Source organism: Triturus cristatus, chromosome 1_2 (genome assembly GCF_964204655.1).
Source record: "Triturus cristatus chromosome 1_2, aTriCri1.1, whole genome shotgun sequence".
NCBI lineage: Eukaryota > Metazoa > Chordata > Amphibia > Caudata > Salamandridae > Triturus > Triturus cristatus.
The window spans coordinates 631,382,422-631,959,137 of record NC_140580.1 but is presented as its reverse complement, the minus strand read 5'-3'; positions in this window follow the sequence as shown (position 1 = coordinate 631,959,137).

Sequence of the window (576,716 nt, the reverse complement as noted above, 5' to 3'; positions counted from 1 at the left end):
GCCAATCGGATTGCACGAAGCACGCTTATCGCGGCCTCGAATGGGCTGTTTTAAACACAACATGGATCAAGAAGTGAAAGTGATAATGTGATTACAAGGCCTGTAGAATGTGCTCCCAGGCACAGACAGCATTGTATCAGTCTATGGGAATCTAAATATATGAGCAGGAGAAGTAACCATACTGCCGACAATTGTTCTTCCTGTACTTCTTAAGGTGAACTTACATCTTTGGTTGTTCTCAGTAAATGCATAAAAGCTGTGAGCAGAAAACGTCATGGCGAGTACATTTTCAAAGTCAAGGGTAAGTGAAGAAGCCAATAAGGGCCAATTGTTGCACAAGCACAGAATGCCACAGTCCATGGGGCCATTTCACAAAGGTAAAATGCATGTTGAGCAGCAACCAAGCCTCATTGCCCTTTTTTCTGACAGGGGCGTCCATAAAATCTTCCCACCTGCAGGAAACTTCCCCTTCCATCAACAACCCCCTCCAGTCCGCTCAGTAGCCCCAACATACATGTACCACCTGCTCAGAGCAGATGGTAAATGTATATGAGAAATCTCACTGTAATTCCTCATGGTAGAATCGCATGAGGTTTTGGCTGCAGCAGCTAAGGCTCATTCCCTATTTTTTTCTGACAGGGCAACCATACAGTGCTCCTCGCTGTCAGAAATAAACTTCCCCTTCCCTCCTCCACTCGCTCCATTCCCTCCTCACCCTGTACCCTGCCCAGTGGTGCTTGCATACATTTACCACCTGCCAGGGGCACAGCTAGACCTGAACTTTGGAGGCATGGGGGGCTAACCAATGAATGCAGGGCTAACACTGCACACAATGAGGCAGAACTGTCCTGTAAGAAATTGGGTTAGTGGTCGGGTTACTGTTTCGTGGGGGGGGGGTGGGGGGGGTGAAACCCTTCTCAAGCGAATCACAATCCTTGTTAGGGCGAAGTCACAAGCACACCCCAGTTTAACCTGTGTTCAACCCTCTGGTGGCTTGGCACAGAGCAGCTAGGCTTATTTAGAGGCAATGGGTACAGTATTTATTTTTCACTTCAAATAGTAATAAAGTGAAAACAGAAGCAAGAAAAATACCACACCAATTTCGATAAGATAAAGAACATATTTTAATAAATAAATCAAGACCAAATCAGCAAAAATCCAATAAGTGGAAGAAGGAGATATGTAATTTTAAAGATTTCAATGAATATAGTGTTGTATAGCACAATGCGCCAATAGTGGATATCTGGTTCTGCCCGACTGGGACAAAGTGATAAGTTCAGGCCGACTGCGATGGGCCGGCTACAGGGACTCACCTAGGCCCACTGAACAAGAGTACCTTAAATCCTGGTTGCGAAGAGTTGCAGAGTCCTGCGTCAAGGATGCATCGGACAGCTGAGGCGATGCAAGGTCATGCCCGATGAAAGGTCCTGGTAGGAGATGCATCACGCAGCATCGGTTCTGAGTAACTGCGAGCCTGCGATGAGAAATCCTGCATCGAGGATGCATCACACACCAGCTGGTTATGATGAAGCTGAGGGACTCATGATATGGAGTCCTGTGTAGTCATTGAGGCTGCTGTCAACGAGAGGCTTGTGATGCAAGGGCATACGTGGACGATGCATCACACAGTGGCGTTTCTAATGGGTCTGCGGTCTGCGATGCAAAGTCCCTGTGTTAGGAAATTGTATGTAGCAAAGGAGATGTGTCAGTTTTTCTGGATCCACAGATGGGCTGATAGAGCACCTTCAGGCCACATTCCAAGGTTCCAGGACTGGGGTAGCATAACCTGGCAGGGTAAGACTCACAGATGGGAGAGTCCAGGTGCTGGGTTCAAGTTGTTTGGAGACTTCTGTCCCTGAGGCTCTAGACAAGTAGCCAGCCACCTTGCCGTTGGAGACACTCTGGGGTCAACAGATGCAGGTCCATTGCTTCTCACTGAGGCAAGAGGGCAGCAGTCCAGCAGATCGACAGTCCTTTCAGCAGCATAGCTAAAGTATTGGGGTCTGAGGTCCATCATTTATGCCTAGTGCCCACTTTGAAGTAGTGGAATCTTCTAGAGGTTTCCACCCCCCCTGAGGTGTAAGGCATTCCCTTTCTCCATGTCATTATCACAATGGGCTAGTGACAATCCCTTTGTAAGAATGCTCAGGTAGTGCCTTTGTAAGGTGTAAGTGTGATAGGTGACAACTCCTCCCCCTCGTTTACTCAGTGGCCCATCCTGCCAGCACCTATCTTCCCTTTGTCTTACTGTCTGGGACAAAGACCAATTGCCAGTTATAACTAGTCATGTGACCCAGAATAAGGCTGCAGCCACTAAATTGCTAGGCCAAGAAAACGTAAACTTTTTAAAAGTGGCATTTTCAGAATTGTGATTAAAAATCCAATTTACCATTGAAGAGGGCTTTCAATTTTAATTCTTTAGACCGCTCGCAGGCTCGGTTCCTTGCTGCTGGTTTCCAGACTCCCCTGAGGCGATGTGTGGAGCTGTTGGGTTTTGAACACACGAACGTGTGCCACGGACTTTGGGATTTTTATCTTCAGGACTGCGAAGACCAGGGCGCTTTGCGCTAACACCATCGCCAGCACCTGGGGCCCTCTTCCTGACTCCTCCCCCCAAAGGTACATTACGCCTCGCGGCCCCCGCTTCGCGGGAGCCGCTCGCAGGCTCGGTTCCTTGCTGCTGGTTTCCAGACTCCCTTGAGGCGATGTGTGGAGCTGTTGGGTTTTGAACACACGAACGTGTGCCACGGACTTTGGGATTTTTATCTTCAGGACTACGAGGACCAGGGCGCTTTGCGCTAACTCCATCGCCAGCAACTGGGGCCCTCTTCCTGACTCTTCCCCTGATTATTTAAGGCACGCCCATACCCGCGCGCGCGGGGCGCAGTACGGGGCGAAGCCCGCGCAAAGGGTGGGCCTTCTTAGGCCCTCAGAGGCCGAGTGAGGGCGGGCAGGGCCCGGTTATTTAAATTGTTATTTATTTTTCTGTGTCCTCTGTACTCCCCGATATAATTGCTGTTATGGCCCAGAGCTCCGATAAAGCCACTCATGAAAAGCCGGCGGCTTTGATAAATGGTTCTCTTGACAAATATTTTATAAGGGTCCAGCCGGATGAGGTCAGGGAAAAAATACTGGCCGATCGTAGGACAGAGCGTCGCCGCTCAGTTGAAAATTTAAAACTCAGGGCTCCCGAAGTCTCTACACTCCAGGTACTTCCCCGGGACGGAGGTAGACCCAATGATAATGATGATCTTCCGTCGCAGGAGAGTGTTCCATTTTTTTTACGGGATTGCACTCCTACACATTGTGCCCCTATCGACCAGGATATCAGTGATACTCCCCTTCACAGTTTTATTAGTATACCCGTTGTCTCAAATATACACACCCCTATCTGTGGTAAACCGGCTAAGAAGAATCCTAAGAAATCTGAAGTGGTTAAGATCCATGGCCCACCTCCAAGTAAAAGAAGGCGAAAGAAGGGGGGGGGGGGCTGGTTAAATCTAAGATTAGCCACTCTGATTTTGGGAAGCATTCAAAGTCGGCTGCAAGTACTGTACTGGGGAAAGTGGTTGTATCAACAATCAAGCCCAATTCGGCACTCCCTTCTCCATTTGTAAGCCAAGAGCCGGATGAGAACATCATCGAGTTACTTTCTACCCCCGCTGAACCGCTGCTGTCGGCAGCCCCCTCTGTTGCTCATCTTGACAATATGGGCCATTTGATTAAGTCTCTCATCTTACCCATTATTGAGAGTTTAAAGAGGGTGGAGAAAAGACTTGCGGATATTGAAGCCGATACAAGCAGAAAGGTTGATCCGGTCACGGCTCAGGTGAATGTGGCTGCCCTCCCCACCCCCATTGACCCACTACCTACTATTGATGCACCCAAAGTCACACCTCAACTCATTAAAGCTACACCCCAGCCCACTAATCAGATAGCTCTTAACCATCAAAGGTTATTGCCCCCTAAGATTGTAAACACTCCGGTCGGGAACCCAGCTAGTGATCTCTTGGGGGGAAGAGCAAAGGCACCCAAAGGGAACAAGTGGGAAGAGTGGGGAAGTAATAGTTACAACAAGGCTTTAGCGACCAATGGGCCGCAAGTAGAACTACCCCCAGCAGCTGTGCCCCTTGTGGTTGTTCTGACGGGGGTGTCAACACTGGTAGATAACAAAAAAGAAGGGTTTACCCAGCTGAAAAACAAAATTATGCATTGGCTTAGTATACATAGACCAATCGCAAAGAACATCAATGGTGAGATAATGCACGTTAGGCGTCTCCCCTGGTTGGGTGGTAGAAGTAAAGACATCGAGGGAGAAATAGTTGTAGTAAATTTTAGAGACCCACGTGCAGTTGATTATATACTGAACTGGCCCACGGGAAGTGGTAACAACTGTATCACCCCCCGTGCCTTGACTTATTTCTATCCTAGATCCCTGGTGTTCCCTTTATCCCATATAAATAAACAGGCTCCAATTTATACAAACTTCCCAACAGCACCCATTACTAGGCAATTGGCACTCGGCCCCTACACAGCCCCTGCTGTTGATACCTCTAGGTGGAACATCGTACCCCCTAGACTTAACAGAAACACCAGCAGGAGAATGGACCATCTGAGATCCCTTACTCCCTTAGAGGTAGTGAACAGGTTTGATGTGTTCACCGGCATGGATCACTGCGATTGAAGATTACAGGCAACGCTGGGCATGGGGGGCCGTGCAGGCGCCGCTAGCCTTGAAGGCAGTGATTGTGAGATTCATATAGCAGCCATTAGTTCTGATATTGGGATCAAGGTTCCAACAATACCTAATAGATTTGATATTGGCGGGTCCGCAACCACCATTCAACCTCTGTCCTCGGGCTGTAGTGTCGAAGGCTGTCTACCGCCAAAATCAATATGCCAATCAGAATCTACTAACGATCCTATCCCATGTGTGCTGGGTGGGAACAATGGAGTTATTCCTGATTCGTTTGCAACAGGCAATGAGGCTATCCATTTGGTATCTTGGAATGTGGCTGGATTGCAAAAAAAGATGGTTCTCCCAGAATGGAATGCCTTCATCGAGAAGTTCGATGTATGTATGTTCCAAGAAACTTGAAGTTTGCTTCCAGTACACAAATCCGGGTACGCAACCTTCTTCCTGCCCGCTCAAGGTTGTGGGAAGGGCAGACCAGCAGGGGGTTTACATGTTTGAGTAAAAATTGAATTGAACTGGTATGTTTCTACCCATGACTCAGGGAGTTGGGACATTCAACACCTCTCATTCGCTGGACAAAAAAAGGGCAGCAGGATAGATTTATTCAATATCTATTCTAGAGGGACCCCGGGGGATACAACTTCAAGTACAGTAACAACTTTAGAACAGGCAATAGCTAACTGCCCCCCAACCTCCAAAATTATTGTGGGTGGGGACTTTAATTGTACATTTGAACCCCTTAGTGGGGATGACCCCTTGGGTATTGAGGAGGAGGACTCTAGATGGTCCATCCCAGCCCTGACACTAGCCCCAATCAAAAACTGGTCATCAAAGGTAATTCAGATCAATGCCCTTACAGCGGAATATAATCTAAGAGCACTAAACGGCAGGACTTCCTCTGACCGTGCTGGAGCGATGACCTTTAATAGGCTTAGCGGTCCGTCTAGAATTGATTATATTCTATTGGATGTCACACTGTGGTGTGATCTAATAGATATGGAGGTGGTACCCTCGCAGGATAGCGATCATAACCCCCTATGTATGAAGTTAAGGTGGGGTAAACGAAAAGGCTGTGAGAAGAATGCCCCCCGGAGGACAACCAATGAGGTTGCCCCATACAATGGTAATCGTAGGCTGAAATGGGACAAGGTTCATTCCCAGGTTGACAATTTGGCAAGGATTGGGGCGCATGTAGTAGATCTGACTATAGAGTTGACGGATCTCGAATTGGGAACAGGAAGTGCCCAGGGATTGCCATTCGCACTTGCTTACAAAAATACAATAGAGGAAGTTGGGAAATACTTTTTAATCCAGGGCAAAAACGGGTAGTTTGAAAAAAAAACCGCCCAAATCCAGCAACCCTTGGTACTCGGACCAGTGCAAGACAAAAAGGAAAGAGATAACAGTCGCCCTGCGTAAAAAGAGTCAACCTTTAGTTAGAGCAGCCAGGAAGGATTATGCAAAGGCGCTGGTGCTGGCCAAAAGAGAGTGGGAGGAACAATACTGGCAGGATCTTAAATGTGCTTCTAAAAGGAAGAACTCATCGTTGTTTTGGGAATTGATTAATAAGGCTAGGCAGCATAACACGCCACCAATAGTTAATCATATAACAAGCCAACAATGGTATTGCCATTTTTCTGCATTGTATGGTGGGATAGAAGCGGTGCGCTCTCCTCCCCCTGACCCAGTTAGTAGGGCTCCTTCTTTATTGATGTTTGAAGAACCTTTTTTGGCTTCTGAGGTTGTGTTGGCCATTAGGCACTTGACCCCGAAGAAGGCTGCTGGCCCTGATGGGATACCAGGGGATCTCCTTTTGGAAGAACCCGTAGCATGGGCTAAACTTATTGCCCAAATAATGAATCTGATTTCTAAGGGATTTCCCGTGCCAGACTCGTGGAAGGGAGCAGAGGTGATAACTGTGTTCAAGAAGGGTGCCAGAGATGACCCTGCCAACTACAGACTGATCAGTCTGATTGACGTGATCCAGAAGGTGGTTGGCAGGGTCATTATCATGAGGGTAGGTGTCTGGATGGAAGAGGAGCACATTCTTTCACACTTCCAAGCTGGGTTCCGACAAAAGGTGGGCATGATGGACCAGGTCTTCCACTTCTTTGTGATCTATTGGAAGTCAGTAACCATCAATAAAGGTAGTCTATACCTGGCTTTCATAGATCTCAGGATGGCGTTCGACCTGGTCCCCCGTGCAAGGCTGTGGGAAGTCTTAGAGAAGATGGGCATCCCAGGACCACTTTTGGGTTTTATTGTGAAACTCCACGAGGGGAATTATGCGAGGATTAGATGGGGCACCCAAGGACAACTGACTGAGAGGGTACCCGTGAGGAGGGGAGTACGCCAGGGATGTGTTATGGCACCGATGCTGTTTTCTCTCTTTGTGAATGGAGTGGTGGACCATCTGAGAGAGGATCCAGCTGATGCGCCATCCCTGGCAGGGGAAAAAACTCCTACCCTACTCTTCGCGGATGACACCATTTTGATCTCTAATACCCCCGCAGGCCTCCAAAAGCTCTTGAACCATTTCAGTGCGTTCTGTACCGACAGAGGTCTTACCATCAGTACCTCTAAAACAAAGCTTATGGCCTTATCACCCTCTAATAGATTTAGGAATAATCTCTCGCTCAATGGTGATCCTTTGGAGTTGGTAGATTCCTTCGATTATTTGGGTGTTAGGGTTAATAGTCGGATGGGTTGGAAAGACCACTTGGCCAAAATGTTACTAAACTATAAAAGAGTCTCAGGGGCGGTCCTGAGAGAATATCGGGAGTCCATGAGTAAACCTGTGGCACCGACTCTCGCAATTTATGAGGGCCAAGTATTACCCTCCGCCCTATACGGCTCCGAACTATGGGGGTTCGAGCATACACCGGAGCTAGTCACGTCCAAAAATAAGTTCTTGAGAGATCTGGTAGCCCTTCCTGCTTCTACTCCGTGAATCCCATTACGGTTAGACTTGGGCAGGCGCCCTTTTAAAGATCTAGTCCGCCTGCGCCCACTACTCTTTTGGGTTCGTTTGCGAAGGACCCGGGAGCTTCAAAATTATGCAGCTGCTTTAGATGAACTTATTTCGCTTAACACAGGTAATAAGATTAAGTGGTTGAGCAATCTGAGGCAGTTGGTTGTGCTATTGGGTTTGAGCGAATCATGGAAGAGCCAAATACCACCGCCCAAGTTAGTGATTAAGCAGCTGTATTGGGACTGGGTCCAGAAGGAGACCTTATGTAGAGGTGTAGGGGGCCCTCTAACTGAGCGGTTCTTGATGTTCAAATGGACTAGGAAACTTGAACCGTTCTTGGACTTTATAGAGAAGCCCCTGGATAGATCACTCTACCTAAAGGTTAGGTTCGGGACCCTCCCGGTGAATGATTTCACCTCTGGGTGGAATAACCAGGGTGGCTCATTGAAACCATGCCCAGGTTGTGCAGCCCCTAATGAGTCTGTGGCGCATTTCTTCTTTGCCTGTCCAGCATACAGGGTAGCCAGGAGGACATGGTTAAAGCCACTATGCAAGGGGCTGGGCCTTAGATGTCACAAAATGGCCCAGCGGGTTCTTTGCACCGACACGACCTCCACTGCCATGGTGTGCGGAGTAGCTAAATACTTGGGCAGTGCATGGTTGTCACGCATGAGGCGTATCAAGGCCCTCTCTCATCCCACCTAATCGCTAGAAGGCACCTGGTAGGAAGTCCCCATGATATCTGACAGTGTTTTTATGTACTTTTTACTAAATTAGTAAAAGTGAAGCATGTGTTGTTATTTGTATTTAAGGATTGGTGGGTTCCTGTTTCTATTTTTCACTGTATTGTAAAAATTGTACACTTTTATGATGATTTTTTTATCGAATAAAGTATTTCTTACTTACTTACTAATTCTTTAGACACCAAACTCACCTTGTCTATCTGTGCCCAATTGGAAGTTACAGCTTATTCAGCATAATAAGGTGACTCCAATGTTATCCTATGGGAGAGACATTAGGAGTTTTTCATTACCAGGTGGTGCTTAACTTGAGCTGGAGATTTCGGCACCAGCACTAAATTGCCAACACAGGCTCTTATGACAGTATGCTGCATGTTGGCTCTGTTTGTCTAATTTAGAAATAAGAACAACAATAGTTGTTTATTAACCCAATATATATCTGAAATGACTAATACTTGCCACCTAAGCCATTCTTATAGCTTCAGGGGCCTGGAATAATCCAAATTGTCACACTTGTAGGAGTGCGGTGGTTAGTAGTTGTGTATGCACTGTCATTGACATGGGCAATGGATGGTGCAATGTAGAGTGGCCGCCTGACAAGGGTCCTGAAACCTATTTCTTTACAAATTAGCACTGTTACCAGGACATATAAAACTTAAAGTACATGCTACTTTTTAAATACACTGCACCCTGCCCTCTGAGCTGTCCAGGGCCTTCCCCAGATGTGACTTATATGTATTAGAAAAGAAGTTTTAGGCCTTGCAAAATGTTTATTTTGCCAGGTCACAATGCCGGTTTAAAAACTACATGCACTGTCTGCTTTGGTAGGCCTGAAACATGTTTGAAGGGCTGATTAAGTGGGTGGCAAAATCAGTAATACAGACCCACTAGTAGCATTCAATTTGCCAGGCTTGGGTACATGTAGTACCCTCTTACTAGAAGCAGAAGTAAGTTAAATGTGCCAATTGGGTGTAAGCCAATTCTACCATGTTTAAAGGAGAGAGCACAATGGTAGCACTGGTTAGCAATGATAAAATGCGCAGAGTCTTAAAGGCAGCAAAAACAAAGTCAGCAAAACAGGAGGGTTGAAGGCAAAAAGTTAGGGGAAAGTCATACCAATGATGCCTGTTTAACATATCCTTAGAGCCAATTCAAGAAAATAGAGCTATAAATTGTTCACATGAAACCTATTGATCAAACTCATAACAAACATGTTTTACTAGATTTTAAAATGTTTATAGGGTACATCTTTAGCAAGGGGAATGAATGATTTGACAGCCAAAAAGTAGCTTCTACAGATTTCAATCTAAAGCACATTAAAACCAGTTTTTGCAAAGTTATTTCAAGATAACGACCCCTTGTTGCCAATTCTCAAAAAAATTCCTTCTGTGAAGTGACGAGCTCCTAAAATATTTTTAATTCTATCTTCAGAAAGACGCTGCTGCCTGGCTGTTGACCAAAGGTGCATTTCCAGTCTGCTCACTGGGGCATTGCGATATATGCTTGTTTGAGGCTGCACACATGTACAGGTCTCAGAATATTTAGCCAAGTGGGCTAACACACCTCATTTTGGGATGTGTGACTGGAAAGTATCAGATTTGATTCCTTATGCATCTTCCACTCCTCCTGAGATTGAATACGTGAGTGCTAATCAGTTGGTAATATTAATACCTGTTAATTACTCTTTTATGAATCTGAGCTATTCTAAATTAAAATAAAATTGAAGTTGTTAGCACCCCACATTGAGCAGTTCACATATGAGATGAATGAGCTACATCCATGGAGGAAGCCGCCTGGTCAAAAGAACTGGCAGCAATTGTGGTTGCCTTGAAATAACTTTGCAACAAATGGTGTTCCAGCATGCAAAGGACACTAGAAATCCTTCAAGCTCTAGAACACATTGAATGGGTTTTGCTGATGTGCAATGTCCTGCAAAGAAGCCACTCCAATATAAACAAAAATACTGCCACTTAATACCATATTTAATTATAGGAACAACCATACTTTCAATATTGTTCTGAAGTCTCAGCACATAAACTGTGAAATCTACTGAAACATCTTTGTTGTTTTTAGGTCTCGCTTGAGCCAGCGAATGCGCTGCTCTGGCGAGACATTTAGTGAGTGGGTTTTCAAAAGTGAGACCGGGTGGCATAGAGCATGCGGTTACGCGCACAATGACGAGCAGACACGTCATCTAGCTTTCCTCTCTCGTCATGGTGCGCGCACATCGCATACCCCTCGCCAGCCTGCTTTCACTTTTCCCAGGCAAGTGAGTGCGCACCACTCGCATGCTTTTTGTCGCGCACGCGCACCACTCGCTTCCTTTTTTTATTTTCGCGTGCTTGTTAATCCAAAGACTTTTTTTCTTCTTTTGGCGTGCTTGTTAATCCAAAGACTTTTTTACAGAAAAAAGATTTTGGCACAGAAACACTTTCCAAGAAATAACAATAAGTAAATATCTTGGTCTACAAAATAAGCAGGACTGGAAATTACGTCATTAATGCTTTCGGGTTGTTGGCGCAAATCACTAAGCATCTCACACTCCCCCTGAGAGTGTGAACCCGCTGCATGCCTGGCGTGGGCAGGGCAGGCACAGTACTGTAGGCACAGGTCAGCCATTGTTCCTTGTTTGACATGCATCTTCATGCCAGGCACACATTGCTATATCTTAATCCAGGGGCTGAGCGCTTGCTGAGGCTTTGGTGTTTTGTATGGGCGCTTGTTGGGCCAGTTGGAATCAAAGGCCAGAATGCTAATGTGGGGATGTGCTGTGATCTGGCCGCTCTATTGTCTGCTCTGAACTCCCAGTGACCCTTCCTTCCTCCAAGGCCTGGAGAGGGCGGATACCCTCCTGCAGACGCGGCTGGGCGACATCTGTTTGTCATCTTACCTCGACAAGTAAATGTACCACGAAGGAACGCGTCACCGACCAGCCTATGTCTCAAGTACGACTGGCAAACCCAGAGGCCCGGAGGATCGGCCTCTATGAACTGTCAGCTGGGAGGGTAAAATTACCAGAGCGCATCGCCCAACGTGAACGTGTGCAGTTCGTTGAAAAAAATAAACATCTAATATATAAACCTCCTCTTATCACAGAACATGTTTTTCAGCCCAGGTGAGGAGAAGAAATAACCGCACCTTTACTAGTTTGTTTACAAACTACAGTGCGCGATAGTAAGAGGATTCCTTTTTCTGGCACCCTAGACACACCTTAGTGCGCACACGCGTGTATGAGGCCCGCACGGTACACTTCTAGGCACAGACTTCCATATTGAAGACGCCAACGCTTACATACCATTGCGCACAATCTTAGATGCGTGGGGCTTCTCCTGTACGATGGTAAGGACAGTGGGCTCACACAGTACACGCCTTTTGTCTAAGCGCTCACATTGTACACTCTGGGGCTCACACTGTCTAGTCCCGCAGAGAAGGCGCTCACTGTGCAATTCCAGGAACGTGAGGTTCATACTGTACCAATCTACTGACGTGAGGCTCCTCTGGTACCGTCATGAGAACACGAGGTCTGCCTTGAAGAATCCTGCAGGCCAGAAGCTCACACTGAACAATCATGCGCGTGAGGCTTATACAGTGACAAGGGGTGTGCGTGAAGGCTGGCCTGCACAAGTCTTCTCACTTGAGGGTCACACTGAACAATTTAAGGGGGGACGGGCGTACTTACAATATAGGTGCATACTATTCCAACCTGTGGAAATGCGGTTCATGCATGCTGTACAATACTGCATGCAAAAATGATGAAATGTACTGTTGTAACACTAGTTTTCCTGTGAGGCACAGAAGGGAGAATTTCTTGCTGTACTGGAAGGGGTTTCCCCCCCTAACAGACAATGGTGTAGTTGTCGGTGTTGATGCTTATCAAAGGAGGGCGGAGTTGTCACATCAAAGGCACTCCGGCACTACCGGAGGTCATTGTAAATGTGTCAAACCCTGAACCCTTTGAAATGGCAGCAGCTCACCCAGGAAACTCAGTTGTTTCAGCCAGCAGGTAATTAGCATGAGGTTGTTAAGGGCAGATGTTCACAGGGATAAGAAGAACATTGGCTAGAACAAACTGTGTTCTAATTCGCTGAGTTTTCATTTTACTTTAGGGCAACATATAGTTCATTTCTTGTATTAGGATTTGGAAACTTACATTTAAATACAATTTTTCTTCCACCGAACATGCCTCGAGTGCTACACTTTCTCAAAACAAGCATTGGCATAGCCAATAGGTCTCGCCTTTGGGACCTTATAAGTGTTTAGCCATGCAACAGTTAATGTTGTTGCAGTAAAGATATTGTGCTGCATAACTAAATACTTATGAGGTCCCAAAGGCGAGACCTATTGGCTCTGCCAATGCGTTAAATCTTGCAGGGGCAACGTGCATTGTGAAATGCAACATTTGTTACACATTTTTCCCAACTACCTTTGAGAAGAGTGACCATATTCTCTATAATGGCTGTACATAAATGTCTTTACTTATTAAAACAATTAGCAGGGCCTTCGTAGTGGAAGGGCTAAATTTGGAATGGACCACAAGAGAGACACAACAAAGAGAACATGGTAACCAACTTGTCATTGTGACACTGGCATAAGAAGTGCCCAAAATAGTTTTTTTTATTTTGCAATAAATTTGATGTGATAACCCATTATGCACAATATCAAAATTATGCTGCTTCTGATAGACTCAGGCTTTGTTTGATGGCAGAGTAATGCTTCACAAGCATTTTGCTGTTAAACCACCATAGCGTGAAGAGTCAGGCCACAGCGTTATAAGCCTACAGAAGTCTGGTGCTGGTGTAGTGCCTCTGTATAGGCAACATCGCAGAGAAAAACCACAAGGCATAAGTTAAAGAAAATTCTACATTCATTATACAATTCACTCTGAGAAACTGGTTATAAAGGTGTTTGCTTTAGGTTCACCGTGTTGGTGATGCAGTAATCCAGTGGGATGGTCCATAGCTGTAGTATTGGATACTGCTTTCCCATATTGTTTGATAACCCCGGTGGATGGAACTGTCTAGCACCCCTGGACTGTTTAATAGCTGGCACCTACCCTTGAGACACCCACTCTAGTGTCACTATCACTCTGATCTACAAATAGTTGCCTGGAGGCAACTGGGGATTCTTTACCATCTAGAACCGTTGGTTGTATTCGTTTTCTATTGTGTTCTTGTTTGTGCCCATCTGTAGTCCTGCCCTGGGATGTCTTTGAATGTATCATCCTGTTCAATTTATGATAATGAATTGTATGTTTATAGTCTACATCTAAGAGCAGACGTACCACATGTATTCTCCATTCTGTGATAACCTGAGAACATATTGGTATTGCTATCACTATGTTGTAAAACTCCCCAAACATAATTGAAAAAAGGTGTTTGATTTACGTTGGAGAGGAAAGGCTGTGGTTAGACATAAATTATTTGTGAAGGTTTTACATAGGTGACCTGTCTTTCAGTCTAAATGTAGGAAAGCATCAGACACCTAAGTCATCCCTAAATATACAATGCTTCATCTCCAAAGGACAAGTGACACAACCACCACTATATATCAGAAAAAATATTAACAAATCAACTGCCAAACATTAAATAACTTACCAAATTATTTAAATATAAAAAACTATAAAATCCCCCCCAAAAAATTTACAACAAATATTACAAAATTTAAAGTAAATATCTATATATAAACAAATAATATAAAACTAAAGAAAAAAAAAATAATATTTATATATTTAAAAAATATTAACAAAAGTATTAAAATATACCATTCCCATTCCAGGTGACGCAACAGTAGTGAAATGATAGAATTTCAGAGAAGTTAAATTTAATATCCTCACTCAAGTCTGTGCAACAGTATGGAAAGTGTTGGGTTAATAGTGCAGCCTATGATCAAGGACTCGAGAGAGTACGAAACGTGTTGTTGCGGGGGAAACATGGCGGCCAGCTAGGAGACTGGTCGGGAGTGCTGTAAGGTGGCGTGCTGGATGAAAGTGATTCGAGCGGTCTGAGCGGCGCCGGCGGCGCTGGCGGAAATATTTTGAGTGTTTGGTGAAACCCTTTAATATCCTAACTAGTGTCCATATAATATAGGTGCACTATCGCAGCAAATTCTGGAAATACAGGGGAACTGACCCGTAGTGCATGGCGAGCGCGAACGCGTACGCTACGGACGAACAACACGCACCTGAGATCCCGGCTGCCACGGAGGCGGGGTTCCCGGAGGTGGCGTCGCAGGACTACTCCACAGCGGCAGCGGCAAGCGGAGCGAGTCGAGCAGTAGGGTCCGGACGCTGGAACCGAGCGGTTTTTGAACGAGGTAGGGGGAGACGGGCAGTTTCTAGACTCCAGTTTAGCGCGGGTGGAGCGCTAGGAAGGGGAGCAGCCAGCGAACAAGCAGCAAACCCTCCCTCCTCCACGAAGTTTCAAGCTGACACGCTACTAGGCAATCACGAGCAAAAAGGTGGGGGGCCTGATACCGTTCTCAAATCAAAATTAAAACCAGCGCAAAAAACCAGTAAGCGCTATGCGCTTAGAAGCACAATTCAGTTAAAGGGAGGGGATGGTGGTGATTCACAATTAATTAGCAAACTTTCTAGCAATACAAAAAAACACACCCGGCAAACTCATAAATCGGGGGCACTAGGCAAGAAGACAACTTTTAATCCTGCCCTGAACGCATATTTCAAACCAGTCCCCAGGACTCTTATACTCACGAGAGGTCAGAGTTTAGTAGATTTGGCAGGTTTAGAAAAAACAAAAACTAATCCAGACTCAGCGGGGTCTAAGGGTAGTTTAGACGATTGGTCTGACTACCTCTCTCCTAATAGATATAACCCTTTGGAGATGGAGGCAGGTAACCTGGATTTGGGAACAAACGAGGAGCCCCGGGTCCCAATAGATATTTCTAGTTTGGGAGATTCAGACGCTACGGTTGTTTATCCTGATTTACAGGACAATTCTTCAAGTACTATCATGTCAGAGGAGGCCCATACAGACACAGTTGTTATCGCCCTGTTAAAAAAGCTCGATTTAGATATGCATAAGGGTTTTGAGGAGTCTAAGGCTAAGCAAGATGGAATTAGGGAGGCGGTCGGTCTGTTGGAAGCTAAGTTTGATGAGTTGAATCTACGCACAGCCACTCTTGAGACCGAGGTTAAGGTTATGCATGATAAACTTGAGGAGAATAGCAAGGAGTTAACGCAGGTTAAAGTCAGAGATAAGGTTTACGAGGAGCGGCTGGAAAGATTGGAGAATATGCAGCGAAGAAACAATCTAAAAATTTTGAGGCTTCCAGAGGGGAAGGAAGAGGCTGATTTAAAGGGTTTTATTGTGCACTTATTAAAAACGGAGTTACAGCTGAGTGAGACTGAAGAAGAGTTATTGCAGGATATACAGAGGGTGCATCGGGATCCTTTTAGATTAAATCCCAACCGCTCGAAACCTAGGAAAATATTGATTCATTTCTTGACCTATGGGTTAAAAGAAAAAATTTTGGCGACTGCTTTGAAGAAGGGTCATTTGAATATTGACGGGGCAAGAGTTGAGATAAGGTCAGATCTTTCAGCAGCAACAGCAAACAGACAATGGGAGTTAGGTAAGAGGATTGAATCTTTCAGGAAACTGGGAGCTACGGTTCAGTTAAAATTTCCGGCGTTTCTGAAAGTTATGTGGAACAATAAGATGCATATATTTAGAGAAGTGGAAGATGTTGATAATTTTTTGGAAGTGTGTCAAGCCAGCGACCATTCAGGAGGTTTATAAAAGAACGCAGCTACAGATTTTTGATGTGATTAATTAGATAACAAATCCAGCACGCTTACCGTCCTGGCACTCGTTAGGCCTAGGTTGGGCCTAATGTTAGAGGGTGGGTTTTCCCGGGTGAAGGTTCAGGGTTTGGGGGGTAGGGGGGCGGGAGGGTTGGGGGTGGGGGTAGGGTGGGAGAGGGCACTAAACATCAAAACAGTTCTCATGAGTTGCTTTAGCATCTGGGTGTTGGTGATAGCAAACAGGGGTGAGGTTAATTATGGGTAGAGACCAAATTATTTGGATGTCATGGAATGTAAATGGCCTAAGGGTTAAATCTAGGAGAGATAGGATTTTGAGATATCTGCAAGACTCTTTGGCAAACATTATTATTCTTCAAGAATCTCATTTAACAGAGGCAGAGAGTATAAAATTTATTGGTGCACTTCGTTGGCTAGATTGTATGTTTTACACACCACAGACATTTGTAACAAGGGGCATTTTAGTGTTGGTTAGGAAGGGATTAATGTGTCAGATTGAAGGAAAAAAAGCAGACACCAAGGGTAGGTGGTTGATAGTGAATATTAAGATTGCCGGTTTATTATATAATGTAATTGGGTATTATGGTCCAAACCAAGACGATGTGACTTCATTAGAAGAGTTAGCTAAGGAGATGCTGTCTCTTACGGGTTTTATAGTTTTCGCCGGAGACTTTAATACGGTATTAAACTCCAGATTAGATCAGTCGGCGAGTAGCAGAGCTCATGTAAATAGCAAAATGGCTTCCAATTTAAAAGGTTTGATGGAGCAATTTGGTCTGTGTGATATTTGGCGACTTAGGGCAGGTCAGAAGCTGGGATTTACTTTCTTTAATAAAAAATATCGCCATAGATCGAGAATCGATTATTTTTTAATTGATGCGAGATTATTGGGTAAAGTAAAAGAAAGTATGCATGTTGGAATACATCTTTCCGATCATTCGGCGGTTATTTTAGAGCTTGCTACTGGAGCTTGTGAATCAGAGTCAGTATGGAGGTTGGACCGTACAGTTTTATATGATGAGGAGGCAATGCAGTCCCTTCAATATGAACTTGAAATTTTAATCGAGCAAAATCTAGGTACGGCCAGATTAGACATTGTTTGGGAAACAACTAAGGCTTTTTTGCGAGGGAGATTAGGTGCTATTGGGGCCAGCAAAAGAAGGAAATATTTCTTTGAGGTTGAAAGTTTAGAACAAGAAATTAGGAAAGAAGAGGCAGATATAGTTAATAGTTATAGGGACAGTTTACAACAAGAGGAAAATATTCAGAAACTGCTGGATTTGAAAGAGAAACTAACTCTAGTTGTTAACAATCGGGTAAAAGAGAAATGGTTTGCTTCTAGATTAGCTAATTTTCAGTATGGGGAGGGGTCAGGCAAACTACTTGCCTGGAAAGCCAGGACAGACAGGACAAGGAACATAATTAAGGAAGTGAAAGTGGAACCATTAGGTGTCATGGTTACAGAAACTAAGGACATAGTGGATGCTTTCTTTAATTATTATGCAGAGGTCTACAGGGAGGACATGGTTCCAGACAGGAATGAGATTGATGAATGGTTAAATTGTTTACGACCTGTGACTGACGACCTACAAAATATGTTAGATCAAGAGATTACACAAGGGGAATTAGACTTGGTTATTAGATCAGCTAAGAAGGGTAAAGCGCCGGGCCCAGATGGCCTCCCGGTTGAGGTGTATAAAATGCTGTCTGGTAGTTTGATACAGTTATTACTAAAGGTATTTAATGAGGTCTTTCTAGGTAATGTAGAGCTCCCGGCCTCCTGGAATCAGGCCAATATTATTGTAATTCCCAAACCTGGGAAGTCACCGAGGTATTTGGATTCATATAGACCAATTTCACTATTGAACTCGGACTATAAACTATATGCTAAGATTTTAGCAGATAGGTTGGCGAAGGTGATCCCAGGAATAGTACATGAGGATCAAAAGGGGTTCATTAAGGGCAGGTTTCTTAAAGATCTAACCTTTTCTCTTATAACAAGCATTGATGTCGCCACTGACCGAAAACTCCCTCTAGCGAATTGTTGCCTTGGACGCCGCGAAGGCGTTTGATCGTGTAAATTGGTTATTCCGTAAAGCGGTAATCATGCACCTTAAACTGGGAAAAAAGTTCAGTTCTTCTTTATTGTCCCTCTATCAATCCCCTACTTCAAGGGTACTAGTCAACGGAGTTCTAACCAAAAGTATTAAGGTAATGAGAGGGACGAGGCAAGGGTGTCCTCTGTCCCCACTTTTGTTTGATTTATACATTGAACCATTGGCATGCAGAATTAGGGAGACTGATGACATCCCCCCGTTTAGATTTCAAAGTTTGGTTAAGAAGATTGGACTCTACGCCGATGATATTGTCATCTTAACTTCAGATTTAAATCAAACTCTACCTAAGTTAGAAATAATTACAAATAACTTCGGATTAGTTTCAGGTTACCGTTTGAATGCTGACAAAACGGAAATTATGTCGTGGAACATTGAGACAGACCTTATAATTCCGAAAAAACAGATAAGATATCTGGGGGTGCAGATAACACAGGATATCTCACAATTTGTAACAACTAATCTGGCCAAAACCGTGAAGGATATTTTGAGTTTAATGAAGGGTTGGAGACATCTCCCTCTCACTATTTTTGGCCGAGTCAATTTGATTAAGATGACAGTGCTTCCTAAGTTAACATTTTTATTTGACTCCATCCCTTTGATGTTCGAAAAAAAGGGATTAATGAAGCTGCAAAGTGAGATCGGGTCATTTATTTGGTCTTTCAGGGGGTCTAGGTTATCGTGGAAAAAGATAAGGAGGAAACATGTTAAGGGGGGATTGGCAGCTCCGGACTTTCAAATATATTCCTGGGCCTTTTTGCTCAAAAACTATAGAATGCTTTTGAGAACGCCAGGAAATTCAGCGATTGGAGAACTACTATTAATCTTGTTAAGAATTGAGGGGGTCAAGCCGTCTGGTTTCATGTATAAGTTTTCAGACCCAAAATTTTTCAAGAAAGTAAGACTGAAGGTCCTGAGAGACCTCGCTACGGTCTGGTATCGCGTTAGAAGGGCCACAAAAATTCCATACTTTAGTGTGAATGCACCAATTTGGGAAACTCCGGGAGCTCCAAGCTGGACTAACGATGCCCTGGCAACGACTCTAAAATTAGAGGGCCCTCAGAAATGGGGGGAGTTATTTGTCGACGGTTGTTTGCTGCCATGGTTTGAATGTGACTCAAGCTGGGGTTCCAAGTTTTCTAAATTCAAATATGTTCAAATTCAAAGTTGGGCCACTGGGAAAAATCATCTTATAGGCCGATATAATGACTTTGAGGCAAAATTGGCATTGGAAGTCTGTTTTAAAAAAGAAGTGGCAACATGGTACTGGGCTATAATTGATCTGGAAGATGGCCCTTTTCTCCTGCCGGAGGAACTCTGGGGAGAGAGCTTGCCAAAGATCGCGACAGAAGACCAATGGCAAGTAACTATGTCGATACTATATAAACTGGTTAAACCTGCGAATTTAAGAAGAAACCACTTGTTCACTCTCCACAGGGCATATTGGACTCCAAAGCGGCTGGCAAAATTTAAAGAAGGTGGTAATGTAAGATGCCCCAAATGTAATAGCCCAAATGAAGATGATATTCACATGTTTGTAACATGCCCGGCGATCAAGATCTTTTGGGACGCCGTAAGTAAATGTTTGTCAGTCATCCTCAAGCAAAAGATCGAGGTAAGCCCTGAGAATATTATTACAGGTAGAATGGATCTACAAGGTAAGGGCTTGGACGACAGAGCAAAATTGGTGTTTTATGCCATACTGTTGGCCCGAAGGGAAATTTGTAAACTTTGGGTTTCTTCTGACTCCCCTACAGATCTCACGTGGATTAGAGCTATGAGAGACATTGGTAAATTGGACATGGTAGCTCCCCTGAAAAAGAAACACAGATTTTGGCTGTTATTTTTTGATCATTATGGGTGATGGGTTGGGGGAAGTTTGGTTCAATATTGAAATATTGTGTTGATGGAGACTTCCAGTCCTATGATTAAGTTGCTTTTTATCTTTTGGAGAATTTTGCGATAGGAAGTTGGAGTGAGGATCTTGTATCGTCGCTTCTCCAGCTCTCTGTTCAGCAGACCTCCTTGAATATAAGATAATTTACACCCTTGGGCGTTACACAGATAGAATGGGTGGAAAGCAGCACATGAGGACAAAAAAGAATAAAAAAAAAAAAAAAAGTATGGAAAGTGTTGGATTCCGGAGGTAAAAGGTAATATTCCCACTATAGTCCGTGCAACAGTAGGGAAAGCGCTGTACTTCAGAGGGGAACATTTATCATTCCCACTCCAGTCTGTGCAACAGACGGGATAGTGTTGGACTTTAGAGGGGTAAAATTTACTATTCCCACTCCAGTCTGTGCAACAGTAGGGAGAGCATTTGAGTTTGGAGAGGTAAAAATTACTTCGGATGGGGACAATTATTATTCCCACTCCAGTCTGTGCAACAGTAGGGAAAGCGTTGGACTTAGGAGGGATCACATTTACTATTCCCACTCCAGTCTGTGCAACAGAAGGGAAAGCGTTGGACTTTTGAGGTGTAAAATGTATTTTCCCACTCCATTCTGTGCAACAGCAGGGAAAGCACTGGACTTAGAGGGATTAATTTTACTATTCTCATTTCAGCTGTGCAACAGTAGGGAAAGCGTTGGATTTCGGAGGGGTAAAATGTACTATTTCCACTCCAGTCTGTGCAACAGTAGGGAAAATGATGGACTCCAGTGGGGTAACATTTACTATTCCCACTCCAGTATATGCAACAGTAGGGGTAGCGTTGACTTCGGGGGAGGGCGTAAACTTTACTATTCCCACTCTAGTCTGCACAACTGTAGGGAAAGCCTTGCACTTTGGAGGGCGCAACATTTACTATCCCCATTCCAGTTTATGCAACAGTAGGGAAAGCGTTGCACTTCGGAAGGGTACAATTTACTATTATCCCTCCGATCTGTGCAACAGTAGGGGTAGTGTTGGACTTCGACGGGGTATAATTTACTATTCCCATTCCAGTTTGTGCAACAGGAGGGAAAGTCTTGGACTTCGGAGGGGTAAAATATACTATTCCCATTCTAGCTTGTGCAACAGTAGGGAAAGCGTTGGACTCCAGATGGGCAACATTTACCATTCCTACTCCAGTCTGTGCAACATTAGGGAAAGCTTTGGATTTCAGAGAGGTAAAATTGTCTATTCCCACTCCAGTCTGTGCAAAAATAGTAGGGGAAAGCATTGGACTACAGAGGAGTATCATTTACTATTCCAATTCCAGTCTGTGCAACAGTAGGGCAAGCGTTGGACTCCAGAGGGGTAATATTCACTATTCCCATTCCAGTCTGTGCAGCAGTAGGGAAAGTGTTGGTCTTCGGAGGGGTAAAATATACTATTCCCATTCTAGCTTGTGCAACAGTAGGGAAAGCGTTGGACTCGAGTGTTGGGTTCTGGGGTGCCAATCTCTTGTCTCTCTAGAAAGGTTTGGAGGGCAAGTGAGGCACTATAGCTAGTCAAACTCAGGCTCATTGATACTTATGTAGTATGGTGACTCAGCCCCCTAATGATGTTCTATGGTTCCAAGCATAGTTCTGTTTCTGAGCAGAATACCTGCAACATGGCACAGCCATCGTTTCGTCAGGTACTTTCCACAATACCCACACACTTTTTACCAGAGACATCTGTGGTGTTGAGGAATTATCCTCCAGAGTGTTAGGGATCATCTAGTTCTGTTGGTTTTTCAAGCTTGACCATTAAAAGGTTTAAATCCAGTTTGTGTTATACTTTGAATCCCCCTCTGTTTTTTCATGGCGCAACCTGTAAATATTGCGGCCAACTGCAGACCAGGAGTCTTTACACATTTAGCACAGCATGGAATCCCTAATGTGGGAGTTCCTGTAAGGTTTTTAGTAGAAGCGATGCTGCATACCGCTTTGAAGTATTTTATTCTTGTGTCACATTTCCAGCTGTGGATGACAATACTACACTTTCCGTGAGTACACTGTCCCACAGGCACCTTCTGCATACAGACCTTATGCACTTATTGAAATTCCTCTCACTGTCTGGGAACACCAAACTTGGTTTAATGGTGCCATTCCCCATGTGCCTGGGCCATTTTGAATGGACCCCCTCAATAATGAGGGGGCTACTTGGCTGGCATTAGCTGGATGTACACCTTACCCTGATTTGGGCAATTTAAATCCTGTGCACACACAAGCTTTTTACAATCTCTGCATCTTCTACAGCGCCTGACTCAGTTTATTTCACATACATTGTTAGCTGGCCCAGCTAGAATTGGCTAGCAAGCGCAAGCCCAGTTGCCTGAAGCACTGGATATTAGTCCTGTTTTTGTTCAATCAGTTATGGGCAAAAGACCCACTAATCTTTAGGAAATTCTATTTTGGGTCCTCCCAAAAAAATCAATGAACTTGAAGCTGTGTTTCCCCTTACAGAACCACAAGACAAGCACAGAATTTTAACTATATGTCTACCCACTGGGATGGTTCCCATTCTTGGAGAATGTAACACCTGGGGGACAATTTTTGTCAAGTCTATACTATCTGTCATGACACGCCCTTGACCTCCTTTTTAACCAAACATTCTTAAACAGATACAGAATGAACATGGGGTAGGTCCTGCCCTAGATTTAGGGATGAAACTAATGGGTGAATTTTACCGTAGTCTCTGAAATGATTCTTTCGAATGTTAAAGTTGAAGCAGCCTCTCTGTCAATACGCCAATGAGTTACTGTGGTGATGGTAGAAGATCGCGAACATGAGTTGCCGATAATTATTGCTAATGTATATACATCTTTTGGATGCAATAATTCGGGAACTAGACCTTCAGTACTGCTACTTGGCAAGCCAGGCACCAACAAGGATGCCAGAGCAGCCCATGAGTTTGTTAAAAAGAACATGGGATGAATCTAAACAACAAAAAGGAAAACCTCAGGGAGGTTCTCCACCTCTGGAGTCCTCTGAAAGGCAGTAAGATTCTCGTGATTGCACTATAATCAAAACTCCTGGCACGTATCAGGTTCCTGATACACGGTCTCCTCATTCCTTTCAGGAATCATCTGATCAGCACTATGACAGAGGAGAACAATCTGAATGTAGACAAGGAGATTACATGAAAACAGAAAATGAGCCACAACTGCCATCTGACGCGAAGATAAAGAAAGAGAAAAAGACTCCTCAAAATAGAGCCCCATTTCAAAAGAAGAAAATTGTGGCTTTGACTTATTATTATGCCACAGACAGTGAGAAGTCTCCTTCTGAACAGGAGCTGGAGAAGACTCTCCTCGACATCGCGGCAGAAGTCACCATAGTATGCTTGAATCTCCATAGTTTCTGGTAGCGATCGCAACTGATACCTTTGTTACAGTTGAAATTGCGGATAAACGCGTGGCCCCTCCAGACCGATTACATCACTTAAATATTCAAATTGAAGGTGCCGTTAAACGCACCACTAAGCCAATATTCTGGAAATATTTTACTTTGTGCTATGACATCCTGTTGGCAAAGATCCAATGGCCCCCACCATTTGTACTCGCATCCCCCCAAGGAGAGGAGGTGATTCTTCCTTCCTTTTCTGACCTTGTTTCTGATGAAGTCAAACAAGCTTATGCAGCCGAATGGGCACTTGCATTGGCCCCTGCACCGTACTGTAATCATGTTGGTTGGAATACGCATTCTCCTTATCATATTATACTCATAAGATCCAGTCTGCAAGAGCAGCCACAATATCCTATTAAACAGAATGCTAAAGCGCCCATTAAATAAATGTTCTCCCAATTGGAGTACCAGGGAGTAATTGAACCCTGTGTCTCTCAGATGAATAATCACATTTTTCCTGTTTTAAAACCGGATCATTCCTATCGCATTGTCGCAGACTGTAGACATTTAAAGAGTCATACACACAAATTTGCAGTGCAAAATACTCACAGTACGGCACTCATTAGCAATGTGGTCTGTAAACAATACAAAACCTCATTTGACATTTCCAATGGGTATTTTCAGTCCCAATTTGGCCATGGAAAGCCGAAATTGGACCGTTTTTAGCGCCCTGGGTTTTCAAATGTGACATGGGTGTTTGCAACTGGACCATAGGAATAGTCCAGGTATATTTGGTGCATGCATTGTGTGGATTCTTCATGATATTGACCCTGATGCGTTGTCCTACATAGACAATATCTACTTAACAGAAAATGAATTAAATCCCCACTTGGCCAGAGTAGATCACATAATATTCTGATTAGGGGAACTTGTCTACAAGTTCAACTTTCAAAAAACGAATATAGCTATTCAGATTTTCTTTTTTCTAGGATATGAGCTTACGCTTGAGGGAAAGAGTCTTGCCCCTCATTCTTTTGAGAAATGTGCACAATTGCAGCCTCTGCACACTCTCAAAAAATTGCAGTTCCTGCTAGGATTTCTGAATTTTAACAGAACATATATGCCTGAATATGCACAATGCATTAAACCACTTTATGAATTAATATACCTTGATTTTTCCACTGCAGGCTGGACATCAGATCACACAGATACACTCAGATCTTTACAATCTGAGTTGCTTGAAACACACCACTTGCATACACGTGTCAATACCATGCACCTGGTTATCCATATTTTACCAGGTGAAACTGGATTGACATACATCACCTTTAACCAAGGTGAAACATGCCTGTAGCATATAAATTGCATTTATATTCTGGAGCGGAAATGTGTTTTGCTTCAACTGAAAAAATACTGACTGCCGCGCAGATGGCTATCCTTAAAGAATGGGCACTTGCTCAAGGGAAATGCATTTTGGCATTACTCACGTGGCAGCCTTAGAGGCCGTCACCAAAGGTAGCATTCTAAATGCTATTGCCCTCCATACTAGATGGAGACATGGGCTCCATCTTTAACAGCTGTGGATGTGGACTTTTTCTTAGACACTTCTTTGCAGACACAAGAATTTCTACAGTATGAGCATGTTTACCCTTTACCCTCTACTGTTCTGCCTTTTGATCAGTATAAATATACTATTTACACTGATGGTTCAGCTCAACCTGCTATAGGTACAATTTTTATTTTACAATTTACATAGGTTCTAAGCAGCAATACTCTGCGTCATGCACCATTGTTATTGGTGTTATGCTGGACAGCGTATTTCAACATCAAACCACTCTTTGGGTGACTACACTGCACAATTGCCCATTCTTAGTGTGTGTGATTTGTATTACTGTGTACAGTCCTTTAATGATAATCTACATTATTGGCTACAAAATGGATTCAGAGATTCAAAGGTTAGCACAATCAAGCATAAAATACTTTGAGTTAAGGTGGCAGACCTTAAAGATAGGTTGCCACAAGATCAATTACAAGCTCTAAAACTTGTGTAGATAACGATATCTTGGCTGCCGTTAATGCAATTCAAAATGGCACCCCATTACCAAAGGGCTTTCTTTATGAATAGTCTTATCATTAAAGTGACCAAAATGTTCCTTTTGTAACAATTCCTGGGATTGGCGATCACTTAATTCCCAAACCAAGACCACAGACTTGCTTTGGGTGTAGCGGCACATGAAGGTGTTGCTTCAGCACATGCTGGGGCAGCGGCTACAATTTTGCTGCTGCGGTAACATGATTAGTGGCAAGGTTTATTCCAGCAGGCCAAAAAATATGTGCTGCGTTGTGACATTTGACAATAGATTAAATGCTCCACCGTGGCTCATCCAAAGCAAACACACTTATTGATCTCCAACAAGCCTTATGGCTGTATCTATTTGGCTCACTGTGGTCCACTGATTTTGAACACTGCGTTCAAAAGTATTCTGATTGTAGTCAATTCTTGCTCTAGATTCCTCTGGGTATGACCACAGCGCATGGATGGCACTCAAACTGTTATTAAAGCTCTGCATGTCTTTATCTGGACATATGCATGCTGTGCATTCCACTAGGACCAAGGCCTGGCTAACGTGTCCAAAGCGTACCGGGATTCAATAACGCCCCCGAATGTACAGGCACATTATTCTTTTCCATATAGGCCAGAGGGCAATTCTGTTATGTAAAGAATGAACTGTGACTTAAAGCAGTCCTTAACAGCTAGAGTCCTAGGTACCAGGCGTAGTTGGGGTAAACACCTCTGCGTGGTTCAATGAGCTCTCAATAAACTCCCTAAAATATCTGTGGTTGGGCGGACCCCATACAGAGTACTTTTTGGCATCAAAATGTATGTTCCAGACCTTGACAGTCCAGACATTTCGGCGGCTGCTGCAACCTTTGATGTAGGTTTGCATTGTGCTGTCTTACAGGACCTCCAAACGTTGGTCACTCAATCAAAAAAACACTTGCACATGTCTCCCTCTTCAATTACAGATGTAAAGCCTGAAGTCTCCGGCTGGATTCCAAAAATTGGAGATCTCGTTTGAGAGGAGGTGGAGATTAAAAAGGAGTTTGCCCATCCTACCGTGCTCCAGTGCCTGTCCTTTGTGTTAGAGATGCAAGAACTGTAATCTTGCCACCTCTTCCTGGTTTTAAAGACAAACGCTTTGTCTCCATCGAACCTGTCAAACACCACCATGTGGCTGATTCTAAATAGTAAGCCACAGAGTGTTAGTGCTACTCCACAGGACATTCCTCTGCAGCCTGTGAGCACCACCTCAGCTGGGGGAGGAGACGCTGAGTCCTCAACCGACAACATGATCGAAGTGAGTGCAGTCTCTCGTACTGAGTCTTCGGCAGCTAAAGTCACTTTACCGTTGGTGGATCCACCTCTGTTGGACTTTCTCGAGTCCTGCTTTTGAACCCGGGTCTCCAGTTTTTCAACTAAGCCCCTCTGGATATTACATTGATCAAGATGCTTTTCCTTCAGACTGTTCTTCAGTTTTGCATCGCCTTCAGCACGCATTTGTGTTTTTATTTCATGGTTGAAACACACTTATCTAGTCCCGCCTTGGATATATGTTTGGATCATGCTCGTCTTGGTTTTCCTGTTCATGTGAATTGGATTTCTGTTGATTAATGGCCACTACCTCCTTGAACGTTCTGCTATGGAACTGGTCAATGGGTTGTTGACTCCCCATTTTTCTTCCATAAAATGAAAAGAGACTTGTCCCTCGTCAACAATTCAGCCGTTCTAGTGACTAATGGAATTGTTTAGGATGAAGTTCCTTTCCAATATATTTGGCCCTACGGAGATCCTGCAAATACCATTTGTGTTCAAAGTTTTTCTATAGTAACTTGGGTATATTCAGAAGATTGGGATGTTAAAACCGTGAATTCTATGCTTTCAGAGCTGGAATATTATACTGTATTTGAATCCGAGGACCTATACATCGATTCTACTAACTATGCTGATATGTTCTATCATTACCATTATGGACATTTTGTTCTACAGTGGGCCAGTAGTACACCTTTTAATGAAACACAATTGTCCAATTCCCCACAAGGGAGTTCTAAAATGCATAAAGACAAATTCACGTATTTCACAGGATATGACACTTTAGACCCACCTCATACTATTTCAAATTATTCACTACCCCATCAAAAAATATGTGCTTACATAGACCAAGATAATAAGTGCAACTTTGTTTGTGAACCAGTTAGCCCTTAAAGGCTATGATTGCTGGAAATTGATTTGAAAACGATTTGGGGAACACAACCTTGGCAGGTTCAGGGATGGAAACCTTATTTTGGGCCAGCTTAAGTCCAACACAAATGATCTTCTTGAATGACACCGTCCAGCAGACTACATTTCTGGGATTGGCAAAAATGAAAGAATGAAGGCCCCAACTATTTCCTCTATTGCCCGCTTTGATACTTGGCAAAGTTTGACAAATTATATTGAAGAAAAACTCAATAGCATGGTGCAAAATGGTACATTTAATTCCACACTTTCAGGTTCACACAGGTGGTGGCCAGTAGGCACTAATGGTTGTCATTTTCTTAATTCCACACTTGGGTTCAAATCAAGCAGAACCCGATCCCCGATATTCTCACTCACAACATTCTGGTATTGCTACCACATATTAAGTGGGGAAATTGTGTCAACAGTAGTTGGAACATTCCATAATACCTGCAGTAAAACAACATCTTTTTCTCCTTTCCAACGGCATGGATTTGTCAGATGTTCTTTTGGGTCCCAAATCTCCACGTTCGTAAAAAATTTAATTATGCTACTTATGATGACATTTGGAAATTATCCCAAATGGAAGCTTCCACATTTATTCAGACCCTTTATTTTTAATGCACAAACAATAACTGATGGCCATGAAAGACATAACCTACACAATGCTGCATTTAGAAAAGTTAGGAAAACTTCCATTCACTATAGCTGAAACCCCTTTTGTGGCTGATACACGGTGTTATTTCTTTGCCTATTTTGACGTTTTAGTTCACAACTTGCATGAAACATTTTACTGTTGGTAGATATGAACCCCTTGGAGGCAGCTTAGTTCATGAGTTATGACCGCTTTCCTTCTCCTATTGTTGTGAACGTGCCAATAAGGACGTTTTCCTTACTGGAAAGGATTGCAACTCTTCTGTCAGACATTCACTTGTTTGCAAACATGTTATGATCCATGGCGCATGTAATGCTTCAGCGCCAAATTTGGCTTGTTATTTAAAAGGAATACCAGTTCTCGCAATTCTTCCACTTATTACGGTCCTTTCAATTGGGACTTATTCAATGCATAGTGATCATAATGTTGCAGAATATGAGCTGGAGTCCCCAACATCTTGTCCATTTCCCAGCTCGTCACTTGTTGCAACAACGTCCTGTTCCCCCCACGCATGGGATTATGGAAAGCTTGTTGTGGCCTCCCATTACAACTGAATTCAGCAAGCTAAACAGACTCAAAGCATTATTGTTTCAAAAAGAGGAAGCTTGTTCATCTGCTCGAATTGCAGGTGGCAAGCACTTCTAGCAAAATACAGTCCTTGTTAAAACAAGTTATAAGTTAGGACCACGCTGGACCATGGGTCGAATACACAAGGTGGATTGGGCTTGGCTTTGGCTTTCCGTCAGACTTAGGAGGAATTTGAACAAAAGTTCAGGAGAGCGTAGAGCTCAGTGGGGCAAGACAGCAGGTTGTATCAGTGAAAGAGTCGTTGTCACCAGGGAGTGCTAGATGAGGTTTTGGTGAAGCTGTCTGCAATGGTGAGAAAAAGCTCAGAGCAGGAGAAGCCAGATATCCAGGCCGAGGAGGTCACCAATGTTGATGGAGAACCTGTCACCGTCAAGCCTGGTGAAGAGTTTTAGCTACTGACTTAGGCAACTTTTTGTTTTGGAAGTTGAAAACCTCCAGCGGAATAAAGCTGCCAGCTGTAGCCCAAGAGCGTTCCACAACGTTGGTGACCATTGCCCGGATGTCACACTAAACAGGATATGCTGTATTTTAAGCCCAGTTTTGTGTTCATTTAAATTGCATGTTGAATTGTCTTTGTATCCCAACATGCCTCTGTGTGCTCCAGAACAAAATTTTATTATGCTCGGCTGCTCGGCTGCGTAATGCCCCATTATTGCATTAATCATTTGTAGATTTGTAGATTAATAGTAGGAGATTGGACCTCAATTGGCATCTTGGTTGTTCCAGTCACCTCAGCACCTTTCTGTAGTAGAACCTATTGTCATAGCTGCCAATATATCTCTACCACTTACGTAAACATCTCCTTAGTTTCACTTATGCTTAGTGGATCCCCGCTAAGTGAGGTGTGTGTATATCTTATTCGGACCGTGTTTAGAGTTAGATGTCACAAACCTATTGTTTGTATTACATGTGGCAACCTCCCTTGAGACAAGGTCATATGCTCTAGATATGATTTTTTAATGAATCTTTACGAATCATATCATTCTGGTGGCTATATTAAAGGATTTCTTGTTTAAAGCCTTACTGTATCAGCTTGTCTGTGGCACAGAAGGGGTTAGCTTTGTCCACCACTGTAATTTTGCCCCTATAATTTGAATTCAACTGGGCAGTAAGGGCAGGGAGCACATTCTCAGGTATATACACAGCTTCCATCCCTGCATCTTCTGCCTCTCCAGGCATCAGACAAAGACTGCAGTATTGGTACTAAACATATATATCCTTTGTAACTGTTAATCATTTGTTAGTCCTTAGTTGGAAAAGGGGTCACTTTTCCCAGTACTGAGGACGATATTAAAATATCTCCAGATGTCTCTGGTTTAATTTTTGTGGGTGATGCATATTTGGGGTACTTGGCCTTCAGGCCATGTCAAATGTCTTGCCCCATGTTGAACACCATGCATGTGCCCCAAAAAGACTGGGGTTACAGCCGGTAGGTCTCACAAGCCCCAAAAGAGAATAACGACCATCTCAAATATTGGAATGGGTAAATCCGATGTCAATGAATACCATGATATGTGCAGGCCGACAATGGTAATACCAATAAATGCAATGTCAACGTATGCCATTATCTGTGCCCGCATAACAATGTCAATACCGATAAATGCAATGTCAACATATGCCATAACCTATGCCCACACAACAGTTTCAATAACAGCAGTAACAATGTCAATGTATGCCATAATCCATGCACAAATTACCATGTTGCTCCCAGTAAAAATATTGTCGATGTACGCTATGATCGAGGCATGCATAACTATGTCAATATCAGTAGTGACAATATCAATGTATGCAATAACAACTGTACACACAATGTTGAGAATGTCGATAAAAATTATACCAGTGACTGTAATATTACTTCCAGGAGTTCCACTGAATTCGTATCATTGCTGTCATATTTACCCAAGGAGACCTCCCCATCAACCCCAAGTCAGAGATACGTGGTCAGGCAGGTCCTGCGACCCACCCCCAAGCCATTCAAATGACAGGTCACAGGAGCGGTCTCTTTTAATCCTAAAGACAAACAAGCACCCAAGGAAAACCCTGATTGATCCCACAGATAGATATTTGCATCCCAAACGGGTCAGAGGAAATTGGCCCCAAAAAAATCTGTTTGGTCAAAGGCTTGCATTCTCCAAAAATACCACATAGTTAGATACCACATGTAGATAGGAACACTCAGCCAATCCGGAAAACGACATGAACACCACATGTAGGGAGCATGCGCTCCTCATGCCGGACATCTGGACACATACACACTGGCCCACACTAGCTCTCCCTGAGGTACAGAGGCAGCTGTGTCCTTATCAGATGCCCAAAACTCTTAATTAATGATTATTTTTCAGGAATGCAGAAATTACTTTGTTGTACCTCATTAGAAGTATATAATGTCTGCCAAAACTTTGTACACCAAGAGACTTTCCTCAGACTCATTCTGTTGAGACTTTCACAGCCTCTCTGTTTAATTAAACCAACTTGTTCCTGTTTTGCCAAATGCCTCTTGTCTTTGTCATTTCTTTAAGGAAAACTCATATCCAAACAACGCAGAGAAAAGAAACATTGGTGGTGTGTATCACCCCTCCTCTGAGTTATGCTTTTTAGGGGAAGGGTGTTGGGAGTCAAACAATCCTGCCAGAGAATCTCTCAGGTGCTGGTTGTTGGGACAGGAATGTCCCCTGCAAAACAAATGGGCTTGTTCCCCATCCTAAGTGCCTGACTGCATGTGAAACTGGTATTCTGACTTTAATTTTGGCCCTAGCATCATGCTACAGTGGTTTGTGTGTGTAGAGGCCTAGGCCTGACCCTGGGAATGTGAGGTCCAGGACTTGTATTGTGACATGAGGGAGTGCACCAAGCGTACCCTTATGTTAGGCAGTGGACTACTGCCTGTGCCCCGGGTACATCATGTACAATGGGTGTGTCCGCATACCATATTTTGTTAATCTGTATTGTGACCGGACCTTTTCCTTTGTGTCAAGGAGAAGGAGGTCTACTGACCCCTTTCATGTAAAGATCTGGTGCTATATGAAACCCAGAACTTTGCGCTGACATCCCATGTGCATTCTAACTCTTTATGTGTGTGCGTATGTGCGTGCAGTGCATGTGTAGCACATGTATTTTACTGGTACTCTGTAAAATGTGTAAGTCTGAGCACTTGGGCTACTGAGATAATTTTGGATGCAACTGGCCCCAGAATGATTTTAGCTTCCCTTCCCAAGGCAGTGGGAGTGTATTGCTTGCTTTCCACTAGCTGTAGAATTGAGACCCAGGGTGAAGTAGGAGGATGGCGACATGGCTGCCTTTAGAAATACAATGAGGCCCCTGCTGGCAAAGGGTTGCTGATCAGTTACTCCTGAGCACTGCCATTTGTTAGATGGTAGATGTGAGGGGTGCAACTGTAGTTTTTGTGTTTCATAGTGAGGATGTTTTGATGCAAGCCCTGTCTTTTGTCTGTCTCTGATTACTGATTCAGGAAGGGCGATGACAGCTGTGTGATGAGCTCTCATGCTTTCTTGTGTACCTGTTTTAGATAGTTGTAGGAAAGTAGTATCTGCTTTCATGCTTACCCCACTTTTTGCTGGTATTATACTGTTTTCTGACAAGTCTGACTGGGATCCTGCTAATCAGGACCCCAGTCACTGTGCTTCCGCTCTAAATTGGATATGGTGAGTACCTTGGTACATTCCTAAATTGGCTAGTGGGGTACCCTGGTAAGTCCGTAGTATATGGTACTAAGGTACCTAGGGCCTAGGTACACCAGGGATGCCCCATGAGCTGCAGCATGTATTATGCCACCCATAAGGGACCCTCCAAACTCTGACTACAAGCCTGCCATTGCAGCCTGTGTGAGTTGGTGCTTGTACCTCTCACAAAAGATATAAGTTTCCTTATATCTAACATCACTGCACTTAAAACCTTTAAGAACCTCTCTAGTAGGGCTTTCAGTCCTAAAGGTAGGGTGCTTGGTTCTAAGTGTGAGGGTTCACCTGCATGAGCAGGACACCCCTGTAACCTTCGGAGTCCATTCTCCTGGGTTACCAGTGTACCAGCCGTTACGATATATAGAGTGGCCATGCATCATTACACTGTGACCATCTCTAAACTAGCTGAAACAAACCCTGTCTTTTTTGGTTTCAAACATGTTTAAATCATACCCTCACACCGTAAACAGTGTAGGGGTATGATTCCATGCACTGTAGATCTCCTTCGGGAGGCCCTCAGTGCTCCCGGTACCAATCTTCCAGAACCGGACAGCAAGCTAGGGCTGCTGCCGACCTGAGACATGATTCTGCCCTCCTGCTGCTGAGCCAAGCTCGAGCGGGGGAAGGCAGAACAAAAAGTATCCTGTCACAGGGTGGAGGTGCTTGCCAGCACCACTCATACTGCTTGAGGGGCACATTTGGTGCCCTCCTTGCATGCTCCAGCTCAATCCAGTTCAGGGAGCCGTGGCTCCCTGCCCTGGCGTGAAACTGAACAAAGGACATGGGAGTATCCTCCCCACTGTCCAGCCCTCCCCTGGGAGGGACCCCTGAATCATCCCAACCCTTTCCGTAGGGTACTTAAGGGTATACCAGAGGGTGGGTCCCTAAATTCGTCCTGAATTTGATTCAGATCAAACTTCGCGTCCCCTTCAACCATCTGGACATTCTGACTGAGTCTTGCAGACCGCATCGGATTGACCCCGTCGGACTTTGCCTTGGAACCGAGACTGCAACTGACTTTAGAACACTGTGCATCTATTCTGGCTAACCAGGAGTAAAGAGACTGTTCTGCCCCTTTAAATATGGTTAAATTGGTGTATTCCTGATTGTCACATTTATCTTGCTTGTAAGTCACTAGTATATGGTGTATTAAATGCATCCGGGCCTGGAAGTTAAATGCCATTTTTGGACTGCAGCACCTATTGAGCCATTCACTACAGTGGCTGTGCAAACATGGCTACAGGCCTACCCTGTGTAGCCTGACTAGTGCAGTGTAAAACCTGCACCACGATCTGTCAAAATACCTCTTTTTGACAGGTAAAGATCTCCTTTTTAAATATTATTAAATTGCCCCTATGTAGGCCTTGTAGCACAGTAGGCAGGGTGCATGGTATTTAAAAGTGGGATATGTAGAAAATTATTATTACCATGTCCCTACAATGACAAGGCCCAAAAAGCTATTTATACGGTGGAGGTCTATGTAGAAAACCATGATTCAAATAATCATGCTGTATCTCAGGAATGGAACAAGCCAGAAAATTAAGCAAACCAATATTTTCAACGTTTATAAAAAATCAAATCCAATAGTGGAGTCAGATTGTAATAAGTATTAAAGAAAAGGGAATTTTAAAAAGCTACCTTTACTCTGCCAACTCCCAGCATGTCCTTAGCTCTTAATGAGGTATGAAATTCCTCACTGTGACTAAAGGTCAAACTGAATAGGCAGGGATGTATCCTCCGAGCTTAGCAGAATATTTAGGATGGTGTCACGACCTGCTCCCTGCGTTCTGGTGTCCACCACCAGGGGGCTGAACTGTGGGACTCTCCAGTGTTATAATAAGCTTCTGGACCCTCCCCTTCATGCATATACTGACTTCTAGCCATTTGGACACTATTTGGGAATTGCCGTCCATTCCCAATCCATGCCAGTGTTTGTGGAAGCCAGTTTGCTTATGCTGGAAACTCTATTACCTAGAATTCCCTGCTCACTGCTTTGTCTCCACCCCTGCAGGCCAAGGATGGGTGGAGGAACTCAGCTCATCTGTGGCTGGCTGCTGGTAGCCTGCTCACACCTGATGCATGTGATTACTGTGAGCTCTTTTAAGTGCCAGCTCCCTTGAGTCGAAGGTTGGTCATTGTAGCTGTGTTCCGGTGAGACCGATCCATTTCTTGATTCCTGAGCTATAGTTAATCCTTGTTCCTTGATTCTTGAGCTATAGCTATTCCTTGTGCCTGGATTTGCACTGCCTGCAGTGCTACCTTGTTTCCTGAGTTCCTGAGCTATAGTTATTCTTTGATCCTGGGCTTCAGCTATTTCTTGTTCCTGATTTGCACTACTTGCAGTGCTCTCTTGACTCCTTTTTTCCTGAGCTGTAGCTATTTCCTGTTTCCTTGAACTAGCACTGCCTGCAGGGCTACCTTGACTACCGATCTATAGTAATTTCCTGTTCCTGAACTAGCACTGCCTGCAGTGCTACCTTGGCTCTTGAGCTTTTGCTCAATTCTTGTTTCTACTCCAGCACAGCCTTCAGTGCTACTGTCTTTTCTTGTCTACTGATTCAATACTATTCTAGTATACCCATGTAGCCTCCCCTTCTGTATATCTTTTTCCAGTCCCTGCTTTTCTTCCCATTTCCTTGGTTCCAGTTCCTAGTTTGCTGTCTTTATATTCCTGCTGTCTTGCTTCTAATTACCTTGTATGTTTGTTACTTGCTTTCTGCCAAGTGTGTCCTGTGATTTCCTTCCTTTCCTATTAAGCACTCCTCCCTGCTAACTCCTTATCTATTGTGCTTGTGTTCGGTTCTACCCCCTTGCTGTTATTGACTTGCGTGTTCCTGTTTGATCGCCAGGAGCCGTGGGCACAGCTGACTACCTAGGTAGTGTTTCTTGTTCACTGTGAGTATTGTCTTTGAGTTACATTTATAACATCACCATAGGTATCAGCTTCACAGACCCTGACTTTGCATGCATATCCTATATGTGGGTATTTTCAGTCAGTATCTGTAACAGCAATTGTGGGGGAGGAACTTACTGAGCTTCAATCTTACCATGTGGAGCTCTCGAGTACTTTACCCCATTCCCTTTATTGTTAATGTTGTATTATATATATGTCTTGCACGTCTGTCCTGGGTGTAGTTTGTCTGAATGCTAAATTGCCTTGTGAGTGTCCTTCCTTATTGAGCCTTAGCCATCTTGTTCACTTGTACAAGCTTTGGATCCCTTTTTCTCCTCTGACTCCTTGTGTGATCCTGGGCAGCGCTGTACTACTCTTTCTGTGCACTGTACATTTTCTACCCAGTCCCCAGTCCCTGACTGTGTTCCTGACATAGTCCCGGACAGTCCCTGACAGATGGAGTGGGGTGGACGTTCTGTTGGCACAACAGTGTCAAATCGTTCCTGACAGGTCAGTCTAAAGTACATGTAAAACTTTGGTGCACCTGTAAGGGAGCAAAAAGGATGCCAGGATAATGCTTGTATATCCCTTGTCTGGATGCTGTAGGACACTGCTTGTGTAGAATAAGACTTCTGTCTCCTGGTTTGTTGTGGGTACAGGGCCTGCTTCAATTTGGATTTTAGTGTTAGATGTAGGAAGACACTAGTGATTTCCCTATGACACTCCCTAGCCCTCGCCCAAGTTTAGTGTGCCATTGACTTTTCGCATCTTGAAAATGCCCTGGCACTTGACATTTTGGGCCAGATGTACGACCATTTTGCGAGTCGCATATCGAATTGTGCATACAAAATGGGTCGTACGCAATGTACGACAGGCATTCGCAAAGCATTAATTTGCGGTGCAACTGATTATCGACTCGTAAAAACTGCATGCAGAATTTGCGTGTCCCAAATAGTGAATCGCATAATGGCGACTTGCTATTCTTCATGTACATACAAGTCGCAAATTGCGATAATATGCAAATTAGTTCGTTTGCACATGCAATTTACCATGAATCAAAAACAGGTGGTAACATGTCCCAACCTATAAAAACCAGCTCAGAATGCATCAGAAATCTTTGTACAATAGCTGCCCTGTACGTGAGAGCGAGAAGGATTCAGATACTGGCTGCTCAGCAAAGGAGGCGGAGACAGGAGAGGATTTTCAGAGTCCGGCTAAACTTGTTTGAGAAGACAGAGGAAGAGATATCAGTGCAGTATAGGCTGAGTAGCACTGTGATTCTAGAGCTAATAGGCACCTTGAAGCCACAACTAGAAAGCAGAACCCAGCCCAGAAATGCAATCCCCACCCATGTCCAGATGTTTTGCTCCCTCCACCTATTGGCCAGTGGAAGTTACCAAGATGTCAATGCAGTGGCTGGAGCTGTGTTGCAGAGTGCGCTTTCACGTTTCTTTCTCAATTTCTTAGATGCCATGCTCCACCACATACATCAACACATCTACCTGCCCAGGGATGATGTGGAACAACAAAATACCAAAATGCAATTCTACAGAATAGCAAGATTTTTACAGGTCATTGGGTGCATAGACACATATCACATAGGCTCACCAGGTCCATGATTGAGTGCACATTTGGCCTCCTCAAATCGCGCTTCCGGTGCCTTCACAATAGTAGCGGAGCCTTGCAATACGCGCCTGAGACTGCATGCTAAATAGTGGCAACTTGTGCCATGCCCGCCAACATAGCCTGCAGGGGTGGCTTGCCCATTGAGGTGTCTGAAACAGGCTTGGAGGATGATGACCTGGCCCACCTGCCCTACAGCCAAGCGAGGTAAGCTCAGCAGCAGAGGGGAGAAAGAGCATGGACCACATAGTCAGACGTTACTTTGCAAGGTGCGTCCTACCCATTGACACAGTACCCTCTACAATTGACAGTACGAAATGTGAATTCACAATGAATATTTCCCTTTTTTTTTAGGGCACGCAAAAACCTTGCTGCATTACATAGCAAGAGTATACATGTCATATGGTTACTCCATCACCAACAAAACAATTATTTGGACAACTGTATTGCACATTTATAGTCACAAGTTATTTCTTGCCTTTACGCCTGGCAAGGGGTTCTGGCAGGTGGAATGACAGGCTGGCGGCTGCTGCTCCTATGCTGCATTTGTGTGACTGCACAGAGACACTACTGCAGCTAGACACCTCACTGTCTGCTGCCTCTCCTGCTCCTCTAATGGTAAACGTGTTGGTCTGTATTGCCTTAACTGCAGCTGTTAATTCTGGTAGTTTGTGCTGCTAGCAAAAACATTACACAGTTCAGATGCCACATGCACCTCCCCCTTTTTATTTTCTTTAATAAAATAAAACTGTAGCACAGGACTACAGTCCAGTTCACAGTATCTCCTCTCCCATCTAAAATATCACAATTAGAAAAGGAGCGTCCACTATATTGTTTTGTTTCCGGCCTAAATTCAGGCAATACAATGTTAACAAATATAACAATGATGAACAAAAAATTAGATTGATTTTTTCAATACATGAAATTTTCCAGTAAGCCCAGTCAACGCTATTGCCAAAAGAACTATTGATGGACAGAATGCAGAACAATGTCATACATTCGGGCTGGACTGTTCCCATGAGGCACAGGGTCAAGACTGATTTGCATAGGGCCATGTCTGAACTGGGGTGGCGTGGTGAGCAAAATAACGATGGATTAAACCCAGATCTGTGACTGGGGGTGAATGTTTTGCCAATGTGCAACATTCCGTCCATCATCTTGTGTGTTTTGTTGTTCGCCCTATGTGGGAAGGGTATGCCCAGACGTGGGTCCCGTGCTCACTACGCCACTGGAGTCAAGCTATCCTGGCTGAAGAGGGGTGAAACTCCAAAACCGGTCCTAGGATGCTTGATTCCAGTCCAGGGAAGACATAGCTTGGCAGTTCGAGCTGGACTGTTCCCATGAGGCACAGGGCCAAGGCTGATTTGCATAGGGCCATGTCTGAACTGGGGTGGCGTGGTGAGCAAAATAACGATGGATTAAACCCAGATCTGTAATGGGGGTGAATGTTTTGCCAATGTGCGACATTCCGTCCATCATCTTGCGTGTTTTGTTGTTCGCCCTATGTGGGAAGGGTATGCCCAGACGTGGGTCCCGTGCTCACTACGCCACTGGAGTCAAGCTATCCTGGCTGAAGAGGGGTGAAACCCCAAAACCGGTCCTAGGATGCTTGATTCTGGTCCAGGGAAGACATGGCTTGGCAGTTTGGGCTGGACTGTTCCCATGAGGCACAGGGTCAAGACTGATTTGCATAGGGCCATGTCTAAATTGGGATGGCGTGGTGAGCAAAATAATGATGGATTAAACCCAGATCTGTGACTGGGGGTGAATGTTTTGCCAATGTGCGACATTCCGTCCATCATCTTGCGTGTTTTGTTGTTCGCCCTATGTGGGAAGGGTATGCCCAGACGTGGGTCCCGTGCTCACTACGCCACTGGAGTCAAGCTATCCTGGCTGAAGAGGGGTAAAACCGGTCCTAGGATGCTTGATTCTGGTCCAGGGAAGACATGGCTTGGCAGTTTGGGCTGGACTGTTCCCATGAGGCACAGGGTCAAGACTGATTTGCATAAGGCCATGTCTGAACTGGGGAGGCGTGGTGAGCAAAATAACAACGGATTAAACCCAGATCTGTGACTGGGGTTGAATGTTTTGAAAATGTGCAATATTCCGTCCATCTTCTTGTGTGTTTTGCTGTTTTCCCTATGTGGGAAGGGTATGTCCAGACGTGGATCCCGTGCTCACTATGCCACTGGAGTCAAGCTATCCTGGCTGAAGAGGGGTGTAACTCCGAAACCGGTCCTAGGATGCTTGATTCCGGTTCAGGGAAGACATAGCTTGGCAGTTCGGGCTGGACTGTTCCCATGAGGCACAGGGCCAAGGCTGATTTGCATAGGGCCATGTCTGAACTGGGGTGACGTGGTGAGCAAAATAACGATGGATTAAACCCAGATCTGTGACTGGGGGTGAATGTTTTGCCAATGTGCAACATTCCGTCCATCATCTTGTGTGTTTTGTTGTTCGCCCTATGTGGGAAGGGTATGCCCAGACGTGGGTCCCGTGCTCACTACGCCACTGGAGTCAAGCTATCCTGGCTGAAGAGGGGTGAAACTCCAAAACCGGTCCTAGGATGCTTGATTCCAGTCCAGGGAAGACATAGCTTGGCAGTTCGAGCTGGACTGTTCCCATGAGGCACAGGGCCAAGGCTGATTTGCATAGGGCCATGTCTGAACTGGGGTGGCGTGGTGAGCAAAATAACGATGGATTAAACCCAGATCTGTAATGGGGGTGAATGTTTTGCCAATGTGCGACATTCCGTCCATCATCTTGCGTGTTTTGTTGTTCGCCCTATGTGGGAAGGGTATGCCCAGACGTGGGTCCCGTGCTCACTACGCCACTGGAGTCAAGCTATCCTGGCTGAAGAGGGGTGAAACCCCAAAACCGGTCCTAGGATGCTTGATTCTGGTCCAGGGAAGACATGGCTTGGCAGTTTGGGCTGGACTGTTCCCATGAGGCACAGGGTCAAGACTGATTTGCATAGGGCCATGTCTAAATTGGGATGGCGTGGTGAGCAAAATAATGATGGATTAAACCCAGATCTGTGACTGGGGGTGAATGTTTTGCCAATGTGCGACATTCCGTCCATCATCTTGCGTGTTTTGTTGTTCGCCCTATGTGGGAAGGGTATGCCCAGACGTGGGTCCCGTGCTCACTACGCCACTGGAGTCAAGCTATCCTGGCTGAAGAGGGGTAAAACCGGTCCTAGGATGCTTGATTCTGGTCCAGGGAAGACATGGCTTGGCAGTTTGGGCTGGACTGTTCCCATGAGGCACAGGGTCAAGACTGATTTGCATAAGGCCATGTCTGAACTGGGGAGGCGTGGTGAGCAAAATAACAACGGATTAAACCCAGATCTGTGACTGGGGTTGAATGTTTTGAAAATGTGCAATATTCCGTCCATCTTCTTGTGTGTTTTGCTGTTTTCCCTATGTGGGAAGGGTATGTCCAGACGTGGATCCCGTGCTCACTATGCCACTGGAGTCAAGCTATCCTGGCTGAAGAGGGGTGTAACTCCGAAACCGGTCCTAGGATGCTTGATTCCGGTTCAGGGAAGACATAGCTTGGCAGTTCGGGCTGGACTGTTCCCATGAGGCACAGGGCCAAGGCTGATTTGCATAGGGCCATGTCTGAACTGGGGTGACGTGGTGAGCAAAATAACGATGGATTAAACCCAGATCTGTGACTGGGGGTGAATGTTTTGCCAATGTGCAACATTCCGTCCATCATCTTGTGTGTTTTGTTGTTCGCCCTATGTGGGAAGGGTATGCCCAGACGTGGGTCCCGTGCTCACTACGCCACTGGAGTCAAGCTATCCTGGCTGAAGAGGGGTGAAACTCCAAAACCGGTCCTAGGATGCTTGATTCCGGTCCAGGGAAGACATAGCTTGGCAGTTCGAGCTGGACTGTTCCCATGAGGCACAGGGCCAAGGCTGATTTGCATAGGGCCATGTCTGAACTGGGGTGGCGTGGTGAGCAAAATAACGATGGATTAAACCCAGATCTGTAATGGGGGTGAATGTTTTGCCAATGTGAAACATTCCGTCCATCATCTTGTGTGTTACGCTTTTGCCAGAGCATTTTTCCGCAACATTCGAACCCTGATGCACAAAGGAGGAAGGTGATTTAAGGAGTACTACACCACCTGTAAAGGGATTTATTACCCATGAAGACACTGAAACAGGAGGCTATACTTCTTGCTATTTAAAAGTCACACAAGTTTGGAAAGTACACCTCTGATGAAGTCCATAGAGGACGAAACGCGTTGGCTGGGCTGACTGGAAATCTTTATGTTTTGAAAAAAATCTATAAACGTTTGATACTGGATGCATTCTTAAGACTCCTGATAACTAAATCTATTTTTTTGTTCATCATTGTTATCTTTGTTAACATTGGATTGGCTGAATTTGGGCCGGAAACAAAACAATATAGTGGACACTCTTTTAAAAAATGTTGTAGTGTAAATTGAATAGTTGTGGCTTTTAGGGAGTCAGGCCAGGAAAAGTCGAGAGTGGGATCACTGACGATATTTGGTATGATACACTTGTGCAACAGTAGCCTACACTGCTTTTGCTTATCTTTTGTGCATCTAAAATATCCCTTTGGGCATGTTGTTTGTTGACAATGTTTGAAAAGCCAGTAGTCAAGCCACCCGTAATGGAGGGGCAGAAATATGATGATGACTGTGAGGCATTTAAAGCGCACTGAAGACGTAGAATAAATTAATCAATGAACGACATTTGGTTTTGGTTGGCAAATGCAATGGGAACGTCCTCACACTACTTTCGTGCCATGCTGGACTGCCATCCAAACTGTGGGGATACTGAATAATAATACATTCAACACAGCATGGAGGGGGTGGGGAGGTTCACCATAATTATGGCCACTATCTCATCAATTGAGCATGAACAAGAAATAGAAAGCCTTCTCAACAAACACACGCAGAAGAGTTTGCCAGGGTCTGCAAACTCTGCAATCTTCACAGTAGGCTACCTAAACTAGTGTCTTAGTCTTACAGTATAACAAAGCATGAGAAAGCAGCTAAGTACAGACACAGGAGGAAGTCAGCTACAGAAACAAGAAATAAAAGGATAATGCAGGGAGGGCTAACAAGACTAAACACTAAGGTGCCGATTACGACCCTGTAAAAAATTTCCCCGTACGACTCGTATCCAGTCTTTTTACAGTACGAATCGTACAAGTGCCGTACAAACTGCCAACTACGATTCGCATGGGAAAAAGACCATACGAATCGCATTGGGAATTATTCCCCACACGTCCTCGGCTCGGAAAATGTGTCCGACACATCCTCGGACGATTTACCGTACAAATGTGAAAAGTGAAGTCCGACCGCGCTAGTACGATCCATCCCGTGCGTCCGATGTTACAACCGGATGGAAAAAACACCGTCCGCACCGAACTCACATAGCAACCATGGAGACATGTGCCCCCATACGTGCCGAACACCCCCCCAGCCCCCGTATGTATGCGCCGAACCACCCCCCCAGCCCCCGTATGTACGTGCCGAACACCCCCAAGCCCCGTATGTACGCGCCGAACCACCCCCCCAGCCCCCGTATGTACGTGCCGAACCCCCAGCCGTGCATGTACACCCCCGTACGTACAGACCGTACACCCACCCGTGTATATACACCCGTGTACGTACGGCCCATACCCCCACCCGTGTATGTATGGAGCGTACCCCCACCCCAACAGTGTATGTACGGACCGTACCCTCACCCGTGCATGTATGGAGCGTACCCCCACCCCAACCGTGGATGTATGACCCGTACCCTCACCCGCGTATGTATGGAGCGTACCTCCACCCCAACCGTGTATGTACGGACCGTACCCCCACCCCAACCGTGTATGTACGAGCCGAACCCTCACCCGCGTATGTATGGAGCGTACCCCCACCCCAACCGTGTATGTACGGACCGTACCCCCACCCCAACCGTGTATGTATGACCCGAACCCTCACCCGCGTATGTATGGAGCCTACCCCCACCCCAACCGTGTATGTGCAAGCCGAACGCTCACCCGCGTATGTATGGAGCGTACCCCCACCCCAACCGTGTATGTACGAGCCGAACCCTCACCCGCGTATGTATGGAGCGTACCCTCACCCCGACCGTGTATGTATGGACCGTACCCCCACCCCAACCGTGTATGTATGACCCTCACCCTCACCCGCGTATGTATGGAGCGTACCCCCACCCCAACCGTGTATGTACGAGCCGAACCCTCACCCGCATATGTATGAAGCGTACCCCCACCCCAATCGTGTATGTACGACCCGAACCCTCACCCGCGTATGTATGGAGCGTACCCCCACCCCGACCATGGATGTACGGACCGTACCCCCACCCCAACCGTGTATGTACGACCCGAACCCTCACCCGCGTATGTATGGAGCGTACCCCCACCCCAACCGTGTATGTACGAGCCGAACCCTCACCCGCGTATGTATGGAGCGTAACCCCACCCCAACTGTGTATGTACGACCCGAACCCTCACCCGCGTATGTATGGAGCGTACCCCCACCCCAACCATGGATGTACGGACCGTACCCCTACCCCAACCGTGTATGTACGAGCCGAACCCTCACTCGCGTATGTATGGAGCATACCCCCACCCCAACCGTGTATGTACAGACCGTACCCCCACCCCAACCGTGTATGTACGACCCGAACCCTCACCCGCATATGTATGGAGCGTACCCCCACCCCAACCGTGTATGTACGACCCGAACCCTCACTCGCGTATGTATGGAGCGTACCCCCACCCCAACCGTGGATGTACGGACCGTACCCCCACCCCAACCGTGGATGTACAACCCGTACCCTCCCCCGGGTATGTATGGAGCGTACCCCCACCCCAACATTCTAAGTACGGAGCGCACCCCAGGCCCCAACTCCAGCACCTTCACCCAACATCGCGCATGTACGAGTCGTACCAAGCCAGACACAAGGACAGCACTGTACAACAAAATTGGCGAAGTACACACCGTACACACGCTAAAAACGCACGTACACAACCAGGACAAAGCACAACAACACAAGAATACACTATTCGAATGGCACAAAGCCACAAAACATGTCCAACAAGCACAAATACAACACATTCACTGACCTGCAACTGCCAAAATCCCAAACAGAGGCCCAAAACACAACCACCCCTTATAACACACCCACCCAAAGTTCAAACACAGCCACACCCACCAATGGACCAATAAAAAGGGCCCACACACACAAACCATGAGCCTTTGCAACAGACTCACTGCTGCCAGACCCCACAGACAACCTACAGCACCATACTTGAACCTTTACTACACCTTACACTTGCACACCTTCACATACACACCTTCACAAACACCCCCTCATCACATTCACACACACCTGCACAACCACACCCACACACCCACAACCATCCACACCCACACCCCCCACAACCATCCACACCCACACCCCTCACCATGCCCACTAACAAGAATCCAAAGTTCACTAGCCAAGAGTTGGAGGTCCTTGTCGACGAAATCCTCAGAGTCGAGCCACACCTCTTTGCAACATTGGTCAGACAGACCAGAATTTCCAAAAAAACAGCCATGTGGCAGAGGATTGTTGATGCTGTCAATGCTGTTGCGTCCACCAGAAGGACCAGGCATGAATGCCAAGCCAGGTGGTACGATCTGCGGAGGAGGGTCCGAGCCAAAATGACCGACGACCACAACCAGGCCAACATCACAGGCGGAGGGCCGCCCCGCAGACCCGTACAATACCATCCCTGGGAGGAGAGGGTGCTGGCCATACTGCCGGTGGTGGCAGTGGACGGATTAGAAGGACTCCGAGACCCGGGTGACATACACACAACTCACCTCACATGGAGGGAACGTCATCCACAACCAAACTCACAATCAGTCACGCAACCACCCCAAGCTATCGCATGACTCAACCACACTCCATGAACACGCACATGCCACTAGCGCCACCATGCCCCATGCACCCAGCTGGACAATGCCAAGTCACAGGCCACAGAAAACACCAACACAAGACACGGTAAGCCGGATGGCGGGAGTGTGGGCCCTAAAAATCACATAGTGCAACTCAGAAGCAGACAACAATGCCCTCTGCCCATATGGCCTAGGTCACAGCCAGACAAACACTGTGTCCCCACACAGGAAAGACTTGCCAGCAAATGGCGGACGCCTTGCATTAAGACATGGGGGTGAAGGCACTTTTTGCACATGACAGCAGCTAATGAACAGCCAACACTGTGAAAGAGTGGCAGCACACACCACCACAGCAGCAGCGCAGACACACACACTACACCCAATGGGTGCCTGGAGATCAGAAACAAACTCACATCAACAAGCCAAGGGCCATTCAAAGATCTGCTAAAAGTGTGTGCCTAGGAAGCTGGGCTGAGGTGACAGAGGGTGACACACAGAGGGAGGGAGAGGGGTAGAGAGAGGGAGGGAGACACAGGGAGACGGACAGAGGGAGGAGGCTGACACACAGAGGGAGGGAGAGGGGGACAGAGAGGGAGTGAGAAAGGGACACACAGGGAGACCAATTCAGCCTTGGGGGGTGTGGGAATGTCTGCTCGTCAGCAGGTGGACTGCGTGCATGTAGACAAGGGTGGCCAGTGCCTGAACCCCCCCTCTTCTCCATGGCAAAACACAGGGCCATGTCTCAACCTGTGCACGAGCACAACGCCAGCTACCTGCATTATCTAAGTGTGTGGAACAACTCCATGTGCCCACGTACAGTGCAACACGGAAGGTGCCAATGCATGGCTCGCCACACCTGCTCACTCCACTGCTGACTGCAGTCACAATTGACGCAGCAAGTAAGACTGTGCCACACATAGGTAAAGTCGCAAAAGCTGTGGCCAAGGGACATACCCATGCACAAGTGCACTGTGAGTGGAATGCAAGACATATCCAAATTCCCAGAGGAAATGTGCCAACTTAGAAACGAATGAAACATGGATGTTGCATGGAACAAAATTAACATTGTCTCACAGGACCCGGCTCGGCGGGATGACGGACCTACCGGCAGCGACGACTCTCACCACTCTGTGGACGAACCCTACCCCGACCAACCTGGCCCCTCTGGTGTCCAACCACCTGCAGCACCTGCGTCAGGTACAACTGGGCCAACCACCACCCCCACTCCTGCCACATCCCAGGAGACACCCAGGATCCCTGCCCCACCACCACAATGCAGCCAGGCTGGCCAGGAGGGACACGGTGTACCGGGCACCCAGGAGGAGGCAGGCGACAACGCCAATGCCACCCCTCAGGGGTCCCGGAGACCCAATGTGCCCACAAGGGCAGGCCAGGTGCAAGTGGGCAGGGGTGGTGGGAATGGAGGACGGCGGAGGCGCGAGCCTGACCGGTTGGCTGCGGAACCGGTATATTCCCATGTCAGAAACATCCTGGACACATACCGGCAGGACACCACGGGCATGGCCCAGGTTGTGTCCATCCTCGAAGAGATCAAGACCCAGCAGGCCCAGCAATATGCGGAGCAACATGCCTGTCTACTGCGACACCAACAGCGGATGGAGGACAGACAGGCTGAGCTTGTGACGGTGTTCACGGGAATTCACAGTACACTCCGTCGGATAGCCGACAACATGGGCAACCCTCCCTGTGCCATCAGGCGTAGAACATCACCACCCACAGGGAGGGATCAGGAGGAGGAGGAGACATCCGACGGAGCATCCCAAACATCGTCACGGCCTGCTTCTGAGGGTCCCCGCAGGAGAGCGGGTCGTCCACGGAAAAGACCGTGAGGGTCAGCGCAACAGCACCATCTCCCAGGACACCTGGCCTGGCACCTGGCCCACTGGACCAACAGCGGCACAGTAGCAAAAGACATTCTCTGCCACATGGACTTGCTGGTCACTGTCTGACCAATGTTGACAAAGACTGTGGCATGGACTCTGAGGATTTCCAATGGCAAGGACACCAACTCACCTAGTGAACTTTGGATTCCACACACCCGGAAAGCCCCACATGTCATACCCCCCCCCACGTACACCAACCAAAATAAAAAGTTACACCATAAAGAGAAGATGCCTACATTTTGCATTATTACCTTACATGTGTCTTGTAAAGTCTAACCATGCCTGAGTTCTCATTTGACTTCAACCATCCACACCCTGGGGCCTGAGTCTGGCACAGGACACACATGGGTCACATTGTATTAGGCAAGACAGACATGGAGCACCATACACACCCGTGATGGGCCCAACCAGCTGAGGGGGTGGCCGCACAACCGTGTCGACAGACATATTGAGTACAGCGACAGCCATGCGCAGAGCTCAGGGATCATGTGGAGTGTCCTGTGGGGCACCCAGGTATGTGTGGACAGGTTGCAGAACCATGTCCTGCAAGCTTGAGTCAGGTGGATGCAGAGAATGGTGGCCTGGCCAACGTCGGATGCATGGGGATGGCACATGTCACTATACCCACACAGTCATGGACATCATGCACAATACACAGTCTAATCCCACACAAACAGCTAGCATCTTGCTACTCTACACATAGACACATAGCCACTATCACGGAAAACCATGCCAGACATGCCGGATGCACCGTGGCAACACACCAGCATTGACTGAGAAGAGGCACCTTGGAGGCATAGGGACACCTTTATTATTCATGTATTCGGGAATGCAGAGGCAACTTGGAGTACACATGAACAGGTCATGTGGAGTAACATGTGGGTCCAACACTGGAACCCCCCTTCTGCAGCACAAATGCGTGATAGCCATGGAACTGGCACACAAGTGTCGGCTAACAGCTAAACACCCCCTGCTGCTCACGGAGAGGCTACCGTACACCATTGATCCTCTGATGTGGAAGTCCCACACCATGTCAAGCCAATGCAAACCGTATGTGTCCGAGGGCAGTGTAACACACATTGATGCCATCATCACAATCCACAATCCCATCACAGATGACTGTCAACAAGTCTGACCATCTATTCAGGTGTACCCAGCTGCATGTCATGTGTCCCATGGTGATGCGACATGTCTGCAGAGGAACCAAACATCGACAGGGGCAGTGTGCACACATCGTAAACAACTGCCACACCCAATACACCCCTGATGCATCCCTTACCCTAAGGAGACTTCCAAACTTGTCCGTGCGTGTAACGCTGAGTCAGCACACGATGACGTGTCCATGAGTAATAGCAGTGCCACAACAATGCAACCAGCAGACGGCATGCGCAAGTACCTGGGGATGAGAGACACGCAAGAAGTCAGCCACAAAAAGCACAGCCACTTGCATGTGCATGTACTCGACACATGTAAGGATGACAACATGCTAGGTCACAATTATGACTGGGGAAATACACTCATCACTGGCACCATCACTCCAGTGACACATCCACAAACACCTCTGACTCACGTGCCATACATGCAGATGGACACACACATCGCAACACATGCCACACGGGGACCAATGAGTGCACATACAGACACTGGTACTCACCACTAAGCAAAGAAGTCGCGTATGAGCCGACTCCGGATGTCCTCTTGCGGAACCACATCCTCCGCATCACTAGCCCCATTGCCAAGACGTTCGTCCTCCACGGGTGGATGGTCCTGATCATCTTGATCCAGGATGAGTGGCACAGCTTTCTCAACTGCCATGTTGTGCAGCATGCAGCAGACCATGAAGATTTTGCAGACCTTCGCCGGGGCATATGGGAGGGCGCCGCCGGTCTTGTGGAGGCATCTGAATCGGCTCTTCAGGAGGCCAAATGTCCTCTCTATCACTCGCCTTGTCCGGCCATGGGCGGTGTTGTAGCGGAGCTGGGCCGGCGTGATGGGGTTGCGGAGAGGTGTGATCAGCCATGGCATGTTGGGATAGCCAGCGTCCCCTACATGGAAACCACATGGACATAAGTAGGACAGGAGAAGCGGTTGTGCTGGAAGTCTACGCAAAATACAGGACAGACAGAGTGTACCCACCAACAACACATGCTCGTTCGTTGCGCAGCTGCGTCATCATTTCAGGCACCCTGCTACGCCTCATGATGTAGGCATCGTGTGCTGATCCTGGAAAACGAGCACAGACATGTGAAATCACCATGTTGGACAGACACACCACAAGGGCATTGATGGAGTGGTAGTGCTTGCGATTCCTGTACGCTACCTCCTGTGCCTGTGGTGGTACCAAAGCCACATGTGTCCCATCTATGGACCCAATGACATGGGGCATCCCTCCCAGGGCATAGAATCCACGCTTGACCCCAGTCAACACTTCAGGAGTTGGGAAATGGATGAACTCATCCAGGTGAAGCAACATGGCCTCTAAGAAATCATGCAGCACACGGCTGAACATGCTCTGGGACATGCCACCAACATGAGCTATGGTATATTGAAAGGTACCCGTGGCAAGAAAATGTAGGGCTGCCATTACCTTCAGCTTGGGTGTCAGTGCCGTAGGATACCTCAGGTGTGGTGCCAGCCTCGCCGTCAACTCCTCAATCAACGGTTGGGGGAAGCGGTAGCACCGGATACAGTCCTTCCCCCGCATGTCAGCCAAGTCCGGAATTGGTCGGGGAAGAGGCGGCGCTCTGCAGTAATTTGGATGTGACAACCAAGAGTGAGTGCACTACAACAACAATTGATTTGTACTGAGCACATGTTAATCTGTCAATACACATATGCGACATACGGAGTCAGGTATGTGCCACATGCCCTGGACACGTATGGCTGCCAGGTGACACTCCTACCAAGACCCAGCTACACACGGAGATTGTGAACCTCCACATGCCATGGCATGGGATTAGCTGTGTCCCAGTGTAAGTGAACAGCCAGATGCAACACAGGAGTGACATACATCAACACATCAGCAGAAGTAGGATGTCGATTTCAGAGACTGGTAGCGGAACACTAGAGCCACAGGTCACATGACATTACACTAGGACAGCCCACACACCTTGCCAATAAGGTGTACATGTAATGACTCACCACACATTCATTGAGAGGATGCAGACATGTCCTTGTGACGCTACTCCGTGTCCCATGCATACATACGCACCTCACATCCGATACCACATGTGGCCTGGTGTGTGTAACAGTGTGCCATGTCCATCTACACACAGACACATGTTGGTTGCTGCAACAGCTGATGCTTTTGAGGGAGCACCAACATCAAGCTAATGGGAACACCCCACACATACATGACATAGACACATCTTGCACCGTGGGTAGTGACATGTCTGGTGTGGTAACCCCTGTAGCGGGCATCAGGGGACACTTGCGTGTGTTGTTGACTGTGCCATGCCAGTGACGCTCATCCCAAGTGTGCAGTACGACATGCACACATGTCAAAGGAGTGAAGGGCATGCCTGGCACACATTGCACCGTCACACATGACATCTGTATACATCTCATCATACATCTGGTGCCTTCTCGACTCAGGAGTAATGTGCCACATCACAGCCTTTCACACCTGTGCCCCACACATGTATACTGGCCAGACAATGCCTTGATGTCCATCCATGGACAAGTATGTCAGCCCTATTCCTTCCTGTGTGCTGCCTGTCACCACTGTGATGTGTGAAAGGCACCGTACATTCGCTCAGAGGGCCTGTGTACATTCCCTATCACTATGGGAGTGCTGCCGTATGTGTACCCATAGTGATAGTGAACGTACAGGCGTGTGTACGGTCCGTATCACTATGGGTGTGCTCGCATATGCGTACCCATAGTGATAGTGAGCGTACAGGCGTGTGTACGGTCCGTATCACTATGGGTGTGCTCGCGTATGCGTACCCATAGTGGTACGGACCATACACACGTCTGTACGCTCACTATCACTATGGGTACGCATACGCGAGCACACCCATAGTGATACGGAGCGTACACACGCCTGTACGGGCCGTTGCTATGCGCTTGGGGTGCCCTGGGGCCCTGGTACGCACCGTACATGTGTGTGAAAATCCAAATTACATAGGGGACACATGAGGGACAAGTATAAAGGCCTACATGCATGCTGGTTGTCATGGAGACCAAGTTTAAAGTTTGAATTTTGTTCAGCAGGTGCACAGCAGAAGTCAGTTTGAATAAATCTACTTTGTTGCAATGTGGTTCTGGAGTTGACATCATGCTCAAGAAAAAAACACAATCAGAACCCACTGACTGTGCTAGGTTTGAAGGGATTGGAGGAAACATAGGATGCAAATGTGAGTGACCAATCACTCTGTACTCCTGTGCATGAAACAGGCCAGCAAGGCAGATATAAGGCAGCCAGGTCCCATGAGGGAGCACTTGCCTGCCCATCTTTGGATTCTACGACCCAGCTGCTGCTACTGATTCCCTGGAACAATGTCAAGGTCTGTGGAGAGGTCACAGCCTTTCACCCTGGAGGAGAACCTGGCATTCCTGGATGTGATCCTCCCACAGTACCCCCTGCTGTATGGGCGACCAGGATATCAGGTGAGTGCAGAGTCTACTAGCACAGACTGTGTCCCTTGTTTGTGACTGTGACTTCTGGCATTGTGTCCAGGTGTGACACACATGCTATGTACTGTAGGGGGGGTCCCAGGGGGGGGAATGCCTGATGTCTCCCAGCCAGAGCATGCTGTGGTGCATGTCTGCCGTCCTCACTTGCATTGTGTTTACTGTGACAATCACTGCATGGTGCATGCCACATTCTGCCTGTCTTGTCCTCCTGGGAATGTAGCCTCTACAGTCCTCATGTGATTATGTGGTCAGCCCAGTGTGACAGGTGACTGTACCCACAGATGTGTGTTAGTTCTGTGTATCTGTGCTGAGAGTGTCCACATGATGTGTTCGTACCCTGGACATCGGTGTGTGTGTAAGTCCCCTGTCATGTGGGTGGGTGCATATGTGGAGTGTGGCACCCGGGCTGCATGAGGGATGGATATACCCTGCCCATGTGATGTGAGCAGGGAGCAGTGCTGTGTGTCTGACGTGCAGAGCCAGCCCCACACCTGTGAGCCCCCCCGTCTAGTGGCACATGTGTAGAGTGAGGTTTGTCGCTGCATTTGGCAATGGCAGGTGAATGTCCTGTGCCTGTGTGTGTCTGTGTCTGTGTACTCTGCTGAGGTAGCGTCAGTGGCCTGTGGCATGTGACTGCTTAGAGGTGCTGCACATTATCCTGGTGTAGCTTGTGATGCACAGTGTGAGCCTGGATCATTGATTGTGTCGTTGCCCTCATTCCACCTGTGTACTTTTAATGGCACGTACTGCTTTTGCCCTTCCCCAGAGGATCATGTCCCTATGACAAAGGTGTAATGCGTTGGATGCATACTATGCCTTGTTGTAAACAGCAAATTGGTTCTAATATGTGTCTCTGTGACATGTGCCAGGTGTATTGATGTAGTGTCACTTGTTCATCCTCACAGGTAGGCGCCTCTGCCAAGAAGCAGATATGGATGAACGCCGTCAGTGCCGTGAGGAGGACGGACGGTCGCAAGCGGCGCCTGGCCCAGGTGAGGAAACGCTGGCAGGATATACGGTGCTGGACGCGGAGGATCGCACGGGTCCTGCTGGGGGACTCACCTGAGACCCATAAGAACCGCGGGCGCCGCCGTCTGACCGACATCCACAAGCGTGTGCTGGCAGTGGTATTTCCAGACTTGGACAGGCGCTTACAGGAGAAGCAGCAGCAGGAAGGGGGTAGGTACCTGTGTGTTTGTTGTGTGTCACCGGCATTTGTAAGTGCACAGTTGCATGGATACACTGCCAGGGTTTAAAGGGTTTAAAGGTGCTGTGCAGATCCTGTTACCCACAGTATAGCGGTGCTCTCCTGCCTCCCTTCCCCTCCTTGCAATGTGTTCCCTGGTCTGTGTGTAGTCACTCCTTCACAAGGTTATGTAGGCTGGCACTTTCTCCACGTGAACTATGCCTGTAGCATCATGTGTGGGGGTGGTGTGTAACAGGTTTTGGGACCTTGCCTGTGCCCTGTCCAGTTCAGTACTTGTGGGTTCCATGTCAGTTGGCACTGATGCTGAGTCCAGACATGGGAGTTAGTTTCTCAAGTGTCATGCCTTACAGCACGCATGTCCTATGTTGTGGCCTGTGACATGATGTGCATGAGTGTGCGATACGCATAGTGCAGGGATGGTGGCGTGTGTTGCAGTCATTCCCATTCAGGACCATGGAGTTGTGTGGCCACTACTGTCCCCTGGGGCATATTTTCCTAGGTGTCATGTGTGTCATCACAAAATGTGTGTCTTGTTACAATCATCTGATGATGACCATTTGTACATGATTATTTGGAGAGGCGCACCTTGGGTATTTAGTGTCCAATCTTGCATTTATGCAGCCCCTGTGTATTTCACCCAGACTAAGAGATGTAAGTGCTTCCTGTGTCTCAACAAAATGTCTCATGTAGGGGGTGGTTGGTGCGGGCAAAGCCTACATGTCAAAACCTGATGTCTCCTTGCTAGGTCTGGCCAGTGTGTGATGTTTGTCTGGACATACACTCAAGGTGCAGTGAGCCAGTCATGGTGGGCATGTTTTCAGTATTACCTATGCAGCATGTGCCTCAAGTTCATGGATATGGTCCCTGCTCATCCCTATTTTCGGCAACGCTGTGTGGTGCAGATGCAGTGCTGGATTGTCCACAGGGCCTGGCTCCTCTGTCAAAATCCATTTCATGTCATTTGCTATTGTGTCATGCTCTCCATGGTTTTTCAGTGGCATGGTGGGTCAACCAACTGTGTGTTGCATGCCCTACATCTGTACCTTGTTTTGTAGATGTTACTGATCTTTCTTTTCAGGCTATGCACTGTAACCTATGTAGATTGGACTCATGTGACATATGTATACAGGTGTATGATTAATTGCTGTCTCTTCACCTTGCCCACAGCATCGTCAGGGGACACGGAGGGAGACATGAGCACAGACGGAGCGGAGAGACCGAGCACCAGTGCCAGCGTTGACATCGTGGCTGGCACATTGAGTGGAACTGAGGCGGAGGAGAGTGAGGCCGAGGACCTGTCCACTGGCACGACAGAATATGAAGCTGACGGGTCCGAGGATGATCTCTCCGAGTGGGCGGAGGCTGCACCAGCAGCTGACAGCGGCACAACATCTCACCCCGCCCCCTCCATTGCTATCAGCTGCCTCCCACTTGCTCGTGTCCCTTCCCAGCGTGCCCGGTCACCACATGTCTCCTTCCTGCCAGGCACCGCACCCCCTGCCCCTGTCTCCACTGCTACCGCCAATGCCGAGTCTGTGGACATCCAACGGCAGTTGCAGGTTGGTCAGGCTGCGATGCTTAATGTCCTCCATGGCCACAGCCAAGTGCTGAACAACATGGAGGCATACTTGGAGGGCATTTTCTCATCGCAGGCTGACCAACGCAACTTGCTGAGGTCCATTGACTCGACACTGACTGCAGCAGTGGGTCTCCTGCAGCACTACGTCCAACCCCCTACCCCTGACCCATCCACACTTCCCATTCCCATGCCTGTCCCACGTACACCCAGACGTCAGCATGCACCCACCACAACAGACACAGGCACCACACCAGCAGGGAAGGTCATACGCACACCTCCTGGCACGCACACACAGGGTGAAGTAGGCACACCCACTGGGTTGGGGGGCAAACGTAAGCCACGCAGCCAGAGTGGGAGTCCGCATTCCACCCAATCCACTCCCTCCAAATCCCCTCCCCTCAGCTCTCCTGGCCACATATCCGGCAAAGACTCCTTCATGGCCGCTCTGTCCCTGAGCCCCACTGTGACACCACCCCGCAAGTGGTCAAGGGAGTCCCCGGTCAGGGTGGTTGAGTCCCCCCCTGTCCAAACCCTCCCCCAGTGGCGCTGCGACCCATCCCTCCGCCCCCCCCCTCCTTGGGGCCTGTGGTTCCTTCGGGTGCAGGGGAGTCTCTGGAGGACCTTGCTAAGGTGTGCAGCGACATCCTGGCCTCCGCCTTTGGCCCTGCCCCACCCCCTGTGGTGGAGTCCTCCATCCCTGCACCCACGACGCCTACCCTTCGCCCTCATGTCCCTGCGGTGCCTGGTCCTTCCCCCCCCACATGATGCCCTCCCCGCTCTGGAAGACGACGGAGTCTGACTGTGCAGGCAAGCTAGGGGACACGCGTCCCACTGTGTCCCCCACCTGGATTCGAACTTTGGATTGCCCTATGGGCATTGTACATTTTGACCTTTCAAGGGACAAACTGATTTTTGGATGCTGAATAAAGCAATTTATTTTTCCTTAGTACACTACTGTCTGTCTGGTACTGTTGTTGGTCGACCTGACCCATTATTTTGGGTGGTGATAATGTGTTGGGTGTGTGGGAATTGTAGTCTTGTGCTGGCCATAGGGTGGATCCTGGTATCTGTGTGCCATCACAAGCTGTTGGCTACATAACTTTGTTCATGTAAGCAGTTACTGCATGGTGACATCGTCCCAAGGTGTGTCCCTTCCTCTGTGTAACCTGACATCTTCCCTGCAGGGTCTTTCCAATATGTGGTGCTGAGCTGTGTCTACATTGGCTGAGTGTGTGACGGACTCGTTACACTTGGGCCATGCATGCTGAGCGATGTCTCCACCTGCATCATTTGTGGCGTCCTTGGTGGTCACTGTACTTGTGTATGTAGACTGTTCTCATGACTTCATGTGTACATGTTTTCTTTTTGGCGCTATGCATGTGTATACTCCCAGCCTCGCACACATGTGGTACATGTACTGCAGGATCTTTGTGCACCTGACTGACATTTGTGGGCATTGGATCTGTGGGTACTCCACCCTTTTCTTTGCAGGGGCACTGCTGGGAGTGTTGGGCACCCACCCCTCCTGTGTCTGGGCACTGCTGTGAGTGTTAGGCACCCACCCCTCCTGTGTCTGGGCACTGCTGAGAGGACTCTGCACCCACCCCTCCTGTGACTGGGCACTGCTGGGAGTGTTAGGCACCCACCCCTCCTGTGTCTGGGCACTGCTGGGAGGACTCTGCACACACCCCTCCTGTGTCTGGGCACTGCTGGGAGGACTCTGCACACACCCCTCCTGTGTATGGGCACTGCTGGGAGGACTCTGCACCCACCCCTCCTGTGACTGGGCACTGCTGGGAGTGTTAGACACCCACCCCTCCTGTGTCTGGGCACTGATGGGAGGACTCTGCACACACCCCTCCTGTGTCTGGGCACTGCTGGGAGGACTCTGCACCCACCCCTCCTGTGACTGGGCACTGCAGGGAGTGTAGGCACCCACCCCTCCTGTGTCTGGGCACTGCTGGGAGGACTCTGCACACACCCCTCCTATGTCTGGGCACTGCTGGGAGGACTCTGCACCCACCCCTCCTGTGACTGGGCACTGCTGGGAGTGTTAGGCACCCACCCCTCCTGTGTCTGGGCACTGCTGTGAGTGTTAGGCACCCACCCCTCCTGTGTCTGGGCACTGCTGGGAGTGTTAGGCACCCACCCCTCCTGTGTCTGGGCACTGCTGGGAGGACTCTGCACACACACCTCCTGTGTCTGGGCACTGCTGGGAGGACTCTGCACCCACCCCTCCTGTGACTGGGCACTGCTGGGATTGTTAGGCACCCACCCCTCCTGTGTCTGGGCACTGCTGGGAGTGTTAGGCACCCACCAGTCCTGTGTCTGGGCACTGCTGGGAGGACTCTGCACACACCCCTCCTGTGTCTGGGCACTGCTGGGAGTGTTAGGCACCCACCCCTCCTGTGTCTGGGCACTGCTGGGAGGACTCTGCACCCACCCCTCCTGTGTCTGGGCACTGCTGGGAGGACTCTGCACACACCCCTCCTGTGTCTGGGCACTGCTGTGAGTGTTAGGCACCCACCCCTCCTGTGTCTGGGCACTGCTGGGAGGCCTCTGCACACACCCCTCCTGTGACTGGGCACTGCTGGGAGGACTCTGCACCCAACCCTCATATTTGACGATATGTACGCTCAGAACATACACGGGTGTGGGTTCGCTCCATGCATACGAGGTGGGGGTACGGTCCGTACGTACACTGTTGGCATGGGGGGTACGCTCCATGCATATGCGGGTGAGGGTACGGGTCGTACTTACACTGTTGGGGTGGGGGGTACGCTCCATACGTATGCGGGTGAGGGTACGGGTCGTACTTACACTGTTGGGGTGGGGGGTATGCTCCATAAGTACGCGGGTGAGGGTACGGGTCGTACTTACACTGTTGGGGTGGGGGGTACGCTCCATACGTACGCGGGTGAGGGTATGGGTCGTACTTACACTGTTGGGGTTTGGGGTACGCTCCATACGTACGCGGGTGAGGGTACGGGTCGTACTTACACTGTTGGGGTGGGGGGTACGCTCCATACGTACGCGGGTGAGGGTATGGGTCATACTTACACTGTTGGGGTGGGGGGTATGCTCCATACGTACGCGGTTGAGGGTACGGGTCGTACTTACACTGTTGGGGTGGGGGGTACACTCCATACGTACGCGGGTGAGGGTACGGGTCGTACTTACACTGTTGGGGTGGGGGGTACGCTCCATACGTACACGAGTGAGGGTACGGGTCGTACTTACACTGTTGGGGTGGGGGGTACGCTCCATACGTACGCAGGTGAGGGTACGGGTAGTACATACACGGTTGGGGTGGGGGTACGCTCCATGCATACGCGGGTGAGGGTACGGGTCGTACTTACACTGTTGGGGTGGGGGGTGCGCTCCATACGTACACGGGTGAGGGTACGGGTCGTACATACACGGTTGGGGTGGGGGTACGCTCCATGCATACGCGGGTGAGGGTACGGGTCGTACTTACACTGTTGGGGTGGGGGTACGCTCCATGCATACGCGGGTGAGGGTACGGGTCGTACATACACGGTTGGGGTGGGGGTACGCTCCATACGTACGCGGGTGAGGGTACGGGTCGTACTTACACTGTTGGGGTGGGGGGTACGCTCCATACATATGCGGGTGGGGGTACGGATCATACTTACACTGTTGGGGTGGGGGGTACGCTCCATGCATACGGGGGTGGGGGTACGGTCCGTACATATCCGTACCCACGCTATGGAATGCTTGTGCGGGCTGTACCCAGGCCTTTGCCACGTGGGTACAGCCGTCCCGCCATTGTTGGGGTGACGTAGGTGTGGGCGGGGTACGACTCGTACCCACGCTCTTAAGGCGTGGGTACGGGACGTACCTGTATTGTTGTGTTGCCGGTTCGCGTCGTCAAGCACTTCCGTTGTGGCGGACGCTGGCTTTGCTGGACACGCCCCCACCCCCTCGTAGTGACCAGGGCCTGGGGTTCAGGTATGTCCAGGGCATGTGTGCTGTGTGACTTTGGTGGGGGTTTTGTGGCCTGCCCCTGGTCCTGCCCCCCCCCCTCTTCCCCCCTCCCTTTGTTGTTCTGACCTTCTGCGGCGTCTGCGTCGTAACCTGTAGAGGAGGTCGACTGCTATGAGGGCCGGGATGACACGTAGGTTCGGGTCCATGTCTGTCCGTCGCGTGCAGGTACTCCTTGTTCGCGTCGTCCTGATTTCCCGGCAGATTTTGGCTGCCGGAAAAAATTGTCCGTGCGGGATGACGTCGGTGCGAATCGTAATGCCTGGTTCGTGAATGGCAGGCTGCGTGCGTCCCGACGTCACGTCGGCGCTTTCCCGGATCACATTTGTGTGTTTATTTTTGTCGGTCGGGGTTTTGTACGATTCGTACGGAAATGGTATTTCCGTGCGAATCGTACTTCCATGTTTGTATATTTTTAAGACCGGGTACGCGTCGGACGGAGAATATGCTCCGTCCGACGGTTCGTACCTGGTTTTTACAGGATCGTAATTGGCACCTAAATAGATTTAAGAGCATTTGAAACAAGCATTGGCATAGCCAATAGGTCTCGCCTTTGGGACCGTATAAGTGTTTAGCCATGCAACAGTTAATGTTGTTGCAGTTAGGATATTGTGCTGCATAACTAAATACTTATAAGGTCCCAAAGCTGAGACCTATTGGCTATGCCAATAGGTCTTGCATTTGCAAGAGTTTCAGCTAGTGGCGTTGTAAATGATAATGCCTTTTATTTATGTGTTTATAAACCTGCAAGCGGCATTTAACCCACCGCTTGCAGGTTTTCTAAACACATAAATAAAAAGCCTTATCATTTACAAGGCCAATAGATCAAACTCTCGCAAATGCAAGACCTATTTCACTGCAAGTGCTTGTATTGTTGTAGCGCTTTAGCTTTACTACGTTTATGTGCCTTTCTGTTCTTAGTTGGTTATATGTTCTAGGTGGCACTAGCTCAATGGGTCCAGGGGGTACAGCTCACATGCTATTTAAGTTAGAGTTTTCACAGGAAAAGCCTTCTTTCTACAGTACGTCATACATCTAGTCATTACGCCACTATATCTAACAGGTGCCATCCCTGTACTGTTCAGCATGGATGCCTTTTAAGGCTGCATACGGTGGAATATTTCTGTGTGTCCTATAGTCACACGAACACATTTGCAATGCAATAGATCTCGAGTTTAAGCTATTGGCATTGTAAATGACAATGCCTTTTATTTATGTTTTAAAAACTAGAATAAAAATAAAAAGCATTATCATTTACAATGCCAATAGCTCAAACTTGCGCAATTGCGAGACCTATTGCATTGCTTCAAGTTTGGCAGCACGGTTTTATTTTCACATCCAGCAGCACACGTGATACCAGTATACAATGTTTAACAAGCATTGGCATAGCCAATAGGTCTCGCCTTTGGGACCTTATAAGTGTTTAGCCATGCAACAGTTGCATAACTAAACACTTATAAGGTCCCAAAAGCGAAACCTATTGGCTATGCCAATGCTTGTTTTAACTGCTGCAATCTATTGAAGCCTCACGGAGAACATCAAAGCGGCCGTTAAAGTGATCGTAATCGCGATCAAACATCAAAGCGGCCGTGAAAGTGAAAGTAACCGCGGTAAAACGCGACGCGCGCGGCCACGCACATGCACTGTAGCTCTAGTCTGGCCTGGTAGCACTTTTTGGAGCCCTCACAAAATGTCAAGCCAGACCAACGCATGCGCTGGGTCAGGCGAGACCTAAAAAAATGTCACGGTATAACGGAAAGAAGGGACGATTAATCTTATTAAACTTATTGGGGCCAGCAGAGCCGTCTGCCACAGCCATGATGCTGGTGGTGGCGATTGATCTTCCACCCGCCGCGGCACTGTTGGTAGCATCCTCCTCGGCCGCAGTTATTAGGTGATCATTACTTGGTTTTAGTAACTTGCACTCTGAATGTTATAGATTTTTGATCAACTTGGAAACCCTGGAGGTTTGCTTAGCTGCTATAAAGGTCACTAGGAAAGCACCTTAATCTAGCAAGTGACATTGTTAATAGTTCTCTTTGTGATGTTCTTAACTGTGTGTCCAGCTATTGTAGGTTGACAGTTGATGCTACCTTGACTGACCTAGAGTTTTAATGATGTATGCAACATTACTGTATGTTCATCTGTTTTAGGTTGGAAATGGATGTCGCCATTCTTGATACACTGAATGTTTTTTATTGTATTGTTTTGCGGCAGTTTTTTAGGTATTTGTATTATTATTGTATTCTTTTATGGCTATTTAAGCCGAATAAAGATTTATTGACTTGAATTCATGGTGGCACAGTTAATCTGGAAAATATTTTGAGAGGCAAAGGCAAACACAGTAACATATTGACATTGTGCTTTTCTAAATCAGATTGCCTATATTATCAACGTGACCTATTCCTAATTTCTGTAACCTTACCTAAGCCCTATTTGAAATTTCCTAAACTACATTTGCAAATATTAATTCATTGCAATGAATGATCTCGCGAGAAATGCGCATGCGCGGGCGTCTGCGCATGCGCATTTGTGTGAAGAATTTACCGGCAAGCAGGAAGAGGGAGCCCCGGGACGCCGCACTGCAGGTAAGGTCTTTTATTTACTTTTTACATTCTTTAAGGTATTTTAAAATGAGGGCAGGCGGTAGGCGGGCGGCGCGTAGTGGGGCTACACGGAGCACGCAAGTGTGCGTAGATTTTGCCACAATATGCGCTGCTCCACGTAGCCCCACTACGCCCACTACGCCCAGAGTTAATCGTGAACCATGCCCCCTTTGGTGTCCCATTTCAATGCATAGATGCATATTGCATATTACATCACTGAAAGATTGTTTGGGACTATACAAGCTACATAAAAAGGAAGACAGAGAAAACACTAACTCACTGATATTGCTACTACTATAGTACCGCTATTGTAGTGACAGGCAGTGCTAAGAGGACAGAGGAGTCAGCATAAATTAAATAACCAGCCCAACCGACCGCCTGCAGCAACAAGCAGAACTAGGCAGCACTGAACACTTGGCTCGCTCAAATCGGATCATATAATTTTCATACCATTATGTTATTTGAACTTAACTTACCTCTGAGTGTCAGTAGTATGCAATTTGAAAAAAAATAGCATTATAAGATAGGATACAACAAAATTAGTAATAATGAATTACTAGTACGCACCAAGTCTCTCAACCTGGACACCCAGCAGGTCGGGCAGGTCGAGCATGTCTCTCTCCTGGTCTATATCGGCCCAGCGGTGAATCAGCTGCTGATTTGTTAGTTGAACTCCAGTATGTTGGCAAACACAATGGTGCATCCTCCCCCACAGCAGTCAAAACTCCCACAGGCCCTACCCACTCCCAGGCTGTCCGCCTGCTGCCAGCCTGTAGGAGAGGTGGCGCTGCAAAAAAATCCATCAGGTTTGATCACCTCCTCCTCACACAAAAAATTACGCAAGGCTGTAACCCCTGGTGGCAATGGCGCATGCAGGGTATGTGGTTCGCTTTAGCCCCTGCACCGAAGCCGCCTCTCCCATGCTCTGTCATGGGTGGAATACAAAAGAAGACAAGAGGAAGAGAAGGAATAGAGAGGGTGAAATTAGGAAGTTAGGGGATAATTAATAAAGGGACAAAAAAGTAACAGAAAATAAAAAGAGTCAAGAACCTAAAATACATCAACACAAATACACACACTAAGGAAATAAATGTAAAACAGGGAAGGATAAGTAAGGATGGCTAGGTTATAGTAGGGATTAGAAAATAGGCCCATCACCATGCACAGAATAGGAAAAACAAGATGGCCGTGAGCACTGGCGACAGTGTGGTGCCATTTGTGCTCATGTTGCAATGCGGAGCGCGCTACTTCTACCAATCAACACGAGTGGGTGGGCGAGCTCTGTTCCGCACGTCCGCGCGGATGTAGGCGTGGTTTGCCAAGTTATTTTTTCACTCTGTGGATTTCCACATAGTGGAACTCGGCAAACTTCACTCACCCCTACTTATTAATACCAGGGGACCCCCTCCCCAGTGGTCAAAACCAATGATAAAGTGAGAGCATAAGTACATAAATACACAATATATAATGCATAATTAAGGGGAGGGGCCGTGCATCCCCACCTTCCCAAAACGTATTACACCTAGGGATCCTTCTTCCAGGGCCAAATGCATTTAAAATGGGGAAGGGTGTGCAGACCCCTTCTTGACTTGTCTTAGGCCCTTAGGACCCCATTCACCGGGGATGCATGTAATAAAAAAGGGTAAAGGGCCTCACGGACCCCTTTCCAGAGCCTTATTAGACCCTGGGGACCCCATCCCCAGGGCAAAAGTCAATAAAAAAGGGCGGGGCTATGCTGTCCCCTCCACTAGCCTTATTAGGCCCCGGGGACCCCATTCCTTGGGGCTGTATTTCATAAAAAAGGGAGGGGGCCACCAGCCCTATCCCCGAGTCTGCTTCAGCCCCGTGGACCCCATCCCCAGGGGCCACATGTAATTACAAAGTGGAGGGGGCAAAGCTGCAGCCCTTCCCGAACCTTATTAGGTACTGGGGATCCCATCCTCTTGCTCAAAATGCATTATTAAGGGGAGGGGCGTGTAGCCCCCACCCCAAGCTTTATTAGGCCCTTGGGCCAAAAGCAATGAAAAACAGAAGGGTGACCACATGCCCTCCTACCGAGCCTTAATGTGCCCCAGGGACCACATGCACTGGGGTCAAAGTACATAATTAAGAGGAGGGGGCATGTATCCCCCTTCCCCAAGCCTTATTAGGTCCTGGGGATCCCATCCCCATGGACTACATTTGATTATAAAACGAGGAGGTCACGCAGCTACATTCTCAAGACTTTGTAGGCCTCGGGCCTCACTTTATTATAGGTGGGTGCCCTGGTGCCCTCCTGTGATGGATCCCCGGGGCCTTTAAAGACTGAGGGATGGTGGCCCTCTCTTATAAGTTCTTTAGGCCTTGGGGAATTGGGTCCTGGGGCCTTTTATGGCACAGGGAGGGTGTCTGCATGCCCCCTCCCCTTTTTTGATTGATTTTGCCCCCAGGGGATGGAGTCCCCGGGGCCTATTCAGGAGCGAATTGGCCCAACTGGAAAAAGCTCCCTGGGCCCAATCAGAGTACTCTATTTTTAATCTGTCCAGATATACAAGTAGCTTTGAATCTCAATGTCTTAAAAACTACTGAACTCATTACACTAAATCACAAAAAGCACAATCTGAGGACCAAGATCTAGCTTCCTTGGCAAATTTAGTGTAAATCCGTTTTTTGCTGTAGTGTTGCCTAAAGAAGTGTATGGAAAATGCCTGGGCAATTTTGTTTTTGGGATATTACTTTTTTCTGAGCCCCCGCTTGACGGATCACTACAATACTTTGCAGGAAGGAGCTGAGGTGAATTTGCTTTTTTCTGGACAGTTGTGTGATGATTCGTCAAACGACACCAAACCAAAAAACATGTTATCTATGGAAAAGCAATCTTAAGTATAACAACCCAGTGGCAAAATTCAATGTGTTAGCTGTGTTGAGGACATCACTTGGTCACCCAGAGAATAGTCACCAAGAGCTTTTCAGCTTTGTTCATTTTCTCATTAAACCACTGTTAGAATCACAATAGCTCCATTTCTAAATGTTACAATAACATTAAGTTAATCTAACCCTCAGTGCCACCATTTCTTTTAGTAATCTAAGACAGCCTTTGTCCTTACTTTTTTATTATTTTTCCACCAAGTCTTTTTGGAGATCTGCCTTCAGGTCCCACACACTTCTCTTCTTAATGTGTGTCTTTATGAATTTTCCTCTGATAAAAGTCTTGAAGGCATCCCAAATTGTATTTAAAAGGGACCTCACTTGTGGCATTTTAATTAATTTAGTATATCATTTAGTATGTTGACATTTATTTTCCATACTCTTTTCTTTTTTCTAGACCCTACCTCATAAGCGTAGTCCCATATAAATGGGTATTGGTAGAAATTGCGATCAGGTTTATGCCCACCTTATTCCTTAACTCCAATAATTCTCTGATGCAACAAATCATAGCTGCGAGCAAAGAAAGTGTATTTGCTTTCTGATGGGTGCACATTTCTACAGACATCATGTACCCCCAGATTGGAGAAGGCCCTAGTCATTGATCAGGGCATATTGTTTCAAGAAGCTTTATTTTGGCGGTTTATGCCATAAAAGCAAATAAATAGATATGGTATATTAAAAATATAGACATTACAACCAATAAGTACAGATGTATTCTAGTATGAGAGCCGTAGCAATGCAGCATACAGAATAAATCAGTTATTTACAATGGTACAGGTAACGTCATCACATCCCTACAAATGATGCTCCTTATGTGAAAAAGCAAAGCTGTAGAACAGCCTAAATCAATTAATTACAATGTAAAAAATACAATAACAGCTACAATTTTATAAAACAGCTTATCTATCAAACATACTAGTACATACAATTATGATACCCAAGGCATTGCAACGTACATAAAAAGCTAGTTGTTGCTCTAGTAGAAATTATATCACCTCAGACAAGTCACCACAATTAATGCTCATGTACGATTTTGCAAGTACATCCAGAAATAGACCATAAAAATAAATTAAAATATAAGTACAATATAACAATACTATTGAAATGATTAATATTAGTTCGTTAGAAGGGGCCTACTAAAACATAAGTTAGGCATCACATCAACAAAGAATGATGCAAGTGGCATAGCTTTCAAATATATCCTACCAAAACATGCTACCAGTATACTTAGATGGTTTGTAAGTTGGTAAAACAAACTTAAAATGGTGCTGCTGTGGGGGATTAAAAAGGACACGCTTAGCGGGGACTGTAGCTTTCCAGAGAAATTCTAGAGTGCACAATTTTATGCGACCCAAACAAATAATATAAGCATGATCTGGGGCATCCCCGGTTACACTATGCAGCGTGCATCCTGGTTCCTAATAACCACACCCAACCCAAAAACCTAGCAACAGAACACGCATAGAATGGTCTAGGGGCTGATCTGAGGATTCGAAGGGCAGTACAACTGCTTTGTGTCCCCATTTGCCTGAAAATTAGTTTGAGATATTTCTGGTGAAGACCAATGTAGCCTGAGCAAATGAACACCGTAGACAATAGATTCTGCAGATCAATTACAGGCGGGGCACAGGACATCTTCCTTTGGACCCCATTTGCTAGTAAAGCTTTTCATTGGCAGTGTGCTAACCCTGAATTGGAAATAAAGTTTCCTATCCAATGGCACAGTAATGGTGTCCCAATATGGTTCCAGGAAGCTACAACACTTGAAATCTAGAAACCTCCACGTCAATGAGGAGCTCACGACAAATCATGCCTTGCTTTGCATGACCCGTGATCAATAGTGCTTTTTCAATCTCTCAGCTGTGGGAATGGGGTTGGAAGTTGGATTTTCCTAGAACTAACTCATTACTATGACTATTAGCAGCTCTTCAATTAGCTGGAGCCTCTCAGTTTTATTAAACCTACCAGCATCCATGACATCCTTTAGAGCCATGCATACTGAGCTAGATCTGGTGTGGACCATAGCCTTCTCGTGAATAGCAGTGGGCAGACTCAAAACCTTGTCAGCAAATGCTTTCCTACCCATAATCAAGCATCAGAGGTTTCAGTAGAGTGCCAGGTGGAAGGTGAGCTAAACGTCTCAAAAATATATTCTCCAATGTTGTAGAAGCCCCACTGTTCAGAGCCTTTTAACACTAAATCCAATGCTTTGACATAGTAAAACTGTAACACTGGAGTCATTGGTTTACTAATAAAGCCACTATGTTCTTTATCTATTGTTAGAAAAGGGGGTCTCTAGTTGGCAAGGGTTTGCACCCCAGTCCAAGTAGGGACCCTTCTTCCTAGTCAGGGTAAGGGAGTTACACTCCTAAAATAACCCCTGCTCACCGCCTTCGTAGCTTGGCACGAGCAGTCAGGCTTATTTTAGAGGCAGTGTGTAAAGCATTTGCACATAACCAATTGTAATACAGTGTAAGCACTACAAAAGGACACCACACCAGTTTTAGAAAAATATCCAATATTTTATATACTTAAAACAAGACCAAAATGATTTAAAAAATCCACAACACAGTACTTAAAAAGGTATACTTTGCAAAAATACTTGAAAAACACTGTTCGTACGAGTCAGCAGCTCCATCCGGGGCTACCACGATGCTGAAAACAACAGAGTCTGACAGTTCCAGCCGACCGCGTCGGTAAGGGCCAGCGAAAGCGTGGACAGACTCGATAACAGTACCGTTCTCGTTGCAGCTGACACGGTGGTGCGAGCCAGTTATGGCAGCCGCTGCGGTTGCATTACAAAATGCATGCAGTGCAGGGTGCGGTGTCCTCTCGTTGCAGTGCTGGCAGGGTCTCGTGACTATCATCCAGACGGCATCGGTGAGACCAAGGCTTGTGGGACAGGGGAAGAGGGTGCTCGATGCGGTGCTGGCAGGTTGCGGTATAGGTGACAGAGTCGGTTAGCGGGAGCTGGCGTTGGTCAGCTCAGACAGCTGTGTGGGACAAGGCCGTGCATCCTGAAACTTACAAGCGGTGCCCCCAGCCACAATGCGGTCATGGGTGTCGAAGTCAGCATCAGAGACGGCGTCAGTGAGACCAGGGTGGCGAAGTGAAGCGAGGCGGTGAGTAGTGCGGTGCCCACATGTCACGGTGCAAGCAGCGGCTTGGTGGCGTCAGCGGCGGTCGTGGGTGAGACCAGGGTTGCAGTGCAAGATGCGGACGGTGCCGTCAGCGGTGCCGTCAGGACACAGAGCCAGCGACGGAGTCGGTGACAGTCGGTTGCGTTTCCCTACTCTGTGGCATCTGAAACAGCGGTTCCAGATGCAGTACCCAGAGGTTGGTGAAATCTTTGCAGTCCCTGAGACTTCAGAACAGGAGGCAAGCTCTATTTCAGGCCCTTGGAGATACTCAATAAAGAAGTTGCAGAAAGTTCAGTCCAGTCCTTTTACTGCCCAAGACAGAAGCAGTCACTGCAGGCCAACACAGCAAAGCACTCAGCAAAGTGGTAGTTTCTCCTCACAGCTTCTCCAGCTCTTCTTCTTGGCAGGTCCAAAAGAGTTCTGGGGTCTGGGCCCCAATAGTTTTATCACAAAATCCTTTGTTCTTTGGAGGCAGAGGGTGTTTTTGCCCAGCCAGAAACAATTCTGTCCTCTCTGGTGCAGCTTCCTGGCAGGAGGTGGAGACAGCATTGTCATAGGCAGACCAGGCCCATTCAGGTAAAAGGAAAACTCCTTCCCCTACTCTAAATGCAGTCCAGGTCTATTCAGCCCAGCCCTGACTCATCAGACTCTCTGAAGCCACTGCACATCCCCAGCCCCTATCACTTCATAGCCAGACAGTCAATCCACATCCTAGCAGAGGCACACAGGATGGCTAAGCAAGAAAATACCTACTTTCTAAAAGTGGTATTTTCAACCCAGAATGTAAAAATCACCCTTACTAAAAGATGCATTGTAACATTCTGAGTTCAAGAATACTAAACTTGATTTTCCTACCTTGTTCCCAGGGGTAGTTATGTTCATAAGATATTATAAGCAAATTCCCCATTCTATACTATGGGAACAGGTAACCTTGCAATAGTGAAAAACAAAATTGGCAGTATTTCACTATCAGGACATGCCACACACACCAGGGCATGGCCTAGCTTTCACATACACTGCACCCTTGGGCACCTTGGGCCTAGCTTAGGGGTGACTAATATGTAAAAAAAGAGAATGGTAGGGCCTGGCAAGTGGATGCACTTGCCAAGTCGACATGGCAGCACTAAACTGCACACAGATACAGCAGTGGCAGATTTGAGTTACCTTTTCAGGGCTACTCATGTGGGTGGCACAATCAGTGCTGTGGGCCCACTGGTAGCATTTGATTTACAGGCCCTGGCATACTCAGCTCACTTTACTAGGGACTGACTAGTAAATCAAATATGCCAATCATGGAAACACCAATCCATAATAACAATTTAAGACAGGAGCACTTGCACTTTAACACTGAACAGCAGTGAGAAAATGCGCAGAGTCACTAAACCACCAAAAACAGAGTCAAAACCAGGAGGTCAGAAAGCAAAAAGACCGGGGAAACACCCCAAAAGATGCCAAGTCTAACAGCTATAGTGCCAGTAATCTGCCTATGCTTAAAAGGCATTATATCCACTTGAGGTTTCCATGAAAGGGTCGAGGACACAGTGACACCCAGGTAATGCAAGACATCTACCCTTTCAAGTGGCATGCCCCCCACATTTGTCTTTCCATGAGCTATCTATATTTCTTAAAAGACATAAAATTTGTTTTTGTGGAGTTGATCTCTAATCCACATGCTCTACAAAAGTCTTCAAAACGGACGGGACACATGCTGCAGCCCACTAGGTGTTCTTGAGCTCAATAAGGTGTCATTCGCAAACAACAAAATGGGTGTTTTTGTACCAGCCAAAGTGGGAGCATCAATGAAAAAACAAGAGAGGAAGTGGACAATGTCATTAAGAAATAAAGAAAACAAAGTACGGGCCAAAACACAGCCTTGACGAATGCCTTTATTGATGGAAAACCAGTCGGTAAGTTCGCCGTGACTCCCCATCGAATCTCAGCGGAGTTCCCTTCATGTATACAAATTAGTAATGTCAAAAGGTCCTGTGGCATGCCAATGAGGCCAGTAACCAGCCATAGCTTTTTGTGGGGACTAAGTCAAATACTGGTGTGAGATTGACAAAGGCAAAATGAATTCAGCCCCTACCTGTCTCTACTGTTCTCCAATATAAGAGCAAGAAGCAGAAGAACTAGTCTATGGTACTTGTTTTCTTACAAAAGCCAGGGTGGAAAAACCTGGCCTATGTACTTGTTTTCTTACAAAAGCCAGATTTATAAATAGTCCACCCATGTATCTTGGCCAGTATAAGCTGTGCAAATATTTTTGGGACATAGTCAATTAAACTGATTGGCCTGTAGTTACCTGGCAGAGATCTGTCACCTTTTTTTATAGATATGGATGACTTTGACTCCTTTCCAGGAGTCCGGTATAGGGGTTCCACATACAATGGCATTTGCCAAAATAAGAATGTATGTGGCCAGTTTACTCTGTCCTGAAGAGATATGTCAGCTGGTATACCATCTGGTCTTGATGCTCTACCTATAGCAATTGCATCTAGGGCAAGGGAGACATCTGCTTGCTCAAATAGGAAAACACATGGGGCAAGGGAACAGTTTATGAAGGGGACGCCGGACCTATCCACTATAGTGGGAGAATGGCTTACAGGTTATCAATTAGAAAAATGGTCGAACCAGGAAGGAGGAGATATGAAGTTTTGGGGAGGGATTGCTCAACCGTCCCTTCCCCATGTCAGGACATACCATTGCTAGTGCACTTATTGTGTGGGTGTCTATCTAGTGTCATGCTTGGAACAGTATTGCTGTCCCGCCCAAATAAGGGCACAGACAAGGACACCCTGTATGAGTTATTTCCGAGAGCACAAGGATTTCTCCAGTAGAGCATTTGGAGTGTATAATTTCAACAGTGTGACTGCTTTTGCATCCAATTCAGCTAGCGTTATGACAACCTACTGTCTTTGTTATTTCAAATTACTTCTGTATTTCAAATGTATTTCAAATGCAAGGTGTATATTGATAATGATCATCCATCCAAAATTATTGATGTAATACACTTCGAAGGTAAGGGGGACAGGATGCTCCACACTCTCATGACAATACAGGTTCCACTGATATTGATTGCAATTGTCTATGGGGCTGTTTCAGTCAGGCTCATGTCACAACCATGAGTAGCCTACTATGCTTCCTCCACCAGCCCCTGGGCTTCACCACAGAGGGCCAAAAGCCACTTATTCACATGTTCAGAGCACTAGAAGCCTATTAGAAGCTAGCGAAGACCAACAGAAATTTACCTGTGTCTGAGTGCTTTTCAAGTTTACACCACTGTTCTACACTTTATTATCACCTCTGATGGGCTTCCACTTGTGTCAATGATTACCCATGCAGGGTGCTCACTTCTCAATGCAGTAGCCAACCAGCTGTGTTGGAAAGCCTTCCACTAGAAACGTAAACAATTTCCAATGCCCCCCTTCCTAGCAACGATTCCCCCTGAGTGACCCCTGAGTCAAGCAGTAGTTCCCTGTGCATTTCCCATGCATTACCATGAAAGGTCACTAGGTCTGCTTTATGCAGTGTGTATAAAATGCCAAAGATGACCAGCCCTTCCCCTCTCATCAGCATTGTCTCTTGAATATCAACTGATCTCCATCAATCATTCTAAAGGTGTTGCACCTTCCTTATCTCAGTGTACAGTCTATTGCGGACACAGTTCTAGTGACCATTGGAGGCTATTATCTTGGAGATCACCACAGAAGCATCTCCAGCCCCAGAATTGGCCACGGCCCACTAGGCCTGATCGTCAGAGTGACTTGGGTGGGCAGTAAGTCCAGGACTTAGGGTGGTTTCGAGTGCGAAGTGATCTTTGTTGCAACACTCTTTAATTTTAGAAGTAAAATGAACAGTATGTTTAGTTTGTAAGATTCTGTTATTAAACACAGAACTTTGAAATTATACAGCTCCCTGCTGGGAAGAAGCTTTCTTACTAGGATTGGAACCTCTGGCAACACATGAAACAAACATCCCAGAGGAAGCTACATTGAGCCACTGATCTATCATGCTACTTTTGGAACCTGTCACCTACCCACACAAATTGCAGTCTCCCATTAAATCATTAAACTCCCTTTCCGCACTCAATCACCCCTATCACTCTCAACTATTCATGTTGTCTATGCTCTCTGATACCTAAGCTTTACCACAAGTCAAAAAGTGCAATACAAGCAGTCATTTTAGTGGAAGCACACAAATTCAGCCCAATCAAGAATGATGCCAGGGCCCCAGGTGCCAACAAGTTTCCTTGCCTGCACCTGGGCTCCTGGAATCATTCTTGATTGGGCAGAATGAGTGTGCTTCCACTAAAAAGACTTTTTGACTTGTGTTCAAACTTATACTCAACACTTCAGGACTGAGCTAGTTCTGGTGGCAAGCCAATGATCATGACTATAGGTCTGATCTGTTTGTTAAGAAAGGTTATAATAAAGGCACCGGGCCTACGTTTTTATTGTGAAAATCATATGCTAAAATCAATAAGCATTTAAGTGTGGATTGTTATTACTCTATATTAAAGCCTGCAGCTAGGCATGTCATTACATAGAATCTCACAAATTACAGTAGGAGGCAATGGTTTTTGTTTTGGTTCCCCCATGTGACAAACCATGGATATAGAAAGCTTGCTCTGTGAGAATCTTTGTTAGTCCCTCCTAGGAGTGATAGTATTTTGCTTAGGCAGCTATAATTTTGTATACCTTTGTAAATGTATGCGTGTGTGTCTTATGGTTGCCTTGTGGAAAAACGTAAGCCCAAAACTGCAGGCCTGAGTTGGTTATGGTGACAAGCTATGGGCCTGATAGGTGCAACATTATGTCTGATGACAGAGGTCTGGTTTGCTTATTATCGACCATGGAGATAGAACATATGAATTATGAATTGACAAAGCCTGGGGTATATAACTGTGATGGTTCTTGCTAAGCCCTGTAGAGAGGGGTTGTATATTGTTTTGCATGCTGTATTTTTCTAAATTTTTATAATTTTATAAATGTATGCATGATGGTTCTGGGTTAATGACGCTTGGAATAGGCCGGTGTTGCTTAAGGTGTAAAGCCAATGGTAAAAAGTAAAGGCTCAATCAGTTCAATTGGAAAAGTCATGACAAATTTTATGCATTTGATCTGTTTATTATGAAATGTTATGGCAAAGCTAGTAGGCCTGATGTATTTATTGTGAAAAGCATATGTTAATGACAATAGGCTCTTGAGGGTGGATTGTTATTAAACTGTGCTAAACTTGTAGGCAGATATTTTGTTACATTGAATTTCACCAATTACCATAATAGGCAAGAGTTTTCATGTTTGTGATCCACCTGAACAAACCATGGAGATAGAAGATATGAACTACAATAATTCTTGTTAATCTTTTTTAGGAGAGATAGTTTTTTGGTTTGGCAGCTATAATGTTGTATATATTTGTACTTTTTATGACTGTAAGCCGGATGAAAGCCTTGTGGAAAGCATATGCTCAGTAAAGTAGGGTTGAATTGGGTATGATGACAAACCAATGATAAACCAATGATAAATTCCTGATTGTGTATTATTAAAACTTATGATTCAGGCAGGGGGCTTGGTATATTGATTGTAAAACGCATATGTTTAAGACAATAGGCATTTAAAGGTTGATTGTTATTATTGTAAATAAAAATAGTATTTTTGTTACATGGAATCTCGAAGATTGCCTTGTAGGCAATGGTTTTGTTGCTGGTTACCCCCTTTGACAAACCATGGCTATAGAAGATTTGCCCTCCAAGAATCCTTGTTAAGCCCTCTTAGAAAAGATGGTATTTTACTTTGCCAGTTGTAATTTTGTAGACATTTAGAACTTTATGGTTGTATGCTGATGGTTGTCTTGTGGGAAAGCTTACACTTTGTGTGGTAGGCCTGAGTTGGTTATGGTGACAAGCCAATGATAACAACTATAGGCTTGATTGGTGTGCAGGGACAAGTTATACCATAGGTCTTGCCTATTTATTATGTGAAGTTATTGCAATCCTTTAGGCCTGACTTATTTATTGTGAAAAGCATATGCTAAAACTAATAGGTCTCTAACAGTGGTTCGCCACCACATTAAGTTACAAGCTGTAGAAAATTATTAGGTTCCATGTCCTCTCACAGATTATCATAGTAGGCAAAGCTTTTGGGGCCACGTGTATCATGCATTTTGCTAGTCGCAAACAGCTGCTTGCGACCTGTAAAATGCATTTTGGTATGTATGAATTCAAATTTTGTGATGTGGTAACATGTTAACTGAATCGCAATTTGGATTTGCGAGTACATACAGATTTGGTATTAGGAAAGGGCGTCTTTAAGGCATCCCTTCCTCATACCAAATCACAGCAGTATGTAAGAATGGTTTGCGACCAAAATGCGGTCGCAAAACATGCGCATTTTAACACCTACTTCAAGTAGGTGGTAACCCATTCAAAAAGGTTTTTTCAGAAATCCAACCCATTTTCCTTTAAGGAAAGCAGGCTTTAGTTAAAAATATATAATAATAATTGCTTTATTTAAACGCAATCACAGACATGGTATTGTGATGACTCCAGCGGGCCACCATCCAGATGATTTTAGCGATTCCCAATGGGTGACAAATTGCGACTTCCTCATTAATATTCATGAGGTAGGTCGATTTCCGACCCACTTGGAATCACTAAATGAAACTCATGAAGTTTCATACATTAGGAATAGCGATTACCTAATTGCGATTTTCAAAAAATCGCAATTAAGTAATCGCTATTTCCACTTTTGATACATGTGCCCCTTGGTGCTGGTCAGCTATTCTGACAAACTGACAGTGTATTTGGAGGTTTTATATTGTTTTGCCCAAAATAATTTGATACATTTTTGTAATATTATGAATGTATGTCTAATGGGGGCCAGCTGATGCACACTTCAGTAAGTCTGTGTTGTAAATGGCGTCAAGCCATTGGTAAAGTCTAGAGCCCTTATCGGTTCACTGGGAAACGTTATGTCAGATTCCTTAGGTGTGTTCTGTTTATAATGAAAAGTTATGACAAAGCAAGTAGGCCTTCCTTACTTTTTGTGAAAAGCATGTTAAAGGTAATAGGCTTTTAAGGAATGGATTGCTATTACACTATGCTAAAACCTATAGGCAGGTATTTTGTTACATGGAATCTTGCAGATTACCATAGTAGACAAGATTTTGGTGTTGGTGACCCACCCAGACAATGGAGATAAATCATTTGCACCATGATAATCCTTGTTATAGTCTATTAGTAGGAATTTTATATTTTTTTAACAACTATATTTGCTACATATTTGTAAATTTATCACGGCATACCTGATGGTTACCTTGCGGGAAGGCTTTTAACAGTAAGTCTGTGTTAGGGGGGCAAGCCAATGATGAAGGTGCTAGACCTGATTGTTTGTAATGAGAAGTTGCGATAAGGGCAATAGGCATGACATACGGATTGTTAAAAGCATGTGTTAAAGTAAATAGGCATTGTAACTACTCTATATTAAAATCTACAGATTGGTCTGTTGTTAAATGGAATCTCGCAAAGCAACATAGCTGGCAAGGGGGTTGCCTTCCGTGACAAATTAAGGGTATAGAGGTTTTGCACTGAGAGGGACTTTATTAGGACCTCTTGGGAGAGATAGTATTTTTTTGACAACTGTAATTTTGTATACTATGTAAATTTATAAAACTATGTCTGATCGGTGCCTTGTGGGAAAGCTTCAGCTCAATATAGGAGGCCTCAGCTGGTTATGGTGACAAGCCAATTATACCACCAACAGGCCTAATTGATTCAGTAGGAAAAAATATTTCGGATGCCATATGTCTGATGTGTTTATTATGAAAAGTTAGTAGTTGTGAAAAGCATATGCTAAAGTCAATAGGCATTTAAGGGAGAATTGTTATTTGTCTGTATTAAAACTTACAGATAGATAGTTTGTTACATGAAATGTCACAGATTACCTTCCTACAGAAACATTTTGGGGATGGTTCCTTCCTGTGATAAACCCTAGAGAGAGAAAAATTGCACTGTAATAATTCTACTAGAATCTCCTCTTAGCTGTGTATCAGGATCTTGTAACACAAAAAAATCTTTTAACAATACATGCATCTGTATACATAAATATATATTCTGCCATTGGTCTGCCTGAGTGTCATTTATACTCTGCTTCCTTCTATGACAGAGTACTGCTTAGTGTAATGGTTCAGTCTACATATGTCATTGGTTCTTTTGCCCTGTGAATGACAGCATTTTCTGATTGTGTGTGCACATCCACCTGAGAATGAGTGCGCTTCAGTGTCAGGACTGGTTGGCCAACCCTTTATTTTTCAGTTTTATTATTTTGTAGTTCCCCTTTCTTTACTTCTCCTCTCTGTATTTTAATGTGTCTTAATATATATACTACATCACTCCAGGCAGTGCTAATGGGTTGTTTGCTTGCCGCTCATTTAATCTGCAGTGCCCCATACACCACATGTTGTCAAAACTGCATCATTGCATTATTATTCTAAGATTTGATGATTTCCAACATGTTGATTCTAGATGGAACTTTAAAACAACAATAGACTATTTGCAATTCCCCCAAAAGGCTGACACCTGCTCCTATATATACTTTAGTTATTGAAAGCATATGCCTTCTGTGTTTAGACAGAAGCATGTTTTCTTCTTTTTACTTGTATTCTTTTATTTATCTCACATATGTTGTTGAGCTTATGTGTGTTTTATTCCAGTTGTCTCAGAGGGTGAATGCAAGAATGAGTCTGTGGATGGATTAATGGATGCATGAGTGCAAAGATGAGTAACAGTTTAAGCATGATGAGGGATGGGCGGAATTTGCGTAGTCGCACTACGCAAAACTCTGCGAAATGGTAAATAATATCCGCGAGCACGCAGAGTTCCGCGAACATGTGGAATTGCTTGTTCTGCCCGTTCAAGATGCTTTTTTCCAGTTCGCGAACGCTGTTTGCGTGCTTGGGGGAAATATCTCGCAAACACGCATTTTGAAAGCGTGAAGAAGTAAAAAATTCAGCGAAGCCGCGGATCGCCCAATTTTTGGCAACTCCGTGTCTCTGCGGAACGCGAAATTACCCAAATTCCGAAAATTCCTCGATCGGAAGGAATTTACCGCCCAGGCCTAAAATACATCAGTGACATAAAAGGCAATTTCATTCATAAGCCCGGCCTACTGTGACATTGATTGGTTCTATATGATCTACTACTTCCTCTCGCTGTAATGAAAAGATCACTTTACGTTCTCTGGTGCTATGCTATATGGTTCAGCGCTTTGTTGCACTTTTTCTAGACCCTGTCTGTACTTTTCTAAACTTCAAATATATGAAAATAAACATAGTGAAACTCAATCTATGTCCTGCTTAATAATGGGTAGGAAAACTTAATCAGGGGGCAGAGATAGTGTTCATGCTGTGAGATGGTGCAGTCCTTGGTTGCTGCGATCCTAAGTGGATCCTTCAGACTTGTTTGTTTTTAAATGATGTTCTAAGAAGCAAGTGTTTTGCTCTTCTTTTAACCTCTTCAATGCCCGTGACGAGCTGGTCTCGTCATGGGCCGCGGTCGCGCTGTGCCCATGACGAGACCAGCTCGTCATAAACCCCGCCCGCTAATACAACGGCCGGCACAGGGCGGGGAAAGGGGCGGGCACTGAAGGGGTTAAGGATGAGTTGAGCGTGATGTGCCCTGTTTTCTAGCACCTTTCGTTTGCTGCTTCAACTTCAACAGTTGGAAGGTCCTTTCAAAATCAATATTTGTTTCGGAAAATCATTATTTGCAATAAGTAATTTGTATTGATTAAAAAGGTAATAAATAGCACCACATACTGCTTAAAAATTGATTGCTAATAGACTGTCCAAGAATTAGCATAATCTTAAAAAGATTTCATACCGCTTTCCCACACAGTTAATCCAACGCAATCCTTGTGCAACGTCTGCATGTTGCAGACAATAGTGGTTCTGCATGTTGCCGAATGTAATGCCCCAAAGTTCATGTATTTGGTACAGGGTTCTTAAAATAGATCCTGTATTTCGCCAGGTGCCATTGGTGTGCTTTTGAAGCAGTTTCTATGTTCTCTTTCTTCTTCGTGGGCCTATACAATAAGGCTGTATGCAGTAGTTATAAAGAGCGAGAACAATGGTTACACTAAATTTAACCTATGGACTAGTTTATCGTGCTGGTTGCATCTTTAAAAGAAAGATAGCTATGATATGGTTGCCTTGACATGCCCTTTACTAGCGGGCAAGAGTTTAAGGAGGAGTCAAATATTAGGTCTAGGTTTTTTTTGTGCGTTTTTTTTGGATAGGCTATCACTGACCCACGGTTTGTAGGCCAGGTGAGGGCACTGATTTGCCTTCTGAGGCCCTCTGCACAAGGGGCCTGGTCACAAAATAGGTTGTAATTTGCTGATAGTATTTTTGTGACCAGTATGGAATTTTACAATGACCTATGCCCCCTGCAAAGGAAGGTTATAAGTGCCTGAGGAATAGTTAGGATCAACTAAAACGTAACAATTACAGTGTAACCCATTTGCCAACACAGTAAAACTCTGAGTCTGAAGATGGGATTAAGTATGGATTTATTACAAATTCAAAGCCAAGCTGATATAAATCAGTCTCAGAAACATAGTATAAAAATACAGAATCACCAATGGATATCCGAAACTTCTAAAAAAATGTTTGCCTTAATAACAGAAAGCAAATGAGGCATTCTGTAGCTGCTTTACAGAGAATGAGAAACAAAAGGCCTCATTTATGAGAAGTGACGCATCCTGCGTGAAAGCAGCGATGCGTCACTTTTCAGTGCGCCCTCCTTGTGACATAATGGATGTGTCATATTTACTGTATGACGAATTATGTCGCAAGGAGTTACAGATACATCAGTATTTCTGACGTATCTGTAGGCGCAAAAGTGACGCAACTCCAGCAATGTGTCCTTTCAAATGTGGCAAGCCCCATGTGAAAGGGCCTGCGTCAGTCTTACGCCTGCTGTGAGGCAGGCGTGAGATATTGACGTATTTGCACCCAAGAAGTGGCGCAGTGAAATCTCGTACATTTCACTGCATCACGTCTACGAGGCTTACTTACGTGGGAACGCCCACCCTGCATACATTATACCTGACGTAGGTATAATGTAGCGCAAGGGTTTGCAAAGTGACGCATCTGCTTAGATGCGTCACTTTGTAAATAGGGCGCAACAGGAGGCATCTTTTACACTGCCGATGCGTCACGAAAAGTGAGCAACGGAAGCACAAAACTGTTGCAAGGCCTCATAAATAAGGCCCAAAGTCTTTTGAGTAAAATGAAAGCTTTGATCCTCCTGCCTGTACATGAGAGTGTCTACGAACATTTACTAACCCCTATTCTAAACAAAAAATCAGCATAGCCCTATGGGGATGCAGAGAAAGGTGCCAGCATACCAGAACCTCTGTAGAAGGTCTCTAAAGAAAAAAATATTGTATATCATGAAGCTACACCACAGAGATGTCACAAAGAGGTCTGTACCTCTCAGAGTCTCAAAGGAAATCTGAGTAAAGCTGAAGTATACCTTCAGTTACACCTACAACAGAACCTTTGAGAATCCCATGCCACATGTCTCATTATTATCCATCTTCAAACAACAAATCTTGACAACTACACTTGGGATTACTTTCCTTCGGTTCACACATTAAAACATCCTTGAGTTCCTGTCTCACTATTCCGCACGAACAGTAGTCCTCCCTTTGTTCTTTAAAACTTCTTGTCCGTGCCAAAAGATGCTCCTTTCGAGCCTTACTTTGTCTTTCACACAAGGTGCCTTTCTTTAACCATAGGATACCATGCAACTGCTCCTGCAGAGGATATAAAAAACATTGTATCCAAAGCAAACATTCATGTTAAAATTAAACATTAAGAAATCCAAATGCTTAAGGCCTTAGGACAACGTAGTGCGGCAAGCATTTCAGTACAAGTTTAAATGCATGATTATAGATACATATATGGTTACAATATAAATGTATAGCACAATTCAAATGGATACATTTTCAGTTAGAAAAAACAAACACGGAGTATTATTTGAATTAATGTGATTATATAAGAATAAGCAATATTATGCAAAGCACCCAAGTGCAGATATATATGACAACTGCAATTTGTTGTTACTAAAATGGAACACGTTAATATGCTCACTTATATAAATATTGAGTTTACACAGTAAATACACCTTCTGTATCTGTTTAGCTGCACTACATTACAATAATAATGTTATATCTCAGGAGCACATTAGGCCATGTGTAAAAACATATATGAGGCCTAGTTAAACATGAAAGGGTGGAGCCAAAATCACGCTGCTTCAGTAGTGATAGGCTAGTTTGCAACACGGACTTCTGAGAGTATGCAAAGAACTTGTCGCAATAGACCAGCAAGGAACAGAGAACACCCCGCTTGCAGGAAACAAAGATCAGTTCAGTGATAACAATAAAAAACAGACTTTATTTTTGGCTGGGTCCGTGAACAAAGAGGAGCCACATTGCTGTGAGACCGAAGCCAAAGGGTTGCCTAGCAACCGGGACTCCCGCGACTCCCGAGACTACGTCACCGGAAGCCGAGCGGAAGAAGGAAGTTCCGTCCCCCCACAGCCGGGCAGCAGGAGGAGAAGGGTTCCTGGGTAGCCTTGCCTGAGTATTTGATTGTTTTTTTTGTTTTTGTCATTGTCATATTATAGCCCAGGGAGATGAGTAAAGGCAAGCGTAAGGGTGGAGGAGGGCTCGGGGCAGTGGGTACATTGGATGCGTTTCTGAAACGGGCCGAGTCAGTATTAATTCATGAGATTCAGCTGACAGAAAAGAGACTTTCCTTAGAGCCTCAGAGACTCACCATTGGTACTGCACCTACTGTATCATCCCCTATACCTGAACAAAATGTAGTATTTGATTCTTCCCCCCAACTGAGCCATACCTCCCCGGTGCATCAGCAAAATAGGTCTTCACAGGTATTTAGTCTAGACAGCTCTTCACCCACACCCTCGGTATCCACTACCAAAGTATTAACTCGTCAGCAAAGGAGTGTATTGGCTTCTGGTAAGGCACCTATTAAAAAAAAAAGGAAAGCGCGTGGCCCGCCAAAAACATACGCATCAGTCATCCAAAATGGTGAAACGGAAGCCTGTAACTCTTGGATGTGAGGGAGGCTCAAAGGAAGCATTGATTTCTAATATCGTGGGTACTGGAAATATTAGCAATACACGTAGGACCAAGAGGCCGACCTCGTAAGCAGACTCGGGGAGAAGCTTACTGCCCTTTTGGATCCGTTATTGCTGAAATTGTCAGAAATAGACAAGCGATTGTCTGTAATTGAGCAGCACATACTTAGTACTTCACAAACTTCTAGTGGGCCAGGGCAAGTAGGTATGGTTGAAGTCAGACAGGAGAGGAATACTGACATTATACTACCTACTAGTGTAGTTACGTTAACTCCCCATGTTGAGGCAAGGGCTCTCATGGGAAACTCTATGGCAATTCCCCCATCAAATGTTAATGTTAATTCAATTAATAAAGCAGGCCTAGTAGGTCCCTGAGCCCATCAACAATCTCAGGGGGGGGTTGCGAGTCCTAGTATGTCCCTGCATCTTCCACCCGAAGCAACTCCATGTACAATTGTATTAGCTAACGTACCAATGCTTTCCTCATGTGCCTATGAACATTGGTCGTCGCTAAAGAATAAGGCCCTATATCTGTTGAACAAAAGAACAGGGGTCGAGAATGCTTTATTTAGTGAATTTAAAATGGTACGAAGAGTTCCTTAGGTTATCAAATCTGCGAAGGCCCTTATGGGAGACTGTGTGGTCTTAAGTTTTAGGTCCCCGGGCCTGGTCCATACAATTCTTGACAGGGCAGGGACAGTGCACTTAACCAAGGACAACATTAATATACTTCCCCTGTTTTTTTTTTTTACCAGTCCTGTGACGATCTTGTAAGAGGTAGGGGAGAATTGAGGGATTTAGATTCTGAACCGGGCCCATATAACTATGCGGTTCCTATATGTAATAGGTTTGAAGTCTTTTCCACTTTGGAGGAAATAGATTGACTTGGACACACACCAAGTATCATTAGTCCAGACACATACTCATTTAAGGAGCGGTGTGTGGTTGATCGTATAACGAACATTTATAATAATGGAGCACCCATATTAACAGCACCATTGGGCAATAGGAGTGATAGAATTATGAGTGACAATATGGTGGGCGAAGAAGGGGACTGTAGACCAACACAAACAAGTATCCCGTTAGGTGAAGGGGTCCCAGGCAAGGTCTATGTAGATTATACCCGGCCCCCCGTGTGGAAAGTAAATAAGCCCTGCTCCACGCCAGACCTAAAATTAGTTTCCTGGAATGTAGCAGGGTTATGCTCTAAGATATCCTCAGAGGACTGGTCTATTTTTATTGAAGGCCATGATATAATGACCTTCCAGGAAACCTGGGCTATGGACCATGTTTATCGTCAGGGATTCTTACATTTTTTGAAAACAGCACAAGGGGGGCAGAGGGGAAGACCCATGGGGGGCCTCACAACATGGGTGAGGCAATCTGACCTCTATAGGGTGGAGGAATTGTATATTGACAGTAGGGACATTTTAATAATTAAACTACAGATGGCAGAAGTCCCTGATTTATTGCTTATTAATGTTTATGCTAGGGGTATGCCAGGTGTGAAAGCCTCTCCCACTGTAGCTCTCCTAGATATGTTTTTACATGATTACAGAGGTGTAAGCAACATGATAATTGCAGGAGATTTTAATTGTTCTTTCGAGCCCCTTGATGACAATGATGTCAACCTCAGTATTGAGGAGGATGTCCAGTGGGGTATACCCCATTTGGATCTTCCTCCCATTAAAAAATGGACAGGGGCCGCATTGCAGTTGAAAGTGTTCTGCTTGGAACAGGGGGTTAGGGCTGTTAATGGGAGGTCCGTCTCTGATAGGCAGGGCTCGCAAACCTTTAACAATGGGTTGCGAAGTAGTCGCATTGATTTTATTTTCCTTAACAAGGAACTTTGGCCCTCCCTAGTAGATATGGTAGTTTGGGAGCTGACCGAGAGCGACCATAACCCCCTAGTTCTTTCCATGCAGCTCAAAGGCATTACCATTCCTGTTAGTCAGGTGTCTAGAACTGCATATGTAGAAGCATATTTAACTAATGATACAAGGAGAGTTAAATGGACTAATGTTATTAAAAAAGAAGAGCATTTACAGCAGATGAGTGAGTTAGTAGTGAGTGCAACAGCTATTCTTCAAAATTGTGCAACTCAAGAGGAGGTGAACTTAAAGGTTACTCAGGTCCACAGTGATTTGTTTACTAAGCTTAAAGGCTTTTTTACTACTATGGCTAAAAAAAACCAGATTCATTTGGGCCCGAAGGCTGCCGCCTGTTATGGTCAATCATGTTGAAAAGCCTATAGTATTCTAGCTAGGGCAATAAAATCTAAGAACCGGGGGGATATAAGAAAGGCAAGGGAGGGGTACAAGTTGACCCGACAGAAAGCTAAAAAGGAATGGGACGAACAATACTGGGCAGAGCTGCTCAAGGCTTGTTCAGGGAGAAGCATGGTCACCTTTTGGCATCTTGTGAAATGGGGTAGGGGTGAATTGAGCCGTGTGCCAGTGAACCATGTAGCTCCTGAGCAGTGGGTTTCTCACTATAAGGCCCAGTTTGTAGCTACGAACCCCACACAGGAACATTTTGAATTGCCATGTGTTAAACCTACTCTGTATTTTACAAAGGAAGAGGTGGAAACTTCATTAAAATCAGTCTCTAGAGGCAGGGCACCTGGGTTGGATTGTATCCCGGCGGATCTGTTCCTCCAAGATATAATTAATTGGACATCCTACATTCAGCTCCTTGTGAATGCTATTGCCAGTGGAGCATCTATACATGGTCAGGAGCAGTAATTCTCCCAATTTTTAAGAAAGGAGACCGCTCCAACCCAGGTAATTATAGGCCTATAAGCCTCATTGACTGCATACAGAAAGTTTCAGCTAGGATGGTACTATGCCGAATCCAGGCCTGGATGGAGGAATTTGATATTTTGTCACCACTCCAGGCAGGCTTCCGTTCTTGTACTAGTACTATTGACCAGGTTTTTAGGTTTATCTTAGTTTATTGGCGTGTGGTAATTTTAGGCGGGGGCACTATTTATGCTGCATTTGTCGACCTTAAGTCGGCCTTTTGACCTCGTCCTTCGCGCCAAAATGTGGAGAACCTTTTTGGAATTAGGTATGCCACTTGAAATATTGGCTTTTTTGGTTATCCTACATTATGCTAATTATGCGCAGGTACGTTGGGATATGCAGGGGAGTGTCACACAAAGGTTCCCTATAGAAAAGGGGGTTCGCCAGGGGTGCGTTCTGGCATCAACCCTCCTTTCATTGTATATCAACAAGGTAGTCCAGTATTTCCAGAATTATCCCGCTGATGCTCCAACCTTAGCAGGTTTGAAGATCCCGTTGCTTATGTTCGCAGATGATACTTTGATACTCTCCAAGACACAGAAGGGTTTACAGTCTGCCCTGGTGAGATTTGAGGAGTTCTGTCAGGATCATGATCTCCTAGTGAATGTAGAGAAAGCGAAATTTATGGTCCTACATAAGCACAAGGTTATTAATGGTAGAGTTGAAATGAAGGAAGGTATCCTAGAACAGACTCAGAACTTTACTTACTTGGGGGTAACTATTGGTTGTAAACTTAGTTGGAAGCCTCAGATTAGATTATTGACTCTTAGGCATGCCCAACTGTCAGGTGCCCTGCTGAAGGAGCAGCGTCTCTCTTACACTAAACCTGTTGCTCCAGCCCTTAAAATATATAATACTAAAATTAGTGCATCGGTCTTGTATGGGGCCGAATTGTGGGGCTTCGACAATCTAGCCCCCTTAGTAACAACCCAAAATAATTTTTTCAGGGCATTGACTGGTCTTCCCCAGTCAACTCCCTTATTGCTCCTATTTCTAGATCTTGGCTGTTATTCTATTGAAGATATGGCACAATTTAGACCAGTGGCGTACTGGAGAAGGCTCTGGGTTACCCCAGAGCTGTCTAGGTATGCACAAGCACTCTTGGAAGTTAGGGAGGCTGACAGCATGCATAAAATGTTATGGCTGAGACGGGTAAAAATCACTCTCTGTGAGATGGGGATGAGTAGATTGTGGGTAAATCCCGTCGAAAACCCCTTTCCTGCAAAAAATGAATATGAGGCAGCATATTGGAATATGATTAAAACGAAGCGTTTTTCAGCCTTAACAAGACCATCATTATCCAGGGATTACTTTGAACATAAGCATGAGGTGGAGTATGAAAATTATTGGGACCTTATCACTTCTACTAGAGATAGGAAACTTTACCACCAATTTATTTGTTAGTAAATGGCACACCCTGAACCACAGCAAATGTTCATTTTGTCCAACGCAGAATGAATCATTAGCACACATTTTATTTGCCTGTCCAGCTTATAAAACTCCTAGGCACAGATGGTTAAAACCTATCTGTTTAAACCTGGGGACTAGGTTAAGCAGCGAAGCACTAAGGATCCTAAAAACAGCTACTAATGAATCCATTGTGATTGCCGTTGCCAAGTTCTTAAGCTGGATGTGGGTTATACGTGCAAAGGAGAGGAGGCAATGACAATTGTCTCCTTGTATGCTGTTGGGGGCGAATAATATTATGTATCGTGCAGCTTTGATTATAATGTAATTATGATGATTATGTAACCATGGTGGGAGTCTTTTTAGAGATTTTTTGTAATTTTAATTATTTATTATATATTTATCTATCTTCTCATTGTGGATCTGCTATTCATTTGTACATCATCTTTTTTAATGTATAAACTTGCTCCGATTGATGCTTATGAAATTTACCATTATGTTTTTATGTCAAATAACTTGCTTATATTGATAGTTTTGGATTTTTTATGGATTTGTCTTTCATGATTTTAAATCGAAATAAAGACTTGATGATGATGAATAATAATGTTACATCTCACGAGCACATTAGGTCATGTGTAAAAACATATATGAGGCCTAGTTAAACATGAAAGGGTGGAGCCAAAATGATGCTGCTTCAGTAGTGATAGGCCAGTTTGCAACATTTTTATTCCCAGTGGGTTACAATGTTACCTACCTTATTAATATTCATTAGGCAAGTCACAAATTACAACTTACCCGAGTGGAAACAATCACATGGATAGTATTGCCACTGAAGTAATGATAGGTTTTCACCATTGAGCACTGCTTATGATTGAGACAATTTGCGAGGTTAGCTGGGCCTCCGCCTTATTCTCAATCTAAGTAGAGAAGAGACTTTAGGCCCGATGTATCATTCCTATTCATAAACCAGTGTTGTGCAATTTATACACTAACTGGTTTGCAAATGAGAATACAGCTAGTGATGTGACCTATGCACTAACAGGTCACCTTGCAAATTGTCTATTTGCATAGGTTCACAACCCAACCTGCAATATGAATTAGAATGGTTGCACTTTGCAACCCCATGTAATTTGAGGTCTGCAAGGTACAATTCACTTTTTTTTCTGCGCTTTTCTTACAAAACAGGAAGCATTATTTTTAAAAGCAGTACATGTACATTAAAGACACAGGTGCTGGCTCAAAACATGCTTTCTGTTTTGGAAGTCATTGACTGGGCAGGCAATTGTCCTTTTAACACTATCTGCTCCCTCTGACGACACTGACATGACTCTCGAAAGATGTTTGCGAATCAGTAACATGTGGATCGGCAACTCGCCAATCGTTTGCTAAGTCCTTAATTTGTAAGAAATGAAGCACCAGGGCCCTTCTCAGAAGGCCACTGCAGCCTGCACCCCCTATACCCGGCCATGCTGCCAATGGCAGTACCAACATAACACCTAACCATCGCACCCCTACAAGTGTGACAATTCAAACTATTTCAGGCCACACACAGCTATAATAATGGCATGAGAGGATAGTATTATTAATTTACAAAGTATTGACTTAAACAGGGTTGTCGTGCTCATCTCAAAATACAAAAAAGACAGCACCACCATGGTGTGGACTGTCACTAGAGCCGGTGCTGCAATTAAGTGCGGGTGCCGAGCACCGGAAACCACAGGCACAAATTAAGCACTGCGTTTGCTACTGCAGTTGCAGTCACAAATCATTGATACATATGTTATAGTGGGATGGGGGTACCTCTTTCTAGGCTCCTTCTATTAGCAGTTTGAAAAGGGTCCCAAAACCGCTTTTTCTGGTGATAAAATGTTTTCCGACCAGTAAACTTGCTTTCGTCCATTTAGAAAAGACCATTTGCAGACACAAACCCTGTGGCTTTGTGAATCACATGGCTTACAACCACGCAAGGGTTTTGTACATCTGATCGGACCTTTATGTCTTTAGCTCTGGTATTACGATGATTGCTCTTGAATGGACGCCATTAATTCACCCCAAAATAGCTGTGTAGCACGTAACAACTATTCAGAGAAGCAGGCAGCCCCAAATATAAATTGATCCGCGCTCTCTGCTCACTTACAGAATTTTCCATCTCTGGTCAACGAGAATGTTTTGTGGAAAAGAGTCTATTATGCATAGAAATAGACTGATGCACAACTTCATCCTGAGATGCTGCCAATAATATAACAGCTTTATTTGTGAAATGTTCATTCCCTGCGTACAAGAAAAGCATAAATGCACTTAAGGGAAATTGCAAAAAAGATCATGCCGCGCTATTAATAGCTTCACTGATAAAACGTGACATTCTGTAAGCAGAGAACGCCCCGATGTATAGATGATGACACTCCTCGCCCTCTCAAATCCATCGTTCGCTGGAAGCAGGGGTGACCGCCATTTTCCTCCCAGGGAAGATTTGTCTTTTTTAGGCCAAAGGTTTGATAAGATGTGAGGCTGTATATTGCTGTTTATTCCCTAGTCAGCTTCAATCCTTGGGTCCATCGGTGTTCTACCTATTCTGGTTATCTCCTAGCAAACAGTTTTGGATCTGAACTGCAGACCAGCTGAATACGCTGTACATCATTAAATCTGCATGAAGGCATGACTGTCTGTAAAGGTGAGCCTTGCTCTGGGCCTATGTCACTGTCATTAATACAGCACTCTAACAAAATATGGTTCAAAGACAGAGGGTCCTAGGGAAGTTTTAAGACCACACAGGATTATGATCCCCAATCACAGAACAGTAAACAGTAAGAAATCCTGAGGTCTACAATAGTAATTCAAAAAAAGTGTGGAAAAACCACTACTGACTGATTACAAAAGAGAAAAAGAGGTGAAACAGAGCTAGTAAATAGGCCCAACAGAGCTGACTTTGGGCATATCCCTTTTTAGGACGAAATCCCTCACTCACCAAAGGTGACATGCTTTATCATTTGGGATTCTCCTCCCAGAGGAAAAACCTAGTTCCTCTGGGGGCTACAACCCCCTCACTGAGAGGGAGGAGCTCAGGGATGTTTTGTATATTAGATTGGATATTCTAAATCCACATATGAAGAGCTAATAGTATGAGTAAGGGCGCAGTGCAAATTAAATCAAAACTGTGAGGAGAGTGAGGTAAAACTGACTGAAGGACGCCAAAGAAGGAAATTTTATTGTGAGACGTTCTTCGCCAGCATTAAAAACGCAGTGCACCAGCAGTCAGAATTATAAACCGCGGTGGTAAAGTGAAGTTATTTGGTCAACATGTTTCAGCCATAGAGCCTAAAAATGGGCTAGGCTTTCGTCAGGACCTGTGATGCTGCTGCAGATGAGTAAACAAGTGATGAAACATAAAAGGATACAGGGACAAGAAATCTCTTTGTGTGCCTGTTTCATAAAGTACATTACCTACAATATAAACAAAAAACGGAACACTGTCAATATAGTTATTGTAGGTACATCAAAGAACTAGCTGTGTTTCACATAAGGAAAACCAAAAAGAGCAACTCACCCGTGATTACTAGGTAAGTCACCACACCTCTACCCGGCAACCGTTCAGGAAAGGGGCACCGCTCTGAAAGAAACGGTAGCAAATAGCAGCAAAGTATAACATGTCTTATCAAATATTAAAGAGAAGTGTGCCAATTGTAACAATATCTCTGAATTTATAGACAGCAAAACTTAAAAAGGGAGACCAAATAAAGTGTAGAGGGCTTAATTAAGCCACTATACACAATAGTGCAGACTAGACACTAATCATATAATGTTGAGGGGGGGCGTGGCTTGATGCCGTCGTAAGGAGCAGCGGACCTCGGAGCTCCTCCGTGGCCTCCTCCCACAACCAGTTATCCTGAACAGATGAAGGGGCCCCTGGCATCATAGCTGGCTGCGGAGGTCCTGGTGCTCACTGGGGGCAATTTCGGCACACGGAAACCGGCGATTTCTCTCCCTGTAGGCGCTCCGGCGGGGCGGCGGACAAAATGGCAGCCGCACCTCGTCACAGCGGTCGTAGCGGCTAGAGATGCTCCAGCGGGTCGAGGGAGCCTGCTGACTGGCGGGGTGCAGCCTGATTCTCTGAGGACAATGAGCGGATATATGTGAGGGCAGCCGCGATTGATATAGAAGCGCGGTGAGGTTAGAGACACGCACAATGGAGGACGCCTGACCCTAAGAGGGCGGCGCAAGATGCTTCAGGCGGATCGAGAGGCTGAACGCGGCCGCCGAGGAGAGTAGCACCTGGACTTGGATAGAACCTTCGGTGCTGGGGAGCGGAGCAGGTGAGGAGCCTTCGTGTTGGCGAGTGCACATGACTGTGGCGAATGCTCAGGAGGGGGAACACATGGAGGCCAGTGTTCACCGCGGAGGACGCGGAAGCCTGTGACTGAAGGGGGCTGGAAACCGCGTCGGCACAACTATAGCGCCAGCTGCATGCCCTCTCGAGAGCTGGGGACTGCTACTCTGGGTGTTTGGGGTGGCTGTGTCACTCCGGGCCCAGGCGCTGCCATGGGGAGCGGCAGAGAGGATGATGTCGTGCTGCTGCCTGATCACTGAACCCTGAATGGGAGCTGGAGCTGTACTGTTGCCCTACTTGGAGTTGCATATGCTCTGAGTATTTACTGGTTGTTCTTGTGTGCCCAGGGCGACTGCCTGCATGAGGCTGTGACAGTTGGGAGGAGCGAGGCCAGCCCACCTTTGCACGGGAGGACCAGAGCATCGTGGGAGTGCGCACTCTACAATCTGGGGGGGAGATGAACACCGGTTCCCCTTCTGAGCTGGTGAACCTGAATAGTACGCTGTTCTCTTTAGTGCCAGGGAAACGATCTGGTGCGCCGGCATATATCTCCAAACTTTTCCAGTGCGCACTGTCTATACTGACTTTTCCTGACCCCCCTGTGCTCCCTCACTGGACGTCTGGTGCGCCCCACCGCACCCAGTTCAAATGGGCCGAATATCTCGCCGGAAGGGCTTCACTGCCTTGCATGTGGAAACCACGGGGCGACAATCAGATGAAGAGGAGGGCTTGGCGGAACAGCGGAGAGACAAAGTAGCAGAGAGCCCCACGTTGGTGGACATCATGCAGGCCATCACCTCCTCAAGGGAAGCTTTGGAGACCAAGATGGATGCCATAGGGGTGGATCTCAACCTTCTGAAGGATGACCACCGCAAGCTCAAGGAGCGGGTGAAAGCTACTGAGACGACTCTGGAGGAGGTTCCGGACGCAATCTCTACCCTGCAGCGCTCTCTGAAATTGGTAGAAGAGAGGGTCAGGATCTTGGAGGTGAGAGCAGAGGACAGCGAGGGGTGCTCTCGCAGGAACAATCTGCGCATATTGGAGGTCCCGGAATGAGAGGAAGGAGACAACGCTGTTCGGTATCTAGAGAATTTGCTTCGGACCGAGGTTGCCCCGTAGGGGCTCTCCTCCTTCTTCGCCCTTGAACGTGCACACAGGGTCCCAGCCAGACCTCCAAAGCCAGGCACACCCTCGCTGGTCATGCGATTACTTCACTACCGCGACAGAGACCACATCTTGCAACAGACACGAGGTAAGCAGAACCTCCAAATCGCAAACGCTACGGTGATGATCTTCCCGGATTTCACCAGGGAGGTACAGAGACAGCACGCTTCCTTTCTTGCACTAAAGCGGAAACTCCGACAGTTACGATTACCGTACGCCATGTTGTTCCCCGCGCGCCTCAGAGTGGTGTATGGGGCGACTACTCATTTTTTCACCACACCACAATATGCATGGCAGTGGCTGGAGGCACGAAAACCGGGATTGGGGGGTGCTTCCCCGGTGGGCACAGTGGAACGCAGATCACCTGAGCCTTTGCGGTCACAGAGATCCATAACCCTGCCGGGACTCCAACTTGAAAGGGACAGGGCTGTGAGGGTGGTTGCGGAGATCAGCCGCAGTGCAACTAGCCCTTGCTCCACTGTTGCTAGCCGGGACGTGGTTGGGCTTGGGACTTCTCCTGCTGGCAGCACAAGCGGGGACTCTGAACCTGAACTCCCTGTCTTTACACCCCAGACGGCAGACTTCCTCATGTGAAATGGATCCATGATGTTGGGCGAGAGCGGCCTGAGCTGGCGCTAGGGAGCAGCTCCTGGTCGGACTGAACTCTGGGGGCGGTAGTGTGGAGCCCCCTGCCATGAATGATAACTAGGTCCCTTTCTGCCTGCTATGGATGGGGGGACCGGGGGGCTCTGGGTCCTACTGGGTCAGCTCACGCCTCACCATGTTTAGTGCCCAGTTGATCGTTGCATTAGTTTGGATGGGAGCTAGTTTGAATGTACCTGTCCTGGGGAGTGGGTGTTGGGGAGTTTCATGGGGTGGGGGGGTTACACAGGGGGTAGGTATGTCGCTGAAATGGGGCAGGAGGGCAGACCACTGAGGTTCCAGATATGGGTTCCACCGTAGGACTTAAATGTATGTTATGGAATGTCAGGGGCATGCACACTATGATACGCCGGCACAAGATTCACGCATATTTGGTGAGGAGGGGGGTACAGATTGCTATGCTGCAGGAAACGCATTTAACACAGACGGAGGTGGCGGCACTACAGCGTAGATGGAGGGGGCAGTTGTTCTACACCTCATACTCGGCCTTTGCCAGGGGCACATTGATCTGGATAAGAGCGGGGGTCCCATTTCAGAGCGCTAGGCATCTGATTGACCCAGATGGTAGATATGTGGTGGTGGCGGGACGGCTGGACGGTAGGGATATAGTGTTGGGGAGCCTCTACGCCCCCAACGTAGCTCAAGCTGGATTCTTCGAGCACCTCTTCGGGAAGCTGACTCCCCTGTTGACGGGTTCGGTGCTGTTGGGGGGGGTGGACTTTAATTGTATTGCTGACGTGGACCTGGATCACTCTCATCCACCTCTTCCAGATGCTCCCGTGCACAGACTTGCAGCGACTAGGCGGGCATGGCAGTGCCAGTGGGGACTGATAGATACTTGGAGGGCCAACCACCCGGGCGATAGGGACTACTCATACTGTTCTGGGTTGCATGAGTTGCATGTTCGTCTTGACTCGTTCCTTTGCTCCCCAGAGGTGCACGGAGGGATTACCCATTGTGAATATTTGAACAGAACGATCTCTGATCATAACCCATTGCAACTATCGCTGGATTGGGTACGGGCAAAGCCTGCCATTTCTTCTTGGCGGTTGAGACCGGAGTCGCTAGAAGATCCGGTGTTTAAGACCTCAATTGGATCTGCGATCAACGACTATTTTCTAGATAATGCGGGGTCTGCATCGAGCCTACTTATCGAATGGGACGCGTTCAAAACAGTAATCAGATGGCGTTGTATTGGGGAGGTGGTGGGAGTCCGAAAGGTGCTGACAAAGGAGGTGCTGAGGGCAGAGAGTAGGCTCCGAGACCTGGAAAAGGAGAGACCGGAAAGACCTGATAGGCAGGAGGACCTGCTTGCGGCACGCGAGGAGGTGGCAACACAGGTGGAAAGGCTGCGCTCCTTTGATTATAAGGCCTACACCACTCGGGCCCAAGCGGAACGGGACAAATCTGGGGCGCTGCTGGCATAGTTGGCAAACCCGGCACGTAGAGGCACGCCGATTCTGGAGATTAGGGACCAGGGGGGTGTGGCATATTACACTCAACAAGCCATTAACACACATTTTCTGGACTATTATACCACTCTTTACCAGAGTAGGCTTGATCCTGGGGCAGCTAATGGAGCGGGGCTATTAGAGGGGATAGAACTTCCCCAGATTGATATCGAGGCGGTGAAGGAGCATGGTAAAGATGTTGAGGCGGGAGAAGTGCGCATCGCTATCAAACATATGGCTCGGAACAAGATGCCGGGGACGGATGGCCTTCCGGTGGAATTTTATTCTGCCTTTGTAGATACCCTGGCCCCGAAGTTGGTCGTAGTATATAACAAAGCACGACGGGAGGGTTGCCTTCCTGCTACCACACGGGAGGCAATCATCGTGCCCCTCCTTAAACCGGGTAGGCCGCCCTGGGACCGGACTGGATACAGACTGCTTGCCATGCTTAAACTAGATTATAAGATACTAAGTCGAATCCTGAGCTAGTCGGCTAATGGCCCACATGTCAACGTTAGTTCATGTGGACCAGGCGGGATTTATCCCGACTAGGAACACGGCGATGAACATAAGGAGATTACTGCGTGTCCTGCGGGCGGACACCTATTGCAGGGAGGAGGCTTGTATTTTTGCGGTTGATATCGTGACGGCCTTCGATAGTCTAGAATGGCCATATCTTTTTGCGGTCCTGAGGGCGTTTGGCCTGGGAGACCGCTTTGTGGAATGGACAGCAATCTTGTATAATAACTCCACTGCCAGGGTCCGAACGGGAGGGCTGATCTCAGCTGCTTGCAACGTGGGTAGGGGGACGAGGCAGGGTTGCCCGCTGTCACCCCTGCTCTTTGCGCTGGCAATGAAGCCAATGGCTGTTCAGGCCCGATCGGGACATCACTACCAGGGGTTAGTAGTGGAGGGACACTTGCAACACATAGCGCTGTATGCTGACGATCTACTACTATTTCTGGCCAACTCGCAGGAGGCCCTCCGTGGAGCCAAGGGACTGCTGCATTCTCTGGGGGAGGCCGCAGGGCTTCATGTAAACTGGTCCAAGTCCTGTCTTTTTCCGACTTGTCCAGGCAGGGATGATACGCAGCCGGCGGAGGGGGTCCCGTGGGAAACTAGCTGCTTGCCTTACCTTGGAACCCAGATCTACCACAACCCTAATGACATGTTGGAGGGTAATATAGGGCGGGCCATACGTAAGGCCAAGACCTGTTTTGAGTTTTGGGGAAAGCTCCCGCTATCGGTAGCGGGTAGAGTTGCCGTGGTTAAAATGGTCACACTGCCCAGGCTCCTCTATTTTTTTGGGACGCTTCCGAACTGGATCCCAACCCAGGTGTTCGCGCAGCTTAACACGTTGCTCACAGGATTCTTGTGGGGCGCGGGGCATCGGAGGGTGGCCCTGGTCACCATGCAGCGACCCAGAGCGGAGGGAGGATTTGCCTTGCCGGATCTAGAGGCATATTACCATGCAGCGCAGTTACAATGGTTCACTAAATGGGTGGCTGGCCGAATTAGGCACCGAGAGGAGCCTGATGGGTCGAACCCTCCCTTGGCGCTGCTATCCCGGGTGCTGCTGCACTTGCCCATAAGGAATAGGGTGCTCCCGACTGACTTACAGGTGGTGCGCAACTGCTGGAACCGATTGGCCCGGCGTGCGTGCACGCGCACCCCCTATGCACCAGTGATCCCGCTGGCGATATGTGAGGCCCTACCACAAGGAGGTGATTGGGGTAGACTACGGGACTGGGAGGAGACGGGGATACTTACTGTAGGAGATCTATTTGAAGATGGCAACCTCCTACCTTTTACTGACCTGGTGGAGCGCCATGACCTATCACGCGGGGACTTCCTGCTTCATGCTGCACTGACAGCAGCCATTAGGAAACACTGGATAGTGCTGACACAGAGTTGTTGTTTGTTGCATTGGTTACCACATACTGCCAAGACCAAAATCACTAGTAAGTTTATAGACCTGGGGCTGGTCTTGGCCCAGAGGGAGATCACTAGCCACTAGAAGTCAAGGACTGGCCCCAACTTAGCGTGATGGACTAGGGAGTTAGTGAAATGGGCAGAAGCAGAGGGGAGCTGTAGGTTGCGCATGGCCACCCACACTGGGAGTGACAAATCGCTGGAAATGGCGCAAGCGTGGGTTGCACTGGTGGAGCTGGTAAAACATCCACCTGGAGATATTGAGGGCTCTCCTGGCCGGGGGGAGCCAGCAGCAGATAACTGAGGCTGGGAGGCACTGATTGCTTAGAGAGCAGGGCGCAGATACGGCGGGGCGATCCTGGGTGAACACTTGTCCCTCACACTGACACTTGCGGTTTGGAATGCATGGGCCGTGGAGCATCACTGTCCTGCCCGTGGATCCAGCACTGAACCTTTTCTTAACTCAGCGACATGTCGGGGGGGAGGGAGGAGAGGGAGGGGAGGATAGTTGGGATTGGGAGGGTTGTTAGAGTTGCAAGCTATAGATGGAGGCCGGAGAGATACCAACTAATAGATCTCGCTGACTTCTACTACAAGACGGAGGAAGAGATGCCGGGGATTATCCCCCAATCAGATCACATTCCCCCATGTTAGGAGAGGGTTCCTTTTCTCCTTTGCTTGCAGATGATTGTTGATGCTTTATGGGACTGTAATATCCTGCTAAATTTGTATTCAATCTGTCCACTTGCAGTCTTTTTTGGGTACGTTTTTGTGCCTATGTTTTTTGATAACGCAATAAAATTTGTTTAAAAAAAAAATCATATAATGTTGAGTCATATTCTCAAGAAATAATAACATCGCAATGCACATATGAGAGAGTAAGAAAATGGGGAGATAATGCCCAATGTCATGTCACCCGATGGTCAACCGTATTATAAATGGTGACAGATTACTGCATAATCTCATTTGTCCTGACCAAAAAAGACTTCTTAGTACAATCAAGAGATAATTTAGATCTGAGCTGAGAAATGCAGCACCTATATCTCGCCAAAGCCCTAGCATACTTCTTAGCAACAAAGCCACCCCAAAAAAGTGTAGCGGGCCAAGACAGTCATTTAGACTGAAAACACAAAGGAGGGCATGGGAGAATTTACCTATCCGTCGGTAGCCCGGCGTTGAAATGAGCCTGTAACCGGAGGTACCGAAAAAAAAACGTACTCCTTACGTAACGGACCGCCGATTGCATACGCCTACTCGTGCGTCTTCATGCAGCCGTGAACAATCTACCGCGCATGTGTATAGGACAGACACTGTGTCTTCACATGCGCGCATGTCAATTGGTGTCCAAGCCGTAATCCGGGCATGCGCGTAGTGTCTATTAGTGCTGAAATGAAAAACCTTCCTAATATCTGCAATATACGGGCTCCAAAACATCGCGCTAACGAATTGTATGCTGCGAACAGTAACTTGTAAAAAATAGTGTATGAACCTGAGCATAACTACTCTTAAGTCTGTTATTCTTAAAGAAGTTGTCACTCAATAAATGTAAAGCATAAAAGCCAACAAAATTGTCTGTAGTAATTCATAATTATATAATTATAACCTCCTCTAACACAAAGGGGGATACTGAGTCCGTGTTAGTGAAGTTAGAAGCCCCAAAATGGGTGTCTATCTCAACAAAACTGTCCAGAATGGACAGAAGTGCCGCAGACCAACAAATCTTTTTTTGAGTGAGTGTTACCTCACTCTCCTCACAGTTTTGATTTAATTTGCGCTGCGCCCTTACTCATGCTATTAGCTCTTCATATGTGGATTTAGAATATCCAATCTAATATACAAAACATCCCTGAGCTCCTCCCTCTCAGTGAGGGGGGTTGTAGCTCCCAGAGGAACTAGGTTTTTCCTCTGGAAGTAGAATCTCAAATGATGAAGCATGTCACCTTTGGTGAGTGAGGGATTTCGTCCTAAAAAGGGATATGCCCAAAGTCAGCTCTGTTGGGCCTATTTACTAGCTCTGTTTCACCTCTTTTTCTCTTTTGTAATCAGTCAGTAGTGGTTTTTCCACACCTTTTTTGAATTACTATTGTAGACCTCAGGATTTCTTACTTTTTACTATTAATACAGCACGCCCTGGCTGTAGGCCTTCGGTCATTTTAGTGTGTAAGATATTAGAGAGAGAAAAACCAGTGCTTGTACATGGATATACAGCAAGACATACTGAGAACAACTGGCAATGGAGAGAGACAAGCAAGTAAAATGGGTGAAAGGGAATTTCGTGAAAGTTAGAGAGAAAGTTGCAGGGGTTGATCAGATATGAGCAAATAGGAACGAACAGCATATGGAGAGGCTAGCGGGGATAAGACATGGAGAAATGAGCATGCTGTTAGACTCCAACCATGGATAGTATGGACAACGACGCAGCAAGCAATTAAAATGAATCATACAGTGGTGAGAAAAACGAGGATCAGGAGGTGAGTAGTGAATGCTATCATGTGCAGTGAACCCAAGACCTGGAGTGCAATGGTGATAATCGGAGCAAGTGGCATTGAGTGCATGCAAAGTTAATAAGGTAGTAATGGTTGTGGGATGTCAGTGAGACACATAGGGAGCATGAAGGGCTCAGAGGCAAGCAGGCGAGGAAAAAGACACTAGGCCCTCATTTACAAGAGGCCTGTGCTGCTGGAGCTTCACTTTTTATGACGAGCCGGTGGCGCAAGCATCCCAGTCATATCTATGAGGAGACACAAAGGCAACCTGCATGGCTTTGCATGGCCTCATAGATATGGAGTAAGGCAAGCACTCTACATCAAGGAGACATTCCATGGGTGTTGCTCTGGGTGTTCCCACTCAACACCCATGGAGTTTGACACTGCCCTAGATTTACAACATCACGTAAACCTGGGGCAGCGCCAAAACGTTCCGCTTCCCCAGAGCAGGCATAACGAGGAGCGATGTTTACATTTCCCCTAATTGTTTCCTCTTTTCACGTGTGCTGTGTTCTGCAGCACATATAGAAGGAGGAAAGCACCTCTCATGATTTTTTTTTTGTGCAGGAAGGTGTCCCTTCCTACACAGAAACAATCATGCCAACACCACAGACACCCTTGCACCATGGTGCAAGGGTGTCTGCTTTGGCAATCGGCCGCAGGAAATTGTGAGTCGGCGCTGGCTGAAAGGACAGGAATGCACCGCATCTTGTAAATATGGTGCATTTCTGTCCTTTCAATTTGGCATAGGGCAGCGCAGCAAAATGACTTCTGGTGCTGCCCTACGCAAGTTCTTTGTAAATGTGTCCTTCAATGTACAGAGGGAGCAATCTGGGTTGAAGACAAAAGAAGGGAGAATGGGGTATGGAGGCATGCAGAGACAAAGAGGTGTAGCGTACAAAGGTGGGGAGACAAATGTTGCGACCCCTTCTTGTTTTCTCTCCATCATGACCCCTACCTGCATCGTCTGCTTAGCAGTCTAATGCACAGGGCTCATGCTGTATTACCCTTGTTGTGCTTTATGGCATGCTATGCTACCATGACTGATGTTCCCCAAAACCCGTGATTCCATCGGACTTGACTATTTGCAGGCATCCCACAGAACCCATAATTCCATTGCACTTGGGTCCTTGCAAGGTTCCCCCAGAATCCCGTGAGCCAATGGCAAACCTTGCTCCCGCTGTTATTAAGGCCTTGGTGTTGTTTTCCATTTTGCACTTTGGAGCAAAAATGATACATTAATTTCCTGTTATATCGTTCTGATCATCAAGTTGCACATGCCCTTCCTGTAAGGTCAATGCGAGTGTACTAACACATATTTTCTTCAAGGGTTCGAGAACCTGCCAGATGGCCATGTCCCCCACGTGCCACACATGATGAAAATACATCCGTGGAGCCTTCAAGAGGGTATATAAACCCCACCCAATCCTGAGTTGTTTCTTGGCCTTGCTACTTGTGGAACAAGCTTCACCCTTCCCACTCACCTGAAGTATCCAGCTGGAACTGAGCAGTGCTCCAGTCTCCCTCAAGTCCATGTGAACCGGTGGTTCCCGTGGCTCCAGCTCCCTTGACATCTTCCACACCTCTCCCTACTACACAGCTAATCAAGACGCCCACGACTCCAGGAATCAAAGCATTGACATCTTCTTAGAACTCAATCAAGTGGAAGAACTAGGCTAAGTACTTGAAATCACGTTAGTGCACACTAATCCTCCTATAGTAGTAAGCACGACTGAGTATCAACATCTTCAAAGATTAAAGACGTTTTCTCCATGCCCTCTCTGTGATTTACTCGAGCACCTTTTGTGTGTTTATACTCTAGACTCCTGCTGCAACCGTGGCGCTAGAACTATGATCGAGCAACAATTAAAGACTTTAGCTCCGTGTTTCTCTAATGAACAGTAGTGCCAAAAAGCACTTCAGAGTCTTTGATATATGCATGAACCTTGTACCCAAACCAGTGTTCCGAATTTATACGTGAGAGTGCAAGTAACTCCAACCTGTGTTCCGACTTTATCCTTGGGAGTGCAAGTAACTCCAACCTGTGTTCCGAGTTTAACCTGGGGAGTGCAAGAAACTTCAACCTGTGTTCCGATTTTTTTCTTGGGAGTGCAAGTAACTCCAACCTGTGCTCCAAGTTTATCCTAAGGAGTGCAAGTAACTCCACCCTGTGTTCCGAGTTCATCCTAGAGAGTGCAATTAATTCCAACCTGGGTTCCAAGTTTATCCTTGGGAGTGCAAGTAACACCAACCTGTATTTCGAGATTATCCCTAGGAGTGCACACACTTCAATCTGTGGTTTTGGTTATTCTGCTCTCATGCAGTGCTGCTGATGAAAACTGTAAGTGTATTTCACTGAAGTCAATGCATGGTCATTGCATGTAGAGATAACACAACAGAAATCCTGGGGTCTAAAGGTAAAGGAAAATAGGTGGTATGTGGGGTGAGGAGAGAAAGCCTAATGTACGTAGTGAAAATGGAGGAGGCTCCAAAACCAAGGTCATGTAATCACCGAGGGTAGAACCCCATCACATGGGATTTTCATCCCAAAGAAAATCTCAAAATCTCCCAGGGCAGGCAGCGCCCTTATGTGAGATGTGAGTCCTTTGTGCTATGATTGATATGCACCAAACAATGAAATAAATCAAAAATGAGCCTAAAGTGAGTGGGGATTGCAGTGCTAGTAGTAGTGAAAAAAGTAGGTGTATTAAAACTAGTGACGGGACGGCCAGAGGACTTCTGTTAGACAATGCCGTCCCGATGTAAGATTAAAAAGAAGTGGGGGCAACACTAATCTAGTCTGATCAATGAAGCAACGTGAAAGAATGTGGTCGACATGTTTCAGCCATAACGCCTGACTAGGCTAGGCTTTCATCAGGACCTAGAAGCTACTGCAGGGAAAAAAACGTGACAAAGGATATGGTATGCACCCTCAACTTGATTGTAGAGTGCAAGTCTCTTCAGCGAAACATACAGCACCTAAATAACAGATAAAGAGGAGACAGTGTGGAAATAAAACCGATATGCTCAGTCATGATAAATAGGAAAAATGTATAAATATAGACTTGAAGCATGTTCCAACTCACCCGATCAAACTGGGTGGTAAGAGGACCTCCACCTGGCAACCGCTAAGGAAGGAACACCGCTCTGGAATGGAAATGTAAGGACTGGTGAAGGGGCTTACACAAATAGAGCAAGTGTCAAAGAGGTGGGAAAGACAGCTGAAAACTAGGGAGAACTGCCCGGGGCAGAGTCTGCACACAAAATGAGCTCGGTGAGATCATTGTGACAATTAAAACATGGCTGCAAAAGGGCAGATAGTCAGAGTGATCACAGATAATGCAGATCCGTACAGAGGCAGAACAAGATTGAGGCGAGGAAATACCATGCTAAAAGATAAGCACCTTAGAATGAACGCAAACACCGGCAGCGTAGAAGCCTACCTGTCCGTCGGGGAACCAGGCTGGAATGAGCCTGCAGCCGGAGGTCCCGTGTGATTGGACGGAGGCGGAAGAAATGAAAAAACTGCCGGTGGAAGGGGCCAATGGCGTGGCAGGTATAGTACACAAGCTGGAGTGGGAGCCAATACAAAACGCTGTCACACGCATCTGGCTGTTGATGGAAATGACAGGGCAGGAATGACGCTGTCAAAATATCGCTGACTCGATGCACCTGGGGAGTCAGGGAGATGACGCGGTGCGCTTGAGGAATGCGGAAGCCGCCGTCAGATATAGAATGACGGCTCTCAAGGCACGTGTTGCTCTGAAAGGTGCGAGTCATCTTGGTGAATACGGGCGGAAGTCAAGAACACCAAAAAAATGCTTGTGTGTAATGTCCCAGGGAGGCCACGGGCTGTAGGGCAGACGGTTATGGAACAAAAATCACGGCCAAAGGTGTAAACGCCAGTGGATGCGGGGGGAAGAAAGCAAGGATATGATGTGGGCTGGATCACGAGTGTCCCCCTCAGAAGTTTGAAACAAGGTCAAAAGGACAGGCTAAGTGCGTTTATAACGATAGCCAAGGGATATCGTCATTAAGTCCCCGAACATGTGTTTGTAGTTTATACACCCACCTCTGCTCTCGTTTAAAAAGGAAAGCGGAGCTGTCTGTAAGGTGTGGTGGTATGTGGGGTTTGTCAATGACGGTCCAATGTAAGTCATCAGGGGCATGTTTAACCTCCAAAAAGTGGTTAGTAAGTTTGGTGGAGGTGCGGCCACACCGTATCGTGCTCTTGTGTTCCAGAATACGAGTTTTAATACGGCGGGTGGTCATGCCGATGTATCTCAACTCGCAAGGGCAGGTGATCAAATAGATCAGATGGGAGCTGTTGCAGTTCGTATGGCTCCTCAAAATCCAGGGTCGGCCAGTGCCAATGTCAATCTCCTTGGTCACAGAGGTAAGGCTGCATGCAGCACAAGAACCACAAGGGTAATGGCCCACAACTGGAGGGAGTCCCCACAAGGTAGGTTGGGTGCATCTCTGATTAATGCGTGGGCGGGTATGTACCAATTGGTCCCTGATATTGCTGCTGCGTTTAAACGCAAAAAGGGGTTGGGGTAGCCCAACCTCACCTATATTAAGAATCTTCCAATTGGAAAGAATGATTTTCTTGAGTTTATTGGAAAATTGGCAATAGGTGTGGACACACGTGAGTCTGTTTTCGGATGCTTTAGGAGTCTTGGGTTCTAACAGAGCCTCTCGGTTGTTGTTAGCAGCTCGTTTAGAAGCCCTCCGAATGAGATGTTTAGGGTAGTTTCTAGCCAGCAATTGCTTAGAGAGATTGTTGGCGTGTTCCTTGTATTTATCGCTAGAGGAACAATTCCGTTTAAGGCGCAGGAATTGGCCGAAGGGCAGATTGTCACGCAGAGCTCGTGGGTGAAAGCTGTCATACTTTAAAAGAGCGTTCACCGCCATGGGCTTTCTGTATAGCTCTGTGCCCAAATACCCTTCCGATGGGGTGATGAGGATGTCGAGAAAGGGTAAGTGAGTCTTGGAGTACTCGCAAGTGAATTTCAAAAAGGGGTCACAGTTGTTGAGCATGTAGAGACCTGTTAGTGAACTGATGGTAACTGCCTCCTCTTGTTATTTTCAGTGTATTGCATCATGCCAAAACTAGAGATTCTGGCCCAGCGCACATGTACCTCGCAAATGCAGAAGGTCTCAGAAGTGACAAATCCTGTTATACAGTTTTGCACAGCCACTGAGCAGATCCAATACTGCAAGTCTCTCTTTTCTTATTTCATCCCAACCCTCTTTCCCCTCAGGGGCCGTGCGCTATCTAAGGAGTTAGGTCCCTTGATTTTGTGTGCCTCTGAGAGGGATAGGAGGTCTAGCATCGGCTTCAGTGTCATCTCCGCGATTGGGATCAGGTGAGTGCATGACAGAAGGCCAAGCCTTGCATGCTTCCATTGCTCAGATGACATGGATGACCAGATACATGTTCAAGACCTGGCCCAAGCTCTGCCTGAGGACACCCAGAGTGTTTGAGATTTGGCAGGGGCTTTAGTGGATGTACAGCATGAAGTTCAAACCTTGTGATGGGAAAATTAGTTTCTTAAAGATGAACTGGTCCGATGTCACCCTCGCCCAACACCATGGTTATTTGAGTTGGGGACTGGGGGGGTTCCCAAGAGCACATGCCTGTTCTACAACCCCCACACTTTAGCGATTTGGGAAATTTAACAAGCACCTCCACTACTGGAAATGCTACTCCTGTTCATGTCACAGTTACCACTCCAGTCCGAGTGCCCTTGGACCCGCCAGACCACTTTGCTGGGTAAAGTCAAAATTTTGATGCATCAGTGCCAGTTGCAATTTCTTTGTAAACCAGGAGCCTTTCCCTCTGATACTGTTAGAAAAACCTTTATCATATTCTATCTCAAGGGTACAGCTGCTAGTTGGGCTATCCCACTCACTGAAAATAATGACCCGGTTTTGCAAGATTTTGGAAGGTTTAAAGAAGCAAAGTGTCATCTCTTTGCTATGTACACTTTTATCCAGGCCAGTGATAATGAGTTGATGAAACTCTGTCAGGACAGTAAGGACCTCCTTACCTACGTTACTGCCTTCTTTCTGCAAGCTAGTTATGGAAACCCAGTGGCAAGAGGAAAATAGGACTTCCCTCTTTTACAGAGGGTCACAGGATGACTTAAAGTATTACCTTGACGTAGTTGTCAGGCTTGCCCATAGTTTAAGGGAACACCCCTGAGAAGAACCCAGACTGCTAGTTGTGCGGTTTGAGTGGAAAGAGATAGATTTGGGGGACCACATTGTCCAAGGATTTGCATGACTATGTTCAGACCTGTCCAATATGTTCTCAAAACAACACATCCCATTCTGCCCCATCAGGCTATAAATGAACCTTGCCAGTTCCCCCATATCCTTAGCATATCATAAACATCAACTTTATTACTGACTTCTCCAACCCCAATGGCTATATAATCCTTTGGGTGGTAATGGATCTTTTTTCCAAGATGGTGCATTTTATTGCCCTGTAAGAAATACCAACTGCCAAGACCCTCGCAATACTGTTTATTCAACAAATCATGTGGTTGCACGGACTCCCCTTGGTCATCATTTACGATGGGGGGCCGCACTTCATTTCACAATTTTGGCAGTCTTTGCATATCATTGGGCATTGATGCTTGACTCTCATCTGCCTATCATGAACAAACTGATGGACAGACGGAGCGGGTAAACCAGGTTTGGAACATACACTGTAATGTCTATTGACCTTTACTCCTAAGGGTTGGGAATCCTTGCTACCCTTCGCTGAATTTGCTTACAATAACTCACAGCATTCAGCCACTGGGATTTCTCCCTTTTGTAGTTTAACTTGTATGCATCCTGTATGTTACCTGACAATGTTTAAAAGTATTCTGAAACTGTACCTATAATACAACACTTTTTAAAACATCTGACTGAGTCACACCAGCAGGTCTTATCACACGTACATCAGGCTAAGTTGAGTATGGTGTAAAATGTTAACAGGCATCAACAACTACAGCCAGACAACAAAGGCTGGAGAAGGAGTTTGGCTTTCCACCAAACACCTGTGATTACAAGGGCCACGTAAGCTACCACCCAGATGAGTGAGTGTCTTTTCTATTGACCGAATCACTAACCCAGTAGCTGTGAAATTACTGTTGCCTGAAGATTAACCAGTTCAGCCAGTGTTTCCTTGCCTGTATCGAACCCCTATTGTGCTCAGACCCATCCTGTTCCCCCTCCTCCACCTATAACACTGGATGTTCATTTGGAATTAGAGGTACAGAGAATCCTTGATTCTAATCGTGAGAATGGATGGTTGTTTTACTTGATTGCTGGGAAAACGTATGGTCCTGAAGAGCAGTCTTGGGAACCAGCCAGCAATGTTTATGCGCTTCACCTAGTTTATTCCTTCCATGCACATCACCCAGACAAACCATGCCTTATAGGTTGTTCCTTGCAGGGGAAACTTCCATGACCCCCTTCTGCACCCTCTTCATCACGACCCCTACCTGCAACCCCTGCATAGTGGTCTAGTGCACAGGGCTTATGTTGTATTACCACTGTGGTGCTTCATGGCACACTATGATACCATGACTGAGGTTCCCCAAAACCTGGATTCCATTGTGCTTGAGTATTTGCAAGTGTCCCCCAGAATCCATAATTTCATTGCGCTTGAGTCCCTGCAAGCTTCCCACAGTATCCTGTGAGCCAATGGCAAGCCTTGCTCCCACTGTTATGCCTTGGTGTTGTTTTCCATTTTGCATGTTAGAGGGAAAACAATACATTAATTTCCTGTTATTTGACTTCGATCGTCAAGTTGCTCCTGCCCTTCCTGTAAAGTCAATAAGAGTGTACGTTCATGTGTTTTCTTCAAGGGTTCAAGAACCCCCATGTGCCCCACGTGCCCCACGTGATCTAGCTACATCAGTTAAGCCTTCGAGAGGGTATAAAAACCCCACCCAATCCCAAGCCATAGAGAAGGAGGAACGAAGAGCAGGAGGAAGAGAAACTAAGTGCCTGATTTAGAGTGTGGTGGAGAGGGCACTCCATTGCAACATCGACAGAGTATCCTCTATGCCAAAATGATGTTCCACCCTCCTCATTCAGAGTCGGACTAAACTTAAATATGTCAGCGACATAGACTACTCCACCAAATTTAGAGTGGGCAGACAAATGGCCAATTTTTACTTTCACGAAATGTGGTGGTTTACCCCCATGCCATGGAAGAAAACTGCCATGGTAAGTGGGGTAATTGCTTTTTTTATTTTCAAAAAGAAATTCCAGCATTGGGATTTTGTTTTTAAAAATAAAATCACTTATTGAAAGTGTGCCAGATGGCACCATCATGTTGATGGAGCTTTATGACACACTTTCGGTGCATTAACAGGAATTGCTGTGACGGCGGTCCCTGACAATGGGAAGAGATGCCTGACAATGGTAAGCGATGTCTGTTCAAGTTGTGGACAGCTCTAAATTCGAAGTATGGTTACTCTATCAGAGTGTCAGAGTATTTTACTTAGTCACCCTGATGGAGTAATTATCGTAGTGCGGGTTTATGTATAGATAGAAACCCACAGCTTTAACACTGTAAGTGAATTCTGGAGTGAAACCATCAAGATTCGTTGATGAGAGTCAGCACACAGTTGTTTATGTGTGGAGGAGTAAAACGTAGGGTTTTTTCTATCGATCCGCAAATTTTGGTGAGGCAGCCCTTCTAATGACATGTGCTCAGAGCAGAATGTTTGGTAGAACTGGATGTTATGTGCATACAGATGGATGTTGACATTCTTGCTGGCCTACAGGACTATAAGAAGCTCCATCTAAAGACTAAGGGCCCCATTAGTAAGGCGAGCGGACTTTGTCCGCCCGCCATACCCATGGGAAACGGGACCGCCCGCTGAGGGTGCGGCGGTCCCGCACTCCCGATTAGGATGCGCCTGCCACACTGGTGGGCGCATCTGCAACATTGAGGCGGGCGGTGCAGAGAGCACCGCCCGCCGCAATGCCACAAAGGCAGGTTGTGCGTTTCAATGCACAACGTGACAGGCACCGCACGGTGCCTGCCAGGTTGTTCATTGAAAGGCAGGGGGGTACCATAGGTACCCCCCACCCCCCAGAGTCCCTGGGGGCCTGCAACGGGCCCCCACAAGCAGACTCCGCATGCCGCATGTTGGCATGTTTCCACCAACATTGTAATATGGCTGGTGGTGACTAACAGACACCACCATCATATTGAACTCTTTTCCGCCCGGTCGACTTAACGACTGGGCGGAAAAGCGGAGGACGGTCTTTCCGTCCGCCGCGGACCCCCCAGCCATTGTAATATGGCGGGGGGTCTCTGCTGCACGGATGGTGGGCGGATTGCCCCCACCATCCTAATGGGGCCCTAAAGATCACTGAAAAGGGAAATAAGCCTCAGGTTGAAGAATGTCATTGAATTTTTTTAGAGTTTATATAGCGCGAACTAGACTGAGACATCAGGTATCAGAGCGCTTTACATGCACCAGTTTCATTACAGGAGGACACATTCATTTTTGTTAGGCACAGAGGGATTAAGTGATTTGCCCAGAATCACAGGATGTTGAGTGTCATTGCCGAGACTCGAACCCGGTCCCCAGCTCCGGGGTCGACCACTCTGGCCGTAAGGCTACATCCTCTCCCCATACAGAGAGCAAAGAGAATATGACTATTTCAGGGCCATTCTGGAGTTGAGGATGTTGAGCAGGAATCAATGGTCGTGGTGTATAAAGATGATAATAGATCAAGTAAGACAAGAGGCAAGAATCTCTGTTGGGGATTACTGAAATGTATCTTGGACCTTTTAGATCATTGCCACCTTAATGCTGCTATTGCATCTTGAATCCATATGTCAGTCCTGAGTTTGTGCATTGCTTTGGGCTTTCTAATGAGCTGGTTGCTAATAGCCTTTACAATGATGTTCTCCATAAATTACACATTGCGCTTGGGAATGGTTGGCATGGTCGCCAATGTCTAGTTTGGTCTACTTCAAGAGGTGAATGATCATTTGAAGCCATTAATAGTTTGAAAAGGACACATTATGCAATTAACACATTGAGCGTTTCCATTTTTTTCCTTTCCTATTGACAATGATCAATCTTGCCTTTGTATCAAGTGTTCTTCAATACTTAAAAGAGACTTACCATATAATTAGTGTTGAGGCTATTTAAGGCCATTTATTTATAAGCTTTATGGGCCGGTCTTGTGCCTTTGTGTTATCTGTGTTCATTTAGGTTTACTCAGGTGTGTCCTTTAAGAACCTGATGATTGCTGTACACTTCTTGGAGTCCTTGATGGCCTTGAAGAGTGCCATTACTTCCTTATATGATCATGAAGTAGTTAGCCTTGGTTCCTGTGTTGAGCATCCAGACAGAGGGGAGATTGTTTAAGGTCATCATGATTTATTGCTATGCAATTGCAAGTTCATTTTACATTTGGATTTGGTTTGCTGACGATATACCATTGAGTCGATAGTTTGAACCTCCGTGTATGTGAGTATATTGGGATGTGACCATTGCCCATCATTTGGAGGGTATAGTTTGTGCCTAACAGCAGGGCCTCAACTTCAGCCTTGTGATACAGGTAGCTGTTAGGGATGTCATGCTAATCATGAATCATGAATCGTGAACCATGCTGGAGGCGAATATATTCAATTTAGTCATTTGCTTTGGTTGGAGCATGTTGAAAGCGTTTGTTAGGTGGTTGGTTTAGTCATCATGTATTGAGAGTAGCTGTGGCAGATGAGTTTGGTAATGGTTGAGAAAATTAAAAACAGGGTATAATCTTGGGCACATTGAGGAGAAGTGAAAAGATGAATGCTGATGTCAATAGACATCAGATCAAGGAAGGCACCTGTAAGAAATTGAGTTATTAGTTGAGAGAGTTGAGAACCTAACTCAAATAATAATCACAGTCCTTGTAAAGGTGAACCACAAAAGTCACTAAATAAACCTGCAGGGTCATCCTCTTCCTCTTATTCCATATTATCCTCATCATCTGCTCCATTATCCTTTTGCAGATTACATCATGTGGACCTCCTCCCAGAGGCTGAGGACTCCAACTTCTTGGAGGCTCTTTTTAGCTTTAGCCCTCTCTCTCTACACAGCCTCCTTAGCTCTACCATGCTGATACACCTCATTTCTTGCAAAAATCACAGGTACATAATATGGTGATAGCAATTAAATTTAGGATAAAATAAAAATGACAAATTAAAATAAGAGAATTTAAAAATCTAAAATTGATTTTTATTTCAGATTATAAAAATGTTTTTTAGGTTTGAACAAAAATCTGCACAAATCCTGAATCCCAAAGTTAAACACCAATGTAAATAATTATGTTATTAGCTGAGAGGGGTGAGAAACCAACTCAAATAATAATCATATAATAAGCACATTCTTTGTCAGGGTGAACCACAAAATTCACTAAGATCAGTCCCCTGGTAGCTATGGCACAGAGCAGACAGTCTTAACTTTAGAGGCATGTGAAAAACAGGCTTCAAATGTTTCAGAGTGGAGCGATGAGAGAACTTTTCCATCTGCCAAAATTCTGTTCAGTCTCTAAGTTACTCTGTAAATTGCACTGACTCCCGATAAAGAAATGCTGCCATATTAGGAATGAGCCGACTGCTTCCAGTTTGTCATCCATGCTTCAACGCTACGACCCCACCAGGTTTATTTGATCGGCTGAGGCTAATTTGGCAGTGGTTCCTTGCATCAATCTGGCTAGTAAGGGAGTACACTCTTTTCAAGCGATAGCTCCAGTGCTTTGGAACAACTTGCTCACCCATCCACGTTAGACTTCATATCATCTCTGCGTTAGAAATCAGTGGAAGAACTGGCTGTTTGCAGCCTACCTATCTGCGGTGTTCTGTGTTTTCCCTGTAATAGCAGGCTAGCACTGGGAATACCTTTTTGTAAGATAGCCATACACTTTACATGTCAGTTATAACATAGCATAACATAACATAACCTAACAATGTGTTAAGCAGTTATTCAGTACTCAAACAGTAATATAGTCAAAATGAAACACAAGGGAAAATCTGGAAAAATGACACCAAACAACAAAAATCAAATAAATGGAACCTCAGAAATTAATTTTTGAATTTTAATTAAAAAACTAGCACCAAAAAGCGTTAAGCGCCAACCAGAGTCATCTGGTTTGCTTCACTGGTACTGAAGTGAAAGTCAAGGCCGACGCAATGGAATTTGGGTCAGAACAGGGAACAGGTTTGTTTTGGTTGAAAAGTTATCTTCACACTAAGAAACTTTTATCGAAGATGAAAGGCTTCGGCATTACAAGGCAGCAGGCTGTAGCCAAAAAGGAGCTTGCAGACAACGGATCACTGGAGTAGGAGGTCTAGGTGAAGGTGATAATGAAGGAGAGAAAAAGGTCTGAACTGGATGAGTACATGTTTCATGCCCATGAAGTCCTCGACATCTATCAAATCTCCTTTGATGGCGGCGAAGTGGAAGCTTTCTAACTTTGGAATTAGAAACGTTTCTGGAAGTTGGATTTCCTAAGCAAAGGACACCTTATGCAAGGCTGTAGGCTGTAGCTAAAACGGGCTCAACACTGATGGATTCCAGCATCAAAAGGTCTTGCTGAAAAAGTTTTGCTGTCGCGGAGATGAATGTAATGGGTGCTACATCAAACTCAGGTCCAGCGGCAATGCACCTTTTTTCACATCAGTTTGTAATGTTGTTCCCAGTTTCCTGTCAATTCTCAGGATCAAAACTTGCCAGAAAGCTTTCATGTCCCAAGTTTTAGGGTTAAGCAGAGATGATTACCCTTTGACCACAGTCAAGGGTCCTTGACCTTGGGGACACCACTTGAACAGTTGAAACTCACTCAAGCAGAGGCCAGCAGCAGGGTCCTGGGTAAGTTCAGTTGCAACTGCTCAGCAGAAATTGTAGGAAAAAGCCCTCTTGAAGCTTGTTGGGTCTGTCTTATTATCCTTGGAGTCACTACTGGGGTCCTGGGTACAAGGAAAGCAGGTCCAGTCTTCTCAGGTCTTCAGACAACAGGGCAGTCCTCTTCTGAATCTTCCTCAGGTCCAGAAGTGTTCTGAGGAGGGCAGGGCCGGCTTTAACACCGGTGGCGCCCTGTGCAACAATGTTTTTTGGCACCCCCCAATGGCTACCTCTGCCAGGGATTCCCTCACTAGCACCTTTTAACAGTGCCCCTCAAGTCTCCGTAACCACTGTCTCTCAGATTAATTTAGTTTTATAGCACCACTCATACCAGTGTAAGCCGTCAGAGCACTTTACATCTCACATACACATGTGTGTAAATCAGTGTATAGGATATGTTACATCAGACAGTACTACAAGGTGTAGGAGTGACATGTCATTGATACTCATAGGCAATAAAGTTTAAGAGTCCTTATTCTGGAAAAGCACAAATTCAGAATTTAACATCATTGTTAGGGGTTCTCTTTAATGATAAGAATTGTTTCCTACCCAAATAAACCCTTTTTGCAAGATTAGGAAAATGAAAGACTGGGCAAAAAAACATATAGCTCTAACATATATCTTGCAGTTTGCATGCAGCACTAGGATGACAGTGAATAGCTCAATACATTAGGATTTTGACTTATAAACCACAAGTAACAAAAAGAGCTCTCTTACAGAAGCAGTAACCTACTGACCTATTTACATTATATGGACTTCGTTATCTGCATCGTACACGTTCTTAGCAGCCAGCATTTTAACCCTCTGTGCTACCTCAACACTTCCACTAGACAAACCTCTGTTCTCTTTCCAGGGAGAGGATTAATCACCAGTTATCTTGACATTTTAATTTATGCATGAAAATTGCTGAAGGCCAGGAACGCGACAGCGGATGCTTTTAAAATGATAATTTACTTGTAAAAATGAGGCCCCCACCCCAAGTCAGCACCCGGTGCGGTGGCACCGATCGCACTGCCATAGAGCCGGCCCTGGAGGAGGGAGCTAGGGATATACTATTTATGTCCAGTGCCAACCTTTGAGTGGGAGAAACTCCTGGCCACTCCCTAACCAATGCAGTAAAAGTTCTCAGTGGTGGCCCAACTCACATTTGCAACAGTTTCTGTGTGGTTTACTGTAATCTAAACCTCAGTGCTCTTCTATCCCTAAATCCAACATGGCAGACACGTTCTTCTTCTTTTTTACATGTGTAACAGCAAACGTTTGTATGTCCTGCTTTTAAATACCATCCACTTTGTCTTTGGGCACAAAGGCCTATTTTAGCGGTGACATATTAATATAAAAAAAAGGGTTAATCTTGAAACGTTACATGGGTAGTTTAAAACTGCACTGCCAGACTGCAATGGTAGGCCCGGGGTCAGGTTTGCTGTATCACTGCAGTTGGTGCTACAATGGGTGCTGCAGCCCACTGGTGACATCCAACTTACTGGCCCTGGGCACACATTGTACCATATACTAGGGATGTATAGGTAAGTTAAATGTGCCAAACAGGAGCAGCCCACACCCTTTACGTCTTGTTAGCATGGTTAAAGCGCAGAGAGTTCTAGGGCCGACAAAGACAGGCAAAGCAAATATCTATGGAATACCATGAAAATAATGGCTGTGACATGGGAGGCTAAAGCCATTGAGGTAGATATTTTTCAGGCAGTTAATAGAGGACTCATTGATGAAGGCATACATCTTGAAACTGTTGGTTGTTCTGTTTGGTGAGTAGATCAGGTAGAAGGTGATGGTTTTACTTTTCTGTGGGAAGTGACAGGAGAGGAGACAAGCTTAAAGTATAGGATTGCAGGGCCACAATATTCTGCATATCACTGCAAAATCAATATTTGTACTGTTCAAACAATCATGGTACTGGATGCTGCAGTGTTGTGGGACCACAACATTGAGGATATAGATGATGGTAGGGATCTCTGTAATAGAACTGCATTGCAGTTGTATGAAGTGATGAGGTCTGAGATGTTTTGCTGCATGATTGACTTAGGAGTGAGCATAGAGCAATATAAACCATAGTGTGCATTCAGACTGTTTGCTTTGTGATGTGGTAAGGGAAATGTTTGGGTTGACTGCCTTATGTTTGACTAAGTGGTAGCATTCTTTGTATGTGCAAGGAATGGTGTAGGGTGGGTTTGTTTGGATGCACATGGTTCTGTGAGGTATGGGGAGTAATATGCAGAGGCTCATGTCTTTCACCATTATTAGGCTTTAACAATTCTAATCAGGATATCACCATAGTCCCTGTACATTGAGGACACCCAGGTAATGGAATGCCTTGATAGTTCAAAAGAGTACTGTGGCAGCTGGAGTCGTTTGCTTGTTGGAGGTCTGGTGGCAGGTCAAGTGGCCCTAGCTACATTGGATTCTGGGTCTCGACAAGCTGCTTTCGTCTTCGGATTAGCTCTGTAATCAATGACTTCTGGCAGAGGTTGGGTGTCGAATAGCAGATGAACAAAGATTTACATGATTCTGCAATAGGGGCTGTAGCATGCTTGCCTGGAATGTTTGTCTGTTAACAGGCCGCGGCTTTAGGGTGTGACAAGCCACATGAACAAATCCACAATGAAATCTGGGAAGATTAAAACATCTTCTGGACTATTTCAATATGTGGTCAGTGGTAGGAGTTCAACCTTGGGTGCTGGTTGTTGCAGTGCAGTTGCAAACATGACACTACTGTGATGAAGCCTGGGACGTACTGATCCTATTAAAATACAGGTAGATGCTTGGGAATAGGGAATAATTCAGATGCTGTAAGAGGGACCGTATACACAATATCACCCATCAAAAATACTTTGTATTATACCATCAGTCTTGATGGGAAGAAGGAAGCACAGTAAATGATGCATCCAAAGTTCTCTAGTGTAAGACCATGCATATCTACACCAATTAAAAATGCTGGCAAATTAAGATTTTCCAACACACTCAGAAGACCGTCATTCACTTACTAAATGCACAACATTTACTATGTTTTGGAAATTTTTAAGTGGTAGTCGATTTTTCCCATTTTTTGTAGTTTCTACCTACTTACAGTTTATGATTGAATTAGGTATAAAATCAATGGGTAAACACTGAAAGCTAAACATTTCTGAGAAGTAGACACAATTCAGAATTCAAAAAGGGGTCAAATGTGTAAATTGCTCATAAATCTCATTACCAATAAACTAACGATTGAAATAAATAAACTAATGAAAATGAATAGGAAAAAATTGAAGTAGATGACAACATTTTCATCTGTTTTATTTGGTTCTCATGACCAATTTAAGAAATATGTCACTATCCCCATCAGATGATCACAGGAATGCATGTTCTGTTTGTTGGTTGTCCAAAAACACATCTTTACTTTCTGATGTAGAGTAACCACTGAACAGAATTGCACAAAATCTGGTAAAAAGTTACGATGTATGTTGGATGCAGGGTCTCTTGTGACTTCAGGCCTTGCAGACAACCTACACTGTGTTTGTCCACATTCTGTGTGTAGTGGTGGTTGGCCACTTGTGGAGGGGTGAGTACAGATCATGGCCACAGGTCAAGCCCTCTGTCAAACCTGTCCTATGTATTGAAGATTGGGTGCAGTGGAAGTTTGATGATTGCATATGTTTGAGTGCAGGACCTTGCCAGAGCCTAGGCGCTAAGTCCAACTCTTGGCATGGATTGAATGGTGCGTCTGGCTAGAGGTTATTACTAAGATGTCATAAGAGATGTCGTAAATGATGTCATTTAACATGTCATGAGTGATATGATCTTTGTCCATCTGGGCCCATGGCACATAGATGGTCTCTGATGATCCTTTCTGTAACAATGGGCATATTTTGGTTTGGAGCCACTCTTCTTTCTCCATCGTAGTGCTCCCATCTTCTCAGGCATTCCTGCATGTAGGGGAAGTTCTACCTGGGATCTTCCCCTGTGTGCCGGATGCAATCTTCCACGGGGAGTCCATACCCCATCCAGTAGTATGCCTGTAGGCCTCTGTGCAGAGTGGTTGAGAAAGGGGGCTGCGCCTCCATTGACGTCTCAGCAATCCGGCTGTGGGGGACTTACTTGTTGCAACAATAGGAGTTCTTGGCCCCGAACGACCCTCAGCAGCCAAGGGCAGTTCATCCCCCGACCAGTAGTACGTCAGGAGGACCCTGTGCAGAGTGGTTGAGAAAGGGGGCAGGGCCTCCAATGCCTTCCCAGCACTCTGGTTGGGGGACTGACATTACACAACAATATGGGTTCTTGTCCCCCAACATCCCTCAGCAGCCAAGGGAAGTTCATCCTCCCAACCAGTAGTATGCCAGGAGGCCTCTTTGCAGAGTGGTTGAGAAAGGGGGCGGGGCCTCCGACAAGTTCTCAGCAAGCTCATCTCTAACCTCTATTTTGCCTCTTTTCAGTCATTTCTGACCTTTATTCTGCCTCTTTATGTTGTTTCTAACCTTTATTTTGCCTTTCTGCCAATATCTGACCTTTATTCTGCCTCTTTCTGCTCGTTTCTGACCTTTAGTCTGCCTCTTGCTGCTCATTTCTGGGTATTCTACCTTTACTGCGTGGTCATTACTTTGTATTACCATTACTACACATATTTTAGTTAGCAGATTCCATTATTTAGCATGCATTTACTACGCATGTTCCATTACTTAGCATGCACTTACTACGCATAATGAAGTTACTGTGCAAATTAAAGTTTTGGGGTACAGGGGTATTTTTAGGGGTCAGGGTGCATTTAAGGTTTTGGGGTGCTGGGGTATTTTTGGGGTTCAGGGTGCATTTAAGGTTTTGGTGTCCTGGGGTAATTTTAGGGGTCAGGGTGGGTTAGGGTTTTGGGGTACATGGGGTATTTTGAGGGTTCAGATTGCGTTTAAAGTTTTGGGGTGCTGGGGTATTTTTGGGGTTCAGGGTCCGTTTAGGTTTTGAGGTACAGGGGTATTTTTAGGGGTCAGGGTGAGTTAGGGTTTGGGGGTATAGGGGGTATTTTTAGAGTTCAGGGTGCATGTAAGGTTTTGGGGTGCCGGGATTTTTTTGGGGTTCAGGGTGAATTTAGGTTTTTTGTGGTGCTGGGGTAATTTTAGGGGTCAGGGTTGGTTAGGGTTTTGTGGTATGGGGGTATTTTTAGGGTTCAGGGTGCATTCAAAGTTTTGGGGTACAGGGGTGTTTTAAGGGGTCAGGGTGGGTAAGGTTTTAGGGTACATGGGGTATTTTGAGGGTTCAGGGTGCATTTAAGGTTTTGGGGTGCCGGGGTATTTTTGAGGTTCAGGGTGCGTTTAGATTTTGGGGTACAGGGGTATTTTTAGGGGTCAGGGTTTTTGGGTATAGGGGGTATTTTTAGGGTTCAGGGTGCATTTAAGGTTTTGGAGGTGCTGGGGTATTTTTGAGGTTCAGGGTGCATTTAAGTTTTGGGGTGCTGGGGTAATTTTAGGGGTCAGGGTTGGTTAGGGTTTTGGGATGTGGGGGTATTTTTAGGGTTCAGGGTGCATTTAAGGTTTTGAGGTCCTGGGGTATTTTTGGGGTTCAGGGTGCATTTAGGTTTTGGGGTGCTGGGGTAATTTCAGGGGTCAGGGTTTTGGGGTGTACGGGGTAATTTTAGTGTTCAGGGTGCGTTTAGGTTTTGGGGTACTGGGATATACATTTTTTGTATTAAAGTACCAATACCACGTTGTAACGGTATGCGTAATAATTAACTGCGATGTAAAAGCATTTTTAATGTATTTGTATATATTTGCAAAGTAAAAGCATGCACACTAAAATCATGCGTAGTAAAGGTATTTGCGAAGTAAAAATTTTGAAGTAAGTACCTGCGGAGTAACGGTATGCTAAGTAACATCATATATTCCATTTCTGACCTCTATTTTGCCACTTTCTGCTTGTTTCTGACCTTCATTATGCCTTTATCTGCACATTTCTGACTTTGCCTTTTTTACTGCTCATTTCTGTGTTTTATTACCCTCTTTCAGCTCATTTCTGACCTTTCTTTTGCCTCTTTCTGCTCATTTTTTACCTTTATTTTGCCTTTATGCTTGTTTCTTATCTCTATTTTGCCTTTTTCCTCCCTGTTCTGACCTTTATTCCCTCTATTCTACTCGTTTCTGACCTTTATTCTGCCCATCGATGCTAATTTCTGACCTTTATTCCGCCTTACTGCTCATGTCTTACCTTCATCTTCCCTCTTTCAGACCTTTATTTTGCCTCTTTCTGCTCTTCACCGGTACTGCAGGGGAGCCTCAAAGCCCCACAGTCCCAGCCAGCTCCTCGCTTCTTGTGGGAGCCGGCATTGCTGTGACAGACAGAGGGCTGCTGAAAGGCAGCTCCCTGTCTGTCAGAGCAAATGTTTTCTTCTGTTTTCCTGCAGGCAAATATGATCCTTAGCATCCAAGAGGACTTAATCCCCAACCAGTAGTGTGCCAGGAGGTGCATTTTCAGAGTGGTGGAGACAGGGGGGGGGGGCTGCCGACCAGCTCTTAGCAATTCTGCTGTGTGGGACTTACTGGATGTAACAGGAGGGGTTCCTGGCCCCCTAGTACCATCACCAGTCAAGGGTTTTTCATCCATCAACCATTAGTGCGCCCGGATGTGCATTTAGAGAGTGGGGGACAAAGGAGGCGTGGCCTCCAATGACCTCTCAGCAATCCCCCTGTGTGGGACTTACTGGCAGTAACAGGATGGGTTGTTGGCCCCCAAAGCCACTCACCAGGAAATGTGACTGAATATCCCAACATGCTGTGCGTCAGGAGGCCCATTTGCAGAGTGGTTTAAAAATGCGGCGGGGCCTCTAGTGACTTCCCCTGGTCCAGCCTTTTAAAAAAAAAAATCTTTCTTTTAAAAAACCTTCCCTCAATGTCTTCCCAGGGTTGATTTCGGCTCAGGGGACCCCATTCACTTGGGCAGGCCTTTTTGCAATGGTGGAGAGGGGGACACATGGCCCACCCTCCCCAGGTTGACTTCTGCTCCCGGGACCCCCATCCCCGAGGGCCTCACCTTTTTAGAAAAAATGTTTAAATACTGGTGGGGGAGGGGGACTGCACGGATCCCCTCCCTGGGCCAATTTTGGCACTGGGGACCCCATCCTCCAGGACGAGGCTATTTACAAATGGGGAGGTGGCTGCGTGGGCCCCGTCCCCGGGTCTAGTTCAGTCCAGGGGACTCCATTTCCCCAGGCCTGACCATCTTTTTGTGAGTGCCCCTAGGCCATCCACTCTCCAGTGGGACCACGGGGGGAGACTGAAGGCCCCCGTGGTCGCTGCCTGCTCCCTGACTCCTGCGGGAGCTGGTATTGCTTTCAGACACAGGGAGCTGCTAAACATGCAGCTCCCTGTGTCTGAAAGCAATTCTGCTCCGCTTTCAGCAAGCGCAAGCATTTCTGAGCTCTTACTTGCTGGAAGCAGAGTGTTTTCTATGACTTATTGGGAGCGGTAATGCTCCTGTCAAGCCACAGCAAACAGCTATGTCCGGGTGTGGTCATCCCGGGACATAGCAGGAGCCTGCCCTGGGTGGTGGCGGTCCCCAGGGCCATCTAGGTCTCCAGGAGGGGGGCCGTGCGCCCCCCTCCTTTGTTGTTTTATAGTGGCTGCCCCGGGGAGGTGGCAGTCCCTATGGCCGAGAACGGCCTGGGAGGCTGGTTGTGCAGCTCCCTCTCCCTTTAAAAAAATAACAAAATTGGCCCAGTGTAGGTGGTGGTGCCCAGGGCCCATGGCCCAGGGGAGGTCCATGAGGCCCCCGTTTACAAATTTCATAGCCCTGGAGAGGTGGTGGTGCCCCAGGCACAGAGGGTCCAGGAGACCCTCGATTTATTTTTCAATATGGCTCCGGGGAGGTGGTGGTTCCTGGGCCAGTCCGAGAGCCCCTTTTCTAAACTCTTAAGCCACGGGGAGGGGGTGGTTGCTGTGGCATTTATAAGCCCCAGGAGGGGGGACCCGTGTGGCAACATCCTTTATTTGCCAAAGGCACCTGGAACCTGGCCCACCTGGGAGCCGATTAGTAAAGAAGCGCGGGAGCCTGCGCTCCTTAAAAAAAAAATCTTTTGTGGGAGGCACGGACCCAGTGCAGCTGCCGCTGATATTGTTTTTTTGAAACACACTATTTTGTCCTGGGAGGGTGCCTCTGGGACCCTTACAAGTGACCTAGGGGGTTAGGGTATTCCTACCCTGCACCCTTTTCTTTCTTTTAAATGTTTATTTCTGGAACTCAGCTCAAGCTGATTCCCAAGATGACTGCTAACACTTCCTGGTTTGAAGTGTTGGCAGCCAATCAGATCTCAGCAAGAGATTGGAAGGGTTCACAGAGTCTTTGAGTCCCTATATATAAAAATGTTGATTTCCCTTAATATCTCAAAACGACTGAATGGATTTATGACAATTTACAAAAAGGTCATTTTCTGGACCTTCCCGACAAATTTGGTGTAATTCTGTTCAGCAGTTTGTGCTGTAGTTGTGTCTAAAATCTCTATGGGAATTAACATGGGGAAAATGTGTTTTGGGACCCCCCTTCTTCTCGGCCCCTGCTTAATGGATCACCATGAAACTTTTAGGACAGCAGCTGAAGTGAGCATCATATTAGTGTTGAAAAGTTCACAAATATTTGTCAAATGTTGCCAAAGTTACTGGCAAAACAAAAAACGCTTTTCCTACGGAACCTAGGTCCTAACTATAACTACCGACTCCTATGTATGTATGTTTATATTACCTACTGGCAGTCACCAGTAGGTAGTTATAGTTAGGACCATGTTTCCATAGAAAAATAATTTCTTGACTTGCTTATATCTTTGGCGCCGTTTGATGAATCTTTACAAACTATTCCCAAAAAAGTGCACCAGTGATTGTTGTTGTGCTTGGAAAGTTTCAGGGTGATCCCTCAAGCGAGGGCAATGAAATGGGGGGTTCAAAAAAGTGTTTTCCAATGTTAATTCCCATGGTGATTTTGAAGAGGACTGCAGCACAAACAGCTTGCCGGAATTTACCCAAATTTGGCAGAAAGGTAGTTCTTGGTCCTGAAAGAGTGCTTTTGGTTATTTGGTGTAAATACGTTCAGTAGTTTTGGAGATAATAAATGAAATCCAAATTTGTACATCTTGAGGTGTGAAGGCTCCATGAATCCTGATCTCGTCCTGGGAACTGATTAGCTGCCAAGACTTGCGTTGGTCTGCGCAAGGGTGTTGTTTAGAAACCTAATGATGAAGCATGCCACAATTTTGTTGGTGAGGGCAGTTTTTCAAACATATTAACTTTGCCATATGTCTCTAGGAGCCAGTTATAGTTTACTCCTACTTCTCTTTGTGTGCAGTTGCCAAGACTTCAAAAAGGAAGTGTTGTCAGCCATCTTAGGACTCAACTTCAGCGGAGTCCCTTAAAAACATTTAAAAAAAGAAAAGGGGGCAGGGTAGGAATACTCTGACCACCCAGCTCGGGTCATGGTATCCCCGGGACCACGCAGGGCAAAAAAGCATTTTCTTCTCAATGGAGTCGCATTGGATCCATGGCTCCTGCCAAACAAGATAAATTAATAAAGAAGCGTGGGCTCTTGTGCTTTTCTACTGTAACCACCAGGTAGGCCAGATCCCGGGAGCCTGCAGGATTAAATAATAGGAGAGGGCACATGGGCCCCCCTCCTGAGCCTCTTTTAAGTTTCGGGGACCACCACCTTCCCGGACCTTTTATAATATAATGGGGGAGGCCACGAGGACTCCTCTCCATAGGCTCTTTTGAGCCCTGTGGAACACCACCTCCCTTTATTTTACATTTTGAGGAGGGCCATACAAACCCCTCTCTTCCTGGGGTGGGTTAAAGCTCCGAGGACCACCACAGCCTGGGGGCTAAATGAAAATTAATAGGGCGCTGCAAAGACCCCCTGGGCCCAGGGACCACCACCTCTCCATGTGCAGGCCATCTACTACAAATGAGGGGGGCCACCAAGCCCCCCTCCCAGAGCCATACATGGTACTGGGAACATCCCCCAGGGTTAGCTCCTGCTATGTCCTGGGGTGCCCACCCCAGGAACATAGCTGTTTGCTGTGACTTGGCTGGAGCAAGCAGAGCTGGCAAAATGCTCTCGCTTGTTGGAAGCAGAGGTTTAGTCTGTCTCCCTGTCCGCTGTCAAGCAGGCAGGGAAACAGACAAAACAATTGCTCTCACAAACAGAGAGCTGCATGTTTTACAGCTCCCTGTCTTTGAGAGCAATACCGGCTCTCGCAAGAGGTGGAGAGCCACCAGGAAAAGCAGGGGCCTTGAGACTCCCCCCATGGTCTGTGGGAAAAGAGCAGCAAGAGGCAAAATAATGGAGAGAAACAAGCAGAAAGATGCGGAATAAAGGTCAGAAATGAGCAAAAAGAGGCAAAATAAGGCTCAATAACGAGCAGAAAGAGGCAAAATAGAGTTCCGAACCTAGCATCAAGAGGCAGAATAGTGATGAGCAACGAGCAGAAAGAGGCAAAATAAAGGTCAGCAATGAGCAGAAAGAGGCAAGATAAAGGTGAGAAACCGGCAGAAAGAGACAGAATAAAGGTCAGAAACGAGCATAAGGAGGCAAAATAGGGGTAAGAAACGAAAAATAGAGACCAGAAAAGAGCAGAAAGAGGCCAAATAAAGGTGAGAAATGAGCAGAAAGAGGCAAAATAAAGGCCCGTTACAAGCAGAAAGAGGCAAACTAGAGATCAGAAACTATCAGAAAGAGGCAAAATAAAGGTCAGCAACAAGCAGAAAGAGGCAAAAAAAGGCCAGCAATGAGCAGTAAGAGGCAAAATAGGGGTCAGAAACGAGCAGAATGAGGGAAAATATAGGTCAGAAATGAGGAGAATGAGGCTAAAACTACCTCAGGCCAATCCTCTTCCAACTGGGCACTCGCACAGCAAAGGAGGCAGTCCTTCGCCTCTACACGTTGGACACAGTGAAGCATATGGCCAACTTTGGCAAATTTGTCCACTTCACTCGCACAAAATTGATGGGCACCTCCTCTTAGGTTGCCAGACAGGCACTGCTGGGGCTGCCGTTTGGCCACTTTTTCAAAACAGACTGATTTAATAATAAAGACTGATTATTACTTGATTGCTTTTACCTAAGAAAACAAAAGATAATGTTAACATTGTGTTGCACATACACTTGCTCTTTTAGATTTTTAGATTTTATACTGTCATTATATAAACTGTATTTTTGTAATGATTTTATGTAACCACACAAATAAAGAATTCATTCATTCAAAAAAAATAAAAGAACTAGAGGTGAGCAATGAGCAGAAAGAGGCAAGATATAGGTCAGAAATGAGCAAATAGAGGCAAAATAGAGGTTACAAAGGAGCAGGAAGAAGCAAAATAAAGTTCAAACATGAGCAGAAAGAGGCAAAATAGAGGTCAGAAATTAGCAAAAAGAGGCAAAATAAAGGTAGAAACGAACAAAAAGGCAAATAAAAGTCAGAAGTGAGTAGCAAAAAGGCAGAGAATGAGCAGAACCAACTCAGGCACTCATACACCCACTCATAAAACAACTCAACAGCTCAGACACTCTCACAGCCACTCCCAGACCCATTCAGACACCCCTGCGCACACTCACAGATGAATTGAGACATGTACACCCACTCACAGACCCAGACACTCATGCACCCACTTACTCATATTCTCTCACCCACTCACAGACCTACTCAGAGACTCATGCACTGACTCACAGATCCACTCAGAGACTCAAACACCCTCTCATAGACCCACTCAGATACTCACACACCCACTCACACACTCACTGAGATACTCGTGCACCTCCTCACTCACTTTCAAAGGTTACAGGTTACAGTTAGGAAGTAACATTAAAAAGCTGTAGAAATTCACTGAAAAAAACAAAGGTTGTAGGGATGTTATAGTTAGAAAATAGAATTTAAAAAACCTTTGAAATTCTCTGAAAAATCCAAAGGTTACAGAGACTTTATAGTTAGGAAATAGAATTAAAAAAACAAACCTTAGAAATTCACTGAAAAAAACAAAGTTTACAGGGACTTATATTTAGGTTCAGATTTCACTCGTACAAAACCATAGAAATTCAGCAGTTACAGTTACCTGAGGTACTGTAACTTACACCCCCACAACGCACTGCATATTACATCACTCATGACATAGTCAGTGACATCACTGATGATATCTCAAATGACATCGCTGATGACCTTATTCACTATGACCTGAGGGCCGTGTTGTGGAAGGGGTGCCAGGTCAAGGACAGAAACCTAGCACTTCCCTCACCTTCAAATGTTTAGTTGCATTTATACCCCTCAAGTCTATACCTCAGCTTGTGGCTGGATATGCACCAGGTGAGTTAATCAGATTGCATTTTCTACAAATTATATATAAAAATGAGTGAAATGGGAATGTGTCATTGACTTCCGTTAAGAGTTATTGTAATATTCTAACTTCTGATCCACTTGTGTCTATCAAATGAAAATCAAAAAACTGGAGCAAAGTTTTTTTCTACATTAAAACTTTGAAAGAATATGGGTTTATTACTAGGTAAATGCTGCAAAAGCGCTGTGTGCATGGTTCCCACAGTGCACTAGAACATGTGTAGAGATGGCCTTTTGCTACTTAATCCCAACCCGGCCACCTTCCACCCCCGATCCTCACATTTCAGGGCAACTGTGATTTTTGAGAGGGACAATGAGATTCAAACAGAAGTTTATTGAAGGACATGATGGACAGAAGTGCATGCATGGCTTATCATTAATCTAATTAGTTGTATGATATGCATTAATTGAAAGGCTGTTCAACTAGGACGTAGCACTACAAGAAACCTTCGGTCATTCAGGTCTCCTAGTATCAGCTTTGTGTGATTGATTGGCCGCATATGTATTCGCATGGCTTAGTGGCACCACTGTGTGTAATTGGTCCCTGGGGGATTGAATAAGTGGACAATTTTGATAGTTATTGAACATTCATTCATTCTTTGCTATGCTTTGTTCCTTGGTTTAGTCTTTTTCCTTTATTGATTTTCTTTTGGCCTCCTTTTGTTTGTTTAGTTAATTTATTTTAGCTTTTTCCTCTTTCAAATATATATCCTTCCTTTTTACTGTCTTGTGATTATTTTATTTAATTACCACCTTTTGCTGCTTTTCCATTTTCCTTTCTTTCTTTCTTTCTTTTTGTTTCTTTTTCTTTCTTTCTTCCTTTCTTTCTTTCTTTCTTTTTTTCTTTTTCTTTCTTTCTTTCTTTCTTTCTTTCTTTCTTTCTTTCTTTCTTTCTTTCTTTCTATGATCATGTGATTCTGGGCTGCTTACTTTTGTGTTTCTAACTATAAATATGTGCAGTTGTACAATGAGAAACGTGTAAATATATATTCTAAACACTATAATTATACAGACTACCATTGTCCCAATTACAAGCACCCATCATATCCTCAATTCCCGTTTTCCACTGTTAGCATGTACTTTTCTACACATAGCATCTCGTGTTTGAGATGCTCCAGGTAAAAAAAGAATATTGACAGTTAATAAGATGACTGTTTGCTTTTTCTTTCTTTCTTGTTTCTTTCCTGCTCTCGTTCTTCTTTCATATTGTCTCTCTCTCCGTATCTCGCTTAATCTCTCTTAATGTATTTCTTCCTCTTTCTTTATCTAGCAAAATATGATTTTGAAAATAAATTCCTCTTTTTCATTTCTATTTATGTTTCTATATTCCACACTCTTTTCTGACCTGCATACTTTCAATGTCGTTAATTATTTAAAGATCGTGCAGTAGGAAGAGGGCTGAAATCCTCTGTGCCACATTATTTCAGTTTGATTGCCGATGACCGCACTACCTTCTTCAGTACAAAAATTCAGAACTTCTTCAGAAGTAGTATTTTGTCCAGTCAAAGAAAATGTTAAACCAATCCTTCAGTACCAAATTATGTGCAAGGCATGAGCACCTGGCCTGAGGTGTTGGTGGGATGGGGTTCCAAATTCTTAGTTAAGATAGTACTCGCCTTGTCTCAATTAATATGGATTATTATTATTACTATTTTCCATGACAGGCATCTATAAAGTAGGTGCTGACCGTGATTTTTACACCATGTTGGAAAACTATTATAAAACAATACTTCCTAACCTTTGTGATGACCCACAAAAGGTGCAGAGACAGAATATTGAGTACAAAATATCAAGTTGTACAAATATTGAGTCATTATTATCGTGGGTCAGAAATATTGACAGCAAGACTATCGTGGTCAAGAATATTGACTTAAGCTAAGTAATATCGATTTTCAAAAATATCGAAGTGTTTAATATTGTTTGCAAAAATATAGTTGTTAAAAACATTGTTTTTTATTCTTATGTATTTTAGTATATTTTTTTTGCAATTGATGTATGTTTTTGTTTGTATAAAAATTGTTTGTATTTTTAATATATGTCTTACATTTTTAGAAGTTATTAAATTTTTTTAATTTGAATTTAGTTCTGTAGCGGGTTGTGGGTTTATAGGGGAATAGGGTGGGAAGTAATTTAATTATATTAAATGTATAAATTATTTTTTAGTTGAATTTTGCGTTTTTAGTTCCGTAGCGGGTTGTGGGTTTACAAGGGGAATAGGGTGGGAAGTAATTTATTAATATTTGTTTAATTGAGATGTTATAGTGTTAAACGTGTAAAATAATGTATTATTAATTAATTAATAATTGGTTGTTAATTAATTTTAAATAATGAATTGATAATTAATGATGGCAATTTTGTAAATTATTTTAGGCATGTGTTGTGGTTTTTAAATGCGTAAAGGGTGGGAAGTAATTTATTTTTTGGTCGAGGGACCATCCGGTCTGCCGAAGGCAGAACCGGAAGTCCGGAGATTTAATGTTTCTTAGAGCGGCTATTTAGCCCGCCTCTCTTTTTGGCTCTCCTCCATTGGCTGGCCTCCTAAACGAAGGCCAGCCATTGGAGGAGAGAGCCGTCCCTCCAAATAGGCTCCGTCTTTTTCAGATTCGGGGGCGTGTTCCGTGCTGTTCTTTCCACTTTTTAGCCACGCCCTTTTTTGAACAGCAGGAACACGCCCTCGAATCCGAAAAAGCTTGGAAGCTTCCATCCGCCATTTTTTAGCAATCACCCGAAGCTCCGAGGGCGTTGCGGGCGGTGCCGGGCTCGGGAATCCTGTGCACAGCTCCCAGGTGCAGCCTGCTCCATGCCCGGCTGCCCTGTGCGCATCACAGACCGACAGCCTCCTCCCGAGGATCCCGGTGGCTGCGCTCCACCCTCAGCCCGGCCTCTATCTTCCAGTGCCGTCTGCGCCGCGGCACCAGCAGCAAACAGCTCTGGGATCGTGCACAACCGGGAGCCCCGTGAGCTCCCCCCAGAGAAACTATGACTGTCGGAGACAGCCGAAAGAGCACGGAAGACCGAAGATCCGGGCCACAGAAACACCCGAAGCTCTTCGGCTAACCTCGGAATGGAGGGAGAGGCACAAGTACGATGCAAGAGGGGCTCTGGAGGATGACATACAAGCTACTACTTATCACTCACCCAAGGCATCTGCGAACTGAGATCTTCACAAATCCCTGTCACATACAGTTTGCGGCTGTAACTGTTTCTGAGCAAGTCTAGTGGGTTTTGTTTAAATATTACTTAATGTTTCTTCTTTTGCTCTGTGTATCAAATATGAAGAAAAAAAAAAGAAATCGATAAGACTTCTTGACGTGCCTTTCCAACTCATACATTTATGTTTTTAAGAAACTAGTGTCACGCGCTGTGCAGTGTGGTACAGAAACGTATTCGGGCACGCAGTTGCCTTCTGGCATATCTTTAGCCTTTAGAGTACAAGGAAAATCCTGTGTTGAGAGACGAGAGTTGGAATAGTAATGGATAAAGCAGGACGCAGGAATGCAAATGCTGTGATGATAAATTACTCAAGTGAATGCAGGCTCGTGCATTTGATTATCCCTGCCTTTCAGTAAAATGGCGCTCGTTGCATGTATATACTAGGTAGGGATGACTCAACAGATAGAATCTCTCCTTAAAGACGCCGACTGAACCAGTTAGCTTGGTTTGCCTTGCTTTAACTAAATAAAAGATACCGACAAGACATACACACGTGATACCCAAGCATGGTGTAAGGAGGAAGGGCTACAGACTTCTGCATTTGCATAATTTTCTATTAAACTTCTACCTAAAGTAAGAAGCACCACAGAATTCTCAACAATTCTTTGCATAGGGATTTAGTGAGTAATATTTTACATATCCTATTTATCCTCGAAGCCGGAAGTTTCTAACAGAATGAAAGCATTTCAATGCACAACTCGTAAACACGGGCAATGGTAATGTTATTTAGACTGAAATGAGGCATCACAAACGTAAATTCATACAGATTTTGATGCAACAGCACATGCCATGCAACGAGTAACCATTCCAACGTGCTATTCAGCTCAAAAACGAAGGGTCCCATTTATCCACTGCACTTTATTCGTGGTAAGCACAATATGTTATATTAATAGTTGGCATCTAAAAGTTATATCTTTTCCAAATGATTACAGGCACCTCAGCGATTGGCTACATTATGCTTATATGGAACATTTGTTGAGAGACTGAAAAATACTTGTTTAGTCTTACACACAAGACATCCATATTTCTGCTAAAGGTCAGCAGACTAGTTTATCTGCCTCTCACAAACGATTCTTCTGCACAAATATAATGAAGTCCATGTTCTCCACTTGAGAACACAATTAAAAAGTAAATGTAAGTACTGTAACACTTATTTGTATTCGTGAATGAGCTCAGAGCAAATGCACTTCCAACTACTTCTCTCGCTAAAAAGATCACTACCTCACTCTCTATATCACAACTTCACTCTCTCTCTAACTCACTACATCACTCACTCTCTATCTCTCTACCTCACTCTTTCTGTCTCACTAACTCACTTTCACTGTCTCTTTCACTACCTCTCTCTATCTCACTACATCACAACACCACTCTGCTTACATCTCACTACCTCACAACATCCCTCTCCCTCACTACATCACTGTTTCACTACCTCACTCTCTCTCACTACATAACTCTCTCTACCTCACTACTCCACTCTATCTCACTACCTCACTATCTCACAACTTCTCTCTCTCAAAACATCACTACCTCACTCTCTAGCTCACAACCTCACAACTTCACTCTCTCACTCACTACCTCAATCACTCTCTATCTCACTACCTCACTCTTTCTATCTCACTAACTCACTTTCACTCTCTCTTTCACTACCTCTCTCTCTATCTCACTACATCACATCACTCTATGCTTACATATCACTACCTCACAACATCCCTCTCCCTCACTACCTCACTCTCTCTATCTCACTACCTCACTCTCTATCTCACTACCTCACTCTCTATCTACCTCACTCTCTCTCACTACCTCACTCTCTATTTCAATACCTCACTCTCTCTCTCTATCTCACTACCTCACTCTCTCTCTGCTAATGCAATAGGTATCACATATGCAAAAAAAAGCTAATGCCAATAGAAATGACAATGCCATTTATTTAGGGATCCAAAAATGATAAAAAAATAATGAGCAATACCAATAGCTCTACCTATAATATTGCCGAGACCATTGCATTGTAAATGCTTGTTAATTTATGAATTATTAATTGGTTCTTAATTTTAATTAATTATTTGGTTATTAGTTTTGGTAATTCTGTAATTATTTTTAGGTGTGTGTTGTGGTGTTTATAGGTGTAAAGGGTGGGAAGTAATTTATTTTTAATTTATGAATTAATAATTTGTTGTTAATTAATTTTAATGAATTAATTTGTAATTCATTTTGGTAATTGTGTAATTAATTTTAGGTGTGTTTTGTGGTTTTTATGGGTGTAAATGGTGGTAATACTGGGAAGAAATTTATTTTGAATTGATTAATTAATAATTGGTTGGTTATTCATTTTGGTAATTTTGTAATTACTTTTAGCTGTATGTTGTGGTTTTAATAGGTGTAAAGGGTGGGAAGTAATTTATTTTAATTTATGAATTAATAATTGGTTGTTTATTAATTTTAATAAATTAATTTGTAATTAATGTTGGTAATTGTGTAATTAATATTAGGTGTGTTGTGGTTTTTATAGGTGTAAAGGTTGGGAAGTAATTTATTTTAATTGATGAATTAATCATTGGTTGTTAATTAATTTTAATACATTAATTGGTAATTAATTATGGTAATTGTCTCATTAATTTTAGGTGCATGTTGTGTTTTTATAGGAGTAAAGGGAGGAAAGTAATTTGTCCTTAACTAATTATATATAGTTGTTAATTAATGTTAATTATTTGATATTTATTTTGGGTAATTGTTTATTTCCGTGTGTGTTGTTTGTACTTTTAAAGGGGTAAAGGGTGGATATAAAATACATTTAAATTATTAAATTATTAGTTGTTAATGTTAATAGTTTTTAATTTTAGAATAAGTTTTAATTGGGTTTTATAATTTTATAGTTTAATTTAGGTGTGCATTGTGGATATTATAGAATTAACATGTGTGTAGTCAAATAATGTTTATTCGTTTTTTATTAATAACATTTTTTAATTCATTATTAATTATGTTAATTATGTAAATAAATGTAATTAAAAATGTTGAAGTGTTTTTCTATTTGTGTTGTGTTATAGGATAGGAGATACAATTTATATATTTATGTTTTAATTCATATTTTTGTTTGTAAATATTTTCTAGTTCAAAAGAATAATTTGTTTGTAACTATTTAATATTTTCTTTTATATAATATTTGTAGGTTTTCGTTATATGTAATAGGTATTATATGTTTTCTTTTTACATGTTTATTATTTTTATTTTACATTTTTTACATTTTGTTTATTAATTCTAATTATTTAAAACAATTAATTTTTTTCTCCGTCATCCAACACTTTCCCTACTGTTGCATTCACTGGAGTGGGAATAGTAATTTTTACCCCTCTGCTATCCAGCACTTTCTCTACTGTTGCACTCACTGGAGTTGGAATAGTAATTTTACCCCTCCTCTATCCAGCCCTTTCCCTATTGTTGCACTCTGTGGAGTGGGAATCTTATTTTTTACCTCTCCACTATCCAATACTTTCCCTACTTTTGCACTCAGTGGAGTGGGAATAGTAATTTTTACCCCTCCGCTGTCCAACACTTTCCCTACTGTTGCTCTTACTGGAGTGGATCTAGTAATTTGTTCCCCTCTGCTATCCAAAGCTTTCCCTACTGTTGTTCACACTGGAGTGGGAATAGTAATTTCTACCCCTCCGCTATCCAACACTTCCCTACTGTTGCACTGTTTGGAGTGGGAATAGTAATTTTACTCCTCCTCTATCCAACACTTTCCCTACTGTTGCTCTCACTGGAGTGGGAATAGTAATTTGTACCCCTCCGCTATCAAACACTTTCCCTAGTGTTGCACTCACTGGAGTTAGAATAGTAAATTTAATTATTTTGCTATCCAACACTTTTCCTACTGTTGTACTGATTGAATTGGGCAATTTAAGTTTAAAGATTTTTTTCATAGTTTAATGTTTTAATTTATTCTAGAATGTTTTTTTATATTTTAAATTATTTATATATATAGGTGCCGATTCCGATCCTGTAAAACCCGGGTATGAATGGTCGGACGGAGCGTTTTTTCCGTCCGACTGGTACCCGGGAAAAACACCATACAAACTCGCAAGTACGATTTGCACAGAAATACCATTACCGCCCGAGTCGGAAAAAACACCGACCGGCAAAATTATTACATACAAATCTCGTTCGGGATGGGGCACATGCGACGTCCGGACGGAGTCAGGCAGCATTTCACGGACCAGCAAGTACGATCCGTGCCGACGTCACTCCACACGCAGCAGTTTTTACGGGAGCCAAAAACTGCCGGGAAAGTGAGGACGACGCGAACAAGGAGCCCTGGCACGCCAGGGACAGCGATGGACCCCAACCTACGTGTCATCCCGGCCCTCAAAGCCTACCACCTCGTATACAGAAACCGACGCAGACGCCGCAGAAGGTCAGAACAACCCCCAGGGGCAAAGGGGGGTGTGTGTGTGTGCAAGGGTCAGGAAACATAACCCACACCCCACAAATAACTACAACATCATGCACAGCAATTACCACCATGGACTGGTCACTTCGGGGGGCGTGTCCACCAATCCCACGTCCCGCCACAACGGAAGCGGACGTGGACGCGTACCCGTCACCACCACAATGGTGGTACGGCACATACCACGCCCACCCCTACGTCACACCAACTACGCCGGTACGACCTGTACCCACGTCAAAAAGGCATGGGTACGGGCCGCACCCCCACAGTTGGGGTGCCCTAGGTATACGGGCCCCACCCAGCCCATCAGCGCGTGGGTACGGCACATACCACGCCCACCCCTACGTCACACCAACTACGCCGGTATGGCCTGTACCCATGTCCCAAAGGCATGGGAATGGGCCGCACCCCCACAGTTGGGGTGCCCTAGGGGTACGGGCCCCACCCAGCCCATCAGCGCTTGGGTACGGCACATACCACGCCCACCCCTACGTCACACCAACTGCGCCGGTACGGCCTGTACCCGCGTCCCAAAGGCATGGGTACGGGCCGCACCCCCAAAGTTGGGGTCCCCTAGGGGTACGGGCCCCACCCAGGCCATCAGCGCGTGGGTACGGCTCGTACCACTACAGTGGACAGATACATAGGGGTGTGTGCCTATCACTCCCAGCAGTGCCCAGACATATGAGGGGTGGGTGCCCATCACTCCCAGCATTGCCCAGACATATGAGGGGTGGGTGCCTATCACTCCTAGCAGTGCCCAGACATATGAGGGGTGGGTGCCGAGGACCCCCAGCAGTGGACAGAGACATGGGGGGGTGTACATCATTATCAGATGAGCACAGCTCCATGGGTGAATGTACGTATCCCTAACTTAGGACAATGATGATAGTGCCATAACAACACATCACTGACAGCAGTGTCCCACTCCCATGAGGATGGACGTCCTACCCCCACTGCATGACACACATGTGGGTGTGAGGACAAATTACACATGCATACCCACCCCTGGCGGAGGCAGCACAATACATACACTGAGATCATGTCACAAGACTGCACCCTCATGTCAAACACCACTAAACAAAGAGAGCCAAAGGGAACAAACACTGTCACCCACATTCCACGAATGATAGGAATGTACAGGAGCCGGGGCAGCCAACAAGTCGTTGCCTCCCATGGAAGTGAAAGGGTGGAGTACACACAGATACAATGCCCACAATTGTCTGGTAGGTGCCCAAATACCCTGTAGAACACGTAACACATGTGTGTGAGGCAGGGAGTACACACATGCAAAGTGCGGAAAAGGGAAAATGTCCACATGAAGTCATGTCAATATACGCCATACACAAGTACAGTGCCCACCAAGGATGCCACAAACGATGCAGGTGGAGACATTGCAGAGCATGCATGGCCAAAGTCGAAGGGATGTGTCACACACCGAGGAAATGTTGACACAGCTCAGCACAACAGTTGGGAAACACCCTGCAGGGAAGATGACAGGTGCAACAGAGAAAGGAACACACCTTGGGACAATGTCACCATGCAGTAAGAGCTAACATGACCTACGAATATATGCAGACACCTTGTGACGGCATGCAGATACCAGGGTCCACCCCATGAGCAGGACACAACAACATTTACCAGACACCCAACACATCATCACCACCCCAACTCAGGGAGCAGCTGCACCAGCAGCACCAGAATGGAAATAGTGTGCAAACAATAAAATAACAACCACATTCAGCATCTCGAAGAAAAGTAGCCACAGTACACCATTCAACAAGCCCATAGGCCACACCAGATGCGAAGTCCCGGGGGGGGGACACGTAGGGACGCATCTCCCCAGGCTCGCCTGCACAGTACACTGTACCATATCATCCACAGAAGGGGGGGCATCATGTGGGGGGAAGAACCAGGCACCGCAGGGACAGGAGGGGCGCGGGTAGGTGTCGTGGGTGCAGGGACGGACGACTCCACCACAGGGGGTGGGGCAGCGCCAAAGGAGGAGGGCAGTATGGCGCTGCACACGGCCGCAAGCTCTTCCAGTGTCTCCCCTGCACCCGAAGGCACCACAGGCCCCAAGGAGGGGGGGGGTCGGAGGGATGGGTCACAGCGCAACTGGGGGAGGGTGTGGACAGGGGGGGGACTCAACTACCCTGCCCGGGGAATCCCTCAAACGCTTGCGGGGCGGTGTCACACCGGGGCTGAGGGACGGACTGGCCATGAAGGAGAGTCTGTCCGACTGTTGGGCAAGAGAGCCAAGGGGAGTGGTATTGGAGGTAGTGGGTCGTGAGGAATGCGGACTCCTACTGTGACAGCGTGGCTGCTGTTTGCCCCCGACCCAGTGCCTGTGCCTTCTCCCCCGTGTGTGCGTGACAGGAGGTGTGTGCTTGGCCTTCCATGGTTGTGTGCTGCCTGTGTTCGGTGGGGTGCGTGCATGGGGACGTCTGGGTGTGCATGGGACAGGCATGGCAGTGGGAAGTGCGGATGGTGTTGGGGTAGGGGGGGGACGGAGCGCTGCAGGAGACCCACCGCTGCCGTCAGTGACGAGTCCATGGACCTCAGCAACATCCGGTGGTCAGACATCGCTGATGACATGCCCTCCATGTACAACACCATCCGTGTCAGCAGTCTGGTGTGGCCATGGAGGAAACGCCGCAGCGATGTCCGAGCACCCTGCAACTGGCGCTGAATGTCGACAGACTCTGCATTGACGGCAGCAGGGGAGACAGGGGCAGGGGGTGCGGAGCCTGGCACGAAGGAGACATGTTTGGCGTATCACATACTCCCCTCAGAACCCAGAACCCCTCATCCGACTAGCTAAGTGTCCCATTCGTTACCTGAGGTTGAGCTCGGTGGTCCCAATGCATAGACAACCCAGAACACGCGACTTACAACATTCTCAGGAATGGTGGGAATCAGACATACCTGTTCGTAATTATTCTCAGATCAGTCCACAACAGAATAGACGCAGACAAGATAAAGTTGAAAGAGTTCATTCAATGAACCTCGCGTCCTAAGATGCAGGACTGTGGCTAATATAAGCAGACAAATGGTTAAGGTCAGGAGCATCAGCATAGTAGCAATATCATAGACAATGAAAGGAGCAATCATAATAAACTGACAGTGGAAACAGCAACCTAGGGACCTGCGGCAAGATGGCGGCTGGTCAGACAGCCGTGTGAGCAGGACCTCCGGGCTCCCCTGTTAACGATCCTCGCTAGATGTCTATCAGTCGACAGCTACTGGGAAGGAGATTAACTTCACCATAATAACGAATTGCGATGTTCTGGCGGCTGGTCTTACCTCAGCAAACAGCTCCGCGACCTCCGTGCAGTACCGCTAGACTGTTCCGTGCCTTACATTTGAAGTATCCGGCGCCGTGGTCAGCCCTGATCGGCATGGCACCTAAAGCTCCCCCTAAGGCCACTAAGTCTCGTCAGACTACGGGTGGTACCAATAGCCCGGTAAAAGGTACCAAGAAAGCTCCGGTAAACAGTAACCCGAAGGAGCCGACACCTAAGTTAGGTCGAGCAAAACAAGATGTACACCCACTTTTCAAGCTGCAGCGCTCAAAGGATGAAAGCAAATCTACAAACGTACCTGAGCTCACCGCGTCTGCCCTGGCAGCAGTGAATGCATCTCCGGTGTCGGTTGTCAATCCCGGATCAACTCCATCTCTATCAGAGGAGGCTGTGAGCCGCGAGTCAGGACAGAGTGGCGCTGATAGTGGCAGATGCATTCTGGGCTCTGTAGTTTTGCTGCCTAGCTCACACAGCAATATCTGCGGCATAACCAGTCAAGCCGGTACCATCTCCTCCGCAACTACCGGATCTGAATTCGTAAGGGAGTCAGAAGTGGTCGATAAATTTTATTCAATGTCTGATCCCTCAACATCATCCGATGACGGCAGCCAGAGTAAAAAACCACTTGACGAGGACAGTGAAAGCGTTTCTTCTCTCGAGGATGAAAATCAGTTGGAGGAGACGGAGGAAACGACAACTAACGAGCCGGATACAATCCGGAAAGCTAAGGTACAAGGGGTTTTGGGGGATCCTTCAGTTAATAATATACAAGAGCCATTAGCTTGGGATTATTCGTTCACCAGCAGTGTTGCTGACCTCACTAGTGAACAAATGGCTGCTAAATCAGGGCCTGGTATGGAGCAGGAGGCTCCTAAGGAAGTCACCCTTTACTCTATCTACCAGCTCATCATGGCGCATAGATCAGAGACTAGGGCAGAGAGCTCAAGGGCCCAGAGCGCCTGCCGCAAACTACAGAATTCAATTAAAAGGGTCGCCAAACGTGGGCCGATATCGCAGCCAGGACATGCGAGGTTGAGGAACGGGTTTCAAAACTCGAGGATGAGCTGAGCGCGAAGAGAGGGGCTACTGAGAGTCTGAAAAGCCAGGGGGAGGATGTCACCTGGAAGCTCACCGATCTTGAAAATCGATTGAGAAGGAATAACCTTCGCATTCTTGGTATTCCGGAAGGACTTGAAACATCAGATGTGCGTCAGTTTGTGGTAGAACTATTTATTGAAGCTTTTCCGGATCTAAAGAGCTGGGACTGGAACTCTGAAATACAAAGGGCCCATCGTTTCCCCTTTAAAGTGCGACAGCAGTTAAATCAAGACAATGTACCACCCCGTGCCATATTGATCTCTCTTAACAATTTTTTGGCCTGTGAAGCAGTCTATAATGCAGCCAGACCCAATCGGAAGAGAAGGGGAAAGGGTCAAGAATTTTTTGTTAGGCCAGATTTCTGCCAGGCTACAGTTGAGCGAAGGTGGCAGCTTCGCTCACTAATGCCTTTGTTTCAAGCGAAAGGTGTACAAGTATTTTTGCTTAATCCGTCAAAACTAAAAATACTGCATCAAGGAAAGCAATTGTTTTTTTCATCAGAAATCTTGGCCAAAGAGGGGAGGGGGTTCGCTCAGGGCTTAGTACAGTCGGATGTGGGCAAGGCTTTTTTTTTTTAGACTGTTATTTGAATTGTGAATTTAGCAGGTTTATTGTCTATCTCTACGATAAGTCCCTAAATATTTTAGGTCCCGACCAAAGAATTAGAACTAGATCAGTATGTTCTTATACAAATCGATGGAAGCAATAATATTTAGCTATGGCTAGCCCCTATCTCCGCATAGCTACTATCAACATATGTGGGCTCAACGATAAGAACAAAAGAAGAAGGGCACAAGAAGATTTTAAACTTTTTGGTGTAGACCTATTATGTCTACAAGAGACCCATATATCTAATAAAGATTGTAACCTGCTAGAAACCAGGGGATTTAAGAGACTAGCACATACCACCCAGGACTGCAGGACAAAAGGAGTTGCCGTGCTATCAAGAAATAATAGTCTGACGTGTGACCGTAAAAGTGTGGATAAACTGGGTAGATGGACCCTTATGGTCATCAAGGGTGGATCTGGCCACTTTACACTGGGTTCGGTCTACTCCTCGGTATTAGATGATCCCTCAGTACTGAGATTCCTATCCAGTGAGCTCCCGTCTTGGCCAGAGCCATATATATTATGTGGTGATCTAAATATCAACGGGGCTGAAACCGTAGGCAATATCGGAACCAGTGATCGTAAACCACAAGTGCGCAGGGCACTAAAAGATTTAATAACAGATATGGGGCTTATTGATGTTTGGCCTAAATTAAGGGGTAAGGATCCAGGATTCACCTATTATTCAGCCTCTCATCAAAAATGTGCCAGACTGGATTATTTCTTGGTTTCACCATCACTTGTTAAGGCTGCAAAAATTGAACTACTCCCTAGGGTTCTATCTGACCACAACCCATTGATCTTTGAATTTCCTGTTAATTGTATGGTAAATAAACATAAAAAATGGTCATTCGAAAGGGCTATTCTTTTAGATCAAGATTATAAGAACTATATGAGAAGTAGGATGGGTGAATTTTTTAGTACTAACAAGGGCACGGCACCTCCAGGTATGGTCTGGGAAACATTTAAGGCCTGGATACGTGGGGAGACCATTAGCTATGGAGCGGACAGAAGGAAGAGATACACGGATCAGGTGAAGGGTTATTATCAGAAACTTTCTCAACTCGAGTCTGAATTAATAGCAAAAATAAGAGGTAAAAGCGAAATTACTGAAGTTTTGGATTCAATTTTAGTGATCAAGTCAACTTTAAATGATTTCTATCTAAGCAAGTCAGCTGGTCTATATTTGGTCAAGCAGCAGGAATGCTATGAATATAGGGAATCTGTTGGGCGACTGCTCGCGGTCAGGACTAGACAACAAATTTCTGCCCGTCATATAAGCCAAATAAAAAATATGAATGGTGCTTTGATTATTGATGAGGGTGAGATTAGAAATTCTTTTAAAGACTTCTATAGAGCCCTGTACGCTGCAGAAGCGGTCCCAAGTGAGGGCTGGGATCCTCTGCTCTTACCCAAAGTTAAACTTGCAGACGAGGAGGCGTGCCTTCTCGATGTGGAATTCTCTGATCAAGAACTCCAGGAGGCATTATATGATCTACCATCATCGAAAGCTACCGGCACTGACGCTATACCCTTGGAATTTTATAAAACTTTTTCTAAGGAGCTGGGAGTGGAGCTTCTTGGCCTTTTTAATTCCATAAAGAATGGAGACACACCACCGCCCTCATGGGGGTCGGCAAATATTGTTATATTCTTAAAAAAAGATAAGGACCCGTTAAACATGGGCTCCTATAGACCCATAACACTTCTAAACAGCGACGCTAAGCTATACTCTAAGATTCTTGCTTCCCGCCTCAACAGAGTTATGCCACGGTTGGTTTCCCGGTGGCAGCACGGATTCATACATGGAAAGGGGACAGAGGATCACATAAGAAGACTTTACAGTGCTTGACGCCTCTGATGTCTTAAAACTCCCAGTAGCTGTGGCCTTCCTAGACGCCGAAAAGGCATTCGTTCGGGTCTCTTGGAGCAATTTATGGAAATGCCTTAAAGCTAATAATTTTGGAGAAGGTTTCATCAGGTCAATGCAGGCTCTGTACTATAAACCATCAGCACAGGTACAGATCATGGGAGTCCCTTCTGAAACGTTCCCTATAGAACGAGGGACAAGACAAGGATGCCCATCTTCCCCCTTGCTATATGCGCTGTATATGGACCCATTTCTTAGGGCCTTAGAGGCTTCAGAGTATATTTCCCCTTTCAGACTAAATTATATGGACATCAAAATTTTGGCATATGCTGACAATGTCGCCGTTGTCACGTCGGATTTGTCCACTGCACTGCCTGAAGTCGAAATGTTGGCCGAGAAGTTCGGTCAAATTTCTGGCTATAGGCTTAATAGGGACAAAACCCAGATTTTAGTCAATAAATTTATGACTTCTATAGACGATAGATTAGTGGAGGAGGCGGTATATCTTGGAATTCGTGTCAGGGCTAAAACTGAGGAGATAGTTGAGGTAAATATAACTCCTATTTTATATAAAATTAAGAAGGATATGGGCCGATGGGACAATCTGAAGCTATCTATTATCGGGAGATGCAACCTGATCAAAATGGTAGTTTTACCGAAATTACTATATATCTTTCGTACAATACCCCTAGAAATACATGATAGGTGGTTTCAGCTGATTGAGCGTGAGATAGCAAGATTCATTTGGTCTTATAGAAAAACGCGCCGTGCAAATCGCTTTTTAGCCCTATCAATTGAAAGAGGTGGACTTGGATTGCCAAATTTCAAACTATATTATTTGGCGGCGTCACTTAAATATTACTGGCCCCTGTTTCGACCCCTCGATAACAGGACTATGTTATCTAATGCTCTGCCTACTATATATGAGATGTTAATGGGCCCGGGAGTACGTGGTTGTTTCTTAAAAATGTACGAGCCCAGTTACTACAAAAGAACTCGATTTAAGAGTCTGATCACCGCATATCAAATCTGGACCAGGGTTAGAAACAAATTAGGCATGGGCAGGTTTAGTAGATACACCCCATTTCTCGATAATAGTCAGGTCCCCGAAACACTGCTGGATGGATATTTTGACCGGTGGTTACGGGCCGGAGTTCGTAATATAGCAGACCTGCTGGATGGAGATCAGCTAGCCACATTTGATGTAGTTAAAAATAGGTTCAATCTTACTAATAGCGATTTTTTAAAGTTTCTACAAGTAAGGAATTTCATTACCAAGAAAATTGGAGATACCATGGGGCTTACTGCTATCCCGCTGCTAGACACTATTACTGCCCGTGACCCTCCTACAATCTCGAGGCTCTATGGGATACTTATGGATGGGGTACCCGACGATATCGAAAAGCAATCTAACAAATGGCAGGAAAGACTTGAGGTCACCGACTCCTGCCTGGAAAACGCTATTGTATTAGCTAATACCGTATTGTCTACAGCTAACCTACGTGCACAATGTTTTAAAACATTCTTTGATCTCTATATTTCTCCTGCTAAAATTATTAAGTGGGGTGGGTCGGAGGGTATTCATTGTTTCAGATGCCAAACTTTGGGCGCAGATCTGGTGCATATTTTTTCCACATGCCCGGAGCTCGAGAAACTTAGATTGGAGGTTACCTCGTTTCTGCAACATGTTCTTAACAGAAGGATACTGCTATCTCCCCAACTTATGTTATTGGGGGTATCAATACCAGAGGACAACTGTAAGGAGTTTCTGTTTATTTCAATGTCTATACTTAGACTATGTATTGCCTCTTCGTGGCTCGATCCACAACCTCCAACATTTGGGCAATGGAAAATGCGCTTGTTACATGTATTTCATTTGGAGAATGCCCTCTATGCCCAAAAGGGGAAGAGAGGGAGAATCAAGGGTTTAAAGATTTGGAGACCACTTAGTGATTGGGCTAATGATTTAAACAGCAATAGTTAAATCCCCTCTTTTTTTTTTTTTTCTTCCTTCTCTAAGAACTTTGGATAAATCAGCTCTAAATTTATCTGAAATGGTCTATACTGTTTACCTCCATTGTATGTACGTGCTTGCATCTCAAGTAAGGCTGTAACTTTGTTTTTTTCTTCAATAAAGGTGTTAAAAATTCAACAAAAAAAAAAAAAAAAGGAAACAGCAACCTTCCTGTCGCCAGGAAACTAATAGTAGTATCAGTCGACTAATAGAAGGTCTCTAGGCTTGAACGGGGGACCCCCCACCATACAGATCAGCTCAGTGGAATCACATCACAGGATCATCTAGTCCCATCTCCTGCTAAAGTCCTCCATCACAATGAAACGAAAACGTGCTGCACTGCAATATGGCAAGCCCTCGTCCATCAGGTATCTGCAGCTACGTGCATGTCATGGCTGAATACTGGGACGATCAACCTACACACAACAACATGCACCGTCTAGTCACCCAGACTGTGTGTGTACACAATGTACAGTACAAGGTCACTGCTCACTGTGAAGGATGTCAATCAACAGACAGTCCTCATGTGAAGTAGACTCGAGTAGGCATTTCAAAAGTAATAACACGCAACTACAGTGTCGCGTGCAAAAGCAGCAAAATTGGCAAGATGGCTTACCAACAACTAACGCGGTGGTGCCAACTTTGCATTGTACATAGGGAGATAGGAATCGTCACTACACCCCCCCCTTGTTCGTACCACTAACCACTAGGGGCGCAAATCAGAGAACGCAGAGTTCATGTGTGATAGAATGGAACCAAGGGCATGAACTGGAAGTCCATAGAAGGGAAGCGAAAAAGTCAGGAAAGAAATGTCCATTATGAACGATGTTGAAGGGCAATTACGCATGTAAAAGGGGAAAAATATCACATCGACGGATGCACCATGAAATGAGCAGGGCTGAAGTCATTCCATCCAGGTATAAGCACAATAAGTTGCAACAGCTTCAAAGAGGAAATCATCTGAACGTTCAGCAAAATTGTCTGCCATCCAGTTCAGGGGGAAAGAACACACGTGTTCCTCAACAATCGCGGCATCCAGCACAATTTGTGGACAACAGATGGGGACATCAAGATAACATCTGGATAAGAATTAATTTGCAGCCGTTCCGATGTCCCAATTGCCTAGGACTCCATGTGCAGCAGCACAGGCCATGATGCTGACGCCGGAACAGTCCAACTCATGAGCCAATAAGGGGCCCATCAGTCGATCAAAATCCGGGTCAGGAGCCACCGAGTTAGACAGGCACAAATCCAGAGCCCATTCGAATGGACAATCTAGGCAATGAAAGACAGGTTGCATGCAGGTAAAGAACGGAAACCGGAAGGACAATCCATAGGCACTGCTTAAGGTCGCCAGCGGCAGAGTGCCGTAGCATTCAAGCATCTTGTTCCGAAGATGGAGCAGCCGGTGCATGCTGTCTTGTAACGCAAGTTGTGAAGCCACAGCGTAGTATGCAGATCAATTATGGCACCCCAGCTACGAGGGCGAGACGCAAAGGGACACCTCCGAAGACGCTAGACAAAATCGAATGATGAAATGCGGGGATCACACCAAACAGAGTTTGGAAGGAGGTCACGAGGCCGGAGACCACAATGTAGAAAAAACACAGCCAGGCCACCTGTTGACGAGGCATGAAAGATAGTCTGAATCCAAGTCCAAAATATGTAGAGGGAGATCAGTGTTAAAAAGCGCTTGCACCTCTGCACGTGTGAGCTACGTGAAGGACAAATGTTTCTCGGGATGAAGTCAACACGACTTGTTGTTGAGACAATGGAGGCCTTATTCTGCTCATCTTGTCGGACTCAGCTTTCAAGGTTGGAATGGAAGGCCAGATGGATACATCCAGCCGGCCATGCGGGGGTGGGAAAACGACGGAATGACAGAAAACCACTCGTAGTGATACAGTCACGATGTCAGGAATTCCCGGAAGCATCCCACAGCAAGCTTCATCATTGTATAGCACATAATTACCGTTAGCAAGCAGCGCACAAGACGGGGTCATGACTGGCACACAAATCCCTTACAGAATACAAGCTACATCATGAGAGTGCATGTAACAAGCACCATGCAATGGAATGTGCCTACACACCACAGAATGATCCGGAGTGGAAGTGCACCCTTCACTCTTAAATACACCTCCTTGCCGTCTCTCACGCACCTGTTGTCGCCTAGCACGGACACAAGGGACCCGAGCAACTGGGAGGGCGGTGATGAGAATGGAGGGTGCAGCAAGAGATGGAGTGCTGCTTTCAGCTCTGGGAGCAGTCTCCGTCCCCTCTGGGAGCTCTGCCTCGTACCCGGCAGCGTCATAGTCGGTGTTGGGACTGGACAGGTCCTCCGCCTGACTCCCCTCGGCCTCCGTGCCACTTGCTGCGCCAGACTCCCCAGCACTGGTGGCCCCGGTGCTGGCTACCTCCCCCACGTCCGTGCCAGTGTCTCCCTCGGTTTCCCCCGACGATGCTGTGGCCAAGGTGAAGAGACAGGAAATGACCAGACAGCTGTATACATATGACACATGAGTCCAATCTACATAGGACACAGCGCATAGCATGAACGGCAACATGAGTGACATCTACAATACTACAAACATATGTAGGCCCTGCACCACACAGTTGGTTTACCCACCATGCCACTGGGAAACAATGGGGAGCACGACACAACAGCAAATTACTTGTTCTAAATCGATACAGAGGAGCTACTCACTGGGGACAGTCGAGCACTGCATCACTGGCATGGCACAGTCACCTACACCCGCAACTGTCCCCCGATGCCAGGGACATGGATAATGACACCTCACATGTAACTACCGGCGTTGCACGTTGTGACTATGTCATGTGAGTGTCATGTGTTCCCATGAGCTAGCTGCATTTGTTCCGTGACATGCATCTGCATTTGCTGCATCCAACATGTGTGTGCGTGTCGATGGGCATGGCACACTATTACGCACACCAGGCCACATGTGGAATCAGACGTAACGGGTGTATGTATGCATCGCATATGGACTTGCGAGACAAGGACATATCTGCGTAGTCTCAATGTATGTGTCATCATACCTGACATGTACCCATTCATGGCAAGGTGTGTGGACTGTCCTGTTTCAAGGACATGCGACCTGTGCCTCTAGTGTCCCGAAACCGGTCTGTGTGATAATACATCCTTCTTATGCACATATGTGGATGTCTGTCACTCCTGTAATGCGTCAGCCTCTTCACTTACACTGGCCCACAGCTAGTTCCATGGCATGTCATGTTGACCTTGCGCACCCACGTGTGTAGCTGACTGTTGTTACGGGTGTTTCCTGGCTGGCATACGTGTCCTGGATGCATTGCACAGTACAGACTCTGTATGTAGCATATGTGTAGTAGCTGTTGAACATGTGCTCAGTCCATTGTCAGTGGTGTAGTGCTGTACTCCATCTTCGTTATTCCTTCCAAATTTCTGCAGGGCACCGCCTCTCCCCCGACCAATGCCAGACTTGGCTGCCATGAGAGAACGTGACTGTATACGCCGCTACCGCTTCCCCCAACCGTTGATTGATGACTTGACCACAAGGCTCGAGCAACACCTCCAACCGCTACACAGGTATCCTACTGCACTGACCCCCAAGATGAAGGTGATGGCAGCCCTACATTTCTTTGCCACGGGTACGTTTCAATTGACCATAGCTGATGTAGGTGGCATGTCCCAGACCATGTTCAGCCGTGTCCTGCATGATGTGTTAGAGGCCATGTTGGTACACCTGGATGAATTCATAACTTTTCCAACTCGTGAGCAGTTGACAGGTGTCAAGGGTGAGTTCTATGCCCTGGGAGGAATGCCCCATGTCATTGGGGCCATTGATGGGACACATGTGGCTTTGGTGCCACCACACGCACAGGAGGTAGCCTTCCGTAACCGCAAGCATTACCACTCCATCAATGCCCTTGTGGTATGTCTTGCTAACATGATGATATCCCATGTCTGTTCCCGTTTTCCAGGATCAGCACACGATGCCTACATCATGAGGCGTAGCAGGGTGCCTGAAATGATGCTGCAGCTGCGCAACGAACGTGCATGTCTTCTTGGTGGGTATACTCTGTTAGTCCTGTATTTAGCCGTTTCTTCATATCTTACTGCTTCTCCTGACCCACTTCTGTCCATGATGTTTCCATGTAGGGGACGCTGGCTATCCCAACATGCCATGGCTGATGACGCCTCTCCGCAACCCCAGAACAGCCGCAGAACACCGGTACAACAACACCCATGGGCAGACGAGGCGCATGATTGAGAGGACGTTTGGACTCCTGAAGAGCAGATTCCGGTGCCTCCACAAGACCGGCGGCACCCTCCCATATGCCCCGGTGAAGGTCTGCAAAATCTTCCTTGTGTGCTGCATGCTTCACAACATGGCAGTGGAGAAGGCCGTGCCACTCATCCTGGATCCTGATGAGCAAGATCATCCACCCGTGGAGGATGAAGGGCTTGGGCATGGGGCAAGTGAGGATGAGGATGAGGATGAGGACATCCGGAGTCAGCTGATCTGCAACTTCTTCTCATGATGGTGAGTCCCTGTGTCTGAGTGTGCACGCTTAGTGCCTTGTGTGGCATGTGTTGCAATGTGTGTGTCGAGCTGACTGTGTGCCAAGTGACTTGGAGGTGTGTTCTGATGTGTCATTCAAGTGCTAATGTCATTCCCCATATTTGTGCAGGAACACAAAAATCATTATTTCCATGGTGACAACATCAATCCTGTAGAGTGCATGTACATGTCTGCGGATTACTAGCTCCTCGCTGACTTGTTGTGTGTCTGTCCTCCCCAGGTTCCTGCGGCTGTCGTCTGCTCATGTCATCATTGTATTCCTGCTATTCCTCATGAGTATTGCAATGTGTGCTGGATCAGAGTTACATGCACAGAGATGGTGAAAAGTCTTTTTGGGTAAGGAGTGCAGCAAGGCGTTTTGTGGGTGGTACGTGTATGTGATATGTGGGGACTGCTCCTGTGCATGTTGTGTTACCATGCATACATGTCGACTCACCATGGGCCACGTGACGTGTTGCATGGCTCCCATGAATTGATAGTAACCCTTCCTGACAGTCATCTGTCATGGATTGTGGATTCTGATGAAGGCATCAATGTGTGTCTAACGTCCCTCAGGAACATACGGGATGGTCATGCTGGACATGGTGTGGGACATCCCCATATGAGGCTCAATGTGGAATTGTAGACTCGCCGTGTGCAGCTAGGGGTGTGAGGCTCAACCCCTTCACTTATGTGTCAGCTCAGTAGGATTTACCACATCTGTGTGTTGCAGGGGGTGTCCAGTGTGGGTCACACATGTTCAGCCGAATGACCTGTGATTCTGTTCCAATGGATGCAATTCCATTAGTGTGAGGATGAGTAATAAAGGTGTTCGTCATACTCCAAGGTGCCTCGTCTCTGTCAATGCTGGTCTCTTGCCACTTGGCATGCGGCATCTCTGGCATACTTGCTGTAGATAATGCATAGGAGTCCATGTGTAGTTTAGCGTCACGCATGCAGTTGTTCATGGATTAGGCTCCCTATTGGGCATGTAGTACATGGTTGTGTATGTTTTTTTGCGAGGTCAACCACACAATGGGCCATCACCAGTTGCTGAGGGTGTGTCTCCAGTGCGCAGGTCGGCCTTCAGTTTCCTGATCCGGTGTAATGGTTCTTTGGTGATTGTGCATGCATTGTCTCTGGGTGTGCCATGTGACACTGGACACTCCTCACTTTACACACGCGCCTGTTGCAGTTGTTCTTCTGACATCCTAGTCTTTGTGTGCAAGATGGGCCGTTTGGCAGGGAGATGGCGCCTGCTGCTGCAGGCCCTGCACAGGCACCCAGTGGCCACACACACAAGATGTTGTGCATCATGTTTGGCTCGCTCACATATGCCATGCTGGTCCACTGCATCTGTACCTCATGCTGCAACGCCCTCTGCATCATGCACATGATCCACAGATAGATCCACTCCAAGTTACGACAGACCATCCCCCAGGTCCATGACGACATCCATCTCATATACTGCCCTGCCCTCTATGGAGCAAGTACATCCAAACTCCAAGGACACTGGTCCACTTTCAGGGGGCATCTGCACACCTCAGCTTCTACATCCTGCGCCCCAGCCACCTCACCGTCCACCATAGATAGCTGCAATGGATCACTGTCTGCTGCAGGATGTCCTCCACACACCCCACCCACACTCAGGAGGCGGTCCACAAACCCGACCCCACACCAACCTTGTACGTCTGTCATCCTAGATCCCGTTGGTCCATCTCCGTGCATCCGACCTTGCCCTGGCCACCGTTTTTCACATCCACCATACTCCGGCATACAGGACATAGTTATCCCACCTGGCCACAAATACCTGGGACTCCCTCCCCGGGTACCTCCACATGGGCCATGGCCTCTACGCCTTGATGATGATCTCCCAAATAGGTCTGTCCGCACAGTTTAGCAAGCCCCCCTCAGCAGACAGAGGCCATCACAGGTGAGTGTTGTGCTCCATGCCTACATTGAATGATACTTGTGACCCATGTGTGTCCTGTACCAGACTCTGTTCTCAGGGGATGGATGGCTGGAGTTGGTGTTACACTCAGGCATGGTTAAACAATTCCACACACATATGTCGTAGAATAATGCAACATGACAGCAACATCTCCTGAACAATATGAATTTATTTTTGGTGGGGTGAGTCTTTTGGTACATGTGCTAAGGTGCTCTACCGGGGGAATAGAATCCAAAGTTCACTGGGGGAGATGGCATCCTCGGCATTGGAAGTCATCAGAGTCCAGACAACAGTGTTGGTCATCATTGGTCAGACTGGGACCAGCAAGTCCATGTGGCAGAGAATGTCATTGGGTGAGGTGCTGCTGTTGCGCCAGAGGGCCAGGTGCCAGGCCAGGTGACCTGGGAGATGGGGATGGTCCGCTGACTCTCACGGTCTTTTCCGTGGACGACCCACCTTCCTCTGGGGACCCTCAGATGCAGGCCTTGACGATGCTGGGGACGCTCCGTCAGATGAATCCTCCTCCTCCTCCCTCCCTGTGTCTGGTGCTGGTCGACGCCTGGTGGCACAGGGAGGGTTTGCCAGGCTTTGGGCGATCTGACGGAGTGATTGGCTCACATCCCTGTGCACCGCCAGGAGCTCAGCCAGTCTTGCCTCCATCCGTCCTTGGTGTTGTTGGTGACTGGCATGATGCTCGACCTGCAGGTTCTTTATCTCATCGAGGGTCCCCTGCATCCCGGAAAGTCTGGACACGACCTGGTCGATGCCTCTGGTGTCACGCCGGTATGAGTCCAGGATGTTGCGTATGTGTGACATACCGGGATCCTGAGCTGGCTGGTCAGGTTCGCGCCTCCGCCTGCCTCCACTCCCACCACCCCTGCCCACATGAGCCTGGCCTGCCATTGTGGGCACATCGGGTCTACGGGACCCCTGAGGGATGGCATTGGCAGGGTTGTCTGCCTCCTCCTGGGTGCCCGCAGGACCTGGTCCCTCCTGGTCAGACTGGCTGTGTTGTTCAGTGCGAGCAGGGATCCTGGGTGTGTCCTGGGATGTGGCGGGAATGGGGGTGGTGGTTGGCACAGATGTACCTGACGCAGGTGCTGCAGGTGCTTGTACACCAGAGGGGCCAGGTTGGTCGGGGTCATCCACGGAGTGGTGAGAGTCGTCGCTCCCGGTGGGATCGTCTTCATGCGGTGCCTGGGACTGTGATTCTTCCCCCCCAGTGTTGGGGGGAGATCGTCGACGTTGCCCTGTGTGTGAGAGAGAGACAATGTTAATGCTGTTTCATGCCACATCCATGTTTCATACATGTTCAAGTTGACACAGTACCCCAGGTAGTTGGATGTCCATGGCATTCCTCTCAGTGTCCACTTGGGGATGGGTATGTTGCGGGGGACAGATTGGGATGTTCTCCTGAGTGTGTGGCCTGTAGATAGTTGGCTCTGATCAGGCGCGCAACACCAATTGGGCTCACCGGGCTTCTGCCCCCCCCGTCATGTGTGTCAGCCCGGCTGAGACAGCCTCGCGGGCTGGCGTCCGTCTAATTGCAGCCGGACCTGAGTACTTCACAGGTGTATGGTAGACCATTTACTCGTAAATGAGGCTTTTGTTGTGTTTTCACCCCTTCTTACAGCCACTCTGCCTATGCCTGGTAGATTTAGCCCCCTCCCGAAATCTTTTTCTGCCCCCCGGAAATTGGCTCTAGTTGCCCGCCCGGCTCTGATGCTTACTTGGCTCCGGATTGGTCTTCTTGTGTCACATGTCCATTCTGGGAGTGGGTGTATCCTTTGCCTGCCCCGGGGGTGTATGCTTGTGTTGGGGGGTGTGACTGGGCGTGCTGTTGTGTGTTGTGTCAGTTATAATTGGGTCTCCCAGGTGATGTATGTGTCCCCTCATGGTGTATGCTGGCATGACAGTGTGTGTGAGTTCCTGTGCTAGATGCCTGTGCTTGTGGAGTTGGTGTTTGAGTGTACAGTGGTCCCAGGAGGGCCTTGTGCTACATACAGCAGGGCCCAGTGTCAGCGACCTTGTTAGTAGTTTGCCAGTCCCTGTGCATTGTGCATGGGTATGTCCCTATGCCATATGGGCTGAGGACATTGGTGTCTGCGTCTCATTTTCACGATGTGTTGTGTGGGGCCCACCCTCCCAGCCTCCCGGACATCCAGTCTTGTGTTTGTGGTTGTTGTAGCCTTGGACATGGCCTTGCCTTGATTTGTGAAGGGTGAATGGTGACGTTCGTGGCATGGGCGTGGTTGTTGAGTGTGGTTGTGTGCGGTGAGTGCTTGGGGGTAGGTGCATGCATTTGTTGTTGTTGGGGTGTGGATGCCATTCCCCCATGTTACGTGAGTTGTTTGTGTACTCACCAGGCTCTGCGACTCCTTCCACTCCGTGTAGTCCCACCGGCGGTAGCATGGCCATCACCTTCTCCTCCCAGGGATGGTAGTGTACGGGTCTACGGGGCGGCCCACCTCCAGTGATGTTGGTCTGGGCATGTTCTTCATTCATCTTCCTCTTGACCGCCCTGCGCAGATCGTACCACCTGGATTAGCATTCATGCCTGGTCCTTCGAACGGGCGCAACAGCATTCACCTTGTCGATGGTCCTCTGCCACATGGCAGATTTTTCAGATATGCTGGTCTGTCTGACCATTGTTCCAAACAGCTGTGGCTCGACTCTGATGACTTCGTTGACGAGGAGCTCCAGCTCCCCCGTAGTGAACTTTGGATTCTTGTCTGTGGGCATGGTGTGGGGTGTGGGTGTGGGTGTGGGTGGTTGTGGGTGTGTGGGTGTGAATGTGTGTGTGTGTGAATGTGAAGAGGGGGATGTTTGTGGGGGAGGTTGTGTGAAGGTGTGTGAGTGGCGGTGTAGCTAAGGTATGAGTTATGTGGTGTGGTTTGTGTGTGAGCTCTTTCCGCAGTAGGTCTGTTGCAAGGGCTCATGGTTTGTGTGTGTGGGCCCTTTTTATTGGTCAATTTGTGGGTGTGGCTGTGTTTGAATTTTGGTGGGTGTGTTATAAGAGGTGGTTGTGTTTGGGGCCTCTGTTGGCCAGTTTGGATGTGGCAGGTCAGTCATTGAGTTGTATTTTGTCGTGTAGACGTGTTTTGTGTTTTTGTGCGAGTCGCTTTGGCCCTCATTGTGCTGTTTTCCACTGTCCTGGTTCTGTATGCGTCTTTTTCGCGTAGGTACGATCCGTACATTCGCGATGCTGTGTGAGGGTGCTGGGGTACGGTGTTGGTGTGTGGCAAGTAAGGGTGGTGTACAGTGCAGACATATTGGGGGGGAGCTGTATGGCTCGTACATGGCCATGAGTTTACCCGTGTACATGTGTGCTTCAGCGTTGGCTCCGTACGGGCCTTTTTACGTGCGATTGTGTATTCGGACGGGCTGTCGCGATCGTACTTGCGCGCTCGGACTTGTGTTTTACGATTTGTAAGTTAAACTGTCCGGATCACTTTCGTACACTTTTCCAGACGATATTCGGACGTGGACACTTTCCGACGCACGCTCGTAGACTTTTCCCAACACTATTCATAGTTATTTTTCACGTCGCAATCGTACTTGCCAGTTTGTATGGTACTTGTGCGACTCGTACGTAAAAAAATACGGATGCGGGTCGTAGGCAAATTATTTTTACCGGATCGGAATCGGCCCCTTAATATTTGTATATAATTTTAAAGTTTTAAAATTAGCTAAAGATAATAGTTCATTCATTATTGTAAAGTAAATATATATGTATAAATTATTATGTTTATTTTTTTCAATTAAGTTTATTTGTAATATTTTTTAAAAAGTACATTAAATTAAATTTATTCAGTTAATATTAATATATAATTTATTTAATATATCTTATTTTCATATATATATATTTAAATCAATATTTTTTTCATCTATATTTTTATATCGATATTTTTGATTCAATATTTTTTTACTTACCTTTGTTGGTATGGGAGGCTATATTTTTGTAGTCTATATTTTTTCTCCGATATTTTGAGCATCAATATTTTTAACATAGATATTCTATCAGTGAACCACACAAAATATGTATGTTCCCAGCAGGTAACCTCTAATTGTAGAAAGCCAATTAAGTAAAAGAAGATGTTTGCATTGAATTAGAGCACCAATACACATCAAATGATTCTCTCATCATTTTCTGTGTTTAAAGAAAGATTAGTGACTTCAAAGTTCAGATACCTCTTTCTACTCCAAATCTCACATAGTATTGCATCTTGTTTTTCCCCCTTTCCTCCATCCGGGTCGGAAGGGCACCGAACGCGATCCGGCCGGAAAAACTACGTGCCGTACCAGTGTTTTCCGCCCGACTCGTACAGCTGTACGAGCGAGCCAGTACGATGCGAGCTACATGAAATTCACCGACCGAGTTGTTTCCGGGTCTGAACCGCTCCGTACGTCTCGGTCGTAAGCTAACCGTGGCGTACAATGGATGCGATTCACGACCGAGCCAGTACGATGCAAGCGTCGGTCAGCCTGTGCGAGCCGGAGTGTCCGGCTCGCAAAAGCTCCCGGAGTCGGACTTCGGGGGTCTGTGTCGGACCCCCCGACACCCGCAGCCGTACGACTCGCACACAGGGGGAGACCCATGGGTCTCCCCCACACAGGCATGTATGGCGCGGATGGCACCGACGCGTACCCACTGTAGGGGGCCCACTTGTTCGAGACGTACCCATTCAGTCAATGGGAGCGCATGTACGCGTCGTACAACTGGCTCCCATTGACTTCTATGGGAGTCCGACCGAACCGAGTCCGACAGCATACGTGCGCATCGTACTCGCTCGGTCGGACTGTAGGGGTCCGGCTCGGTCGGAAAACAGTCCGGATCCGACTCGGTCGGAGTGCTTTCCGACCAGGATCGGAATTGGCCCCATAGTGTCTTAAATATCTGACACCTAGTTCTGCCTAGGCTTAAAACCTGTTCAAAACACTAACACTAACATTCTACAATATCTTGAAACCACCTCGTCAGTTTAAGAAGCATGCCTTCTGACCACATTTAGCTATTGCAAACCTAGCAATTGTTTAGACAAAGAAAAACTAGGCTTTCTATGTATTGACTGATGATCGAAATGAATTCCACAGTGTATGATATGCGATGAGTGACAAAGTAGTGAACGAAAACTTCTTGAAATGTTTTTAAATACTCCTTCTCGCAATATGTGCAAAGAAGGTCATGTAGTCGCATGTGCACATTATGAACCGTTTCTCTGATCAATTTGGCACAGAGTTTATCTATGAATCATCAATAGCTCAGTTTCTCCAGACTAAGTACATCCAGATCAAGGTATGAAAGTATTACTGCTGCTGCAGATCGGCAAAGGCCAGTTTCAGAGACTCAAAGGTAAATGATTTAGCCAGTGTCTTTAGTATTAACTCAAGACCTAGATCTGGTGAACGTTTACTGCAAATAACTAGATCAACTCCACCAAGGCGCATTGGTGTTCTGTGGTAATTTTTACCTGAGGCCTCTCGTGAGAATACATCAACAGCCACAGAGGTGCGCGACGCAGGTAAGCGACCCTTGACCTCTGGGTAGGTCGCTCCCCACGCCGCGACAGCGAGCGCCACCTCTGCCCCCGGCCCCCCTGGTTACTGCTGAGCGTGAGTGTGCCCTTGTTGACTGAGCGAGTGCTTTCCTTTTGCCTTCTGTACCCCTGGTTGTCTGTGCGAGAGTTTCCCTTTTTTGCCTTCTGTACCCCTGGTTGTCTGTGCGAGTGTTTTCCTTTTTTGCCTTCTGTACCCCTGGCTGTTGAGCGAGTGTTCTCCTTTTTTGCCTTTTGTACCCCTGTTTGCCTGTGTGTACCCCCCTCGCCGTGCCCGTCGCCTTTTTTCTGCCTCGTTTTCTCGATCGCTTTTTCCTCGTTTTTTCCCGCTTTTTGCGGCCCTCGCCACTCCATTCCCTCTCCCGCTTTTCTCGCCGTTTTTGCCCGCATCCCATTGGCCCCTACCCTCCCGCCACCCGCCTCCCAGCTGACCCCTCCTCCCAGCTAGCCTTAAATGGCGGCCGCTGCGCGACTGCGCAGCGGACGCACGCAGCGGGCGCGCCAAGGGCGCGCCTAAGGCAAGCCCGTCTGTGCCCGTCCACGCCAGGACCACGCCCAGTGCCCGAACCCCTGGCCCCCCTGACCCCCGCCGGACCTACGACCCCACCACCCTCACCACCCTCAACCCCAGCCGCACGCCGGGCTGCTACCGCGCCACCCCGAAACGAACCCACGGACCCTTCACCTGCAGCAGCTGCCGCTTCACCTGCCTACGGACTGACACCGCTCCCGTCAAGACCGACTCCCCCAGAAGCAATCTCCACTGCATCCTGGTCAACACCCGATCCGTCCACAGACACGCCATCGAACTATGGAACCTCATCAACTCAACAAACCCGGACATCGCCTTCCTCACCGAGACCTGGATGAACCCCTCCTCGGCACCCGACATCGCCATAGCCATCCCCGACGGCTACAAAATCATCCGAAAAGACCGCACCAACCGCATCGGAGGAGGCATCGCCATCGCACACAAAAGCTCCATCCGTATCTCGACCCACATCGACGACTCACTCCCCAACGCCGAACACCTCCACTTCGCGATCCACAGCGACCCCAAGACCACCCTCAGAGGCACCCTCATGTACAGACCACCAGGACCACGCGTCAAGTTCAGCGAAGACATCGCAGACTTCATCAACCCTCACGCACTCTCGTCCACCGACTACATCCTCCTAGGGGACCTCAACTTTCACCTGGAGAACCACACCGACAACAACACCACAGCCTTACTGGACAACCTCGCCAACCTAGGACTGAAACAGCTAGTCAACACCCCCACCCACCACGCCGGACACGCGCTCGACCCCATCTTCTCCTCCAGCAAACACATCTCCTTCAGCCACACCACCGAACTCACCTGGTCGGACCACAGCTGTGTCCACTTCAGTTTCAAGAAGACCACCATGCACCACCACACCCAGAAACCACCCAGAAGACACTGGAATCGAGTCACCACAGAACAGCTCGCATCGACCCTCTCCCAGAACCAACCCACCAGCACCACTAACCCCAACGAAGCCGCCAACAACCTCACGAGCTGGATTTCAGACTGCGCCAACCTCCTGGCCCCCAAGACCCAAGCTAACACCAACAACCACAAGAAAAACTCCTGGTTCACCACCGACCTTAAGGACTCCAAAAAAGAATGCCGCACCCTCGAGAAGACTTGGCGCCTCAACCAGACCGAGGAGAACATGTCAGCCCTCAAGAACGCCACCCGCCAACACCACCAACGCCTCCGCGCCGCACGAAAATCAGCCTACCAGGACAGACTAGACAACAACGCCCACAACAGCAAGGAACTCTTTGGCATCATCAAAGAGCTCTCCAACCCCGACGCAGAAAACAACTCCATCCCTCCCTCACAGGACCTCTGCGACTCCCTCGCAGCCTTCTTCCACCACAAAATCACCGACATATACAACAGCTTCACCACTACCAACACGAACCCACCCCCGGAACCCGCCACCGACATCACCACCATCCTCACTTGGAACCCAACCACCACCGAGGAAACCACCTGCGTCATGAACTCGCTCCACTCTGGATCTCCATCCGACCCCTGCCCACACCACATCTACAACAAAGCCGACAACATCATCGCACCCCACCTCCGAGACGTCATCAACGCATCTCTCACCTCCGCCACCTTCCCAGAGAGCTGAAAACACGCAGAGCTCAACGCCCTCTTAAAGAAACCAACAGCAGACCCCACCGAACTCAAAAACTTCCGGCCCATCTCTCTCCTACCGTTCCCCGCCAAAGTGATTGAGAAAATCATCAACGCTCAACTCACCACCGCCTTGGAAACCAACGACTCACTCGACCCCACACAGTTCGGCTTCAGAGCTAACCACAGCACCGAAACCGCCCTCATCGCAGCCACGGACGACATCAAATCCCTGACCGACAAGGGAGAAACCGTGGCCCTCATACTCCTGGACCTCTCTGCAGCCTTCGACACGGTCTGCCACCGTACCCTGATACACCGCCTCAGCAACGCCGGCATCAGAGGCAAGGCCCTGGAATGGATCATCTCCTTCCTCTCCGGAAGAACTCAGAGAGTCCGCCTCCCCCCCTTCAGATCTACAGCCACGGAGATCATCTGCGGCGTCCCCCAAGGATCCTCCCTCAGCCCCACCCTCTTCAACATTTACATGACCCCCCTGGCGAACATCGCACGAAAACACAGACTCGACCTCATATCCTACGCCGACGACACCCAGCTCATCTTATCCCTCACCAACAACCCCACCTCAGCAAGGACCAGAGTACACGAAGGCATGAAGGAAGTAGCGAACTGGATGACAGACAGCAGGCTGAAACTGAACACAGAGAAGACGGAGGTTCTCATCCTCGGCCCTACACCCTCCGCCTGGGACAACTCCTGGTGGCCTCCCGCCCTAGGCAGCACTCCCCAACCCACCGACCACGCACGCAACCTCGGCTTCATCCTGGACTCATCCCTCTCCATGTCCAGACAGGTCAACTCGGTGACCTCGGCATGCTTCAACACCCTCCGCATGCTCCGCAAGATCTTCCGCTGGATCCCCACCGATACCAGAAAGACCGTCACCCACGCCCTTGTCACCAGTCGCTTGGACTACGGGAACACTCTGTACGCCGGCATCACCATCAAGCTGCAGAGGAAACTTCAACGGATCCAGAACGCTGCCGCACGACTCATCCTGAACGTACCCCGCCACCACCACATCTCCGGACACTTGAAGAAACTTTACTGGCTCCCAATCAACAAGAGGATCACCTTCAGACTCCTCACCCACGCACACAAAGCCCTTCACAACCTCGGACCAAAACTCATCAACCACCGCGTCTCCTTCTACACTCCTCCGCGCACCCTACGCTCGACCGGACATGCCCTGGCAGCCGTACCTCGCATCCGCAAAGCCGCCGCCGGAGGAAGATCCTTCTCTTTCCTGGCAGCAAAGACCTGGAACTCTCTGCCCAGCAACCTTCGCGCCATACCTGACCACCTCTCCTTCAGGAGGCAGCTCAAGACCTGGCTCTTTGAGCACTGACCCTCCCCCTCCCCCCCAGCGCCTTGAGACCCTCACGGGTGAGTAGCGCACTTTATAAATGTGATTGATTGACTGATTGAGAGGTGAGAGTAATTGCATTATTAATAGAGATATTGGTGCAAATACAGTGGATTCGGGTTAACAATGGAACTATAAGGCATAGTGTCGTTGTATGGTGATCAACCTTGCTACCGCTCAAGGCCATGGAGAGGTCGAAGGTATAGTTTTGGGAAAGCCTGCTTATACCCTATTGCAATATTCCAATCTAATAACAATCATTGACCCCACTCTCAGGAAGTAATGGAACTTCGAATCTGCATTTCATTATATTTGGAGTTCACTATGGGAATGCAGCAGTGACGGTTAATAAAGTTCCTTTCTTTCTAGATTCCCACGCTTGAGGAACATGTATAAGTTTTTCTGTTATTATACTTCAACATAATATAACCTCACAATGGATCCAGTTCTTCTCTAGAAAACCTCTATTGGGTGACAATACGCCAATGAGGCAAGTAATTGGAATCCGTTCGACTGGACGTCATACTCCGCTGTCTGTCCAGGAATTTCATTGGCCAGGCAGAAACACATTCATATTCCACAACAGGATGCAGATACCATATTGGACCAGAGATTCCACAAGGCCTCGGAGCTAGTAGGAAATTATTTGTCTCTGCTCTGATACGAGGGGGCATATTATCAAGCACGGCGTTAAAATTATCGCCACTTTAGCGGCAGAAAACTGCCGCTAAAGCTGCGATAATGGGCTTGATAATATGCCGCAGAGAATTCCAATAGAAGCCCATGTTCACACCAGAACATGGGCTTCTATGGGAATTCTTTTTTTTTTTTTTTTTAAAACCTTTATTTTCAAAAGTCAGGACACAGCTATTCAGCCGACAACCCGGAGGTTCGGCAGCATCGATATATAGAAACAGAGATGCGTCCCCAATACCATGAAAGGAGAAGTGCAAAGGTTCAATTTTAATTAAACACAAAAACGCACAACAAACCCCAGCAAGGCAAGAACACTGAAAGCCCATGATGAGCCCCCCAGGGGAGGCCGGACCCCACTCATCTAACAGTTACAGTACAAAGTAAAGAGGAAGAAGAGGGACTGTAGAGGCCAAAAAGTCCATAAACCATACTGAGCTGGAAAGAAGGTTAGGAGGAAAGCTGTTCCTCGGGAGGATCCAGATCCGGGGCAAGACATATTCCCCCCCTGTATTGATTCCACCGCCCCCATATGGCGTGCCACTTCCGGGGGCGGCCTCTAGCGCAATAGACCGTCTTTTCCCTTAACATACTCCAGTCCATATTTTCTTTCCACGCGGTCAATGTGGGGGGCCCCGCAGAGCCCCACAATCGCGCGATATCTCTCTTAGCGACCATGTTGCCCAGAGTCACCCATTGGGTCTGCGCCGCATTATGATCAGTGGGCCCCCAGACATTCAGTAGACAACACCGCGCTTCCGGCTGCATAGCAATGCCCGTCACCTCCCCCATCACTGCATGGACTCTCCTCCAAAATTCCGTGATGACACCACATTCCCAAATGATATGCAGGAAAGTACCCACCATACCACAACCCCTCCTGCATAGGCCGTCCTCCGAGAATCCCATGTGAACCAGCCTTGGCCCCGTCACATACACTCGATGCAGTATTTTAAGCTGCACCAGCCTCAGACGCGACGGGATCGCAACCTCCTTAGGAGAGGAAACAGCAGACTGCCAATCCTCGTCATCCAACTCGAGGCCATCCCTAGCCCACTGGTCCCTCAACCCCAGAAGCATATCCGCCCGGACGTTGATCAGTTTCTTATAGATGAGCGAGATCGTGCTCTCAGGCATATGGCCATCAAGGACCCGGTCCTCCAAAGGAGAGGACTCAGGCACCTTCTCACCCTCTATGAGGACTGTTCGGAGGGCGTGACGCACCTGAATATAGCGGAAAGACTCAGATGGCCCCAGTTCATACTCCTTCTGCAACTCTTCAAAGGACTTCACCCTCCCCTTAATCAGGACATCTCCGACCCTGGAGATGCCGATCAAGTCCCATTTGTCAAAGCCTTTTGTGTGCCAAAGCCTATCCAGTCTCTCAGATTCAAATAGCGGGGTAGCGAGGGTGAGCCTATCCTTCCAGCCCAGCGAGTCAGTTGCCATCTTCCACACTCGCACCGCCACAGCAGTGGGCCCCGTGAGGGACGAGTCCAAGGACCGCGAATACAACGCCCTGTAATAGTTACCACCACGCAGCAACCACCTGTCCATGGCATACCCAGGGCTGAGGGCAGGGCCATAAAACCCATGATTGATCGCACTCAGCTGGGTGGCCCAATAGTACCGTCGGATGTCTGGGAGCACAATGCCCCCGTCGTACCATGGAAGCGTCAACTTTGCAATAGCTATTCGCGGCCGCCCATCCCAAAGCAACGTTCGCTGGAGGCCTTCGACCTCCCGAAAGTATTTGGCCGGAACCCAGTCCAAAGTATTCTGCAGTGCGTAGAGGAAGCGGGGAAGCGACATCATTTTGAACAGGGCCGCACGCCCAACGAGGGAGAGCGGCAGCCTCCGCCAGCCTTCAACATCCCGCCTCAGGCGTGCCAGGGGGGGGAGCAGGCTCTTCTCATATCGCACAGCAGAGTCCATGGAGATAAAAATCCCCAAATACACGAAGCCCTGCTGAGCGACCTGTATCGAACATGTTCTAGGGATCGGGGGAACCTCGCCACTAAGAACATACAAATATGATTTACTCCAGTTGATAACAAGGCCCGAGTTCCTACCAAAAGATGTGAGTACGTCACAGACCACTATAAGTGATTTCTTGGGTGAGGCAAGATACAGCAGGATATCATCGGCATAGAGCGAAATACGGTCCTCGTGTTCAGGCGACCATCTAAGGCCCCGTATATCCGGGTGCCAACGTATCCACGCAGCCAGCGGCTCAAGGGCGAGGGCGAACAACAAAGGCGACAGGGGACAACCCTGCCGGGTACCCCTCCCAAGCTGAAACGGAGTCGACGCCCGACCATTCACCACCACACTCGCAAGTGGCCCCTCATACAGCAACCTCACCCAACTCACAAAACCGTGGCCAAAGCCGAACTTGATCAGCACGGCCCACAAATATGCCCATTCCACCGTGTCGAATGCCATCGTGGCGTCAAGAGACGCCACAATAGCTGGTTCACGCAGTGTGTCCGCCCTGGCGATTACACCATGAAGGCGCCGAAGATTTAACGCCGTGTTCCGGTGCGGGATGAATCCGGATTGATCCGGGTGGACCAAGTCACCGAGTACCCTAATCAATCGGGTCGCCAGGATTTTAGCCAGAATTTTCGGCTCTGCGTTAAGAAGTGAGATAGGCCTATATGAGGCGCACTTATCTCGGGGTTTGCCCTCTTTGTGTATAACCACGATCGTCGCCAGTCGCTGGTTCAACGGGAGGGTCCCACTCCCCCGCGACTCCATAAACATGGCGCGCAGGTGAGGGGCGACCCTATCCGGAAATAGCTTGTACAAATCGACCGGCAAACCGTTCGGTCCCGAGGCCTTACCCGAGTTTAACGCGCGGATAGCCCCCGCCACCTCGTCAACCGTTATGTCACCATCTAGATCGTCCCTATCTATGTCGGAGAGACAGGGCAACTCGATATCACGGAGGAGGTCAGACGAGTCCTCGGGCGGCCTATCCGACACTGAGGCATAAACCCTACAGAAATAGTCCGAGAAACACTGTACAATCCTCTCAGGTTCCACAATCGCCTCTCCCCTCTCTCCCGTCAACTCTGGCACAACTCTATTGACCCGTTCTTTTTTGTCCAGCCAAGCCAGGAGTTTCCCTGCCTTGTCCCCAACATCATACAATCGGCCCTGCTGCTCCCTGCTGAGGGTCTTAGCGGCGTTCGTCACCAGGTCCTTATACTCAGCTTGCTTCAAGCAAAGCTCATGCAGTGAGGACTCTGTAACCTCCTCCTCCAGCGCTCCCTCCAGAGCCGCGATCTCCTCCTCAACCTGCAGAACCTCGCCATCTCTCCGCCGCTTGGCAGCTACTACTAGGGAGAGGGCTTCCCCTCGGAGCATGGTCTTAAATGCTTCCCACAGCGACACTGCCGAGTCCACGGATCCCTGATTATCCTTGAAAAAATTATCTACTTTCTTTACCAGCGCGCTGCGCATCTTGGGGTCTCGGAAATACCACGGGTTAATAGGGGCCACCCTTCCTCCTCCCTCCCGACCTAGATCCAGCCGGATCCACACTGGCGAATGGTCAGATATACCACGCGCCATGTGCCTCGCCTCGGAGACCAATGAGGCATGCGCAGCCAGAGTGAGTAGGTAATCAATCCTGGAGAGACTACCATGTGCCCCGGAGTGGAACGTGTATTGGCTCTGTGTGGGGTGCCGGAGCCTCCAGCAGTCTATCAGGCCAAGCGTGTTTAGGAAGTCTGGGAGCCACCTCTGAGCCCCCCCTGTGTCTCTGGGCGGGTATCTATCCAGCAGGCCGGAGCCAACAGCGTTGAAATCACCTCCCACCACAAGCATACCCCCCGGGAGACCCAGCAGGGCCCTACCCAGATCGGTGAACGTGGAGGCCTGCAGGGCCGGCGGGACATAAACCGAAACTAAAACCAAAGTTCTTCCTTCCCACCGCCCCGCCACCGCCACAAACCTCCCCCTATCATCAACAATGGTGGAGTCCACCTCAAATGGTAGCGAGACTCTGACTAGGATGCCCACACCCCTGGACCCAGAGGAGAATCCCGAATGTGCTATGAATTTATAACCCTTCCTATTCAGAGCATAGCACGTATTACCAATAAGGTGCGTCTCCTGCAGCAAGGCAACATCCGGCATTGACCGTTTCAAGAATTGCAAAACAATCCCACGCTTAATGCGATCCCCCAAACCATTAACATTCCAGCTTATAACACTTAAACCCCTACCCCCCATCCTCAAACGTAAAGAGGCCCACCCCACTCCCGAAGAGCCACCATGGAACAGTCCTGGAAAGAATCATCATGCCTTGCAGAAATAAACCCCCCAACAACAAACCCAAAATCCCAGGAACCCCCCCCACCCTGCACCCCTGCGGCAGCTTACAAAGCCCCCCCAACTTGCAGTGTGCCTGTCGCCCTACAAAAACCCCCAAAAATCTACAAAAAGTACCCTAAGGGAGGAAAAGAGCACCCCTCGTCCTCCCGCCGCCCTCCGCATTGACTGCACTCTATTCAAGTCTTCAAATATAGCCAAATCGAGTCAGACCGGCTCCGAAAAATCAGCCCTGCCCATCCCGGCCACTGTCCCCATCCTCGGCAATGTCCTCCCCCGTCCGTCGTCGGGGCAAAGCGTCCAGCCATTCATCGGCCATAACAGGAGAGTCAAAGAAAAATGTCCGATCTTCGTGCACCACACGTAGTCTGGCAGGGAAGAGCATGGCATACTTCAGATCCCTCTCCCGAAGCCGCCTCTTCACCCCCAGAAAGCCCTGTCTCTGCCTCTGCACCTGCTGGGTGAAGTCCGGGTAGAAATTCACCGACGCGTTCTGGAAGGGGACCGGGCCCGTCACCCTCGATGCTTGCAGGATAGCGTCCCGATCTCGAAAATGAAAGAGCCGAGCGACAATCGGCCTCGGTGGGGCACCCACCTTGGGCCTCCCACCCGGCACTCTATGGGCCCTTTCAACCGCAAAGAACTTTCCAAGACCCTTGGGCTTCAGATGATTAAGCACCAAGTCCTCGACAAGCAGGTCAACCGAAGCCTCATCCGAGGACTCCGGGACCCCGATGACGCGCACGTTGTTGCGCCTGGCCCGGCTCTCAAAATCCTCCAGCCGGCGGGCGGCGAGATCACTCTCGGTCCTCAGCTAACGAACCTCGATCTGCAGTTCCGTGACGTCCTCGGTGAGGCCCGTGGTCTTGAGGTCCAGGGTCCTAACCCGTTCATTCGTTTTGCCCAGGTCCGCACGGATCAGGTTAACATCCACCAAGATGGCATCCACCTTATGCGCCAGGGCATCAAACTGTCTCCCAATCGAGGTCTGCATCCCTTCGAGCGTGCCCATGACATCCTGTAGTGAGAGCTCCGGGGCCAAAGGCGAGGCCTCCTTCTGGGTATCCGGCGACTGGCTCGACCCACTCGGTGATCCCTTCTGCAGAGCATAGCGGTCCATACTATTGACTTGGGTATAGGCTCCCCGCCTGGTAGACTTAGCCTTCAGCCGATCCACCTCTGCTTTGCCCGACATGGTTGATACCAAGCAGGTCGGTTCAGATAAGACGGGTCCCTCTCAATGAAAGGAATCAGGGGTGATCAGTTCTGCAGTGGGCCACCAGAGTAGCCTGCAGAGCGTCCATAGGGTAATAAAGCCACCAAGAGCTCTCCAGGGGCAGGGCTGACAAAGGGAGAGAAAGCGAAAGTGAAAGAACGGGGACCTCCGTCCGACAGTTCACACCTTGCCTGGCCGTTGTTGTTCAACTAGAAGTCGGGCATCCTGCCAACTCTAGCGCCTGGCATCCCTCGGAGATAGGCCGCAATCTTCCGCCAGGCATAAGTCCGGTTCCCGGTGGGCGATCCGACCGCGGGTAGCATCAATCGCCTCCCTGACAGGTCATCCACTCGATGCCATGCATACCGACAGGATTAGAGACAGGATAGTCGACGGAGGGCACGAGGGTCTCGGGAGCTCAGAGCTCACGCGGCCATCTTGGTCAAGCGCTAGGCTCCTCCCCGGGAATTCTTTTTAAGTTCAAATGACTTTATTGAGAAATAAATGTTGGTGACCAACACAATGTACAGTACATATTATGAAACATCCTAATCTAAGCTCCACACATAGAGAATAAAAGAATTGAGTGAATTATGCAAAGAGGAAGCAATCAAAAAAAAAAAAGAGGGAAGAAAACAAAACAAATGCATACCAAAAGGGACAAATATGTATGTTATGTATTAGAACAAAGCTGATGGAACTATTAGGGGATTCAAGGGGGTTTAGAGACCTCCTGTTGTGAAGGACGAGGTTGGGAATAATGCCTAGCGCTAATATCGATAAATATTGTAACAGGCGACCATAAATCAGCACGTTTAGAGGTCATGTGAGATGGGTAAACAAAGGCAGTGTCTAATCTATGATTATAGCATACAGAGTACCACCAAGCCCTATATGAGATTTTCGAAAAATCTTTCCAGTTGACAGTAAGTTGCTGAAATGCAATTGCTAGTAATAAATCAATAATCTTGACATTAAGTGAAACATCAGTCCAGATTGATGAGAGGCTACCCAAGAAAATGTGTGTAAAGGAAAAGGAAAAATTCATGTCATATATTAAATTGATTTGAGACCATACTTGTTTCCAAAAGCTATGTACATGTGGACAGGTGAATAACATATGAAACAAATCAGCATTAGGAGAGGAGCAAGTCCAACATGTATCCGTGCTAGAGGGGAAATATTTACATGAAGAAGCTGGTGTAAATAAAAGTCTGTTATAAACAAAAAACAGTGTTTGAGTGATATTTGCTGCTCTAGAGGCTTTACGTAATTTGGTCCATATACCCTCCCAAAGAGATAATGGCCAGCAAGTGGTGAAGTCGTGCTCCCATGCTACTTCAATTTTTGTCTTCTGTCTTACAGTGGCTGTATCCTGAAAATGTTTACAGATAATAGAAGCCTTGGGTGTAGTTGCTAAAAAGGCATGGAGTTTAGAAGGGGAGTCAGAGGCACCAGGGGATGTAGGCAGGGTGGAAAGTTGGGTGAAGGCTTGCATCACAGTGTGCTTGAGCAGGGCATATTTATGATTAAAAGAAGTCGGCAGATTAAATAGCTGTTTGAGCGTAGGAAAATATATCAATTGTGATTCTGAGACTAGTTGGTGTATCCAAACCAAACCCCTTGATCTCCAAGCTTTCCAATAAAAAGGTTTACTATGTACCAACAATTGTGTATTATGCCAGATTGTTGAATTGAGAAAAGAATCCTTAGAATCGTAAGTAGGTTGAGGAAATAATGCAAGTAATTTTGAAGTATGTTTTATGACAGGGGTGGAAATGGATTGTGGTTTGCGTGAGAAAGAGAGATATTCACAGAATGTATAAGGAGATAGAAAAGAGCGTTCCATTAAGGTCCAGAGAGGAGAATCATCTGTGGAATCAAGCAACCAGCGAGATGCCTGACGCAATAGGAAGGCTTTTTGATAAGTCTGAAAATCCGGAAAATTAACTCCTCCTTCTGATTTAGGGCATATTAATTTTAACAAAGATATGCGGGGTTTTTTATTACACCACAAAAAGGAGGATAAAGCGGAGTTAATTTTTTTAAATAACTTGGATGTGATTGGGACTGGGATATTCGAAATGGTATATAGAACTATGGGTGATAGCATCATCTTGATTGTGTCCAAACGACCCCACCATGACAGATACAGAGGGTGCCACTTAGAAGTCAATTCTGAGATTTTTAGAAGACATTTAGTCATACATAATGTTACTGTCTCCGAGAATGAGGGTGTAAAATGTAGGCCTAGATATTTAATGCCTTTTGGACTCCAATTAAAACGGGATGGAAGAAAATCTGAACTGAAAGTATATTTTGTTAAGGGCAGTATTTCACATTTATCATTATTTAACTTATAGCCAGAAATAAGAGAATAGGACTGGACCTCCTCTAATAAAGCAGGAATAGATTCATCTGGCTTGATATAAAAAGTAAAATATCATCTGCATATGCCGCAAGTTTGAGGTGAGCATTTGATGCGTGAAACCCATAAATACTGGGGTGTTGGCGTAATTTGGACAGAAATGGTTCCAGTGCCAAATTGAAAAGAAAAGGAGAAAGAGGGCAGCCTTGGCGCACTCGTCTGCCTAAATTAAAGAAAGGAGAGATCAAACCATTTGCACAACCTGCTGCATGGGGATTACAATAAAGAAGAGACACCAAGTTTATGAAATTAGGGCCGAATCCAAACCATGTAAGAGCATAAAATAAATATTTCCATTCAACTCTATCAAAAGCTTTTTCAGCGTCTAAAGCTATTGCCGCCAGGGAATAATTAAGATGAGATAACTTGGATAAAACATCGAAAAAGAGTCGTGTGTTATCCGTGATAACTCGCCCTTGAACAAAACCAGATTGTTCTTTCCCCAGTAGGTCAGGTAAATAGGAATCCAAACGTATGGCTCAGGCTTTGGAAAAAAAATTGTAATCGATATTAACCAATGAGATAGGTCTGTAATTTTTACAGTGCTTGGGATCTTTACCTTCCTTAGGAATGAGACATATATGGGCGTCCGAGAAGGAGCCAGAAGAACTATTTGATAAAGAAAAAAAACTTAAAAGTGAGTGCAGTTTGGGTATTAAAAGCTTAGAAAAATGTGTATAAAATTCAACAGTAAAACCACCTGGGCTAGGTGCTTTATCTTTTTTAAGGTTTTGGAGAGCGTGGAGAAGTTCTTTCTTGGAGAGGTCAGACTCTAAGTTAGACAAATCTGGAGGTGACTGCGAAGGTTTTTGGATATTAGAGAAGAATTGTCCTAATGAATGGTCCGTGGGTTGGGTTTCTGAAGAGTATAGGGATTTGTAAAAAAGGGAAAATTCATCCAGGATTTCGGTGTCTTTAAACTTTAAAACTGAGTGCATATCAAAAACGGAGTCTATATTTAACTTGTTTTGACGGATCTTTAAATAATTGGCTAAAACTTTCCCAGCTTTGTTTTTTCCCCCATAAAATTTTGCACTTGATTTTAATAAATAGAGTGAAGCATCTTCCGTTGATTTTTTGTTAAATTCTAATTTAGCGTTAAGAAGGGCTTTCAAACAAGTCTCTGATTGTGATGCATAATAAGATTGTTCCAGAGCTTTAATATCTTTTAATAGGGCCGTGGTAGTCTCGCGTGTAATCTTTCGTTTCTTCGCAACAAAGTTTATAATAAAGTCTCTCGCTGATGCCTTAAATGCATCCCAGATAATTGCGGGCGATAGGGACTCTGTATGATTCCTTTAAAAAAAATTGGTAAAGAAAGGGATAAAAGATGCAGAAAATTTGGGGTCAAGAAGAAGAGCGTTATTGAAACGCCATCTTCTGGGAGAATTAGTTTTAGGCAATATATCGAAGCCAATGGAAACCGGTGCGTGATCCGAAAGGAGAATAGGACCAATGTCTGCAGAAGTGAGGGATTGAGAAATGTTATGGGAGACAAAAATATAGTCAATTCGGGACTGGGTGTGATGTGTAGAGGAGTAAAATGAGTATTCCCTGGTAGTAGGGTTACAAAGACGCCAAGCATCAAGCAATTTATATTGAGATATAGCGTGAGAAAAAGATTTATGCGTTTTATTTGGAATAAAAGCTACTTTAGAGTTCCTATCTAGAAAAGGGTCTAATACTTGATTGCAATCTCCAGCCAAAATGAAATTGTCCTCAATACAATGCGAAATCCTTTTTGTTAAGGCGGACCAAAAAGGGGCTTCCCCACCTGTGGGTGCATAAACATTAAGAAAGGAAACTGGTACATTTTTTAGTAATAATTGAACAATAAGCCATCGCCCATCAATATCAGCATCTTGCGAACGCAAAATAATTGGAAGAGATTTGCGACATAGGATTGCAACTCCATTGCGTTTCCCATCCACTGGAGAAAAGTAAATCTCTCCTACCCAACCTCTTTTCAGTTTCAATGACTCACTTTCCGTGAGATGTGTTTCCTGTAAGAAAACAATATCAGCATTTAACTTAGCAAGATGTGACAAAACCCTCTGTCTCTTGATAGTAGAATTTAAACCCCTAATATTCCATGAAACTAATTTAAGTGACATTACATACTAAATCAAAATACAAGAAACATTTCCTAGTAATATTCCAATTAGATAAAGTGAGAAGGTCAGCAAAAAAGTAATCCAAACTTGTAGTATTAAAAATCAATTCTTTGCAGTAAAGGTGAAAGATATTTAGAGAGAAACAAGAAAATAGTCTGAATAAAACGAGCTTCGGAGGATGAGAAAAGTAGAGAGTAGAGAAGCAAAGATGAAATAATAAAATGAAGTAAGTCACCTGAGAAGAAGTAAGTATAGAACTGTAATGAAAGGGATGGAAGAGAAATGAAGAATTTGCAAAACACAAAACAGCGGACAAAACGAACAATACACAAACAAACAACATACTTATAAAAGGAAGAATCAGGGAGGTACGTAAGGGGGGATGGAACCACAAGGAATGAACGACATATCCGAGATGAGACGAACGAAGGGCCCAGGAGAAACCACGATGTCGGGAGAGAAATCTGTTAGAATGATGGAGAACAAGAGTTAAGGTATATAGTTAAACATACAAAAGGGCAAAGTTGGACTAAATAATAACAGGAACGATAGCGATAAACTGATAAACTAGACCGAACAATGAATAATCCAAGAGTTTGAGAGACGGCATCAAAGGGGAAGAATAATGAAACACAGTATAAACGAAGAAACAATGAGAACAGAGAACAGTGTAAACATAACATACTATTGAATAATAAGCGACACAATCAGGAACAGGAGGAGTTATGTCGGCCAAGCCACATGAGTTAGGCCATATAATATACCAGCAAACTCATAAAGTCAACTATTAATTGAAGAGGAAGGCCGTTGAGTATCCATAGCATCAGAATTACAGGAATTAATGAAGCTTTGCAGCGTAACAGGGTCATCATATGTAACTGTTCTGTTATTGTATGTAACCTTACACAGGCACGGATGGAAAAGACCATAGCGGGCTCCCAAAGAACGAAGTGCTGGCCACATATCGAGGAAAGCTTTACGTCTGTTAGCAGTGGCCTTGGCATAATCCTGTGCAAAAAAAAGAGTTTAGCCGGACCAAGTAATGCGTTGAGTAGACTTGACCGCCGATAACACCATTAATAAGTCTGTATACTCCAGGAAATAGATAATGACTCCTCTTGGCCGCTGTGAAGGTGACGTACTGGAAGAAGGGCGACCTAGTCTATGTGCTCTTTGAATGTTAAGAGATACCCCCTCAGCCAAGTGCAACACTTTAGGAAGAAAAGATTTGAAGAAAGTGACAGGGTCCGCCCCCTCACTCCCCTCCGCCAAACCATAAATACGTAGGTTATTCCTCCTGCTGCGATTTTCAAGATCCTCGACCAGCTTCTGGAGCATTGAAACCTGTGACTGAAGTTGAGAGACACTCGGGACGGTATCCCTGAAGGAAGAGACGGATTGTTCCACTGCAGTGACCCTTGCATCAAGTTGAGACCAGTTATCTGTTAAGGCTTGTAGCTTAGAATTCATTTCTTCCATAAAAGGTTGAAGGGCTCTGATTTCATCCAGCAGCAACTTCAGAGAAACCGGTGAGGTTGATTTAGGAGGCGAAGGGGGATTTTGCTTTAGGCGTTTAGTGATTGTCTTTGCAGGTGGCAACACTGAATGATCCATGGTTGTCTCCGGGGTGTTTGTGGAGGCTGCAAAGAATCTTCAAACTGGGAGAATGCAGTGAAAATCTTGGAGTTTTTTATAAAAATATGTTGGTGCTGCGATTTTTCGGAGGGAGGACACAGCACAGTCGCCAAATAAAGACTAAGCGTGGAGACTAAGGCTTAAAAATGGATTCATAACAAAGAAAAAGACCATGCTCACATACAGCAAAAATGCAAATAATGAGCAAAGCGGTCAGCCTTCACAAGACTCCTAACCTGACCATGTTGGAAAAAAGACACTGTGGCTCCCAGAGTAATCATTCACCTCACAAAAGAGCATGAAGAGAGAAAAAAAAACAGAACAGAAAATGGCCGCCAGTCAGAAAAAACAAGCGCATAGTTTTTGCTCCCAACAATTCAAACAAAGATGTGAAAACTGAAATTAGCTGCAGAAGTCCATGAAAAAACCAGCAGGAGGGCACAGAAAATAGATAAAGTGGGAGCGCATTAAGATTGAAGAAGATTGCCGAGCGCTCGAAAATCCAGAATGGCGGCCGCGGAGTTGCAACGCCGCTAAGCAAACTCACTCGGTGGATAAAAAAGTTCCTGAGCCAGTTCCATGAGCGTCGAAGTGCTGGAAAGGCTCAGCACACATTCCGACGGCTCATTTGTGAAGAACACCGCCAGGCTCCATCGCGGAATGCAGAGACTCCCGCTCCCGTCGGAGCGCCTCAGCCGCGGACAGCCATTCCCCACGGGCGCCAAGCCGCGCCCCTTCTATGGGAATTCTCAAGGGCATATTATCAAGCCCATTATTGCCGCTTTAGCAGCAGTTTTCTGCCGCTAAAGAGGCGATAATTTTAACGCAGTTTCTTGATGGTATGCCCCTAAGTCCGTTCAGACAGCGATTTAGTCAGCAACCAAATCATTGAATTTTCTCGGCCGGTAACGTACACCTTATCTCTATCCTCAAAGTTTGCAGGCAAGACTTGTGAGTCCACAGTAGAGTTATGAAGATAAACAGACAGGTTGTCATTGGCTGCTCTCTGAACCAATCCCTAGCTGTACCTGATATGTGCCAACACCCCTTTACCACATACTGATGCAAAAAAAATGTCCATCAACGTGACCTACAGTCAAGGACGTCTCATTGGTTGTATTGCGTACTAACCAAGATTTCAGAGTTTTCTCTTTTTGAATATTCTCTAGCCAATAGGCCCGAACCTTTGAGTGGTGGTGTTTCTTGGTGGGTTCTCACAGTTCACAAAATTACCCCTCTTATCTTCTCTATGGTATGGGAATTGTTTTTAAGTTACTGAAGGGTTATTTAATCCCTCACTGATTGCATAAAAGTACAAAGACACTTTAAAATCTCATATAGTTTGATAAATACTAAATTATTTAATTTTGATTATGATTTGGGATTTTTACATAAATTATGTTTCTAAACCTTCTGAATTTCATCTCATCAAGTGTCGTATGACTCGTATAACAAAGTGTAAGACATTTATTTTAAGAACAGCTTCAAACAAATTAAAAGCATAGCTCTCTATTCTCACCCTCTGCTGTGTGTAAGTCATTAAAGCCACACAAGACGTTGATGTTGGAGCAAGATCACCACCGACCAACTCACCATCTCACTGAGCCAGAACCCTCCCACCAACACCACGGACCCCAACGAAGCAGCCCGCAACCTCACACAGTGGCTCACCAACTGTGCAGACACCCTCGCACCACTGAAGAATCCTCCAAACAGACCCGGCAGCAAGAAAGCCTAGTGGTTCACCAACGACCTCAAAAACTCCAAGAAATCCTGCACACCCTCGAGAAAGCCTGGCGCCACGACCAGTCAACAGAAAACATGACAGCCCTCAAGAACGCCACCCGCAAACACCACCAACTAATCCGCTCCACCAAAATGACAGCATTTAGAGAACTCCTAGACAACAACACCCAAAACAGCAAGGAACTCTTCAACATCGTCAAAGAGCTCGCCAACCCCAGCGCCAGCAGCAACGACATCACGCCCTCACTAGACCTCTGCGACTCACTCACCTCGTTCTTCCACCACAAGATCGCCGACATACACAATAGCTTCGGCGCCCACCCCACGCACCCAACCACACACCCGATGACAGATCCAACACTCCCCACCACCACCCTCTGCACCTGGACCCCCGTCAGCACCGAAGACACCACCCTCATGATGAACACCATTCACTCCGGATCCCCAGCCGACCCCTGTCCACACCACATTTTCAACAAAGCCGTCTCCATCATCGCATCCCAACTCCGGAACATCATCAACAACTCCTTCGCCTCTGCCACCTTCCCGGAGACCTGGAAGCACGCGGAGATCAGCGCCCTCCTGAAGAAACCCACCGCGGACCTCAAGAACTTCCGCCCCATCTAGCTCCTCCCGTTTCCCGCCAAAGTCATCGAGAAAACCGTCAACAAACAACTGACCACCCTCCTCGAGACAAACGGCTCCCTCGACTCATCACAGTCCGGCTTACGAGCAAACCACAGCACTGAGACCGCCCTCATCGCAGCCACCGACGACATCAGGTCCTTACTCGACAATGGGGAAACTGCCGCCCTCATCCTCCTCGACCTCTCCGCAGCTTTCGACACAGTCTGCCACCGCACCCTAACAGCCCGCCTCCACCACGCCGGGATCCAAGGAAAAGCTCTGGAATGGATCACCTCCTTCCTTTCAGACAGAACTCAGAGAGTCCGCCTCCCCCCCTTCCGCTCTGCAGCCACCATGATCATCTGCAGCGTTCCTCAAGGCTCCTCGCTCAGCCCCACCCTCTTCAACATCTACATGAGCCCCCTCGCAGCCATCGCGCACCAACACAACCTTAACATCATCTCCTACGCCGATGACACCCAGCTGATCCTCTCCCTCACCAACGACCCCGCCACCGCCAGAGCCAGTCTACAGGAAGGAATGAAAGACGTTGTGGAATGGATGAAGCTCAGCCGCCTGAAGCTGAACTCGGACAAGACGGAAGTCCTCATCCTCGGACCATCTCCCTCCGCCTGGGACAACTCCTGGTGGCCCCCTGCACTGGGCACCGCCCCCATTCCCACAGACCACGCACGCAACCTGGGCTTCATCCTGGACTCCTCCCTCACGATGACCAAACAAGTCAACGCCATCTCATCTTCATGCTTCAACACCCTACGCATGCTACGAAAGATCTTCCGGTGGATCCCCGCCGAAACCAGAAAGACGGTCATCCAGGCCTTTGTCACCAGCTGACTGGACTACGGGAACGCCCTCTACGCAGGAACCACAGCCAAACTACAGAAACGACTTCAGCGCATACAGAACGTCTCCGCACGACTCACCCTCGACATCCCTCGCCACAGCCACATAACTCCCCACCTGAGAAGCCTGCACTGGCTCCCCGTCGGCAAGAGAATCACTTTCAGGCTCCTTACCCACACACACAAGGCCCTCCATGACATGGGCCCCAAGTACCTCAACAACCGCCTCACATTCTACACACCCACCCGCCAGCTCCGATCAGCTTGTCTCTCGCCCTCGCCACCGTCCCACGGATTCGCAGAACCACCACCGGGGGAAGGTCTTTCTCCTACCTGGCGGCCAAGACGTGGAACTCCCTCCCCACCCACCTACGGATGACCCAGGACCATCTCTCCTTCAGGAAGCAGCTCAAGACATGGCTCTTCGAGCAGTAGCAGCACCCCCCCCAGCGCCTTGAGACCCTCACGGGTGAGCAGCACGCTTTACAAATGTTGTTGATTGATGTTTATGGGAGAAAATGTTATCAATGGCCCTGTCACATAACATGAGCTCATTAATGAGCAGAACGAAGTGGCCCTGGGCACTATTGTAATTTGAAATTTTTTGGTGATATTTGACATCTCCCTTATCCTTCCATGTCAAAATACTGGGGGGCATATTATCAAGGACGGCGTTACAAATTATCGCTGGTTTAGCGGCAGAAAACTGCCGCTAAAGCGACGATAATGGGCTTGATAATATGCCCTTGTGAATTCCCATAGAAGCCCATGTTCTGGTGTCAACAAGGGCTTCTATTGGAATTCTCCAGGGCATATTATCAAGCCCATTATCGCCGCTTTAGCGGCAGTTTTCTGCCGCTAAACCGGCGATAATTGTAACGCCGTCCTTGATAATATGCCTCTAAGCTAGTTTCATGTTCATAGGCGCTGTACTCAGGCAGAAGGAAACACACGTAGAACTGAGGATTGGTCAGCGAGTCTTGACCCCAGCAGAAGTAAAACGTTCATTTTGCACAATAAGCAGATAGGCTGAGAACTTAAAATATACAGATGACATTGACATTTGTAAGATTAATCAATAATCAAATTGACCTTTTTAGAATTATGGCCCTAGGCCCAGATTTACAAAGGTTTGGTTGGTGTTACTTTTTTAAAGCAGACCCAACACAAAGTCTACTGGTGGGATGTTGCAATCCAACGCGAATCGTGATTTCTGATTGATTGTAACCTAAAGTAACTCAGCCAGGTGCAATGCGCTGCATTGCATTACTTTGCATCACGTGAGCATTCAATGAATGGGTGGTTTATGGGCATTCCCATTCAACGGCTCATGGGTTTTGATGCAAATCCCCATTGACAAACAATTGCAGACAGGGATTTGCGCAAAAATTCCTGTATCTCCCTGAGGCAAGTGTAACAAGGAGAAATGTTTTCATTTCTTCCAGTTTTTTCCTCTTTGCGTATGTGCTTTAGAGCCATAAATCATAGTTTTTGTACAGGAAGGGACTAATCCAATGCTGGCACAAAATCTTTGCTAACCACTATGTAGATACCCTTGCACAATGAAACAAGGGTGCCTTCATTGGCGCATGGCTGCCAAAAGTGCTCCAGCGCAGGGAGAGGGTGGAACTGCAGCACTTCTTAGTAGATATGGCTCCGTTCTGCTCTCTCCTATTTACGCAACACAGTGCGGTGGAGCAACTTTACTGGCTTCTCTGCATTGTGTTACCTCTTTGTAAATCTAGTCCTCGATTTACAAATACTTTACGTTGCACTACTTTTTTAATGGAAACCCAACACAAAGGTGGCGATCACGATCCGGTAAAAAAATTCCCCGTACGACTCGTATCCGGTCTTTTTACCGTACGAATCGTACAAGTGCCATACAAACTGCCAATTACGATTCACATGGTAAAAAGTCCATACGAATCGCATTGGTAACTATTCCCCACACGCCCTCGGGTCGGAAAATGTGTCCGACACGTCCACGGACGATTTACCGTACAAATGTGAAAAGTGAAGTCCGACCACGGAACTACGATCCATCCCGTGCGTCCGATGTTACAACCGTATGGAAAAAGCACCGTCCGCACCGAACTCCCATAGCAACCATGGAGACATGCGCCCGCATACGCGGCGAACACCCCCCCAGCCCCCGTATGTACGCGCCGACCCCCCCAGCCCCCGTACGTTCGAGTCAAACCCCCCACCCAGCCCCCGTACGTACGTGTCGAACCCCCCGTGTATGTACACCTGTGTACGTTCGAGTCGTACCCCCACCCGTGTATGTACACCCGTGTACGTGTCGAACCCCCCGTGTATGTACACCCGTGTACGTGTCGAACCCCCCATGTATGTACACCCGTGTTCGAGTCCTACCCCCGTGTATGTACACCCGTGTACGTGTCGAACCCCCCGTGTATGTACACCTGTGTACGTGTCCAACCCCCCGTGTATGTACACCCGTGTACGTGTCGAACCCCCGTGTATGTACACCTGTGTACGTTCGAGTCGTACCCCCACCCGTGTATGTACACCTGTGTATGTGTCGAACCCCCCGTGTATGTACACCCGTGTACGTGTCGAACCCCCCGTGTATGTACACCTGTGTACGTTCGAGTCGTACCCCCACCCGTGTATGTACACCCGTGTACGTGTCGAACCCCCCGTGTATGTACACCCGTGTACGTGTCGAACCCCCCGTGTATGTACACCTGTGTACGTTCGAGTCGTACCCCCACCCGTGTATGTACACCCGTGTACGTGTCGAACCCCCCGTGTATGTACACCTGTGTACGTTCGAGCCGTACCCCCACCCGTGTATGTACGGTGCGTACCCCCAGTGCTAGGGGTACGCACCGTACATACACGCATACCGCATCTCGAGGCAGGCAACAGAAATGTTTTAATTTGTCCCAAAAAATTCCAATTTGCATGTATGCTGCATTGTACAGCACACATACAAAGTGGAAATGCCTCAAAGCGTATTTTTTGTACTTTTTTAATTTCTATTTTTAAACCTTTATTAACAAACACTATGGGGGTCATTATGATGGCGGGCAGATCGCCACCGCCCGGCCGGCGGTGGCGATCCATCTCTTTATCTCATCTCATTATCTCTTGTGCAGAGCATAACGTCTCTGAGTCCATACATCTGGCTCTGACTGACATGTCGCATTTGGAAGGCCTTAACCTCAGAACCTTCTACACCATGCACCGTGGGTAAGGCATATTGTGGCTTATGTAGTAATGTCTCTAAAACTGGGTCACATGTTTATGCTGCTTATTAGGTAACATTTCTGAATACCATGTGAAATCTACGGTTCTAACCAAGTTAGTTATGGATTTTTACTACGCATTTAAGAGTAGCACCAAGTTTAAGGGCATTGTTAACAGCCCTTACCTGGCATCAGTCACAGTGAACACCCTTGATACCCATATTACTGAGAACAAATGAGTTAGCCATTTCGAGGATATGTTCCAGTGCCCACCTGTTTCAGAGTTCATTTTCTTGGGCGGGAGTGGGGAAATCTGCTTTGCTTGTATTAGAGGGGGAAGTTAGGTCGGGTATAGCAGGATTGCCTCAAACCCCGGGACCAGATGGGATTCCCCGACCTCTACATCTCTAGTTTGGAGCTATGGGCCCCTGTCCTCACCACAGTCATCAATGCTGCTGTCTCGAGTTGGCCCTCCGGTTTCTTGTGCCACCTCTACCATTATTGCTGTTTTTAAAAAAGGGAATAGAGACAGTACGCACTGTTACAGGCAAATCTTCCTGTTGGACTCAGTGGTCAAAGTGGTTGGAGACATTTTACTGGACAAGTTATCCAGCTGGGCAGTTGACAATGAAATGTTGGCAGATGTTCAGTACGGTTTTCGTCCTGGTCGATCAACCGTGGACCAATAGCAGAACCTGTTCATGATTCTTAATAAGTATACAGTTTCCCATCCTGGTACTATTTACCTATCCTTTATGGACATGTCTTCTGCGTTTGATTGTGTGAATAGAGGCAAGTTGTGGCAGACCTTACTATCTATGGGGGTGGACAAGGACATCATTCCTTTTCTACAAGATCTCCATCGAGATACAAAGGCGGAGGTTAGCTACTTTAAAGATTTTAAGGTAACTCAACAGTTACCTATACAGAGAGGGGTCCGACAGGGTTGCATTTTGGCCCCTTTTCTGTTTAATTTATATATAAACAACTTAGGGGCGGTATTACTGGAGACTAAGGTGGATCATCCTCAGGTGGGACGGCGTGGTCTTCCTGTTCTTTTGTACGCAGATGACGCTGTCCTGATGGCCAGGACTGAGAGGGGCTTGCAAACATTGCTTAACTCCTTTGTTCAATTTAAGGAAGAGCAGAATCTGTTGATGTGTGATGCAAGAAGGTTCTGGTTTGAGTAGGCCCTATACCTTCAATGTCGGGTCTACCCCCGTCACTAGGATGTGTGTTTTCTCCTATCTGGGGGTCCTGCTGGATGCCAAGATGAACTTGGGGCACTTAAAACCCCATAAGAAATGTGACCTGACTCTGGCGAATTAGGCTATTTTTAATCTCGCCTTGAGATTAGGCAAAAGACCTGTTGGGGCAATATTGCAGCTCTATAGAGCCAAGTGCATCACAAAAGGGCTGTACGGTAGTGTCATCTGGGGCTATATTGCCCTTGATGACCTTCAAATTGCCGAAAATGCCTTTTTGAGATGGCTGCTCATTGTACCTAAGGGTACCTCCACCTTTATAGTACATGAAGAGCTTGATATGGCTTCCTCGCTGATCTGTTGGCTTTTTGCCCCCTTTCATTACGGTTAAAAATCTGGACACGCAAGGGGACTTCATTAAATAAATTGATCTTAAAGTACTGTATGGCTCTTGATCGTGCCTCCCATATTCTGTGGCTCAAATACATCAGGGAGTGCTTTGGGATCCGGGGAGGGCATACCTTTTTCTTAACCGGAATCGAGCAACAAGAAGGACCTGGTCAGCATCAAGGAGACCTTTTTAGACAGTAGTTAGCTGCCAGGGAAGATAAGGAGCTATTGAAGCCTTGTACGTCCTTTTATCATGCTAAGAACGACGCAGATGATTGAACCTTACCTATTAGAGTTTGTGAATTCTTACAATCGCTTTTTTTGGACATGGCTCCGGTTTGGCCTTTTCCATTTCCTTGTTGCCCACCCAAAGGGGCAGACCAAGGGACAGAGGCTGTCGCCCTGTGGCTGCGACGGTAAGTCTCCACAGGATACGCTTAATTTTGTGATGTTCTGCAGCTTGTATGACCTACCTGGGAAGTCCTTTATAATCCCGATTTTGAAAAAGGCAAATTTTAGGCAAGTGCGCTGCTTACATTTTTTTATTAATACTTATGGGCATTAAAGTTTTTTCTGTGCTTGGCTTATTATAATCTGCAGTCAGGCTTGGATCCAGTTGTGATTAATTTGTGCATTTATAACACACTCTCTATGGCATGATGCACTTTATAATGTTTTACACATTTTACCTGCTCATTAATCGCTCATACCGGATGAGATTAGTTGTTTTTTATTGAAGCTATTTTTTCTTATCTGGTTTTGCCTATGTGCGATCCTGGTGCTCCTTGTTTCCTGTTTTCTATACATAGTCAGTTTACCATTTTAATTGGCACGTTTTTATCTGAGGAAATTCTTATTTGAATTCAATGTGTGTGCTTTTATGGTTTTTGTGCAAGAAACCTAATAAAGACTACAGACTTGACTTAGTGCTATTTTTTCGACTTGTCAGATTTTTGGACTGATTTCCTCATTGTGTCTTTTTAAGCAGCTCCTTTTACCCTTTCCTATTTCACACTTCCTTCTTAGCATTAATTCCAGATTTATTTACTATTATGCCCTCATGCATTGTGAAGACTGTTCTTCTGTTTGTGACTGAGCTTATTCTCTGAGGGAAACAGCATTATCTCCCATTCTTCCCTCAGCTTCCTTCGGAATGAATGAGGCTCCCTTACCTCAACTAGACCCCTGCCCTTTTAAAATAAAAACTCCCTCCAGCCCCTCCTGTTCTTTTTTGTCTTCAAGGAGACTTACATTTTGTATTTTCCTCCATGGTGGAGCCTGGGGTTTCATCGTTTATGGTCATTGGCAGTGAGTGGGGCTCGTGGGCAGCAGTCTCCCAGCTCACCGGCATTCCGCTATCTTCATCGTGGCAGGGGAAAGGAATGCGGTCGGCAGGCACTGTGACAGAGTCCAGTGGTCCTGCTGTGACAGCCCTTCCGGGTCGGTGGCTTTGCGGTGCAAAGCACTGCTCTGGAGGGCTTATACAAGCTTCTAGGAACTTCTGAGGAGGAAGGAGCAGGTTTGAGCCCATTTTTCTTTGCATTCTGGGGGCAATCATGGGGTTGTGATTGGTTGATATCTATTTTGTTGTGCTGGCGTTTCCTCATTGGTTTATTTTGAGGTTCTGCTCCACTTTTTAAGGAGCCTCTTCTGGATGTTACTTAATTCTGTCTTAAGTATGGAAGGAAAGAGAGTGGCTAAACTGAAGCATGTCCTGTCTATTATGTCTTCCTTGGTTAGGGAAGATCCTTTCCTTCCCAAGAGAGCTCAAAGCGCTCAGAGTGGTGAGGTGGGGAGTGCGCCTCTAATGTCTAGAGTTCAGGACATGATTGCATTTTGGGGGCAATCATGGGGGCTGTGATTGGTTGATATATTTTGTTGTGCTGGCCTCTTCTCATTGGTTAATTTTGGGGTTCTGTTCCACTTCTTAAGAAGCCTCTTCTGGGTGTTACTTCATTCTGTATTAAGTATGGAAGGAAAGAGAGTGGCTAAACTGAGTCTAAACTGTCTATTACATCTCCCTTGGTTGGAAAAGATCCTTTCCTTTCGAAGAGAGCTCGAAGCACTCAGAGTCCTGAGGTGGGGAGTGTGCCTCTCATGTCTAGAGAGTTCAGGACGTGATTGAGGCAGTGGAGGCGAGGGCCCCTGAAGCTCAAGCTGTGAATATGGCTAAGCCCAAGACTGTCTTGCCTGACATTGACTCGTCAGCCTCGGATTTAGAAATGCTGTCGACTTCTTCAGGGAAAAAATATGTCTCACAAGAAGAAATGTGGGATGTTCTGGCACATGTGCGAGAGAACTCAGGATTTCCATCCTCTCATCAGCAGATGAAGGGGGAGCCCTTTTTGCTCAATTTGTTCAACCATCTAGGTTTGCCATGGCCTTTCAGGATGCAGTTAGGGATGTGGTAATGAGGGAGTGGAAGAAAGTGGATAAGGTTCCTCATTTTCTGCAGAAGCTATATCAGTTAGCCTCAACTCTATTCTGGCAACTCTTATTGACAAGACTGCCATTAATGCTGAGTATTGTACCCTCACTGATGCCACGGATAGAAAGATGGATTCTGGTATTAAAAGGGTCTTTGCAGCTGAAAATGTGGCATTGAAAGCAAGTATTTTCTCAGTTCATTCTGTGCAATCCTTGGTTCAGGACTCTGACAATTTTGCTGTAGCAGTTCAGGAGGGTTCAGAATGTTCTGATCTGTTGACAGCTATGGAGCAGCAGGTGAGGTTGCTTGCTGCCATTTTTTCAGATATCATACGTTCTTCTGCTATATCCACAGGGGCTTTGTGGTTAGGAGATCCCTCTGACTGAGGCAGTGGAAGGCATACCCAGGGGGGAAGTCCTCCTGGTTGAAGATTCCTTTTGAGGGTCAGGCTTTCTTTAGGAATCAGCTGCCCCTATGATCTCCAAGGCTTTTAAGGAACATAAGCATGCCTTGCCCTATAAAGGTGGCTCTTCATCTGGGAAGTATTGGAATAAGCCCTCTAAATCATCCCCGAAACATGAGGCCTGTAAGTCTTCTTTTAGGACCTAAAGGTTTCAGGCTTGGTTTTGACCTAAGTGCCATGTCCCAACTCAGAAGGGGGCTTCAAAGAAGGGCTCCTGAAAATCACAGTCCTCATGGGGATCTGCCAGTGGGGTGGCAGGTTACAGCACTTTATTCTGGTGTGGCAGCAGGATGTGTCGGATCAGTGTGTCTTGGAAGTTGTGGCCAATAGTTATGCAATTGAGTTCATGCATATCCCCCCATATACTGGTGTTCTTATGACTCCAGTTCCAGCAGTCAGAGCAAAACAGCAGTCTCTTCTGGATGGAATCATGGAATTGCTGTCAAAAAGAGATGGCTGCAGGGTGACCGCTGGTTTTGGTTCAGAAGATCTCAGGGGCGTTGACATAAAATTGGTGAATTTTTGGAAAAGGTCCATCCATTGTGGATGTTAACAATTCAGGCGATCCTTCCTCTGGTGGGTCCAGGAGATTTTTGGGCTTCAATGGATCTCCAAGATGCCTCTCTGCATCTCCCCACTTCAGTTCCTTCTCAGCGGTTTCTGTGTTTTGCAGTAGGGGGGGCGATAATTTCCAATTTTGCTTGCTTCCCTTTGGTGTCAAGTCATCACACAGGGTGTTTACAAAGATTCTGGCTCCTTGGTTGACAATTCGTCACACAGAGGGATTTTTGTTCATCCTTATTTAGACGATCTGTTGATCCAGTCACCAAAGGAATCCCAATTGGTGGGACACATGGAAAAGGTTTTGAGGTTCTCCACGATCACAGATTTTTGATAAATTGAAAGAAATCTTGTCTGATTCCATCCCACGACATGGTGTTTAAAGGGGGTCAAGTTTAGAATCACAGAGGCCTGGTGACTCTATCAGAAAAGAGGTTGGAGGCTTGCAGGTTCAGGTTCTGGCCTAGGTGGCTCTGAAGGCTCCACAGGGGGTGGATTGACTGAGGGTTCAGAGCCACTTGACTTCTGTGTGTTTCTTGTTCCTTGGGCGAGGTTTCACTTGCATAAGCATGTCGACTTGATTCTCTCCCTTTGATCTCCAGATGTGCACAATATTTGGACACGCATCCACAAGTTGGCCCAGGTCTGCAGGGATCTGTTGTGGTGGCTGGAGCGGGATCCTCTTGAGAAGGGGTTCTCCATTTCTCCTCTGGCTCCAGTGGTGATGACAACCCACGCCAGCCTCTCGGGTTGAGGGACCTGGCTGTAGTCAGATTCTGTCCAAGGGTTCTGGTCTCTACAGGACTCTCAAAGGTCATCTAACTGGAGGATGTTGAAGATTGTTCTGCTTGCCTTGGTTCATTGTCAGGCACTCTTGACGGGGAAAGCGGTGCTGGTTCTGACCAACAATCTAATAGCGAAGTCTTATGTCAACAGGCAGGGCAGCACCAGGTCCAAGTCCCTAAACTTGATTGCACAGGACATCTTCGAGTGGGCTCAGTGTTATATTCTGTCTCTGATTGCTCTTTACATTCAGGAGGAGGAAAATGTCAGGGTGGACCTTATAAGCAGGGAAATTCCGTCCTCCAGGGATTTCTCACTGCGCCCATGTTTGTTCGATCTGATATATATATTGCCTACCCGTGCTCGCCAGTAGGTAGTTATACTTAAGGCCTAGTTTCCATAGAAAAAGTGTTCGTGAACCTCACAAAATTTTCAAAACAAATTTGTCACTCACTTCAGCTGCTATTTTGAAAGTTTTGGGATGATCTGTCAAGCAGGGGCCGTGAAAAAGGTGGGGTCCCAAAATGCGTTTTTCCCATGCAATTTTACTTAGGGATTTAAGACATGACTACAGCCTGAACCGCTGACCAGAATTACAGCAATTTTGGCAGTGATGTCACTGACAATGTCATGAGAGATGCAATATGTGAGGTAATTAGCAGCACATTGCGGGGAAGTTATAGTTAGCTTAGGTAACTTTAGCTGCTGAATTTCATTGGTTTTGTTCGGGTGAAATCTGAGCCCAACTATAACATCCTTGTAGCCCTTGTTTTTTTTCAGTGTATTTCTAAGGTTTTTTAAAAATCTATTTTCTAACTATAAAGTTCCTGTAAAATTTTCTTTTTCAGTGAATATATATAATATATGTGATCAAGGCCCGTGGGAAGGGCTGAAATGCGTCATGGCGACCTCTTGCACCGAATAAACTTATTAGCACTCAATGGTGGTCCGTATCCGTTTGTTTGCCCTGGATAATACATGCAAGCTGAGCGGAGTATCTGGATATATATATGTATATGCAATAAATATGTGTGTGTGTGTGTGTATGTATATGTGTGTGTGCATATGCACATATATATATACAGATAAACACAAATATATAAACACACACATATATACAATTAGGTCTGCGTCTCCATAGGACATGCCTTTTTGATTTGCTAATAACTATGGTGCCATTTGATGAACCTTCACTAAACTTTCAAGAAGGTTCTGTTTTTGACCAGTTTCTTCATGGGAAGTTTCGGGGAGATCTGCCAGGCAGGAGCTGGAAAAAGGGCACTCCCAAAACTCAAAATCCCCATATGTTTTCCATAGACTTTTTTAGGGAGCACTACTGCAAAAACTGTTAATCCCTCCAGAGTCCCACGGGACTCTGCAAGATTACAGATTAAAACAAAAAAATGGCCACCAGCATATAGGATTTTAATAATTTGACCCACGGGGTGGGCCAGAGCCTGGAAGTCTTTATTTAAAATATTTAGGGAGCCAGTCCAGACCCAATACCCCCAGAGCCAAATGTGCATTAAAGTGGAAGGATGCATGTGGTCACTCTCCCTGAGCCTCTGGGGACCCGAGGGACCCCATCCCCTTGGGTCAAATTTTAGAATGAGGGGAGGGCATGTGGCCCCCCTCTCCAAGACTCTACTGGGCCCCAGAGACCCCATCTCCCCAGGGGCCTAATATGGGCAAAAAGGGGAGGGGGATGTGAATTCCCTAGCCCTTACTGGTATTCGCCCCGGGGACCTCAACCCCTCGGGCTTGATACTACTCAGTGTCCCAGGGAGCCCATCCCAGGGACACTGTGGGTTCCTGCCCAGTGCGAGCATTCCATTCCTGAAATCTCCGAAGCATGGTACTCCAATTTGATCCTGCCTGGCGGGAGCAGTAGAAAAATTAGCTCCCCCTGCATCCCCTAATGTAGTGTTTTATGGGTGTCCCAGGTGAGCACTGGGACACCCACCAGAGGCCCCAGGGTATAGGATCCCCGGAACCGACAAGGCTTGGTGAGTGGGACTGGGGGCCCTCCTCCCCTTAATGGAAAAAAGGCTCAAGGGGATGGGGTACCAAAGGACCTTAGTGGCTTGGGGACAAGGGCCGGGCCCCACTCCCTTATTAAAAAAAAGGCCTTTGGGGGAATGGGGCCGTGGGGTCTGCCAAGGCTCTGGGCCACGTACTCTCCTCATCTCCTTATAAAAAATTGGACATGGGACTTGGGCACCAGAAACACCCAATATCTATGTTTTTTTAAAGGGTGAATAACTAAATGAGCATCAGGAGCCGCTCATTAATTATTTACTGCTTCTAGAAAGGAGAACCCTAGAATGCCCAAGGACATTATAATAAACAATATTGGTATACTTGTGGTGCCCCCAGAAGCAGTAGGGGCCACACCAAGCATTTTTTTATGTTGTGGGGGACTGCAGAAAGTGGTGTCACCCCCAGCAACATTAGTGAAAAAAACAGTCTCCTATGTCATTAAAACCATGACAACGGGAGAGCTTACCAATTTTTTTTAAAGCACTTGTAGCTGGAGCTCTATGCTCTTCAGCTGCAGTCCTCTCGTGGTTGTTTATCATGATTGAATTTTGGGGGGTAAAAATATCAAAAGTAAGACTCAGAGACTGTTAGTTTTATTTACAAAAAAAATAAAAAATAATCTGCTTCTGAGTCTTTCTTTCAACATTTTTTAGTCCACAAATTGCAGTAATAAAAACTATGGGGTCTATTAGGATGGCAGGCAGATGTCCGCCGCAAGTCCTGCGGTGCAACCGCCGGACAGGCGGCGGCCATCCGCCTGCCATCGAATCCCGGAAAACCGCCGGTCCGATTAGCATCGCGGTTGTGACTGCTACAATTGATGCGGATCAGGGCCAAGCACCGCCGGCACGATTATGATGCCGACGGTAGCCAGCCTTTCTGCTGTGGTGGAACCGCTATGGAAAGGCATACGCAGTGCAGGGATATGCAGGACATGCTCTTTTTGACATCGTGGTGGTGCTGCTGGCAGCAGTGACCGCCGCAATGTTAATCGCCAGAATCCGACCGCGGCGGTCAGATTTCGTCTGCGGAGCATCCTTATTGAACCGGCGGTTATGCCACGGTCCTTGCGGGCGGTCTTTTCCCGCTACCATGGCAGTCGGGTAGATTTTCCGTCCGCCATCCTAATGGACCCCTATGTTAACAGAAAGACTAATGTTTCTTGATTAAAATGTATTAAACATTTTTATAATGATCAATATTATTAAATAGTGCGATATGTGAATTACTGAAATATGTCTTTAATTAAAAATGTTGGTGATTTGTGGAGAAAGAAAACAATAGGCTCACTGTTTTTATTTTGGTGTTGTGACTCTTTGGCAAAGTCAGTAAGTCTACCTGAGTGCAGCCAAGAACTACAAGACCAACTGCACCCTATGCATGCCAGAAGGCATAGAGTGGCATTGACTGCTCGCAAGGGGTTGGATGCAGGGCCTAGTTGCAGGCGAAGATCTGTGGACAATCCCATGCCTTGCACACCCAAAGGGTGTGCGCAGAATTCGGTTGCTTGCTGTGAGGGGTTGGTTGCAGGGCCTAGCTGCAGGCCAGGCCCAGCAACCAATGCCTGCAGCATAAGGCCAGAGGCCGTACACGGTGGGGGGTTGTTTTATGCATGGAAACAAAATATATGTTGATGTTAACATTTTTATTGTTAGGTGAAAATTTCAGTGATAGCGTAATGTTTTAAACTAAAATAAACACGGTAATTCACCAGTTATAGTTGGCTCTAGTAGGTATAACTAGTACCCTAAGGTAAGTATAATTCACCCCCCCGCCGTGCACAGCTAATTATCTCATATATTGCACCACTCATGTTATGTTCTCTAACATCATTGATAGCATCACTGCAACATTTGAAATAACATCTTTGATGACAACAATGTGCTTGGTGGGGCATGACCTATAGTCACCTTAGGGCACGTATTTATAATTATTAATAATAAGGTCAGCATTCCCATATGTAATGTGCTTTTTGTGTTGCTAATAACTTTGGCACTGTTCGACGAATTTCCATGAAACTTGCCAAAAAAGTGCTCTTCTTCGCCTAGTTTGATTATAGAGATTTTCGTGGTGATCTGTTAATTGGGGCCAAGTAAAAACAGAGATCCAAAATGAAAAATCCCCATGCATTTTCTATTGAAGGGCTACAGTAAAGACTGCTGAAAGAAATTAAACAAAATAAGACAGGCAGCTAGATCTTGGTCCGCGGATTGTGCTTTTTGTGATTAGGTGCAAATCCGTTCAGTAGTATTTTACAAATTAAGAGTAAAAAATATTTGCAAATCAGGATGGTTGCGTCTGCAAGAGGCTCGAGAGTCCCAATTCACAAATAGAGTGTTCTGATTGGCCCAGGGAGCTGTATTTGCCTTAGGCCAATTTGCTCAGTGAACTCTCTGATTGACTCCCAGAAACAACAGAAAATTTTGCTGGCAGCCATTACAGGACTTACTCCCCTGACCTGAAGTTGGAACATATAAGGGGGCAGGGTAGGGATACCCTGCCCTCAGGCCCCCTGGGGCCCCCATAGAAAAAAATGTGAATTTGTGCCACGAACCTGTGAGATCATAAAAAAAATTAAACTATCTAAATTAATTGGAGGGCTAATGGGGCCCACCCCATGGCTGAAAAGTAAAAAAAAAAAAAGAGGGGTGCCTCATGGCTCCTCTCCCCAAACCTTTTTAAAAAGGCACAGGGGACCTCATCCTCCAGTGCCACTCCCTTTACATAAAGGGAAGGGACCCTACGGGCCCACTCCCTGAGCCTTTAATGGCCCCGGGGGACCCCATCCCCCAGGGCCGGCTCACATTTATAAATAGTTGCTCACTCTGAGTAGGAGCAATGCCAGCTCCTGGAGCATGCGGGGAGCTTGCTGGGGCCACAGGGGCCCTGGTATTCCCCTTACGTCCCTCATTGTTGTGCATGGTTGGTGCACTGGGTGGGAACCCACCTTTAAATAGAGTATTGAGCCCAGGAATATTTGAGCCAAAGTAGACTGAGGGAGGGGATTGCGCTGCACCACATCCCTTTAAAAAAAAAAAAAGGCCCTGGGGAATGGGGTCACCCGGACTTAATGAGGGTCGGGGAGGGGGTAACGCATGCAGAAGGCGCCATATCACTTACAATCTCTGCCTGTTTGGCCCCGCCCCTTTTACGTTAGTAGTAAGCAACGTGCTGGCTCTGCAGCCAGGCCCTGTTGCCAAATCCCTGCTGTGAACAGCCAAAGGCCGTGGGCAATGTGGGGTTCGCTTCCTATGGTTGGTTTACTGCAGGGCCTAGCCGCAGGTCTCTTTATGTATGGTAGTAAAATATAATTTTTTGCCTTAAAGAAACACAAGAAAAAAGGTTAAAGTAACATTATAGATAGGTGTGATAAAAATATCTGTTTTTTTTTTTAAACCCATAGAAATTCACTTAAAAACCGAAGGTTAAAGTAACATAATAGTTAGGTGACTATGTTAGTGACAACATTAATGTTTTGAACTAAACAGAACACAGACATTCACCAGGCACCCACCATGCACTGCTTATGACCTCATATATTACATCACTCAGAACATGTCATATGACATCATAGATGACATCTCAAATGACATAATTGATGACATCACTTATGGCATCATCCAAGCTTTTTTTGTACACCTTACTCTATAAACTAGTATGACATTAGAGGCATGAAAGTAAGTTCCAAATAGTTCAGAATATTATGAAGCATCATTAACGCCCTCTGAAGTACAAGTCTCTTAGGTGTAGCAAGCATGTGTAATGTGCAACATTGACACCCTACCATACACTTCACGGGTAACCTGACTTGTACAGTATCCACCGCTCCACCTAGCTGTGTTAGACAGCTGGGTGAAGAGCAGGCACAGGCCTCTTGTGCCTGGTGGAGCATCATGGCCGCCCTCTCCAGCCAATCCTGGTGCTGCTGTCATGCTTCTCATCTGCAGCATGAAAGCAGCATCAGGATTTGCAGAAGGAAGTTGCCTGGGGCTCCTTGAGGTGCCCACACTGACTCCAGAAAAAATAAGAAAACGCGGAGAGAAACATGGGTAAGTAACTTTTTTTTATTATCTTTTAGTCCCCCACTGGGTTTGTCTCTCGCCCCCCCGATGCCCCTCCAGTGTTGAGGGTCACAGCCTGCCACTGGAGTGTACTCTGTACCACATTGTTTGCGGAAGGTTAAACTCTCATGGGCAATGCACTACAGAGTATTAAAAAGTATCTACTGAGAACAGTGTACACTCTATGCAACACTTGTCAAAAAAGACACTGTTCGCTTAAAATAACAAGAGTCTAAGGGTGTTAAAGATTAATATACCTACAGCCTTCATACTGTGGTGAAAACTTAACAGATAGCCCATTTTCTGAAGCAAAAGAATCACATGTACATAGGTTAGTACCTGGTGCACACAGTCTTCTATGTTATGAAGAAATTGTCATGCTGTGACGAATCAGTTTAAGAACTTAAGTCTGCTTACAATACTTATTATGTAGTATGTAAACTTGTGTGAAACATGTTGAACACAAGCCATCAACTGTCACCTGCACACAAAGTCACTCTTCATTGGAAAGATTTATAAAGTGTTCAATACCTCTACCCACCTATGATGCAATAGGAGCACAGGCGTTTTGTAAACACCTACACCCATTAGCTGGAAACAGGCTGTACAAAATTATGAAGTAAAGAATAGGGTATCGCCAAGCCACTATGTGAACTATAAACCAAACAAACACACTCATTGGATGATGTCAATAGAGATGTAATTTGAGATGTCATAAATGATGTCCTAGAACACGTCATGAGAGATGTAATGTGTGAGGTCATAAGCAGTGCATGTGGGGGCGCAAATTAAAGTTAGCTATGCTAACTATAACTGGTGAATATCTGTGTTTTTTGTGTGTTCAAAACGTTCATATTGTCACTGACATATTCATTTAACTATAACATTCCTTTAATCTTTGTTTTTTTCAGTATGTGCAAAAGTACGTGATCAAGGACAGGACTGGTGGAAACGCATCAAAGTAGCTTTTTTGCACAAATAAAATCACAAGAAAGCAATGATGTGTCTGCGCCTGAGTTACGGGAATGCTTTTATATATATATCTATTTTTTTTTTAAACAAAGGATGTGGAAGATAGATCAAATGTCTGATCTTAAAAACATGTTTGATATCCTGTAAGACCTGGAAGATGAAGCAATGACTGAAGAGGAAATACTCGAACATCTGGATATAGAACAAATAAAAGACCAGAAAGTGGGCTAAAGAAAAAATCAAGATATTGCCCTGCATTATCCCCAGGAAATAAAATCGATCTTTTCTCGGACGCAATAATTGAAGAATTGGAAAGAATGCCTCAAATACTAAACCCAAAGCAAAGAGAAAATCTAACAGCTAAAGAGAGAAAAGCAATGGACAAACTGGTGGAAAATAAAGAAATCACAATAAAACCCGCCGATAAAGGGGGAAATATTGGGATAATGGACACAAGAGACTATATTCAAGAAGCACTAAGGCAATTAAATGATGTCTGTAATTATTGTCGAATAAAAACCAATCCAATAAACAAAATGACGATGGATTTGAATCAAAATTTACAACTGTGGTATGAAAAAAATCTTATCAGTGATGAAGAAAGGACATTTTTAAGTAAGGATTTTCCAGTGATACCATGTATATATTTTTTTCCTAAAATTCATAAGACACTTGTTAATCCACCTGGGAGACCTATAGTCTCTTCCTGCAACTCACTATATGAGAATTTATCTCAATATGTGGATACATTTTTAGCACCAATTGCACAAAGCATGAGTTCGTATTTGAAAGACACAGGATATTTCCTCAGAATTCTAACTCGAATAACCTGGAGCCAAGAATACCTTCTAGTCTCAATAGACATTGTCTCTTTATATACGTCAATCAGGCATGACATTGGACTAACAGCTTGTAAATACTTTCTCAAACAGTGAAAAATCTCAGAACTTGGTCACACGGAAATGCTCCTCAAAATTATAGAAATTTGTCTTACAAATAATATTTTTCTTTTCAACAAAGAGCTCTTTAAACAAGAGTGTGGAACAGCTATGGGCATTTCATTTTCCCCAAATTACGCGAACATCACGATGGGGTGGTGGGAAAGGACCATAGCATGGAGCACAGACAATCAGGATGATCTTGAGCGGATCATCTTATGGGTCCGCCATATAGATGATCTGTTTCTCATTTGGAACAGAGCAGAGCAAGATTTCCAAAAGTACTACTCAAAACTCAGCTTAAATCAAATTGGTCTATCTTTCACATGTACTACAAACAAAAGAGAAATTGACTTTCTAGATACCAAGATCTATATAGAAAACTGACAAATACATTCAACACTTTTTAGGAAAAAGACTGAAACTAACAGCATCCTGCACGGGATAAGCTTCCACCCCAGACCATTAATAAACAATATCCCCTATGGAGAATTTACGCGTATGAAGAGAAATTGCTCAAAAGAAGAAGATGCAGAAAAAAATATCCAGGAGACTATGAATAGACTCAAAATGAGGGGATACAATGAAAGGACCCGATGAAAATGTAAACGATGAATTGACAACAAAACAAGAGAAGAAACTCTGATTGTAAAATCAAAAGCTATTGAAAACCAAGAAAAAGGAGCTCCACGTTTTGTGACCACATATAGTAAAGAGAGTGGTAGAATTGTGAACAAAATGAGAAAATATTGGCATCTATTTTCGGGAGATCAAGACATAGGAAAATTGCTAGGCGCAAAGCCGGTGGTTCCTTATAGAAAAACCACATATCTAAAGGACCTACTTGTGAAAAGCCATTTCCAGCACAAGCAACAAACTAACTGGTTAACAGAGCAACACAAAGGTTTCAGAAAATGTAACTCATGTAAAGCCTACAAAATAGGAAAAAATGTGGCTACTATTATGGAACCCAATGGCAATATAATCATCATTGATCTAAACATTACCTGCACTTTGAAGTTTGTAATCTACATTATAGTATGCAAATGTGGGATGAAATATATCGGTAGTACAACATGTATGCTCAAGAAACGTATCCTAGAGCACATTCGTGCAGTGAAAAATGGTGATATGGCATATGCAACAGTGAAACACATGAGTAAATGCCAGAAAGGTGACTGGAGAGCTATGGCTTATTATGGAATCAAAATGATATCCCAAGGAGAACGTGGTGGAGACAGAGTTAAAATGTTACGCCAAATGGAATGGTGCTTCATTATAAGACTCAGAACTAAGTCCTGAAGAGGCATCAACAATGATGAAGAACTTTTTGTACATCTTGAGTAATAAGACTGCATACATGTAATCGCCAACTGTCTTTCCAAAATGCACTGAATGATTTTAGATGCATTTCGGAAAATGGGTACTATACCTGGCATACTTGATGAAAATTATGTGTTCATAGTTATGTTGCTTCAAGCAATGGCAAGCACTGATGCTATACTAATGTCTTGTCATGGGGGTTAAAGCGTATACAATCTAGAATGCATCTGTAGCAATGATTTAGGTACTATACCTAGTAATTATGTGTTCATAAGGGGAGAATGGCTGAAGCGCACTAAGTGAACGTAATTGGCAAGAACAGGCTTAAACATGTTTGCAAGGCGAGAAACATAAAAATGTGAAATCAATTTATTACTAATAACGATTGTAAATCACTGACATGATGCGCAATGTCTTTCTTGTACATATGTATAAAGTTTTTTGATAATGTCAAAAATACACTACAACTCCCATAATGCCACTTTACAGCAGAGATGGGCAGTGTATAACTGTAAGTGAGGAAAGACTCACTAACCGTGAGAAAGGCAGAGTCAGGCTGAAACGCGTTGGTGGAGTGTTAGGCAGAAATAAATTAAATTAAGCAAAATTCTGCTCAAGAGTGCCGCATCCTTTGTTTAAAAAATTAATTAAGGGCCAGGATCCGGACCCTGTGCTGAGCACCCTCTGGCGAGCGCTTTCGTGACACAAGGATCACTTTGAGGATATATATATATATATCTACAAAAACGCAGACAACAGTGGGTAGTTCTCAAGTTAAGGTGGAAAGCAGCTCCTGTATAGAACACCAGCGACACTCTAAATTTGCTCACCTTCAATATCTGCTTCTCTAACAAAGTCTTTAAGCGTAGGATTAACAGAGAGCCATCCACGCCGAGATAGAAAGGGACTAGTGGCCAGATGTACAACCGTTTTTTGCCATTGCAAATGGGAAATCGGCCCGTTTGCGACTGCAAAATTGGTCTGCCCCATGTACAAACCCTATTTTGCGAGACGGTAACCTATTACCGTCTTACAAAATAGGGTTTGCGACTCGCTATTAGGAAGGGGCGTGCCAAGGATGTCCCTTCCTAATAACGACTCGCACTTCAATGTACAATTGTTTTGCAACAGCAATTGCGGTAGCAAAACACTTGCAATTTAACACCTATTTCAAGTAGGTGGTAAACTACTCACAAACGGGAAGGGGCCCCAGGGGACCCCTTCCCCTTTGTCAGTGGATCCCCCCCAAAAGTTTAATAGCAGGCACTGATCCCATGGACCTCTACCTACTCTTAAAAAACGAAACACAAAAGTTTCATGTTTCTTTTTTAAATGCATCCCATTTTCCTTTATGGAAAAGGGGCTGCATTAAAAAAAAACACCCTGCTTTATTTAAAAAGCAGTCACAGACATGGTGGTCTGCTGACCCCAGCAGGCCACCATACCTGGGAGTGCTAGCCATTCCCAATGGGGTCACAAATTGCACCTGCCTCATGAATATTAATGAGGCATGCAATTTACGACCCCATTAGGAATCTCAAACAGTGTCTGAGACACTGGTGTAAATTACATTTTTCTAGTTGCCAATTGCGAGGCGCAAAATGACGCAATTTATGACTTGCAAATTGTAAGGGTCATATTTCTGGCCCAAAGTCTTTTGCCATTTCTACAGCAAAGTTTTTAAGCATAGGACTAGCACAGTGCTATCCATGCTGACCTGTAAAATGACAAAAGGCTTTTACCACTCCAAGCACAGTATTACAGCTTTGAATTGGTAAAATACCAACTAAGCCAACCTGAAATGAATAAAAGCAACCCCTGACAGGTCTTCAGAAAGGTATAGCTTTTCCCAGACACAAGGGAGCACCCAGTATAAGTCATCATCATCAAAAATACTTTATTCGAATAATACAAAATTAATCCTAAAAGTGCAAGTATACATCACAGTTAAAAATATTAAAAAGAAGCAATTCATCAAGGTCAATCAATAAATAATTTCCTGGTTTTCAGACACATTCATAAAAAGGAGGCAACACTGTAACAGGTTAGGGGGTCAGGCAACATACATAAAAAGTACAGGACCAGACGTCATTGCCTAAAATTATGCTTACGTAAAAGCGGGAATAAAAACCTTTTCCGTTGATTACAATAACATTTACAGACAAAGAAAATGTGCAAATCAGACTTTTGTGAAGTGTCATCACATGGGCAACACGGGAGCTCATTCGAGGAAAAGATACCAGCAAGGTGGCCCAACATGCAAAGGGATATAATTAAGCCGAAACCTTAGCAGAATAAATCTGTGCTGTGGGATTTTTACAAATTCCAGATAGGGGGATATCCCCTCAACCTGCAATGGACCTTCAATATATTCTCTAAAGGTAGGTTTGTTAAGATATACATTCAATCTTCCTTCATTAGCAGTGGTTATGAAACGGGTCTTTAATGCTTTTTTTGAGAGCGAACCACATTTTTCTGGGGATACAAATAAGCTCCCTAGATCAAGAGTATATAAGGTATCTTTCACATACTTTAACCATGGGATGTTCTTATTATGTTCGAGGGATAGGCAGTCCTGTATTATTTGTTGGGTAAGTGACTCTGTGTCTCTACACCATACCGAGTGCCATAGGAGAATGGGTGCGACGTTTATCTAATCAGTTATGTAGGGGATGCTTAATTCTTCATGTAAATTAAAATTAGAACAACCAATGGGGAGACACATCATTAATTTCCAAAACAAATCCTCTGTTGTTTGTATCCTCTTTGCATTAACATGGCCCCACACCCCTGCACCATATGTGGCTACTGCCCTAGATTTAGCCCCATAAACCTTTCTTAAAATATCTGGGTTTCTTGTACGCAGCTTTTTTGAAAATGAGCGTATAGCATTTGTGCTCTTTTCCAACATGATCTCACGGTTCTCAACCATACTCCTCCAGGATGCTTTATAGTCAAAAGTGATTCCTAAATATGAAAAAGACTCCGTCTGTGTCACTTTGCGATTTGAGATAAAAAAGGATGGTGGTTTGCCCAGCAATTAAAACAAATGACTTAGATTCATTTATATGAAGATCCAAGCCTATCATAAAATCCACATAAGTGTTTAACAATTTCTGAAGGGATCTTCCCGTTCGCGTGATTAAAACTGCATCATCTGCATATAGTAAAATTGGGATGTATAAGTCAAAACAACACCCTTTCAGGCTTAGAGAGACGCATACATTACATAAAAAGAAGCAGGGAACTCTGGGTAGTTCTCAAGTTAAGGAGGAAAGCAGATCCTGTGTGTGTGTATATATATATATATATATATATATTATCTACTGGCGGTCGCCAGTAGATAGTTATAGTTAGGACCGTGTTTCCATAGGAAATCTGAAAATTCTATTTTGAATAACTTTGGCGCCGGTTGACGAATCCTCGCGAAATTCTCAAAACTAATGGGGTGCTCCACTCAGCTCCTACCCTGAAAGTCTCGGGGTGATTCGTCAAGCGGGGGCTGAGAAAAAGGGGGGTCCCAAAACGCGTTTTCCCCATGCATTTTCCCATAGGACCTTTAGTCGAAGGTACAGCCCGAACGGCTGAACAGAATTACTTGAAATTTGGCAAAGAGGTAGTCCTCAGGTCAGCCATGTGCCTTTTGCATATATGGTGTCAATCTGTTCAGTAGTTCCTGAGAAAATTGCAGTTAAAAGCACAAAAATATCTATAGCCGCGCACCGTGCGCGCACCCTGCGCGTACGGTACGCGCACGGTGCCGTGCGCGAGCGTAATTCTGATTGGTGGATTCATGTCAGTCAACATTCGAATCTGTCGAAATCAGGAAGTGTCGACCGCCATTTTGTGTGGACAGTGAAAAAGAAAGGTGGAGAACGTGAAAAGGGGGCAGGGTACAGAGTTCCTGACCCTCTAGCTTTTGTCAGGGGGTCCCTGAAGGACCATGAAGGGTGAAAAAAAAAATTTTTTTTTTTTTTTAAATCGCGGGGTGCGCGCACGGTGCGCGCACGGCGGAATCATAAAAAAAATACAATTAAAAATCAAATTTAAGTAATTTAAGTGTTTAGATGTTAGGTGGCTCTAAAAAGAGCCGTTGAGTTAATTGAGGGACAGAGGAAAAAAAAGACATGGCAAAAATTATAGGGTGCCGCACGTGTGCTGCTGTATCTTGCTCTCTATTAGGGGAATGCTGGTGTCCGCATAAGAGAGAAGAGCATTGCACGCATTGCACCGTATATGCACCCTCTTAAACAGAGGGTGTATATCCAGAGGAACTGAACCAGGTGAAGCTGCCGCCGCAGATGAAGTGCTCGGCTGAGCTGCCGATGATGTGCTCAGCTGAGCTGCTGCGGATGTGCTCGGCTGAGCTGCTGGAGGGTTTTCTCTAGCAGCTCGAGCATAAGCCACAGGATGTACATCTCTAACGTGCCTGATCATAGTGAAGATACTAAAAGAGTATTTCTTTTTAGGCTCTCCTCTTGATAAGACACGATCACAAAGAGTGCAGGTGACTTTTGGAGCATTCACCTTCTTCTGCCCGTCTGGAAATGTAAAAAATTGCCATATAAAAGAGTCTTTTTGTTTCCTCTGTCTCTGTCTCACAAGGGTCTCCTGCTCACTCCCAGAAGATGACTGCTGCTCTGCCATTCTCAAGGACTGGAGTACTGGAAAAGCTGCTCAGCTCCTTCTCCCAGGGAATCAGAAGTAATAATGAGCGGAATGGGTGTGGTGTTGGAAGTTTCTGGAACTGAAACTACTATAAACCAATGAAAAGTGTTGTTTCTAAATCACAAGACTTGCTGTCCGCGCACCGTGCGTGCACGGTGCGCGCACGGAGCACGCACGCATGCGCGCATGCGCGTACGTGCACAGAGCACACACGCGTGTACGGAGCACGTGTGCATGCGCGTACGCGCACAGAGCACGCACACATGCGCGTACGGAGCACACGCGCATGCGCATACGAGCACGCGCGCATGCGCGTACGGAGCACACGCGTACGGAGCACGCACGACGTACGCATGCTCACGTGGAGCACGTACGCATGCGCACACGGTGTACGTACGCATGCGTTTTTAAAGTCTTTATAAGTTTATAGAAGATATTAACTATGCTGTTCAACTCTATCCAAATTTAAAAAAAAAAAAAACTGAGCCATTCCATATTACAGGATAAAGTTAATCTATAACTATATATATAGGTAGCTTATTGTAAAATAAATATTTAAAAAATATAAAAATACATTCATAAATTAGCATTTAAAAAACCTTGCAAATTCACTTAAAAAACCATAGGTTTCACACACGTTATAGTTAGGAATTAGCATTTAAAAAACCTTGCAAATTCACCTAAAAAACCATAGGTTTCACACACGTTATAGTTAGGAATTAGCATTTAAAAAACCTTGCAAATTCACTGAAAAAACCATAGGTTTCACACATGTTATAGTTAGCTGGACATTTCACTCGTAAAAAACCAATGAAATTCCCCCGTTATAGTTAGCTCAGCTAACTATAACTCGCGCGCCCGCAATCCACTGCTGATGACGTCACATATTACATCACTCATGACATGGTCAGTGACATCACTCATGACATCACTGATGACATCTCAAATGACATCACTGATGACATCACTGATGACGTCATCCATGTGATAAATTACCACATCTTCTCACACCCTAATATAACCTTTGATACACCGACTCAAAATTTAAGAGTTCCATTCTCAAAACCATACATACTGCAATACCAATAACTACATAGCCACTTATTAACTCTTAGGTCTACATACACCTCCACTCATTCACCTGTACAGTCACTCATACTTACAGTCACAACATACAAAACTATCATATGCATTTATACACCTATATAGACACTCACACACTACCAATCATCCATAGAGGTACTCTCACACCTACTCAGTCATGCAAATAATCACACTCCCATTTACTCACCTATGTGGTTATACACACTCAAGTTCACTTACTCATAAAAATAGTATCACATTCTTACGCTCTTATAGAATCATTGATGCAAGCACACACTCATCCATACAGTCACTCTTACAATCACACACTCTCACATCTACCCACTTATATACTCTTACATGCACATATACTGCCTTTCACATATGTAGTTAGTCACAAATGTACCACTGAGATATACATTCAATCCCTAACACACCCATACATACACTCACTCAACCATACAGTCCATTACAGATGCACTCTTAAAACCATGCACCCATAGAATCACCCACTCACCCATCTATGCATAGAGTCACACACACCCTACCCACACAAACACTCAGGAACCCATACAGATACTGAGACAAGCAATCAATAACTCATATAGACACTCATATAGGTATTCACAAAACCATGCAGCCACTTATACACCAACATACAGAAACATACAGACATTTACACAGTTTAGTCACTAGTCTGCAGTAAGATACATTTAATGACTCACTTATAGAGTCAGTTACGCACCACAGAAAATCATCCATTTACACACTTGTACACCCACTCATTCTTATACAGGCCTTTCCCTATATATATTAAACATATTAAAATTGTTCTGAAACACATACTCAAAAGATGATGTCATCAGTGATGTCATGAGTGATGTCACTGACCATGTCATGAGTGATGTAGTATGTGATGTCATTAGCAGTGGATTGCGGGCGCGCGAGTTATAGTTAGCTGAACTAACTATAACGGGGGAATTCCATTGTTTTTTTACGAGTGAAATGTCCAGCTAACTATAACATGTGTGAAACCTATGGTTTTTTCAGTGAATATATATATATATATATATATATATAACCATTGTTAATCTCACTGACATCCAACTCAATCTAGCCGAAAAACAACTGCTCGCGTTAGGATTAAGCTACTGCCCTGAGAGCAATTTCAATTATGTTGACGTATATAAGTTCATACGTAAACTGAAACTATCTAAATTCTACACCATCAAAAATCATGGAAAAACAGAGCCACAAAAAACGACCGAAGTAACTCAACCTGTATTAACCATTCAAGAACTTCCCACTTTGTCTACGCTACACTCTTTGCTACATGAATCAACCGGTAGAATGCAAGTTCCACAGAATACACAAGAGATCGCTGATGCCGAAGGTATAAATTTAGCAGCTCCTGGTAATAGTCCGTTCAGGGCACCTTCTACATTCGTTCCCATCATGCCCCGTGATGCGCTAGATATCTTTCATGAACGCATTACCGACGAACTTAAAAAACTTTATGTTAAAATCAAAAAAACCAAATCAAAAATGTATTCAAAAAAGAATCAAGGTTATTTCCAACTCATGGATAAGTTAAAATCAAACTCGTCGGTTGTCATTAACAACGCGGACAAAGGAGGTAATATCGTCTTGTGGGGCAAAAAACAATATAGAGAAGAAGCATACAGACACATCAACGATGTAGAGTGCTATGAACGTTCTAATGCTGCGAATTTTAGAAAAATCAGCAAAGACTTTAAAGAAGATCTTAATAGTTGGAAAAGAGAGGGCCTGATCACTAAGGATGAAATGAATTTTCTACATAAAGATTTTCCTGTTCTACCTACATTCTATTTGATACCAAAAATACATAAACAGGTTGATCCAGTGCCGGGTCGGCCAATTATCTCAGTGAAAGACAGTATTTTTGAGAACACTTCACGCTATGTGGATTATTATCTTCAGGAACATGTTGTTGGTTTGCCTACATATATCAGAGACACCAAGGACTTTTTGTCCAAACTTAATTCCATCCAATGGTCGGGGGATTATTTGTTGATGACCTTAGATATTTCATCTTTATATACCAGCATTAGGCATCATGATGGACTGTCTGCAGTTGATTACTTTTTGAAGAAACGCTGTATTTCCATGTATAGGCATAATGAAATCCTACTTAAGATGATATATTGGTGTTTACACAACAACATGTTCATGTTCGATGGTCTGATATATAGACAAAAACAAGGTGTGGCGATGGGGGCATGCTTCTCTCCCAGCTACCCATGTTTACATGTGGGCTGGTGGGAGGAGCATGTTCTCATGGGCGTACACAGGGATCTGTGTGATCAACATGTTATTACAATGTGGAGATATATCGATGATATATTTATCATTTGGGATGGTACATCACAACAAGCTGAAGACTTTGTAGGAGCTATTAACTGTAATGACTTAAACCTGAACTTTACTTCTCATATAGACCCGGTGACAGTTAATTTTTTGGATGTTACTGTTTATATCCATAACAATTCTATTGAGACATGCTTATACAGGAAGCCAACAGCGGGTAACACCTTGCTCCACGCTACTAGCTTTCATCCGCAGCATACTATATCTAGTCTCCCCTATGGGGAATTCTTGAGAATACGTAGAGCCTGCAGCAATGAAGAAAAACTATTTATAGCTCAGGAGGCAGCCAGAATCAGGTTTCTACAAAGAGGATATCAAGCTAACAAACTAGACAAGGCTTTAAGCAAGGCCAACAGTAAAGAAAGACAAACCCTACTATTTACCACACCCAGCCCTAACACCAACACCTTGGGTCCACCAAGTATTAAATGTAATAACACCAGTATTGTCAATCAAGATAAAACGATTTGTCGATTTGTTTCAACATACAGTAGACAGGCCAATATAATTCGTTCCATTATCAAGTCTCAATGGCCCATTGTTTTAACTGACATGGTGCTTTCCCAAACCTTGCCTATACAGCCTAATTTCACCTACCGCAAGGCACATTCCATGCGGAGTGATTTAGTCAAAACTAGTCCAGAACTAGAAACTAAGAGCATCTGGTTATCCCCTAAAAAGGGCTTTTTCAAATGCAGCACATGTTGGGCATGTAAATTTGGCATTAATACCAAATCTTACTGTACTCCATTTTCTGATGAGTCTATCAATATCAGAGGGCATTTCACATGCCGTACTGATTATGCTGTTTACATTTTACAATGTGTTTGTGGATTACGCTACGTTGGTAGCACAAAGTTGCAGGTATATGTGCGCATTTTGCAGCACTTACGAGCCATAGTGAATTCCGATCCTTCCTATCCTGTGGCCCGTCATATAAAGTCAGAACATGGCAATAATCTCAATGTTCTGCAATACTTTGTTATTGATAATGTCCCCATGAACAAACGAGGGGGAAACCGTGAAAAGCAACTAAGGCAATTGGAAACAAAATATATAATGGAACTGGATTCTAAGGCTCCGAGAGGCCTCAATTTGTGTGAAGATTTGTTTCATTTTCTATAATTGTCCCGTAAAACATCTAGACTCATTGTCATGAATTATCGTACATATTGATCTAGCTTTTTGTAGGGAACGTTTTGTATCCTAAGCCAGTCCAATGGTTCCTTGGCTTCTCAAATGTTGTCTTTATGTAGACACTGTTATTTTGTGATCCAACTTTGAGGGCTGTTTTGCGATAGATTAGTCCGCTGATTGTATCTCACTATATATCAAAAAAAAAACTAAAATAGCTTTTTACACAATTGGGTTAAGGAAACTTTATTGATACATGCCCAAGAAATTGTTTTGGGATTTTATAAACACTTTGCACTCCACATGGTTAGCACTTTTATGGTTTCTCCATTTCTTACACAGCACAAATAAAAGACAAGATACGTTCAAATAGGCTCTGTGCACGCTACAAATGAACTGTATAGATAAGTTATATCCAGTGGTTTCGGAAAATAAGTTGTTTCCAACTAGTATTTGTACTTTGAATTTAATATGGTTATCGTATTGAAAATGTGAATATCCAATATCGATATGTAATGCTGTAGGTTTTGCTATGTATTGACAGCGATAGCCTTCAAGCACTGTCTTAAGAGGAATTTTCCAGATTGAACCCTAAGGCTTTCCTTGGCGATGTCATAATCACGAGCCATAATATCATGAGACTTTAATTAAGCAGAATTTACACACTGCTTTTCTAATCTTTATTTCAATTCATTTTTTCCGACCACAATAATAGAAACAAAGAAATACTAGTGAATCTATGAAATGTTTTTTATGTATTTTTATGTATTTTTACATAGATAAGTATTGGAGAAACCATTTCAATGAATGTAATGAGTCAAAATAACCAAAGGATACGTGAGGTGTTTTTATTATGTCTATGATCTTGTCGACAGACATTAACCAATAATGATGAAAGCAAAGTTACCTCCCTTTTTCTTTTTTGTATAAATACGTCACTCTTTTGCGATGCACTCATGTGAGCAAGGCCACCCAGTTGGCCGAAATGCGTCTTCCCGTTTTTTGCACTGAATCTATGATTTGAATAAAAACGTCACTGCGGCTGCAGTTACAATCAAAGAAGAAGGTGTCCGTCTCTCTTTCATGGTGCCGAGAAGCGCTTTGGAGTGGTATTTGGATATATATATATATATATATATATATATATATATATATATATATATATATATATATATAAATACAATTGGAGAAGGCACGGACACGAGGATTGTCAGGGTACGGCATCAATTAAAAGACACCCTCAACCCATGAGGTAAGAGAAGAGACGCGTTTCGGCTTGTAAAAAAGCCTTTGTCAATCCTGATGGCGTCATTGAATCACCCTTATTATATAGTCACTCCCACTTGAGTAAATGATAAACATGGAAGACATACTGTCAGTAAGTCAACACAATGTAAAGCTAAAGTGTGTGCTGCCAACGAAATGCTCATAATGCTGGTAAAGAAGTTGTCAAATTATAAAATGCACAGTGCAAACTTTAAATAACTATATATTTATATTACTATACATATATATATATATATATATAGTCAAATCAAACAACTTTATTCGGTTTACAGCTGTAAAACCATAAAATTTCACGTATATAAAAACAATAATAAAATTCATAAAACCAATACACAATTCATTACATACTAAAAAGTTAATTCCTAAATAAAATACCCAGTAAGATCATTGGGCCCATAGCGTTAAGGGTTCAAATAAGCCCAAATTTAGCTAGGACCCACAATCCTGACAGTAATTTTATCACTAGCGGGAACAAAATTAATGAATTATCCTTCAAAATGCTGCCATCTATTCGAGGGATGCCCTTCATTTTACTGCAGATTTAAGAAAGTTAAGAACGAATAGGACGGAGTCTTCGGGCAGCAGCTGTAGGTAACTTAGAGCTGGGCGAGTCTGCCTGAATATCAATCTCTTTCAAATCGGAACAATTTTTTACGGGGGATCACATAGAACCAGCAAAAGAATAAAAAATGAAGCAGATCCTGAGGAGACACACCGTCGAAGCCACAGGTTGCTAATGGCTGTCCTCTAGTGCAACCTATGGGTTCCAGCTCTTCTCTCTCCAATTTCAATAAACTACAGAAAGACTCCCTGAGCCAGGCCAAATCCTTTTTAGATGCCGTTTCCGGTTTGGTGTATAATTCTGGTCTGCCCAGTCTATCAAAACTGGTCCTTATATATCTAAGCCATGGTCTACGATGCAATTGATCCAGCGACATGCACTCTTTCAGTATCAGCTGGGTCAATGACAATTCCTCTTTCCGCCATGTTTTCAGCCAGAAGGTTAGTGGACGTATGGCCAAGGTGTCACTCAGATAAGGGACCCCCAGTTCTTCATGCACAACCATATTTGAAGTTCCATTTGGGACACCCAGTAAACGCTTCAAAATCTTATTCTTGGCCACTTGCAGATCTTCCATGACTGCGTGCCCCCTTATTTCACTGCCATAAGTGGCCAACACGACACATTTTGCCTGATATATCTTTAAAAGCGCCGCTCTAGGTCTTCTACCTAATTTAGTAGCAAAATTAAAAATAGCCGCATTTGCTCAAACTAAGTCACACCTCTTTCTCTGCTTTAATGGGCCCCAGTTCTGTTGTTCATCTAATGTAACTCCCAAATACGAGAAAACCTCGGTACGGGGAAACTTTGCGGTACCTACCCTAAATTGAACGGTCTTTTTTGTACTGATACCTATCTGCATCATGTTGGACTTGGTCCATTTTGCAGGGTCATCCCTGAACTTTTTGCCTTCCTCCTATATTTTTTCTGACCTGGTGTTGGCTGTTTTATAACTCTGGGCACTTTACCACTGCTGACCAGTGCTAAAGTGCATATGCTCTCTATTGTAAATTGATGTATGAATTTGTGATTCCATGATTGGTTGGTTTGGTTTACCTGTCAGACCCTAGTACAGTGCACCAGGAGTGTCCAGGGCCTGTAAACCAAATACAGCTGGTGGGCTCGCAGCACTGGTTGTGCCACCCACAGAAGCAGCCTGTAAAAATGTGTCTAAGGTCTGCCATTGCAGAGCCTACGTGCAGTCTGGTACTGTCATACTGACTGGGCAAGTGCACCCATTTGCAAGTCCATAAACCTTCCCTTTTCTTCATATCAGACAAGGTAGGCCCAAGGGCAGGGTGCATTGTAAGTATAAGGTAGAACATGCCCTGGTGTGTGTGGCATGTTCTAATAGTGAATTACAGCCATTTTCGTTTTTCACTATTGCAAGGTTACCTGTTCTCCATAGTTGGTTTTAACATTCTGTGTTTGAAAATACCACTTTTAGAAAGTAGGTATTTTCTTGTCTAGCCATTCAAACCTGCCTCTGCTAGGCTGTGTATTACTTGTCTGGAGTTTGAGTGACAGGACTGGGGAATTCCAGGAGACAGGGTGAGCTGGCCCAGTGGTGAATAGAGAGATCTGCATCTAGATGGGAGGGAGGAGTTGCATCTGGGACCTGAATAGGGCTGTGCCTTCAATCCACAATGCTGGCTCCACCTCCTGTGGTGCGTCTGATGTCTCTGCCCTGCACTTTGAAAGGAAAGAAGGAGTCAGGTAAACAAAGTGCTCCAGGACTGACCATAACTGGTTTGGACTAGGCAAAGGCCCCTCTGCCCTCAGAGGACATAGGATTTTGGGGTTTAAGTATTGGGACCCTGATCCCAAGAATTCAGATCACTTTGGGAAACAAGAAGAAACCTTTGCTGAGGAGAGGAACCAAGAAGAAACTGAGGAAAGACTATCCCTGAAACTGGGGGATTGGCCTGCAGGGGTTGCCTACTGCTAAAGAGAGGAGAAAGGAACTTTCACCCTTATGCATCAAGCCAAAATCCAGTCGGTAAAATACCGATTCCTTATTAGCTCCCGGTATTAAGTAAAAAATACCCAATCCCAATGCATCAACCCAAAAGCAGAAATCGGTATTTAAGGAATCCTTAAATAGCGATTCTTTAAATAGGGATTCCTTAAATACCGATTCCTTAAATAGCGATTGCATTTAAGGAATCCCAAAGTGAGATTCCTTAAATGCAATGCATCAAAGTTAAAAAATTAGCGATTTCGCTAATAAGGGGAGCAAATTACCATGAAGATGAACTGCATGGTAATTTGCAAAAACTTTGAAAAATGCACTTTTGTGCATTTTTCAAAGTGTCATGTTGCGCACACACATGCCCTTAGAGCATGTGTGTGTGCAACATATGTGCACATATCATTTTCAGGGGTGCAACAGGGTGTCCTTTTGACACCCTGGCACCCTTGAAAGTGCTCCAGCTATTAGCGATTCGGTAATACCGAATCGCTAATACAGAATGGCTTTACATTCATTCCTATGGGCCTCCAAGCCCATAGGAATGAATGGGTAGGTATTCCTTATTACCGATTCGGTATTACCGATTCGGTAATAAGGAATGTTAAGGAATCGCTATTTGAATAGCGATTCCTACATGCATAGCCTTTTGCTATTCCTTATTAGCGATTCCTTATTTTTCGCTAATAAGGAATCGCAAATGCTAATGTTGATGCATATGCCCCTATGTGTGTACTTTTGCTAAACTTGTGAAGGATCTCCAAGGGCTTGGAAAAGAGCTTGCCTCCTGCTGAATTCTCAGGGACAACAGACTTCAACCACTGGCTCCCCAGAGTCCTTTGGAAGTGCCTACTGCTGTTTTGGGCCTTCTGAGGGACTGCGTGTTGCAAGGAGCTGGAAGCGCAACTCACGGAGAAGCGTGTCGCCGTCGCAGCCGCTGCCGTCGCATCACTGAACAAGGGTGTCAGCTGTAGCTGTCACATTGCACCGCATCACGAGAAGCGCCCCGCAACACCGAAGAAGCGTGTTGCCATCACAGCCATCGTAGCTGACGCATTGCACCGCATCACGAGGAGAGTCTCGCATCGAGGAAGAAGCGTGTCGCAGCCGCTGCCGTCACATCTTGGATGTCGCTGCTGTAGCTGTCGCATTGCACCGCATAAAGAAAAGCGCCTCGCATCCACGGAGAAGCGTGCCACTGTCGGAGCTACTGCCGTCACTTCTCTGAACAAGGGTGGCGCCGCTGTAACTGTCGCATTGAGCGGAAAAGTCTTGCATCGCTGGAGAAGAGTGTCGCTGCCAATGCCACTGTCGTCTCATCACTGGACAAGGGTGCTGCCGCTGTAGCTGACGTATCGAGCCGAAATCTCTAACAATATCGGAGAAGCGAGCCGCATCAGGAAGATCTTCAAGTCTTTATTTCTTTGCACCAAACTTTCATCGCATCAACATCGTTGCAACACTTTCGTTGCCCGGCGTGTCGCATCTAAAGGTACATTGACTTAAAGTGTCGCATTTAAGAACTAAAGAGAACTAAGCTAAAACTACCATTTAAAGTAACAGTATTGTGGATTTTTGTCGTTTATGGTCTTGTGGTAAATCTATATAAAGAATACTTATTTTTATATAAAACTTGTGTGGTGTCCATCTGTAGTGTTGTCACATGGGGGCATATGTATCAAACGATTTTGTATTCGCAAACGCTGCGAATCGCAAAAAAACAGCGTTTGCGAATACAAAATCGCAACATGCGATGTATGTGCCATTTTCGCATCGCATTATTAAGGAATCGCTAATTTTGCGATTCCTTAAATGCTATGTAACACGCACCCAAGTTGTGCGATTTCTCCTTAAGAAATCGCAAATTACCACCAACTTCAAGTTGGTGGTAATTTGCGATTTCTTTGAAAAATGCACTTTTTGGCATTTTTCAAAGTGCCATGTGGCGCACATACATGCCCTTAGGGCATGCATGTGCGCCATATGCGCACACATGCTCATTTCAGGGGTGCATCAGGGTGTCATCATAACACCCTTGCACCTTTGAAATTATTCTCAATTTGCGATTAACAAATTACGAATCGCAATTTGAGAATTACTTCCCTTTCATTACTATGGGCCTCCTGGCCCATAGGAATGAATTGGAAGGTATTCCTTAATTGCGATTTCGCAATTTGCTAATCGCAATTAAGGAATATTAAGAATTCGCAAAATATGTGCGAATTTTTAAATACATCCCCTTTTGCAAATCTCAAATAGCGATTCTCAAAAAATCGCTATTTGAGAATCGCAAATAGGGTTTTTGATACATATGCTCCTTGATTACTGTATATCTTCACAAATGCTTTACACACGGCCTCTGAGATAAGCATGTCTGCTCGTGCCAAGCTACCAAGGGGGTGAGCAGGGGTTATTTTAGGAGTGTACCCCCTTACCCTGACTAGAGGCGAGGGTCCCTATTTGTCACAACTGCATACCTGTGCCAACTAGAGACCCCCAAGTCTAGCACATCACAAAAGATTTTGAATCGTTTATGGACATATCAAGGTCCCTCATGAAAGTGGAAAATGAGTCAAGCAGGGTTTGTAGCCCCCTGGAAGTCCTAGATATAAGGACCGCATCATTCGCGTATAATGAAACCGGGATTCCACGGTGGCCTACCTGCAGAAAATCAACCCATGTATCTTGTAATACACTGTCTAAATTGTTGATATATAAATTAAACAAAAAAGGGACCAGGATACAACCCTGTCTTACACCACTCTTAATTGCCACAGTGCGGGAGACTCTACGGTCCTGAGATAATCTAACCTGTGCCCTGGTTGCTTGATGGAGACTTTCTAGTAAAGAGACAATATTGTCATCTACCCCTATAGCAAGCATGGGCTGCCAGAGTTTACCCCTGTTCACGGGATCAAACGCGTAAGACAGATCCATGAATGCTAAATAGATCATACCGGGGCGAGAAACTGCGTACTTATTCAGGATCATGGCCAGATTAAGACATTGGGCCATGGTGGACCTTCCAGGGCGAAACCCATACTGTATATCTGATAAGATGGCGTGTTCCTCTGTCCAGGTTGTCAACCTTTCCAAAAGCACGCAACCCACCACCTTGACCACTGAATCCAGCAAGGAAATAGGTCTATAACACTGGGTGCTGTCACGGTTGCCCTTTTTAAAAACTTGCACTATAGTTGAGGTTGCCCAGGACTCAGGGCAGCCAGATTTTGCCTATGTGAGTGCTGCGTTCAAAACTGCGGCAAGGACCGAAGCCCAGAGGGTTGGGTTTGATTTGAAAAGGTCAGCAGGGATACCATCAGGTCCCGGTGCTTTGTAACTGGTCAATCCCATGATGCCATCCTTAACCTTGGAGCAACTAAAAACCAAGTCAGAAACAGCAACCACCCTAGGTAGTGAGCAGGTTAACTCAGCGGGACACTCAAAGATATTTTCATAATGGTGAACCCACTCCTCCTCTGTTATGTTGGCAGCTACCGCTCTCCCCTCCACAGAGTTTAAAAAAGGACTATTAATTCTATTCCTGAATCTTCAACTGTCCCTCAGTGTACTCACATCGATTAGGTCCCTCCATACTTCATCTTTTAGAGCAGATTTTCATCTTACAAGTTCTAGTTTGTATTCCCTACGGAAAGATCTCACCTGTATAGGGTCCCTGGGGCATTTGCTAAGTGCCTCCCGCAGCTTCCTGGCCGCCTTGGAACAAAGGGAGTCAAACCATCTAGGGGTCTGAGTGATAGATCGCCTAGCCGGGGTGCTTAGAAAGTCACTTATTTTGCCTGAGATGATGTTAAAGGCGCCAATAACATCCTCAGGTGCCGAGGTTACAGAACAGCACCTAGCCAACTCGTTGGCGCTCGAGGCCGACATATACTTGTAAAACACATCTGGAACTATCTGGGGCCATTTTAACCACCTCCCACCATCTGTTGGTCTCACCGCCCCACAATGACCAGCCCCCCGTGTACCATGAAAGGTCCTTGAAGTTGTACACATAGAGGGTTATAGTCAATATGGACACTCGCTTGTATGGCAACTCCCAAAAATAGATCTAATGTGGGCGAGGATACCAGAATAAAATCTATAAAAGATCCGTCACCCCTACCTTTAAAAGATGGAGTAGCTGACGTGCTGCGTGGGTCAGATAAACATATGAGGGACAACAAGTTGAATTCATGGAGGAGACCATTCAATGACTCCCCTTGTGTAGAGTGTTCAAAGTGGATACCCTGCACACATGGCCACCCCATGTCGGCCACACAAACTACCCTGGGGTCACCACAGGTGTGAATATTAAAATCCCCGGCAATCACAAGATCTCCAAATGTCGTATTTAAATGCTGTCTTACAAAGGAGTCTAACAAAGTTATGTTACATACTTCTTTGATACACGATGTTGAGTTATAAAAATGTATGAGGCCCAATTTATATGGCCCCCGACAGAGTACCAATTACATGGACTTTCTGTTGGCAAGACCCTTAGTCCACATTCCACTGCCAGGGAAATATAAATTATGAGGCCACCCCTTGATCTTCCCACATGAGAAGAGATAGCCGAGACTGAAAACGACTTGTAACCATCTAATGGTGGAATACTTCCAGTCAGCCAAGTCTCCTGTAAACAAATTATGCTGAATTGTTTAACACAAGTAATCCATGAAGGGTCAGAGAACTTGTTAGCAAGTCCGGCAATATTCCATGATATATAAATTTCTGTTACTGGAGCCTGCAGTCCTGATACTTGTTTGTGGAGTTTCCTGCAAATTAGATGGTTTTACTTGTTTCGATTATTCGGGCCCACTAAGTCAATCACAAGCATCTAGAGTTGTCAAAGGCGTAAAACGATTAGCTAACTCAAGGGTAGGAAGAGGGGGCAACTCCCGCCAGCCATATCCAGAACTGTTCCAGTGATTTGTATCTGGTGCCCAGTTTGTAATAGGATTACTTGATGATTGATACAATGACATATGACTGTTAATTGGGCCATTGAGGTTGTTTGCCAGGTAATTTCGCCCTCAGGGTTCAGGTTTATAAAAAAAACCAAGAGGTAGAGCCATGATTGACATCTTGAGGCCTTGAGAGGAATTGTTAATAGCAGAGAACAAAATCCTTTCAACAAAGTGAGGTTGGTTGAAGTTGATGATAATACAGTCACCATTGAACGATTTGCGAGAGCTTCCAGCCCAACTAACCCTGCGCACCTTATTTATGTATTTCGATGCCCTTGTTCTGAGTGCCGTATTACAGGATAACCAATGTAATACCTTATTCTTTAATTGAGTGTAGTCCTCCCTCGAACCCTGGGGGAGAATCGCCACATTCCCCAATCCCACAACATATGGAGTTGACTCTAGTGGTAGATGAATATCAGGCAGATTATTCATAAGAATTTCGGGGCATATTAACAAGGGCTTTATCTCCGCTTTTTTGGCTTTAAAAGCCAAAAAAGCGGAGATAAAACTATCGCCCTATTTACAAGAGTGTTGAAAACTAAAACAGCGATATGATTAAGCATTCACTAAAGACATGAATTCTCTCTGTTAAAACATGTTTTTTGTCTTATGTTGACTAATGTCCGGACTCCATTTTGTATTGTCATGCCTCCACGTGCTTTGCACGAGAAGAGTCCTACCTTTTCGCTAGTTGCTCTTGTAATCTGCCTAGTAACAGTCTATAAATAGCTCCTTTGTCCGTCTGGCGCATGCCCAGACTTGACCACATCTGTTATCAGTTAGTCCTTGTTTGACCATGTTTTCGTGGGCTCAGGAAATTGTTAACTCCGCCCACATATTGATCCTGTATTGAAAATGTCCATAAATGGTAATGAATTCTGCTTTATGTTGTATCCACCCACTTATGAGCCCCTCTATTGTGTATAAAAGGGGACCACGAACGCAAGTTCTTTGTGCTACTCTACGCAATACTGAAGAGTGTTGTGTAGGTTGTAGGACCACTCTTAAGGGTTAATAAACTCTGTCTTTGTATTTGCAGTTTCCGTGCCAACTTCCTTCTAGCTTTTGTTACAGGAGAGCGAACCCTTGTATTCTGCGGGCCTAGCTGGGGCCTGTACTCATCAATTGGCGCCCGTCACGTGGGGCTCATCGGCGACTCGGATGCTCGAAGGACTGGTCGTGACGAAGGTGAGGAATTTGGCCGGGGATGTGATCACTGCCAGTGGCGTCCTTTAGTCCTGGCATCCCGAGGTTTTCTTCCTTCCCTTCCGAGCTGACCATCTGGGTGGCGCCGGTCCTCGACTGAGACCTCTTCTGTCGGTTTGCCGTGTGACAGCCGTTTGGGCGAATTTTGGAACTTGGCAGTTGGAATCTGGACACTCTTGATTGGTAAGAACCGTTGTACGGTACTTGCTCCGAGTTTTGAAGCCTGGGTTGGCTATTTGAGTTTGATTTGTGATGACCGGTCATATTTTGTATTGATTACTGTGAGAATATATGCGTTGCAACACATATAGGCAGGTAATGTGGAGATATTTCTCCGGAGTTGTTTAAATCTGAACGGCGCAAAGTTTAAGTGCCACTTTTGATAATACTGCATATTTTGCATTATTTTTGAGCATGCCTGCTTTGAGCGCACTCCGTAAGTGGTGCTGCTGTTTTGGAAACCGGTTAAATCTCGAGGAATCTGCTCCAGCCCCCCCAGAGGGGACTCCTAATAGGGATATGTATGTGAAGCATGGTCTTTCCTCAATAATGTACAGCACAGTGTGGAGGAAATACACCAAAAAGGATCCTGAGTTACGATGGCCTTTGTATGGATCGTTTGATATGCGTAAGATTGAGTATGTGGAACAGTGTATGTGTAAACGGCGTGCTCGGCAAGATATGTTTGAATGTGTACGGTTATGGGTGAAGGAAGTGCGTGAGCGAGAGAAACACGAGAAAGCGCTGATTGATAAAGAACAACGGAAAAATGATCATGTGAGAGCACAGGAAGCGAAGCGTCGGGAGGAAAGAGAACTGGCGGAGAGACAAGAGAAAGAGCGTAGGTTGCAAGTCTCGGGTCAATATGCTGTCCGCCAGCCACTTTATCCTGTCCTTACTAATCTCGAAGATGATTTTCATTTATTAGATCGCTCTCCGCCCCCTTATGTTGGCACGTCTGCCCTGAGGTCACAGGATTCTGGATCGGTTTCGGATAAGGTAGACACGCGGTCCATGTTATCAACTGAGCGTATGGGTGAGCTTCGGAAAATTTCTCTTCGTGCGCTTAAGGGCAAGCTATCTCTTACTGAATTATTGGGATTTTTGGGAAGTTGGCAGGATAGAGAGAAGATGTATTTTGTTGAAACTTTTTCTGATGAAGTGATTACTGCCTTTCGGAAATATTCTGATGTTTTTGAGCCTGATGATGTAGTATCAGATTCTAAAGCATTACGTAATGGTGTCTTTTCTCCCTCTAAGGTACCCGATGCGGTCCGACGGCTGTTTGCATTGCGGGACGCGGCGTTTGAACTTAAAGAAAGAGCGCGCCAAAAGACAGGGGAGAAGGCGCAATCGGATTCACACGTCGGCGGAAAACAATCATCTATCTGCCATTCAGATAAGAGCGAACTAGTGCATGCTAAACCAATGCGAGAGGCGGCACCTTTGTATGTTCCTCCTAAAGGAGCAGGAACTAGTCTAGACATGTCTTCCCCCGATGCTAAGGGATATTTTGTGTATAATTGGGTTTATACTCCCTGGCATAGGACTGATGTTATGGCATTAAAGAATGCATTGCCCGACCCCCGCAAGAATCCAGCGGCCTTTTATGAAGAGGTCGAAGGGGCTTTGAATTCTTGTACTATGACTTTGGCAGATATAGATTTGTTCTTTGGGCTTATTTTACCACCGGATATGTGGCGATCTGTGCGGAAGGTGGATGATCAAGCCGCTTTTAAGGCTAAATGGTCTGAGATTGAGGATGAGGATAGGGAGAGAAAACCCGTGCAAAAACCGCCCCAGCTTATTTTAGATCTTCCTGCTGCTATCTTGACTAAGTTGAAAACGATTATCCCCCCCTAAAAAGATTGACTGGAATATGTTAGCCTCGTGTAAACAGAAGGTTGATGAATCAGTTTCAGATTTCTTTACGCGCTTTGAGGAAACATTTCATGATTTCAGTGGTCAGTCGCTTACGGATGATACGGGTCGACATCTTTTTGTTGATAAATATGTGGCGCATTTATTACCGGGAATAGCAGCTCGATTGAAGGCGAGTGAAAGTTCTTGGTCCACCTGGTCTCCGGCATCCCTCCTGACTATGGCTCAGTATTATGAGCGTCAGGAACAAGAAGCGAAGGGGAATGAGGAGAAGAAATCGAAAGATTTGAAAACTAAGGTGATGCTAGCACAAGTGTATGGTCCGCCTCGTCGGGGTGTCGAAAGAGGTAGAGGAGGATTCTATGGTCCCCCTTCGGGTCGGTCAGATGTTAATAGAAATCAATGTGCGTATTGTAAACAGCTGGGTCATTGGGCCAGGGATTGTCCGGTACTATATGCACCCCGTCAGGGACGTGGTCAGGGACCGTCGAGAGGTAGAGGGGGCTTTTCGAATTTTAGAGGGAACTCCAATGATCGTGCTCGCTTTGAGCCTAACGTGCAGCAACGAGATAGACCTAATGTATTTGATCGGCAAAATCAGTATCAAATGTCTGGGAATGACCGTTCTGGGTACCATGATTCGCAGCATGCGTAGGATTGCGTTGGATGGGGGTTGGAATCAGTTGAAGTGCCGGTTGATCAGAGGGGTCCGTATGTTTTAGCAAATGTTCTGGGTTCTACTGATCAGTTCCTAGTTGATACAGGAGCTACTCGCAGTGCGCTGTCCAAACAATTGGTTCCGAGGGCTCCCCCATCTGGCTTAATGGTTACATCGGTAGGGTTTGATGGTACACTCTCTCGAAGCCCTCTATCCCGACCCCTTGCATTTCGTGTTGAACAACTTTCTGCACCTTGTCCGTTTTTGCTTGCCCCGAACACGCCTGACAACATTATGGTTCTTGATATGCTTAAGCACTTCAGAGCTACGATCCGCTGCTCCCCTACTGGAGCACGTGTGATCTTAAACGATAATCACCCTATGGCAGAACGGATGTGTGTGGTTGCAGAGGATACTGTCTTAGCTTCTCTCCCTCGTACTTTGTGGGCCACTTCGGATACTGATGTGGGACAGATGGTGATTCCGCCTGTCCACATTAGTGTCCAGGAGGGTGCGGTGTTACCACGCCTCCCTCAGTATCGTATTTCCCAGGAGGGGGAGGAGGCACTCATACAGATTGTGCAGGATTTGATTAAGGTGGGAGTAGTGGAGGAAGTTCCCTACAACGTCTGCAACAGTCCTATTTTACCCATTTTGAAGAAAGATACCGATACTAGGGTTTATCGTTTTATCATTGACTTAAGGGAAGTGAATAGGATAGTGATACCTCAGTATCCAGTAGTTTCTGATATCACGACGTTACTTACTCTGGTCCCACCAACGGCGACCACATTTTCAGTTATCGATTTGAAAAAGGCTTTCTTTTCGGTTCCGATTCATCCTGATAGCCGGTACCTCTTCGGCTTTACTTTGAATAATAGGTCTTATAGATTTTGTAGAGTCCCTCAGGGTTATACAGAGAGTCCTAGTATTTACAGTCAAGCATTGAAAAGACAATTGGATTCCTTTGTTCGGCCTGATGGTGTCGCCCTTATACAATATGTTGACGACATCTTGTTGGCGGCCGACACTCCTGAGCTGTGTGAGAAGTGTACGTTATCCTTGCTTTCCTTTTTGGCATTTCACAATCACAAAGTGTCGAGGAAGAAATTGCAATTCTGTAGACCAAAGGTGACTTATTTGGGTCAGCTTTTGTCTAAGGAGGGGCGTGCACTCACACCAGATCGTATTCAAGCAATTTTGGACACGCCAGTACCTTCCACACAGAAGGACGTGCGTGCATTCTTGGGTCTTGCTTCTTTCTGTAGGCAATGGATATTGGGGTTCTCACACATAGCTAAGCCATTGTTAGCACTTTTGACAAAAGATACCCCAATTCCTCTTCCCTGGTCAAACGAGTGTGAAATTGCCTTTCAGCAATTGCGACAAGCCCTTTGTTCAGCACCAGTGTTAGGGACCCCTGATTACACGAAGCCTTTTACATTATATGTACATGAGAGAGATGGATGTGCATTATCAGTTTTAGTGCAGATGCACGGCGACAAGCAGCGCCCTTGTGCATATTTTTCGGCCGTACTTGATCCTGTTGCCCGGGCATTGCCTGGTTGTTTTCGCTCGGTTGCGGCGACAGCTGTGTCAATACGCCAAAGCGAAGGAATTGTGTTATCTCATAAGTTGTTGGTATTAGTCCCCCATGCTGTTGATGCCCTGCTTAATCAGACAAAGACGCAGCATTTGACCAGTGCTCGTTTAACGGGATATGAGTTGACGCTTTTGGCTCCCCATATTACGTTAAAGAGGTGTGCAACGTTAAATCCAGCCACATTGTTGCCGTTCCCGGAAACTCAGTCTGAAGCACGGAAAGCACACAATTGTATTCTTGTGACTGAGGAACAGACAAAGGGTCGTATTGATCTCCAGGATACGCCCTTTACAGATGTAGATGGAGAACTGTGGGTGGACGGATCATGCCTGAAGCTACCAGATGGTACGACTTCAGCAGCGTATGCAATTACCACATTACAAACAATAGTGGAGACAGCACGCATACCGCAGAAATCAGCTCAAGCAGCGGAACTGATAGCATTAACACGAGCATGTGAGCTCAGTACAGGATTGTGTGTGAATGTTTATACAGATAGCCGCTATGCCTTCGGAGTAGCGCACGATTTTGGCCTACTCTGGAAGGAGAGAGGGTTTCTAACGTCACATGGAGCACAGATAATGTACGGGGAGTTAGTTCACAAACTTTTGACTGCATTAACATATCCAAAGAAGATTGCTATAGTTAAATGTAGTGCCCATAAAAAGGTGGTTGATAAAATTGGAGAAGGGAATGCTTTTGTAGACCGGGTGGCACGAGAGACGGCGATGCAGCCTGGCTCTACTCCAATGTATGTTGTAAAGTCGCAGGCAGAAAGATGGCACGATGCTAGGAGAGAAGTGCTGGAGATACAGAGGACCGCTTCCGATAAGGAACGGGAGCAGTGGTCCAATGATGGAGAATTAGATGACGAAGGGTGTTGGAGAAGTAAGCAGATGGATAAATGGAAGTTACCCACAGCTTTTGTACAACCTATGGTTCAGATGGCACATGGACTATCGCATGTCGGAGCTTCCGCAATGGTAAAATTACTTACACGAGTTTGGGAGCATCTGGAGATCGCTAGTACGGCAAAGAGGGTAGTGCAGACCTGCATGATTTGCCTGAGGTACAACCCAGGGAAGGGTACACGAACTCCAGCAGGAGGATTTGCAACACCTACTGCACCCTTTGAGGTTTTGCAGATGGATTACATTCAGCTTGAGCGCTGTAACAATCTGAATTATGTTCTAGTAGTGGTTTGTGCCTTCAGCAAATGGGTTGAGGCATACCCTACGAAAGACAATACTGCAATGACTACAGCCAAGATGCTATTGAAGGAGTTCTTCCCTCGATATGGTGTTTGTAGATTGTTGTGGAGTGATAACGGACCTCATTTTATAGCAGACGTTATCAAGTATGTCTTGAAAGGACTGGGAATTACCCAGAAATTTCATGCAGTGTTTCACCCTCAGTCTGCGGGATTGGTTGAGAAATATAACGGTACTTTGAAGCTTAAGATCGCTAAGATCCAAGCTTCGACTTCTTTGACTTGGCCAGACGCTTTACCGCTGGCATTATTGTCAATTAGATCGATACCGCATTCTCGGACCGGCCTCACGCCATATGAGATCGTGTTCGGACGGCTAATGAATATTTGGGGTCCACCGAAACCGAAGTCAGTGTATGACGTACCTTGTGTAATGATGAATGATTATCTGGCACAGTTAACGGATAGTTTGGTTTCTATTCATCAACAGGTTCGAGAAGCGCTCCCTGATCGGTCCACAGGTGAAGGACATAACCTCCGGCCTGGAGACCATGTTATGGTCAGGGTGTTTGAAAGGACGAACAGTCTGGAGCCGAGATGGGTTGGTCCTGAGCAAGTCTTGCTCGCAACGAGGACAGCTGTGCGAGTCTCCAATCGGAAGAACTGGATCCACTCCTTGCACCGTCGTAAAGTACCGCCTGGATTAGTGGTGCCTGCTGTATTGACCGACCATCGAGAAATCCTGACGGCAGAGACAAGCCGTGCTGTGGAACCGAACGACACTGAGGAGCTCTTCCCGGACCAAGCGATTCCTGGAGGAGGAAGATATCATCTCAGACCGAGGAAGTGATTTTTTTTTCCTGTATCCAGATACGTTGTCAGAACGGCCCTTAGGTTAGTGAAACGGAGAGCCAATGAGGCAAGGGGGGGGGATCAGCCCTGCATTAGTATAGTGACACCTGTCTTGGCCCGCTGGTGAAGAAATCAACGGCTGCCTAAGGGGAAGAGTTCTGACAACCTTTTAGTTTCAGGAAGATATTGACTTTTACTATAAAATGGAGAAGAAGAAGATTTTTTGTGCGACAAGCTTTATTATCATTGTAGCCATTGTTGGTATAACCACGTGGTTTGTTGAGGATGTGACTCCTGCCCGTGAGTTGCTTGTTTTGACTACTCCCGTGCCTGAGGAGCACTACTTTTATACCCTTCCGTATCAAGAATTGAAGCATCGTCAGTCTTATTTGAATAATACTTTCATTCAGATGTTGCATCATACCCATGTTGCTACAAATGCTACGAACTGTTGGATATGTGGTATGATGCCAGCTCATCAGAAGAAAGGAGGAATGCCGTTTATACCTCTTCCTTTCTCTCATAATGGCTCTTGTAGAGCATGGTACACTTTGCTTTTTGCCACACGGAAACCTACAGTGGGACGACTACTTTTTAGACTTAATAGGGAATGTCATCAAGATAAAGAAGGCTATCCACAAGCGAATGGGACAATATGGGAGTGGGAAGAATATCGACCAGACAATGAATCAATCCCCTATATCTTCACGAACACCAGAGACACTGCTGGGAATGAACAATTTGTGATTCAAGTGGCACAAGCTCAAGCGGACCTGTGTGTTCAGAGTGTGGGTCATATTCCTGTTGGTGTTAGTGACTGTATCATTGTTTTGAATATAGATGGATTAAATAATAGTACTTTCTTAGCTTCCCATAATACATACTTCGTATGTGGGAATAAGGGTTATTATCGCTTACCAGCCGGCTGGTCCGGAGTATGTTATGTAGCGTTCTTATTACCCCCTGTATTCTTAGTGCCTGCATCTATCATAGAGATTTGAAGTTATTGAACAATGTAACTGTAAATAGGTATAAACGTACTCTATCTATTGATGATGTTGATCAAACTGATACTAGCTTACAGCAGTATGTTGATTTTAACTTAGGATTGTTTTTCTTTGTTGGAGCTGCCCTAAATAGTAGGAAGGTTCGAAGATTAACAAGAGTTGTAGAGGCTGTAACGAATCAAGCTGCTGTTGCTCTTGGGAATCTTACGGAAGAACTACAAATCACTAGAATTGTTGCGTTACAGAATCGTATGGTATTGGATGTCATGTTAGCTGACAGAGGTGGAGCATGTTAAATTATCGGAAGTAGTTGTTGTGTATTTATTCCTGACCACACGCCATCAGTCTATAACGCTATTAATAAATTGCATAAAATTGCAACTGAAATCCATACAGAAAATGGCACTTGGACCTTTTCTGGATGGTTTTGGACATTGATCACTACATGGGGATGGAAAGTTTTAACTGGTCTCTGTATTATTGTAGCAGTTCTGTTTTCCTGTTGCATCTGTGTTCAGTGTGGTCCTTTACTCTGTTCCTTATGTGTGTCATTCTGTATTCCTGATAAGAAAGCTATTGCCAATGTCACCTATCAGAAACATTTAAACAAAGAGGTGGAAGAGATGATGAAAATTGACATATATGATGATTATCCTCATAAGCCGAATGTCTTCAGTAAATGCTGAAAGGGTCGTCTGTTGAAAACTAAAACAGCGATATGATTAAGCATTCACTAAAGACATGAATTCTCTCTGTTAAAACATGTTTTTTGTCTTATGTTGACTAATGTCCGGACTCCATTTTGTATTGTCATGCCTCCACGTGCTTTGCACGAGAAGAGTCCTACCTTTTCGCTAGTTGCTCTTGTAATCTGCCTAGTAACAGTCTATAAATAGCTCCTTTGTCCATCTGGCGCATGCCCAGACTTGACCACATCTGTTATCAGTTAGTCCTTGTTTGACCATGTTTTCGCGGGCTCAGGAAATTGTTAACTCCGCCCACATATTGATCCTGTATTGAAAATGTCCATAAATGGTAATGAATTCTGCTTTATGTTGTATCCACCCACTTATGAGCCCCTCTATTGTGTATAAAAGGGGACCACGTACGCAAGTTCTTTGTGCTACTCTACGCAATACTGAAGAGTGTTGTGTAGGTTGTAGGACCACCCTTAAGGGTTAATAAACTCTGTCTTTGTATTTGCAGTTTCCGTGCCAACTTCCTTCTAGCTTTTGTTACAGGAGAGCGAACCCTTGTATTCTGCGGGCCTAGCTGGGGCCTGTTCTCATCAAGAGGGTGCTAACATGCATAATCGCATGTTAGCAGCCTTTTTTCCAACGCCTCCCTTTGCATCTCTAATGAGATGCAAAGTGGGTGTCACTGGGCAGTACAGCCTTGCAAATATCGCTGATGTGCACATCGCGATATTTACAAGGCTGCCCCAGCATTTTAGCAGACGTTAGTTTTTGGAGAAAACCGCTGTTTTCTCCAAAAACTAACGTCTGCTAAAATCCTGACTTACCCATCCCTAACATAGGGGGTGGATTATGCTGCTACGACCACAGGGTCTATGGAATTTTTATCTCCCTTGAAGCAATGCGTTGTTGATAACGCGCTACCAGGGCAATAAATTCCAGAGATAGACGGCGATGAATAACAAAGCGCTAAGCACGCTTTGCGTTATTCATCGCCGTTCCTTGCTGATATGCCCCTTCCAAGGGCCCCTTGCCCGTACCTGTATATATATATCTATATATATATATATCCAAGGAAAGATTCACTCCACAACATCCTTCCGGATCAATGAAAACGCACTCGCAGGAAAGGTTCATTTCCCAATTCTTTTAATTTTCACTCCCTCCGTTCTGAAATCCCGCTAAGATAGAAAATAAATGTGATATTGCTGAGACATAACTGAGAAAATGCTAAAATGAGGAAGCAATAAAAATAGGCCTGTTTGAGTTTATAATCTAACATGAGTTTGTTACTCTTGGGGTTAAATTAAGGAGACAGACCTTGACTGGTGGGCTGTGTGCAGGATCCTTTATTCAACGGAGGTGATTGTTGTGCGGAAATAGGTGCGGGAGCACTGAGGACAGCGTAAAAGCTTACCCGGGACTGCGAGTACCAGCGGCCCCTCTGCTTGCTGGACATTGGCCGCAGCTGGCGACTCTTCCCGGCCCCTCCCTCCTTCACTTCAAAGGGCCTCGCGGCCCCCGCTTCGCGGGAGCCGCTCGGAGACAGACCTTGACTGGTGGGCTGTGTGCAGGTTCCTTTATTCAACGGAGGTGATTGTTGTGTGGAAATAGGTGCGGGAGCACTGAGGACAGCGTGAAAGCTTACCCGGGACTGCGAGTACCAGCGGCCCCTCTGCTTGCTGGACATTGGCCGCAGCTGGCGACTCTTCCCGGCCCCTCCCTCCTTCACTTCAAAGCGCCTCGCGGCCCCCGCTTCGCGGGAGCCGCTCGGAGACAGACCTTGACTGGTGGGCTGTGTGCAGGATCCTTTATTCAACGGAGGTGATTGTTGTGCGGAAATAGGTGCGGGAGCACTGAGGACAGCGTAAAAGCTTACCCGGGACTGCGAGTACCAGCGGCCCCGCTGCTTGCTGGACATAGGCCGCAGCTGGCGACTCTTCCCGGCCCCTCCCTCCTTCACTTCAAAGCGCCTAGCGGCCCCCGCTTCGCGGGAGCCGCTCGGAGACAGACCTTGACTGGTGGGCTGTGTGCAGGATCCTTTATTCAACGGAGGTGATTGTTGTGCGGAAATAGGTGCGGGAGCACTGAGAACAGCGTAAAAGCATACCCGGGACTGCGAGTACCAGCGGCCCCTCTGCTTGCTGGACATTGGCCGCAGCTGGCGACTCTTCCCGGCCCCTCCCTCCTTCACTTCAAAGCGCCTCGCGGCCCCCGCTTCGCGGGAGCCGCTTGGAGACAGACCTTGACTGGTGAGCTGTGTGCAGGATCCTTTATTCAACAGAGGTGATTGTTGTGCGGAAATAGGTGCGGGAGCACTGAGGACAGCGTAAAAGCTTACCCGGGACTGCGAGTACCAGCGGCCCCTCTGCTTGCTGGACATTGGCCGCAGCTGGCGACTCTTCCCGGCCCCTCCCTCCTTCACTTCAAAGCGCCTCGCGGCCCCCGCTTCGCGGGAGCCGCTCGGAGACAGACCTTGACTGGTGGGCTGTGTGCAGGATCCTTTATTCAACGGAGGTGATTGTTGTGCGGAAATAGGTGCGGGAGCACTGAGAACAGCGTAAAAGCATACCCGGGACTGCGAGTACCAGCGGCCCCTCTGCTTGCTGGACATTGGCCGCAGCTGGCGACTCTTCCCGGCCCCTCCCTCCTTCACTTCAAAGCGCCTCGCGGCCCCCGCTTCGCGGGAGCCGCTTGGAGACAGACCTTGACTGGTGAGCTGTGTGCAGGATCCTTTATTCAACAGAGGTGATTGTTGTGCGGAAATAGGTGCGGGAGCACTGAGGACAGCGTAAAAGCTTACCCGGGACTGCGAGTACCAGCGGCCCCTCTGCTTGCTGGACATTGGCCGCAGCTGGCGACTCTTCCCGGCCCCTCCCTCCTTCACTTCAAAGCGCCTCGCGGCCCCCGCTTCGCGGGAGCCGCTCGGAGTCAGACCTTGACTGGTGGGCTGTGTGCAGGATCCTTTATTCAACGGAGGTGATTGTTGTGCGGAAATAGGTGCGGGAGCACTGAGGACAGCGTAAAAGCTTACCCGGGACTGCGAGTACCAGCGGCCCCTCTGCTTGCTGGACATTGGCCGCAGCTGGCGACTCTTCCCGGCCCCTCCCTCCTTCACTTCAAAGCGCCTCGCGGCCCCCGCTTCGCGGGAGCCGCTCGGAGATAGACCTTGACTGGTGGGCTGTGTGCAGGATCCTTTATTCAACGGAGGTGATTGTTGTGCGGAAATAGGTGCGGGAGCACTGAGGACAGCATAAAAGCATACCCGGGACTGCGAGTACCAGCGGCCCCTCTGCTTGCTGGACATTGGCCGCAGCTGGCGACTCTTCCCGGCCCCTCCCTCCTTCACTTCAAAGCGCCGCGCGGCCCCCGCTTCACGGGAGCCGCTCGGAGACAGACCTTGACTGGTGGGCTGTGTGCAGGATCCTTTATTCAACGGAGGTGATTGTTGTGCGGAAATAGGTGCGGGAGCACTGAGGACAGCGTAAAAGCATACCCGGGACTGCGAGTACCAGCGGCCCCTCTGCTTGCTGGACATTGGCCGCAGCTGGCGACTCTTCCCGGCCCCTCCCTCCTTCACTTCAAAGCGCCTCGCGGCCCCCGCTTCGCGGGAGCCGCTCGGAGACAGACCTTGACTGGTGGGCTGTGTGCAGGATCCTTTATTCAACGGAGGTGATTGTTGTGCGGAAATAGGTGCGGGAGCACTGAGGACAGCGTAAAAGCATACCCGGGACTGCGAGTACCAGCGGCCCCTCTGCTTGCTGGACATTGGCCGCAGCTGGCGACTCTTCCCGGCTCCTCCCTCCATTTCCACCATAACTACTCCCACTACAACGCGTACGCGGGACGCGTCCGGGGCGTGTCCCGAGCGAAGCCCGGGCCAAGGGCGGGCCCGTTGTAGCCCGTTTGAGACCGATAGAGACCGGACCGGGCCCCCCCTTTTGCAATTTGTGGACCAAACCGTATGTGTACCTTTTATGTTATTATATTCTTATCAGATATTGATTGTTGGTAACAACTATTCATAGGCTGATTGCAGCAATTATTGGCGTGTAACTACTACGAGTTCACCATTCATTTTCTCCTTAACCCAAATGGCAACCAAAGAGACCAGGAACCTTGTTCCCAATGGTAACCTTACGGGCACTTTAGATCATTTCATAGTAAGAGCAAATTCTGTGATCGATCAGGGCATCGTCCTTATGGAACGCAGAGTTTCGCAGGACCTTGCCCTAGCTAGGAGATCGTCCTTGGGCCTTTTTGCTACTGCCCGCACCCCTAAAGCTTTAGAGGGTGCCCCTAATTGTTCTGGTGTTAAAACAACCATTTTACCCCTTACCCAATTTATGGACGACTCATCCCACAGTGATCTCTTGAGCTGTGATGATCTCCCGACAACTCCGAGAGATTTATCGCCCCCAGTTATTAGACACGGACCTATTTTGCGAAACAATAAGGGCAAAACAACTGGATCGATTCCGAAAATCAAGCCCAAAGCCTCCAGTGCAGCTAGAGCTAAACCTGGGGGAGCTAAAGCAGCAATACGTCGAAATAACTTAGTACCTGAGGCTTCTAAGATGGGCACTGAAGGCCTTGGTAGCAGCATCTCACCCCCAGAGTCCATTCACTCAAAGCCCCCTGGGGAACCTTCAGACCAGGCACATGCTCCTCTTACCATATCGTCACAAGCAGTCGGGGATGTAATATCAACTCAGCAAATAGACACTCTGCTGCGTACCCTCCTTAGTCCTCTGGAAAAAAGGCTTGACAGCATAGTGACTCACCTCACAAAGCTCGAACAACAAATAAAGGGAATTCCAGGTGGTGTCAATAATAAAGTACGCTCACAATGTTCCTGTAACTGTATTGCTAATAGTAGGACAGGGGGGGTAGTGACAGACGCTTCTTCTCCACGTTTAGACTCTCGGCCACCTACCAACCTACATGCTGTACCACAGGTAGTGCCTGTTACTACACATAACCCCCCCCAACTACAACATGAAGTCAGGCCCTCTGATATTCAACACTCAGATAACAACATTACAGGAATGGCTCCCCTTGCTAAAGATAGTGACAATGGGAGGATGGAGCGGAAGGGAAGTAAGGGAGAGGCACCTAGGTTTATCCCGAGATTCGATCTGCCCCCGGAAGCAAGCCCATATCTGGTTGTTCTTACAGGGGTGCCAGAAATTAGTGACCCAAGCCGCGAGGACTTTACTTCCCTGAAAAACCAGACAATACAATGGCTTAGTATTCATAGTTAGAAGTGAGATTATTATGGTTAGAAGGGTGGGTTGGGTGGGGTGCACCCCTAAAATTCTATCTGGCGATTGTGTCATAGTCAACTTCAGGGATGCCAGGACAGCAGACTATATCTGTAATTGGGAAATATCCCGCTCAGATACAAAAATAGGAGTACGCCCCCTTACCTTCTTTTACCCTAGCGAACATTTGAGGCCTGAGGAAAATGGTTGGACCTATATCCCATACTCGCGGTGGGGAGGAGGCGGGAAGTCAAGGCGAGATCCCTATGCTCTGATACGGCCCTATACCCCCTGCTCAAATAGATATAGCTACCTGGATCAGGTTGATTGACTGCCCAGGCATAACCAAGAAACTCAGGGAATAATGGGGGGTAACATCATGGGTCCTGAGCCAATTGAGGCAATAAGGGAAAGTAACTTGTCCTCTCGCAATCAGGGGTCCTCCTCCTATTCTGTGGGAACCAGTATCAGTCTCCCCATAGAGAAAATCACATTTACTATTGGTGAGCAGCATCCTCCAGTCAACCCAGAAAGTACTAGCGTTGTTCTATCGCGGCCTATTGAATTACATCAGCAGGGGTGTCCATCTTACCAACCAGATCCTCTACCACACTCCCCGTGTCACCCTCAGCATATGATCATAACTTCATGGAATGTGGCGGGTCTGAAAAGTAAGTTAGCCTGCCCAGATTGGGGTACCTTTGTTGACACCTCGGATGTGATCCTATTCCAGGAGACTTGGGCCAGGGAGGAGGCTCACAGATTGGGGTTCGTGGCATTTAATATCTTGGCCCGCTGGGGAGGCAAAGGCCGCCCCTCCGGTGGCCTGACAACGTGGGTCGGTGTACATCTGGGTTGCAAGGTGGAATCGATCCAGACCAACTCGGACGACATTTTATGTGTCCTTATGACATGGCCCACTTTATATAAACTGGCAGTAGTGAATGTATATTCTCGACCAACTGCTCTGGCAAGGGAATCTAGCACCATTGGGGAATTATCAGTTTTTCTTGAATCTCTAAATCGTGATATTCAGTACGTGATTGCAGGAGATTTTAATTGCCACTACGAGCCCCTGCAAGGGCTGAATGAGGGGGCACTGATGGGAGAGGATGAGTTTTGGGGAATTCCTCCTTGTAAGTCTGCCTACGCAAAGGCATGGTCTCCACTGGCCATGCAGATTATGACCCTAACTCTTCACAATTCGGTCAGGGCGGTAAATGGTCGGAAGCCTTCAGACATACCCTCAAAGTGTACTTATAATAAAAAAGACTATGAATCCCATTTAGACTATGTCATGGTCGAGACCAGGATGTGGCCAAAGATAGTGGATCTGGAGGTATTGAATAGAACGGACAGCGACCATAACGCACTGATGTTGAAGATGGAATCTCCCCATACCTTGAAAAGCCATACTGAACCGCCCGATGACCCTGGCCTTGTCATTACCAATAACAGGAGGCGGGTTAAGTGGGGATCTTCCGTGAGAGGAGGGATGCACTTTCTAGTTTATACACACTCATCCTCCCTCTCCTTATAATGGCAAGTTATATCTGGGCTCAAGGGCTGCACCTTGGTGCATCTGTGAACCTGCTTACTGTTCACCAGGATTTGGTGGACACTTTAGCAGGCATTTTTAACCCGATTGCCCCACCTAACAAGTCTAGGCACCCCCCATCTTCTTGGTATAACACCACCTGTAGGAGATCTAAATCGATTTGATAAATGCCTTTAAAGCCGGTATTGAAAGGTCAACCATTCGCGCCCTTAGGTATTCCTACAAAGAAGTAATGAAACAGGCAAAAATAGATTGGGATTGGGAGAGATGGGAGAACTTAGCCTCCGCGCTTGCCAACAAGGAAGCGCGGAGATTTTGGGCCATCGTGAATTCAGGGAGTGCTGAACCCCGTAATGCGATTGAAGTCAATTTAGATGCGGGGGTGTGGGAATCTCATTTCAAATCCTTATATGCAGCAACTTCCGATCTAGATCTTTTGCCTTTGCATACACCGATACCTGGGGATGCCGAGGTTTTGGAATTCTCCATTGAGGATGTTTCTATTGCCCTTGGAAAATTGACGAGGGGCAAAGCACCAGGTATTGATAAACTCCCTGGGGATATGTTCAAAGAACAGCCAAAGATATGGGCGCCGTATTTATGTGCTCTATTCAATACCATTTTGCGTGGTGCTGAGGTTCCGGGCACGTGGTTGGGAGCAGACATTTTACCAATTTATAAAAAGGGTTCCCCCTTGCTCCCCGTTAATTACAGGCCCATCAGCCTCATTGATGTCCCCCCAAAAATATTTGCACGACTTATTTTAGATCGTCTGCAGGAGTGGATCAATGAGAACGAAATTCTTTCACCATATCAGGCTGGTTTCAGGAGCAAAACATCCACCATGGACCAGATCTTCCGTTTAATAATGCTGTACTGGAAGACTGCGCTATTAGAGGGTGGCAGCCTCTATATGGTGTTTGTAGACCTCCGATCAGCTTTTGACACTGTCCCCAGGGGTAAACTTTGGGCTGTCCTACGGGACTTGGGGGTTCCCAATTCACTATTGTGGATATTGGTGAGGTTGCACACCCAGAATTTTGCACAGGTTAGGTGTGGGAGAGGAGGAGTATTGTCTGCTAGGTTTCCGGTGAACAAGGGAGTCAGGCAAGGGTGCGTCCTGGCCCCCACCTCGTTCTGTTTATATGTAAATGGGATGATATCATACTTGGATGCAGTGCCAAACAATGATGCACCCAGGTTGGCAGGCAAGAAAGTCGCGGCTATAATGTTTGCCGACGACACTCTTTTACTATCCAAGTCACCCATGGGGATACAGCGCATATTGAACGGCTTTTACAACTTTTGCTGTGAACATGGATTACAGATAAATGTAGACAAGACCAAATTTATGATTTTTAATCCCTCATCACACACTAGACCACCACCTACCCTGGACTCGGTTTCATTAGAGAGAGTCCAGATATTCCAATACCTAGGTGTCACATTAAGTGAAAACCTCTCCTGGGGTCCTCATCTTGCCAAATCCCAACTTAAATTGACCCAAATAGCGGGGGGAATACTAAAAATTACAAATGCCTCCACATTTAGACCTATAAGCCCTGGGCTTGAAATCTACAAATCAAGGGCAAGAGCGGCGGCACTGTACGGAGGGGAACTATGGGGGCACGCCGCTAGACCTGAAATTACTAAAGTAGAAAACAGATTTTTGCGACAGTTGCTCCTGCTTCCCCAAAGCACAACCCTTCTACCGCTAAGGCTCGATTTGGGTTTATTCCCTATCCAGGAGGAATTATCCATTAAACCCCTTAGGTTCTGGAGGAGGCTATGGATGACCCCCGAACTCTTGCAGTACAGAAATGAATTACAAGAAATACTGAGTTTAAGTAAGGCAGTGCATATTCCCTGGCTCACTTATGTCAAACAAGAACTACTGTCAATGGGCCTTGCTGATATGTGGCATAACCCGGCAACTGCCTGCAGTGAGATCTCAGGGAAATCATTTACGGAGTGCTATAGATCACGTTGCTCCAGTGTATGGCAGCATGATTCGCAGAACGGCACCATGGTAAAATCATTCTTAGAGATTAAATCTGCATATTCATTTGAAGATTACTTGAATGTGATTTACCCTGCTATGGCCAGGAAGCTTTATATACAATGGAGGTTCGGTTCCCTTCCAATAGCGAGCCTTACCAGCAAATGGTCACTGTCCAGGGTCTCTCAATGTCCAGGCTGTGGTGCGGACAAAGAGAATGAATGCCATATTTTATTTTTCTGCCCTCTCTACAGCAGAGCCCGGAAGCACTGGATTGTACCAATTTGCAGAAACTTGGCTTCCGCAAATGTTCAGATGCACTAAGGATTTTTAAATCAGACACTGCAGGTCACATTGTGTTTGCCCTCTCCAAGTATCTGCATGCTATCTGGATTAAAAGGAGTTTTTTTAATTTCAAATAGCGGTTAGTACCACTGGTTTCTATTAGATCATGAAATTGTAGATACCGCTTCAATACTGTATGTTTTTATTGTATTTATGATTTTAATTGCATCTTTTATGGCTGGAATACTGCCGAAATAAAGATTTATGAAACAATGAAAACAAGGAATTGAAACACAGAGATAAATATATACAAATAAAACCTTTGTGTACATACACGTTAAAGATATATAAATATATATTAAAAAAGCACTAATAAAAAGCATAAAATTAGGAATAAACTACATTTCCCAGAACACACTATATGAGTCCTAATCTACATCTCGAGTCACATGTAATGTTGAAACTGTTTTAATTGGCTGAATTGAATGCTGTCATTTTAACCGTGATCAAGTTATCAGTGATAACAAAACGCGTCGGTTGTTTCTTCAACCTGGGGACTTTTGAAAAGAATTGGGAAATTTACCTTTCTTGCGAGTGCGTTTTTTTATTTATCCGGAAGGATGTTGTGGACATAAATTGTGGCGTGGCTCTGCCTACGACTCCACAACAAAAAAGAAGCGCCATGGTCTGAGTGACGGTTGAGCCAGGAGATGTGGATATATATATATATATATATATATATATCTATATATATATTCACTTAAAAAACCATAGGTTTCACACATGTTATGGTTAGCTGGACATTTCACTCGTAAAAAACCAATGAAATTCCCCCGTTATAGTTACTGCAGGCAACTATAACTCACGCGACCGCAATCCTCTGCTGATGACGTCAGATATTACATCACTGTATTTAGACACTTATTTACCCATGTCTTCTTCCATTAATCTTTAGCTATAAATATATTACAAATATTTATTTTTCATAAAGACACATATGTCATCAGTGATGTAATATCTGACGTCATCAGCAGAGGATTGCGGTCGCGTGAGTTATAGTTGCCTGCAGTAACTATAACGGGGAATTTCATTGGTTTTTTACGAGTGAAATGTCCAGCTAACTATAACATGTGTGAAACCTATGGTTTTTTAAGTGAATTTGCAAGGTTTTTTAAATGCTAATTCGTAACTATAACGTGTGTGAAACCTATGGTTTTTTCAGTGAATTTGTACGGTTTTTAAAATGCTACGTTATTTATTTATTTATTTTTTTTTTTTTCAGGTTTTTCACCGTGCGCGCACCGTGAAATTTTCTTTTTTTGTAAATCTCGAGGTGCGCGCACGCTTTTCCTATAGAAACTAGGTCCTAACTATAACTATCTACTGGCGACTGTCAGTAGATAATATATATATATATAACACTTGGGCGCTGATGAAGGCAAACCTGTGCCGAAATGCATTCGCCATAACTTGTGAATAAAGTGATTCCATGGTTCTCTCCTGCGTGGCCTCTGCTCTTTCGTGAGGAGGAGTTTGGTGGTGATATTTTCTGCGTCAGCCAGAGACGCAGTACTGAGGCCTCCGCTTCGAAAGTTGGCCCGGACTTCACTGGATCTGTTTCGGCAGTTTCTTTGTGCTCCAAAGGATTGGATTGGCCGGGGCCCGCCACTGTGTTTGGGAAGAGATAGGGCGGTTGTGAGGTTATCAACCTCATGCAGGGCGGTATGCACTGTCATTACTGCCCCCGCTGATTTGTGTCCTGAACTTTGTGGCTGAAGTGGTGTGGGGACCCGAGGAGGCGCTTTGCTTTCAATACAAGCAGGAAAATTGGTCTTTCAAACATCGCAACCCTGCACCCCGCCTAACCATTAGCTTTAACAAACACCCCGTGCATTACCTACCTGGAAGCTGAACCTTGCATTCTGGGAGTTGCAGTTCACAAGAACTCCGTGAACTGGAACAGGTGAGCTAACATCTTCGGGGGCGGAGCCGGCTTGTATTAATAAGAAGGCAGCAGGACTCATACAAACGCGATGACGGAAGCCTCCTGAGCACTTGGGCGCTGATGAAGGCAAACCTGTGCCGAAATGCATTTGCCATAACTTGTGAATAAAGTGCTTCCATGGTTCTCCCTTGCGTGGCCTCTGCTCTTTCGTGAGGAGGAGTTTGGTGGTGAGATATATATATAGGTAGTAGGTAGTTAGGACCTAGTTACTATAGGAAAATGGCAACATTCTATTCGCAATAACTTTTCACCGATTGATGAATCTTCGTGAAATTTTCAAAACTAATTCTTTGCTGAGATCAGCTCCTATGTTGAAAGTTTGGGGGTGATTTGTGAAGGGGGGGCTGAGAAAAAAGGGGGGTCCCAAAACGTGTTTTTTCTTTTTTTAAAAAATATTTTTATTGCAACCTTAGGCATTACATTGAAATTCCATCCAATTTTAAACATGAGACATAACGCATAAGTAATGGACACAGATCAGAAATTATAAACAGAATATCGGAGGATTCATGGGAGTGATTCATTAAATATAATTTGAGAGAATTAAACATGCTTCATTTATACAGATCTATTATTGTTGCTCCACATCTCAATTGGTTTCCAGATCTTATTGCCCAAGGCCCTAGCCGTCTTGCCTTTGCAGGCAAAAATTGCCCTTTCTTAGTTGTACATGCCCAACAACCGACCAAGCCATACCTGAAAACTAGGGACATCTATATCTTTCCAGCGGGCTGTAAGGATTATCCTATACACCGCCGTTCCCAAAAAAAGACATGTTTCCTCCTCCTTAGTGTGTTTCAATGTGTTATCATAGCCCAAGATATATAAAGTGGGGGATTCAGCTACTGAGTGCCCAAACACTTCCTGCCAGAAACCTGCTATCATACCTCTCAACTCGATAAGTTTATCGCACTCGTAAAGCATATGAAATAAATGTGCTCCGGTTTTACCACATCTCGGACATTCGGAAGTTGCTCTTTTCCCCCAAGAGTGAAGTTTGGCAGTTGTAAAATACAGATCAAATATGGTCTTATAGAGCTGAGCTTTCATATTAGAGGCCACAAACACCTTCATTGCAAGAGCCAGAGACATATAGATATCCACATTAGGGTTATTTAATTTGTTTGACCATCTCGCTTCCCTATATTCAAGATCGTCCCGTTGGCTTTCAATTAGAATATTGTAAATGGTACCAATCCTGGTCGTACATTTGGCCATACAATCCAATAGGGGGATATTATCCAAAGAATACTCAGCACTTTTTAAGTTCAAGATCGTATTGGTCTGAATAAATTTAAATACACTATTATCTGGGATTGAGAATTTGTTCTGTAGGGTTTGAAATCTATTTCCAATCCCAGGTAATAAAAAATCACCTATCGTTAATAGTCCCGAGTATTCCCATCTTCTAGATATATTATCATACATTTCTGCTGGTAATATTTTAGAGTGCCATAACGAGGTATATTTATTGTATTTAGGAATATTTAGGTGCCTCATAGCTTTCCTCCAGATTGCCGAAGCACTAGATAAGATCTTGAACTTAAACTTTCTTGTAGTATGAGGGTTCAAGCTGCTTTACCAAGAGGCCATTAGCCTTATCCCCAATACCCAATTCGTAAATGGAAGGTATGTACTTATCCCTTATTACGTTTTTTTTAGGTATTTTGACAAAAAGTAATACAGTCATCTGCTGAAGCATGGTTGCCCACAGATAGAATCCCAAATTGGGGATTGACAGGCCCCCTCTTAGAGCTGGAAGAGAGAGGTATTGGATAGATCTCCTTATCTTCCCGTAACCCCAAACAAACTTAACCATCTGGGATTCCAGGGCCTTAATGATTTTATCATCCACTAACAGAGGAATCGCACGGAACAAATATAAGACCCTGGGTAAAATATTCATTTTAAGGAAATTCCCTCTTCCAATGATTGAGAGATGCAATCCATCTACCCTTTTCAGATCGTTCTTAATTTTTTGGAGAAGAGGATCGTAGTTTATTTTAACAATTTCCTCAATCTTGGGCGATATGCGAACTCCCAGATATACTGCACTTTCGACCCTTCTTGCATCTACAAATTGGGTATTGCGGGTGCATAGAACCATTGTTTTATCTCTATTTAGAGAGTACCCAGAGAACCGACCAAAAAGTTGTGTAATTCGTTCTATTTCGTATATTGCAGCGGTGGGGTGGGATGTAATTACTGCCACATCATATGCATAAGCTAGAATTTTGGTGTCAAATAACCCTAGTGTAACCGGTTTGATTGCCGCTGCGGTAACAAGTTTTAAAATTAGAGGATTTATATATAGGGCGAAAAGAATCGGAGAACATGGACAGCCCTGCCGAGTCCCACGAGATATATTGAAAAGGCTAGACTCCAAACCCATTACGCAGACCCTCGCCTTAGGTGTGTAGTACATAGCCTTAACAGATTTCACAAAACTCGGACTGATGTTATTTTGCTCAAGCACCGCCCACAAGAACTCCCATGACACCCTATCAAAAGCTTTCTCAGCGTCCAGAAGGATCATCGACATCTGATCCCCCCTGACACCCACGGCGTCGAACAGAGCAATAGCACGACGAGTATGATCTGTGGTGCCCTTGCCCGGGACGAAGCCGTGCTGCCACGGGGAGACCAGCTTAGCTAAAATCTTGGAATACAGCTTCGAATCAGAGTTTATAAGAGAAATTGGGCGGTACGATGGGGTTAGATCAGGGGGCTTATCCTTCTTTGGAAAGATCACAATATTCGTTTCCATCCAAGATCTTGGGGGAGAGCCACGGGCTTGAATACCTATAAAAAGATCAAGCAATATCGGTGTTATAATATTACCCAAAATTTTATACAACTCCAACGGTATCTTGTCCGGGCCAGCGGCTTTACCTGAAGCAAGCTCCATGAGAGCCGTTTGTACCTCCAGCTGTGTTATATCCCTTTCTAGGTCTTGTCTAGAAACCATCTCCAATCCAGGATCACCTTCCTGCTCAGTTGACCACCTGGTGAGTTCATCTCTGATTGTTACCGGTTCTAGCGTGTCCTCATTTTGATATAGCTTCTGATAGTATTTTCTAAAGACCTCCACAATAGTCTCGGGTGTTGTATATTCATGACCATCAGCCTTAATACTAGTGATTAAACTCAGAGATTGTTTTTGGCGAGTACGAAGAGCCAGCTGTTTACCGACCTTCTCGCCTGCCTCATAGATCTTATTTCGGTGAGATTGATAGATCTCAGCCGCTCTCTGAGACAGCCTATTATTTATCTTCATTTTCAGGATCATCATCTTTCTAAGAGTTGGCCCTCCATCACCACCTTGCATAATTATATCAGTATGCTTCTCCTCTATTCCAGCTAGTTCCAGAAGTTGCAATTCGTAAGCCCTAGCAAGTTCCTTCCTCTGTCTGGCCACAAAGCTTATTGTTTCCCCGCGAATTGAAGCATTAAAACAATCCCAGACCATATCTCGAGAGGCACTGTAGCGATTACAATCAATAAATCCCTGTGCCCATATCTTAATATATTCTATATACTCAGTGTTAACTAAGAGTTTTCTATCAAAAGACCAGCTTGACCGAGGTCTAGCAATGTTATCAGTACTAAATGTAAGTACTAAGGGATTGTGGTCCGAGATAGTCTTTGGTAATTTATTTATTTGTGTCTTATTGACATAATTAGTAGTCATCCAGATGTAATCGATACGCACGTATTTATTGTGCGGATAAGAGAAATATGTATATCCCGGATCATGATAATGTTTTATATCCCATACATCAACCAAACCTAGGCTTTCTTTAAGTTGTGTGATGGCTCTATATACCTTTGGTTTGCGACCAATATATTTAGATTGATCTTGATTGTATATTAACCCTTTTTGTATCAGAGATATATTAAAATCCCCACAAAATATTAGTGTACGCGGCCATGATGCTAACTCCATTTCCAGATCGAAAAAAATAGAGGGGTCATCATGATTAGATGCATAGACAGAACAAATAGTAATCCCGATTTTAAGATCGGCAATCGCCCACCTACCCGAAGGATCAGCTGCCTTCCGTGTAGGCTGACCCAGAAAAGATTTTGCCAGGATGGCTACCCCTCGTGTTTTAGTGGTGTGGGTAGTGCTCACCAATAAATTATACCCCGGGACTTTCAGTACATCCCTTTCTGCCCATGGGACATGAGTCTCTTGGAGACACATTATCTCGAAAGAATTTTGGATAATCGTTCCAAACATTTGATCCCTTTTTCCCCTGTCATTAAGCCCTGCTATATTCCAAGAGCACAGCTTTAGCCTAGCCATATTCTATTGAATTTCTTCTCCACTCGGATTCTACTACGTGGCCAGACTTGGCATTAGTTTCATGAATACCTTCTCCTTTTCCATTACCATTACCAGTTCTACTTATATTCCCAGCCTTACGGTTGCTATTTTTATATGCTTTCTTCCCCCAACCCCTGTCCTTCCCCTCACCCCTGACACTCCCTCCCCGCGTCCAGCCCACCCCCCTCCCGAGCTTCCCACATATGAGGCAATTAGACTCCATTAGAGTCTATAGTGATGAACGTGCAGTGCCTGACCGATGCTCCAATATCTTCAATGTCTCTTCAAGTGTATTCATTTAATTTCATTTACCATTTAATTATACAAACAAAAATATATATAAACTTTCTCCCCTTTTTTTTTTTCTTTTTTTTTCCCCCCTTAAGACATCCTAAAGATACGCCATTCCCCCTATCTTATCATACCAGAGAAAAAAAAACAGGCTTTAGATAAAACACAGGGGGAAAAAGAAAATAATCACAGCTTGTGCAATCCCCTCCCGATTCTCTCATTATATATAGGAAAAAAATACATCCCTAAAGACTATCCAAGTATTCCTTGGCCTTGATTTCGGAGGTGAAAAATTTTGTCTGGTCCCCATTAATAACCTTTAGACAAGCTGGGTTGTTCAAAAAAAAAACCCGAAGCTTCTTGTCTTGGAACGGTTTAATGAGTTGGCGTAATCGCCACCTCCGCTCAACCGTTGTGTGACAGAAGTCAGGACGCACAAAATAGGTTATAGGCCCGCTAGTTTTTTTTGCCTCAGGTCTCGCTTTTTCCCAGACTGCCTGTCTCAAAAGAAAATTGCAGAAATATACCAACATAGCCCTTGGATATGCTCCTGATTTAGGTGTATTTTTCATGGTCAAGGGCAGCGATGCGCACGCTGCACCTCTATCTCCCATTTCCATGATGATAATTCTGGGAGAGAATCTTGAAATACTTTAACCATAAAGGAGCGGGCATCCCCCCCTTCCGCTCCTTCGGGAACACCCAAAACACGCAGATTACTTCGCCGCATCCGATTTTCCATGTCCTCGAGTTTCCACATCATATCAGAAAGTTCTGTTTCATGTGTGTCAATCTTTTCGCGGTTTAGGACTGTCTCTGACTCGTTTACCAGCACTCTAGATTCCATTTCTGTCATTCTGTCATTAAAGGAGCCAATTTTTCTTGACATCTTGCGAACCACCCCCTGCACCTTACGTAGCTCTGCTTGAGCTTTACGACCATCAAGGGATGTCTCTTCCCTATGTGCGGCTATAGCAAACAAAACGGTTTCTAACGTGGGTGCTGTTGTATCTTTAGAGTTACCAAGCTCCTGATGCTGAGCAGGGCCAGGAATTGGCCCGTATGCTTGTGAAGGAGTGACCACTGGAAGTAGATTGCTAGTAGGTGCATAGTCCCAAGTCAAATCTGCCGACTCACGGTGGCTTTTTCTATATTTGAGCGCCCTTTTCTGGACCGTTTTGACTTTGACGGTACTGCCTGCTTCATCACTGGATTCACTCAGGTGAGATGCAGTATCAGTGTTAGTGTCAGTTGACCAGCCCAGCTCATCTGAGAATGAGTAGAAATCACTAGGATCTCTATCTTTTTCTCTATCTTTATCAGGGTCGTCTTCACTAAGATTTTCATGGCTGAGTTGGACAGACTGGGCACCATCCTGGGGGGCCGCAGATTTATCCACTTGACTTTCTGAGATCTCAGAGGAAAAAGGGGCTGCCGGTAATTGTTTACATGGGAGAAGGGTAGCAGCAGGATCAATATCAGACACCGTGATGGAGTTTTCATTGTCCTTTCGTTCGATCATACCATGTATCAGAGGCTTGAGTCCAACCCCGTTTATTAAATCTTTGGGATCGCTGCCTCTTACCTGGGGAGGGATCCCTTCTGTCACTGTATCACCTTGGTCCGTGTACTTCCAGACTGGACCTCGTCGACCACAGCGACCAGAGCAGCAGTGTCTACAGCCCGAGAAGCAGGCGCACTCTGAGACCCTGACAGACCCGGCTGACTCCTCCCGCTTCGACCCGGAAGAGGACGCACTGAGCCCCCGCGAAGGAGCTCCATCACAGAGGGAGTGCTTTGACCGCTTTTCCGGGAGGGATGTCTTGCGCTTGAGGCTTTGGAGTGAATCCTCTCCGCTGATCCCGTCGAGGTACAAGGCTCTCCCGCTGGTGTATCCACTACTCCCCGAGTGGCGACCACTGTGCCTCCGGCCTGGTTGCCCCCTCGCTGCTCCTCGATCCTGCTCCTGAGACCCTTGCTGCTCCAGTCTCCTTCGACGCCGAGAGCGGCGCCCCAGCCGCCGCGGGGCCGCCCGCCCAACCCGATCCAGTTTCCCGCCGCTTCCTGACCGCGGCCCCGCCCCCTCGCCAGTCCATTGGTGGACGCGACCCCGCCTCCCAGCTGACCCGCCCTCCCGACTCCCCTCTTAAGGGGAACCCGCACGCACCTGGTCAGCGACCACTGCGCCTCCAGCCTGGTTGCCCCCTCGCTGCTCCTCGATCCTGCTCCTGAGACCCTTGCTGCTCCAGTCTCCTTCGACGCCGAGAGCGGCGCCCCAGCCGCCGCAGGGCTGCCCGCCCAACCCGATCCAGTTTCCCGCCGCTTCCTGACCGCGGCCCGCCCCCTCGCCAGTCCATTGGTGGACGCGACCCCGCCTCCCAGCTGACCCGCCCTCCCGACTCCCCTCTTAAGGGGAACCCGCACGCACCTGGTCAGCGACCACTGCGCCTCCGGCCTGGTTGCCCCCTTGCTGCTCCTCGATCCTGCTCCTGAGACCCTTGCTGCTCCAGTCTCCTTCGACGCCGAGAGCGGCACCCCAGCTGCCGCAGGGCCGCCCGCCCAACCCGATCCAGTTTCCCGCCGCTTCCTGACCGCGGCCCCGCCCCCTCGCCAGTCCATTGGTGGACGCGACCCCGCCTCCCAGCTGACCCGCCCTCCCGACTCCCCTCTTAAGGGGAACCCGCACGCACCTGGTCAGCGACCACTGCGCCTCCGGCCTGGTTGCCCCCTCGCTGCTCCTCGATCCTGCTCCTGAGACCCTTCCTGCTCCAGTCTCCTTCGACGCCGAGAGCGGCGCCCCAGCCGCCGCAGGGCCGCCCGCCCAACCCGATCCAGTTTCCCACCGCTTCCTGACCGCAGCCCCGCCCCCTCGCCAGTCCATTGGTGGATGCGACCCCGCCTCCCAGCTGACCCGCCCTCCCGACTCCCCTCTTATGTCGACCCCTCAGCAACCGCGCAGCGGACGCGCGCAGCGGGAGCACCGAATGAGCGCCGAAGGTGCGCCAAAGGTAAGCCCGTCTGCGCCCGTCCGCGCCTGGACCGCACCCAGCGCCAGATCCCCTGGCCCCCGCAGAGGCCAACCCCCCCACCGAACTTACGATGCCGCCACCCTCAATGCACTCAACACCGGCCGAACCCCCGGCTGCTACCGAGCCACTCCGAGACGCACCCACGGACCCTTCAGCTGCCGCACCTGCAAGTTCACCTGCATCCGGACCCGCCCCACACCAGCACCCGCCAAGCCGAACACCAGCAGCAACCACCTCAAGTGCATCCTGCTCAACACCCGCTCCGTCCACAGACACGCCGTTCAACTCTGGAACCTCCTCGACACCACAGCTCCTGACGTTGCCTTCCTCACGGAAACATGGATGAACGACTCCTCAGCGCCCGACATCGCCATCGCCATCCCAGAGGGCTACAAGATCATCCGGAGAGACCGCGACAACCAGACTGGAGGAGGCATCGCCATCATCCACAGGGACACCATCCGTATCTCGACCAACGCCGACAACACCCTGACAACCGCCGAACACCTGCACTTCCAGATCCACAGCGACCCCAAGACCACCCTCAGAGGCACCCTGATCTACCGACCCCCGGGACCACGCACTCAATTCAGCGAAGACATCGCCGACTTCATCAGCCCGCACGCCCTCCCCTCTGCTGACTACATCCTCCTCGGGGACATCAACTTCCACCTGGAGAACAACAACGACCGCAACACCACCACCCTGCTTGACAACCTCGCCACCCTTGGACTCAAGCAGCTGGTGACCACCCCCACCCACCTCGCCGGACACACACTCGACGCCGTCTTCTCGTCCAGCAAAGACATCTCCTTCAGCCACGCCACTGGACTCCACTGGACGGACCACAGCTGCATCCACTTCACCTTCAAAAGAACCACGGTCCACCACCACCAGCAACAGGCTGCACAAAGAAGCTGGAACAAGATCACAGCTGAACAACTCGCCGCATCCCTGAGCCAGCACCCTCCCGCCAGCTCACCGAACCCCAGCCAAGCCGCCGACAACCTCACGAAATGGATCTCCACCTGCGCGGACGAGCTCGCCCCTCTGAGGACCCCGCCCAGCAGACCCGGAAGCAAGAAGGCCCCGTGGTTCACCGACGAACTCAAGAGCTCCAAGAAGAACTGCCGAGCCCTCGAGAAAGCCTGGAGAAGAGACCCAACGCCGGACAACATGACTACCCTCAAGCTCGCCACCCGAATGCACCATCAACTGATCCACGCCACCAAGAAAACAGCATTCAAGGACCGGCTGGACAACAACGCACACAACAGCAAGGAACTCTTCAACATCGTCAGAGAGCTCTCCAACCCCAACGCCGGAACCAACGACATCACTCCATCGCAAGACCTCTGCAACTCCCTCGCCTCCTACTTCCACAACAAGATCGCTGACATACACAACAGCTTCAGAACACAACCAATGCTCCCCACGACCAAACCAACGCCCCCCACCACCACCCTCAACGCCTGGACACCGATCAACCTCGAAGACACCATCAGCACAATGAACTCCATCCACTCCGGATCCCCAACCGACCCCTGCCCTCACCACATCTTCAACAAGGCTGACGCTGTCATCGCACCCCACCTGCGGGACATCATCAACACCTCCCTCGACACCGCCACCTTCCCTGAGAGCTGGAAGCACGCCGAACTCAACGCTCTACTAAAGAAACCAACGGCGGACCCCACCGAACTCAAGAACTACCGCCCCATCTCGCTCCTCCCGTTTCCAGCCAAAGTCATCGAGAAGACCATCAACAAGCAACTGGCAGCCTTCCTCGAGACGACCGGTTCCCTCGACCCTTCCCAGTCAGGCTTCCGGGCCAACCACAGCACCGAGACCGCCCTCATCGCTGCCACTGACGACATCCGAACCCTGCTGGACAACGGAGAAACAGCGGCCCTCATCCTCCTAGACCTCTCCGCGGCATTCGACACTGTCTGCCACCGCACTCTAGTGCAGCGCCTCAACAACGTCGGAATCCAGGAGAAGGCACTGGATTGGATCATCTCCTTCCTCACCGGAAGGACACAGAGAGTCCGCCTGCCCCCGTTCAGATCAGAAGCCACGGAAGTCATCTGCGGCGTCCCTCAGGGCTCCTCGCTCAGCCCCACCCTCTTCAATGTCTACATGAGCCCCCTCGCGGCCATCGCACGCCAACACAACCTGAACATCATCTCCTACGCCGATGACACCCAGCTGATCCTCTCCCTGACCAACGACCCCGCCACCGCCAGAGCCAACCTACACGAAGGGATGAAAAACGTGGCCGAGTGGATGACGACCAGCCGCCTGAAACTGAACACAGACAAGACGGAAGTCCTCATCCTGGGCTCCTCACCCTCCGCCTGGGACGACTCCTGGTGGCCCCACGCCCTGGGCAACGCACCCAAACCGACAGACCACGCACGCAACCTGGGCTTCATCCTGGACTCCTCCCTCTCCATGACCAGACAAGTCAACGCCGTCTCCTCGTCCTGTTTCAACATCCTGCGCATGCTACGTAAGATCTTCCGGTGGATCCCCACCGAGACCAGGAAGACGGTCACCCAGGCCCTCGTCACCAGTCGATTGGACTACGGCAACGCCCTCTACGCCGGTACCACCGCCAAGCTCCAGAAGAGACTCCAGCGGATCCAGAACGCCTCGGCGAGACTCATCCTCGACGTCCCCAGACGAACTCACATCTCCAGACACCTGAGAGACCTGCACTGGCTCCCGATCAACAAAAGAATCACCTTCCGGCTCCTCACCCACGCACACAAAGCCCTACACAACCAAGGCCCGACCTACCTCAACAGCCGCCTCAACTTCTACGCTCCCAAACGCCACCTCCGCTCGACCAGTCACACCCTCGCAGCCGTCCCCCGCATCCACAGAGCGACAACAGGAGGAAGATCCTTCCCCACCTGGCCGCCAAGACTTGGAACGCCCTCCCGACCGACCTACGCCTGACCCAAGACCACCTCTCCTTCAGGAAGAAGCTCAAGACCTGGTTGTTCGAGCAGTAGCGGACCCCCCCCCCCCCAGCGCCTTGAGACCCTCCGGGTGAGTAGTGCGCTTTATAAATGCCTATGATTGATTGATTGATTGATCTTGCCGCCCTGGTTTCTCTCGCTCTCGTGGCAGCCGCCGCAACAGCAGCAGCGTTTTTCGGTGCCATCCTGCCGAGATCGTCGTCTTGCAACTGCGTCCTAGCAGCACCCTGGTGAGTTCGGCAGCAATTCTTGTATTTCTGACCAATAGTACACAGATATCGGATTACGGAAAAGCCGATCACCGTAGCCAGTACTGAGATTCGGCAGTGTGTTCTGCTTTTAGCGGTGATCTCCCCATCCAGCATTTTAACATGGTATTTTGTAGCAGCTCAACCCAGCTTCGCACAAATTTCGACCCAGGGACTGGCATATAAGCATTAGCATTAGCATTAGGGCATCTTTTACTCCATCTACGCCGTTGATTAGGTTCAGAGTTCTTCCATAAGCACCGGTCAGACTGCACTACGGTCTCACACGACCGCCATCTTGCCTCCCGAGCCTTCCTGGGCCCCATAAGCACCGGTCAGACTGCACTACAGTCTCACACGACCGCCATCTTGCCTCCCGAGCCTTCCGTGTTTTTTCAATGTTAATTTCCATAGTAAACTTTTGACAAGGCTACAGGTCGAATGGGTGAACGGAATTACCCCAAATTTGGAAGGGAGAAGGGTCTTGGTCTAGAAAGAACGTTTTTGTTTATTTGGTGTAAATCCGTTCAGTAGTTTTTGAGAAATATCGAAATTTACAGATATCGATATTTGGGAATTCTGCCATCTGATTGGCGTTACGAGTATGAGCTTGCTGGTGATTGGCTGCGAGCGGTTGCAACTAGGAAGTGTTGGCCGCCATTTTGTGATTCGGTTGAAGCGAGTAAGGGGAAAAAAGGGAGAACAAAGTGGGAAAGAGGAGGGTAGGAGCACTGTGCTGTGAAGTGATGTGCTGTGGGCGCTGCAGGATACTGGCCGCTGTAGCATACCTGTGTAAGTCATTTTAGTGTGCTTTTATTCTCTACAGGGAGTGCGAAACGAACTACTCATACCTATTGGTCTGAAGAGTGGAATGTAGTGTTTTAGGAAGCAGGAATAAAGGAATAATCGTGAAGAATATAATGCAGAAGGTTGCAATGCCAGAGAAGGAAAATGGTAAAATGAGCTGTGTCTAAGAAAGTGGTTGTGTGTAATAAAGGGAGGAAAATTATATAGAAAGTCTCTTTATTTAAGGGCCATAATTAGACCCACTGGTGCAAGAGCTAGGGTATCCAGCTGATGCAAAGTTGAACCACTTCTGCTGTATTCAAACATAAGCTCGCGCATCAGTGAATTGTATATTACATGTTACAGTTGCATGTGAAATAAACAATAGCTATTACACTTGAATGACTCTACATTCTATAAAGAAAATAAAGGTAGGATACGATTACCACATGTATCGTTTAAGAAAAGAAATAAATAAAAAAGAAATTGCAAAATGTAGTCATCAAACTTTTTATGTACCTTGGCAGTGCTTTTTTGTAACAGAAAATTAACAACAGTAGAATAGTTAGAAATCTGTTGTAGAGTAGATTCAATGTGGTGCGTGTCAGAATTGGTACTAGTTCTACCCACATTGGAACTTTGAGGATGAATACAAACATTTCGCTTCTGAGAAGCACATTCGGTACCTTTGTAGTCAAACCGTACATTATTGTCTTCAGCTGTTTCAAAAAAACATTCTTGTGTAGAGAGCTAAGGCATCGAGCTTAGACAAACTCCAATTGCTTCTGCTGTAGTCAAATCGAAGCTCCTGCATCAGTGAATTGCACATTATATGTTACAGTTCTATGTGACCTACAGAATAGCTATTAGACATGAATAAATACATTGTATAATGAAAATAAAGGTAGTTTACGATTACCACACTGTGCCAACCAGTTCCTAAACAAAATCGTCTTTTTACATTTTTATCGTGAGGTTCTGAGCAGAGGCTGATTTTGAGTAAAATTGTGTGAAAGGGCTTTGTGAATAACAGGCAGGCAGAGAGGTGTGTGCACAAAGAATAGACGTGGTTTCTAAATGGGTGTCGGGTTTAAGTTAATTTTGGAAGTTAATAGCGTATTTGCATAGGCCATACATCACTGATTTCTTTTTAGACTGGAGACGTAAGGGGGAATAATGAGGATACAGTTCAAATGTCTGTGTATACTTCGAAAGTTATTATATCAAAGTAGTAGGATTGAAGTGTATTATAAAAAATTTAAAGGAAAAAGTCAAAAAAGATGGAAAAAAATCCATTCAAGAAGAATGTGAGTTTCTTACAAGTCTTGGAGATTCCAGTCCAGAAGTTCTTCAGCCGCTTGAGATGCGTAATGTTCCAAGAGGCTATTGTTGCCATTGTGTGAGAAAAGCGAAGTGATCCAATTCATATCCTCAAAGGGACAATAATGTTCCTCGAATGTTGGAGCCGTAATTTGAATGGGCAGGCAATCTGCGATGTTGTGAAAGGTTGCACGTTGCAGGAGATCTTTTGCGGCTGCACAGAAATCCCATTGCGCTGCGATTCCTTTTTGCATTGCATTCGCCATTGCTCCGCTGCCAGAACAATCACGTTCATGGTTTTCAAGATACTCCATTACCTGCTGGATATCTGGAGCGATTGTTGAGATGTTGGCAAGGCATACATCCATTCGCCAGTCGAATGGGCAAGTTTTGCAATCAAACGATGGTTGTACCATATTGCATAAGTGTAGATAAATGTTATGTTGTAGCTAGCTCCGATAATAGATAGAGGCAGGCAGCCGAAAAGGTTTTCCGTTTTTTTACAGTATTGATGTAGCTTGGCGTAGAGGCATATTCTGTCGGACATAGTTGTTACCATGGAGAGCGTAGCCATTTCTAGAAGTAGAATTAGTAGTAGGATGGCCGTAAAGAGGGTGAGAATTATGGGCACTGTTCCTGTTATTCCAGAGATGTTCGAAAGAATGTCTGAATGTAGTCTGGTATTAAAAGAAGAACAGTTTGAAAGCGTGTTAGAAGGCTGTAGGAGACCGTGTTAAAAAAGTGTGCCAGATCTTGAGTGGGACATGTGTTGAAAATTGTGTTACAATTCACAAAGTATAATTGGCATTTCGTATGTAAAAGGGGGTGTATTTTATTGGAAGTTCGTGGTATCTGCAGTCGATAAATTTATTTTGCAGAAGTGAGGGAGAATTCTGTTCTGAACAAAGGTGCTTTTAGTTTGGTTTGTTTCTTGAAATGTGTTTTCAAACTAGGAATTGAAGGCCAAGTTGAAGTTTTGGACTTAGTTTGTGTGGGTGGGAATAGATATTGCCACAGGAAGTTACTGTGTTTGAAACAGTAAGGGCATGCGGTATGCTAGCTCATATTCCGTAGGAGTGTATGTTTATTGAGAAGCAGATAACTGTCGTTAGAAAGCTGTGTGAATGTTAGTGTGATTGTGGGAGTTGACGTCCTTTTAAGAAAGGACGCAAGATTGGTGACTGTATGCTTAGAAGCGCCGTGTAGTTCGACATTCTTGGATAGTAATGAATAACTGCCATTGTGGTCGCACTATTCACCTGTGAGAAAAACTTTTGTATGCTCTTTAAGAGAGCGATATGTAAATGGAATAAGCCGCTGCTCGTGAATAAATGCGCTACCTTATATAATGACATTCAACATGACAAACAACATGTGCATGTAGCAGACTCAATGACACTACATACTGTGGGAACCGTGGCTAGCCATGTATACAAGCTAAACATGGCATGGTACCTCTGCCTCACTATGCAGAATGTGGGGAGAGATGGGAGCAAAGTATGTGTGAAGGTGGCAAGTAATTCTCGGTAATAAAAGTATACAATGCAAAGTCTTGAGGGGATGTCTCGGACAGACTATAGTAGGCAGAGCACAGACATGTACATGTCAACATACACTGATGGTCTATTGAGTGAAGTGGACAGTGGACCCAACCATGATAGTACAGTCGGTAGGGAAGATTACGGAATGGTAGCGCGTACGTGCCCCCCCCCCAAATGTTTAGGGAAGGGAGCTGGCTCGCCGTACGCAAGGCTAGCATAGGGGTATGAATAAAAGGCACGTTTCTTTGGGTGTGGTTCTCTTCCGGATTGGCGAACGTGTCTGCCAGGTCTGCGCAGCTTACACCGCCACGAGGCTGACGCTGTGAGCGAAGGTGGGTGCGTGAATGATGCTCTCAGCCTGCTGGTACTCAGAAACCGTCATGGCCGCTGTGACGCATATATGCCCCACAGTTCACCTTTCGACACCGCTGTATGTGAAAGAAGGCCGAACACGTGCCGGCGGAAGGTCCTGGGCTGAGGTCTGCGAGCTCGGAAGGCTACTGAGATTAATGCTGGCTACTGCGACACAGGCACACAGAGACCAACCTGAGGCCCAGGAGCATGGAGTGCTCTGTATAATAGTAAGACAGCAGTCTGACAGGTTCCAACAGTGGAACAGTGTTTTGATACCATAGTGGACGATGTTAGAACTGCATGTAAGAGTGGAGCTGAAGGTACTCCCTTCGACGAGCTGCAACCAATGCTGGGTCCCAACAGTGGAACGGTGTCTTGATCTCATAATGGAGGATGTCCGATATTGCCTGCTGCTGAGTTTTCAGAGAACTCCCTCCATTGAGGTGCATCAGACTCTATGCTTCCGTAGCTAATTGCTGCACATGATTATTGGGCTTGATTGACTGTAGTTAACTGCTGCATATGATTATTAGGCATGGTTTATTGCAGATGCTGGAGTACACAGCGGTACAGCATGTTCGAACAGTGAAACTAGGTCTTAATTCTATGATTGAGGATGTCAGAAGTTAAAGTGTGTGATGATTTTTGTGTATAGCTTCTGATGAGGCACAAGCAACTCTAGGTACCAACAGTGGAATGGTGTCTTGATCACACAATGGAAGATGTCCGATATTACCTGTTGCTGGTTTTTCACACAACTCCGTCTGTTGAGGTGCATCAGATTCTGTGCTTCTGTAGTTAAGTGCTGCACATGGTTATTGGGCTTAGTTGACTGGTATGGCTGGAATACACTGCGGCCGAGCAGGTCCAAACAGTGAAATGGGGTCTTAATTATATGATTGAGGATGTTAGAAGAGTCGAGAGTGGAAAAAAGCAAGCAGCAGGTAATATCGGACATCATCCATTGTGGGACCAAGACACTGTTCCACAGTTGGGACCTAAAGTTGGATGAACCTGATCGAAGAGAGTACCTTCATCTCCACTCTCATGTCATTTGAGATGTCATCAGTGATGTCATGAGTGATGTCACTGACCATGTCATGAGTGATGTAATATGTGACGTCATCAGCAGTGCATTGCAGGCGCGCGAGTTATAGTTAGCTCAACTAACTATAACAGGCGAATTTCTCTAACTTTTCAATGTGCAGCAATGAATATGTTGCATCTTTCATGGACATGAACTGTTGTTTCGCAGTTAAATTAAAAGGAAGGAACAAAGATGAAGTATTCATGTAATCTCAAGGGACTTTCCCAGCCTTTAACGTTTGCAACGTCCATGCCAACTGCATAATGGAACGCAATTGATTCTGACCATGATACAAAACAGACAAATCATCCTGCACAATGTCTACCACAGATGAAACAATATTATCTAAGGTATAATAAATTCTGGAAGACAGGGTGTTAATGCTATTATCTATTACAGCCAATACCTTTTCCATATTGGCTTGATCAATAGCTCGTAATCTGGATGGAGCTTCAATCTGTGATAGCTTCCAAACTTCGTTGTAAATAGCATATACCCATCTTTTGGACCTGCCAACCGCAGGACCCTTAACAAAATCATTCAAATCTATTTTGTCGTTCAATTGTGATAAATGAAGTTTAACAGATGCTAAGGTGGAATGTTGCAGCCAAGACTGGCATAACTTCCCTACTGAGTAGGTAGTTACAGTGTAAGAAGATTCAAAACGGGGGTCTACACGAACTTGTGTATACCCTGGTGCTAAATCCAGAAACCGATGTTGACAGGAATCTGAGCTCGTTTGCCATACTAACCACCCTTCCGGATTCAATTCAGAAATATTGAAGGATGTGTTGGAAATGTATGACTGCAACGCAGCAAGGGACAGATCCGTATGATTATCCCAATTAGGATAAGCACCCAGACCCGTAGTGGAGGGAGAATTGAATTTTTTAGAAGTAGCCAATCCAAAATAGGTGGTCTGAAAAATTGACGAATTCAAAAATAACATGTGGTTCGGGATGAGGCAGGCACGATGCAAATCTTCTGTTCCCTGTACCTGCCACGGTTTAGAACCCCAAACCGATTTAAGATCGATAGTAGCTTTCCACAGATCATAGCCTCCGATTGCCAACTCGTCCATAAAGGACTTGTAATATAACAATTTGGTGTGTGTCTGTCTAACTTTAGAAGCAGACTCAGCCGCAACCTTAAAATAAAAGGAGGCCGGATTCGACACACTAAAATAAGAAAAATATGTGAATTTGTCCACTAACGTGGTGGAGCTGCCCAGCCTAGGGGCTGGACAGTGTTCCCATTGTGTATAATTTACAAAATTTCTAAACGTATTTGCTTTGTGTAGGAAATGCGTGCCATAATGTTGATAGCAGAATTGCTCATCATAATTAGCATTATCTAAATACAAATCTTCAGCATCAAATGCAGCATAATATTTCAAATCAGAAAACAGTTCTTCTATTGCTTGTACATCCCAATCATCCGAGTGGATGTTCTGCTTAACTACATCACCCATAGAAACACGAATTACATTTGGCACATTGATTACTTCAGTGGGACCATGAATTTGAAATTTTACAGCATCCCAAGCGATCCCATCCAGTACAGGCCAGGCAGAAATGTTCACAAAAGTCTGGTCCCTTTTCATAATATGTGATGAGGAGTGGGGGGCCAAAGTTCCATCAATTAGTCCAATTGTAGATCTGGTTTTATATGAGTCAAATGTCCAACTCACTATAACGTCCCTGAAACCTATGGTTTTTTCAGTGAATTTCTAAGGTTTTTTAAATGCTAATTCCTAACTATAACGTCTGGTTCAAAAGACATTTTTTTAATTCCCCCTTGGACTTACATTTGGCTGGTGCTCATATGTATTTTTTTGTTTATGTCCATTGGTTTTGTGGTAGTGTTGTTTAGACTTATAAATGGACACTACCTGAAAGAAAGATCTTACACAGAGTGGGCTATAGAACATTTAGTGTAGAGGCTCGACAGCCAATCAGAGGAAGACCATTAGGGGAACTCTTAATCTGGGTAAGGAATAATATAAATGCCTCTATAGGAATTATACCCATTGACACTGAGGACATCTTGGGCCTAAGTTTTAAATTTACAAACAAATTACGGTTACACCTATTCAATGTAAGGGAAAGTTCAAAATAATCATTAATATTACAGTACTTGGAAGAAGCCCTAGACTCTATATCGCCTGATAGGCTTATTATAATTGGGGGTGATTTTAACTGTTGTTATGAACCGTTGCCAGGGCTAAATGAAATTTTTGAGGAAGAAGATATAGCCTTAGGCATTCCATCTTTAAGGATGGAAAAAGGTCCCTGGTGCTCTGTCTCTGCATTACAATTACTCAACTTTACTGTAGCGAAAGGGCTAAGATCATGCAATGGCAGAACCTTGTCCGATCTTGGCTGCTCTAACACCTTTTCAAGAGTTTTTTCCTCATCCCGGATCGATTACATCATGATAAGTGCTGCCTATTGGATCTATGTGAAAGACTTCAAAGTAGATGATAGAAGAGAAAGCGATCACTTCCCTTTATGTTTAGATCTTATAGAGAAATACTTCCAAATCCATCCACTGACCCATCCCGGAATAGGGATGGAAGCTATACAGCCTACAGAGAGTAACAACAAAAGGGCAGTAAAATGGCCTTCTATAATGGGGAAGATAGCTCCACTTACCTGCATCTATAATATTTTTAGCGATCTACTACTGTCTTATCTAAATGAATGCCCTGGGACTACACCTATAACTCAGATCCATTTAAAACTGGTTGAAAAGATTAAACCATATCTAACCAAACCGGGGACTGTGAAGCCCAAACATAATAACAAGATAAGGCCAACTAACCCTTGGTATAATAAAGAATGTGCTGACATGAAACAACGTCTAATGAAGGCTTTGCATGATAAGGACCTAATTGTTATTAGGGAAGCAAGGAAAACGTACAATAAGGTTTTGAACGCAGCCGCCCGTAGAAACTGGGAAGATGCAAGCTGGGAAGAACTGATACTAGCATCAAAATCGGGTGATCAATTTTCATTCTGGCGGATTGTTGCAAATGGCAGTAAATCAAGTAATCAAGCTCAAGATTATAACCTGGATCCTGGCACATGGCACAGGCATTTTGCTCATCTATATGCTCCTTTGGCCCCCACGATGTGTGATTATTATTGTAGTATAGAAAATCTCATGTCATCAGATGAGATTGACCCCGTTATCTTTTAGCACAGAAGATACCAGATTGGCCCTGGTTGCTATAAAACCATCGAAAGCACCTGGCCCTGATAAAATACCGGGCGATCTCTTTAAACATGCACCGGAGGTGTGGGTGCCATATATTAACTTGTTATGTAACGCAATTGCAGGAGGGCAGCCCATACCCGAATCTTGGAAGGGAGCGGAGATTGTCCCCATATATAAAAAGGGCAGCAGGGACGATCCCGCTAATTATAGACCCATTAGTTTGTTAGAAATATTGCAAAAGGTCTATGCTAAACAGATTCTGGATAGGTTGAACGAATGGATGACTGCAAATGATATAATTTCCCCATGCCAAGCAGGTTTCAGAAGACGGACAAGTACAATAGACCAGGTATTTAGATTGATAACAATAGCCTGGAAATACACAAGGCTAAGATGTGGCCATTTATATTTGGCCTTTATTGATTTAAAGGCTGCATTCGATTCAATCCCCAGAGACCTCTTATGGTTAAATTTATTACAACAGGGGGTACCTAAAAACATTTAAGTGCAGTTGGTCAGGCTACACGAAAACAACTATGCAAGAGTGCGTTGGGGCCAAGGGGGAGAACTCACTGAAGAGATATCAGTTAATAGAGGTGTGCGCCAGGGCTGTTTACTGGTGCCAACATTATTCCTTTTATATGTAAATGACATGGTTGAGTTTCTACAAAAATCCAATCACGATTCTCCAAAACTGGGGGGGAATCATGTTTGTGCATTAACTTTTGCTGATGACACAATATTGTTGTCACAAACACCGAAGGGTTTGCAATGTCTTTTAAACTCACTTGATGAATATTGCAAACTAAAAGGCCTGGAAATTAACCCTACAAAAACTAAATACATGTCAATAAGGCCCCACAAGTGCTTTAAGAATGATATTAGGCTGAATGGAGTGAGTCTAGAGCGCGTCCCTAATTTTATTTATCTAGGAGTGAACATCGACTCCAAACTCTCTTGGAACCCACAGATAACGAAAGGAAGATCAGTTTTAATAAAAAATTCTGCATCAGCTCTAAAGATACTCTTCGCAACCACGTCAAAGGCCGTCACTCCAGCCCTTGAAGTTTACAAGTCAAGGGCCCAATCCGCTGCCCTTTATGGCTCAGAGTTGTGGGGGGGGCGTTCTCTATTGAACTTAACCGCGCGTGAAAATAAGATATTGAGAAAATTAGTTGCTCTCCCCCAAAATACACCTGTGACTCCTTTAATGCTTGATATGGGCATAAAACGAATTGGCCATAGGGCTGTCTGGATGACCTTGTCTTATTGGATAAGAATATGGACGACGGAAGAACTTCTTACCTATAGACAAGCACTGAGTGAACTATTGGCCCTTGAAACACATGTTAGTTTTCCGTGGTTGATCCATATTCGTAAATGGTTATTGGATCTGGGTTTGAGCAGGTTCTGGGAAAACCCGAACCTGCTGATCCCTGACTCAAAACAGGAAATTAAAACCATTTACTGGAATTTTATTAGGCATAAAGTCATTTTAAATTGTGGAGCCGGTACACTTACTACACAAATTTTGATGTTTAAAATAATAAGTGCCTTTTTAATGACATCTTTATGCTCAAAAGCATCATGAACATAAACAAAACACTTCAAAATACTCTGCAGTATTTCATATCTATGGTCATAAGAAAATATATACATTCAGTATAAGCAAACATTGTTCACATGATTATTGATCCTAAAATTCAGAACTTTTGAAAAGATTTAAACAAACTTTTAAACATTTCCCATGTAACAGAAGCACTGAAAATGCTTGTTTCCGGTCAAGGGAGGACCTGGCTTGGCAGTTCGGGCTGGACTGTTCCCATGAGGCACAGAGTCAAGACTGATTTGCATATGATGGGTCTAAACTGGGGTGGCATGGTGAACAAAAGAACGATGGATTTAACCCAGATTTCTTGACTGGGGTGAATGTTTGATTTGCTCTGCATTCCATCCATCATCTGTGTGTCTTTTGCTTTCTCGCCCTAAGTGCGCCGGGTATGCCTAGACGTGGGTCCCGGTCTCACTGTGCCACTGGATTCTAGTCAGCCTGGCTGATGAGGGGTGATGCCCCGAAACCGGTCACAGGATGCTTGTTTCCGGTCCAGGGAGGACCTGGTTTGGCAGTTCGGGCTGGACTGTTCCCATGATGCACAGGGTCAAAACTAATTTGCATATGGCTGGGTCTAAACCGGGGTGGCATGGTGAGCAAAAGAACGATGGATGTAACCCAGATCTCTTGACTGGGGGTGAACGTTTGATTTGCTCTTCATTCCCTCCATTATCTGTTTGTCTTTTACTTTGTTGCCCTAAGTGCACTGGGTATGCCCAGACGTGGGTCCCGTGTCTCACAGTATCACTGGATTCTAACTAACCTGGCTGATGAGGGGTGATGCCCCTAAATCGGTCCCAGGATGTTTGTTTCCGGTCCAGGGAGTACCTGGCTTGTCAGTTCGCGCTGGACTGTTCCCACGAGGCACAGGGTCAAGACTGATTTGAATTAATTTGACCCAGATCACTTGGCTGGGGATGAATGTTTTATTTGTTGTGTATTCCCTCCATCATCTGAGTGTCTTTTGCACTCTGAACAACAGCACATGTAAACTGCCCGTATTCATTATGTAGCGATCTTTGCATTTAACCATGTGAACAAACAAACTGCATATTTTTAGGACTGACATTATTTCGAGACCTTGATATGAAAATCAGTTATATTATACAAAACAAATCGTGCAGTCATTTAATCACGGGCCAAAAAACCACTTTCACTGATACTAGTGTTGCTCTGAGCTCGCCCGCAGCAATTTAATCTGCAATATATTACCTCAAACGCAATCTTACCATCAAAGCTGTGCACATAAGTATTGACCATCTGCCAAGAGCCTTGAATGTTAATAATTTTGATCTCATTGGCGGCACACAAAGTAATAGCAGCGTTCATAACTGCTAACAAATAATAACATTTGAAAATGCTAATATTGCAAAGCGTGACGCCTGCCAATCTCTGGCTGCAAGGACACATTTGCTAGCAACTATAAATATGTAGGTTCCTGGCAGTAATAGAGTCCTCAACATTAAATTTAGTTTCTATAATGATACATCTGAATGCCGCATGACTGCTAGGAGCACTGCCAGTGGCGTAACGAGACTTGAGGGGGCCCCCTTGCAAAGCACAATGAGGGCCCCTCCCAGCGGCCCGGCCCACCACCTACCACCGTCCACCAATTAGTTATCACTAATATGCATCTCACATGAGAGTCACAGAGGGCCATGAGAAGGGTGCGCAGGGCTTTTTAAGGGGTCTTTATGGCTGTACAAGTGAGCTGTGCCCCCCACCCGACAAAATGTGCATGGCATGTGAAATGTCACCCTCTTACAAACAGAGATGTTAAAAAAATAAAAATAAATCTCGCTCCTTAAACACAAAGTGTGTCTTGTGTGTGAGTGCACGTCAAAATAAGTGCACGGAGGTTTGTTTACACGATCCTCGGCAGACGTGATCATAATGAGTGATTACGTGTGTCTGGCCATGCAGGTTATACGACGAACATACAGGATCCTCATCAGCTCATTCGGACGCTAATCATCGCTTCTCATGTTTAAACCGCTCTATCGGCACTCTTAATCCCAGCGTGAACGGTGCAGAGTAAATTGTTTCACTCAGCGCGCACCACACGTGTTGTTTTACAAGGTTATCCAGCTTGCACGCTCCCATGGTGCATATGTAGGACCCCTGAAGGGTTGTGTTGGGTGGGGTGCGGGGGGCTCTACTCAGTGTAAGAGGGCAGCTACAGGTGCCCACGTGCCATAGGAGGCACCTGATGCAACAGGTGTTTGGCTGACACAAGTACTGTAAATGCAGCGGTGAAAACTGCTCTAAGTGCCACCGCTGCAATTGCAGGTTGCCCCAAGCTTCCTGATGAAGTGTACTACGAAGTACTGACTGGTAGAGCATCTTGTGCTACAAGTTGTGTAAGTGCCTGGAGCACCGCCCTTGTGCCCACTCTTGCAAGCACAGTCAAGTACTCATGCTGCAAGTTGGTGTGAGCGCTCCTCCTGCAAGAACCCTGAAACAGGGGAGGTTGCTGTGAGTGCTGGAGGCAGGCATTCTCTGGGGTTTTGGGGGCGCTCCTTGGTACTTTTAGGGCCACACCCCTCACTGTGCAAGACATAGAGGAAGTGCAGCTGCTGAGAGTGACTGTGGCAGGAGACTTGCTGCAAAATCGCCGATAATGCAGGTTGCCTTTGTGCTAAATTGTGGAACTGTAAGCCCCTCTGGTCCGTGCAGTGTAGTTTGCCTTAATTGCTGCATCTGCACCCCGCGAAGGCTACTACTTTACCCTCTCCACCCTTCGGTGGCACCAAAGCACCCAGACACCATAATTGCCCTCACTGTGTTTCAACAAAGTGCCTACTGCAATAAGTGCCATTGGTGTAGGCTATGCATCACAGCAGTTCGTTACAAATATATCTATGTCATCTGCTTTTCCAATATGTTTACTATGTTACTTGCCATGGTTCCAGCCTCTCCATTGTTAGTGTTTCCTATTTGCCTTGATCTTTGGGTCGCTACCTTCCCATCCAAATTCTATTATACTCCCTCCTCCCCCGGGTCCCGTCTTCCGCACCACCTTGTATGAAGCACTCAGAAGTAGCAGCAATGTGCAGTGCACTTTAAATACAACTGTGAAAGGAAAGGGGCCTCTCAAGCCTCGAGACAGAGATCTGGCTTTGGGTCAGCTTTACGGCGTCTGAATCTCAATCAGAACTTTTTATGTGGTTTCTGTTCCTGCACTACTTGCCTTAGTTACCATTTTCTTGAAAATACCTTAATTCACTATGCCTCCTTTTCCTCGACCAGGCCAGACCCAAGAAAAGCCAGCAAAGACATAGGAGGAGGTCACTATGTTGCCGTCTAGCGGTGTGACGTCCAGAGAATAAAAAACAATGGCGGCCTGTCACACCAGGGATTTATCGGAAAGAGATTGTGCATTTCATGATAACCGGTCCTTAATTTGTAGCGGCGTCTACAGGCGTGACACCATCCATAGCTGCCAAGGTTTTAGATTGCTATGTGTGACAGTTTCCTAATTTCAATGTAAATATGAGTGACATTTCAACGACTATGAGTGACACTTTCTCGGATGCAAAATCAAGCAATGAAGACGTGGGAAACACATAAATATTAGAAATTACACCAATTTGAGCAACGAGAAACTAAGTTAACTGCTGCAAAGCATAAGAAATAATTGTTTAACGGCTTTCATGTATGAGACTCTAGCCAAAATTGCAGCAAATAGATAAAGCGGTATGGAAGATATTCATAATTTATTTATAATCAGCTGAGTGACTCTCAGACTCACTCGACTGCTGCTGACGACATGAGCACTAAGCACCGCAGCATTGGAAAATTGAGAGCGAGAGGGACTCATTTAGGTCACATCTAGACAGGCTTAAAGCACATTTTATTTTTTACTTAAATTAACAGTCTCCAGAGGCCCACTGTCTGACACTGAACAGAGATGAACTTGTAAATGTGTGCACCACAACAACTAGCTTGCCCCAATGCCAGGTCCAATTAAAGTGCAATCCCTACTCCTAGCTGGGCTGGTGGCTCAGTGCACTAATGCATCCACTATTCTGTGATTCATCTCATGGTCAAAAGTTTAAATATTGGCAGGTTCGCTCAGTATTTCTTTGCTCTGGGTTGGGTGGCAAACGAACCCTTGAGTATCAATAAACATCTATCATTAAAGGCCATGGGGTGAACATTTGCTTTACAAATATACATGTTATGGTGTGTTATAGTGCATCACATATGCGTGACAAGACACTGCTATTAATTTAACGGAATGGGCTGCTACTTTGAGCAATCTTTTTTTTTTTTTACTTGTGTGTTCGGAAAGCACATGCTTAATAAAAGAGATTTGTAAACAAGCCCCTCGGTGGGAGTAAGGCATGTTCAGCCTCATCGCTCCCTAGTTAAACTGTCACCGTGATTTAATTTACATATGAGAAGGGACAGCAAGTTATATACTTGATGGTTCTGCTTTCATGTCACAAGAAGTAACTAATTTGTGCAACACCATCACCTAAATAATCTGGTACCATCTTGTAAACATATATGGAGTCAAACATGCTGCAAGATTAGAACCACCACAGTGAAAGCACCGCAGAGGGGGGGGCCTATCCACAAGGACCAGCTGACTTTGATTTACACTGGAGCCAGCCTGGGAGGGCACAGCTGTGGCGTGCAGAGGCTGGTGCCCCCGTGACATTTGTGGCGAGGTGCTTGGGAAGGTGACAGTGTGCTTGGGGGGCCCCTGGAGCTCGGGCACCCCCGCATCGCGGGGGCTGCGGGGGCCTTTGTTACGCCCCTGGTATTGACGCAACTCTCGGTTCACCACCACCTGTTGTGAGCCTTATGCTTCGATTGGACAAACAGCTACCATCTGTACCCATGCATGTACACACCATCTGTAGGACCTAGAAGATGGGGATTTGCACACCTAGGCGCATGTATGTACAGTCCCACGCTACAGACTCAATGTACTGCCCGACATCCTCTGCCTGTAAGTTTGTGAATAGCATTTCGTAGTATGTGAGAAGTCCCACTGTAGTACTACTTTTTGGGGGGACACAGTGTAAAGACATCTATGTTGTCACCAAGGCTACCATCCAGGACCTGGTTCACATCTAAGGAGCAATGTGGGAACGGTGGAAAGGGAGAAATGGATGATTCCGGAGGGGGCCAGGGAAAGGGCACACGCGTCCTCCCAGAGAGTGTTGAACAACTAATGAAAAACAAAATCAAAAAAAGGGGTTCAATGACATCAGCAGTGGAGGGATACACCCAATCCCACCAAACGCTAGGGTAAACAAGCTATTGCAATGCAATGGGTTACGCATTTACGAGAGTTTGAGCTATTGGCTTCATAAATGATAATGCCTTTTATTTATGTGTTGTGTTTAAAACAGATAAATAAAAGGCATTGCCATTTACAATTCCAATAGCTTAAACTGTTGCAATTGCGAGACCTATTGCATTGCAAATGTCAGCCTCAATGCTATAATTTTTTTTTACATCTGTTATGATAGAGCGTGTCCTGCCTGAAACATCTGGCAGCATAAAGCTATTTGAGAAAATAGTGCTTGGAGGCTGTAATTAAAGCCTAGCGAGTAACAACACACGTAACAGGAGGTTGCAAAGTGAGACAAGGTGGTACTAAGGAGGAACTACTGAGCCTATTGACCAATGAACAGCCACAGTTTACAGTGGACAATGACACAAGCCAATGAAGAATGTGGGTGGAGCTTCAAGTCCCTACCGCAATACAGCATGCGCCGCAGAACAGCGCATGCGCTGCCTAGGCTTGACCTAAAAGGCTGTTCTCCAGGAGAGAGGAAAAGCACAGAATGGGATGGAAAGCCACTGATAACAGGGAACTGAGCTAGACAAGAAAAACATCTAATCAATCTGGCTCCATAAGACCTTCAAATGGATCCCCCGAGGGAAGAAAGACAGTCACCCACGCACTCATTACCAGCAGGCTGGACTACGGAAGCGCCCTCTACGCCGGCATCAACAAGTCTCTACTACGCAAGCTCCAGACAATTCAGAACACCGCCGCCAGACTCATCCTCGGGGTCCCACGTCACAAACACATCAGCCAACACCTACGCAAGCTCCACTGGCTCCCCGTCGAGAAAAGAGTCACCTTCAAGATACTCACCAACGCCTACAAATGCCTACACAACACCTGACCCCAATACATCCACGACAGACTCACCCTCCATGTGCCCAAATGCAACCTCCGCTCCACCAACCTCCTTCTCGCCAAAACCCCTCGCATCCGCAGAGCAGGGGGAAGATCCTTCTCCTACATCGCGGCCAAGGCATGGAACGAGCTTCCGATCGACATCAGACATGCCCCCTCCCTGAACACCTTAAGGAAGGCTCTGAAGACCTGACTCTTCGACTGAAATGGAACTACTGACCCCCCTCCCAGCGCCTTGAGAACCTCACGGGTGAGTAGTGCACTTATAATTCCCCTGATTGATTGATTGAATCACGAGCAAGGGTTTGCTTGAGCAGTATTATATAGCAGGAAGTCTCCAACAGACAGCTGTCTTTAGCAAGATTGCAAAATTGGTCCAGTGGTTCCAAAAGACCAATTCAACAGAGGCTTGCAGGAATAGGCGCTGGCAGAAACTGATTTCAGGAACAAGGGGGCAAAGAAAGGTGGGGGCAGCCGGGGCGGGAGCCCCTGAGTGGCATTCATCAGGTGGGAATACAGTGTTTCGCTGCACCACCACTAACTGACGTCACTCCTGATGTTAATTATGAACAGGAGGTAACACCGGAGATAATAATGTCCAGGGTCTGGGGCTGTACAAAAAGTCAGATACCTCCATGACTTCGTTTTTAAAACAAAAATGAATACAAATTTTGTGCCACCGACAATTAGATATTTAAAATTCATTGTACATAATTTCTGGGGTAAATGTAAATATAGAAGATTATTGGGAGTAGGTTTTGTATGGTTAAAAAGATGTGAGGAAGAGAACAGCAAGAACTGCTAAGTAGGCCACCTCTGGTCGCCAAATGCATACCTGTGATATTCCTTGCACGTGCATAGTGGATTCAACTGATGTAACTCCTAAAACGTATTGACAAATCCTGCCTTGAAAAAGCAGCTCAACGTTGCGAAACACATGTCGGCTGAAATATTTTTCCATGATGAATTCTAAACTTCTTGTGATAAATTATATGGAACTAGTATGGTTTTCAGGTGTCATTGGTGTGCTTCTTGAGGCTGAAAATGTTTGAATTATTGGAGTGTGAACTACGTCTGCATGAATTACATGAACAAAGAGAGGCTGAAAGGTGTAAAACAGACAACTAATTAGGATTATAGAAGAAATAAAACGTTATATCTATCACTCCAGATGCTGCTGATGCCCTTGTGATGCTGTTGTTGGTGTAAATTGTGCTTAATGAGGTGGGGGGGGAGAAGGTTGTTCTGGTTTTTTTATTTAGTTTGTTATCTGTTAGATTAAAGTTACTTGAAACTGATAAAGTTTGAAAATACGAACACATAATAGTACCATGACATCATAATATAAGGGGAGATTGAAATAAATGCTGTAAAGATATAATTACACATATTAACTTGAAGAGACCAGGGGTCAACCTCGTCAATTCGACAGCCAGAGGACCCCTCCCCCCCCCCCACTCCAGCCCCTTGAAGCCTGTTCATTCAAGAGCGGTGGGATTTATTCCAGACCCTGGGCTTCATAGTTCTAGATCTCAAATAGCGCTTAGTCCTGACACGGAAGCAACGAGAAGGATCCAGAGTGCACCACGTGTGCTGAGCAATGATTCCAACTTTAAGAATTCCAACCACGTGCATTTACTCCAATTAATCTTAATTCGAGGACTTTACCTATTTGTTTTGTCCCATTTTCTTCAGACCGTTCTTCAACACTTGTAATATTTACGTCACTGATACATTTTTGCAGGTAGTCCAGCTCCAAGCAGCACACATGTCTGATATGTGTTCGGTTGACTGTGCCCTAACCCTTCGCTCCATACTCAAACAAAGCTACTTGTGACATGATACAAGCGCCCCTCTGGTCGTCACGCCCCGCCAAGGGTATAAAGCTCTATACACTTGCATATACAATACAGCACATTATGAAAAGTGAACGCTGGGCTACTACGGGGATTTTACAGGCAGCAAATACAGGGGCACTATTTCTATCTCTATTTGTTAAAAATAGTGTTAATCATTCTTACAAACTTTTCCCAGTATGTTGCAGGTTTCACAATCATGTTTACAAGCTTTTCCCAGTAAGTTTCAGGTTTCACCGTAATCTTGTGGTAAATAAACAGCAAAAATACACACTAGAACCGCAAGAAGGCCCCACCAGAGGGTTGACTTTGATTGACGCTGGAGCCAGCCTGGGAGGGCACAGCTGTGGAGTGCAGAGGCTGGTGCCCCCGTGACATGTTGTGGCGAGGTGCTCGGGAAGGTGACAGTGCGCACCGCGGGGGCCTTTGTTACGCCCCTGAGCACTGCCTTCCATATGTTTGCATACTAATGTTGTTGCTGCGATAATATATATATATATGTGTGTGTGTGTGTGTGTAGATATATATATGGGGTGGATAGTGATGGAGGGAGACAGGTTAGGGCAAATGTAAAGTTTAGATGTGGTTAGTGGTAAAGGGTGGTTTGTGTAGTTTGGTAATTTTAGGGTTATGGGATGAGTAGTGGTAAAGGGTGGTAAGGGTAATTTTAAGGTTTTGGGGTAGATAGTGGTAAGGGGAAGTAAGGGCAGTTTTAGGATTAACAGTAGGTAGTGGTAAAATTAGGTTAGCATAGTTTTAAGGTTTAGGTGTGGTTAGTGGTAAAGAGTGGTTAGGGTAATTTTAGGGTTTTGGGGTGGGTAGTGGTAAAAGGTGGCAGGGTTAATTTTAGGGATGGGGTGGACAGTGGTAAAAGGTGGTAAGGGTAATTTCACAGTTTAGGTTGGGTGTTGGTAAGGCAAGGTACTGGTATATTCAGGGTTATAGGGTGGGTAGTGATAAAGGGAGGTAAAGTTAATCTTAGGGTTGAGGCGTTGATAGTTGAAAGGAGGTGTGGTTCATTTTAGGGCTTAGAGGTGGGCAGCAGTAAAGAGAGGTAGTGTAATTTTAAGGTTTAGAGAGTTGCAAAGGGTGTTTAGGTAGATTTTAGAGTCCTGGGATTGGTAGTGTTATAGGGTGGTAAGGGTAATTTTAGGGTTTAGGCGTGAGCAGTGGTAAAGGCAGGTAAGGGTAATTTTAGGGTTTATCAGTCAGTAGTGATAAAGGTAGGTATGGGTTGTTTGAGGGTTAAGGGGTGGGTAGCAGTAAAGAGAAGTGTGGGTAATTTAGGGTTTCGGGCTGGATAGTGTTAAAGGAGGTAAGGGTAAATTAAGGGTGGGTAGTGGGGAAGGGAGGAAAAATTAATTTGAGGATTTTGTGGCTGGGTAGAGGCAAAGGGAGATATTAGTGTAGGTTTGTAGGTGGGTAGTAGTAAATAAAGGTGTGGAGTACATTTAAAAAAAAAAGGGAGTTGAGGGGTTTCCTCCCAGAAAATAAAGAAAATAAGGAATTAGGGGTGGGTATTGGTAAAGGGAGGTATGGATAATTTTGGGGTTTAGAGATGGGTAGTGGTAAAGAAAGGGAGGACTGATTTAAAGAAATTGGGAGCGTGAGTCTTCCCCCGAGAAATAAATTAAAATACACACACACACACAGGGTTTACTTGCCTAAATTTGCTTATAATGAGTGGTAGAGGAATGTGTGGTAAAAGTATGCGTGGCACAGGCTGCGTGGTAAAGGCATACACGGTAAAGGCATGCATTGTTACATCATAAAACCATTCTCTGAGTGAGTATGTAAATATATATTAGGGATGTTCACTGACATTTTTCCTGTGTCTTTGGACTGTAGCCTTTCTGGGAAGGAACAGGACATTAAAGTCAACTCTGCCACATACTATTCTATCCCCTAGTTTTTGTTTACATAGCCAATGAAGAAACTTTGTCCCTAGGGGTTTCTTGCTTTTATTTTAAAAGGTTTTTCAATGCTTAAGTTTGTCATAATCTTTTTACCTTCTACAAGAGATGTTAGCAGTTTCATCCTATCACTTCATCGCACCTACTAGTAGGTCACTGTCTTCCAGTAAATGTGCCCTACCCTCACCCTACTACTCCACTTCTCCTGTCACTTCTTGGAACGGTTCAAGTCCTCCTGACTCCTTCATCTGATGCTCAGGAGCGTTGCCCCACTTAATTCCCCCCCAGAGCCCCTGGGAAGAAAAGTCCCAAACAGAGCATCTTGACAGGGCAGAGCTTGCAGAATGACCGCGAGCAGGAGGGGTCGTCAGATTGCTGCAAATGCCCTGTTTAAAGTGCAAATGTCTTTTTGGCTGGCCGTCTTGTGACAGCCAGCCACACATGCGCACTTTAAACCTCTCAACCCAGCTGTTTTAAAACAGCTTATTTGAGAGTTGGTGCAGGCCCCTACAGTGCTGCAGAGCGCAGAGACAGGCCGCTCCCTCCAATCAGGGCGCTGCTGTCATGCTGGGAGAGCAGCTCTGATTGGTCAACTAGCTTCCTGGTGGATGGCCGCCTTGTAATGCTCAAGTTCAGACCCCCTTCATGAGCTCCTTGATGTAGTGGATGCTGCAGTGCAGATTCTGGAAGAAAGCAGTGGTCCCAAGGGCAGCGGAGGACTTTGGTAAGTTTTTTATTATTTCATTTTATTTTGCTTGTGCGCCCGCCTCTTGTCCCCGTAGATGTCAGCCGCCACAGCTGATGCTCTTCTAATAGCATTGTTTTCTCATTGCTGGTACACGGCTTTAACTTAACTGACTACTCATTGTCGTAGATTGACACAAATAGGATAATTCATTACCTCAACCTTTCTGGAATAATCTTGACACACTGTTATCTATATTCTTAATTTGTTTACGCCATAAGAAAATATGAATTGCTTATCTCTTACTTATCTTTTTCTGGATTTCCAATTAAATTACTTCTAATTTCCACATTTTGTATTTTGGATTCTGTGTGAGAATTTGATGGAAGACATTTAGTACTACCTGAGTTCTTTTGGTATTTAGTTTGTTCCATTTGCCAGGATGTTCATTTCAGTTTGACCCAACCATATCCCTAGACATTTTTATTTTTTTTAATTGATTTATCTTAGTTTTCCACCATGTATATTGCCCGATTTTCTATTGCCTCCTTTTCATTATCAATATTTAAAATTGATTTCAATATTACACCATCATTGGCTGCTCTATAATCGTCTCTGTTAAAGGCTATCAGTATATATTTATATATTTTTGTCCTGTATGAGAATTTAGAGTATCTCACATGGAGATCTCCCATCTACTGTTCTAAACATGGACGATGCTTGCTCGGTGGTGATACACACACCCTGTTATTTTTTTGCTTGTTACACTTCGTTTATAGTTTTCTTTGATTGACATTCTGGGACAGTCGGAAAGTAATGGATGGAGTTGCCTGAATCAGTGCTTTTTATGATATCAAATCCTTCGGAGAGTATTCTATTAAACTGTTGCTTGCCTGTGCGGCTACCGAAAAGCGGCACCCAAATGCAAATTAATCTTGACTTTGTTTAAACAGAAAACACCATCCACTACTTTAAAATGTTCTACTGCCGAATGGAGTAGCAATTTGTGGACCTGGAACTAATACTTTTCACTCTTCCTCCCACTTAGGTTATGGGCATCTGATCACTCATTTATCCTGGTAACATTCGCAGACCCCTGCACTGCCAGAAGGCTACAGCTGCTTGTCTATTTTTGTATTACATCCTATAATTTTTACAAACCGCGGTTGATTTCTTTTTCTAAAGGCCGACTTTGCAAAAAACGTGGCAGTTTTGAGTTTGCCTCTATCGAGTGCACATGTTGCTCATTCTTGAAGCCCCTTTGCTATGGGTCACATGCCACAGCAATGAATTTAGATAACCTCTCACATTTTGCTTTACGTTGCCATGATATGAAAAAGCAATCACTGCCTTCATAACATTAGTTCAGATATAACACCTTGTGCAGATGTCACACTTTTTCAAAATTGATACAATGAACACTCAATGTAGAGAAGGTTCAGTGCCTATAGTCAGTAAAGTATTATCTCATATACTTATGTGAAACTGCGAGATTGTGCATTGCAAATTTTATAAAATACTACAAACAGTCCATGACATTTGACAATTTTCTTTAAAAGCCGAGAAAATAACTGCTACAGTAGGTTTTTCTGAAAAACATGCACACATTGACTATATGTAAGGGTAGGTCAATCCCACTAAATGAGTCATAGACGTTTGTTTTTTTTCACTTTGTTTCAAACATATACTTCAATTTGCCTGTTTAATGGATAATTTCCCAAAGTGCTGTGTGGAAAGTGTTATGTTCTTTATTGTTTCATCAACCAGCCATGTGACTCATGAAATGTATGATGCCATAAATTGATTGCGTACATTGAGCCTTCGACCTCTGGACACTGGACCGATCGGAACTTGTACTGGCCAGGATTACTGTGTGTTTGGACATGATAACCACTGCAGTGCTGGAAGGTGATATGGTGCAGCACACAACAGGCAAGGATGATCTTGCACTCTACCTCAGGGAAATACAGTAGCCTCACCCATGTGATCAAGACATCTGAAGCATGACTTAAGGATACCAAACACACACTATATGATTCTAGGGTCATCTGGCGTGCTCTTTTATACCCCTTTTAAGGCTAAGTGCTAGAGTACTTGAAGGGGGTGAGGAGAGGTGAGGGAGTCCATATACACCAACTCCTGAAAAAACAATAATGCATAATAGATTAATTTGAGTCACAATTTTTAGCATCACCCATATGGATGTAAAGTAAATGTAAATTGATACTTGTATAGCGCACTACTCACCCGCAAGGGTCTCAAGGCGCTTGTACGAATACCGCTGTGGAACCCATCCTGGCTTTCCCTGTGAGGTGTCCACTCCTGGGCCCCTCCAAGGTGGAGGCCAGGCATCCTTAGCGTTGTGGGGGCCATTGTGGAGATTAAGCAAGCTATTGCCCAGAGTTGCAGAGTGGGACTCCATGATTGGAATAGGCACCGAGGCGAGAATTGTCAGGTCCGTGGAATTTTGAGCCCAAGACCCGCCGAGGCGGGGAATTGAACCCTAGTCCCGGGCCAGACCTCTGCATCAGGGTCTGCCGCTCTACCCATTGAGCCACACTTCTGGAAGTATTTACAACTTCCATGAGGTGTAATGTAGGGGAAATGTTATGTGTGCCAATCACCCACGGTGGCCTGACTCGAGTGAACATGTAAATTGCGTGTGTGAATGGTGTACTCAACAACAAGCCACATGGCTCCTTAATCCCCAGAATATAGTTGACCTGCAACCTCTGACAGATGTAAAATGAAGCTGTCTTGGGTTGCACCAGGAACAGCAGTGTAAACATGCGTGAAGAAGTACCTAGTCTCGCAAACAGTTTCACATTCATGGAGTGCAAGGGATGATGATTGAGGCAATGAATTGCCATTTTATGAGGAGGGGAAGTGGTGCATATGTGCAATCGATGGCACCAAGGACTCTGGAAAAATGGTCAAAGTGTAATACAACCATAGTCCAGGTTGCGTGTACTGCACTGACTGTGATGATGTACTGCTGTACTCAACAGTTGACGCATCTCAATATCCTGTGGTGGCAACAGCGTTGGGTTGTCGGTGAGATTACAGCATGACCCTACTGGTTCTCTGGAATGATACAGTTGTTAGGAAATGTAGTGAAGCCATGGATGGGTAAGAGTGGCGTAGGAGTAGGCTGTTGGTGAAATTAGGTCCTGTTCTCATTCTGTTATCCTATGAAGAATCACATCTGTAAGGAAGTAGTATCTCCCCAATGCTACTTCCTCAGAAATAGCAAAGAGGGTCATCCTCTGTATATTTACTCTCTCCTAATGAAGTGGTTCTTTGTCCTGCAAAAAACAATGATGTTGACATTGCAGAAAAGGCGTTTGTGGGTATGACTGTCCTATTTATGTGGCAGACCTATTGTTTGATTGTTTGGAGAGCCGATAAACAGCACCTTCGGTGAGAAATGGTACAGGAGTTCCCAAAGATCCCACCCTTGGCTTAGTCAGCATTTGTAAGTCTGCTTTTCCTGCAGCATTGTTGTTATGTGTATAAGCATTTTGCATATGTATATATGTCATTTCTCTTCATAAATCAATGTGTGATGTTCTTTTGTTGTGATTTGAAATGCATGCCATTTATTGTTACATTTGTTTCCAATTTAGAAACCTTTTTTATATACTTTAAATGTCATAGAGACCTTGTGTGGAAATGGTCTCATTGTAACAGACTATGTGTAACCAGTTATTCCACTTACATCTCAACTCTGGATAGGGTGCAATTTTCAGCTTTTTTGGTTTGCATACTACTTTATGGGGGTGGGTGTTTACAATTGAGAATTGCTCTTTCTGCAGGCTGTTTTTTACTTTCATATATGTGTCTATAGATTTTCATGACCTGCTGATGCTGCTTCCTTATGTTTATCATGCCACTCCAATTGTGGAAGAGATATTCCATAGAATTAGGTCTAGTCCTTTGTGCATGCCCTCAGTTACACATTGGTAGGACTTTTTCATGTGCAGAATCATCTGCAGGCCTGGCAGACGCATGTGTGCGTATGTCTGGTTACCACTGTGCGTAACTTTCAGAGTAGGTTTTTGTGAATAGATGATTGACATACAATGTAGAAGTACCCTAGACATGCTAGTCAATCTGACTTCAGCAGAGTTCCTTCCTTCCTCCCACCCTCCCTTCCCCTCTCCCTTCCTTACTTCCTTCTCTCTCCCTCCTTCCATCCCTCGCTAGCCTTAAATTCCTCACTTCCCTACCTTCCTCCCACTCTCTGTTCCTCGTTTCAGAGACCTTCATTCTTCGCTTTCACTCCTTCCTTCGTTATCCACCTTCCTTCTTTACCCTCTCACATTGCTGGGTCATAGTTGCAATGTGCAGGGCAGGGCTGGGCAGGGAAACCCCATTCCCTGTGGCTCACAGCTCTGCAACAGTGCTGTGAGGCTCAGCCGAGGGAGAAAGAAAAATGTCCCCTACCCGTGACCTCATGGTATTAGATCATCGCTGCGAGGTCGGGGGAGTGAGGTCCTCTTCCCTGGGCTTAAAGCACTAGACCATGGATGGTATCATCCAGTCCTGGATCATAGCTGCTATTCCCATAGATTGGGGCTCTCTTCTCCTGGGGCTTGCAGTACTAGACCATACTTGCGAGGTGCAGGGGAGTGGGGCCCCCACTCCTCTGGGCCTTGCAGTGCTATGAGGCCCAGTGTAAGAGGCCCCCTCCCCAGGGTTTCGAAGATCTGGATCATGGTGTATAGGCTCATGGGAAGGCAACCCCCTCCACTGGGGCCTCACAATGCTAGGCCATGGCTGTGAGGCCCAGGGAAGAAAGCTCTCTTGTCATGGGTCTTGCAGTGCTTGACCACGGTTGCAAGTACCATGGGGGTGGAAGATCCAATTGTTGTAAGGCCCAGAGTGGTAGGGCCACTCTGAAGGCCTCACAGGACTGAACCATGGCTGTGTGCTTGGGCCCGTGTCAAGGGTACAATCATCAATAGTGCAGCAGGTGCAGTGACACCACGTCCCAGATTATGGCTGTATTTGGCAGCCTTTGGACAGGGTTGAGGGGTGCTTTTACTTTGCACCATGGCCTATGGCCTTATTGCTATGGTACCTGCCTCTCTTCAATGTGCCTCTTAGCCATGTTTGAGCACTCTGAGCCCCAGAGAGGCCCTCCATCCAATGGGTCTTGCAGCCATTGTTGAGTGCTTCGAGACCAAGGGAGGTGCTGGACCACAGCTGCAAGACACATGGGACAGGGTCCCTCTTAGGGGTGTAGCGATCAGTGGTACAGCAGGTACAGTGTCACCAGGGCTATAGGATATTAAGGACCTGCTACATCCAATTTATAGCTGTGTTTTACTGATCACCACGTGGAGAAGGGCAATTTACTATGCTTACATCAGGGCCCATGGCAACATAGCTACACCACTGGCCCCTCTCCCAGGGGCCTCTCAGCCATGATCCAGATCTACAAGGCCTACAAGAGGCCAGTCCTCCCCTTGAGCTCACAGCACTGGACCATCACTGTGAGGTTGAAGAGGACAGTCTTTCTGAGTGCCACATCCATCAATAATGTAGCAGATGCAGGGAGACCATGGTTATGTGAGGTAATAGACCCCTGCATCCAATTATACCTGTATATTTTATCCAGCCAGTGGATCAGGGGTTATTTACCGTATTTGCACAAGGGCCCATGGCTCCATTGCCACACCACCAGCTCCCTCACCTATGCCATGGTCCTGTGCTGTGAGTCCTAGTGGAAGGGATCCTGAACCTCACAGCTCTGGACCATGACTCTGGGGCCTAGAGGCTGACCCTCCCTCCTTCGGCTCTCACAGGTGTGGTCAAGGCCTGTGAGGCTCAAGAGAAGAAGGGCCATACCCTGGCCTTTCAACGGTGTTCAGGGTGCGAGGCCCAGGGAGAACTCGCTCTCCCTTAAACCTCCGACAAGGAAATCCAGGGAGGGTGGGGGGACTAGGTTTGTCTTTGATTACTTCTGAAGTTAAATGAATAACTTATTTCAGTTACTTCCCTGCATGTAAACTGACATGAATGTTTCCAGATTCCAATCCAGCTGTGCGCAAAATCACTCCAACAGTTTGCTGCACAGGGACTTTTCTGATTGCACATGGCCATGTCTGTTCAACATAGACCTGCTTTGTTTGTGTTGTGTGAAGAAGAAGCTAATCATTTATGTCATACTACAAAGAATACACACCATACTACTAGAAATGTCTGATTGAAACTGTACAACATATAATTTATTGTACGAAACATGTGACCTGGGTTGTCTTGATGGCATATATGTAACTGCAAAATATTCAGTCCTCCAGTTTCTCACTTTCTTGGTAAATGTGGCATACAGAGCCTTCAGTTTTACCCTTGCTTTCTCACTTTCATGCACCCAGCATGGTGATCACAACAGATATTATGCAATGATATATTTATTTGCACAGCACATTTATGTTAATCTTGTTGGTGCTACAGCAGGTAACATAACTAGTCTAAAAAGAGAGAAATAGAAGTCAGTGGTTCAGGAGGCAAGTGTTGATGGCTTTCCTGAATTTTATTAAAATAGGCTATGAGAGAATGGCAGCTGGGAGAGAGCTCCAAAATTCGACAGCGCAATGGAGAACGATCTGTCCCATATGTAACCATTCTAGTGGGGAACAACCTTTACAACGCAACTTTTACAACGCACTACCTTTACAACGCATTTTTTACAACGCATAATCCATTACAACGCATGACATTACAACGCATGACACTACAACGCATTTTTAAAAACTACCTTTACAACGCATTCCATTACAACGCATACTACCATTACAACGCATACCATTACAAAGCATAATATTACACTACACTATCCAACACTTACCCTACTGTTGCACCCCCTGGAGTTAGAATAGTAATTTTTACCCCTATACTATCCAACACTTACCCTACTGTTGCACCCCCTGGAGTTAGAATAGTAATTTTTACCCCTATACTATCCAACACTTACCCTACTGTTGCACCCCCTGGAGTTAGAATAGTAATTTTTACCCCTATACTATCCAACACTTACCCCACTGTTGCACCCCCTGGAGTTAGAATAGTAATTTTTACCCCTATACTATCCAACACTTACCCTACTGTTGCACCCCCTGGAGTTAGAATAGTAATTTTTACCCCTATTCTATCCAACACTTACCCTACTGTTGCACCCCCTGGAGTTAGAATAGTAATTTTTACCCCTATACTATCCAACACTTACCCTACTGTTGCACCCCCTGGAGTTAGAATAGCAATTTTTACCCCTATACTATCCAACACTTACCCTACTGTTGCACCCCCTGGAGTTAGAATAGTAATTTTTACCCCTATACTATCCAACACTTACCCCACTGTTGCACCCCCTGGAGTTAGAATAGTAACTTTTACCCCTATACTATCTAATACTTACCTTAAATGCAATTTAATATTATGCGTTGTAATGGTATGCGTTGTAAAGGTATTATGCGTTGTAATGGAAATGTGTTGTAAAGGTAGTTTTTAAAAATGCGTTGTAGTGTCATGCGTTGTAATGTCATGCGTTGTAATGGATTATGCGTTGTAAAAAATGCGTTGTAAGTGCATGCGTTGTAAAAGTGTGCGTTGTAACGTCATACATCCCATTCTAGTTGGTGGCACAGTTAGTAAGAATTGATTGGTAGAATATGAGGTTTTTATTTGTCAGATAAAGTAACAAATAGGAGGTTAGAATGGTAGGCCAGTGGTGATATAAGATTGTATGTATTGTCATGAATGCAACTCTAGGTTGAATGGGTAGCCAATACCGAAATGGTGATATCCAGTCATGTTGAGATGACGAAAATGAGGGTGGAATGCCTGAATTGGTTTCAGCCCCTGGTAATTTTAGTAGTAAGCATTCCAGGCCATCCGTTTTTTGCTTTGTACATACCAGAAGAGGACCAACCATATGCAAATTAGCCTTGGACCTCCTGTAGAAAACATAGAAAAATTCCAGTGTTTGCTCGTTTACCCATTTTTTCTTTTGGTTGAACCATGAAAATGGTGGCCATGAAGGTAAAATGTGGCCAGGGAAGGACCCTGGCGGGCTGGCCTCCCTCTCCCGTGTCAAGCAGCCACAGGTCAGTACAGTGAGGAATGAGGAACGCTCCCAGTTCGTGAGACAGAATTGCAGCATCCACATCTTTGTATGCAAGCGAATGGATATACATTTCTAAAAACTGCTAATGAAATCTGCATCATGCTAATTTACAAAGGATAATAAACTATGGGTCCGGATAGGTTTAGACTAATAATGAGTATTGGAGCTTTATAAAGACTGCAGAGAGGGTTGATAGGGGTCTCGTAACAATGGCTCAGGGGGCTTGCCACTGAACCCTTTTTAGACATGGCTCAGGGCACTTGCTTGCCACTGAACCCTTTTTAGCATACATATCATTTCATTCAGGTGGTTTCTCATTTAACAATATAATTTTGGGCTGGAACATTCCAGAACGCTATCACTGTCAGAGAAAATCCTAAAAAATACTTTGTTGGCTCAGTACTCTGCTGCACTATTTCTATGTCTGATCTGTGGTTTATAATCTTTCAGATTAAGAGGTAAATGTATCAGAAGACAGATTTGTTTCACTAGATCCTATTGCTTGATTTTAGAGTGCTGTCTTTAGTAGAATTCGAGCTACTTTCAGCTGTTTTCTGTGGTGTCATATCCTTCTTGCTCAAAACTCTTCTGTGCAACAAAACATATTTTGCACTGGGTAGCTGGGTATTATTATCGAATTATAATCCACAGTGACATCTCCTTTGGTGCTTCATACATGCAGCATGCCTCTTTAGGGCCTGAAGAATATGAGTACCTCACCCCCTCTGAAGGAACTCCACAGCCTCTGCTTTCCTGCCAGCACCACCTTCAAAACTAGCTGCATCACCTACAAAGCCATCATGAATGGCACCCCTATTTACTTGGATGGCAGACTCATCATCTCCTGCTCCCCTCCACACACCTGCATCCAGGACACGTTCAGCTGGGAGATGAAAACGTGCCACAAAAAAAGCCCACAAGGTCTTCTGCATCTATGCACTGATCTGTATCCACCTTAATAAACCCAACCCAGTGCCAATTTAGGAAATATCAGAATACTTCTGAATACTCACCTCCTAGAGAACACTACATCATGATGTAGTAAAAGTCCACAGACAGCTATTCTTCAGAACACGTTGACGGTGTCTTTACCTTTGACCCTGTACAGATCTCCAATCCTTTTATGCTAGATTTGCTAATATATATTCCACATATGTACATAATAACGTACTAATATGGAAAAACACGTTAACATTGGAGTAAAGATTAGTTTCGGAGCGACCTGGGCAAAGCTTTTCCATCCAGAGTGAGTAATGTAATGTATTTACACTTACTAGAGTTCACAAATATATGTACTTATTTTTATTAGGGTTATTATTAACGATTTGAATATTTTATTGAAAAATGCACTAGGACGGCTACTTCTTGCAAAGCCGCTTCAACAACACTAGAGGATTATTAGTCAATTGATGGCACTTTCTGTGATATCATTTCCTGTAATATCTCGTATGCACATCAGGGGGGCCTCACTCATTTGTTTTCTGTGAAGGGCCCCATAAATGCTCGCACCAGCCCTGCTTAAGAGTGAATGTAGGGGTGGGCGGAATTTGCGAAATCCACTTTCGCAAATTATCGCGAAAATGTTTAAAATTATCGCAAACAAGCGGAAATATCGCGAAGATGCAGAATTTTTTTCCCCGCATGTTCGCGAGATTTTCTGCATGGTTGCGGGTCGCCAACTTACCCATGTGGTTGCTCGCGGGCGCGGCCATCTTGTTTTGAGTTGTCTCGCGGTGCATGATCGCGAGAAGAAAGACGTGATCGTGCGACGCATGACGACACTGCGGGCGCGAACTGTCGCGAGACAGCGCAAATGGCTAAAAACAATCCAACATCTCATTGAGGACGCGACCGGATCAAGAAAACTTGTCGGCGAACGCAGGGATTCAGGTAAGGCGATCGCGCGCGTGCGCGTGCGAGAATGTATTATTTTACAGCGCAAGCAAGAAACAAATTATCGCCAAGCTGCGGAAAGCGGAAATTTTGACATTTTCGCGCTCTCCGCGGAACGCGAAAATGTAAAATTATCGCAATTTCCGCGAACGGAACAAAATTTTTGCCCAGGCCTAGTTCTGTACCAGCGGTCAATCAACCAGGGCGAAACTATCACTTTGCACCATGGGAGAAATGTGTTTATCACCGATTCCAATTAAATTTGAATGCCTGATTATGCCATTAGGAGTCAGGTCAAAGTTCCCAGTGCTGTTTCAGTCATCTGGAATATATTTATTGTGTGCCGCCTCTTGTTCAAGTTAATGAATACAGATTTAGCACAGGGCAGCACAATATAACGATCATTCTCTAGTTGCACCATTCATTTATCTGTAATAAATATCAAAAATAGAAATGATGTGTGTCTGGTGTGCAGCGACGCAGGGCAAAAGGAAGTCTTCGGTTAATTACCCCATCAGTCTGTTGTGATCATATGGCATTTTGTAAAATGGTTACAGAAAACGTTTTGCTAATGAGATAGAATATGCCTGCCTCTTCAGTACTGCAGTCCTGTCATTCCAAAATTTGCATAACATCCTTTGCTGCGCGAGCTCTCAGATTTTTTTCTGTGCAATCAAGTGTGTAGAGGCTATTCAGTCAGGAACATGTGTTGATCAAGTCTGAGTCACCATATTTTTAAATTAGCCAATCTATGAGGTGCATATCATTAATGAGCTACATCTCAGCATTCGAGTAACAAGTATTCAGCCTCCTGCTTTTTGTTTGTCTCATTCCAGAGAGTGGCACTATGCAGTCTGTTGGAGGCACGTTAGGGGTGTTAGGCGTGTAAGGGGTGATCGGGGCTCTCAGGTATGACCCTTGGCATTGCCTTTGCGAGCCCTGCCCTTGGAGGTGGCAACATAAGTGACATGAGCACAGAGGTGGCTCTCAAGGGCGTTGTGGCCCAACCCTCCTTATTTTCTGCCCATTTGATAGGGAATAATAGTAGAGCCTAGTAGTGGTGCACCTAGCAGTGATGCACCTAGTAGTGGTGCACCTAGTAGTGCACTTGAAAATTAAGCACTGGGAGCTGGAAGGGGCATTCCCCGGCAGTTTAGGTAAGTCAAATAAAATGTTTTTAAATGTATCTTTGTGTGTGCATGTTGGTGAGAATGTGTTTGATTGAGAGAGAGAGCATTTATATGTGTGAGGTTGTGTCTGTATGAGTAAGCATGTGTGTATGTGAGTGAATGACAGTGAATGATAGCTATAGAGGGGAATGATTGAGAGTTTGTAAGAGTGGATGAGTGAGTCAGAGGGTTGTAAAAAATGACAGAGTGACAGTGAGTGTAACTGCGAGTGAGCATGAATTTGAGTGAGTGAGAGTAAGTGAGAGTGAGTAAGAATAAGTCAGTGAGAGTAAGAGTGATTATGAGTGAGTGCAACTGAATGAGTTAGAATGAGTGTGTCAGAGGGAGTGGGAATAAGAGAGAATAAGTTAGAATAAAATAGTTAGAATAAGAGTGAGTAGGAGTGAGTTCAAAAGCACAAGTGAGATTAACAGTGAATGTGTGTGCGAATGAGTGAAAATTGAGACCCCAGAGTGAGTGAGAATTAGGGGGACTGAGTGAGAATAAATGAGTTAGAGTCAGAATGAGCATGAGTGAGTGGAAAAGTATGAGTCAGATTAAAAGTAAGTATGTGTACAAATGAGAGAAAGTTGAATGAGTGCAAGACACTGGGGGGCATATTATCAAGGTCCATCTCGCTGCTTTTTTGGCTTTAAAAGCCAAAAAGACAGCGATAATATTATCTCCCTATCAACAACGCGGCGCTAACATGCATTAGCGCATGTTAGCTGCCGTTTTTGTAACACCACGCATCTTAGAGATATACATCGCTAATGAGGTGCAAAGAAGGCGATCCTGACCATTACTCCATGTAAATAATCGCTAACAAGGCTTCGCGATATTTACAAGCATGGCGCAGATTCGCGAAGCGATGAAAAAAGCCGCGCTAACCGCGATTTTTGCCGGAATCTAATGCCTGGTAAAATCCTGACTAAGCTATCTGTAATATGGGAGGTGGATTTACAAGTTAAGTCCACACTCCCATATTATCAAGCATTCCCTTAGTGCTGTGAAATCATCGCTTGAATTCACGCGCTATTGCCGATTATCGCCGTCTATCGCTGGTTTTCACATTGCCATTTAGCAAAGCGTTGCTAATAAGCCGCTAAGACGGCGATGTGAATCAGCGATAGACGGCGATAATGGTAAACGCGATAAGCGAGATTCCAGATGTTTATCGCATTACCTTGATAAAATGCCCAGGAGTGAGAGTGAATGAGTGAGTCAAGTGAGTGAGAATCAATGAAAGTGAGTGTGATTGACTTAATGTAAATGAGCATAAGCGAGAATGTGGTTTATTGCCTGCGAGCCTCCCATTGTCCCTTGTGTACTGAAGGTAATTTTTGGCTTATAGAAGCACGCAGGGAACAATTCTGGTGCTGGAAGACTGAAGGCAGTTTTTGGAATGTCAGGCAAAAACATTGGCACTGGCACACTACAGGTAATGTTTGGCATATGGGACACCGATGGCAGAATGTGGGCGCTGACATATTGAAAGTGATTCTTTGCATAAGGGCAGTGGCGTAGCTAGACCTTTATCCGCCCGTGGCGGTCCCTGCATTTGCCGCCCGCGGCGGCAGCATGTAAGGAAGGGGAGTAGGTGCTGGCGATTCCTGCTTTTGCTGCCCAGCAACGGCTGCAGGTAAGAGCAGGGGGGAGGCCGCCGCCCCAACAATCGTTCCGCCGGGGGGCTGACCCCCCTTTGCCATGCCACTGCCGAAGGGAGGATTACTGTGGCACTTGGGGAGGAGCAGCCATGAAACAACGGTGGCCCTAAACTTTTAGAGGCATTGTTTGACATAAGGGTCACCCATGGTAAATGGACAGCACTATGTCAAAATACTAGGATACTGTTATTCATTTTTGGCCTAAGACAAACAATTATTGTTCCCCTGGCATATCATGTCAGCACCCTAAAAGAGGTAGTATTTAAAATAGAGTTTTGCCTGGGTTATCTTGTTATATTAATCATGCAGTTATTGTGGAACTGTGGTAATACCAATTAACTGTGATGTCATTGGGGTTAAGGTGATGTGACATGACTTTAGTGGAAGATTCAGGATCAAAGGTCATATGATATCACTTGTTGTGAAGTCAGTAAGATCAAAGGAAACCTGAAGTATGTCTGCTATCTCTGGCATTTTGGTGAATCAACGCCCATGAGAATAAACAATAAAGCTGTAGGGGCACATTATCAAGCACGGCGTTAAAATTATCGCCGCTTTAGCAGCAAAAAACTGCTGCTAAAGCGCTCGATAATAGGCTTGATAATATGCCCTTGAGAATTCCCATAGAAGCCCATGTTCTGGTGTCAACATGGGCTTCTTTTGGAATTCTCTGCGGCATATTATCAAACTCATTATCACCGCTTTAGCTGCAGTTTTCTGCCGCTAAAGCGGCGATAATTTTAACGCCGTGCTTGATAATATGCCCCGTAATGTTTCTCTAGGTTCCTATCCCAACACATGTAAGATTAGGTGCACTAAGGGTGATGGAGTCCACCCATATTGGGCCTTTTACTTTTTGCCCCAATTTGTGGGATATCTTGCAAACAATTTCAACTACTGTGTAATGCAATGTAAAAAACTTTGATTCAATAATGTATCCCAAAAAATGAATTTATTTATCTTGACATAGATAACATTTTAAAATACTATGTAAATCCCCTCAATCCAGTCACATATATTAATTTCCTTTTACAGTCTTTGGAAGTATAATGATCAAAAATACAACTTAAATTTCCTCCTGCTATCTTTATCTTGGTACAACATGTGGTTTATCATTCATAAGATATCTGCACAAAAATTCAGTAATAAAACAATCAAACCATCCAATAGCATTTAGTTGGTTCTGCTGTTTCACCCCATTTTTCCAGGATGTAATATAAATTTCAACCTCCGCAGATAGACTTGAATGATCATATGTAACTTGACATTTTTATAAGCAATCACTCTAGGCAGTAAAGTGCCTTTACTTTAAGTCCATCTTAAAATGTATAATCATCCAAGTGGTTAGATCAAACTACCTAGATCAGGGATCTCTTCTTTCTGAATTCCTTAAGATACTGTTCTGGGTATACATAGCGTATAATCCTCTTGATGGTGCCCAAAAACTAATACAAATATGCAGTAATTGGATTCCCAGAGACTTATCACATTCAAATGATTTGGCATAATGCACTAGCAAAAGACTAAATATATAGTGATGGCTCGTCCTATCATGAAAAGCAATTGCCCATTTTCTACCGGCATTCTAAAGATTGTAATTCTGAAAAAATAAATGGATGTGTTGTAATCTGCCTTTTTATTGGTTCTGTCGGTTCCATTCTATTCTATGACTCACTGAAAGTGCTGCCATGGTTACAATGGAACACAAGGGTCGTTAGACTGCTGGAGATTGTGGTAAAGGCTGTGAGCAGAGGCTGTGCTGCAATGTTGGTAGAATAAAAGTACCTGGTGTACAACAACAGTCTTGCTGTCTTCAAACTTAACATTGTCGATGAGTTACTTGTAAGGGGCAAAAGTATCCATCAACAACCCTCTGGAATCCTTCTGGACCCACCCTGATTGGACTCTGGATATGGCAATTGAGTCTGATGGATATACATTATAATCGTCATGGGGATTTTTTTTTATTTTTTCATATATTTGAAACTGGAAAGCTGAACTGTGAGTAAAGTTTAGGAGTTTAATTTTGAAAGCAATACTGTCTCACCTGATGGTTAACTTTTAAATAAGGCCTCTCTGGTGGCACACAATGTGCATGCGGAAAAGCAGGCAAGCCAGAGAATCTTCATCGGTGGCTTGTGCAGGGAGCTGTGGATGCAGGCCTGAGAGAGTTTCAGAATTCTCGGGTGAGGCCACATAAGGAGCAAGAACAATGGTCTCATGGGTGGAGCCTGCGCAAAGAACAAAGGCCACAAGTCTCTTGTGCTCTCAAGGCCACAGAATCTTCTAATGTGGCATGCACAGGTTGTCATGGCCATGGGTTACTGAGCCCTTAAGATTTCACAGTGGTCTGTTTAGTCACATGCCATGTCACACAGATATGTGACTTAAGCCTGGGCAAAGCACTACGCTACTTACGAAGTTTGTAAAGTTTGCGCTACTTCGCACTATGTGAATTCACGTAGCACAGTGCAAACTAGCGTAGCGTAGTGCAGCGGTCATTTTTTCCTCAACATCAAGTTGGCGACCACGAGCAAGCAAAATGACATCCCGGCGAGACCTTTTCCTCGTTCGCGATCAGCAACATCAAGTTGCCGATCGCGAGCGTGGAAAATAAACCTTCCGGCGAGCTTCTCAACGCGGGGAGGTCAGGTTTTTCATTGCGAGTGGTCGCGTATGCTCGCGACCGCTCCCGGTGAGAAACTACCAGTCCGCGTTGAGAAAGCTGCCGCTCGAGTAGAAATCTACTCGAGCGGCGGAAAACGACCGCTTGCACTGTGCAAGATGCAGTTAGCACTGATTGCACAGTGCAGACAAGCATCCGGCACTGTGCAATCAGTGCGAACAGCATCTTGCACAGTGCACTACGCAGTTTGCTAAGCTACGTGTAGCTCGCGTAGTGCGAAGTGCACTTCGCGTAGCTAGGCGTAGAGCTACTTCGCAAACTACGCCCAGGGTTAATGTGACTCACCCCAGGGCAAACAACTAGACGTCTACCTTCCACCATACTTGGAGCCATTTGATCCTGAGATGCATGTGACACGTCAATAAGTACTGGAAGCTGTTCAGTACTGGAAGCTGTTCCCAAGGAAGTCTGCCCATTTTACTCCTTGGCTACCATTTGCAGAATATTTAGTATGAATTTCTTTATTTTTGTATGTTTGTATTTCACAACACAGCTGATTTCCTGATGCACAGAGCTTGTTGGTGACCTTGTATGAGTACTTAATTATTACTTATGGGCTGATTACAATGCCGTTTGGAAACTCTTCCGACCAAATCGGTTTTGAAATAGTTTCTGACCGAATCGGATTCTGTGAGTCCATCCGACTCATTACGATGCTTCCGAACATCGTTCGGTCGGACTCGCATTGACTTCAATGGTAGCCTGTATTCCCAATAAGAACACAGACTCCCATTGCAAAAAGGGGTGGTTGGGGAAAACCTTGCACCAATGGTGCCTGCTACACTGTGCATAGTTGCAAAGAGAGGTCCCATAGGGTGCCCCACGGGCCCCACCCAGAGGCCGACGGGTGAAGCGGGGCCTGCTACGGGCCCCCAAAGTCAGATTCCGACAGCCGTTTCATGTCAGACAAACCAATTCGGAATGGCTGTCAGAATCAGACATCGTAATCGCTTGGTCGGAAACAGTGTTCATAGTGCTGTACGATTCGGCTTCGAATGACTCGGTCTGTCCGAATGCTGATCAGAACTGATTCGGACATCCTGAACGGTTTCCTTGCATCATAATGTGTTGTTCGAACATGTCTCAGAATCAGTTGGAAACATATGTTTCAAATCGGATTCACAGAATCTGAATCTTGTTCGGAGCCTTTCCGAACACCATTGTAATTGACCCCTTAGTTGTTATTTTGGTTTGTTATAATAGCTTGTTAATTTAGCCTATCCTTTTAGCTCATTTTGTCAGTTAATTTCTTTAGCCTGTTGTTTTAGTTTTACGGTTACAGTGTTATTGAAGAATGGCTGCTGCAAGCATGTTTCAGCCTCTGTAGGTTTTGTCTGAATCTGTTCAACCCTTATTTCCCTAGAAAAAATGGAAATGACTATTTTTATTCATGTCTTGTAGCTAAGGAAACAAGGAGTGTTGCTACAGGATTTGGGCATGGAGGGGTGCAGCATTTATGAAAGCTTGGACGAAATTACAATCAGCAACAGAGAGGGTGAGCCTTGAGACTTATATGAGATGTAAATTTTAATGTTAGAGAAGAATTTTGGTCCACGAATAAATATTGTGATGGGAATACATAAATTCTTTACAAGAACCCAAGCCAAGGGTTAGAAGGTTGCTAATTATGTGGCTTCACTAAAAAGTCTTGACTCAACTTATGAATTTGGGGGCATGACTGATTCTATTAGCAGTGATCAGTTGGTGTGATGCACTAATGACACCAAAGAGCAGGAAACGCTTTTGGCCAAAAGCTTTACTTTTAAGAAAGCAATGGATATTGCTGAGGGAATATAGAACACACTTAAGGGTGGGTTAAAGAGATGTGTGGCAGTATGTCACACTTGGTGAAAAGAGTTACTACTTCCGCTGTAAGAAAAAGACACCTGTGATAAGTACAGGAGTTCAACTCAAAAGGCAATGGCTGAGGGGCTTATCAGGAGGAATCCTGGTTCAGGGATAGATTCCAAGTCAAATGAGGTTCTGCTAATTATTTGTTGAAAAATTCAAACTGTTATGCGTGCTATTTTGTCTTTCACAGTAGTGGTAAAAGAGGACATCTGCTTGTATGTGCAAGAATGCCAAGATACATGAAGTGACGGATACTCCTGAAATTAATCAAAAAGCCAGTTTACAAGTTGAATCGTCTTCTGCAGGTGTTTAACAAGTAGATGATGAGGTTGATGGGGTCAAAACATCATGCCAAAATGTGAAGTTGAAATTGATGAAAAAAATCTCACCGTTTTGACATACTAGGGTACCCCCCTTTACCTTGGTGGGAGATAAGAATTGGCAGAGGAAACATATGGGAGAGAAAATATCACATTGTTACCACCGGACTTAAACCCAAAGGGGTATGGAGGTTTGAAAATCAGTTTCATTGGATATACTGTAATGAATATTAATTTAAGGGAGACAGAAACTGTGGGAAAATCTATGTAGCCAAATTTGGTGTCAATTTACTTGGATGGTGTCACCAATGAAATTTAAGGATTACCCTTAATCGCAACTCTCCCAATCAGGTCCTTATGATAGCTAAAATTGGGGAGGACCTAAACAATGATTAAGAAGTTTCATAATGTGTTCAGAGACTAACTTGGCCTTTTAAAGGATTTCAAGCACAAAATTATCTTATAGAAAGATGCTATGCCCATTGTACAGAAAGTGAGGAGGGTACATAATCTTATGTTGAACCCCTTGCAGGAAGAGTTAAATTAATAGTTACAGATTGGAGTTCTTGAGGAAATTCAGTCCTCAGAATCACTGGCTCCTGTAGTTCTGGCTCCAAAGGACATTGGCACAAAGCTGTGAATATGTGTTGATCTCAGAGACCTAAACCAATGAATTTGAGTTGATCGTCAGCCCTTGCCTAATATCACTGAGTCTTAAGCTATGCTTAAGGATGACTGTGTCTTTAGTGTGATGGACCTCTTGGCTGCGTACCACCAGGTCTTGTTACATGAAAATTCAAGGGTTCTCACATCCTTTGTCATACATCTGGGGGCATTTAGGTTCATGAGATTACCTTTTCGTTTGGTTTCAGTGGCTGTATGCTTTCATAGGCTTATGAAGGATGTGATAAAGGGAATATACTCTGATGTTTTTTCAGGATGACATTTTGGTGTATGGCAAGGACAAGCAGAGTCATGATGTTCCTTTGAGGCAAGTCTTGATGATACTTAGAGACAGAGGTCTTACACTCAAGAAGGAAAAGTACAAGTTTGGAGTAGTATTGGTTCCGTATTTGTGGCATTTTATATCAAAGGAGAGTATTATTCACATGTTATACCTGGCTAAGTCTGTCATTGTGGCACCTTCTCCAACCAACAAGGATCAGATCAGGTCATTCTTTGCAGAGAATTACTCGAAGTCTGTTCCTAATGTTGCCGGTGCAATAAAACAGATCAGACGCCAGCTTAGAAGTGTTGTGCAATTTGTTTGCTCTGAAGACTGTGAAGAAGCTTTCAAGCTCATTAAAAATGAAATTGCCAAAATGCCGACCCTTGGACATTTTGATGTCTCCAAGAAGACTATTCTCACAACAGATGCTAGCTTAACAGGTCTTGTGGCAGTTGTAACACAGGTGAAGGAGGATGAAGAAAGGGTTGCAGCCTTTAGGAAAGGTATTCTGTTACCGAACGGGAGACTTTTGCTTGTATGTGGGAGATACACCATTTTAGGTTTTTCTTGTGGGGTTACCATTCAATCCTGGAACATATCACAGGTCTTTGGTCCATTTATTGAGATATAGAAATATTGAGCTATCCACTCCATGTATAAAAAGATGGGTGGAAAGTTTGATGGAATATAACTATTGCATTCTGTATCTCCCAGATGCTAAGAATGTTCCTGCATACTGTTTGTGTAGGTTAACTGCAGAGAAACCAGTTTGGGCTGTGGGAGATCATCCTGTTTGCTGGATCAAGGGGACAGCTCTTTGCAGAACTGAATTGGAGGCTGAAATGGCAAAGAATGTGGTAATGTGGTAAGGAGGCTGATAATGGACTATATTGTGACAGGTTGGCCTGACCTTAGAGCAGTAGAGGAAGAGGCCAGAAGATTCCAGAATGTCGGAGAAGAATTGAGCATTGAGAATGGGAAGCTTTATCATGGTGATCGATTAATTCTTCCAGCAGGTTTATGGAATAAATGTATCAATCTCACCCATGATAGGCATTAGGGAAGGAATTTGACAAAGGCTGGGGTGAGGTAGTGTTATTGGTGGCCTGGCTTGGGCAGACTGGTGGAAAGTGTGGTGAGGCATTGTCTCCAATGTGCAGGCAATTACAAGTCGAGATCAAATTGAATGGCCCTGCTTTCACCTGCTTAGATCCCTTAGGAACCCTGGAATATGTTAGGGTTTGATATTGTTGACCTTTTTGAATTACTGCCACCTAGAGAAAGATTTGTCATGGTTTTGGTTGATTATACAGCCAAATTAGTTTTTGCCTGGTGTGTGAATTTTCATAACCACTAGGAGTCTCTTGGACTTTTTGAGGTATGTCTGTGCATGTGAATGTGTACCCAAGGTCATTATCAATGATAACGTGTGACAGTTTGCGCCAAAGGAAAATGATCTTGCCATTATGCATCATTGCACTGCGTGAATGGTCGTGTTGAAAGCATGTATTGCATGGTAAGAGAGTGTGCACAGTCAGCTGTGGTGAACAGAACACCATTCAATGTGGCTCTCCGAGAGAAGTTGTGGGCACATCATAATACTCCTCATGCAGTAAACAAAGTGTCACCATTCCAGTACTTGAGGTGGAGGCTCGCTGGTTCTAAACTCAACCCGGCATGGTTGGGTTGCAAAAAATGTGTGAAGGTGGTGGACTTCCTTGTTGTAAAGAAGTACCAGGAGGGGTATAAGAAGCATTTTGATGACAAGCATGACGTGTGTGATAGAAAGTAGAGTGTGGCTTATGTGAAGAAACCTGTCTGGGCATCTAAGGGTAAGTTTAAATACTGGGGTCCGAAATGTATCATTTGAGTGATGAAGAATGTGTTTGTTTTGCATGATTGAGAGGTGTGGAGCATTTTCACAAGATGAAGAGGGGAAGATGATCTGCTGGATGATACTATATGGATTCATCATCTCCTCCACCAATGGAGGATGCTTAGTTGGTCAGTGATTCTCATGTAGGCTATGCAGAATTCAGCCTTAATGGGGTTCTTAGCAGTTCTCATTCCAGGAGAAAACTATTGTTTCTGGAAGGTTATGAATTGCAGTAACCTGGTGGGGAATCACATTATATGTAATATTTTGTATCAATTATTTATTAAAGATGTTCTGCATATTTCATCATAATAATGTGTTTCATTGGACTTTTTCCCCATTGGTTCTTTTCTTCCTTTCTTTTTCTTTCATAATAAAATACAATGCTTTGTAATTCTTTAAGGAGGGAGATGTGCTGTAGCCTGCATTTTTATTGGTTCTCTCAGTTCCATGCTATTCTATGACTCACTGAATGTGGTGCCAAGGCCAATTATTATACTGCCGGAGGTGGTGGTAAAGGCTGTGGGATGAGACTGTCCTGTAATGTTGGTGGAATATAAGTACTTGGTGTTAAAGAACAGTCTTTCTGTCTTCAAACTTAACAGGATGCAGTAATTATTTTGCTGTAACCATGTTCCAAGCTGTGATGATGCTGTATAATCTAAGTACTATAACATAATCATCACACCTAGAATATCACTACAGATATAGTATCTTTCATTATTTTAAAGGTGCATGTGCTGTCTGACTGCTCATCCGTGTCCGCGTGCATACTTAAATGGCCCGTTGACTCGCTTCTTCATGCGGCATATGCTTATTATCACTTTCTCGTGAATGAGCTGGAGCTGACACGTCTAACAGACCAGCGACCATCGTTTGAGGACAGAGGGACAGGTGGTAACTTCAGTCTTCTGTTGAGTCTTCTAATGATATAGCCAATGACTTTCTATTCCAATGTATTCCCTGTCAGTGCTTTCTCTGGTGTTTCAAGTTGAGGTTCTTGACCCCTTTGCCCAACCCAACAGCTTTCTGCTAAACAGAAAAGTACCTCTAATATCTGTCTGAAAGCTGCTTCCAGCGACAGTCTTTTGCCTATAAATTTAGCAACCCAGGATAGATTTGGTGATTGTGACTTTGATTTATAATTAAGAGATTCATGTGACACCCTGGTATAATCCACTAATGTGCACCCTGTAGTCCTTATTATCTATAATAATGACCGATTCAAAGGATAAAGATCAGGCGTCGTGCATTAAAAAAGGAACAAAGAGCTGCCTATTTCAGATCCACTAATTAAGGTAAAAACAGATCCCAATTACATCCTGAACTCCATAATCAGCAAGTGACTAATGCACGACATACGATTGTGCAACATATAATAAGTGGCTATATGAGATAATTAGGTTATTTGAGGTACATCTTGTTATGTAAAAGAAGGTGCTAAGCATTATAATCTGAAATGCAAGGCAATATATGACTATGAAACTAAATAAAGTTATATGAGGCCTCTTGAAAGTATGTGATGTTCAAGCGCTCGTGGAGCTTTAACTTTTATACACACGATATAAGGGTGGAAGTAGGAGCTGTATTCTCTTATGGCCTTCTTAGCTTCTATTTGTATGACATATGACAATGAGTGTGGCTTTTTAGGGGATGAGTGTTTGAAGGGTTAGTCGGCTGGTTTCCTCTCTTTATTTTTCTGCTGTCTTCCTTCTTCATTCCATACTCTTCACACTCCTAAGCCATGTTTACTCTGTGGTTAGTCACAAGAACACAGTCTGATCACAAGTATCTAAACAACATAAACAGTTTCATTTAGTATCATCAGAACTTGGCCACACATCATTGGCTTTTCACCACAACTTGAGCTTGCTAGCTGCCATTAAAAGAACTCTCTTTTTCAACATTAAGATCCTCAACCACATGCTAGATGGAAAAAGATGCTTAATTGTTCTATTAGATTCAAAGATGATATTATAATTTTACAAGAAAGCAGAGTTGATGTCTCTGACGCAGTATTATTGAGGAGTAATCAAGTGAAGATTGTACATGCTTTCCATCAATCAAAAAAGACAATGGACATTACATTGATAGCCAAAAGATCAAAACTGAGTGTGGCCCCATGCAAATGAGGGAATACATTTGCCTCTGCTCCCATGCCGTATAATGGATGTGGGCGCAGATGAAAACATGCGCTACGGAGGCTCACTAAATGTGCTTCACAAAAAGGCAGTGCACTTTCAGTGCGTCTCCTAAAAGCAGCCCTCTAGGTTGGAGAAAGGGAGTCACATGGCCCCCCATAAACACCAATGCAGGTGTGTGCACTCACTGACTGCACCCACCTGCAAGGGGATCTCCCTTCCCTCTTGAGAATGGAGGCAGGTTGCTGCCTGCACTGTGACACATGGAGCAGCTTTTAACAGCTGCTCCATATTTCACTATTTTGCCATCAGGGGAAAGTTGGGACTGACACGTAAGGGAGACCTGTACTATATGCTGAAGGGGTACAAGTTCATCGTCCTTTTTACGTTAGGGATCCAGTCAGATCTAAAAAGATTTCTCATTGTCACATACCACTTCACAGCTGTGCTAGGAGTCTTTGCAACGGGTCCCCTACCAGATTTGCCCTTACCAAATCTACTAATAAATGACTTACTACTAGCATTGAGCATAAAACCAATCTTTATGATTGGAAATTACTTGCTGTTTACACCTAGTGAGGCTGGGTTTGTTTCATTAGAGAAGCTGACAGCATAATTTTCAATAAGTCGGGCTCACAAAGTCCACTGAGGCCCCTATGAAAAAAATGGAACCCTTTCCTAGAAAAATCCAAACCACTTTAAGATCCAACAGTTGTTAGCACTTATTTTGATTAGACCTCCCTCCACCTCACCCTTTGGTATCTAACTTTCAACGTTATAAACATAAAATAACATGTTGAGCGCTAAGCTTGTTTTTTTTCTCTGTCTTTCTGTACCTTCGAATCCTAAACTCTACTCCCTCTATATTATATTTTCCAATAATATTTTCCAATACTATGCACGGAATATGCCTGTATCTGTATATATTAGAAAAAAGCTGTCCTCTGACACAATACGTCTTAAAATCGGAATCACGCAGGTTTGACATTTACATGGAATACACTATTCTGTTTCTTCTGTACTTAACTTTGTTGCCTAAAAGCCAATGAAACTATTTGAAACAAACATTTTTGTTACCTAATGAAAGGAATTTGAAGAATTAAAAAAAATATTGTCTCGTTCATATAATTTCCCCATGCGAATGAAGCACAAAATCGTGCAAAATAATGCATAATTCTGAGCTATAACTCCTGAGGCCATTAACATTCAAAGAACATACTACACCCTTATAGCCCGCCGTAGCGCGCTATACCGGCTATTAAAGGCCTGCTCCCGCGTTAAAGGCCCAAGCCGGGGGCGAGGGACTTTAACAAGGGACTGGGACTTTAATAGCCGGTATGGTATAGCCCTGCTTCGAAGGGCTATAAGGCTATTAGAACATTCTGCCACTAGAGGGCAGAATGTTCTAACAAATAAAACAAAGGCCTCTCGAAGCTCTAGGGGATTTAAATCCCCTCGAGCTCCGAGAGGCCTTTGTAAAACATTGGAATGTTGCTCTGCAGGCCTTTACCGCCCGTAGAAGCATGGAGCATTCCATTGTCTACAATGGAGCTCCCAACATTCCAATGTTCTAATAAGGCGGAATGGTGGGGGGGGGGTGTATTTTCTGCAGCCAGTAAATACCAGAACTATAGCTGAAGTAGTTTATGAGTCTGGTAAATGGCAGCTTTTATGAGCTCCATGCCTCATATTGTGACATAATACTCAGAGTGGGTATTTACCACATGTTTTGTATTTTATTGGGCAGTTCCCCCCAGAAAACTCCATCAAGTTTTACTTGCTGAAAACTGTCTGGAATTCTGTAGAGTGTTGCCATTATAGCTAAACTCATATTTCATATTCCTGTGCTATAATGACAATGCTGAGAGGGAAGCTCACTATTTGCACAAGGAGGCCACTGTGTGGAGACATGGAGGGGGGACAGGACTGGTACAACCCTTGTGTCTCTGCTTAAGAAAAATCACAATAGTAAGCCCAACCCACTCAAATATACGATGTTGGAAGCGATACATCGATGATATTTTCTTTATTTGGGTTGGAATGGAGGAAGATCTAGATGCTTTCATTAGTTACTTACATACATGTCAATCATCCTTAACCTTTACATATCATAAAAGTAAAGAGATGGTACCATTCTTGGATTTGAAAATAAGATGCCGTGAAAATCATTTAAATGTGACACTATATAGGAAACCAACAGATAGAAACACCTTACTTGAATACACCAGTTTTCACCCGAGGTCTCTCAAAGATGGCCTTCCTTATGGTCAATTTTTGAGGCTAAGGCGTAATTGCATGGAAAAGGTAGACTTCTTCACGGAAGCTAACATCTTGAGTGCCAGATTGCGTGAACGGGGCTATCCGAAGAGATTGATAAAAACTTCAATGAAGAGAGCCTGGTTTAGTCCCCGGGAAGTGCTACTTGAGAAAACCACGCGAGAAAGTGTAAAAAGAAGTGTATGTGTCACCACTTTCTGCCCAGTAAGCACGCAAGTACAGAAGATCATTAAAAGACATTGGCCCACTCTGAACACTTTAGAGTGTTGCCATGAACCCCCCATGTTTTCCTTTAAAAAAGGAAAAAACATAAAAGACCATCTAGTCCACTCAGACACCAGTATACACCAGAATAAAAAGACTATACAAGATCTGTGGTCATTACCAGCTCTCACAGGCCATTATAAATGCGGAAATTGCACAGCTTGCAATTTCACTAAAGAAACCAAATTTTTCACGCATGGGAACGTGAATACAAAACTGCATGATTTGACTAACTGTGCCACAATGAATGTTATTTATTGCATTTGGTGCCCCTGCAATTTGATCTATATTGGCCAAACTACCCAGCAAGTGAGAGCTCGGATTGGCCAACATAGGAGTCGTATTCGTTGTCAAGTAATGAATGCACCACTAGTGGACCACTATGTAGAGAAAGGGCACTCTGCAGAAGATGTACAATGGCAAGTGGTTGAGAAAGCAAAGATGCCTCCGAGAGGGGGAGACATGTCAGTAATTCTGCAAACACTAGAATGTAAATGGATTGACAAATGTGGATCCATTCGAAGCGGATTGAACAGTCTTGAAGAGTGGCGCAGGTTCATAAGCATACATTGAGTATTGGTTCTATTCCAAACTGAAAAATTAATTGACAGGGCTCTGTCGTGGCATCTAAAGGAAATAGATGAGACATGATGTACAAAGAATTTTTTAAGAAAAGTATACTGTTATTCAAGAAGAGACATTGTATGGACATATAGCAGTTTTTAATATGCACTGTATATAATTGGGCACTACGGAAACTATGGTAACTGATTCCCCCTCTTCCTTCCCCGATATTATTGATGGTCTGTCTTATGAGTTAGGACATTGTTTTGATATAATCAATCAATATGTGAATTATGGTATAAGCAATTGCCTATCAATGACAAATGTATATGTTTTGGGAATATTGTTCTTAAAGTCTGTGATGACCTCTTATGAAAATAAGAAAAAAAGAAAATAAGACTGAAACTACATGAATCTTATACTATCGTTTTACGGTATTATAATTTGAAGAGAAGGTTCGTTAGGATTTGAGCCTAATTATTACTATTTTAAAATATATAAAGGAAGAAAACATAAACTTGAATGATGTTAGGTGAAAAAACAATATATATCCGAATCGGAACGATGCGCCCTTCCCAATCGAAGATGGCTGGCACGTATACTTTCCTTATGTCCTAAATGACAAAAGATCGGCTAGATCATTAGCCCGTTTGTCACAGATCTCAAACAATATAAGGAAGGTCATATATACCTACATGTTGTGAGGTGTAAAAGAAAGAATAATTTTATTTTAATAATACGTATTTCCCAAGCAAAAATGGCCGCCACGTAGCCCTCCTTGACGTCTTACGGTACATTGGAGCGCCGCAACATCTATATCACGGTATCTACCAGTTCCGGGTTGTCAAGCGGTATCCGGTCGTTTGAATTGAGTACAGCGTTATCCCTACTGCTGAACTTGCGTCTACATTAATGTAAGTGCGTGTAACACTAGTTTTCTAACGTAATAAGTACGTAAATAGGTCAGAACTACTTAAGAGCGGTATAGTCACTCATTGACTATTTATTTTTCAGTGAGAAACGCTTCGGTTAAACTGAAAAATACCGAATATACCTGCCATTATTCGAAAATACAGATATAATTAAGTAAGTCCTTTCAAATTTAAATTGTTAATAAATATAGTGATTGATGCACATAATAATGTGCTTATTTGTACATACTAGATGCAGGAATTACCGCTCTAAGAGATATCAATCTCTAGGAAGCAACATTGTGAAGTCTTGAGCCACTCGGATTGAAACATTGAAGTAGAGTAAGTCAACTCTCCTTATCACTGGGGTGAGCACATTCACGCAGTAGCTTAGCAAGTGTAATTATACACTGTCCTTTTGATTATAGGATTAAGAGATACCTATCTACCGTCAAGACACATTGGATCCTTCATGGATACAAGTGCACAACTAATGGTAAGCGACCATCCGTGGCCCCCACCTAAAAAGGTCTATTTCCTTTTAGTACTATATCAATAAGGTCACTAACGTAGAGTTTTATTTTGTTTAGTCCCCAGAAAATACAGTCCTGAAGAGACCCGGTATCTAGAGTGGGTCGAAACGTCGTCGGCAACACATATAAAGAGACAGTTTCTTTATTAACACTTACAAACAAAATCGAGTCTGTCCTTATATAATTTCCAATAACCTTCTTTCTGTTTTTCACCTTCGTCATACACGAGTATTTATATTAGGTTATGGTGTTTCACATGGGGTCACATGTCACTGTAAATATGAATTGTATATATGTGTAATTTGTATAAATGTATCTAATAAGTTTATGATATTAATGACCTTACAATAAAGTTATACCTGCCTCGGCTGAGGTTAGGTTGATTATATATAACAAAAAGGGAATAGCCTTTTTTTGGGTTGGGCTTACTATTGAGAATGATGTATAATTGATTTGATATGACTTTTGTAAAGAAAAGGCATATGAGGTTGTGATTAATTCAGAGTGACATCATTTGAGTCACACAGTATTGACTATTGTTCATAAATGAGTTCCTTGTGAATTTTGTTTTGTACTCTGTACCTACCCGGTTCACAAGGACATAAGGGTTGCTCTTGTTATTTTGAATATTGTTTGCGCAGGTTTTCCTGCAAGAGCTAGATTATATATCGCTCTGACCCATAGAATTGGGTTGTTTTGTTTTGTGTATTGTATTGTTTATGGTTGTATACAAATTGTATTGTATTGTTTGTGAACATATTTTGTTAGGTTTTTAGGATCGGATTGACTGTAGTCTTTACGTCCCCTTGAAAAGAACATCCACTAGAGGATGTCAGAAAGAGAGGCTCCACTGTTTACAGAAGAATATATTGCAAAGGTCATCAGTGGTCCATCTTTGTTCTCCACTACTACACAGTCAATAAACACTAATCCCAGAGCAGTTCTTCTAGATAAATTAGAGCGAGCAAAGAAAAAACATGTTCGCACAGAGCTGCATGCTCGAATGTTAACCGAGTACCTCCGAGCAAATATCATTCCACAAGGTTTAATAGTAAGGAACATCCCAGGCATTTTTAGAGACGATAAGAAATTTAAAGGAGGCTTCTCGCACATATCGACTACATGCTCTAGGCACTGGATGGTCCTGGGTATAGAAACTGCCTTAGAACATAGCAAACAGGAGTTAATTGAGATCGAAAATTTGGAGAAGGAGCTTTTTGGATGTGATAACATAGAAGAATCCAAATTAGCTCTAGAAAAACTAAATAAAACAATACAAGAGTTTAATGCTTTTGAACTGAAGAAAAAAGCAGATAAAGTTCAAAAAGATATCAATGCATATAGTAGAGAAAAAGCATTTCCATATTTAGTAGAAGATTTCTATGTTCAACCACAGCAGTTTAAGAAAAACGTGACCTGGGGAAGATTCAAAAACAATAACCTAGTGGGTTTTTCAGAGTCATCTGCAGGTTCTGAGTCCTCAGACGACGCAGGGGAAGGTACAAGTGCACAACTAAGGCAACAACAACAGCCCTTTGTAGGACAGGCCCAGCCCCCTTTTTTAGGACAGGGACGGAGGGGCAGGAGCTCCAATCGGAACCAGAGAAGGAATTGGCACCAGTTTGCCGGAGAAAGGCAAACGCGCCGCCAATACTATTCATGGGGCCTAGAAAATTAGTTACCCTCGAAAAAGAAAAGGGACATGAAGAAGCTATGACAAATACTATAATTGGAGATTCAAGAGAGCCAATGCAACATTCTTTTATGAATGTTAACGAAAGATCAAATGTCAATGACACTATAGTCCCTGTGAGGCCATCAAATGAGAATATGGAAGGAATTATACCAGTCTTTAATCTATCCACACATTTGATGAATAATCATGAACTATCACTTTTGAGCAAAGGCTTATCTTTTGTGATAACAGAATCTACTGACTTCTTTAAGTTACAAACAGAACTTCATAAATTCTTCAGATCCTTACGACTGAGGGTTTTCTTTAGTTATCAGGAAGATAATCCAACTACCCCGAGATCACTTATGCGTCCCAAATCTACTTTCATACCTACTAACAGCATGATGCCACCTGAAATCGTGGCATTTGAGAAAGGGGTATTAGAAGACATACTCAAATTGAAAGAACAAAAAAGATTCACTCCTTTCAACATTTCTAAAGTAGAACGTGAGGCCTTGCTTTCATTGAAACACAATGAAAATATTATTCTGAAACCAGCTGACAAGGGCGGCGGCATCGTAATTCAAGAAAGGAGTAAATACGAGGCAGAAATAATGAAACAAATAAATAACACAGAACACTACAAACCTTTGGTAGGTGACCCCCTTAAGGATATCCAAAAGTCCATACAACAAGTTACAAAGAAAGGATTGGATGATGGTTTTCTGACCAAATTGGAATTTGACTTCCTAAATAAGAACTGTCCAAGGACTCCTGTCCTGTATACTTTACCAAAGGTACATAAGGATAGTGCCAATCCCCCAGGTAGACCGATCCTATCAGGGTGTGGGTCAGTCATGGAACCGTTGGGGTATTATATCAACAGTTTTATTAAAGAATATGTCCCCAATTTATCCACTTATGTGAGGGATAGCACTTACATGATTAACCTAGTGGAGGGCTTGGAATTTGACCCTATAAAAGAAACCTTGGTGACTATGGATATAAATTCCTTATACACCAACATCCCCCAACAGCAGAGTATAGAGGTCATACAAAACATCTTGAATGGTCGACCAGCACCTGTTGAGATACCAACTGGGTTCATCATTGATTTACTGAAAATTGCACTAACTGAAAACTACTTTAAGTTTAACACAAACTATTATCAACAGTGTTCTGGAACATCGATGGGTGCAATTTTTGCTCCAAACCTGGCAAACCTTTATGTAGGAGATCTGGAGAATAAATACATCACTAACATCGTTAACCCCTTCCACTCAAATATACGATGTTGGAAGCGATACATCGATGATATTTTCTTTATTTGGGTTGGAATGGAGGAAGATCTAGATGCTTTCATTAGTTACTTACATACATGTCAATCATCCTTAACCTTTACATATCATAAAAGTAAAGAGATGGTACCATTCTTGGATTTGAAAATAAGATGCCGTGAAAATCATTTAAATGTGACACTATATCGGAAACCAACAGATAGAAACACCTTACTTGAATACACCAGTTTTCACCCGAGGTCTCTCAAAGATGGCCTTCCTTATGGTCAATTTTTGAGGCTAAGGCGTAATTGCACGGAAAAGGTAGACTTCTTCACGGAAGCTAACATCTTGAGTGCCAGATTGCGTGAACGGGGCTATCCGAAGAGATTGATAAAAACTTCAATGAAGAGAGCCTGGTTTAGTCCCCGGGAAGTGCTACTTGAGAAAACCACGCGAGAAAGTGTAAAAAGAAGTGTATGTGTCACCACTTTCTGCCCAGTAAGCACGCAAGTACAGAAGATCATTAAAAGACATTGGCCCACTCTGAACACTTTAGAGTGTTGCCATGAACCCCCCATGTTTTCCTTTAAAAAAGGAAAAAACATAAAAGACCATCTAGTTCACTCAGACACCAGTATACACCAGAATAAAAAGACTATACAAGATCTGTGGTCATTACCAGCTCTCACAGGCCATTATAAATGCGGAAATTGCACAGCTTGCAATTTCACTAAAGAAACCAAATTTTTCACGCATGGGAACGTGAATACAAAACTGCATGATTTGACTAACTGTGCCACAATGAATGTTATTTATTGCATTTGGTGCCCCTGCAATTTGATCTATATTGGCCAAACTACCCAGCAAGTGAGAGCTCGGATTGGCCAACATAGGAGTCGTATTCGTTGTCAAGTAATGAATGCACCACTAGTGGACCACTATGTAGAGAAAGGGCACTCTGCAGAAGATGTACAATGGCAAGTGGTTGAGAAAGCAAAGATGCCTCCGAGAGGGGGAGACATGTCAGTAATTCTGCAAACACTAGAATGTAAATGGATTGACAAATGTGGATCCATTCGAAGCGGATTGAACAGTCTTGAAGAGTGGCGCAGGTTCATAAGCATACATTGAGTATTGGTTCTATTCCAAACTGAAAAATTAATTGACAGGGCTCTGTCGTGGCATCTAAAGGAAATAGATGAGACATGATGTACAAAGAATTTTTTAAGAAAAGTATACTGTTATTCAAGAAGAGACATTGTATGGACATATAGCAGTTTTTAATATGCACTGTATATAATTGGGCACTACGGAAACTATGGTAACTGATTCCCCCTCTTCCTTCCCCGATATTATTGATGGTCTGTCTTATGAGTTAGGACATTGTTTTGATATAATCGATCAATATGTGAATTATGGTATAAGCAATTGCCTATCAATGACAAATGTATATGTTTTGGGAATATTGTTCTTAAAGTCTGTGATGACCTCTTATGAAAATAAGAAAAAAAGAAAATAAGACTGAAACTACATGAATCTTATACTATCGTTTTACGGTATTATAATTTGAAGAGAAGGTTCGTTAGGATTTGAGCCTAATTATTACTATTTTAAAATATATAAAGGAAGAAAACATAAACTTGAATGATGTTAGGTGAAAAAACAATATATATCCGAATCGGAACGATGCGCCCTTCCCAATCGAAGATGGCTGGCACGTATCCTTTCCTTATGTCCTAAATGACAAAAGATCAGCTAGATCATTAGCCCGTTTGTCACAGATCTCAAACAATATAAGGAAGGTCATATATACCTACATGTTGTGAGGTGTAAAAGAAAGAATAATTTTATTTTAATAATACGTATTTCCCAAGCAAAAATGGCCGCCACGTAGCCCTCCTTGACGTCTTATGGTACATTGGAGCGCCGCAACATCTATATCACGGTATCTACCAGTTCCGGGTTGCCAAGCGGTATCCGGTCGTTTGAATTGAGTACAGCGTTATCCCTACTGCTGAACTTGCGTCTACATTAATGTAAGTGCGTGTAACACTAGTTTTTTAACGTAATAAGTACGTAAATAGGTCAGAACTACTTAAGAGCGGTATAGTCACTCATTGACTATTTTTTTTTCAGTGAGAAACGCTTCGGTTAAACTGAAAAATACCGAATATACCTGCCATTATTCGAAAATACAGATATAATTAAGTAAGTCCTTTCAAATTTAAATTGTTAATAAATATAGTGATTGATGCACATAATAATGTGCTTATTTGTACATACTAGATGCAGGAATTACCGCTCTAAGAGATATCAATCTCTAGGAAGCAACATTGTGAAGTCTTGAGCCACTCGGATTGAAACATTGAAGTAGAGTAAGTCAACTCTCCTTATCACTGGGGTGAGCACATTCACGCAGTAGCTTAGCAAGTGTAATTATACACTGTCCTTTTGATTATAGGATTAAGAGATACCTATCTACCGTCAAGACACATTGGATCCTTCATGGATACAAGTGCACAACTAATGGTAAGCGACCATCCGTGGCCCCCACCTAAAAAGGTCTATTTCCTTTTAGTACTATATCAATAAGGTCACTAACGTAGAGTTTTATTTTGTTTAGTCCCCAGAAAATACAGTCCTGAAGAGACCCGGTAACTAGAGTGGGTCGAAACGTCGTCGGCAACACATATAAAGAGACAGTTTCTTTATTAACAGTTACAAACAAAATCGAGTCTGTCCTTATATAATTTCCAATAACCTTCTTTCTGTTTTTCACCTTCGTCATACACGAGTATTTATATTAGGTTATGGTGTTTCACATGGGGTCACATGTCACTGTAAATATGAATTGTATATATGTGTAATTTGTATAAATGTATCTAATAAGTTTATGATATTAATGACCTTACAATAAAGTTATACCTGCCTCGGCTGAGGTTAGGTTGATTATATATAACAAAAAGGGAATAGCCTTTTTTGGGTTGGGCTTACTATTGAGAATGATGTATAATTGATTTGATATGACTTTTGTAAAGAAAAGGCATATGAGGTTGTGATTAATTCAGAGTGACATCATTTGAGTCACACAGTATTGACTATTGTTCATAAATGAGTTCCTTGTGAATTTTGTTTTGTACTCTGTACCTACCCGGTTCACAAGGACATAAGGGTTGCTCTTGTTATTTTGAATATAATATAAGAAAAATCACTGCAATTCTTATATTACTGACCTTTTGAATAATGAAAGAGAGTTGTGCCATTCTTCCAGATACTTTATACATATGATATTGAAGTATTATGCTAAGCTGTACCGATATAACCTCACTGTTGCCCCAGATCAAGTGACTGAATATTGTGATTCAATTTAATTTCTGTGACTGGACAACGCTCACAGATGGTACCATGATGTGCCATTTGATGAAGAGGATATTGTATTGCCATCTAGAGCATGCCTTGTGTCAGGGCTCCACGACTGGATGGTCTTGCTACTCAGCTCTATAAAGAATACACTGATATCCTGGCTCCATGGTTGAAATCTATGCTTGAGGAGGCGAAGACTGCTGGTGCACTTACCTCATCAGTTAGAGAGACATTATTGGTCACCATCTCAAACCTGAAAAACCTTCCAGCCACTGTGACTCATAGCTGATGCTGTCAAAGATTAAAATAAAAAATAAAATACTGGTCAGACTCATAGTGGACAGATACTTTTTCCTTGTATCGTCTAGCTGGATCAGTCCGGGTTTGTCCTTGAAAGATCCACTGAACATCATTTGAGTACCCTTTTTTCCCTGTCTCCTGAGCTACGCGTTGTGGGCTGTCTTACTCAATTCCAGCAAGGCTTTCAACTCGCTGGAGTAGCCTTATCTGTTCTCCCTGTTTTGTAGGATGCGATTAGCCCTGTCTTTCTCCTGTGGATCAAGTTACTTTACGCCAAGCCAACTGTGCCGATATCAGTGAATTATGTTGTCTTGTCCACTCACTTAATTAGAAGGGGCACCCTATAGGAATGCCCGCTGCCCTTGTTACTTTATGCTACCATTGGCGGCCTGACTGCAACAGCACCATGCTGAGAGTGGACTGAGTTATACATCTTAGAGATTTATAATCTCGATATATGCTGACGACGTCACCATCTGTATCAAAGAACCTGAGGTCAATCAGGTACCAATTGTGCTTGAATTTCTTAGGTTTGGCAGTCTCACTGAGAACATCAGTAACTGGTCGAAGTCTGTACTCTTTCCCCGAGGCCTGCTACGTCACGGTTTAACATGAACTTCCCCTTGAAATGGACCAGCTCTAAAGTTAAACACCTGGGGATCTTGATCAGTAGAGACATGGAGAAGCTTTAGCTTGAGAATTACAGTAGGGTGATTACCTGGCACAAGGAGTGGATTCCAGGTTGGACCAGATTGCCCTTGTCTCTGGTCGGGGGAATAGCGGTCTCCAAAATGGTAATTTAGCCTAAATTTCTTTCTCTCTTTGACAACATTCTTATGCCACTGGTGAAAAGCTTTTTCGACCATCTTAAATCCCTCTTGATTGGGTTAGCTTGAGAGGAAGGCTGCCGAGGCTGGTGAGGGAAATGTTACCTCTGCCATTTGAGAAAAGTGGAATGTGTCCTCCTCATATGGAACTTTAGTGTTTCTGTGCACAGGCACAAATCATACACAAGTAGTTTCATCCGATGCTTTTACTGCCACAGATTGTGGTTGAGACAGGTAATGTTATCCCCTGCCCTCTGATTACCTTTGTCTGCACAGCTCCAACATGTCACAGGGGCAAAATCAACACAATGAGGTGTGTGTTGTGGGCGTGGGATAGGCTTAGTCAGGGAGCCCATCTGCCTACTCTACACTTGGGGGGGGGCGTAAGTTTGGCATGGAATCTGGCCTTGCCTCCCATGACAAACAAGTCTTTCAGCAGCAAAAGGCTAAGAAGTTGGAAGTGGTAGAGAATCCATACCCTGATGGATCTTTTGTTGATCTGCATGACTTGCAATTAGCTACTGAGTGCACACCTCTTAATTAATTCCTTTATTATTGGCTGTGCGCCACCTGCAGAGAGGTACACATCACATCCCTTCAGGAACCCACTTAGCTCACACACTAGATTTCATTCTGACATAGCCTTTATCCAGGAGACTGATAACACAACTCTATACAACTATGCAGGACAAAACCTCTGCTGTTGAGCCCAAAGGTAGCTTTACATGGACATTCTGGATCGGCAGTGGTGAAATTGTTGTACTGAAATTGGGCACTGTCCGCTATATAGGCTCAGTCTTATACTTGTTAAAATTTAAAATAGTTTATACTGAACAGCCATTCAAATGCATAGAATGGGCATTGCATTGATTCTTACCTGCAACCCCTGCCTGCCGTTGGCCTTTTAGGTCATAGGCATACACCAGCATTAATTTTTTTAAAGGATTAATCAATTTTCCACCTGCACTCCCTGCCTGCCATAGACGCACACCAGCATTACATTTTTTAAGGATAATTCAATTTTCCCCAGCCTGCCATAGGCACACAATAGCATTACATTTTTAAGGATTATTCCATTTTCCCGTGCACTGCCTGCTAGCCATGGGCGCACACCAGCATCACATTTTGTAAGAATAATTCCATTTTACCCTGCAACCCCTGCCTGCCTTCAGGTCTTAGAGGCACATCAAGTAAACTTTTTAATCTGTATGTTATTGAAATATTATGTAATGGTTTTGATTAGAATGGATAAACTATTGTTAATTATTTGTGATGGCCTCACTAAATTATATGGTCTGTACGCATATTCAAACTGGAAATGCCATGCTTCACTGAATGTTTTTCTTGTTTGTTTTCTTTTAGGAGCACAAGAGATATCACACAGAGTACTGCAAGACATAAGGCCGGCCCTGAGTGGCATCGCCTGAGTCTTCTTCCTCTGGTTCTGCATGTACAGTTAAGTGCCAACTCCCAAAGATAAGAACCTGAATATGGCCCCAAAGAAAGGTGTTGCTGCCAAGAAAGTGGCCATTGAATAGGAGAAGATAGTGATTGCCACCAGTGGCGTGACACCCTCCACCTATTTCAGGAAACATGGCGGGCCTGTTACACCTTCCTCCATGCAGCAAAAAGCTGGGAGCAGCACTTCTGCATCAATGGACCCATCCAAACCTGAGCCCAAGCCCACGTCTCTCAGCGAGGTAGCCACTGCAGTCAAGGCAATAAGCGATGAGTCTGAATTGGATTTTTCTCAGCCTCAAAGTACCCAATTGTTGCAGGAAATCAAACAAAGTGGACAACAGAAGGTGCAGGCAGCAACAGCTCTTCCTGAAGTCGAAGCAAAACAGGAGGTTGAGCTTCCTGCTGAGCAAAGATAAAGATCTTGAACCACTGACTTCACGATCTCCAGCAAGAAAATGAAAGGTTACTACACCATTTTCTCCAAGCCCCCTTCTGCTGATCTGGACATGAATTGGACCCGTGCAAGACCCGCCAGGAGAGCAAGGGAAAAGTTAAGTTCATGCAAGCCTTAGAATTATGTAAAGTGCCAGTGATGAGAATGAGCCAGTGATTGTTAGTATGGAGGGTGGCTCAGAGGACACTTAGATGACCCCTTCTATTCAACCGCCCCAGAGAAACGTGGTTCCACCACCACCATCTTTTATATCGATTAGGCCCCCGCTGAGACCTGCATCCACCCCTACCTCAGTTGAAGTACGCACTGCAGAGAGGCAAAAAAAATACCCACCTACCTCCAGTTCTTCAGGCATTGGCAGTGACATACTAAAAATGTTCTTCTCCCAACTTTGGGCCTTCTTTGCAATTAGCAAGTAGGAGGATAACATTGCAACATGCTACATTTACCACACAAGTGTTCGTTGAGGTAAGCTAGGTTCACACTATGAAACTGGAGGCCAAACGTCCCTTATGAAAAACAGCACGCAATCCGGTGGGAGGATCACCTTAAAAAGATAGCTGGTGTTGGTGATGAGAGAAGGGGAAGCAGCTCTGATCATGGTGATAGATAAAGGAGGTGATGAGGAAGAAGAGGATGACAGCTTTACAAAAAGCAGCCTGTCCCTTGCAGTGTGCCAGCATCACCCGCATCAGTAACCTTCAAATGGCACAAGATTCAGATCGAGACATCACCGCATACCGTGATTGTCCCAAGCCCCACTTTGAGTTTGCCACCTCCTGGAGCTCTCTGGAAGTCGCCTGTGTCAGTAGCACCACAAAAGAAAAAAATCCAAACACAACCACCAAATGGCATGTTTGTACAATGGGAAGCTGGCTAAAAAGTTAGCGCTGGACATCCTCGCTTTTTCTTTTGCGGAAGGAGAGGAATTTTTTGAATTTGTGATGGCTTTCTGCTTAAAAAGCAAGTTTCCCAGTCTGAACTTTTTTTTTGCCATAGTTGCTGTGATGTTGTGATGATGTGCTGCACTTGGTTGGACAAGCTATGTATCAGAGTCCTGTTCACACTATCCATCTGATGACAGACATGTGGACCAGTTGGTAAGCAGCTGAGTACATGTGTATCACTGCACACTGGATCACTTTTGTGGGGGTTAGGCAACAGCTATCTGCAGGTCTAAATGCTGAAGAGTGTTTTAAGGGCATTCAGTGGCATGCAACAGTAGCGATGTTTGCCATGGAGAAATCCCATACAGCTGCAAACATCTTGGAGGATTTTAACAGCAAGCTGTTTAAAGAGCTTCAATCTAGAGGTCTCAGAATTGGATTTGTTGTCACGGACAATAGCAATGATATAGTCAAGGCCATGGCAGGTGGTGAATATCTCAGGGTCCTATGTTTGGCACATTGCATCAACCTGATTGTGCAGGACTTTCTCAAAAAAGAAGACTTGGGGGCATATTATCAACTGGGAGCGATAAATATCGCTAAGCGCGCTTAGCGCGAATATAGCTATCGCCTGCTATCGCCGGAATTGATCGCTGAGATAGCACGTTATTATCAACGGCTATCTCCAATGCGATAAAAATTCCAGCTAAAGCGGCGAAATGCTGGATTATCGCTGGTAATCCAGCAATAATATTTCTGCGATAGGGAAAAGCTTGGTAATAAGCCATGGTGGATTTAGCCGGACGATCCACCTCCCATAGGGTAATGCTGCTAAGTCGGATATTTTTCTGACGTTTGATTCCTGCGTAAATGGGGATTTAGCACGAATTCTATTCTCGCTAGGTGGGTATGGGGCATCGTTGGTAAAAGCGCGAAGCTGCGTTATCGATGTTTTCTAATGCTGTGAATGTGAGGCACGCCTACCTTGCATCTCATTAGAGATGAAATGCAAGGCATTGGTGAAACGGGTGCTAAAACAAGGGAACACACGCTGAAGCCTGTTAGCGTGCTCTTGTTGATACTGCGATAGAATTATCGCCGCTCTTCGGCCGAACACGGCCGCTAAAGTGACAATAATTATCTTGATAATATGCCCCATAGTCTGTAACAAGCTAGCCACCTGAAAAAGAATCTGCACTCATTTCAGTCACTCTTTTAAAGCCCGGAAGCAGTTGAGGATCATTCAGCATGCTAACAGAGTACCAGTTAAAGCCCCCCTAAAGGGGGTGCCAGACGTTGGAACTTGACGTACTACATGTACCTCCATTTGTTAGAGCAGTACAGATTGATCACTGACTTTGTCCTTCAAAGAGGAGGGGATGCAACTGGGAAAATGGAGATGAACGAATGGGGGCTAATCAAATACCTGGCACAAATAGAACTTCCTTTTGAGGTTTTCACATTGGAAGTCAGCAAGGTGGACATTGTGATGAGCCAAGCAATCCCATTGTTGCATCTGCTACAGGACTAGTTGAAAAAGGTGTTGCATAGGTTTGATGGTGTGGACGTAGACACATATGAGTTGGTTGGGAGCTTAATCCTTCACTTGGCTGTTATTACATGGCTTCAAAGAGAGATTATGTCCTCCAAAGAGTATGTGTGCACCACAATAGTTGATCCACTGTACAAAAAACCTGCCCACTTTCTTTCCTTTTTCAGAGGGGGATGTTTCACAATACAAGGCTTGGATTGTTGACCAAGTGAGAGACCTGGAAGACGTACAGCTGGAAGTTAGAGTCAGAGGCAGGATTTCTGGCGTGCTGCCTTCAACCTCCAGAGAGGACAGTGCTGTTTGTCGCAGCCTTCACTTTCATACCCAGCAATAACAGCAACACCAGCAATAGAAGAATCTGGCACAATCTCCTCAATGGCTTGGTTGCAAATTGCAGGGCTTAAGTTAAGTGCAGAGGCAAAGGCAACAGAAGTCGAGCAAGTGGCAGCACCAATGACCATTCAGAGGAAAATTCAAGACTATCTGAATGACCCAAAAGAGGTCTACCTGGACCAAAACCCATTGGTCTATTGGTACGGGAAGTTGCACCAATGCTCAGACCTCAGCAGACTGACAATAAAATATCTGGCATGTCAGGTAGCCCATGTTTCTTCTGAGTGTAAATTCAATGCAGCTGGCGCAGTTGTCACAGTCAGAAGAACCAGTCTCTCACCTTAAAATGTGGAGAGAATGACCATGATTAAAATTGTTGGAGGGAGGACCACCTTGGAGTCAGGGGGACCACTCCGGGGCACCTTCCTACCGCAAAGTTATAGCCGAGCGCCGCTGAGAAGCCTCCTAGGAGAGGTCTCTCTCCTATGATCGTACTAGGCCCAGTAACACCACCACACAGGACTCCGTATCAGTTGCTTATCTAGGTACTTTATCAATAGTAGCACATTCGAAATATTTACAGGGGGATCGAGAGATCCAGAAAGAGTCTCAATGTCTTTGTAGGGACAGGGTAGCGGGACAGTCTTAGTACCAGCCTGGTACGGGGAAGCTCTGCGCCAGACCTTGCGTTAGGCCGAAGGTGGCTCCGGGGACCGGAGCAGCAGGTGCTGGTCTCAAAGCAGCTCGGACGTGGAGAGCTGCGACGGTGTCTGCAGGGCTCGGGTGGTAGTTCCGCTTGGGTCGAGCCGCGACACAGTCAGCAGGGCTCCGGTGGTAGGTCCGCTTCGGTCGAGCCGCGACGAGGTCAGCTGGGCTCTGATGGCAAGTTCAACAAGGTCGGGCCGCGACAGCGTCAGCAGGGCCCCAAAGGTTCGTGAAGGTCTTTAAGCACGGTGGAGCCGCGACGTAGTCAGCAGGGCTCAGAGCGTGGTTCCAGGATGAGTCTTTCTCCGTAGGGTCAGCCGCGATCCGATCAGCAGGGCTCTTGACTCCGGGATACAACTGCTGTCCTGTTGCAGGGTCGCCCCAGATATAGGTCTGGAGCCCTTTGATGTCCGGACCCTTGCGCCCGGGGGGGCGGAGAGGCCGGGTTGGGAGCGGCCAGACGCTCAGCAGGAGAGGCGCCAGGCCCAGGAGAGCTGTGGGGCGATCGCACCTAGGTGTGGGAGGACGGTTGGGGGTCCCATCGATACTGCCCTCCGCCGGGAGTGGGGAAGTGTTCACGTGGTACCCCCTGGCCAGTTGTTGGTGCCTTGATGTCGGGGCTTGCTGGGGCCGAGGCCGGGTTGAGCGGGGTCACGTAGGCTGGTGCGCAGTCACGTACAATCCAAAATGGAGGAGCCCCGAGGTGCAGGGGACCTCGTGCGGCTTGGCGAGGGGGATCAGGAGCACGCCACGAGGCCGGCTCCAACAAGCATCCCCCCCAGCTGAAGGCAGGGAGAGTCACCCATCTCCTTGGGGGTTCTCCTCGCCGAGGCGGAAGAATCTGGATAGGCCGCCGGCATTGGCGTGGTCGTTGCCGGGCCGGTGCTCTACGGTGAAGTCCATCCCTTGCAGCGAGATGGACCATCGCAACAATTTGGGGTTCTCGCCCCGCATCTGCATTAGCCACCGCAGGGGCCGGTGGTCGGTCTGGACTCTGAAGTGGGTGCCGAAAAGGTAGGGCCGGAGCTTTTTGAGAGCCCATACCACGGCGAAGGTGCTCCACCTCTGTTCTCGGGGCAGCAGTCGGTGGCTGATGAAGGCCACAGGTCTGTCGAGGCCCTCGGTGTCCATCTGGGAGAGGACCGCCCCAACCCCGTACTCCGAGGCATCTGTCTGAACCACGAATTCCTTGCCGTAGTCAGGGGCCTGTAGTACAGGGGCAGCGCACATTGCCGCCTTGAGGGTTTCAAAAGCGGTCTGATAGCGGGGTGTCCAGTGCACCGTCTTGGGCTGCTTTTTGGAAGTGAGCTCCGTGAGGGGGCCCACAATACTGCCATAGTCTTTGATAAATCACCGGTAGTAGCCTGTGAGGCCTAAGAAGGCCCGGACAGCTGTTTGGGTGGCGGGGGGCTCCCACGCATGGATGGCATCGACCTTCAACTGGAGGGGCGCCACCTGGCCACTCCCCACCTGATGGCCCAGATAGGTCACTGATCCTTGACCGATCTGGCACTTGCTGGCCTTAATCGTGAGCCCGGCCGTTTGGAGAGCGGCCAGGACTTCTCTGAGGTGTCCTAGGTGCGCGGCCCAGTGGTTGCTGAAGACTGCAATGTCGTCTAAGTAGGCCGCGCTGAAGGCTTCTAGTCCGGCCAGGACCTTGTTCACCAGTCTCTGGAAGGTCGCTGGGGCGTTCTTCATACCGGGGGTGAGCCTGATCTGCCAGTACCCAGCAGTGAGATCAAAAGTGCTTAGGTAGCGGGCAGCCCCTAAGCGGTCGATCAGCTCGTCTGCCCATGGCTGGGGGTGGGCATCGGTCTTGGTGACTGCGTTTAGGCCCCTGTAGTCCACACAAAATCTGAGTTCCGGGGGGGTGCCGGGGGCGGCGGCCTTCGGCACCAAGACCACAGGGCTGGCCCACGGGCTGTCGGATGGCTCGATGACTCCGAGGGCGAGCATCTTGGAGACCTCCGTTTGAATGCAGGCTCGGACCCGGTCGGGCACTCTGTAGGCGCGGTGTCGCACAGGGGGGCTGTCCCCGGTATCCACGTCGTGGACGCACCAGGGGGTCACCCCGGCATGAGAGAGAAGAGGGCAGCGAAGGGTTGCAGCAACTGCCGGCAGTCATGGCGCTGTTCTGGGGTCAGGGTGGTGGAGAGTTTGACGCCCTCCAGGGAGCCGTCTTGGTCCGAGGACCCCAGGGGGTCGGGTAGGGGCTCGGAGTCGCTTTCGCCCCCATCGTCGGTAGCCAGCAGCAGGCTTAGTTCGGTTCGGGCAAAGTGGGGTTTGAGCCGGTTGGCATGTAGGACCCGGAGGGGGTTCCTTGGGGACTCCATGTCGACCAAGTAGGTGACGGGGCTCTTCTTCTCAACCACCTTGAAGGGCCCGGTCCATTTGTCCTGAAGGGCGCAGGGGTCCACGGGCGACATGACCCAGACTTGCTGGCCCGGCTCGAACTCGATGGTCGAGGCATTTTCGTCATACCAGCGTTTCATGTCTTCTTGGCTGGCTTCGAGGTTGGCTTTTGCCAGGGCCCGGAACTTCTGACTCTGGTTCCGCAGGGTCAAGAGGTACCTGTAGACGTTGGGGGGGGCATCTTGGACGCTCACCTCCCAGCCCTCTTTGACCAGGCTGAGGGGCCCTCGGACGGGGTGCCCATACAACAGTTCGAAGGGGCTGAAGCCCAGGGATTTCTGTGGAACCTCTCGATAGGCGAACAGGAGGCATGGCAGCAGGACGTCCCATCTCCTCCTCAGGGGCTCTTCCAGGCCCTTGATCATTCCCTTCAAGGTTCTGTTGAACCGCTCGACCAGTCCGTTCCCAGTCCGAGTCAAGGGGTGGTAAGGGGTGGTGAACTTGTAGGTGACCCCACATTGTTGCCAGAGGGATCTCATGTATTTCGAGATGAAGTTCGTACCCCTGTCGCTCACCACTTCTCGGGGGAACCCCACCCTGGAGAAGATGCCCATCAGGGCCCGGCCCACCACTGGAGCTGTCACAGTTCGGAGGGGGATGGCCTCTGGGTATCGGGTGGCGTGGTCGACCAGTACCAGGATGAAGCGGTGGCCCAGGGCGGTTTGGGGGTCGAGGGGCCCCACGATGTCGATCCCTACCCGTTCGAACGGGGTGCGGACGGCTGGAAATGGTTGGAGGGGGGCCTTGACTCGACCCCCAGTCTTCCCGCTGGCTTGGCAGGTCTGGCAGGACCGGCAGTGGTGGTCCACGTCTCTCCGCATTCGGGGCCAATAAAAATGGGTCACCAAGCGGCTGTAGGTCTTGTCTCGCCCGAGGTGTCCGGCGAGGGGCACGTCATGCGCCAGGTTCAGGAGGAACTCTCGGAATCGGAGGGGAACCACCAACACACGGCCGGCTCCTAGTTCGGCGACTTTCTGTTCGCTATATAACAAGTCATTGTCCAAATAGATCCAGTGGGTTCCCGTGGGGTCCACCGTGGCCTGGGCGGCCGCTTGCTGTCGGGCCCCCTCGAGGGACGGGCAGGCCTTCTGTTCCTGTTGGAACTGTTCGCGAGTGGGGCCCCCGTCGTGGCGCCACTGGGCCAGCTCGGGGATCTCGCTGATGGAGGCGGCCTCGTCGGGGGAAAGTTCGGATGGCCCGGCCTCATCGTCGGGCTCCTCCGTGCCAGAGGAGGGTGGCAGTTCTGGGCCCGCAGGCTCGACGTGGGCCGCTGCAGCGGTTGGTTGGGCGGTCATGGACCGGGTGGTGGCGCAGGCCCATTCGGGCAGCCCTAGCATCCCCAGATGCTCTCGGCGCTCCACCTGGGCCCAGGGGGAGCTCTCCAGGTCGTTCCCCAGGAGGCAGTCCACTGGAGCGTCGTCGCGGACAGTTACTTTCAGGGTGCCTGACACTCCTCCCCACTCGAAGGGGATCCGGGCCATCCGGCACATGTTTTCGGTGTTGTCCGCGGTCTGGACAGGGCATAGGACATGCGGCAGGATCTGTTCGGGGGTCACCAGGTGGCAGCGGACAGCGGTCACACTGGCCCCCGTGTCCCGGAGGGCTTCGGCTCGTTGCCCATTGATGGTGACCCACTGCTGGTACTTCTGGGTGTTGCTCGGGATGGGGGCTCGGGGCACCATTTCTCGGGTGCCCAGGCATACAAGTGACATGGCAGCCGGTTCCCACTCGGGGGACCCGACGTCGCGGTTTTCCTCCTCTTCTTCTCCTTCCCCCAGGGCTGCGGCGGCTATTTGTCGGGGAGGGGGCCCAGCGGTCCCGTTTCGTCGGTTCACGGGGCAGGCCGGGTCGCTCGCATAGTGGCCTGTCTGTTGGCAGCTGAAGCAGGTCACTGTTGGTCGGGGTCCAGGCCTGGCGATGGGGGTCCCCCTACGGACCAGGGTTGGGGACGTGTGGTGTGCGGCTCGGCCTCGTTACGGGCTTCGGGGCGGCCCGGCCGGGAATTCTCGACTGCGGTGGGACCCTCCTCCTCCGCCCCGCTGGCGAGGAGGTCCCGTGGTACTCCGTTGGTAGTCCCCTACGGGGTTCCGGGGGACCCGGGTGTTGACCCATCGGTCGGCTTTGGCGGCGAGCTTCCGGGGCTCGGTCAGTTTGCTGTCAAGGAGGTGTTGCCTTAGTTCGACAAAGCAGTTGTTGGCGAGGTGCTCCCAGACAATGAGGTCGAACAGTTCGTTGTACGAGGTGACCTTGCTCCCTCTTATCCACCCTTCAAAGGCTCTGCTGAAGAAGTCCACGTATTCGACCCATGTGGTACCGGGGAGCTTCTTGCAGTCCCGGAAGCGCTGCCGGTACATCTCGGCTGATAGTCCGTAGCGGGTGATTAGGGCCTCTTTCATGTGGTCGTACGAGGTCATCACCGCGTCGGGGAGTTGCAGCAGGGTATCCCGGCCCTCGCTGAGGAACCTCCCCCATAGGCCGGCACCCCAATCCTTCCGGGGTACCCGATGGGAGGTCATGGCTACCTCGTATGCTCGGAACCATTGCTGGATGTCATCGTTTTTATAGTACTCCTTGACGACATCCTTGGGGATATGAACCTTTGGCTCGGTCAGTGGCAGAGCGTCCCGGGATCCGGGGGTGCTGGTCTCCCCCGTTTTGGATTTCAGTTCGAGTTCCTTGAGGCCCCTCTCGTGCTCGAGGGTTAGCCGTTTCTCTTCTAGTTCTCGATGCCGTTTCTTTTCTTCGATTTCCTCCTGCAGCCGTAGTTGCTCCAAGGCCAACTTTTTCTCCGCCAGCAGGAGTTCACCGTCCAGCCGGAGTCGTGCGAGTTCCAATTCGTGTGTCCGGACCCTCTCCCGTTCTCGCATTTCTTCGTGGGATAGGCCGGCTTCCGGGATGCTTCGCCCCCCATCTGCCGGGGTCATGGTCGGTGGCAGGTTTTCGTCCCGGGCCGAGGTCCCTTCGCCTTGGGGTGGAGTGGCCTCGGATTCTGCCCAGGCTTTCAGGGCTTTCGAGAGATCCAGAAAGAGTCTCAATGTCTTTGTAGGGACAGGGTAGCGGGACAGTCTTAGTACCAGCCTGGTACGGGGAAGCTCTGCGCCAGACCTTGCGTTAGGCCGAAGGTGGCTCCGGGGACCGGAGCGGCAGGTGCTGGTCTCAAAGCAGCTCGGACGTGGAGAGCCGCGACGGTGTCTGCAGGGCTCGGGTGGTAGTTCCGCTTGGGTCGAGCCGCGACACAGTCAGCAGGGCTCCGGTGGTAGGTCCGCTTCGGTCGAGCCGCGACAAGGTCAGCTGGGCTCTGATGGCAAGTTCAACAAGGTCGGGCCGCGACAGCGTCAGCAGGGCCCCAAAGGTTCGTGAAGGTCTTTAAGCACGGTGGAGCCGTGACGTAGTCAGCAGGGCTCAGAGCGTGGTTCCAGGATGAGTCTTTCTCCGTAGGGTCAGCCGCGATCCGATCAGCAGGGCTCTTGACTCCGGGATACAACTGCTGTCCTGTTGCAGGGTCGCCCCAGATATAGGTCTGGAGCCCTTTGATGTCCGGACCCTTGCGCCCGGGGGGGCGGAGAGGCCGGGTCGGGAGCGGCCAGACGCTCAGCAGGAGAGGCGCCAGGCCCAGGAGAGCTGTGGGGCGATCGCACCTAGGTGTGGGAGGACGGTTGGGGGTCCCATCGATACTGCCCTCCGCCGGGAGTGGGGAAGTGTTCACGTGGTACCCCCTGGCCAGTTGTTGGTGCCTTGATGTCGGGGCTTGCTGGGGCCGAGGCCGGGTTGAGCGGGGTCACGTAGGCTGGTGCGCAGAGTCACGTACAATCCAAAATGGAGGAGCCCCGAGGTGCAGGGGACCTCGTGCGGCTTGGCGAGGGGGATCAGGACCACGCCACGAGGCCGGCTCCAACAAAAATGAACCAACAACACATACCTGTTCCTGAAACAGAACAGGAGGAGAACAATGTAATGTAACGAAGTTATTTATAAAGCGCTGACTGTCACTCCGAAAGGAGCATCCTGGCGCTGGTTAGAGGTGAGAGGTGGTTCTCGGGGCAACTAGATGAGGGACAGACATAAATCGTCTGTAGAGCTGAATATCCATGTTTTCAACAATTTCCTGAATTGGGTTTAATTTTTTTCAGTCTCAGATGGATAGGCAACTTGTTCCATACCTTAGTTCCCAGAATGGCCACTGTCTTTTCTCCTTTAGTTTTACATCTAAAGGTAGGAGGTTTAAGGAGGTTGGCTGATGAGGACCTGAGGGTTCTTGATATAATATAGGGAGTGAATCTCTCCGAGAGGTACTTTGGTCCTAATTTGAGCGAGGCTTTAAAAGTAATTAAGAGGATTTTAAAAAGTATTCTTTTGTGGAGTGGGAGCCAATGAAGGGCATTCAAAGCTGTCGATGCCGAGGACCTCTGAGGCAGCTTTAGTACTAATCGTGCTGCCGCGTGTTGAACCACTTGGAGTCTTTTCAAGGTTGATTTTTTTGCTCCAGCCAGGAGGCTGTTGCAATAATCCAAACGTGAAAGGATTAAGGCCACTGCCACTGATTTCCTATCGGAGAGTGGTATCAAATCAAACAATTTTTTCAAAGATCTAATGAGGCTGAAGCAGGCTCCTGCTACTGCCATTACATGTGGATGAAAGGATAGAGCCGTATCAAAATGTACTCCTAAATTTTTAGCTACGTTCACCGTGTCAGGTGGAGGAGTCGTGCCCTCTGGTCAGTATTACATCTGAGGTGATTATCCTTCATCCACTGGATGACCTCGGATAGGCAATGTTTAAAATTGCGTTGGGCATTCGTGGAATTGTTGTCCAGCGAAAGGATCATTTGGGTATCATCTGCGTAAGAAGTAACTTCAATCCCAAAAGGTGATACCAAAGAGATAAGTGGATTCATATAAATGTTAAATAACAACGGGCTCAGCAACGAGCCCTGTGGTACTCCTGTTGTGATGTGCCGTTCAGCGGAGAGAAAAGATCCCAGGGTCACCGCTTGTCTGCGATTAGTGAGGAAGGACTTTATCCATTCAAGCGAGGTGCCTGAGATGCCGCAGGATATCAGCCTTTGCAAAAGGATGGAGTGTGAAATGGTATCTAAGGTGGCCGGCAGATCGAGTAAGATCAGGATAGCCTTTCTACCTTGATCATCTAACATTTTTAAAGTGTCTGTTAGTTCTAGGAGTGCGGATTCTGTAGAATGCTTTGGACGAAAGCCAGATTGTTGGGGGAGAAGGATGTTAGAGGCCTCAATGAATTTAGTAAGTTCTTTGTGAACACATTTTTCTGTAAATTTGCCCAAAAGTAGGAGTAAAGATATAGGCCACAGATTTGAGAGCACCGATGGATCAATGTTTTGCTTCTTTTGTAGAGGTTTTACCAATGCCAATTTCCATTCGTCTGGCACTGTGCCTAAGCTAAGTGAAGAGTTAACTATATGATTTATGATTGGGTTAACTATATCTATGATTTTGGGAGGAATTATAGGAGAGCAGGCATCTAAGGGGGAACCTGATTTGAATGCTATAATATCATCGCAAGTTTGTTCTACTGATACTGGTTCGAAAGCTCGTAGGGAAAAAGCACCAGTACCGGAATCCTGCCTCTGGGAGACTTCTAGGATAGGGGGGGATCCAAAATCCTTTTGAATATTTTGAATCTTGTCTTCAAAGAAGACTGAAATTTGATCGCATTATTCTTGGGAAGGTGGAATCTCTTTCTGTAGTACTTTCGGGTTAGTGAATGACTTTACAACTAAGAAGATGGCTTTTTGATCTTGATTTGCTTCCTGAAGTTTGTTAGTGTAGTACTCTTTTTTAGCTAATTTGATTTGGGCATGATAGCGTTTCTTACTGGTTTTAAAAGCTAATCTATCTCCAGTATCGTAAGATCTTCTCCACTTACAATCGTGTTGCTTGCATAGGAGATGAGTTTGTACAAGAGCGGGCGTAAACAAAGGGGTTTTATGACTTTTTATTTTAGTAGCCACAATGGCAATTCGTCAGACTTAAGTGTGTTAGCTAATGAACTTCTGGGCGAGCCCCCTGAGTTTGAAGATGAACTCTGCCTCCTTTACTAAGTAAACCACAACAGAGCTTTCATATTTATTATCGTAGAACTGTTTTGCAAAAAATAAAATGGATATAGAAGATTATTTATATTTGATGCCTGACTTATGCACCCTACCATTTATTCACATGTTTGGACTGGAGTGGAGTTAGACCTGTGCTCTGTATTACCAGAAGAAACCTCCCTATTCACTTAAAGGGCATGAGGAAGACAATGCTTCCCATCCCTATCCTTCTTTCTTTCGTTCCCTAGCTGGGTTGCCTGTAAAGATTATTAATTTCATACAAAACTGCCATTGTTTGTTGCTTCCATGGGAAAAGAGAAGATACAATAGACTAGGCCTGGGCGGAGCTTGCGGAGTTTTACTCCGTGGAATTCTGTAGCGTTACCGAAATTCAGCTGAGTATTTCTCAGCCACCACTACTTTGCATATATTTAAATATATGCTTCGCTGAAGTCACTGTCTTCAATACGAAAAAGCTCCTCCACCTCTCCCCACTGGAATGAATTACACAAATCACCTCTCTGTATTTGCGAACCACCATTGATCAAAATTTAAATAGCAGGTCTGCTTGAGCGTGCTTTTCAGAGGAAGACGTGACTGGGATGGAAATGTGCCCCTATACAAAATGGAAGGAAGTCATACTGAAGATACGGTTGCCCATGTCAGATGCCTTTAGATTCACATTGTATTACTGTGAATGCTTTCCAGCACCACTTGAAGGAGTTTAACAGGGACCACAGTGGAAAAGTAGTAAATGTAAATTAGATCAAGCATCTAAACGGTGGCTATATGGCATACATCAGAAATAATTTGTTGTTAAAAACAGTGTTTCATGCATGGAGCCATTTTCACCAGCAATGGGATTTGTGTGCTCAAATGCAAGTTAGGTATTAGACTCCCTACTGCAACATGTTGCAGGATTATTTGGAGATGCTAGTCTGAAAATATAACGCTCCCTACAATCGCAAGAGCTTAGGTGAAGCAGTACATTCCCAATAAAAACTCTTTAAATTAGAATCATGGTATGCGAATCCGTATTTGTGAAGCGCATACTACTCACCCTTACGGATCTCAAGGCGCTGGGGGCCATTGTGGAAATTAAGTGAGCTATTGCCCAGAGTCACATGGTGCTGAGCTGAGCTGTGCTCCGAAATCAGCTGCTCTGGCCGCTGCACCACACCTCTACGCAAGTATGCAAAACCCCATATTCGTGGGCACACCAATTACATCAAGGACAGAGTCTCCCATTGGGACTATGTCTGTATGAATCCGAAACCTACAAGCCAGTTCCCACCTTGGTCCTTTTAAATGCACCTCCAGGAAATTTAGCATTCGAGGATAAAAGTACCATGTCGATTTTTTTCCATCACCGACATACACATGTAAATCACATTTCACTAAGATATTCTGGTGTTTGAATCCTTACCAAAATAATTTTCTTTGTAAGAGGACAACAATATAATTTTTTATAATTGCTTGTAGCTGTAATTACTCTTGCTGATATCCATTCTTGCATGCAAAGTCCTTGTTTTCTTTATCAGTCAATCGCCAAAATGCTGGTGTGCATATAAATTTCCAATTCCTTAATATCACTTGGATAGACCATGCCAATGCGTTCCATCCCTTATAGGGACTTCATCAGGGCCTTACATATTTTTTAAAATACTTACATGATTGGTACTTCACATTAGTTAAAAACACATTCAATACTTCATTTCTTCTTTTTTTCTTTTCTTCTTTTACTTTTCCTAATTTTTTATTATTTTTATATTAACATAAAATTTATTACGACTTTACACGTAATCATTTCAGATTCCTGTGAAACACAATCCGAGATTGACCAAAATTACTGATCTTAACTTTGCCTTCACATAACGAAATTAATTCTGTACTTCATATCTGCACAGTACTCCCATGATTTGAGTGATTAGAGCTACAAAGTGCATATTTACATAACTCAAACCAAATCAACTATACTCCTCTATTCCCACCACATTTGAATATAAAGAGGGTTGGAATAAAACCAGAAACCTCCCTAGTAAGTTATTTTCGAACAGTTGATGAAGTAGCGCTTTTTATTTTTTATAAAGATTTTTTGTTAGGCAGCATCTTGTTATACTGGGCACCATCTTAAAAGGGCTACTTCCTCACCAATTCCCCAAAAACTTACTGGGGAGTTTTCTGGTTTATTACTCCCTCTCTAAATATCACCATATCTTGCTTGTTATGCAATTGTGGACAATACCTTTTTTATATTATGTGTCATTTATATGTTCTGTGCTGGGTGAAATATTATAAAGATTTTTTGTTAGGTGGCATCTTATTTCATAATTCCGCCACTATAAGAGGAATAACATTCATTTTCTAGTCTCCTATTAAGAGGACCAAATGACCTTTACATTTACCCTAAGTATCATATATTCTTCACGGGGGAACCATTTCTCATTCACATCACTACTGTATAATCATATCTCTTGTATTCCAGCAAACTTCACTTACACCTTTCAACTCTTCACCCAATCAAATCCTTGTTTATAGTCCTGCCATTAGCTGGATGTCTTATGTACAGAGCCCTGTACATATTAATGGAATTTCTTGCTTTACAAACCTCCCTCCATCCCTTGCATGCAGTGTTTCTATAGAAAATTATGCAATTCCTGTGGACAGGAGAGAGGCGAGTTAATTTGGGAAATTCCAAGTAGTGAACTGGCTCCAATGGCAAACTCCTCCAATTAAGTGGTTGTGGTCTAGGGGGGACTGTAACTGGAGACATGTCACATGATAGCCACACTCAGATAAATGTTATGACAGTTGGCAGTTGTGAGATTGAACTGCCGGATACATGCAGCTACGTGTCTGGGATTGGTAGGAAAATTGTTCTCACGTATCAGTTAATCACACATTACTGCAGCAGCCTACGGTGTTGTTCTGCCCTCTTGGTTCTCCTCATCCACCATGAAGCTTTTTTAATTTTTTTTTTTTTTATTGATTTAGCCTTTCAAATAGAGTACAATACACTGGGCTAGCAGTACATTCCGTGTACAAGTATACATAAGAGGTATCTCCTCACGGATATAATTCCATCCTGAAAGATAAAGAATAAAAAAGAGCAATGTATTTCAACAACAGTCGTATCGATACTTATAGTATTGTATTGAGATGTATCCCGGTCAATCGTATCAAGAAAAACATAACATCATAACTCTAACTATCCCATTCCCCCCCAGTGACATATGGAAAAACTCTATCTTACAGGTATATTACAGGCCAGATACTAAGTATGTGTAGAGATGTCTTACACTGCGCCCAGGGTATGCGAGGCCTGTGGGCTTGCTACCTCCTCAGAGTTATTCTCTGTATCATTTTGTGCCTCTACTACTTGTGAAGTAAGGCACTACCCCCTGGACATCCGTGATCATGACATACCAAGCCATCGTCTCTTCTACTTTTTCATCTTTCCGGGCTCGCCTCATCCGAATAAGCTCTACCGTTGCCCATTCCCGCAGATCCCCAGTCCACTGCTTCGCCGTGGGGCCTCGGACTTATCCAACTAAGCGCAATCTTTCTCTTAGCCAAAACCAATTCCAGCTGGATGAATCTATGTGTAAGCGTTTTCAATTTAGGTCTAGGGAGCAATCCCAACAAAATCCCTTTAATAGATTGAGGTAATGTCCACCCCTTCACTCGGCGTAAAGTCTCCAATATTGACCCCCTGAAGAGCCCCAGTTCTGGGCAATCCCATATCATATGTAGGAACTGGGCGTCGCCGTGCCCGCACCTGGGACATCCAGCAGGGCGATCCGGGTATATTTTATGTAGTTCACTCGGTGTCAGGTAGGTTTGGTGCACTATATTAAATTGTGTGAGTTTAAATCTGGTAATTGAACTTATACTTTTAATCCCTTCGTGCACCTTTTGCCATTCTGGGTCTGTCAAGGGCTCCCCTAGCACCACATCCCACTTAGCTTGAATAGGGAGTGGGTGCGTAATCAAATCCCCTCTCAATGCATCCACCATGAAGCTTACCTTTTTCGTGATTTTACCATACATGTTGACATTTACTTTCTGGTTGATCAACTAGAGGGGGTTTGGCCCATAATCAGGAAGGCTAGGTCTATTTAATATCCAAAAACAACACATATGCCAGTACTGATATGAAATCACATTCTTACTTCATGATCACACCACTCATTTGATCTGACAAAATATTTAATTTTTTTGATAGTTAGTATTGTATTTTCATTTTTTTTTTCAAAATTATCAAAATAGTGATACTCATTGGTTAAGATAACCTTTTTGTTCTTGATATTGTACACCATAGAGACACCAAAACATTAAAACATACATTAAAATCTTTTCTCTAAAGCGATCAACAGTCGACGCTTTTCGAACCCTCATGCATTTTTTTCGGGTTCTCCTCAGGACTTAGAACCACAACGAGCTCTTGTATCCAAAATGAATGACTTGGACATCTTTTTGACAACCAGCATTGAGGAGAACGGTCCCGAACGGCGTTCGCGGAAATTGAAGACTGCTCTGGAGTGGAGTGACACATGGTGCCAGGGAGCATTGGTTGTTTCCCTTTGCATAAGACGATTACGCTTATTATAATGCCGTGGAAAAATAGATTGAAGGGGACTGTGGCTAAATTTAAAAAGATGTCCAAGTCATTCATTTTGGATGTAAGGGGCTCGCTGGGGTTCTACGTCCTGAGGAGAACCTGAAAACATGCATGAGGGTTCGAAAAGCATCGACTGTTGATTGTCTCAAACAAGTGTTGTGTTGTAGATTTGTACAAAGGTGGCTCATAACAAGAGAAGGAAGTCAACATGTGTGATAACAAGAAGTGAGCCTAATTGGAACACTGTTTGATTTTTGCACATGCTTTTAGAGTAATCAAGCACGGCAGTGTACCAACAAGTAAAAGGGTGGCTGTGTTAGTCTAATTTTTGTTTCTGTCTTTGTTATTGTCTCATAAAAACACAGAACCGGAGCTACTTAAAAAAAATGTTTTTTTCAGATATGGGTTTTTGTCATACATGTTAGTATTGTTAAAAGCATTGAACACCTTAGAGAAATGATTGTAATGTATGTTTTGTGTCTCTATGGTGTACAATGTAGAGAACAAAAAGGTTATCTTAACCAATGAGTATCACTATTTTGATAATTTTGAAATTTTTTAATTGAAAATACAATACCAAATATCAAAAAAATTAAATACTTGGTCAGATCAAATGAGTGGTGTGATCATAAAGTAAGAGTGTGATTTGATATCAGTACTGGCATATGTGTTGTTCTTGGACATTTACTTTCTGGCATTCCAGAAGCCTTCTCTTCTTCTGCACGAAAGCTCACTAATACTCCTGCTAAATTACCAGACCATTTCTGTCCTATACCCAAGACGGACATTCCAAGAAGAATGCAGATGACCCGTCCATTTTGGCAGTTATATACAGTATCCTTTTTCTTTTCTTAATAATCAACAATTTTAGAACTGTGTGGGTCCTCCCTAAATTGTATTTTTTAAACTCATGGGAGGGAACAGTTAGTTCCTTGGGACTCTGTGGCTGAAGGACTGTTTGCAATGCATTTATTAACTGATTGTTATTCGTTCTTCGATTTCTTCCCTTAACAAATTTCATGATGATGTGCTGCTCATCAACCTGATGATTGTTGTATTTGTCATTGTCATACCTCTCCCCAACTCTACACTCCCACCCATTGTCAAACCCCTAACACTCTTCCCCCAGGTTGTGTGATCTATTGAGATGTGCCTTAAGAATTTACACCATAAGTGGATTACACACTTGGTGTGGCAGATGTGATAAAAGTGACACCAACTCACTGCGGGATCTTCTTACCTGAACAATAGCTCACGCCAGTCCCTACTTACCCAGCCAGGCATGAAAGAGACAATATCATTATAGTGCAGAGTCTTAGAACAAAGTCTGTCCCATGATGGGTAGTACTAGTGTGCACTATGTAGCTTGAAACTCAAAGGTAAAGGCACGCTTTTGGTGTAAGTTTTCTCTTGCAGTGTAACTCAACTACCAGCAACTTTACGAGTAGTAAGTAAGCTTGTTAACCAGGAAAAAGTCCATACCATCCCCGGGAACCCTATTAGAGCTCCAAGGCTCAACTCTAGAGTGGTTAACAAGCATGATCTTAGGCAAATTACCCTCACACAGACTGACCCAAAACATATCAAACCTCACTTGAAATGCATGTTAATCAATTGCAGATCAGCTCTTAGACATGCTGTTGAGGTTGCAGACCTGATCCTCCCACATGATCTCGACCTTCTTACTCTAATCGAAACCTGGCTCAATCACATCTCTGCTCCTATTCTGGACAAAGTAGTCCCTCCCAACTATGTCATTGCCTGATTGGACAGACCCTGTAGACCAGGTGGTGGCATCGCTTGCATCCACAGCCTGAACCGGTCGGCAAAACACACATTAAACCCGCTCTATCCACTTGCGAATACCTATGCCTCGATTTATCTTGCAACAACAAACCACTTAGCAAACTACACACCATCTACCACCCTCCAGGAGACAATCAGGTTTTCGTAGAACAGATCATGGAAACCATTGGAACTATCAATGGACATCAGTGTTCTCAAATCTTCCTCGGATACTTCAAACTCCACTGGAGTGACCTAATGATCCTGCAGTTAACAGCTTCAATACCTTCTTTGCTGACCTTACCCTGACTCAGTTCTGTGACAGGCCCACACATAACAAAGGATCAACCCTAGATGTTATCATTGTAAAGTTCCATTCAATTTAATTCAACTGGAATCTCTCCTCCGCTGTGATTGGACTGACCACCACCGCATTGCATTCCTCATCATGCAAGCGGTGACAATTAACACATTACGTGAGTGAGCCATCCTCGTCCAATTCTTGGCGTTGTCTTGAATTTAGGTAACAAACAACTAGCAGCACACAGAGAACTCCTTGGGTCTCTGGTACTAACCTGCTGACTTGCTGATTAAGTAGTTAAGTAGTTCTCTGAGGGTATCACGCCAATATCCCTGCCAGGCTCTGCTGCCCATCCTGGAGCAGTGCCAACTCACATAGGGTGCAGCAGAGGAGCCAGTCTGTTGTTGACAATGAGGAGTGGGGGTGGTGGTGTTCTGCAGGGCAGCAGTGGACCCTGGCTGCAAGCAGCACAGGCATTGGTGTGACCAGGATGAAAGTGGGCCAGGTGGCCTTCCCAAGGTGCTGGAAGCCTATGCCTCCTCCTCCAAGGTCACCAGCCGGCAGTATTCAACCATGATGTTGTCCATCCTCTGGTGATGCAGCATGGCAGATATCTCCTGCTGGGATGGGGGACCTCCAGCAGCAGGATTAGCTATATCAAGAAAGAAAATAAATAAAAAACACTGTATTGCTCAGTGCAAATACTTGTTTATACTGTAGTGGCACAATATCAGAACATTGCACTCCCCTAGGGCCATTGAAATTTGTTATGCGATTAGTCACAGGGCCATGATTTTACCACACATGCATCACATAATGCAATAGTACGGACTGTGCTCACCTGTGATCAAGGCTGACTGACAGCTGAAACATGTAAGAATAGTGAGAGAATGCGGCCTCCCAGAGTGAAATAAAAACGCTGTTTTCAAGGACAAGGGCTTCGATATATCTTTCTGTGTGTGATATATATATATATATATATATATATATATATATATATAAAATTATTAGGTAAACTTAACTTAACTTACCTGTGCGAGTGTGAGCATGGTGCTAAAAAACACAAATATTAGAATTTTAGAAAACAAAAAATCATATTACTCACTTGACACCTAGCAGGTCCTGCTCCCAGTCTAAGATGCCAGCCCAGCGATGCATCAGCTGCTGCTGAGTGCGTTGGACCCCTGTGCTGCCGCGCACACACTGCCACACACCCCCCAGAACAGCCAACGCTACCCAAGGTCGTAACACTTACCGGGCCAGCAGCCTGCTGTCAACATGTGGGGGCACTTCTGCCTTGCTAGAAATGGGGTGGGCTGCAACCCTTCATGCCTGCGTCACCCACAAGGGGTGTGGGTGGCACTGGCTCTGCCTGCTTTTGCCATAGCATGAGACTTGAAGGAGTTGGACTGGGATGGGAAACTTAGGAAGGAAAATTAAACAGGCCAGGAAAAGAAAACAAAACACAGAGTACAGCAAGCCATAAAAGACACACACAGAGAAGTAAATACACACAGGGAAGGCAGACAGTAATACAAATAAGTGAATAAATGGTGGGATTGGGAAGTGGGTGATCAGATGGGGTGGATTAGGTATGATTGAAAGGTTGGGAAAGAGCAGGCAGGAGAAGCTAGGCAGAAGCATGTAAAACACAATGGCCACGCCCCTGTGCACTGTGTATTGCCATACGCACTAATTTTCAGCACGGAAAAAAGCAGTGCAAATAGTAGGATGAGCATTTTCCTCTGTTTGGCGGAATTCCACAGAATCTCGCAGAGTTGTTTTAATAACTTTGTGGAATTCCGTGGAGTGAAATTCTGTGAGTTTTGCCAGGCCCAATGGAGATGTGCTTGATGGTTGTTTTGTTTGGAAAAAAAACAATAAATAAAATGAATAAAAAACCAACAAACAAAAAACCCAGCCCCTCTGCAAAGCAAAGGTCACTCGACCTACTTACCACTGGGCGAGGAACATCAGTGGCCTCACACAACAGAATTATCCCTTGATAAGCAAAGTACAGTCAGTGCTGTGCCATGCAGACTAGATGGGCTTTATCTGTGTCCAGCGTTGCTATCCAATCCAAAAGGTGTTTTTTTGGTCAGGTTCTGAGAAATTTTAACATACAGAATTCCAACATACAGTCTTCTGATATAATTATTTGAGCTTTGTTTTACATAAAGAAAACCGGAAGTGAAGCAATGAACATAATTTGGTCTTTTAAAGAAACCTTTACCTAAATACCGTATAATTTATACATTTTATTTCGAGCCACCATAACCACTCAATTTTGGTATGGTTTTTTAAAGGTTGGGTGCTCACTCAGGGAGATAATTTGACCAAAAGCTGGCAGCCTGTAGCATCTCTTTAGAAGGGGTCTGAGTACAGTTGGTAAAGCTATCCTGCTGGTGAAGGCAAGTCATTTTGCGATCCCCGGCAGGTGGATATTTTGCACTGTGACCTGCTCGTACATAGGTTAGATCGCAAATAGCACACCAATTCTGAAACCTGTTAGTGTGCAAACTGCACATCCTTAGAATGATTGCAAGTTTAGCTGGTGCCTATTCAGTGATTATCTGGCTTGAAAGCAGCAACTGGTGTTTAGGTTGCCAACTAACAAAACAACCTTTCTCACCCATAGGCTAAGACCAAGATTTTGAATGAAGTCCTTCATTTGATTGGAGCTGCATTTGACTCCAAACATGACCTGCAAGACTTGTTCTGCTCTCAGGGCATATGCGGTTACATCGTATGCGCTACAACGCATGCGATTACAATGCGGTCGTTACAACGACCGCGTTGTTACAACGCAAACCATTTCATCGCAAGTAATCTACGACTTGCTGTAGGGGTGCACTGGACTTCGGCATAGTATAATTTACTATTCCAACTTCAGCGTGTGCAACAATAGGGAAGGTTTTGTAATAGTAAATTATACTATTCCTTAGTTTAGTCCGCCCCCTACAGTAAGTTGTAGAAACGACTTGCGATGTAACATCATGCGTAGTAACAATGCGGTCGTTGTAACGACTGTCTTGTAATCACATGCATTGTACCGCATGCGATGTAAACGCTGTTTCCCCTCTCATGGCATGATACTACATTTGGCCCATCTCCCACCATCTGAAATGAATTTTTGTGTTTTAATTGCTTTGCTGCTCATGCTCAATATATTGTGCTCCTGCAGTATTGTTTTGTCTTTGGCATGATAAGTTAGCCAGAATTGTGCTAAAACATATCTAATTAGTTTCTACATGCTAGTCTGCTCAACTCCAATAACCACATGCCTGCTAAGTACCATCTTGATGCAACTGAAGTGCCAGAATTTTTCATCCTGTAACTGTCATGGACTACTATGGCTTTAAGTATTTTGAACTTATAGATACAGTTTCTCTACATTTTACTTCACTATTTGATGAGAATGTCATCACAACTTGTGAAAAACGACTGCTTTTATCTGGCAGTTGCATTGAAACCATTGCTTAAATTAAGAAAATGACTATTTGCTGCTCTCAGCTCACTTAGGTATATTATCAAGTACATTGAAGTAATCTTCAGTCAAAGAACTGGCAGACATACTTCGAAAAATACTTCCAACAAATAGGGCTTTCTTTACACAGGTTGAGAAGCTACTACAGGTTATTATGGTTATTCCAGTATCTAGTGAGGCTGAGAGAAGCTTCAGTAGTCTCTGTCGACTGAAAACTTGGCTAAGATCAACTATGTCCCAGAAATGACACAATCGTTGCCTTGTGCATCATGCAAAAAGAGATGGTGGAGTCGCTTGACATACAGACAATAGCAAAAGAATTTGTCCTCCACACTGAATGTGCAAGAAACTATTTGGTTTTTCAAATTAAAGTTCATGGGCCCTATTCACAAACGTAAAGTTAGATGTAAGTCTAACTTTACGACTTTTGGTATTCACAAAGGGCATTTACTACTTGTAAATGGCCTTTGTTAATACCACAAGTCGAAATGTATGACTTTTAGTATTCACAAAGGCCATTTAGGAGTAGTAAATGCCCTTTGTGAATACCAAAACTTGTAAAGTTAGACTTTCATCTCGGTTTACCTTTGTAAATCGGGCCCCATGATTTTATTATAGATGTCTGCAGTGACAAAGTATGGTTTCTAATTAGTCCAGCTGCATTTTGAGGGTTTGGAATGTCACTAAGAACATTTAGTTAAATCTTACTTTTTACCCTCCCACCTTTGTTTGCGCGGTGCATAAAGATGCAAGGCTCATCAACATGATTTTGCACATTTTTTTTGTGTATATTTATATAGTGCGAACTCGACCCGAAGGTATTGGAGCGCTTTACATGAGCACCGTATTTACATTACACATTCAGGCACGAGGAGATTAAGTGATTTGCCCAGAATCACAGGACGTGGACGCGACCTCGAGGCTCGAACTCTGGTTTTCAGCACCAAAGTCGGCAGTTTAAGCCGACGGACCACATCCTCTCTAATTACTTTGCAAATATAAATAACAATAAAGTATACTGGATTATTGGGGCGCACGTGGGAGAGGGTGAATATGACAGTCCTTCGCAAAGCCCCATACGCACGGGAAATGTTTTGTTTAATTTTAAAAACTGCATAGATCAGTATGAAGATGTGCAACTCTTTCCTGACCCCTGCTACTGAAAATCAATGAAAATGTTGAAATAAAAACCAATAAAGCATACTCTCAAACTGTGACAACATACCGGCCTTTCTCACTATTGCACCATACGATTGTGTCTGTTCGGAGCCTGCAATTCTCGGACAAAGGGCGATTATCAGTAAATGAAACAAACACTGTCTGGAATCTCGAGTACTATGGAGAAATGTACAGTGAATAGTGTCCATCTCCCTTGGAACCACTTTGTCCAATGCTGAGAATTGCGTCCTTCAAAAGAGGAGTTGACGTAACTGGTTGCAGTCCTTCTGACCGCATCCTTCAAGCGAATGGTTAAAGAGCGGCCATTTCGTTGTCCGATTCTTAAATTTAGCACCTTGTACACATCCAGTCCTTTGTAGTTTGAAATAATTTACCCCCTCCGGCGCTTCGCTCACATAAACTCATTACAAAGTTATCTCAATGAAAAACGCACCTCCAAGGAGCCGTTTAACCCGACGTCAACTCGGTACAATTAGGAAAAGCGCCTGCATGGCTGCATTTTAAATGAATGTGTCAACAGGCCTCCAACTAAGAGCGGCATCCCAAGTGCATCCGGAGCATTATTGATTTCCAATTAAGTAGTGGATCATTTAAAATAAGTACATTCATGCTTGACGATGCTGGGTGGACGTCTCGAGGCGACAGTGCAAGAGAGGAAATGGGGCATGCATCGAGGAAATGAAATCGTTCTTCCTTCTCGACAGCAAAAGTGTTTAATCTAAAAACAGTGTGTAAATCTTTCTTATTCGCATATTTATCGTGGCACAGCAGAACGTACAGAAATTGCTTATCAGGACACGCCGGGACCAGGTTAAAACAGGTCTTCTTGTTTTAAGAACGCTAATTATTTCCTGGTAGAGTTAGGAATTTGAAGTCCCAGCAAGACCCCGACATCAACCCCTAATTGTAAATGCGCATGTTCCTAGAGAACTTCCCGTTGCACACTAAAATCAGAAAATGGGCTTTAGTGGTGAAGGTTTGAAAGTCTTAGGGGTAGGAAAAAAGTTGCTCACAAGAAGTTTATAGCATAGATAACTAAAAACAATATGAAATCAGTAACATATGACACCATGCCTCAGCCCCATGCCTGCATGCGGAAGTGAAAAGATACATTAATAAATCAATAAATAAATCAAACATTACTATTCCTAGGGTGACCAACTGGCATTGGTGCAAATTCAGGACGGTGAGTGTAAAAATTCAGGACAAAGGGTCAAAATTCAGGACACAAATTCAGGACAGGAGGTCAAAATTCAGGACAAAACTTCAGGACAATAGATAAGTTTTACAGACACATCAGAGGAGGTCGTGCAATAGTATATAAGTAAGCCCACATATTCAACCATTTGCAAACCTATCCATCATGTATCCTTCCATCTATCAATTCACTCATCCATCCCTTCATCCATCCTTTCACTCACCCATCCATCATCCAGCCACCCTTTCACCCTATCCATCTGTACACTCATCCATCCACTCTTCTACCCATCCATCCATTCACTCATCCATCCAGTCATTTACCCTTTCACCCATCCAGTCATCCTTTCACTTACTCATCCATCCACCCAGTCACTCATCCTTCCACCCATCCACCCTTACAGTCATCCATCCATCCATCCTCCCTTTCTCTCTCCATCGACCCTTTCACTTAGCCATCCTTCCTTCCATGCACCCACCCATCCATCTACTAATCCACTCATGAATCCATCCATTGACCCTATCACTCAACCATCCTTTCTCTCATCCATCTATCCTTTCACTCCTTCACTCATCTATTCATCCTTTTGTCCATCTACCCTCCCTTTCACTCACTCATCCATCCTTACATCCACCCTTTCATTCATCCGTCCATCCATTTCCCCTTGCACTTATCAATTCATCAATCCATCCATCATTTCACTCATCCATCCACCCACTCACTCACTCATCATCCACCTTTTCACTCATCCATCCTTTCACTCATCCATCCACCTTTTTACCCATCCAGCTACCCTTCCACCCATACATCCAGCTATTTACCTTTTCTCTCATCCATCATTCCACTCACTCATCAATCCATCCATCCTCTCATTATCCATCTATTAAATCATTCATTCATCCATTCACCCTTTCACTAATTCATCCAGCCATCCACCCATCCCTTCACTTACTCACTCGCCCACCTTTTCATATTAATTTTTGTGCCAAGCCTTTTTGAGAAGAGGCCCATCAAGAACTTCACCCTCGCTGCAGGAGCTATTCCAGGACTGGGACAGAAGCCACCCAGGGCGGAGACAGGATCCACCACAGGGGGGACAGGAGCAATCACAGGTGGGGGGGGGGGACAGGAGCCACCACATGGGGGGACAGGAGCCATCACTGGGGGGGGGAGGAGGAATCCACCAGGGTGGGCACAGGGGTGGGCATGCAGTATTCAAGTATCTTGGCCCCTCCAGGGTGGGGTAGGGCTCCTCACACCCTCCTGGACAAGACAATGAGACGACAGGCTCTCTTTCCAAAATGTTAGTTTTGCCATCCCCCACTGTGATGTACAGTACTTAAAGGAGATACTCCAAGAGAACTGATTTAACTGATTGTCCTCCATACTTTGTTAATCAGTGTGGGTGTGATTGTGACATTTCTTTATTTTATTACATTATAGACTGCATGTTTGAAGAACCGAGGTTTCCTTACAATTTAGGGACAGTAATTAAGCTCTGTGAAGAGAACCACGTGCTGCCTCGGTGTAATCAGGGCCGGTTCTATGATGTTTGGGGCCCTGGGCAGGAAGGGAATGTGTGAAGCCCCTCTAAATTGCAGAGACATGACGCATCCAGGGCTGTTTGCATCTGAAGAGATGCCCCTGCTCCTGAAGCGTCAGCCCCTCCCTCTCAGTCACCTTCAAGCACCTCTTAACAGCTCATCAAGGGCTGAAGGTGTGAGGGTTGCCATCCCGCTGTGCCTCTCCAATGCTGCTGAGGATCTGAGCTTTGGAACTGCATCGGAGTCTGTTACACCCGACCTCAACAGCGGGCTTAGGGTGTTGCGACCGGTGCCCGGTTAAAATTACGGACAAATGGCGTCCGTTAAAGAATCCTTCACGGACAACGGACAGACGGCCGAAATTATGGACTGTCCATGAAATTTACAGACAGTTGGTCACCCTAACTATTGCACTCTAAACAAAAGATGATGGCCATATTGAGCCCTTTTCCTTTGCCCACATCAGACATGTCCATCTGTACTGTGCCAAATGTTGTAGCATTGCACTTTGCAATGTTGATGAGCAATCATTGACCTCCACACTTCTGTACACATAAGAATGCATTTTGGCCATCAACACCACGTGAATCATCCTGTGGGCCTGTTATGGTGCTTTTCTTTCAGGGGCCACATTTGCTTGCGTCAGGATCGCAAGGTATGCTGTTATGTTGCACTGCTCAGGCCCCTGCAGTCAGGGCTTTAAGTGGGCCGGGTCTCACCGGTGCTGAGCACCGGCAGTTTTTAGGTCTCGGCTAGCGAAGGCTGCGCTTGCGCAGTCTCGCTCGCGAGAGATAATTACTTGGAGAAGAGGGGCTTGAACCCGCCCCTCTACTCCCCTCTTCTCCATTGGCTGGCCTCTTGAATGCTGGCCAGCCATTGGAGAAGAGGTTCGTCACTCCGAACAGGCCCCGTCCTTTTCGGATTCGGGGGCGTGTTTTTTGCAACTTTTCTAATTATCTCCTCCAGCCAATGGCAAGAGGAGAGAAAAGCAAAACACGCCCCCGAATTCGAAACCGCCGCTGCCTTTCTCCGAGGCATTTCTGCTTTGCCTCGGAGAAAGGCAGTTGTCTCTCTCTGACTCTGTCGTGTTTCTTGTTTGCCTTTATATCGAGGTGGGCACATCGCTGCACTGAGTGCGGGGTGCCGCTGGTGCCCAGGGTTCGGCTCTGGAGGCCGATGTGCCCGTTTTACAGCTCCTCTTCCGTGTTTGTCAGCTGCCCGGGACGGAAACGCCGCGAATCATTTAACTTCACAGTGCCTCGTTTTCTCTCAACGACCAGTTTGAGAACATTGTGAAACCGATTGTTTTTGAACGAGTGCTATACAATAACGCCACAACTGCACAGTGCAATAAAAATAATAGGAGTGGTTTGTGAATAACATTACTATTAACCTTATATAGATCACACAGCAAAACTGATAACATTAAAGGCCGCCTGATGACATACAGCAATGCTTCTAAGCATGGCAAAAATTATTTTCAAATAACATCACTCAATTCACCAATAGAATCTAACATACTCGATTTTAAACAACGTACGTGGAAGAAATTCAATGTTTCTTTATTTAAAAAAAAAATGTATATTTTTATACGATGTTTGTGATGTGATTTACAAGCCACATCTCGCGAGGACTCGGCTCGACCTTTTGGCGCTTAGGGTCGAGCCAGACCCGTAGCCCGCTTCTCTGTAGTACATTCCAGGCTTAAATGCGCAAAGTCGCTAATATTAGTGCAGACAGAGTCACTTATGTGCCGGACTCAACTCTTAAAGGCGGGGGTTGGGGGGCAAGGACGGTCAGTTGCAGGACTAGACTATTTTAGCGAGACCTCTGAGCTCTTCCGTCTCTGCCAGCCCATATTCACTCCGCATTACTGTATTTGCTGAAGCATGGCGCCTCTTCTTGTGTTTGCGCTGACACGTTGGCCGGTTCTGCTTACTCAGAAGTCAGGAGTTTGTTTTTCGTAGAGTCAAGGTATGGGTTTTGTATTTTTTGACTAAGCACAAACATTGGCTGGTTCTACACAGTCACAAGTCGGATTTCGTTTTTCGCTGAGTTACGCTACAGCGCAAGTCTGCACAAACATCGTCCGGTTTGGCTCTGATTTTCGCTGAGTCACGAAACCTTCTGATTTCCCAGTGAGTAATGCTTCCCGTAACTACCCACCACCCCCCAACTGGATTCTTGCCGAGTCATGGTGGGCTAAATTGGAGAGGTGAATTTACCTGCACTATACATACCAACCTTTTAGAACAGGAAAGTGGAAGTTTAAAAAAAACATAATCGGAGACTGTACTTCCCCCATGAACTTCTATTGAAGCAGATGCGATTTTAGCAGGGAGACGGCCGAAATAAAGCAATTTGGGGCTCAAACAATCTCGAGTCTCCCGTCTGAATCAGGTCCAGTGGCATGTATGCAGTGCACCACAATGTACTGGCCCCCTAAAAAAGGTTTCTTATTCTTTCTCACTACATAACTCTCTCTACCTCACTACTCCACTCTATCTCACTACCTCACTATCTCACAACTTCTCTCTCTCAAAACATCACTACCTCACTCTCTAGCTCACAACCTCACAACTTCACTCTCTCTCACACACTACCTCAATCACTCTCTATCTCACTACCTCACTCTTTCTATCTCACTAACTCACTTTCACTCTCTCTTTCACTACATCTCTCTCTATCTCACTACATCACAATATCACTCTATGCTTATATATCACTACCTCACAACATCCCTCTCCTTCACTACCTCACTACCTCACTCTTTCACTACCTCACTCTCTCACTACCTCACTCTCTATCTACCTCACTCTCTATCTACCTCACTCTCTATCTCACTACCTCACTCTCTATCTACCTCACTCTCTCTCACTACCTCACTCTCTATTTCAATACCTCACTCTCTCTCTCTAGCTCACTACCTCACTCTCTCTCTGCTAATGAAATAGGTATCACATATGCAAAAAAAAAGCTAATGCCAATAGAAATGACAATGCCATTTATTTAGGGATACAAAAATAATAAAAAAATAATGAGCAATACCAATAGCTCTACCTATAATATTGCCGAGACCATTGCATTGTAAATGCTTGTTTAAAGAGGGCCTCGAAACGGGTCTCTATCGGGCTCTGTTTTGTGCCCTGGCACAGACAGTCCGTTTTTTTCCAGACTGCTGTGACAGCAGGCACATCGATGTGCGTGTGCTCACACTGCGCACTTCTCACTAGTGTGTGCGTGCTCACACTGCTCACTTCTCACTAGTAGAGAAAGTATGGCATGACGTCATGCCAGGTGAGCGTTGTAGGGGAAGGGAAATCCTTTAAAAAGTGTCATTTTCTATCTGCATTTCCCTTCTCTTTTTGAATCTCAGGAGCAGCAACATTGTCTTGGTGTCACAAGTGCTGTAAGTGGAAACTTTTTCAATATTATATACAGCCCATAGTTGCTGCTTATTTATCTTATGCAGCTAAAAACCATTGACAAAGCCAATAGTCCTGCCTTGTTATATGTATGATGTTACTTGCTGTATCATATCTGAATGCAATGACAGAAACGGCAAAATGCACAGACGGCACACTATGCTAAACACAGAATTTTAGCTCACCTGTTTTAAGCCACGCCCTTAATTTCATTGGCCACACCCCTTTATGAGGCCCCCCAGTTTTTTCATCCCACTTAAAGCCCTGCCTGTGCTGCAGATCAAAGCTTATAAATTCTCCCTACTTCCACGGACAAAGTAATTTCACAGTCATGCGCACATACACTCCTCATACGCTGGTGGGGCCCATTACACCAACATTCATTCTATTACCCTATCCGTACTGAATATAAGAGAGAACTCTTTAATCAATCTGCACCTAATTTGAGGTCAATGCAACCAAATTGAATTATCTTGAGTCTTGATAAAAACAATTAAACACATCTGAGATCTCAATAACATGACAAAGAAATAACCACTCGACACTGTAATTCAAACAAGAATTATTTATCTAAATTAATTCATATGGAAAACCATTCAATTTGCAAGATCATTATTCTCATATTTACCTATTCTGGCTAAATGTCGTTCTCTAAGTCAGGACAGGTCTCTCGGCAATTAATTAAAGTCTCTCGAGCTGTCATGTAGAGTCACCGTCCTCTCAGTCAGCATCGGTCTTCTGATCATAAGTTCAGGAAGAAGTAGCCCTAGACCCTCTCTAGTCTAGTAATATTTATACTAAAATTTACATACTAAAAGTTACAAACAAAGCTCTAAAACGTCCGTTAAGCAGGAAAGGATGTCATCTTGCAACATTAGAAGAATCTCCGCTCTCGGATATCTCGAAATTCAAAACAAGGAAATAGGAAGTCCAAAACTAATTCGTAACATCCACGGATGTCTTTCTCCAGAATTATATCACTCGCAGTGAAGCCACCACAAGTTTATCAAAAATGTTCATTTGTGACAAATGTTCTCTACCAAGGATAACTGGCGGTCATCCCAGAGTTGTCATCTTTTTTTTCATAGCTTTTTAGTTCAGACAGAGGCCAGGGTCACAATCAGCGAAGCCTCTCTTCATATTTCATCTACTCAAATGCAGGCTGTAGATGTCGGCCATTTTCTTAACAGGCCACAATGGACAACTTAATTAAAAAGAAACACAAAACAACGTTACTACATTGTATTGATTATACAGTGTTAATTCCCACTAATACCCTTATGTGTATGTATTTATCTAGCCATTTGCAACATAAAAAGGCATTAAAGCATATTATTTTAAAGCGCAATCACATAACAAATATCACATAAGCCACACTTATTTAATTAATTTGCTCACCAACTTAGTTCACTTATTAATTTAGCCATGCAATTGCATTCCCACGTATAATTCTTTCATTAGTAAGGTTGGTTAATAAAAAAAAACTCAACAAAACTTAGTACTTAATAATTAATCATTAGTAATTTTAATTATGACATACAAAAATATAAACTGATGTTTGGGTTTAAGTAGAAAACCCTGATCCAGCAATCCCCCCTTTGGTGATATATCATCACCACAAAAATCCAACCCAAAAAATTTAGTTCCCCTTTTTTTAGGAAAAATTCAAATGTCTTTTTATTCATTCGTTAAACTCCAGTTTCTCTTTCATCATCTCTTTTTGTTTCTAAGTACATGCTCTCCCTAAATTCTTCCAATTCTATTTCTTGTGGGTCTCTTTTTGACCTCTTTTGTCTCTTTTCAACATTTTCTTTCATTATTTTCTTTTTATTCCTCCTATATCTACAACATAAACACCCTAATCTAAGAATCAATAAAGTAACAATCACACATGTCAATGGAAATAATATCTTACCAAAAATGGTACTACCTATCTTAGCTATAAAATTCTTAACAGCAATCATCTTATTAGCCATTTTAGTCCAGATACCTTCAGCTTCCAGTGGTACTAATTCTTCATGCAAATCAGTAATATTTTTGATATAGACTTTTAGATCTTTGCTTTTATCAGGAATGTAAGTGGAACAATGTTGAAGTTTCAGCATTCCACAGACTCCACCCTCTTTTGCCAATAGAATATCAAGGGCAAGTCGATTTTGCATAGACATAGCGCGTAAAGCAACCATCTCTGTATTTACCAATAGGAAACCTCCAGCGGTGCTTGTCGATAAGCGATCCACCACTGTTGACAGCTTCCGAATTCCATATGCATTTAATGAAATTCCCACTGCTGGTATCAAAGCTCCAAAAATATCTCCTACAATTTCTGTCCAAGTTTCTCTTTTAAAACGTGTTAGTAAATTAATTTGTTCTGCATCTTCTATTCTATCCATATGGAAAATCTTTGGAAAGATCAGGCCAACATAACATGTGCCATACCAATGGTCAGGCAACCTATAATAAGCTTTATTCCCACAAATATAATACACTCCCGGGAAAACTGGATCTTCTCCTCCTTTGAATCCCCATCCTGTTGCAATACAGTATGTATCATGGCACTCACTAGTCCCAACAAAATAATAATCATATTGGGATTTCCTTCTGGTAATGCATAGTTTACCCTTCTGTGGTGCATCTAAAGCAGGGGTCTTCAAACTGTGGGGCGCGACCCCCAGGGGGGCCGTGGAGTGATGCAAAGGGGGTCGCGCCTTCCCAGTCACACTTCTGCCCAGGCCCCACACTTCCCCCGTCCTGTGTCGTGTCTCAGCCCGGGCTGCTGCAGTGAAACTTGAGCTGCTGGGGGCTCAGCTGGGCAGTGTCTGGATTCCTATCTCCGGCACCCCCGTGTTTTTTCACAGGTCTTTAAAGACCATTTAACATGCCTTTGTAAACTGGTTACAGAGGCTTAGGTTTTTTTGCTGGTTCCAGTACCCCCTGGGTCCCCACTGTGCCTATTCCTTACATTTGGATTTTACATTCACTGCCGTAGTGTGAGAATGCATTTCATGGAAAGGAATACAAAAGGGCCGATTACGATCCTGGAAAAACCCGGTACAAACCGTGGGTCAGAGCTTTTTCTCCGTCCGACTCGTACCGGGTTGTAAAACTTTACAAACATGCAATTACGATTCGTACGGAAACACCATTTCCGTACGAATCGGAAAAAAGACCAACCGACAGAAAAATACATACAAATGTGATCCGGGACACCGCGGACGTGACGTCCGGACGGAGTTAGGCATGTTTTTACGTACCAGCAATTACGATTCGCACCGACTGCAGTCCGGATGGGAAAATTTTTACGGCACCTAAAAAGTGCCGGAAAAGCTAAGTACGCAGCGATGAGAGCTGATTAGGGGGCCCGGTACGCGCCGTACCCCCCCCCGCCCCCCGTATGTTCGTGCCGTACCCCCAGCCCCCCGTATGTACAGAGCGTACCCCCGTACCCCCCAGTCCCCCATATGTACGGAGCGTACCCCCGTACCCCCCAGTCCCCCGTATGTATGGAGCGTACCCCCGTACCCCCCAGTCCCCCGTATGTACGGAGCGTACCCCCGTATGTATGGAGCGTACCCCCGTACCCCCCAGTCCCCCGTATGTACGGAGCGTACCCCCGTACCCCCCAGCCCCCCGTATGTACGGAGCGTACCCCCACCCCCGTATGTACGCGCTGGGGGTCCGCACCGTACATACGGGGGTGGGGGTACGCTCCGTACATACGGGGGGCTGGGGGTACGGGGGTACGCTCCGTACATACGGGGGACTGGGGGGTACGGGGGTACGCTCCATGCATACGGGGGTGGGGGTACGCTCCGTACATACGAGGGGCTGGGGGGTACGGGGGTACGCTCCGTACATACGGGGGACTGAGGGGTACGGGGGTACGCTCCGTACATACGGGGGGCTGGGGGGTACGGCGCGCCCGTCCGCGGGGGGGGGCTGGGGGTACGGCGCAAACATACGGGGGCAGGGGGGGGGTACGGCACTTGTTTGGACATCTCCATGGTTGCTATGGGAGTTCGCTCCGGACGGTCTTTTTTCCATACAGTTGTACAATCGGACGGATGGGACGGATCGTACTTGCGCATTTGGACTTCAGTTTTCCCATTTGTACGTAAAAATGTCCGGGGACGTGTCGGAGACTTTTCCCGACCCGAGGACGTGTGGGGGAATTTTCCCAATGCGATTTGTATGGACCTTTTCCCATACGAATTGTACTTGGCAGTTTGTGCGGCGCTTTTACCATTTGTACGGAAAAAAGTCCAGATTCAATTCGGTTGGGGACATTTTTTCCAGGATCCTAATCGGCACCAAAGTTGGCTTCCTGGGGGCCGTGAGTGAAAGTTTATTGTGCTTTTGAAGCACCTGCTGCACCGTTTCTTTCCCGGCAATTACCAGGCCTCACATAAATGTCAAGATAACTCCTGTGATTAATTATCTTCCTGGAGAGAGATCAGAATTTTGTATAGTTGAGGTTTTGACTTAGGTGAAGTTAGTGCAGTGGGTTAATATGCCTGCTGCAAAGAACGTGTACCAAGTAGATTACAGCGTGTGTATGATGTGAAGAGATCAGCAGGTTACTGCTTTCAAAAGAGACATCCTTTTGTTACTTGCAATTTATAACTTAAAGTCCTAATATAGAATAGTGAGCTATTAACTTTCATCCTAGAACAGCATGCACACTACAAAGAATACATTATTAGACCATTGATTAATGTTGCAAAAAGGGTTAATTTGGCTAGCAATCAATTCTTATTATTAAAGGAAACTCCCAACTATGCTGTTTCTTTTTCGACTCTGAGTTTGTGCTTCTCCACACCAAGCACTCTTGAACTATACTGCCTACCAGTATGGATGACATGTGACTCCTATACTTTTAGTCCTTTGGCTTATGTAACATTTCCTATACACTGATTTACACACTTATGATTGATTGTCTCTGTGTAATGTGTGTGTGATGCAAAGTGCTCGGACACCCTACACTGGTATGAGTGGCACTATATAACTAATTCAATGCATCGGAGAGTGTGGGGTTATGGAGACTTGGTCACTGTTAAAGGGTGCTAGTGAGAGAATCCGTGGTGGGGGTGGTCATTGGGGGGGCACCAACAAACATTGTCGCACAGGGCACCACCAGCACTAAAGCCGGCCCTGGGAAGTATGCACAGATAAGCGCTGAAAATACCGCTTTAGGTGACTGCTTTTTTTTGTACCGACAGGGCCATCAAAATAATCTGCTGGTAACCCTAACCATAGGACTGGAAGTTTGTTGCAGGATCAGCACATTATTTATTTCCTTCACCCTCGATCCCCGATTAATGCCGCAATAGTTTAACTTAGATCTTAAAGTCTACGCCCCCGTCAATAACATGCTGAGTTACTTCATGGGTCTGGGAATGCACCCTGCATTCAGACAACTCATTCCTCATTCTCGCCCTTTATTGTCACGCTCACCTTGCATTCACAGTGATCACAATGCACTCACACTGATCACCATGCACTTGCACCATTCACCCGCTCACCTTGCACTCACAGTGATCACAATGCACTCACACTGATCACCATGCACTTGCACCATTCACCCGCTCACCCTGCACTCACAGCGATCACAATGCACTCACACTGATCACCATGCACTTGCACCATTCACCCGCTCACCTTGCACTCACAGTGATCACTCTGCACTCAAAATGCACTTGTCCTGCTCACACTATACCTCAACCTGCAGTCACACGAGTACACGAGTACACTACTCATCCTGCACTCATGTGACACTTCACTCACCTGTCCCCCTCACTACTCAATATGCAACTCACTCAAACAAGCCCATCAGTAATCATACATTCATTCATCCCATTCTGAACTTGCATCCGCACCCAAAATGAGAGAGGACAGCAAGGGAGTGAGAGAATTTGATTGAAGAGGTCAGGGATGAGGAGAAATGTGAATTGCCGAAGAGAAGTGTGGACACGCAAGAAGTGAGTGTGATCCAAAGGTGAGGGCTTCTGTTAGAACAAAGGGGAGATGTGAAAGAGGAATGGGGGGACTGGAGAGGTGTAAGATACAAATAGACAAAAATTTGAATGAAGAGACGAGGTGAATGAGAAGTGCTGAGGGGCACGGGAGGTGACAGGGCCAGAGAGGCCATGAGATAAATGTGAGAGACTGTTAGAGATGAGGGCAGTGAAAGGACAGAATGTCAAGAGGTGATTAAAGGTGAAGTGAGAGGTTGAATGGGGAGAGTTCAGAAGTTGTAAAAAGGGGTGAAAGAAAATGACCTGCAAAGTGAGAGAGGGATCCGGGGTTAGGAGAGGAGAGAGGGATGGAAGGGAGGGGGTGAGAGGAAAGCTGCGTGGGTAAACGGCTTAACTCTACACAAAACCGCCAGGGTTTTAAGGGACCCCTGCTTCTTCCGGTCAGGGCCAGGTGAGCTTCTAATGTGGCAGCACGTATTGCTGCAGAGTGGAAGGCCCTTCACAAAGGTTGACTTGAAATCTTTCTGATGATAATTGCTGTATTTTGGTTATAAATGGGTACTGATTGGGTGAAATCTTTCCTCAGCGTTACTGTGTGTAACAAACATCAAAATAATGAAGCAATGCTATCCCAAAATACGCGGCATCACATAACCTCATTTACATTTTCATCCCACGCAATTTAGTTAACAGGTTTAGACATTTTTGTCAGGAGGGGGTCCTTACGCCTCAAAATGTTGACAGGGGGGTCTCGGCATCCAAAAGTTTGAAGACCTCTGATCTAAAGCCACAGTTGGACTGGCCCCATTCTTCAACTCCTTTCCCATCACAATGTCCCACATTGTCTCACTCATTTTATATCCTCCTGCCTTTTCATGCATACCCATTCTCCTTTTCTCTACCATGTCTAGAAAAGCTTCTTCTTCTTCCTTCAAACTACAAGTTAAATTATTTCTAAAAATGTAATCTAATGTTAATTCTTCTGTTTCAATAAAAATCTCACTTAAAATGTTAGCTTCTTTAGCAGGATTCAGTTTTTTATTCATAGGCAATTGCCCAAAAATGTTATTCTTATTAGACATATCATAATCTATTTTCCCTAATAAATAAAAAATACTAATCAACACACTACATGAAATTCCATACGTAGCTGGGAGATGATGATAAGTAACTCCCTCTGAAACGGATGCAGGTAACTGCATACAGACGTAGCAATCCCTTACCTCCATTGTCTTTACATATTCATACAATAATTTTGAAAAAACATTACTAGAAAAATCATTAATTGACCTATCCTTGTGTATGTATATATTACTAATTCTAGTTGGTACTACTTTCTGCAAACTCTTCCCTATGTTAGTCATATTCTCAGTATGTATTCCCAAAGTGTCTAATGTAACTCTAAAAGTAACTAATAAAGCAAGCACACTCCATAGTAGCATCAATAGTCCTGTACAGCAGCAGCACATTCTGCACCATCTTTTCAAAAAGGTACATCTACTTTGATTATTTTCTGTGTTAGCCATCTTATTACTTTGACTGTGTCTTTTGACTTAGCCTCTACTACTCCACTACTGAATCTCTTGGACAGCAAACATCCACTAGATCGTTACAATCTGTTCATTCTTTTTTAGATTTCTTCTTCTTCACTCTTCTCCAAGTGACTTCTTCAGTTCACTCAATTTGGATTTTCATCACTTTTCACTCCTTCTTCATCAACATCAAATTGTATCAGATCCTGAACATCTGTCTCTTCTCCAATGTCAGACAAGATAACTTTCAGGATTCCAACAGTTTCCTCCTCCTCAACCACTTTCAGTAAGGTCCCCTCTGGATTTCCTGGTAACTAGACATAATATCGAAAAAAAAATATCGAGTAGCCAGAATATCGAGTTTTTAATATCGAATAGACAGAATATCGACTTGCAAAAATATAGTGGTGAAGAATATCGAAAAACAGGTAAGAAATATCGATTGCAATAATATAGAAGTAAGTAATATCGACAGTCATAATATAGTTGTTAAAAATATCGAATTTTTTATAGTGTTTTAAGTGTTAGTATATGTGTTAAAAGTATGTATTAATATTGGAATGTATGTTAGAATATTTTTAAATTAATGAATTTTATGTTTTTTTATTTTTTTGTAATTTAATTCCGTAGCGGGTTGTGGGTTTATAGGGGAGTAGGGTGGGAAGTAATTTAATAATAGTACATTAAATAATAATTTATAGGAATTATTAATTATTTTTAATTTAATTTTGCGTTTTACTTCTGTAGCGGGTTGTGGGTTTATAGGGGAATAGGGTGGGAAGTAATTTAATTGTTATTAGTTAATTATTAATTGGTATTGAAAATTAATTGGTTGTTGATGAATTATTAATTGGTAAATAATTAGTATTAATTGTTAATTAATTTGTATTAATTGTTTAATTGATAATTATGTTAATTGTATTAATTTAATATTTGTAGCGGGCAGTGTGTTTATAGGGGAATATGGTGGCAAGTAATATAATTGTAAATAAATAATTATTTAATTTATTTGTGTATATTGTTAATGAATATATCTTTAATTTAATTTTGCGTTTTACTTCTGTAGCGGGTTGTGGGTTTATAGGGGAATAGGGTGGGAAGTAATTTAATTGTTATTAGTTAATTATTAATTGGTATTGCAAATTAATTGGTTGTTGATTAATTATTAATTGGTAAATAATTAGTATTAATTGGTAATTAATTAGTATTAATAGTTTAATTGATAATTATGTTAATTGTATTCAATTAATATTTGTAGCGGGTATTGTGTTTATAGGGGAATATGGTGGGAAGTAATATAATTGGAAAAAAATAATTATTTAAATAATTTGTGTATATCCTTAATTAATATATTATAAATTAATTATTAATTGGTATTATTTGCATTTATTAATGTTTGTTATTGAAAAACAATTGTTTGTTAATTAATTATTAATAGTTAATTAATTAAACAAAAATTTATTGGTATTTATAAATAATCAATTCTTGTGTGATTGGTAATTAATTGTAATACTTGTTTTTGTATTAATAATTAATTAATTAAAAAAAAATACATTTATTATTTTCTCTACTATTGCACTTACTTGAGTGGGAATAGTAATTTTTACCCCTACGCTATCCAATACTTTCCTTATTATTGCACTCTCTGGAGTGGGAATATTAATTTTTACCCTCCCGCTATCCAACACTTTCCCTACTGTTGCATTCTCTGGAGTGGGAATATTAATTTTTACCCTACCGCTATCCAACGCTTTCTCTAGTGTTGCACTCACTGGAGTGGGAATAGTAAATTTGACCCTCCCGCTATCCAACCCTTTCCCTACTGTTGCACTCTCTGGAGTGGGAATAGTAATTTTTACCCCTACGCTATCCAACGCTTTCCCTACTGTTGCACTCTCTGGAGTGGGAATAGTAATTTTTACCCTACCGCTATCCAACGCTTTCCCTACTGTTGCAGTCACTGGAGTGGGAATAGTAAATTTGACCCTCCCCCTATCCAACGCTTTCCCTACTGTTGCACTCTCTGGAGTGGGAATAGTAATTTTTACCCCTACGCTATCCAATGCTTTCCCTACTGTTGCACTCTCTGGAGTGGGAATAGTAATTTTTACCCTACCGCTATCCAACGCTTTCCCTACTGTTGCAGTCACTGGAGTGGGAATAGTAAATTTGACACTCCCGCTATCCAACGCTTTCCCTACTGTTGCACTCTCTGGAGTGGGAATAGTAATTTTTACCCCTACGCTATCCAACGCTTTCCCTACTGTTGCACTCACTGGAGTGGGAATAGTAAATGTTACCCTCCCGCTATCCAACGCTTTCCCTACAGTTGCACTCTCTGGAGTGGGAATAGTAATTTTTACCCCTATGCTATCCAACGCTTTCCCTACTGTTGCACTCACTGGAGTGGGAATAGTAAATGTTACCCTCCCGCTATCCAACGCTTTCCCTACTGTTGCACTCTCTGGAGTGGGAATAGTAATTTTTACCCTCCCGCTATCCAACGCTTTCCCTACTGTTGCACTCTCTGGAGTGGGAATAGTAATTTTTACCCCTACGCTATCCAACGCTTTCCCTACTGTTGCACTCACTGGAGTGGGAATAGTAAATGTTACCCTCTCGCTATCCAACGCTTTCTCTACTGTTGCACTCTCTGGAGTAGGAATAGTAATTATTACCCCTACGCTATCCAATGTTTTCCCTATTATTGCACTCTCTGGAGTGGGAATAGTAATTTTTACCCTCCCGCTATCCAACGCTTTCCCTACTATTGCACTTACTGGAGTGGTAATAGTAAATTTTACGCGCCCGCTATCCTACACAGAAAATATTGAATATTTTTAATTAATATCACGTTAAGATATATGTATTAATTTTTTTTTTTTTTTTACTTACTTTAATTATTCATTAAGTTTACTGCTATTTAAGTATTTTTAAGTATGTGTCAGTTAATTATATGTATTATTTCATTAATTTAACATTACTTTTAAAACATTTAAAAAATTCGATATTTTGACTAACTATATTATTTACAACGATATTTTGGATTCGATATTTTTGTAATTTCCTGTTTGGAGATAGGACTTCGATATTTTGGTATTCTATATTTTTGCATCGATATTTTTGTAAGTCTATATTTTTGTAGTCGATATTATGTCAGTGATCCGGATTTCCTTGACCCTCTGCCTCTTCTTCTTCTTCAGACAGTGCCACATACGTCCATTCTGGTGACCTATACTTCTGGTTGGGCTTTCTGATTCTCTTGATCTCCTCTGGTTCCTTTTGTTCTTTTCGTTCTTCTTCTTTCACTTGATTTTGGCTTGACACCTCGTTCACCTGTTCAGCTTTCGATGAATTCACTCATGTTAGTCGATATCTGAGCCTCTTTATCTTGTTAGGCCAAAGATCTCCTTTTACATTTCTTTTCTGTTTTACTTCTTTATTGTTCCTTTCTCCAATCCAAGTTCTCTTTCTCAGAACTCGACCCTCTGGTATCTCATTCTCACTCTCATCCGATTCTGTCTCATTTGCCTCTTGTTCATCAACAATTCTCTCTTTTTCCACAATCTTCTTCTCCACCGATTGAGATTTCCCTACTACTGTCCCTCCTCTGGTCTCCGACACGCAATCTTCTTGCTGTCTATTTGTCCCTTCACCTAGCTCATCATGAATGTTCCCTACACCTCCTCGGGGTTCTTCCGCAATCTGTCCCTCTCTATCTTCTTCTGACCCTACTTCTTCAAGAATTATCTCAGATGGATTCCTCTCAACTTCTTCATTTGACTCAGGTATAGTCTCTGTGGAATCGCTCTTTTCTTTTCTTTCTTTCTCCTTATCTTCTCCACTGCTAGTTAGAACTTCAGGCACTCTTCCAGAATCTGAACTCTCTTGTGAGGTTCGCAATGTTCCTCTTGAAACTTCTTCTGGTAAGAAAAAATAATCTCCTGACTCTCTTTCCCCCCTTTCAGGATTCTTTTTTCTTCTCACTGTTTCAGTGTCTGCATCATCACTGGAATCTGACTCTTCAAAGTATTCTTTCCCAGTCCCATCCTTTGGATTTGGAACTCTCAGAGTATGGCTTGCATGGATCCAGTTCTTCACTCCAGCACACTTCACAGCAGTCGTCGTAGTCAGAATGACTTGTCTTGGCCTTCCCCACCTTGGAACCAAGCAATTTCTTCTTCTGTGCACTTTTATTCTCACCCAGTCCCCTGGGCTCAGATCATGGGCTGCCTTCTTTTCAAGTGTGGTGGCGTCTTCTCCAACCTGGTGAAACACAGAATGAACTGCGTCAGCCAGGCCTTTACAGTAATCCAAAATCATATCATCAGTTATAGTCATCAGCTTGTTGACGGGCACGAATGCATGTCTCATTGCACGTCCCATTATTATTTCATGTGGACTCAACCCCGTAGTTCTGTCTGGAGTAGACCTAATAGTCATCAGCACTAGAGGCAAGACATCAGGCCATTTCATTCCAGTGGCTAAACACATCTTGCCAATTCTGTTTTTGATTGTACCATTCATCTGCTCTACAACGCCAGAAGCCTCTGGTCGGTATGCACAATGTAGCTTCTGCTGTATACTCAATGCTTCACAAATTAAACTCATGAGTTCATTATAGAAGTGTCCTCCTCTGTCTGACTCAATTGTCACTGGGAACCCGTACCTAGGAATCAACTCTCTTAACAGCAACTTGGCCACTGTTATTCCATCATTTCTCCTAGTTGGATATGCTTCCACCCACCTTGAGAACAAACAGACTACCACTAGAACATACCTCAATCTATTGACTTGGGGCATTTCAATGAAATCTATTTGCATTCTGGTAAAAGGACCTCCTTCCCTGCCTATTGTTCCTAGGCTCACCACTGTTTTCTTTCCAGGATTGAATTGCTGACAAATCAAACATCTTTGACAGATGCTCTCTGCTATCAGCCTGAACTTTGCATTGTACCATGTCTGCTTAAAGGATCTAATCATAGCATCCCTCCCCAGGTGTCCCTGGCCATGATACATTCTTGCCATTGTTGACAACATAGCATTTGGCATGACTGGTCTTCCATCCCTATAGATCCATACATGATCATTTTCTCTTGGTGCACAACCTGCCTTGATCCAATCTTTCATTTCCTCATCTCCTACTTCATCCTGCAACTGCCTCACCTCCTCCCATGTTTCCATTACATTAGTAAACATCACAGAACAAAAAGACATTTCTTTCTCTTTTCCCCTATTAATGGAATGATTGTTCCTTGCACAATACTGTGCTATGTCATTAGCAAACTTGTTTCCGAGAGTAACAAAATCATCACCCTGTCCATGAGCAGCACATTTTACAACTGCCAGCTCTTTGGGCAGCTGTATCGCCTCAAGCAATTTCCCAATCACTTCAGCATTCTTTATAGGAGTTCCACTTGAGGTCAGGAAACCTCTCTGTAGCCAAAGCTGGCCAAAATCATGAACAATCCGTACTGACTATCAGTCATTACAGTCACTCTCACATTTCTTCCAATCTTGCAAGCTTTTGTCAGTGCCACCAATTCCGCTACCAGAGCAGATTTAACTCCTTTCAAAGGTGAAGCTTCCACAACTTCTGAAACTTTACACACTGCATATGCAGCACTCAGCACACCTTCTTCTGTTCTCAGACATGATCCATCCACAAACAACACATGATCACTCTCAGGCAGTGGCAGATCTCTTATGTCTGGTCTCGGTTTTGTACAGTAATCAAGCACATCCAAGCAATCATGAGCAACATCATCTCTCACACTCACATTTTCAGCATCTGGCAACAGTGTTGCTGGATTCACATTCACACATCTCTCAAGAGTCACATTTGATGCTCCCAGAATGATTTTCTCATATTTAGTCAGCCGACTATGTGACATATATTGAGTTCTGCTTCTTGTCAAAAGAATTGCCACATCATGAGGTACGAACACCCGTACAGGATATCCCATTATTATACCCTCACTCTGTTCCAAGCTTCTGCATGTAGCAGCTACTGCTTTCAGGCAACCTGGTAAACCACAGCTACTGGGTCAAGTGTTGATGAGAAGTACGCAATTGGCCTCCTCAGACGTCCATGTTTCTGGATTAACACTGAAAGTGCACATCCATTCCTCTCACTACAGTACAGCTCAAACTCCTTCTCATAGTCTAGCATTCCTAGAGCAGGGGCTTCACATAATCTATTCTTTAATTCTTCGAATGCTGCCATTTGTTCTGCATTCAATTCCAATGGGTCTTTTACTTCACTTTTAGTCAATTTAATCAGTGGCTTTGCTATCAGGGAAAAGTTACTTATCCACTGACGACAATAACCTACCATTCCCAGAAACATTCTCACTTCTCTCTGGGTCATTGGGGCTCTCATTCCTCTGATAATTTTGATCCTGTCAATGGTCACTTTTCTTAGACCTTTTTCAATATTGTGTCCAAGATAATGTACTTCTTTCTTGCAAAATTGCAATTTGGCTGGAGATACCTTTAATCCTCCATCAGCCAGATGATTCAATAAAGCTATGGTATCTACTTCACAGGCTTCACGTGTCTTTGATGCCACAAGTAGGTCATCAATATATTGTACTAGTACTGAGCTTTCAGGCATGGTCAGACTTTCCAAAGATTTCTTCAGCAACTGATTGAATATTGAAGGACTCTCTGTATACCCCTGTGGGATTCGGCACCATGCCAAAATACGCTGTCCAAACCGAAATGCAAAAATCGGCTGGCTGTCATGATGCAATGGAATTGAAAAGAAAGCATGGCACAAATCAATTACTGTGTACCATTCAGCATCATGGGGAATCTGATACAAAATCACTGATGGATTTGGCACAATAGGACAGCATGATACCACAATTTTGTTAACCTTTCTCAAATCTTGTACTATTCTGAACTTCCCATTAGGTTTCTTCAGTCCCATTATAGGTGAATTACATGGGCTACTTAGTAACTCTCTCAAGACTCCTTGCTGAATCATTTTGTCAATTATAGGTGTTATTCCTTCAATTATCTCTGGTGTCAATCTGTATTGTGGAATATTAGGATAAGAGATTCCCTCTTTCACTGTAATCTTTACTGGATCTATATTATTCATCAATCCCACATCCTCTCCGGTAAAATCCCAAACTGCTGCTTTTACTGTGTGTCTCAATTCTTGAGGCAAGTCATCTGGATTAAATACAGCATATGTTCCAACAACCTCATTTTCTCTATTACCTAGAGTTACCCTGTATAAGACATCCTCATCCGGTGTCTCAAAGGCTATTCCATCCGGAGTACAAAAAATTGTGCAATTCATTTTACACAACAAATCCCTACCTAACAAGTTCACTGGACTAGTGTCACACACTACGAACCTGTGCATATCTGAAAATTTCCCTATCCTTACCCTTACTGGTTCAGTAAGACGAGTCTTAATCTGTGTATTAGATACACCAACCACTTGGATTGCTTCGTCCGAGAGAGGAAGATTTCTTATATCTGCTGACCTGACAGTTGATCTCGTCGCTCCTGTGTCTACTAAAAAAGTAACACTTTCTCCATTTATTTTCCCGTCTACAAATGGTCCTGCCTGGTCTATTTCTAGAGTTGCTCCAAGTATGCACTCTTCCTCCTCTCTTCGGCACCGTCAGAAGTCCCCTTCAGACTCACTTCCCTCATTCTTTAGCCAATATTGTTGTATTGGATTTGTACGTCTCTGTTTGTTTACCTGTTCCTCATTGTAGAATCCCGAGTCTTGATTGTATTTTTGGGATCCTCTGTTCTGTGGCAAAGACGGTTTTGGCTCCTGATTCTGCTGCTTGACAACCTTCTGCTGTTTCTGCGGATGATTACACCCCTCGTTCTGCACCTGTTGATTCAAGGATTGATTGTCATTATTCACTAATGGTGGATTCGTACACTCGGATCTCCAGTGCCCTAATTTTCCGCAGTTGTGGCACGGAAATTTTTTCTTCGCCTCCTCAATGTTCCCCTTTCTTTTTCCTGTACCAAATCTGGGCCTATTTCCTGGATTATTTGCTTGTTCAACCAGCTGTGCTTCTTGTCTTTCTGCAACCTTCACCTGTGCCCACATCGCTTTTTCCTTCAACTTTCTTTGTTTCGCCTCAATTTCATCACTGAAGTACTTCGCATGTCTCAAGATCTCATCAATCTTCTTACTCTGCCAATCAACTGTGTGCTCACGTATCATTTCACTGATTTCGGGTCGCAAGCCATATACAAATCTGTATACAAAATGACTCAAATCCTTATCACCCAGATGTTCATCTCCACTGAACTGTTTAAAAGCCAGTATCAACCTTTCATAAAAGGCATGAACTGATTCTTTTACCTCCTGATGTGTTCGATCTATCTTAACCCAATCTGTCTCTTTAGGGGGTACCTTATTCTTCAAGAATACTATGACCTGTTCGTATTTCTTCATAACCTCCGGGTCTGGAGCTCCTGTCTTTGGATCTCTTGTGTATTCTTTAGTGGGCCAATCTATGACTATTTTACACTCTGCCCACAAGTCTGCTGGAACAATTATATCAAACAGACTATTCAGGTCAATCCACAGCACTTTTGACAATTTCACAAACCTATCAACCTGCCTATACCACTCGACAGGCTTCTCTCTCAGTCGAGGGAAATCATTTGTAAATGACAAAATATCCTGCCTAGTCCATGGGACATGTACATATCCTCCTCCAGGAATCTCTCTCATAGGATAAGCATCCACTGTTTTTTCCTTTTCTCTCACGGGGAATGCTGAGTAAGTCCTGTCCACTGTATCTTCTCTTTTCTTATACCATCTATCCTTCCACTTTTCCACATCACCCCATTTTCGCAATAATCCAATCATTTCCTTAATCTGCCCTGTTCGGCCAACATCATTTAGATTCTCAATATCTTTATCTGTGAAATCCACTCGGTAAGGCGTCTGTAAAGCTTTCACCTTATCCATGTCAATTCCCATTTCACTCGCTATTCCTTTTAACCTGTCATGTGTGTTCTTAGCCCTCCATGTGATGCTCTTGCACATGAATAACAACTCTCCATCATGATGATTTTTTAACGTTTCTGTAGGAATTGTTCCCACTATAAGCTCCTCCAATTCCATACGCAACCTGGCTACATCAATTGCCTGAGAATCTTTTTCCTTCCTTTGGAGAGATTTCAACCAATCATTCAAATCCTCAGCCGTTATTCCTGTAGATTTTTCTGTACTCACTTGTTCTGTCATCCTCTGTGGTTCCAAAATTGATCCTCCCATCATAACATTTCTTTCCACACAACCAGTATTCAATCCTGAGTTAGGCTGTACATTTAACTCTCCACCACATATGGTATGTCTCAACTGATTCTCTCCCGTCCTCATTCCTGACTGTTCCGGAGAACTAACTAGTCCATTTCCTACATATGGAACTGTTAAACCACTTTCACGCGTTCTTTGCTTATCAAAAATAGGCATAACCGGACCTATGGTTACAGGCACTGTAACAGCTTCTAGATTCTTAGTCAGTTCCCTGATTTTCTCTGTCAACTCAAATGTGGTTCTTGCTAATTCTCTTGTTTTTTCATCCTCGATTTCATTCTCTCTCGCTCTCTCTCTCTTTCCCTTTCCGCGAAAGAGCTACTACTTTTCAGATCAGGTGTCACAACTTCTGTTTTTATGATTTGCAAAGTATCTCTCATTGGGGTATCAACTGGTGTTCTCACTTCTGGTTCTTGTCTATATGGAGGTGGTCTCTTGTAGATCATGTCATCCAAGACTTCATCCTCATATTTATTAGCCCCATACCTTCTCAATTCTGCATTATGTACCTTTTCCGTACCTTTCCTCCCTTCTGTTTCCTCAACAGTTCTCACAGGATATAGTCCCTCAGTCATACTAGCATCTCGCCATCTCCTCATTTGATCATGATGAGTTTCACGATCATATTTCCTCCCAAACATATACCTATAATTACCTCCACTCCTCTGTTTTTCTCGCTCATGCACCTCATCTTCCCATTCTACCAATGCCTCGAACTGTGTCGGCCTTGGTCTGGGCTCTGGACTCATCATTCTCTCCCGTAAATTTCTCAACACAGCCAGATTAAATGAACCATGTTCCGGGAATGCTAAAACACCATCTTCTCTAGTATACTTAGCCCAATTGTCTAACCAAATACAGGCATGATACCCATATTTCGTAACCATGAAGGATGCAGGGGTTCTTGTCGGAGGTAGTAACTCACCTTCTCTAGTTACTATATCCTTATCCTTGTCAAACCATTTTTTAATTTTACTGAACAAGGATTTCTTTTTCTTTTCCTCTGTTTGGTAATACATTTTTGCGTTTACCACAACCCTCTAGTCCTTTCTACAACTGTACGATCTTTTGTCCAATAACAGCGCGACCCACACTAACGTACCAATCCCGGAGCGTCTACGTCACCCTGTACTTCTTCCAATCCCTGCGCGGCTCACACCAACGCACCAATCACAGTGCTTTCACTATTCTAACCCACTGTCCAATCACAGCGCGGTCTTTTCTGACGTCAGCAGTCGCTGCAGTCGCTGCTACTCCTGTCTCCTGTCACTCGTCTACCCCTCCTTTACAAAACCTACTTGGTAGACTTTGTTTCAGATTCTACAAATCTATTAGTTACAACATATAAACATCTCCATTGTCTGCTCCGCTAACCACAGAATAGTTAAGACCTTTCCCACGAGAACCCCGCTTCTTTCTAGAACAGCGCTTACCTCTGCTCTACTACGGAATTGTTACTTTCGTTGACACAGTAGCACATCCCTCTACTCTGCCCTTCTAACATGCATCCATTAACTGTTTCCTCCCGGAATGTTCCTAAGAGCTTCACAATCAACTAAATGCCCATACATTCACGCACTTTCACACCAGAAAATATAGCACATTCACACAGAATCCTGTCTTTCCCGAGAACAGCGAACAATCTGTCCTACTACAGAATTATAACATACGTTCACCAAGCAGCGCTTACCTCTGCTCTGTCCTTCAAACAAGCTCAGAGAATACCTATTACCTTCCCAGTGATAAGCGTTAACAGAAATCCCAAAAAGGATCCCTGATACCTAAGACCAGAACTTCACAGATAACCTTCGCAACCATACACACTTCTCTTATACAGAAAAATATGTCTCTAGTAGTAACACACGACGATGTCACTGAATCGAACCCAAACAATGCGACGCGCAACTTCAATTGTCACATGCTTTTCCCTGCATTCGTACAGGGCCAACAATTCCGCCTTTCCCGAGAGCAGTACTCACTTCCCTCTGCCCTACTACGGAACTGTCACCGACTCCCTACGTCCCAGAAGCCGTACACACTACATATAACTCAATATGACTTCAACATTTAGTGTTAGTACATGTATCAACATCAATCAATAAATCCAAAAGCCTATGTACAAGCAATCTATCTGATCAAGACAATAATCAAAACCATCATTCTGCTACCAGGAAACTGCTGCAGATCAAAGCTTATAAATTCTCCCTACTTCCACGGACAAAGTAATTTCACAGTCATGCGCACATACACTCATCATACGCTGGTGGGGCCCATTACACCAACATTCATTCTATTACCCTATCCGTACTGAATATAAGAGAGAACTCTTTAATCAATCTGCACCTAATTTGAGGTCAATGCAACCAAATTGAATTATCTTGAGTCTTGATAAAAACAATTAAACACATCTGAGATCTCAATAACATGACAAAGAAATAACCACTCGACACTGTAATTCAAACAAGAATTATTTATCTAAATTAATTCATATGGAAAACCATTCAATTTGCAAGATCATTATTCTCATATTTACCTATTCTGGCTAAATGTCGTTCTCTAAGTCAGGACAGGTCTCTCGGCAATGAATTAAAGTCTCTCGAGCTGTCATGTAGAGTCACCGTCCTCTCAGTCAGCATCGGTATTCTGATCATAAGTTCAGGAAGAAGTAGCCCTAGACCCTCTCTAGTCTAGTAATATTTATACTAAAATTTACATACTAAAAGTTACAAACAAAGCTCTAAAACGTCCGTTAAGCAGGAAAAGATGTCATCTTGCAACATTAGAAGAATCTCCGCTCTCGGATATCTCGAAATTCAAAGCAAGGAAATAGGAAGTCCAAAACTAATTCGTAACATCCACGGATGTCTTTCTCCAGAATTATATCACTCGCAGTGAAGCCACCACAAGTTTATCAAAAATGTTCATTTGTGACAAATGTTCTCTACCAAGGATAACTGGCGGTCATCCCAGAGTTGTCATCTTTTTTTTTTATAGCTTTTTAGTTCAGACAGAGGCCAGGGTCACAATCAGCGAAGCCTCTCTTCATATTTCATCTACTCAAATGCAGGCTGTAGATGTCGGCCATTTTCTTAACAGGCCACAATGGACAACTTAATTAAAAAGAAACACAAAACAACGTTACTACATTGTATTGATTATACAGTGTTAATTCCCACTAATACCCTTATGTGTATGTATTTATCTAGCCATTTGCAACATAAAAAGGCATTAAAGCATATTATTTTAAAGCGCAATCACATAACAAATATCACATAAGCCACACTTATTTAATTAATTTGCTCACCAACTTAGTTCACTTATTAATTTAGCCATGCAATTGCATTCCCACGTATAATTCTTTCATTAGTAAGGTTGGTTAATAAAAAAAAACTCAACAAAACTTAGTACTTAATAATTGATCATTAGTAATTTTAATTATGACATACAAAAATATAAACTGATGTTTGGGTTTAAGTAGAAAACCCTGCTCCAGCACCTGCAGTCAAGGAGACTTCACATGCTGCATCTGTGCCTTCCTGTTACAAATCTGATTATGTGGCCATCAGACAGTTGACTGAAGTCGCTTCATGATGCTTGTGTGGTGATAGCACTCTTAAGGCAATTATCATTCTGACTTGTTTACTATCTTATCATTTTTAGGATGAGGACTCAGTCACTGACATGCCAGCTGGAAAACAAAATGGCCTGCTTGAGATTGGTGACATTGGTGATGGTTGCCCGGTGTCAGTGGTAGTCGTGCTGGTAGTTCTATTAGTGGTGGTGGAGACTGGGTGGTAGTGATAGAGCGCTTGACGCTCTTAAAATTTGTAAGGGTGCATTATACTCATGGACAATCTGCACTCACATATATTCTGTTGTTTTGCTGTTATCCATTTTATTAGAATACAGCTTATATCGCTACATCAAGACATTTGAATGAAATTTGTAATGCTGTATACAGGAATAATTAGGATTTCGCACATGTTTAGACAAATCATGTAATCATGCATGCACATTATGAATATTATGCAAAATAAATGTATCCACTTTTATGTAAATGGTTCGTACAGAGACTGGTGTAACGGGTGTGCATTAATGAACGTTTTAAGGTTAGCCAATCTTGTAGGCCTAACTTTCGTTCTCTAAGTTTCGTTTCTCCTTGTCTGCTCTCAAGTTATAAGCTAATTAGAATTTATGTTTGTGAAGAGACTTTTTCCTCGCCCCTACTGCAGGTGCAGGAATTCAACCTCGTTATTTTAGATTTAATAAGATACATGGGAGGAGAGGAATGTCTTTGAAGAGCCTGAACAGAGAGAAGGGAGGACGCCTTTTGTGCTTGGTGAAACCTGGGATCCAAGGTTGCTCGATGAAGCCTAAATTAATTAGAACTTTGTGGAAAATTACTCAAAGGAGGTGTTCTCGAAGCAGGACCATGTGATCTGTTAGGGGTGCAACTTTTTCTTTTTGTATTAGGAACAGGGACAGATTCGGGGGACTTCTGCTCTGTACTGAGGTAAGGGAGCATCTTAGAGCAAGCTCCATAGTTTTACGCTACTTGACCCATTTAACGTGTGCGTACTTTTTAGGAAGTCTCCACGAGCTGTCACCTTTTAAGGGAACCAACTGGGAAGTTATGTAGGGATGTCACTCTAGAAATAGAGTAGGGACAGATTGTTCTCTTAATTCCTAAAATACAAATGAAAAGGGAATTGGACACAGTGTCTATACTTAGTTGTGTTCTGATATTGGAATTCATTGTTCTGTGCCTATTGTGCCGAATGAATTATTTTCACAGACTTGGCTCTGTATTGGTATTCATGTATCTCTATAATCTTATATTGAGGTGTGTCTATGTTTTGCTCTTTTTGGCCTTATAATAAATTAGTAAACTGGAATCAAGAGTCTGTGGTCCTTTAGACGCATTGGGGAAGTGAAATGAATAATCCGTAAAAGTTGCTTTCTCCCTGCCACACTTTTAAGCAGGCAATAAAGACCATCGGCCATAGGTTCCTAAGTAAATCTAGAACGTGGAATACGGCCCCATCAGTGGCATTGTGGCATTGGCGGCGATTTCATTAGTGGTGGAGGTACTAGTGGTGTGGTGCTATTGCTGCAATATTTATTGTGTGTGGTTTTGGTTATGGTGTGATGTGGTTTTGGTGGAAGTGACATTGGCTGTAGTATTCATATTGATAGTGGCATTAGTGGTTTCAGTGGTGGTGTTGGTGGAACTATTGATGGCGGTGGTATATTGCTAGCGGGAATAGTTGTATTATTGTGGTGGTTTTGGTTGGTATAAGTAAGTAACTAATGCATTTATAGAGCGCACGAATTCCGAGGCATCTTGCCACTAAAATGTGCTGTGCAATGAGAAACTTCTCCAGAGAGGTAAGTATTGCACATTTACTTGGACGGGAATAGCCAGGTCTTGATCATTTTCCTGAACAGGAGTCTATTTGGTCCTAACCTAGTTACCACTGGCAGCGAATTCCAGATCTTGGCTGCCCAATGGGAGAGAGTTATTCCCCCCCCATCTAGCCCTTTGAATTTTTGGGACCTGAAACAGTCCTTTATTGGCTGATCTTAGGTCCCGCCGTGGGACGTGTCATGAGAAAAGTTTCTGTAGTTTCAGAGGCCCCCCCATATAATGTTACAGAGAAGTGGCGGTGAAGTAAACTGTGAAAGGGCGTGTTAGTGGTGGTAATAATGGTATTAACAGTGGTATGGATGGTGGTGTGGTATTAGCAATGTTATCATGATATATTGGTAATAATTATGTGGTACTGGTAATGGTGGTATTGATAGGGGTGTGGTATTGGAGATGTTATTGGTGGTGGCAATGGCAGTGGTTGAGTGGTTTTGTGAGCGGTGTCAGTGGTGATGATATTGTGGTGCTGCTGTTTTTGGTAGTGGTGTTGGTGGTTTTGGTAGCAGTAATGTGGTATCGGTGGTGGTGGTATTGGTGGTGGTGGTTTGAGTGGTGATGGTGTTAGTGGTGGTGATATTGGCTCTGTGGTGGTATTAGTGTTGCATTGAGGTGTGTAGTATTGGTGATGTGGTACTGGTGTTAGTGACAGTGGTGGATTTGGTAGTGTATGGTTATTGTGGTGATACTGGTGGTGCTGATTTATTGGTAGAGGTGGTAATGATGATGGACTTAGTGATGTGGTAAGTGTGTTATTGGTATTTGTGGTGGTATTGGTGTTATTGGAGTCCATGGTATGGTAGTGATAGTTTTGTGGTGGTGGTACTGGTGGAGATGGAAATGGTGGTATTGGTTATGGTGGTATTGCAATTGTGGCGTGTTGGTGGTATGCTTAGTGGTATTTGCTATATCTGACATCCTTGGAGTGGTAATCCCCAAACATTTTGCCTTCACTCCTTCTCTTTGTTGAATTTGTTTTTGTGGGCTTCAGGACTCTGTGCACTTTACCACTGCTAAATAGTGCTAATGTGCTTCTGCTCTCTCTTCCAAACATGGCAAATGTGGCCTAAAATTAATTGGAATATTTAATTTACTGGTATGTCTCTTGTAAATAGTACTACATATACACAGGGCCTGTAAATTAAATGCTACAAGTGGGCCTGTATCACTCATTGTGCCACCCACTAAAGTAGTACTTTACATGTCTCAGGTCAGCCACTGCATCCAGCAGTTCAGTTTTAAATACCATTTCGAACTGGCAAAATAAACCTTTGCCAAGCCTAAACCTTCCTCTTTAATACTTAGAAGTCACCCCTAAGGTAGGCCCTAAAGACTCATAGGTATATTGTATTTTAAAACTAGGGCAATGTATACTTCAGAGTTGAAAACTAGGGCATGTATACTTCACTGGCAGTGAAAACTCTTAAAATCGTTTTTTTTTACTGCTGTAAGGCCTCTCTCTCCCATTGACAAACACTGGGTTGCCTCATTACATTTATTACATGCTAACTTTTGATTGGGAACAGATAGCGATATTATTTTTACACTCAAATGAAATGTGATTTAAAATGATTAATTGTGAAGTCATATTTTAATTTACAATACTTAAAATGCCACTTTTATAAAGTTTTCAAAGAAAAACAGGGGTTGGGCCCATATTGCTTCAGCAAGTTTCGGCCACTAATGGAATAGAAATAGGAATACCAATACTGACGACCCGTAGATACATTCACTTATTTAGTGAGCGCACAAATCAATTACTGTAATCACCATTTTTTTTTTCATAATCTGAAATGTTCTCAAATCATTTTTACAGTATATATATACACATATACAGTTGGCCTACATACATAAAAAAAGATACCAACAAACTTTTCATTCTAATCAATAACCCACAAAACATTACACATACATCTTGAGTCTGAAATGTGAAAGAACATTAACAACTTGTCAACACCTATGTGTAAACACATAAATATTCTTGTATACCAATTCTGAATTGAATAGCCCCATTGGAGCCAAACTAATTACATCATTCTTAGCTCCATCAATTGGCCAAAATCAGAAACGTAACAAGAACAACTTCCAGTCAATGTCTGGTAGCAGGGATATATACTTCACACTCTTTACATATAATCATGTTTCCTGTATGCCACTGATGTCTTAACAATACACTCTCTGGAATGCAACACTGTTGACGCATTTCAAACACTGCTTTATTTAGGGGTTGTCCTCAGGACACAGAACAACTGGATACTAAAAAATGAAGAAAGTACCATCTTTTAGTGATAAGTAATCTATATGTGTGGGGTCTAACAGAAATGTCTGTTGCCTTCACTGTTTACCATATTTCTAACACAGACCCAGTCATGTGGTTATCCCACTCTTTTTTGACCGGCCAGGAAAATTCTCTGAACCAATTTTTCTACTGGTTAAACAACAGGTCTGAAGATATAAAGCTTAGCTCAACAGCAGCTGTGAAACTATCACGTTTTTGAATGTAGAAGTAGTCACTCAGAATGGGACACTGAAACACCAGGCCTCTACTGGAGTGAGTCCCTGATCCTCAAGAGGTGCCTTCCCAGGTCTTAAATCCTTGGCTGGCATCAGAGTGTACTCATTCCAAAGATGAACATGTACTGATACTCTGCTGCCTCCTATAACCATCAACACAAATCTCTGGTGAACCCTGCTCTTTGCTGTGACAATGACAGTCTGTGGTGACCAACATCACCAACCCTGCACTCTGCTCTACAGCAATGACAGCCTGCAATGCCTGCCAATGAAACCTACAACAAGATCCGTCCGCATATCTCAACTGACTCTTCCTGCCACAGGGATGACTTTCAGTGATGCATGACCTTCTATCTTGCTCCTTGAGTCCTCCTCCAATGTGAACTGAGCTCTTTGCGCCTGACTTAGAGGATGGCTTTTCAGATGGACTAACCTGGTCTCTGTATCTGACCCGCACTCCATCGTGCTCAGCCTAAACTTGTGACTCTCCCCTGGTCAGTGGTGATATTGATGGTAAAGGGGGGTTATCATTGTTAGCTATGGGTGTGGTGGTACTGATGGTGGAGTCTTACTGGCAGTAGTGGTAATTGTATTTAGGCTCTGGTATTGGAAACAGTGATGTTGGTATTGGATGTGGTATTGGGGGTCTTTTTGTTGTTGGTGGTACTAGGTTGTACTGGTGGGAGTGCCTATGGCAATTAATGTAGTATTGGTGGTGTTTTAGTTATTGCTGGTGGTTCTGGTTGTGGAATTAACAATGAGGGCTTTGCTGGTAGTGATATTGTTTGTGATGGTTGCATTGCAGTAGCTATTGGTGGTCATGGTGTGGTATTGGTGGTGGAATTGGTAGAATTTTTTTTTTTACAGAGTTTTATATAGCGCGAACTTGACCCGAATCGGGTATCAAAGCGCGTTACATAGCACCAGTTGCATTACATGAGGACACATTCATTTTTTTGTTACGCACGGGGAGATTAAGTGATTTGCCCAGAATCAAAGGATGTTCAGTGTCATTGCCGAGACTCGAACCCAGTTCCCCAGATTCGAGGTCGACCGCCCTAGCCGTTAGGCCAACTCCTCTTTTCAAATAGTGAGTGATGGTGTGGTATTGAAGATTACTATTAGTAGTGTTATTGTTGATATTGTTGGTAGTAGTGTTGGTGGTGGTGACATTGGTGGTGTGGTGTTGATAGTGAGTGGAATTGGTGGTACGTTTGGTAATATTGGTGTTGGTTGTAATAGTGGAGGCATTGGTGGTGGTGATACAGGTGGTAATGATGTGTTAGTGCCCTAGGGTAGCTATGCACTCTACAAGTGTTTATTAATAATAATAATAATAATAATAATAATAATAATAATGATAATAATAATAATAATAATAATAATAATAATAATAGTGCTGTATTGGTATTGTGTATGTGGAAGTTTGATGGTGTTGTTGTAGTAGTTGTACTGGAGGTTTTATTTATGGTAGTGATAGTAATAAATGTACGGCTTGTGGTGGTGGCACTGGTAATGTTGATGTTACTGGGGGTAATGGTAGTGGTATTGGTCTTGATGGTGACATTATTAGTTATGTGCTGACATTGATGGTTGAAGTATTAGTAGTGACATTGATGATGATGTGGTTTGGGGTGGTGGCATGCAATAGTGTTATTGGCAAATTGTTGATGTGTAGGTCTTGGTGGTATTGGTACTATTGGTAATGGTCTTATTAAAGATGGTTTTGATATGGAAGATGTTTTTATTGGTGGTGGTTTAATTGTTAGGTATTGGCATGGGTGTTATACTGATGGGCTTGGTAGTGGCATCAATGGTATTGGTGGTGGAACTAGTATTGGAGGTAGTGGTGTTGGTGATTATGTTATAAGCGGTGATATTAATGGTGATGGTGAGACACTGGTGGTGGTGCTAATAAAGTGGTCGTTTTAGAGGCATTGTCTTATTAGTGTGATATTAGTGGTGTGTGGTATTGGTGGTGGTGTGGCACTGGCAATAGTATTGTTGTGGTGGTCTTGGTGTTAATTGTGGTAACAACAGTGGAATAGATGGTGGGGGGATATTGTTGTTGGAATTGGTGGTGATGCTATTATTGTGCCATTCATGGTGTTGGTGTAATTGGTAGTTGTGCTATTGGTTTTGGTACAGGTCTTATTGGTTTTGTTTCCATTCATTTTTATTATGTTTTACAGAGATGAAGAAATTGCAACAAGAACATGTGAATACAAGAGAATTTGTGTACGTCAGGTGCTTGTAGATTATGCAAAGCAAACACAAGGAGATGATGGACGGGGTGCTGAATGTTTTCAGACACTCACCCCAGTTACAGATCTGGGTTGAAGCCATCATCATTCTTTAGCTCACTTCGCCACCTCAGTTCAGACCCGGCTATATGCAAATCAGTCTTGACCCTGTGCCTCATGGGAACAGTCCAGCCCGAATTACCAAGCCAGGTCTTCTCTGAACAGGAAAAAAGCTTCCTGGGACCGGTTTCTGGGTAACACCCTTCATCAGGCAGGCTAGCTTGAATCCAGTGGCAAAGTGAGCAAGGGACCGACGTCTGGGCATACCCTGCCAACTTAGGGCGAACAAAGCACAAGGAGATGATGGAGGGAGCGCTGAAACTTTTCAGACACTCACCCCCAGTCACAAATCTGGGTTGAATCCATCATCATTCTTTAGCTCATTTTGCCACCTCACTTCAGACCCAGCTATATGCAAATCAGTCTTGACCCTGTGCCTCATGGGAACAGTCCAGCCCGGACTGCCAAGCCAGCTCTTCCCTGAACCGGAAAAAAGCTTCCTGGGACCGGTTTCTGGGTAACACCCTTCATCAGCCAGGCTAGCTTGAATCCAGTGGCAAAGTGAGCAAGGGACCTATGTCTGGGCATACCCTGCCAACTTAGGGAAACAAAGCAAACACAAGGAGATGATGGAGGGAGCGCTGAAACGTTTCAGACACTCACCCCCAGTCACAAATCTGGGTTGAATCAATCATCATTCTTTAGCTGATTTTGCCACCTTAGTTCAGACCCAGCTATATGCAAATCAGTCTTGACCCTGTGCCCCATGGGAACAGTCAAGCCCGGACTGCCAAGCCAGGTCTTCCCTGAATCAGAAAAAAAGCATTCTGGGACTGGTTTCTGTGTAACACCCTTCATCAGCCAGGCTAGCTTGAATCCAGTGGCAAAGTGAGCAAGGGACCACGTCTGGGCATACCATGCCAACTTAGGGCAAACAAAGCAAACACAAGGAGATGATGGACAGAGCGTTGAAACTTTTCAGACACTCACCCCCAGTCACAGATCTGGGTTGAATCCATCTTCACTCTTTAGCTCACTTCGCCACCTCAGTTCAGACCCAGCTATATGCAAATCAGTCTTGACCATGTGTCTCATGGGAACAGTCCAGCCCGAACTGCCAAGCCAGATCTTCCCTGAACCGAAAAAGCATCCTGGGACCAGTTTCTGGGTAACACCCTTCATCAGCCAGGCTAGCTTGAATCCAGTGGCAAAAATGATGGATTTAGGCCCAGAGCTCTGTACTGGGATGAATGTATGACATTGTTCTGCATTCTGTCCATCAATTGTTGTTTTTGTATTTATCACCCCTGAGTGGGACGGGTATGTCCAGACGTGTGTCCCGTGCTCGCCAATGCACTGGATCCAAGGTATCCTGGCTGATGAGGGGTGAAACACCGAAACCGGTCCTAGGATGCTTGTTTCCAGTCCAGGGAGGACCTGGCCTGGCAGTTCGGGCTGGATTGTTCCCATTGGCACAGGGTCAAGACTGATTTGCATATGGCTGGGTTCAAACTTGAATGGCATGGTGAGCAAAAAAATGATGGATTTAGTCCCAGATCTCTGTACTGGGATGAATGTATGACATTGTTCTGCATTCTGTCCATCAATTGTTGTTTTTGCATTTGTCACCCGAGTGGGACAGGTATGCCCAGATTTGGGTCCCATGCTCTCCATGCCACTTGAGTCAAGCTATCCTGGCTGATGAGGGGTGAAACCCCGAAACCGGTCCTAGGATGCTTGTTTCCAAACCAGGGAGGACCTGGCTTGACAGTTTGGGCTGAACTGTTCCCATTGGCACAGGGTCAAGGCTGATTTGCATATGGCTGGGTTCAAATTGGAATGGCATGGTGAGCAAAAAAACTATGTATTTAGGCCCAGATCTCTGTACTGGGATGAACGTATGACATTGTTCTGCATTCTGTCCATTAATTGTTGTTTTTGCATTTGTCAGCCCGAGTGGGACGGTTATGCCCTGAGGTGGGTCCCGTGCTCTCCATGCCACTAGAGTCAAGCTATCCTGGCTGATGAGGGGTGAAACCCAGAAACCGGTCCTAGGATGCTTGTTTCCAGTCCAGGGAGGACCTGGCCTGGCAGTTCGGGCTGGACTGTTCCCATTGGCACAGGGTCAAGACTGATTTGCATATGGCTGGGTTCAAAATGGAATGGCATGATGAGCAAAAAAATGATGGATTTAGGCCCAGATCTCTGAACTGGGATGAATGTCTGACATTGTTTTGCATTCTGTCCATTAATTGTTGTTTTTGCATTTGTCACCCTAAGTGGGACTGGTATGCCCAGACGTGAGTCCCGTGCTCTCCATGCCACTGTAGTCAAGCTATCCTGGCTGATGAGGGGTGAAACCCCGAAACCGGTCATAGGATGCTAGTTTCCAGTCCAGAGAGGACCTGGCCTGGCAGTTCCGGCTGGACTGGTCCCATTGGCACAGGGTCAAGACTGATTTGCATATGGCTGGGTTCAAACTGGAATGGCATGGTGAGAAAAAAACGATGGATTTAGGCCCAGATCTCTGTACTTGGATGAATGTATGACATTTTCTGCATTCTGTCCATAAATTGTTGTTTTTGCAGTAGATTATGCAAAGCAATGCAGTAGTGATAGTACAGTACCTCTCAAAATTGTTCAAGTTTAAAATGCTAGAAGGCATATTAACTGTCACTGTAACAAATTCTTCAAATGAGAAGGCTAACTTTAGCTGCCTATGAAAAGACTTGTAGTAGAAGTGGAGATGAGTCATTTGGGCAGCTATAGTGTTGGCTGCTATGTGTTCGTGGCTGTCGGGAGTTTTGGAAGGGAAGGAGGGTGGTGATAACTATGTTGCAATGGCCTGTGGTGTGGGGGGAGCTAAATCCATCCAAGAACAAACAGGCAAGCAATGGAACTAGGTTGTCTCCAAATCTGTCCCTTGGGACTGATGTAGAGCAAAATTCATTCTTTTATTTGTAGGGGTGCATCATAATCAAAAGTAGTTCACACCAGCATATATTCCTTTGTTGTATTAACCTGAGACAGTAGAACGTGAACTGTAATAACGTGAATTGAGGTGTATTAGGGACATTTCAATGTAAATGTGAAAAGATTATAGTTGAATTCAGATGTGTTTAGCTGAAAACATTAACGTGTAGAATTCGTACATGCTGCTGACAATTATTTACGTATTTAAAGTGCTTATGTAGTGTGTTAATTTGGAAGTGCTCAGTAAAGAGTGTTAATTTTATATGTAATTTCATGATGCCTGTGTGCCATTTTCTTATGTTGGTCAATTTTGTCGGCCTGAAATGCATTTTCCCTGTAAGTTTTTGCATTAGATTTAATAGTTGAATTTCATGTGCATGTTGAATTTTTCTTTCTCAAGTTTATGTTGCAGGTGGAAGAATCATCCTTGTTAGTTAGAATTGTGTCTTTGTTTTAGGAGTTAGGCTTAGGGAGAAGAGGATACATTGAGCATGGATACTGATAGTGGAGAACTGTTGTACTTTCTCATCAGAGCAAGCCTGGGAATCAGGGTCATTTTGCCAAAGATTGAGAGCATAGCTGCCTAATGGAAAGTTACCTACAAAGAGGTGGCCTGACTTTATAGCATGATTTGCAAAGCACCCTGGGATACTACCTGTGGTATTGATGTATCATACCTTGGGAAAGTGTCTGGGGACATCTGTCTTGCCTTGAGAGAGAGAACATCTAAGAATGAGCTCTGTAGCTTTATGCTACTTTGCCAAACTGATGTGAAGAGAGCTCTTATGAAGGCTTAACACGTTGACACCTTAACTGATCTTCCCTTGGGAAAAGGTATATAGGGATTTCACGTTATGTGGTAGTGTAGGGACAGACTAATGCTTTATACCCACAAACTTCTGATGAAGGGCAATCTGGATGTCTGCTCGATAATGTCTTGTATCCGGATTCTCAAACAAATCATTCTGTGAATGTTGCACGGTCTTAACTTCATCCGTAGATTTGGCTTTGTATTAGTTCCAATGTATTTCTACACCCTCACTCTGAGATACCTGTATGTCCAGTTATTCTTGGCTTTGTAATAAACCAACTAAACTTGATTGGGAGTCTGTGATTCTTAAGCGTCATAGTAAATTGGAACTGAAATGATTGATTTGCTAATGATTTCTCCCGCCCACGCTTTCAGGCTGATAAAAAGAACCATCAACCCGAGGTTCCAGAGTGGATCTAGAACATGGAACCAGGCTCTTTCAGGACCATGTGGGTTACATGAAGGGAACAAGATATATTGATGGGGGAACTATAGGTAGATGGGCTGACATGTCATGGCTGTAAAGGCACCCAGAAAAGTAGCCACCTTCACAGCTCATGGAGCAAAGCATAATCTCTGGGCAACTCTCCTAAAGCAGTCCATAATCCATTCCAATATCTGGCTATTGTATACTTTTGAAGGCCTTTGATCTCTTCCTTATGAAGGGCTTTGCTCTTTACGAGGGCAATGTTGTGGCTATCCACTTCAAGGTCATCACACATTTGGCCAAAACATTGCCTAAGTTCAACAAATGGCCAGTGGCTTTGGAGTTCTTTGGGTACTTAAATATTCCTAATGGGCATCTCTCCCAGGTGGACAGTAACGCAAGCCAATGCAGATTGCTAAGGCTTGCTAAGCTTTCTCCCAAAAGACGGAAAGGGATGGGCAGCTCCACAGCATGTGGTATAAGTCAATTGTCTGGATTGCACAATGTGGGCAGGAGGCCATTGCTCCCAAAATGTTTTTGATTATCTTGGAGGGGAAGTGATAAGCTTTGTGTAAGATGAAGAACTGAATCAGTTTAAATCTGGTGAATTTGGAGATGGTTCATGGGTATACAAGCACATTAGCCCATTCCTTCAAATTTCAGACTCTGAGTTGTCTCACAAGTAATGCTGTGAAGTATACATTCGGGTTTGCTGTTCTCTATATATCCAGTTTAGGCAATGTTTACTGGATCCCAACAAGTATAATGTTTGCAAGGGTAAGTGAGTTTTGGGTTCTACTATCCTCAACCTACTCTGAAGTATCTAAAATGTTAGGCTGTACTTCACAAATTATGTTTTATGCAATGCAAATTGGTCTTGAAGTGACTGAAAGGGCGCCAGTTGTCCCTGCTGAAATAAGTCCACACCAGCCCTGTTCCACTGCATAAGTCTCCACTTACCAAGGAGGCATTGCTGTCCCAGAAAATCTATTAGTGGTATGTTTGGAGTGTAGGTAATCAAGTATTCCATGAGCAGTTGGGGTGGGCCAAACAAAGAGGTGCCACCAAGACCAGCTGAGGTGAATCGTAAGCAGGTCTGAACCCTGGGAGTACCATGTTATAACATTTGGGCAGACGCATGAGAAAGCTGATCGCACAAGTTTCATTTAGGGCTATCCCCAGCAGCCAGCGGGACACCAATTGTAATTGGGTTGCCAAATAATAGGCCTCGATACTGGGAGTCACCAGCCCTCCCTGGTCAATGAGGCACCCACCAGACCATATAAGGTCTCCAAACAGGGCATCCAGATGCTGGAAAAAATACTGAGTGAGGTTATTTGGGTTGTTAGTGAAATAATAGAGTCTTGGGAACATCACCATTTTAGAGACAGTGACTAGCCACCATGATGGAAAGAGTGAGACTCGCCGCCATGATGGAAAGAGGGAGAGGTCTCCAGAAGGGAAGGCTACTTGGTTCCTGCTTTGGAAAAATAAGCCTCCAGAAAGTAATTTTCCATTTGATATACATTTATTTCCAGATAGTGAACAATAGTGCCCTCCCATTTAATTAGATTGGCATCCAAATACCTGGAGGGGTGCATACTGTCACATGGGGAAAATACATTATTTTCTTTATTGGCAAAAAGACCAGAGGCCACCCCAAAGTCATCCAGATTCCCTGCAATGGTGGCCAGGCTCAAACAGGGGTCCCTCAGGTAGAGGAGGACTTCATCTATGTACAATGAAACCATGTAGATGCTGTATGGCAGGTAGATGCTGCAGTCTTGACTCTCTCATCACGGTCAAACTGCTGGTGGCTCCATGGTGAGCATCAAGAGGGGGAAGAGGGGCCACACTAGTCTTGTGCCTCTACCTACCGCAGTTGGAGCAGAAATGTGCTTACCCAACCTGATCTGTGCTACTGGGTCTCTATATAGGAGTTCCACCAAGAGTATGAGGTGTGGTCCAAATCCAAATTTATGAAGCACCTTAGAGAGGTAACTCCAGTTCAGCATGTCAAGTGCTTTGTCTAGAACTAAAATTAGAGCAGCAGCATGAGGCCATCCCCTCAGGGCCACCTCCATATCTTTGCATAATTGCCTAATGTTGTTATATGTATTCCAACCCAGGACATAGCTGCTCTGGCTAGGTAAGGTGAGCTAGGAGAGGGCGTACTTTACGGACCCAGTCCGCTGATACTTTGCTGAGTAGTTTATAGTCTGTATATAAAATGGCAACCAGTCTATAGAAGGCTGTGTCAGTTGGATCCGGGTTTGGTTTTAGCATGTAGACTAACACGTTCTCTCGTGAAGTTAGGGCAGTCTACCCTTATCCAGGGTCTCTCATAGATCTGGGTCAATCTCAGTACCAAGGACATGACGCATGTTTTGTAAAATTCTACTGGGAGGCCAGCTAGGCTGGGTGTCTTTCCCATCACCAAGTCTTTTGTGGCTGCATTTACCTCCTTGGGGCGTAATGGGATCATCCATTTCATCCATGTCCATGGGTCTCCTGGGAAATTTCAGGCTGCCAAGAAAGTCCCGTCCTATCATCAGCATCTGGTCTGGGTCTATCTTATATATATCTCTAGGAAGATTGAAAAGGACCTGAGTGATGACTTACTGTGTCCGTACCAGGCAGCCCCATTAATTTTGAAGTGTAGTGATGGGAAGGTGTTTTATTTTGATGATAGTTTTCAGGCAAGGATTTGGCTCAATGTATTTGCTTCAAAGTGAGAGCAACCAGTATATGAGGCCCAATCACAGCAGCACAGTTTTTCAGTCAATAAGGCTTCTTCATTGTCAAGGTCGCCCAGGTAAGCACTTACAGAAGGGTCACAGGCCATCTGATGCTTAATATCTAGGAAGGTCTGCTTGACCCGGGTCAAGTCTATTTCTTTACATACATACACACACACAAACACACACCCACCCCCTCACACAGCCACACACTCTCACACACACACATGAAAAAAAAAATGGTTAAAGGGACACTATAGTTAGAAGAAAATGGCAATTAAAACATACCATTTTAAACAAACAAAAGCACTGATATTCACCAGCTATATTTATCTCACATAACTGTAACTTGAGCCCTAAAGTAATTGTAACTCGCTCCCTCGCCATGCACGGTATTGTCATCAATGATGTAATTTCAGATGTTGCAGTCATGTAATCAATGATGTTATAAAACATGCCATGAGTGATGTAATATGGGAGGTAATTAGTAGTGCATGGTCAGGGCACGAGTTATAGTTACTTCACGGCTTGAGTTAGGCCTCCCATCCTGGGAGCTGGCGGGAGCCGGCAGTTCTTTGTTTGTTTTTTTACAATTAATGGGGTGGTGCATATGGCCCCCACTCTGAGCCAATACAGGCTCTGGGGACGCCATCCCGCAGAACCAAAATCAATTCAAAGGGGAGGGGAGCCTGTGGCCCCCCTCCCTGAGTCTTTGCAGTCCCTGGAGACCCCATCCCCCAAGGCCATATTCTTTTTTTAAGTAGAAAAAGATGTGCTGCCCCCTCTCTCAGCCAATACTGACCCCAGGGGACCCCATCCTCCAGGGCTATTCTTATATATAAGTCGAGGGTCCATGCTGCATCCTCCCCGAGCCATCACATGCCCCATAGGACCCCATTCCCCGGGCAGTTTTCACATTTAACGGGATGGGAGAACATTGTCCTCATTACTGAGCCATACAGGCCCTGGGGGCACAATCCAGCCAGGCTGTTTTCTTTTTTAAGAGTATGGGGCATGTGACCCCCCATTCCCTGAGCCCATACTGGCTTCAAGGACGCCATCCCCCAGGGTCTTAGGTAGGTACCCTGCTGGGGCACCTACAAAACAGAACATTGCGGGCCACCAGGTGGTACCCCAGGGCCCCCGTAGCCCCTTCAGCAGCCACGGGGGCAGCCACGTGGACTAGCAATTGTTGTTCTCTGAGCTTTTTGTTTCTTTATAAATGCATCCTTGTGGCAAAAATTCACATGAAGATGGATTTTGCACTAAAATATAGCACAAAGTGACAGATTTGCATTTGATGTAATTATTTGTATCTTCACGTAATTTTGTTGACATTTTGCACTGTCACATGAAAGCAAATAATGCAAATTTTGTATACTCATAGTAGTATTGATGTAAGTGACAAAATGGGTATGGTATTGGTGGTGATGATGGTGGTGGTATTGGTGTAGTAATAATGGAGTAGGCATTGTTGGTGGTGATACTTGTGGTGTTTTTTTTTTTAAAGTGGTGGTGGTTTTGGTAGTGGTGGTACTCATGACTGATGAGCTTTTTTTGTGTTGGTCTTGGACATTGTGACATTGGTGGAGGAGTGCAGGAGGGAGTAATTAATATATTGCTGGAAGTGGTGGTATTATTTTGTTGGTGCTACAGTGGTAGCATTGGTGATGGTATAGCTCTTGGTGATGCTGATATTGGTGGTGGTTGTGTTGATATGATTGCATCAGTGAATTATTGGCAGTGTTAGTATTCCTGATGATCATGGTGGGTAAAGGGTGATGATCATACTGGTGATCTAGAGGCGTTGGTATATTAGTGAAGGTGTATTTTGTTTTGGTGGTAGTCTTCATGGGGTCATGTTGATGATGTAACTTGTGCTGTACGTGGTGTCATAGTTGGTTGTGTGGTATTGGTGGTTGTAATATTATTTAGTTAGTGGTACTGATGTTATTGTTCATTGTGGTTTTGGTGGTTGTGTGGTATTGTTGGTGGTGGTACCAGTATTTACTTAGTGGTATTGGTGGTATGATTAGGTGTGTCCATGTGCATTGTGATAGTGGTATTGGTGGTACTGGTGTTGGTGTTGGCTGCTGGGGAACTAGTTGTTTTAGTGGTGATGGAGATGGTATTGGTAGTAGTACTGGTTGTGGTGATAGTGGTATTGTGATACTGATAGTGGTGGTACAAGTGTTGATGCCAGTTTTTGTGGTGGTATCTTTGGTGGTAGTATGGTGCATGGATGTGTTTGTGGTATTGGTATTGTTATTGGTACTGGTGATGTGGCTTTTTTGGAGGTGGTTTTGTGGCAGTCACAATGGATGTGGTATTAGACATGGTGATATTGGTGCTGGTGTATAAGTTGGGTTTTGAAAATGGCGATCTTTTGGGTGTTACCACCCAAGATTGTTGCCTTAACTGTTTTCGCTGATGGTAGAGCTCTGAGCACTTTACCCCTGCTGGCCGGAAATAAAGTGCCTGTGCTCCCCCTTTCAACATGATGAAATTGGCATGCATCTCATTGGCATATTTAACTTACCTATAAGTCCCTAGTATTTGGTGCCCAAATTGTATCCAGGGCCTATAAGTTAAATGCCACCAGTGGGCTGCAACACCTATTGTACCACTCACCACAGTGACAAGGCACATATGACTGCAGGCCTGCCATGTGTAGCTTGGCTGGGCAAGCTTTAACTGCAGTTGAAACCTGCCAAAATAACCTCTTTTGACAGGTCTAAACCTTCGTTTTATATGTCTCTCCCCTAAGTAGACCGTATTGTCCATAAGGCAGGTTGCAAGGTATTTGAAATTAGGACATCTAAAAGTGTAATGTTAAACATGTCCTTACAGTGAGAAAGCCCTGAAACCTATTTTTCACTGTAGAAGGTTTAGCTGTTCAACAGGAAAGCATTGGGTCTACTATTAAAATGCAATATTGTAATCTCCACATAAGAAACAGCTATTTGTAAAATATTTAGTTCATGCCCAAGTCATTGTTAAAGTAAGATTTGGAATAAATACTTTAGAACAGGCTCTTTGCTTGTTAACTGCCTAAAGCTTCTATATTCCCATTTACATAAGCTTCCAACTGTCACCCAGGCGTTAAATTGCCCCTTTGATGAGATGTTAACTTGCTCCCAGAACTGAGATAAAGGCCTTGGGTGTGGGGAGCTGTTCTGTTCCTCTGACAGGCTGACTGTCTGGGTTGTGCCCAATAACCTAATTAATTTAAACAAGGCTAACACATAGTACTGCCTCCTTCATTTTGCCCATAGCCAGTCAGGCACCAAGCCCAGTGGGAGAGGAGCTGCCCCTAGAACTAGTTCAGAGTGACCACGGGAGAGGGGTTACTCATTTCCCTGACTGCACCTCTGGTGTGGGCACAGGATCTCTGCATAAGGGAAGAAAGGTTCTGCAATATTGAATTTAAGTAGAGGGGAGCACTGTGGGTTTGTTTGCAGTACAACACACAAGAAGAGCTGCAAAAGTGGGCAAGGTGAGAACTTTTATTCCATTGATTAGGGAGTGGTTAAGAGTTTCTCCTACCTACAGGCTGCACTGGACATAAAAGTGACATCCCTGGTAACCTCCTCAGAACACCCCTGGTCCTGTGGAAGAATGGAAGTGGACTGGACCTGCTATATTTGACCTCAGAAGAGCTTCTCTCCCTCTTATAGCCAAAACAAAGAAGTGGACTCCAAAGGACATAAGACTGGCCTACTGTATGAGCTCCAGAGATACAACAAGCTTCCAGAGGCCTATTTCCTGCATTCCAAGCTAACCAGTTCCAACTGAACGTGCGCTTGACCCTGCTGCTGGCCTCTGCTGGAGTAAGTCTTGACTCCCCCACCAAGTGCTTTCCCCATGGCCCTGGACACTTGGCTGGTGTCAAAGTGTACTCCTCCTGAAGTTTCCTGAAAAATGGGACTTAGAAACTTTTTGCCAGCTTTTTACTCTGAGAACTGGTGGGGATCAGGACAAACCTGCCAAGCCGATCCGACGAAAGTGCATCGCCTCTGGGCCAAAGATTCTGGTTCCTCCCCCATTACATTCTTCTCCACAACAGTAAATCTGATTCAACAGGACCTCACAGAGAGGGTCACCTATACTTGTGGAGCTCTCTTGTGCTACAGCCTGCAGCATTGCCATGCTGGAACAATTTGAGCTTCAGAAACGTGACTAAGTCTGAAGGGAAAAATCTTCACCATGAAAAGTATCCGGCCGCTGAGGGACTTTCTCTGGGTGCAAAATTCAAATTTTATCCACTGACAGGTTACCCGCCAAAAGTCAATAGCATCACCAAGATCTTGTCTAATGGCTGTCCAATGATGTGGAGCTCTTTTTAGCCGCAGTCTGTTGCCTTTCCCCGCTGAGGATTTTTGACTTCCATTGCAGGGACTAAGTCCAAAGATAAAACTGCTGACCTGGTTGAACCTGGTTTCTGTATCTGACCAGCGCTTTATTGGAGTTGACCTTAACTTGCACCTAGGTACCAGTCGAGAGCAACCAGATTACGACAGTTTCATGTGGTCCCAGTTAGGCTGAGAAGGAAATGTGGCCATTTTACTTGAACACAGGGTTTTTCCTAACGTTTCCTTCACTTTTCACATTGACTTTTGAAACACATTTGCATTTGTTACACTTTGGGTTACTTTTCTAGAAACATCGACCTTGCTCACACAAGTCAAGTTCACAAGAACACTATTGTATCGTCATGTCACTATGTACAAGGCCTACACGCAGGCTGTAAAAATCTGTTTGTTATTTTTGTACAAACGGTGACACATCTATCTGTAGCACACAAACAATGGCAGCCTGATCCCTATCTCAGCCCAAGGCAAGGATGCCATTTTCTATAAATAAACATCTGTTTCCTGGTGTAGTCAAAGGAGATACTTCTGATGACATTGAAAGGTCTCAACAGGCTGATGCTTTTGCCCATCAGTTGACCCGTGAGGGGTGTCCAGCTCTTGACCAAGATGGGATCCTACACTCTTTCCCACCAGGTAATGGGGTAGAGTCATCCAGTAAGGGGATTTTTGGCAGAACATACACGTACACCCTAGAAACGTAGGTTAGGGTTCGCATAGTAGAAGTACACCAGATTGTTATAATATTACATATGCTTGCATATATACGCTGTTACAGCATGATGGTGGAACTTTTTGTCTATTGATCATTGCAGGACACATATTTTATACAATAATCACATAATAATAATAATAGTCGGATTTGTAATGCGCATGGCTGCCCCAGCGACGGGGCGTCCCAGCGCCACCAAAGACATTGAGAGTGAGCGTGGAGGGAAGAAGTTATGCTGGGAAAAGCCAGGTCTTTATTGCTTTCCGGAATGCAAGATGATTCTGGATCCCTCTGATAGAGACTAGGAACGAATTCCATAGTTTTGCCGCAAGACTATGAAAAGAGCGACCTCCCGCTCTAGCTCTTGAGACTCGAGGAATACAGACCAAGCCTTGATCGGCAGACCTTAAAGTGCGCCGCAGCGCATTGAAAGCTAGCAAATTAGCCAGCCCCAAAGGTGCTTGTTGAGTCAGAATCTTGTGAGATACGCAGAGTGTTTTAAACTGGATCAATATACATTGAAATGTCCAACTGTGAATTCTTTGCATATTTCTCTGAGCAAACAAGAGCACTGCTAGCATTTAGGTTTCAATGCATGTTTTTGAATGTTTACAACATATCAATTAGACCCCTTTCAACTTTACAAAAACATCCCTTCAACACTCTCCTGTTTTCTAATTCTCTTCCGTCCCCTCCCAGCCAGAGCCTGTACCAATTTTACATGTTGTTGTGTTGAAAATCTGTTATCCTGCACACTTGGACTCTTTCAACTAAGGGCCCTGAACTTGCATCGCCAAAGACACATTTGGTCCGGATAAGCCACTGAGGCCACCAGGTCTCATCGAAACCCTCAAAATACTTAAAACATATAGCCACTTGTGAAAAGAGAGTTTATTATAGTCTTTAGATAAGGTGTCAATTAAAATACCCCATTATTCTCCTTCCTGACTCATTTGCACCAATTTAATCACAAAAATCCTCATATTTTTGCTGTCAACACTCACCATTGAGATTGAATACCATATGATCCTACCCTTTTCTATGTATAAAGAGTATTTGGTATCTGAGAGGGACCCCAGCAAAATTACGTCAGTTGTTAATTCATGAACTCGTAGATAATATTCAGTACCTCCCTCCAATAGATCGGTAGTCTAGGGCACGTCCAAATCACATAGCTTAGTTACCAAGTTTTCCTCACCCATTCCAAAATGTGTTGCTTTGCGCCTTGTCTAAAGTGTTAAGTCTCACAAGTATGTAGTGTCATTGTTATATAGCAATTTATACAGAGTTTCCCTACCATCTGCGTTTAATGTGAAAATATTCACCATTTCCAATATTTCTGATTAAGTTCTAAATCTATTCCCAATTGTTTTTTACAAGTCTTCTGAAAAGACAGCTTCCTCTTTGACTTATTAGTGATGACAATGAGAAATATGGTAGAGAGGGTTATGTCCTTTTGACTTGTGTCATTAACCATTTTTGGGTCAAGCTAGACAGTGGAGCTGTCTCTTTGAGACCTGCTGTAATCAGTCTGTATGCATCAAGCCCATCCCCTTTTTTGCCATTGCTTTTCAATTTTCTATGTCAGTGTCCTTAAACAATCCTTGCTTGCTAGTGGTCAGTCCAGTCTCTTTGTCCCGCCTTTCTCTCGTCTGTTCCTCTCACAGGGCAGTGGCTTACTACTGTCTAATTCCGCTATGGTTCTTTATTAGTTCTCAGGGGGACTATTTTTGTCTTGGTTTCCTGCTCAATTACTATTTGTCTGTGTTCAGCTTCAGTTCCCTTGCTTCTTACATTTAAATATGGCATTCTTCCTCCCACCCCTCTTAACACCCCAGATCAGTTATTGCTGCCTTCCCTGCCCTGCCTCCCACTGGGTTGCTTGTTAATAATTGTCAACATTACCATCAGCATTATTTATCAGTGCTGCACTGGTTTAGTTTTTATTGTGGATTTCCTGGCTCCTCTGTCCCATTTTCTCTGTTCTCCCTCTCCCTCCCAATCAGTAGGCAGGCTCCAGCCTTGTTTGCCTCACAGCAGAGCAGGGGAGCCAGGCGGAAGTAGAGGGAGGGTTGTGCTGCAGCCTTCCTCAGAACAGGGGGAACTGCTATCTGTGCCTAACCTGCTTCTCGCAGCTGTCCTGGCCATGGACTGAATCTGGTTTCCACAGGGAACGGCTGGTTTTGCTTTCCTTGTCGTCTCTCTTCTCTCGCTCCTCCATCCCACTCTCTCTGCTGTCCATTCCCCCTCCCTTCCAATCATTCATGAGGCTCTCTCAGGCAGTTCCACATGATTAATTCCAAAAACATGTTTCTTCTTATTCTTATTTTCAGTGCTGAAGCTCCGCTCAGCACAGAGAAGTCCCTCACAAACACTCAGGACAGACACAGGCAAGTAGTGTCTTAGGGTAAACCAGGATACAGCTGGAAACCAGGTAGGGAAACAGCCCTTGGAGCTCTGCGAAGAACGTGTTTGAGCAGACAGCAGCACAGCCACTTAAAGTCTTTGATAACAGCCCCCGTTTACAACTTAGCTCTGTAGGCTCTCCAAGAGTGGACTAATTAGTAGCGGGTGGGTGCAATATGGTGATTTCAGGCAGCGGGAGGGTATAAACAGACAAGGGCATAGGCATTGAAGTTCAAATTAGGAAGGGGTGGAGGGGTGCGACTCAGCTGACTGGGAGAAGGGAGAAACGGGACTACAATGCTGAGTTTAGTTTATCAGCAAGCATGGCGGCCTGGCAGGTGTCTTATCCCTCCCACCTCCAATGGTACTAGAGGGCATTCTTTTCAATGGAGGCACTGAATTCCGAACTAGGGGTTTCTTCGAGTCTCGGATCCAACCTTTGGTTAGTGTGTAACCCAGGCATGTATACGTGACACAAAACAACAAAATGAGAAGTGAACACCTCAATCCAGTGCGCTCATTACTTTCACATTTAATTATCATAGTCCATAAAAATGCCTGTCAACAGCCTGTTTGTGTTATATTTCCTGCTTTGTGCGCCCCTCGCGTTCACGGAAAAGAATATGTGCTAGCTATGTGCGCCACAGGATCCCAGAACATGCTCGCATCTGACTGCATGCATATCCCAGAGACATATCAAGGTCACTCCTTATCATGACACGCACTCATTGTTTCCCTTGTGTGCAGTGTTAAGAAAATGCCTATCTCAACAGCTCTGTTCCAGACTGTGTCTGATCTGCTTTGATCCTTTTAAAAGACACGGTCTGCAGAGGGGAGCAGAGTGCTCTAGATGAGAGCTCAAGGCATAACCACAGAAGTCCGTATGTTGCTCCAGCAGTGCATGCGATACTGTCTCTGCTCCCTACAAATGGACAACATATTTCAGATGTGCAATTAAAGCTGGTCTCAGTGCTCCAGAATGTAACAGGACACCATACTTCCGATGCGGCCTGCAGGACACAATGATCTAAATGTGGCAGCCACGACTGACTGTCCTATGCCAGAGGAGCACTTAAAGTTAGCACGTCATACTCCAGAATGTTAGAAAAAAACGCGATACTGCCCTTCGGAACTACAGACAGATTTCCAGATGTGGAACGAATGACTGGCCGCCGTATTCTAATCAATATGTTTACCTACAATTGGGAGACATACTCAATGGAATGTTAGAGCAGGACACCATACTCCAGATAGGGCCTGCAGACCTGCATACAATGCATTAGATGTATCACCAACAACTGACTGCGCTATGCTAGATGTATGCCATTCTCCAGAATATTACTGCAGGATATCATACTCCCAGTGCGGGCTGCAGTACTGAACACAATGATGGCCGCCATATTGTAAATATTCACTTACAGTTAGACGACATTCTGTAGAATGTTAGAACAGGATACAAAACTCACAAGGTGGCCTGCAGCAGAAATGGACACTGTACTCAGGTGCGAGTTACAGAACTAAACACAATACTTGGGAGGAGACACAATGCTCAAACAACTGGGCACATTGGGTGTTGACACAGTAGTTCTACGTGGCATGAGATGTCAACAAAATACTTCAAGAGCAGCATGAATAACTTTGGACAGTACTAGACTGTGGCCCGCAGGACTGGGAGCAATATTCCAGACTGGCCCTAAGAATTCCCCGGAGTGGCTCGCAGCACGAGATAAAATACGCACCTTGCTGAACTGGACACAGAATCAAATCTCAGGCTAAGTGTCGGACTGAGACAGAAAATAGGCCCGGGCAGCAAAATAAAAGCGGCCCCATTAGCAGATAGATACAAATGTAACCCATATTGTATGGCTGTTTTGTAAAGTATGGGTGGCTGCATGCATTTCTACTTGCTGGAGGCAATATTTGTCATATTAGGGGAGTTAACATTAAAACCAGCCCACAACACCACAAAACAGGCAGACACACAGATCTCTCAGGCAAGCTCTTCAAACACTGCATGATTGCCCTATAAATGAGTCAGGCTCTGTCCAATGGGAAAAGCTGTGGGCTTGGAATATTCCCCAAAAAATATTCAGAGGAATATTACTTCTTTACTCTAATACATATATGAGAGTTAAACTGGGAGATAGTTCAAGATTATCAAGGAAGGTTACCACCACAAAAGGGCTGAAACAAGGGTGTGTGCTGGCACCACACCTTTTTAATCTCTTTATGGCGGACCTGGCTCCTAAACTTAACAAGATTAACTCCCACCCACCTCAACTGGACACTCTGTCATTATCTCACCTATCATATGCGGACGATGTAGTCCTGATGAGCCTCATTAAGACAGCATTGCACTACATGGGAAAGACGCTGACCTGCTAAATAAACTGCAAGTTTCAACATATAAAAGAGTCTATCAAATCCACCAGTCCGGTCTCCAGCTCAGGTGAGATTAGAATTTGGAATAAACACCGAAACATTGTGGAGTATGCACGCAACCATTAAGCAATGGTACAGACTGAAACAAAACACAGCAGAATCAGAATTGCATAAAGCTCTGTGGGAGGAACTAGAGAAGGAAAAAAAGTCTCCCTATAATCAATATTTACAAAAAGCTTTATTAGCAACCTGTACAGGAGAGCTTTGGAACACCAACTTTTCGTACTCATCCTTCAAACAAGCCATAAATAAATCTGCAAAACTCCACTCTCTGCTAGTAGATAGAAATATCTTCAGCAAGAGAGAGCACGCCTGGATGGTAATTACTAATTATAAGACCCTTACCCCAGCACCATACCTAAACATTACATTCTCGGTCCATTGTAAGTTACAACTGATGGCCCTGCAGTTAGGGAAAAATAACCATCCATCGAGGATCAGCCAACATGGGTCCATAAAGGGCCGAAAGAATGCAGACTATCTGGCAGTAGCAAAGAGGATTTCATTCATTTAGTTTGCATATGTCCCAAACTTTCAAAAGCACGCATCACTTATTAAGAGATGCAATGAACACCAGAAGAATAAGGACGTGCAGAGCAGCCATCATAGCTGGGTTGGATCCAACTGATACCTTAATGAACTGTCAACTGATAAAGTTCCTCACCTCACATGAGCAGGCATTAAAAACTGAATTTCCAGTCACTGCCCAGTAACGCGTAACGGGATGGTTGGATCAAGAGAGAGACCATTCGCCAATTTTGAATCATGTCTTGAAAGTATCTTTTTAACTTCACATTGGAACAAGGACTAATTATTGCTTTGACCCATTAAGGTGCCGATTCCAATCCTGTAAAACCCGGGTAAGAACCGTCGTACGGAGCGTTTACTCCGTCCGACTCGTACCCGTGAAAACCACCTTACAAACCTGCAAGTACGATTCGTACAGAAATACCATCTCCGTACAATTCGTACAAAACACCGACCGGGTAAAATTTACCCACAATTCCGATCCGGGACACCGAGTACGTGACGTTCGGACGGAGTCATGCAGCGTTTTACGAACCAGCAAGTACGATTCGTGCCTACGTCACTCCGCACGTAGCATTTTTTACGGGAGCCAAAAAGTGCAGGGAAATTGAGGAGGACGCGAGGAAGGAGCACCTGTACGCGACGGACAGCCATGGACCCCATCCTACGTGTCATCCCGGCCCTCATAGCCTACGACCTTGTGTACAGAAACCGACGCAGACGCCGCAGAAGGTCAGAACAACCCCCAGGGGCAAAGGGGGGGGTGGGGGCAAGGGGCAGGAAACATAACCCACACCCCACAAAAAACATATATATCCTGCACATTAATTACCTCCATGGTCTGGTCACTTCGGGGGGCGTGTCCACCAATCCCACGTCCCACCACAACGGAAGTGGACGTGGACGCATACCTCCCACCACCACAATGGTGGTACGGGACGTACCCACGCCCCCCAGATCGTGGGTACGGTCCGTACACGCGGACCCCTACATCACCACTGCAATGGTGGTACGGACCGTACCCACGCACCTCAGAGCGTGGGTACGGTCCGTACCACTGTAGCAGTGGTGATGTAGGGGTCCGTACCACCATTGCAGTGGTGATGTAGGGGTACGCGTGTATGGAGCGTACCCACGCCCCCCAGAGCGTGGGTACGGTCCGTACACGCATACCCCTACATCACCACTGCAATGGTGGTACGGACCGTACCCACACACCTCAGAGCATGGATACAGTCCGTACCACCGTAGCAGTGGTGATGTAGGGGTACGCGTGTACGGACCGTACCCACACCCCTCAGAGTGTGGGTATGGTCCGTACCACCATTGTAGTGGTGATGTAGGGGTACGCATGTACGGACCATACCCACGCTCCTCAGAGCGTGGGTACGGTCCGTACCACCGTAGCAGTGGTGATGTAGGGGTATGCGTGTACGGACCGTACCCACGCTCTGGGGGGCGTGGGTGCGGTCCATACACGCGTACCCCTACATCACCACTGCAATGGTGGTACGGACCGTACCCACACACCTCAGAGCATGGGTACAGTCCGTACCACCGTAGCAGTGGTGATGTAGGGGTACGCGTGTACGGACCGTACCCACACCCCTCAGAGTGTAGGTATGGTCCGTACCACCATTGTAGTGGTGATGTAGGTGTACGCATGTACGGACCGTACCCACGCTCCTCAGAGCGTGGGTACGGTCCGTACCACCGTAGCAGTGGTGATGTAGGGGTACGCGTGTACGGACCGTACCCACGCTCTGGGGGGGCGTGAGTACGGTCCGTACCACTATTGTAGTGGTGATGTAGGGGTATGCGTGTACGGACCGTACCCACGCTCCTCAGAGCGTGGGTACGGTCCGTACCACCGTAGCAGTGGTGATGTAGGGGTACGCGTGTACGGATCGTACACACCCTATGAATGCAGGGGTACGGGCCATACCACCCGTACCCCTACGGCCCCATTACATGATGGATACAAGGCGTACACATGCCACGAATGTTGGTTTACGGCTTGGTGCAGCACATCAGCTGTAAATTGGGGGTGGTGTATGCCCAGGACAGCAGTGTACCACAGCAAGGGGGCAAGTGGGTGGGTTTGCAGAGGAACACCAGCAGTGGACACAGACATGGGGGTGGGTGCCTATCACTCCCAGCAGTGGACACAGACATGTGAGGGGTGGGTGCCTATCACTCCCAGCAGTGGACACAGATATGTGAGGGGTGGGTGCCTATCACTCCCAGCAGTGGACACAGACATGGGGATGGGTGCAGAGAAATACCAGCAGTGGACAGAGACATGGGGGTGGGTGCCTATCACTCCCAGCAGTGGACACAGACATGGGGGTGGGTGCCTATCACTCCCAGCAGTGGACACAGACATGTGAGGGGTGGGTGCCTATCACTCCCAGCAGTGGACAAAGACATGGGGGTGGGTGCCTATCACTCCCAGCAGTGGACACAGACATGTGAGGGATGGGTGCCTATCACTCCCAGCAGTGGACACAGACATGGGGGTGGGTGCCTATCACTCCCAGCAGTGGACACAGACATGTGAGGGGTGGGTGCCTATCACTCCCAGCAGTGGACACAGACATGTGAGGGGTGGGTGCCTATCACTCCCAGCAGTGGACACAGACATGGGGATGGGTGCAGAGGAATACCAGCAGTGGGCACAGACATGGGGATGGGTGCCTATCACTCCCAGCAGTGGACACAGACATGGGGGTGGGTGCCTATCACTCCCAGCAGTGGACACAGACATGTGAGGGGTGGGTGCCTATCACTCCCAGCAGTGGATACAGACATGTGAGGGGTGGGTGCCTATCACTCCCAGCAGTGGACACAGACATGGGGATGGGTGCAGAGGAATACCAGCAGTGGACAGAGACATGGGGTGGGTGCCTATCACTCCCAGCAGTGGACACAGACATGTGAGGGGTGGGTGCCTATCACTCCCAGCAGTGGACACAGACATGGGGATGGGTGCAGAGGAATACCAGCAGTGGACACAGACATGGGGGTGGGTGCCTATCACTCCCAGCAGTGGAGACATTCATGGGGGTGGGTGCCTATCACTCCCAGCAGTGGACACAGACATGGGGGTGGGTGCCTATCACTCCCAGCAGTGGACACAGACATGTGAGGGGTGGGTGCCTATCACTCCCAGCAGTGGACAAAGACATGGGGGTAGGTGCCTATCACTCCCAGCAGTGGACACAGACATGTGAGGGGTGGGTGCCTATCGCTCCCAGCAGTGGACACAGACATGTGAGGGGTGGGTGCCTATCACTCCCAGCAGTGGACACAGGCACGGGGATGGGTGCAGAGGAATACCAGCAGTGGACACAGACATGAGGGTGAAGGCCTAACACTCCCAGCAGTGGACACAGACATGTGAGGGGTGGGTGCCTATCACTCCCAGAAGTGGACACAGACATGGGGATGGGTGCAGAGGAATACCAGCAGTGGACACAGACATGGGGGTGGGTGCCTATCACTCCCAGCAGTGGACACAGACATGTGAGGGGTGGGTGCCTATCACTCCCAGTAGTGGACACAGACATGTGAGGGGTGGGTGCCTATCACTCCCAGCAGTGGACACAGACATGGGGGTGGGTGCAGAGGAATACCAGCAGTGGACACAGACATGGGGGTGGGTGCCTATCACTCCCAGCAGTGGACACAGACATGTGAGGGGTGGGTGCCTATCACTCCCAGCAGTGGACACATACATGGGGATGGGTGCAGAGGAATACCAGCAGTGGACACAGACATGGGGGTGGGTGCCTATCACTCCCAGCAGTGGACACAGACATGTGAGGGGTGGGTGCCTATCACTCCCAGCAGTGGACACAGACATGTGAGGGGTGGGTGCCTATCACTCCCAGCAGTGGACACAGACATGGGCATGGGTGCAGAGGAATACCAGCAGTGGACACAGACATGGGGTGGGTGCCTATCACTCCCAGCAGTGGACACAGACATGGGGGTGTGTACATCCTCATCAGATGATCCCAACTCCACGGGTGTATGTACGCATCCCGATATTTGGACTATGTTGATAGTGCCATAACAACACATTACTGACAGCAGTGTCCCACTCCCATGAGGATGGATGTCTTTCCCCCACTGCATGACACACCACATGTGGGTGTGAGGACAAATCACACATGCATACCCACCCCTGGCGGATGCAGCACAATACACACACAGAGATCATGCCACAAGACTGTATGGTCATGTCAATGCCTACTAAACTAAGAGAGACAAAGGGAACACACACTGTCACGCATATCCCAGGACTGATAGGAATGTACAGGTGCTGGGACAGCCACCGAGATGTTGTCTGTCATGGAAGGAATAGGGTGGAGTTCCCACAGATACAATGCCCACAATTGTCAGTCAGGTGTTCAAATACCCAACAGAACAAGTACCATATGTGTGCTAGGCTGGGATAACACACATGCATTGTGCGGAAAAGGGGCAATTTCTCCATGAAGGCATGCAAAATACTCTATACACAAGTGCAGTGAGTACCAAGGATGGCACAGACGATGCAGCCGGAGACATTGCTGAGCAGGCATGGCCAGAGTTGAAGGGATCCATCACCAACAAAGGAAATGTAGACACAGGGCAACACAACAATTGTGCAACCCTATGCAGGGGAGATGTCAGGTGCCACAGAGGAAGGAACACTCCTAGGGACAATGTCTCCAAACACAAAGAGCAGACACGACCAAAGATTCTTTGCAGAGACCTTGTGAGGGCACGCAGATACCAGGTTCCACCCCATGAGCTACAGACGACAACATTTCCATGAAAAATAACACATTCCCACAACCTCAACTCCTGGAGCCTCAGCATCAACATCAATACATGAAATGCAAGACTTTTCAAAACGGAAAAGAAAATGCTTTATTCAGCATGAAAAAGTAAGATGTAGTAAAGAACACTATGTACAAAGGCCAATGGCCAGTCCAGATATGAAGTCCTTGGGGGGGACACATGCCCACGCGTCTCCCCTAGCTTGCCTGCACATGCTAAACCTCTGGTTCAGCAACTGGGGGGGCATCATGTGGGGAAGGACCAGGCACCGCAGGGGCAGGAGGGGGAAGGGTAGGTGTGGTGGGTGCAGGGACGGACGACTCCACACCAGGGGGTGGGGCAGTGCCAAAGGTGGAGGCGAGCTCGGCGCTGCACACTTCTGCCAGATCTTCTAGCGTCTCCCCTGCACCTGGAGAAACAACAGGCCCTAAGGAGAGGGGGGTCAGAGGGAAAGCCTGCAGCGCTACTGGGGGAGGTGGTGGAAAGGCTGGGGGACTTAACTCCCCTACCCGTAGAGTGCCTTGACCGTTTGCGCCCAGGTGAACTAGTGGGGCTGAGGCCCAGCCCAGCGATGTAGGCCTCCTTCTCCGGTTCTGGGGCAGGGGAGCCAAGGGGAGTGACATCGGAGGGACTGGGGAGTGAGTCATGTGGACAAGGACTGTGGCTGCGTGCCTGCCTGTGTGCTCCAGACCCAGTGGGGTTGCCTGCTTCCCCCTGAGTGTGTGTGTCAGGAGGTGTGCGCTTGCCCTAACGTGGTGGTGTGCTGCTTGTGTCTGGTGGGGTGCGTGTGTGTGGATGTCTTGGTGTGCTTGGGACAGGCATGGGTGTGGGACTTGTGGATGGTGCAGGGGTATGGGGGGGACGCAGCGCTGCAGGTGACTCACTACTGCCGTCAGTGACGAGTCCAGGGACCTCAGCAACATGCGTTGGTCAGACATCGCTGATGACATGCCCTCCATGTACGACACCATCTGGGTCAGCAGTCTGGTGTGGCCATGGAGGACAGTCAGGATCGATGTCTGCCCAACCTGCAACTGCCGCTGAATGTCCACAGACTCGGCAGTGAGGGCAGCAGAGGGGACAGGGGCAGGGGGTGTGGTGCCTGGCACGAAGGAGACATGTGGTCGCCTAGCACGGACAGAAGGGACCCGAGCAAGTGGGAGGGCGGTGATGGGAATGGAGGGGGTGGTGATGGATGGAGTGCTGCTGCCAGCTGTTGGAGCAGCCTCCGCCCCCTCAGGGAGTTCAGCGTCGGACCCGTCAGCCTCGTAGTCAGTGTTGGTACTGGGCAGGTCTTCTGCCTCACTCCCCTCGCCCTCCGTGCCACTAGATTTCACCGACTCCTCGGCAGTGGTGGTACCAGTGCTCGATCCCTCCTCCACGTCCGTGCCGGTGTCTCTCTCGGTGTCCTTCGATGATGCTGTGGGCAAGGTGAAGAGACAGTAAACAATCAGTCACCTGTATACATCTGACACATGAGTCCAAACAAAATAGGCAACAGTGCATAACAGGAAAGGCATCATGAGTAACATCGAGAATACTCCCCACATATGTAAGCCCTGCACTTCCCAGTTGGTTGACCCACCATGCCACTTTGAATAAATGAAAATTAGGACACAACAGCAAATAACTTGAAATCCAAAGATCCTGAGAAGCTGGTGTCTGGGATCAGTTGAGCACAGCAAGACTATGAACGTATGCCACCTCTTCTTCACTGTGAACCCAACAGTAATGTCGCACCCAAGGCCAAATACCACATGCCAATGCAGAAGGTGTGCCCACACTCAGAGACCTGTGAGTACTTAGGAAACCCCAAAGAAATACATTGTGATTCCTGGAGAATCACAACCCTTTACACAATGGACATGTCTAGGATGTGTGAATGTGCCACTTTGTGAACAGAACACACATGTGTCTGTATAACAGAAGTCACACAAGGAGGTGCACACCAAACTACATGTACACAGTCATTGTCTGAGCTGCCAGACTCATTCAAATAAGCCACTGTTAGGCAGAAATGGGGTATCAGTAAGTACATATACATGGCACCACAGTGGTCTGGATGACTTGACACTCGTAAGTTGGTATCGGCAACAACCAAGGACTAACCCAAATGCAACCACACTGTGGGAACATGTATATGTATGAACTCTAAACAAGTTTTGTTCAAACTGTGCCTTACTTTAAAATGTGCCAGCGGGTCCCAGGAAAGTGTAAAGGTGGTGTCTTGTGCACTTCCTTGGGAGACATCTGTCATGCAGGCACATTATTGTCCTTCACAACAAAACAACAAGGTCAAACATATGAAACATTGAGACATGTTGACAGGTGTAGTGATTGCCAAGGGACAATTTCTCTGAGTAACAACTTGAATACTGTCATTTGTCACATGGCTATCGGTCAACTGATTACACAATTGGCTACACATATGACCTACTGACTGTCATCTGCAGTGGCACACATGTCCACACCCAGGACAATGACTAAGCTAATGGGCCTGCAATTGTTTTGTAAAAAAGCCTAGCTGTACTGTGGGGACACCCTAATGGCAAGCCAGAATGTACCCACAGATGTCAGCACACAAAGTCACAACTGTGTAGCATCTGAACCACACACAGGTGCAAAAAATGTACAAGCAGGATACATGATTGTCAAAAACTGACACAGGCTACGAAGCACAAACATTAAGCACTGGCCAACATAACGGAGGCACTGCACGGTGACTTTCTGTACTGCGAATTATCACACACAAGTCAGAACTGGCAATGCAAAATCAGGGTTGAACATGTATGCCCCTCCCGCACACACCCACCCATACCTGAGTCAATGTGACTGATACCGATCAAGAAGTGACACCTCTTATTCATGGTTACAATAACTGTGCTTGATAACTCGCTTCATTAACACAACATCACCTTGTAGGGCTGGCAAAACATATTTGTCACAAACAACCATCAACAGATTGTTGTGAATAGCCACACAGGCCCTGCTCAGTGTGAGTATGCACAAGCAAACTGGTGTATCCCTGTCCAGTGGGCACATGTAGCACACATGTGAAAAATACAACCTAGGCCAGGGAACAATGCCACAGAGGCAGGGCCATGCTGAACCCACAGTGAATGTGCACAGTGTTGGATGCCACACATGATTAGGAGGGCAGGCTGTGTCAGGGGACTGTAGTGGGCACACTGCTCCATGGTCCTGGAATGAGCTGACTGTAACAGGAGCAACCGTCCCGGCACTATGCATATCTCCCACTCATGCACATCATGTCTGAGGCCACAACATTGGTAATGCAGGCTGCAAGTCTGTTCTTTTGAAACCTCACACTCCTATGTTGAGACTCAGCATCAGTGCCAACAATTATGCACCCCCAAATGACTGAACAGGACAGGGCGCAGGCAGACCACCCCCACACATGATGCTGAAAGCAGTGTGCACCTTGATTAACTGGCAGCCTAGATGACCATGTGCAATAGTGATAACACACAGACCAGGTAACACATGTCAAGGAGGGGAAGGGAGGAAGAACAGCACAGGTTGACTTGGGGGAACAGGATATGCACTGCACATATATACCCTGGCAGTGTCTCCAGGCGACTGAGCAGCAACAAAAGCTGGCCACACACAACAAACACACATGTACCTACCCCCTTCCTGCTGCTGTAACTCCTGTATCCGCCTATCCAGGTCAGGGAAGACCACCGCCAGGACACGCTTTATTTGGTGGGTCAGGCGCCGGCGCCCGCCATGCTTGCGGGGAGCCTCCTCCTTCAGCATGACCCGGGCGATCCTCCGGGTCCAGCACCGGATGTCCTGCCATCTCTTCCTCACTTGTGGCAGGCGCCGACTGCGACCCTCCACCGATTGAACGGCCTTGACGGCCTCCTTCCAGATCTTCCCCTTATGGTAGGCGGTTACCTGTGAGGATGACAAAGTGGGACAACATCACTACACCTGCACCATGTCACAGAGACACACATTTTAACATCTTTGATTTGTTGAACAGGGCATAGTATGCTGGCAAATAATAGCACCTAAGTCATAGGGACATTTGCCACTGTGGACGCACCAACGCACTACATGGCATAGTAAGTACACAGGTGGCATGAGGGGTGCGAACCAATTCCTGATCATGGCACACACTGTGCATCCCAAGCAACACAAGGCTGATGGCCAGCACCGCAAAGCAGTCACATGCCCCAGGCCACTGACGAAACCGCAGCAGAGTACACAGACACACACAGGCACAGATCACTCACCTGCCATTGTCAACAGCGGATACAAAGCTCACTCTGCACATGTGCCACTTGCCAGGGGGGTGTCACAGGTGTGGGGCTAGCTCAGCAAGTCAGACACACAGCACGGCTTCCTTCTCACATCAGATGGGTCGAGCAGTTGCCTCCTCCATGCAGCTCTGGTGCAACACTCCACATAGACACTCACCCACATGACAAGGAACATTCACACACATCAATGTCCAGGGGGCGTACACATCATTTGGACACTCTCACCACAGCTCCACTCAACTCGCACACATCTGTGGGTGCAGACACCTGTCACACCGGGGTGACCACTGAATCACCGCAGGACAATAGAACAAGAATGCCCAAGAGGATTAGCCAGGCTGAATGTGCCATGCACTATGCAGTGAATGTCACAGTAAGCACAATGCAAGTGAGGAGTGCACACATGAACTACATCAAGCCCTGCATGAGAGACATAAGCCATCCACCCCCCTCCCGGGACCGACTCTAAACAACATTGCATGTCTGTCACACCTGGACACAATGCCAGAAGTGACAGACACAAAAAATGTGCACAGGCAAAGGTAGTGGAGTCAGCACTCACCTGCTCCCCTGGTCGACCATACAGCATGGGGTACCGTGGGAGGATCACATCCAGCAGGGCCTCATTCTCCTCCTGGGTGAACGGCTGGGCCCTCTCCACAGTCCTTGACATGGTGCCAGAGGGAGACAATACAGCAGCAGTGGTATCGACTGACATGTTGTGCAGGCAAGTGCCCTCTCATGGGTTCTGCCTGCCTTATATCTGCATTGCTGGCCTATTTCATTTACAGGAGTACAGAGTGATTGGTCAGACTCATTTGCATCCTACGTTTCCTCCAATCCCTTTAAACATACACCAGTGACAGCCTTAGCATCTTTCGAATTTTCAGCATCATGTCAAGTCAACAACCACTTTGCAACAATGTATAATGTGGCCAACTGATTTTTCCAGACCACATGATGTAAAGTTTTGAACTTGAAACTCGGTATCCATGACAACCAGCATGCATTTGTGCCCTAATACTTGTCCCTCATGTGTCCCCATTGTAATTTTTTAAATCCCCACACAGGTACGGCGCGTTTCACATGTACCCCTAGGGCACCATCACTACAGTGATACGGCCTGTACTCACGCGTGTACGGGCCGTACACGCGTGAGTACGGCCCCTATCACTATGGCCTACGGTAACACAACTATAGTGATTGGGCCGTACTCACGCGTGTACGGCCCGTACTAATGCATGTACGGCCGTACACGCGTGAGTACGGCCCCTATCACTATGGCCTATGGTAACACAACTATAGTGATAGGGGCTGTACTCATGCGTGTACGGCCCGTACACGCACGTGTACGGGCCATACATGCGTGAGTACGGCCCCTATCACTATGGCCTACGGTAACACAACTATAGTGATAGGGGCCGTACTCACGTGTGTACGGCCTGCACACGCGTGAGTACGGGCCGTACACGCGTGAGTACAGCCCTTATCACTATGGCCTACGGTAACACAACTATAGTGATAGGGGCCGTACTCACGTGTGTACGGCCCGTACACACGGCCTCAGAGCATGTGTACTGCATTTCACAGCTTACACTGGCGATAGGAGGCGCACACGAAAGGAATGGAGGTGTCAGACTCGCACAAGGCTGTACATCAAGTCATTGTCAGTGCAGTCCTTCATGTGCAGGGCCTAGGTGTGTCAGGCAGTGATGTGGCACATGTCTCCTCATGTTGTGGCACAATAGATGTGTGATGAGCTGTTTACACATGTCATGTGTGATGGGGCACTACGTGGCACACTTCCCCTTCACACTTTGCACATGTGTGCATGTAGTACAAACGTGTCAAGCACTGCATCACTAGTATGCCACAGTCACCAACACCCGCAACTGTCCCCTGATGGCAGGTACACTGATAATTTCACCTGACATGTGACTACCAGCGTGCCACAATGTGACTATGTCATGTGTGTGTCATGTGTTCCCATGAGCTTGCAGTTGGTGTTCCGTCAACTCCATCTGCTGTTGCAGCATCCAACATGTGTCTGTGTGCATATGTGCATGGCACACAATTACGCACACCATGCCACATGTGCAATACCACGTGACATGTGTCTGCATGCATCGAAGATGGTATTGCGACCTGAGGACATGTCTGCGTTGTCTCAATGTCTGGGTTATCAGCATTTGACATGTACCCCTTCATAGAGAGGTGTGTGATCTGCCCTTTTTTAATGACATCTGACCTGTGCGTCTAGCTTCCCGCCTGCTGTCTGTATGAGATTACATCCTTCAAATGCAGATATGTGGATGTCTGTCACTCCTGTAATGTGTCTGGCTGTTCACTTACACTGGCACACAGCTCGTTTCATGGCATGTCACGTCGGCCTTGCAAATAAACTATTGTAGCTGGCTCTTCGTAGGAGTATCACCTTGCTGGCATACGTGTGCTGGATGTATTGCACAGACCAGACTCTGTATTTAGCAGATGTGTATTAGCTGTTGAACATGTGCTCATTTCATTGACATTGTTGTTGTGATGTACTCGCTCATCGTTATTCCTTCCAAATCTCTACAGGGCACCGCCTCTCCCCCGACCAATGCCAGACCTGGGTGCCATGCGTGAACATGACTGCATCCAAAGTTACCGCTGCTCGCAAGAGTTGATTGAGCGCTTGACCACCCGGCTGGAACCACACCTCCAACCGCGACACAGGTATCCTACTGCTCTGACCCCCAAGATGAAGGTGATGGCAGCCCTACATATTTTTGCCACCGGTACCTTTCAATTCACCATAGCTGATGTTGGTGGCATGTCCCAGACAATGTTCAGCCGTGTCCTGCATGATGTTTTAGAAGCCATGTTGGAGCACCTGGATGAATTCATCCATTTTCCCACTCGTGAGCAGTTGATAGGTGTCAAGGGTGAGTTCTATGCCCTGGGAGGGATGCCTCATGTAATTGGGGCCATTGATGGGACACATGTGACTTTGGTACCACCACAGGCACAGGAGGTAGCCTTTAGGAACCGCAAACATTATCACTCTATTAATGCCCTTGTGGTGTGTCTACCTAACATGTGGATTTCCCATGTCTGTGCCCGTTTTCCAGGGTCAGCACATGATGCCTACATCATGAGGCATAGCAGAGTGCCAGAAATGATGCTGCGGCTGCACGATGAACGAGCATGTCTTGTTGGTGGGTATACTCTGTTTGTCCTCTGTTTAGCGGTATCTTTGTATCTTACGGCATCTCCTGACCCACTTCTTCACATGATGTTTCCATGTAGGGGACTCTGGCTATCCCAACATGCCATGGCTGATGACGCCTCTCCGCAATCCCAGAACAGCCACAGAACACCGTTACAACGACGCCCATGGGCAGACCAGGCACGTGATTGAGAGGACGTTTGGCCTCCTGAAGAGCCGATTCCGGTGCCTCCACAAGACCGGCGGGTCCCTCCCATATGCCCCGGTGAAGGTCTGCAAAATCTTCCTTGTGTGCTGCATGCTGCACAACATGGCAGTGGAGAAGGCAGTGCCACTCATCCTGGATCCCGATGAGCAGGAACATCCACCCGTGGAGGATGAAGGGCTTGGGCACGAGGAAAGTGAGGAGGAGGAGGAGGAGGAGGACATCTGGAGTCAGGTCATCCGCAACTTCCTCTCATAATGGTGAGTCCCTGTGTCTGAGTGTGCTCGCTTTGAGCCTTGTGCTGCATGTGTTGCAATGTGTGTGTCCAGCTGACTGTGTGCTAAGTGACTTGGAGGTGTGTTCTGATGTGTCATTCAAGTGATGATGTAATTCCACACATTTTAGCTGGGACACTAATTTGTTAAATTAGCATGGTGACAACATCATTCCTGTAGAGTACATGTCCATGTCTGCCGATAACTAGCTCTTTGCTGACTTGTGGTGTGTCTGTCATCCACAGTGTCTTGCGCCTGTCATCTGCTCGTGTCATCGTTGGCCTCCAGCTATTCCTCATGAGTATTGCAACGTGTGCTGAATCAGCGTTCCATGCACGGACATGGTGAAAAGTCATTTTGGGTAAGGAGTGCAGCAATGAATTTTGTGGGTGGTACGTGTTTGTTTTATATTGGGACTGCTCCTGTGCATGTTGTGTTACCATGCATACCTGTCGACTCACCATGGGGCACATGACATGTGGCATGGCTCCCATGACTTGATATTCACCCTTCCTGACAGTCATCTGTAATGTTTTGTGGAATGTGATGAAGGCATCAATGTGTGTAAAACGTCCCTCAGGAACATACGGGATGCTGATGGTGGACATAGTGTGGGACATCCCCATAAGAGGCCCAATGGTGAATTGCAGACTCTCCGTGTGGAGCAAGGGGTGTTTGGCTCACCCACTTCACTTGTGTGCCAGCCCAGTAGGATTTTACACATCTGTGTGTTGCAGGGGGTGTCCATTGTAGGTCCCACATGGTCAGAGGAATGACCTGTGAGTCTGTTCAAAAGGATACATTTCCCTTAGTGTGAGCCTGAGTAATAAAGGTGTTCCTCACCATCCAAGGTGCCTCATCTCTGTCAATGCTGGTCTCTTGCCACTTTGCATGTGGCATCTCTGGCATAGTTGTGAAAGATTGTGCCTAGGAGTCCATGTGTAGTTTAGCAACATGCATGCAGTTCCTCATGGATAATGATCCCTATTGTGCATGAAGTCCATGGTTGTGTATGTATTGTGGCATGTTGGTCCACACAATGGGCCATCAACACCTGCTGAGGGTGTGTCTCCTGTGCGCAGCTCGGCCTTCAGTTCCCTGATCCGGTGTCATTCATCTTTGGTGTTTGTGCATGCATTGTCTCTGGGTGTGCCATGTGAAACCGGACACTCCTTCCTTTACACACGCCTGTTGCAGTTGTCCTTCTGACATCCTAGTCTTTGTGTGCAAATTGTGGAATATTTTCAAGGACATGCCGCCTGCTGCTGCGGACCCTGCAGCAAGGGCCCACAGAGTATCCTGATTTGGCAACACACACATGCCTCAAAGATGCTCCTCACTTCCTCCCTCCACCCATTCATTTGGCTGTCCTCAGCTTGTCTATGCCACAGTTGGCGCCACGCGGTGGCAAAGGCTGGACCATCAGCACATACAACGTGCACATTGCACGACCCTCATGTCCTTGCATAACCCACATCACACTACAGTCTGATTTGGCAGCCACACTCCAAGCAATGTCCATCCGCAAATTTACCGCCTGCTGTCAGACATACCCTAAGCGCACACACGACAGGTTTGCATGCTGAGTGTGCAACTCCAACTGCCTACACAGCACTGCCACGCCTTCCAGGCCCTGTCACACCAACCAGGTCATGTCCCTCCTACTCCCCACCGGCTCTGTACCCCAGCAAGGCCATGGGAGTGGGACTCAAGGCTTCTGCATGTAGTATGGTGTCGTCGTCTGGCACATGGCACAGGTATCATCTCTCAACGTGTCAATCTACAATGTGTTCAGGACCCCCCTCTCCACCATCACATGCACACAGCACCTCATCAGCTCAAATGCCATTGACAGCCAGGTGCTCCTCACCCTCACCAAAGACGCAGACATTGCCAGTTCCATTATTCCTGAATGCATGAGATCCCTTGATGAATGGCGGTACATGAGCCACCTGAAGCTGGACTTGTACAGGACTGAGGTGATCATCTGAGGATTGTCCCCTTACAGCTGGGTCAAGTGCTTGTGTCCCACCTGCAAGAGCCCTGCACAAGCACCCAGTGGCCAGACACACAAGATGGTGTGCATGATGTATTGCTCGCACACATTTGCCATGTCAATCCACAGCATCTGTACCTCATGATGGAACGCCAATGTAAAAAACCACAGGGCTAGCGGAATCCCACTGAGACAGCACCGGATTTAAAAGTAACTCAACATAATAATATGGTGAAAGAAATTATTTATTCACCAGGAGTGTGCACAATTGGTTAGCACCCGCCAGCACAATGCTATTCCAATTCTTGGAATCGACATATGAAAAAACACAGCACCAAATGCACCACTCAATTCTTATAATACAAATGAGTCCAAGTCCTCAAAGTAGTACGTTTTCCAAAAGGTTCTTCTTTATTATTCAATTTGAAATGTGCATTCTTTGACAACAGCAAAAACAGCCGACGCGTTTCGTCCAACTTTGGACTTCTTCAGGGCTAAGATATTAGGTTGAAAGAAGAGCACATATGTTTCTAATTAGCTCAATTTCGCGAGTTTACCAGGATCCAAATGGATATAATTTATCCTTGGTATGAGATCACCGTCCTATTTAAATATAGAGATGAGTAGCATTGATTAAAAGTGGAGTGTACAAGAGCGATGAAACTTTGTCGTCAGTTACAAACCATAATGGGATATTAGGTTTGAACGTGATTACCTCGTGGAATACCCGATTCAGTATTCAAAAAAGGATCAAAAGGGAGGCGACCGCCCCGTCCGGTAATCGCTGTTACCGGACGGGGCGGTCGCCTCCCTTTTGATCCTTTTTTGAATACTGAATCGGGTATTCCACGATAAGACCAATTTGCTCTTATCATTTGAGGTAATCACGTTCAAACCTAATATCCCATTATGGTTTGTAACTGACGACAAAGTTTCATCGCTCTTGTACACTCCACTTTTAATCAATGCTACTCATCTCTATATTTAAATAGGACGGTGATCTCATACCAAGGATAAATTATATCCATTTGGATCGTGGTAAACTCGCGAAATTGAGCTAATTAGAACCATATGTGCTCTTCTTTCAACCTAATATCTTAGCCCTGAAGAAGTCCAAAGTTGGACGAAACGCGTCGGCTGTTTTTGCTGTTGTCAAAGAATGCACATTTCAAATTGAATAATAAAGAAGAACCTTTTGGAAAACGTACTACTTTGAGGACTTGGACTCATTTGTATTATAAGAATTGAGTGGTGCATTTGGTGCTGTGTTTTCTCATGATGGAACGCCCTCTGCATTATGCACATCATCCACAGATAGATCCACTCCAAGGAAAGACAGACCATCCCCCATGTCCACGACAACATCCGTGTCAAATACTGCCCTGCCCTCTACGGAGCACGTACATGCAAACTCCCGGGAAACTTGTCCACATCCAGGCTGCATCTGCACACCTCAGCTTCAACATCCTGCACCCCAGCCACATCACCTTCCACCATAGATATCTGCTATGGATCACTGTCTGCTGCAGGATGACCTCAACACTCCCCACCCACACTCAGGAGGCAGTCTACAACCCCGACACAAAACCAACCTTGTACGTCTTGTCATACGAAACCCCGTTGGGCCATCTCCGTGCATCCGACCTTGCCCTGGCCACCATTCTTCACATCCACCGCACTCCAGCATGCAGGACATAGTTCTCCCACCTGCCCACACATACCTGGGACTCCCTCCCAGGGAACCTCCACATGAGCCATGACCTCTACGCCTTCATGATAATCTTCCAAATAGGTCTGCCCGCACAGTATTGCCAGCCCCCCTCAGCAGCTTGTGGCCATCACAGGTGAGGGTTCTGCTCCATGCCTGCTTTGAATGATACCTTGTGACCCATGTGTGTCCTGTACCAGACTCAGATCCCAGGGTACGGATGGCTGGAGTTAGTTCAACACTCAGGCATAGTTTGACATTTACACACACATATGTTGTGGAATTAAATTAAATGACAGCAACGTCTCATGAACCAAATAATATTTTTATTTGCGGTGGGGTACGTGTTTTGGTAGGTGAAATTAGGTGCTCTACCGGGGGAATAGAATCCAAAGTTCACAGGGGGAGATGGTATCCTTGCCATTGGAAGTCATCAGAGTCCAGAGCACAGTGTTGGTCATCATTGGTCAGACTGTGACCAGCAAGTCCATGTGGCAGAGAATGTCATTGGATGAGGTGCTGCTGTTGCGCTAGAGGGCCAGGTGCCAGGCCAGGTGACCTGGGAGATGTTGATGGTCCGCTGACTCTCATGGTCTTTTCCGTGGATGACCCACCTTCCTCCGGGGACCCTCAGATGCAGGCCTTGTTGATGTTTGGGACGCTCAGTCGGATGAATTCCCCTCCTCCTCCTCCCTCCCTGTGGCTGGTGCTGGTCTGCGCCTGCTGTCACAGGGTTGCCCATGTTGTCGGCAATCCGACGGAGTGAATGGCTAATGTCCCTTTGCACCGCCAGGAGCTCAGCCTGTCTTGCCTCCATCCATCCTTGGTGTTGTTGTTGACTGGCATGTTGCTCGGCCTGCATGTTCTTGATCTCATTGAGGGTCCCCTGCATCTCTGTGAGTCTTGACACTACCTGGCTGATGCCTCTGGTGTCACGCCGGTATGTGTCCAATATGTGGCGTATGTGGGACATACCGGTTACCTCAGCTGGCTGGTCAGGTTTGCGCCTCCGCCTGCCTCCACTCCCACCACCCCTGCCCACTTGAGCCTGGCCTGCTGTTGTGGGCACATCGGGTCTACGGGACCCCTGAGGGATGGCATTTGCAGGGTTGCCTGCCTCCTCCTGGGTGCCCGGAGAACCTTGTCCCTCCTGGTCAGACTGGCTCTGTTTTTCAGTGCGAGTAGGGCTCCTGGGTGTCTCCTGGGATGTGGCAGGAATGGGGGTGGTGGTTGGCACAGATGTACCTGACGCAGGTGCTGCAGGGGCTTGGGCACCAGAGGGGCCAGGTTGGTCGGGGTCATCCACGGAGTGGTGAGAGTCGTCGCTGCCGGTGGGGTCATCTTCACGCCGAGCCGGGGACTGTGATTGTTCCCCCCCAGTGTTGGGGGGAGTTCCACGACGTTGCCCTGTGTGTGAGAGAGAGACAATGTTAATGCTGTTTCATGCGACATCCATGTTTCATACATATTCATGTTGTCACAGTTCCTCCAGGTAGTTGGATGTGCCTAGCATTCCTCTCAATGTCCACTTGGGGATGGGTATGTTGCAGGGGACAGATTGAGATGTTCTTCTGAGTGCTTGACCTGTAGAAATTAGGCTAGTATGCTTATTTGGCTATGGATTGGTCTTGTGTCACATGTCCCTTGTGAGAGTGTGTAAATCCGTTGCCTGCCCCGGGGGTGTGTGCTTGTGTAAGGGGGGTGTGTGTGACCGGGCCTGCTGTTGGGTGTAGTGTGATTTGTCATTGGGTCTCCCAGGTGATGTGTCTGTCCCCTCATGGTGAATGCTGGCATGACAGTGAGTGTGAGTTCCTGTGCTAGTTACCTGTGCTTGTGGAGTTGGTGTTTGAGTGTACAGTGGTCCCAGGAAGGCCTTGCGCTGCATACAGCAGGGCCAAGTGTCAGCTACCTTGTCAGTACTTTGCCTGTGCATTGTGCATGGGTATGTACCTATGCCATATGGGCTGAGGGCATTGGTGTCTGCTTCTCATTTTCACAATGTGTTGCGTGAGGCCCACCCTCCCAGCCTCCCGGACATCTAGTCTTGGGTTTGTGGTTGGTGTAGCCTGGGACATGGCATTGGCTTGATTTGTGAATGGTGCATGGAGACGTTGGTGGCATTAGCGTGGTTTTTGAGTGTGGTTGTGTGCGGTGAGGGCTTGGGGGTAGTAGCGTGCATTTAGTGTATTTGTGGTGTGGATGGCATTCCCCCCATGTTACGTGAGTTGTTTGTGTACTCACCAGGCTCTGCGACTCCTTGGACTCCGTGTACTCCCACCGGCGGAAGCGTGGCCATCACCTTCTCCTCCCAGGGATGGTAGTGTATGGGTCTGCGGTGCAACCGCCTCCAGTGATGTGACTCTGGGCGTATTCCTCATTCATCTTCCTCTTGACTGCCCTGCGCAGATCGTACCACCTGGCTTGGCATTCATGCCTGGTCCTTCGGATGGGCGCAACAGCATTCACCTTATCGACGATCCTCTGCCACAGGCTGTTTTTTTGGGATATGCTGGTCTGTCTGACCAATGTTCCAAACAGCTGTGGCTCGACTCTGATGACTTCATTGACAAGGATCTCCAGCTCCGCCGTTGTGAACTTTGGATTCTTGTCTGTGGGCATGGTGTGGGGTGTGGGTGTGGATGGTTGTGGGTGTGTGGGTGTGAATGTGACGGTGTGTGTGTGAATGTGAGTGGGGGTGTTTGTGAAGGAGGTTGTGTGAAGGTGTGTGAGTTAAGGTGTGGTTAAGGGCTCAGCAAGGTGCAGTTGTTTGTGTGTGGGGTCTGGCAGCAGTGGGTCTGTTGCGAAGGCTCATGGGTTGTGTGTGTGGGCCCTTTTTATTGGTCCATTTTTGGGTGTGGCTGTGTTTGAATTTTGGTGGGTGTGTTATAAGAGGTGGTTGTGAGTTTGGGCCTCTTTTTGCCTGTTTTGATGTACCAGGTCAGTCTCTGTGATGTATTTTGTCATGTAGATGTGTTTTGTGGTGTTGTGCGAGTCGAATTGACCCTCCTTGTGCTGTTTTACAGTGTCCAGGTTCTGTGCGATTATTTTTCGCGAAGGTACTGTCTGTACATACGCGATGCTGGGTGAGGGTGCTGGGGTACGGGGTTGGGGTGCTGCGCGTACATGCGATGGGGGTACGGCGCGTACAGGTACGGGCCTGGGGCGGTGGGGGTACAGCACGTACAGGTGCAGGCCTGGGGTACCCGCGTACATGGGGGGGGTACTGCGCGTACATGTGGGGGTACGGCGCGTACAGGTGCGGGCCTTGGGTACCCGCGTACATGGGGGGGTACGGCGCATACTGGGGTGGTACGGCGCATACAGGTGCGGGCCTGGTGTACCCGCGTACATGGGGGAGACGGCGCGTACATGCGGGGGTACGGCGCGTACATGCGGGGGTACGGCGCGTACAGGTGTGGGCCAGGAGTACCCGCGTACATGGGGTGGTACGGCACGTACATGCGGGGGTACGGCGCATAGGAGTTGCGGGCCTGGAGTACCCACGTACATGGGGGGTACGGCGCATACATGCGGGGGTATGGCACGTACTGGGGGTACAGTGCGGACAGGGGGGTGTACGGTGCTGACATATTGGGGGTGGGGGGCTGTACGGCTCGTACACGGGCACAAGTTTACCCGTGTACATGTGTGCTACTGCGTTGGCTCCGTACGGGGCCTTTTACATGCGGTTGTGTATTCGGACGGGTGGTACGAATCGTACTTGCGCGTTTGGACTTTTGTTTTACGATTTGCACGTAAAAATGTCCGGCTCCCTCTCGTACACTTTTCACGACGCTATTCGTAGGTATTTTTCACGTCCGAATCGTACTTGCCCGTTAGTACGGTACTTGTACGATTCGTATGTAAAAAAATACGGATACGAGTCATACGGTAATTTTTTTTAACGGATCGGAATCGGCACCTAAGTGTTTACCATATATTGTTGTACATACTTAAACATTATTAATTGACTCATTAATTGTTTACTATATATCCTTGTACATACTTGAATATTAATAAGTGACAACAATAGGCTTTTTATGGTTTTAAGCAATAAACAAATTTTTACTGTTGACTTCTTTTATACAGGGGACAAATTGTAGTGGTTTTAATTAACTGAAACAATAAACATTTGATTTGATTTTGAGTCAGGCTCTGTTCGGGCGTGATCTTTAGGCCTCAATACTACTGCGAAAGCCTGCAGAACTAGATAAGTAGATAGACAATACTCAGGTGTGGACCGCAGAACTGAATACACAATTGCAAGTGTTACCTGTCGTACTTGTACAATGCTTCAGATGTGCACATAAAGGATATTTTATTCTGTACAAGCCCACTCCACTTTGACTTCCTTCCGGCTTCAGTAACCAGTTGCCTCACTTCTGTGGTGTCCAAGAAGCCGGAGTGACGGCTCAGTGAGTTAAACAACCTTAATCTTTGGTGTGGTTTGCACGTTAATATTTTCCACTCTGACATGGAAATACGGTTTCCATTGCTTGTGAATTCAGTTGAGCTACCCTCCTGCTTAACTAATCCAAAGCCGAGATTACCAGTAACTCTTCACTGCCACGCATCTCCGTCCCTTTCTTGGTCTGCGGCATGACACACATGCAGCCACCATCTCATGTGCCCCTTTTGAGGTTGAGCCTGAACAGCACATGTGCTGCTCTGCAAGGCATGCTGTATTAGAGTATGGACTTGAAGCTCAGCCCACTTTCCCCCCATCTTTTTTAATTGGCTCCTGTCACTGTCCTTCGTAAATGGTAGCTTTTCATTGGTCAAAAGACTTAGTAGTCCCTCTTTAGTACTGCCTTGTCTCTTCTTGTAACCGCCCATGGGGACAACCCCTAGTACATGAGTTGCTTCTCGAGATGTTTTAATTATAGCCTCAAACAGTATTTTCTTAAATGGCTTTGTCCTGCCTGCTGTTGCAGTCAGGACACGCTCTCCCCAACACTTTTTTTTTTAATCAATTGCAGCAGCCTCAGCTGTAGTAATGGTGGTCACCTCTTTATTTTATCTTCTTATTCTTATTTGTGGCGCCAAAGCTCTACCCAACACTTTTCTTTTTGTTAACCGGAAACACCGCCGCATACTAAAAGCAGCTGCACGCCATTTTTTTCTATTTCTTTACTTATGTTACAATAGCGGCACCCAATGCGGGTGCCATGATTGCATCAAAAGTAAAGAAATATTCAAGCAAAAAAGAATTCTATTTGTTTATTTCTGATGGAATTGCGGCACTGACGTGGGTGCTGCGATTGCATCAAAAGTAAAGACATTGAAAAAAAATGTTTTTATATTTCTTTAGTTGCACTTTTGTCATATGCTCTTCCAAAGTCACCCCTTTGTTTGTGTTTTACACATTATTTCGTAGTGTCATTCGCTTGACTGTCCCAGGACAAACATTGCATGTTTTTTAACTGATAGACTGTCACTTCTGTATATGGTTATATATAAAGGTTGTATGGCCTGTACAATAAAAAGCATAAACTACTGTAGAATCTAGTTGCTTAACACTCCTAAGCTAACTGTAGGCCGGCTTGGTAGGACTCCCATTGTCATGGAAAAAACACTCACCTGTGCGGGTGCTGTGATTGCATCAATAGTAAAGAAATAAAAAAAAAAATCTTTTTATTTTGCTTTTAGTAGAAACACGTTTTATACACATGCGTTCCAGCACTCTGTGTACCGACAAAAACTGGTCAGGAACACTAGTGATGATTCTTTTAACTCACATACCTTCATTTCGCTCTCACCTAGGTTAGTCTTCTTTCTATGGCCGTGAAAGCATGATATTTGAAGCACACCAACATAGCGACTACATAGAACGCAGACTGAGTTACTTTATGCGGTTTCATTTTTCGCATATCACTGCTCAGCTAAATCCTTTTCTCTTCATAATTAGCAGACATCGGCAATCCTGAACCCTGATTGATTGACACTAAAACAACCTAATCAGTTATGAAGAGTAGTGCAGTGCCTTGGAGTTAAGTTGTCATGAAACATATTAATATTAAACACTCAACTTTTCCATGTTGACTTTTTAAATGAAATGTCCCGTTGTATTTGGAAGTCAGTTTCCTATCTGCGCAGCAAAGCCCCTCTTCTTTTCTGGTTGAGCCTGGGCAGCGCATGCGCTGCTCTTCAAGGCATGCTGTATTGTAGTATCGACTTAAAGCTTGGCTCATTGTCTGCCTAATTTTTCATTGGCCTGAGTGATTGTCATTTGGAAACTGTGGCTTTTCATTGGTCAATAGGCTTAGTAGTCCCTCCTTAGCAACACCTTGTCTCAGTTTGTAACCTCCCATGACAACACTCCCTGTTTGTTACATGAGTGGTTGCTCGGTAGGCTTTAATTACAGCCTCCGAGCACTATTTTGCTATATGGATTTCTGCCCTGCTGTTGTAGGCAGGACTAGCTCTCTCGCAACACTTTCTGTTTTTTTATTTAACATGGCGGCTGGGACCCTTTTTTAGACAGAGTTGGTGTAGAGAACTGGGGCAGCCGACATTATCGTGAAAGCGCGAGCGCTTTTACAAAAAAAGCAATTCTTTCTCAACTTGACAAACAAATGCTTTTTTGTGTGCCAATTCAAAAAGGGGAAACGCACTTGGAGCCCTCAGAAAGGAAAGAAAACCAAAGTAAAACTTTGCTGTGGCTCTCCCTGCTCAGCAGGGGAGCCGATACTTTAATATTCACTGCACTTTGGAAACTCACCCCATAATGCTTTGCGGGGCCCTTTCGTCAAACTTTTTTTTTGCCCATAACCCTGCCTGCTGTAGTCCTAGTACGGTGGGACCACCAGAAAATAATTTCACACGGCATGCTTTTCCTTTTTAGGTCACCATCTGGGTCTTCACTTTAAGTTGGGGAGACCCCAAAATAATCATCTTTCCTGCTGTGAGAAGATTTATACATCCACTCTTCCAAGGTTGGAGCTAATGCTCTGCATCTGGGAGGATGTTTGAAAGGTAACTTTTCCCTTTTTTTTTTTAGATGAGCCACGTGAGCGGCCATTAATAAAGTGTTAACTGTGGCATGGGGCACTTTTACAAAAAAATGCATTTGTTTGTCAACTTGACGAACAGATGTGTTTTTTTGTAAAAGCACCCCATACTCTGCTTTCATTTTAATGACGACCCGCCTCGTTCTTTAGACGAGCTGGGTCAGTCTAAAGAATAGGGAATGGCCATGTGAAAGCGCGCCATGGGGCATTTACAATGCAATAGGTCTCTCATTTGTGAGAGTTTAAGCTATTGGCATTGTCATTTACAATGCCAATAGCTCAAGCTCACATAAATGAGAGATCTATTGCATTGCAAATGCTTGTTTGAATTGTGTTAGCTTCCACGCAATACCGACATTCACTAGGGAGTTCTGTATCTAATTTGTGATCTGTTGTCAGAATCTGGGGTATTTAATGGCATGAGATCAACTAGAACAAGCGGCAGATCTGCCAGAGAAAGTTTAGAGAAAGGCAAGATTGGACAAGCTCGAGAGATTGTCAGTAGCGGCTGGGGCACAAAGGTATCAAGCGAGCCTTCCAGGTCATTGTCACTAAGAGAGCAATTAGAAACATGACTCCGAAGAAGGTGGGAACTTCAAGGGAGTTTAGCAGAAACAGTGGTTAGTTGCTTCACAACTGCTTTTTTGAATGCCTGTCCTACTAGTAGTTTTCATCCACCGCTTGCTCTTAGTCTGCACCATTGTTGTTTTCTTCCTCCCCTTCTTTGTTTCCTTCCCTGTGCAATGTCTACTAAGTGTGGCTTGCTCGCTCCTCCATCTGCTGTCTTACTGTACTAGTTATCCTCTGAACTTACCTGATGGTGTACTGTTGTGGTCCCTTTTCTCATAATATCTTTCTGGCCGTGTGCTCTTGTACACATAAACGTTGGCCTGAAGAGCCACTAACCCATACAAAATTGATATTGAACAACTGAAGAGGCCTATGATGTTTCTCTAACCCATCCACCCATTTCCCACCAATTTGAGAGTTTTTACTCTGAGTTTCTATCACTCACAACTGTGTAACTCTCTACACACAGAGTTTGGTGTTTAGTATCGAAATCCACCAAACATATCCATTTCAAACTCAAACCTCACATCTGCAGGTTTATGAATCACGTTCCTTCGGTAAGTCTAAAGACCTCCATTATTTGCTTGAAGGATTTCACATGACCCTCCTGAACAGCTTTCTTAAGCAGTATATATTATTACAACTTTCGAAGGCTTATCTTACCAATTCTGGTGTAAAGTCTGTGTTCCTCATAGTGAAATCATGGAAAACGAAGAGATGTTAGTCGAGACCTGCTGTGAGTGGTTCTACATATGAGCAGTGTTGCCCTTATTACTGGAAATGTATGCAGTTTGGGGTCTCTCCGAATCTTAGGGAGTCCTGGTAACTCCCATTGTGGCCTATCACTGAGGATCTGTTCAACAATGCACCAGCCTTTGTCTGTGTCTTGTCTTATCTAGCAATCTAAATAGGGCTTAAGTGCAGGTTGATTGCACTTAAGTATATGAGATCTGAAAGTCCCAGGCTTCCCTTTCTGGATTATAGTACACTTTGACCTAGTTCAGCTCTTGCTTGCTCCTCTGCCATATGAACTCTCTGAAATAACCTTGCAGTTGTTCAAAAATTCTCTATAAAAGCACAATGGAATCTCCTAAAAAATATATAGGCTGCAATCCTTCCTACTCGGGAGGGAGACCGCTGTCACCAGCACACACATTTGGCTTTCACCATTTTCTCTAAGGATAAAGCACTCACAGTCCTGGTCCCTGATAGGTTGGGGCAAAGGGATACCCAGGTGGTTTGTTGTTCTCCTGAAGGTGACTAGTGGGTAAGTGAATTCATCGCCTTAGATTTTAGTGTGAAGTTAGAACCCTCTGACTTATTAAGGCTCACTTTAAATCTAAAATACATACGCAGCACTTCAAATATTGCTGGTATCATGGACTCAGCATCGACAACTGTCAATGATATACCATCTGCTAAAATGGTGAGCTTGAAATCAATACTTCCTGATTTTATGCCCCTGATCCTTCAGTTGTTCTGATGTGCTGGACTAATGGCCCCATTTTCAAAGCAAATACTACTGGGATGAATGGAAATCCTTCTGTTGTCCCCCTCCTAATTGGATCAGCCTGAACAAACACCATTTATGCCTGCTTGCACCTTCAGTGCTTGATAGCCTTTCAAGTGCCCTGTCAGTACCCCTTTCAGAGGGGTACTGACAGGGCACTGACTGGTGCAAGGATTACTGGGTCCAACCGTGGTGGTTGAGGTCTTTTACTCCTGATGCCCTGGGGCCCAACCTACTATGGATCCTGCTCAACTAGGCCCCCTTCTGCATTTGACTCTCAGTGGTAGCTGTGGTCAAGAAGTCAAGGCTCCCTCGGAGGGATGTAGATACAGGTCAGTGAACATGACTCATAACTCAAAGTACCAACACTACGGACAATAAATCAGTGTCCAGCCAATACTTGCTTTTATAAGAAAAAGTCGTATTTTAATTCTAAATCTACACAGGCAAAGTAATACAACATTGTAGGAAAGTGGGTTTCTGTGAGTGGTTCTACATATGAGCAGTGTTGCCCTTATTACTGGAAATGTATGCAGTTTGGGGTCTCTCCGAATCTTAGGGAGTCCTGGTAACTCCCATTGTGGCCTATCACTGAGGATCTGTTCAACAATGCACCAGCCTTTGTCTGTGTCTTGTCTTATCTAGCAATCTAAATAGGGCTTAAGTGCAGGTTGATTGCACTTAAGTATATGAGATCTGAAAGTCCCAGGCTTCCCTTTCTGGATTATAGTACACTTTGACCTAGTTCAGCTCTTGCTTGCTCCTCTGCCATATGAACTCTCAGAAATAACCTTGCAGTTGTTCAAAAATTCTCTATAAAAGCACAATGGAATCTCCTAAAAAATATATAGGCTGCAATCCTTCCTACTCGGGAGGGAGACCGCTGTCACCAGCACACACATTTGGCTTTCACCATTTTCTGTAAGGATAAAGCACTCACAGTCCTGGTCCCTGATAGGTTGGGGCAAAGGGATACCCAGGTGGTTTGTTGTTCTCCTGAAGGTGACTAGTGGGTAAGTGAATTCATCGCCTTAGATTTTAGTGTGAAGTTAGAACCCTCTGACTTATTAAGGCTCACTTTAAATCTGAAATACATAAGCAGCACTTCAAATATTGCTGGTATCATGGACTCAGCATCGACAACTGTCAATGATATACCATCTGCTAAAATGGTGAGCTTGAAATCAATACTTCCTGATTTTATGCCCCTGATCCTTCAGTTGTTCTGATGTGCTGGACTAATGGCCCCATTTTCAAAGCAAATACTACTGGGATGAATGGAAATCCTTCTGTTGTCCCCCTCCTAATTGGATCAGCCTGAACAAACACCATTTATGCCTGCTTGCACCTTCAGTGCTTGATAGCCTTTCAAGTGCCCTGTCAGTACCCCTTTCAGAGGGGTACTGACAGGGCACTGACTGGTGCAAGGATTACTGGGTCCAACCGTGGTGGTTGAGGTCTTTTACTCCTGATGCCCTGGGGCCCAACCTACTATGGATCCTGCTCAACTAGGCCCCCTTCTGCATTTGACTCTCAGTGGTAGCTGTGGTCAAGAAGTCAAGGCTCCCTCAGAGGGATGTAGATACAGGTCAGTGAACATGACTCATAACTCAAAGTACCAACACTACGGACAATAAATCAGTGTCCAGCCAATACTTGCTTTTATAAGAAAAAGTCGTATTTTAATTCTAAATCTACACAGGCAAAGTAATACAACATTGTAGGAAAGTGGGTTTCTGTTGCAGTGACCCCCCCTTTTTGCCTTGCTTTTGCTGCAACTTTGACTGTAGAGTACTTGGTCCGTGCTAACCAGGTTCCCAGTACCAGTATTCATTCACTAAAACTGTACCACAATTGGCACAACTTCAGACCCCCCCTTAAAGTCCCTAGTAAATGGTAATCCTGGTACCTAGGGCATTGGGCCTGGAGAAGGTCCCCTAGGGACCCCTCACCAAGGCCATGCAAACTGCCACTGCAGCGTGCTTGCCTTGGTGCAGGTAAAAATGACAAAGTGTTCATGGCACACTGCATGCGTGCCATGTCAAAGCAGCACTACATAAGGTATAGGTAATTCACAACTCTAGCAGTCCTTACAAGCCCTAAAGCAGGGTGTTGTATATCTCAGGTGTGGGCATATCTGAATGAGCAGATAAACCCCTACAACATTTAAGTCTAATCTTAATATTGTAAGGGCCAGGGAAGCCATAGAGAGTACATGGGCTGGAAACTCAACAACCCAAGTTCACCAGCACCATGATGGCTTCACTGAACTCAGGAGTGTTTGGCACCAAACAACTGCTCTCAATAAACCCACACTGATGTCATTGTGGGATTTGTTGAAATATGTACCCTGAGGGCACCTCAGAGGTGCCCCCTGGAAACCTACCGACCGCTGATGTGGTCCCTGTCTAGTTTTAGCCAGCCTGCCATCACCAGACATGTTTCTGACCCACTGAGTATAGAGCCAGAGCTCTCCGGATCCAGAGACAATGCCTGCTCGGGAGGAGGTCACATCCTCCCTTCCAGGATCTGCTTGGCAGAAGCAGGAACTTCAAAAGACACACCAAATTTGAACCCTGACCTCAGCCCTCTGCTGTTAGAAGCAGACGGTGACTCCCCAGTCCTGCTCCACTTTCAGCAGGAGGACTGGCAGGAAAATTAGGTACAGTAGGAGATGGGTCTACCTTTACCCTGGACCACCTCTTAGGTGGGACAGGCAAGGTAGACCCTACTTTTCACTATCTGCCATCTTGAGGATGGGGATAGTAGCCTATTAGAAGTCAGAATATGCCCACCCCCCATGTGAGGTGATCATAAAGAGGGTGTAGGCACCCTACAGGTTGGCAGCCCATTGGCTACTACCTAGCCACCCCTGAAAACACCCCATAATTCAGTATTTAAGTGCTTGCCCGAGCACCTGACAACTGATTCGATGGATGAAAAGAAGACAACAGATGAAGATCGATATGGTTCAAGAACTGAGATCTGACGCAGAAGAAACTAGCACACACCCCTGTTGCTGCTAAAGACTCGACCTTTGCAACTTGCCATCCTTTCTGACACCTGTGCTCCCTCCAAGAATCCACGGAGCCATCCTGCCTTCTACAAATTGCCAAGAACCCCCCTTGGGATAGAGGTGCTAGTCCCCGGTGACCGCTGGTAAAGAACAATGGTGGTTGAGGACCTGCACTTGTGTTGACGCGACTCATTACTGTAAAGAAAACTTTGTCGCACGCCTCCATCACCTTTGAGGGATCCTCTCAGCACAGCGACCAATGCTGGAAACAGTCCCGCTTCTGAGAGCCCAAACCTTTCTTACTGGTGTCCCCAACAGCAGAAGCAGCAACACTGACATGTCTGTCTCCACTCCATGATGGTCTGCCCTGCAACCCATCAGTGGCTTGACCACTGAACTCCGACATCCAGCACCCACGACATCTGGTACTCCTGCTCCAGGTGCATCTCCACTCCTGCTGTACCCGAGTCCTGACCTTCCAAAGACCTTCATCCAGCTGGTGAACAAGACCTCTGACTGTCCCAGGTAGCCTGTCCCACTGAAATTCCTCGGTGGAGTACTCCTTCCAGTGACCACAAAGGTAGGTGGATCTGCAGTACTCTACCATCCAAGACGACACCTTCATCCTAGCAACCGCAACTGCTGGGTTTGGCAGTGCTTCCATAGAACTACAGAGGCCTGCTGCTGGCGACCGTGACTGTAACTGTTTTGGCGGTCTACTAAACTCCATTAAAGCTACACACCTCCTGGGCTTCCTCCACTGACCACGATGGTATATATTTGATGGAATCGACCGCTGTGTGCCTAGATACTGAAAGTACTGCATACTTTGAACTGCATTGCCTTTTATTCTGACCACCGCAGTCTGCATTTTTATTGGAGTATTTTAAAATTGTACAAAGTGTGTCTTTTATTTGAAGTTTTGCTTCTCAAAACATAAATTAAGAAACTTGTTATTTTTATACAAAATCGGTCTCAGACTTATTCTTGAGTGTGTGTCTCATTTATTGCCTCTGTGAGTACAGCAAATGCTTAACACTGTCCTCTGATAAGCCTAACTGTTCTCCCACACTACCAGAAAAACACAGTTAGCATTATCTTCTTGCTGCCTCTGTCTCCCGCTGGGGATATCTTGAACTCTCTGCAAAGTTTACTTCATTTTAGTACACTGTACAGAGAGGTGGCATCTTACATTGGTGGATCAGCGCTGTGGTACACAACTTTGCATTTGCTGGACCACTTTTTCAATAAGTGACCACACAAGTAAATCCAAAACTTGCCTTTAGATAATCTAATTTATGATTGGCTTTTATTTTTCAAAGTGTCTAAGAGGGGAGTAGACACTTCCACCGCCTACTGGTGAATGGACTCCCAGCCACTGCCATAAAAGATACCTGTACCAGTCACACTGTGGTGAATGACAGGTTGGTACTCTCAAACCAGTATATCCCAGTTGAGAAAAATAGACTAAGGGCCATCCCAGGGTAAGTCACTGTCAGGCCTGTGGATGTAGTGCCCCTAGAAATAGCTGGGTCCCTTAGCTGAAGAATGATGATAGTCAGTAAAGACCTCCCCCTTGACTGTCTCCTTGGGAATGACCACCCAGAGGTTGGTCTGAGCCAAATTGAGTCCATGATCCAGTGCCAGGCCTCACCCAAGGATTCTGAGGGGGGGAGTGTAGGAAAGGTGGGAAACTGTTTGCCACAGTCCCAGTGAGCCAAGGAGATTCAACACCAGCAGGGAAAGAACTCCAAATTTGGCACTGGTGAAGTCCTCTCTGCCCCACTGAAAGATCTGACTAGTCAGGCACCTGTTCAGCTGAGTTGGCAACTCCTTAGCTGATAGAAGAGAGAGTGGAAGTAGAGTGCTCACTACCAGAAGTGGTGACCCCCGCTCCCAATCAGCAGACAGGAAACCTGAACCCAAAGAAGTCTGGAAGTTAGCACCTTCACCTGCTAAAGGTGTGGTTCTGGGCACTGACACCTGTCAGTGGCCTCTGCTGGGTGTTATCCTTCATGGCTACACTATCCTTGGCATGGTAGTCTGACCCAGTGCCAAATTGCAAGTAAGGCCCCAATGATGGGGTTGCTCAAGGTGTGGGTAACCTCTTTGGGTAGACTGGGTTTTGGCTAAGTTAGAAATTGCAGAGGTGGACACCTCTGATGTCAAACTACAAAGATGGGATAAAGACACTGAAGAGTTATGAAGGGAGTATTGTAAGTTAGGTCCGGAGCTGTTGCGGTATGCCAGCTCTCCAAAGGGACAGAACCGGACAGAAGGATGTAAGGCTGAGTAGGCCCTGCAACATTCAAACCACTTCCTCTACTCTTTCTTGTCTGACAGACTAGGAAGTCTCTCCCAGGTTTGGCTGAGTCTTCGAGCCTGTGGGGACTCATGTAGGAAAGTGGGTTTCTGTTGCAGTGCCCCCCACACACTGTTTTGCCTGGTTTTTGATGTAACTTTGAGTATAGAGTACTGGGTCCATGCCAACCAAGTTCTCAGTACGAGTGTTCTGTCCCTAAAACTGTACCGCGGTTGGCACAACTTCAGACCCTCCTGTAAGTCCCTAGTAAATGGTACCCCTGGTACCTAGGGCATTGGGACTGAATAAGGTCCCCTAGGGGTCCCTCACCAAGGCCATACAAACTGCGACTGCAGGCTGCATGCCTTAGTACAGATAGAAATGAGAAGATCAACAGGGCACACTGCCTTTGTACCATGTCAAAGCAGCACTGTCTAAGGTATAGGTAAGTCACCCCACTAGCAGGCCTTGCACTGCTCCCCCTCTCTGTGACCCATTCTGTGCTCTGTGACACTCGTTTTTCCCCCCTTTTGTGCCCCTTTGCCTGTGTGCCCCGTTTTTGTGCTCTGTGCCACTCGTCCCCCCCTTTTTGTGCTCCTTTTGCCTTCTGTACCACTCTTTTTCCCTTCTTGCGCCCCATTTTGCTCTCTGTTCCACTGTTCCACTTCTTCCCCGCCACTGTGCCCCCTGCAGCCCCGCCTCCTGCCCACTCGGTGCTCCCGCCTCCCAGCTGCTCCTCCCTCCCACCTCCCCATATATGCCAGACGCTGCGTGGTGAGGTGAGCGACCCCTGACCCTCCTGGTAGGTCGCTCCCCCTCCACGCAGCTCCGACTGTGTGCCCCTGCTGCCGACTCGCTGGTAAGTGTCCTTTGGCTTCTGTGCCACTGTTCCCCCTCTCTGTGACCCATTCTGTGCTTTGTGCCACTCGTTTTTTTCCTATATGCCGGACGCTGCGTGGCCGCGCGCCCAGCGCCAGAACCCCTGGACCCCACAAACGCCACAATACCAGACTCCGCTACGACGCCAGCACCCTCCACGCACTCAACGCCGGCCGAAACCACACCTGCTTCCAGGCCGCCCCGAACCGGACCCAGGGACCCTTCTCCTGCTGCACCTGCAGCTTCACCTGCAACAGAGCCACCAAACCTCCAAGGACAGGACCCAACCACCTACGCTGCATACTCCTCAACACCCGCGCCGCACGCAAACACGCCGTCGAGCTCTGGGATCTGCTCGACACCTCCGCCCCAGACATGGCCTTCCTGACCGAGACCTGGTTGAATGATTCCTCGGCGCCCAACATCGCCATAGCCATCCCGGACGGCTACAAGATCACCCACAGGGATCGCGCCAATGGAATCGGAGGAGGAATAGCCATCGTCCACAAGTCCACCCTCAAGGTCGCTACCCACGCAGATGACTCCCTTAACACCGCCGAAAACCTGCCCTTCCAGATCAACACTGACCCCAACACCACCCTCAGAGGAACACTCATCTACAGACCCCCCGGGCTCAGTTCAGCGACTCCATCGCCCACACCCTCGTCTCCACGGACTACATCCCCCTCGGGGACCTGAACTTCCACCTCGAGAACAACAACAACGCCAACTCCGCCACCCTGATCGACAACCTCGCCAACCTCGGCCTCAGACAACTCGTCGCCGCACCCACCCATGCCGCTGGCCACACGCTGGACCCCGTCTTCTCCACAAGCACCCACGTTGCCTTCGACCACACCACCGAACTCCACTGGAACAACCACCCCTGCATCCATTTCACCTTCAAGAAACCAACCACACACCACCGCACCCAACAGCTGCCTTGCCGCTGCTGGAGCAAAGTCACCGAAGACTGGCTGATCACCACCCTCGCCCAGAACCCACCCACCGACCTCACCAACCCAGACGCCGCAGCCCGCAACCTCAAACAGTGGATCGACGACTGCGCCAACACCCTCGCTCCACTCAAGAAACCCTCCAACAACCATGCCAGCAAGAGAGCCACCTGGTTCACCAACGAGCTCCCGACCTCCAAACACGCATGCCGGAAACTGGAGAAGAAATGGCTCCACGAACGCACACCGGACAACCACGAAGCCCACAAGGACGCCACCTGCAGACATCACCACCTCATCAGATTAGCCAAGAGATCCTCCTTCAAAGACCGCCTGGATAACAATGCACACGACATCAAAGAACTCTTCAGCATCGTAAAGGAACTCTCCAACCCCAGCGCCAACGCCAACGCCAACGACATCCCGCCCTTACAAGAACTGTGCGACTCACTAGCCACCTTCTTCCACCGCAAGATCACTGACATCCACGACAGCTTCCACACCACGACCGCCCCGACTACACCAGACTCCACCTCCCCCACGAACACCACCAGCACCAACCACCTGATCTCCTGGTCCAACGTCAATGATGACGAGACACGCAAGGTTATGAATTCCATCCACTCAGGGTCCCCGTCAGACTCTTGCCCACACCACATATTCAACAAAGCAGACGCAGCCATCGCACCCCAACTACGGAAGGCCATCAACATCTCCGTCGAAACAGCGACATTTCCGGAAAGCTGGAAACACGCCGAAATCAACGTCCTCCTCAAGAAGCCCAATGCAGACCCCAAGGACCTCAAGAACTTCGGGCCCATCTCCCTGCTCCCGTTCCCGGCGAAGGTCATCGAGAAAATCGTCAACATACAATTGGCCTGCCACCTCAAAACAACAACATCTTGTACCCGTCCCAGTCTGGATTCAGACGAAACCACAGCACCAAGACAGACCTCATCGCTGCCACAGACGACATCAGGCACCAACTAGACAACGGCGAAACAACTGCCCTCATCCTCCTGGACCTGTCAGCCACCTTCGACACGGTCAGCCATCGCACCCTAAAGACACGCCTCCAAGAAGTCGGAATCCAAGAGAAGGCCCTCGACTGGACCACGTCCTTCCTCTCCGACAGAACCCAGAGCGTCCGCCTCCCACCCTTCTGATCCGAAGCCAGCGACATCATCTGCGGCATCCCCCATGGCTCATCCCTCAGCCCGACGCTGTTCAACGTCTACATGGCCCCCCTCGCACAAGTGGCCCACCATCACGACCTCAACATCATCTCCTATGCCGACGACACCCAGCTCATCCTCTCCCTCACCAAGGACCCAAAACCAACCTCCACGAGGGAATGAAGGCCGTGGATGAGGAGCAGCCATCTGAAGCTGAACTCGGACAAGACGGAGGTCCTCATCCTCGGACCCACCCCCTCAGCCTGGGACGACTCCTGGTGGCCGACCACACTGGGAACAGCACCAACACCCACCGACCATGCACGCAACCTAGGATTCATCCTCGACTCCTCCCTCTCCATGTCTAAACAGGTCAACGCCGTCTCCTCCTCCTGCTACAACACCCTCCGCATGCTACGCAGGATCTACAAGTGGATCCCGACCGAAAGAAGAAGAACGGTGACACAGGCCCTCGTCAGCAGCAGACTGGACCACGGCAACGCACTCTACGCAGGAATCCCAGCCAAACACCTACGACAACTACAACGCATCCAAAACGCCTCCACCCGACTGATCCTCAACGTCTCCCGCCGCAGCCACATCATCCCCCACCTGAGAGACCTACATTGGCTTCCCGTCAACTAGAGGATAACCTTCAAGCTCCTCACCCATGCACACAAAGCACTCCACAATGCCGGTCCAGCCTACCTGAACAGCAGACTCAGCTTCTACACCCCCACCCGCCAGCTCCGCTCCGCCAGCCTCGCCCTCGCCGCTGTCCCCCGCATCCACCGAACGACCTCCGGCGGCAGATCCTTCTCCTACCTCGCCGCCAAGACCTGGAACACCCTCCCTGCCCACCTACGACAGACCCAAGACCTACTCACCTTCAGAAGACTCCTCAAGACCTGGCTCTTCGAGCAGTAGCGGCACCCCCCTCCCCTCAGCGCCTTGAGACCCTCATGGGTAAGTAGCGCGCTCTACAAGTACTCTGATTGATTGATTGATTGATATAGAAAACTTTGCAGTATGCCTCCATCACCTAAAGGGATCCTCTCAGCACAGTGACAGAAGCTGGAAACAGCCCCGCTCCTGAGAGCCTGTACCCTCCTGCTGCTGGCCCAGACAGCAGAAGCAGCAACGTTGGCATGCCTAATCTCCTCTGTGACGGTCTGCCCTGCAACCCACCTATGGCCCGACCGCTGCCAGTGAACTTCGACATCCAGCACTCACTAAATCTGGTACTCTTGCTCCAGGTGCATCTTGACTCCTGGTGTGCCCATGTCCTGGCCCTCCAAAGAACTTCATTCAGCTGGTGAAGAAGACCTCCAACCATCCCAGGTAGCGTGGTCCTCCGAAACTCCTCGACGGAGTACTTCTTCTATCGACTACAAGGGTAGCTGCATTTGCAGCACTCCACTATCCAAGACTACACCTTCATCCCAGCAACCGCAACCGCTGGGTTTGGCGGTGCTTCCATAAAACTACAGTGACCTGCTGCCAGCCACCACAATGGTAACTGTTCTGGCGGTCTCCTGAACTCCATTAAAGCTATATATCTCCCAGGCTTCCTCCGCTGGCCGCTATGGAAACTGTTTAACGTATTGACCACCGTGTGCTTAGATACAGAAAGTAGTGCATACTTTGAACTGCTTTGCCTTTTATTCTTGCTACCACAGTTCACAAAGTATTTATTAAAGTATTTCAAAACTGTACAAAATATATCTCCAATTTGAAGTCTTGCTTCTCGAGTGTGTGTCTCATTTATTGCCTCTGCGAGTACAACAAATGCTCAGCACTGTCTTCTGATAAGCCTAACTGCTCGCCCTCACAACCACAAAAGGAGAGTTAGTATAATCGTCTTGCTACCTCTATCTTCCACTGGAGATATCTCACACTCTCTACATAATGTGCTTCATTTTAGTACACTGTACAGAGAGGTGGTATCTTACAAACATTCACAAGCAATAATAGAATCCCCTTGAAGTCGGGGCTCTAGTAGTGTTCAGGCAAATCCCAGCACTACACTCCTTCATGGAACGTATGCGAGGTGATTACCCATTCACCATTTGCCACATCCACAGAATGCTCTCTAGTAAGCCATACTCAAGAGTTCCCCTTTGACTCAGGATTTTAGTCAGAAGCGTCTATGATGCTGCAGCACCATTAGCAGCAAGTATCCTGGGACCCAACTGGCCCAATTCATTGCTTACCTGCTCTTGCTGCACAAAAGACTTCAGTGGTGCAGTGGGTGCCTTCAATGTGCACCTGCAAAGCCTGATTAGGTTGGAGAAGTTGAGCTGCCCATGGCCAACGTGGCAGCACCAGGTGGCACTACTCGCTTTCCTGAGTGGTGCTGCCTGAGGTCTCTCAGTTGTCGGAGGAGATCCCATCTTGCAAAGACCCACTAAGTTGGCTTTTACCCTACGGAGAGGGACAATCCTTTCTTCAGCTCCCGACTCGAGCCAAAGAGGGTGTGAGATCATCCACAGCATTCATGGCACTCCTCAGTGGTGAGACAGGGGCAGTTCACTTGCAGTGCAGTCCAACCTGCCGATCCTAGCCTCATCTTATGTTTTAGGCGGTGGCCCAAATCCTCTGGCAATGTTGGTACCGGCAGCCCCTTCTGGCATATGTGGCTGCAGTGGTATATGGTGACATGGGTACAGGCTCTTCCAGCGCAAGCGCCCCAGCCTAGACAGTCACAAGTCTTGGCACTCTTCAAAGAAGTAACTTTTATCTGTGACCCCCCCATCTGGCATAAAAGATCACTACAGCACAATGGTATGGGTGTAAAGAGATCCCCACAGTGCTCAATGTTCATCTCAGTCTATGGTGGCCCTCTCCTGGTATACGAGGGTCTCCAAAAACAATCTTGCAAACAGGCCAAGGCTCAATCAGTGCTCAACTGAATTCTCACACAGGGAGCCCTCACTCTAGGGCTCCCCACTGGACTTTGTTCCCTCCAAAGCTCTCCTCTTCCTCACAGGGCACACTGGTCTTGGCAATCAAGCAGGCACTGGAGCACCAGGCTCCAGGGCAGGTGATTTTGGTTTCCTTGGGTGATGTCCCCTCACCCAGTAGAGAGCCTAGCACACATTTGCCTCCAGTCATGATGACAGACAGAAGTCGTACTTAGCTGCCCCTTCTCACCTAGCCCGTCTGGCTGCTTGGCAAATGACACAATGTTGGGGACTTATCCTCCCCTTCTAATAGTCCTTTTTACAGACACCAAATGTGGTTGAGGGTCTGGGGGGCAGATTTACAAGCCCTTGCGCCTCTCTGCGCCGCCATTGCGTCCCTTTTTTTGACTCAACGGCGATGCAAACAATGCACCCTATTTACAACGTGACGCATCTAGGGAGATGCGTCACGTTGTAAAGCCCTGCGTTACATTATACCTGCGTCAGGTATAATATATGCAGGGGGGCGTTCCTATGCAGGAAAGCCTTGTAAAAGTGATGCAGTGAAATCTACAAGATTTCACTGCATCCCTTTTAGGACGCCACTGCATCAAAACCTTATGCCTGCTTGAAGCAGGCGTAAGGAGTGACGCAGTGTAGTGGGAACAGGCCACAAAATGCATTGATGGAGTTGCGTCGTGCTTGCGACACGACTCCAGCAATGCGTGACTTTTGCCCCAACAGATGCATCAGAATTTCTGACGCATCTATGAATCCTTCCGCCATGGTGCACCGTATTGTAAATACGGCGCATCCATGGTGGCGCAAGCATTTGTTAGAGTGGCGCAAGGAAAGTGACGCATCTCTGTAGATGCGTCACTTTCTTGTAAATCTGCCCCTGAGTCTTTAAAGTATTATGTTGGAATTCTGCTTCTTTTGAAGAGGCCACTTCTCTCTTTCTTCTTTCCTCATGAAAGATGTCTGTCACAGCAGGCAAGAACCCAAAACTGATTGTTCCACTACACAATTCATGGGAGTGATGGAGTTCACACCTGTATGTCAGCCACAGTAATATGTGTATTGAATCTTTAATCCCAGACCCTTAGCCTTACTCTTTACGATTCCCTTATCAGCCCCATCTTTCGCCCTGAGATGTGTCCAGGCCCTTTCCTGTGATCTATCACTAAATTAAAGAGCAGTCTTTTGACGTGTAAAGAGAGTCTCTTCCTTTTCCCTTCAGTGTGTGTCCCACTCAGCCCACAGGAATGGTTAAATACACTAATCTGTCTGGGGGAAGATTTCTCTCCTCCTCCTGTCTTCACCAGGCAGACCCAGGCTTCCATAAATGGAACCCAAGTTCCTCCATGTAATGTACCATTGCAGGCACATTGCAAATTACAACACACATAGAAAGAGGAAACAACAAGGAGAAATATAGATATTTCTCCTCTTTATACCTCACCTGGGAGGCCTATCTTTTTGGCACATTCCCAGGTTTACCAGGTTTGGTAAATCTGGGAGTGCGTGAAAAACCATGGGATTTGCGTGGAAACACCCACCGCAACGCCTCCCTTGTGCAGAGTAAGGCAACAGAGCAATTTGTGCTCTGTTGACTTAATCCAGATTTATGAAGTCATTTAAAGCCATGTAATGTTGATTTGCATGGCTTCATAAATCTGACTTAGAGACTTACCTCACGCATGTTTCACTTTGCATGGTGCAAACGTGACACAGCCTTCTCATACATATGCCCCTTAATATGTTCTAGAATCCTTCCGTAAAGCTGTGTAAAGTCTTCTGGGCAAGGCATAATGGAGGTTATCAAGTTCCTAATCACTATCAGGATTTCTGCTTTAGTTATTGGTTTTTCCAAGCTGTTCTGCTCCAAGTAAGCCAACTGTGGGCAGTCATCACTATCAAGGACCTCCTTCCTTACTTTTTCATTCACCGAATGTACAGCTCACTGTAAAACACTCTAAAGATCTCTGCCATCCCATTCTCATTGATGCACATTATGCCCTTCCTAATTCTAAGCTAACCCTGGGCACTTGTCGTACTCTCAGGAGGCATGCAAAAAGTCTGCAGAGACTAATAACTCATTCAAAAAACTTTACTAACAGGTAATTTGCTCTTTCTGCTTCCTGCATTCTTATCTTCCCCTTCAAGACCATAGCTGCTGCGATTGAGCACTTTTGTGAACCTTCTCTACCTCAGTGACATCTACTCTTATCCTTCTCTGCAAGGCTATTCTCATTTTCTTGACACAAGATGCTTCAGCTATAAAAAGGACCCTTGAACGCTTCTTTCAGGACATCACAGATTGAGCTCTGATGACTTCCTATTTATCATTAGCTGAGATGTATTCTCTTATGTGTTGACCTGTATTCTTAAGCACAAATGGGTATCAACAAAATGTCATTCAGGCGCCAGAATCCTCCTGTAACTCTTTCATCATGTTGGTGCCAGTTTTGTGCACAGGTTAGCAGTCTATGGTTCTGAAGTATCTTGGTGCCTGATCGACCGCTTGCATCCTGCTAGCAATTGCTTGTCTAGTAGGATGTGATGTAGCATGGCCCAACTTTGGTGCCCCACAGAATAATGTAAGTACTCTACTTTTTAAATGATGCCTAGAGTGCCACCCATTTAGCAGTTCCATGTTGACAGAGATTTTGTTGACTACTGTTGTATCCATAAGGTGAAAGTGATCCTACACGGGTGCCCTCATCTGTGCCTCACCCCTGTGCCGCAAGAAATTTAGTGACGTGGCAGAAGGCACATCTCCTCTACAGTATGACCTGGAAAAGGTCTTGGAAGATCCGTACATGACTCTGTTGAACATTTGCCTGGGAAGCAAAGATAACATCTAGCCTGCCAAGTCTAATTATTCCTTCATGTATATTTCAAATGTGATAAAGACTTTTAGGTGTAGATTCCTTGCCTTCGACTATCCCCAGGCAGCAGACTGGATCCATAAGATTTTCGAGCACTACACCTGCACGCCGGTAGGGGGCATCATTTGGCTCCACGTCAGCATCATCCGAGTCGTCCACTCAGGAAGTGACGTGCACGGTACCTATATAGGTGCCACCTCAGTGTGCTGAAGTCAGTTCTTTCCTTTCCTTGCCAGATAGTGTTGCTCCAAACTGAGCTACCCCTCAGTCATTTTTTGGCTGGTCTTTTTTTACTTTTTGTCTACTCTTTTTGAGATTTTCATTTCCTGGTGTGAGGATGTCACCAAAGAAACCAGCTGGTTTCAAACCAATTGGGACCTGTCATGTCAGAGAAAGACCCTCACTTAGTGTGTTTGTGGTGCCTGCAGCCGGGACACGACTCCAAGGCATGTGAGAACTGTGATCCCATGCACCCTAAGGCATCGAGGGACCGATCCTTCAAGCTACTCACCTCCCAACGCCAGTCGCTCCATGACGCTCAAGATTGAGTTTGCATGGGAGGTCCAAGGATCGTTCCTGAATGCCCCCCTGATGTTCATCATCACATTCTAAGCTATTGGGGATGTCCCACAAACACAAGAAGTCATAGAAATCTAAACGCTCTTCGACTTCAATGTGTTCATTGAATTCATTTGATGAGAGGAAGGAGCGTCGGCACCCCAGGCCCCACAAGGACAAGGAGCAGGACAACTGGTATGAGAAACCAGGTGAGGACAGCCTGGTTTCTCCTCCTACTGTGGCTATGGAGGTGGGAGCGTCATTTGCAATGGTGGTGCACAGTGTGGCTGAAGTCCTAGATCTTAAACTATCCTCAGTTGCAGTCAGGACTAATCTCTTGACAAATGTGCTTCAGCTGGGAGTCACCCCCTTAGAACTCTCACTCGCATTTAATGAAGCCCATAACGACAACCTACTTGGGGATGCGTCAAAGCCCTGCACAGGGGCTCATGTGAATAGAATGATTGCCGGGCGCCACCGCATCTTCCTGGGGATCCAAATTTCCTTACACATCCCCATCCCAGATAGTTTGGTCGTCCAATCCTTCTCATCCTGTACCCACCCTAGCACATTCCCTACCACTCTACCTAATAGAAAATCCAAAAGGCTGGACACATTCAGTAAGAGAATGTTCTTTTCCACCAGCCTGGTGCTGTGGTTTGGAACACCACATGCCTATTGGGCCTTCATTGCCATACACTATGGAATTCGGTTGCGCAAGTGCTGCCTATGGTCCCAGTAGAAACCCAGGTCATAATCTCTTTGGCTGTTGCAGAAGAAAAGGATGTGGCTAAGTTCACCATCAGCTGGAGACTTTACACGAACGACTCGCTGGGCAGAGCAGTTTCATCATTGATGGCCTTGCGGCACTACGCCTGGCTGAAAATATCTGGATGTGGAATCCATTTTTATTTTGTGTGGAGTCCATTTTGTTCTTGTAGTCTTGTCCTGTGATACTCAATGATGATAAAGCCTGTCCTGTGTAACATGCAGAACCAGTAATTTGCACTACGGTTGAACTAATGTCCTTTTAGTTTACACAATGACATGTCACAAGTTGTACAATTCCCATACCAAGTTGCCGCCTTACTTTCCAAGCAAGGAATATGTCAATCTATGTCCACATATAGTAAAAGCCAAATGACGAAAGTTGATTGTACAGGTATTGTGTGACCCCCTGTATGAACCCCTTTGATGATCCCAGCCACTATGATATGTAGACACATTACTTGTCGCCATCTTGCATCATGCATATTCCGTGAGGTGTTATTTCACTGTGATTGGGTAGATGCTTAATGCTTGTGTAATACTTGAATCTTCTGATCAGCAACAGGCCATGTATTTGTCCGTAATAGTGAAGAAATCACTTTTTATGGATCATGATTGGTTATGTGTTTACACACCTTTTTGTGGTTTTCGTGTATAAAATAAATGGTGATCAGGACATCAGCCCATTTTTCTGTGATCACGTATATTAAATGCCTATGAGATTTGACAATGTCTGTGTTTCTTTAAGTAGCTCCTACAATGGGATGTGCAGGCTTCCCTCATAAACATACTCTTTGAAGGCTCATGCCTTTTTGGAGGCAAGGCAGATTTACCACTGGAGTACTTCAAGTACAGCAGGGCTACAGGGAGGTCCTTGGCTTGTCTATGTCCCCTTGCCAACCCCAAACTACCCTTTTCCCTAATTGTAGCCACAGAAGGGGTCTCCAACCACACCCATACCCTCCCAGCCACCACGGCCATGAGGCCACCCAGCCTTGTCGTGGCTGAGGTTGCTGGTCCCAGAGACCACATGGGACAGCCAACAGTCAGGTCAGTTCTCCACCCCCCAGCAGCTGCTGCCTCCGAGCCTCTTTAGTTTGCCCTCTGACCATCGCGGGCATTCAATGGGAGACAGGATATGCGATTACCTCCCCAACTGGCAGTCAGTAACATCAGACCATTGGGTACTCCAGATAGTCCAAATTGGCTACTCCTTCACTTTTGTGACAGCCCCACCACCCACTTACGATTGGCTGATGAAGGATTATCTCTCATTGCTTCATCAAGAAGTACTTCTCTCATTGCTCCATCAAGAAGTGCTCCATCAAGAATGGCAGGCTCTCTTGGCCAAGTGAGCCATAGAAAGGGTGCCTGCATCAGAAATAGTTTGTGGTTGTTATTCCCAACACTTTCTGGTATCAAAGAACTACTGAGGACTTTGTCTTATCCTGGATCTACGCCTTCTCAACCTCTTCTTGAAAAAGGAGAATTTCAAAATGCTCACACTTGATCAAGTTTTGTCTGCCCTAGACCCAGAAGACTAGATGGTAGCATTGGACTTATGGGATGCATTTTTCCACAGCCCCGTCCTGTCCGTCCACAGACGCTATCTGCAATTCATAGTGAGACAAGTGCACTTTCAGTTCGCTGTGCTACCTATCAGCCTTACCAGAGCTCATCTGGTGTTCCTCAAGGTGATGGCAGTGGTTGCAGCTCATCTGCAGAAGTCAGGGATTTCAGTCTTCCCCTACCTTGATGACTGTCTGTTAAAGGGGGGCTCGCCCCAGGCAGTTTTCACCCACCTTCAGACTGCAGCGAACCTCATACACTCACTGGGGTTCATTATCAACATGCCGAAGTTGCACCTGACACCCTCTCAAACGCTCCCTTTCATCTGAGCTATTTTGTACACAATGCAATTTCGGGCATATCTTCCCGAGCAGGACTTTGATGTTTCAGCCTCTATCCTGGATTTCGGTGAGATTGACTCTGAGGCTGTTGAGTCTCATGGCCCCTGCATCCAGCTGGTGACACAGGCGCTGGCATATGTGAGCTCTACAGTGGTACCTGAAGGCCCAGTGGGTGCAGCATCAAGGGAAGCTCTCTGAAATGGTCCAGATCTTGGAGGGAACTCTAAAAGATCTGTTTTAGTGGCTAATGAACTGTGATTGGGTCAGTGGCAGACTACTTTCCCTTCCTCAACTAAATCTAACAGTAGTAACAGATGTGCCACTCCTGAGCTAGGACAGCCATTTGGTGAGGTGGACATAAGAGGACTCTGTTCAACCTGTTGGAGCTTTGGGTGGTTTTATTTGCTTTAAAAGCCTTTCTTCCTTCGATCAAGGGAAGGCTGGTGACAACACCACTGCTATGTGGTACTGTAACAAAGAGGGCGGGGTGGGGTCATGTACCCTGTGTCAAAAGGCACTGCAACTCTGGATATGGCTGGAACATCAGGGCATTTCCCTGGTGGTTCAACACATGGCAGGCTCTCTGAACGCCAGAGTGGACAAACTTAGTCAAAGATACCTAGCAGATCACAAATGGTGTCTCCATCCAGAGGTGGTGCAAGGTCTCTTTCAGCAATGGGGAGAGCCTTAGTTAGATTTGTTCACCACCACGAGAACATGCATTGTCAGCAGTTTTGCATGCTGGAGTTTTGAAGGTGACTCTTGCTCAGAGATAGTTTTCATCTTGAGTGGGCTCAAGCCAATTTTTGTGGCTCCAGATCGGGCATGGGGAGCCTGGTATTCTGAGCTGTGAAGCATGACCATCGGTCCTCCATTCAGGCTGCCTCTTCAGGAGGATCTTCTGTCATAGCCACAGTGCAGGGTTCTGCACCCGAACCTGCACAGTCTCCACCTGCATGCGTGGAGTTTGAGCAGCGACAGTTGACAGCTTTCGACCTTCCACCCGAAGCCTATGATGTTTTTCGGCAGCCAGACATCCCTCTATCAAGTTGGTATACACCTGCCTTTGGGACAAATTTGTGTCTTTATGTGCTTCCTACGTTATTCACCTTTCTGCACCTTTCTGCAAGTTTCTTGTGTTTGCCCTATCTTTGGCCCAGCAGGGCTCTATTATTGGCACTGTCAAAGGTTATCTTTATATTTGTGCAATCTCTGCAATCCTGCGGTTGCTGGACTGGCCTTCTCTGTTCAAATTCCCTGTTGTAACCAGGTTTCTTAAAGGTCTGCAGGATCTATTTCCCCCATGCTATTTATCATGCCTCAGTGGGACCTCAACCTTGTTCTCAATTTCGTGATGTGTGGTCCTTCAAACCTTTGCACAATTGCCTTCTTCAGCTGTTGACCATTTAAACTGCCTTTTTAGTGTCTGTTCCTTTGGCCAGGAGGGACAGTGAGTTACAGGCCTTCTCTGTGCACCCTTTTATCTAGACACACTGGTCCACAGGCCCGTTCTTCCTTCATTCTGAAGGTTGTCACTCCTTTAAATGTAGGTCACAGCATTACCCTGCCTACCTTTGCTCTGCCTAATACCTGCAAAGAGGAGGAGAGACTGCACCATATTGATGCAAAAAGAGCATTGTCATTCCACCTTGATCAAATAAAATAGTTCTGGCTGCACAATCAACTCTTCATAGGCTGTGCCAGAGCCAAAAAAGGGAAGACTATGCAGAAAGGGACCATCTTGCGATGGATCGTCCTCGAAGATTTGCTATGCACTAACCAAGAAACAGCCCATTGAGGGCTTGCGGGCTCACTCCACCAGTGCCAAGGCTGCAACCACTGCATTAGCTTGACTATAACAAGGGGGTTGCAACATTGAAGCATACCTTACACTTCTGAAGGTCAAACATACAAAAGGTGTGGAATCAAAAAACAAGTTACTTAAATTCTGTAATGCCTTATGTGGTAGAGACTCAATCTATTCCTTTTCAACCATTCCCACTCTGCGAACCAGTTAAGTGCAAGGTGCTCCCTTTTCAGGGCCTTAGTCTTTTCCACACCAGTGGTCAGTTATCATTCTTCCACACTTCTGGCATGGATAGTTGTGAAGGTAACTGATGTCAGCGTGCCAGGGTGGCACATATATAGGTAACGCGCATGTCACTTCCAGCGCAGACGCTGCGGACGCACAAGCCACCTACCGGAGTGCATGGGTGCTGCTTGAAAATCATCCAGATCCAGTCTGATGTCCGGGCATATTCTAGGGTAAGGATTTTGCGGTTAGATAGATTCTCTACCAGATAAGGTGTTAGCAAAGGTAAGTAACTTGTTTTTTGATTCCACACCTTTTCAATGTTGCAACCCACTTGTTATAGTCACGTAGTCATAACCTTTAAATGCCCGATAGAGGCCTGTTACTTATCCAAGTTAAGCCCTCTGTCTGTGCCAAGCAAAGTCGATTAAAAGTTGATGGTCCCCATTTTCAACTATAACCACATATATGTGTGAGATTATGGCCATCTGACTCCCCTTCAATCGTTCACTTGGCTTTGTGGTAGCTCATGTGCCTTTGTCCCCTGCTTTTAAGCTTCCGGGGTTCTGGTTTGGTGCTTTCATTTTGCCTCTTTTCCAGGTACAAACCTCATTGGTGCCTCGCTAGGCCTAGCTGACACTGGTGCATTCAGTCCATGATAATCCTGACTGCTTTCTCTGTGGTATTAATATGCTGAACACTGGCAGAGATGCTCTCTTTTTTGCAGCTGTCTGGCAGGCTGCCTCCATTCCTCTCTGTGGCCAACTACTGTCTTTCCTCTGCACAGTTTGTGTCTTCTACAAGCTCTTTCTCTGGCATCTGCCTCTCACCGCATTGACATTTTGTGCAGTCATGTCTCCACTCCAGCATGGTGGGTCATGTCGCTGGTATCTTCCAGGATAAAGGCTCACCCACTGGAGACTCTTCCGGATGCAGGGGACCTGTATCACCTTCATTTTCCTTGGGCTGAACAGGCACCGGTGGTAGTGGTTGCGGACACATAGATTATGGGACTTATTTATGAAGGCTTGCATTATATTTGCACCACGCAACAGGGTATATGTGTGACCCAAACCTCTAAATCTGATTTTTTAAGCCATGCAACCCACTTTGTGTCACTCTGAGTGGCATAAAAAATCTGGAGTAAGGCAAAGCAGCACAAATCGCGACGTTGCATTACTCTGCCCTGGGAATGCGTTCCATTGGCATTGCATTGGTGTTGCAACACAAGCACTGGCACCATGGTGCAACGGTGCGTGCGTTGGCACTAGGCTGCCAAAAGGCCGTCAGCACAAGGGAAAGGATAGGAATATGCCATATTGCCTCAAATATGGTGCATTCTTGCCCTTTGCCTGTCATGCAATGCAGCACAACAAGGGGACTTGCTGTGCTGCTCTGCCTCACAAGCTCATAAATGAACCCCTATGTGTCTGCCTTCATCTTGCACGTGACTCAGTTCCCCATCACTAGGATTTTAGAATGAAGAAAAATGTTTCAGCAATTTAGCCATTGTTGGGAGGATTTATTAGCCATGTTGCACAATAGGCAAATCAGCCAGGGGATCATTAGGTCAGAGTTATCTGCAGATCAGGAGTACTTCTTGTAATGACTAATAGTGCTTATTTTCGAGTTGGAGTGTTTGGACAAGATTTCCTGGAACTGAACCTAGTACATTGAAAAGGTTTTTAATAGCAATTTGTACGGTTAAGTATACCAGTTAATAAACTGATGCTATATCCCATATATAATAAAAGGTATTTTCCTTAAGGTGATTAGGACGTTGTCCAGACCACATATTAGCAAGCAGTACAATTTGTCTAAATACTTTACTCGTTATGCAAGTGATAGCGGGTCTTTTTAATAACTGGAATTTTCCACCCTATACAGTTATATTCAGAATTATAGAAATGCTGTTTGGTAGGAGTTGGCAGTGAGCTGTTGGAATCAAAAGCATGGCAGCGAGGTCCACAGAGATGGGAATATGTACATGCTGAAGTTGGGGATAGTTAGGTCTCTGAGAGTACACTGTTCTTAAGGAAATATGGACGTTTCTAATAATTAGTTCATTACTTTGCCGTTTTTTATTTGGTTAGTATGAAGAAAATGGGTGCATGATGATTTTTTTGCAAGTCCAATTCTGCTTGTGATAAATTCCACCCTCTAGCACACCTTAATAAATGTGTACATAGTAGTGTTGCCTTAGCTATCCCAAAGGAATGTGCTTCGGCCCCAATGACAGTCAGGGAAGCTCTGATTCCCACAGATATGTACTTATTGGCCCTCATTATGTTGGAGCCAATACGTTTTCTGTCTCTCTTCCTATGTACTACATTAAAGCTCACAGGCCCAGATTTTATATGAGAATTTTTGGCATTTTCTATGCCACGCAAATACACTTTGCATGGTTTAGTAAATACAAACTAAGCAAGGTAGCACATAGTGTTGCCTTGCGTTACTTCACGTCGGCTAGGAGTTACATGGATGGAGCATGGGTGTTCCCAAGCATCTACTCAAGTATTTTGATGCAAACCCAGATTTACAAAGACTTGTAAACCTGGGTTTGCAAAAAATGGTGCACTTACTCGACAGAGGCATAAAGACGAGAATGATCTTTATTTCTCCTCGTTACTTCCTCTTTCTGCAACACACATAGAAAAAGTAATATGCCTCTAAGGATTGTATTTGTGAAGGAAAGTGTCTCTTCCTGCACAAAACCAATCCTGCTTGTAACACAGGGACCTTTACACTATGGTACAAAGGCTGCCAGTATTGACACTAGGCAGCGCATAGTGTGCCAGCGCAATGAAAAAGCAGAAATGCTCTATATCTTTTTAAATATGGAGCATTTCTTCTCTCTCCCTTTCATGCAACACAGTGCCACAAGTTCCCTTGCTGCGCCACATTGTGTGAAATAATAGTAAATGTGCCCCATAGTGTGGAAGACAACCCTTAGTCTGCAATATGGTAAATCACCATGCAAAGAAGCTATGGATGGTTTCCTGCTTTGCAGGCCCTGCACTAGCAATCATACTATGAGGCTGCTATTGAAAAATGCGGAAGCTGCAGTGGGGGTGAGTGAGGTATGCAAAACTCAGGAGCACACTGGAAGCTGGGGGTGTGCCCCAGGGCAATCTAGGGTGTGTGTGGGTGAATGCCTTCAGAAGCCCAGGCTTGAATATGACTGTATCTGCAGCATATTTTTGTGTCTCAGTGTGTGGGAGCATGTGTATCTTTGTGTGTGTGCATGTGTTTTTTTGCATGTTTGTGTATGAGTGAAACAGTGTATGTGTACTTGTGTGAGTTTTTCCAGCAGTGTCCTTCTAGCCTGTGAGTGCCCATCCCTGGTATCCACCTGGTATCTCAGTCCAGCCAGAGCACTTTTGCTTCTTCTGCCCATCCTTTGATGGTGCTGTCCACAGGCTTAATAGTACCTGTTCTTGGAATGAACATTTTTTGCATGTTTATACCTACCTTGGCATTATTCACACCCTGACTAATGTTAGAAATTTTTGATAACTATGACTCGCGCTATAATTGACAAAACTTTGTGAGTCATAGTTTGTTCTCAAGTGGAATGTGTTCATGGGTGGGGGAACAGGCAGTTGGATGGTGGCGTCGGTTGGGGTTGCAGTAAACCTTCTTAGACACTTCCGCTTCTGTCTGTCATACCTTGTTTCACTAGCGACGAGCAAGAGTTTGACCCAACATGCCGACAGCATAGATGAGCGGATAGCTGACAGGTTTTATGATAGGAAGTCGTGTCTTGGAAGTCGAACCAGCATCCTGCTTGCGAGTCTGGAGGAGCATCTGGGACCTGCTGCGTGCCATCTGGGTCCTGCTTTGATGATCTAGCGACCTGCCTTTGCCGTGCTGTGAAAATCTGAGTGCCTTTGAATAAGGTTTAGGATGTGGCACTACAGAACATGAGCGGTGGCTATGTTGTGAAACAGCATGGTAACTATAGGTCAGGCAGGGTGTAACTGCTTTAGCCTGCACGCTTGTCTGGCAGTCACGCTTATTGAGTCAAACAGCAGTTGAGTGATGTGAAGGCTGTGACTTCAGGATCAGACCGCAAATGTGCATGACTGGCAGACATCTTACAGAGGCAGGCAGCAGTCAAGCAGAGTGAAGACTTTAAGGGGCAGATTTACAAGCCCCTTGCGCCACTTTTGTGTCACTTTTAACATGGGAAAAGTGACGCAAAAGTGGCGCAAGAGGCTTGTAAATATGCCCCTAACTGTTTAAGCAGTGCACATGACCGGCAGCCATTTTCCAGGATGAGGAGATAGTTTGGTGGCGTCTGGGCCATTTTTGAAAGGCGAAATGGCAGTATAATAAAATGTATAGTTTTGTGTGTCTTCACGCATTTAAAAAATATTTTCAGGAGATATTTTTCAGGAAGAAGAAATGTTTCGTTTTTGTTTTTTGTTTTAGTTTTTGACTATTTAGTGAAGGTAATTTGTACTAAAGTATTAGTTTACACACAATGTGTATGTGAGTGAACAGGTAATAAGCAAGTCTGGAGTTTATGATATCCTTATTATATTGTCAGGCATTTTGTCCATATTTATGCCTGATGTTATAGTGGCAAAACAGCCATAATTAAGTAGTTTGAATATAGTTTTCCAACTCTACACATGTGTTAGATTTTGGGGTCCGTAGTTGGAAGAGGTAGGTACCTTTGACCAAATAAGGACCCTTGCGTTTAGTCAGGGTTAGAGGGTACACTCCTAAAATAACCCCTGCTCACCCCCTTGGTAGCTTGCCACGAGCAAGCAGGCTTATCTCAGAGGCAGTGTGTAGAGCATTTGTGAACACATACAGTAATACAGTGACAACACTACAGATGGAGACCACACAGGTTGTTTTATAAAAATAAGTATTTTTATATAAGCTTAACACAAGACCCAAACGACAAAAAAACACAATACAGTATTAATAATATGCTGTAAAATAGATTATTCACTTAAATGCATTCTCTAGCAACAAATAACTCCACCTGGAATTATTACGACGTCGTGACTGAAGAAATCCCAAAGTACGGCGCCGACCCCATGGTCGGGGAGGTGCGGCTTCGTTGACGCTGTGCGGCGTTGGTTCCTTACGACCCCAGGGGAGGTGTAGACTCGGTTCCTTACTGCAGCGCGGGGGGGTGAGACTTCGGTCCCTTGCTGCGTCTGGAAGGTGACATCACAATGGTGCCGAAACCACAGTTCCTTACGATGTCGCGATGTCGATGGATTCTTGGTCACTCACGTCGAGGATCGGCTCCGCGATGATGATGTCGGCTTCGGTGTCAATGCGGCACAGCGGCCGGCGTCGGGTCTACATTGTAAGCCGGAGTCGCGCTCACGGCTTTGGTGCAGATTACAGCGTCGCTCGCCGGCGTCGGTGTTGCAATTTCTTTCTGTAGCAGCTAAAACCGCAGTTCTAGATGCAGGCAAACAGAAGGGGTGAAGTCTTGTATTCCTGAGACTTCAGGCAGGACGCAAGCTCAATATTCAAGCCCTTGGAGATTCTTCTTGAAGATGATGAAAGCACACTCAGTCCTTTTTCTCCTTTCTTTGGCAATGAAGCAACCACCGCAGGCCAACCCCAACAACACACAGCATAGGGTAGTTTTCCTCCTTCAGTTTCCCTGTTCTTCTCCTCAGCAAAGGTTCGTCTTGATTCCCAGAAGTGATCTAAAGTTCTGGGGTCTGGGTCCCCCTTTTTATACACCAAAATCCTTTGTCGCTGAAGGCAGAGAGTGTCTGTACCTAGTCCAAACCAGTTCTGGGTGCATTCTACCAGTGTACACCTTCTTCCTTTGTCAGGGTGGGCCAGGGTCATCAGACACACAACAGGAGGTGGAGCCAGCATTGTGGAAGGCAGGCACAGCCCTAGACAGGCCCAGTTGCTACTCCTCCCACCACTCCTCATGCAGATAGGTCTATTCAGTCTTGTGCTGACTCACCCTGTCACCTGGAGCCCCTCCAGCCTCGGTCACTCAGAATCCAGACATGGAATACACAACCTAGCAGAGGCAGGCTTGGATAGTTAGGCAAGAAAAAACCTACTTTCTAAAAGTTGTATTTTCAAACACAGAATGTTAAAACCAACATTACTAAAAGATGTATTTTATCATTCTGAGATCAGGCATACTAAACTCGAACTTCTACAATGTTCCCTGGGTCAATTAGGATTATAAGGTGTTATAATCAAACTGCCCATTCTGGCCAATGAGAGCAGGTAGCCTTGCAATAGTGAAAAACGAAAATGGCTGTACTTCACTATCAGGACATGCCACACACATCAGGGCATGTCCTACCTTTACCTACAATGCACCCTGCCCTTGAGCCTACCTTAGGGGTGTCTGACATGTAGAAGAGGGAAGGTTTGGGGACTGGCAATGGAGTGCACTTGCCAAGTCAGCATGACAGTACCGGACTGCACACAGGTTCTGCAATGGCAGGTCTGAGACACTCTTTACAAGCTGCTCCGGTGGGTGGCACAATCAGTGCTGCAAGCCCACCAGCAGCATTTGATTTACAAGCCCTGGGCACACACAGTGCATTGTACTAGGGTCTGACAAGTAAACCAAATAAGCCAATCATGGAGTCACTAATCCATACATCAATTTACCATAGGGAGCACTAGCACTGTGGCACTGAATAGCAGTGGCACAGTGCCCAAAGCATCTAAAACCATCAAAAACATAAGCGGCAACAGCAAAAAAGGGAAGGGAGACCCACGCCACTGGTGCCAGGTCTAACAATATGAAACACTTATTAGTACTGGCACTTGCAAGTACTCTGTTTATTTTCAGTTTGCATATTTTATTTCGAGACGGTTGGTTAATATTTGTTTTGAACATACAGAATGCTACACCACCATCATTCTTTCTTAACCCAGGGGTTCTTCCTATGGCTTGGGAAAAAGGAAAGAAAGTATTTTACAACCATGCAAGAGTTTGTGCGACAAGTTTGAGCACATAGTGGAAATTAGCGCTATTATTACACACTCTTGGAGCAGAGGGTCAAGAAGTGTTACAGCATCTTCCTGACCATAGCCTAGCGGCAGAACAAGGGTTAAACAAATTTGACATAGTAATCACAAAACTAGACAAGCATTACTTACCTCATACCAGGACTATCCTTGAAAGGTATAATTTTGGAAGACGCACACAAAGAGATGAGGAGAACATTGAGGAATACATTAAAAGTCTGAGGAAACTGGCATGTACTTGCACATTTGGAGTATTGGTAGAGGGACGGATTAGAGATCAATTTTTATTACATTGCAAGAGGGATCATTTTAGAGAAGAGTTATGTTTGAAGGACGACTCACCGTTGCGTGATGTGCTCACCACATCTAAGAAGATTGAACACATACTTAATTGTGTGAAAGAATTGCGTAAACCTGACAGTGTGGAAGGAATAATAAAAGCATTTGAAACAGAGGCAGTTGCTAAAACAAAAGCAAACTCCACAAAAACAAAATTCATGGAGGGTTTTAAAGGCAGATGTTTTAGATGTGGGCAATTTGGGGAATTTGGCTAATTATAGTGGGTGTCCTGCACTGAGGTCAGTGTGTCAACAATGTGGAGGAAAAGGTAATTTCAAGAAATGTTGTTGTTCTATAAAGACAAACTTTAGCTGGACTGACATAATGGGTGGATCCAAAGAAAATGTGTATGAAAATTGTGGGGTCAAAGAAATCAGACAATTATATGTGTTACATATTAATGGGGGAAAACCTGATACCAAAGTGTCTGAGAACCTCTGATAATATCAAAATAGGTGATGTTGACATTAATGTATTATTTGATTCTTCTTCAAAATTGACCATTATAGACAGCAATGTGTTTCAATTTTTTTCCCTGTAGTCAAGCTTTGCTGTTAGTTTTTTTCTCAGCACTATTGAATATTGTGGGAGGATTATACCTGCCAAAGTATATGTAGCATATAGGGGTGATTATATTTTGGGATGGCTGCATCAAAAACAATTGGGTGTGTTTCTAGATTCAAATTATCAACCCCCAGGTGAGAGTTAGACAGATAACAAATTGTTGTGCACATTTTGCAAAGGAATTCCCAGACGTCTTTAAAAGTGATCTAGGGGGTGTCAGAGAATACCAGCACTACATCAAGCTAAAACCGGGTGCAGTACCTATGTCATCCAGGGTCAGGAAAATACCATACAGTGTACAACTGGACATGCATACAGAATTAAAGAAGCTAGAACAAGTGGGGGTAATAACCATAGTAGAAGCTTCAGAATGGCTATCCCCTATAGCAGTGGCAAGAAAATCCTCAGGTGCCATAAGGTTATGTACAGATTTAAGAGGATTGCATAAAGAGGTGATTGTGGAAAAATTTCCATTACCGAATATTTCAGAGATGATCTCCGAAGTATGTGATGCAAAACTTTTTACAACATTAGATCTTGCACCTGCTTATCATCAGATCAAATTACATCCAGATTCGCAAGATCTAACTGCGTTTATTTCACCCATGTGTCTTATAAATTTCTTAAGATTCTGTTTGACCTTGCATCAGCAGCCTCTGTATTTCAAAGGTTAATGACATTGGTACTTGGAAAGTTGGAAGAGGTGCAATATTACCAAGATGATGTGCTAGTCTTTGGAAATAAATGGGAAGAACACAATAGGAGGGTGTGTTTGGTGGTTTGTAGATTCAGGGAGTTTGGTTTGACATTAAATCTGGAAAAGTGCCTGTTTGGAATATGAGAAATATAATATTTGGGGCATACTTTCACACCTCATGGAGTCAAACTCAAGTCCAAATTGGTGAATATTATATGCAAAATGTGTCCTCCAAAGAACAAAGTGGAATTTGTGTTGTTTCTAGTAATGGCAGAGTTTTACACCATGTTTGTAAACAATATGTCTCATAAAACTGTGGAGATGAGCAGTCTGTGTAAGAAAGGGGTGAAGTTGTGTGGAGTGAGTTTTGTCAAAAGAAATTTGATTCGATAAATAATGATCTGGTGAAATGACCTAATCTAAATGCGTTCATAGCTCATAGACATATAAAAGTTGTCAGTGATGCCAGTACTAAAGGTCTGGGGGCTGTGTTTCTTCAACAGGAGGGTAGAAAGGTATACACCATTGCAAGTGCCTCACATACATTGAAAGGGGCAGAGCACAATTACTCTGTGATTGCAAAAGAGGCTCTTGCTCTAAGTTGGACAATTACAAAATTCAAGTATTTTCTTTGGGGAAGATCTTTCATTGTGGTGACTGACCATCAGCCTCTGAAGGAAATATTTCAAAAGAAAGGATTGAACAGTATTTCAGCTAGGATTTGGAAATGGGTAGTGGAAATTCAAGAATACATGTTGTTAGAAATGGGATTTCTGGTTGGCTAGGGCTTGCGCCAAAGGCAGGCAGAAACCACCACTCTAGTCAGGGCTGGGGAGTTACACGCCAAAGATAACCCCTGCTCACCCCCTTGGTAGCTTGGCACGAGCAGTCAGGCTTATCCCGGAGGCAATGTGTAAAGCGTTTGCACGCGCACCCAGCAACAACACCCAAGGCCCACCACAAAGGAAACTCCACACAAGGTTATGTATAAAAATAGCCTTTGTATTTTACTAAAACACATTAGATAAAAACACACACTTTACAATGTGCCAACAGGCACGGGCAGAATTTACAAGGGATTATATGTACAGGGGACAGGGCCACATGGACCACTGTCAGGAATTAGCACTTTGTAGAAATTAGCACTTAGAACATAGGAATAAAATTACTGTAGCACAAAATAACACGTGTAGCACACAACCAGTAACTACTGGTAACAGGTAAGTACCACCTACGCAACCCTAACCGCCTTAGGAAAATGTCACACAGGGAACCAGGACCTCACTAGCACCACTGTACTAGGAGAAAACAACCACCTAAGTATCACAATACCTGTAGGGGTAAACGCACATTACACATGATGCATCACAACACATTCAGAGGTGTAAACACAAGGCACAATAGCGCAAAACTCACATTAGCCACCACCTGTGGCAGTCCCTAGGCCAACTGGCCTTGTTGGGGCTAGGACACCCTGTGTCCAGCAGAGTCAGGGCGCGCCTGCGCAGGCTGCGCAAACCAGGGCACACAAGGCACAACCTACACGTTGCAGCTGCCCACTAAGTGCTGGGCAGCTGGGAAAAGGAGCGTGGGCACCACTGTGCCCTTGGAACACAAATCTCGCAGTCACGTGGGGCCTCTCTGGGCTCTAGACAAATGAAATGCCCCCTAGAGCCTTTCAGGGCTCTATTAAAATATGGCCCCCGACATTGGAGCCACGGGGCTCTGAACACAAGAATGCCGCGTTAGAGCCTTCACGGCTCGTGAACAAATAGGCCCCGTTGTTGGAGTCCCTCTGGACTCTTAAGTACTAATGCCACCGCATATGTTGGAGCCTCGTGGGCTCTCACGTAATAATGCCCCCAAGAACGTTGGAGCCTTCTCGGGGCCCTTCGCGGCATCTGCCCACTATGGCGGTGCAGCTGCACAGACAAAACAATGCTGGCAAACCCCCACAACCAAGGTACCCGGTCTACCCCTCCACTCACCGGGTCGATCCAGCGCGGTGTAGGCTCCTGCCTGGATCGCGGGGGTGACGCTTCTTTTCCGGACCGGCCCAATGCGGGGTAGGCTCCCGCCTGGGTCTCGAGGCTGACGCTTCTTTCCCTTCATGGCAGGAGCGCGGGGTAGGCTCCCGTCCGCTTCCTGTACTTGGCCACGCCCACGTCCCTTCCGAGGCTGCCTGACTTCCGGCTGAAGCCCGGCTGCGGCGGTGTTTTCTCGGCAATAAGAGGGGTGGGCTCCCTCGGTAGAAGCAATATACGGCGGGGTGGGCACCCACCGTCGGAATAATTAAATAAGCGGGGTAGGCACCCGCCAACGAGCGCCACAATGTGGGGTGGGCACCCGCTCTAAATCAGGTAAAAGCGGGGGCAAATGCCGGGTGGGCACCGGCCTCCAGAAATAAAGTGCTCCTAGCGCTACGGCCAAAAGTGAAAGCGCTCTAGAAGCACTGGGGGTACCAAACAAAGCACTCCTAGCGCTATATGTAAAATAAAAGCGCTCCCAGGCGCTTTGGGGAAATAAAAGAAGAGGAAGTCCAGCAAAGTTCTCCCCTGCATACAGCAAGGCAGGGGGGGCAAGGCTGGGCCCAGAGCCAGCTCACTGGGCCTCCAGGCAGGGAGGTAGTCCAAGTGGAGGTCCTCTGGCCCAACAACAGCAGCAGCCCCCTCAGGTAGGATCCTGGCAGAGAACAACATCAGTGGGGACACAGCCCCATTTTTATACACCTTTCCCCTTTGTTTCAAGGTGCAGGGAAGGGGCGAACCAGTTACAACTGGTTCCTGAGCACTTTGTTTTGCTCAGCCCCTCTCCCCATTCAGAGAGCAGGCCAGGGTCATCAGTCGTACCACAGGGGCCGGAACCAGCATTGTGTGAGGAAAGCCCAGCCCTATTCAGGTCCTAGGTGTACTCCTCCCACCCATCTAGCTGCTGATCTCCCTATTCACCACTGGGCGACTCCTCATGACTGGGGATTCCCTAGCCCGTCACATGACCTCAGTCAGCCAATCACACGACAGGCAGTCTCTACACATTTATGCCAGCATCCAGAAGTGGCACTTCCATACTAGCTATATGCACGCCGCACACATCAACGCGCAGCATTTCATCACACAAATCTGTACATACCAGACTCGACCCTGCACACCCCACGCATCAGGAACTACCAGGGACACATACATTCCCCATGCATTCATATGGGAGGGCAGGCCTATCTCACCACATGCACTCAGAGTGCGCACGCACTTTACTCTGGGACACAGGGAAAGTGCGCAGAAACCAAAAATCACTACCACCAGGTCACCAGTAAAAGCAAAAAGTTTAGGGGTGAACCTGCCAGAAGGGCCAAGTCCAACACATGTTTAATGTTGAATATATTCCTGGTGTACAGAATGGATTTATGACATTACAATGCATACTTTTACAACGCATGCACTTACAATGCAATTTTTACATCGCAACATCCACTACAACGCATTCCATTACATCGCATGACACTACAACGCATTTTAAAAAACTACCTTTACAACGCATACCATTACAACGCATACTGTTACATCGCATTTAAGGTAAGTATTGGATAGTATAGGGGTAAAAATTACTATTCTAACTCCAGGGGGTGCAACAGTAGGGTAAGTGTTGGATAGTGTAGGGGTTAAAAATTACTATTCGAACTCCAATGGTATGCATTGTAATGGTATGCGTTGTAATGCCTGCGTTGTAGTGACATGCGATGTAGTGTCATGCGTTGTAATGGTATGCGTTGTAATGGTATGCGTTGTAGTGTCATGCGTTGTAAAGGATGTTCCGTAATGCCTGCGTTGTAAGTGTAGTGCGATGTAATAGTTGCGTTGTAAAGGTTGTTTCCCGTACAGAATTATACTGCAGATTGCTTGTCTAGGTTGGTCACAGAAAATTCTGATAGCGAAGCCTTTTTGGATGACATCATTTGTGCTGATGAGTGTGTTTGCCTGGTAGTGAATGGTGCTATCAGTGAAGAAGAGTGGAATACAGAGGTGTAGAATGATGATACGATAAAAATGGCCATTGCATGTATGGTAAATGGGTGGCCTGCATAGAACAAACTGAAGATCTTAACAATTTAATTTTGGATGGTCAAAAATGAACTTTCAGTACGCGATGGGTTAGTATTCTGAGGAAATCTTCTAGTTATTCCGACAAGCATGAGGAGTAGGGTTATCAATATCACTAATGAAGGACACCTGGGAATGAAAAAAACTAAGGAGAGGATCAGAGCTGAGTTTTGGTAGCCAGGCTAAATATTGAGATAGAGAGGGAATCCATGATTGTGTTGAGTGCAGATAAAGTGATAAAATACACTGACCTATATATGTTCCCATGATTTGTAGAGAGTTCCTGAGAAGTCCATGGTAAGAGGTAGCATTGAATTTGGTCAGTCCCTTAAAGGGGGAGAGAGCTGCTCCTTATCTATTTGTAGCTGTATATATGTTCTCAAGAAGGCCGGAAGTTGTATGTCAGACATAAGCTCTGGAGCAGGTATCAGGTTTTTAGAAGGTCTTTTCAGGAGGGAGGGTGTTTTTCCAACAGTTTATTAACAGATAAGGGTGTGCAGTTTTGTTTAAGTGCAATAGAATATGCTCTAACATCTTATGGTGTGGTATATAACAGTTCATCTTTGCATCATCCCAAAACACACGGGATGGTTGAGAGATTCAAGAGAACTCTGAGGGAATGCTATCAGTAGGCTAAAAGTAATGGGCTTGAAGGAATTACAGTTACTTGGTATCATATCTTCCTTCTCCTCACATGACAACTAAGAAGTCTTGTTTGAAATATTTAGAGGGAGGAAGACCAATTCCAAGTTGGTTCTGTGGTGGATGGAGTGGAAAAACAGTTATGTAAATGTTTCTGTGGACGATATATGAATGAACAAGGTGTATGAGAAAATGCTCAAATGGAAGAGGGATTTTGTATATGAGAAAATGCTCAAATGGAAGAGGGATTTTGTAGCAAGGCATGTTGTGAAAGAGTTTGTGGGTGTTGAAGGTGATTGGGTAAAAATAAAAGCTCATTTGGAGGCTAAGACCAGTTTGAAATACACAGAGCCAAGAAATATGATAACAAATATTCAGAAATGCCATCAAAACAGAAGATGGCAGGATTTGGAATTCAAGTCCTTTTGTTGAAGGGTTATATTTCTCCACATATGGTTCCTGGGAAACTTCCTCACAGTTGTTAAGGATGTGCAGAATTTAATTTGATTCAATTTTTATAAAGCATTAACAATTGCCCGGAGGCATCTTGGCACTACCCATGACAGAGGAGGCCGAGAAGAAAAAGCATCTTTCCCAAAGAACATCACTCAGAGATCCAGGGAGAACAACCAGGTTTTTAGGTCCTTCCTGAACCTGAGCAAAGAGGTTGCATTTTTCAGTTCCCAGGGGAGACGATTCCAGTATAATGCCCTATACCGTATAAGCCTCCTGCCTCCCCATGTAGTTCGTCTGTGAAGGGGAACACACAGATCTCATGCCGAACTTGATCGAAGAGTCGTATTTGGGAGATACCATCTAATCCTCTCTCTAAGGTACGTCGGCCCTGATCCTTCAGGGCCTTGTAGACTGTGCAGAGTCACTTAAAGATTATGCTTTTTCTCACTGGCAGTCAATGAAGACTACTGATGGCTTAAGAGACTGAGCCAAATCTAGGAATCTTTGTGATAAGTCGAGCTGCTGCATTTTGTACAGTCTGCAACTTCTTAACATATTTCTTGGGTAGATCAGAATAAAGCCCTTTGCAGTAGTCTATCCTCAAAGGAACTAATGCTATGACCACTGTCTTGAGTGTATCTAGTGGTAAAAACTGGACGATTTTCCTAGTTACACACAGAGTGATGAATGTGGTTGAGACAACTTTGTTTACTTGCTCCTTACAGGATAGTCGGTCGTCAATCATGACGCCCAGATTTTTTACCTTCTGCACTGGCTTGGGGAGAGATCCCATTTCTTCGGGCCACCAGCTAGGGGAACAGAACATGGGATGATTTCCAAACACTATGACCTCCGTTGTTGTTGAATTCAATTTTTGGCAGTTCTGGTCCATCCAATGACCAACTGCCACCATTCAGTTTTTAAAAATCCTACTCATGTCCGGACCTTTGGCCGATAGTGATACCACAATTTGGGTATCATTGGTGTATGACACCAAACATAGCCCAAATGCCTTGATTAGGGCTGCCAAGGGGTTAAATAAAGAACAAAAAGGTTTGGGCTCAGAGGTGAGCCCTGAGGTACCCCACAAGGCAGCGAAAAAGATTCAGATGTGAAGCCCTTGAAGGTAACTGATTGCACATAGCCCATCAAAAAAGATTTCAGCAGCTCTAGTGCTGTACCTTGAATCCTCAAGTTTTGAAGGTGGTTGATCAAAATATTATGTTTGACTATATCGAAGGCTGCAGATAGAATAAGAAGAATGAGAGTGGCATTGCCTCCCTCATACACTGTGGCCCTGATCTCTTCTGTAGCCACCTTGAGAGCGGATTTAGTGCTAAAGCCACTGCGGAAGCCATACTAGGGGGCTTATTTTGATGTTGGGTGGAATTACTTCTGGCTGACACCGACTCGGTCCTGGGACCGACGACACCCGGTCAGCGAACCCGACCGACTCATTTCAATACGACTGAACACTGTTCGGTCGCATGCTCCCTTTCCTCAATGGGAGCTCATGTTACGGCCGTAAACCGGCCGTAGCACAAGCTCCCATTGAGGAAAGGGAGGTGCAGTTCATCTCTGCACCCCATTGCAGAAACCTCAAGGTGCCTGCCACAAGGTGCAGCGATCAACAGGGGGCACTATAGGTGCCCCCTCGGCCTCCAACTGGAGGCCGTGCAACAAAGAAGGCCCTACTGTGGGCCCCCAAACACGCTTCTGACATGGTTTCCATGTCGGATAGGTCAGCATGGAAATCATGTCGGAAACCATGCATCGTAATCTCATGGGCAGAAAGGCCCACACTTGAGATTACTGGCAGGCTTCCGACTGGCCGACCGGCTATTCAATCCTATCTGAAGCCAGCCGGAATCACCGTCCGGTTTACTCTCTGACCTCCTCCATCATAGTGAGGCAGTCGGAAAGTAAACCGCTCAGCCCATTATGATGCGGCCGTGAGGGCTCCAACCACCGGTCGGAGTATTTACGGGACGCATCGTAATCGGCCCTATGTGTCATCAAACGGGTTCTTTTTTTCAAAAAAAGGCTGCCAGTTGGAAATTCATGCTTTCGCAACCAGTTTTGCTAGTAGTGGGAGCCTGGAAATAGGAGAATAGTTATTTAAATCCTTTTTGTTTAAATTATGTTTCTTCAGAAGCTGCATCACTGAGGCTGCCTTTCAATCTTTGGGGTATATTCCAGTGCTAAATATAGAATTAAAAATCTTTGTCAAGTGAGGAGTGACCTCCTCCGAAATGAGTTGGACTATATTCTGGGGACAAGGATCAGCTGGAGATCCCAACTTTGAATTTTGAATGCCCTGAGTGACTTGCTCTTTAGTTAATGGGACAAACCTGGAGAAGGTGGACTTAATTGGGGGTCTTGTAGATGGTTCTAAACTAACCTCTCCATAGTGTCCATTGGTGGTAAAATTCTCAAAGATAGCTTTCAATTTCTGTAAGAATTTTCCATAGGAACAGTAGGGCACCAATTTGACAATATTGACAAGCACTCGTCAGAAGGAGGAAACCCAAAGAGGTCTTTCAGAATTCCTGGATATCTGAGAGACTATGTAAGAAAATAAATGTTCTTTCATATATACATATACTGTTCTTTCTAGCATTGTTGAGTCAGCAGTATTGTTTTATCTTAGGTGGGTGAAATTTCTTAAATTTCTCATTGAAGGTTTGTCTCTATTTTTAGGAGCACAATGTCATCTATACTTTCTTATTATTTGATATGTTTTTAGTTATTTCTTCTTATTGCTTTTGTATAAAGAGAAGATGTGTGATAACTATGACTCGTGCTCTGACTAGCGTTCCCTTGAGAGTCATAGTAAGTTCTGGAGTGGAATGTGTTTGTGGTTTTGAAGGGGGGATGGACAGTTGGATGATGGCAGGGGATGGGGCAGCAATAAACCTTTTTAGACACTTCTCTTAATGTCTGTCATACCTTGCTTCAAAATTCTTAGCATATTTTGGCCCTCCTTGGCATGATAGTGCTACACCCAGGCATTATGCCGGGGACTTGACTCATTTTGGCCGTCTAACTTTAGTCTATTCGTGGCATAATGCTGACTGTGGCAAAATGGTATTTATTCTTAGCCTGCTGTGAAGAACCTTGGTTTGATGGTGCCCACCCATGGCAAGATGCTGGCCATTCTTGGCTTATAGTGGGAACCTATGTCATTGCTAAGCCAATCACTCGAATAATGGTTGTCATGGCACAGTTATGTGCATCCTTGAAACATTTTTAATGTCGTTGCCACTCCTGGCATTGTGGAAACCTCTGAGATGGGAGGGGCATCACTGACATGCCATCTAGATGCCTGGGCTTGTCATTCAGATTCTGTCCATCTGTGGCACCAGCACATTTGTGCACTTGATGAAAATGAAACGTGCATTTTCCATAAGAGATGCCTGAGGATCTACTTGGAAGAGGAAGAAAAGGACAAAAGAAAGAGGTCAGGTGTAACCGTGTATGTTAATTACACTTTGATGACTTTTAAACCTATAAATAAGAGCCGCTTTTTTCGAATCATATTGAAAATTTCACCTTTTTCGCATTTTCCATGCTCAGAGTGAATCCTCAACACCCTGGAGAGGTCAGACGTGCTTGGCACACCCTGAAAGTCTCGCAGTATTTTATAACAACCCCTTCATCAGCAAATCCCAACCCCAATGAGGGTTTTATCTGGGGGAGGGTGTTTATCTCCCACCGATCCTAAAGTGCATTCAGTCGCCCTGTATAGGACAAACGGACTGTTCCTTCCTTAAAAAGCTGCAGAGGTTATACAGACCCTCCAGGAGAACAGAGTTAAAGGGTCCAGCAAAGGCCCTGGCCTGGGCTGCCTGACCTTGGCTTTCCGAGCTGGCTGTAACATGGCACCCTGAATGTGGGAGAGACAGGGTGCTCGATCTGGATAAAATCGTGGCCATCTTTGATGGGCCTCTCAGAACCTATGCTAAAGCAAATGGAGGATTGCATTTCCAAGGGATAACAGCCTTCACCTGTGGGCTGCTTCCTCTGTTCCATATCCCAGGTTGCCTATTTCAATGCTGAATACTCTGCCAAAACAGTTTCCATTGATTTAAGGCTGAGAATGAATGATTATGAGTAAAAACAGTGCAGCAAAAATGCAGCTAAATTTCCATATTTGTGCCGCTAAATTTCCATATTTGTGCCGCTAAATTTGCTAATCCATGCCGCTATATCCTGGGGGGTCTGGTTATAGGTCAAAGGTAACAGACTCATTGGTCCACATAGTTGACATTACAATGTGTTGCACTCTCTTTACCTGAAGGTCATGAAGGACATATAAACTGTTTGCCTAGCAGACTACATGTCTTTCTCTCCCCCATTATTCATTAAGAATATTGTTTATTTTACAACATCCGTTTCGTTGACACTTAATATTGTATTTCAGCATTGCATCACCCTGTAATATGGAAAATCAAGTACTCTTCTGTGTGTGTTTTGTTGTAAACACAGCACTTCCCTGAATGGATGTGAAAGGCCAATTAATCACAGTTTGACACATCCAAGGAGTTTAGAGCAAAACATTGAAGAGCCTCGTCAGGAGCAGACAAAAGAAAAATCTTCCACTTCTAGAGACTATTTTCGTACTTTGACAGCAATTGTGAGGGCCATCAAACTAACTCTTCTGCTGCTGAAATCCATGGCGGCGGCACATAGCTTCTACAGAATAGTTGTAAGAGAGCCCGCCGTTTCCCAGGGGCCGGGACTCATGCATGTAATTTTTACAATTAATGACAAGTCTTGGAAGAAGTGTGTAGGCCTTGAACAAAACCGGCTTGTTAAAAGCGCTGCGTTCTCGACAGCTCACCGGGAACAGGACGCCAGGTTCTGGCTTCTTCCTCTGATACCATCAGATTGATGAAAAAATTATGTGGTGGCGCTCTTTGTGTATTAAATGTCACTTGATAAGCGGCAATTACTTCGGGAGGGGCCAAACACTTCCCTGCGGGTAAACACATTCTAAAACTTTGATTAGATAAAGTGAACAGATATTGGCCTGCTTCAGAGAAAAAGAAATACCACGACTGCATTTTAGGATATACGAAATAACTGTATTTATCAGAATCTCTTTTGCTGGTTACTCAGAATATTAGAGGCAAATCATGTGTATTCGCCCCCGGGAAAAAGCCGCATTTGAAACTGTCAGCTAAGCTGCAAGTGCTTGATATGATGGTACCACTACATTTTCAAATGATTTTTAAAAAAAATTGTTTCCATTCCCTCTGTGGTCAGATTACCGAAATTACACCTGTGCAGGTTAAAAGTACACTACCCATGCACAATGAGTGTTTTGGAACTGAGCAATTGGTTCAAATGCAGGTGCAATTTTGCCATGCACTGGTTCAAAATTTACAGGCACCAGTGCAATTTACGTAATCTGGATTGCGGGGTTTAATTTAATGAAGCACTGAAATCTGGCATTTAGATTGATTGGTTTTAAGATACCGTTTCCATACACCATTGGTGTGTTAAATAAATCCCCAATAATATAAACAGACCACCACACGAGTTTCTCAGTTCTTTAAAAGAATGTAAAATGAGGGGCGTTTTTTTTTTTTTACTTGTACTCTGGAATTTGTAATAGGATAAAATTACCAGAATGTATCGTAAAAACCCTAGGTATTGAGCCACTCAATTCTCGGAACTGGGAAACTTGAGAGTGTTTTTATATAAGGTAACTTGATGACAAAAACACTGTGTCACTCTATGACTGGTTATCTGGTCGAACAAGTAAGAATGCTAATGTTACATCTGATAAGGTATGACAGTAGCACAATTAACCCACCTTCTTCTGCTTGCTATTAAAAACATTTGATCTGGTAGTTCAAATGAAGTATTGGGTCATGGGCAGCCAATGAAAACCATCAAGCAGCCATCTTGTCTCTATAGTTTGTTCAAGTGATAACGCACTAAAGTCACACCAAACTCATGCCATTAATGGCATGGAGTCACTTTATCTCTGTGAGGTCGACGTTTTGCTAACCCGAGTTCAAACTAAACTCATGTTTTTATTAACAAGGAGAAGACACAAATGCGTAACTAATCAAACATTCACCCCCAGTCAAGAGATCTGGGTCAAATCCATTGTTCTTTTGCTCCCCATGCCACCTCAGATTAGACCCAGCCATATGCAAATCAGTCTCAGCTCTGCTCCTCATGGGAACAGTCAGGCCCGAACTGCCAAGCCAGGTCCTCCCTGGACCAGAAACAAGCATCCTGGGATCAGTTTCGGGGTATCACCCCTCATCAACCAGGCTAGCTTGTATACAGTGAAGCAGTGAGACCGGGACTCACGTCTAGGCATATGCTGCGCAATTAGGGCGAGAAAGCAAAAGACACACAAATGATGGACAGAATGCGTAACTAATCAATCATTCACCCCCATTCAAGAGATCGGGGTTAAATCCAGTGTTCTTTTGCTCACCATGCCACCCTCGTTTAGACCCAGCCATATGCAAATCTTATTTTTAACAAGGATTCATCTTGTTCCTGTGATTTCAGGTGGTAGCCCTCCAAGGCAAGTTCAAGAGATAGCTCACCAGTCTAGCCAATATGTAAGTTAAATGACCAAGCTGCTGTTCCAATGGAATATCCACACCACATCCATAGCCACATGTAAATACAATTCAGGTTAGTTTAAAAGTCCTGTCAATTAGTGGGAAATCCAAGGTTTGAAAAAGATGGCAACGTGTTTGCACAGGCAGGAGAGACTTGTGGGCACATCCACTAGAACTGTACTAACTCCAGAGAGGAATTTTGGGCAAGAAGACAACTAGCAGGCAAGCAAAGTTAAAAGTAGCAGGAGCAGTGGTTTGCCAAGCAGCAAACAAAAAGAAGCAGAAACAAGTTTTTGAAAATCACGCAGGCAAGGGAAGAATTTCAGGACATTTGGTAAAATAGAACCAGTTTTTTATTGTGCCGTCTACTCTCTCCCAAAAGAATAAGACACTACCACAACTGAAAGAGAAACTTTGTGCTGTAAACTTCACTAACAGTAGGGCACCACACCATGACTAGGGAATCATGTGGGTATTGTATTGTCTCAAGAAACAGGTGTCATATTGTGGCATCCAGAGATAGCACTTACTGCACCCACCTTCTTTTTCATAACCTTTATGTACTGCTATGCAGCCTTTGTGATTTAACAGATCTGACTAGTAATCTTTTGTCATAATAAATATAAAATTCATTGGTTTGCAACAAAAAGTAGTTCTCTATACACAATAATAAAACTAAATAAAAATAAAAGAGAAGGAAAAGTTAGTTATCAGCGGAATAGGACTTAAAAGTAATAAAATAGGAATTAAAAGGGCAAAATTTATAATTAATTTTTTCCAAGAGAAAAACCAATCAACTTCTTTAGAGATTGGTGGATGGTAAATGTGGCATACATCCCACCTGCGTATTACAAGTACAATAGGCTATGATGCACTTCTAATAAGGAAGACAGGATGTCTGTCACATTTGTGATGGGGTACCCTGTCCACTAAACTTTAAAAAGGCCCGTAGACTTATTCGACTTCTTGTAATGAGTCTCTCTGCCCACCAAACTTATCAGATTTCAGTATCTTTTTTTGTGCCCTTATTTTCTTTAAACTTAACTACAGCAATTAGCACTTTGAAATCGTGTAGGTAATTTCCAGGCTATACCAAAATAAAACCAAACAATTCAAAGGGAGAGATGAAGATGCGCAACCGCACACCCTCCACAGTAATCAAGGTAATCACATCGAAGGTGCAATGGCTAATAGTGTAAGCCAAATGTAAGCCCATACCCCTTCATTTATGAGCAAATCTTGGAAAAAAAACATTTGGGGTCTCAAGGGGATCTACTACTGCCAAAATATTCTCATCGTTATTGTGGCAAAAGGAGTCCTGATCACTAAGTAGGAAAAGCATTGCAGTCGCCGTACTTCTTACCACTCTTCTTTTTCCCAAATCATATTGTACTGGGTCGGATTAAAATAAACTATCACAAACTTTCTAAATGGTTTGAATGGCAATTGCAAGGTTAACCTCTGCCAGTTTCCTTTTTTTTATTAATCAGCTTGAAGATAATACAATAATTCATACCATATTTATACATCATAGGTATCATTAAAAATTATACGTATCACATAGCACAACTGACGACTTTGTGGAAGAGAGAAATGGACAGTGTGGATAAGACACGGCATGCCTATATGTCCATAAAAAAATAAAAAAAGGAGATCTCGCATCAACCATTCAACCATTGCGTAACTGGAGCCCAAATTTGTTCCCCCCTTTCGCGTCTCCTCCTACCACCCCTCATGAACACAGCTAATTCCAGATTGTGGAGAGCTGGAATCCTTGCTCTCCAATTCAGAAAAGTAGGAGGGGTAGAACTAACCCATTCCGATGTGATGCACAATCGTGTAACAGACATAGCAATAAATATTAGAGCTGTGATATAGCTCGCTCTTAAAAAAACAGAATCTGTCTCACATCCTAATATTACTAATTCCGGAGATAACTCCACTGGAATTTTAAGACTTGTATTCATAAATGCCTGAACATCTTGAGGAAACTGAGCCAATTTAGAGCAAGTAAAAAACATATGTACGTCGTTAGCTGCTACTGGATCACATCTCGGGCAGCTATGCAAGCCCCTACCTCCCCATTTAGATATTTTAGCTGGGGTATAGTAAAGGTCAAATAGAGCCATGTAGCTTTGGGATCGTAAGCTCCCTGAAATTGAGACCGTGCTAGCTAGCTCTAATGTATGAGTAATATCTATACTAGCCTTGCCTAACTTAGTTTCCCATTTGATTTTATGAAGTAGGAGATCATCGGGGAGGCCTAACAATAGATTTTGATAGAAATGCACAATTGGGTCGTATCCCAGACTCTTGGCGTTTTACAACTATTATTCTTTTTAAGAAGAAGAATAAGCCAGAGCTCATTCCGGCCGATATCATTGATTAACACTGATAATAAGATTTTTGCAAAGTGATATCACCATTAGTGTCTATTCGCCAACATGGTTTCATCCCCGGCAGAGACACGGCAGACCATGTTCGTCGAGTTATAGCATTGTTGGACTGGGCTCAAGTCATGGGTTCCCCTCCTTGGTGCAATCCTGTTAGACGCGGAAAAAGCGTTTGACAGGGTTGCCTGGGGGTTCCTGTGGAAAGTTCTGCACTGGAAGGGGTTTTGTTCAGAGTTTATTTATGCCCTGCAGTCACTATATGTTGAACCTCTCACAACCCTATCTAAATCAGGGCTCTTATCAAGACCGTTTGACATCAGCAGGGGCACTAGGCAGGGCTGTCCCTGCTCACCGCTCCTATTTGCACTTTATATAGATTCATTTTTGTGCAAAGTTGAGCTCTTTTTAAATATATCTCCGGTTAGGATCAATACGTATGAATTTAAAATTTTAGCATACGCCTAGTGATGTTTCTACCGCATTCTCTGCTATTAAAAATTTAGCACAACAGTTTGGCCAGTGCTCGGGCTATAAACTCAACGCCCAGAAAACGCAGGTGGTACAATCTACAGCAATGGCTCCCTCTGATGCTCCAGTGGTTCAAAGCGCTGTGTATTTAGGGATAACAATTATACCATCAGTTGATAAGCTACCTGATATGAACATCCTGCCTATCATAGATGCTGTCGGCCAGACTCTACAAAGATTAGATAATCTACATCTATCAATCTTTGGTAGAAGGAATGTCCTAAAGATGTTAATTCTGCCTAAATTTCTCTACTTATTTAGGACTATTCCATTAGAATTTGCTCAATCTAGCCTTGTCCGGGCGGAGAGATGTTGTAGTAGGTTTCTATGGGGATACCGCCAGCCTCGTAGGGCAGCTAAATGGATGCAACTACCATTGCATAGGGGTGGCTGGTCTGTCCCTTATTTGTTGCTATATAGTTGGACAGCCCTACTGCAACATCTGGCAGTCCCACTGTTTGGCGATAGAGCAACACTTCCGCCATGCCGTGTACCTTCTATATTTGAAATTGGATTAGGAGAGGAGGCTAAGGGAATCTTACTGTCAGTTCTTGAACCTAGTTACTATAAAAAAAACTAGGTTTAAAGTGATCATCTCAATGTATTCAGTGTGGAGGAAGGTACGGCATAGATGGTCTAGCACTAACGTTAATTTCTTTACTCCTTTGTCGTCAGCTAGACTGTTACCCTCTATCTTCCAAGATCAAATCACATTTCGGTGGAGGCATCAGGGTATTATTATTTTGGGCGATTTAGCACATGAGGGCACCATGGCCTCTTTTCTTTTACTAAAAAATAAGTTTAGTCTGGATACGCATGAATTCTTTAAATATCTGCAGCTTCGGAGTTATTTAGTTAAACTTTCACATAATATCCCCACTTTGTTTGTGAAGCATAACCTTATGGATATGATCTTGGAGAATTCGCGAATTGGGACCTCTGGCAGTTTCCATCATAACTAGTTATTTGCAAAAGGCAACACATTACTGTATACAGACAGAATATTGAAGTTGAAATATCATGCTACAAAATCTACACCACAAAAATATGGCAAAGGAAAGCATATAACATAAAGGTAATATATTTTTGAATTTAAAATAATAAATCTATGCTTTCCTATATATATGAATGTTACCTTTGTAGTGTCATGTGAGTTTGTAATGACTCAACCATTGTGGCTCCGGATGGACTCTGTAGAACTGAGACGTAAGCATGAGAGTGTATTGAAGTTAATGCAGGTTTAGAATGTTGAGTTTGCGGTTATAAGCAGAATATTAAAGAAGTGCTATACCAAGCTCAGTGTGTGGCATAGTCATTTGTGAGTACCTGGGCTGGGGAGGACACTACGACTGGTGACGAGTTAGTGGCTAAGTAACCCAAAGATAGACAGTGCTTTCCCAGCAAATTTACTGTGGTCCAGCAAATTGCTTGAGCATGCCACGTGTGCCTATGTCGAAGTGCAGAATTGATGCTTGGCGTATGTGGAGTCAAAGCGCAGCTCCAGTCCTGTGAAAAGCATTTGAAGTTAATGAAGCTTGACTGAGAAGTCTACACATCGTGGCTGCAAGCCTGCTGGAAACCCGCCTAAAGAGGCACTGCGTTGCTATGCAACTCAAAGCCATATATATTCATATTGAGTGATAACGCTATAAGCAGATGCAACCAGGTTTGGAAATAGCTGCCAGGTGCAAAATAACGCTGTGAAAAACAACACTGCGAGGCAGAGATCAACCAGGTGTCGGATGCTGAAGGGCAAAGTGATACAAGAAACAGATCATCTGCGTACCAGTACTGATTAAAGAGAGTCAATATGTCAAAGCGCTGGAGGGAGTGACCCCAGAGAAAAAACCCGGGGCTGTGTATGTACAGCTGTCCATAATCAAAGCAGCACCCCATCAAAGCTGCCGAGATGGGTTCAGAATAACTCCAAAGCTTTCCGAGGTGCAGAAAGCTAAGAGTGGCAATCAGAATCGTGACAGTTTGCTTCTACAATGGAGACAAAGAAAGCTGTTCCGTTTCCTGTCATTATCAAAGATGATCCAGAGGCCAGCACATCCCAACAACTCAGAGACAGTTTGCATAGACAAGCAGCTTTGAACAGAACTCTTCTCTCCACATCAGTAAGTTTCATCAATGGTTACAATAATGCTGCCTTCTTGAAACCACCACTGCCATTCGATACTGTCAAACAATTTAATATTGGCGACAGATGGTCTTCGTGGATAGAGACATTTGATGATTTCATTGATGGGATTGAGGAAACAGACAACAAGAAGATTAAAAAGTACCTTAAAAATCTTGATGGCGAGGGTGTAAAAGAAACCATAAAGAAAATGCAGCGAGCTGACAAAAAATACAGACATTCCAATGCCAAAAGTAGATTACGAAAGCTACATCTTTAGGAAAGAACGACAGAAAGCTGGTGGGACCATCAACAAATTTGTTGAGTGACTGGACATGCTCCTCAAATACTACAAGTTCAAGAAATGTAATGATGAGGAAGCTATACACCTCAAAGTGATTGATGGATGTTTGTCAGATTTGTTCAGACAAAGAATGCTGAGAGAACCTCTGAGTCTAGAGCATATTCTCATAGCTTCCAGAGCTGAAGAGCATGCTGATCAACAAGCTGTTGCCATGGATGCCGTAGGTGCCCAGAGTGAGTCAGTCATAAATATATATTAGAAATCAGCCAAAGCACAAGGCTAGAGAGACCCAGAGTGAATTCTCCACAGAAAAAGAAGTTGTGTTTCAGGTTTGGATTTTTGTTTCCATATGAAGGTAAAGGTCCTGCCATTGGGCAGATCTGCAAAGGCTGTGGAAAGAAGAACCATTTTGTGATGGTGTGCAAGGCAAAGAAAAAAGTAATAGCATCATGGCGTAAAGATAAAATGTCTGCCTGAACATTCTGGAAACAACAGTGAAAGCACACCCATAAGGCCAAGCAGACACATCAGCGGAGGCAAATCGACACAAAAGAAGTCGATCGACATCTAAATCTAAATCTTAATCAAACAGTTCTTTCATATCAATATCAAGTGAAAGTGAAGAAGAGGGTTGTGCCATTTCAATGTTTACCTTAGAGTAGCATGCGCATGTTGGACTTGCCATCTGAGATGAAAAACACAGGTCCAAAAGAAATCAACATGACAACGCACCAAAGTCATTCAAACATTGTCCGAAGATCACACTAGAAGTCAATAGTTGTTCAATATAATCTCACTATAGGGGTTGTATAAGGAGGAATTATTACCATCCACGGTACCACTCCAAAAGATCAGAACTCACAAAAGGTAACTGGATGGTGTAACTACACTACTCACCAGATCTATCATGTGAGGGTAGAGGGACAGATGCACACATGTGTTAAGATGAGAACCCTCACTCACCAAAAGGTGACATGCTTCATCATTGGGTTCCCTCTTGCACACTGGGACCACAAGGCACCCAGTGTGGGCTACAACTCCCCCGCAGGAGAGGAGCGTGAGGTGTTTTATGTCATCCAATGTGGGTATTAGCGAGGGGCAGAGTGCAACAAAATTCAAAATGTGGGTTTAAAACCATCTCCTGGTTCATAAAGTTAATCCTTTATTCCTATCCCCAGTGGATAGGTTAAAGACAGCTAAGTGAAAGTAGGGATATGGATGTTCTCTATTAGGATCTGGTCAACATGTTTCTGCCTTGCTTGACCAAAAGGTTCTTGGCATTCTTCAGGACCATTCGCTTAGTCACTCAGGTAGATAAGTGTGAATAAATCATAAGAAAAATTAAGAGAATACCATACTTGACTGGTATGGCATTGATCAATGGTACCAGCTTGTAGTCAGGTCCATAGTCTGTAGGGATATAAGAACACACATCAAATACAGTACGCAAATTAAAACGTCCCATTCTCTTTAAACCACCAGGGTCTATTCACCATCACTGCAAAAGTGTATAATTGTAAGTATAAACAAGCAGTTGTACGCAATCTCACCAATTGGAGACTACTAGTCTACATCCAACTTCATCAGTCCTTTAGTAGCAGGTGTCAGGACTCTAAAGGTATAAAAAGTACAGTAGCACATCATCAGACAAAAAGATGTAAACTAGATTCTAGCCAACTCCTCCTTTAAAACACTTATCCTCCTTTCTAAAATCATTAGGAGCTGATGCGTCCAATTAATGTACCATTAAAATACTCATGTAGGGCTGTGTGAAGTAGTGTGTACCAGGGCATCTACACTACATCAGTCAATTTGTCCTGATAATGTAGGAGGCCCATAGCATATGGGAGCTAATGTCACATGCAAAGAACTGTAGTTTCCCAGTTAGTGAGACAACTCTTGGCGCCACACCTAGCTTAACCGAGTGCTATGCTAGAGCAATCTTTAGAGCTCAAAAAGAGTGCAAAGCTCCAAGTATCCACGTGATGCCAGGATATGGTATCAGTGGGAAACCCGGTGTACCATGTTACTCTAAATGCGTAAAGTACTGAAGATTCAATTGCAGCAATATACACATTGTACTCTTATCGTTATCAAAGGATTGTACTATGGCGATAGGTAATAGCTGTGAATGTTGATGGAATACACAACTAACAACAAACAATCTTATGAGAGTGGTTGGAATAATAGTGATGCATGCTTGAGAAGTAAAATACTGGTAGCGTATGTTACGGTATCCATTTGTAAAGTTGGACCGTGTGATTGATCCGTCGTAGTAATAGAGGTGACTCCAGTGCTTGCTGTGTGAGTTCGCACTGCCAAAAGTGAGGGAAGAGCGCGCTCCGATCAGGAAATATATACAGAAGCGTGTCTCTACAAATGTGCAGGGCTCAAAAGAGCACGTGCGGTCGTGCTAACACGGATATTACGTGTGCAGATGAACTCGTGGTGCATGTTTAAACCATTGGGGCATGAGAAGTGTGCGGTTGGGCATCCGACTCATAAGTTGGAATGCCGAAAGAGCATTAGGGGGCACGCGCACCTTAATAGCAGGTGTCGTGCAGTTAAAACTGAGGGGCATCTAAAAAACAACATGTGTGGTAATCTCTAAAAGACATATTCAAACAACCTGATATGTGTGCAAACACGCGGAGTGCGGGCAGTCAGGCACATACAGCGTATCCGAATCGCTGTTAAGATTACAAGACAGAGAAAACAGGTGCCTTACCTGATTCTCCTGTATCTGCCACCAATGTACAGGCTGAAGGGGGAGAACAGGTTGTAACCGCATTGTAATTATATGATCCGGAAATGACAAATTCTGTTTCCAGTTCGGGAGCCTTCTGGGTAAAGTAGTTCCCAGTAGGAGAACTATTGTTTCTTCTGCCCAGAGTGTTCAACACCTAATTGGGTGAGAGAATTCTATACTTAATATAATTGTAGGTGCGTTCAAAGAGGTAAAAGTAAATACCAACGCTCAAAGGGTGTGGGCATGTAGTATTAGACTAGATTGAAGTGTACAGCAACGATGTCTATATACACTCAGGAAATTCCTACCGGGCATAGATTATATATATATATATATATATATATATATATATATATTCACTGAAAAAACCATGGGTTTCACACACGTTATAGTTAGGAATTAGCATTTAAAAAACCTTAGAAATTCAATGAAAAAACCAAAGGTTTCACACATGTTATAGTTAGCTGGACATTTCACTCGTAAAAAACCAATGAAATTCCCCCGTTATAGTTAGTTCAGCTAACTATAACTCGCGCGCCCGCAATGCACTACTGATGACGTCACATATTACATCACTCATGACATGGTCAGTGACATCACTCATGACATCACTGATGACATCTCAAATGACATCACTGATGACATTATCCTTGTGACAGAGTGGTAGACCTCCTCTCACCCTAATATAACCTTTGATACAAACATTCAAAAATAGACACTAAAATTTTCAAAACAATGGACATACCAATAACAGTTACAACAACCTATTCAGTAATTTACAAAAGTTACAAAAGTTTTTCCTGAAATTGATAATTGCTGTCCTGTAAACTTCTTTATTAAAGTATCCAATTTTGAACCATCAGCTCTACATCGTTGCATCATTAAAATTACATACTGTCTGTATTCCTTTAAAATTAATGTTGAAAACATGTCAGATTTACACTCACTGCATTGCATGCTATGATTAGCATCTTTAACTAATTTAGCAAAAGTGACTGTTTTGCTCTCTGGCAATGTTAAATAAATAAACCTTTCAGAATCAACATTAGAGCCACATATATTATAACAGTTTTCACAACTATGTTCCCATTTATAAGAGAGACCAAACATATTTTGTATTTGTACCCCTTCCTCTTCCAGTACCTGAAGAAAATACATCAAGAATTCCTGTGCATCTTGCTGTACATTTTGAGAAAACTGTGTTCGTCCTGAACATACATCTAAAAGTTTTCTAATTTCAGTAGCACTTTCTATTTGAGTTTTATCATTACTCAGCTTTTCAAAAAGGAGACTCAGCACAGTACAGAATCTTTTTCCCTGATTTACTATTATCTGCTCTTGCAAACTTTCCAGATAAAATGCAACATTCATCACTACATTTGCGTAGCAGTTGACACCAGAGCTATTTTCAAAATGACATCGTACAACCTGTTCTTCATTTTCCTTATTCTTTTTGTGTGCAATTACATCACTCCTCTTTTTTTTCCTCCTCTCTACATCTTCATTACAGATATTCTCATTTCTCCTTTTACGAGAAACTACACGTTTCTCCAACACAGGATACTGACCTAAATGAGGAGCATAGCTTCTTCTTAATCTATTATACTCCTTTACACAGTTTGTATCAGCACTAACTTTTGAATCATCAAAGTCTATCATGAATAAACCTGATAATGTTTTCACTCGTGACAAAGCAACATATGCCATACCTTCTTTGAACACAGTTGAACCAATGTTCACAAATGCACAATCTACAGTCAATCCTTGAGACTTGTGAATAGTTACAGCATATGCTAGAGAAAACGGAAACTGCTTCCTACGTACATATAAGTCTTTCACAAGCATGAAACAAACTGTACAACGACAAATATCTTTAACTTCTTCTATCTGATCAAATTTTATTTTTAAACATTCAATTCCATCTTTTTTCTGATAATTAATAAAACCCACAACTCTTCCCATAGCTCCATTAACTAAACCTTTTTCAACATCCAAATTTCTCCTTAAAAATACTCTACAGTTCATGCAAACATATAAATTTTTTTCTAATCTAGCTGTTTTGGAAATCTTCTTCTCTAGTGAATCCAATTTATTTTTCAGTGTGCCTGTTAATGTGACAGTAATTCTTCCATCCTCAATTTTGTCCACTGCTTCCAATTTCCTGATATCTTCCTTTTCCAATTTCAAAAGCTCCTCATTGAATATTGAGCATTCACGTAGAGTTGGCATTAAGCAGATGACACTTTTGTTTTCTGCAATGTTCTTGTATATCTTCTCTGCAACTATTTCTTCCTTTGGAAATAAATTATGTAGCAGCCAAGTCTGTAATGCTTTTTGCCAGCTTCTGTGAGTAGTCCAATCCTGATATCTTGCAGAATACTTCCATATTCTTCATCGTTTGCTTGCCTCATATTAGTTGTAAGTTCCTTGTACTCAAAGAAGGACCAAATATTTGCATTACAGATGCTTCCCAATGACTTCTTCGTGTCTTCATGTGTCACAGTATTAAACACTGGTTGTCCTTTAACTGGAGTAAGTTGCAAAAGATCTCCAAAAACTATGACGTGTTTTCCTCCAAATAACACGTCATAGTCTGACTTCAGAATTTGCTGCATTCTTAAATGCACAAAGGCAAGCATTAAGTTCGATACCATGCTCACCTCATCAATAATGAGAACTTGCATCTTCTTCAATACTCTTGAAACTTCGAAGCATGCTTCTCCAGTTAGCTTGTTGTATTGTATTTTGTTCTCATGCTCCACTGGTAACATTAGCAAACGATGTAAAGTGATTCCTTTTATGTTATATGCTGCTAACCCAGTTGGAGCAGTAACCACACAAGACAAAGTAGAATCCGTTTTTTGCTGTAGGTAGCTTCTGATGACTTTTATAAGGAAACTTTTTCCAGTTCCAGCTTGTCCGCTTACATACATCCTGATTGGATGAAATGATGTGCATGAGCACTCTTTTTTTTCATGTAGAAATCCGTGATCAATTTTGTTTCTGATCTCTTCATAAATTTGTTGCTGCTCTTGATTCAGTTGTCTTTCCAAATTTTGTAAGTCTATAAATTCTTCTTGAGCTTGATTCATAGCTGTTTCCACTTCATTCATGGCTATTGATGCTTCATTTTCAACGATTGGTTGTCCTAGGGGATCTTGACTGAGTGTTCCTGAACTTTGGCTGTCCTGAGAACTGTCTCTAGCTATTTCTGCTGCAATTGTAGTTTCCTGTTCAATTTCTTCATTTAACATTTGCAGATAAGTTGTGAATGTTCTGCATTGTATGCTGTCTTTGCAAGCATTAAATGAATCTTCATAGCTTTGAAATTCTCCCAGTAGTTCATCCTCTGTACGCCATGGTTTAAACAGCTGTAAAAGAGCCAAGTAGTAAAATTCCTTTTTGTCAGTAGTGTCGCAACTCAGCTTCCGGTGATTTATCAAACTTCATTTTGTTTGCTTCACCAAACATCCTTCCTCACCAATAACTTTATATTTTCCATTGTTGATGTCTTCTGCGGCTTTCCGTGAATAAATGTAGTTCTGCAGCACTTCATAGAGACACATGTTCTCCAGATGATGACTTCTCTTTGGGTAATATGTATCCAACATGTTTGATTTCAAAATATCTGTACTTTCTGGGTCATTCTCGGCCAAATATTCAATTTCTCCAACAGATTTCAGTACCCGATTTCTCATTGCTGCAAGGCCTAAACTTGCCCAAATTATTCTTCTTGATTTCGAGTAGAGACTTGCAGAAGATAACCTATCTGAACATTCGTAGGATCCAATTTCTCGATGCGATAACATCTTCAAACTGAAACTGTACAGCTTCTTACTGACAGTTTTCTCGTGAGAAATCTCTTCCCACATTTCCTTCAATTCTGTTTTTTCTGATTTCGTAATGTAAGACGTTACATATCGAGCAACAGCAATGGAATTGTCAGCTACATACTGTATATCCATGTTAGCGTTCCACATGGATAAAATCACTGGGTTGTAGTCATTTATATTTTTTGATTCTTCTTTTCTTTTAAGGTTGTAGGTATTCTTAGGTGATTTTCTTGTGATAGTATGTCTCACAGCTGACATAAAACTGTTAACTCTTCCATTTGAAAGAACAGGTCTAGGAAATCCAAATCGACATTTAGTGTAGTATTTATCTTTGCTCTTGTATTTCCGTCGACAGTATTTTCCACACCGATGACTTTGGAAACGTAAAACTTGCTCCTTTAACTTTTTCTCTTCTGTGCTTTTTGGTATAGCACATGTTGCATATTCTTCAATGTAAGATAACACTGCTTCATCAGTATCTGTTCCAAACTTTGGGGCATCCTTGATCCACAACAGCATATGAATATGAGGAGCACCTCTTGCCTGGTACTCTTTTCTCCAAAAGAAATCCACTACTTCTCCTAGAGGTGGATTTTTTTTATTGCAGATGAAGGACATCATAGCCTCAAATCTATGATTGAAATATCTGCAAACATTAACCGGATCCAATGAGCACAGTTCTCCTGCTGTTTTGTATTCGATGTTTTTAATGTTTGAATTTGCCTCTCGTAGAAAATCCAGTAAATCATCCCAAGCGTACTCAGCACAGCTTAGGGTAAGGAACCATGTTGGTGTTCCTAAATTCCGTAACATGCATTTTAATTCACCATGGCGTCGGTACCAATATTCATTTGTCCCACGCTGACAAGCCATCAGATTGATCAGTTGTGTTTCCAAATGATCATCTCGGTGCTGCACTTTCTCCATAAAATCCTTAGCAGACACATTTTGTAAATGTACTCCACTTTTTAAAATGTGATTTACTGCATAAGACAGTGCAGACAAGTCGCTTTCAAATAAAAGATGGAACAAATAAGGAATACTTTGTCGAAATCTGGGATCTTCAGCATATAGTCTTGTAGTCCGATACTCAGAAGCTGGAATCTGTTCCGGACGTTCATCGTATCGTCCTCCTTTTCCTTTAGGAAACAGCTGGGGAAAACATCGAGCTTCCAAGCTCTCCTCCCATACACTCACGGGAGTTCCTTTTGCTTTCTTCATCTGAAATAGATCAATATTGTCTCCCATAACTTCTTTTGAATGAAGAGGATGTATGCTAAAATGTTCATAAATTTCTTCTTCCTTTGACTTGTCCACTTTTTCAATTTGTCCAGTTGGTGTTTCTGTGTCTTCTTGTAAATCTTCTTCTTCTTCTTCTTCTATATAAATTGATTCATACCATTTGTTATTCCTTTTCAAATACAAATTTGCTCTTTGTACTTTCCGTACATCTACCAGCTCCTGCCAAATCTTCTTATTCTTTGTAGGTACACCATTAACCAGAATAATTAATGGTTCAGTTTCCAAAGTATCCGCATCAATAGTTTCCATATTTTTTTTCAAATCCAAGGGCAAATACACCACTCTACCTTTTAAACCTCTCAGTAAATCTGAAGGAGGTAATTTACCAGTTTTGGGCTCCATACGTACTATGGTCTGGAACGGATGAACACATTGAATGAGTATAGACTCATATGTATTTAATTCAGAAAGTTCAGCAGGAATAGCATCCAATTCTAAATTATTATGTACAGCTCTGGTCGGCATTCTATTTTCCTCTAACTTGTTGTAACAGTATTTACAAATACGCTGAACTTCACCCAATTCAAAACAATTTTCAAGAAATATATAGGTGGCAAAATCCTTCCACTTATAATTATCTTCATTTTCACTCTTTCTGTAGAGATCAACATACCTGGTTTGTTTTCTATAATGAGTTCTGCGGCAACAAATACAAGTTATATTTGGTCTTTCATTAGAGATTATTGCAAATTTTGTTATGTGATCATTAAATGTCTTACTTACAGAGGGTTCTACATTTTCTTCCACTTCTTCCTCATTTACTGTGTCCTTCTCTGCACTGTTTTGTACAGGACCAAAGTAACAAAACTGAATTTCATCAACAACCTTCTCTACATCTGATACCGTTCCACGGAACAGAGCCCTATTCAATTCATCTAACTTTATTGCTGGACTTTTAGCAAAATACAACCGTCTCACAAACTTTCTCATTTCAGTATGATGAACAGCCAGCATCCTAAAATGATGGAAAACACTATTACACACTTTTCTAGATAGACAAGCCAGAGAATGACCCTGCAAACCAGTATTCTCTCTCACTCTGCATGGATCTAGACTTTGAAGCACCTTAATCTTCTGTTTCACACTTTTTTTGCTATATTCTCTTAGAAACTCACGAAATTTATCAATAGATTCCTGACGCACAGTGCAAATACTACTACAATTCCAAGTGTACACTGGGGCTTTAGGATGTCTCCCCATAGCCTCATCCGCCATCACTTGTACCTCATCTCTTGGAACCATTATCTCCTTCTCCATTATGCAACCATTTTTCACTTCATAAGCACGACCTCTGGTGTCAACTGCATGCAGCAAACTATTACTTTGAAAATAGCTCTCTTCATTAAAAAAAGGTTCACTACTTGAACTATGCATCCATTTTCCTAAAAACACTTTACAAAAGTTTGTTCTGTTCACTACTCTTTTCCTTTTGCTATGTGATTTCAGTACATTAACCATTTTGTCTAATGTACGCACCCTATTCAAAATTAAAATAAATAGTTTCCTTTTTAATGCTAATGCCTTTGCTGCAATGGCTTCAATTTCTTTTTTTCTCTTATAAAACTTTGCCTTTTGCTTATATTTCTTCACATCCTTTATCAAATTGGACATAACTCTCCTCTGAAACATTTTTCTACGTATCTCTTTAAACGCTGTTTTTCTGTTTAAGTTTATCTTTTGAGTTGCAGAAGGTATATTTGCATTAACTAAATTCTCAATTTTTTCCTGTCCTTTTCGATTCAAATCATTCTTTCCAGTACAGACATTTTGTACATTTTTCCTTTTTTTGAATATGTTCCTTAGAAAATCTTTTTTTTGCTTACCAGAAGATTTTTTCTTCTTCCCAACATGAGCATCTTCAACTAACTTAGGTCCTCCAGTTGTCTTCAAATATAGGTTTTTTTTCTGCTCTTTTTTTACTCTGGATTTTGTAGGCATCTTAAATTTTGTTCACTGCTCTTCAGCAATACCTGAAAAAACTAAAAAAAAATTCCTTTATTTTATTTAAATATATTACTACATTTGTTTTCACATTAGTCACAAAACGAAATTTCTTTGCCAATTTGAAAGCACACTTACTGCTCTTTTTTTTGGCAAGTGATGAACACTTTTACAGACTGACACATTATGAATCCACTTTTCAGATTTTTTACAAAGCACATGTCCAAACTGATTTTTCAGACCAGCATCATTTGTAACCTGGGTGTCTGCCTACACTCCAGCAAGGGCAACCAGCCTTAGTGATGCTGAATGTATTTGCATTACTGACTGAAACCTCAAACCCCACTCGCTTGTGAATACTGTGCATGATTCCACATGGTAAGCAGCTACCTGTGTGCTAAGAGTCTGCTTCTGCACCAAAAAATGGCTCCCCCTTTCCATCTAATGCAACTGTGAAATCTCCAGAGCAATACGCAATAAATCTCTGCCTGTAATTCCTATTTGCACACAGAGTCATGTTTTCACATTAGTCACAAAACGAAATTTCTTTGCCAATTTGAAAGCACACTTACTGCTCTTTTTTTTGGCAAGTGATAAACACTTTTACAGACTGACACATTATGAATCCACTTTTCAGATTTTTTACAAAGCACATGTCCAAACTGCTTTTTCAGACCAGCATCATTTGTAACCTGGGTGTCTGCCTACACTCCAGCAAGGGCAACCAGCCTTAGTGATGCTGAATGTATTTGCATTACTGACTGAAACCTCAAACCCCACTCGCTTGTGAATACTGTGCATGATTCCACATGGTAAGCAACTACCTGTGTGCTAAGAGTCTGCTTCTGCACCAAAAAATGTCTCCCCCTTTCCATCTAATGCAACTGTGAAATCACCAGAGCAATACGCAATAAATCTCTGCCTGTAATTCCTATTTGCACACAGAGTCATGTTTTCACATTAGTCACAAAACGAAATTTCTTTGCCAATTTGAAAGCACACTTACTGCTCTTTTTTTTGGCAAGTGATAAACACTTTTACAGACTGACACATTATGAATCCACTTTTCAGATTTTTTACAAAGCACATGTCCAAACTGCTTTTTCAGACCAGCATCATTTGTAACCTGGGTGTCTGCCTACACTCCAGCAAGGGCAACCAGCCTTAGTGATGCTGAATGTATTTGCATTACTGACTGAAACCTCAAACCCCACTCGCTTGTGAATACTGTGCATGATTCCACATGGTAAGCAGCTACCTGTGTGCTAAGAGTCTGCTTCTGCACCAAAAAATGTCTCCCCCTTTCCATCTAATGCAACTGTGAAATCACCAGAGCAATACGCAATAAATCTCTGCCTGTAATTCCTATTTGCACACAGAGTCATGTTTTCAGATTAGTCACAAAACGAAATTTCTTTGCCAATTTGAAAGCACACTTACTGCTCTTTTTTTTGGCAAGTGATAAACACTTTTACAGACTGACACATTATGAATCCACTTTTCAGATTTTTTACAAAGCACATGTCCAAACTGCTTTTTCAGACCAGCATCATTTGTAACCTGGGTGTCTGCCTACACTCCAGCAAGGGCAACCAGCCTTAGTGATGCTGAATGTATTTGCATTACTGACTGAAACCTCAAACCCCACTCGCTTGTGAATACTGTGCATGATTCCACATGGTAAGCAGCTACCTGTGTGCTAAGAGTCTGCTTCTGCACCAAAAAATGTCTCCCCCTTTCCATCTAATGCAACTGTGAAATCACCAGAGCAATACGCAATAAATCTCTGCCTCTAATTCCTATTTGCACACAGAGTCATGTTTTCAGATTAGTCACAAAACGAAATTTCTTTGCCAATTTGAAAGCACACTTACTGCTCTTTTTTTTGGCAAGTGATAAACACTTTTACAGACTGACACATTATGAATCCACTTTTCAGATTTTTTACAAAGCACATGTCCAAACTGCTTTTTCAGACCAGCATCATTTGTAACCTGGGTGTCTGCCTACACTCCAGCAAGGGCAACCAGCCTTAGTGATGCTGAATGTATTTGCATTACTGACTGAAACCTCAAACCCCACTCGCTTGTGAATACTGTGCATGATTCCACATGGTAAGCAGCTACCTGTGTGCTAAGAGTCAGCTTCTGCACCAAAAAAAGGCTCCCCCTTTCCTTCTAATGCAACTGTGAAATCACCAGAGCAATACGCAATAAATCTCTGCCTGTAATTCCTATTTGCACACAGAGTCATGTTTTCACATTAGTCACAAAACGAAATTTCTTTGCCAATTTGAAAGCACACTTACTGCTCTTTTTTTTGGCAAGTGATAAACACTTTTACAGACTGACACATTATGAATCCACTTTTCAGATTTTTTACAAAGCACATGTCCAAACTGCTTTTTCAGACCAGCATCATTTGTAACCTGGGTGTCTGCCTACACTCCAGCAAGGGCAACCAGCCTTAGTGATGCTGAATGTATTTGCATTACTGACTGAAACCTCAAACCCCACTCGCTTGTGAATACTGTGCATGATTCCACATGGTAAGCAGCTACCTGTGTGCTAAGAGTCTGCTTCTGCACCAAAAAATGTCTCCCCCTTTCCATCTAATGCAACTGTGAAATCACCAGAGCAATACGCAATAAATCTCTGCCTGTAATTCCTATTTGCACACAGAGTCATGTTTTCAGATTAGTCACAAAACGAAATTTCTTTGCCAATTTGAAAGCACACTTACTGCTCTTTTTTTTGGCAAGTGATAAACACTTTTACAGACTGACACATTATGAATCCACTTTTCAGATTTTTTACAAAGCACATGTCCAAACTGCTTTTTCAGACCAGCATCATTTGTAACCTGGGTGTCTGCCTACACTCCAGCAAGGGCAACCAGCCTTAGTGATGCTGAATGTATTTGCATTACTGACTGAAACCTCAAACCCCACTCGCTTGTGAATACTGTGCATGATTCCACATGGTAAGCAGCTACCTGTGTGCTAAGAGTCTGCTTCTGCACCAAAAAATGTCTCCCCCTTTCCATCTAATGCAACTGTGAAATCACCAGAGCAATACGCAATAAATCTCTGCCTGTAATTCCTATTTGCACACAGAGTCATGTTTTCACATTAGTCACAAAACGAAATTTCTTTGCCAATTTGAAAGCACACTTACTGCTCTTTTTTTTGGCAAGTGATAAACACTTTTACAGACTGACACATTATGAATCCACTTTTCAGATTTTTTACAAAGCACATGTCCAAACTGCTTTTTCAGACCAGCATCATTTGTAACCTGGGTGTCTGCCTACACTCCAGCAAGGGCAACCAGCCTTAGTGATGCTGAATGTATTTGCATTACTGACTGAAACCTCAAACCCCACTCGCTTGTGAATACTGTGCATGATTCCACATGGTAAGCAGCTACCTGTGTGCTAAGAGTCTGCTTCTGCACCAAAAAATGTCTCTCCCTTTCCATCTAATGCAACTGTGAAATCACCAGAGAAATACGCAATAAATCTCTGCCTGTAATTCCTATTTGCACACAGAGTCATGTTTTCACATTAGTCACAAAACGAAATTTCTTTGCCAATTTGAAAGCACACTTACTGCTCTTTTTTTTGGCAAGTGATAAACACTTTTACAGACTGACACATTATGAATCCACGTTTCAGATTTTTTACAAAGCACATGTCCAAACTGCTTTTTCAGACCAGCATCATTTGTAACCTGGGTGTCTGCCTACACTCCAGCAAGGGCAACCAGCCTTAGTGATGCTGAATGTATTTGCATTACTGAGTCCAACCTCAAACCCTTAAACTATTCTTTTATTATACCAGTACACCCTAATTTATTGTGAAAACATAGTCCATATTATTTTACATGTTCCTCACATTTAAATTTCTCCCAAAACAGAAAATAATAAACACAACTTCAACAAAAAGAATTGCATTTCTATTATTCATTTCTTAATTTACCATATACATCCCCTCTCAAACTCTAAACTCACCTTTAAAATTAGTTAGTTGTGAAAGAAATGTGGCACTCAAACAGCAGATTATCAGAGCCAGGATCTCTGTTCTGTACACCTCTCTCCTCTCAGCAGAACCAGATAATGGCAAACTTTCCCTCTCTTTTTCCACAGATATACATGTTAATTTCAAATCTCAGTGCTTCCCCCTTTTTTTCAAATGTAATCACACATTTCTATTGGTTGAAAACCAACCCTTTTCCAAAAGTACCCTTCCCCCAACTTGACTTCTGCCTAGTACCCTTCCCCCAACTTGACTTCTGCCTGCTACCATAGCAACAGCTCATGGAACTCAGCGTGAACAAGGCGAAAGCCGAAACGCGTTGTGTTTGCAGTCATTAAATCAATCTGAACTGCAAATCTCCTGGGTGTCCGTGTGATTTCATTTTCGAAATCGTTTGCTGCGTTATATTTAGGGGCTGCCGATTACCCCTGCATGGACCGCCCTACGTGACAGCCTTCATCTTTATCGGGACCGAGAAGCTATATATATATATATATATATATATATATATATATATATATATATATATATATTACCTACTGGCGGTCGCCAGTAGGTAGTTATAGTTAGGACCTATTTTCCATAGGAAAGCCTCAACATTCTATTCCCAATAAGTCTGGTGCCGGTTGACGAATCTTTGCGAAATTTTCCAAACTTTTGGCCAGCTCCAGTCCACTCCTATCCTGAAAGTTTCGTGGTGATTCGTCCAGCGGGGGCCGAGACAAAAGGGGGTCCCAAAACACGTTTTCCCCATGCATTTTCCCATAGGACCTGTTGACGCAGCTACAGCCCGAACTGCTGAACGGAATTACACCAAATTTGGCAAAGAGGTATTCCTCAGTTCAGACTCGTGCCTTTTGCATAAATGGTGTAAATCTGTTCAGTAGTTCCTGAGAAAAGGAGACTAAAAAAGATAGATATATCTATGGCCTCGGAGTATCCGTGCACCCTATGCGCACCCTATGCGCACCTTCCCCGAAACCGAGCGCGCACCCTCCCTAACACGTGCTGAATGCTAATTGGCTGTCTACATTCGAAACCAGGAACTGTTGGCAGCCATTTTGTGCCTCGGTAGAAGCGAGGCTGAAGAAGTAAGGGGAATAAGTGTTTAAAACATATAAAGGGGGCAGGGTAGAAATACTCTGACCCTCTAGTGTTGCTTAGGGGGTCCCAGAAGGACCCCCTGGGGCCCCCTTTTAAAAAAGAAAAATCGGTGAAATGCGCGCAGGGAGACCCCATAAAAAAACCAGAAGCGCGGGCTTCCTTGCTTCGTTAATAATTAGCCCCCGGGTGGGCCAAATCCCGGGGGCAAAATGTTTGTAAATTAATGGGGGGAGGGGGGCTGCGTGGCCCCCCTCCTGGAGCCCTCAAGGGCCCTGGGGACCGCCAACCCCCAGGGCCGGCTCCTACAGTGTCCTGGGGTGCCCACCCCCAGGACACTGTTGTTTGCTATGAGAGGGCGGGAGTGTCCCGCCCTCCCAAAGCAAACTTCGTTAGGATTTTGAAAGAGAGAGCAGGGAAACCTGCTCTCTCTTTCAAAATCCAAACGATATTGCTTTTCCACATGGGGAGCTGCATGTCAGCAGCTCCCCATGTGGAAAAGCAATGCCGGCTCCCGAAGGACGCGGGGAGCCGGCTGGGACCGTGGGGGCATTGGGGCTCCTCCCACGGTCTCCAACGTTTTTTATAAGCCCCGGGGATGGGGTCCCCTGGGATAATAAAAATTAGTGATAAAGGCTATTTTTTATTTTACGTAAAATTAGGACTCGCGCATCCTAACGCTTTTGGTACACGGTTTCTCTCACGTTGGGTGCGCGGTTCCTAACGCGTTGGGTGCGCGGATCCAAGGAAATAAAACTGCAATTTTTGGGAGATAAACATCAAGCTTAAGTGTTTTGTTCTTGAGTGGCTCTAAAAAGAGCGTTGTGTTCATTGAGAGTTTTTGGTACTTATAAGTAAGTACCTATACAGAGTCTAAAGTTGTTGAGGAAGACTCTGTTTCCTTCATCAGTAAAGTGTACTCCATCTCTTCTATACATCTCTTGCATATGAAAGCGCAGATTGTTATTGTAAATGGGCCCCATTCTATAGTCTCGGAGAAAAGCAGAAACAGATTTATTCACATGTTTCCTAGCTTTCTCAATTTGTGGAGAAAAATGATTGGACCAGTTCCATTTCTGCCTTTGGCATATGTTAGAATACACAAAGGCAGTTTTGGGAAAAAGTGAAATCAATTCTGCAAAGGTGTCCTTCATAAGCATTTCCAGACCTACCCCAGTCAAAGTGCCCAGGTCATTGCCACCACAGTGCACTATTATGAGGTCAGGGTGTTGGATATGCATAAAGGATTTTACCAATGGCATCAATTGGTGCCACTTTAACCCTCTCTGTCCAATCCATTTAATGTCTACATTTGGCAAACCTAGGTCTTTGTGAATGCCTTTGTTTTCTGCATACCTTTGGCTCCAGAAAATATAGCTGAGTTCCACAATCCACACTCTAAGCATCTTGAAGCGAGGTCTGGATGCACTCAGATGGTCTCTGTAAATGAAATGGCAGTTTGAAAATTAAGATTTTTCTAAAATGGTGGCTAAAATGCAGTTTTGAAAAAAAACAAGAAATCATTGGTTGTTTGACAACCTTCTACACTGAAAGGTAGGGTGCATGTTTCTGTTTTTTAAACGCATGATTCTTATTGGTTAACAAAAAGTGATTGAAAGGAACATTATATATGATAAGCTGATATGTTGAAAAGTCAAGCACACTTGCTGTTTTGATTAGCAACATTGTGTGCTGAACTTGTGACCTGTGTACTCAGTTCAGTGTTCCATGACCTGTTTCTATGGTAACAGGCAGAAGGCAGATTGGGGGTAGGGTTCAAATTTATGTCATTTGGAAAGGGTTGAAATGTTTAATCAACAGAAATGTTTGTTTGCTTTTGAATTCGTGGGAAGGCATGTGATTTGATGTTTACATGTATATGTGTGGAAAATGAGAGAGACACTTTGCCATTCTTTGGTTTTGCTGACAGGTGCACAGTGCAGAAATTCTGTATAAGAAAATCTGGTGTGTGACTGATATACTTCTTAATCTACAAAACAACTTGAAAGGTGAGTTATTTAATTGTGAGGTGATGTATGTGCTGTATTTTGATTTTAATCAGACTAATGTATTTCTCCTGGTAAAGTGCAGGGAGTACTTTTTTTTGTCTACAATCTTATTGACAGCGTGTGTGCATGTAGAAATCATTCTGTGATAAGCATTTGTGTTTTTCATGTGTTTGCAGAAAGATAACTGTGCTGTTTTTATATTTTGGTACAATTAGAAATCAGTCATTGTTTATAAATTTGCAAAATGAGTCATGTTTCTACACTAAAATGTAGTATTCGTAGATTAAGAAATGTGTTTTGGTATAGTGCAAGGGATAGTGTGGTTTGTCTAGGATCACACAGTGAGTCTGTGTGCATATAGGAATCATTTTGAGAGAAAAATGTTGGTACTAATCTGTAGTAGTAGATTTTCTGCAATGTGTGCAGTCACTTCAGATCTTGTAGACTAGTAAATGTGTTTTGTACAAGGGATAGTTGTCTGTCTACAATCACACTGTGAGTCTGTGTGTATTTGGGTAACCATTGTGAGAGAAGCATTTGGTAAAATTATGTATTTGCTGACAGACAATTGTTTTAAAACCTGTCATGTTGTCAAGTTTTAGTAGCATTAAAAGCCAGTCTTTGCCTGTGCATTGATAAAATGAGTCAGGCTTTGACACTAAAGTGCAGCACTTAAATGTGTAGATTGTGTGCAGTCCCCTTACCCCTTCCATAGTAGTGAATGAGTTTTGGTAAACTCCTAGTGATAGTGTTGCTTGTCTAGAATCACACTGGCAGTATGTGTGCATTTGGGAACCACTGTGAGAGAAGCATTTGGTAACGTCATGTATTTGCTGACAGATACCTTTTAAAACCTGCCATGTTGTCCAGTTTTAGTAGCATTAGAAGCCAGTCTTTGCTTATGCATTGACAAAATGAGTTAGGCTTTGACACTAAAGTGCAGTACTTAAATATGTTGATTTGTGCAGTCCCCTAAACCCCTTCCATAGTAGTGAATGAGTTTTGGTAAACTCCTAGGGATAGTGTTGCTTGTCTAGAATCACACTGTGAGTTTGTGTGCATTTGGGAACCACTGTGAGAGAAGCATTTGGTAACATCATGTATTTGCTGACAGATAACTGTTTTAAAACCTCTCATTTTGTCAAGTTTTAGTAGCATTAGAAGCCAGTCTTTGCTTATGCATTGATAAAAGGAGTCAGGTTTCACACTAAAGTGCAGTACTTTAATATGTAGATTGTGTGCAGTACCCATACCCCTTCCAGACTAGTGAATGAGTTTTGGTAAACTCCTATGATAGTGTTGCTTGTCTAAAATCACACTGTGAGTCTGTGTTCCTTTCGGGTAAGGATTGTGAGAGAAGCATTAGGTAACATCGTGTATTTGCTGACAGATAACTGTTTTAAAACCTGTCATGTTGTTAATTTTTAGTAGCATTAGAAGCCAGTCTTTGCTTATGCATTGATAAAATGAGTCAGGCTTTGACACTAAAGTGCAGTACTGAAATATGTAGATTGTGTGCAGTCACCTTACCCCTTGCACAGTAGTGAATGAGTTTTGGTAAACTCCTAGGGATAGCGTTGCTTGTCTAGAATCACACTGTGAGTCTGTGTGCATTTGGGAACCACTGTGACAGAAGCATTTGGTAACATCATGTATTTGCTGACAGATAACTGTTTTAAAACCTGTGATGTTGTCAAGTTTTAGTAGCATTAGAAGCCAGTCTTTGCTTATGCATTGATAAAATGAGTCAGGCTTTGACACTAACGTGCAGTACTGAAATATGTAGATTGTGTGCAGTCCCCTTACCCCTTGCACAGTAGTGAATGAGTTTTGGTAATCTCCTAGGGATAGTGTTGCTTGTCTAGAATCACACTGTGAGTCTGTGTACATTTGGGAACCACTGTGACAGAAGCATTTGCTGACAGATAAGTCTTTTAAAACCTGTCATGTTGTCAAGTTTTAGTAGCATTAGAAGCCAGTCTTTGCTCATGCATTGGTAAAATAAGTCAGGCTTTGACACTAAAGTGCAGTACTTAAATATGTAGATTGTGTGCAGTACCCTTACCCCTTCCAGACTAGTGAATGAGTTTTGGTAAACTCCTAGGATAGTGTTGCTTGCCTAAAATCACACTGTGAGTCTGTATGCATTTGGGTAAGGATTGTGAGAGAAGCATTTGGTAACATCGTGTATTTGCTGACAGACAACTGTTTTAAAACCTGTCATGTTGTCAAGTTTTAGTAGCATTAAAAGCCAGTCTTGCTTATGCATTGATAAAATGAGTTAGGCTTTGACACTAAAGTGCAGTACTTAAATATGTAGATTGTGTGCAGTCCCTTTACCTCTTCCACAGTAGTGAATGAGTTTTGGTAAACTCCTAGGGATAGTGTTGCTTGTCTAGAATCACACTGTGAGTCTGTATGCATTTGGGAACCACTGTGAGAGAAGCATTTGGGTACTTCATATCTTTGAATACGCATAACTGCTTAAAAACTTTCCTGTTCCCAAGTTTTGGTAGAATTAGAAGGCAGTCATTGCTTATGTATTCACCCAGGAACTGTCCTTGCAATACTGTAAACATTCAGTTAATATTCAAGTAGTAACGGATTGACGCAGGCCTTAGCACATGCATTGATTCAAATGCTTATCCACTATGCATGCAGTTGTCTAACCATCTACACAGTTCTCTTTCACACCTTTAATTCCACAGTCAGTATCCATACACTTCAAGCAAACACCCTGTCACTCCCCATGTACTCCTCTAGCGACCCATTCAGCAGCATATACTAAACCATTCGCTTCGCAAAAACCCAAACACTTGTAAATTCACTCAGGCATTCTCTTTGCAGTACTCTAATCATTCAGTCAGTATCCAAGTATTCATGCAGCGAGCCAGGCCTTACAACATGGACTGCTTCAAACCCCTATCCAGTATGCATACAGGCCTCTAGTCACCTACACACTTGTCTTTCACTTCTTTAATTAACTAGTCAGTATCTATATACTTCAATAAACATCCTGTCACTCATCTTGCACTCATCCAGTGACTGATGCAGTACCATGTACTAATCTTTTCACTGTGCCAAAACTGAAAAACTTAAAAGTTTTACCCAGGCACTCTCCTAGCAGTAGTCTAATGATTCAGTCAGTTTCCAGGTACTCATGTAGTGAACCATGCATTATCACATAGAGGGCTTCAAATGTCTATGCAGGATGCATGCAGTCTTCTAACATACTATACACTTGTCTTTAACAGCTTCAATTCCCCAGTCAGTATCCATGTACTCTCAGCAAACATCCTGTCACTCCTCTTGCAGTGTTCCAGTGACATATTCAGCACCATGTAGTAATGCATTCACTGCGCCAAAACTGAAACACTTGTAAATTCACCCAGGTACGCTTCTTGCAATAGTCTAATCATTCAGTCAGTACCTAAGTACTAATGGAGTGAGGCAGGCCTTAGCACATGGATTGATTCAAACATGTTTCCAGTATGCATGGAGGCCTCTAACTACCAACACAATTGCCTTTCAGACCTTCAATTTCTCTGTCAGTATCGATAAACTCCAATAAACACTCTGTCACTTTAATTGCACACCTCCACTGACTCATTTGGCAGTAAGTACTAATCTATTCACTGCACTAGAATCCAAAATCTTAAAAAGATTCACTGAGTCACTCTTTTTGTAGTACTCTAATGATTCAGTCAGTACTCAGGTAATTTTGCAGTGATACAAGTGTTACTCTATGGACTGCTTCAAACGTCTATCCACTATGGATGTAGGCCTCTAGCCACCTACATACTTGTCTTTCACACCTTCAATATCCCAGACAGTATTCATACAGTTCCCACAAACACTCTGTCAGTCTCCTTATACTTCTCCAGTGACCCATTCAGCACCATGTACTAATCTATTCACTGCGCCGAAAGCCAACCACTTATAAATTCACCCAGGCACTCTCCTTGCAGTATTCTAAGCATTCAGTCAGTACCCAAGTACTCATGCAGTGAGCCAGGCCTTAGCACATGAATTGCTTCAAACGCCTATCCAGTATGCATGCAGTCCTCTAACCACCTACACACTTGTCTTTCACACCTTCAATTCCCCCGTCAGTATACATACACTGCAGCAAACACCCTATCACTCCCCTTGCACTCCACCAGTGACCCATTCAGCACCATGTACTAATCCATTCACTGCGCCGAAAGCCAACCATTTATAAATTCACCCAGGCTCTCTCCTTGCAGTACTCTAATCATTCAGTCAGTACCTAAGTACTCATGCAGTGAGCCAGGCCTTAGCACATGAATTGCCTCAAATGCCTATCCACTATGCATGCAGTCCTCTAACCACCTACACACTTGTCTTTCACACCTTAAATTCCCTAGTCAGTATTCATACACTTCTAGCAAACACCCTGTCACTCCCCTTGCAGTCCTCTAGTAACCCATTCAGCACCATGGACTAATCCATTCACTGTGCCACAACCCAAATACTTTTAAATTCACCCAGGCACTCTCCTTGCAGTACTCTAATCATTCAGTCAGTATCCAAGTACTATTGGACTGAGACAGGCCTAAACATATGGATGGATTCAAACATGTGTCCACTATGCATGTAGGTCTCTAATCACCTACACACTTGTCTTTCACACCATCAATATCCATGTCAGTATTCATACACTTCTAGGAAACACCCTGTCAATCACCCAGTGTGTCTCCTTATAGTATTGTAATCATTCAGTCAGTTAGCATGTAGTCTTTTAGTGAGGTAGGCTTTAGGGCATGAACTGCTTCAAAGTAGTATGCACTATGCATGTAGTGTTTTAACCATCGTCACACTTGTGCTTCAGGGCTATAGTTTCTTAGTCAGTTTTTATATAAAATGTGTTTCTACAGTAATAGAATAGTATACATTTGAAAGTTATTAATATACTTTTATTTGTGATTCTTTTTTACAGATACTGTTTTTCAACATTAAAATAGAGAAATCATGCCAGAAAAAAAAAGAAAAAGAAAAGAACAGAGACAGGAGAATTACTTGAAGAAACATCAACCACAAGTATGGAATGTACAAGATAATGTGGCTAAAAAGAAAAAATCTTCTGGTAAGATCACAAAGCAATTTATTAAAAATGTTTGTAGGAGCAAACAGAATGTACAGAATGCTGAAACCACTGAGAATGTTTCAACTAGAAAATAATTCAAAATAAGAGGAAAAGCAAAAAAGCAAATGTCAAGTCAATGGAGACAAAGGGGCAGATTTATGAGCCCCTTGCGCCACTTTTGCGTCAATTTTAACATGGGAAAAGTGACGCAAAAGTGGCGCAAGGGGCTCATAAATCTGCCCCAAAGTATGCTAAAAGAAGGCAAAGTCAGTATAAGGAATTACGCAAAAAAATATTTTACAAGAGACTAGTACATAATTTGCTGAAAGATGTGAAGAAATATAAAAAGAGAGCTCTATTTTATAAAAAGAAGACGCATATTGAAAACATTGTTGAAAAGGCTTTTGAAGTTAAAAGGAAACTATTCATTTTAGTATTAAACAGAATTCTATCACTAGATAAACCAATCCATTTAATGAAGGCCAAAAGTAGGAGGAAAAGAGTAATTAATAGAAAAAATGTTTGTGATGTTTTTTTGGGAGAATGGAAACACAGTTCCAGTTCAGAGCTTTTCTTTAATGAAGAGAGTTATTTACAGAGCAAAAAATTACTGTATGCAGTTGACACCAGTGGTAGAGGTTATGAGGTTAGATATGGTTGTCCAATTGAGAAAGAGAAAATGGTTGAAAGAAATGCAGAAGAAGTGATAGCTGATGAAGTTCTAGGGAGATGTCCTAAACACCCTGTGTACACTTGGGATTGCAGTAGTATTTGTAGTGTACGACAGGAATCTATTGATAAATTATGTAGTTTTTTACGAGCATATAGTAAAAAAAGTGTTAAACAAAAGATTAAGGTGTTGCAAGGACTAGACCCTTGCAGAGTGAGAAAAAATACTGGTTTGCAAGGTCATTCTCTGGCTTGTCTTTCTAGGAAAGTTTGTCAAAGTGTTTTTCACCATTTCAGGATGCTGGCAGTACATCATACTCAAATGCGGAAGTTAGTGAGAAGATTGTATTATGCGAAAAGTCCAGCACTAAAGTTTAATGAGTTGAACAGTGCTGTTTTGCGTGGCTCAGTATCAGATGTGAAGAAGGTTTGTGATGATATTGAGTTTTGTTACTTTGGTCCTCATCAAGAGAGTGCAGAAACTGACACAATAGTAGAACAAAATGTTGAAGACAATGCGGAACCCGTAATTACAAAAAATGTTGAGGATGAAATCACAAAGTTTAAGGTAATTTCAGGTGAAAGACCAAATGTTTCTTGTATTTGTTGTTGGCGAACTCACTATAAAAATCAGACTAGTGGTGTCAATCTGTATTTAAAAAGTGAAATAGAAGATAATGATAAGTGGATGGAATTTGCAACTTATTTGTTGGGAGAGGATTGTTTTGATTTGGGATCTGAGCAGCGTATTTGCAAATATTGTTATAACAAATTAGATGAGAATACAATGCCTGCTATAGCTGTTCATAATAATCTAGAGTTGGTTGCTATTCCTCCAGAGCTGATAGATTTAAATACGTATGAGTCTATTCTCATTCAACGTGTTCACCCGTTTCAGGCTATTGTTCGTATGGAGCCTAAAACAGGTAAATTACCTCCATCAGAGTTGCACAGAGGATCGAAAGGAAGAGTTGTGTATTTACCGTTAGATTTAAGGAAAAATATTGAAACTATTGGTGTAGACCATGCAGAAAATGAGCCTGAGGTGACTTACGAAGCGAAAGGACCCTCAAGGACGCCAAGCTGTATCAGGGGGAAAGCTGCTGAATCACCCAGTTTCGGGACTGCGAGGACCACGGTGCTCAGCGCCAAATCGAATCGCCTCACCTGGCTCCTCTTCCCGACCCCGCCTCCACCAACCATCCATCCAACACCTCGCGGCCCCCGCTTCGCGGGAGCCGCTCGCAGGCGCTGACAGCATAAATCACCGGCTGGGTTTTCATTTTTGTTGTGACTTACGAAGCGAAATGACCCTCAAGGACGCCAAGCTGTATCAGAGGGAAAGCTGCTGAATCGCCCAGTTTCGGGACTGCGAGGACCACGGTGCTCAGCGCCAAATCGAATCGCCTCACCTGGCTCCTCTTCCCGACCCCGCCTCCACCAACCATCCATCCAACGCCTCGCGGCCCCCGCTTCGCGGGAGCCGCTCGCAGGCGCTGACAGCATAAATCAACGGCTGGGTTTTCATTTTTGTTGTGACTTACGAAGCGAAAGGACCCTCAAGGACGCCAAGCTGTATCAGGGGGAAAGCTGCTGAATCGCCCAGTTTCGGGACTGCGAGGACCACGGTGCTCAGCGCCAAATCGAATCGCCTCACCTGGCTCCTCTTCCCGACCCCGCCCCCTCTTGCCCTCGCTACCATTGATAATATTCCTCCCTAACGCGCTAGCGGAACGCGCGCGGGTCGTAGCCCGGGGCGAAGACTGGGCAAAGAGCGGGCCGTTTGTGGCCGTTCGTGGACGGTCGAGGACGGGACGGGCCATCCCCCTAAGTGTGACATCGAACCTGTGAAACAAACATTTGCGCATTTGTGAGTTTATGTTTTATCGCTATCTGGTTGATAGCCATATGTTGTAGCTGTTATGCCATTTCAGCATTTTAGTGTTTTAATCTTTACGTGTTTTTAGGTGTATTACCCTGTATTCTTAGGTCCATTGTCACTTCTTCTGGCTATCCCCCTACTGCTTGCTCTTTATTTTTGAGTATGACTTCCCTAACGTCCGGTAGGAAGATTGCTCAGAGTAGTAATGGGGGTCGTATAACAGGGACTCTTGATAATTTTATTACAAGAGCAGCCCGGGTTCTTGAACAAGAAATTATATTAACTGAAAAAAGACTGTCCCTAGAAATCTCTGCTAAGCGATCGTCTCTTGGCAATATTTTGGCAGCCATTTCTCCTGATGGTAGGCTGCCTCAACCAGTTTTAGATAGGCCACTTAGTGACTCGCAAGGGTCGCCGGACATATCAGCACAGAGTCCGCTGGATAACATACCCGATACTATAAACATTTCTGAATCAAGCGGTCTACCCCTAAATACTAGTGTGATCCTTTCACAGCCCATTACTGTGCAGCCTTGTATTGACACTTTGAGTCTGGGCAGTAAGTCCAAGCCCATTCCTGGGAAAAGAAAACATATGGGAGTGTTCTCCAAGGGCAGACGCGCTAAAGTGCCTAAAGTGTCTAAATTGTCCAAATCTGTAATTCAATGTGACGCTCCTAACTCTTATCTGCCCCATAGTTCAATTCCTGTTATTGGGAGTTCCAGGTCTTCTCATCCTCCCACTACTCTGCCTACTGCCAACCTCATGCCCTCTGGCTTTTCTGAGCTTGTAGAGCAACTACTTAAATCCTTTTTCCTACCCTTATATGAGAGAGTTAACAGACTCTCTACTTCCATAGGGAAAATTGAGAGTATGGTGCTTACCAACACGTCTCTATTGGAGAAGATTTTAGCGACTCCAACTGGCCCACAGATTCCACCAACCTCCGTTGTAGCAGTTAAAACGGGGATTGTTCCTAATGGTAATACTCCTTTGGCCAGCGCACCCTCCAATTCCCTTGTTCACAAAGATCATGCTGTGGAGGTATCTCACCCTCATGTTAGCACTGTTATGCCAAAGGATCCAGCTTGTAATGCTATTTCTGATAAGAGTAATACTACGATCTGCCAGCCTATAACAGAGGGTGATGGTCATCTCTTTAAACTTCCATGTATTAACCTTCCTCCTGAGTCGCAGCCATACACTGTCATCATGGTAGGTGTTCCATGGCTCCCCCACGCTAAGCCTGAGTCTCATAGCGAGCTGAAGAATAAAGTAATACATTGGTTAAATGGAAATAGGCCACTACCGGCTAGATTAAGTGCCGAGATTCTGACTGTTCGTAGGGTGAGTTGGGTGGGAAATAGGGCTAAGAAAGTGGAGGGAGATTGTGTGATTATAAATTTTCGGGACCCAAGGGTGGTGATTCATATATGTTCCTACCCCAATATTTTGAGCGTCACTGGAATATCCACTCTGGATTTGTCATACTTTTATCCTCACAACCCCTGTGTTATATCCTGTGACATGTCTACTGGCTGGGAAAGGGTCAATAGGAGCTTCCGTCGCCAGCCAAGATTCGATTTCCATCTCCCACTGTCTAATTTCTTTGCACCATTGAACACATTAGAAGGGGTAGATTGACTGCCTTCAAATCTAATAAAAAAAAATATGGGTTTTGTTTATGAGGCCCTTGTTGGCCCTGAATGTTCCGGGTTAGTAAGTAGGGGCGGGTCTAGGGGGGTATACATGGACTCGGGCGTCTTGTTCCCCAATTATGCTCGTGTTCTTCAAATAGCCCCCCTTACAAATTCCGATCCCTTATTACCAGTTCTGGAGTGTCCAGATATGAAGGCCACCAGTCCTGTTAACCCAAATCAATCGAGAATTGAGACGGTATTCCGTACTCGTACGTCATATAGTGACAGTCCATTGACTACATACACTGATCTCTGTGCCCCTGTGTTTGAGTGTAAGGGTCCTGGCATTACCGTTACCCATCCAGCCGTTCTGGGTTCTTTACCTGTTCCCCTGCTGACTGACTCTTCTAGCTCTCCCCTACTCACTTTGGCCTCTTGGAATATTGCTGGTCTCCGTAGTAAAATAACTAACGAAGATTGGTCTGCCTGGGTAACCACCCAAGATATCCTTGTCTTCCAGGAAACCTGGGCTGTGGACCCTATTTATTTTTCTGGATATGTAAACTTTTATAAGGGGGCTTCCAGTGGAACAAGGAGCCGCCCTTCGGGCGGTCTCTGTATATGGGTAAGGCAAACCCTCAAGTGTAGTCTTAGCGAACTGGCCATTGACAGCCCTGATATACTGATTATCTCATTGCAAATCATTGATGACCCAGAAATCTTGATTATAAATGTATATAATAGGGGCCTCCCTGGTGGGCGTGGTACTAACACCTTCTTACAATTGGATGGGTTTTTGGACACCGTCAATACATGTACTAACGTGGTAATACTGGGTGACCTAAACTGCTGTTTTGAGCCTCTGCATACTGCTCGGGATTCACTCACATTGGAAGTGGATGCGATCTTGAACATCCCTCCTCTTGATCTCCCCCCTATCAAGAGGTGGACCGAATCAGCTATCCAGTGGATGAGCTTATGTATGGAGCGCGGTTATAGGGCTGCAAACGGACGGACCCCGTCCGATAAAAATGGCAAGATGACTTTTTCCGATGGTCGACGTTGTAGTAGCAGAATCGATTATGCCCTAATCAAAGTGGAGTTTTGGCCCACACTTTGTGATATGGTGGTTTTAGACCGCCCAGAGAGTGATCATAACCCATTAGTTTTGAGTTTTATATTTTCCCTAGCCCATAGAAATAAACCCTCAGAGATAGTGACTGCTGATGCACTCCTCACTAACAACCAACGGAGAGTGCGCTGGGAAAAGGTTGCCTTCGACAGTGTTGTACTATCTGAGATCAGCTCTAAGGTTTTTTGTGCATTGAAGGACTTAATGCCTCTTCGGAGCCCTGAGGATGTTGTCGGTGAGTCCACCCAAATACATGAAAATCTATTCTATGGCCTCAAGTCTCTTTTTTCCAAACCTTGCAAGGCCAAGAAATCACTTACCTTAAAACCAAATTCTTGGTATAATAAAGCTTGCCGTGAGTCTTATAGCAAACTGAAATCTGCTATCACTACTAGAAACCAGGTTGCCATTAGACTAGCCAGAAAAGACTACAGCAAGGCTAAAGTCATGGCCAAACAAGATTGGGACAATGACCATTGGAATGACCTTTTGGCTGCTAGTAAACATAGGAATTTAACCTTGTTTTGGCATATTGTTTAGTGGGGCAATTCTCCGAGCACTCAGGTCCCTACTAATCATGTACTCCCGGACATCTGGGTGTCGCATTTTGAATCTCAGTTTTCGGATACCAACTTGGCTGAGGGGATCGCCCCCCCCATTAACCAGGGATTTGTCCACCTCCCCGACTTTTAAATTTGATTGTGAAGAGGTTGTGTCGGCTCTAAGTAGGGTACCTAGTGGTAAGGCACCAGGCATAGATTGTGTTCCCGCGGACCTCTTCAAATCCGACCTTGGCAACTGGGTGCCTTACATCGCACTCATAGCAAATGCTGTAGCTAAGGGGGCTGCCATTCTGGATTCTTGGAGGGGCGCTGAGATTCTGCCCATCTTTAAAAAAGGTGACCGCTCCTGCCCGGGGAACTACCGCCCGATTAGTCTAATTGACTCTGTTCAAAAAATTATTGCAAGAATGATCCTGGCAAGAATCCAGCTCTGGATCGAGCAGGAGGATATCATCTCGCCCCTGCAGGCCGGTTTCAGATCTTGCACAAGCACCATCGACCAGGCGTTCAAGTTTCAACTGATTGTCTGGAAAACGGTTTATCTATGTGGTGGTACATTATATGCTGCCTTTGTAGATCTGCGGTCAGCATTTGACTTAGTCAATAGGACTAAACTTTGGGGTGCATTAGAGGAGCTAGGGATGCCGCCAGATCTCTTGAACATTGTCATCAGGTTGCATGAAAGCAACTTTGCACAAGTTCGATGGGGGAAACAGGGGCAGGTTACCGACAGATTCAAAGTTAGTAGGGGTATCAGGCAAGGGTGCGTCCTTGCGCCTACTCTATTTCTGTTATTCATAAATAGAGCTGTGCAGTACTTTTCATCTACACCTACGGACGCCCCCATGTTGGGAGGTACTAAAATTCCACTCCTCATGTTTGCCGATGACACCCTACTCCTATCCCAGACTTTGTCTGGGTTACAGGTGGCTTTGAATGTATTTGTCAACTTTTGCTCCGACTTTGACCTGTCAGTAAATGTTTCAAAAACCAAATACATGGTCTTTAATAACTTTAATAAAGGGAGACGTGTGAAAGGCCATGTGTCCATGAATAACAATTTACTCGAACAAACTAATGTCATGACTTATTTGGGGGTGGTTTTTGAAAATAAGTTGGACTGGAGGCCGCAAATAGATGTTTTAACTCTTAAATTTGCCCAGCTTTCTGGGTGCCTGATTAAAGAACAAAAGCAATCCCAGTCGAAAATGATAGGCCCTCCCATTAAAATCTATAATGTAAGGGTTAATTCAGCGATTCTATACGGCGCTGAACTTTGGGGTTTTGCTGATCTTTCCCCCTTGGTTAAGGCACAACGTAAATTTCTCAGAATGCTTACGGGCCTCCCCTGTTCTACCCCAGTGAAACCGCTCCTGCTGGACCTTGGCTGCCATTCCTTTGACGACATTGCTAGGCTTAAACCACTGGCCTTCTGGAGGAGACTATGGACGGTCCCGGAGTTAGGCCCCTATGCTAAGGTATTTCTCGATGTCCGGTCCATTATGGGAGCCGGTAACATTACCTGGTTCAGGCAAGTTAGTCAACTTTTGGAATCTATGGGTCTGGGAATTCTATGGACCAACCCGGCTACTAACCCTTTTCCCCCCAAGAAACATTTTAAAAACCTTTATTGGTCAATGGTGCTACAAAAACATTTATCCTTAGTTCCAGCTGAGTCCTTGTCAGGCAGGTTTCTAGAGCATAAAAACACCCCTCTGCTAGAAGCCTACTGGGACATTATTACCAGGCCCAGAGACAGGAAACTATACCACCAATTTAGAGTTGGCACCTTACCGACTAAATCATTTACAAAAAAATGGAAGGGTGCAACCTGTGATTCTTGTAGCTGGTGTACTGATTGTGCTGATTCAGTTGGGCACATATTTTTTGTTTGCCCGGCCTATGCTGCCCCCCGGGCTAAGTGGCTTAAACCTTTATGTCGCACATTGGGAACTAGACAGGGGTTTGTAGCCCTATAAATTCTGAGGTTTGATACTGGTGAATGTGTTGTAGTTGCTGTGGCTAAATTTCTGGCCTGGGAATGGTTTATTAGAAACAGGAGTCATTAGATTTTTGTGTTATTTACGAACTTATTCTAATTGTGTAAATTGGATTTGTTGTATTATTCAGTATGTTTGCACTTTTATTCTGTAATTGTCTTTCTTGATGAAATATATCGATAATAAAGACTAATGAAAAAAATGTATGAAAATGAGCCACTAGTCATTCTAGTTAATGGTGTTCCTACCAAGAATAAGAAAATCTGGCAAGAGTTAGTGGATGTTATAAAAGTGCAAAAGGCATCATTGTATCTGTTAAAAAATAATGTGTACTATAGAAATGTGTTTGTAGGAGAAAAAGAAATAGATGTAGCAGAAGATACTGAAACATTAAGTGAACAAATAGAAAAAGTGGACATGTCCAGATGTGAAGAAATCTATGAACATTACAGTGTACATCCACTTCATTCCAAAGAGGTGATAGGGAATATGATTGAGTTGTTCCAAATGAAAAAAGCAACAGGAAGTCCCATGAGTTTATGGTAAGAGAGCTTGGAAGCTCGTTGTTTCCCGCAGTTGTTTCCAACAGGAAAAGGTGGACGATATGATGAACGTCCTGTGCAGATTCCTGCATCTGAATATCGGACAACAAGATTATATTCAGAAGATCCAAGATTTCGACAATGTATCCCTTATATGTTTCATCTTCTGTTTGAAAGTGACTTGTCTGGACTTTCATATGCAGTAAATCACATTTTAAAAACTGGAATGCATCTGCAAAATGTAACTGCAAAGGATTTTATGGATAAAGTGCATCAGAGAGACGATCATTTAGAATCTCAGTTGATTAATCTGATGGCATGTCAGCGTGGGACTAATGAATATTGGTACCGTCGTCATGGAGAACTGAAATGTATGCTACGGAACTTGGGAACTCCTACATGGTTTGTTACACTAAGCTGTGCTGAGTATGCTTGGGATGATTTACTTGAATTTCTTCGAGAGGCAAATTCCAATATAAATATTGAATACAAGACACCTGGAGAGTTGTGCTCTTTGGATCCTGTTAATGTATGCAGATATTTCAATCATAGATTTGAAGCTATGATGTCTTTCATCTGCAATAAAAAGAATCCTCCTCTTGGAGAAGTTGTGGATTTCTTTTGGAGAAAGGAGTATCAAGCAAGAGGTGCTCCTCATATACATATGTTGTTATCGATCAAGGACGCCCCCAAATTTGGAACAGATTCAGATGAAACTGTTTTGTCTTTCATTGAAGATTATGCCACATGTGCTGTACCCAATAGCAGAGAACCTAAAAACTTAAAACAACAATTCTTACGATTCCAAAGCCATCGTTGTGGAAAATACTGTCGACGAAAGTACAAGTCAAAGGATAAGTTCTATACCAAATGTCGTTTTGGATTTCCACGTCCTGTATCATCCAAAGGAAGAGTGAACAGTTTTATGTCAGCTATGTGACATACCATCACAAGAAAGTCTCCGAAAAATACCTACAACTTAAGAAGAAGCGAAGAATCAAAATACATAAATGACTACAATCCAGTTATTTTATCCATGTGGAACGCTAACATGGATATTCAGTATGTTGCGGACATTTCTATTGCTGTTGCTCGATATGTAACATCCTACATTACTAAATCAGAAAAGACGGAATTGAAAGAAATGTGGGAAGAGATTTCTCACGAGAAGACTCTAAGTAAGAAATTATACAGTTTCAGTTTGAAGATGTTATCGCATCGTGAAATTGGAGCATATGAATGTTCAGATCGGTTATCATCTGCAAGTCTATATTCCAAAAGTAGAAGAATCATTTGGGTGAGTCTAAGTCTTGCAGGAATGTGAAATCGGGTACTGAAATCTGTTCAAGAAATTGAATATTTAGCAGAAAAAGAACCAGAAAGTACAGATATTTTGAAAACGAATATGTTGGACACATATTACCCAAACAAAAGTCATCATCTTGAGAACATGTGTCTCTATGAAGTGCTGCAAAACTACACTTTTAAACGGAATACTACAGAGAACATCAATGATGGAAAATATGCAGTGATTGGTTCCGAAGGATGTCTGGTGAAACAAAGGGAAGGAAATTTAATTAATCACAGGAAACTGAGTTGTGACACTGCTGATAAAAGGGAATTTTACTATTTAGCCCTTTTGAAAATGTTCAAACCATGGTCGTTCAGAACTGGAATTACTTGGAGATGTTCAGAGCTATGAAGATTCATTTAATGCTTGTAAAGACAGCATACAATGCAGTGCTTTTGCAAATTATGTCAAAATGTTGAATGATGAAATTAATCAAGAAGCTACAATTGCAGCTGGGATTGCTAGAGACAGTTCTCAAGACAGTCAAAGTTCTGCTGCACTGAGTCGAGATCCACTTGGACAACCAATTGTTGAAAATGAAGCAGCAACTGCCATGAATGAGGTAGAAACAGCAATGTATCAAGCTCAAGAAGATGTAATACAGTTAGGAAACTTAGAAGAACAACTAAATGTTGAACAGAAACAAATATCTCAACAAGTGAAAGAGCAGATTGACCATGGATTACTTCATGAAAAGAAAGGGTGCTCATGTACATCATTTCAACCTATCCGAATATATGTGAGTGGTCAAGCTGGAACAGGAAAAAGTTTCTTAATTAAAGTAATTACAAGTTATCTGCAAAAAACAACGGAGTCGCATTTGTCTTGTGTTGTCACTGCTCCAACTGGGTTGGCAGCACATAACATTAAAATAATTACTTTACATTGTTTACTAATGCTACCAGTAGAGCATGAGAACAAATTGGAATACCACAAGCTATCTGGAGAAGCTTGTTGTGAAGTTTCAAGAGTCTTGAAGAAAATGAAACTTCTCATTTTTTATGAGGTGAGCATGGTCTCAAACTTGATGCTTGCCTTTGTGCATTTAAGAATGCAGCAAATTCTTAAAACAGAGTATGACGTGTTATTTGGAGGAAAACACGTCATAGTTTTTGGAGATCTATTGCAACTGACTCCGGTAAAAGGACAACCGGTATTTAAAACACTTGCACAAGAAGATACCAGAAAGTCTCTTGGTAGTGTTGGTAATGTGAACATTTGGACTAATTTTGAATACAAAGAACTGACAACAAATATGCGACAGGTAAATGATGCTGAATATGGAATAATTCTTCAAGATATAAGAATTGGAATTCTTACAAAACATGGCAAACAAGCTTTGGAAAGTCGATTACTTTGCAATGTCTTTCCAAATGAAAATGTAGTTCCTGCAAAAGTGTACATGAAAATTGCTGAAAATAAATCAGTGATCTGTTTAATGCCAACACTGCGTGAGAGTTCCATATTCAATGAAGAACTATTGAAACTGGAAAATGAAGAAATTATAAAAATGGAAGCCATCGATAAAATAGAGCATGAAGGAATCACTATTATTTTGACGGGAAAGTTGAAAACAAATCTGGATTCTTTAGAAAAAAAAATATCTAAAACATCTGGTTTAGAAAAGACACTATATGCGTGTGTAAACTGTCGGGTAATCTTAAGGCGTAATTTGGATGTAGAAAAAGGGTTAGTTAATGGCGCAATGGGTAAAGTGGTGGATTTTGTTAATTATCAGAAAAAAGAAGGAATTGAATTTTTAAAAATTAAATTTGATCAGATTGAAGAAGTTAAAGAAATTGGTCGTTGTTCAGTTCGTTTTTTGCTTGTTAAAGATTTAGATGTCCGTAGGAAACAATTTCCATTTTCTCTGGCATATGCAGTGACTATTCATAAATCTCAAGGATTAAGTGAAGACAGTGCATTGGTGAACATTGGATCTACTGTATCTACAGAGGGTATGGCATATGTTGCTTTGTCGCGAGTCAGAACATTATCTGGTTTGTTTTTGATCGATTTTGATGAGACAAAGGTTACTGCAGATACAAACTGTGTAAAAGAGTATAATAGGTTAAGAAGGGTGTATGCTCCAAATTTAGGTCAGTATCCTGTATTTGAAAAGCGTGTGATTGGTCGGAAAAGAAGGTTTGAGAATATCTGTTCTGAAGGTGTCGAGAAGGGAAAAGAACAAGATAATGTTGTGATTGCAAGTAAAAAGAAATTGGACACTGTTGAAGAGGTTGTTAGTTATCAATTTGAAAACAGTTCAGGTGTCTATGCTAATGTAGTGGTCAATGTTGTTTTTTATCTTGAAGGTTTGCAAGAACAAATTATGCAAAATCGGCAAAAAAGATTTTGTTCTCTGTTGCATTCTGTTTATGAAAAATTGACAACAGATACAAGTAAAATACAATCTGTTTCAGATGTTCGTAATCTTTTGGATGTGTGTTCTGGTTCTACACAATTTACACAAAATATCCAACAAGATGCTCAGGAATTTTTAATGTATATGCTTACCATTTTTGAAAATGAAGGTGTAGAAATAGAAAATATTGTTAGCCTTTCTTACAAATGGGAACATCATTGTGAAAATTGCATGTATACATGTACCACTAATGTAGACACTGAAAGATTTCTGTATTTAACATTACCAGACTGTAAATCAGTGCCTTTCAATAAATTAGTTAAAGGTGCAAATCAAAACATGGAGTGTAGCCAATGTAAATCAGAAATGTTATCCACATTATTTTTAACAAAATATGGACAATACATAATTTTAATGATGCAACGTTGTACAGCTGATGGAAGAAAATTGGATACTTTAATAAAGCAGTTTGTAGCAACACAACTATCAATATCAGAAAGGACTTTTGTAGCAATTGCAATAATTTTCCATGATGGTCCTTCCACCACATCTGGACATTACACTGCCTATCTAAAATGTGACAAAGGCTGGACACTTTGTAATGATTCCCAGTTGGTTTTCAAACAACGTTTTCCTAGGGAATTACCTAATTCCTACCTAATATTTTTAAAGTCAAAGTTTTAGGAAGATAATTCATTCTCTGAGGAATTTATTATTATAATTTAATAGGACTACCATTGGACAATTTACATAAAAAGGAGTGCAAAAATACCATTTGGCCTCATGGAAAGGTATATGTTTGAATTATGGACTTTTTTGTGCTCATTGACTCGGTGAATATTTTTAAGCGACAACATTTATAGTTTTTATAAGTTAAACTTATAAAAGTTTGTTAGCCATAAGCATTTCATATATGTGTGATTTGTATCTTGTGGTATTTTACTAAGAATAGCATGTTGGTTTTTTTTAAACAGTCTTTTTGATTGTTTTTTTTTTGCCCGCTGTTAAGTGATGAGTACGATTGAAATCACTATTTCTAGTGAAATTCAATATATTCTGAGAACAGCAAAAAAGGCAAACAAATTACTTTGTTGAAATTATGCTGTGTTGTAAAAAACTGTATTATTACATGTTATAACTATTTTTTCTTTTCTTCACAGATCCATATTCTAAAATAAGCAGTTTACATCAATTTACAATGCAAAAAAAATCTGAAAAAAATGTATACCATTTTTAATTTCTATGTATTAATATGCAGAATGGGCAGATCTGCAAGAACCTGCAAAGATTGAACACGTTTTTAAAAACACTCTGTTTATACCGATGCGGTTTTGAAATCTCTCTGTTACCGGATATTATGTAACCTCCAAAAAAACAGATTTGAGTGGTTCATAATATTTCCCATTGTACCCATTGAAGGACCGCAATCATTTCAATCATTCTTGTTTGAGCATCTTTGCAGACAAAACTCTGTGCTTACCTTCTATCATTCGGAAGCAATTTTAAAACAGAAATATGTCACTTTTTGTAACATAGTTATTGCACAAGACACTCTTTCATATTTACAAAGAGAGGAAAAGGCGCTCTGTGTACTTTTTCTACTCCATGTAAATACAACCTCATCATACACACCACTTTGCATTGAAAGGTTGTTCTATAAGTGTTGTTGTGCATGATTGCACTGAATACTCACAGAACAAGACATATCTCCAGATTTATCAGAAATCATAAATCTCGATATGTGTGTGAATGCTGCACCATTCTCTAATTGGTGTACAAAAGCACAACAAGGAGAATTGTTTTCTTTTCTCCTCATTTTTAAATCTTCAATGCATGCTAAAATGTTCAGCATACATTGAAGGAGAAAAATGCGTTTACTGATTGTTTTTGTGCAGGAAGGTGTGTCTTTCTGCACAAAAACAAACAGCACATGACACAGATATCCTTTCACTATGGTGCAAGGGTGCCTGTGTCACCACATGGCTGCAATTTAAGCAGCTGTGCAGAGAGAAGCATAGATGTGCAACATATTTATGTACATATGTTGCATCCCTGTGCTTCGGAAGTACTACAGCACACTGCAGTTAGAGAGGTTACTGTGTGATGCTGCAGCACTTCCTCATAGTTCTGCACTTATACGTTCACCATACGCTATTAATGCATATATTCAGTCAATTACATTCTACACATACATTCATCTAAACTTTCACACACCGACAAACAAATATATAGCTCTTTTTTTAAACCAGGAAAGTTAGTTCTTAGAATAACTTTTTTTTCCCTCTTTTTTCTTTTCTTTTTTTTTGTTTTTTTGAACAATTTTTTTAAATGTTTGGATTTTCTTGACAAAAAAAAGGAAAAAACAGAACTGGAGGAACAAAGCAATGAACTTCAGGAAAAAAAAAAAATAGCAATGGTGACTCTCTTGCTTGCGGCAGATTAGATCAATAGACTGCTCCCTGTAGCATAAAGTAGCATTGCATTTTATGCAGAGCACTTTTAAGTATTGGAACTGCGGACGGGTGTCCAAATTTTGTGCAGAAGGATGCACTCTTGAAGTGCTTGGCTGCGATGAATCCGAAGGAGCAGGAATGACTCTCATTCTTCGGCATTCCTCCCGAGCAAGGTTTACCGGATGAAGGGTCCTTAGATGTTTCATCATGCTCGCAGTTCCGCATGAATATTTTTTGTTTGGATCCCCACGGGACAGCACTCTCTGGCAGGTCTTGCAGATCACCAAGGTGGCATTGGTCTTTGTTTGCCCCTCAGGATATGTGAAAAATTTCCACACCACAGATGAAAAAGGTGGTGTGCGTGGTGGCTCTTCCAAAAAATCATCCTGAGATCAATGAGGAGATCCAGGAGATGCCTGCTGCCCTGAAGCCATTGCTTGTTAAGAAAAAAGCTTGAGCTAAGTGAAAACCTAGTCAAAAAAGCTTCTTCTCTGCAAAGAGATGCTCCTCCAAAGAAGGTCAAAGAAGAATGATTGAAATGGGTGGGGTCTTTCAATAGTTAGAACAGGAAGTGTAATGAACCAATTAAATCTCTTTTTTTCAGGTCACATGGGATCCGCGCACCGTGCGCTTACGCAGCACGCACCCAGCGCGCATCCGCGAAATTGAATTTAAAAAGAATATAGGTTTAGATTTAAAAATATATTACTTTTATGAGTAGTTTACAGTTTGTCTTCAATTAATATTCACATAAAATACATATATATATGTCTTTTAAATGTTAAATATTTCGCGGGATTCGCACACCCACCGCGTCTTGCACGCACATGACGCATCGCGGAAGCGCTCAAGCGTCACGTAACGAGCATCATACGTGTCGCGTATAGGCTTGGAGTCGCATTGCAATCGCGCACCAAACACGTACCCAACGCTTACCGTACGTGGATACTTTCGCGTAGGGGTCGAGAACGGTGCGCATAGGGTGCGCGGATCCCAAAAAAATGGAGAAAAAAATAAAGTTTTGAAAATATAGTTACGAAAATATTTAAAAAAATATAAAAATATATTTTAAAACATTAACAATTTTTTTTTAAATACCCAATAAAAACAAATAATATTTTTAAATTTTTAAAAGAATTAGTTGAAAAAATAAGTTAAAAAAAGTGATAAAAAAGTATTTAAAAAAACATATTTAAAGGAATTGACACACTGAAATTGAAAAATGTAGAAATTCAATGAAAATCATTAAACATCATAGCTTTAGAGATAAATTATAGATAGGAATTAGCATTTAAAAAACCTTTGAAATTTACTGAAAAAACCATAGGTTTCATGCACGTTATAGTTAGGAATTGGCATTTAAAAAACCTTAGAAATTAACTGAAAAAATCATAGCTTTCAGGGGTATTATAGTTAGCTGGACATTTCCCTCGTACAAAACCCTAGAAATTCCCCCGTTACAGCTAACTATAACTCGCGTGCCCCCGCAATGCACTGCTGATGACGTCACATATTACATCACTCATGACATGGTCAGTGACATCACTGATGACATCACTGATGACATCTCAAATGACATCACTGATGACGTCATCCATGTAATAAATTAGTGCATCTTCTCACACCCTAATATAACCTTTGATACACCGACTCAAAATTTCAGACAGCCATTCTCAAAACCATAGATACTCAAATACCAATAACTACATACCCACCCATTGACTCTTAGGTCTACACACACCTCCACTCACTCACCTGTAGAGTCACTCAGTACAGGACTATCATATGCATTTATACACCTATATAGACACTCAGACACCGCCAATCATCCATAGACATACTCACACACCTAGTCAATCATGCAAATAATTAATTACACTCCAATTTACTCACTATACAGTTATACACACACAAGTTCACTTACTCATAAAAATACTACCACATTCTTACGCTCTTATGCAATTACTGATACAAGCACACATTCATCCATACAGCCACTCTCACAATCACACACTCTCACATATACCCAGTTATATACTCTTACACACATATACCCTGCCTTTCACATATGTAGTTACTCACACATGTACCACTGAGATATACATTAAATCACTAACTCACCCATACATACACTCACCCAACCATACAGTCCATCACAGATGCACTCTTAAAACCATGCACCCATAGAATCACCCACTCACACATCTATGCACAGAGTCACACACACCCTACCCACACAAATACTCAGGCACCCATACAGATACTCAGACAACCAATCAATAACCCATATAGACACTCATATAGCTATTCACAAAACCATGCAACCACTTATACACCAACAGACAGACAGATACAGACATTCACACAGTTTAGTTACTAGTCTGCAGTAAGATACATTTAATGACTCACTTATAGAGTCAGTCACACACCTAGAAAATCATCCATTCACACACTTATACACCCACTCATTCTTCCATAGGTCTTTCCCTATATATATTAAACATATTAAAACTTTAAGAAACACAGACTCACCGGATGACGTCCTCATTAATGTCATCAGTGTTCTCATCAGTGATGTCATCAGTCATGTCACTGACCATGTCATGAGTGATGTAATATGCATCAGCAGTGCATTGCGGGGTGCGCGAATTATAGTTAGCTGAACTAACTATAACGGGGGACTTTCTAGGGTTTTGTACGAGGGAAATGTCCAGCTAACTATAACACCCCTGAAACCTATGTTTTTTTCAGTGAATTTCTAAGGTTTGTTTAAATGCCATTTCCTAACTATAACGTGCATGAAACCTATGTTTTTTTCAGTGAATATATATATATATATATATTCACTTAAAAAACCATAGGTTTCACACATGTTATAGTTAGGTGGATATTTCTCTCATAAAAAACCAATGAAATTCCCCCGTTATAGTTAGTTCAGATAACTATAACTCGCGCGACCGCAATCCACTGCTGATGACGTCACATATTACATCACTCATGACATGGTCAGTGGCATCACTCATGACATCACTGATGACATCATCCTTGTGATAGAGTGGCGGCCGCGCGAGTTATAGTTATCTGAACTAACTATAACGGGGGAATTTCATTGGTTTTTTACGAGAGAAATATCCACCTAACTATAACATGTGTGAAACCTATGGTTTTTTAAGTGAATTTGCAAGGTTTTTAAAATGCTAATTCCTAACTATAACGTGTGTGAAACCTATGGTTTTTTCAGTGAATTTGTACGTTTTTTTAAATGCTAAGTTATGTATGTATTATTATTTTTTTTATATATTTATTTTACAATAAACCATAAAAAATGTTGGGGTTATTTCACCGTGCGCGCACGGTGCGCGCACCCCCGCGATTTTTTTAAAAAAAAATGCAAATGTTTTTTTCTGCCTTCGGGGTTCTTCAGGGACCCCCTGACAAAGGCTAGGGGGTCAGGAACTCTCTACCTTGCCCCCTTTTCACGTTCGCCACCTTCCTTTTTCACTCTCTCACTGAAAACAAACAAAATGGCGGCCGACACTTCCTGATTTTGACTGATTCGAACGTTGACTAACATGTAACCACCAATCAGAATTACGCTCGCGCACGTTAGGGTGCTCGCACGGTGCGCGCACGGTGCTCGCACGGTGCGCGCATGGTGCGCGGCTATAGATATGTATGTGCTTTTAACTGCAATTTTCTCAGGAACTACTGAACAGATTGACTCCATATATGCAAAAGGCACATCCCTGAGCTGAGGACTACCTCTCTGCCAAATTTCAAGTAATTCAGCCGTTCGGGCTGTACCTTGGACTAAAGGTCCCTATGGAAAATTGCATGGGGAAAACGCGTTTTGGGACCCCCCTTTTTTCTCAGCCCCCGCTTGACAAATCCCCCCGAGACTTTCAGGGTAGGAGCGGAGCGGAGCGCCCCACCTATTTTGAAAATTTCGCGAGGATTCGTCAACCGGCGCCAAAGTTATTCCAAATAGAATGTTGTGGATTTCCTATGGAAACGCGGTCCTAACTATAACTATCTACTGGCGACCGCCAGTAGATAATATATATATATCTATTGGAAATCTGCAAAATTCTATTTGAAATAACGTTGGCGCCGATTGACAAATCTTCGCAAAATTTTCCAAACTTTTGGCCAGCTCCGGTCCGCTCTTATCCTGAACATTTCACAGTGTTTCGTCAAGCGGGGGCTGAGAAAAAATGGGGGTCCCAAAACGCATTTTCCCCATGCATTTTCCCATAGGACCTGTTGACGCAGCTACAAGCCGAACTGCTGAACGGAATTACACCAAATTTGGCAAAGAAGTAGTCCTCAGTTCAGACTCGTGCCTTTTGCTTAAATGGTGTAAATCCGTTCAGTAGTTCCTGAGAAAATCAAAATCAAAATCACATATATATCTGGGCAGAGCCTAACCTCACATCTCATCGTGAGATCTGATTGGCTGTCAGCACTTCATCCAAGAAGTGTTGGCAGCCATCTTGGGACCAATATACATGATAGCACCTCATTAAAAAGCATTGCAGTTAATAGAAGGTTTTAAGACTTTAGTTACATTATAAATCATTTGTTGATGGTACCATACTCATTTTAGGAATTGTGGTGTGTTCTAAGGTGATTTTACCATGTGAAAAAGCCTTTATCTGTGATATCATGAATCATGTTTGAGAGAAAACCATTTTCTCATGCATTTCCCACAGAGGTTTGGAAGGTGATCTATAAGCTAAACTTAGAGCATATTTTCTGTAAATTCACATTATCTTTCTCAGTCATGTGAGAATTAAGTCTGACATTCTCAGTAAAACATGTACATCCAACAAGGGCAGAGACTGTCAGTTGATTCCTTTGTGATCTAAAGAACAACTAGAGCGATAACAGTCCTACTTATGACAAACGTATTGCACACCTGAAGCCATCTTGAATGGAATAAAGTGGTAACTCTTAAAATATTTAATTTAAAAAGGGACACAATGAGGGGGTTCATTTTGCCATAGAAAGTATGATTAGTGCTGCAGAAAGAAAAATTAGGGCACATTTTGAGTGACTTCTCAAATCCGCTTCTATTTCATTAAAAAATTCTGACATGCAGACTGAAACATGCACTTTCAATACCAGCAGCAGACTTCCCTGGTGAGCAGTAGCTTTACTACAGTGATCTAATAAGCAACTAGAGTGCTAACATTCTGAATTTATGGCAAATGTGTGACACATCTGAATGCCTTCTTGATGGAATCAAAGTAAAAAACTGAAAGTATTTCCTACTGAGGAGACTGTAGTAAACGAGGAAATTAGGAATCTTCATAACAAATAAGTCTCCCAAAATGGCCACCAGAGACAAAAGAGCCCAAATGTAGCCCAAATATCACCCAGATGTAGCCCAAGTATAGCCCAATGACAGAATGTCCCAGAGTGTTCTTAAGAACAACTAGAGCGCTTACTGTCTTACTTATGACAAAAGTATGGCACACCTGAAGCCATCTTGATTGGAATAAACTGGTAACACTTAAAACATTTAATTTAAAAAGGAACACAATGAGAGGGTTCATTTTGCCATAGAAATTATGATTAGTGCTGAAGAAAGAAAAATTAGGGCACATTTTGACTTCTCAAATCCTCTTCCGTTTCATAAAAAAATTCTGGCATGCAGACTGAAACATGCACTTTGAATACCAGCAGCAGACTTCCCTGGTGAGCAGTACCTTTACTACAGTGATCTAATGAGCGACTAGAGTGCTAACATTCTGAATTTATGGCAAATGTGTGACACATCTGAATGCCTTCTTGATGGAACCAAAATAAAAAACTGAAAGTATTTCCTACTGAGGAGACTGCAGTAAATGAGGAAATTAGGAAACTTCATAACAAATACATCTCCCAAGATGGCCACCAGAGACAAAAGAGCCCAAATGTAGCCCAAATATCACCCAGATGTAGCCCAAGTATAGCCCAATGACAGAATGTCCCAGAGTGTTCTTAAGAACAACTAGAGCACTTACTGTCTTACTTATGACAAAAGTATGGCACACCTGAAGCCATCTTAATTGGAATAAACTGGTAACACTTAAAACATTTAATTTAAAAAGGAACACAATGAGGGGGTTCATTTTGCCATAGAAATTATGATTAGTGCTGAAGAAAGAAAAATTAAGGCATATTTTGAGTGACTTCTCAAATCCTCTTCTATTTCATTAAAAAATTCTGATATGCAGACTGAAACATGCACTTTTAATACCAGCAGCAGACTTCCGTGGTGAGCAGTAGCTTTACTACAGTGATCTAATGAGCAACTAGAGTGCTAACATTTAGAATTTATGGCAAATGTGTGACATATCTGAATACCTTCTTGATGGAATCAAAGTAAAAAACTGAAAGCATTTCCTACTGAGGAGACTGCAGTAAATGAGGAAATTAGGAAACTTCATAACAAATAAATCTCCCAAGATGGCCTCCAGAGACAAAAGAGCCCAAATGCTGCACAAATATCACCCAGATGTAGCCCACATGTAGCCCAATGACAGAAGTGTGCAAAACACTTATTTTTTGTGCATTTGCAGTTTTATATAGTGCAGACTTGTCAGGTATTGGAGTGCTTTACATGAGCATTGGTTACATCACACAAGATCAAATTCATTTTGGTTGTAGACATGGGGAAATTAAGTGATTTGACCAGAATCACAGAATGTTGAGCTGAAGCAGAAACTCCAACCTGGTTCCCCAGTTGCAAAGTCTGCAGCTCTGGAAGTAACACCACATCCTCTCCCCTAGGTGCAACATTTAATCAAGTGGTCAACTGGATAAAAAAAATTAAGATTACAAATAATTTACAAGTTCTTTGTCGCTATTTGAAAACTCAGAAAATATGTCCTCATTTTAGTTTTTTAGAGCACTAACCATAATTTTGATGCAAATATGACCCTCTCATATATGTAATTTCTAAAGGAAATGCTCTAGGTATTACAGTCAAGATGACGTCAGGCGTTCCACACTTTTGTAATAAATATAGAATGTTAGCAATCTAGTTGTTCATTGGGATACTGTTGAGAGGCAAAGGCCAGGGGCACGGACTCTGAAAATTGAAGGCAGGTAGGAGAGTGCAGAGGCAACAATTTGACCACACTGGGCAGGCAGGAAGGGCAGTGGCAGCACAACAGACTATGGAGGGCAGTGGAAAGGGGGGCAGGGGCAACAAACCAACAATACAGGACTGGCAAGAGAGGCTGTGGCAATATAATAGACCATTGTGGGCAGAATCAAGAGGCAGTGGTAGTACAACCATGCATGCCAACAGACCAGTTTCAGCCAGGAAGCGTCCAATGTTTTTAAGCTCAAATGGGCTTTATTTGATCTGTCTCCTCTCTACAATCTCCTCTTTTTCAATGTAACTCAAAGGGGAAAATCAATACCCCAGTTTTTTTCAAAATCTCCCTCTTACCAAGTTCAAAATGTTCGCAAGTATGGTACATTGGATCATGGTAGGCAGGAGGAATTGGGGTAGGGACATGGACTCAGATAACAGAGGACAGGAGGGACATGGAGAGGTGCACCAAACTGACCCTACAGGGCAGGCATCAGGTTTTGCGGCAGCACAATACACCACACAGGGCATGCGGGACGGGAGTGCAGCACAGCAATCCATAGAAAGCAATAGGGAGGGGACAGGACCATGCACATGGACAACAGAGAACAGAGGGGAAAGAGGCAATGGTAGCTAGCTGACCATAATGGACAGACAGGAGAGAAAGCTGCAGCATAACAGACCATAAACGGCAGGAGGGACATTACAATGGAACAGACAAGCCAGGAGGGAGGGAATAGGGGTCTGCACATGGAAACAGAGTGCTGGGGCAAGGGGGCAGGGCAGGAGCAGCAAGATGACCATGGAGGTCAGGCAGGATGGGCACTAGAAACAAGACACACCATGGAGAGCAACAGTGAGACTATGATGGCATACACACAGACCATGGTGGGAAGGTGGCAGGGGGTCAGGGGCAGCTAGCTGACCACACAGGGAAGGTGGGAAGGGCCATGGCAGCACAGAAGACCATGCATGGCAAGTGGGAGGGTTAGTGGCAGCACAATGGCTATGATGGGCAAGAAGGAGGGTGCAGGGGCATGCAAAAAGGACCATGGAGGATAGAAGGGAGGGTCAAGACCTGGGCACAGACAAGAGAGTTCAGGGGAAGAGGCCTCACAACAGACCACGTGGGGCAGGCAGGAGGAGCAGTTGCAGCACAACAGAACACTCAGAGTAGATAGGAGTGGCAGGTCCATGGAACATGGTGGGCAAAAAGGATGGAGCAGGGCCATGCACAAAGACATCGGAAGGCAGGGGGAAGGAGAAGAGGGGCAGCAAGCTAAGCACAGAGGCTAAGCAGGAAGTCAATGATGGGCCATAATATTGGGCAATGGAGGGCAGGAGGAGTGGACTGGTACATCATGCTAAATGGAGGGCAGTGGCAGCACATCAGACCATGCATGGCAGGAGGGAGGAGGCTAGTCCATGGATTCAGACAACAGAGGATAGGGAGGAGGTGGATGGGCCAGCAAGCTAACTGTTCAGAGAAGGTGGGTATTAAGAACTTTATTGTTTTTAAAATGTGTGTCTGTGCGAACTACTTAAAATATGAACAAGTATGCAGCATAATCTTACTTTTATTCAGGAAGAAGAGGACATTTGTGACTGTGACTCCACCCCCCATCGCAAAATGTAATGCCCGTGAAAAGGGTAGGGGGACGCAGTGTTATATAGAACATAGTCCTGAGAGCACGATTGAAAATGAAAACTAGATATAGTATATGGTATAAACTATGCACCAAAAAGTGTGATATAAGATGAACCGTGGCGTGAAATATAATATACAATACGTTGTGCGCAATGACAGATTCATTGGAGAGCGCGAGATAGCACAGGCACTAGCGCATGCTATGCGATATGCGCCTTGGAGTGTAATATGCACAGGGCAGTGTTGTGTAACCTAACTAGTCTCTAAAGTTGTAATACAAAATATGTGCTGGGAAGTGTAACGTTGCATATGCACTGTGACACAGATATGGATCCCAGATTGTAAAATGTATGGCATAGCACTTTGCGTTATAACATATGCATTGAGGAAGGCACGTTAGATGGGGCAATATAACCTGTGTGAAGGCAAGTGCGGCATGACATATTCACGGGGTGGTGTTACAGTGCACATGGGCTAGAGAGCGTCATAGCATACGCACTAGCTGGTGGAATACAACACAGAGGTGTGTGGCACTCGGCGGGCACTGGTGGGTGTAACACAGCATTGGGCTCAGCCAGGAGCACGCTGTGACTCTCAAGTGAGGTTTGTTTCCTTTCCAGAGAGTAAAATAAAAAGTATTACACATCCGGCGATGGATGTGCGTTTTATTAACCGTGAGGGGGGTTTCTTGCATAGTTTGGTCGAATTTTTGTCGAATCCCCTTTGAATGGCTTGGTGTGCGTGTGTATTAAATGTGCCCGCCAATAGCTACCAATGTTTGTATAAACAACAAGGGTGTCTACTTGGAGAGTACCCACCGGCGGGGGTGCCGGGATTAGGCACGGTAGGGCGTCAGACAAGTCAGAGCTTCACTAGCGGTGTAAATATATTCCATGTGGATTCATTGTATGCATAGTCGCCTTTTAATGAATATCACGCAAATCGTCATGGTGATAGGTACATACAGTTTGTCCAGCATGTCCTAGGTGTTTCTATAAATATATATATTTTTTAAATAATAAAAAACAAAGGCCGGCCCCGGAGGATGGGGTCCCTGGGGCCATAAGTGGCCTGAGGAGGGGGGCAACGCAGCCCCCCTCCTAAAGAATTAAAAAAAGAAAAAGGCCATGACCCGGGGGTTGGGGTCCCCGGGGCCGATTAAGGCCTTGGGAGGGGGGCCACGCGGCCCCCTTCCAAATTTATTTTTTTCAACAAAAAAAATTAGGGTGCAGGCCCTGGGGAATGGGACCCCAGGGCCAATAAATTAGAAAAAGAAGGGGGGCACACAGCCCTCCTTCCTAAAAAAATAAAATAAACAAAAGACAGGCATGACGCCCTGGCCAGTTGTAAGTTGGGGAATTAATTCCCCTTCAATACTGAGGGTCCCTGAGGGCCAACTAGCCCAACAGGTATCTCCAGTATGCACCAGGGAGCTGCGTTGCAGACAGGTGTTCTGAGGCCACGCCCCTTTTTACACCTCTATGCAATGCAGCTCTGTGGTGCTTACTGGAGGTACCTAGTGGGCTAGTTTGACCCTAGGGACCCTTAGGATTGAAGGGGACTTAATCTCTCAACTTAGAACAGCCACAGGGCGCGTTTACACAGTGGTGAAGGGAGGGGACGGGGCCTGAGGTGACATGTGCAAACACGCCCTGTGGCGCGTTTTAAGTTGGGGAAACAATTCCCTTTCAATCCTGAGGGACCCTGGGGGCCAACTAGCCCACCAGGTGCTTCCAGTAAGCGCCACTGCTCTGCGTTGCAGAGAGGTGGTGCAGGCCGTGCCCCTTTTTACACCTCTCTGCAATGGCGCTTACTGGACGTACCTAGTGGGCTATTTTGCCCCTAGGGGCCCTCAGGATTCAAGGGGACTTAATCTCCCAACTTAAAACGGCCACAGGGCGTGTTTACACAGTGGGGAAGGGAGGGGACGGGGCCTGAGGTGACGTGTGCAAACACGCCCTATGGCGCGTTTTAAGTTGGGGAAATAATTCCCCTTCAATCCTGAGGGCCCCTGGGGGCTAACTAGCCCACCAGGTGCTTCCAGTAAGCGCCACTGAGCTGCGTTGCAGAGAGGTGGTCCAGGCCGTGCCACTTTTTACACCTCTCTGCAACGCAGCTCTGTGGCGCTTACTGGAGGTACCTAGTGGTCTAGTTGGACCCTAGGGACCCTCAGGATTCAAGGGGACTTAATCTCCCAACTTAAAACGGCCACAGGGTGTGTTTACACAGTGGGGAAGGGAGCGGACGGGGCCTGAGGTGACGTGTGCAAACACGCCCTGTAGCGCGTTTTATAAGGTAGTTTTAATCCCCTGCCCTATTATATACTAGGGGCTTACAGAGGAGGTCATGCTAATCACAGGGAGACCCCAATGCATAGTGTTCCCTAGTGTATGTAGGTGTTTTCACTGTATTCTGAGTGTCTTTTAACATAGCACTGGCTCTAGGACTGGTTAGTCAGACTCAGTTACCACCAGTATCCGTCTGAAAAAGTTGAGGGTACAGGATGATTTTGCAACAAGGCTTCTTTCTGCTCTTCTGTTTGTTCTTTCTGCACGTTATCCTTCTTCCTGCACTTTTCTTTGTCTTTGAGGACCTCTGTTGCCTCTTTCTGCATTTCTTTTTTTTCTTTCTGTGCGCTTTTTCTTCTTTCTTCACATCTCTGTAGGCATAGTTAGAAATTAGCATTTAAAAAACCTTTGAAATTCAATGAAAAAACCATAGGTTTCAGGCACGTTATAGTTAGGAATTAGCATTTAAAAAACCTTAGAAATTCACTGAAAAAACCATAGGTTTCAGGGGCATTATAGTTAGCTGGACTTTTGACTCGTACAAAACCATTGAAATTCCCCCGTTATAGTTAGTTCAGCTAACTATAACTCGCGCGCCCGCAATGCACTGCTGATGACGTCACATATTACATCACTCATGACATGGTCAGTGACATCACTCATGACATCACTGATGACATCATCCTTGTGATAGAGTTGCAGACCTCCTCTCCCCCTAACATAACCTTTGATACACACATTCAAAAATAGAAACTAAAATTTTCAAAACAATGGACATACCAATACCAGTTACAACAACCTATTCAGTAATTCTAAGATCCACATACACATCCACTCATTCACCAACAGTCCTATACAGTCACTCATACATGTACTCACTCATCATATGTACTCATACACCTATACATCCTGTTACACAACGCCACTCATCCATAGAGTTACTCACACACATAGTCACTCATGCTAAAGAATCAAACATCCATTTACCTGCTTATTCATACAGGAAGTCTTCCAATCTCTCACTCTCACATATACTCACTTATATACACCAATAGTCACATATACTAGTTTAAAACATATGTAGTTACTCATAAAGACACTATTGAGACAGTCATTCACTCACTAACACACCCATGCACACACTCATCCACCCATACAGTCCTGCACACATGCTGTCTTCAACACATACAAACAGTGAGTCACTCATTCATGCACCTATGCACTACGTAATACCCCCCACCGAACCATACAGACACTTAGACACTCATACTGATACTCAAAAAACCAACTAATAACCTATATAGACACTCATGTAGCTACTCACCAACCCATGCAGCCAATTATACACAAAGTGACAGACTGATACAGATATTTACATATTTAAACATTACTCACTAAGCCATGTATTCACTAAGATACACTTGATCAGTTAGTTATACAATCAATTTTTCAAAAACAAATCATCCATTTAGACACTTATATACCCATTTATTCTTCCACCGACCTTGAGATATACATATATAAAACATATGTAATTTTCTGAAAAACACACATTCACTGGATGATGTCATCAGTGATGTCATCAGTGATGTCATTTGAGATGTCATCAGTGATGTCATCAGTGATGTCACTGACCATGTCATGAGTGATGTAATATGTGACGTCATCAGCAGTGCATTGCGGGCACGCGAGTTATAGTTAGCTAACGGGGGAATTTCAAGGGTTTTTGTACGAGTGAAAAGTCCAGTTAACTATAACGCCCCTGAAACCTATGGTTTTTTCAGTGAATATATATATATATATATATATATATATATATATATATATATATATATATATATATATTACCTACTGGCGGTCGCCAGTAGGTAGTTATAGTTAGGACCCTGTTTCCATAGGAAATCCGCAACATTCTATTTTGAATAACTTTGGCACCGGTCGACGAATCCTCGCGAATTTCTCAAAATAGGTGGGGCGCTACGCTCCGCTCCCACCCTGAAAGTCTCGGGGGGATTCGTCAAGCGGGGGCTGAGATAAAAGGGGGGTCCCAAAACGCGTTTTTCCCATGCATTTTTCCATAGGACCTTTAGACAGGGCTACAGCCCGAACGGCTGAACAGAATTACTAGAAATTTGGCAGAGAGGTAGTCCTCAGGTCAAGGAAGTGCCTTTTGTAGGTTTGGTGTAAATCTGTTCAGTAGATTCAGAGAAAATAGCCTTTAAATCAATATATATATCTGAGCCAGCTTACGGTACGCTTACAGGATGTATTGGTGGTAGTGCCAGAGCTTCAAAACCCAGGTTTTGAAGCTCTGGCAGTAGCACTATCGATGATATCTTTCTGTCTCATGACCTGGCCCTCTATACCAAGGTTTTTATGGTTCAATCAAACTGTCTGAGTGATCATAACCCGCTAGTCCTATCATTGAGTATTGAGGTAAAACCTACAAATATGGATCAACAATAGGGCAAAATAGTAGTGAGTAGAAAGGGATTATCAGTGACTTGGGCCAATGCAATCCCTGACCTTTTTTGGAGCAATTACTTTGTGATTAATTACCCCTGCTTGGCAACTGCCTCGCTGGAGACCCTGTAGGCCATGACCTACAACTAGACTTTGAAAAAGTATGCGGTGCTATATCCAGAAACCTTACCACAGATATTCCAAAAGGGGAAAAATCTCGGTTTAGATGGTTTAATTCCAAATGTTCGACAGCTCACAAAAAATTTAGAACACCGTTGAAAACATCCCCGCGATCAGTATCACAAATCAAACTTGACAGGTAGCAATATAAAGAAAAGTTAGATGAGAGGAAAAGTAAAACTAGGACGCAATCATGGAATAATATGCAAAAAGCTAGTCTACTAAAAGATAATAGACTCTTCTGGAGCATAGTAAATAAACCCTAATTTACAGATCCCAATGCACCCAAAATCGAGATAGTAATACCTGCAGATAAATGGGTGGCATATTTCATGGCTATTTTCCATCTAGAAGCCACGTCCCTAGCTACCACTCCTGTAAATACTGATATTATGCTTTGAGGTTAAGGAGGTGAAAGAAGAATTTAATAAATTTACAACGGGGAACGCGTCAGGCCCCAATGGCGTACCAGCTGTTTTTTAAATCATATTGAGAACGGTGGGCCCCTCTTTAAACCCATGATTTTTTAGAAATGTTGCTCGAGATAATATTCCTGACTCATAGAAAACGGCCATTATTGTCCTGATTTATAAAAAAGGACACTGGACATACCCGCCATGCTACATATCTATCTCCTTAATCAATTTAAGTATGAAGATTCTGGGTAGAGTCATATTGAAGCGCCTGGAATACTGGGTAATGGATAAAAAAATATTGTCAAACTTGCAATTTGGTTTTCGGCCAGGAGTAAGCACAATAGATCAATGCCTAAACTTGTATTTAATAGCAAGTAAATATGTCCCAGCTAAAATAGGAGCGCTGCATATGGCCTTTATCTATCCATCAACTGCCTTCAATCTAGTAAATCGTGCCAAACTATTGTCAATGATGAAGGAGATGGGGGTAGAGATTGATGTTCTACTGCTACTCAAGCACTTACATCAGGATTTAAATGAGCGAGTGCCCTATGGACCACAGGGTGAAAAAATGTCCCGATACTATTTACACATGGAGTTAGGCACAGATGTATTCTTGCTCCCACCCTATTGCTATACATAAATGGTATTGCCAAACATTTGGTTAATTTAGGGCAAGACTTCTTGTTATGGGAGGGTAACAAATACACATTTTATTATATGTGGGTGATGCCGTACTAATTGCACAAATGGCGAATGGCCTCTAAATACTATTGGATGGTTTTGTAACCTAAATGTCTACTTTTTAGATCTTAAAATTAACTATGGGAAATCCTTTGTAATGATTTGTGGGCCATGAAATACAAAACCCCAAAATCATTTGATGGCAAGAGTAATATTAGAGAAAGTGCAAAATGTTATTTACCTAGGAATTTTAATTAGCTTCTCTCGGACTTGGAAATTTCTTTTCACTGTTGGGGCAAATTACTTTAAAAGCAATGTTAAAGCAATTTTTAGATTCACCCAGAAATTAGGACAAAATACAGTAAATCAGATCATTCATCTCTACAAAATGAAATGTGTTTCAGCAGGATCATATGGTGCAGGCCTATGGAGATATACAAATGTAAGCTTTTACAAAAAATGCAGAACTTCTTCCTGAGAAGGTTATTACAGGTTCCCCTGAACACGGCAAATATATTAAGTCAAATGTGTCAATGTCAAATACAATTAGTGTATAGTTAATTAAAACCATAACAATCTTTCTTTAAAAAGAAAAACAACAGTGCACCTAGTTTCTCAGTAGAAAGCTGCTTAATTTAACATCACAATTAGCATAGTTCTATAGAATAGGTTAATCTGAGCAAAGTGCCTTGGTTAAGGGCGCAAAGAACATGTATCTTGCCAAAAAGTAGCATGTGCAAACATCATTTTCACTATTAAATCAAAATTGCATTACCGTTAAAATTCATAGTTGGTATATAAAGTTGTTCACATTGCAGCATAACCAGTGTATACTCGAGTCTGGTTCATAAAGTGCAGTGTGCTTTCTAAAACTTCCCCAAGACATACCACCGCCACAATTTGCGGTTTGTTTGAGGCATGGCACCATTTGCGAAAAGGCATGTGCGGTATAATAGTACCACTTAGCAAACATCCTGCAATTACAGCATTTAGGGATCTGGGTTAAATCCCAGGATGGCTTTAATACCAGAGTAACATTGTAATTGAATTCCTGACCGTGTGGTGGACACATTTGGTTTATCCTTAGGACCTTCGTGAATCATTTAACCCCTTCTGTGCCCATGACGAGATAGTCTCGTCATGGAGCGTAGTTGCGCTGTGCCCATGACGAGACTATCTCGTCATGGACCCCGCCCGCTAATGAAAGGGCCGGCACAGGAGGGGGAATGGGCGGGGCACTCAAGGGGTTAAGGTCGTTTACAATGAGCTATGGGCACCCTGACGATACACCCTCAACTCACCTTTAAACAAATAAAGGGGTGGGCCTGATGAAGGTGGTGACAAATTAGAATACCCACCGAAACGTGCATCGACCTGGTTGCATTTTCCCAACCTACAACACTATAATGGAGATTTTTCTGATATATTTCTACTGAAAATTCCAGCAGTGTATGTAATTGGTTGGGTACATTAAGTATGAGAGCAGAGTGTTGCTATGTTTGAGGTGAGATTAGTCAGGTGTGGTTGACTATAGGGGTAGTTTTCTATGTAACAATTTATTTATATTCCATCATATCTGTACAATTGTCTATTTGTTTCATCTGCACAAGACAATTATCCTATGTGTTATCATGTGGAAGAAATGTATGCATGTATTTATGGCTTTTTTGTGGTCCCAACATATGTTTTTAATTATGTAATTTTGTCTAATGAAATGAAAAAAGAAATTATTGTTGGTAAAGCATATAAACAAGTTTTTTATAATCTAATAAAAAGACAAACAATAGTATGTACATGCATATGACTAAATAAATTGAGTCATGGTCAGCCCATGACGCTCTAACAAGCCCATATAGAAGAAATACAGGTTGTGTGTGAGTTTTTCTCATTTCTAACTTTCGAAAACTGCCACAGGATATTATACAGTGTACAAAATTAAAAAAAATTACAGTGTGCAAAAACATACGAAATATCTACTGGCCCAGTTTGCGAAAATTATAAAGTGGGTTGTGCTGTCTAGGTCCATTTCAGCCGTTGCCTCCTACTTGCCACCCTGGTACCTCCCACTCCTAGAGGAAATACTAAGCATAGGGGAATTGAAGGGAAACACGGTCTGAACTTTGTTTAAGACAATCTTAAATTCCATGGTCTGGTTTACTCCATAAAGTGTTTTTTTCAATAAATTATCTAACAGTTGTAATGCTAATATTAATAATAGCTCTTTTCAACTTTACTACTGCATCCTTACGGCTACCCTACCACAAGTAGAAGCAAAGTTAAAATTCAAAATACGTATAAAGTAATCAAAATATCATGCTGTGAGAGTTCAACACTATTGGGGAAGCACACAGGCTGTCCTTGAGGCATAATTTACGCAGTACAGATCTTAATAATACCCCAGCGATTGCGTGGATGGCCCAATATGCATAGCAGATGATGACGTTGTTTCAAGAGGACTGCTGTATCCTGTACTTGCATTAGATTTTGTTTGAAGATTTTCACAAATTTAGCACATCCATTCAGCACCCCTGGGGATCTGCTATTAAAGCTAATATCAGGTTTGTACTCCCTCCGCCAGAAAACAGATTTTAGTAAGCGTCTAGAGTGGGACAACAACATAGAAAATTGATCCACGACTCTTGATATTTGTGGCATAACCTGCAGGCACTATCAACATCCGAGCTTTCCCAGCGTGGATTAAAATCCCTTATTGGTAGAGCAAGTAGTACATTATTCCACGAAGAGCTTGGCCTTTTATAATTAGTGGATTTTCTAAATCTTTCCCCCTTACTGTTCTGGGTCAAGGCCTGGTCTAATCCGGAGGCCCTTTGGTGCGGGCATGCATTGCAGAGTGCTTGGGTTTAACAAGGGAGATGGACATTCCCTGGCTGCTATATTTAAAGAAGTTCTTTGAATGAAAGAATTGTATAAAAATCCGTCCATTATTATGGCAAACACAGAATAAATAGTAAAAAGTAACTTTTTAAGTTATTGTGCAAATAATAGTCTAAGGAAGCACAAAGTATGCCAGCACTGTGAGAAATGTCCAACCGATGAGAACAAATGAGATAGAACCTCATCTGATTTGGGTAACAAACCCTGTCTAAAGGCGGTATCTATTACTTTTTAGATTTTGCACATTTCACTTTCTGGTAGCCTTTCCCATCCAAAACTGCTGGTCCTGCGATCTACTACTGTGTGTGTGATCAATCATTTACACAAAACACATGCCATTTTACCCTGTTCTGCTGTTCATATGAGGTCCCAAGGCAAGAGTTTTTAATACCTAACTTCTGGAAACTGAATTTAAGACTTCATTTGGAAGGTCTATGTCATTTACAGGGTCAGGAAAATGAAAATGTTTGCTGGACAGTTCTTAATTTTGTAAGGAAGAGTTTAGCACTTAGAAAGAGATACAAACAGGTTTTATCGAGCTAATACCTTATGTAACCATAACACAATTTAAACTAGAGCTCTGAGATAAAGCAAATTGGGATATTTTAAAATAGTCTTTCTATAAGTGTTAGCCCTAATTATGATATGGTGAAATTATAGTCTAAAAGTCTTAAGGTCTTAAATGGTGAAGTCACTAGTAATGTCTGTATATGTATTTTAACAAATTATAATATTTGAGTGATGTTTAATTGTGGTACGAAATCTTGATCTGTGATGTATTTGATGCTTTTATGGATTAATGCAAATCCGAATAAAGATTTTATGATGATGATGACATTTGAATTACAGGGCATTGGTACACTTCTTACCATATACTATGTACTTATAGGTAAGATGAATTTGCCAATATAGAGTACAGCAAATTTCAACATGTTTTTTGGGGTCAGAGCACATAGACTGGGCACTGGACAGCAGTGTCCCAGTTTATAGAATCCAAAAACAATTAATTAAATCCATCAAAAAGTGAGAGTGACCATGCAAAAAGAGACATTTTTCAACACCCAAGAAGGAGCAATTTCAGCACTGGAAAAGACCTAGAAACTTCTAGGTCTCCTTCATTTACCACTAATGTAAAAATGCATTGCAGGAGGGCTATGATCAGAGAATATGTTGTAAGACCGCCAGAGGATCCAAACATTAACTATGTAGGCACCTGTGCTCATGGTGGAAGAGAGGGTTCCTCTAGAAGAAGTTTATGTTCTCACAAATAGGAAGACAGGCAAGAAAAAAACTATTTCAGGAAATCAAAGGGTCATAATTTTGTCTGCTCTGCAAGTCCCTTGAGTTTGTGGTTCCATTCTACAGGGTACCATCTTGCAGCTGTCTAACCTCCCTTCATGAATTGTTCATTCTGAATACTTAAGTACCAGTGCAGTAGAAGACAGCCTCCAGATCCCTTTGGTAATAGGATGCTCAGCTGGTTTGTATTCCAAATGGCGCCCTATGTAAATCAGTGCAAGCTTCACTTATGCCCCAAACTCTAAATGTCTCCTTCTCCAGAGTCCTCCCTGTTTTGATGCCCAAACTACATCAGTCAGGTTCTACCACCACTAATATGCTACACAGTCTGAATCTTGTCCACTTGGAAGTGAGTTGAACCTACTAAATTCTTCACGACTACAGGAGTTACTGTCTTGTAGAGGGCAATGTACAGGGTGTGTATTGGGACTCAGAGTAATTACCAGTGGCTGAGATGAAATCAATTATTCACCTGCCATTTTTATGTTTATCTCAGTGAGCTACCCTAAGTGGAATGGGTATGATCAGATGAAATGCCCCTTGCTTGCTGTGCATAAAACTATAGGTGCTTCTAACTGATTAGGCACATCTAGTCCAATACATGCCTAGGGTTGCTTATGATTCTTTGCAGACATGATTTAGGTTAGCATGGTAGGCTTGATTCTGCCTATCGGATTGAGGCCAAGACTCTCTTGCATATTGCTAGTCTTTGAAAGCAGTTATATTGATCAAACAATATAATGGCCTGGAGAGTGGGCCTGAAAACCTTCTAGCGGCTGAAATTAATCTAAGCATTTTATTCATCATTGTTTGGATTTTTCTCTGGGAAAACTCTAATTGGAATGAATGTCCCCACATGTGAAGTCCTCTGCTCGCTCCCGCATTGGACCCAAGGTGCTCCTCACTGATGTCCAACATGGCGAAAGTATATCTGGGGGTACTTGTTTTTCAATGCAGGGAGCATGTGGCCTAGCACTTTGGACTGGACAGTCTAAAGTGCTAGGCCAGATGAGGGAAGGCTCATTTGCATATGGTTTGTTTCTGTCTGTCTGTAGTGGCACAGTGAACAAAAAATATGGACTGAATGTGCCAGAGAGTACCTAACAATCCATTCATTGCCCTTTTGATTTCCACATGGCTCTTTTAGCCAGTGATGAAGGACTTGGAGAAAGACAAACTATTTTCAAAATGTGCTGATTTTCAGTCTAGAGCACTTCACAATAACAGTTGTACGGTTTCACTTTGGCTCAATTGAGCATACAGTTGTTGGACTTTGTATTCAAACAACTTAGGGGGATATTCTCAAGAACGTGCGATGATTATCGCAAAATTAGCTTAACGTAACTTTGCATATCGCAGTCTATCGCGGGAAAATAACGCTGTGTTAACGTTGTATTCTCAACACAGCAGTACCATGCGATAGTCTCACGACAACGCCTCAAATGACTGCTTTAAATTAACACGAGGCCAAAAAAATGCGAAACACGAACGTGCAAAAAGTTTCGATGTAGCCAATCGCGATACAAAAATCAGCAATAACCAGCGACAGGCCTGCAATTCCCACGCATCATGCGGGAAAATGCACTATAAAAGCACTGAAAAACACAAACAAAATAATTTCAACTGCCTAGCACCATGGAGGAAGCCAAAGCATGTACAGAGGACGACCAGAACTCCACAAGCCCCCAGGACGACCAGCCTGGGACCTCGGGGTCATGGAAGGGAATGGAGAAGAAGACGAGGAAGACTAGGTTCAGTCCGCAGGAAAACAGGATCATCATCACGGAGGTGATAGAACACCACCAACAACTGTTCGTCACCTCCAAAGTGTCAATGGCAAATAAAAATGCAATATGGCAGGCCAATCTGGACAAGGTGGATGCAGTCAGAGTGAGGAGGAGGAAAATTGGAGAGGTCAAGAGGCCGCTGGAATGACGTGAAGCACAAAACCAAGAAGAAACTCGATGAGAACCATCAGCCAGCAATGCAGACTGGAGGTGGCAGTCCAGCGGAACACCAGGAGCTGGATGAGATGGAGGAAATGGGGTCAACATACATAAGTGGGGAGACTGTGGCAGGAGTTGGGGGTCCGGACACTGCTCGACATGACCTGATACAACAGCACCAGGGTGAGTATCGAACAGGGCCTGGGGGGACGGAGAGAGAAGGGCACAATGGCACACATGCACAATTAAGTAGAGCACACTGCACACCCACAATGACTCTGGATCATGTCCCTGATCCACTTGGCACACTGCAGCACACATACAAACAGCAAGTAGGCCCATGTCCACTATGGGCACAAAGGGGTCCCTCCCCACACAGCACCAATCTCACAACCAACCCATGCACATGTGTTGTATTGTATTGTATTGTATTGATGCTTGTATAGCGCACTGTCACCCTACGGGTATCCTGGCACTCTGACAAAACAGATGTCACTAATGCTGAGAAATTAGGCAGGATGGCAACAATCAGGCTGCTGGAAAAAGCCAGGTCTTAAGGCTCTTTCTGAATTCCATTAAGGAATCCATCTGTCTGATCCTCAGTGGGAGCTCGTTCCACATCCGAGCACCCACCACACTAAAAGCCCTCCCACCCATCCTGGCACGTTTGAATCTAGGTTGTACCAGCAGGTTAGGACTGGAGGAGCGCAACTTTCTCGGTGGGAGATACCATGTAAATCTTTCCTGAAGAGGGACCGGGCCCGTCCCATGTGTTGCTTTATGGATCAGACAAAGGGATTTAAAAAGGACCCTTTCTCTGACTGGCAGCCAGTGGAGCTCTCGCAGCGCCTGAGTGGAAGAGGAATCGCGTCTGCGATTTAGTGCCAGCTTCGCTGCAGCCGACTGAACTCTCTGTAGCCCCTGCAAGATGTAATGGGGGGCCCCTAAATACAGGGAGTTACAGTAATCCATTCTACTTAATACCGTGCTCCTTACGACCAGGGCTCGCATATCTTCTGGCAAAAGCGGGAGAATCCAACGTAATAGCCCAAAACACACTCTGGCTGTCTTACTTGCCTGCGAGTCCAATTGGAGGTTACTGTCAAACAGGAAACCGAGGTTGCGTATTGTATTGGCTGGAGCCAGTGGAGCCTCAACCGGGGCAAGCCTGAACTCTACCGGCAGGTGTTGAATCTGCCTTAACAGCGAGTAGTACAGTACCTCAGTTTTTTCTCCATGAAACTGCAAGGAGTTTCTCCGCAGCCAGTCTATGGTCAGACTCATACAATTTTGAAATTGTTCTAGGAGGACCGCCTGTTTTCCTTCCAGTGAAAAAGCCAATTGCGTATCGTCTGCATAATTGACTAGCTCAACCCCAAACTCCTTGATAATCGAGAATAGTGGCTGTAAATATATATTAAAAAGAATGGGGCTGATGTTGGAGCCCTGTGGTACCTCCAGAGGAAAACGGCCCCAAAGTTACCACTTGTTGTCTCCCTGCCAGGTAAGAGCGAAGCCACTGCAGCGCCCGGCCCTTTACCCCTATTTCCTCCAATTGCTCAAATGTGTTAAAACAAGCATAGCTGCGTGTCTGTGAGCCACACTGACAATGCAAGTGACACTGCATGACAAATAGCATGGCTGCAGTCCAATTATCATGACACGGTGCACACCACAACACTGAGGTGGCTGAGTGTGGAACACATCCTGAAAGGAGCAGGTCACACCCTGACACATCCACGTGCACAAACAACCCCTGATGTCAACAACACATCTGCGGATAAACCATGCCCAAGGGGCCAAGATCTGCACAAGACTCAAAATTAGCCAAGTCTGCAACATCTCAGCACTGTAGAAGCACAGAAGTCAAAGGCACGCCGCATGAAAGGGATAAGGGGCAGCAAAATCACAGTTGCAGGGGCGACTCTCCCACAATGCAGCTCACACACATGGCAATAACAGCACATCAACATTGACGACAATGTGGTACAAAGTGCAACACTTTCACCACGGAACAGACTATCCAACTGGTTCCGCTTGTGCGTAGAAACTGGCCAATCACATCTGGCATAGCAGGAAACTGTGAGATGCTAATGTACGTCTGCAACCTCACATCCGTGATGTAGTTCAAATGTCCACTATCCCGCATCAAATAGTCAGCTCCTCCCAAACAGTTACAACGTACATTGCCATGCAGTCTGTATGTAAACTTGAAAAATACGTCAACATACAATGTTAAACTGCATCTTTCATTCACATTGCAGAGGGACAATCAACACCTTCTGCAGAGCAGAACCAACAACTCTTCACCGATGATGAAGGGGACCTCCCCACCTTCGACACCGACACCCTGCAACAGCTCATGGACAGCTATGGCAACCCATCTCCAGGAGCAGGGCAGCCCAGGTGCATCGAGTAGACCCCACCCTTGCACAGACTACACAGCAGGAAGCACCCACCACCACGGCTGGCTCCCCACACCTCACCGAAGAACACATCGCATTCCAAGGCCAGGTGTTAGACGGCCAGAAGGAGGTGGCTGAACAGGTACGGGTGGGGTTCGACCACATGGCAGCCAAACTAGTTGACATACATGGATGTCTAAGTCCCATCAGGGACCACTTACACTCCCTAACGGACACCCACAGTTCTCTCCATGATGTCCAACAATCCATGCTGGGCACCGCTGGAGTCATGCCTCTGAGAGGAGAACAACTGTCTAGTCAGAGTGGCTTCAGCAATGTCAGCCGAGAGTTAGCACAGATGCTGAGGATAATGGAGAACATGGAGCGGATGCATGTGGAAAGAATGGCTGCCACGGATGCACACCAGCGAAAAGTTGTTGGTACCTTCCATGCCCTGCAGATCCTCATCATCGCATTGCTGCCACTAAGGCAGTCGCTGATGAAGGCTTCTAGTACTTCCACACAAACATCTACGGCCCCTGATGTGTCAGTGGCACACAGTGCTGCAGACCAAACATCAGAACCCACATGTCAGACAGATGACATAGAGGACGAATATGCGGGTGATTCCGCCTGTGTATTAAGAAGGAGCCAGTAGCAATCTTCTCTGCCATATGCCCTGTTTCAGCTTGGTTCTGCCCTCTGCATCATGCCCTGTAACAACACCTCCCACTATCCCCGAAACACTCTGTGACACTCACCTTGGAACTCGACATGGACTGCCATATTTTGTCTGTTTAACAATGACACAGCAATCAGACTGCGGACTGTACTCTTCCTCTTCCGATGTACTTCTAAATCCTTAAATGACTCTGGCTGGCCCTCCACTGGGCTAAAATGTAATGTGGGGTTTGCATGGCCATGTACTGCTCCAGCTCCGACACTCCACCGAATGTCAATAAATCATTCAAAATCACACAGATGTGTCATGTCCATAATCGATCAAGTATGAAAGTATGGATGAATGTAAGGACATTGGTTGCAAAAAAAGGTACACCCTGGGAAATGAAAGCAGTGTGCATGTGTGACTGTGACACACAGAGGCAGTGAGATGACTGGGAATGTGTGCACTAGCTGTGGCCTCATTGCTCTGAAACAACAATCGCACAATTTCACAACTTTGCCCCACGCAATGTTAGAAATAGGGCTGTGTGTGAAATGTCAAAGTACTTGGCAGGCCTAAAGTAGTGTCCCCCATCACATTTGACAACAGAACATCTCTTTGCATACCTACAACACTCAACTGGGTGGACACAGCCTGTAGTGATGGTTCACATTGATCCACATGGCAAGAGGTTGGACACCATACTCACATTGCTGAAGACACGTAAGTGCACAGGTCTATCAGCAACTCTCCCAACCACAATGTCTGGCTCACAGAGGTGGAGCTGCAATAGGGACTCATCCCTAAGTGACATGCGTCAGTCAGTCCCTCACTGTGTACGGACAAAGCTCATTGAGGCACACGATTTGTCATTTTAATCAACACTCATCACAGTTGAACACTAGTGAAGTTGCGTAGACTTAATTAGCATGTGCATGTGCATGGCAGTACAGGCAAGACAAGGGCCACAACATGCAGACGAATGCATCAGACACTAACTGGCAGCATTCAGACATGGTACAGTTCCACGTGACAAGCAATGTGCATGTGCCCAGGATGGTCTGTCCTTGCATTGGTGGCTCACGTAGAACCGGCACTCTTCTGACCTGCGGCAGTTATGTGGATGATATGCCACAGCTTGGACCAATGAGTCGTATTTGTGTGCAACATTTGTATGTATGGGTTGTTGTGTACGTAAGTGTCAAAGGCATTCCATGCAAGAGTACCTTGAGCAAGGACTTCTGTGTGTGGGGTGTGGATACGTTGGTCTTTCATTGGTGCTGTGCATAGTGTGGGAGTCATCATCATCTGCCATGGTATCTCTCTCAGTGGGTGCCTGCCGCATGCAAGACCAAGGTCGGAGGTGCAGATGTTCTTCCGCCTTGTGTATTGAGACAAAGGTGCTTTCATCTCTGATGTTTGTCTGACTACTGCTTACATTCTGGAAATGTGATTTGGCTTTAGCGCTCCAATTGAGGCTACGCCTTAGGCTTATGGTGCACCAATAGTGATACACACACAACAATTGGCATGTATGAGCCAAGAGCCCAAGCGGTCTTGTGCTCCTTGTACAATCCCTTCGTGCGTGGCCGCCATCCGGGTGCATGCGACATTGCAACATTGTCGATTGCGGGCCGTGTGACGCCGACAATGTGACAGGGACACACACATCAGTTGGCTTCCTGTCCAGCCCAGAAATGAACCACGTCCAGAGCCCAGCGATAATTATTCACACGGCTACGCTGGCCTGGTGTACGCCAACCTAGCCCACTCGGCTTACGTATAAAGGGGGGATTACGACGCTACGTGTCCCAGTTCTTCCCCACTGCTTGAGGTGACATGACTGCGTCTGCCTGGCATATCACGACTCAATCATAGAGGGTTCATGACTTGCGTTGCACAGACTTGGTGGCACCGGATACTCTGCGGCTGGCACGGGCCTACCGCCATGGGACGGTGACTTTCAGTGCACTGAGGTAGAGGCACCTTAAGTGCTGAGCGGGTTTGCAGCCTGCGATGATGCGCCATCCTGGCGGTCCGGACTGGTAAAGAATTGTGTGAGCCCCGCTGGCCCGCAGTGTAGACCTGAGCCAGCGGGCAGCGCGGGCCTACCGCCACGTGGCATTGCCTCATGGTTCACAGAGTTAGTGGCACCTAAAGAGCTGGGCGGGTGTGCAGCCTGCGAAGATGCAGTGTGCACTGATATGATCACTGCCATTGTGAAATCAAGACCCAGAATCACGTGTGTGAACTTGTGGCCCGCGGTGCGGGGATGCATGATGTGGAGGCTGCCAAGGTCGAGGACCCCAGGCTTGGAGCTTGCACCGGCATGTGGTAGGCCCTCTTGGAGAGATGCCGGTGGTGGAAGGTGAGCAGTGACGCCTGGGTGCGCAGGGGCAGGCAATCACCGCTGGGTGGCGGGAGGGACTGGGGTGCAGCAGCTTGTGTGCGCAGGGGTGGACAATCGATGATGGCGTGTGCAATGATATAAACTCTGCCAATCATAAATCTGGACTCTGTTTCAGATAAGGGACCTGGTGGACTGCAGTGTATACCGGCACGTGGTTGGAGACACACCGGGGGCAGCAGGTGAGCAGTGAGGCCTGGGTGTGCAGTGTCGGAACTCTCTCTCCCTCTCCCTCTCCCTCTCCCTCTCTTCCTTTCACTGTTTCCCTCTCTCCCTCTCTTTCTCTCTCTCTTTCTCTTTCTCTTTCTCTCTCTCTCGCTCTCTCTCTTTCTCTTTCTCTTTCTCTCTCTCGCTCTCTCTCTTTCTCTCTCTCTCCCTCTCTCTCTCTCTCCCTCTCTTCCTTTCTCTCTCTCTCCCTTTCTTGCTCTCCCTCTTTCTCTCTCTCTCTTTGATGAGTGCATGACACACCTTCTTATCTTGAATTTTGTCTTGCAGCAGGCTGTGACTTACAGATTGTTCAGAGGAGACCAGCCATGACTCTTCCAAATAGTTGTTTTGAGTTTAATTTGAATAAAAATCTGTTTGGAAATTCAAAGATGAATGAATGATTCTCCTTTTTCTGACCACACATGAATGTTAATTGTTGTAATTGTGCGACATCAGGCGAATTGTTTTGTTCATGATTTCGTAAATTTGATGGGGGGGGGGGTGCTGTCTTGGGGGGGCTGAAGGGGGGTAGCGTTGGGTGTTGTGGCCTTCTTGGGTGTCCGAGCTGCATGATCAGTAGCTCCATAGCATCTGTTGTTCTTCTGGTGTGGCTGTGGGCTGGTCTCCCATTTCTGGTGCAGGTTATCATCTGACTTAATACCAGGAAAGAGCAGGTGTTAATTCCCTGCTGCTAACGTGCCTTATCGCATGTTTTGTGATCTTATCGCCGATCTGACTGGTCGTTGAGAAAGTTGCGAAGTGGTGTTGCTGCTTTTTACACGGGAACGCCTACTCTGCATCTCATTAGCGTTAGTTGACGTTGTCATCCGTGGCGATGTTTTTTGCGGCTGCTATCGCAGGAAAAGTGCCTCTAACTCGGCGCTAAGTCCTTGAGAATTTGCCCCTTAGTTCTGCATAGTACTGTTACTGACATCAATGTAATTCAGGCCTACTTAAAACTCCATATATGTTTTGGATATAATGAATGAAGGTAACATCTCTGTGCTTAGAAGAACTGTTTTGCTGCTTTAACTGTTAGACTCCGTGGACTGAGATCAGATATATTTATTGCAATTTTGGTTCGGGAATATGGGTGCCATACATAACAAACACTCATTTAAAGGCTTCCAGGCACTGGGGACAATACATAGTTCCACAACTCCATTGACTGGAAGATGTGATAATGTTTCCCAGGGCATCTGCCAGTATTCCTTTCTGTCTCCAAGCTGCACTGAGGCAATCACAGGTATATCATGAAGCATTAACTTCGTTCTGATATAAATAGATGCTGCATTAGGACAAGTATGGCCTCCCACATCTGCACTGGGAAAGCTTGTATTGTTCTGTGCTCAGGAACGGACTAGGGGCCTGTTTTAGATATATGCGATGAGCAAAGGGATATCTGTCGCAGTTGTGCATAGTACTTTGGATACCCTCTAAATACAGTTCTAATGTGTTTCTCCCCTCAGACGTTGCCATGCCTTCTTTTTTCCTCTTTAATTTGATCATTCAATTATTTTTAGTGCACATTTATTTGTTCTGCAATACAATTACCTGCCTTTTCACCATGAGATAGTCCGTTATGATTTGTCTCTTTATGGCTTAGATCCTTTTCTATATTTCAAATGCATAATTTAGGGCCGCGTTCACTCCCCCCTCTGCGGTTTAACATTTTCTTTGATAACTTGTTTTTGTATTTTTAACAGACCTCTTTTAAACCTCCTTCTTGAAAGTCATCTTTTATTTTTAATCCTTCTTCACCTCATTATTTCTTAATCATTCATACTATTCTCGGTCGGCTATACTGTTGTGCACAGGATAATGACTGTTTCATTAACAATAGTACTCATTTTCATTAATTTCAAAATCTTTATTCGGATACAATAAATCTCCATAAAAGCACAGATCCAAAGATCACAGCCTATAATAAAAATACGTAGGTCCGATAAGAGGGGAGACAATTAAAAATAGAACAGATCATTACAGAATTAATTTCTGATCAAGCATCAAACAATTACATCATAGATTTCAATACAGGTTAAAGATACAATATAAAAACTAAATTCGACAAGATGATCTACAATATAAATTATGGGATGAACAAGAACAGGCTTCAAAGAGTGCACATTGAATTACGAGCACGTACGGCCCGCTTTCAAGAAGGAACCCACACGGAATGTTAACTCCTCATCTTCTAAAGTAACAATATGCCTATAGGCTGCCTTGTAATCAATCGTGGGTATAGTCTTAAAAAATGGCATCAAAAACCATTTGGTGTATTTTAAATAAAAACTGCAGAAGAATATAAAGTGCAACATTGATTGATTACATTGATCATTACAAGGGCATGGAAGATGGTCAAGATTAGAATCGTACCCCAGAGGGAAACAGAGCAGAAATTTCATAGTGTCGACCCTTAATCGAAAGAGCAAACCCTTCTCCCAGCGACCTAATAGGTTTTAAAAGGTAGCTAGATGGTAAGTGAGAGGTATTCTCGATCATCATATATTTGGCGATTGAAGATTTCTGTACCTCTGTTTCATATCTGCTTTTACTGTAAACAGCATAGAGTGCCTTCTGTAAGCTATTTTTACGTATACCATCCGAGTCGGTAAGATTTAAAAATATTCGCTCACTGATCAGGCTCTTTCTGACAGCAGCAAGCCAGGGTATTTCCATTCCCTTATCACAATTGAGGCAGTCTGTTATTATTTCCCTAATTAAATGCGCTGCGGGGTTCTTCCAAACCGCAAGCAAAAATATAGCGGGCCGGGCCTTAATGAAATCTTCAATGTTGGGAAGTTTCAGTTCACTGTGACAGACATACTGTGGAGAAGAAATAGGGGCACCCAGTAGTTTACGACGAAATCTATTTTCTTCCCCCTGGATGCTGTCACACTGTCTAAAACCCCAATCTTCTGCACCATAGGTACCGGTGGGGGTACATTGCAATTTAAAAATTTTAATAATGGCCAAAACTACCTCTGTCTTACTAAATTGGGGCAGGCCGAGTATGTTATTAATCGCTTTGGAGACCTTTTTCTACTGTGCGCCACGTGCTCAGCCCACAAACCATTCGCTGCAAAAACCAATCCCAAGTAGGGAAAAGTGCGAGTGCTCTGTAAACTATCTGAATCTACAACAACAGTATTATTAGAATACTTTTTTGACCCACAAGCCATTAAAAACGATTTCTTAAAATTAGTACATAGGTCCAGACCAGCCATAAAATCAACGAAACCCCTCACCAAAATGAGTAAAGCACTTGGTGTACGGGCCATTAGGACCGCATCGTCGGCATACAGTAGGGCGGGGAGCGTATTGCCGTTAATGCTCGGACTTCAGAAGTAAGTGATACCAACAACTTATCATTAGTCATTGAAATAAAGGATCAAAAGAAGAGGGGCCAGGACACAACCCTGTCTGACCCCTCTACCAACTTTGATGTCTTTTGATACCTCTCCGCCCTTACTGATCCGCACCCTGGCATACAGGTCCTTATGTAAATAAGCTAAAAAGTGTACAAAAGCCTCGTCCAAACCGTATTTTTAAAGGATAGACCAAAGCCAGGACCTGTTGACAAAATCAAAGGCCGAGGTGAGATCCATAAAAGCCAGGTAAATAGGGGATTTTTTAGCTATTGTGTATTTACCAATGATCAAATTGAGGTTTAGGCACTGCTCAACGGTGCTGATTCTACTTCTAAACCCCAGCTGACAGGGGTGTAAAATATGGCCCTCCTCAGCCCATGTCCTGATCTTGTTAAACAGGATCCTCCCCAGAATTTTTAATGTATTATCAATCAGGGAGATCGGCCTGCAACTGTTAGATTATTAAAAACATTCAGTAAAAGAGGCGCCCAGAATTCTGGCTGGTTTTTAATGAGATCAATAAGCAAGCCATCTGGGCCTGGGGCTTTGTTGCCCAGGCTCTGTTGAATTGCTTCCTCCACTTCAGAAAGAGTTATCTGAACACTGGTAACTACTAGATGCTCATTGGAGGCCCTATTTTGAACGGGAGCTAAATAAATCTTCGAAAAATGGGCCTCCCATGTCTCGCTGGTGATGTTGCAGCTAATCGGGGACAGGGAGTGTTCTAAAGTCCTCATGTCTTTGACAGCTGACCAAAAGCCATTCCCGTCCTTTAGCGTAACAGCTCATACTAGAGTGTCCCAGTGCTCTTTAGCTCTTTCCCCCTTTCTTAGCATGATGACACCTTATAATGTTGTCTAGATAATTTAATAGCAGCCTGATCTTTGGGGTGTTTTGTGAGTGCCCTGCGAAGATCCCTATTAGCTGCAGAGCAGTCACTATTAATCCATCTAGGACCAGAAAATGTTTCCTTAAAGGGCCTGGATAGCATATCTTTGATACCCTCACATAATTGCGTAAAGGCTCCAAATGCAGAATTATATTCTTTAAAAGACAAACAGGTGTTAATAAGAGCCGAATGTTCTCTCACCATCTTGCCAAATAAAACTGTATTGTCAACACCACGCCAGACCAATCTAAGATTATCGGTAGAGGGGGACAGATCTCTAGCACCACACTCTTGACCATATGTTGGCCTGGGGGTGAGTCTCAGAGTTAAGTTAATGGGGTTATGATCACCATAAACCGTGGGGATAACCTCAGCTTTTAGCAGACAGTCTTCTAATGAGGGGGATATGAAGACAATAAAAATTGGAAGCACTGCCCCTACCTCTATATGTTGGTATAATATGATTATCCCTCATAGATACTGCAGCGATCTCCATTACATCTAAGAGGTTGTTGGTACACAAATGGTCAATTAATTCAACCCCCCGTTACATAGAGGTGTCTTGCTAGTAGAACGGGTAGCTGTATAACTTCCGCTGGATATCTTTGCATTAAAATCTCCCCCTAAACAGATCCCTGTAAAACTCTTTGGATTCTATATGGGGGAAATGAATTTAAACAGATTTATAAAATTCCTATTTGGTACCTGCTGAGAATCATTGTTATAAAAATTGATCAAACAAATAGAAACCTCTCTTTTATAAATGATTGCCTGAAATTTGGCATTATTAGTATCAAGGACCTTTACACTCCCACCTGCAGAGATATTTACCCAAATTGAGAGACCTCCTGCCGGGCGGCCTAAGTTTGGGTTAGGAACAACGATGTGAAAACACTCAAACCCCTCTTAAAGTAAATCCCTTGTAGCCCATGTCTCCTGAAACATTAAAACGTCCTGTTTTTGAAATAGTTCTAACCAGTCTGGTGAATTTAATTTGGATACCAGACCAGCGACATTCCAACTTAGTATTTTTAGGTTAGAATCGGAGACGGACACAGTTGGGGTACAAGGACCGCAAGATAGAGACTCAATTGGTAAAGAAATGGGCTCCAGTGATACTGTCAAGTGAGGAAGTCAGTCCTGATTGTCCACATCAGACAATGGTAAGAACCTATTAAGTGTAGGAAGGGGAGGAGCGTAAGTATTTTGAGCCCCCAAGAGTGGTTTATAGAAATAACCCAGGGGCAAAGCCCAAATATGTGTTGGGATGTTGAAGTTGGTCTCCTGAGCCATTACTATAGATGTAACCAAAAACGGTTTGCGGAAATTGATGACTATACAGTCTCCCTCGATGTTCTTCGGAGACTGTCCCACCCAACCAACTCTGCGTGTCATGTTGATATTATTAGTAAATGACGCACTAAACCCCTTATGTTTAGACAACCAGTCAACACTCTTATTAGGTAATTGGTCCCAGGTTTCAACTTGGTTTTCTTTGAGGGGAGGTACACCTGCTAAAACCACAACGTAAGGACAAGCTGCCTGTGGTAAATTCAGAGTCTCCCTGCTACACTTGGGGTTTAGAGTGCGTACAGAGTCTAAACCGCCCTCGCCAGGTTTGCCGCCCCCAGGAGTAATGCTGGCCAAAGCACCAGTAGAGGCAGCAGGAGGATTACGAGGCAAATGCAGGTTTTTAGCTGATCGGCTATCAACACCATTAATATCAGAAGTATTATTTTGCACCCTACGAGACTCTGGTACAAAACTTTCTTTAACTTTATTGCAGGTCACACAAGAACCAGTAGGTGGAATGGGTATTGGTGCATTAGTCATGATATCCGTGTTGGAAGTATGAGCATTATTCATCGTCATGTTCGGCTCTTCCATCTTAGCAGGCTTGATAGAATTAATCTGAGAACTTAAGTTAATACCAAACATGTCTAAATGATCCAATCGTTTCTTCAAGATAGCAAAATTGTTATCCAATAAGTCTCTAATACATCCATACACAGTGTCCGCAACAAGATTGTTGAAAGATTCCCCTTGATTACAACACTCTGGGAAAGAAGTACCAATATGAGTCTGGGTGCTGATAGAATTACTAAGTTCCTTATTTGGGATGTGCACAGGAACTTCAGAAGACTTGGAGGGGGCAGAGGCATGTATCCATGAACTCAATGCAGTGCGAGATGAGCTTAGGCGAGTGGGTTGTTTCCTCTTAGCGCTGATTGGTTTTGTAGGCTTTCTCTTACGTTTTGCCACAGGGGCTGCCTCAGCACCTACGGAGTTTGAAGAGGAGGCCGGATTTAATAGAGGAGCTACTGTATATAAAACTCAACAGGGGAAACCTCTGTCTTAATGTTAGAATCATTGTTAAGGCCAATGAACGAAGGTACTATCGAGTTAGTGCCCGTCGAATTGCAAGGAGGGGAAGTAATAACGCAATCTTCCCCTATCGTGGTGCCAATCAGAGAAGCCCTGATACCAAGGGAAAGGCGCCTCTCTGTTATTTCAATCTCTTTGGCCACGATACTGACGACCCTTTCCACCATACTATCAATGCTAGATGTAACGGTTCGTTGTGGGGGTAACCCCCTGCGCTTCCACATGTTGAGTGCACAAGAATAAAGAACTAATATGTGCGCACTCACCTCTATGGGGGTATTAAATTATCAGGCGCAAGGGGGGGTGACCCAGCCCAGTCTCATACAGTCGCTGACGGGCGCAGGTGGGCCCGCCCTTAGCCTGCGCTTTGCCAGGGCACGGCCCGGGCGTGCCCACACTCGTCCTACACCGCGGGATCCCTGAGTGTTTTTTAAAGCGCCTCCTGGCGCGTCCTTCGCTCTCTCGTGGCGTCCCTGCCGCAAAGCACGCTGGGAAGTGTGGTTTCCTACCTCCTAGCAACGATGATGGTGAAGGGCAAGGGCTGCGACGATTACGGTGGCAGGCGCACTGGCTCTCTGTGCTCCCCAGGCAAACGCTCAGCTTGGAAGGACTCCCATATATTTAAACCCTGTTGCCACATACATCCTGCAGTGTGAGTATGTTGCGATTTTAGGCTTTAATCAATGGCCTTATTGAAGTGACGTGATTCTCTGTTTTGCAAACATACTTTTAGATCCTACCCCATCAGACAACCAGTGTGCATACCAGTCAAAACAAGTGATAAGCACCACCACAACATCCCAACGTTTCAAGAGCTATCGCTTGTATGGATAGAGGTCTCTCACACTGGGTGCAAGTTTCATAGCCATTTCTCATCACAGGAACATTGGACAGTTTTTAGAATGTCATTAACAATGAAACGTCAACCTTTCAAATTTTTCCATTTTAGTCGTTCTCTGTGGCATTCTTTGCTCAAAGGAAGTGAGTATCTAAGCTTCTGAACCCCTCTAGGGTCTTCTGATGCTCTAAATATTATTCAAATATTAAATATGCCCCCTTCGTGAAATTGTTTTTCAACATTGAACTACTGATACTGAGTAATAAATCTCAGAATTTTTCAAACCTAGAATTATGAAGAATATATGATCTTACAATGCATGCAATTACAACGCATGCTTTTACAACACATTTGAAAAAACTACGATTACAACGCATTCCATTACAACGCATACCAATAAAATGCATAATAATTTTAGGGCAACAGTAGGGTAAGTGTTGGATAGTGTAGGGGTAAAATCGTACTATTCCCACTCCAGTGAGTGCAACAGAAGGGATAAAAATACTATTCCCATGTACCCCAAAACCCATACTCACCCTAATACTAAATAAATCTCCAGACTTACCTTACAATGAGTTGTAATGGCATGCTTTGTAATGGTATGCGATGTAAAGGCAGTTGCATTGTAACAGTTGCGTTGTAAATGTAGGTCGCTGTAATGGATGTTTTCCATTTTGAGTCTATTCTGATGCTCTAGATCTTCCAGATCTCTATTAAGTTAGTTTGGTGGCCCATTGCACCCATGCATTTTTCTAGTGTCCAGTTCCATGTATGCACACTCCAAACTGAATACAATATTGCACCACTTGCCTGGCAAGAGCCATGTCAGTGGTAGAATACTTTCTCTGGTTTGGTACTCTATGTCTCTATCACTGGAGGGAAATACACAGCCTTCTATGTGACATTGTACGCTTGCAATCAGTTAGTTGTCCATGAGCACGTAAAGATCTTTGTTGCCACCTACTGTTGAACACAGCTATTTCATTGAATGGGACTGGCTGCTTTTTTATTCTTAAGTCATCATTGTGCAAATCCCTATGTTAAGAGCCTTAGAGTTGGGTGGCAAAGTAAAATCCCCAAATTTTATTTTATTTCATCAAGTTTAATTAGAAAGACAGAAACCCGCTGGCAGTGGATAGCGATTACAAATCAACCAGATGTATAGACAAAATGAGGATAAAATGTCATGTCGACATGCTTACAGTTAGAGGCCAAGACAATAATTGCAAAATATTATATCAGAAAACAGCAATTTAGTAGGGAGAATGCGAGGGAGGAAAAACACTGCAATTCAGTTGTGAAATGTTTATGGAGGAGAAATGCCATCTAACATGGTTGTAAGATTGATAGAAGATGGATTTTGAGATCTTTCTTCAATTGCATCAGAGAGGAGCAAGCCTGAGCTTCAAAGGGAAGCAACTACACAGTCTTCGACCATATACTGACATAACATGTTGACTTGTGCACTCTTTGGGGCTTATTTACAAGCCCCTTGCCCCACCGGTGCGTCACTTTTAATATCGGAAAAAGTGAGCTACCGGTGGCATAATGGTCTTGTAAATAAGGCCCTTTAGGGCATATGTACAAGCCCATATCGCCACAGGAAAATCACTTTTAAGGACGTTCCTGTGGTGATAGGGGCTTCGCCTTATTTACAATGTGGCGTTAAGACACTTAACGTGGCTTAACACTGCCTTGTTAATAAGGCACCCTTTCATGCTATATTTAGAGTGAAAGGGGTGGGCAATTGATGTTGCGGTGAGCATTCCGCCGCAAGACCCATTGATTTTGATGCTGCGCTACATTTACAAGTGTGGCGTAAATAGGAGGCAGCGCCAAAAGTAAGACCAGGGAAAACCTGGTCTTAACATGGTGAAACGAGGAGAAATGCTTTATTTCTCCTTGTTTTTGCTGTTTCTATGTGTGCTGCATTAGAATCAGAGCGGGAAACAGGTCTCCAGGGCTCAAGAATATCTAAACATTTTGCAGAAATATAGGGTGCATTTAAACCCGAAGACATAAACTGATATCTCAAGGGGAATGGGGTTGGAGGTTTGGAGCTTTAGAATGGACCATGGAGAAGATTTCCTGGAAAGACGGTGAGAAAAAGGGATTGGGTAACCAGCCAAGACTCAGTGAAGGTGAGACAACTGTTCACTGTCCAGAGAACTATGGGGCATATCTACAAGGCGGCGATATAAAATTATTGCCGCTTTTGCGGCTGTTTTCGGCCGAAAACGGCGATAATGTTATCGCTATATTAGCAAGGTCACGCTATCGCGTGAAACCTTGCCTTAGCGCCTGAATTCCTAACGTCCATCTTTGCATCTCTAATGAGATGCAAAGTGGGCGTTCCTCCCCAGGATAATGGGAGAAATGTCGGTAAGTGACATTTCTCCTATTATCAAGCCTCACGCAAAGCAGCATAGCGACAAGAAAAGTAGCGATAACCTCTGTTATCGCTACTTTCCTTACGCCTGCTTTGAAACTGACTTAGCCATGATATCCTATGTAAGGTGGATATCATGGCTAAGTATGTGAGGCCCTATCAGCAAGCTATCGCCAAACTTCGTGGGATTATCGCTGGGTTTCCAGCGATAATCTCACGTTTGGCAGTTAGCGCTAGGATTTTTTATCGCTTTTGAGATAAGCGTTGCTAATAGCACGCTATCTCAGCGATAAAAATCCACGCTAGCCGGCGATAATTATCCTAGCGCTAAGTGCGCTTAGCGATAATTATCGCCGGTTGTTGCTGATATGCCCCTGTGTGCGATAATGGGGAGGGAGAGTACAACTGCTGGCCGAGTGCCCTCACAGTTGGGAAGGGGCTATTGGATGGGTGTTCGCGCATGAGGGTCTTTTGTTTGAAGTATTTGAAAAAGCCATACAATTATATATTTTTTTTTAATGAGGCCTTCTGTGCTAGTTAGCATTGCTCATAACAAAGAAATATTCCATTGCAATCAAACGACCATATCAGTTTCCCCCGTGTAACCACAATCCTTTATTTTAAATGTAGAATATGTTTGCAGTGTGTAATGTTTACTGAAAATGACTGAAATACAACCTCCAACGTAAAGGTGTGGTTTATGACTTTTTTTAAAAAGGTATCCATTTAAACTTTCATTGCATATTTGTTTCTGGTATAATCGATATACAGCTGAGCTTTTGTAACCATTGTGCGAGAGAATGGTCAAGTGGAAAAGTGTGGTTTTGAGCTAAGTCCAGGCCTTCACGGGCTCTGCATGGGACTTTGGCTTGTTTCCGGCTTTTAGTAAACAAATAATTCAAAATGTTTCAATTGCTAAACTGCTTTTATCCTAGGACAAGTACAATTAGCCTAACACAATGGAAAACTTTGCTAAGAGCTGATGATGTATTCATAATTTATTTAACTCTTGCTTTTGCTTGTGTTCCCTCCCTCGTGCAGAAATGCTTTTACTGCCTTGCCGCTCTTCCGCTTAAATTAAGGTAAAGCTAATTGTACATTTAGGAGCCTGACATAGTGCTCCAATGAAATGTGTGCTATGAGAATTGATTTGCGGCTTATACACATTCTTGAGCTCAGGTTGTTCCCTCCTAGGTCTATGCGATGCGCTCAAAAACGCAACCCTATTTTTAGAATCCATTTTCATTCACTGATACATGAAAACCCAGGCCTTTTTTCCAGAAGATGATGGAATGGATTTAGTGAGAAATAATATTTGTGCAACTTAAGTAGCTTGTCTTTTTTTTATTTTTGTACGACATACCCCTAAAAAAAATTGGAAAAATGTTTTAGAACAAAAAAAGCAATCATTCAGCATCGTTTCTTTTAATAAGGCAGTTCTAAAAGTTGATGCGCGAGGTTTGACAGCGGTGGTTCTAATTTATTTTCCATGAAGCAGTGTGTTCAATCATAGTAGGCGCACAACGTGACATTCACTCTTCCCATTTGCCCAAGGACTCTCAGAAACAGAGCGTGTTGTTCATGGCGTAGCCTTTTATTCACGAACAGGTAATTCACCAGTGACCAACACGAGAGTAACATTATCTCTTTGGATATAGAATTATCAAAGCATCACTCTTTAGTGGTATTAACTTGACGAAGGCTGCCGGGCAATTAGGCACAACATTACACTTGAACTTGAGCTTGGCCGTTACACTTGAACTTGAGCTTGGCCGTACACTTTAGTGGCCTTGGCCTGTCAAAGGCAGTAAAGAAGATATGCACCAGATTACATTTGAACTCTTGAACTTGGCCATACACTTGAACTTGGCCATCTCGGCCCACCAAGCCCCCACTCCGCTGTGCACATTGTGCCAGGAGGCCCCAACGCGCTACAGCAAACAGTTGCACTTCTTGTAAACCAGGGCCCCTCATGGCACACTGGCATGCCCACCGGGGTACCTGCACTCAGGCAGCCTCCCCAGGGTTCACCTCAGTCCATAGGTTGTGGGTTAGGGCAGAAGAGTCAGGGACCACCAGCAGGCCAATCCCCCCTTCCGCCTACCCTCTGCACATGTGGCTCCTACCTCTTTCTGGGGGCCATCCAGTTGTTTTACCGCCATTGTTGCGCTTGCTTGTTAGCTGTCACCGTTCCGCCCTCGCTCTCATGCCGGGTGGGTGGGTGGTCGACGATGTGCCCCTGCAGCTTGCCAGAGGTTCGAAGGGACAAAGAGGCTGAGGATCGCAGGGCGCAGATTCAAATAAGCCTTCCAGCGCGCCCTGACGACGTCACTTCGTTCAGCCCCCTTTTCCTGCCCTGGGGGAAGGTCCAGTCCCGTGGCGCTACTAAGGGCGCCCCGCCTCTAGGCGCGGGGGGCGCCAGTCATAGTAGGCGCACAACGTGACATTCACTCTTCCCATTTGCCCAAGGACTCTCAGAAACAGAGCGTGTTGTTCATGGCGTAGCCTTTTATTCACGAACAGGTAATTCACCAGTGACCAACACGAGAGTAACATTATCTCTTTGGATATAGAATTATCAAAGCATCACTCTTTAGTGGTATTAACTTGACGAAGGCTGCCGGGCAATTAGGCACAACATTACACTTGAACTTGAGCTTGGCCGTTACACTTGAACTTGAGATTGGCCGTACACTTTAGTGGCCTTGGCCTGTCAAAGGCAGTAAAGAAGATATGCACCAGATTACATTTGAACTCTTGAACTTGGCCATACACTTGAACTTGGCCATCTCGGCCCACCAAGCCCCCACTCCGCTGTGCACATTGTGCCAGGAGGCCCCAACGCGCTACAGCAAACAGTTGCACTTCTTGTAAACCAGGGCCCCTCATGGCACACTGGCATGCCCACCGGGGTACCTGCACTCAGGCAGCCTCCCCAGGGTTCACCTCAGTCCATAGGTTGTGGGTTAGGGCAGAAGAGTCAGGGACCACCAGCAGGCCAATCCCCCCTTCCGCCTACCCTCTGCACATGTGGCTCCTACCCCTTTCTGGGGGCCATCCAGTTGTTTTACCGCCACAGGGCGAGACGCTCCCTGGCGTGCTCGCCCTCCCCCCGCGCTAACTGTGCCCCCAAATGGCCCCTAGCATTGTTTGTATGAGCCACTGCCCGTCTACCGAAATTCTGACCTCCATCCTGATTCCACCTCTCTCTTTTGTTATCTGGGCCGTCTTGTGATACATTACCTGCCCCCTTACAGTGACCATCGAATTGTGAAGAGCCTAGTTTACACCATCTCCTGTTTGCCCTGAATTAAACCATGACCCCCTGCCCGGAACCTGTCCCCAGCTGTATTTCCCCCACCGTTATCCTAAAGGGAACTACTATCCCAGGCCCTCCATAACATTTCCGCCCGTACGGGTGCGTAGATGCTAGCGCCACCCAATTAGACTCCCCTGGACTCCCAGGACAGCGGAGGAAGTGTTGGACCCGCTACCTTCCTCTTACTGGTCGCCCGTATCACTTTCTTCCCTAGCTTGTCCTTGGCCTTAACCAGAACCCCTTTAACTTATACTGCCTGCGTTATCCTACCGACCACATATAGAAACTTCCCTTCAGACCATTGATCATTGAGCGGTGGCGTAATAACGCTCCCTCTTACAGCCTTGTGATAATTTACCACGCCCAAGAATGCATTAGATAAACATCTTGGCAACTAACCTCAGTAGCAGGCACATTGTCCAGAAGCCTCTCTTAATGCCCACCTAGTTGGGAAGGCCCAACCCTATCTCCCGCAGGTCATAGGGCAGATGAACAGCTCATAGATTGTGCAAGCCACACTTCAGTATCTCAACCTTTCTTTACAAAGGAACCTTTCAAAGAGGTTAAAGTCAAGTGCCAGCAGGCCCCTTAACCGTATTCATCGCCCTCACCTTAAACCAAGGTCATCCCTTGAATAGTAACTTCCAGGGCACCGCAACGCGGTCCATCCCTGCCAGGGGAGACCTACCACTAGGCCAAATCCCCCAAAATGTTCAATTTCTGGCATCCCGGGGTAGGGCAGAAAGGCCAGGACCACCAGCAGGTCAGTCCCCCCTCCTGCCTGCCCAGTGCCCATATTAATTCAACCCCCTTCCAAGGGGAAAGTCAAGTAAATCAGTCCACATTTGGGGTAGCCCCCATTTCTTCTGGAAGAAAATCTGCCCTGAGTTACCATGATAATGTAGTACCTGCCGGGTAGTTACCCTGTGCCCGAGGTGAAGTTTGTACCTTGTACCCCATAACCACCTTTACTAGGGAGCCTCCGGTTACCGTATCCTCTGCTATGTGCTTCTTTATATTAATTCCTCCTACCCCCGCATGGCCTACATATGTGAAGGTGTCGTTGCCCTTGGTCGAGGGAAGCAGCGGCTAGATGATTTAATTTCTTGCCTGGTAACTAATCAGACCCGGTAGCCCACGCCACAATACTCACCGTTCCGCTCCAAACTGACTACTACCCTAATAGTTATTATGTCCCTTGCAAAAGACCCCCTACGTGAAGGGATAAATTATCTGTTCCATATCGGCACAATCTGGCGATTGTAACTTTGTGTTTGTAAGGGTCCTCCGGCAACCAGGCCTTGAGAATGTTTTTTCAATGTCTCCTAACACTTATTGGCATCACCGTGAAAACATAACAAGAAACTACATCCATGCTAGAATTGGTTCCCCCGCACTAGCGGCTCAAGGGTAATTGTAAGCAGACAAAATGTCATCTGTTTCCTGACTTCTTAGCAGCGCCATGAGCCTTGATGAGACGTTCCCCTTCAGGCCAAGGCTGATTCCCCCTATACTGTGATTCCCCGTATACTATCACACCAGCCATGTGATTATGTTGGCAAGACCGAGCTTATGTCCCTTGTGCTGAACTGACCCTAGCGTTTCACAGATAACTGGAAGAAGGTAAAAGGTTTGAACTGTTAAACCATTTTTTTTTTTTTTTTTAATATATGGTCTGGTACGCCCCTAGGGCTACAGCCATTTTTGTCCTTCCTTTATTGAGAATTGTTGATCTTTAAATGTTTACTTGGCTCTAATCTCCTCAAGTGATTAGTAGAGTATATTTAGCAATAAATATATATCTATTTGACATAAATACCTGTGTAGTGTCTTCTCATTTTGATAATTCAAGAGATTATAAGGTAAACAAGCTGTTTTACATTCTTCAGAGACTTAGCCACCAGGACCATTATGACTGGCAATTTTTTCCGTACCGTGTTACCCCCAGGAAACTTGGGATAAACACCGGGGATAAAACACATATCACAGGCAACGTAGGGAGAGCACGCCTAGGGTTCCCGCATCGCTCCCACCCGTGAAGATACATAGTTCAGGTCCTGCCCTTCCCTGTGACACGCTAACAGAAGTGTTCTAATTGTGCATGTTTCAAAAGCGCGATGGAAAGGTAATTTGCCCCCTGCGCCACTTACACCCTTTCCAGTGACGAGTGTGTCCCGTCGGTCAACCGGACACCAGGCACGATCTAGGAGAGAGAATGGAGAGGTGAGCATAATTGTTTTTTTTTTTTTTTTTTAAATTATTAATTGATTAGATACGCCACCCGGGCGCGATTGAAACAAGGTATAGGAAGCGCTAGACCTGGTTCTCTGGCAGGCATGTCCAGATGGCCGTGCAAACATACTCTCCGTACCCCCTCAAGCCTGCCTGTTGTGTTTATATAGCGCGAACCCGACCCGAAGCTCTTGGGTCGCTTCAACATAGCCCACATTTTACATTACGCATTCAGGCACCGTGCGGTTGGGAGGGTTGCCCAGAATCAAGGGATGCGGGCTGATAGAGCGCGAACCCGACCCGAAATTATTGGGGCGCAAAACAACGCCCGTATTGACAGTACAGTCAGGCACGGTGCAATTGAGAGTGCCCAGAATCACAGGATGCAGACTTATATAGCGCGAACCCGACCCGAAGTTATTGAAGCGTTTTACAATTCGCCCGTATTCACATTAGACCTTCAGGCACGGTGCAATTGAGAGAGTGCCCAGAATCACAGGATGCATACTTACATAGCGCGAACCCGACCCGAAGTTACTGGGCGCATAAACAAAGCCCGTATCTACAGTACACCTTTAGGCACAGTGAATCGAGAGAGTTGCCCGGAAACACGGGATGCGGGCTTAAATAGCGCGAACCCGACACAAATGTATTGCAGCGCTTTACCATATCACGTATTCACATTACACATTCAGGCACGGTGCAGTTGAGAGAGTTGCCAAGCATCACAGGGTGCAGACTTGTATAGCACGAACCCGACCTGAAGTTATTGAGGCGCTTTAACAGAGCTCGTATTTTCATTACACATTCAGGCACGGTGCGGGTAGAGAGAGTTGCCCAGAATCACAGGATGCGGACGCGTGCTCGAACCCGAGGTTTCCGCACCATGGGTGGCAATGAACCCGCGGACCAGGCCCACTCCCGGTTTTGCATGCGGTGCATCACGTCCGTATGAGAAGGGCCGCTGGGACGCTTCGCCGGCGATAAAGCCGCGATGGGCGTTCGTCCCCCAATGCGGGCACGAACTCGGAACCTGCGCAGCCCATCGGTTCAGAGGGCTAAGTCATCCATACTCATCTAACCGTGCCCCCGGTATCGCCGACATGCAAGTAAAAGAAAAAGAAAAAACAGCCATGATTATGATCCCCTACACCATTGTCTTGTGAACCCCCCAAATTATTTACCGCACTTTCGTTGCATTACTGCAGCCTTGCCGCAGGCTACGTCACTGGTACTCCTCCTCCCCCGCCTTTCTCAAAAGTATACTGGGTGATGTGCGAGCCGCCATTACCTCTGCAACCCATGTACGGGCGCGGCCCCGCCTCTTGCAGCGGCCTCGTTATCCCGCGAATGTAATTAAAGGTATTGCCCATGCCCCTATAGTACGGGGACGGCCTCCTAAACTGCTAGAGTTCCACCTTAAAATTTATTTATTTATATATATATACACATATTTTTTTTATTTTTTTTTTATTTTTTATTTTTTAAACTGTTGCGCGACCTTATACCGCCACTCCATAAAAGAGGGCTTGCCCCCACCCCCGTAAATCGCAGTGGCTTCGACTCTACCGCCACTCTCACCGCATTTCATCCTACCGGGGGAGTACTGTGATTCTGGCGCGAGGTCAGAGCAGGATGGCCTGTAGGGGCCTCATTGTCAGTCTTTATTTCTTTTACGGCAAGCCTGACCGCATTTTCATTTCAACGCGTGCATTTTACCAATATGCGTAACCGTCTGTCAGCTTTGATGTAAAATAACGTCGGCCAATTATATAAAAGTGTTGGTGCCCTTATGGAAAGTATAGTTAGCTAACACTCTAAGACTTTCTCTATGTGTCACCAATGGTATGAGGCCACTTTACAGCGATGAACCTATGCTTTCCATATAGCCCTTAGTGACACGGTAAAAACTGACCATACAACCTGATCTAGGGATGTCAATTAATAGGTATCGCCACCATCTTGCTGAACCTCTATAACATTCTTGTTGAGCCGTTATAACTATTTCTCTTGAATGTTACCCGCTAAATCCCCTCTATACGTAAATCCTTTTTATATAGCAATTAATTTAAAAAGGATTGAAAGCGCCGAAAATTACCCATGAATGAACCGCTGCACAACTCGAAACACAGCATCTGCCGAAGACCGGGATCGAACCGGGGACCTTAAGATCTTCCGTCTGCCGCTCTCCCAAGTGAGCTATTTCGACCTGCCTCCTTAGAGCCTGCCAGCCAACGTCCAAACCATGAGTCCTCTGCCACTGGCGTTCTGTTTCGTGCAGCATTTCCTCGAAGTCAAGCAAAGCAGTGATTAGTTTAGCGCTATAACGAATATCCCACTTCTGAACATGTACTGGTGCTCCCTGAGAATTCTACACGTAAATACCCACAGCCACGACCGTGCTCATCTAGATGACAATGAAAACCATCTACACTTCTTTACCCCCACCATCTACCACAGCGCCCCTCGACATAAAAGATATCATCCCTTCGCATATTGTGGCGACATGCCTTACCCTATCGTATCTTTCCTGTAATAGCACGGAAAGGAAATACACAAGAAACAAAGGCGCGCCCCACCGCATATGGCGCTGAGACACTTCGCTCTCTAAAAGGCAATATTTATTTAAAATATATGATCGTCAATCCCTCCTAAAACTACGCCTAGGGCCCCTGCAAACCTCCTGTGCCACCCTCGGCACACCGCCGACTCGAACTCTCTCCGCGTCGACGATGTGCCCCTGCAGCTTGCCAGAGGTTCGAAGGGACAAAGAGGCTGAGGATCGCAGGGCGCAGATTCAAATAAGCCTTCCAGCGCGCCCTGACGACGTCACTTCGTTCAGCACCCTTTTCCTGCCCTGGGGGAAGGTCCAGTCCCGTGGCGCTACTAAGGGCGCCCCGCCTCTAGGCGCGGGGGGCGCCGGTCAATATCCCTTTCTCTAGTACTTGGTGGGGAAAAACAATTATTGTTGCATACAGAAATCTTGTAAAGCGTAGCTAACCTTTCTCGTTGGTCTTTTTTCAGACTCCTGTCTATTTCGTTGTGTCACCCAAGTTGACCCGTAGAGTCCACAAGAAAAACATAGTCACTATTAACTCTAGGTGCAACATACTGCAAGTATGGAGCGCCTAGGCCACAAACACAAAAACTTAACTGACTCCATCTTGCTTGCAGTGGCAGCTAGCATTAACAAGCATTTACAATTCACAGGGCCGGCTTTAGAGATTGTGGCGCCCTGTGCGACAATCTTTGTTGGCGCCCCCCCCGCACCCCCCCAGCAAACATTTTTTGTGTTGAGTTGTATGGTTTCTTAACCGCATATTAAATATATACAGGATACATTTTATAATATATAAAATGTATGCTCAAATGTCATGTAAATTAAATAGGGATTAGATGGGGAACAGATATTATGACACCATCAGTCAATTATAGCTTATTTTATAGCCCAAAACAATATACATCTTGTTGATGTAATTATTAACATTTTCTAACTGTTAATTTTGTAAAAACAATTTGCAAATTTCAAGAAAATTGAACTTTACGGGCTTTCATTTTTGCAAATGCCAATATTGATGTGGATAAGTCCAGTTGTTGTGCAATATCATTTTCAATGGATAGGATTGCCAAAGATGATAGCCTTTCATCTTTCATTGTGGATCTTAAATATGTTTTAATTAACTTTAACTTAGAAAAACTTCTCTCTCCACTAGCTACTACCTCGGATTCCCTCACTGCCACCCTCCAACAGAGCCCCTCATCTTTAAGTAGCCCCTCTCTCATATGCATTTCATTTGTTGTATAGCGCTACTCATATCAGTGTAGTGTGTGTCAGTACTTTACACCACGCACACATTATACAGAGACAATGAATCATACAAGTATATAAATCAGTATACAGGGAATGCCACATAAGCGAATGAGGATTACAAGGTGTATGAATCACATTTCATCCATGCTGGTGGGCCGGATATTTTAAGAGGGTTTGGTCTGGGGAAACACAACCTTAGGATTTAAAGAGTATTCCATGGGGTCGGTTCAGCTTTACTGATAAAAATGTATATCTGCCCAAACATACTCATTTTAGCAAAATTAGAATAATGAAAGACTGGGGAAGTTCTAACTATGTCATAAAAAAAGAAAGCGAAGTTCTAACTATACCATTCATGTTTGTATGCAGCTCTTTGATGACAGTTCATTGGTCACTGTCCTATGTTTGGATTGTAACTTCTGAACTGCAAGTAACAAAAGGATCTCTGTGACAAAGGCAGTAACCCACTTAGCTTCCACATAAAATACAGTTCATCTGCATTTAAAAACTACTAACAGACAAATGATTGCTCTCCAGCAGGATCATTAATCACCAGCGTTATCTGGGCATCTTTTATTGTCTTATAGTTGTCCTGCATCACACACAAAGTATGTGCCCTGCTGGGCCTGCGCATATTTTAAAAAGAAAAACATATTAGTAACACATTCTCTTACCTACTCCGTTAGTCAAACTTTGTGTCACAGCCTGCTGTGATAAGTAGCTGCAGGAGTCAGGAAAGGTGAATATGAATAAACAAACTTATTTTCTCCTGCGCTGCATAGAAAAAGAAATATCCACGCAGCAGAACATTGTGGCCATTGCCGGGAATGTGGAGATGAAGGGGTGAAAAAATAAACAAAGCCTCGTTAACATGAAAATGGTCTTTTAAAGACCTGTGAAGTACTCGGGTGCAGCTGCGATAATCTCTAAAACGTTGTGTGTGCGCACGCCCGGGAAGCTGTCTCTGCCCGGGCTGACACACACGACGTGTTCTTTGCGCGCCTGCCTTCAAGCCCTCACTGCGAGGGCCAAGGCTCATGTTTGGGTCGCTAAAACCGGGCCTGAGAAGGTCACCACCCTATATTGTTTGTGCACAGTGCACATTTAAATTATTGATTGATTTTAAAAAAGTAGACCGTCACCTAACTCACGTTATGTTGCTGCAGAGAGGACGCTCAGTCTCTGCGCCACTGCCAAAAATCCCGTGAACTGTCGGAGAGCGCGCACAACCACCAGTAACATTAGCCGCCGGAAGAGTATCTGCGAGTTTCCCAAGGCCCGCCCCCGCGATGTAGGTAACGGTTTCAGTTACAGGCCAATCCAAATCCAATCAAACGTTCAACACTTAGTTAGAGGCAGTCAGGCAGAGCAACGCATGGGCGGGCAAAACAAAAGCGTGCCTCCTGATTTGGTAACACGGTTTTCCTCTCTTTCCATTTCTACGAAGATACATCGTAGAAAAGAAAGAGGGGACAACCGTTTAACAGTGCAGGCAGGCTCAGAGAGTGCTGATTTAAGAGTAAGAGACGTAGGTGGCGGCCGGCGCCCCCCTGACCTTGGCACCCGGTGCGGTCGCACCGCTCGCACCGCCCAAAAGCCGGCTTGATCTCACATTCGCGCAAGTTTGAGCTATTGGCATTGTAAATGACAATTCTTTTTATTTATGTTTTGGGTTTTAAAAGATAAATAAAAGGCATTGTCATTTACGAGACCTATTGCATTGCAATAAAGGGCCTTCTTGAATGCTTTGTTAGATTGTAAATATCAGAGGAAGAGACCAGCCTGCGACATCTTCAAAGTAGTGATAAATAGTGCTGTGAAGAAGCTGTGTAAGTGTTGTAAATTACACAGACACAAAGTGTGAAGTGAGAGTTACATATGATCCTAGCTATAAGCACTAACAAAGCGCTCCAACACCTTTCGCTCTGTGATTACACTGTCGCGGCTCAGGAGGAAGAGTGGGGGTGGGGCTATTTCCTGTCCTCTCTGTGATTTGAGTGTGAAGTGTGGCATTGCATTTGCCATTTCTATCTTTGGCCTAATAAAAAACACTCCAGCTGTGGTAGGGCCATGGCTTCACCTCCTGGTGCAGGGCGGGCTGTGCTTTATGACAGAAATGGAGGGAGGGATGGTCTTGGCGACAGCTCCGGCCTCATACAGTGCCCCTGCAATTACAAGTGAGCGAGAGTCGCTGAGGTAGTGGTATTGGTATTGGTGGTGGTGGTGGTGTTGGTATTGGTGTTATTGGTGGTGCTGATATTGGCGGTGGTGGAATTGGTGGTATTGGTGGTGGGGGTATTGGTGGCAATATTGGTAATGGTGGTGGTGGTGCTGGTATGGGTGGTGGTATTGGTATTGGTGGTGGTACTGGTATTGGTGGTGGTGGTACTGGTATTGGTGGTGGTGGTATTGGTGGTTGCCGTGGTATTGGTAGTAGTATTGGTATTAGTGGTATTGGTGGTGGTGGCATTGGTGATGGCGATATTGGTTGTGGTATTGGTGGTGGTAGTGGTATTGGTATTTGTGGTGGTGGTATTGGTGGTGATGGTGTGGTGGTGGTTGTATTGCTGTTATTGGTGGTATTGGTGATGGTGGTATTGGTGGCATTAGGATGCTGTTGGATAACGGTCAAGCAGTATTCCTGGTGCTGCTTGACCTATCCGCTGCATTCAATACCATCTCCCACCAGACCCTACTTAGGAGACTGGGAGACATAGGCCTTATAGGGAATGCATTGAAGTGGATGACCAACTTTCTGTCTGACAGAACTCAGACCATTAACCTAGGCCCATTTCACTCACAGACCACCAGGGTGACCAAGGGAGTACCACAGGGCTCATGTCTGAGCCCTACCTTGTTTAACATTTATGTCACTCCCTTGGCGAGACTATTGAGGAATTTGGGGTTTATTCCCATATCCTACGCTGATGACAAAACCAATTCCAACATTCAGACCACTATGACCAGAAGGCATGAAGGCCATCGCGGAGTGGATGAAAGAACATTTTCTCCAGCTCAATGCATCAAAGTCAGAGATTATGCTGTTTGGTGAAGCCACAGTGAAGTGGTCCCCTAACTGGTGGCCAGAGAAATTAGGTCCTACCCCATGTCTTAAACAGGTGGTAAAAAACCTTGGAGTTCGATTAGACCATAAACTCACATTGGGAGACCATTCCAGCTCCACCACTGGAGCATGTTTCCATAGCCTTAGCTTGCTCAGAAGAGTTTTCCCTTTCCTGCCACTATCAACACGGAAAACCTTGATTTACACATTAGTCCTAAGCCGTCTGGACTATTGTAACGTGCTGCTGGTCTCAGCCAATGAAATCTCCATAAATAATCTCCAGGTGGTCCAGAACACCGCGGCCCGCCTGGTGACCAATGCCCCCCCAGAACCGCATCACTCCCTCTTCTTCAAAAATTACACTGGTTTCCAATACGAAGAGGATCAAATTTAAGATCTGTTGTATTGCATCCAAAGCATTAAACAACCTAGGCCCCAGCTACCTAAACGATAAATTTGTTAGCTATGTTCCTTCCAGACCCCTTCGCTCTGGAGCTAAAGCACCGCTCTAAATTCCGTGCTTTAAAAATACCCGCAAAGCATTTTACCATCTGGCCCCACACAACTGGAATGAACTCCCCATTCACATGTGTCAATGGACGGACTATCTGGCATTCAGAAAGTTGCTGAAAACCTCACTGTTCTGATTGTCCCTCCTTGGCTTACTATGGCGGTCCTAGCACGGAGATACCCCAATGGGGTGATTTGGGCGCTCTATAAGTAAATAAATAGAAATAGAAATACTGGTGGTGGTATTGGTGATGGAGGTATTGGTGGTGGTGGTATTGGTGGTATTAGTGGTGGTGGTATTGGTGGTGGTTGTATTGGAAGAGATGGTATTGGTAGTGGTGGTGGTATTGCCACTGATTGTGGTGTTAATGGTGGTGATGGTGGTGGTATTGGTGGTGGTATTGGTGGTGGGGTATTGGTGGTGAAGGTGGTGGTATTTGTGGTGGTCGTAGTGGTATTGGTGGTGGGGGTATTGGTGGTGGTGGTATTAGTGGTATTGGTGGCCATGGTATTGGTGGTGGTGGTATTGGTGGTGGTGGTATTGGTGATATTGGTGGTATTGGTGCTGGTATTAGTGGTGGGGATGGTGGTATTGGTGCTGATATTGGTGGTGGTGGTGGTATTTGTGATGGTATTGGTGGTATTATTAATGGTATTGGTGGTGGTATTGGTGGTGGTGTTGGTGGTATTGGTGTTGGTGGTATTGGTGGTGGTGGTATTGCTGATGGTGTAATTGGTGGCATTGGTGGTGGTGGTTTTGATGGTGGTAGGGGTGATGGTGGTGGTATTTGTGGTGCAGGTATTGGCTGTGGTATTGGTGGTGGTGGCATTGGTGGTGGTGGTATTGATGGTGGTGGTTGTATTGGTGGTGATGGTGGTATTGGTGGTGGTGATGGTACTGGTGGTGGTGGTATTGGTGGTATTATTGATGGTATTGGTGGTGGTGGTGGTATTGTTGGTGGTGGTGGTATTGGTGGTGGTGGTATTGGTGGTTGCAGTATTTGTGGTGGTGGTATTGGTGGTGGTATTTGTGGTGGTGGTAGAAATGGTGGTGGTGGTATTAGTGATATTGGTGTTGGTGGTATTATGGTGGTGGTGGTATTGTGGTGGTGGTGGTATTGGTGGTGGTGGTACTGGTGGTGGTGGTTGTATTGGTGGTGGCAGTGGTATTGATGGTGGTGGTGGTATTGGTAGTGGTATTTGGTGGTGGTATTGGTGGTGGTGGTATTTGTTGTGGTGGTGGTTGTATTGGTGGTGGTGGTATTGGAGGTGGTTGTATAAATGGTGGTGGTATTGGTGGTGGTATTGGTGGTGGTATTTGGTGGTGGTATTGGTGGTGGTATTGGTGGTGGTATTGATGGTGGTGGTATTTGTGGTGGTGGTAGTGGTGTTGGTGGTGGTAGTATTGGTATTTGTATTGGTGGTGGTGGTAATGGAATTGGTGCTGGTGGTGGTGGTGGTGGCATTGGTGGTGGTGGTTGTATTGGTGGTGGTGGTATTGGTGGTGGTGGCATTGGCATTGGCGGTATTGGTGGTGGAATTGGTGATGGTGGTATTGATGGTATTGGTAGTGGTGGTGTTATTGGTGCTGGTGGCTGTATTGGTTGTGGTGGTATTGGAGGTGGGGGTGGTATTGGTGGTGGTATTTTGATGGTGGTATAGGTGGTGGTGGTGATATTGGTGTTGCTATTGGTGGCAGTGGTATTGGTATTGGTGTTGGTGGTATTGGTGGTAGTGGTATTGGTGGTGGTGGTGGTATTTGGCGGTGGTATTGGTGGTGGTATTGGTGGTGATATTGGTGGTGGTGGTGATATTGGTGGTGGTGGTATTTGTGGTGGTGGTATTGCTGGTGGTGTTGGTGGTGGTGGTATTGGTGGTGGTGTTGGTGGTATTGGTTTTGGTGGTATTGGTGGTGGTATTAGTGGTATTGGTGGTGGTGGTAATAGCAGTATTGGCATTGGTGGTATTGGTGGTGTTGGTGGTGGTGGTATTGGTGGTGGTGTTGGTGGTATTGGTTTTGGTGGTATTGGTGGTGGTATTAGTGGTATTGGCATTGGTGGTGGTGGTATTGGTGGTGGTGGTATTGGTGGTGGAGGTGGTGGTGGTATTGGTGGTGATGGAATTGGTGGTGGTGGTATTGGTATTGGCAGTGGTATTGTTGGTGGTGGTATTGGCAGTGAGAGCGGTATTGAAGGTGGAGATGTTATTGGTGGTGGTTATGGTGGCATTGGTGGTATTATTGGTTGTATGGTGGTGGTGGTATTGGTGGTGGTATTGGTATTTGTGGTGGTGGTATTGGTATTGGCAGTGGTGTTGGTGGTGGTGTTGGTGGTGGTGGTATTGGTGGTGGTGGAATTGGTATTGGTGGTGGTCATATTTGGGGTGATGGTATTGGTGGTGGTGGTACTGGTGGAGATGTTGGTATTGGTGGTGGTGATGGTATTGGTGATGGTATTTGTGGTGGTATTGGTGGTGGTGGTCACATTGGTGGTGGTTGTAGTAGTGGCTGTGGTATTGCTGGTGGTGGTGTTGGTGGTATTGGTGTTATTATTGGTGATGGTGGTGATGGTTTTGGTGGTAGTGGTGGTATTGGTTGTGCTATCGGTGGTAGTGGTATTGGTGGTGGTGGTAAGGGTGGTGGTGGTGTTGGTATTGGTGTTATTGGTGGTATTGGTGGTGCTGATATTGGTGGTGATGGAATTATTGGTATTGGTGGTGGTGGTGGGGGTATTGGTGGCAATATTGGTAATGGTGGTGGTGGTGGTGGTATGGGTGGTGGTATTGGTATTGGTGGTGGTACTGGTATTGGTGGGGGTGGTACTGGTATTGGTGGTGGTGGTATTGGTGGCTGCCGTGGTATTGGTAGTGGTATTGGTATTAGTGGTATTGGTGGTGGTGTTATTGGTGATGGCGATATGGGTTGTGGTATTGGTGGTGGTAGTGGTATTGGTATTTGTGGTGGTGGTATTGGTGGTGATGGTGTGGTGGTGGTTGTATTGCTGTTATTGGTGGTATTGGTGATGGTGGTATTGGTGGCATCAGGATGCTGTTGGATAACGGTCAAGCAGTATTCCTGGTGCTGCTAGACCTATCCGCTGCATTCAATACCATCTCCCACCAGACCCTACTTAGGAGACTGGGAGACATAGGCCTTACAGGGAATGCATTGAAGTGGATGACCAACTTTATGTCTGACAGAACTCAGACCATTAACCTAGGCCCATTTCACTCACAGACCACCAGGGTGACCAAGGGAGTACCACAGGGCTCATGTCTGAGCCTTACCTTGTTTAACATTTATGTCACTCCCTTGGCGAGACAATTGAGGAATTTGTGGTTTATTCCCATATCCTACGCTGATGACAAAACCAATTCCAACATTCAGACCACTATGACCAGAAGGCATGAAGGCCATCGCGGAGTGGATGAAAGAACATTTTCTCCAGCTCAATGCATCTAAGTCAGAGATTATGCTGTTTGGTGAAGCCACAGTGAAGTGGTCCCCTAACTGGTGGCCAGAGAAATTAGGTCCTATCCCATGTCTTAAACAGGTGGTAAAAAACCTTGGAGTTCGATTAGACCATAAACTCACATTGGGAGACCATTCCAGCTCCACCACTGGAGCATGTTTCCATAGCCTTAGCTTGCTCAGAAGAGTTTTCCCTTTTCTGCCACTATCAACACGGAAAACCTTGATTTACACATTAGTCCTAAGCCGTCTGGACTATTGTAATGTGCTGCTGGTCTCAGCCAATCAAATCTCCATAAATAAACTCCAGGTGGTCCAGAACACCGCGGCCCGCCTGGTGACCAATGCCCCCCCAGAACCGCATCACTCCCTCTTCTTCAAAAATTACACTGGTTTCCAATACGAAGAGGATCAAATTTAAGATCTGTTGTATTGCATTCAAAGCATTAAACAACCTAGGCCCCAGCTACCTAAACGATAAATTTGTTAGCTATGTTCCTTCCAGACCCCTTCGCTCTGGAGCTAAAGCACCGCTCCAAGTTCCGTGCTTTAAAAATACCCACAAAGCATTTTACCATCTGGCCCCACACAACTGGAATGAACTCCCCATTCACATGTGTCAATGGACGGACGATCTGGCATTCAGAAAGTTGCTGAAAACCTCACTTTTCTGATTGTCCCTCCTTGGCTTACTATGGCGGTCCTAGCACGGAGATACCCTAATGGGGTGATTTGGGCGCTCTATAAGTAAATAAATAGAAATAGAAATACTGGTGGTGGTATTGGTGATGGAGGTATTGGTGGTGGTGGTATTGGTGGTATTAGTGGTGGTGGTATTGGTGGTGGTTGTATTGGAAGAGATGGTATTGGTAGTGGTGGTGGTATTGCCACTGATTGTGGTGTTAATGGTGGTGATGGTGGTGGTATTGGTGGTGGTATTGGTGGTGGGGAATTGGTGGTGAAGGTGGTGGTATTAGTGGTGGCCGTAGTGGTATTGGTGGTGGGGGTATTGGTGGTGGTGGTATTAGTGGTATTGGTGGCCATGGTATTGGTGGTGGTGGTATTGGTGGTGGTGGTATTGGTGATATTGGTGAAATTGGTGCTGGTATTAGTGGTGGGGATGGTGGTATTGGTGCTGATATTGGTGGTGGTGGTGGTATTTGTGATGGTATTGGTGATATTATTAATGGTATTGGTGGTGGTATTGGTGGTATTGTGGTGGTGGTATTGGTGTTGGTGGTATTGGTGGTGGTAGTATTGGTGATGGTGGAATTGGTGGTATTAGTGGTGGTGGTTTTGATGGTGGTAGGGGTGATGGTGGTGGTGGTGGTATTGGTGGTGCAGGTATTGGCTGTGGTATTGGTGGTGGTGGCATTGGTGGTGGTGGTATTGATGGTGGTGGTGGTATTGGTGGTGATGGTGGTATTGGTGGTGGTGATGGTACTGGTGGTGGTGGTATTGGTGGTATTATTGATGGTATTGGTGGTGGTGGTGGTGGTATTGCTGTTGGTGGTGGTGGCATTGGTGGTGGTGGTATTGGTGGTTGCAATATTTGTGGAGGTGGTATTGGTGGTGGTATTTGTGGTGGTGGTGGAAATGGTGGTGGTGGTATTAGTGATATTGGCATTGGTGGTATTATGGTGGTGGTGGTATTGTGGTGGTGGTGGTATTGGTGGTATTGGTGGTGGTGGTACTGGTGGTGGTGATTGTATTGGTGGTGGCAGTGGTATTGATGGTGGTGGTGGTATTGGTGGTGGTATTTGGTGGTGGTATTGGTGGTGGTGGTATTTGTGGTGGTGGTGGTTGTATTGGTGGTGGTGGTATTGGAGGTGGTGGTATAAGTGGTGGTGGTATTGGTGGTGGTATTGGTGGTGGTATTTGGTGGTAGTATTGGTGGTGGTATTGGTGGTGGTATTGATGGTGGTGGTATTTGTGGTGGTGGTAGTGGTGTTGGTGGTATTGGTGATATTGGTGAAATTGGTGCTGGTATTAGTGGTGGGGATGGTGGTATTGGTGCTGATATTGGTGGTGGTGGTGGTATTTGTGATGGTATTGGTGGTATTATTAATGGTATTGGTGGTATTGTGGTGGTGTTGGTGGTATTGGTGTTGATGGTATTGGTGGTGGTGGTATTGGTGATGGTGGAATTGGTGGTATTGGTGGTGGTGGTTTTGATGGTGGTAGGGGTGATGGTGGTGGTGGTGGTATTGGTGGTGCAGGTATTGGCTGTGGTATTGGTGGCATTGGTGGTGGTGGTATTAATGGTGGTGGTGGTATTGGTGGTGATGGTGGTATTGGTGGTGGTGGTGGTGATGGTACTGGTGGTGGTTGTATTGGTGGTATTATTGATGGTATTGGTGGTGGTGGTGGTGGTATTGCTGTTGGTGGTGGTGGTATTGGTGGTGGTGGTATTGGTGGTTGCAGTATTTGTGGAGGTGGTATTGGTGGTGGTATTTGTGGTGGTGGTGGAAATGGTGGTGGTGGTATTAGTGATATTTGCATTGGTGGTATTATGGTGGTGGTGGTATTGTGGTGGTGGTGGTATTGGTGGTATTGGTGGTGGTGGTACTGGTGGTGGTGGTTGTATTGGTGGTGGCAGTGTTATTTATTTTATTTTTTTTTGAAACCGTTTATTGCAATCTCAAATATATACAGGCATGGGCCTACAACCTTCCGGCCGGCCGCTAAAGTGACAGAAGCAAATGACATATATACAATAAGGCACTTGACTTTGCAGAGACGATAAAACAGGAGGTATCAACAACGTGGGCCACATGACTCTGAGCCCACAATGCGGTTCCATTTTATACAACACAACAACATAAAACCACACCCGCAAGGCAACCCGCGATCGAAAATGACAACACGTGCTCCTCCAGTGGGGGACCCCAACCATCCAAAGAAATCCAGAGAGGGGAAGGGAGACAGATCCGGGACTGGGAGAACAATGTGTCCGGGGCTGAGGGAGGGGGTCAGCTAGGGGGATGGAGCTGGTGAAGCGGGAGGCAACAACGGCGGCTCGCAAATACCCCCGCGGTAGGCGTTCCAGGGGCCCCATATCTTCACCCATGCCCCAGGCTTACCCCGCGCCACATACACCACCTTTTCTCGGAACATGCACCAATCCATGTGTTCTTTCCAGGCCGACACCGCCGGGGGTCTCTGGGATCCCCACAGTTGAGCAATGTCACGTTTAGCTATCATATATCCCAGAGTCACCCATCGCGTCTGCGGAACCGAGTAATCGGTCGGTTCCCACACATTCAGCAAGCATCTCCTCGCTTCAGGCAACAGCGCGACATGCGTAACCGCTCGCAGGACCTCATGCACACCACGCCAGAATCGCTCCACCCTCGGACATTCCCACAGAATGTGCAAAAAAGTCGCCAAAGCACCACACCCACGCTTACACAATCCATCCTCGGCATAACCCATACGCAGAAGCCTTGGCCCCGTCATATACACCCGGTGGAGTATTTTAAGCTGGACGAAGCGAAGGCGAGCCGGGATGGCCACCTCCTTCGGAGAGGCCACCGCGGAGGTCCAGTCCTCGTCGTCCAACTCCAGCCCATCGGCAACCCAAGCCTCGCGGAGACCAGTCAGTAAGCCCGAGCGGTCATTTATCAATTTCTTGTAAATGAGGGAGATCGTGCTGTCCGGAACGTGGCCATCTAGCACTCTATCCTCCAGGGGGGAGGACTCCGGGATGGAGGCCACGTCTGGGAAGACGGAACCTAGTGCGTGACGGACCTGCAGGTAGCGAAAGTATTCACTGCCCTGCAGCTGAAACTCCGCCTGCAGCGTCTCGAATGTTTTGAATCCTCCCCTCGTCCAGAGATCTCCCACTGTACTGATGCCTATCATGTCCCACCGCTCGAAGCCCTTCGAGGTCCACAAAGAGCCCAGCCTCTCCGACGCATACAACGGTGACGCTCGGGTCAAACGGTCCTTCCATCCCATAGCTGCATTGGCCGCGTGCCATACTCGCACCATGACACGCGTGGGTCCCGTCAAGCGGGAATCGGGCACGCTAGTGTAGAGCGCTCGATTGTAGTCGCCACCGGGCAGGAGCATTTTGTCCATTTCAAATGCCGGGTTTAGGGCGGGCCCATAGAAACCGTGATTAATTGCAGCTAACTGGGAGGCCCAGTAATACCGCTTAATATCCGGGAGGGCAATCCCTCCGTCGTACCACGGGAGCGTCAATTTTGCCAGAGCTATACGCGGCCTCCCGTCCCAAAACAGACGGCGCTGTAAGCTTTCCACCTCACGGAAATAGCGCGCCGGGACCAAGTCCATAGTGTTCTGAAGAGCGTACAGAAAGCGCGGCAATGACATCATCTTGAACAACGCCGCCCGACCGAGCGGCGAAAGCGGCAAGCGCCGCCAGCGCACGACGTCCTCCTTCAAGCGCTGGAGGGGGGGAAGCAAATTTCGCTCGTAGCGGGCCACCGGGTCCAGCGTAATATAGACCCCCAGGTATCGAAATCCCTGCGAGGCAATCTGGATCGGACAGCCCCGAGGGAGGACAGGAGCCTCCCCGGAAAGCACATAGATACAGGATTTAGCCCAGTTGATGACAAGGCCTGAATTACGGCCAAAGGAGCGCAAAACATCGACCAGGACAATCAGTGACTTGCGCGGGGAGGCTAAGTACAAAAGGATATCGTCAGCGTAGAGGGACACGCGGTCCTCATACTCGGGGGTCCAACGGAGACCACGGATAGAAGGGTGCCACCGCAGCCACTCCGCCAGGGGTTCCAAGGCCAGTGCAAAAAGGAGCGGCGACAGGGGACAACCCTGTCGCGTGCCCCGTCCCAGCACGAATGGGGCCGAGACTCGACCATTCACCACCACCTGTGCCAATGGGTCCGAGTACAACAATTTAACCCAACTGATGAATCCCGGGCCAAATCCAAATTTCGCCAGCATCGCCCAGATGTAGGGCCATTCGAGCGTGTCGAACGCCATGGTGGCGTCCAAGGACGCCAAGATGGCCGGCTCCCGCACGAACGGAACACGCGCGAGCACCCCGTGCAAGCGCCGCAGATTAAGGGCCGTATTGCGATGGGGAATAAAGCCGGACTGGTCTTGGTGGACCAAATCGCCCACCACGCCGACCAGCCGGTTGGCGAGCACCTTGGCGAGGATTTTAGGCTCCGCGTTTAAGAGCGAGATAGGCCGGTAGGATGTGACCCGGTCTCGCGGTCTCCCCTCCTTGTGGATAACCACGATGGTAGCCAGACGCTGGTCCGGCGGGAGGGAGCCCCGCGAGTGGGCCGCAAGGAACATTGCGCGGAGGTGGGGCGCCAGTACATCCGGTCGCAGTTTATACAACTCGATAGGAATGCCGTTCGGGCCCATGGCCTTGCCAGAAGCGACCGAGCGGATGGCGAGGGCAATTTCGTCCGAGGTGGGGGCGGCATCCATCAACTCCCTGTCCTCCATTGAGAGGGAGGGCAGCGCGATGTCACGCAGCAGGGCATGGGAATCCTCCTCCGAGCAGGGAGAAACCGGGGAATATACCTCACGGAAATAATCTGCAAAGCAAGAGACAATGCCTTCCGGCTCAGTAACACGTACACCATCCATTCTCTCAATCAGCGGGACCACACGACTAGCTCTCTCCTTCTTATCCAACCACGCAATCAACTTGCCAGCCTTATCACCCACATCATACAATCGCCCCTGTTGCTCTCTGCTGAGGCCCCTGGCCGCCTCCGTGACGAGGGACCTATAGGCCGCCTGCTTAAGGTGTAGAACGTGCAGCGCAGCGTCAGTCACCCCACTCCCCAGATCACCCTCCAGTTCAGTAATTTCGGCCTCCACCCGGGTCACCTCCTCCTGGGCGCGCCTCCGGGCATGGGAAATAAAGGAGAGGGCCTCCCCTCTAAGCACTGTCTTGAAAGCCTCCCACAGGGAGATGGCCGACGGGACAGACCCCACATTCTCCTCAAAATACAGTTGCAAGGATTTAATCAAGTCCGCACGAATCGTGGGGTCGCGCAGGTACCAGGCATTGATTGGAGCTACCCTGCCCTCCCCCCTCGGGAAGACATCAAAGTGCAACAGGAGTGGGGAATGATCTGAAATACCCCGCGCCAGATGGCGCACCTCCCCCACTCTCCCGGCATAGGCCGCAGGGACAAGGACATGATCAAGCCGCGAAAGGCTACCATGGGCCCCCGAATGGAAGGTGTATTGCAGCTGAGTGGGATGCTTTAGACGCCAACAGTCCACCAATCCCAGTGTGTCCAAAAGGCCAGACAGCCACGCTTGTGCCCGGGGGAGGTCCCTAGGGGGATATCGATCCATAGTCCCAGAGGCCACAGCATTGAAGTCCCCCCAACCACCAGAAGCCCCCCCGGAAGGTCAAGCAGGAGGCGTCCCAGGTCCGCAAAGGTGGTGGACTGTAACCCCGGTGGGACGTACACTGAGACAAAGACGACTACTTTGCCCTCCATTCTCCCCACCAAGACAGTGTAGCGTCCCCTCTCATCATGGCGCACCTCGTCTATTTCTAGCGGGAGCGAGGTCTTGACCATAATGCCCACCCCTCGTGAGCCTGATGTAAAGCCCGAGTGGGCCACCAAACGATAGCCACGCCGATTCATGGCACAAAAGGAGTTACCAATGAGGTGTGTCTCCTGCAAAAAGACCACATCAGGCGAAATCCGTTTCAGATATTGCAGGACCACACCCCGCTTAATCCTATCCCCCAGTCCGTTAACGTTCCAGGACAACAAAGTCAGGTCCCTACCCCCCATCACATACAGAAGCCATCATTTGTCCCCCCGAGAGCATCTCAAAAACACCAATACAATGAAGGGTTTGCCTTGCGGTAGAAACGAACCACACCCCACCCCAACCCACCCATCCCAACAGAACTCCCCCCACCCTGCACCCCTGCATGAGCCCAAACAGCCCCCCCAAAGTGCAGTGTGCCTGTCGCCCCATAGAAAGAAAACTAACTAGTCCCCCAGAGGAGGAGGGAGATCCCCCAAGAGACCCCACACGACCTCCACAGGAGGGGAACTTACCCTAACAGTCAATGGTGACAATAACACAGTCCAGAGCAGGGCCTACCATTAGACCCTCAGTCGTGATCCGGCGGGCCCTCCCCACCAACCGCTCCCCCCCCACCCCCCCGGCCCCGATCTCCGGGCAAAGTGTCCAGCCAGTCCCCGGCCGCTTCGGGACGATCAAAAAAGTGCGTGCGGCCATCCACCTCCACCCTCAGCTTAGCCGGAAAAAGCATCGCATATTTGAGATTCAGGTCCCGTAGGCGACGTTTGACACCGAGAAAGCTCAGTCTCTGCTTTTGGACCGCCGGAGTAAAGTCAGGATAGAAATTTATATCCATATTATCAAGTCTGACCGGCCCTTGTAGCCTGGAAGTCTGCAGGATAGCGTCCCTGTCCCGAAAATTGAAAATCCGGGCGATGAGAGGCCTCGGAGGGGCTCCGGTCTTAGGCCTACCCCCGGGGACCCTGTGGGCACGCTCCACTGCAAAGAATTTACTCAGCCCCCTAGGCTGGAGATGGGTGAGGACCAAGTCCTCCACAAACAGGTCCGCTGCCTCTGACTCGCGTCCTTCCGGCACCCCGATAATGCGGACGTTGTTTCTCCGGGCCCGACCCTCGGAATCCTCCAGTCGACGATGCATCAGGGCGCTCGCCTGACCAAGCCTGCGCACCTCCTGTTGGAGGGCCGCCACGTCAGATGTGAGGCCTGAGGTAGAGTGGGCCAAAGAATCGACCCGGTCATTTGTTTTTGACAGATCGGCTCTCACGAGGCCCACGTCCACGAGGACCGAGTCGATCTTCTGCGCCAGAGTGTCAAAGCGCTGGTCCACCGAGGCCTTCATCTCGGCGATGGCGCCCATGACGTCTCGGAGGGTCAGGTCCGTGGGCAGAGCAGGAGCATCAGTCGGGCCCGTAGGGGACCTACGCAGCGCCTCTGGAGACCCCTTCTGGAGGGTGTAGCGATCCATGTTGTTGGATTGATGGGCCGCGCCACGACGGGTCGACTTCACCTTAGCCCGGTCGCCATCTTGTTTTGTGGCCATGGTCCCCAAATCGAGCCAATCTCCTCAAAAAGGGGGGTAGACAATCCCGTTCAAGGGCTCCGGGGGGGGGGCGACCACCGCTCCGCAGGACGGACCGCAGCCGGCGGGCCGGCAGGGCACCCCAACGAGGCCACACCACCTCACACCGCCTCGTGACCCTACCTCGCCTGGCAGCAAGGAGGGCGCAAAAGCGAAAGCGAAAGTGCGGGGTGCGCGAGTCGCCCAGCCTTGCCCGCCGCTGTTATTCACTTTGTCGCCGGATCGCCCCACAACTCCAGTACGGGGGGCCGGTGTGGAGAAGGCCGCAAACCTTAATCGGTGCTCCCGCCGGTGTCCGAAGTCCGAATTGAAAACGGAAAACGGGTGTCACCTCAGTTCGGGTTCACAAACACAGTCCCCTCATCTAGGACAGGATTCGGTCAGGATTTATGCAGCAGGTCGCGGAGGTCCTCGGGAGACTCGCACCTACGCGGCCTTCTTGGGTGCGCGCTAGGCTCCTCCGGTGGCAGTGTTATTGATGGTGGTGGTGGTATTGGTGGTGGTATTTGGTGGTGGTATTGGTGGTGGTGGTATTTGTGGTGGTGGTGGTTGTATTGGTGGTGGTGGTATTGGAGGTGGTGGTATAAGTGGTGGTGGTATTGGTGGTGGTATTGGTGGTGGTATTTGGTGGTGGTATTGGTGGTGGTATTGATGGTGGTGGTATTTGTGGTGGTGGTAGTGGTGTTGGTGGTGGTAGTATTGGTATTTGTATTGGTGGTGGTGGTTGTATTGGTGGTAGTGGTATTGGTATTGGTGGTGGTGGTGGTTGTATTGGTGGTGGTGGTATTGGTGGTGGTGGCATTGGCATTGGTTGTATTGGTGGTGGAATTGGTGAAGGTGGTATTGGTAGTGGTGGTGTTATTGGTGGTGGTGGCTGTATTGGTTGTGGTGGTATTGGAGGTGGTGGTGGTATTGGTGGTGGTATTTTGATGGTGGTATAGGTGGTGGTGGTGATATTGGTGTTGCTATTGGTGGCAGTGGTATTGATATTGGTGTTGGTGGTATTGGTGGTAGTGGTATTGGTGGTGGTGGTGGTATTTGGCGGTGGTATTGGTGGTGGTATTGTGGTGGTGGTGGTATTGGTGGTGATATTGGTGGTGGTGGTGATATTGGTGGTGGTGGTGGTGGTATTTGTGGTGGTGGTATTGCTGGTGGTGTTGGTGGTGGTGGCATTGGTGGTGGTGTTGGTGGTATTGGTTTTGGTGGTATTGGTGGTGGTATTAGTGGTATTGGTGGTGGCGGTATTAGCAGTATTGGCATTGGTGGTATTGGTGGTGTTGGTGGTGGTGGTATTGGTGGTGGTGTTGGTGGTATTGGTTTTGGTGGTATTGGTGGTGGTATTAGTGGTATTGGCATTGGTGGTGGTGGTATTGGTGGTGGTGGTATTGGAGGTGGAGGTGCTGGTGGTATTGGTGGTGACGGAATTGGTGGTGGTGGTATTGGTATTGGTGGTGGCAGTGGTATTGTTGGTGGTGGTATTGGCAGTGAGAGCGGTATTGGAGGTGGAGATGTTATTGGTGGTGGTTATGGTGGCATTGGTGGTATTATTGGTTGTATGGTGGTGGTGGTATTGGTGGTGGTGGTATTGGTATTTGTGGTGGTGGTATTGGTATTGTCAGTGGTGTTGGTGGTGGTGTTGGTGGTGGTGGTGGTGGTATTGGTGGTGGTGGAATTGGTATTGGTGGTGGTCATATTTGGGGTGATGGTATTGGTGGTGGTGGTACTGGTGGAGATGTTGGTATTGGTGGTGGTGATGGTATTGGTGATGGTATTTGTGGTGGTATTGGTGGTGGTGGTCACATTGGTGGTGGTTGTAGTAGTGGCTGTGGTATTGCTGGTGGTGGTGTTGGTGGTATTGGTGTTATTATCGGTGATGGTGGTGATGGTTTTGGTGGTAGTGGTGGTATTGGTTGTGCTATCGGTGGTAGTGGTATTGGTGGTGGTGGTAAGGGTGGTGGTGGTATTGGTGGTGGTGGTGTTGGTGGTGGTGGTGTTGGTATTGGTGTTATTGGTGGTATTGGTGGTGCTGATATTGGTGGTGATGAAATTGGTGGTATTGGTGGTGGTGGTGGGGGTATTGGTGGCAATATTGGTAATGGTGGTGGTGGTGGTGGTATGGGTGGTGGTATTGGTATTGGTGGTGGTACTGGTATTGGTGGTGGTGGTACTGGTATTGGTGGTGGTGGTATTGGTGGTTGCCGTGGTATTGGTAGTGGTATTGGTATTAGTGGTATTGGTGGTGGTGGTATTGGTGATGGCGATATTGGTTGTGGTATTGGTGGTGGTAGTGGTATTGGTATTTGTGGTGGTGGTATTGGTGGTGATGGTGTGGTGGTGGTTGTATTGCTGTTATTGGTGATATTGGTGATGGTGGAATTGGTGGCATCAGGATGCTGTTGGATAACGGTCAAGCAGTATTCCTGGTGCTGCTTGACCTATCCGCTGCATTCAATACCATCTCCCACCAGACCCTACTTAGGAGACTGGGAGACATAGGCCTTACAGGGAATGCATTGAAGTGGATGACCAACTTTCTGTCTGACAGAACTCAGACCATTAACCTATGCCCATTTCACTCACAGACCACCAGGGTGACCAAGGGAGTACCACAGGGCTCATGTCTGAGCCCTACCTTGTTTAACATTTATGTCACTCCCTTGGCGAGACAATTGAGGAATTTGTGGTTTATTCCCATATCCTACGCTGATCACAAAACCAATTCCAACATTCAGACCACTATGACCAGAAGGCATGAAGGCCATCGCGGAGTGGATGAAAGAACATTTTCTCCAGCTCAATGCATCTAAGTGGTCCCCTAACTGGTGGCCAGAGAAATTAGGTCCTACCCCATGTCTTAAACAGGTGGTAAAAAACCTTGGAGTTCGATTAGACCATAAACTCACATTGGGAGACCATTCCAGCTCCACCACTGGAGCATGTTTCCATAGCCTTAGCTTGCTCAGAAGAGTTTTCCCTTTCCTGCCACTATCAACACGGAAAACCTTGATTTACACATTAGTCCTAAGCCGTCTGGACTATTGTAACATGCTGCTGGTCTCAGCCAATGAAATCTCCATAAATAAACTCCAGGTGGTCCAGAACACCGCGGCCCGCCTGGTGACCAATGCCCCCCCAGAACCGCATCACTCCCTCTTCTTCAAAAATTACACTGGTTTCCAATACGAAGAGGATCAAATTTAAGATCTGTTGTATTGTATTCAAAGCATTAAACAACCTAGGCCCCAGCTACCTAAACGATAAATTTGTTAGCTATGTTCCTTCCAGACCCCTTCGCTCTGGAGCTAAAGCACCGCTCCAAGTTCCGTGCTTTAAAAGTACCCACAAAGCATTTTACCATCTGGCCCCACACAACTGGAATGAACTCCCCATTCACATGTGTCAATGGACGGACTATCTGGCATTCAGAAAGTTGCTGAAAACCTCACTGTTCTGATCGTCCCTCCTTGGCTTACTATGGCGGTCCTAGCACGGAGATACCCTAATGGGGTGATTTGGGCGCTCTATAAGTAAATAAATAGAAATAGAAATACTGGTGGTGGTATTGGTGATGGAGGTATTGGTGGTATTAGTGGTGGTGGTATTGGTGGTGGTTGTATTGGAAGAGATGGTATTGGTAGTGGTGGTGGTATTGCCACTGATTGTGGTGTTAATGGTGGTGATGGTGGTGGTATTGGTGGTGGTATTGGTGGTGGTATTGGTGGTGGGGTATTGGTGGTGAAGGTGGTGGTATTAGTGGTGGCCGTAGTGGTATTGGTGGTGGGGGTATTGGTGGTGGTGGTATTAGTGGTATTGGTGGCCATGGTATTGGTGGTATTGGTGGTGGTGGTATTGGTGATATTGGTGAAATTGGTGCTGGTATTAGTGGTGGGGATGGTGGTATTGGTGCTGATATTGGTGGTGGTGGTGGTATTTGTGATGGTATTGGTGGTATTATTAATGGTATTGGTGGTGGTATTGGTGGTATTGTGGTGGTGTTGGTGGTATTGGTGTTGGTGGTATTGGTGGTGGTGGTATTGGTGATGGTGGAATTGGTGGTATTGGTGGTGGTGGTTTTGATGGTGGTAGGGGTGATGGTGGTGGTGGTGGTATTGGTGGTGCAGGTATTGGCTGTGGTATTGGTGGTGGTGGCATTGGTGGTGGTGGTATTGATGGTGGTGGTGGTATTGGTGGTGATGGTGGTATTGGTGGTGGTGATGGTACTGGTGGTGGTGGTATTGGTGGTATTATTGATGGTATTGGTGGTGGTGGTGGTGGTGGTATTGTTGTTGATGGTGGTGGTATTGGTGGTTGTGGTATTGGTGGTTGCAGTATTTGTGGTGGTGGTATTGGTGGTGGTATTTGTGGTGGTGGTGGAAATGGTGGTGGTGGTATTAGTGATATTGGCATTGGTGGTATTATGGTGGTGGTGGTATTGTGGTGGTGGTGGTATTGGTGGTATTGGTGGTGGTGGTACTGGTGGTGGTGGTTGTATTGGTGGTGGCAGTGGTATTGATGGTGGTGGTGGTATTGGTGGTGGTATTTGGTGGTGGTATTGGTGGTGGTGGTATTTGTGGTGGTGGTGGTGGTTGTATTGGTGGTGGTGGTATTGGAGGTGGTGGTATAAGTGGTGGTGGTATTGGTGGTGGTATTGGTGGTGGTATTTGGTGGTGGTATTGGTGGTGGTATTGGTGGTGGTATTGATGGTGGTGGTATTTGTGGTGGTGGTAGTGGTGTTGGTGGTGGTAGTATTAGTATTTGTATTGGTGGTGGTGGTTGTATTGTTGGTAGTGGTATTGGTATTGGTGGTGGTGGTGGTATTGGTGGTGGTGGCATTGGTGGCGGTGGTTGTATTGGTGGTGGTGGCATTGGCATTGGTGGTATTGGTGGTGGAATTGGTGATGGTGGTATTGGTGGTATTGGTAGTGGTGGTGTTATTGGTGGTGGTGGCTGTATTGGTTGTGGTGGTATTGGAGGTGGTGGTGGTATTGGTGGTGGTATTTTGATGGTGGTATAGGTGGTGGTGGTGATATTGGTGTTGCTATTGGTGGCAGTGGTATTGGTATTGGTGTTGGTGGTATTGGTGGTAGTGGTATTGGTGGTGGTGGTGGTATTTGGTGGTGGTATTGGTGGTGTTATTGGTGGTGGTGGTGGTATTGGTGGTGATATTGGTGGTGGGGGTGATATTGGTGGTGGTGGTGATATTGGTGGTGGTGGTGGTGGTATTTGTGGTGGTGGTATTGCTGGTGGTGTTGGTGGTGGTGGTGTTGGTGGTATTGGTTTTGGTGGTATTGGTGGTGGTATTAGTGGTATTGGTGGTGGTGGTATTAGCAGTATTGGCATTGGTGGTGGTGTTGGTGGTGGTGGTATTGGTGTTGGTGTTGGTGGTATTGGGTTTGGTGGTATTGGTGGTGGTATTAGTGGTATTGGCATTGGTGGTGGTGGTATTGGTGGTGGTGGTATTGGTGGTGGAGGTGGTGGTGGTATTGGTGGTGATGGAATTGGTGGTGGTGGTATTGGTATTGGTGGTGGCAGTGGTATTGTTGGTGGTGGTATTGGCAGTGAGAGCGGTATTGGAGGTGGAGATGTTATTGGTGGTGGTTATGGTGGCATTGGTGGTATTATTGGTTGTATGGTGGTGGTGGTATTGGTGGTGGTGGTATTGGTATTTTTGGTGGTGGTATTGGTATTGGCAGTGGTGTTGGTGGTGGTACTGGTGGTGGTGGTATTGGTGGTGGTGGAATTGGTATTGGTGGTGGTCATATTTGGGGTGATGGTATTGGTGGTGGTGGTACTGGTGGAGATGGTGGTATTGGTGGTGGTGATGGAATTGGTGATGGTATTTGTGGTGGTATTGGTGGTGGTGGTCACATTGGTGGTAGTTGTAGTAGTGGCTGTGGTATTGCTGGTGGTGGTGTTGGTGGTATTGGTGTTATTATTGGTGATGGTTTTGGTGGTAGTGGTGGTATTGGTTGTGCTATCGTGGTAGTGGTATTGGTGGTGGTGGTAAGGGTGGTGGTGGTATTGGTGGTGGTAGTATTGGTGGTGGTGGTGTTGGTGGTGGTTGTATTGGTGGTGGTGGTATTGGTATTGTTGGTGGTATTGGTGGTGGTGGTATTGTTAGTGGCATTGGTGGTGGTGATGTTATTGGTGGTCAAGGTATTGGTGTGGTGGTGCTATTGGTGGTGGTGCTATTGGTGGAGGTGGTATGGGGGTTGGTGGTATTGGTGGTGGTATTGGTGTTGGTGGTGTCTTTGGTGTTGGTGGTGGTATTGGTTGTGGTGGTGGTATTGTGGTGTTTTTATTGGTGGTATTGGTGGTGGTGGTGATATTGGTGGAATTGGTGGTGGTGGTATAGGTGTTGGTGGTGGCTTTGGTGTTGGTGGTGGTGTTGGTTGTGGTGGTGGTGTTGTGATGGTTTTATTGATGGTATTGGCGATGGTGGTGGTATTGGTGGAATTGGTGGTGGTGGTGGTGGTGGTGGTATTGGTATTGGTGGTGGTGGTATTGGTTTTGGTGGTAAAGGTTGTATTGGCGTTGATGGTATTGTTGGTGGCATTGGTGATATTGATGGTGCTGATGGTGGTGGTGGTATTGGTGGTGGTATTGGTTGGGGTGGTGGTATCAATGGTGGTATTGTGGTGGTGTTATTGGTGTTGGTGGTAGTATTGGTGGTGGTATTGGTAGTTGTATTGGTGGTTATGGTATTGGTGGTGGAATTTGTGGTGGTGGTATTGGTGGTGGTGGTGGTATTGGTGGATTTGGTGGTGGTGGTATTGTTTGTGGTTGTAAAGGTTGTATTGGTGTTGATGGTATTGTTGGTGACATTGGTGGAGGTATTGGTGGTGGTATTTGTGTTGGTAGTGGAGGTGCTGGTATTGGTGGTGGTGGTGTTGGTGGTGGTGGTGAAATTGGTGGTGGTAGTGTTGTTATTAAAACAGTACTGATGACATGTAACACAGATGTTCTGTTGTCAGCTTCAGCCCATTAGCACAGGATTATGGGCTACCTGGAATTCTCATGACCTAATTTGCTAATCATTTCTAAATACATTTTACTTGGGGGGGTTGAAGCAGATTTGAGATAATGCCAGGTTAAAGTGATTGAAAGCAGGCGCCCGTGTTACTGGGGCGGCCGCACTGTTTAAACAAACACAAGCGGTTTCAGTTGAAGCAGCGCAAGCCCGGCCTGCAGTAAGAGAAACTCAATAAAGTAAATAGTGCTTACAGACTAAATAACAGGACATGTGTAACAACCAAAGTAAAGGGGCCAGTAACCATGGTAGGTTACAAATGATGACAAGGCCGTACTAAGGAGCGACTAACAAACCTACTAACAAATCTGAAGGCAGCATTTACGAAAGACAATGGCACAAGCCAATGACAAATATGGGCAGAGAGTGGGCGCAGCTACTCTCCCATGCTCTACTACAGCAGTCTCGCAGAACAGGAGCACGAACGATGCAGCACTTCTCTGCCGGGAATCAGATCCTGGTTGTCCACGAGCAGGAAAGGGAAGGACTTCCTGCTCAGTGGAACGCAAACCAACCAATCCTGGAGCTACTCTCATCAGCAAGATAGTAGCTCCAGGATTGGTTGGAGCAGGCTAACCCAGCGCTCATTTTGAGGCTGGGGACATGTGCCAGCAATATCCAGGCAGTTTCAAAGCTTTTGGATTGCTGGCTCTACACTGCGCATGTTGGGCAGGCCCTCGCAAGAAGGCTGGCCAATCAGACATGCACACTGTAGACCAGTGCTGTCATCCTTCATTGGCAGGATTCATCTCCGCCCCCACCCAAGTGCTGTACAGAGCGTGAGCCGGTGCGGTGGAAAATAAATAAAATGGCATTGACATGGCATTTTATTTATTTTGGTTCTCTGCTGCACTGGCAGCAGGTGGGCGCGCTCCCCTGCTCTTGAGGAGGTGCCGCCCCTACTTGCTTGTGTCGTGTGAACGCATTGTGTTGTGTCGTGTGGCAGCACTTGTGTGACTCAACGAGTCACGCACTTCCCACATGATCTTACTTCTTGCCTGAAGTGGAGTCCGTACTACTAAGGCTGTTTTGTCCAAAGCAGATGATGAGTAGAATTATTGAAAGCGGGCGCTGCTGTGATGCTCTCCCCGATGTTGTAATTAAATAAATGTATATTCAACATGATTACCGGCCTACATGAAGATCTTGATTTAGCAAGATTTGGCAATGAGCTGGCAACCTCCTAGAGCTTAATTCAATGCTGCTGATTTCTGTAAGACTCTTCCATTGCTTTGCCCCTCATTTGTTTCACTAAAAAAAGTTTGGGTTTTCTATTCCTGCTTCATGTAAAAAGGGAAATGTACCCAAAGTTTACACACCTACAGCAACTGCTAAGCAATCTGCTGTTTATAGTCCATAAGGTAAGTGTTGGACCCGGCCTCGTGGCGTGGTCTTAACCCTCTTGGATTGTGCTCGTCCCCCGCACCGGCCTACACGGGCCACCCTTTCAGGCCGCCAGGGACCCCTCCTCCCTTCGAGGCCCCCTTTGGATTGTACCCGTTTTGCTACACCTGCCTCAGCGGCCCCCTTTTCCAGGCCGCACAGGGACCCCTCATCCCTTCGGGGTTCCCCCCATGCTTGCTCCACGCACTAGCCCACGCAGCCCGGCTCCCTCCGGCCTCGGCCCCAGCGAAGCCCCGACATCGAGGCACCAAGATCTGGCCAGGGGGCACCGCATGGCCACTTCACCACTCCCGGAGGAGGAGAGTTTCGATGGGACCCCCACCGTCCCTCAACACCTAGGTGCGATCGTCCTCCGGCCTCCCCGGGCCTGGCGCCTCTCCCGCTGGGCATCTGGCCTTTCCCAGCCCGGCCTCTCCGCCCCCCCAGGCGCAAGGATCCGGACATCAAAGGGCTCCAGACCTATATCTGGGGCAACCCCGCAATGGGACAGGAGTTGTATCCCGGAGTCAAGAGCCTGCTGACAGAATCGCGGCTGACCCTACGGAGAAGAACTCTTGCTTGATACTATACCACGAGCCCTGCTGACTGCGTCGCGGCTCCACCTTATTGAGACCAGGAACCTCACGGAACATCGGGGCCCTGCTGACGCTGTCGCGGCCCAACCTCGCTGAAACCTCCACCAGAGCCCTGCTGACGTCGTCGCGGCTCGAGCTGAACTGAAACACCTTAAAGAGCCCTGCTGACCTAGTCGCGGCTCAAGCTCTACGAACTGATCGCCAGAGCCCTGCTGACGCCGTAGCGGCTCGACCACTCCGAGACCCGGAGTCCCTCCAGCTTGAGGATCAAGAACTGGGCCTAAGGTACCCTCGTACCCAGCTGCTACTAAAGACTGTCCCGCTACCCCGTCCCTACCAAAGACTTTGAGATTCTTGCGGATCCCTCGATCCCCCCTTGTATATATCGATAACCGTAACTTCCTAAATGCTGATAAAGAATTGCTCGTCTTGATAAACATCCTCGAGTCCTGTGTGGTGGTGTTACTGTGCTAGTACGGTATAGGAGAAGGACCTCTCCTAGGAGGCTTCTCAGCAGCGCTCGGCTACTTCGTACAGTGTGGGGGCCCCCCTGGGTGGTCTCTCCGACTCCCCCGAGGTCCGCCTTCCAACATTTGGTGGCCAGCGACGGGATCCGAGCCGAACGCAGATCGTACAAGCAAGTAACCCACTCGCTATCCATCCAGACGAACAGAGACCATGAGCAACCAGGAAACCACCGCGACCATGGAGTTCCAACCAGAACCATTGGAAGAGTACACGCACAAAGAGTTAAAACAGTTCTGCAAGGACAAGGGCATTGCGACCGCCGGCCTAGGTACCAAGGAAGAGATGCAGAAAGCCCTGAGAACCTGGATAGAGTCCGAGGCGGGTCCCTCCCGGAGGGAAGGTCCCCTGCCCCTGAATGCAGCCACGCCACCAGCACCGACCCCAGCGAACGGAGGGAGAAACAGCCTGGAAACCGGCCTCTCCGCGTAAGAAATACGAGAGCAGGAGAAGGTCTGGACCTATGAGCTAGAGCTCGCACGACTTCGGCTGGACGGCGAACTCCTGCTGGCCGAAAAGAAACTGGCCATGGAACAGCTACGGCTACAGGAGGAGATAGAGGAGAAGAAGCGGCATCGAGAGCTGGAGGAGAAAAGGCTGACCCTCGAACACGAGCGGGGCCTCAAATAACTCGAGCTCAAGACCCAGAAGGGGGAGACCGGCATCCCCAGCAATAGAGACGCTCTGCCGCCCACCGAAGCCAAGGTCCATATTCCCAAAGATGTCGTCAAGGAGTACTATAAAAACGACGACATCCAGCAGTGGTTTAAGGCGTACGATGTGGCCATGACCTCCCATCGGGTATCCCGGAAGGATTGGGGTGCCGGCCTATGGGGTCGGTTCCTTAGCGAGGGCCGAGACACCCTACTCCAGCTCCCGGAAGAGGTGATGACCTCGTACGACCATATGAAGGAGGCCCTGCTCACCCGCTATGGACTAACCGCGGAAATGTACCGCCAGCGTTTCAGAGACTGCCAGAAAATCCCCGGTACCACGTGGGTAGAGTATGTTGACTTTTTCAGCAGGGCCCTAGAAATTTGGATCAAGGGGAGCAAGGTCACCACCTACGGGCAGCTGGTCGACCTCATTATTTGGGAACACCTCTCCAACAACTGCTTCGTGGAGCTAAGACAACACCTCTTCGACAGCAAGCTGACCGAGCCGCGGAAGCTCGCCGCCGAGGCCGATCGATGGGTCAACACCCGAGTCCCCCGGAGCTCGATGGGGGAGTACCAGCGAAACCCCACCGGACCCCCCCGCCAGCGCGGCAGGGGAGGAGGGTCGAACAGGAATCGGGACATCCCAGCCGGGCCGCCCCGGAGTCCGCCTCGGGGGCCGCCTCCGCAACACACCTCCCCGAACCTAGCCCGAAGAGGGACGACGCCAGCCAAAACCGGACCTCGGCCCACGATAACCTGCTACGGCTGCCAACAAACAGGACACTATGCCAGCGACCCTGCCTGCCCCCGGAACCGACGAAGTGGGACCAGCGGGCCCCCGCCCCGACAACTAGCAGCTGCCGCCCTGGGAGAAGGGGAGGAGGAGGAAGAACCCCTCGACGGGGGGTCCCCTGAGTGGGAGCCGGCGGCCATGTCCCTGGTCTGCCTGGGCAGCCGAGAAATGGTGCCCCGAACACCCATCCCGAGCAACACCCAGAAGTACCAACAGTGGGTCACTATCAATGGACGACGGGCCGAAGCCCTCCGTGACACCGGAGCCAGTGTCACCGCTGTCCGCTGCCACCTGGTGGCCCCCGAACAGATCCTGCCGAATGTGCTATGCCCCGTCCGGACGGCCGACAACAGCGAGAGCATGTGCCAGATGGCCCAGATTCCCTTCGAATGTATTTATTTAAAACATTTGTATAGCGCATCTGTCACCTAGCAGGTATCCTGGCGCTGGGAAAGTTGCTCCTAAGGTGGAAAGTGATGGGAAACTGAGAACGGTTGCCAGAGAAGTAGTTAAGGGAAAAGCCAGGTTTTAATCCACTTTCTGAATGGAAGGAGTTGTGATGTTTGGCGGATGTCGACAGGCAAACTATTCCAAAGTTTTGCGGCTGCCACTCTGAAGGATCTTCTGAAGCGAATGGGGAGGGGTGACGGGCATGCTGAAGGTGACTGTCCGCGACGACGCTCCGGTGGACTGCCTCCTGGGGAACGACCTCGAGAGTTCCCCCTGGGCTCAAGTGGAGCGGCGAGAGCATCTCCGAATGCTAGGACTACCCGAATGGGCCTGCGCCACCACCCGGTCCATGGCCGCCCAGGCCCCTCGTTCGTCCATGGCCGCCGACACCGTCGAGCCCAAGGGGCCCGTGCCACCACCTGCCTCCAGCGAAGAAGAAGCGGACACCGATGCCAGATCCGCGGTGCCCCCCCGGACGAGATCGCCTCTCTCGGCACACTCCCGGCACTTGCCCAATGGCGCCACGACGGGGGCCCCACCAGAGAACAGTTCTTGCAGGAACAGACGACCTGCCCCTCCCTTGAAGGAGTCCGGCAGCAAGCGGCCGCGCAGGCCAACGGTGACCCGACCGGAACCCACTAGGTCTATTGGGCCGAAGGACTACTGTACAGCGAGCAGAAGATTGCAGAACTGGGGGCCAGTCGAGTGCTGGTGGTCCCCCTCCGATTCCGGGAGTTCCTCCTTAACCTGGCACACGATGTGCCCCTCGCCGGGCACCTGGGGCAGGACAAAACCTACAGCCACCTGGTGACCCACTTCTACTGGCCCCGGATGTGGAGGGACGTGGACAACCACTGCCGGTCCTGCCAGACCTGCCAAGCCAGCAGCAAGACAGGGGGATGGGTCAAAGCCCCTCTCCAGCCCTTCCCAGCAGTCAACACCCTGTTCGAACGGGTCGGAATAGACATCGTAGGGCCCCTGGACCCCCGGACCGCCCTGGGTTACCGCTTCATCCTGGTCCTCGTAGACCACGCAACCAGGTACCCTGAGGCCATCCCGCTTCGAACTGTGACAGCCCCCGTAGTGGGCCGGGCCTTAATGGGGATCTTCTCGAGAGTGGGGTTCCCCTGAGAAGTGGTGAGCGACCGAGGTACGAACTTCATCTCTAAATACATGCGGTCCCTGTGGCAGCAGTGCAGGGTCACGTACAAGTTCACCACCCCATACCACCCTCAGGGGAACGGACTGGTCGAGCGGTTCAACAGAACCTTAAAAGGCATGATCAAGGGCCTGGAAGAACCCCTACGGCGGAGATGGGATGTCCTGCTGCCGTGCCTCCTGTTTGCCTGTCGGGAGGTCCCGCAGAAGTCCCTGGGATTCAGCCCTTTCGAATTGTTGTACGGGCATCCAGTCCGAGGACCCCTCAGCCTGGTCAAGGAGGGCTGGGAGACGAAGCCCCGAGATGCCCCTCCCGACGTCTACAGATACCTCCTGACCCTACGAAACCAGACACGAAAGTTCCGAGCCCTGGCCGGAGCCAACCTCGAGGCCAGCCAAGAGGACATGAAAAGATGGTAAGATCAAAACGCCTCTACCATCGAGTTTGAGCCGGGCCAGCAAGTCTGGGTCATGTCACCGGTTGACCCCTGCGCCCTCCAGGACAAATGGACCGGGCCCTTCAAGGTGGTGGAAAAGAAGAGCCCTGTCACCCATCCGATCGACATGGAGTCTCCCCGGAACCCCCTCCGGGTTCTACACGCTAACCGGCTCAAACCCCACTTTGCCCGGACCGAACTAAGCCTACTGCTAGCGACCGACGACGGGGGCGAAGGCGACTCCGAGCCCCTACCTGACCTCCTGCGGACCAGCGACCACGACGGGACCATCGAAGGCATCCAACTCGCCTCCTCCCTGACCCCGGAACAGCACCATGACTGTCAGCAACTGTTGCAGCCGTTTGCGGCCCTCTTCTCCCTCACTCCGGGGGTGACTCCATGGTGTGTCCACGACGTCGACACTGGGAACAGTCCCCCCGTGCGACACAGAGCCTACAGAGTACCCGACCGGGTGCGGGCCTGCATCCAGGCTGAGGTGGCGAAGATGCTGGCCCTCGGGGTCATCGAGCCCTCCGACAGCCCGTGGGCCAGTCCCGTCATCCTGGTGCCAAAGGCCGCCGCACCAGGCACCCCCCCGGAGCTACGATTTTGTGTGGACTACCGGGCCCTGAACGCTGTTACCAAGACCGATGCCCATCCTCTTCCCAGGGCCGACGAGCTCATCGACCGCTTAGGGGCAGCCCGCTACCTGAGCACTTTTGACCTCACTGCCGGGTACTGGCAGATCCAGCTCACCCCCGGTGCCCAAGAGAGATCCGCTTTCTCCACCCCTGATGGGCACTACCACTTTCGGGTGATGCCCTTCGGCATGAAGAACGCCCCGGCCACCTTCCAGAGACTAGTGAACAAGGTCCTGGCCGGGCTAGAGGCCTTCAGCGTGGCTTATTTAGATGACATTGCCGTATACAGCAGCCACTGGGCTGAGCACCTAGGGCACCTCAAAGCAGTCCTGGCCGCCCTCCAAGGGGCCGGGCTCACGATCAAGGCCAGCAAATGCCAGATAGGCCAAGGATCGGTGACCTATCTGGGCCATCAAGTAGGGAGCGGCCAGGTGGCTCCCCTCCAACCGAAAGTTGATGCCATCCAGGCGTGGGAACCCCCCACCACCCAGACAGCTGTCCGGGCCTTCCTGGGCCTCACCGGGTACTACCGGCGATTCATCAGAGACTATGGGAGCATCGTCGGCCCCCTCACAGAGCTCACGTCAAAAAAGCAGCCCAAGAATGTACACTGGACCCCCCGCTGCCAGATGGCCTTCGAGACTCTCAAAACGGCGATGTGCACTGTCCCCGTACTACAGGCCCCTGACTACAGCAAGGAGTTCTTGGTGCAGACGGACGCCTCCGAATATGGAATTGGGGCCGTCCTGTCCCAGGTAGATTCGAAGGGACTCGACAGACCCGTGGCCTTCATCAGCTGACGGCTGCTGCCCCGGGAGCAGCGATGGAGCACCATCGAGCGGGAGGCCTTCGCTGTAGTGTGGGCCCTCAAAAAGCTCCTGCCCTATCTCTTCGGCACCCACTTCCGGGTCCAGACCGACCACCGGCCCTTGCGGTGGTTAATGCAAATGAGGGGCGAGAACCCCAAGCTGCTGCGATGGTCAATCTCGCTGCAAGGGATGGACTTCTCTGTTGAACACCAGCCCGGCAATGACCACGCCAACGTCGACGGCCTGTCCCGCTTCTTCCGCCTCGACGAGGAGAACCCCCAAGGAAATGGGTGACTCTCCCTGCCTTCGGCTGGGGGGGACGCCTGTTGGACCCGGCCTCGTGGCGTGGTCTTAACCCTCTTGGATTGTGCTCGTCCCCCGCACCGGCCTACACGGGCCGCCCTTTCAGGCCGCCAGGGACCCCTCCTCCCTTCGAGGCCCCCTTTGGATTGTACCCGTTTTGCTACACCTTCCTCAGCGGCCCCCTTTTCCAGGCCGCACAGGGACCCCTCATCCCTTCGGGGTTCCCCCCATGCTTGCTCCACGCACCAGCCCACGCAGCCCGGCTCCCTCCGGCCTCGGCCCCAGCGAAGCCCCGACATCGAGGCACCAAGATCTGGCCAGGGGGCACCGCATGGCCACTTCACCACTCCCGGAGGAGGAGAGTTTCGATGGGACCCCCACCGTCCCTCAACACCTAGGTGTGATCGTCCTCCAGCCTCCCCGGGCCTGGTGCCTCTCCCGCTGGGCGTCTGGCCTCTCCCAGCCCGGCCTCTCCGCCCCCCCAGGCGCAAGGGTCCGGACATCAAAGGGCTCCAGACCTATATCTGGGGCAACCCCGCAATGGGACAGGAGTTGTATCCCGGAGTCAAGAGCCTGCTGACGGAATCGCGGCTGACCCTACGGAGAAGAACTCTTGCTTGATACTATACCACGAGCCCTGCTGACTGCGTCGCGGCTCCACCTTATTGAGACCAGGAACCTCACGGAACATCGGGGCCCTGCTGACGCTGTCGCGGCCCAACCTCGCTGAAACCTCCACCAGTGCCCTGCTGACGTCGTCGCGGCTCGAGCTGAACTGAAACACCTTAAAGAGCCCTGCTGACCTAGTCGCGGCTCAAGCTCTACGAACTGATCGCCAGAGCCCTGCTGACACCGTCGCGGCTCGACCACTCCGAGACCCGGAGTCCCTCCAGCTTGAGGATCAAGAACTGGGCCTAAGGTACCCTTGTACCCAGCTGCTACTAAAGACTGTCCCGCTACCCCGTCCCTACCAAAGACTTTGTGACTCTTGCGGATCCCTCGATCCCCCCTTGTATATATCGATAACCGCAACTTCCTAAATGCTGATAAAGAATTGCTCGTCTTGATAAACATCCTCGAGTCCTGTGTGGTGGTGTTACTGTGCTAGTACGGTATAGGAGAAGGACCTCTCCTAGGAGGCTTCTCAGCAGCGCTCGGCTACTTCGTACAGTATGGGGGCCCCCCTGGGTGGTCTCTCCGACTCCCCCGAGGTCCGCCTTCCAACAGTAAGGCATTTATTTTTCTTTCCAAGGATTTTGCACATTCTGTGATGTGCACACCACATTAAAGCAAACATTTATATTTTTATATTTAGAGTATAATGTTCTACTCTTGTTGTTTTGTGTACATCAGTGATGTGCACACCGAAAACTGAACTACATACTTATCCAAATCTGAACTACATATGGTGCAGTGATCTAAACACCTGTTGGCAGATTTATTGGTGTGCATTTTGATGATTTGCACATATTTCCAACTAATTAACCTCTACGTTTATATTATAGTGCTCTTATTTAGCAGTGTTTTTTGTTTGTTTAATATTTAATACTCATATACAATAGTTATGCTTCTCTAAAGATGCAAGCTATGCATCTCCCTCCTCCCATTTTGATATTTACCTGATGAACCTCTTCTTTATTTGGTGAGAGAACCATCCCCTCAAATTACAGGCCTATAAGTTTGCTCGATAACTCACCGAAAATTTTCTGCAGAACGGTTCTATTTAGATTAAATGAGTGGATGCAACAAAATAACATCCTGGAAGAGTCTAAAGCAGGCTTCCGAATGAAAGTCAGTACACTGAACCAGGTCCTCCGCTTCAAAATGATAACCGGGAAATACATCATCTTGTTGCGTGACCGCCTATACGTCGCTTTAATTGATTTTAGAGTTGCGTTTGACCTTGTCCCAAACATAACACTATGGGAGGTGTTAGATGGGTATAGTATCCCTCCAGGCATTTTAAGACCACTTAGGCTCCTTCACGAAAACACATATGCAAGGGTGAGACGGAACAATACTGGGGATATGACAGAAAAAATAGAGATCTTGAAAGGGGTCATAAGGGGTGCGTTCTTGCCCCAACACTATTTAGCCTATTCATCAATAGCACAGTGAAGAGCTTGAAGCCATGCAAACATGATACGCCTAGAGTAGCAGCAATACCAACCCCAATACTAATGTTTGCAGACGACACCCTGCTAATTCTCCGAACCCCTATGGGCCTCCAATCCGAACTGAATGCCTTTGTTACTTTTTTTGGGGAAAGAGGGCTAGAATTAAACTTGTCCAAATCCAAAGTTATGATTATCAATGCCCACAAAGGGTGCAGGGTGCAGAGGTATAGTGACTGTAGAGGGTCTTCCCCAAATGGTAGTCCACCACTTAGACTATCTTGGGGTGAGGCTAAGTGACACCCAAGCATTGGGCCACCAGATGGAAAAAAGTAAAATCATTAACCATCAGAAAGCCTCTGCTATAGTGAGGCAGTACAGGGCAGCATCTGAAGGACCTGTTTCCCCGGTTCCAACCATATACAAACCCTCAGCCGTAGCATCAGCACTATATGGAGCTGAGGTCTGGGGTTATGCCGATGGAGAAAGATTAACAAAAGTAGAAAACAGGTATATTAAAACACTATTTAAACTTCCCCTAAGTTCCCCTCCCACCCCAGTACAACTAGATTTGGCTCTCCACCGTATTCACTTAACAGCTGTTTTAAAACCTCTGCTATACTGGGTCAGACTATGGTCCACACATGAATTGATAGCCTATAGAGAGTGTGGGAAAGATCGTATGGCTCTGGATAGAAATTTGAGTACACCATGGCTGAAACATATGCAATAAACAACACATAAAATAGGCATCAGTGATCTATGGTCAGCTCCTGACTCAATAGTAAAAGTTGATGCTTCAAGAGTTAAGCAGTCTTATTGGGAGGCAGGCTTTGCTCAAACGTGGGAAGTGCATCAAACCAACTCCCTTGCAGGCAAGTTCTTGAACCACAAGTGTACACCAGGGTTTGAACCATATATGAACAGGATGCACCCATATCAGTCAAAATGCTTGTGTGTCCAATATAGGTGCGGGGTGCTGCCCCTGAGATCCCACATCTTTAAATGGGCTAATGTATCTCCCAAGACCATTTCCTGCCCAAACTGCCTAAATATAGAGGAAACCGAGTCCCATTTCATGTTATTCTGTCCCCTCTATAGGAATGCCCGTATAAAATGGCTGTTGGCCGCTTGCAATCCCATGCTAGTGAGACATTACTGGGAAGCGAAGAGACTATTTAAGTGTGACACTAAAGAACTTTTAGCTCTTGCGGTTACACAATACTTGCACATTGCCTGGGGATTAGGAAGGAAGGTCATTCTCAAACACGATAGAGAGTTGATAAGTATTCGCCTGGGCAGCACAGCTTGTCAGTTCATTGGTATTGCCCCATATTTCGTATTGATTATCTCTATTTTTCCATACGGCAATGAAATAATGCACATATATATATATATATATATACATATATATACATATATACATTATCTACTGGCGGTCGCCAGTAGATAGATATAGTTAGGACCGTGTTTCCATAGGAAATCCGCAACATTCTATTTGGAATAACTTTGGCGCCGGTTGATGAATCCTCGCCAAATTTTCAAAATAGGTGGGGCGCTCCGATCCGCTCCTACCCTGAAAGTCTCGGGGGGATTCGTCAAGCGGGGGCTGAGAAAAAAGGGGGGTCCCAAAACACATTTTTCCCATGCAATTTTCCATAGGGGCCTTTAGTCCAAGGTACAGCCCAAACGGCTGAACAGAATTACTTGAAATTTGGCAGAGAGGTAGTCCTCAGGTCAGGGATGTGCCTTTTGCAGGTCTGGTGTCAATCTGTTCAGTAGTTCCTGAGAAAATCAAAAGTAAAATCATATATATATGTGGGCGGAGCCTAACCACACATCTCATCCTGAGATCTGATTGGCTGTCAGCACTTCATCCAAGAAGTGTTGGCAGCCATCTTGGGACCAATATACATGATAGCACCTCATTAAAAAGCATTGCAGTTAATAGAAGGTTTTAAGACTTTAGTTACATTATAAATAATTTGTTGATGGTACCATACTCATTTTAGGAATTGTGGTATGTTCTAAGGTGATTTCACCATGTGAAAAAGCCTTCTGCTGGGATATCATGATTGAGAGAAAAATATTTTCTCATGCTTTTCCCACAGAGGTTTGGAAGGTGATCTATAAGCTAAACTGAGAGCTTATTTTCTATAAATTCACATTATCTTTCTCAGTCATGTGAGAATGAAGTCTGACATTCTCAGTAACACATGTACATCCAACAAGGGCAGAGACTGTCAGTTGATTCCTTTGTGTTCTACTGCAGCTTCCCAGAGTGTTCCAAAGAACAACTAGAGCGCTAACAGTCCTACTTATGATAAACGTATGGCACACCTGAAGCCATCTTGCTTGGATTAAAGTGGTAACTCTTAAAACATTTAATTTAAAAAGGAACAAAATGAGGGGGTTCATTTTTCCATAAAAAGTATGATTAGTGCTGCAGAAAGAAAAATTAGGGCACATTTTGAGTGACTTCTCAAATCCTCTTCTATTTCATTAAAAAATTCTGACATGCAGACTGAAACATGCACTTTCAATACCAGCAGCAGTTTTCCCTGGTGAGCAGTAGCTTTACTACAGTGATCTAATGAGCAAAAAGAGTGCTAACATTCTGAAGTTATGGCAAATGTGTGACACATCTGAATTCCTTCTTGATGGAATCAAAGTAAAAAACTGAAAGTATTTCCTACTGAGGAGACTGCAGTAAATGAGGAAATTAGGAAACTTCATAACAAATAAGTCTCCCAAGATGGCCACCAGACACAAAAGAGCCCAAATGTAGCCCAAATATCACCCAGATGTAGCCCAAGTATAGCCCAATGACAGAATGTCCCAGAGTGTTCTTAAAAACAACTAGAGCGCTTACTGTCTTCATTATGACAAAAGTATGGCACACCTCAAGCCATCTTGATTGGAATAAACTGGTAACACTTAAAACATTTAATTTAAAAAGGAACACAATGAGGGGGTTCATTTTGCCATAGAAATTATGATTAATGCTGAAGAAAGAAAATGAGGGCACATTTTGACTTCTCAAATCCTCTTCTATTTCAGGCTGAAACATGCACTTTTAATACCAGCAGCAGTTTTCCCTGGTGAGCAGTAGTTTTACTACAGTGATCTAATGAGCAACTAGAGTGCTAACATTCAGAATTTATGGCAAATGTGTGACATATCTGAATACCTTCATGATGGAATCAAAGTAAAAAACTGAAAGCATTTCCTACTGAGGAGACTGCAGTACATGAGGAAATTAGGAAACTTCATAACAAATAAATCTCCCAAGATGGCCACCGGAGACAAAAGAGCCCAAATGTAGCCCAAAATCACCCAGATGTAGCCCAAATATAGCCCAATGACAGAAGTGTGCAAAACACTTATTATTTTGTGTTTTTGCAGTGTTATATAGTGCAGACTTGTCAGGTATTGGAGTGCTTTACATGAGCATTGGTTACATCACACAAGAACAAATTAATTTTGGTTGTAGACATGGGGAGACTAAGTGATTTGACCAGAATCACAGAATGTCGAGCTGAAACAGAAACTCCAACCTGGTTCCCCAGTTGCAAAGTCTGCAGTTCTGGAAGTAACACCACATCCTCTCCCCTAAGTGCAACATTTAATCAAGTGGTCAACTGGATAAAAAAACATAAAGATAACAAATAATTTAAAAGTGCTTTGTCGCTATTTGAAAACTCAGAAAATATGTCCTTATTTTAGTCTTTTAGAGCACTAACCATAATTTTGATGCCAATAAGACCCTCTCATATATGTAATTTCTAAAGGAAATGCCCTAGGTATTACAGTTTTGATTACATCAAGATGACTTCAGGCGTTCCACACTTTTGTAATAAATATAGAATGTTAGCAATCTAGTTGTTCATAATGTTGAGAGGCAGAGGCCAGGGGTACGGACTCTGAAAATTGAAGGCAGGTAGGCGGGTGCCAAGGCAACAATTTAACCACACTGAGCAGGCAGGAAGGGCCGTGGCAGCACAACAGACTATGGAGGGCAGTGGAAAGGGGGGCAGGGGCAACAAACCAACAATACAGGACTTGCAAGAGAGGCTGTGGCAATGTAATAGACCATTGTGGGCAGAAGGAAGAGGCAATGGTAGTACAACCATACATGCCAACAGACCCGATTCAGCCAGGAAACGTCCAATGTTTTTAAGCTCAAGTGGGCTTTATTTGATCTGTCTCCTGTCTACAATCTCCTCTTTTTCAATGTAACTCACAAGGGGAAAATCAATACCCCAGTTTTTTTTCAAAATCTCCCTCTTACCAAGTTCAAAATGTTCGCAAGTATGGTACATTGGATCATGGAAGGAAATGGGGTAGGGACATGGACTTGGATAACAGAGGACAGGAGGGACATGGAGAGGTGCACCAAACTGACCCTGCAGGGCAGGCATCAGGGTTTGCAGCAGCACAATACACCACACAGGGCATGCGGGACGGGAGTGCAGCACAACAATCCATAGAAAGCAAGAGGGAGGGGACAGGACCATGCACATGAACAAGAGAGAACAGAGGGGCAAGAGGCAATGGTAGCTAGCTGACCATAATGGACAGACAGTGTCGTACTTTAAAATTTGGGACCGCGTAGGAGGCAGGGCCCTACCCCTGTCTATCCCGGTATTAACGAACCGCGAATGGTCAATGCGGTATGTACAAGTGCTTTGTGTAACGTTTTAGCTATGAATGCACTATGTATACGTTATTATACATTGACTCTGTGGGTTCCATCTTGGAGCGGTGGCCATCTTATAGTTGCCCTCACATAGGCTACACTTTAAGAACAAATACAGGCCTCTAGAACACATGCGCCTTCCTTTGACTTTTCTGTGACCTGTGCAAACTGGCTCCACTGCCCGAGGTCAGCCCTGTCCGGCCGGTTCCTTTTACTGCGGCCAAATGGGATTAGCATCAGGGCCCGAGGCATCATAAATTCCTTCTTCCCACACGAACCCTGACTAATCTCTTTCACACCTGACTCTTCCTGCTTTATGGCTTGTTTTACAAACAGGAGGTGCCCGTGTTTATTGGGGTCTGCTGATATCTGATGAGGGATCTGAGCCTCACTGGGTAAATAATTGCGGGCTGCCTGAACTGAAATGTGGGATTGTAATCATGACTCTGCTTGTCCTTTGAAGTAAAATATGTGAATGACCAACTGCAAGAGAAGGGCGGTGTTGCCCAGAGCGTAATATTCTGTATAAAACAGAAGACTGGTTTTTGTTCTGGAGACTGCCTCATTCAGTTGCTAAGGCTTCTGTGCGACGTAGTCTCACTCATTTGAGTTTAATAAAGATGTCTTTTTCATATTTCAGCTTCTTTTGCCAAGTTCTTTGTTCTTTGTTACATTACCATGAGAGTGGAATTTTATAATACTACGCCAACATGCAAAAACGAAGTCATAGGGTGCTACCCCTGGCACCGCTGGGGTCCTAAAATCCCCGGTACTTCAACAGGAGAGAGAGCTGCAGCATAACAGACCATAAAGGGCAGGAGGGACGGATCAGGGGCATTACAATGGAACAGACAAGCCAGGAGGGAGGGAGTAGGGGTCTGCACATGTAAACAGAGGGCTGGGGGCAAGGGGGCAGGGCAGGAGCAGCAAGATAGCCATGGAGGTGAGGCAGGATGGGCACTAGAAGCAAGACACACCATGAAGAGCAACAGTGAGACTGTGATGGCATACACACAGACCATGGAGGGAAGGTGGGAGGGGGTCAGGGCAGCTAACTGACCACATAGGGAAGGTGGGAGGGGCCATGGCAGCACAGAAGACCATGCATGGCAAGTGGGAGGGTTAGTGGCAGCACAATGGCTATGATGGGCAAGAAGGAGGGTGCAGGGGCATGCACAAAGGACGATGGAGGATAGAAGGGAGGGTCAGGACCTGTGCACAGACAAGAAAGTTCAGGGGAAGGGGCCTCACAACAGACCGCACAGGGCAGGCAGGAGGAGCAGTTGCAGCACAACAGACCAGGAAGGGCAGAAGGGTGTGGCAGTACAATGGACCACGTAGGACAGGAGGAAGAGGATAGGGGCATGGCATGTGGACAGGCAGGGTGGAGGTGGCAGGGACAGGTTACATTCATCTGACAATGCTAGGCAGGTGGGAGGGGAGTGGCAGCTCAACAGAACACTCAGAGTAGATAGGAGTGGCAGGTCCATGGAACATGGTGGGCAAAAAGGATGGAGCAGGGGCATGCACAAAGACATCGGAGGGCAGGGGGAAGGAGAATAGGGGCAGCAAGCTAAGCACAGAGTTTAAGCAGGAGGTCAATGATGGGGCATAGAATTGGGCAGTGGAGGGCAGGAGGAGTGGACTGGTACATCATACTAAATTGAGGGCAGTGGCAGCACATCAGACCATGCATGGCAGGAGGGAGGAGGCTAGTCCATGGATTCAGACAACAGAGGATAGGGAGGAGGTGGATGGGGCAGCAAGCTAACTGTTCAGAGAAGGCGGGTATTAGGAACTTTATTGTTTTTAAAACGTGTGTCTGTGCGAGCTACTTAAAATATGAACAAGTATGCAGCATAATCTCACTTTTATCCAGGAAGAAGAGGACGTTTGTGACTGTGACTCCGGGCTCACTTGGCAGAAACACCCCTGACCCTCCACCCCCTATCACAAAATGTAATGCCCGTGAAAAGGGTAGGTGAACACAGTGTTATATAGAACATAGTCCTGAGAGCACGAATGAAAATGAAAACTAGATATAGTGTATGGTATAAACTATGCACCAAAAAGTGTGATATAAGATGAACCGGGCGTGAAATATAATATGCAATACATTGTGCGCAATGACAGATTCATTGGAGAGCGCGAGATAGCACAGGCACTAGCGCGTGCTATGTGATATGCGCCTTGGAGCGTAATATGCACAGGGCAGTGTTGTGTAACCTAACTAGTCTCTAAAGTTGTAATATAAAATATGTGCTGGGGAGTGTAACGTTGCATATGCACTGTGACAAAGATATGGATCCCAGATTGTAATATGTATGGCATAGCACTGTGCGTTATAACATAGGCATCGGGGAAGGCACGTTAGATGGGGCAATATAACCCGGGCGATGACAAGTGTGGCATGACATATTCACGGGGTGGTGTTACAGTGCACATGGGCTAGAGAGTGTCATAGCATATGCACTAGCTGGTGGAATACAACACAGAGGTGTGAGGCAATCGGCGGGCACTGGTGGGTGTAACACAGCATTGGGCTCTGCCAGGAGCACGCTGTGACTCTCAAGTGATGTTCGTCCCCTTTCCAGAGAGTAAAATAAAAAGTATCACACATCCGGCAGTGGATGTGTGTTTTATTAACCGTGAGGGGGGTTTCTTGCATAGTTTTTGTCGAATTTTTGTCGATTCCCCTTTGAATGGCTTGGTGTGCATGTGTATTAAATGTGCCCGTCAATAGCTACCCATGTTTGTATAAATAAACAACAAGGGTGTCTATCGGGATTAGGCACGGTAGGGCATCAGACATGTCAGAGCTTCACTAGTGGTGTAAATACATTCCACGTGGATTCATTGTATGCATAGTCGCCTTTTAATGAATATCACGCAAATCGTCATGGTGATAGGTACGTACGGTTTGTCCAGCATGTCCTAGGTGTGTCTATAAATATATATTTTTTAAAAATAATAAAAAACAGTGGCCGGCCCTGGGGATTGGGGTCAAAAAAATATAATTAGGAGACAGGCCCTGGGGGATGGGGTCATCAGGGACAATAAATTAGAATAAGAAGGGGAACCACACAGCCCCCCTTCTTAAAAAATTAAAATAAATAAAAGACTGGCATCGTGCCGGAGGCCACGCCCCCTCCTTCCAGCACTCTGTAGACGCGCCCCCTGGTGAGTTGTAAGTTGGGGAATTAATTCCTCTTCAATACTGAGGGTCCCTGAGGGCCAACTAGCCCAACAGGCATCTCCAGTATGCGCCAGGGAGCTGTGCTGCAGACAGGTGTTCTGAGGCCAAGCCCCTTTTTACAACTCTCTGCAACGCAGCTCTGTGGCGCTTACTGGAGGTACCTAGTGGTCTAGTTTGACCCTAGAGACCCTTAGGATTCAAGGGGACTTAATCTCTCAACTTAGAACAGCCACAGGGCGCGTTTACACAGTGGTGAAGGGAGGGGACGGGGCCTGAGGTGACGTGTGCAAACACGCACTATGGCACGTTTTAAATTGGGGATATAATTTCCCTTCAATACTGAGGGCCCCTGGGGGCTAACTAGCCCACCAGGTGCTTCCAGTAAGCGCCACTGAGCTGTGTTGCAGAGAGGTGGTCCAGGCCGCGCCACTTTTTACACATCTCTGCAACGCAGTTCTGTGGCGCATACTGGAGGTACCTAGTGGGCTAGTTGGACCCTCAGGATTCAAACTTACTTAATCTCACAACTAAAAACGGCCACAGGGCGTGTTTACGCAATGGTGAAGGGAGGGGACGGGGCCTCAGTTAACGTGTGCAAACAAGCCCTGTGGCGCGTTTTAAGTTGGGGAAATAATTCCCCTGCAATCCTGAGGGCCCCTAGGGGCTAACTAGCCCACCAGGTGCTTCCAGTAAGGACCACTGAGCTGCGTTGCAGAGAGGTGGTCTAGGCCGTGCCACTTTTTACACCTCTCTGCAACGCAGCTCTGTGGCGCATACTGGAGGTACCTAGTGGGCTAGTTGTACCCTTGGGACCCTCAGGATTCAAATGAACTTAATCTCCCAACTAAAAACAGACACAGGGCGTGTTTACACAGTGGTGAAGGGAGGGGATGGGGCCTGAGTTAACGTGTGCAAAAACGCCCTGTGGCCTGTTTTAAGAGGTAGTTTTAATCCCCCTGCCCTATTATATACTAGGGGCTTACAGAGGAGGTCATGCTAATCACAGGGGGAACCCAACGCATAATGTTCCCTAGTGTATGTAGGTGTTTTCACTGTATTCTAAGTGTCTTTTAACATAGCACTGGCTCTAGGACTGGTTAGTCAGACTCAGTTACCACCAGTATCCGTCTGAAAAAGTTGAGGGTACAGGATGATTTTGCAACAAGGCTTCTTTCTGCTCTTCTTTTTGTTCTTTCTGCACGTTATCCTTCTTCCTGCACTTTTCTTCGTCTTTAAGGACTTCTGTTGCTTCTTTCTGCACTTCTTTTTTTTCTTTCTGCGCATTTTTTCTTCTTTCTTCACATGTCCTATCTCTGTAGGCATAGTTAGAAATTAGCATTTAAAAAACCTTTGAAATTCACAGAAAAAACCATAGGTTTCAGGCATGTTATAGTTAGGAATTAGCATTTAAAAAACCTCAGAAATTCACTGAAAAAACCATAGGTTTCAGGGGTGTTATAGTTAGCTGGACTTTTCACTTGTACAAAACCATTGAAATTCCCCCGTTATAGTTAGTTCAGCTAACTATAACTCGCGCGCCCGCAATGCACTGCTGATGACGTCACATATTACATCACTCATGACATGGTCAGTGACAGCACTCATGACATCACTGATGACATCTCAAATGACATCACTGATGACATCACTGATGACATCATCCTTGTGATAGAGTGGCAGACCTCCTCTCACCCTAATATAACCTTTGATACACACATTCAAAAATGGAGACTAACATTTTCAAAACAATTGACATACCAATACCAGTTACAACAACCTTTTCAGTAATTCTAAGATCCACATACACATCCACTCATTCACCAACAGTCCTATACAGTCACTCATACATGTACTCACTCATCATATGTACTCATACACCTATACATCCTGTTACACAATGCCACTCATCCATAGAGTTACTCACACACATAGTCACTCATGCTAATAAAGAATCAAACATACATTTACTTGCATATACAGTTATACACACACCACCACACTTACTTCTACGGAAACTTACACATACTTAGTCTTTTAAACAATCACTTATAGAAACACATACTTATTCCTACAGGAACTCTTTCAATCTCTCACTCTCACATATACTCACTTATATACACCAATAGTCTGGGTGATTTTAATTTCCATTTGGAAAAACTGGAGGACTCGGATACGGCTAGACTCAATAGCATTATGGCGGTAGGAGGCCTCAAACAGTTGGTCTCCTTCCCCACCCACACAAAGGGACATACCCTAGATGGGATTTTTTCAAATAATTGTGATTTGGGTAACATCTCTGCTCTTCCCATTACTTGGTCCGATCATGTTACAATCACATTTGAACTAAAATATGTTACGAGGGATCATACATATTTAAAAGAGAAAAAGGAAATCACAACTAGAGCTTGGGGAAAAGTAGATGTCATACATCTAGAATCCTCCCTCCTGGAAAAAATGCCTACAGACTCACCCGATCCTGAAGAAGCAAGCCTACGGTATATCAACTGGTTGGACGTGGCGTGTCTTTGTGCAGCCCCCCCCAGAAAATGGATACCGAGAAGGGCCATACCCACGGCTCCTTGGTATTCAGATGAGCTTAGGGAGAAGAAACTTCTTTGTAAACGCGCAGAAAGACTGTGGCGAAAAAATTACGCAACAGCTGACAAAATGGACCTTAAATCAACAATGGCAACTTATAAACAATCACTCTTGGAAGCCAAGAGAGATTACTTTTCACGCCAAATCTCTAATGCCAAATCCGACTCGAAGGAGCTTTTTAAAACTGTTATTAAACTCTCCAACCCTAGGACACCCAACGGTCCAACTGCACCCAACTTTTGCAATACAGTTGCCGCATTCTTCAAATTTAAAGTGGAATCCATTTTTGCTTCTTTATCAGACATGATCAACAAAAAGCATGAGGCTTTAGATACCAATATTCCTTCTCCCTTGGCCAATACCCTGGACCACTTCACTCCGCTGAACTTAGAGGAAACAAAAAATCTTATGAACAATATTAAATCAGGTGCGCCCAGCGATCCCTGTCCTACCTGGATTATTAAACAGGTTTCAGATACCACTTGCAGGGCTCTCACACCCCTCTTTAATAATATATTTCAAACTGCCACTTTTCCTACTCCCTGGAAAAAGGCCTCAGTACTTCCTCTTTTAAAGAAACAATCCCTGGACCCTAAAGATCCCTCTAACTACCGCCCCATTTCCAGACTTCCTCTACCAGCCAAAATGCTTGAAAGAGCTATGAATAGGCAACTCAGCGATTTTCTTCAGCTGAATGACTCTTTGGATCACTCACAATTCCGTTTTAGACCATATCACAGTACAGAGTTGGCGCTTATTAAATCGACAGAAGAGATCACAGAAACCATGGACAAAGGAGGAAGTGCTATGCTTGTCCTTTTAGATTTATCCGCGGCCTTTGACACCGTGCATCATAAAATTTTGCTAAATCGGTTGTCAGAGATCGGGGTAACAGGACAAGCTTGGAAGATCCTTGAGTCCTTCCTTAAAGACAGACTTCAAACAGTTGAATTAAACGGCACTACATCCGAAGCCTTCTCTTTGCCCTGTGGGGTGCCGCAAGGCTCCTCTCTTAGCCCCACGCTTTTTAATGTTTATGTAGCCCCCCTGGCCGGTATCATAAGGTCATTTGGTTTCCAGCTTACCTCCTACGCCGACGACACGCAAATTGTGCTGTCGGTCAGGGATGGAGCTGAGAACGAAACAGGCAATCGCTTTTTGAACTGCGTGTTAGCAATTTCCAGGTGGATGTCAGCTAATTGTCTTAAGCTGAACTCGGCCAAAACAGAAGTGGTGAACCCTCGGATGTGGACCCCTGATTGGTGGCCTGACTCATTAGGGCTTTGCCCCACTCCCTGCAGGAAGGCAAAAAACCTGGGAGTGGTGGTTGACGAAAAACTTAGCATGGGGGACCAGGTGAGTAGGGTCACTTCTGGCTGTTCCCTGGTACTCAGAATGATCAGGAAAATCAGGTCCTATCTTACTGAGGGATGTCTCCGCACTGTAGTGACTGCACTTATACTATCCCGACTCGACTATTGCAACAGTCTTTACATTAATATGCAGTCACAACATCAAAATAGGCTGCAGGTCATCCAAAATGCTGCTGCCAGACTCCTGACTCGGACTCCTAGATGGGTATCAGTTAAAGATGAGTTGAAGAGACTGCACTGGCTTCCTGTCCACCTGAGAGCCAGGTTCAAGGCTTCGTGTATTGTGTTCAGAGCCTTGAACGGGACTGCTCCCGAATTTCTCAAAAAGAAGTTTTCTTGGTACACTCCATGCAGAATGCTTAGATCTTCCGGAGCCAAGCTGGTGAAAATACCTTGCATAAAAAAGTTAAACTGGGGAGGAAGGAGTTTTACCTATGGGGCTGCTAGAGTATGGAATGAACTTCCGTTCACGCTGAGAAATGCATCAGAACTCATCTCCTTCAGGAAGAACCTGAAAACTTGGTTTTTCTCTCAGTTCTAATCCTCCACTACTCCACAGGCTATCAGTGTTTAGCGCAAGGACACCGGAAGGTAATCGTGCGCTCTATAAACTTTAATAACATAACATAACATATACTAGTTTAAAACATATGTAGTTACTCATAAAGACACTATTGAGACAGTCATTCACTCACTAACACACCCATACACACACTCATCCACCCATACAGTCCTGCACACATGCTGTCTTCAACACATACAAACAGTGAGTCACTCATTCATGCACCTATGCACTACGTAATACCCCCCACCGAACCATGCAGACACTCAGACTGATACTCAAAAAACCAACTAATAACCTATATAGACACCCATGTAGCTACTCACCAACCCATGCAGCCACTTATACACAAAGTGAGAGACTGATACAGATATTTACATATTTAAACATTACTCACTAAGCCATGTATTCACTATGATACACTTAATCAGTCAGTTACACAATCAATTTTTCAAAAACAAATCATCCATTTAGACACTTATATACCCATTTATTCTTCCATCGACCTTGAGATATACATATATAAAACATATTTAATTTTCAGAAAAACACACATTCACTGGATGATGTCATCAGTGATGTCATTTGAGATGTCATCAGTGATGTCATGAGTGATGTCACTGATCATGTCATGAGTGATGTAATATGTGATGTCATCAGCAGTGCATTGCCGGCGCGCGAGTTATAGTTAGCTGAACTAACTATAACGGGGGAATTTCAATGGTTTTGTACAAGTGAAAAGTCCAGCTAACTATAACACCCCTGAAACCTATGGTTTTTTCAGTGAATTTCTGAGGTTTTTTAAATGCTAATTCCTAACTATAACATGCCTGAAACCTATGGTTTTTTCTGTGAATATATATATATATATATATATATATATTCACTGAAAAAACCATGGGTTTCACACACGTTATAGTTAGGACTTAGCATTTAAAAAACCATAGAAATTCAGTGAAAAAACCATAGGTTTCACACACGTTATAGATAGGAATTAGCATTTAAAAAACCTTAGAAATTCAGTGAAAAAACCATAGGTTTCACACATGTTATAGTTAGCTGGACATTTTACTCGTAAAAAACCAATGAAATTCCCCCGTTATAGTTAGTTCAGCTAACTATAACTCGCGCGCCCGCAATGCACTGCTGATGACGTCACATATTACATCACTCATGACATGGTCAGTGACATCACTCATGACATCACTGATGACATCTCAAATGACATCACTGATGGTTAAATTTTTAAAATTCTTTAATATGTTTTTTTTTATATTTTTTTTAAAATAAACATGTAAAATTTATTTGCAGTACTTTTTTTCTATTTTTTTTATTATTTTTTTAGTACGCGTACCGTAAGCTCACGGTAAGCGTACGGTTTACGCTACGTCCGTAATTTATCCACGCTGCTTGCGTATAGTTACGCAATTTGCGTAGCCGCGCGTACTCCGCGTGGGACGCGTACGCGTGTGCGCTACACGCGCACGTTACGCGGAAGTGTCGGGTAGTGTCTGTTATGCGCATGCGCGCAAGCGCGTGTCTTTTTTACGCGCATGCGCACTTTTGCCGTAAGCGTACCGTAAGCGTACCGTAAGCGTACGGTAGGTCATGTGATCATGAAACACAACTTTTGATTGGTTGAAACTACTTTCAGTTCTAGAACTCTCCTACACCACACCCATTCCCCTCATTTCTGCTTGTGATCCCTTAGGAGAAGGAGCTGGTTTGTCTTTGGGATACGATGGCAGAACAGCAGAGCTCTTCTGAGAGTGAGGCTAGCACTAGCAGCACTGTCTTGAGGCAGAGATCGAGGAAACAAAAGCCCTCTTATGTATGGGATTATTTTACTTTTCCTGAAGGCCAGCAAAAGGTGAATGCACCCTTAGTAACTTGCAGGCTGTGTCAGCGTGTACTTTCTAGAGGTAATCCTGACAGGAAGTATTCCTTTGGGAATCACACCATGAAGAGACACCTCAAGGATGTACACAAAAGGACACATGGTCATCTTTTTGGAGGTAACTCTTCAGAAAGACAAGCAAGTACATCCACAGCAGCTCAGCCTGGACCATCATCTGCAGAGCTGACTCCTTCTTCTGCAGGTCAGGTGAGCCCTTCATCTGTGGGGGGAGCATCTCCTTTTGCTGGCCCTCTGGAAATTAACCCTCGGCTTGCGAGGGTTGAAGTACGGTGCGCCACTTGTCACGATCTAATTACTTATAGGGAGACCAGTGTTTCCCTAGTGAACAGTAAAATAGATCAGCACACTTGTCGTACCGTCTAATATTCCCAATCTTTCTTTCCTCTGTCCCTGCATGAACACAATTATTATTATTGACTTACCATACTCACTCAAAAAAATATTTATTCATTTGTTTTTTTTAAAAATAGCTTTAAAAATGGTTCTAGTTTTCAAAAATTTTCTATATGAATCTGAAAAAAAAGAAAAAAGTATTAATATTTTTAAAACATTTTATAATACAGTACACATATTTACATTTTTTTCCCAAAAATATTTTTGCCTTATTTTTGCTGTTTTCAGAATATATTGCATTTCACTATAAATTGTGAAAGCAATTGCATTCATCATTTTACAGCGGGCAAAAAAAAATAACAATCACAAAGATTGTAATAAAAAAGCCCAGAATCTCTTTTTACTTAAACTTAACATTATAGAAATGCACAATATTCTAAAAAAATATCATCTAATACCAATAGTTATTTCTTTAAAATACCGTCTGATATGTTTGTTTCAGAAGTATAATCACAATATTATATCTCAAATAACTCCACAATACATCTGATTCCATTTCCTTTAGGGCAAATAGTAATTTTAAAATTTTGTTTGGAATAAATTTCCAACAGTAATCAAATAAAATTCTAAAGTTTAATTTGTCCAGATCTCACTGATTCTCTGTTACATTTTGGTTCACGAAAATTTTTGGAATAATTTATTAAGTCCACAATAGAATTGGTTACTTTTCCGCATGGCCAAATAGTAATTTTTTAAATCATTTTTGAAAAAAATTCCAATGGCAGTCCAATAACATTCCAAAATTTAAATTGTGCAGATGTTACCGATTATCTCTAAATTATTGGTTTTTCAAAGTTTCATTAAAAATTAAAAAAGTCCACATTACAATTGGTTATCTTTCCATTAGGCCAAATGATAATTTAAAAAATCATTTTTCTACAAAATTGTAATGGTAATGCAGTAAAATGGTAAAATTATTTTGTCCAGATCTTGCCAAATCTGTCTTAAATTTAGGTTTCAGGAAGATTAGATAGGAATTTGCTAAATCAAAAGGCAAACGTTGTTTGAAAATCAATTGGGAATCATTACACAGTGTCCAGCTTTTTCACATTTAAGATAAACTGTGTAATGTCCAGAAGTAACAGTAGGTCCATCATGGAAAATTATTGCAACAGTTACAAAAGTTTTTCCTGAAATTGATAATTGCTGTCCTGTAAACTTCTTTATTAAAGTATCCAATTTTGAACCATCAGCTCTACATCGTTGCATCATTAAAATTACATACTGTCCGTATTCCTTTAAAATTAATGTTGAAAACATGTCAGATTTACACTCACCACATTTCATGCTATGATTAGCATCTTTAACTAATTTTGCAAAAGTAACTGTTTTACTTTCTGGCAATGTCAAATAAATAAACCTTTCATTATCAACATTAGAACCACATATATTATAACAATTATCACAACTATGTTCCCATTTATAAGAGAGACCAAAAAAAATGTCAATGGGAACTCCTTCTTCTTCCACTACCTGAAGAAAATACATCAAAAATTTGTGTGCATCTTGCTGTTCATTTTGAGAAAACTGTGTTCGTCCTGAACATATATCTAAAAGTTTTCTAATTTCAGTAGCACTTTCTATTTGAGTTTTATCTTTACTCAGCTTTTGAAAAAGGAGACTCAGCTCTGAACAGAATCTTTTTCCCTGATTTACTATTATCTGCTCTTGCAAACTTTCCAGATAAAATGCAACATTCAGCACTACATTTGCGTAGCAGTTGACACCAGAGCTATTTTCAAAATGACATCCTACAACCTGTTCTTCATTTTCCTTTTTCTTTTTGCTTGCAATTACATCACTCCTCTTTTTTTTCCTCTTCTCTACATCTTCATTACAGATATTCTCATTTTTTCTTTTACGAGAAACTACACGTTTCTCCAACACAGGATACTGACCTAAATGAGGAGCATAGCTTCTTCTTAATCTATTATACTCCTTTACACAGTTTGTATCAGCACTAACTTTTGAATCATCAAAGTCTATCATGAATAAACCTGATAATGTTTTCACTCGTGACAAAGCAACATATGCCATACCTTCTTTGAACACAGTTGAACCAATGTTCACAAAAGCACAATCTACAGTCAATCCTTGAGACTTGTGAATAGTTACAGCATATGCTAGAGAAAACGGAAACTGCTTCCTACGTACATATAAGTCTTTCACAAGCATGAAACGAACTGTACAACGACAAATATCTTTAACTTCTTCTATCTGATCAAATTTTATTTTTAAACATTCAATTCCTTCTTTTTTCTGATAATTAATAAAACCCACAACTCTTCCCATAGCTCCATTAACTAAACCTTTTTCAACATCCAAATTTCTTCTTAAAAATACTCTACAGTTCATGCAAACATATAGATTTTTTTCTAATCCAGCTGTTTTGGAGATGTTCTTCTCTAGTGAGTCCAATTTATTTTTCAGTTTGCCTGTTACTGTGACAGTAATTCTTCCATCCTCAATTTTGTCCACTGCTTCCAATTTCCTGATCTCTTCCTTTTCCAATTTCAAAAGCTCCTCATTAAATATTGAGCATTCACGTAGAGTTGGCATTAAGCAGATGACACTTTTGTTTTCTGCAATGTTCTTGTATATCTTCTCTGCAACTATTTCTTCCTTTGGAAATAAATTATGTAGCAGCCGACTCTGTAATGCTTTTTTGCCAACTTCTGTGAGTAGTCCAATTCTGATATCTTTCAGAATACTTCCATATTCTTCATCGCTTGCTTGCCTCATATTAGTAGTAAGTTCCTTGTACTCAAAGAAGGACCAAATATTTGTATTTCCGATGCTTCCCAATGACTTCTTTGTGTCTTCATGTGTGACAGTACTAAACACTGGTTGTCCTTTAACTGGAGTAAGTTGCAAAAGATCTCCAAAAACTATGACGTGTTTTCCACCAAATAACATGTCATAGTCTGTCTTCAAAATTTGCTGCATTCTTAAATGCACAAAGGCAAGCATTAAGTTTGATACCATGCTCACCTCATCAATAATGAGAACTTGCATCTTCTTCAATACTCTTGAAACTTCCAAGGATGCTTCTCCAGTTAGCTTGTTGTATTGTATTTTGTTCTCATGCTCCACTGGTAACATTAGCAAACGATGTAAAGTGATTCCTTTTATGTTATATGCTGCTAACCCAGTTGGAGCAGTAACCACACAAGACAAAGTAGAATCCGTTTTTTGCTTTAGGTAGCTTCTGATGACTTTTATTAGGAAACTTTTTCCAGTTCCAGCTTGTCCGCTTACATACATCCTGATTGGATGAAATGATGTGCATGAGCACTCTTTTTTTTCATGTAGAAATCCGTGATCAATTTTGTTTTTGATCTCTTCATAAATTTGTTGCTGCTCTTGATTCAGTTGTCTTTCCAAATTTTCTAAGTCTATAAATTCTTCTTGAGCTTGATTCATAGCCGTTTCCACTTCATTCATGGCTATTGATGCTTCATTTTCAACGATTGGTTGTCCTAGGGGATCTTGACTGAGTGTTCCTGAACTTTGGCTGTCCTGAGAACTGTCTCTAGCTATTTCTGCTGCAATTGTAGTTTCCTGTTCAATTTCTTCATTTAACATTTGCAGATAAGTTGAGAATGTACTGCATTGTATGCTGTCTTTGCAAGCATTAAACGAATCTTCATAGCTTTGAAATTCTCCCAGTAGTTCATCCTCTGTACGCCATGGTTTAAACAACTGTAAAAGAGCCAAGTAGTAAAATTCCTTCTTGTCAGTAGTGTCACAACTCAGCTTCCGGTGATTTATCAAACTTCCTTTTGTTTGCTTCACCAAACATCCTTCTTCACCAACGACTTTATATTTTCCATTGTTGATGTCTTCTGCAGCTTTCCGTGAATAAATGTAGTTCTGCAACACTTCATAGAGACACATGTTCTCCAGATGATGACTTCTCTTGGGATAATAAGTGTCCAACATGTTTGATTTCAAAATATCTGTACTTTCTGGGTCATTCTCGGCCAAATATTCAATTTCTCCTACAGATTTCAGTACCCGATTTCTCATTGCTGCAAGGCCTAAACTTGCCCAAATTATTCTTCTTGACTTCGAGTAGAGACTTGCAGAAGATAACCTATCTGAACATTCGTAGGATCCAATTTCTCGATGCGATAACATCTTCAAACTGAAACTGTACAGCTTCTTACTGACAGTCTTCTCGTGAGAAATCTCTTCCCACATTTCCTTCAATTCTGTTTTTTCTGATTTCGTAATGTAAGACGTTACATATCGAGCAACAGCAATGGAATTGTCAGCAACATACTGTATATCCATGTTAGCGTTCCACATGGATAAAATGACTGGGTTGTAGTCATTTATATTTTTTGATTCTTCTTTTCTTTTAAGGTTGTAGGTATTCTTTGGTGATTTTCTTGTGATAGTATGTCTCACAGCTGACATAAAACTGTTTACTCTTCCATTTGAAAGAACAGGTCTAGGAAATCCAAATCGACATTTAGTGTAGTATTTTTCTTTGCTCTTGTATTTCCGTCGACAGTATTTTCCACACCGATGACTTTGGAAACGTAAAACTTGCTCCTTTAACTTTTTCTCTTCTGTGCTTTTTGGTATAGCACATGTTGCATATTCTTCAATGTAAGATAACACTGCTTCATCAGTATCTGTTCCAAACTTTGGGGCATCCTTGATCCACAACAGCATATGAATAAGAGGAGCACCTCTTGCCTGGTACTCTTTTCTCCAAAAGAAATCCACTACTTCTCCAAGAGGTGGATTTTTTTTATTGCAGATGAAGGACATCATAGCCTCAAATCTATGATTGAAATATCTGCAAACATTAACCGGATCCAATGAGCACAGTTCTCCTGCTGTCTTGTATTCGATGTTTTTAATGTTTGAATTGGCCTCTCGTAGAAAATCCAGTAAATCATCCCAAGCGTACTCGGCACAGCTTAGGGTAAGGAACCATGTTGGTGTTCCTAAATTCCGTAACATGCATTTTAGTTCACCATGGCGTCGGTACCAATATTCATTTGTCCCACGCTGACAAGCCATCAGATTGATCAGTTGTGTTTCCAAATGATCATCTCGGTGCTGCACTTTCTCCATAAAATCCTTAGCAGACACATTTTGTAAATGTACTCCACTTTTTAAAATGTGATTTACTGCATAAGACAGTGCAGACAAGTCGCTTTCAAATAAAAGATGGAACAAATAAGGAATACTTTGTCGAAATCTGGGATCTTCAGCATATAGTCTTGTAGTCCGATACTCAGAAGCTGGAATCTGTTCTGGACGTTCATCGTATCGTCCTCCTTTTCCTTTAGGAAACAGCTGGGGAAAACATCGAGCTTCCAAGCTCTCCTCCCATACACTCACGGGAGTTCCTTTTGCTTTCTTCATCTGAAAGAGATCAATATTGTCTCCCATAACTTCTTTTGAATGAAGAGGATGTATGCTAAAATGTTCATAAATTTCTTCTTCCTTTGACTTGTCCACTTTTTCAATTTGTCCAGTTGGTGTTTCTGTGTCTTCTTGTAAATCTTCTTCTTCTTCTTCTATATAAATTGATTCATACCATTTGTTATTCCTTTTCAAATACAAATTTGCTTTTTGTACTTTCCGTACATCTACCAGCTCCTGCCAAATCTTCTTATTCTTTGTAGGTACACCATTAACCAGAATAATTAATGGTTCAGTTTCCAAAGTATCCGCATCAATAGTTTCCATATTTTTTTTCAAATCCAAGGGCAAATACACCACTCTACCTTTTAAACCTCTCAGTAAATCTGAAGGAGGTAATTTACCAGTTTTGGGCTCCATACGTACTATGGTCTGGAACGGATGAACACATTGAATGAGTATAGACTCATATGTATTTAATTCAGAAAGTTCAGCAGGAATAGCATCCAATTCTAAATTATTATGTACAGCTCTGGTCGGCATTCTATTTTCCTCTAACTTGTTGTAACAGTATTTACAAATACGCTGATCTTCACCCAATTCAAAACAATTTTCTAGAAATATATATGTGGCAAAATCCTTCCACTTATAATTATCTTCATTTTCACTCTTTCTGTAGAGATCAACATTCCTAGTTTGTTTTCTATAATGAGTTCTGCGGCAACAAATACAAGTAAAATTTGGTCTTTCATTAGAGACTATTGCAAATTTTGTTATGTGATCATTAAATGTGTTACTTACAGAGGGTTCTACATTCTCTTCCACTTCTTCCTCATTTACTGTGTCCTTCTCTGCACTGTTTTGTTCAGGACCAAAGTAACAAAACTGAATTTCATCAACAACCTTCTCTACATCTGATACCGTTCCTCGGAACAGAGCCCTATTCAATTCATTTAACTTTCTTGCTGGACTTTTGGCAAAATACAACCGTCTCACAAACTTTCTCATTTCAGTATGATGAACAGCCAGCATCCTAAAATGATGGAAAACACTATTGCACACTTTTCTAGATAGACAAGCCAGAGAATGACCCTGCAAACCAGTATTCTCTCTCACTCTGCATGGATCCAGACTTTGAAGCACCTAATCTTCTGTTTTATACTTTTTTTACTATATTCTCTTAGAAACTCTCGAAATTTGTCAATAGATTCCTGACGCACAGTGCAAATACTACTACAATTCCAAGTGTACACTGGGGCTTTAGGACGTCTCCCCATTGCCTCATCTGCCATCACTTGTACCTCATCTCTTGGAACCATTATCTCCTTCTCCATTATGCAACCATTTTTTACTTCGTATGAACGACCTCTGGTGTCAACTGCATGCAGCAAACTATTACTTTGAAAATAGCTCTCTTCATTAAAAAAAGGTTCACTACTTGAACTATGCATCCACTTTCCTAAAAACACTTTACAAAAGTTTGTTCTGTTCACTACTCTTTTCCTTTTGCTATGTGATTTCAGTACATTAACCATTTTGTCTAATGTACGCATCCTATTCAAAATTAATATGAATAGTTTCCTTTTTAATTCTAATGCCTTTGCTGCAATGGCTTCAATTTCTTTTTTTCTCTTATAAAACTTTGCCTTTTGCTTATATTTCTTCACATCCTTTATCAAATTGGACATAACTCTTCTCTGAAACATTTTTCTACGTATCTCTTTAAACGCTGTTTTTCTGTTTAAGTTTAACTTTTTAGTTGCAGAAGGTATATTTGCATTAACTAAATTCTCAATTTTTTCTTGTCCTTTTTGTTTGAAATCATTCTTTCCTGTACAGACATTTTGTACATTTTTCCTTTTTTTGAATATATTCCTTAGAAAATCTTTTTTTTGCTTACCAGAAGATTTTTTCTTCCTTCCAACATCAGCATCTTCTACTAACTTTGATCCTCTAGTTGTCTTCAAATATAGTTTTTTTTTTAGCGTTTTTTGAACTCTGGATTTTGTAGGCATCTTAAATTTTGTTCACTGCTCTTCAGCAATACCTGAAAAAAACTAAAAAAAAAAATCCTTTTTTTTATTTAAATATATTACTACATTTCTTTTCACAATACTCACAAAACGAAATTTCTTTGCCAATTTGAATGCACACTTACTGCTCTTTTTTTTGGGCAAGTGAAAATCACTTTTACAAACTGACACATTATGAAACCACTTTTCAGATTTTTTAAAAAGCCCATGTCCAGACTGCTACACTCCAGCAAGGGCAACCAGCCTTAGTGATGCTGAATGTTTTTGCATTACAGACTGAAACCTGAAAACCCCACTCGCTTGTAAATACTGTGCATGATTATACATGGCAAGCAGATGGGTGTGTGCTAAGAGTCTGCTTCTTCCCCCAAAAAATCGCTCCCCCTTTCCATCTCATGCAACTGTGAAATCACCAGAAAAAAACGCAATAAATCTCTGCCTATAATTCCTCTTTGCACACAGAGTCATGTTTTCACATTAGTCCCAAAACGAAATTTCTTTGCCAATTTGAATGCACACTTACTGCTCTTTTTTTTTGGGCAAGTGAAAATCACTTTTACAGACTGACACATTATGAAACCACTTTTTTGATTTTCTTAAATGCACATGCCCAAACTTCTTTTTCAGACCACCACCATGTGTAACCTGGGTGGCTGCCTACACTCCAGCAAGGGCAACCAGCCTTAGTGATGCTGAATGTATTTGCATTACAGACTGAAACCTGAAAACCCCACTCGCTTGTAAATACTGTGCATGATTATACATGGCAAGCACATGGGTGTGTGCTAAGAGTCTGCTTCTTCCCCCAAAAAATCGCTCCCCCTTTTTCCTACTAATGCAACTGTGAAATCACCAGAAAAAAACGCAATAAATCTCTGCCTATAATTCCTCTTTGCACACAGAGTCATGTTTTCACATTAGTCCCAAAAC